Source organism: Mesoplodon densirostris, chromosome 1 (assembly GCF_025265405.1).
Source record: "Mesoplodon densirostris isolate mMesDen1 chromosome 1, mMesDen1 primary haplotype, whole genome shotgun sequence".
Lineage (NCBI taxonomy): Eukaryota > Metazoa > Chordata > Mammalia > Artiodactyla > Ziphiidae > Mesoplodon > Mesoplodon densirostris.
Window position 1 is genome coordinate 147,277,189 of NC_082661.1, and position 545,419 is coordinate 147,822,607.

Here is a 545,419-nt window from a genome sequence, read left to right on the forward strand (position 1 = left end):
CTGAATTACATTGGTTTATTTTCACGTGTTAAACTAACCTTGAACTCCTGGAATAAACCTAACTTGTCAATAATATATTATCTTTCTATACAATGCTGGATTTGATTTACCAATATTTTGCTTAGGAATTTTATATCTATGTACATGATCAAGATGGGCCTATGATTTTCCATTTAACATTCTTTTCAGTTTTGATATCATATCAAGCCTGTCTCTACAGAGAAACAGAACCAATAGGAGATGGATATATATATATATATATATGTGTGTGTGTGTATATATATATATATATATATATATATATATATATATATACACATATACATACATAGATGTGGATATATATGTATATAGAGATATATATGTACATATATATCCATCTCCTATTGGTTCTATATATACAGCCTATAGATATATAGATGTATATATATCCATATATGTGTGTGCATATATATCTATATATAGATACATATCTCCTATTGGTTCTATTTCTCTTGATGTCATATTTTCATTAATATTTAGTTCAAAATATTTTCTAATTTTTATGTTGATCTCTTCTTTGACTCATGGACTACTTAGAAATTTATTATCCAATTCCAATATTTAGGGATTTCTCATTATCTTTTTGTTATTTAAGCTTAGTTTCATTGTCACTAGAGAATATACTCTGTATTAATTCAATAATGGACGTTTGTTAAATCTTGCTTTTTGCTCCAGCATATGGTCAGTTTTGGTAAATGTCCCATGTACACTTGAATGAGTAATTTGAAGTTACTTGGGACACTCATTGTTCTATACATGTCAGTTAGGTTAAGTTCATTGTGTTGTTTAAACTTTCTGCTTGCTCTGTCATTTACTGAGAGAGGTGTATTGAAATCTCCACCTCAGATAAGCCCTGTGAGATGGAAAGTAAGGTCCTGAGCGCTAGATGAACAAGCGAGAGACTGAGAAAAAGAGCTAGTATCTACTGTGCATTAGAAATGAACAGAAATTTGGGGGAGCTGTGGGAAACCAGAGAAGATGAGAGGGAGATTCCTAAACTTCAGGATGTGGAAGAGACAAAAGATTTGTAAAACAAGGGAATATCTAATTCTACTTGAAGAGGTTTTGAGTTTTTATAATTTAAATCCTTCTGTCTTTCCAAATCTTATGCTATCACTAAAACAAATGATGAGAGTAGTTTTGCTTTACTTGGTTTGTTTTGAGGAACTCAAGGAAAGAACAGAGTCCTCCGTTGGCTTGGCACAGTCAGAAGCAGCCCTTGCCTCTGTGTATTTGCCTCCCCAGAACTTTGGGAAATTCTGAGCACCTGTTGAGTGCCAGGCACAGCTAGGTGCATTAAGTGCATCCTCTCCTTGTACTGCAGCATAATCAAAGTGTTAGAAATGCAAGCGCAAGACCATCTATGAACTGAACTATGACAGTGGAAGGAGATCTGTGTGAGGGGTGACCACAAATATGTCACTTGCCCCTTAACTTCCCACAACTGACAGATGTTTGGGAGAGGACACTGACTTCTGGAGGGAGTGGTATGAGGGTTCTGTCCATCTTATCCAGAGCTAAAAGGTAAAGTGACCCCAGTTGTCATCTGGATTACATGACTTTGCAGTATTGTTGTTAGGAGATAATGTTGGTAAAGCACTTGGCTCAATAGAGAGTCAACAGTCAATAGTTACCATTCAAGATGTCTCTGTATCTTTTTGTTTCCCAAACTTGGTGATGAGGATCCAGAGAAAAGGGCAGTGTCTTTTTCACTTAAGCGATACCTCCTATCACCAACACGTGCCCAGTGCCGTACTATGGATATAATAGATGCTAAGTAAATATGTTTGTTGTTGCCAGGTTCCCAGAGTTCCCTAAATGTGAATAGTTTCAAGGGCTGTGTTAGTTATTTACTGATGCAGAGCAAATTACCCAAATACAGATGGTCCCCGACTTACCATGGCTCCACTTAGGATTTTTTGACTTTACGATGATTCAAAAGCAATATGCATTCAGTAGAAACCACACCTGGAATTTTGGAATTTGACCTTTTCCCAGGCTAGTGATAGGAAGTACAAGTACTCTCTCGTGATGCTGGGCAGGGCAGTGAGCCGCAGCTCCCAGTCAACCACACGATCACAGGGTAACCCACACTTACAACCACTCTGTACCCAGATGACCACTCTGTTTTTCACTTTCAGTACAGTATTCAGTAAATTACATGAGATTTTCAGCACTCTTTATAAAATAGGCTTTGTGTTAGATGATTTTGCACAACTGTAGCTAGTGTAAGTGTTCTGAGCACCTTTAAGGTAGGCTAGGCTAAGCTATGATGTTTGGTAGGTTAGATGTATTAAACGCATTTTCAACTTACAATATTTTCAATTTACATGGGTTTTTCAGGACATAACTCCATCATGAGTTGAGGAAGATTTGAACATAGATGGCTTAAAACAACAGTTATTATCTGTTAAGGATTTAGGAGCAGCTAAGCCAGGTGGTTGGACTTGGGTCTCTCATGAGTGGCAGTCAAGATGTGAGCTAGGGCTGAAGTACAATCTGAAGCTTGGCTGAGGCTGGAGTTTCCGCATCTAAGGTAGCTCACTCCCATGGCTGTTGGCAAGAGGCCTCAGTTTCTCCCCACCTTTCCACAGGGCGGCTCATGATGTGGCACCTGGCTTCTCTCAGATCCAAGAGGATGAGACTGAGGCAGAAGAAGCCACAATCTTTTAAAACCCAAGCTTAGAAGTCACATGCCCTCTCTTTCACATTATTCCCTTCATCAAAAGTGAGTCACTAAGTCTAGCCCACACTCAGAAAGAGACCAGTCAGGCCCCACCTTTTGAAGGAAGTGCCAAATCACTTGTGGACATATTTAAAACCACCACAGTATGACATCGTGTTTTGGATACGGTGATGTGCTCAACACGTTTTTATTAAATAGATCCCAGAAACCTCCTTAGATTGTGACATAAAACCTTTGGAAATTCTCTTAGAATTTTTATCTCTGCCTCAAGAGATCAAACAACATTCAGGGCCCTTCTAGCTGTAAGATGTAATGTGTGGCCCCTGAACAACATTCAAACCACTATTCCTCACGGAGATAATGCTTTTGGGCTGAATTCTCCCCATCACCTACCTGCTTGGTTCTAGGGAAGAAAATTCTCTCTGTGGGACCCCTCTGTGTGCGGAGGTATGTTCCCTGACAGCTGGTCGCCTGACTGACTAGAGACATCAACAGAGCGTGTCCTGTACAGCCAGGGAGTGATGCAAACCTGGAGAAGAGACACAATGCTATCATAGCTCAGGGAAGGATGGCAATGGGCATGCTGCAGCTGCTGAGTCAACAACAGTTATATGTACACATTATTCTTCTAACAATTAGACTTAATCTTTAAACATTTTTTCCCCTGCTTTGTTCCAAAAGGGATGTAAGGCTGCTTGATTTCTGTAAGTAATCCTTCCAGCTCGTCAAAAAATCCATTTCCTATTTTTAAGCATTAAAAAAAGGTAAGACATGGGCTTCCCTGGTGGCACAGCGGTTGAGAGTCCGCCTGCCGATGCAGGGGACACGGGTTCATGCCCCAGTCCGGGAAGATCCCACATGCCGCGGAGCGGCTGGGCCCGTGAGCCATGGCCGCTGAGCCTGCGCATCCGGAGCCTGTGCTCGGCAACGGGAGAGGCCCGCGTACCGCAAAAAAAAAAAAAAAAAAAAAGGTAAGACATTTTTGTTATTTTCTCTCTCATAGTAAAACTTTCTTAGGTTACCTCACATTCTATTTTTTATCAAATATTTAAGAAAAACAATTTGGAGAAATGCTTGTATTTAGCAATATATGTTATAAATTGATAGAATTTCCCACTGCATAGATACCATATTTTTTCAAAATCAAGGGTTTTTTGGTGTATAGTTTCCCACTTTAGTTCATCTCTTCTTTTTATCTTATAATTATATTTTTATTTCCCTTAGGATTGTGTGGTCAATGAATTCCTGTTTTAAATAATTCATAAAAAGTATTTGGGAGTACTCATATGAAAATGATGATTGTTCTCAAAATTATGTCCTTCTTTGTAAGATCCAAATCTAAAAAAAAAAAAAAGTAATTGATATGTAAAAACTATTCTGAAAGACATGTTCTTATGTAAAATTTAACCATAATCTATTGTGGTTTTACTTTTCTATCATAAAACCAGGAGAGATATGATTCATTTATAAAACAGCAAATGAAGAAAAAAAAAAAAGGATTCATGCCTATGGAAAAGGCATACTAAATTTTAACCTTCAAAGTCCTCATTCCATGATTATGGATCATTCCAAAAGCACAACTATTTGAGAATTATTGGCTGATAACATTTGTGAAAAATAAATCTGGATTTTCTCCCTTTCTTGTTTGGAATAATATCCATTTTATAGGTGAAGGGATGTTATTCATGTTATATTTACGCATCTATAAAATCTATTTTGGTAAAATTGCAATTTCTAAGGCTTCTTACAGTGCTCAGGTGCTACAGATTAATGATTTACTTTGCCAATGAATAATTAGGTAATTATATAGCTCTGGTTGGTATGATGAAACACAAAAGGCACTGGAAAGGAAGCTATGACTTCCTTTTCTTAATCAGAAATTGCAATATCCAAATGACTACAATAATGTAGGAGGTAGGAGATCTGTTTACTCTGTCATCTCAAAACAACAATAAGGGATATTAAAATTTTGTATAACCTTCGACTGTACTATTCTATGACTAGAACCGAGTACTAAGGAAGAAATCAAGGATATACCCAAAGATACAGAGTCCCTGGAAGACTTTCTGTAATAATGAAAGGCTAAATGTGCAATAAAACTATTGGTTAGCTAAGTTTGGTATATCCATACAATGGAATATTATACAATCATTAAAAATATTTTCAGGGCCTCCCTGGTGGCGCAGTGGTTAAGAGTCCGCCTGCCGATGCAGGGGATACGGGTTCGTGCCCCGGTCTGGGAGGATCCCATATGCCGCGGAGCGGCTGGGCCCGTGAGCCATGGCCGCTGGGCCTGCGCATCCGGAGCCTGTGCTCCGCAACGGGAGAGGCCACAACAGTGAGAGGCCCACATACCGCAAAAAGAAAAAAAAAAAAAAAAAAAAAAAAAAATTTTCAGAAGAGTATTTTATTATTGAAGGAAGTTCATCATATACTGTTTGGATGTAAAAAAATCAGATTAACAAATAGAATGAACACACATACACATATATATGTTTCATACATTTACAAAGTTGGGATAATTGTGTGATGTATAGATATATATGCATATAAAAAAGCAAAGATGTATCCAAAAATATTACCGGTGATAATCTTTGAATTGCTTATCTCCCCACTAAAACATAAGCTGCACAGGATAAAGATTTGGTCTTATTCACCACTCCGTCCTCAGTTTCCAGCATAAGGCCTAGCATGGTACTGGCATCATGGTACTTAATGGATGTTTGTTGAATTAAGGAATGGGATTTTTTGTGATTCTTTGATTATTTCTATTTTATAAATTTTCATATGTATATATTTTACAAGGAATTTTAAAGCAGACCTTCTACTTATGCTTCTGTTATTTTCCTAATTAAACTGAGTGAGAAAGCAGATCAAGCACCCTTCACGGTTGGTGTGGATCAATCTGCAGCTGTGATTAGCCAAAAATATTTTATTTAGACTTCTCCACACTCCTGATATGAGAATAAGGAAACAGGAAATTTTTTTTTCTTCCCAGATCTTTGAGCTTCCATTTAAGAAGTCACCTCAGTCAACAAAAGGAGGGAAGCTTTCTGTTTTATTTCTACTGTTACTGCTACAAATACTGTTGATGCTATTGCAGCTACTGGCTCTGGAGGATTTACCATGCACAATTTTAAGAACTTTGTGTGTCATTCAAACCTCAAAAAAACTTAGGAGTCAGGCACTACTATTTTTCCCATTTTGCAGATGAGATTTGAAGCTTAGAGAGGTTAAGCAACTTGCTCACAGTTGCGCAGCTGTTCACTGGCAAAAAGCGAAGGTCTGAACTGGGCAGCTTTTCCCCAGAGCCCATGCTCTTCATAGCTACATTGCAGTTACAAAGGGCAAGATCAAATACAGTGACTGAAGCAAATCAAGACTTGCCTATAGCTCTCCTTACGTTTGCTGCCTACACTTTGATACAGTCTTTTCTTGTAAGGAGAGACAAGGAAGAAAAAGAGAATGGATAAATGTCATTTCCCCCCCAAACAAAATGACATCTGAGAAGTTTCTATAGCTACTAGCTAGTAAAAGTAGTAGAAATGTCAAATAATACTAACAAGGTATATGACATGTTCTGGGTCTGGTTTGAGGCAGACATTTCCTCTCATTATCCCGTCATGGGAAGAAAAAAGAGCAACTACTCCAAATCACATGTTTTGCTGCAAATAGGTTTCTCAGGTAACCTCTATTTAAAACTAAACAACACCCAACATATTTCAGAGGGTAGAGTATCTGTAATGGAAATAAATAATCCACTCTCCATAGTCTTAATTCTTACTGCACATCAGAATAACCTGGAAAGATTATTTTTTAACCCAAAGCCCATGTATCACCAAGAGGTTCTGATGAATTGGCCTGGGGTGGGACCCAGGCAGAGGGAGTTTTTAAAAGCTCTCCAGGTGAGTCTAAGCGCAGCCAGCGCTGAGAATCACAGCAACCCAATGATGCTAACAGGCTTCCTTCCCACTTGTTGGCTCTGTCACTGACCAGCCACGTAACCCTGATGAAGTTATGTTCCTCAGTCTAAGCTTCCTTACCTCTAAAATGGGGATAACAAGAGGACTGATCCAATGTGGATTAATCGAGACAACACATGACACATCTAGAACAGGGTCTAGGACACAAAAACACTTTAATATTAGCTATTATGGTGGTGTCATTGATCTTTTTTGCCTGAGGTTGGGACTTCAACACGTTTCTCTATCCCAGAAAGCAGGGATCATAACTTCAACCCAAGTAGGATGTCATCATCTTTACCAGGAGCTCCCTTAACATGAATAAACCTCTAGAACTGAATCTAATTTGTAGCTTGTTGTGAGGTAATATTTAGGTCCCTAGAGGGGATGGACAATCTCATAGCTGTAGTTCACAACATAAAGGAACTCACTCACCTGAGATTGAAGTGAATTTTCTCAGGAACTTCCCTGGGGTCTGTGACCACTTTCTGGTAGTCTCTATAATTAATGGGATCATCAGGGATCCTAAATTTGGCCATCTGAATTTCAGAGTCACTCAGCTCATCATCGGAGATTCTTGCATAACCCAATCTGTGGCAGAAACAAATGGTTTGTAAAGATATTATTATCATTCAGAAATCTGATGAGATCTAGTATTATAGATAACACCTTCATTATTAAGCCAATTTCCCATTTCTAACTCTACTCTGTATATCACTAGAATTAAATTGATTTATTACTCTAAATATTTATCAAAATATTGCTTTTATGATATAAATGAATAAGGAATATGCACATAGGTTTAATTAACTAAACATACTTGGCAAACTTACTCTACTTTATTACACTAATGAATATTCTGTCTGTACAAATTGCCTCTCACACATTTGTTTTGCGTCAATAGCAGGAATACTTCTGAATGACAGGAGCATAGGCCTAAATTCTTTCTTACCTTAAAAAATCCAAACACCTCATGCACATTTTCATTCACATTGAAACATCTAAAATAAAAGATTTTTAATGCCTGAAAAACTGCACAATTTTCATGTCTGAAAAAATTGTACATCTTGTTTTTGCTTATATCTTTTGGTTCTCCAGGAAATGCAAAGCATTTTGTAGATGTTATCTATCTGGATAGTTATCAAGAAGCTCACATGGAAAAATGGGAGAACCATGAGCAGCCAAGAATTCATTTTATTTTATTTATACTTTGCCTCTTTAAAAATGTCAGCTTCAGTCATTCACTTATTTAAAAAACAAATACATATAGCCAGTCCCTATTACATGCAGGCATTGTTCAGGTACTGGGGATAAACAGTGAACAAAACGAAGGTCTTGCCCTCATAGAGCTTTCATCCTAGTTGGGGAGAACAAATTAAATATGTATATATGTATGGTGATCAGTACCCAAGTACTATGGGGGAACAAGCAGAGTACAGAGGACAGGGCATGCTAGGTGGCAGAGGCTGTTATTTTATAGTGGATGGTCAGAGCATAACTCTCTGACAAAGTGACACTTGAGCAAAAAGTTGAATGAAGTGAGAGAGCAAACCATACAGGTATTGGAGGAAGGGCGTTCTAGGGAACGGGAACAGCAAATGCAAAGGTCCTGGGGTAGAACGCGCTTGGCTTTTCTGAGAACCAACTCCACAATGACTGGAGTGGAGTGCATAGGGGAAACCTGAGTTTGCACGGGGATGGGGGCAGCAGATGATGCAAAGCCTTCCTGACAGACTTGAGATTTTCTTCTGAGAGTGAAATGGTAATCCAAGGAGTTTTGTGCAGAGATGCAGTGGCTACTGTGTAGAGAGCAGACTCCAGGGAAGGGTCAAAGCAGAAAGAACAGTTAGGAGGCCACTGCAACAATTTAGGTAAAAGACGATGGGGGCTTGGGCCACAGTGGCAGTAGGAGGAACACTTAAAACCTGTAACTCCACACAAAACAGAGACAGAAACCCAGAGCTGGAACCAGCGGAGGCAGCAAATCTGCCCACCACAGTAGGTAAGAGAAGAGCTATGATAGCATCAGATGTAGGTCTGAGTTGTCTGACAGGTTAATGCATTTGTCTAAGCTCAGGTCCCAGATCTGTGCAGTTCGCTGTAATTCTATGTCACTGCCTCTAGTAAATCTAGGTTGTTTATTTCCCAAATCTCTAAGATCAAAGTTCTAACCCATTTCATAGACACAGCCTTCAAAAAGCCCTTGACGATAAGGAACCTGACAATCCAAATCTTCTACTAAAATAGGGACTCTCTCGTTGTTGTCCAGTAAATATTTATCAAGTGCCTACTGAGAGCAGGGCATTGAATTAGATGATCAAGGTAAAGTTTATAGAATTGGTTTTGTGGACAGAAACTGAATAACAGTAGTCCTAACTTCATTAATTTGGGTATTTTCAAAATTACCTTCCTGTCTGTTACAGACTAAACATCTGTGTTCCCTCCCCCAAAATTCATATGTTGTAGCCCTAACCCCCCTGCCCCAGTGTAGCCATATTTGGAGACAGAGCCTCTAAGAAAGTAATTAAGTTAAATGAGTTCATAAGGTTGGGTCCCTGATCCAATAGGATTAGTGTCCTTAAAGAAGAGATATCACAGAGCATGCATGCTCTTTCCCTCTGTCTCCAGAACCATGAGAAAATTAGTTTCTGTTGTTAAAGCCACCCAGTCTATGGTATTTTGTTATGGCAGCCTAAGCAGACTATTATACCATCTCTGACAGTCATAGTAACTATATGTATGTGTGAATATATATATATCTCCAAATATTTCTAAATATACACATATATTTGCCATCCCACTCTCCTAAGGAGAGACAAAGAAGGTCTTGGGCCACAAATGTACAAACAGAGTCCAGTGATTAACTATTATGGGTACTGGTACTATAAATACCCCTGTCCCTTGGCAACTAACAATTTTTACATCTTGAATATAAACCTTTTTCAGTCTATATCATAAACTGTCTTCTAGAAATTCTAATAACCCCATTAAAGCAACAACTTTAATATGAATTTAAACAGAAGCAGTGTTTTCAATCTGAGATATCATATACTTTACAAAATTAGCATGCTTCCTCCCACCTTAATGTTTTGGAAACACCAAAATAATAGTCAAGCTATCTGTCCTGCAGCCATATGGGCATGTGCTGGGTCTTTAGAGTTTCTGAATTATTAGTGTAACCAGAATGAGCTTAGCATCTCAGGGGCCTCCCTGGCCACCTCAGTAAGCATATGAACCAAGGAAATTATCCAGGAACCAATTTACTAAGTAATATCCAAAGTCCTTCATAAGAGTCCACAAGACCTGCTCCTTTCCCTCGCTGCCCATACACTCCCCGCTTACCTCCTTTACCTCCATCTCCATATACACACTCCTGCCCCATGAATATCACTTTTCTTCAAAAACATCAGCCCTCCTGCCTTTGGGCTTTTGCACTAGCTGGTCCCTCTGTCTGGAATGGTCTTCTCCAAGACAGCCACATGGGCCACTCCTTCAAATATTAGCTCTAATGTCAACTTCTCATTAAGACCTACCCAATTTACAACTGCATCCCATCTCCATATTCTGGATGTTCCTTATCCTGCTCAAGTTTTCCTCACTATAGTTATCACCTCCTAAAATAAGACACAATGGAATTATTGATTCCATCATTCCAATCATTGACTATCTTCCCTCAGCCAGTTGAGGGATGCTTCTCTGAATGTTCACTGCTATACCCCTGGTGGCTAAAATACATTATGCTCCATCAATACTTGTTGAATGGCAAATGGGGTAAAGAACAGTAGAACCTAAGGGTTTGCTTTCACCAGACTGTGACTCATAAGTGAACAAGCCATATCATCTCCAGAAGGCAACCATTTCTTTCATCAATGTAGATCACAGATCTTAGAACAGATGTTTACCTAAGGGGTGATCAGTTCCACACCAGCTCCCCTCTTCAGGCAGACAATGCCAAGATGCCTCCGGGTGATGAACTGCTCTCTATGGAGGGGGAACTAAGGCCTAGAGAGGTCCACCCTAGAAGGCCTCACTGTCCCACAGTTCCCAGCACTGCCCCAAGGAGGGTAGTTAGAGTTCTCAGGTCAAGTAGCTCCAAACAGATTCTGTACTAACGGAATTTCAGGATGAGTTTCAGGGATGGTCTCCAGCATGTTGCATCCACTAAAGAACCCTGTAAGTGGAGGGGCCTGTGAATCCATCACTGTCAACAAGATCTGTCCCTCCTTACCTCTCTCACATCACTTCCCATCTCACTCTACTCCAGCCATGCTGGCCTCCTCACTGTTACCAAAATATACCAAGCATGCCCTCCTAAAACTCTTGCACTTCCTCTTCCCTCTGCCTGGATGCTCTTCTCAGGATGTATGCAGGCGGGCTCCCCCTCATTCAGGCTGCTGCCTGAACAGCACCCCATCAGAACAGCAACCCTGCCCACCCTCGGTACTCTCCATCCTTCTTACCTGGCTTTATTCATCCTTCTCATCATATTTATCACCACCTGGCATAGTCTATTCCTTACGTGCTTACTTTCTGTCTCTTTCCACTGGAGTGGGAGCTCCATGAGTCAAGGATTTTATTTTGTTCCTGTTATATCCCCAATGCCTAGAACAATGCCAATCATGTAATAGGTATTTAATAAATACTTGCTGAATAAATGATTGACTGATTAGTCCCTTTTTTGATATTAAACTGCTCTTTGCTTTGTTTAAAGAAACACTGCCTTCCAAACAGATTTACACAGTTACGTGTTTGAATTCTGAGATCTTTCAGCTACAGTATTTTTGAATTTTTACATATATATGGATAATATTCATTTTTTGATATGGGATGATATGGGGTGATATTTTTTAAAAATATAATCTACCTTGAGAGCTCACCACAATATAGTAGTGGCTCCAACAAGGTAGTTACCTTACCCAAGATTACATGATTAGAAGCTGGCAAAGCTGGAATTCAAGCCCATGGTCCATGCTGTTTACACCATGGCATACAGTCAAAAATGGTGCCATTCCTAACATGTACTGACAGTCACATAATTATCATGCTTAATAACTCACACAGTATCTTCTTTGTATAATTAAACTTAATTTGCTTAACCATTTACTCCTTCCTAACTCATTAGGCTATACATTGAAAAGAAAATGTTAAAATGGGTAACTAGTCAAATCAATGTCTATGAAAAGTAACACAATTAACTAATTGCTTCCAGAAAGTTTTTCCTTCCAGGATAGACCCAAAAGATCACAATAACAGTAGATTAAGAAAAACAACAATCCAAAAAAAAAAAAGAAAGAAAGAAAGAAAAAGAAAAGAAAACAACAATCAAATACCTATGCTTACTTGATCAGCCCTCAATACATAATGTATTCACACCATCTGTCTTGATCTGTGCTGTCAATATCCTAATAATGAAGAGAGAAGAGAATGTTTAAAGCATTAAAAACGGTGCTCTATTCTGAATTGCCAAGAAAATGTGTGAGCTACAGTAATAAATATGCCTTTCTTTTGTGCATGCTATTTTCTCTAACTCCTACTGATTTTTTAAGGTCAAAATCATTTATTCATTCTATAGATATTTTTGGAGCACCTACCATATGCCCATCTAGCCCCAGTATGAGATGCTGGGAGTAAAACATGAAGGTGGTCTAGAGAGAGAGTTAGGCAGCAATCACAACACGGTACTGGCTCCGCACAGCTTTCCAAGTCTCTCATCCCAAGCAGAATTGATTGCATGCTCATCAGTCATCCTGTGTAGTCCTTTATGAGCACCAGCTACGCCACTCTGTACAGTTAATCGTTTAGATGTCTCCACTCTCCCCTTCCTGAGCAGAAAGACTCAATCACCTAGGCTCCCTGGTTCCTAGCATGAAGGCTGGCATTTGGCAGGAGCTCAGTCTGTTTGTTAAATTGAGTCACTGGTAACACACGTTTCAGAAGTAATCATGAGTCTATTTGATGTTGAAAGCTTGAGACCAGTGTTAATTTTCATCAGAAAATCATAACATAAACATTTTTTTCTATAATGTGTCGGCAAAACTCTAAATATGGAGCTTTTATACTAAAGAAATATTCATTTTCTTCTTTTAAAAAATATACCTGACTTTTGACTATGCTGACTAAATTTTACTATTAAAATTTAATTAAAAATTTTTTTAAATCACAAAGAACACACCACAATTTATTATGTATTAATTTTTTTTCTTAAGCTTGGTGGTGGACACATGAATGCTTGTTAATTAATCTTTACTCTTACTTACATATCACACACATATCAACTATGACTTCTGTATACATGGAAAAATTGTAATAAATTTTAATGATAAAAAAAGCAAATAAATTCTAAAGGTACTGTTCTGGTTTGCCTTGGGAAGAGATAAAAATTTATCATTCACCTGTATATAGTGGGGATAATCAACTATGAATATGTTTTACTATCTTTTTATTTTATTAGGTTTTAAAAAGTTGCTCTCAGATTTTAAGACTGTGGAATTTAAATATTCATTTCTTAAAGAGAAATATCTGTTCACTCAAGCATTTATGATTAAAACTCCTCTCTGCATTAATAAAGTTCCTAATAGAAAAAGCTATATAAGAATCCACTGCAGGGTTTCCCTGGTGGCACAGTGGTTAAGAGTCCGCCTGCCAACGTGGGGGACACAGGTTCGTGCCCCGGTCCGGGAGGATCCCACGTGCCGCGGAGCGGCTGGGCCCGTGAGCCATGGCCACGGAGCCTGTGCTCCGCAACGGGAGAGGCCACAGCAAAAGAATCCACTGCAAATCTTTTTTTTTTTTCTAACATCTTTATTGGAGTAAAATTGCTTTACTAGCTTTGCACTAGCTGGTCCCTCTATCTGGAATGGTCTTCTCCAAGACAGCTACTTTCTGCTTTATAACAAAGTGAATCAGCTATACATATACATATATCCCCATATCTCCCCCCTCTTGCATCTCCCTCCCACCCTCCCTATCCCACCCCTCTAGGTAGTCACAAAGCACTGAGCTGATCTCCCTGTGCTATGTGGCTGTTTCCCACTAGCTATCTATTTTACATTTGGTAGTATGTATAAGTCCATGCCACTCTCTCACTTTGTCCCAGCTTACCCTTCCCCCTCCCCATGTCCTCAAGTCCATTCTCTACATCTGCATCTTTATTCCTGTCCTGCCCCTAGGTTCTTCAGAGCTGTTTTTTTTGTTTTTTTTTTTGCGGTATGCGGGCCTCTCACTGTTGTGGCCTCTCCCGTTGTGGAGCACAGACTCCAGACGCGCAGGCTCAGCGGCCATGGCTCACGGGTCCAGCCGCTCCGCGGGATGTGGGATCTTCCCGGACCGGGGCACGAAATCATGTCCTGCATCGGCAGGTGGACTCTCAACCACTGCGCCACCAAGGAAGCCCCAGAACCTTTTTTTTTTTCCCTTAGATTCCATATATATGTGTTAGCATACGGTATTTGTTTTTCTCTTTCTGACTTATTTCACTCTGTATGACAGACTCTAGGTCCATCCACCTCACTACAAGTAACTCAATTTCCTTTCTTTTTATGGCTGAGTAATATTCCATTGTATATATGTGCCACATCTTCTTTATCCATTCATCTGTCGATGGACACTCAGGTTGCTTCCATGTCCTGGCTATCGTGAAGAGAGCTACAATGAACATTGTGGTACACGACTCTTTTTGAATTATGGTTTTCTCAGGGTATATGCCCAGTAGTGGGATTGCCGGGTCGTATGGTAGTTCTATTTTTAGTTTTTTAAGGAACCTTCATACTGTTCTCCATAGTGGCTGTATCAATTTACATTCCCACCAACAGTGCAAGAGGGTTCCCTTTTCTCCACACTCCCTCCAGCATTTATTGTTTGTAGATTTTTTCATCATGGCCATTCTGACTGGTGTGAGGTGATACCTCATTGTACTTTTGATTTGCATTTCTCTAATGATTCGTGATGTTGAGCATCTTTTCATGTGTTTGTTGGAGAAATGTCTATTTAGGGTCTTCTGCCCATTTTTGGATTGGGTTGTTTGTTTTTTTTTGCTTTTTGTTTTCTTTTTGCGGTACGCGGGCCTCTCACTGTTGTGGCCTCTCCCGTTGCGGAGCACAGACTCCAGACGCGCAGGCTCAGCGGCCATGGCTCACGGGCCCAGCCGCTCCGCGGCATGTGGGATCTTCCCGGACCGGGGCACGAACCCGTGTCCCCTGCATCGGCAGGCGGACTCTCAATCACTGCGCCACCAGGGAAGCCTGGGTTGTTTATTTTGATATTGAGCTGTATGAGCTGTCTGTATATTTTGGAGATTTATCCTTTGTCAGTTGCTTCGTTTGCAAATATTTTCTCCCATTCTGAGGGTTGTCTTTTCGTCTTTTTTATGGTTTCCTTTGCTGTGCAAAAGCTTTTAAGTTTCATTAAGTCCCATTTGTTTATTTTTGTTTTTATTTCCATTTCTCTAGGAGGTGGGTCAAAAAGGATCTTGCTGTGATTTATGTCATAGAGTCTTCTGCCTATGTTTTCCTCTAAGAGTTTTACAGTGTCTGTCCACTGCCAATCTTGACACAGCTTCTGACTGTGACAGTGGAACCCAACAGAGTATTAAATAAAAATCAAATAAAATTCCTCTTACACACACACACACACACACACAAATTCTCTCTCTTATTAGGACACAATCGATTTTTTCTTAAATTTGCCAAGTATCATCTTGTATAGTAGTCTTCTATACTTTATAGACCATATACTTACACATTTATCTAATGTGATTTGATACATACAGCCAGACATACATAATACAAATATGTAGCTACCACTTATTAAGTGCCTCCTGCATGCAAGGCTTAGGGCTTTTCAGGCATTACTTTACTTTCATCCTCAGAACAACCCTATGATACAATAGGTATTACTATCCCCTCTTTATAGATGTGGACATTGAGCCCCAGAAGGGTTAAATAACTTGCCTCAAGGTCACAAAGCTGGTAAATGTGGCACCAGGTAGGCTAGTGATGAGAGACTACATGGGGAGAGAGGTCCAGCCAACAACCAGCACCAAGGCCCCAGACCAGTGAGTGGGGACATGTCAGACCTCCCCAGCCACAGCCACCAGCTGACCCCATGAATGAATGCAGGCAAGAACAGAAAACCACTCAGTAGACCCACACAGTCATGAGGATATTCGACCATTGTTCTTTTTAAGCCACTAAGGTTTGTAGCTTACACAGTGATGCACTAATAAATAACTAATGCAACCCCTGTGATTCCACTCTCCAGATTTTCCTCTTACTCTCTGACTTCTCCTTAATCTCTTTTCTGAGATAATCTCCCTCCTCTTCCCTCACCCATCACCCCCATGATAGCCACACTAAATGTGGCTCTATCAGGAGTTTTCTTTGGTCTTCCTCTTGCAATTCTCTAACTCCATAAGCAATATCATCCTCTTCCATGGTTTTAATGATGACCTAGATGGTGGCAACTCCTTAATCTGTATCTCTAGTCCTGAAAGCCCTTCTCAGTTCCCGATCCGTATGTCCAGCTGTCTAATGGACAGCTCCACTAATACCCCACAGATGCCTCAACTCAGCCTAAAGCTGAACTCATCTTCTTTGCAAAACTCTTCTTCCTTATGTATTCTCTATAATAATAAGGGTCACCATCATAAACCCTCTGACCAAAGCCAAAATTAGGAGTCCATTTGACTCCACTTCTGCCTTATCCACTAGGGCAGAGATTAACTCATCTCCTTAATACCTGCCTTGCCCCTCTTCCAAAGTTGTAGGATTTTTAGCTAGGTATAAGGGTATCAAGATTAAATACTGCATCTCTCAACTTCCCGTACAGTGAGGTATGGCCAATGACTAAATTCCAGTCAATGAAATGTAGGTAGAAGAGGTCAGTTTCCTAGAATTTGCCTTAGAGATAAGTTTCATATGCTCTTGGTCCCCTCTGTATCCCTTCCTCCCTCTTGCTAACTAGAAAAAGGATGCTGCCATCTTGGACCATGAGGCAAACTTGGGAGTGAAAGCCTTGTAATGTGGAGCCACAAGATAGAAGGAGCACACTCCCGGTACCACAAAGTGCTGTACTAGTGGTGAATCACCTGCCCAGACTTTTACATAAAGAGCTATACTTCTCTTATTTAAGCCACTGTCGTTTTGTGTTTTCTGTCACATACAGAACACCCTCATCATACAATGCTCTCTCTCACCTGTCTTTCCAAGCACTTGATAAAAGGGATAAGTTTTTTTGTTTGCAGATATTATCTCAAGACAATGAAGTAAAAAAAAAAAAGACATGTAAAGGACCAAGAAATCTACATAGGGCTTAACTAAATATAATAATTGTATTTCTCATTATAAATGAATGCACTTAACCTTCTAGTGTATATATGTCTCAAGGATTTGATTTGTCTGTCAGTTTCCCAGAGTATGATTATATCTGGATACACTGAGAAATTCAACCGTTTGGGACCTGAACAGGTAAGGACAAATTCAGTGTCGTTTAGTGAGGCCCTGATCAGCCAGCCTCTCTGTATGCCATTTTATCTTTTACTCTCATCATGATTAACTTGTACAATGTGGCAGATTGTATTTTCTAAACACGGCTACAATAATCCACTTGCCATATGGCATTCTTATAATGTGACTTTGATACTCCTCTCATCGAGAGATGGGGTTTATGTTTCTTCCACTTGAATGTGAGCAGGCTTGTGATGACAGCAGAAATCACATTATATGACTTACAAGGCTAGGTCATACAAGGCAATACAACTTCTTCCTGGTTCTCTTAGGACACTCACTCTTAGAACCCAGCCATCATGCAGGAAAGAAGCCTAAGCAGCCCACGGAGAGGAAGCAGTACCCTGAGCCCGAAGCCCCAGCTGAGCTCCTAGTCAACAGCCCCACCAACTTGCCACTAATGTGTCATCTGCAAAGTGGCTCCTCCAGGCCCCAGGTAAGCCACCTAGCTGTGCGGAGCAGAGATGAGCTATCCCCACTAAGTCCTGTCCAAATTGCAGATTTATGAGCAAAGAGATGAATGCTACTTAAAGCCAGTATGTTTTTTGGTTGTTTTCCATGCAGCAGTAGATAATCAGGATACATATTACAATGTTGGGTTAGGTTTTTCAAAACATGAAGAAGAAACACTTATTTAAGAAATCAGAAATCCTATTAAGATTGTGTTACCTTCACATTGCCACATTCAATGAGCTGTAGATAATCTCTGGAACCAGGTGCTGAAGTGATATATCCCAGAAATATCACTTGCTCAGAGCTATTTTTCAGTAGTTTTGAAACAGCAATAGCTTGAAGTTTCCTATCCAGGTCATCTCTGAAAAAAATGCAAAAATATACCTCTTTACTGTATTTGCAAAACAATTTTTAAAAAATATTAGGTACCTAACTAAGTTCCCAAAGAATATCTTCAAACACTGCACAAACCCAGAATAATTCCTACTGGGACACACTGACTTAATGTTATGCAAATGAGCAAGACAGCTATAGTGCTTCAACTGAGCAGGCTGACAAACTTGACCAAGAACAACATGACCTTTCCCCACAAATCATTTGGAGTCGAGTGGATATAAATATCTAAAAACAGCAATTGCTCAACTTTTCATCAGAAGAAATTATAACAATAATCTAAGACCTGGTCATCAGTATTACAGATAAAGATTAGTAGTTTTTAAAAAGAAATAGCAAGGAGTACCGGTAAGAGGGAGAATCCTAACATTCACAGGACACACCAGGTTTGTTAACCTACTCAGCTCCTTCAACTGAATGTTCCTGAAAGCCTCCCTGGCTCTCCTGGTCAAATACTGGCTAAGTGTGCTGCTTTTATCATGCTAAGTACTATAAGTGTGTAACTGAGACAATCAGGCAAGTACATCAAGACTCTGAGGGGTTTATAGTCAGTCTGTCTGGGGAAAAATAAGGACATCATATTTGCATGATCCAGCAAGAAAAACTGAAACCACTCTAGGTGTTTCAAACAAAGTGAATTTAATACAAGGGATTGGCTACTAGGTGATAGGAAGCCAAAGAGGAATCAGTGAAGCAACTAGAGTTTAGTAGCAGTGAGAAACCTCTACCACCTCTAGGGCTAGAGGGACAACAGGAAGAGGTGATATTCCCAGAGTCCACAAGCTAGTCCTAACTGGTGGGAAATGGTACTATGGAGGAGGCTACTTAGAAGGACCCAGGGCCATTGAAGGAGGAGTTGGAGCCACAGAAGAGACTTAGCTGCTGCCAGAGACAACAGAGAAAGAAGAGAGAGAGAATGAGAAGTACTCTGTCTCCTCCCCTCCTCCAGCCCTCCAGCCTTGCATTAGTGCGTCCCATTGGCTAAACCTACCCAGAAGCCAGAAGGCAACAGACTCTGGGAAATGTGGTTTCCTGCAATCTGTAGCTGGAAGGAAGCTGAACCAGGAATGGATCCAAACGTAAATAGGCAGCAGACCAATACAGGCACTTACAGAGTAAGACAGCTAATAAATGACTGTTAAGAAAAATCAATGACAAAGGAAGATAGAGGGAGATCACCAAGAGCTGAGAAGACTGGAGAAACCTCATTGAGGTAGGATCAGAAGACAGGACTAAGCTTATCCATTCTTATGTATAGACAGCTGAGCGCTATTAAAAGATGTCTCAAGAAACAGAAGAGTGAAAAGGATGACCATTTGCTAAACATCTTTGCCTAGATCCATTCCCAGCCCTTCTCTATGCCCTGGAGGCTGGTCTCTGCAGATTTCATCTCCTGGGCTTCCTTGTCTACTAATTTCCAGTGAGGTTTCGGTAGGAAGAGAGATAAATTGGAGTATTTCTTCGAGCTGCATTCCTCATGCCTGGTGGCCCCTCTTCTGGTTCCAGATCAAACGGGGCTCTGGGAACACTGTTTCCTCTACCTGTCCCTTCAGCCCTAAGGATGGTACTGATTCCCCACCATTACTACTGTCTGAGTACCTTAGCATCTCTTATCTGTTCCTCTGACCCTTCCAACATTGTGGTAAGTAGTCCCTTCATTAAGTCTGCAGTGAATTCTATTCCTTCTGACACACAACTGGGATTCAAACCCAATCTAGAGAATGCCAAAGTCACTGCACCACAGATAGAGCTTTCAAATATGTTTTAGCAATATATTATCAGAAAATAATCTGTGAATTTGGCTTTACATTTTCTCAGGAGATAAATTTTACCCAGTGATAATAATAAAAATAAAACCTATATGTATGTATGCGTATAAAGAAAGGAGGGTGAGGAATTAGGAGACAGGGGGAAAGAGAGAGATTGAACACGTTTTATGTTTTCTTATCTGTTCATATTTGATCAGCCCAATAGCCCTATGATGTGGGCTAGAAAAAATAATTTTATCTGATTTTCAGAGACAAGGGAACTGGAGCTCACTGAGTTTATCTTACAACAGAACCATAACTGTAACTACAGACTACAGGTTCTGTGCTCTTTCTTCTTTGTACAGTTATGCATGTTATAAGAAACAAACACGGTGATTAACTGGTGGCTCAGTTAATTACCTAAAATAATACCAATTTTAGTTATGGTGTATACCTAAGTAACTTCTAAGGAATGCTGGTATTTTCTGTTTATTGGTTGTAAAGAGATATTTGTGTCATCAGTAATTTTAGAAATCCCGTTGAATCAGCTAATAACATGCATAAGCATTCTGTAATTCATTCCTAATATGATTTCATGTTTATATGCCATAATCACTAGAAAATGAAATCACTATTTTTTCAGAGTAAGAATTTTTTATCTAATATTATAAAAACAAAGGCAAGCAAAAATATGCAGTGATGGCTTCACAAGTTATTTGAAGCATGAACTTTCTCATGTCACTTGTTGGGAGTGGACAGGGCTTCTAAAGAGTGAGACTGGGCTCCCCTGGTGGCGCAGTGGTTGAGTGTCCGCCAGCCGATGCAGGGGACACGGGTTCATGCCCCGGTCCGGGAAGATCCCATATGCCGTAGAGCAGCTAGGCCCGTGAGCCATGCCCGCTGAGCCTGCACGTCCGGAGCCTGCGCTCCGCAACGGGAGAAGCCACAACAGTGAGAGGCCCGCATACCGCTAAAAAAAAAAAAAAAAGAGTGAGACAAGAGCTAAGGCTCTAAGGGAAAAGGCTGCACCTGGCATTGTGCTTGGGACACAACAGATGCTTGATTCGTGTTTGATGAGTGACTTTTTTTTAAAGCTGCCCAATGTGCTTCACACTTAGAGGTGTCTGATTTGCTTTAATAATAATGGCCAGTATTAACTGAGCAGTTACTCTAGTCACATACTTTGCATGAGATAATATATCTTATTTAATTCCCTCAAGAATCCTATAAGTAGGATTATCGCTCCTGATTTGCAGATGGGAAAACTGAGGCTCAAGATAGTTAACTAACTTGGTGAAGGATACACCTTGACTTAGGATTCAAACCAGATTGTCTGATTCCAGGTTCTGGAGTTTCATGCTCTTCGCCATTAAACTATACTGCTTCCCTTCCCTTCCCTTACAGTCACATCTCCTCGACAGGTGCTAGCTATTATCATTACTGCTGTGGTTGTCATAATTATTATTAAATCAAGTGAGTAAGGTAGCAAGCAAAGGGTATGTTGTTAGTTACAGGGCTTTAAATATGTGGTTAACTACAATGAGATATCATCTCACACCAGTCAGAATGGCCATCATCAAAAAATCTAGAAACAATAAATGATGGAGAGGGTGTGGAGAAAAGGGAACACTCTTGCACTGTTGGTGGGAATGTGAATTGGTACAGCCACTATGGAGAACAGTATGGAGGTCCCTTAAAAAACTACAAATAGAACTACCATATGACCCTGCAATCCCACTACTGGGCATATACCCTGAGAAAACCATAAGTCAAAAAGAGACATGTACCAAAATGTTCATTGCAGCTCTATTTACAATAGCCTGGAGATGGAAACAACCTAAGTGTCCATCATTGGATGAATGGATAAAGAAGATGTGGCATATATATACAATGGAATATTACTCAGCCATAAAAAGAAACGAAATTGAGCTATTTGTAATGAGGTGGATAGACCTAGAGTCTGTCATACAGAGTGAAGTAAGTCAGAAAGAGAAAGACAAATACTGTATGCTAACACATATATATGGAATTTAAGAAAAAAAAAGTCATGAAGAATCTAGGGGTAAAACAGGAATAAAGACACAGACCTACTTGAGAATGGACTTGAGGATATGGGGAGGGGTAAGGGTAAGCTGTGACAAAGCGAGAAAGAGGCATGGACATATATACACTACCAAACGTAAAACAGATAGATAGTGGGAAGCAGCCGCATAGCACAGGGAGATCAGCTCGGTGTTTTGTGACCGCCTGGAGGGGTAGAATAGGGAGGGTGGGAGGGAGACACAAGAGGGAGGAGATATGGGGATATAAGTATATGTATAACTGATTCACTTTGTTATAAAGCAGAAACTAATAAAAATAAATAAATAAATAAATATGTGGTTAATAGAAAGTTAGAAAAGGTAATCCTTCCCTCCTCTTTTCCAAACAATTTGAGGGCTATCTTTTAGTCTTCTCTTCCCTCACAAGTCTATTCTTCACGTTTTAGAGGTCAGAGGGAGTTAAAGGGGGCAGGGGAAAAAAAGCAAAGGAAAACAGGATACAGTATACTCAACTGTTTCTTAGGTTGAGACCTTGCAACCTTTAAACACAAAAGTGCCTATTTTTTAAAAGATAAACCCAATTCAAGTGCAATTTAAGGTCAGCAGAATGATTTCTGAATGCCTATACTTGCAACCTGAAAATTGCTGGGAGAAACAGAAGGCGTTTCTTCAAACACCTTTTTACAGAGATGTGGACTGTCTCTACCATCCGTCCTCCAAACACCCTTCCCATTTCTAAGAAGACCAGCAAGAGTCCGATTAGCCAACAGTTCACATTAATTACATTTGAATGGTTGGTTTATATTCCTTATGCTCTGACTTATTTCAGAAAACAGTCAAGTACGCTTTCACAGATCCATGTAATACTGTGAGAAAAAGGGAAGTAATAGGAAAATGTGGGTAGCAGACATACTCATTTTGCTTACGTGAAACTTACAACAATGTTGGGTTCTGTCATACTGTAAGTTTCACCTAAACAAAACGAATATGTCTGCTACCCGTATTTTGTTTGTTGTTTTTCTAATGTTCTATACGTCACTGTAAAGCTCTGTGGCCTCTTGTGTCATTAATGTGGACAGGCCCATATGCTGTATTTTATAGCGCTAAGCACTTCACATTTGTGTTTTCAATTACTATTAGAGAATGTTTAGTATGGTAGAGTATAAATTATATACTTTTATCTTTGCTTTAACATATTGCTGGCATTATTCGTGATTTATTCAGTACTAAGTCACTGGTTGTGAATGTTATTCTTTGGGGATAAAATTCATTCCCCATTCTTCATGTCTCCTTGGAAGGGAACCGACTTAGAAGATCATCTCTGGCCTCTCTCCCTCTCACCCTTTACTTCTTGGGAGGATTTTTGTAATTAATTAAGTTTGTAAGAATAAACTGGGCATGCTTGTCTCAAACACTTCCTCACTCTTCTCCCTGGAACCTGCCGGTTTGCAGAAAGGGTGTTTCCTTCCCCACTAAGGGGAGAGTTTGACAGGGCAGACTCTGCCCCTGACAGGTAGGTCAGCTGCTTCGGGGGAGCCAGCATCATGTACTGTTGGGGGAATGTATTAGCAGGTCCATGTGGACACACTGAAGCCATGTTGTCCAAATACGTTTATCAGAATCAAAAGAGATATTTTGATCTTCCCGCCAGATTCCTCTGCCTACCTCTCAGTTGACTGAAAACATGAGGGAAAAAGAAATGTTATTTAATACCCTCAAATCCCAACAGTACTTCCAACTGGAGTAATCCTGTAGGAAAAGGGAATTTCATCTTTCTGTAGTCTGGTTTATCATGTGGTTTCAAGCACTTGCAGGCTCTGAGTTGGGTCTATTTAATTCCTAGCTGTGTGACCCAGATTGGACAAGTCTTCTAACCTTCAGTCTAGCTTATTTATCTGTAAAATGGGGCTATAATAGTACTAACGTTATACAAAATGAAGATCAAATACAATAATGCACTTAGCACAGCACCTGCTCAGTAACTGCTGGCTAACATGGCCATCATGCTGCCTTGTACCATTGTTAAGGACTGCCTGCATCTCAAAGGTTTCTATGCCTGATTTTTTTTCCTTTTTCTTTTTTTTTGGGGGGGGGCCACGCCACACGGCTTGCGGGATCTCAGTTCCTGGACCAGGGATTGAACCTGGGCCCCAGCAGTGAAAGCCCAGAGTCCTAACCACTAGGCCACCAGGGAACTCCCTCTATGCCTGATTTTTAAAACCAGCAACACAGAGAAAAATACTCTGGAAAAAACAAAGAAGAAGAAAGTAAGAAAGGTCAATGCATGGAAGTCAAAGTAATGTGTTAATAATATTTCTTGGCCTTTGTGTACTTCAAGAAAGACCAAAGAAACCCACTCGTGATTCCCAAAGTGGCTCACAACAAAATCCACCAGTTTGTCGGAAATGTTAACAGTCAGAGTGATGGCTGGTGCAATCTCGCCCTCTGGTGACGGAAGAAGGTGATGCTTTGATTTCACAATCCGGTATCTTGACAAAACCATAATCCTGTATTCGAACGGAAAGAAGCACATGCGTCACTATTGGTCCCACCATGTCATGCAAAGGGGACTAAGAATATGTGTTCAAGAAGGATGCGCACACTTCAAGCATCCCACTGAGGGGCACTGAGCAATAATGTGGCGGAGAGATATGGGGCAGTCTGCTGGACTGTTCATTGCATCTGGGCTATTCAGCACGTCTCACTGTGTCACCAAGCACAACACTATCAACTCTGTTTAATACGTGCTATGGAGGGCTTCCCTGGTGGCGCAGTAGTTGAGGATCTGCCTGCCAATGCAGGGGACATGGGTTCGAGCCCTGGTCTAGGAAGATCCCACATGCTGCGGAACAACTGGGCCTGTGAGCCACTATTACTGAGCCTGCACGTCTGGAGCCTGTGCTCTGCAACAAGAGAGGCTGCCACAGTGAGAGGCCTGCGCACCGCGATGAAGAGTGGCCCCCGCTTGCCGCAACTAGAGAAAGCCCTCGCACAGAAACGAAGACCCAACACAGCAAAAATAAATTAATTAATTAATAAAACAAAAATAAGTGCTATGGAAACACGAAAAGGGCAGAATTAGGCCACACAAACTCCATTTTACTAGCACTGTTACTCTGGCAACTTATCTGCATAAACAATTCTAATATTAATCAACGCATCTGAGAATGTACGACCTTGCCAGCCAGGACACAGAGCAACAATTTACAAAATTAGAAATTACAAATGGTCGAATAAAGATAGGAAAACCCGTTCCGCCTCACTCTAAGTCAAAGAACTACATGGAAAGGATGATCAGAGCTCAGACCTCAGGCTGCGCACACTGTCTGGCCTCCTCCCGAAGTTCCTCTGACAGAACCCTGCCTACAGTGATGATCCCTGAATGCACATGCCCAGCCTGTGCTGTCCCACTCGGCCCTCCAGGCTGCACACAAGCACCTATGGATGTCACTTGACCGTCCAGGGGCATCTTCAGTTTAGCACAATCCTGATGCTCACCTGGTCATTCCTGTCCCATTAAAGGGCATCATCTCCTATCAGGGACTCAGGAAAAACACCCTGGTGCTATCCTTGTCACTTCCAGCCCCGATATCTAAACCATCAGGAAGTCCTGTCAGCCCTGCTCCAAGATAGCTCCTGAGTTTGCCCCCTTCTCTCCATCTCCACACCTCCCACTGTCATTTCTCACCTGTGCTAATGCCTCTACCTCATCACCTGTCTCCCTGCTCCCACTCCTGCCCCCTGACCATCTGTTTCTCTAGGAAGAGCCGGAATGATCTTTCAAAAATGTAAATCAGATCAGATTGCTCCCGTGTTTACAATCCTCCAGTGGTTTCCTATCAAAACTGAATTAAAGGGCTTCCGTGGTGGCGCAGTGGTTAAGAATCCGCCTGCCAATGCAGGGGACATGGGTTCGAGCCCTGGTCTGGGAAGATCCCATGTGCCACGGAGCAACTAAGCCCGTGCGCCACAACTACTGAGCCTGCGCTCTAGAGCCCGTGAGCCACAACTACTGCAGCCCGCGTGCCTAGAGCCCGTGCTCCGCAGCAAGAGAAGCCACTGCAATGAGTAGCCCACGCACCACAACGAAGATTAGCCCCAGCTCGCCGCAACTAGAGAAAAGCCCGCGCGCAGCAACAAGGACCCAACACGGCCAAAAATAAATAAAATTAAATAGATAAATTTATTTTTTTTTAAACTGAATTAAATCAGTGCTAAGGATGGCTTATGGGACCCTGTAAGATCAGGGGCCCACCTTTGACCTCCTTTCTTACTAGTTCCCCCTCAAACCCTGTACTCCGGCACACCAAGACTGACCTGGCCTCAAGTCTTTACACTGGCTCCTCCCACAGCGGGTCCTGGGTCCTCATCATGAGGTCGGCAGAGAGACCTTCCTGACCACACTACCTACAGCAGCATCCCCTGCTGCCCCGCCCACCCAGCCGCTCTCCTTTTCTACACAGCACTTACCATTGTCTCAAATTATTTATTTCTGTGTGTCCATGGTTATTTCCCGTCTCTTCACACTATAATGTAAGCTCCATGAGGACAGCGTCCAGGACAGACACGTTTAGTGCTGTAACCTCAGCTCCTACACTAAATGGTTTATAAGAGTGAAGAATTGAAAGGATCCAGCAAAAGGGAAACCATTAAAACAGGATGGAATATGCATATCTTCAGCACCTCCTCATCCTCCAAGAGGCATAACTGGGACATATTCATAGGGCTAAGGTATAACAATATCAACTTTTCACTCCAAGCCCATGCTGCCTAGTCTTTCGGGGATAAGTTTGGGATTAATTCCGAAGGGACACTCACCCCCAAGTGTGATCCCTTGCACTTGGACCAAAGTCAGTATAGAAACCCAGCTTCTCCCCTAACCACATGGTCAGGTCATTGTTCCCAATGGGCTTAGAAGCATCGCTCTCCAAAATTGTTATGAAATCTGCACCTGTTCAGAAAAAAAAAAATGCACATGGTGATTAACCATAGCAATGTAAAAACAATTAGCAAAACTTGATTCTTTAATCCCCTGCCTTTACTTGTAAATCAAAAACCAAAGTAATTCCTAATGAGTTACTAAAGTGAACTGGTTCAAATGTGAGCTGTAAAATTTTTTACCATATTTAGAATGTAATTAAAACATGGGACACCTTGAGGAAATGTAGGAAAGGATAAAAACATAACTTTTCTAAATTTTCAAATATTAACATCGTTCCCCAAATTTCAAATAAGCTTAATACCTTTCTCAAATATCCAATTTATGTTCAGAAACAATAGAGTATACAGTAGTGTTTTATTCCTGGGCAAACACCTCCATTGTATTGACACAGAAGTAAGTTTATTCAGACACCCTGGTCAGATGTGCCCCAGAGGCCTGTAATCAAAGGACTAAGGGCCAGAGAAATTTCTTAATGGCATTAGAATCATACAGATCCTCAGCTATTTCTCAGGAGACTTGCTTATCATTAGGAATAACTAGAACAGTTTAGCCGTTTAAGTCTCTTGCTCCATTCTCCATGTAGTTGATCTAAGAACAACACACCCACATATTTTAAAGGATGCTTCATCCAAAGATGAGTACCCCAGGGCATGGAAACAAATAAAATTGGCCCTCAGGCTCTTGGAAGCAATTTGCTTTGCAAATGAGCATCACTCCAACCAATTCTGCCTTTTAATCTGACAATTTTCTGGTCCCCAACAGTGGGTTCCCAAGTGACAGGAGCCACCAGCAGGGGCATTTCCAAGAGTAAAGGCATGACAAGATTCTCCTGCAGATACCCAGTATGAGACTTTGTTCAGAATCAACTGAATTAATTGCTCTCAAGCAAACACAGATGTGGCTACAGAAGCTTAATCCTCCTGTAGCCACTCACCAAAGTAAAGCCTTTTTAAGAGATTAGTTTATGACCCAGCAAACCCTCCTCCTTGCTCAAGATAAACAAAACAGTAGGAGTTTCTCAAAACCTGGAAATAATTTCAGTAAGACTTACCTGTTTGACTGAGCAGTTGAGCTGATCTTTCTAAATTAGACCATCCTTCATTGTCAAAGCCAAACCTGAAAGGCCAGATGGCGGCAGAGACCTCTGTGGCTGGTGCCTGAGGAATTGTTTTAATGATAATTTAGGATGAATGAACAATGGCAGTTTCAGTGATGCACTCTCCTCCACCTCTTTCCACCAAAATTCATATTTCAGCAAAGGATATTTTTTAGGCATCTTCCCACAGGTAATGCATAATAATAAGGAGATATTTGCTAGGAGGTATTTTATAATCTGTGAATTTCTAGCTTAGGCTTGGAAGTTAGGAAGAATGTTTGGAAAGTGATATTTCTGATAAGCACTGTTTATAAAAGCAAAAAATTAGAAACAACCTGGCTGTTGTTTCAATAGGAAAAATAGGAAAATGAATAAAAAAACAATCATACATAAAATGGAATACTACACAGCCCTAATAAATGAATTAGGGCTACATAGTTCCATATGGATGAATCTCACCAGGATTATTTTAAATAAAAAATTAAGTTGCAAAATATATATGTCAGATGTTATTTAGATAAAGTTAAAAACATGGAAAAATACAATATCATATAGAGGTGTGTCATGTGTAGTAACAATACAAAGAAATGCATGAATATGATAACAAGCATATGCAGGAAGGGGTTACCCTTATATCAGAGAATGAGACCACAGAGGGATACACAGAGTCCTTTACCATATTTACAGAATGGTCTGTCAACTCTGCATTATACACGGTGTTGCTCCCCACTGCACTGGCAAGGCCAAGGTTCAGGAGCACAGCACCCTCTGAAGAGTCCTCTTTTGAGCCCATGGGCCCAGTCAGACAATGCAGTGCCCAGCCCTAACCATCTATTTCAAACTAATACCAACGGATCAACAACAGGGATCCTGTGAAAGAGTATGGCCAGATTAGACCAACTCTATCACCACAACTGAAAAAAACAACTCAAAGTGGAACATACAAGTTCAAGCTGAGAGAAGGGTAAGCACCAGCTCTTTGCATAGGAGGGTCACCACTTAACCTAAACGGCTCATTGTGCTACAGCAGTGAGGTGTGAATAGCATCTCCATGCAAGAAATATTACTCAGTTTACCGAATGTCCTATAAAGAGAACAGAACCATCAAGAGAGACTTTGAGAGGCATGATTATATTCATCAAGTTATAGCTTTTCACGTAACTACATACCTATGATTAACTCTGGCTCTCATCAATCCAAAACCTGTTATTCCCACGTCAGTAAATGCCACCACCCTCCATCCAATTGCTCAAGCCAAAACATAGAAGTCATCCTTGATTCTTTCCTTCTTCTCATTCAGTGTCATCTAATCCATCAGCAACTCCTATCAGCTTTACTTTCAAAATATATTCTAAGTCTATCCACTCCTCTCCAACTCCAGGGCCACGGCTCCCATCCAAACTTCCAGGGTCTCTCTCCTGGACAACTGAAAAAGCCTCATAACTTATCTCCCTGCTTCTACTCTACAATCCATTCTTCACAGAGCAGCCAAGTTAATATATATCATATTTCTTCATGCTCCTGCTTGAAATATTCTGGTGGCTTCCACTGCAAGAAAAATAAAGTCAGAACTCCTTTCTGTGCTTTGTAGGCTGTATATCCTATAAAATTCTATATCAAAACTTTTAATGACTTACCCCCTTTCCCAATTTCTTCTCATAGGTTTTATGCCGTAGTCCTAATCCCAACAATCCCACACTGACAAGCAGCCACAAAACCAAACAGAAACCAGAAATAATTGTTTAGAAGAAACTAAGTTTCTTTTTTAAAAAAATAACTTTATGAAAATATTGAATTTATTGGCCAAGATTTTATGCAAAGGGGCAATGTCTAGTTCCTGGGTTAATTTTCATGTGTGACATGCATATATAACCCATACTTTAAACTCAGGTTTCAAAGAAGCTTTCCTAAAAATGTTCCAAGAACCATGAACTAAAATAAAAATAAATCACAAATATATACAAGAAATAATATACAAGAAAGCAAGTCTCCATGAGCAGGAACCACAGCAAAAACACCCTGCTGAATCAAATGCAAAATACTTCAGATATTAAAAATTTTAGAACTGAATATAAAATAAGCATGCTTAACATGTTTAGAAAAATAAAAGAGGATATTCAATTGGATATCTAAGAAATATGAGATTAAATTAATGGGCAAGAAAATTTGTAAAGAAATTAAATAGACTTCTAGAAATAAAAATTATATAATAATTATAACAATTAAAATTAGAAACTCAATGGACAAGACAAAAAGCAGATTAGACAAAACTTAATGGAGAATTAGTACAAGGGGCAGCTTAAAAACAAAGGTAGAGAATATGAAAGAGGTTATGAAGAAGAGAATAAGAAGATCCAACACATATCTAACTGGAGTCAAAAAAGGAGAGAAGAGTAAGAATGGGAAAGAGGTAATATTTGCAGAAATAATGCTGAGAATTTTCCAGAATTGATAAAAAACCATGACTTCAGATTCAAAAAGCCCAAACACTCGCAAGTAAGGGAGGGGCTGGATTCACATCCAGATGTATTACAGTGAATCTCAGAACACCGAAACAAAGAAAAGTCTTAAATGCTTCCAGAGAGAAAAGCCACTGTATCTTCAAAAGAGCAAAGATTCTAGTTATTCCTTCTCAAAAGTAAAAAATGGAAGTCAGATGATAGGGGAATACTATCTTTAATGTTCTGAGAAAAAAATAACCAACTACTGAAAAAAAGAAATTGAAGGTATAATTTCCAACCTAGAAAGAGGAGGAGAGAGGAGAAGGATAAGACAAAAGGAAAAAGAAAACCCAATCAATGCAAAAGCAAGAAGAAAAAAGAGGAAAAATACACCTAGAGAAAGTAGAAAAAGCAAAAGCAAAGTAAGAGTATGGAAATAAATCATAACACAAGGGAAATCACAACAAAAATAAATTTCGTTTCAAGTTAAAAGACAAAGATTGACATTCTAGTAAAATCAAACAGTGGAGACAGTAAGGAGATCAGTGGTTGCCAGGGTCTGGAGGAAGGAGGGAAGGATGAATTGGTTGAGCACATTACCATGTTAACGACAGTGAAACTATTCTGTATGATACTGTATAGTGGATAAATGTCATTATACATTTGTCAAAACCCACAGAACACATAAAAAAAGAGTGAACTCTAATATAAACTGTGGACTTCAGTGAATAACAGTGTATCAATATTGGCTCATCAATTGTAACAAATGCACCACAATAATGCAAGATGTTAATAATGGTGGAAACTGAGGAGGTGGGAGTGTGAGCCAATATATGGGAACTCCACACTTTCTGCTCAATTTGTCTGTAAACCTAAAACTGCTCTGAAAAATAAAATCTATTAATTTTTTTTTTATAAAGCAGACAGTCGGGCTTCCCTGGTGGCGCAGTGGTTGAGAGTCCGCCTGCCGATGCAGGGGACACGGGTTCGTGCCCCGGTCCGGGAAGATCCCACATGCCGCGGAGCGGCTGGGCCCGTGAGCCATGGCCGCTGAGCCTGCGCGTCCGGAGCCTGTGCTCCGCAACGGGGAGAGGCCACAGCAGTGAGAGGCCCGCGTATCGCAAAAAAAAAAAAAAAGCAGACAGTCATTGCCATTGGCAGGGGGAGGGAGGGATGAACAGGCAGAGCACAGAGGATTTTTAAGGCAGTGACACTATGCCATATATTACAATGGTGGATATATATCATTATACATTCATCAAAAACCACAGAATGGGGGACTTCCGGGTAAGATGGCGGAAGAGTAAGACGCGGAGATCACCTTCCTCCCCACAGATACACCAGAAATACAGCTACACGTGGAACAACTCCTACAGAACACCTACTGAACGCTGGCAGAAGACCCCAGACCTCCCAAAAGGCAAGAAACTCCCCACATACCTGGGTAGGGCAAAGCAGAGAGATTCCCGCACAGAGGAGCGGTGCCGAGCGGCACTCACCAGCCCGAGAGGCTTGTCTGCTCCCCCGCCGGGGCAGGCGGCGCTGGAGCTGAGGCTCGGGCTTCGGTCAGAGCGCAGGGAGAGCACTGGGGCTGGCGGCGAGAACTCAGCCTGAAGGGGGCTAATGTGCCACAGCTAGCCGGGAGGGAGTCCGGGAAAACTCTGGAGCTGCCGAAGAGGCAGGAGACTTTTTCTTCCCTCTTGGTTTCCTGGTGCGCGAGGAGAGGGGATTAAGAGCGCCGCGTAAAGGAGCTCCAGAGACGGGCGCGAGTCGCGGCTGAAAGCGCGGAGCCCAGAGACGGGCGTGGGACGCTGGGGCTGCTGCTGCCGCCGCCAAGAAGCCTGTGTGCGAGCGCAGGTCACTGTCCACACCGCCCTTCCGGGAGCCTGTGCAGCCTGCCACTGCCGGGGTCCCGGGATCCAGGGGCGGCTTCCCTGGGAGAACGCACGGCGCGCCTCGGGCTGGTGCAACGTCACGCCGACCTCTGCCGCTGCAGGCTCGCCCCGCACTCCGTGCCCCTCCCTCCCGCCTGGCCTGAGTGAGCCAGAGTCCCCGAAGAGGCTGCTCCTTTAACCCTGTCCTGTCTGAGCGAAGAACAGACGCCCTCCGGCGACCTACACGCAGAGGCGGGGCCAAATCCAAAGCTGAGACCCAGGAGCTGTGAGAACAAAGAAGAGAAAGGGAAACCTCTCCCAGCAGCCTCAGAAGCAGCGGATTAAAGCTCCACAATCAACTTCATGTACCCTGCATCTGTGGAATACATGAATAGACAACAAATCATCCCAAATTGAGGAGCCAGGAGTCAGTGCTGTGCCTCTGAGGTGGGAGTGCGAACTTCAGGACACTGGTCCACAAGAGACCTCCCAGCTCCACATAATATCAAACGGCGAAAATCTTCCAGAGATCTCCATCTCAACACCAGCACCCAGCTTCACTCAACGACCAGCAAGCTACAGTGCTGGACACCCTATGCCAAACAACTAGCAAGACAGGAACACAACGCCACCCATTAGCAGAGAGGCTGCCTCAAATCATAAAAAGTCCGCAAACACCCCAAAACACACCACCAGACGTGGACCTGCCCACCAGAAAGACAAGATCCAGCCTCATCCACCAGAACACAGGCAGTAGTCCCCTCCACCAAGAAGCCTACACAACCCACTAAACCAACCTTAGCCACTGGGGACAGACACCAAAAACAACGGGAACTACGAACCTGCAGCCTGCAAAAAGGAGACCCCAAACACAGTAACATAAGCAAAATGAGAAGACAGAAAAACACACAGCAGGAGAAGGAGCAAGATAAAAACCCACCAGACCTAACAAATGAAGAGGTAATAGGCAGTCTATCTGAAAAAGAATTCAGAATAATGATGGTAAAGATGATCCAAAATCTTGGAAATAGAATAGACAAAATGCAAGAAACAGTTAACAAGGACCTAGAAGAACTAAAGACGAATCAAGCAGCGATTAAAAACACAATAAATGAAATAAAAAATACTCTAGATGGGATCAATAGCAGAATAACTGAGGCAGAAGAACGGATAGGTGAGGTGGAAGATAAAATAGTGGAAATAACTGCTGCACAGCAAAATAAAGAAAAAAGAATGAAAAGAACAGAGGACAGTCTCAGAGACCTCTGGGACAACATTAAACGCACCAACATTCGAATTCTAGGGGTTCCAGAAGAAGAAGAGAAAAAGAAAGGGACTGAGAAAATATTTGAAGAGATTATAGTTGAAAACTTCCCTAATATGGGAAAGGAAATAGTTAATCAAGTCCAGGAGGCACAGAGAGTCCCATACAGAATAAATCCAAGGAGAAATACACCAAGACACATATTAATCAAACTGTCAAAAATTAAACACAAAGAAATCATATTAAAAGCAGCAAGGCAAAAACAACAAATAACACACAAGGGAATCCCCATCAGGATAACAGCTGATCTCTCAGCAGAAACTCTACAAGCCAGAAGGGAGTGGCAGGACATACTTAAAGTGATGAAGGAGAAAAACCTGCAACCAAGATTACTCTACCCAGCAAGGATCTCATTCAGATTTGATGGAGAAATTAAAACCTTTACAGACAAGCAAAAGCTGAGAGAGTTCAGCACCACCAAACCAGCTTTACAACAAATGCTAAAGGAACTTCTCTAGGCAAGAAACACAACAGAAGGAAAAGAACTACAATAACGAACCCAAAACAATTAAGAAAATGGGAAGAGGAACATACATATCAATAATTACCTTAAATGTAAATGGACTAAATGCTCCCACCAAAAGACACAGACTGGCTGAATGGATACAAAAACAAGACCCATATATATGCTGTCTACAAGAGACCCACTTCAGACCTAGAGACACATACAGACTGAAAGTAAGGGGATGGAAAAAGATATTCCATGCAAATGGAAACCAAAAGAAAGCTGGAGTAGCAATTCTCATATCAGACAAAATAGACTTTAAAATAAAGACTACTAGAAGAGACAAAGAAGGACACTACATAATGATCAAGGGATCAATCCAAGAAGAAGATATAACAATTGTAAATATTTATGCACCAAACATAGGAGCACCTCAATACATAAGGGAAATATTAACAGCCATAAAAGGAGAAATCGACAGTAACACAATCATAGTAGGGGACTTTAACACCCCACTTTCACCAATGGACAGGTCATCCAAAATGAAAATAAATAAGGAAACACAAGCTTTAAATGATACATTAAACAAGATGGACTTAATTGATATTTATAGGACATTCCATCCAAAAACAACAGAATACACATTTTTCTCAAGTGCTCATGGAACATTCTCCAGGATAGATCATATCTTGGGTCACAAATCAAGCCTTGGTAAATTTAAGAAAATTGAAATTGTATCAAGTATCTTTTCCGACCACAATGCTATGAGACTAGATATCAATTACAGGAAAAGAGCTGTAAAACATACAAACACATGGAGGCTAAACAATACACTACTTAATAACGAAGTGATCACTGAAGAAATCAAAGAGGAAATTAAAAAATACCTAGAAACAAATGACAATGGAGACACGACGACCCAAAACCTATGGGATGCAGCAAAAGCAGTTCTAAGAGGGAAGTTTATGGCAATACAATCCCACCTTAAGAAACAGGAAATATCTCGAATAAACAACCTAACCTTGCACCTAAAGCAATTAGAGAAAGAAGAACAAAAACATCCCAAAGTTAGCAGAAGGAAAGAAATCATAAAGATCAGATCAGAAATAAATGAAAAAGAAATGAAGGAAACGATAGCAAAGATCAATAAAACTAAAAGCTGGTTCTTTGAGAAGATAAACAAAATTGATAAACCATTAGCCAGACTCGTCAAGAAAAAAAGGGAGAAGACTCAAATCAATAGAATTAGAAATGAAAAAGGAGAAGTAACAACTGACACTGCAGAAATACAAAAGATCATGAGAGATTACTATAAGCAACTCTATGCCAATAAAATGGACAACCTGGAAGAAATGGACAAATTCTTAGAAATGCACAACCTGCCAAGACTGAATCAGGAAGAAATAGAAAATATGAACAGACCAATCACAAGCACTGAAATTGAAACTGTGATTAAAATCTTCCAACAAACAAAAGCCCAGGACCAGATGGCTTCACAGGCAAATTCTATCAAGCATTTAGAGAAGAGCTAACACCTATCCTTCTCAAACTCTTCCAAAATATAGCAGAGGGAGGAACACTCCCAAACTCATTCTACGAGGCCACCATCACCTTGATACCAAAACCAGACAAGGATGTCACAAAGAAAGAAAACTACAGGCCAATATCACTGATGAACATAGATGCAAAAATCCTCAACAAAATACTAGCAAACAGAATCCAACAGCACATTAAAAGGATCATACACCATGATCAAGTGGGGTTTATTCCAGGAATGCAAGGATTCTTCAATATACGCAAATCAATCAATGTGATACACCATATTAACAAACTGAAGGAGAAAAACCATATGATCATCTCAATAGATGCAGAGAAAGCTTTTGACAAAATTCAACACCCATTTATGATAAAAACCCTGCAGAAAGTAGGCATAGAGGGAACTTTCCTCAACATAATAAAGGCCATATATGACAAACCCACAGCCAGCATCGTCCTCAATGGTGAAAAACTGAAACCATTTCCACTAAGATCAGGAACAAGACAAGGTTGCCCACTCTCACCACTCTTATTCAACATAGTTTTGGAAGTTTTAGCCTCAGCAATCAGAGAAGAAAAGGAAATAAAAGGAATCCAAATGGGAAAAGAAGAAGTAAAGCTGTCACTGTTTGCAGATGACATGATACTATACATAGAGAATCCTAAAGATGCTACCAGAAAACTACTAGAGCTAATCAATGAATTTGGTAAAGTTGCAGGATACAAAATTAATGCACAGAAATCTCTGGCATTCCTATATACTAATGATGAAAAATCTGAAAGTGAAATCAAGGAAACACTCCCATTTACCATTGCAACAAAAAGAATAAAATATCTAGGAATAAACCTACCTAAGGAGACAAAAGACCTGTATGCAGAAAATTATAAGACACTGATGAAAGAAATTAAAGATGATACAAATAGATGGAGAGATGTACCATGTTCTTGGATTGGAAGAATCAACATTGTGAAAATGACTCTACTACCCAAAGCAATCTACAGATTCAATGCAATCCCTATCAAACTACCAATGGCATTTTTCACAGAAGTAGAACAAAAAATTTCACAATTTGTATGGAAACACAAAAGACCCCGAATAGCCAAAGCAATCTTGAGAACGAAAAACGGAGCTGGAGGAATCAGGCTCCCTGACTTCAGACTATACTACAAAGCTACAGTAATCAAGACAGTATGGTACTGGCAGAAAAACAGAAAGATAGATCAATGGAACAGGATAGAAAGCCCAGAGATAAACCCACGGACATATGGTCACCTTATCTTTGATAAAGGAGGCAGGAATGTACAGTGGAGAAAGGACAGTCTCTTCAATAAGTGGTGCTGGGAAAACTGGACAGGGACATGTAAAAGTATGAGATTAGATCACTCCCTAACACCATACACAAAAATTAGCTCAAAATGGATTAAAGACCTAAATGTAAGGCCAGAAACTATCAAACTCCTAGAGGAAAACATAGGCAGAACACTCTATGACATAAATCACAGCAAGATCCTTTTTGACCCACCTCCTAGAGAAATGGAAATAAAGACAAAAATAAACACATGGGACCTAATGAAACTTCAAAGCTTTTGCACAGCAAAGGAAACCATAAACAAGACGAAAAGACAACCCTCAGAATGGGAGAAAATATTTGCAAATGAAGCAACTGACAAAGGATTAATCTCCAAAATTTATAAGCAGCTCATGCAGCTCAATAGCAAAAAAACAAACAACCCAATCCAAAAATGGGCAGAAGACCTAAATAGACATTTCTCCACAGAAGATATACAGACAGCCAACAAACTCATGAAAGGATGCTCAACATCTTTACTCATTAGAGAAATGCAAATCAAAACTACAATGAGATATCATCTCACACCAGTCAGAATGGCCATCATCAAAAAATCTAGAAACAATAAATGCTGGAGAGGGTGTGGAAAAAAGGGAACACTCTTGCACTGCTGGTGGGAATGTGAATTGGTACAGCCACTATGGAGAACGGTATGGAGGTTCCTTAAAAAACTACAAATAGAACTACCATATGACCCAGCAATCCCACTACTGGGCATATACCCTGAGAAAACCATAATTCAAAAAGAGTCATGTACCAAAATGTTCATAGCAGCCCTATTTACAATAGCCCGGAGATGGAAACAACCTAAGTGTCCATCATCGGATGAATGGATAAAGAAGATGTGGCACATATATACAATGGAATATTACTCAGCCATAAAAAGAAACGAAATTGAGCTATTTGTAATGAGGTGGATGGACCTAGAGTCTGTCATACAGAGTGAAGTAAGTCAGAAAGAGAAAGACAAATACTGTATGCTGACACATATATATGGAATTTAAGAAAAAAATGTCATCAAGAACATAGGGGTAAGACAGGAATAAAGACACAGACCTACTAGAGCATGGACTTGAGGATATGGGGAGGGGGAAGGGTAAGCTGTGACAAAGTGAAAGAGCGGCATGGACATATATACACTACCAAACGTAAGGTAGATAGCTAGTGGGAAGCAGCCGCATAGCACAGGGAGATCAGCTCGGTTCTTTGTGACCGCCTGGAGGGGTGGGATAGGGAGGGTGGGAGGGAGACGCAAAAGGGAGGGGATATGGGAACATATGTATATGTATAACTGATTAAATTTGTAAAATAAAAAAAAATAAAAAAATAAAAAAAACCACAGAATGGGGCTTCCCTGGTGGCGCAGTGGTTGAGAGTCCGCCTGCCGATGCAGGGGACGTGGGTTCGTGCCCCGGTCCGGGAAGATCCCACGTGCCACGGAGAGGCTGGGCCCGTGAGCCATGGCCGCTGAGGCTGCATGTCTGGAGCCTGTGCTCCACAATGGGAGAGGCCACAACAGTGAGAGGCCCACATACCACAAAAAAAAAAAAAAAAAAAAAATTAAGTGAGGGTGAGGGTGCAGATCCTATCTCATATGACCTGGTTTGAGGGAGAAAAACTGCTGAAAGGTTTTAAGCAAAAGAGTGATGGAGTCAGGTGTATATTTTAGAGATCTCACTCTCAGTGTGGAGATGGCCACACTGCAGAGAGGCCATTAGAAGACCAGAGCAGTAGCCTGATGAAAGATGGGAGGATCCACTAAGGAGATATGGTGGGGGATGGCGAGGGAGGGATAGATGCTTTAAGATAAGTAGTAGAATCGGCTGGACTTAGTACCAAGTGAGATGCAGAAAATGAGGAAGACACACAATTCTAAGATGACTCCTGGTTTCCAGCTTAGACGGTAGAGGGATAGACAGAGTAAACCAAGGCCTGGAGAAGGAAGGACATGTCTGGGTAGTGAAAACTACTGAGCCAGACTTGGACACACTGCATGTGAGACAACTGTGGGATGTGCCCAGACATCCTCTGGGGAAAGAGCCAGTGTGTCTCCATATGTGGGAATTTCAGTGCTTTAGGAGAAAACAGACATCTGAGGCAGATGTTTTAAGGGTTTCTTCCATCTTTTTACGTGAAAGGCTGGACCTGGCCATGGGAGAAAAGAGGTGTCAGGAAGAGTAGAGAGAGGGTCAGTGAGGACCAAGCACAGGAACCAGCACTTAAGCTCAAGACTGCTAACTCCTTGGGAGCCCCATGGCTGGAACAAGTCCCAAAGTACAGAGGATGCAGAGCTCCCCCAGGCTTCCCTCCTTTGCAGAGATTAAAGCTCTCTGCCTTGCTGCCAACACCGTCTCTCATCAAGGCCCTCTGGTCTCGTCCTACCCAGTGCCCAAAACTATAAGAGGGGGATCTGGAGGAATGCCATGCTTTCCCTGCCACTGAGGACGCTCTTCTTGGCAGGAATTCCTCAGCATGCCCACGCAGGAGCTCCCAGGACCTCTCACTTAGCTGTGCACAATCCTCAGCCATCCCTCATCTACCTCCCTGCAATCCTTCAGCGCTGGGGCAAATACCCCTCCAGCTCCGTCATCTCCAGAGTAGATCCAGTACTGTCCTACTGCAGTAATGTCCTGCAATGTTTCTGACATCTAGGGAAAGAGGAATATGAAACATCTGGCTGGTGCAGATCTAGCTGCTCAAACAGAGGAGGAATTTCTTCAACAATACTAGCCAATTTCTGGATTGCTTCCAAACCCAAACTCACCCAAATGCGTTAGGATCTGGCCCTGGATGGGGATGCCCACTCACTGCCCATCTGGAAACAAGAGAGACTTCTCCCAAAATCCAGGAACATGAGACTGCCAAAGGCAGCCCCTGCCAACAACCAGTTCGGTCTAGAAGCCATCACCCTGACTGCCTCACCAGACTTCTTCCCCTCAGGTCTACAGCAGGCACCATCTAGAATGAAAAATGGAAAAGGATCAGTTACATGGAAATTTACCCTCTATATTTAACAGAATGGTACCTGGCTTCAAGGAGCTTACTTCAGAAGAGGAGATGAGACCCAGTCCAAAGCAGAATGTGCTGGGAGATAGTCAGTGGGAGAGGTTATTTCAGGCAAGGCTAGATCGGGAACGATTTAGGGAGAACAAATCATTTTGGAATTTGACAACTGAAAATGCAGAAATTTATTGACTTCATTAAAGTGAAATAAACAGTATGAGCTAAAATATATGTACGAAAAGTGAAAGGTATGTTCAGGGAACAAATGCAGTCCACCTTGAGTGGAACACTATCAGAATACCAGGCTGCTTCTCCCCAGAAGAACAGGGCTCTCATCTAACCCTCTGTGTCCCCGGAGTGATAACAGTGCATCGCCTGAGCAGTTACCATGGGCCAGGCCCTATGTCCAGCCCTTTACATGAACTCATTTAATCTTCACAACCACTTTACGAGATAGGCTCCATTACTAATCCCATTTCACAGATTAAAAAACTGAGGCCCAGAGAAAACAAGTAACTTGCCCAAGATCATACAGCTGGTAAAGAGAACTTAGGCAGCACCTGTGTACTTTACTATACTATACTTCCCGGGACTGTTTAACCACGAGGTCTCAGTTTGCTGCATTAATGACTTCACATACAGAAATGTAACAACTGGAGAAAATGCTGGCAGGAGAATTTCTTTGTAGGAACAGAGAGCCTGCTGGGTAGATGCTTCATGACACTGAGAAGCCCTCTCCAGGATAGAAAGAAAACTTCGGGTCTGCCTGTGAGGGTGACAGGCCGATTTCACAAAGAGGAAGAAAGCCATTCTGCCAATAAAGGAGTGAGGGGAAGGAGAAGCAGAGCTGAAAGCTACAGGGATGAGGGAGAGAAGATGTGAAGACGGAAGGAGGCCAGGGCCTGGAGGCTAGGAGACAATCTTTGGAGAAGAGAGAAGCCTAAGCTGAATTTGCTGATTAACACTGCTTCATACTATAGTGGGTGACCCTCCCCCAAGACCCAGCAAATCTTCAATAAAGCTACCCCAAAAAATGCCTGGGATGATCAGACAGCCTGGGGAAGCTGGTGGGGAGTCAAGTTTTGTAAATGGGGCACAGTGCAAAAACAGGAAGGGACCAACAACTGGGTCACATAAATTTAAAACAGAGGTGAGAAAGAAGAAAACTCCAGTCGGGAAATGTAAGCAATACCCTGAATCCAGATCCTTATCAGGCTGTACCTGTGAAATTTGCTGCCTGAGTTTCTACTTCACGTTAGCGATTTATGAAATATAAAACATATACTAGCGGGGCTTCCCTGGTGGCGCAGTGGTTGGGAGTCCGCCTGCCGATGCAGGGGACGCGGGTTCGTGCCCCGGTCCGGGAGGATCCCACATGCCGTGGAGCGGCTGGGCCCATGAGCCATGGCCGCTGGGCCTGTCATCCGGAGCCTGTGCTCCACAGCGAGAGAGGCCACAGCAGTGAGAGGACCACGTACTGGAAAAAAAAAAAAAAAAAAAAACATATACTAGGGCACTAGACCGAGTTCTAAATGTTCTAATTAATATCAATGTCCCTCGACCAATTTACGTGCATGATGTTCCCTTGTTCTCACTAAACCCACTTCATGCCAAAATTGGGGCCAAGGGGGAATTATACAAGCCCTTTGTTCGTGGTGAGCCAAACCCTCTAAACTTCCATTAATCTGTGAAATTTCTCCTTGGATTTACAAAAGAACAGCGACTCACTGAGAGTTACACACAAAGCCAGGAGCAAGTTATGTAGAATCTAGTAACACTTGTCCCTTCTTTTCAGAAGAGTCTCGAGTTAGCATGTGAAGCAAATGTCCAAGTTTGTTTGTCAGCTCCAGACAGGTGATCTGAAAGGTGGTATGAATATGTAGGATTTCCTTTCTTTCTAAATTTCATATTTGGAGCTTAAATATCTTCAGAGTTGGGCCCGGGGCAGGGCGGGAACAAAAGCAAAAAACAAACAAACCAAAAAAAACCCCAAACAAACCCATGCAGTTCCCACAGTCCTTGTCTTGGAAAGTCCTGTCCAGAGGGAAAGAGGAGGAAGACAGAGCTGAAAGCCAGCAGGGAGTATGAGGCCTGGGTCTACTCTCGCACTGCACACTGAGACAAGCCAGAGACGGATTGCTATTGTCACCCTCTATGCTGGCGAGGAAAAGGTGCCTTCTGATTAGATAACAGTCCACTACCTGTGCCGGCTACTCTTGCAGAGGGAGAAAAAGTAGAAATGGAGATAGAGTGCAGAAAGACTAGTTTTATCTTTTCAAGATGTGTTACATTCAGATAAGAAAGAGAAAATCCCTAAATAAACTGGGCCTACACTTACCTGTGTAAATGCGATCAAGTGTGGCGATGGTACTTAATGTCAGTATCACTCTGTTGGACATCTGATAAGTCCAGACTGGGTTCAGTGAAGTGTACCAAATGCGGAGAACAACAAGAAGAATCTGTCCTAAAATGAATCCCCAGATTCTGAAGTACCTGTAAGTACAGAAGTATTTTTAACAACTTTTTATGTGGTTTCAACATACTATGTCCATTGTGAATTTCACAGTGTCATAGAAGGAGTATATGAGGTAGTCTTGTTGGTAATCTACATGACTTAGCCTTGTTGGCACATGACTTAGCCTTTGTATAGCCCGTTACCTAGGCAACTTGTTATAGTGCCTTCATTCTCACAACGTTATTGAGACTGACAGCAAATATTCACATCCCGATTTTGTGAAAAGGAGAAAAGTGAGACTTCTACAAGGCCTTGTGCAAGGTAAATACAATTCTTGCAGCTCCTGGTCCCAACCTTCCCTTTGGTAATTGACCACATTTGTTTGTCTGTAGGCACAAGATATGAACCATACCTGTGCAAACCACTTCCTGTCCACCATGTCACGGCTTGCACTACCAGTGAAGAAGACAGACCGAGTGCGAGACCACGAGCCGAAGTTTGGCATTTGGAGCCTGGAAGGAGGCTATGCTGCCTGCAAATTAAGGAGAGCTAAACATTTCTGGCAATCATGCATTGGTATTCAATGATCTGCATTTGATAACTGCTGTGTCTGATACCATGGTGACACTCGGGAAGGTAGAATTAATATATAATTATCTGCGTGCATAAATCTTTTTGGAAATTTTTATTGAGATATCATTCATACCATAAATTCACTCTGCTAAAGTATATGATTCAACAGTTCTTAATACATTCACAAAGTTGTGCAACTCTTACCACTATCTAATTCCAGAACATTTTCATCACCCCAGGAAGGAACCTGTGCCCATTAGCAGTCCCTCCCTTTCCTCCTCTCTCCCCCAACCCCGACCCCCAGCCCCCAGCAATCACTTCTCTACTTCCTATCTGTATGGATTTTTCCTATTCTGGACATTTCATATAAATGAAATCATAAGATATGCAGCCTTCTGTGACTGGTTTTTTTTCACTTAGCATAATGTTTTCGAGGTTCATCCATGTTGATGGGCCTAGAGACTATCATACTAAGTGAAGTAAGCCAAACGGAGAAAGACAAATATATGATACCACTTATATGTGGAATCTTACAAAAAAAAGAGATACAAATGAACTTATTTGCAAAAGAGAAAGAGATTCACAGACATAGAAAACAAACTTATGGTTACCGATGGGAAAAGTAAGCGGGGGGGACAATTAGGAGGTTGGGATTAACATATACACATTACTATATATAAAATAGATAACCAACAAGGACCAACTGTATAGCACAGGGAACTATTCTCAGTACTTTGTAATAACCTATAGGGAAAAAGAATCTGAAAAATATATTATATTATATTATATTATATACAAAACTGAATCACTGTCTGTATACCTGAAACATGACATTGTAAACCAATTAAACTTCAATAAAATCTTTTTTAAAAAAGGTCCATGCATGTAGTACCATGTATCAGTGTTTCATTCCTTTTTATGGCTAAATAATATCCCATGGCATATCCCATGCCTTTTGTTTATCCATTCATCAGTTGATGGGCATTTGGGTTGTTTCTACTTTTTGGCTACTATGAATAATGCTGTTATGAACATTTGTGTACCAGGTCTTATGTGAACATATGTTTCCAGTTTTCTTGGGTCTATACCAAGGAGTGGAGGTGTTGGGTCATATGACAACTATGTTTAACATCTTGAGGAACAGCCAAACTGTTTTCCAACTCAGCTGCACCATTTTACATTTCCACCAGCAGTGTGTGAGGGTTTCAATTTCTTCGTATCCTTGTCAACACTTATTGTCTATGTTTTTGAACATAGCCATTTTAGTGGGTCAAGATATTTAAGGCCAAAAATAACCTAAATCACTGGTAGTATGAACTAGTTTAATAGTTAACTACATAGTAATCAACCTAAAATATCTGAGGTGTCAGCAATGAGATAGCACGGAACACTCAGATCTTCTTTGTAGTTACGTAAGAATGCCTTAGGACTCTGTAAAAACAAAGTTGTTTCGTTTCCTTAAGAAGCATCTGAAAAGGGAGTTTTAAGGCAAATCATGGCTTACTTCACCCTCTCTTTAGCATCAACAAAGCTCAATGGCTACCTGGAAGAGCATCTGACAAAAACTGGTTTCTTCATCCTCAACTCTGAGTCACTTTCCTACCCACTCCCCTCTCTCAAATACAATTCTACCTCTACTCAAGGTGATGGGTTTTCAGGGAAGAAACAGATGAAAGGGGAGCAACAAGAAGCATCTCAAATACCATACCCGCCGTCAAATTATTTACTATTAAATTATAGCCTCCAGAAGTTCCTGGGCCAGAACTGGACTCAAAAATAAAAAACTGTCCCAGTAACTGTTCAGTGGGTGGCTTTGTAGGTAAAGCTGCCACAGGCAGCATTGAGCAAAGGCAGCGAAAAAGGGCCACTGAGGAGATCCCTCTCATAAAGCCAACCAAGGAGTGTGATGAGGCCATCGTCATTCATAGAAGGATTCTGTAAGCCAAGGCCAGCTTAACTCAGTTACTATATATACTCAAAAAGAAGAAAGTTTCATTTCTATTATTTCTAGAGCTGAAAATTTCATGGTTATTTCATTCCTATAGACATCATCTTTTTTTTTTTTTTTTTTGGTGGTACGCGGGCCTCTCACTGTTGTGGCCTCTCCCGTTGCGGAGCACAGGCTCCGGACACGCAGGCTCAGCGGCCGTGGCTCACAGGCCCAGCCGCTCCACGGCATGTGGGATCTTCCCAGACCGGGGCACAAACTCGTGTCCCCTGCATCGGCAGGCGGACTCTCAACCACTGCGCCACCAGGGAAGCCCTAGACATCATCTTTTAAAAGGATGCATTTTCCAGTGGTCTTGACCACTGCTATTTCTGAGCTCTAGACCTTTGTGGGTAACCACATAACTCACTACACTCACTAACCACGTTCTGCCTTCTTCAGGGACTGATGCACAGAAAAACAGAAGGTAATTCCCTAGTGATTCTTGTCACTGTTTCTGAAAAAAAGTCAAGTGACTGTTCCTAGACAGAAGATATACACAGCATGGCTCAAGAACAAATGCCACTTGGAAAACTCAGAGAAACCAACTGTGTTATAGCAGAAGGGCAAGACAGGCAGACTTTTCAGCTACAGATTCCACCAGACTGGAGTCTGGTGTTTTTGTTTTTTAAAACCTTTTCTCCATGACCTCACCTTACTTTTTTTTACTACCAGTACTTCTCCAAGGTCTCTCAATATTTATTAATGTTAATAACCTCAAGTGTTTGTGATAGTAAGTGTACATTTTCTAATTGCTGGGTTTTGGCAATGTGACGTACTGAAATTCAGAATTCAAAAGCTACAAAAGGTATACAGTGCAAAGTTACCCTTTCATACCTGTGTCTAGGAGCAAATTTTTCACCTTGGAAGCAACTAAAATGGTATCAGGTTTTTAAAAAATACTTCTAGACCTATTTAATGCATTTCCAATTAATTATTAAATATATTTTCATCTAACCTATTTTACACAAATGCTAGTATTCTGCACATACTGTTTAGTGCTTCTTTTTTCCCACTTAACAACATATTTTGAAGAACATTCCATTTTCTTACAGAAATGTTCTCATTCTTTAATATAGCTGCATAGTATTCTATAGTACTCCAAGTTTTATAACCATAACTCATTTAACCTAACCTATCCCATATAGATGACATATAGGTCGTTTCTAACATTATTATTATAAACATTGCTGCAATGATTAAAGAACCTTTTATTTTTATCATTTTACACATATGTGAGTTTATCTATAGGATATAATCCCAGAAGTGGGATTGCTGAGTGAAAGATACATATTTGTCCTTTTGATAAACAATGCTAACTGATCCTTTGCAGAAGTTGTGACACTTTACAGCTCCACCAGCAATGCGTGCCTTTCTCACGCTTACAACAGTGTTGTCAGAGTTTGTTCTTTGCCAACCTGATATGTGAGACCAACTATGCATATATGTGTGTGTGTATGATTTGTATTCTATACATTTTAGTATCTTTTTAAGAACCAGTTATATTTCCTTTCCAGTAAACTGATCATATCCTTAGCTTTCTCTTCTATTGAACGATTGGTCCTTTTTTATTATTGATTTGTAAGAAGTCCATATATTAATGAAAGTAGCCCTCTGACTGGAAGAGCTGCAATAGCTGTCCTAATCTATTGATTGCCTTTGCTTAATACGGTGTTCATCATGCATAATTTTCATATTTTTAGGCAGTATCATTTAACAATTTTTTAATGGCTTCGGAGTTTCATGTCATAGTTGGAAAAAAGAACAAAAATATGTTCAAGGGCTTCCCTGGTGGCGCAGTGGTTGGGAGTCCGCCTGCCGATGCAGGGGACACGGTTCGTGCCCCGGTCCCGGAGGATCCCTCATGCCGTGGAGCGGCTGGGCCCGTGAGCCATGGCCGCTGAGCCTGCGTGTCCGGAGCCTGTGCTCCGCAACGGGAGAGGCCACAACAGTGAGAGGCCCGCGTACCGCAAAAAAAAAAAACGTTCAAGAGTTAAGCTGCTCTCCAAGGTATCTTTCCCCTCTTCATCTCAGTGATCCTTAAGCCCTTCCAAACTGACAGAAAAGTTAAACATGTAAATATGCTGACTCTTGGTCTAGACTTCCAATTCTACTAAAACTCTTCAAGGTAGTAGTAAGAGAAATCTTTTATTTTTTATTTAATCATTTAGCATTCAAAGAACAGTCTACATATTTTCACTTGATTTTTAACTAAAAAAAAAAAAAAAAACTTAAGGAATCACTTTTAAATCTTACCAACGGTAATTATCCGCAGCAGGGCTACCATCCACTTCTTGTTAACCAATTTCCAGACAGGAGTAATTGTGAGGAATAATGGAGAAAGAAATGCTATGCCAAAAGCTTCAAGCCCAGTGAGTTCTAGTGTTTGCAGGGGAAAGTAATAGATCATCGGTCCCAGGCCATCGCAGAGAGACCAAGGAACATATCCTAGGGAAAAAAAAGTTTTTAAGAGAGAGAGAAAGTGTAACTTTCTCATTGTTTCAAACAGTAGCCCTTCCCTCCACTAAAACTCCTCCGGCTGGCCGCCCTCCTTCATGACCCTGGCCTTAATTGGGTTCCAGTAACAGAATTCCTCCCCTTTCCTGTCAGGCCCAGGATGAGAATGGCTCAACACCCCTTGCTTGTCCCTTTAACGTCGTTCATACCTCCCGTAGGTAGGTAGTCCCTTTATTAAAGGCTCTTCATTTGGACCATCTAGGTTAAATCTGGTTTCCTGTCAGGACCCTGATTGATAAAATTTCCTTAACTAAATCGACCCTTCTTTAATGAGAAATATCGTGAAAATCAAAAAGAGCAACAAACGGCAGAACTCCTTCCTCCCACTCCAGACTACAGCCAAAGGCACGTTAGTTAGGAAATAATCATTTTCTTGTGAGCAGACTATTTTAAACCTAACCCTTAGGAGACAGTGTAGAGTAGTGGAGAACCCAGATTTGTCGTTACTTTCACAGCTGCCAACTACTGACTGTGTAATCTTCTACAATGATGATAATTAACCAATGGGCAGTTACCATGTGCTAAGCTCTGTGCTAAGTATTCACCCCATCTTCTCCCTTCTTCCGCATCCTATGAAACTGACACTATTTCAACTCCCCTCCTACAAATGCAAAATCAAACAACAAAAACTCCTTAGACTCAGAAAGTTAAGTAGTTGCCTAAGGTCACAAAAGTGGCAAATGGCAGAGTGAACTTAAAACCGAGCGGTCTGGTTCCAAACCATCCTTAACCACCGAAAGCAGTACTTTTAACCACCTCGCAGAGTTATTAAGATTAAAAAAGATAGGGCTTCCCTGGTGGCGCAGTGTTTAAGAATCCGCCTGCCAAGGCAGGGGACACGGGTTTGAGCCCTGGTCTGGGAGGATCCCACGTGCCGCGGAGCGGCTGAGCCCATGCACCACAACTACTGAAGCCCGCACGCCCTGGAGCCCGTGCTCTGCAGCAGGAGAGGCCGCTGCAGTGAGAAGCACGTGCACCACAACGAAGAGTGGCCCCCGCTTGCCGCAACTAGAGAAAGCCCGCGCGCAGCAACAAAGACCCAAAGCAGCCAAAAATAAAAAAATAAAAAAAATAAAAAAAATAAAGATTAAAAAAGATAAAGTACACACAGTACCTAGCACCCTAGGTACTCACTGAATGTAATTCGCTTTACATCGCGTACTTGTGAGATACAGACTGGGCCAAAAAATGAGCCTCGCCCCCCAGCCCGAGCATTACCAGCTCCCAGAAAATCAAGTTCTTAGGAAGGCACCCCTCCCCTTCATCGTGAACAGCGAGATGCTAGCAATCTCCTGAACGTTTGTCTGGGAATTCTGATTTCAACCATACAACTCCGACATTATTACAACAATAATTGTTCTTGGGACTTTTTGCAAAGCTGCTAAGTGAGCACATGGGACTCGAATTCGACGTTTTCTGCCAAATACTCAAAAGTACAGCCACTACCCAAGGCCAATTGTGAGGGGTCAACCCAGGCGGTAGCCACCGCGCTGAGTGCTCACCTACAGCTACCGGGGGAAACGGGTGCCCCTTTCCTTCTGAAAGGTAAAGTTCGGTGCTGAAATTTATTCAGTTAAACTTAAAGATCACGGGTGAGGGGACTCGGGGTTGGTACCAGCTTCGCGGTTCAAGGCCGACAGGTGAAGAAGTAGGGCCCCTTGGGCGCAACCAGGGTGGCGTGGGAGCTCTCTCTCTCTCTCTCTCTCTCAATTCCTCCTGCAGCAGAAGTTGCCAGGGGACAATAAGCATCTCTATTCCGGGCACCCAGCACACGTTGATCCCTCCGGGAGCTCAGCCAACCCGGCCGAGCACCGCGGCTCCGGGCAGGGCCGGGGGAGCGGACCGGCGAATGCGCGGCGGGCGGCCTCGGCTTACCCAGGAGGCTCTCCAGGAGCACTTCTCTCCACGGCGAGGGCATGGCCGAGGCCCGGAGCGGCGCCGCCGAGGGAAGCCGCGCGGCCCGCACACCCGCCGCACCGCGCCGGCCGCCGAGTCCTCCGGGGTCGGCGTCCACGCCTCGGTCTCTCGTCGAGCCTGCAGCCGCCCGCCCGGCCGCCCGCCCGGCCGCTCGCCGACCCGCAAGCCGCGCCCAGGCGAGGGTGGGGCCCGCTGCCCCCGCCCCGTCCCATCCAGCACCCCCCGCCCGGCCCCACCGCCTCTGCGCGGCCCGCGGTCCCGCGCCACCGCCTCCGCCGACGCCACCGCGCAGCGAGCGGGACCCGGGGGCCTCCGACCTGCCGCCCAGAAGAAACCAGGTGGCCGGGCTCGCCGGCAGAGCGGCCCCGGGGATGGCGCGCTGCGAGCACCCAAGAGGACGGCATCATTGCAACTCTGCACCCGCGTTGCCCTTTAAACGAGGCCCAGGGGCGCGTTGCGAGAGGAAGGCTTAGACGCAGGCGGGGAGCCTGAGCTGCCAGGCGCTCTAGCGCCTTCGGCGAGCAGGTGCGAACAGGACCTTGGCGTTCCTAAGGCCTGGGCGACGCTCTCGGGCGAGCGGGCACCTGCGATGGCCAGGTGTGCTCTTCTCCTTCTCAGCTTTGGTAGTAAACAAATCGCATTCTGGGAAAGCTGTTGAAAAATTCTAGAGATTACAGAATTTTCTATGGCTTTTAGAGACGTCGCAACACTTACTCAGGGGAGAGAAAACCAGTGATGGCAGTGGAAGTTCAGCCTTCCTCCACTTTATGGGTAATGATCTTTGAGAGTGCCCGTTCCTGAGGAGAAAGGGAGAGACGTTCTAACTAACAATGGAGCGAGTGAACTAGGCCAGTTATTTCTCCTTCAGATATTACCACACCCCAGGATGTTTTGAGTTTTTTAGAACCTTCTCAAACAATTTATTTTAATTCGCTTTAATTTTTTTGGAACAGTTTGTCATTTACCACTTTCGGAAGGTTTGCTCTGAAATTAAACAAACAATGATGGATTGCCTAAAAGTGTAAATCAGTTAAGAGCAGTTTTGAGCAAAGAGTTCCAAATCGCTTAATTACTTACTAGTACTCATTGTCACCAGATAGAGATCAATTGAATAGAATTGAGAGTCCGGAAATAAACCCTCTCATTTAGGCGCAAATGATTTTCAACAAGCTTGCCAAAACAAGTACATGAGGGAAGGGGTGGTCTTCTCAACAAATGGATTTAGAACAATTGAAATTCCACGGGAAAAAGGGTAAATCGGACACCCCCCCCAAATCTCACACCATATACAAAACTTAACTCAAAATGGATCAAAGACTTAAATGTAAGAGATGAAACTATAAAAATCTTAAAACATAGGAGTAACTCTTCATGATCTTTAGTTAGACTATGGATCCTTAGATACAACAGCAAAAGCACAAATGACAAAATAAATAATAAATAAATTGGACTTCATCAAAACTAAAAGCTTTTGTGCTTCAAAGGACACAGTCCAAGAAAGTGAAAAGGCAATGCACAGAATGGGAGGAAATATTTTATAATTATACATCTGGTAAGGAACTGGTATCTGGAATATATATTTTTAAAAATTACAACTCAGGGACTTCCCTGGTGGCACAGTGGTTAAGAATCTGCCTGCCAACGCAGGGGACACGTGTTCGAGCCCTGGTCCAAAAAGATCCCACATGCCGTGGAGCAACAAAGCCTGTGCACCACAACTACTGAGCCTGCGTGCCACAACTACTGAAGCCCACGCGCCTAAAGCCTGTGCTCCTCAACAAGAGAAGCCACCACAATGAGAAGCCCGTGCACCTCAACAAAGAGTAGCCCCCTCTCACCACAACTAGAGAAAGCCCGTGCATGGCAACAAAGACCCAATGCAGCCAAAAATTAATAAATAAAAATTATTTTTAAAAATAAATAAAATAAAATAAAATTACAACTCAGTAATACTCACTTTAAAGATGAACAAAGGATTAGATAGGCCTTTTTCCAAAGAACATCTACAAGTAGCCAATAAGCAAAGTATATTCAGGAAAATATATTCAATATAATTTCATTAGGGAAATACAAATCAAAACCACAATGAAATACTACTTCACACTCACTAAGATGGCTATAATCAAAAAAGTCAGATAATAACAAGGGTTGGCAAAGATGTGGGAAAAGTGGAAAACTCCTACATTGCTGATGGGAATGTAAAATGGTGTAGCCACTTTGGAAAACAATCTGGTAGTTCTTCAAATGATTAAACAGAGTTACCATATGACCAATCAATTCTACTCCTAGGAGTATATACCCAAGAGAAATGAAAACATAGAGAATTTGTGCACAAATATTCATAGTAACATTATTCACAATGGCCAAAAGTGGAAACAACCCAAATGTGCAACAACAAATAAATGGATAAACAAAATGTGGTAAATACACACAATAGAATGTCATCCAGCAATAAAAAGTAATGGAGTACCGATACATGCTACAACATAGATGAACCTCAAAAACACTGTGCTAAGTGAAAGAAGCCAGTCACAAAATAAATCACATATTGTATGATTCCATTTATATGAAATGTTCTGAATAGGCAAGTTTGTAGTGACCAACAGTAGATGAGTTGCTGCTTAGGGCTGAGGGGACAGGTAGTGAGGGAAAGGGAATTAATGAGTGGGTATACAAGGGGGAATGAAAATGTTTTAAAATTAGATTGTGGCAATGGTTGCACAACTTTGTGAATATACTGAAAACATTGCATTGCACATGTTGAATGGGTGAATTATATGGGGTGTGAATTATATGTCAATAAGACAATTTTTAAAATACAATTCATTTTAGTTATACCTTGTAAAAATGTTTTGACTGGATACCAGTCATTTAGTACCAGGCATTCTTCAATGTGTTATAGACTTCAGTGACTGAAAACATCAGACACTGCATTTTCCTTCTTCTTTGCCCAAATATATTTCTTTTCCATGCACCCGTGTGAAAAGCCTCTCATTCTGTCCTTGGTATACTTAGTAGGTGCTCTTCAAAGTTTGTCCCTTTTCAAAGCTAAGTGCTAAGAAAAGCTTTCCTTCTACTAAGGATGCAGTGTGTTTTCTCTTCCACTTAGAGCTCAATTTTTGTCTTAGTAGAATTTTTTTCTGTTTAATACTTTGATCACAACTAACTGCAAGGGAGTCTGGAAAATGCTGTCTAGCTGTGAGTCCAGAAAGGAAAGAAACCAAGTTTTGGTGAGCAGCTGTCATTTCTGTTATAAAAATCCACTTTATACATCATATTGGCCTTGTGCTAAGCATATGGTAGGTAAGTACATGTTTGGCAATTACATCAATAGCCTCTCCACCATCCATCTCCATCTGAGATCATTGCCTTCTCTAGGCTTTCTCTAACTTATTCTCTTTTCCAACTGCGGAGACAAGAATGTCACTCAGTATGCAAGGGGGAATCTCACCAGAGGTTTTTTTCCCCTCCCCTTCTACAAAGGGATAATAATGTTTTAGTTTACCATAATTACTCTGCGGACTTCCCTGGGTCCAGTGATTAAGAATCCGCCTTCCAATGCAGGGGAAGCGAGTTCGATCCCTGGTTGGGGAACTAGAATCCCACATACCGTGGGGCAGCTAAGCCCGCGCACAGCAACTACAGAGCCCACGCGCTCTGGAGCTCGCGCACCACAACTAGAGAGAAGCCCTCTCGCCGCAACAAAGAGGCTGCACACTGAAACGAAAGATCCCGCATGCCTCAACTAAGACCCAATGCAGCCAAAAGTAAAATAAATAAATAAATATTTTAAAAAATAATAATAATTATTCTGATTTATCATTTTGTCCCTCCATGGCACATTGTGAGAAATTTTTATCATGACTCCTGATCATGACTCCTTTGTAGCTTGTAAGTCTGAATTATGATTGTCTCTATAATCAGTTAACTATGAAGTTGCTTTTAATTTCATTCCCAAATATCATAAGTCAAATAGAATGCTCGTATGAACTTTTTTTTTTTTTTTTTTTTTTTTTTTTGCCATACGCGGGCCTCTCACTGTTGTGGCCTCTCCCGTTGCGGAGCACAGGCTCCGGATGCGCAGGCTCAGCGGCCATGGCTCACGGGCCCAGCCGCTCCGCGGCATATGGGATCCTCCCAGACCGGGGCACGAACCCGTATCCCCTGCATCGGCAGGCGGACTCTCAACCACTGCGCCACCAGGGAGGCCCCGTATGAACTTTTAATTCCCTTGTTCTCCATTGAATTTCATTGCTATTTAATTACTGGTACTGTATAATTTTTACTCATCGCATACAGGATAGGAGTTACTTGTAGAACTGATAACAGCATCATTTGCTTTGCCCTGCTCTGTGAATGCAACCATTATATGTTAATTCACTGCTGCTACCGCAGTTTTTGTATTTACAATCTGCCTGGTTTCAATTTAATTTCAAAGGCCACGGCCTTTTCATTTGTGTCAGAATCTCTTCTTTGACCTCGAATTGCCATTTGCATTCTTACTTTGCATGGAAATGAATGAAGCCCATTATGGCACTGCCCACTGTTTCTTTCTGCCTCCCCTATTTCCTGGGGCATGAACACATCAAGTTCAATCAGAACATAATGAGATTATTTTCCTTTTCATCAGAAGACAAGAATCTCTACTAGGAGATAATACTTTTTACAGTATAATAAAGATGTTCTGATCTAGCAAAAAACAGAAATGTTTTTCTTTGAAGCGGTGAAATAAGGAGAAACCCATTCATGTTACTTGACCTCTCAATTATATTTGTTAATTTTTTCAAAAGCACCTCTGCCACCTAAAGATAAGCTCAGTTCCCGTTTTACAATGACAGATGTTTATTTCTTGCTCGCATCACATGTCCATGGTGGTTCAGCGGCAGCCACTCTCCATCATCGTGCATCTGGGACTCAGGAGGCGTGCCTGCCTGTAGGTCTCCTGGAAGGACCACATCACTTCCACCCACATGGCAAACTCAGTGACCAAGCCGACCTCAATGGGACTGAGTGTATACAAAGGGGGCGGAAAGTGTTTTTGAACAATAATGCAATCTATTACAACCCTCTTTTTTAAAAAAGAAGAATGTATAGTTCTGTTAGCTCTTTTAATTTTAGTTAGTCATTGATTAGTAGTTATTTAATTATCTTTGGTTCCCTGCTTTCTTTACCTAATACATTACAAATATTTTCTTATGTCGATAAACTATCTTGTGCAATGTGATTTTTTTTTTTTTTTTTTTTTTTTTTTTTTTTTTGCGGTACGCGGGCCTCTCACTGTTGTGGCCTCTCCCGTTGCAGAGCACAGGCTCCGGACGTGCAGGCTCAGCAGCCATGGCTCACGGGCCCAGCCGCTCTGCGGCATGTGGGATCTTCCCGGACCGGGGCACAAACCCGTGTCCCCTGCATCGGCAGGCGGACTCTCAACCACTGCGCCACCAGGGAAGCCCTGCAATGTGATTTTTAATAGCTGCTTATTATTCCATAGCGTGGTTATAGCTAATTTACTTAAGCGTTCCCCTTTTGATGGATACTTAGGCAGCTTTGTTTAGGGTAATATTCAAATGGATAGGCTCCCTACCTAGAAAACATGAACATCTTTTTTTTTTCCCATAGAGTCTATTCAAAACAGAGGTTATTAGGAGATTGGGATTAACATATACACACTACTGTATATAAAACAGATGATCAACAAGGACCTATTGTATAGCACAGGTAACTATACTCAGTGTTTTGTAATAATCTATAAGGGAAAAGTATCTGAAAAAGAATATATATATATATTATATATATATACACACACACACATATATATATATAACTGAATCACTGTGCTGTACACCTGAAACTAACATGACGTAAATCAACTATACTTCAATTAAAAAAATAAAATTAGAGGGCTTCCCTGGTGGCACAGTGGTTGAGAGTCCACCTGCCAATGCAGGGGACTCAGGTTCGTGCCCCGGTCCGGGAGGATCCCATGTGCCATGGAGCGGCTGGACCCGTGAGCCATGGCCGCTGAGCCTGTGTGTCTGGAACCTGTGCTCCTCAACGGGAGAGGCCACAGCAGTGAGAGGCCCACGTACCACAAAAACAATAATAATAAAATAAAATTAGAAAAAAAAAGAGAGACAGGTTACTTGACTTCAATAAAATGAAAAAAGTAATGAACTTCTCTGAGAAGCTGGCGGTCTCTGGCTCTGTTTTAGCCAAAGTCTTCAAGGCACTGGGGTTTTTGTTTGTTTGTTTTTTGTATACATATCTATTTTTAATACTTAACATCAGTTTTTTTCTTAACATTTTCATTGGAGTATAATTGCTTTACAATGGTGTGTTAGTTTCTGCTTTATAACAAAGTGAATCAGTTATACATATACATATATCCCCATATCTCTTCCCTCCTGTGTCTCCCTCCCTCCCACCCTCCCTATCCCACCCTTCTAGCTGGTCACAAAGCACCGAGCTGATCTCCCTGTGCTATGCGGCTGCTTCCCACTAGCTATCTATTTTACATTTGGTAGTGTCTATATGTCCATGCTACTCTCTCACTTTGTCCCAGCTTTCCCTTCCCCCTCCCCGTGTCCTCAAGTCCATTCTCTAGTAGGTCTGCATCTTTATTCCTGTCCTGCCCCTAGGTTCTTCATGACCTTTTTTTTTTTTTAGATTCCATATGTATGCATTAGCATACAGTATTTGTTTTTCTCTTTCTGACTTACTTCACTCTGTATGACAGACTCTAGGTCTATCCACCTCACTACAAATAACTCAATTTCGTTCCTTTTTATGGCTGAGTAATATTCCATTGTATATATGTGCCACATCTTCTTTATCCATTCATCTATCAATGGAAGGCACTGGGTTTTGCTTGCCATCATCAGACTTCCACCTGCAGCCATGAGGAAATGGAGGAGTACTCTTTGCCTGCCTCTCTCCAATGTGGACAAGTAAGTGTCTTTCCTTGAATGGAAAAAACATGGAAGCTCCCTATGGCAGAGAAGGTTAACTCTACCAAATATCCCTGCTCATCCTTCTCTGTCCATGCAATAGAGTTGCTACTGGAAAGGAGCTGCCAGCCAGGGGCTGCATTTCTCAGCTCCCCTGCCATCTCCATGGGGTCTTAGGTGACCAGCTGTCACCAATGGAAGGTGACCAAGTGATGTATGTCACTACCAGACAAGCAGGCTAAAGAGTGCTGTCTTTCTCCTCCTCTCTCCCCTTCTGCTCATGACAGGGAGGCTAGGGAAGGGCTGAGCCGCAAGAGGAAGGGAGCCTATGTCCTTGACTGCCTGCAAGGAGGAGAGCTAGCCCTTTGACTGGGACACAGGCCTCGGACTGCCCTGTGTGATTGGGGCACAGAAATGTTGGGATTTATTCATTACAGAACTAACATTGCCCTGACCAAGACACCCACATCCAGTGTTTTTCCCAGAGGCTAAGGGGATATACAAATTAAAGGGAATGTCTTTGAGCATTCATCCTATGCCCCTCTGGGCACAGGAAAGAGAGAAAGAGGAATAGTCAGGTTACAAAATATGAGTGTGGTGCTTGAACTGATTTCTCCTCTAGGATTTTTTATGCTGCCCCGAATGAATATTTGTTCAGTAAACACCATCTAGGGAAATCAGTACAGGCAGGGAGCCAGTCTCCTCAACTCCCAGAGTCCTCTGTCAGATTTGTAACTAAAGTTACAGGTGGAATCACCACAGTCTTTTGAACTGGCAGAGTGAGGAGCATAATACAACTATTAAGAGTGGGGCCTTGCATTGACATATATACGCTACCAAACGTAAAATAGATAGCTAGTGGGAAGCAGTCGCATAGCACAGGGAGATCAGCTTGGTGCTTTGTGACCACCTGGATGGGTGGGATAAGGAGGGTGGGAGGCAGACACAAGAGGGAGGGGATATGGGGATATATGTATATGTATAGCTGATTCACTTTGTTATACAGCAGCAACTAACACAACAATGTAAAGCAATTATACTCCAATTTTTAAAAAATAGAGAAAAAAAATAAAATAAAAGGAAGCACATAAAAATAAAAAAAGAGAGTGGGGCCTTGGACCTCACACCAGTCAGAATGGCCACCATCAAAATGTCTACAAATAATAAATGCTGTAGAGGGTGTGGAGAAAACGGAACCCTCTTACACTGTTGGTGGGAATGTAAATTGGTGGAGCCACTATGAGAACAGTATGGAGGTTCCTTTAAAAACTAAAAACTGAGTTACCATATGATCCAGCAATCCCACTCCTGGACATATATCTGGATAAAACTCTAATTCGAAAATATATATGCACCCCAATGTTCATAGCAGCACTAATTACAATAGCCAACACATGGAAACAACCTAAATGTCCATTGACAGATGAATGATAAAGAAGATGTGGTACATATATACAATGTAATATTACTCAGCCATAAAAAAGAATGAAATAATGCCATTTGCAGCAACATGGATGGACCTGGAATATATATATATATATATATAAGTGAAATAAATCAGACAGAGATAGACAAGTATCATATGATATCATTCATATGCAGAATCTAAAATACAACACAAATTAACCTATCTGTGAAACAGAAACAGACTCACAGACATAAAGAACAGACTTGTGTTGCCAAGGGGGGTGGGGGATGGGGAAGGGATGGACCGTGAGTTTGGGGTTAGTTGATGCAAACCATTATATATAGAATTGATAAACAACAAGGTCCTACTGTAGAGCACAGGGAACTATATTCAATATCTTGTAATAACCTATAATGGAAAATAATCTATAATGGAGAAGAATCTACTCTTGTGCTACAATCTGGACAGGTTGCTCTCCAGGCTGGCTGCACACCTGTTGTCCTGGAGCTTCCCTCCAGCCCCACTTGAGAGATGCTTCCACCTGTCTCCTGTGTTGGGCTCCCCATTGCCAGCATCCCATGTCTTCCTCTTAATTGGTTTACTCCAGTGACTTCCTGAGAAAGAGTACATAGGAAGTAGGGTTTTTTTTTTTTTGAAGCTTTACCCATAAATATCATTGTCCTACCCTGTCAGTACAATCCACTGAGATTGAGAAATTATTGGACTAGGAAACATTTTATTGCAATTTTTCATCCCAAGGCTTGACCAAGTATGGCAGAAATTCCAAAACAGCAGTGGCTTGAACAAGATTGAGGCTTTATCTCTCTTATAATAACGTTGGCATAAGTAATCCCAGGCTGGTATGATGGCCCCATGGTCATCAGGAACCCAGGCCCTTTCCATCCCGTTGCTCACTGTCCTCAACAGACAAATTCCACTTCACGATTCAAGATAACTGCTTCAGGGCCTCCCTGGTGGCGCAGTGGTTGAGAGTCCGCCTGCCGATGCAGGGGATACGGGTTCGTGCCCCGGTCTGGGAGGATCCCATATGCCGCGGAGCGGCTGGGCCCGTGAGCCATGGCCGCTGGGCCTGCGCATCCGGAGCCTCTGCTCCGCAACGGGAGAGGCCACAACAGTGAGAGGCCCGCATACCGCAAAAAAAAGAAAAAAAAAAAAAAAAAAGATAACTGCTTCAGCGCCAGGCTTTGCATCCTCATTCAAACCATCAAGAGTAAGAAAGGGGAGGGAGAAAGAGAAAGGACACCCCTGAAGAAAACTTCCTAAAAGCTGCACACACTGCTTCTACTTACATCCCATTGACCAGAACTTCGTCATATGACTGCATTAACATTCTATCCTTATTTTATCCTTGTTTTTACCTTTTTCATGATACCTCCCACAGATTTTATGGTACCCCTATATCTACATCATGACTATTATTGGATTTCAAGCACCTGGTGTGAACTAAACATACCTCTTAATTTGTATTACTTTCTATCTTTAATTTATAGCCAGATGTTTGCTGTCATCAACCACCTTTTCTGTTGTATAGGTTATTCTAAGTTTGAAATGCAACATCATCCTATCCCCCAGAAGAAAACCCACCCCACAAAACAATAATGATTTTTGAAGTTTGGCCTGGTCGTCTTCCAGGGGAGTTTGTCCGTGTTGGTGGCGTTAAGCTTCCAAGTGATTCTTAAGTTCCTTGGTGGTGGAGGCATGCCATGTGAGGTGGGGGAGATGCTGCTGTTTCCTGCCATGTGGAGGAAAATGGTTTTACTGAGAAAAAATGAAAAGAAGGGCAGAGAAGAAAGAAGAGTCTTGGCAGCATTCAAGTCCCTTGTTCTATCTGTTTCTAAGACCCAGCTGCCTGTGTGCCCTTCCCACGGTTTGCTTGCTCAAATGTCCATGGATCCTGTTAGTCAGTAAATGCTCCCTTAGTAGGTTGCGATTAACATATACACACTACTGTATATAAAATAGATAACCAACAAGGACCTACTGTATAGCATAGGGAACTCTACTCAATACTCTGTAATGGCCTATATGGGAAAAGAATCTTAAAAAGAATGGATATATGTATATGGATAACAGATTCACTTTGCTGTACACCTGAAACTAACACAACATTGTAAATCAACTATACGATAATATAAAATAAAGATTGAAACATAAAAATAAATAAAAACTAACATGAAAAAATGCTCAATTTTGGGAATGCGCTTGCACTGTTGGTGGGAATGTAAATTGATACAGCCACTATGAAAAACAGTATGGAGGTTCCTTAAAAAGCTAAAAATAGGGCTTCCCTGGTGGTGCAGTGGTTGAGAGTCCGTCTGCCAATGCAGGAAACGCGGGTTCGTGCCCCGGTCCGGGAGGATCCCACATGCTGTGGAGCGGCTGGACCCGTGAGCCATGGCCGCTGAGCCTGTGCGTCTGGAGCCTGTGCTCCACAGTGGGAGAGGCCACAACAGTGAGAGGCCCGCGTACCGCAAAAAAAAAAAAAAAAAAAACTAAAAATAGAACTACCATATGACCCAGCAATCCCACTACTGGGCATACACCCTGAGAAAACCATAATTCAAAAAGAGTCATGTACCACTATGCTCGTTGCAGCACTATTTACAATAGCCGGGACATGGAAGCAACCTAAGTGTCCATTGACAGATGAATGGATAAAGAAGATGTGGCACATATATACAATGGAATATTACTCAGCCATAAAAAGAAATGAAATTGAGTTATTTGTAATGAGGTGGATGGATCTAGAGACTGTCACACAGAGTGAAGTAAGTCAGAAAGAGAAAAACAAATACCGTATGCTAACACATATATATGGAATCTTAAAAAAAATATGGTTCTGAAGAACCTAGGGGCAGGACAGGCAGACCTACTACAGAATGGACTTGAGGACACTCCTGCAGGGCAGAAGTTGAGACACAGATGCAGAGAACAAACGTATGGACATCAAGGGGGGAAAACCGCGGTGGGGTGGTGGTGGTGGCCGTGGGATGAATTGGGCGATTGGGATTGACATGTATACACTGATGTGTATAAAATTGATGACTAATAAGAACCTGCAGTATAAAAAAAACAAACAAAAAATTAAAAAAGCAGCTAATACTAAACTTTCTTTGGGTTATTTGTACGGAAATATGTTAATATAAGTGTTTCAGACATTACATGAAATTTCTAAAAAAAAAAATGTTTCTGAAGAACCTAGGAGCAGGACAGGAATAAAGATGCAGACATAGAGAATGGACTTGAGGACACGGGGAGGGGGAAGGGTAAGCTGGGACAAAGTGAGAGAGTGGCATGGACTTATATATACACCAAATGTAAAATAGATAGCTAGTGGGAAGCAGCCGCATAGCACAGGGAGATCAGCTCGATGCTCTGTGACTACCTAGAGGGGTGGGATAGGGAGAGTGGGAGGGAGACGCAAGAGGGAGGAGATATGGGGATATATGTATATGTATAGCTGATTCACTTTATAAAGTAGAAACTAACACACCATTGTAAAGCAATTATACTCCAATAAAGATGTTAAAAAAAAAAAAAGTTCCATTTTGCCCAAGCCAGTTTGATTCAGATTTCTGTCACTTGAAAACACAATGATCTTTACTAATTCATATTTATACAAAGTAGATTCTTATACTTGCCGCAGAGATTTCTCCCTGTGCCTATGGCTAATCTCCGCCCACCTCCAACCCTGGAGGTGGGGAGAGGTTGGAGTTGGAGCCAAAGGCTAGAGGTGATGGAAATGTTGTGGTGATGGAAACATTCCAAAATTGAGGGTGGTGATCGTTCCACAGCCCTGTGAACACAGCAAAAGTCATTGATTGGCATAAATAGGTGAATTTCACGGTGTGTGAACTATATCTCAATTAAGCTGTTTTTAAAAACCATTACAAGTTGTAGATTTGCCATCTGTACCTATAAAATAGTTAAGAAGGAATTTTCCTTGTATCTATCTGAAGCCAATTTAACTCAGGGTCCTGTAAGAGTGGTGACCAAGACTATTCATGTCATCCTCACAGAAGACAACCAAGCTGTGTTCCTGCAGCAGCAGAGCAGGGAGTGCCTGTTCTCAGAGACAAAAAACAATCGCTGTGGCCTGGTCCACGAGGGTTTCCCAAAGAGTTGAAAGGGAATCAATCCAGAGTAAAGAAGATATGCTTGAGTGAACATTTTCAATACAGTAAAAATAGAATAAGAAAGTCTTGAGAAACATTGAGTTCATGTTCTAATGTAAACATTAGGTTCTTTTTCATTTAGACTTGTACTCTTAGCACAAGTTAAAAACACAAGGGCCTACTTAGAAGACATGCCTGGAAAATCAAGAATCATTCAGCAGTTTTTTGGATTTATATATTTTTATTTATTCATTCTCACGCTTCCTAGGAGCCCTCCGTGTGGGAAGCTGAGTGTGCAGAGATGATCAAGACATAGTCCCAGCAAGGAGGAGCTCTTGGCCCACGGGTGGAGTCTGAAGTGCTCAAGTAATCTCAACCCATCAGGAAAAGTACTACGTGAAGGCCTGAACTGGGGGCGCTTGGGGCCGCTGCAGGAGGGAGTTGGCCTGGGTACCCTGAGAGACAGTGGTGTTAAGGTCTATTTACTCACAGCTACTGTGGTGCTTGTTTATCTGCCTAAGCCTCCACTTTCCCACCTGTAAAGTGAAGCTAATTATAGTAAGGAATGATTGCATCTGTGCAGTAGCTGGCCAGACTTGAAAGAAACACAGATCATACTCCTGCTGGTGAGTTAACTCCCTTGGAAGACTGTGACCCAATATATAAATTTCTGGAAGGAGTTGCCTACATACAAAATTTCCATTAGTGTTATCAGATTTTTTATTCATTTATTCATCCCATAAACATTTATTTAACTTCTAGTCGCCATGCTTTTTTAACTGGAATACACAGCAGGGGTGAGCAGTGGTGGATCAGAGGATATATAGACTCAGAAATTCAATATGGCACATCTTTTCAAAGCATTAAGTTTACCTAGTATAAGCAGTTCATAACACTTTCATGTTAAAACAAACAGGGGTATGTTACAGACAGGATTGTAAAATGCATACAAAGTTTTAGGATAAAGCTTTGGGGGCTCATGGTGGACTTCTTTGATTTATGTCTTCCAGAATTCAGGGGGAATGTGTTCCTTCTCTTCTGCCATTAACTGAACATCGGTTGTTAAATAAGTATCTTAGAAGATACAAAATATACATCCCTCCAAAAGTATATAATCTGAACTGAAACAAGATACATGAACAAATGAATCAAGTAGATATCCATACGTGTGTCTTTTTTGAGAAGTATGAGAAATTGCTTCTGTGTCTGTGAAGTCATTGTATGTTAGACTCCAGCCATGACATAACTGTGAGAAACCAATTCAGGGTCCCCAATAGAGAAAACTGGAGAAAAAAGTAAAATTCTGCAGGTAACTCACTAAGGAAACAGATTCAGAAATAGCAAAGAATGGGTCTTTCTTACACAGAGCAAAAGCTCACATCTGCTAAGGTGACAAAGGCAGGTGGGCTTGGGAGGATACAGAAGTTTACAAAGAGCAGGAATTGGGGGAAGGCCATTCCAGGTAAATGCAGTGACATCTAGAAAAGGAAAAAAGTCAGGAAAAGTGAAGTTGTATTTGGGGTTCAGGGAGTAATCATTTGGTCTAAAACAGAAGTTTCCCCAAACATACCAGTGCGGCCTAATGAAGGGACCTTGAAACCAAGGACAAAGAATGTGAAATGTACCTGCCACTTAGGACACACTCAAGTGAAACTTACTGTCTTAACACAAACAGGACGAGGCGTGTGTGATGATGTACTCTACAGCGTCCTGGCAAGTTAAAATGAGTTCAGCACCAGAGTCTGCTTGAAATGTTTCCAGTTTCCTCCCTCCTCCTCTTTCCTCACCTCCCTGTCTATTCTCTCCCATTCCAATAGGCAAACAGAAAACATTCTGCAGTACCACCCACTCCATTATATGCAATTAAGTCAGGAGTAGTCCTGTGGGATGACTCTCCAGAGGTGGAATAATTTATGCGGGTAGATAAATTGGGAAAGTGTTGGGATCGCCCAGTTTTGGGTGTGTATTAATTTTTGTTTTAATTTGGGTGTGTAATACAATACGCAAGTTTGTATTAATTTTTACATCTTCATAGTTGCTAGATGTCCTGGGAAGGAACCGTGTCTTGATTAGCTTAGTTCCCGTGTCTTGGCACATAGTGCGAGATCTGAGGGAGTCAGCCACAGGCAGGCCTAGAAAACCGCAGGCCTCACCCCACCAGGCTGAGTTTTACTGGGTGGTCAATTGCAGGACATGACATGTGCTTTCTGCAGCAATCCCAGAGAGAAAAGGAGGAGGAGGATCTGAGGGTTGTATGCCAACAACTCCTTCCCAAACCACCAGCATCTCCTGGGGGGAAATTGGAGTAAGGTGGCATGAGAGGACAGATGTGTTATCCTAAAACGTGTCCCTAGAGGCCAAGACGTCTGTGCCATATGTGGCATTACTAACCATGTGTGCACTGGGTGGTCTATGTGATGGGGACCTTGCTAAGGCCAACTTGAAACAAGAGGCCCACTGAACAAAGATGTTCATTCCAGCTGGTTCTGTGTCCAGTGGTGGAAGCTGCAGCGTAACGTTTGTCCTGGAAAAGATCAGTTGATCAGTCCCTCTTACTTATGGGATAGATGCATTGTCCAGGAGACATTGGAGGAGGGCAGAGGGTGTATCAGAAGGAACTCTGGCACTGTTCCTCCTGGAAATCTCTAGGATGCAAAGTAGGTTGCCAGGGAGGGATGGAAGGAATTTGCATAAGGAGCCCAGGGCCTCCTGGGAGAGAATGAATCTGGGACCCAACACTTTGGGCCTCAATACCTGTTTTCAGACCTGCAAACTGGCTGGTCAGATGGAAATAGCATCGATCTTTCCAAGAGACAATAAAATTTGAGAATACAAAGCAGATTATGCAACAAGACTTTTATTTATTTTTTATTAGTTTCTGCTTTATAATAAAGTGAATCAGTTATACATATACATCTGTTCCCATATCCCTTCCCTCTTGCGTCTCCCTCCCTCCCACCAAGACTTTTATTTTTTATTTAAATTATTTTTAAAACAGTACTTTTTCCCTAGAAGGTGGCACATTTTCAACAATAAAAAGTCTAACGACCCAATGATGCTCTGCCTAGAAATATATACATACAATATTAATTTGACAATATTAAATCAGTGGTAATCACCATAGAACTGGGCTGTAAGTAAATTGTATACTATAACAGAAGAATGTGGGATTCTAAGCCAATTAATAATATATAATATATATAATAATATATAGAGAGAGCAAACGCTTAGCCCATTTATTAAAACCAAAGTTTTCAAGCCTAATAGCACACAAGAAATAATCACACTAATTACAAGTAATTATTGCAAGTTTTTTTTTTTGTTTTTTTTTTTTTTTTAAGGTCTGGGCTTGGGCTTCCTTGGTGGCACAGTGGTTGAGAGTCCGCCTGCCGATGCAGGGACACGGGTTCGTGCCCTGGTCCGGGAAGATCCCACATGCCACGGAGCGGCTAGACCCGTGAGCCATGGCCTCTGAGCCTGCGCGTCCAGAGCCTGTGCTCCGCAACGGGAGAGGCCACAACAGTGAGAGGCCCAGGTACCGCAAAAAAAAAAAAAAAAAAAAAAAAAAAAAAGTCTGGGCTCGAGGTGGCTTGTGGGTCCTTCCTGTGCTGCATCTCTCACTCAGGCCCTTGGTGCCGGCAGGATGGGCAAGTGTCGTGGTTTTTGTACTGTCAGGAAGCTCTGTAGCCACGGAAAAGACCAGAAATGGCATGATAAACAGTACAAGAAAGCCCATTTTGACACAGCCCTGAAGCCCAGCCCTTTTGGAGGCGCTTCTCATGCAAAGGGAATTGTACTTGAAAAAGTAATGGTTGAAGCCAAACAGCCACATTCTGCCATCAGGAAGTCATGGTTCAACTAATCAAGAATGGCAAAAAAAAAATCACAGCCTTTGTACCCAATGATGGTTGCTTGAATTTTATTGAGGAAAATGATGAAGTTTCAGTTGCTGGATTTGGTCGCAAAGGTCATGCTGTTGGTGACATTCCTAGAGTCCACTTTAAGGTTGTCAAAGTAGCCAACATCTCTCTTTTGGCCCTATACAAAGGCAAGAAGGAAAGACCAAGATCTAAATTGTGATGGTGAAAGCACAATAGTAATAAATTTTCATGTGCCAAAAAAATAATAAATAAAATAATAAAAAAGGTCTGATTTGCCTTCTTCATGCAATCAGCCTAGTGTCTGTTCCATATGTATATCAAGTTCATGGGGTTTTAGAATTTAAAGGGATCTTAGAAACCAAAGGGATCCAGTTATTTAGTTAGGCAGATACCCCAGTTCTCTCATTTTACAAATGAGTAAGTGACATACCCAAGGTCAAGTTATTGCACGGACAAAACTAGACCAGTCTCTTGATTTCTAGTTCATACCTTAAAATGTACATTTTCAAGTATGCAGTGTTCTATAAATATCAATTAGGACAAGTTTATTCACAATGTTGTTCAAGTTTACTATATCCTTACTGACTGTCTACTTGCTCTATCAATTATTGAGAGAGGTGAAATTATCTAATATAATTGTGGATCTATTTTTTTTTTTTTTTTTTTTTGCGGTATGCGGGCCTCTCACTGTTGTGGCCTCCCCCGTTGCGGAGCACAGGCTCCGGACGCGCAGGCTCCAGACGCGCAGGCTCAGCGGCCATGGCTCACGGGCCCAGCCGCTCCGCGGCATATGGGATCCTCCCAGACCGGGGCACGAACCCGTATCCCCTGCATCGGCAGGCGGACTCTCAACCACTTGCGCCACCAGGGAGGCCCGTGGATCTATTTTTTTAAATGTACATTTAAAACTATTTCCTAATTCTGAATTTTCTCTCTTTTAGACGGACTTTCCATCCACCAGATCTAAATTAAAACACTTTTCTGCATGGACAGGAACAGCAGAAAGGAATCAATAAGTAATACAGAGTTGTCCCCAAACTCTGGCACTTCCTGGAAACAGAAGGGATTACAGTGAGATGTGGAAGAGTCCCCGTGGAGCTAATGACCCCTGCGAGGGGCCCCAGCACTGTGTTCACGTGATCATCCATTTACACAAAGTTTTCAAAAGTAAGATATTTTAACCACAGTTGGTTTAGATAGCTGTCCCTTTCCACTCCAACTTCTTGTCTATCACATTTCCCTCATATCGAAGGCATTAGAGTGACTGCAGGCAGTTATGGTTCCTGCTGAGGAGAAACTGGGGAGGGTGGGGAATGTATCAGCTGCAGTTTTGAAAGTTGTTTTGCAAAGTTTCAGTAAAACAAATGAGAAGCGACAAACATCATTTGCTTTGTCATTTATTTTATTAAAGAACTGAAAGAAAACATTTTTTTCCAACGTTATTGAGGTACAATTGACCAAGTTGTATAAATTTAAGGTGTACGACATGGTGATGTAATATACATATCTATTGTGAAATGGTTATCACAATAAAGTTAGCTAACACACCCATCACCTCACATAGTTATCATTTTGAAAGAAAATTTGGATTAAAAAATTAGTGGAATATGAAACAGAAGTGGTTACTATGAAGAAAGAAACCAAGAGAAATTAGTCTGACATTGAAAAGCAAATTGTGACCAAAAAATTTCAGATCATACCAAAAGCAGTAATTCATCAAGAGGAAGAGACGAATTTCAAATAGAAGTAATAAACTGGTTTTTGGATTGTTTGATGATCCCATTAAGGGAGGGAAGTGAAAATACCTTTAATTGGAACAATATTTAGATATCATGCTAATTTGACATGAAGTGCTGCCATCTAAAAAAAAATAACAGAAATCATACCACTACAAGGGGGACATAGAGATAAACTGGTTAATAAGTGCTCTCAATTTCAAAGAGTATTCAAGATTATATATTATACAAGAAAGTTAGAAAATGTCCTGAAATCTCATACATGAATCATAGAAATGTCCCCAAATTTGACCACCAACCTAAAATGCACACAACACTACAAATGGATTGTGAAGTTGAGAGAAATTCTTCTCAACTATCAACAGTAAAAAAATTTGATGAACCATGATCAAGGAAAATCTGAATTATCTTTCTATTCCCACCATAGAAAATATTACAAAATCGTTTTTTTTTACTAAGAGACAAAGAAGTTTTTAATGCAGGGAAAAAGAGTGTTAGGGAGGTGTGTGAGAGAGCTAGTTAATAAAAAATAGTTTATTTTTCTGGATGCGTGGTGTTTGTCGTAGTTGTCAGCATTTTGGAATTTGTAACCTGTTATTTCTCTTCTCATTCAAAAACAGATATTCTCTTCCACATCTGATTTTGTGTTTCTAACTTTTTATTCTTTCATCTTAAAGAGGGTCCCCCAAACTGAATAAGCTACAGGTCGCACAAAACCAGGACTTGGCCAGGATGTAAGTTAAAATAGCAATGTATTTTCTTAATTAGAAGAAATTGGGCTATCTTTTTGCAGCCTTTGGGGAGCACATAATTAGAAGCTGACCAGCGTGGTCATGGAGCTGTGGGTTGTCCTGGGCCTTGACCAGCAGGGGACAGTGAAGTAGAGTAATTCCAAATAATAGACTGCATTGCCATCAAAGCTAACAGCAAAATGAAAGGTTATTTTTGCATACTGCCTTGGGCTAGAGGTTTTACTTTGGTGCTTTGGAATGTTTTAGAGGACAAATGTTTTAAGAAAGATGTGAAGCATAAACATAGCTTCCCTATACAGTTAAAATAAATCAAAAGAGTCAGATAATTAATTGCACGTAGACACCCATCCATCCCCAGTATTATAATTATGTATTTGGTTATACTGTTATGAGCACTGTTCAGAATTTTACTACACCAAAATGAGTTTCTCCTAAAGAGTGTCTTCTTCCTTATTACCTTGCAGGGGAGTCTATTGTTTTTCTACTTAAGGACTGCCTCTTCTAATCTTGAAAGAGCAAATATTAATTTGCAGGTCTGTTTCATGCAAAATTAAAAGAATTTCATGTTGGTGAAGAACAGCCAAAGCAATCATAGCAGTAACATGGGCTGGTGGCAGGTGAAAAGGTCATGGTTAGTTAAACCCCAGGGTCCTTTCCAACACTGATGCCCAAGATCTTTGGCGTAACTATTAACAATAACAGCTAATACCTCCATGGGGCTGACTCTATGCCAGGCATTATACCAAGTTCTTCATATTGTCTTATTAACTCGGGTAATGCTCACAACAATCCATCACTATTGTAGCACTATTACTAGTCTTGTTTTCAGATGAGGAAACTGGGCCACAGAGAGGTTAAATAACTGACTAAGGTTGCACAGCAAGTGACAGAGGTGGGCTTTGAGTCTCAGCAGCCTGGCTCAGAATTGAGGCACTTGGCTACCTGCTACAGCCTTTTGCTACAAGTCCAGTCCTGTCTTTCTCCCTCCCGAAGAGAACATCATTATAAAGCGATCAGTAGGACATACCCCAAGAACAGCAATGTTGCAATACTCCGGTCTTTTAAAAGTGGTAGAAAGGATGCTGCTACTAAGTCGGATTCTCCGCTCCATGTTAGGAAAGCTGCATTGACCACGAATGGAAGAGAGAGAACTGTGCTTCACTCATTTTTCTCCTCTGGTGACTGACGAAGGCAGATGCCACTTCACAAACTTCCCACGAGACCACACTAAGACTTCTCTCTACTCTGTACTCCCCTCAAGTTACACAGTCTCTTGTCTCATTGCTGTGAAACTCTGAAAGAATCGACTGTACTGTCTTTCCCTAATCATTCACTTACTCTTCACTCCTCACCCTGGCTTCTGCTCCATCCGTTCTCGGGGAGCTGATTTCAGTGAGGTCACTGAAAACCTTCAATCAGCCAACTCCACCTCCCCTCAGACTCTTCCCTTGGCCTCCATAACCCTTCTCTGGGTCTCCTGGTACCGCTCTGCCTTTCTTCCTTAGCCTCCACTGTTGACTTCCCCTCCTCTGCCTTTCTCCTCTCCTCTGTTCTCTTCTCCTTCTACACCTCTCCTTGGCCCTCCCATCATCTGGCCCTGTCTCTTAGAGACCAGTGGTTTCCAACACATTCTTGTTCCAGCCAGTCTCCTTTGTACTCATCTCATATTTCCTGCTGTCCATTATACATCTTTCGTTGGATGGCTCTACTCAAAATGTCCAAAATATTATCTTCTGCCCACCAACTGCATTCCTTTTCTTATTTACCCTGTTTCAGTTAATGACATCACCCAAACCAAAACTAGACATCCCAGCACCATCATGTCTCCCTTCCCCTCCCTCAGATCTGTCTGGTCAGTGAATGGTGGTGACATGTTTCCAGGCCTCTCTCCCCTGGGTCTCCATTTCCACAGCCCCTGTTCAGTCTCAGATCTACTCATCCTCATCAGCTCTGTACAATAGCATTAACTTGTCTATCAGTCTACTTTCATGGCCACTGCCCCCATTCCCACCCCCTAACTTCCACTCTATCACACTTACTTTGTTCCTAAAATAAAGATTGATGACATTACTCTTGTACCTTAAGATCTTTGGTGGCTTCCCACTAGGAACAGCATATGTTCCTTAGAATGTCATTTAGGGATGGCTGCAGTCCAGTCCCACCTTGTGTGTCTAAGTTCCCCTCCAGCTACAATGCCCACTCTGCTCCCTCACTACACACCCTAGACTTTAGCCACCCATCTGGACAGGGCAAAGAACAGAAGTTTGTTAAGCAGACAGCCTGGGGCTCAATAGCTAAATCTCCCAACTTCTAGCTATGTGACTTTAGAAATATGATCTCATCTCTCTGACGCTCAGTGTCTTTATCTCCAAAATGGCTCTAATGATCCTTTTTCAACAAAGATGCCTAGGCACTGAACAAACATTTAGAGAGTATCTACTATGTACCTAAGGTTGAGCTGAGAACTCAATAAATATTAGTTCCTTTTCTCTACACCTGCTTCCTCCTCACCTTTGTTAATGCAGCTCTTTCTACCTAAGCAGACCTTTCCCACCCCCTCTCCAAATCCTTCAAGGCCAGGTTGTGACATTAGTGAAGGTTCAAGGGAAGGCCCAGCTTGCCTCCCTTGGGACTTGGACCAGTTATTTACAGTATATTTTGTTAGCTTTCTAATGGATTCTTTCCTCCTCCAGACTAGGAGCTCTTTGAAAGTAGGAATGGTATCTTATGTATCTTTGCATCTTATGCATCTAAATATGTACATAAATACATTCAAGGGGAAAAAATTAGTGTTATCTATTGTTACCAAGATGCTATAACTCTTAGCATGATTTTCTGGATATTAATTACAGATATACCCTGTGTTGAAATGTCCCAGACATTTTCAAATTGCCTTTCATATTGTGCTGAATAACTTTTTTACTTTGGTACAATAAAACCCTGTGAATTTGACATATGAAGTGTTTGAGAAAATACTCGTAAATGAACCATGTTTGGCTTTTCTAATATTTATATTAGGAAATGGTATTAGTTAGCTAGGAAACAGCCTTTTAATGTTTGTGTATTATTTTGAGTAAATCGTTTTGAATTAATGATGTTTAACTATGCTTGTCTGTGCTATTATTATACACCTTTCTGTTACTTGCTTTGTTTTTTTTTTGCTGTCTCCCCACTCCCCACTAGAATGTAAATGTTCAAAAAGGCAGGAATCTTGTCTATCTTGTTCACTGCTATGTCCCCAGAGTCTAGAACAGTGTTTAGTAACATTTGTTGCTAGATGATGAATAAATGAATGTATGCTATACTTTAATTTTTAATAGAAAGTAAATTATTAAAATGTAAAATATGTGCACCAATATATTTAAGATACTGGTTGAATTATAATCTAGATGGTTCAATATTTGTAGATATCTCCATACGTATGACCCACAAACACCTCAAGATCTCATGTCTTGTGTCTATTTGAGTTTCCAACCCACATCCTACAGCCAAACTCTTTTCCACACTCCTTTGGACCCAAATTCCACCCCCATTCCTTTCATGTTTTGAAGACACATTTGCTTTTTTCCTTACTTGGAAGTTTGAGACATCTGATGTGAGCTTCTGAACTTCCTTCTTGTTTTTTTGTTTTGTTTTGTTTTGTTTTGTTTTGTTTTGTTTTGCGGTACGCAGGCCTCTCACTGTTGTGGCCTCTCCCGCTGCGGAGCACAGGCTCCGGACGCGCAGGCTCAGTGGCCATGGCTCACAGGCCCAGCTGCTCCGCTGCATGTGGGATCTTCCCGGACCGGGGCACGAACCCGTGTCCCCTTCATCGGCAGGCAGACTCTCAACCACTGCGCCACCAGGGAAGCCCATTTCTTGTTTATTTCAAACTTAACTCCTCATTAACTTAACTCATGGTTCCCTTTCCATGCCTCACACCACTTCACCTCTGTACATTTCCTCTTTTCCTAGAATTCTCTTTCCAGCTCTACAGGCCTGAATCCTACTCCTCCTTCACTGCCTTCCACAGAAACCATTTTCTCCATGAAGCCTACTTAGGTCTCTCCAGCCAGAATTAACCCCTACCTCACCCGACCTTTCTCAGCACTTTATGTGTATCTCTTTTAAGACATCCTAACAAAAATAAGGCCTGCTTTGTGCAAAGCACTGCAGGTGTTCTGGAACCAGAACATGGGTCCAACCTATGAAGAAGTGTAGTCCAGTGGATGACTATGAAGCAGAATTATCAAGAACGTTTTAGATCCCTTCTTAGAATACAAGCTACCTAAAGCAGGTCTTTGGTTTTCCCACTTTCACATGCCACAGAGCATCCCCGATGGTGCCATGCACTGAGTAAATGTGTGTTCTAGGTTAAGAAAATGCTGCAAAATAGTGCTTGCCTGCTCTTCATACAACATTGTCCCGAAAGGAAGTCCTCTACCATCATTCCCAGAATAAGGTAAGTTTCCTTATGATCAGTCAGCAGATACAGATGAGAAAGCTGTAGCTAAAAAAAGAGGTTGTTCCTTCTTGTTTCTTTAAATTAGCCTGGAAGAAATAGAGACTGGAGCAGAAAAGGGCAAAGAGGTGAAGGACATCATAGTTAAGATGTGCTAAAGTCAGGAGAACCCAGAGCAGGCAGACAATTATTTTTCATAAGAGAGAGAGAGAGAGAGGGAATATAAATGAGAGAAAGAGGAGTGGGGAAAGAAAAGGAGAAGAGGGGAAAGGAGAGGAGACACCTTTCCGTTAGAAGCTAACTAGAAGTTTTGTTTTGTTTTAAATAAGGAAGATAAGTGGATTTTTAATGCTTTCTTAATATATGCTACAGTGTGGATGAACCTTGAAAATATTATACTAAGTGAAAGAAGCTGGTCATAAAAGGCCACGTATTATATGATTCTATTTATATGAAGTGTCCAGAACAGGTAAATCTATAGAGACAGAATGTAGATTTGTGATTGCCAGGGGCTGGTGGGGGGGAGGGAGGAAATGGGAGTGACCACTAATGGGTTATGGGGTTTTTTCCTGGGGTGATGTAAATGTTGTGGAATGAATGTTGATGGTTGGACTATTTTGTGAATATACTTAAAAAAACTCTAATTGTACATTTTAAGAAGGAGAGGCTATTTCTTTTTTATTGAAGTATAGTTGATTTACCATATTGTATTAGTTTCAGGTGTACAGCAAAATGATTCAGTTATACATATATATGTATATATCTATATTCTTTTTTTGGATTCTTTTCCATTATATTTTATTGCAAGATATTGAATATAGCTCCCTGTGCTAGACAGTAGGTCCTGTTGTTTATCTATTTTATATATAGTAATATGCATCTGTTAATCCCATACTCTCAACTTATCCCTTCTCTGCCTTTTCCCCTTTGTTAACCATAAGTTTGTTTCCTATGTCTTTGAGCCTATTTCTGGTTTGTGAATAAGTTCATTTGTATCATTTTTTTAGATTCCATATATAAGGGATATCATATAATATTTGTCTTTCTTTATCTGACTTACTACACTTAGTATGATAATCTCTAGGTCCATCCATGTTGCTGCAAATGGCAAGATTTCATTCTTTTTTATGGCTGAGTAATATATATATATATATATATATATTTTTTTTTTTTTTTATATATACACCACATCATCTTTATTCATTCATCTGTTGATGGACACTTAGTTTGCTTCCATGTCATGGCTATTGTAAATAGTGCTGCTGTGAACACTGGGGGTGCATGTATCTTTTTAAATTAGAACTTTTGTCTTTTCCAGATATATGCCCAGGAGTGGGACTGCAGGATCATATGGCAGCTCTGTTTTCAGTTTTTTGAGAAACCTCCATACTGTTCGTCACAGTGGCTTTATGAATTTACATTCCCACCAACAGTGTAGGAGGGTTCCCTTTTCTCCACACCCTCGCCAGCACTTATTATTTGTACTTTTAAAAAAATAAATTTATTTATTTTATTTATTTTTGGCTGCGTTGGGTCTTTGTTGCTGCGCAGGCTCTCTCTAGTTGTGGCGAGCAGGGGCCACCCCTCGTCGTGGTGCACGGGCCTCTCATTGTGGTGGCCTCTCATTGTGGTGGCTTCTCTTGTTGTGGAGCATGGGCTCTGGGCGCGCGGGCTTCAGTAGCTGTGGCGCATGGGCTTAGGTGCTCCGCGGCATGTGGGAATCCTCCCGGACCAGGGCTCGAACCCGTGTCCCCTGCATTTGCAGGCGGATTCTTAACCACTGTGCCACCAGGGAAGCCCCTATTTGTACATTTTTTAACGATGGACATAAAGAGGCTGTTTCTAACAACTTTGTTATCTGTCCAAACAACTGGGTACAACCTAAAAGTCCAACATTAGGAATGATTAAATCATGGTACATCCCTCCAAATGGAAAAAATCTTTTTGAGGGAATATAGAGTAACGTGGGAAAATGCTCATGAAACTATCATAGATGGCCAAAGAAGATACAAAACAGTTTACAAAGTATGATCCCAACTTTATCAAATATATGCATGGGTAAGTAGAGAAAAGTCTAGAAGGAAATGCTCAAAATATTTACATAAGTAGAATTACAGGCTTAGCAAGCTTTTGTATATGATTTTTTAGAAATCCCTTTAAGTTGAATAGAGCTTTTCATGCACAGTAAAGTAAAAAGGTTAAAGGTTAAAAATGTAAATGTTGGATGGGCTCAGTACTACACACTTGTTATGCCACAGGTCACAAATACTGGTCATGATCTAGGTGACTGCAAAGACGGTCAATCCAATGGCTATTGACCAGTCCTCTGCCTTTAATCTCTTGTGCCTCTGGTCTACTGTTTCCCAAACTTCAGTCATTCACTTGCCATCTTCAGGATTTGCTTATCCACCTATTCTATTATTTAATTTTCTCTTTAAATTAGCTCACTTTTTCTTCCTAAATAAATGTATTTTAAGAGAAAAATTTATATTATACAGCAGTTCTTGAATTCACAGTTGAATATAATGATTAACATTTTAAAATGTATCCATGTACCTAGGGATTATATATGAAACATTTAGCAATCCATAATAGCAGAGGGACAATGAATGAGCAGCAATGCTCTGTTGGTTCTTACTGCTTGAGTGCCAGCCCTGCACAGCCCACCTAAAATCATCCTGTCTACCCCCAGTAGTACCCAGCCACACTTGAGTCCCAGAACACGTCCTGCTCTTTCACATTTCTGTTCCTTTGCTTGTACTCTTCCATTCCTTGCAGCTATAGGGCCCTTCCACAACCACCTAATTCCATCTGTCAAAATCCTACAGAGCTCAAATGCTTTCTCCTCCATGAGGTCATCCCACATCCTTCTGGATCACAAGTAGCCTCTCCCCGCTCCTCCCTCCCATAGCCTTTTGCCTCTTCAGGGTATTAAAGTGTATCACAGTTATTTTCATGCCTGACTTCACTCCCTTACAACCTGAGGACGTTTCCAAAAGCGATTCTGCCTGACCAAACTCCCCTCCCATTTCCCACGTCTAGTCCGATGTCCAGCCCAATCCCTTGCATCATTTAATAATGTCTCTTGGGCCTCCCTGGTGGTGCAGTGGTTAAGAGTCCGCCTGCCGATGCAGGGGATACGGGTTCGTGCCCCGGTCTGGGAGGATCCCATATGCCGCGGAGCGGCTGGGCCCGTGAGCCATGGCCGCTGGGCCTGCGCATCCGGAGCCTGTGCTCCGCAACGGGAGAGGCCACAACAGTGAGAGGCCCACATACCGCAAAAACAAAAAAATAAAAAAATAAAAAATAATGTCTCTTGAACTCAACTTAATACGCAAACTGTCCCCTACCTCTTCCACAATATCTCGGGTTTTTAAAAAAATGCAAATTAGCCCTAGGACGTACATTTATTGACTTGTCACTTGCCCAGAGATACCTGTATTGGAATGTCTTCCAAAACTTTGCACCTGCTTTGCAGGCCACCCCATTGTGTTGTTCCACTGGATTGCATTTTGGGGCCTGGATAGAATGTTTCAAAAGACAAGGAAAGTGTAGGGAATTGAAGGATCCATAAATCTTATCTGCCAACAAGTTGCAACTAGCACTCCATGTAAAAGATGCCAAGAGGGAGAGTCCCTTGTGAGTCAACCATGGTGCCCATGAAAACAAGGGAAAAACATTTCCAGATGTTTGGCTACCAGGAAACAGCACCATCATTCTCTCTTAATTTCTGATATAGCTGGAAAGGCCATAAAGCACTTCGTAAATTTTTTTTTCTTGGGCTTTCAGCCACGTTAAACTTTTACCCTTTGTATTTTCCCCTCCCAGTTAAAAACTACGAAACCCAGCTCTAATTAGGCCTCCATAAAGGGACATGACATTTATTCAGAACTTCTTAAATGTGCACCTGCCTCAGAGTGGAAAAAATTCCAAAATCAACATAAGCGAATCCACCATCCATCTTAGTGTCGAACACTTTGAAGAGAAGTTCCAGGTGGGAAACTTCATTTCAATTAATTCCCCTTAGGATTCTTTTGCTTTGATTCTTACCGCCACCATCAACCTCAGTAGCTGTCGCAGTCTGATCCTTTAAGGACCTGGTTTATGCTTATGCAAAATATGTTTCCTTACTCCTTAGCACAGTTAGGATAGAATTTTCAAGAAGACTTTACAAAGTGCCAAAGGGCATATGAGGGAAGTAAATACAAAAAACATAAGAAACAGTCTGGTTCAGTGGTTTGCAAACGGGCTTCCCTAGGGGACATTCAGCAATGTCTGCAGACATTTTTTATTGTCACAATTGTAGAGATGCTATTGGCATCTCGTGAGTAGAGCATTCCATTGCTCCCTCCTACAATGCTCAGGACAGCCCCTTGCGGCAAAGAATTATCTGGGCCAAAATGTCAATAGTGATGAAATTGAGAATCCCTGGTAACCGGTTAAGAGCCAAGAGAAAGAAGAAATCCCAGCCTTTTGGAGTCAGAGTGTAGCTATCTCAGATGGCAATTAGAATAAGATAGGGCTGGGCCTCCCTGGTGGTGCAAGTGGTTGAGAGTCCGCCTGCCGATGCAGGGGATACGGGTTCGTGCCCCGGTCTGGGAGGATCCCATATGCCGCGGAGCGGCTGGGCCCGTGAGCCATGGCCGCTGAGCCTGCGCGTCCGGAGCCTGCGCGTCCGGAGCCTGTGCTCCGCGACGGGGGAGGCCACAACAGTGAGAGGCCCGCATACCACCAAAAAAAAAAAAAAAAAAAAAGAATAAGATAGGGCTAAGACTCAGAAAGTGGCCATATGTGAAGGGTGTCATGTAAAGACCTTGTCACAATCTCTTCCCAGTCATCTTGACACCTCTGTGGTCAAGTCCAAGAGAAAGAAAGATGACCATTCTCTTACCCACCTACACTTCTCCCACACAATTCTGCAATAGAGGCCTTTTACCTAGTTGATGACACAATGAACTCTCTTATCCTTCAGGTCTGACCTCACTCTGTATACATGACTGCGGCTTTACCCTGATATCCAACAACATAAACACACATCACACAAAACAATCACCATAGCGTTCATATAACACCGATGCTCCATGCATGGCCCAAGCAAGTCACTCGAATACAAGTGGCATGCAACATTGACAGTTCTAGCAGCTGCCCCAAATATTGTCATGGATAGGAAGTCATCCATCCAACAAGTGCTGGTGCCAGGCTCTATGCTAAGTGCCGGAGACAGCACACTGAGCAAGATGGAGATGGAAAAATGAATCGATAAATTGGCAATTATAGTGAACTGTGTGCTGGGCACAATGCTGTCTGCTTTATGTACACAATTTCAAATGATTATAACAATCATGACATGAGTTGGAGACTTCAAAGTTGAGAAAATAGGATCAGAAAGGTCAGATAACTTTTCCATGCTTTTCTTCAATTGTGGAGGCAAGATTCAAATCCAAATCTGTTTGAAGCCACATGCCAAGTTCCTAACTCCTTTGGGGGTGTACATCAAGAGGCATTTTTAGAGCCCAAGCCCCTTACTCTCTTCTGCCCCCTATCTGGTTAGCACAAATTTTACATCCCTTCAGCGGCAACGGCAGAAAGGAAAGTGAGAGTGGGAGAGGCATGCTGACTCTTGCTTCTCCTGGCTCCTCCTATAAACGCATTGGTTCATTCACACTGAGTAAGTGTTTTTTGCACCTGCGGTTGTATCCAGAGGGTGAGATGGAAGGCCTTCTCCCACATGTACCCACACCTGCTATCTTGCCACCACAGCAGAATAATGCTCTGCTGGGAGAACCAGAAGATAAGAAATGAAAATGTCTTTAAGTGGTGACCAGACCCAGACAAGAGAAGGCACTAATATATCAGACAAGAGGAGAAAATGAAAGGATATAGATCTTAATTATTCCCACACAAAAAAGAAATGGTAATTCTGTGACATGGTAGAGAGGTTAGCCAGTGCTACCAGTGGTAATCATATTACAATATGTAAGTGTATCAAATCAACACTTTGTATACCTTAAACTTACACAATGTTATATGCAAATTTTATCTCAATTTTTAAAAAAGAGTATAGAATAGAAATAACCAGAAAATAAATTTATTAAATGTAACCCAAGATAGGGTTTCAAACCTCCATCTTCAAAAATGATCCAACATGATCATTTGTGATGCATGGAGCCCAAAGGTCTGTACCCTGATCAAAATCCCAACCATGTCATAGTCAGGAATGGTTAATCCTGTCATATGGACCCACCCAAGATGGTACAATTGTTTTCCTGTATTTGGGAAAATGCCTTTCAACCCTGGAAAAGGTTAGAATTGAACAGAGATGAAGAAGCAAATCAAAGCCATATAACTCATAATTTTATATTCACTTTTGGAATCAGTTTTGTAATAATCAAGGTTATTTAAGGGTTAGAGAACATGGCAGATTAGAAAATCTGGTGGCTTAGCCTGTGAACTCAGTTTGAAAGGTATAATTGGTTTTTGACTTCTAATTTTAAGTTAAAAAACAAAAGAAACCTTGAAGAAATATTTAACCAGCATTGTAATATTTAAGAGAACAAAAAGATAACTATATTTATAAATTTCATTTATTTAGTATATGAGAGTTATCTAAGTACTTAGAAAGGTTTTGCTTTTTAGGTCATAAATTTGCCTTGTTGGGCACTTGAAACACTTAAGAAAATTAAATATATTAAATGTACAAATGCAATTTAAAATATTTAAGGGAATTTAATTAAGTTTATAAGTGTGACCAATGTGCGGGGGATTTAATCTGTTCAAATTGAGTTAATCTACCGTTAATCTGAGAACAAAGATGACTCTTCTTGTTTTAGTAGGTTGATTAAAAAGTCTAACAAGATTTCTAAATTTAATATGAAGAAAACTAAGTTTTAATTTGTATAATTTAAATGTTTGTAATTTCAGGCGCTTCCCTGGTGGCACAGTGGTTAAGAATCCACCTGCTAAGGCAAGGGACACAGATTCGAGCCCTGGTCCGGTAAGATCCCACCTGCCGCAAAGTGACTAAGCCCGTGAGCCACAACTACTGAGTCCGTGCACCACAACTACTGAAGCCCGAGCGCCTAGAGTCCGAGCTCCTCAACAAGAGAAGCCACCACAATGAGAAGTCCGTGCACCGCAACGAAGAGCAGCCCCCGCTCGCCGCAACTAGAGAAAGCCCACGTGCAGCAACGAAGACCCAACGCAGCCATAAATAAATAAATAAATAATAAATTTATTTTTAAAATAAAATAAATGTTTGTAATTTCAAATAGAAAAGAAAAAGTCTTTTCTCGACAAAAAAAAAAAAAAATAGAGACCCCTCCTTGAGCATTAAAAAATTCAGGTGACAGATTATAATGACTAGAAGTCCCCAAACTTTTTCAAGGACTCTGGAAGGAAGGATGGCAGTTGATGTTGTCTATTGCAAACACACATTTGCTTCGACATCTTATATATTGGCGTTAAAAGTAAAATTTGCACCCCATTCCACAATACATTTTTAATATGAAAATATTTTCAGGGGCCTCCGCATGTAGACCTGTATGTCAGCCAGTGTCACCTGAAGGAATTAACATAATTCCATCCCCAAAAGATGATGTATGGAATGTTGTACAGCTTTATTATGGCTATAGTTTCCACTATGATTTTTGTAATATCCAAATAGCTCAAGAACACCATTACCACTTTCAAACCCCTAGATTTCTTCAAATATTTTCCCTAAAACCTTCCAGAAAAGGCGACATTCCTAGAAGATGCATCATGCTCATCCTATAGTTTTCTACACTTCCTGACATTCTTCCAGGGGGACAAGTACCCTCACTGGAGAAGCAGGAGCTTAGTCCACCAGCCTGGCTCTGATGGAGAGCATCATTCATATGAACATGCCCCGGCAGGTAGTCTCTAGCCAGCCACCTACCACTCTCATCCCTCTCTCTCCAACCCAGGGTTTCTATTGTCAGAAAGCTGTCCCTTTCAGGCTCCTTAGACCCTGGATCTTTTCTTAGGGCAAAGGGGGAGTTGACAATAAGTCAGCCCTCTCTCACCATTCCCATCTCCAATCACTGTCTTGAATCCTTCAAATGAGATCAGAGTCCCCTGGCTGCATTGGAAATCACCTGTGCTGGTTATTAAGGTACTACTTCTTAACTCCAAACCCACCCTTTCACAACCTGCTCTGGGATGCTGTGGCTGGACTCTGCACACAGTCTTTTCCTTTTGCCTGCTTGCTCCCCTACTGGGTTTTGCCAAAAGGGGGTATTAAAGAGACTGCGAGCCTAGCAGTGGCTGTTTGCCCCAGCAGCAGTAGCTGTTCCAGACTCCAGTTTTTTCAACGTGCGCAGAACCTGCCTCATTTTACCTCTTCAGTGGTGCCAGCACCACTTGGGCTTCTTCCTCAGAGATCTGCATCCCAGCTCCAAAGGTCCCTCCTCTGAATTTCTAGATTTCGCTAAACCCAACCTCTTCTTTCCTTCCCACAGTTCTAAGTGGTGATCAGTACTTCCTGTAGTTATTATCTGTTTTTTTTGTTTGTTTTGGATAAATTTGTTTGTTTGTTTGTTTGTTTGTTTGTTTATGGCTGTGTTGGGTCTTCGTTTCTGTGCGAGGGCTTTCTCTAGTTGCGGCGAGCGGGGACCACTCTTCATCGCAGTGCGCGGGCCTCTCACTGTCGCAGCCTTCTCTTGTTGTGGAGCACAGGCTCCAGATGCGCAGGCTCAGTAGCTGTGACGCACGGGCTCAGTTGCTCCGCGGCATGTGGGATCTTCCCAGACCAGGGCTCGAACCCATGTCCCCTGCATTGGCAGGCAGATTCTCAAGCACTGCACCACCAGGGAAGCCATATTATCTGTTTACACCAGTGTTCCCTTTTGCCCCATCAGCCCTCCAACACCTATTCTGTGCATTATATTTCCTCTGTTGTAATAGCCAATGTGTCTTCTCTTTTTCTGGCTGGATCCTGATTAACTCCACCCTCTGTTGTCCACCCTTGTTGCCCCCATTAACAGAGCCTTGACCCAGCCCTACAATGTGCAAGGAAGAGGAGTTCCAGGCGCAGAGTGCACCCTGAGTCTCTGCTCACCCGGGTTCCACGGTGTGTTGGCACTGGGCAGACAAGCCAGTGAGTAGCTTGGTGCTCTATTGTTTGTTTCAAAGTCAGAGGAAGTACTTTCTATATACCTTTAAGGTACACAAGAAATTTTTCATTCAAAAATCTATATATTCAATTTGGAAGAATCACTATGAAGAATCTTGTCAAAGTGCTAGAGCTCATATTGTAATAACGATTCAGTTCTTTGTATGTTATGTTTATACCTGAATTGGGCCTTCCCACCCCAAGAAATCCCATGAGGGAGGCATGGTGGGCATATCATCTCCATTTAACTGGGAAGAACTTAAGGGGACATTCCCTTCCTTGCCATGCTCTCACCTAGAACAACTAGTCACAGAACCAAGTCTACTTCTTCTCTGTTCTGTCTCCAGGATATGCTTAATGCAATAATTTTTGTATTAACTTTCTGTTACTGCATAACAAACACCACAAATTCAGTGGCTTAAAAGAATATCCATTTATCAACTCACTGTTCTGTAGGTGAAGTGTCTCACATGATGAGGCTATAGGCTCCCTGATCTTAAAGAGTTCATGTAATTAGGTCAGGCCCACCTAGACAATTTCCCTACCTTGAGATCCACTGTGCCATATAATGTAATCTAATCACAAGAGTAAAATCCACCAATTTACAATCCTGAGATTAAGCAGGGCATGTACACCAGGGGCAGGAAGTCTTGGCCACTTCTTAGAATTGTACCTAAGACAAGATTTTTTTTCCCCATAGTGTTATCTGCAGACCCCTGCATCGGAATAACTTAAAATACTCATTAAAAATGAAGAATCTCGGGCTTCCCTGGTGGTGCAGTGGTTGAGAGTTCGCCTGCTGATGCAGGGGACGTGGGTTCGTGCCCCGGTCCAGGAAGATCCCACATGCCGCGGAGCGGCTGGGCCCGTGAGCCATGGCTGCTGAGCCTGTGCGTCCGGAGCCTGTGCTCCACAACGGGAGAGGCCCGCGTACCGCAAAAAAAAAAAACAAACTGAAGAATCTCTGGTCACAGCACAGACCTCTGATTGGGTCCAGGAATATGCACTTTACTTCTCAGATGATTCTGATGCTCACTCAATTTTGAGAATTCAAAGATTTGAGATTACAATTTTATCATCAGTCTAGGTTAGAACACAACACCTGCTAGGGAAGTGAGAGCTACGTGTACTCTAGTGGATGGTGTGATGCACCACCCAAATGCCCCCCATTAGGACCTAGGCACCTATTTTCCCAGCCACTGAATGCTGGTTCCTGACAAATCCCAGCTGAGTCCCTCTCCAGGAATTGCCTGTTTTGAAGGGGTCTGCCTGGCCCGGGTCCTCTCCTTGAGCAGCCCATTTCCAATGACTTGTTCATGAGGGGGACAAAGACCCACCCCTTCCTCGCTTCATTTTGGGACATATCGGAAGGGCCAGCCCAACTTCAGCTCTCCCCCTGAGGTCAGCTGAGGCCTCTGTTGTCACTGCAGTTCAACTTCGACTCCCCTACCCTGCTTCCTTCACTCCATCACAGGCGTTCTGAGAACACTCCGGAAGCAACTCCTGCCCCAAAATCTCCAGCTCAGTCTGTTTCTGGGAAGCTGGACCAAGGTAGCCTTACATATAGTATGTTGGAGATCTGTAGCTCTATTTCAAATCTTATCCCCAATCTGTCCATTTCTCTCCTTCTCCACTGCTACTGCTCTCAGCCAAGCCACCACTTCTGTCCTGGTCATCTCTGTCTGCTGTCACCACCGTGCCTCTTCCCCCTCACCCCATCACATTCCACACTCTACACAGCAACCGCAGAGAATTATAACCACCCCTGATCCTTTGTTTGCTGTCTATTTCTTCCATTAGAATGTAAGCTTGAGGAGGGCAGGGTCTATTTTTTTGTGGTTGTAATTGTTCACCACTATATCCCTGCCAAAAAGCAAATATCGATAAATGCTTGTAAAATCAATTAATGGACGAAAGCACCAAACTCCCACTGATGCCAGAAGTCAGCACAAGATACTCAAGTACAACAAATTAAGATTAGAAAATGGACTTTGTGCTTTTCTCTCCAGAATTAATGATATGAAGTCCACACCGTTTCTTTTTAAAATTTATTTAATTTATTTATTTTTAGCTGCGTTGGGTCTTCCTTGCTGCGTGCGTGCTTTCTCTAGTTGCGGAGAGTGGGGGCTGCTCTTCGTTGCGGTGCGCAGGCTTCTCTTTGAGGCGGCTTCTCTTGTTGTGGAGCACAGGCTCTAGGTGCGTGGGCTTCAGTAGTTGTGGTGCACGGACTCAGCAGTTGTGGCTCACGGGCTCTAGAGCGCAGGCTCAGTAGTTGTGGCGCACGGGCTTAGTTGCTCCGTGACGTGTGGGATCTTCCCGGACTAGGGCTTGAGCCCTTGTCCCCTGCATTGGCAGGCGGATTCTTAATCACTGCGCCACCAGGGAAGCCCGACACAGTTGCTTTCATATAAAGATTTTCTTCTGGAAAATTTCTTTAAGCCTATGGGATTTTAGGTTACATTTGGAAAAAGTGAAAGGAAGAAAAGTTGACCTCTGAGTCACTTTGGATCCTAGAATCCAATTGTCATATCTTTTCTTTTATATAATAGTTGTATTCCAGCAAAATAAGTTATAATATTAATATCAGAAGAGTAAATCTTATTCTCTCAATGACTGACAAAATTCGTGGTATATTTCCTGGGTGTGGGGGGGGCGGGAATTATTTCTTGATAGATACAAGAGAAAACTCTTAGGAAACACATGAGCCTCCTTTGGCATAATTCTATAAGTTTAACATAGGTACAGCAGTGAGTTTATTTAAAATGGAAGATATCTGTATAATGTAACTTGCCAAGTGAACTTGAGAAATGGAAAACTCTCACATCATTTTTACAGATAGCTTCCTTTTTGAAAACATACTAATCTTAACTGCAGTAATTAGAGAGGAACGGGTCACACACTTATCCCACACGATTCAGGAAAGGACAGTTTTGTGATACAAGTGCAATTTTGGAATGACTAATATTAAGGGAAAAAAATGTCCTCTGGGTAATCAGAATGATTCACATGATTTATAAGTCATCATTTGCCAGCCTTGGCTTCCTCAGTAGGGAAAACTTTTTGAGAATTTAAATATGTAAAAACTTATGCCAAAAAGTATAAGACATCACTGTCAACTTAAAAACAAAACTCTGAGATGATGAAAAAAAAAAAAAAAAGCCCATTCCTGGACCAGGGCAGACCTATCTCACATACAGAGAATGAAATCCTGCTCTGCAGTAGGAAGCTAAGAACTGCAAGCCCATCAATAGTGTTACTGAGCAACCATTGAACACAGGCGTTACACCAAGTTACAAAGTCATCAATAACAGAAATACAACCTTGGTGTCACATGGACCTAGTTATTCCTGCCTAGGTGCCAACACTGGATTGAGAGCTCTTAAAATTTATTAGAACCAATAGCCAAGGAAGAAATATAAAACATTTTCAGAGAACTGCCTGTATAAATTGGCTTTAACCCCAAGCAGTCATACTGCCCATATTTTCACACTTCCAAAGAACAATGAATTCCAGTACAATACAGATTGCTCCAGAATATGAAAGGAGAACTACCCAATTTATTTTATGAAGCTAACATAATGGATAGCAAACCCTGACATGACCAGCTCAAAAAAAGGAAAAATATGAAAACAGCATTTCTCCCTGAGAGACTTTTGGTATAACTTAGCCAAATTAAGTATGTATGTGCCCTCTGGCTCAGAAATTAACTTCTGAGAATATATCCTGGGGACTTTCCCACCCAGGACCATGAGGGGAATGTACACGGCGGTCACTGCAGTATAGAGATGGAGTTGGAGTGTGGGCGTGCATTGCTGGGAGAGTGAACTGGTAAAACGTGCAGATGTACCATAGAGTATTTTGCAGCAGGTAGACGCAATAATATAGAGTTGAACATTGGGCGTCCCTGGTGGCGCAGTGGTTGAGAGTCCACCTGTCGATGCAGGGGACGCGGGTTCATGCCCTGGTCTGGGAACATCCCACATGCCGCGGAGCGGCTGGGCCCGTGAGCCATGGCTGCTGAGCCTGCGCGTCCAGAGCCTGTGCTCCGCAACGGGAGAGGCCACAACAGTGAGAGGCCCGCGTACCGCAAAAAATAAAATAAAATAAAATAAAAAATAGAGAGAGCTGAACGTACTTATAGCAGCATGTGTTGATCATAAAAACATGGTGCTCAGTGAAAATTGCAGGAAACAGAACAATAAAATATCATGTAAATGAAAAATACATTACACAAATCAACAATATATATTTTCAAAAATATTCAAATAGAAATAAGTGTACACGTTAAACGCATTGCTTGTTGGGGACAATAGGACTGGGATATAAGATAAGGAGGATACATAAATACAGGGCCACATTCTGATTTCCAGAGGCCCTTGGTCCTTTTGCATTCATGGATCATTTCATCGAGACAAAATATATTAAAGGGAATTCTCTGGTGGTCACTGGTTAGGACGCAGGCTTTCACTGCCATAGGCCCAAGTTCAATCCCTGATTGAGGAACTAAAATTCCACAAGCCCTGTGGCACAGCCAAATATATATATATTATAGTTGTGTATATATACACATATAATATATACTATATATATATATATATATATATATATATATATATATAATCATATTTTACAACTGTTTTGGAATAAAGGTGAATATATTAATATTATGTACCAAAAAATCTACTTTGACCTGAAAGCACATGTTTACTTCTGATTTAAAAGAAATTATTTTGTGGACCCCTAAAAGTACTGTGAGCCCTAAAGCACCATGCTTACCCCAATGATCATGGGCTCTGGATAAATGTAAGAGTGAACGAGAGTAGGGCCTGGCATGAACCAGGAACAATTATGTGCTACAGACCGAATTATGATTCACTCCGCGCTCTGCATCTGAGGTCTAGAAACCCTTCCCAAAAAAGCAGTTCCTTAGGTGTGCTGGAGAACTCTGGTGCCCTGGGATATTAATAAGGCTTAAAGAGAAAAGGAAGGTTCCCAAAAGAATGACCCATTTGGGAAATGCTGAGTTAAACAAAGTTCAGCAGATTTTCTTCTCATATAATCCATCAGAATCTTTACTATATACTGTAATGTAAATTGTGACTCTCCAAGGAGGTGGGCAGGAGAGTTGGTTTGTGGAATTTTCCAAAGTAATTTGAAAATAGAATCCTTCTGCTCTATTGCTGGAAGTGCTGAGAGCTGAGAACTCCCCAGTCAGCTGGGCCCACGTCTGTCCCTGTCCCTGGTCAGGCAGGTGGCTTTGCCCACAGCAGTCTGAGCCCAGACCCCAGTCTGCCCTGGCCTGTCTGTCATGGCTGCACCAACAGAGCTAGGCTGCCACTAGCAGGCAGGGGAAGGGTGTGGCTTCTTCAGCTTCCAGGTTGCAAGGACCATCCCTGGGGAGTGCTGTGGCCGTGTTTGGCACAAGGGCTAAGCTGTGACATAGCTTGATTTGTGACTTCTGAAGATTTGGACATATGGTACGCAGGCTTTTGTTTGTCTATTGCCTTGAGGCCCTCGAATATTAGAGGCAGTCCTGGCCTGATGGTTCTTTTAAAAGGGTGATGTGGGCTTCCCTGGTGGTGCAGTGGTTGAGAATCTGCCTGCCAATGCAGGGGACACGGGTTCGAGCCCTGGTCTGGGAAGATCCCACATGCCGCGGAGCAACTAAGCCCATGTGCCACAGCTACTGAGCCTGCACATCTGGAGCCTGTGCTCTTCAACAAGAGAGGCCGCGACAGTGAGAGGCCCGTGCACCGTGATGAAGAGTGGCCCCTGCTCACCGCAACTAGAGAAAGCCCTCGCACAGAAACGAAGACCCAACACAGCCAAAAATAAATAAATAAAATTTAAAAAAAAAAGGGTGATGCTACTATGCCATGTCAAAGCCTGCCTTGCCTAATCAAAACCACAGTCATTCAGATTCCCAAGACCGCTTTCCCAGGTGCCACTTAGCCCCAAGATGCCTGGGCAGGCCAGGGCAGGGTATCCACTGCCTCTCAGACTCAGAATCATCACAGTGTGAGTTCTGGGTCCTCCACCCCAGAAATTCCTTTCTTCTCTGTCCCAGCCCAAGACCCTGCTTTCAGGGAAAAACACACACACACACACACACACACACACACACATAACATACACACACAGAGACACACAGACACATATAGACATACACACACAGACACAGACAAACAAATACACACAAAGACATACACACACACAGATTTTGTACACACATACACACACAGGCACACACACAGACAGGCACACACAGAGACACAGCCAGGTTAGAGTTTTTGAACTCAATCTTCAGGAAAACCCTAGGTCTTGTTGAGTTATGATGTTCTAAAGTCTCCAGCAGGGAATCAGACTCTCCCTGAATACTCCAACCTCAGGCACTGTGCTGATTATTCTCCACTTGCCCCTCAGATCTGTCCTCTGCCCTTTTCTGCTGTGCCCTGTGTCCCAGCAGGCTGACTCCTAGGGCCTCCCCCACTGGGCTTACCCGTCCAGCCAGGCCTGCAGCTTTAGGAGGATTGCACACGAGGGATGTGAGGGCGACCAAATATCAGCCACGCTGTGGAGGGATCCCTGGGGTGTGGTTTTCACAGTAAGCACATTAATACCCACACTCAGAAAAGTACAGCATTAAAAAAAAAAGAAAGAAAAGTACTGCATTGAAGAATGTTTCTCTGTGTAACATGACTTCAGGGAAGACTGGACCCCTACGCATGCCCGTTTATGAAGTGTTGATGAAGAGATGGAATTATCTAAATGGAGCTTGGAACAGCTCAACCTGGTTGGGTTCTTGATATTTCATACACGGTTTGGGGACTGAATAACCCAGCTTCTGGGAAATGTACTAACATCAGGCCATGGTATGACTGTGCTGTCGGGGCATGAGAGCCACACCGTTCTCTCCTGTATCATCGTTGCCCTTGAGGGAAAGAGCATTTCTAATTCTCAATCTTTCGGCAATAGATTAATTGTCTAAGGCAAGTAGACCACAGACAGAAGTGAGGAAGAAACTCCCTTTTCTTTCTAGGGATGGGAGACAGTTGGCACAAACCCTGAAGCATTTAGAACTTTCCAGTAGGAAGTGAGCTGTCCCAGCCTGGTAAAGGGAAACCTGGGGTTAAGTAGGGGCTTAGACTTTTTAGAGAAGCTGAGTGCTGATCTGGTCTCTCTCTGCGGGTATTGTACCTCCCTTTCATTACTATCAAATCTTCAGGAAACTATCCTTAAAACAGAAGTATAGGGAATGAAGAGACAGAAGTGTAGGCCGTGCCCCTCCAGCCATGAATAGTGGTGGGAATAGCATCAGTTAACAGTGGAAGACTGCCTCGGCCAACAGGGAAGAATCCCATTAAGGTCAGCCACAGACGAGGCCACAGCGGCAGAAACAGATGGGAGGACATGAAGTACACCTTGGGAATGGCTCAGAAATCAGTAAGGCGTAGCCTGAGAGGTGCTAATTTCCAGTCATAATCATTTGAGTTACAGGTAGGATAGATCAATTCAGATAACTGAAAGAGACACTAATTACACCTAATTTTGAGTTTCTCATTCACTTTTAGGACTTGAACTTCAAAAACATCACCATAAATCATATATGGTGGTCTTTCATCCAATGTTTGTATCATGCAGTTCTAAAATAGATGGGTGGGCACTTAAAACTTCTGCCCCTAAACTTGAAAAATGGGACGTTATACTCCTCAAAGGCAACTTGACTTGAAGCTATAAAAAGGAAACAATCCTTTCCAAAGTTATCTACCTAAATCTCTCACGCTCCTGAGATTAAAATAATCAAATGGGATTATACAGTATTTGATTGATGATATTTGCTCATAATGCTCCTCTCAAAGTGCATTCAGGCTTGCTGCTAATAACAGTCATGAATCACATCACCAGGCAGAAGACTGGGCAGGGGTAATTATATCAGGTAATAAAAGTGAGAAATAACCAGCCATTAGAACTGGGAAGCTAATTTTGTACGAAGTATGAAACATAGGATGTGTGTGACGTATTCAGGATGGAGTCGTCTATGTATTAGCAGCACAAGTAGGTAAATTTGATCCCAAAGTCAATGTCTCCACTACATGAAGCCAAGGAGAACTTAATGCTCAAAGTCAGCTCTGGTGTGGGATGGGGCCAAGGGGGCAAACACACCATGCACAGCAATTGACTGGGTGTCCCCATGGGGCAAGTTACTTAGCCTCTCTGGGATTCAGTTCCAACTGCAATAGAAGGAACTGGAATAAATACTCTCTAAGTTCCTTTCTAGCTCCAAATTTCTCTTTAAAATGGATACGGAATTCATTCAATTCTTGGGAGCCAAAGAAACAAACCCAGAAGTTGTTGCAGGCTCTGACTTAAACAAAGCTTATGATCAGTGGCTCTGATAGTTGGTGTCCATCAGAGCTTGTTGGACATAGATCTGGAAATTCAGATCCTGTGGTTCCAAAGTGGGCACCAGGGGGTGGAATATTTCACAAGTTTCTGGGATGATCCCAATATGCTCCGCAATTTGAGAACTACTTGTTCTGCTAAATCATCAGGCCTGATGGCTAGTTATTGGAAGGAGCTGAAAAGAGAAACACTTATTGAAAACTTGTTCTATGCCAATACTGAGTATATGTTATCTCATTTAATCATCATAAGTCTTTGGTTCAGAAAAAAAAGGGAAATTTTTCCTTAAGAGGAAAATCAGGGCCTCCCTGGTGGCGCAGTGGTTGAGAGTCCGCCTGCCGATGCAGGGGATACGGGTTCGTGCCCCGGTCTGGGAGGATCCCATATGCCGCGGAGCGGCTGGGCCCGTGAGCCATGGCCGCTGGGCCTGCGCATCCGGAGCCTGTGCTCCGCAACGGGAGAGGCCACAACAGTGAGAGGCCCGCATACCGCAAAAAAAAAAAAAAAAAGAGGAAAATCAATCCCAGTTGCAAGTAAGGCAATGAAGAATTCCAGATAATTCCTATAAATTAATATCCCTGTTGACTCTTGCCCAGTTAAACAATTAAGCTCATTGTATGCATTTCTTTGTATATTTGCTTTTTCCTTTTGAAGTAGGGTGATAAAAGGAGAAATAAATTTCATAAATTCAACATAATTACATAAATATAGTATATCAACTTTATTATTAAGTTAATTAAAACAGCAAAAAAATCAACAATAATTAAGACCCTCCTTGGGTAAATAAACTTGTCAAGCCACAATTTAATTGTACATTTCATTTCCTGTAATTCAGCCAAGACTCCAAAGATTTACTCAGCTGCAAGAGAAAATGAAGAGCTCTTATATCTCACACTTCACACATAAACTCTCTCTTTAATGATGTTTGTGTTTTTCCCCTTTCATGTGCCAATTGCAGGGGAAGACTAATAAAAAGTTTAAAATTCCAGGTTGCTAGGACACATAACCCATTTATTCTGAAACACAGATCTCTATTCTTGCTCATGCTGGGAGAAATTATCATTATTAAGAAATCTTTAGAAATACAGTCAGTTCTCAAAGTGCTTTTCCCAGAATTTTTATTCAAAGAGCACTGCTCTAGAAAAGTGCCATGTTCTTTATTCTTATTAACCTGGGATGGTGCTCCGACAGACAGTCCTACGAGTCAGCATTTAGTAAGGCATGTACAACCAATTGGCAGTTCAACCACTAGAGGAGATAAATTTATAGATCATTTGAAACTCCAGAGTGAAAAATAGAATTTGACCCTTACAGACAGACCTGTGTTTGTTAGTAGAGGAGGGAATTAGAATCACTGTCCTGGGACCACATTACTATGTTTCTTCTACTCCAGACACTTCTTGACTGTATTAGCTGGTACCCGACTGCTGGAAGGAGCTGGATCGTGAGGGCTTTCATCCCTGGCTGTGCAGGTTACCTTGGAGACACTACCCTGGACCAAACACCTCTACTCTGTGGAAGTGTAACTTCACTCCTGATGACAGGGGTGGACCCATAACACAGACTTGGCCAATCTTAGTATCCATTTCCCTGGACATAACGAGTGATCCAGGAGCATGGGCAATGACCCAAGTAGGGCCAGAGACCTTTTCTGAGTCTGCCATATAGATAACGGGAAAGAGAAATTTTAAGTTGGGAAGATGTGACATTTAGGTTGCCAGTAGCCATCTTCTCTACCAGGACCCTGTGGAGAAAGCCTGTCTGCAAAATGAGGTCAGAGATGGAGAAATGGATGGAGAGAATCAGATGATTCCAGTGGTGCCCAGTCCTGGGAACAGGCGCTGGTGCATGCAGCTCCTCCTCTGGTCCTATGAGATACCCCAGGAACAGTCCAGTTACATGACACAGTTTATCCTCTTTTGCTTTTTAAGCCAGCTGGATTGGTTTTACATCCCCTAGAACTGACAGAGCTTTAATAAACACTCTTGGTTACCTTTTCCAAGAACTGAGAACTCCACTGGTTTTCAGCTATGTCTTCTTGCCCTGGTTTAGCTCACAACGTCCCCCAGTGAACTCCTTGAACTTGAACCACATTGTCAGGCATATATCCATCTCCTGTATCATGCAAAAATAAATCACCCTGAAGAAACAATAGCACTGTATTTAGGGATACGGATTAAATACACACAGGATAGCAATGCCATGCACACACCACACATAGTGACGATTTATTGTCTCTGGGCAGAGGTGGCTAAATCCCAGATATGGGATGACAAATGAGGGGGCTGTGTGGTGCCAGTTGCTTCTATTTCAGTTTGGAATCTGTCCTCATGGAATTCCAGCATTATTATCTGGTTTCACTCTTAGGATGGCACATTTTGTGTATGCTTTTATGGAATGTGTGCTGACTACTGACTTCCCATATGTATTTATACCAGGGTTTCTCAACGGCGGCTCTATTGACCTTTTGGACTGGATGATTCTTTGGGGGGATGTTGGGAGCTGTTTGGGAGTTTAAGAGCTGTCCTCTGCAGTGTAGGGTGGTTAGCTGACCTCCACACACTAGATGCCAGAAGCACCTGCCTCCATCTGTGGCAATCAAAACTGTGTTCAGGCATTGTCAAGTATTCTCTGGGGAGCAAAATTGCCTCCAGCTGAGAACCACTGGTTTAGACAGCTCACCAGCTTTGGACGTTTGGTCTTGGCCAGATACTGTTGTCTTCCATCACTGTCCTCAAAAAACACATTAGTTTACCATCTATATATCTTTAGACTCCCAAATAATTGAGAACATTGCACTAGCAACTGCTGAATTTGGGCCATTATTTCAGGTAAGTTTCTGTAATTCACTTACACACACACACACACACACACGCACGCACTGGCATCTTTCTGAACCTTCACTCTCCTGGGTCCTCTGATTGGATTAATCCATATTTCGTGATTGCCTCAGTCACAGTAACTGTTGCCTATAACAAAGACTTCAATCAAGGTCTGATTCCAGTGCTTGATTTTTTTCCAAAACTGATTCTGCCTGCCCCCATATTTATTCCTGCAAAGCCCAGCACTGAAGCCAGCTCTCCATGTGAGCTCATTCTCTATTAAAGTTGCCAGATTGAACAAATGAAAATGCATGACACCTAGTTCAATTTGAATTAATATAAGTGTGTCCCAAATATTGCTAAATATCCTACAATGCACAAGACAGCCCTGACCACAAAGAACTATACAGTCTATATATTGCATGCGATGTACCTACTCTGCCTTGAATCCTGTTATTTTCACTAGTTTTTCCTCACCTACTGCTTAGGACCACATAGACATTCCCTTATCCAGAGTTGTCGGTGTGGGTAGGGTGCTTGTCGGATTCTGGGTTACTCAGTGTTTCAACGAGGGTCCAACCAGGAAACCAGAAACAAACTGGAATTTTAATGTAAGGAATTGGTTACACAGATGATGTAAGAGGCTTGGCTTAAAAAAAAGATGTAATTCACAGATTAGCAAAAACATAAAGTTTATACCCATCCCTAGGCTGAAGGGACAAAAGGAAGAGGTAGAGTTAACAGAACTCATGGCTTAGGGTCATTGCAGAAGTTGGAACTTGAAAACGGGCTGATCCAGCAGAAGCAGATAAGGAGAGATACAGTCCCTGTGTTCACCCAAGGAGAAAAGCAGAGGGAGAAACACCCTGGCTCCTCCCACCAACCAATTTCCTACCAGTGCTTCCCACTGGCCAAACCCAGCCAAAAACCAGCTACCAAGGGACCTGGGAACTCCACCTGGACTAAAGCAGTTCGAGTCCACTGACACCGATCCTCAGAGACCCATCTCCTCTTGTCAAGGCTGGGCTGTCTCTCTCTCTCTCTCTTTTTAAAATAACATTGCTTCCTTCCTTCCTTCCTTCATTTATTTATTTATTTATTTATATTTTTGTCTTCGTTGCTGTGCGCGGCTTTCTCTAGTTGCGGTGAGTGGGGGCTACTCTTCTCTGCGGTGCGCAGGCTTCTCATTGCGGTCGCTTCTCTTGTTGCAGAGCACAGGCTCTAGGGCATCCAGTCTTCCACAGTTGTGGCACGTGGGCTCAGTAGTTGTTTCTCGCAGGCTCTAGAGCGCAGGCTCAGTAATTGTGGCGCACGGGGCTTAGTTGCTCCACGGCATGTGGGATCTTCCTGGACCATGGATTGAACCCATGTCCCCTGCATTGGCAGGCGGATTCTTAACCACTGTGCCACTAGGGAAGTCACTGGGCTGTCTCTTGTAGCTACATGGAACCCAGGAGAGGTTGGATGTTCCCATTGTTGGGATTTAGGTGAAGTCTTGGTAGCCACTGCCTCACTCACCAGTGCCTACTCCAAATCTATTACTGAGAAATTTTGAACTGTTGGTTTTGTTTGTTTGTTTGTTTTTGCGGTACGCGGGCCTCTCACTGCTGTGGCCTCTCCCATTAAGGAGCACAGGCTCCGGACGTGCAGGCTCAGCGGCCATGGCTCACGGGCCTAGGTGCTCCTCGGCATGTGGGATCTTCCCAGACCAGGGCACGAACCCGTGTCCCCTGAATCAGCAGGCAGACTCTCAGCCACTGCACCACCGGGAAGCCCTGGGTTTTTTGTTTTAATCCTGATTGTGTGCATCAGTTTTCCTGGGATGAGTCCCACTTTCACTGTCCTAAGTCCTATTCTCTCCAGTTCTGCTCTTCCTGTTTGTGCACACCCCACCTCCTTGGAGATAGTATGACCATGTGACTTGCATTAGCCAATGAAATGTAGGCAGAAGCAATACGCGTTGCTTCTAGTTGAAGCTTTTCGAGCAGGCACATAATTGACCACTTTTCTCTTTTCTGCTTTAGAGACCATGAAAGCATTTGTCAAAGTTGAATATTGGTCTGGGTATTAGGTTCCTGTTGTTTCTATAACAAATTACCACATATTAAGCGTCTTAAAACAAATTTATCATCTTATAATTATGGAGGTCAGGGTCCAAAATCAGTCTCACTGGGCTGAAGTCAGGGTGTCGACAGGACTGGTTCCTTCTGGAGGCTTCAGGGGCGAATCGATTTCCTTGCCTTTTAAAAATTGTCTAAGGCTGCCTGCGCTCTTTGGCTTGTGACCCTCCCTCACATCACTCCAAGCTCCTCCTTCCCTGGTCACATCTCCTACTACTGCCTCCCTCTTTTTTTTGTGTGTGTGGTACGCGGGCCTCTCGCTGTTGTGGTCTCTCCCGTTGCGGAGCACAGGCTCCGGACGCGCAGGCTCAGCGGCCATGGCTCACGGGCCCAGCCGCTCCGCGGCATGTGGGATGTTCCCGGACCGGGGCAGGAACCCGCATCCCCTTCATCGGCAGGCGGACTCTCAACCACAGCGCCACCAGGGAAGCCCTCTGCCTCCCTTTTAAAAGGACCCTTGTAATTACATTAGACCCGCCTGGATAATCCAAGATCATCTCCCCATCTCAAAATCCTTAACTTAATCACATCAGCAAAGCACCTTTTGCTATGTAGGGTAATATATTTACACAGTCTAGGTTTTAGGGCATGGACATCTTTGGGGGCCCTTGTTCTGTCTACCACAGTCCCTGAGACATTTCAGCGAGCAGAGCCCCACCTGCCAAGCTGCATTAGACACGCAATATGAGTGAAAAATAAACTTTTATGGCATTGAGTCACTAAGATTCAGGGGATTGTTACTGATGCACAACTTAGTCCACATTTATACCCTGTTTCTTTACTGTCGCCTGTCTATATATTCAAAAATTTTTAAATAACTTAAAGTATTAAATATTACTATTTTCTGCATAAAGTACACTTTAAAAATAGTGTACCATAAACAATCTATGAGCAACCGAGGGGGGGGGGTTTGGTTGTTGTTCCTGAGCAAAAGTAACTTTAGATCTGTAAACTAGACCTAAAAATAAATATTGCACATATTCAACACCCTAACAAGATTCTTTCCTGAATCTGAAAAATCTTCACAGATTCCCTTTGTTCCCAAAAGCTAACAGGGTAGCGATGTTAATTTACTTAGATGTTGAACCAGGTGATATTAAGAGAGAAAATGAGCAACTCATTGACAGATTATTAAACCTAGTCCTGTTCTTCCTAGAAGTTAGGGGTGGGAAGGTGGGGTCCTGACAATTGAAATGAAAACATTCATGTGAATATCTAAAGTATAATCCTTACCTTAATTCCTGTAATTATGTCATAGGTCATAAAAAGTAGAGTGGTAAGCATCTTACCATTCTGAAGTGCAGAATCAAGGCTGCCCCCCACCACGCCTCTTCTTCAGCCAGCCAGAAAGGTGTCTTGTGTGGCAATCTATAAGGAATGATACAATATCCCTGAAAATATAATAAGATGAAGTTAATTATGTTTCCCTCCTGTACCAGTAAAGTTCAATCAGAGAAGTAAGACCACTCTGAGTATTATGGGATAGATTATTTATTATGGAGTTAGACCTTACACAATTTTGGGAGGATCTGAGGAAGAACGGGTCCAAAAAGTACCAGAGAAAAGTACCTGGTGCAGGTGGACAAGTTGGATGCTAAGTGGAAATCAATAGCGGGAGAGACTGGTAGAGAGGTCTCTGGAAGGCTGTCGGCCCTTTGTGGCTTCTACCTCTGTTAGGTCACAGCAAAACATTTCCTGGCAGGTCTGGGATCACTGCTGGTCAGTAGGGCCTGCATTTGGGAAGAAGAGCTGGACCTGGCGTGGGAAAACCAAGAGCAAAGCGGAACCCACCAGCACCTCAGTGACTGCCCCTAACTCCCTCTACCAACCTTCAGATGGTTGCTGCTTCATTCCTGACTCTTAAATAGCACACTTCTCTTGTGGCTACCTTATGCTGCCTCTGAGGATGTGGGGCTGGCTCCCCACAAGGCTGTTGCTTTGTGTGGGGGACGTGCTGTTTTGGAGCCAGACCTGAATCACTGAGGATGTGGAGGTGAGGCAGCTAGGTGCCCCCGGCAGCTTTTCTTCTCAGCATTTGCCTAGAGCCTCCAGAAAGGAACGCAGCTCTGCTGACACCTTGATTTTAGCCTAGTGCTATGGTCTGAATATTTGTGTCCACCCCCTCCCCCCAAACTTCATATGCTGAGATCCTAACCCACAAGGCAATGGTGGGTCCTTTGAGAAGTGATTAGGTCAAAAGGTGGAGCCCACATGAATGGGATTAGTGCCCTTATAAAAGAAACCCCACAGAGCTCCCTAGCCCCTTTCACCCCATGACAATACAAGGAGAAGTCTACAACCCAGAAGAGGGCCCTCACCCCATCATGCTGGTATTTTGATCTCAGACTTCCAGCCTCCACAACTGTGACAAATAAATTTCTGTTGTTTATAAGCTACACAGTCTGTGGTTCTTGTAATAGCAGCACAAAGGGACTGAGAACTATCTCCCCTGGCAGCCCACTGCCAATGAATCACTGATTTCGGGGTACAAAAGGCCCGCCTGCTGGTCTCAAGGGGGCGACACACTCTGCAGTGCAGTTCATGCTCCAGAGCTCCCCATGGGCCAGTCTGCACCGGCTGAGGCCTCATGCTTGCTTAACTCCTTCATCTGCCCTCTTCTGCTTTTCTCTCTCTCTTTTTCCTGAGAGCACATCCTCGATAAACCATAGGCACCTGAATTCCTGTCTTAGGCTCTTTTTCTAAGGTGTCCCAATCCACGACCCCTCTCTATTGTATTCTCCTCTTCAGTTACATGGCCCTCTTGCAGTTCTTAGAACCCTGGGCATTGGTTCATGATAAACCTTCCAAAGTTTTATTAACCCCATTTTACAGATGAGGAAACTGAGGTACATAGACATTAAAAGTCATATGGCCTATAAGTGATAGAGCCCTGACCCCAGGCTGTTTGACTCCAGACACTGTACCTACCACTATATTGCATTTATTTACATTATTTAATTATTTCCTTTATTTGTTTGTTTACTTTGGTTATTGTGTCTCCTCCCACTAAAATACAAGTTCCTTGAGGACATGAATTTTTGTGCATTCAGTCCACTGCTGTATCCCCTAGTACCTAAAGAAGTCCAGACATTATACTAGGCCCTCAAATATTTATTAAACTATATAGTTTCTGTGACTTCAAGCTGTTCTTCTTTCTGGATTCAGGGGGAAAACAAATTGTAATAAAGGTAGATCAATTATTCAAATTTCAGCCAACATCCACATCATGTAATAAATGCTTCTTCCTTCCCATCCTGATTCAGCTCTGTAATAAGTTGGATGCAATATATTTAAGGCACGTGGTGATTGTTTAAATATTTGGCTTCCATTTTAGAACCGTGGGTGCCATGCAGCTGTGTAATTGTTGGCTGAGATGATCTCTGGCATACCAAATGCCAGAATTTGCAGTGATGATGTTGAGACCTTACCAGAGACATTCAAGGCTGGGAGAAGACCTGCATGAATCTAAGTGGAAAGTTCATGGCCAAAGTCATCTGTTATTACAATCTAGTGCTGCTCATTGAGACTTCAGGGAGCCCCCAAAATAGCATGTCATCCAAGTTCCGAACTACTTTAGAAATAGACCCCAAAAATAAGACACAAGGATATCAAAATATCGTGTTTGCTACTAAGAAAGTGGATATTGCAGAATGTGGCTTGGACTTAAGAGCCAAAAGTTTTCCTAACACTAGACCCCAGAACTAGACAAACTTACCCACGGTGACGACAGAGCTCCCCAGGTAGGGCCTTGGCCCTATTAACGGATAGCATAAAGGAACAGAGCAGGACACACATTCTCTGCAGGGACACCAGCTCCCAAGGGGATTCCAGGGGAAGGGCTAGCGACCCTGTCCTGATTCTCCTTCTACACTCACCTGCTGTATCTAGACAAATCACTGTATCTCCCCACGAGAAGAGTGAGTGATAGTGCAGAGAGATGCCAGGAGTGTTGCATGATGGATATCCCTTCAATGAAAGGAAACATTAAGAGTGGGGAATAATATTATACTTGCCACGGTACTGCCCCATGAGCAATTGGATGACTCTTGAAGGAATTTCAATTATACTTTTGCTTTATCAATTTGGTGTTACAGAATACGTAATCATTAGCCTCTTACAGCTATCATTTTGCTTCATAGTTACCATAGCTAACACCAGATTTAAATCATAGAATTTTGCAGCCAAAAGTGAAACTTCAAAGATCATCTGGTCTACTGCTCTCCTTTTTACAGATAATGAAACTGAGGTCCAGGATGTGGGATATTTTGTCCTATTACAAAAATGTATGCAGGTCATTCAGAGCCAGAACTCGGACACCCTGTTCTCTTTCTTCTCAGTCCAAAGCCTTTATCCAATGGCCTGTTTTTCTGCTTGTCATCAAATTGTCCCTAGTGCCAAGAAGGAGAGGAAAGAGAAAACCTCCACCAATAATAAGACACAAAAACATAATATATACATGTCTATTTCACAGTCAAGATTATGAGGTGCAGTAAGAAGATGAGATGTTCAAGGAGACGACAGCAATCAGTTTCACTAAATGATGTAAGATGAGGGCCTCATCAACTCTCACTGTTCCTTTCATGACGCCTCGCACTGAAATTTCCCATCTATCCCTGTCCATGGTGCTGTGTTTACCTAAGACTGTTCAGGAAGACTTCGCGTTTTACTTCCATAAAATTCAAGAGAACTAGGTAGTTTTTTTTTAATATGAATATAAACTCCAGTATTCTAATGATGTCTGTTTTAAATTATTTATGCACAGCTCAAACCTCCTGGGCATTGTTTTTTAAAAGTCCAACATACTATGAATCATATAAGCTTTTTCTCAACAAATGGTAAAAGAAATGGGTGCTATCTCAGAGACCTGGAGGAGAGGGAAATGTTATTTCAAGATTCTTTCACTTCCTTTAATATAATATGTATGTATTAAGGCTGTAAAACGGGACTCAAATGTAAAGATCATAAATCATCGTGTGTGAAAATAGAAATAAAGAATGTATTCATCGTTGTAAGTATATAGTATAGTAATAATGATGATTTTAAATTTTTATATATTCATGATTACTGCTGAAGGCATCCAATTATTTGTCTATCCCAATGCTTTTCCATATGAAAAGCTTGTGCTGTATTTTAAATTATAGAAAGTTTAGATGGGTACAGAAACTATCTATGGGGAAATGTCACTGTTTTAAAATTTCTTATTGAGACTACTTGCCAGTGTAACATAACAAGCAGCAACCTTGAACCATGAGCTATGGGTTAGATGTACATATGGGCCGTGGTGTTCGGAGATACAGGTGCTTCTCTATGTACTTTGGGCTCTGCAAGTAGGTCAGGCTACTGCAGAGGTTGTTATATTTTGCAGCACAAAGGCAATCTGGTTGCTAAGGGGGTAAAAGCCTTACCTGATGGACTACAGTCTTTCCCAGCAAATTCAGGTCACTGTATTATAGAAATGCACTGTGGTGTCTTTTTTTGTTGGATCACATGAAAATTGTTGCAACCAGATATCTGTAATAGAGAAAAATAGTCCACTGGCCAGGCAATCATGCATTGTAAAGGGCATTTCCCCAGGCTCATAAAGTTTGTCCAGCATGGATGATGATTTGCAAAGATATAGAGGAACTTGTGTGTGTGTGTGTTGGTTGGTTGGTTTATTTTTTTAAGGAAATAGCTACTTCAAAGGGAGTTTTTTTATTTGGTTTTTGTTTGTTTGTTTGTTTTTCTGGAAGAGTTTAGCTTTAGTCCAGACTTCCACTCTTTGTAGACTTAAGGTGAGTTTTGGGACCTTTTTCCATCAGCAAGAACAAATCATCTTATAGGGCTAAACTTATAAAAAAGCCAGGCTAGAATGCTACCTAACCTTGGAAGAAGTAGTTATCAATTCTAACTGCTAGACTCAACTGTGTTCCCAATTCTCACAGCAGGGATTTTGAGGTTTTATTCACCTCAGTATCTCCAGAAACGAGAACTGGGCGTGACACCTAGTAAGCACTCAATAAATATTGGTTGGATGAAGAATAAATCATTGATGCTAAATCTCAATCCTGCCTTTATCACCGCTGCCAATGTGATCTTGGGCCAGTTTTTAACCTGTCAGCATATCAGTTATTTCAAGGGAGACAGAGGCATGAAAGAACCCTGAGTGTTGTGAGAAGTCTCTTTACATGAGACTTCTCGTGTAAAGTACCTTAGCAAAGTATTTGTCATTCAATGTGAGGTCATTTAAAAATTATGTATATGTATATTTTAAATAAAGTTTTGCTTTTATGAAATTATATGTGGTAACGTCATAACGTTGTTCTCACTTCTGAGACTGTCAGTTTGATAGTGCAGACCTTACAAGATGAATGATTTTCCTAATTTTTCATAACTGTAAACTTTAACCCAGCCATTTAGGATTTTCTCTGATACATGCTCATTTAATCTTGAGATTTCAGTTTACTCTAGAATCTAAGACAAATGTGCTGTTGTAACACATTGCAGTGTCTAAAGTTCAAAAGCTCTCTGTGTTTTTATTATAAGAAAGATACAAAAAAGAAGTTATTAAGCTGTACTAAAGATCAAAATTGACATGAAACACTGAAAACTAAAGCCATTTAGAGTGTTTATTGAGGGACAGCATTTACCTAAACTGAAAACCTGAAAATATAGTTACCAAATTATAGTTACTGTCTTTCTATTCCGTTAATGACAAGGATCAACAGATCCTAGGATCCTAAATCATCATGTGTCAGATTTGCTTGAAGGGATATATTTATAAAGTCATCTGATATTGTGTGATAGTCAGGTATAGATACATATATATAGAGAGATAGACTGATAGATGATAGATAGATTAGATATGGTAGATAGACAGACAGACAGATAATCTCCTACTGGTTCTATTTCTCTGGAGATATCTATGTATCTATCTTCCTATCTATCTATCTATCTATCTACCTAAAGAGATTATGAGGAATTGGCTCATGTGATTATCAAAGTAGAGAAGACCCACGATCTGCCACATGCAGGCTGGAGACACAGGAAAGCTGGATCAAGGACCTGAGAAGCAGAGGAACTAATGGTGTAAATTTCAAGCCAAGGGCCAGAGAGAAAGATGAGGAGTCCCAGCTCAGTCAGTGAGTCGGGGAAAAACAAAGCAAATTACTCCTTCCTCCCCCTTTTTGTTCTGTTCAGGCCCTCAACAGATTGGATGATGCCCACCCACACTGGGGAGGACAATTTCCTGAGTCCACTGATTCAAAGGCTAATCTCATCCAGAAATGTAGTGGAGCACACTCAGAAATGTTTAGCTTGGGCATCCGCGGCTAGTCAAGTTGACCCATAAAATTAATCATCACATTTGGTTTTCACTAACTTTTTTTATGGAAAAGATGAATTCTAGTTCTAACATTCCTAATAAAGAAGTTAAATATTCCTATTAGAAGATTCCAGGTCTAGTAGTAGCTTCACTTACCTATTATTTAATTACACTTAAAACTTTGGGGTTTTTTAATTAAAGAATCAGAACAATTTTTTATTGGAGTATAGTTGCTTTACAATATCGTGTTAGCTTATACTGTACAGCAAAGTGAATCAGCTATATGTATACCTATATCCCCTCTTTTTTGGATTTCCTTCTCTTTTAGGTCACCACGGAGCATGGAGTAGAGTTCCCTGTGCTATACAGTAGGTTCTCATTAGTTATCTATTTTATACATAGTATCAATAGTGTACATATGTCAATCCCAATCTCCCAATTCATCCCACCCCCCACTTTCCTCCTTGGTATCCATACGTTTGTTCTCTACATCTTTGTCTCTATTTCTGCTTTGTAAATAAGATCATCTATACCAATTTTTTTCAGATTCCACACATACGCGTTAATATACGATATTTGTTTGTCTCTTTCTGACTTACTTCACTCTGTATAACAGTCTCCAGGTCCATCCATGTCTCTACAAATGACCCAATTTCATTCCTTTTTATGGCTGAGTAATATTCCATTGTATATATGTACCACATCTTCTTTATCCATTCCTCTGTTGATGGGCATTTAGGTTGCTTCCATGTCCTGGCTACTGTAAATAGGGCTGCAATGAATGTTGGGGTGCATGTGTCTTTTTGAATTATGGTTTTCTCTAGGTATGTGCCCAGTACTGGGATTGCGGGGTCATATGGTAATTCTATTTTTAGTTTTTTAAGGAATCTCCATATTGTTTTCCATAGTGGCTGTATCAATTTACATTCCCAACAGTGCAAGAGGGTTCCCTGTTCTCCACACCCTCTCCAGCACTTACTATTTGTAGATTTTTTGATGATGGCCATTCTGACTGGTGTGAAGTGATACCTCATTGTAGTTTTGATTTGCATTTCTCTAATGATTCATGATGTTGAGCATCTTTTCATGTGTTTGTTGGCCATCTGTATGTCTTCTTTGGAGAAATGTCTATTTAGGTCTTCTGCCCATTTTTGGATTGGGTTGTTTGTTTTTTTTGACATTGAGCTGCATGAGCTCTTTGTGTATTTTGGAGATTAATCCTTTGTCAGTTACTTCACTTGCAAATATTTTCTCCCATTCTGAGGGTTGTCTTTTTGTCTTGTTTATGGTTTCCTTCGCTGTGCAAAAAACCTTTGGATTTTTAATAGGATACTAACCCGAAAGTCCCATTATAACCAATGAGAAAAAATGTTTTTAGGCCTCACCACTGTTCCCCAGACCCTAAAACATTGGTTGGAACATTTCAATGTACTCTAAGGAAGAACTCAAAGATGGGTCCCTAGGAATATGGGACTCCCACGGCTACTAACAACATACCAGAAAATCCAAGAAGCTGTGCTGATTATACCAGTTTTTGCCAACCCAGCATCTTCTAGGATCATATTCCTTAAAACAATAACAAGAATAATAAGGGCTAACACTTATTTAGCAATTACTTTGTGCCAGGAACTGTTTTAATGAGCTTATGTATATTAACTCATTTAACCTCATAATTACACTATGCAGTAGGTTCACTAATACTATACCTATATTACAGCTGGGGAAACAGGCACAAAGAGAAACACCCAAGATTACACAGTTACTAAATGGCAAAACATACCCCAGATTCCATGCACTTTCCCTACCTAGGTACACATGTACAGTATCTGTACTCATGTAGTAAAGCAGACTTTCAAGTTAATTGGGTCAAGTAAGGAGGATCTAATGTGAGATATAATTCAATTCTTCCAGATTTTATTCTTTTATACTCACATTATTTCTTTTTATGCTGGACTTCATGACATTTCACCCCTAAATTCTTCAGTATACAACTCACAAGTATAAGGACATCCTATGTAACCAAAATAAATATTTATTACGCCCAACAAGCCACAATATTAATCATCTTAATGAGTTTTAATATCATTTATGACCCAAGCCGTATTCCAATTTCCATAATTGTTCCCCCAATTGATTCCATAGCTGTTCAAAACTGTTCAAACTAAGACCTAATCTAGGACCACATGTTGCACTGGTGGTTGGGTCCCTTAAATATCTTTTCCTCTATAACACCCTCTTTTTTTTTTTTTTTTTAAGTTGTGGCATGCCGTATCCAGTTCCCCCTGCACTGGGAACGCAGAGTCTTAACCACTGGACCACCAGGGAAGTCCCCAGCCTCTGCTTTTTTTTTTTTGCTGTATGTGGGCCTCTCACTGTTGTGGCCTCTCCCGTTGCAGAGCACAGGCTCCAGACGCGCAGGCTCAGCAGCCATGGCTCACGGGCCCAGCTGCTCCGCGGCATGTGGGATCTTCCTAGACCGGGGCACAAACCCGTGTCCTCTGCATCGGCAGGCGGACTCTCAACCACTGTGCCACCAGGGAAGCCCTCATGCTTTATTTATGATCTCTCCCTTTATACCTCTGATTCAAAAGGCATCAACAATCCTGGAGGTAAGGCCACCCTCGAGGAGTTTCTCACAATGGGGAAGTCCTGCTATTCGTTCAGGCTGCTGAATGAGTATGAAACAGAAATTAATCTCTCGAGGTGGTTTTCTAGCCACAGACACGAAGGTGAGGAAGACAGTCCCTGCCTCCAGGTATCTCAAATAAAGAGTTCATTAAAATATAGCACACAGGAGAGATCCCTGTACCAGAGGCTAAGGAGGGTTTTTCTGGAGGATATCAACACTTAAACTGCATGCCCCACTTATGTGCCAGGCACTGTTCCAAGTCATTATTTATATAACTATAGACTATAGACGTACAGTGGGGCTATCACTGGAACTCAGGCAATCTGGCTCCAGAGTCCATGCCCTAAATTCCTAGGCTCTACAACACCAAGAGTGAACTGTGATGAACTCTGGGTGATAATGATGTGTCAACGTGGGTTCATCAGTTATAACCAATGCACCATTCTGCTGGGAGAGGTTGATAACAGGGAAGCTGTGCATGAGCAGGGGCGGGGTGATATGGGAAATCTCTGTACCTTCCTCCCCATTTTGCTGTGAACCTAAAACTGCTCTAAAAAGAAAAGTCTATTTTTTTTAAAGTAAGTTTTACCCAACCTTCTATCAATTAGATTTTGATTAATAAGCCTCTCTTCTAAAATAGAATTATGCCCTGCAAGGAGCGAAATCTATTCTTGTATTTACACCCTGTTGTGAGTATTTTTCACCATAAAATCAAATTGCTTTTCTCCCACCCCGACTCTAGCTAGGTGGGGAGGCTCCTCTAGGGAGAGGCTTGGATCAGACACCAGTACACAAAGATGACAACGCACCCTTGGAGTGAGGTCAAAATACTTGCCCCGAGATATTACTGGCCACTGCCTGCTCACATATTCTCTCTGCTACACCAGGAACCTTCTGGGTTTTGCCTTCAAAGGGCTTTGCATGTTATAGGCTATGGGAAGCAGCTCCGGAATATTAAAGTACTAAATTAACTTTCAGGATGTCTATCATGGGCATTCATGAGAGAAATAAAGGATAGGCCTGTCTCAGGAACACTGGAGACACAACCAAATTGATGTACACTCATCTTCATATTTCAGATTTTCCCCGTTTGGGCCAAAATTATGATCCTTGGGGCTGACTTTGCCTCTTGCTGAGTCTGGCAGTCTCAGCATCAAATCCAGACGAAGCTAAAGCAGCCAGAGCTCTTGGTCGATGGCCCAAAAGCTCAAACTGAGAGCCTGGCAACATGCTTCTCCTGACAGCGGTGCCAGTTCACAAAGGAAAGCAGAACCCAGGCTCAGTCTTTGCGTGACGCCTCCTGTAAACCGGACTGCTCGGCTTTTGTGAGACTTGACATTATTTATTCCTCAGAGAGGCAATGAATGACTCACGAGATCTTGTGATTCACAGAACTAGGCAGCTGGCATGTGGAGAGCTGGGACAAGAAAATGGAGAGCTGGAGGGTGAGGGCTGCTCTGGCCACCCCGAGGTCATCCAAGATGCCCACACACACACACCAGGAAACTTCCCGGCCAGAATGCCAGTCAGAGCCCCTTTTACCCAGCAGGGAACAGGTGGCTGTGTGTGAGCCCAGAGCCCCTGTGGTGCTGATTGAGATTCCCACAGCATTTTGTTTTTAATGCATCCCCTGCCCTGCCCTCCCTACTATGGCCTGCTCTTCAGCCAGCCACACCGCAGGCTGCTCCAAACTGTTTGTCTGGGTCCCTCTCCCACCCTTGCTGCCTAAGCTTCTCTACCTGTCTCTTGTTTTGCATCCGTTTATGTGTCTTTTCTGCCCACTGAAGCTACTGGAGACATACATATTATAGAAGTTAAGAGATGAGTCTGGAGCCAGGCCACTAAGGTCTGAATCCTGACTATGCCTGTTCCCAGCTATGACCTTGGCCATGACACTTAACTTCTCTGGGCCTCATTTTTCTTACTTGTAAAGTTGGAATAATAATACCTATTTCTCAGGTTGTTTAAAAGGCCCTGCAACAATTTGGGGAAGGAAGGAGGGAAAAAAGGAGAAAAAGAGACTGTGAGTCTTGGACTTCCCTGGTGGCACAGTGGTTAAGCATCCACCTGCCAATGCAGGGGACATGGGTTTGAGCCCTGGTCCGGGAAGATCCCACATGCTGCAGAGCAACTAAGCCGGTGCACCACAACTACTGAGCCTGCGCTCTAGAGCCCACGAGCCACAACTACTGAGCCCGTGTGCTACATCTACTGAAGCCTGCGCACCTAAAGCCTGTGCTCCACAACAAAGACAAGCCACTGCAATGAGAAGCCCGCACATTACAACAAAGAGTAGCCCCCGCTCGCCGCAACTAGAGAAAGCCCACGTGCAGCAATGAAGACCCAACACAGCCAAAAATAAATAAACTTATAAAAAAAAAAGAGAGAGAGACTGTGAGTCCCTTGAAATAAAGCACCAGGTATAATTCATTTTTTATTCTGTGCCTCATTACATTCATTATTCACTCTTGAGGTCATACAATGTTCTAGTTACTGAGCAAGATCAGTCCCTGTCCTCAAGGAGCTCACAGTCAAGAGGGGTGACCACGAATGACATCAGTGCTTGTAACACAGCATGATGACAGCTCAGGGACAGTTCTGAAACGCATGGCTCTAGAGCCTGGGTTCAAATTCTGGTCCTGTCACTTCCTGGCTAAGTTACTAGCATCTCCCTCATAGGACTGCTGTGGGGATGAAGTTAAAAGGTGAAGAGAAACCAGAAGAGAACCTGGCACATAGTGTTTAATACATGTTCATTATAAATGTTAAGCTTTTATACATATATATGCATAACAGATACATACATACGCACACATACATATGCATAATAGGTATCCACTGAAAAGTGCAATGGGAGCCCAGGAGGTGGGAAAGCAAACTGGATTCTGGCCAAGCTGCCGAGAGGAAGTGATCCCTAGGCCCAGTCTTTAAGAACGAGTAACACCATCAACAAAGCAAAAAGACAACCTACTGAATGGGAGAAAATATTTGCAAATGATATGACTGATAAGGGGTTAATATGTGAAATATATAAACAGGTCATACAACTCAACATCAGAAAAACAAATAACCTGATTTAAAAATGGGCAGAAGACCCGAATAGACATTTTTCCAAACAGGACATGCAGATGGGCAACAGGCACTTGAAAAGATGCACAACATCGTTAATCATCAGAGAAATGTAAATTAAAAACCACAGTGAGATATCACCTCACACCTGTCAGAATGGCTGTCATCAAAAAGAACACAAATAGCAAATGCTGGCGAGGATGTGGAGAAAAGGAAACCCTCATACACTGTTGATGGGAATGTAAAGTGGTGCAGCCACTGTAAAAAACAGTATGGAGGTTTCTCAAAAAACTAAAAATAGAACTACCATATGACCCAGCAACTCCACTCCTGGGTTTATATCCAAAAAAGCCAAAAACACTAATTTGAAAAGATACATGTACCCCAATGTTCATAGCAGCACTATTTACAATTGCCAAGATACGGAAGCAACCTAAGCAACCATCAACATGAATGGATAAAGAAATGTAGTACATATACAAAGGAATACTACTCAGCCATAAAAAAGAATAAAATTCTGCCATTTGCAACAACATGGATGGACTTGGAGGACATTATGCTAAGTGAAATGAGTCAGACAGAGAAAGACAAATACTGTATGATATCACTTATTTGTGGAATCTAAAAAATACAACAAACTAGTGAATGTAACCAAAAAAGAAACAGATTCACAGATATAGAGAACAAACTAGTTGTTACCAGTGGGGAGAGGGAAGGCGGGAGGGGATTAAGAGGTACAAACTATTATGTATAAAACAAGGTACAAGTATATATTGTATAACACAGGGAATATAGCCAATATTTTATAACAACTATAAATGGAGTATAAACTTTAAAAATTGTGAATCACTATTTTGTACACCTGTAAGATATAATATTGTACATCAACTATACTTCCATCAAAAAAAAAAATGAGTGAGAGAGGGGTGGAGAAGCTGAAGCTCTAGCACATGCAAAAGCATGAGAAGGGAAAACTTCAGTCACTCTGTAGGGCTAGAGGGCCGAAGATTGATGTGCTGAAGAGACAGGCAGGAGCTGAATCCTGCAGAGCCCTGCTGATGAATTGGGATCTTTCCTGAGGATAGTGTGGGGCTATGGAAATTTTTCAGGCTGCAGCCAGCCACGAACATTTTGGCACTTTCTAAATCAGCCACATTTTTTTTTTTTTTTTTGCCGTACACAGGCCTCTCACTGCCGTGGCCTCTCCCATCGCAGAGCACAGGCTCCGGATGCGCAGGCTCAGCGGCCATGGCTCACGGGCCCAGCCGCTCTGCGGCACGTGGGATTCTCCCAGACCGGGGCACGAACCCGCGTCCCCTGCATCGGCAGGCAGACTCTCAACCACTGCGCCACCAGGGAAGCCCCAGCCACATTTTTCATAGCATTAGCCAGCGACAATCAATTTTGTGATCATGATCCTGAGGCTGCTGAAGCACTGCCTAAGAAAGGCTCTGGTAAGGTAGATAGATAGTGGGAAGCAGCCGCAGAGCACAGGGAGATCAGCTCGGTGCTTTGTGACCTCCTGGAGGGGTGGGATGGGGAGGGTGGGAGGGAGGGAGATGCATGAGGGAAGGGATGTGGGAACAGATGTATATGTATGACTGATTCACTTTGTTATAAAGCAGAAACTAATTTAAAAATATATTTAAAAAAAAAGAAACTAACACACCATTGTAAAGCAATTATACTCTAATAAAGATGTAGAAAAAAAGAAAATTATAACCAACTCTTTAAAAAAAAAAAAAAAAAGAAAGGCTCTGCTCGCAACATTGTAAATGAACTGTATTTCAATAAAAATTTTTTAAAAAATAAAATTAAACAATAAGAAAGGCTCTGTTCAGTGTTATCTGCTTCTAGGGCCAAGGATATTTTATTTTATCCTCATTCTTTGAGAAGTGATCAATCCTTTGTTGGAGGGACCCCTGTCTTTTCTCTTTTATCTCTGAAAGTGTCTAGAACAATACATGGGCACCTCCGATTTGTCCAACCAGTAGCAAGTGATGAACTCACATAATGCATATTGGTAACTTCTAGTTATTAAAGACCATTAATAAAAACATTCTGGTGGAAAGTAGAAATGAGGGTGGGGACATAGACTTTATTGTATCAAGATGTTAAAAGGACAATTGCCCGTAGCATGTTTGTCAGAAGATAAACTTCGGTGTAACAGAGAGCTGCTCATTTTTATAACAAAACCAATTATAAAGCTCTTCCTTGGGCCTCCCTGGTGGCGCAAGTGGTTGAGAGTCCGCCTGCCGATGCAGGGGATACGGGTTCGTGCCCCGGTCTGGGAGGATCCCATATGCCGCGGAGCGGCTGGGCCCGTGAGCCATGGCCGCTGAGCCTGCGCGTCCGGAGCCTGTGCTCCGCAACGGGGGAGGCCACAACAGTGAGAGGCCCGCATACCGCAAAAAAAAAAAAAAAAAAAAAAAAAAAAAAAAAGCTCTTCCTTTTAGACCATGAAATGGCAGAGGGTTATTTCTGACTTCCGGTGACACAAAGTAAAATTAGCAATGGAACTGTATCCCCTTTCATTTGGAGGGGCAAGTGGGAGTGAAAAGAAAGCGGTGAATCACATGGAGGAACGTGGTCTTGGGGATGTACTTGGGGGAACACAAATTCTGCCCAAAACAACAGTATTTTGATAGGCAGCCTTTGAACCCAGGCTCACTGATTCATTCATTCTTTCAGCAGCTCTTTACTGGGCCCCTCCAAATATGAGATGCTAAGTATACAATGGTGGGCAAAACAGACACCGTCTTTTTCTGTACTTCATGAAGATGACATTGAGGCAGGGCGAACAGGTTTTAAAGGAATAAGCACACTAAAAGGTATATAATAACAACTCATGATACGTGCTATGAACGAGGAGAAGGAAGACCCACTCTAGGCTGGGTTGGGGCTGGGGAAGGTCCTCCTGAGGAAGAGTCAGAGAAGGATAAGTAGGAAAAAGCCAGGACAAGACTGATGGGGAAAGGAGTCCAGACAGGGGGAGGCTCCATGCCAGGCCTCAGGTGGGAAGAGCTGGGTGAACTCAAGGAACAGAAGGAAGGCAAGGTGGATGGCAGAGGGGCCAGCAAGGGGGCTGAGGCCGGAGGAGTAGAGACCAAAATGAGGCCAGGAAGAAAAGATGGGAAATGATGAGGGCCTTCCAGTGATCCACACTTCTCTCTTCCAGCTCAGCACACTCCAGGAGTCCCAGTGGCATGTCAGGGAGCAATCACAGCTGAGGCTGGGGTGAGTGATACAGGTAGTAAAAGCACCCAGCAGCTCCCCCTATGTGTAGAGGTTGGGAGTGGCAGGAACGGGGAGGACATGGACAAGGAACAACGGAAAGAGAATGCTTGGGAGCCACGTTGACCAGGCTTTGACTCCAAGCTCCCAGCGTGGCCTTGCACAACCCAGATGCCTAGTCCATAAAATGCAGGTAACAGTACTCACCCTGAAGAGCTGTAGAAAGGATTGCATAAGGATGGGCAAAATGGGTGAAGGGGGTCAAAGGTGAGAAATTCCAATTATAAAATAAGTTAAGTCACAGGGATGGCACAGCATGGCAACTATAGTTACTAATACTATATTGCATACTTGAAAGTTGCCAAGAAAGTAGATTTTAAAAGTCTTTACTTTTGGCTTCCCTGGTGGCGCAGTGGTTGAGAGTCCGCTTGTCAATGCAGGAGATACGGGTTCGTGCCCCGGTCTAGGAAGATCCCACATGTCGCGGAGCGGCGGGGCCCGTGAGCCATGGCCGCTGAGCTTGCGCGTCCGCAGCCTGTGCTCCGCAACGGGAGAGGCCACAACAGTGAGAGGCCCGCGTACCGCAAAAAAAAAAAAAAAAAAAAAAAAAAGAAGAGAGAAAAAGTTATCATCCCAAGGCTGGGGAGCTGACTTTTTTTTGGTAACTACATATAGTGAAAGATGTGAACTAAACATATTGTGTGATCATTTTGCAATGTATACAAATATCGAACTGTTACGTTGCGCACCTAAAATTAATATAATGTTATATGTCAATTACACCTCAAAAAAAGGAAAAACAAGACAAGGCTGCAGGATAGAGCCTCCTGGCCCAGGGAGGGTGTTCAATAAATAGTTGTCGCTGTTTTTGTTGGGAAGAAAGGAGTTATTTGAAAGGCAAAAGAATCTACCAGGTGTCAGGACAAGACCTGGGGGTGGGGTGGGAGATTCTAGCAACAGCCGGGTTTCAGCTTGGGCACTTGTGCGTAGGTGTGAGGCCACCATCAGAGACAGCAGGATGGGGGATGGGGTGCACTTGCTGAGGGACTCACGCGAGGAAGCGAGGGGCGGTGCGCCGCTGGGGGCGGAGCAAAAGGAAGAAAGAGGCAGAGGGAAGCTCACCGAGCACAGGCGAGGTCCCAGGAGCGAGCGCGGTAAGGGGACCACGGGCCCCGGGGTGGTCGCCAGGGACGGGCACGGGCGCCGGGGAGGCGGGAGCATCCGGGCTACAGCGGCGGCCGCGCGGGGAGGCGAGCTCGGCTGGGCGGGCGCCTGAGACGCGGCCTGTGAGGCGATCCTCAGCCCCGCAGATGAGCCCGCCTGGGGTGGGGGGCGGTGACAGCGGAAGGGATGGCGAGAGGGGATGGCCTCCTCTGCCCGCATTACTTCTGGGGTCCTCAGGACGGAGGTACTTGGCCTAGCATCGCCCCTTCCAACCCCTCCTCGCTTGCCCGGGCTCCAGCCGCGACCCTGGGATGGCGGCGGATTCCTGCAGGCTGATGGGGGGGCCCCCAAAACCCCCGCCGGCCCTCCCCTACCAGAAAGTGCATTGATCCCCCTCTGGCTGCGGGTCCGATCACACGCCCCACCCCCATCCTGCTGAGCGCCTCCCTCCCACTGCCCACCTGTCAACACTCCTGCCGCCGCCAGCAACGGAGGAAGCAGAGGGACCCCAAACCAGACCTGGGCATGGGGTGAGGGCTGCACCCGGAACACGAGACCCGGAGAAGGCCTGCTTAGATGTGGACCACTGACTAATTGGGTGTGAGGGGACTTGACCACCAAAGCTGTGTTGTGGTATCTTTGCTTCCAGATTTGAGGCAATGGCCTAACTAAGCAAAGATAATCTAATTTGCTCTTAGGTCAGCAAACACTTCCTGGAGGTCCTCAGGAAATAGAGCGCCGAGGGCTCTGACAGCTGCCCTTTACTGCACACACACTCACTGTGTGCTTGTGCTGAGCTGTTGCTTATGGACCTCATCCCTCATCTTTGCAACAGCCCATCAAGGTCCATCACCTGCACTTAGCAGGTGAGAAAGCTGAGGCACAGGCACTTTAAGTCACTTGCCCCAAAGCAAGGGCTAGCAAAGAGTAGAGTCAGGATCGGACTCTACTAGCAGGTCTGACCTGACACTAGACCTGACTCTAGCAGGTCTTTCTACCCTAGGGCATCACGCTGCCTCTACAGTAACATTAGGTGCTGAAAGTGAAACTTGGTACAAGTACGGCTCCCCTTGGCTTGTATTTCTGGCAGCTTAGTAGGAAACAGAATTGTGTATGATGAGAGGTTCATTTTGCATGGAAATCAGTGGTTGTCATGGAGTGCGGATCTGCAGGGTGCATTGGCCATTGGCGGGGCAGGCGGTGTGGTAGCGTTTGTGGTCCACCTGGACTATGCCCATTGTTGCAAAATCACTTTTCTCAGCCATGTGACACCAGTGATTCACAATCCTCCTTGAGAAACTCCCTTCCCTTTGTATCAGCTATTCTTTCTCAGTCATCTCCTTGGCTTGTTTTTTTTTTTTTTTTTTTTTCCTCTTGTTGGTATTCCCTTGGCCTCAGTGTTCACATTCTCCAGTACTCGTTTTAGACAATTTTATTGGTGTTTCCTACTTTACCTATCATCTCAATGATGGCAACTCCCAAGTTGATCTTTCCAGCATACCCCTAATCTGTAACTCCAGACCCAAATCCTCAAATATTCTAATCCTTACTGGCTAATTGCAATGTATGCCCACAAGGCACCCAAATCCAATATTTCCAGGTACAAATTTATCATCTCTAGCCTTGCCACAAGGGTCTTGGTTCAGGTCTCTTCACATCCTTGCCTGGGCTATTATAGCACCTTCCAAACTGGTCTTCCTGCCCTCTTTTTTTTTTTCTTTTTTAACATCTGTATTGGAATATAATTGCTTTACAATGGTGTGTTAGTTTCCGCTTTATAGCAAAGTGAATCAGCTACACATATACATATATCCCCCTATCTCTTCCCTCCTGCATCTCCCTCCTTCCCACGCTCCCTATCCCACCCTTCTACCTGGTCACAAAGCAATGAGCTGATCTCCCTGTGCTATGCGGCTCCTTCCCACTAGCTATCTGTTTTACATTTGGTAGTGTATACATGTCCATGCCACTCTCACTTCATCCCAGTTTACCCTTCCCCCTCCCTGTGTCCTCAAGTCCATTCTCTACCTCTGCGTCTTTATTCCTGTCCTGACCCTAGGTTCTTCAGAACCTTTTTTTTTTTTTAAGATTCCATATACATGTGTTAGCATACGGTATTTGTTTTTCTCTTTCTGACTTACTTCACTCTGTGTGACAAACTATGTCCATCCGCCTCACTACAAATAACTCAATTTTGTTTCTTTTTATGGCTGAGTAATATTCCATTGTATATATGTGCCACATCTTCTTTATCCATTCATCTGCCGATGGACACTTAGGTTGCTTCCATGTCCTGGCTATCGTGAAGAGAGCTGCAATGAATATTGTGGTACATGACTCTTTTTGAATTATGGTTTTCTCAGGGTATATGCCCAGTAGTGGGATTGCTGGGTCGTATGGTAGTTCTATTTTTAGCTTTTTAAGGAACCTTCATACTGTTCTCCATAGTGGCTGTATCAATTTACATTCCCACCAACAGTGAAAGAGGGTTCACTTTTCTCTGCACCCTCTCCACCATTTATTGTTTGTAGATGTTTTGATGATGGCCATTCTGACTGGTGTGAGGTGATACCTCATTGTACTTTTGATTTGCATTTCTCTAATGATCAGTGATGTTGAGCATCCTTTCATGTGTTTGTTGGCAATCTGTATATCTTCTTTGGAGAAACGGTCTTCTGCCCGTTTTTTGATTGAGTTGTTTTTTTGATACTGAGCTGCATGAGCTGTTTGTATATTTTGGAGTTTAATCCTTTGTCAGCTGCTTCGCTTGCAAATATTTTCTCCCATTCTGTGGGTTGTCTTTTCGTCTTGCTTATGGTTTCCTTTGCTGTGAAAAAGCTTTTAAGTTTCATTAGGTCCCATTTGTTTATTTTTGTTTTTATTTCCATTTCTCTAGGAGGTGGGTCAAAAAGTATCTTGCTGTGATTTACATCATAGAGTCTTCTGCCTATATTTTCCTCTAAGAGTTTATAGTGTGTGGCCTTCCATTTAGGTCTTTAATCCATTCTGAGTTCACTTTTTTTTTTTTTTTTTTTTTTTTTGCGGTACGCAGGCCTCTCACTGTTGTGGCCTCTCCCATTGCGGAGCACAGGCTACAGATGTGCAGGTTCAGCGGCCATGGCTCACGGGCCCAGCTGCTCCACGGCATGTGGGAGCTTTCCCGGACCGGGGCACGAACCTGTGTCCCCTGCATCGGCAGGCGGATTCTCAACCACTGCGCCACCAGGGAAGCCCCTGCGTTCACTTTTGTGTATGGTGTTAGGGAGTGTTCTAATTTCATTCTTTTGCATGTCGCTGTCCAGTTTTCCCAGCACCACTTATTGAAGAGGCTGTCTTTTCTCCATTGTATACTCTTCCCTCCTTTATCAAAGATAAGGAGACCATATATGCGTGGGTTTATCTCTGGGCTTTCTGTCCTGTTCCATTGATCTATATTTCTGTTTTTGTGCCAGTACCATACTGTCTTGATTACTGTAGCTTTGTAGTATAGTCTGAAGTTAGGGAGCCTGATTCCTCCCACTCCGTTTTTCTTTCTCAAGATTGCTTTGGCTATTTGGGGGTCTTTTGTGTTTCCGTACAAATTGTGAAATTTTTTGTTCTAGTTCTGTTAAAAATGCCATTGGTAGTTTGATAGGGATTGCATTGAATCTGTAGATTGCTTTGGGTAGTATAGTCATTTTCACAGTGTTGATTCTTCCAATCCAAGAACATGGTATATCTCTCCATCTGTTCATATCATATTTAATTTCTTTCATCAGTGTCTTATAGTTTTCTGCATACAGGTCTCCTTTTTGTCTCCTTAGGTAGGTTTATTCCTAGGTATTTTATTCTTTTTGTTGCAGTGGTAAATGGGAGTGTTTCCTTAATTTCTCTTTCAGATTTTTCATCATTAGTGTATAGGAATGCAAGAGATTTGTGCATTAATTTTGTATCCTGTACTTTACGAGATTCATTGATTAGCTCTAGTAGTTTTCTGGTAGCATCTTTAGGATTCTCTATGTATACTATCATGTCATCTGCAAACAGTGGCAGCTTTACTTCTTCTTTTCCGATTTGTATTCCTTTTATTTCTTTTTCTTCTCTGATTGCTGTTGCTAAAACTTCCAAAACTGTGTTGAATAATAGTGGTGAGAGTGGGCAACCTTGTCTTGTTCCTGATCCTAGTGGAAATGGTTTCAGTTTTTCACCATTGAGGACGATGCTGGCTGTGGGTTTGTCATATATGGCCTTTATTATGTTGAGGTAAGTTCCCTCCATGCCTATTTTCTGGTGGGGGTTTTATCATAAATGGGTGTTGAATTTTGTCGAAACCTTTTTCTGCATCTATTGAGATGACCGTATGGTTTTTCTCCTTCAATTTGTTATATGGTGTATCACATTGATTTGTGTATATTGAAGAATCCTTGCATTCCTGGGATAAACCCCACTTGATCATTGTGTATTATCCTTTTAATGTGCTGTTGGATTCTGTTTGCTAGTATTTTGTTGAGGATTTTCGCATCTATGTTCATCAGTGATATTGCCCTGTAGTTTTCTTTCTCTGTGACCTCTTTGTCTGGTTTTGGTATCAGGGTGATGGTGGCCTCATAGAACGAGTTTGGGAGTGTTCCTCCCTCTGCTATATTTTGAAAGAGTTTGAGAAGGATCGGTGTTAGCTCTTCTCTAAATGTTTGATAGAATTCGCCTGTGAAGCCATCTGGTCCTGGGCTTTTGTTTGTTGGAAGATTTTTAATCACAGTATCAATTTCAGTGTTTGTGATTGGTCTGTTTATATTTTCTATTTCTTCCTGGTTCAGTCTCGGAAGGTTGTGCTTTTCTAAGACTGTGTCCATTTCTTCCAGGTTGTCCATTTTATTGGCATAGAGTTGCTTGTAGTAATCTCTCATGATCCTTTGTATTTCTGCAGTGTCAGTTGTTACTTCTCTTTTTTCATTTCTAAATCTATTGATTTGAGTCTTCTCCCTTTTTTTCTTGATGAATCTGGCTAATGGTTTATCAATTTTGTTTATCTTCTCAAAGAACCAGCTTGTAGTTTTATTGATCTTTGCTCTTGCTTCCTTCATTTCTTTTTCATTTATTTCTGATCTGATCTTTATGATTTCTTTCCTTCTGCTAACTTTAGGGGTTTTTTTTTTGTTCTTCTTTCTCTAATTGCTTTAGGTGCAAGGTTAGGTTGTTTATTCGAGATGTTTCCTGTTTCTTAAGGTGGGATTGTATTGCTATAAACTTCCCTCTTAGAACTGCTCTTGCTGCATCCCATAGGTTTTGGGTCATCATGTTTTCATTGTCATTTGTTTCTAGGTATTTTTTTATTTCCTCTTTGATTTCTTCAGTGATCTCTTGTTTATTAAGTAGTGTATTGTTCAGCCTCCATGTGTTTGTATTTTTTTACAGATTTTTTTCCTGTAATTAATATCTAGTTTCATAGCCTTGTTGTCGGAAAAGGTACTTCATATGATTTCAATTTTCTTATATTTACCAAGGCTTGATTTGTGACCCAAGATATAATCTATCCTGGAGAATGTTGCATGAGCACTTGAGAAGAAAGTGTATTGTGTTGTGTTTGGATGGAATGTCCTATAAATATCAATTAAGTCCATCTTGTTTAATGTATCATTTAATGCTTGTGTTTCCTTATTTATTTTCATTTTGGATGATCTGTGCATTGGTGAAAGTGGGGTGTTAAAGTCCCATCTATGATTGTGTTACTCTCAATTTCCCCTTTTATGGCTGTTAGCATTTGCCTTATGTATTGAGGTGCTCTTATGTTGGGTGCATAAATATTTACAATTGTTATGTCTTCTTCTTGGATTAATCTCTTGATCATTATGTAGTGTCCTTCTTTGTCTCTTGTAATAGTCTTTATTTTAAAGTCTGTTTTGTCTGATATGAGGATTGCTACTCAGCTTTCTTTTGATTTCCATTTGCATGGAATATCTTTTTCCATCCCCTCACTTTCAGTCTGTATGTGTCCCTAGGTCTGAAGCAGGTATCTTGTAGATACCATAAATATGGGTCTTGTTTTTGTATCCATTCAGCCAGTCTATGTCTTTTGGTTGGAGCATTTAATCCATTTACATTTAGGGTAGTTATTGATATGTATGTTCCTATTAGCATTTTCTTAATTGTTTTGGGTTTGTTATTGTAGGTCTTTTCCTTCTCTTGTGTTTCCTGCCTAGAGAAGTTCCTTTAGCATTTGTTGTAGAGCTGGTTTGGTGGTGCTGAATTCTCTTAGCTTTTGCTTGTCTGTAAAGGTTTTAATTTCTCCATTGAATCTGAATGAGATCCTTGCTGGGTAGAGTAATCTTGGTTGTAGGTTTTTCCCTTTCATCACTTTAAATATGTCCTGCCACTCCCTTCTGGCTCGTAGAGTTTCTGCTGAAAGATCAGCTGTTAACTTTATGGCGATTCCCTTGTATGTTAATTGTTGCTTTTCCCTTGCTGCTTTTAATATTTTTTCTTTGTATTTAATTTTTGATAGTTTGATTAATCTGTGTCTTGGCGTGTTTCTCCTTGGATGTATCCTGTATGGGACTCTCTGTGCTTGCTGGACTTGATTGACTATTTTGGGACGTTTTCAACTATAACCTCTTCAAGAATTTCTCAGTCCGTTTCTTTTTCTCTTCTTCTTCTGGGACCCCTATACTTCGAATGTTGTTGCATTTAATGGTGTCCCAGAGGTCTCTAAGACTGTCCTCAATTCTTTTCATTCTTTTTTCGTTATTCTGCTCTGCAATAGTTATTTCCACTATTTTATCTTCCAGGTCACTTATCCATTCTTCTGCCTCAGTTATTCTGCTATTGAGTTCTTCTAGAGAATTTTAAATTTCATTTATTGTGTTGTTCATCCTTGTTTGTTTGCTCTTTAGTTCTTCTAAGTCCTTGTTAAATGTTTCTTGTATTTTCTCCATTCTGTTTCCAAGATTTTGGATCATCTTTACTATTGCTACACTGAATTCTTTTTCAGGTAGAATGCCTATTTCCTCTTCATTTGTTTGTTCTGGTGGGTTTTTACCTTGCTCCTTCATCTGCTGTGTGTTTCTCTGTCTTTTCATTTTGCTTAACTTACTGTGTTTGGGGTCTCCGTTTTGCAGGCTGCAGGTGCGTAGTCCCTGTTGTTTTTTGTGTCTGCCCGCTGTGGGTAAGTTTGGTTCAGTGGGTTTTGTAGGCTTCCTGGTGGAGGGGACTGGTGCCTGTGTTCTGGTGGATGAGGCTGGATCTTATCTTTCTGGTGGGCCGGACCGCATCTGGTGGTGTGTTTTGGGGTGTCTGTGGCCTTATTATGATTTTAGGCAGCATCTCTTCTAATGGGTGGGGTTATGTTCCTGTCTTGCTAGTTGTTTGGCATAGGGTGTCCAGCACTGTAGTTTGCTGGTTGTTGAGTGGAGCTGGGTCTTAGTGTTGAGATGGAGATCTCTTGGAGAGCTTTCACCGTTTGATATTATGTGCAGCCTGGAGGTCTCCGGTGGACCAATGTCCCGAACTCAGCTCTCCCACCTCAGAGGCACAGGCCTGACACCCAGCCAGAGCACCTGTCCGCCACATGGCTCAGAAGAAAATGGAGAAAGAAAGAAAGATTGAAAGAGAGAAAGAAAGAAAAGAAAAAGAAAATACGGTTATTAAAATAAAAGATAAAGAAAATTATTAAAAATTAAAAAGTAATTAAAAAAAGAAAGAATAGAGCAACCAAACCAAAATGCAAATCCACCAATGATAACAAGTGCTAAAAACTATACTATAAAAACAACAACAACAAAAAAAAAACGGACAGACAGAACCCTAGAACAAATGGTAAAAGCAAATCTATACAGACAAAATCAGACAAAGAAGCATACACATACACACAAAAAGAGAAAAAGGAAAATATATATATATTTTTTTTTTTTAAAAAGAGAGCAGCCAAATGAATAAACAAATCTTCCAATGATAATAAACTCTAAATACTAAACTAAGATAAACATAAAACCAGAGACAAATTAGATGCAGAAAGCAAACCCCAAGTCTACCATTGCTCCCAAAGTCCACCTTCTCAATTTGGGATGATTCGTTGTCTATTCAAGTATTCCACAGATGCAGGGTACATCAAGTTGATTGTGGAGATTTAATCCGCTGCTCCTGAGGCTGATGGGAGAGATTTCCCTTTCTCTTCTTTGTTCGCACAGCTCCTGGGGTTCAGCTTTGGATTTGCCCTGTCTCTGCATGTAGGTCTCCTGAGGGCATCTGTTCTTGGCTCAGACAGGACGGGGTAAAAGTAGCAGCTGATTAGGGGGCTCTGGCTCACTCAGGCCGGGGTGGAGGGAGGGGTACGGAATGCAGGGCGAGCCTGTGGTAACAGAGGCCGGCGTGACGTTCCAACAGACCCACAGACCCTCTTGAAAGCTCGAGTCTTGGTCTTTGGTGTCTTCAGACCTGACCAGAGAGAACAAGCCTTTCTTCCCTAGCACCGTGTGCATGCCTCTAGGGAAGCCCTTTGCATGTTGTATAACTGCTGACTTGTCTGTCTTCACCTGTGAGTTCTTTAGCACTGATTTTTTCTTATCCTTTGTATCCCTTGGCCTGGCACATAATAGACAGTAAATACTTGTGTAGCTAATGACCTTGTAATGAATTGAAATTTTTTGAGGACAGTTTATGGGTCATAAAACATTTCACTGTGCCTCATGTGACATTTCACTCCACTCTTCCTCTGATCTGTCACCATTAGTCAGTTAATGTGTGTGTGTGTTGGTGGAGGAGGAGCATTAGAAAGTGAGTTTGCAGGTGGCTGGAGATGAAGGTTAATGACAAAATGAAAATAAGTTCGCCAAATAGGGGAGTTGATCCAAAGGGTGTTTTTACGGTTGACGTAAATGTTCAGTCACAGCATGGTGACTCTCTTCTACTTTCCTTAGACATCGGGTCAAATGAGGAAACTGAGTCCACTCAACTAGAAGAGAAGCAAAGACAAAGTCATCATGGCTTCCGTGTCTGCGCGTGAAAACCAAGATAAAGGTCTCCATTTGCCACCACCAAGCAAGCAGGTATATTTCTAATTTGAAAGTCTGCCATCTGAAAGGAACATCATACAGGACTTCCCTTAAACCTCATCCTTGATCAGTCATCTTAGTTTTTTCAAGTCTGGCACTTTGTAGGATGGGTTCAGGGAAAATAGAATGGGAAGGAAAGTGTGTTTTTGGCTGCCTTGAAAAGGAGCCTTTTAAATTATTTATAAAATCCTTTCTTTACTCTTCCCTGTTTAGAAATCAGCTTAACTAACTCGTCCATAGGTTGTCAGTGACTGAAGAGGTTTCCTTTACCAGAACAAAACTCTTAATTGAATCTAACAGAATGCTACAGGATGCATGTTTTTTCATTTCTGTTATCAAGGCTAATCATACTAAGGATATGCTGCTGACAGGTGTTCCTGTTTGGGATGGCAGAGTCCTTAACTACTAAATTAGCCCTCAGATTGAGAACCCCAGTATTAGCAGGGACACAGTTTTTCAACTTCTTGAGAATGAATACTGTTTGTTTCGGGGACACATAACTGAAGAAAAGAGAAAGTATTGTGATGGGATAATAGAGTTCATGTTCTCTGGAGTCAACTTTTTCAAGCTAAAAATGTGTTATGGAGGAGATGATATTTAAGGAGCAAAGTTTAGGAGAGGCAAATAGACAAATGATATCACATCATAAGGAATTTAGACACCCGAGTTGCCTCTGTGAAATGGAGAGCCATAAAACATTTATGGTTCTACCGAAAAGGATCCCCAGAGCTCCCTGGGGACACTGCGGGAGCTTCAGTCTTGACTGCAGGACTCACAGCAGTTGTGATAATTGGGGTCCCTGACCATGGATGTGTATATGTGTGTGTGTTTCGCGGGAGGAGAGGGAGGGAAGTGTTTCTTATTTCTGCCACAGCCACAGGCAGAACCAAGAAGTATTTACACTGGGATGAGGAGGAGTGCTTGCTGAGCTAACGTAAGTGGTGTGTGAGAACAGATTCTTCCCTGGTCACTGCGACTCACCCTGACCACCACTTCCGTGTGCTGTGCTATGGGGAGCTGTAGAGGAAGAAGAGGGAGGTTGCCTGCTTGGGCTGTTTGTAGAGCTCTGAAGGCACAGGTGCCACAGGATCCTTGCATGTCACCATCATGCACGTAAAGTGCTTGGCACAGTGCCTGGCCTGTGCGTGAGTGCTCAGGAAATAGTCATCACCATCCACATTGACATCTACTACAAACAAAGAGTCAAAAAAGAACATTTGCAAAATCAACAAGGTGAACTTCAAAAGCCATGGAACTGCACCTCAACAAGAAAAACACTAAAACTCCAAGAGATGAATGGCAGAGGACCTACATAAGTAATTCACAAACAAGGAAATAGCAGTGTGACTTAAGGAAAAAATTAAATTTGTTTCTAAAAAACAAATGATCCACCCACAGAATGGGAAAAATTATTTACAAATCATATATCTGATAAGGGTCTAGTATCCAGAGTATATAAAAAGCTCTTACAACTCAATAACAAAAAGACAATCCAATTGAAAAATGAGCAAAGGGCTTGAATAGGTGTTTCTCCAAAGAAGATATATAAATAGGCAATATTTAGAGGAAAAGATGCTCAGTGTCATTAGTCATTAAGGAAATACAAATCAAAACCACCATTTCACAATCACTAGCATGACCACAGTCAAAAACAGAAAGAATTTAGTTTATTTAGTTTAAATAAATTGAATAATTTATATTAAAAGCATTTAAAGTGCTAACTTTAAAAAAAGAAACAAAACATGTGGGTTCAGTCCCTGGTCAGGGAACTAAGATCCCATAAGCCAGATGGCAGAACCAAAAAAAAGAAACAAAACAGAAAATAACAAATGTTGACAAGGATGTGGAAAAATTGGAAACCTCCTACATTGTTGGTGGGATTAGAAAATGGTGCAGCTCATGTGCAAAACTCAAAAAGTTAAACGTAGAGTTGCAGTATGGCCCAGCAGAGCTGAAAACAAAAACTTGTGCAGGAATGTTCATAGCAGCATTATTCACAATAGCCAATGGTGGAAACAATCCAAATGTCCATCAGTGGATGAATGGAGAAACAAAATGTGTTATATTCATGCAATGGAATATTATTGAGCCATAAAAAGAAATGAAATACAGATACATGTTACCACGTGGGTGAATCTTGAAAACATTATGCAAAGGAAAAGAAGCCAGCCACGAAAGGTCACATGCTGTATGATATTGTTTGTACCAAATATCCAGAATAGGCAAATCCAAAAGGCAGATTAGTGGTTGCTAGGCAGTTGGAGAGAGGAGGGAATGAGGACAGACTCCTTAATGGGTATGGAATTTCCTTTTGGGGTGATGAAAAAGCTCTGGAACTAGATAGCGGTGATGGCTGCACACATTGTAGACATACTGAATGCCATGAATTGTATACTTTAAAATGGTTAAACACAACATTGTAAAACAACTATGTTCCAATATAAAATTTAAAAAAAATAAAGTGTATGGGAGGATGAAAAAATATATAAACTGGTAACTATTATGTTATGTGTATTTTACCACAATAAAAAATTAATGAGTCACTGAACAAGAAAAGATTACAACCGAGGTCTAGTTGCAGGGATTGCCTCAACAGAGAAGGACAGTCTGGCTGAAGACTACATAATAGAGATGCTCAAACACATTAGTTATCAGACAATAAAATATTGCTTTATACCTATTAGACTGTTAAATTTTAGAAAACTGGATAATGCCAAGTGTTACAAAATCCTTTCTTTACTCTAACCTGCTTAGAATCCAGCTTAACTAGCTCTTATGTGGTTCTTAGGCATATAGCGGAATGTTCACACGCTGCTGATGGGAGTGGATGCTGGTGTAGCTACTGGGGAGAGCACTCTCGCAAGACTTTGTTCAACTGGAATATGCATGCCCTGTATTTTACTTCTAGGTACATATCTGAAAAGTGTTCTCATGTGGGTCTGTATGGGGACTCGGAAGCATCCTGGAGAATCATGCCGCAGTTAGAAACAGTGGACTAGATAAATATAGCAACATGGATAGATCTTAAAAGCATAGAGCTGAGTTGAAAACATTTTTTCAAATAAAACTAAATGTATAAAACAATGCCACTTGCATTAAAAATGCAGGCACCCAAAACAATGAACATTTTGCAAGCATATATACAAACAAAAGATCCACATTAAACACCCAGAATGGTGGTGATGGGCAGAGAACGAGGATGGAGAATGTGGGTGAGAGTAAGTGAATAACTACATACATACCTACAAAAGGGGAGGATAATAAAAGATGAGAGTTAGTCCAGATTGTAGCATATCAATATGATAAAAAAAAGTACTGTAGAACTAATAAAAATAATGTCAACCATGTCAATAGTTCCCCCAGATATTATGTGCAGACCATTTATAAATGTGTTTAAAAAAAAACTGTTAAGATAAAAAGTAAAGTATGTAGAAAAATAAAAAGCAGTCTGCTGATGCTCTTTAGACTATAGTTTCTCACAGTCTAAAAATGCTTACAGAAGTATAAATAGGTAGATTGGAATACAGATCTATAAATAGATAACTTGTAATACTGCTCTGAGTGTGATCCCAGATGTGTAAGTATTATGCTGTAGGGGAAGTCTCTCTCTTCACCCAGGAGATCTTGAACTGGGTCTTAAGAAGACCAGGTAGGCAAAGGGAGTGAGTGTCATTGCAGGGACAGGGACTGAATGGACAGAGGCTGGAAGTAAGAAAGAAAATGTGACCTCAGCAGTAATGCATTCTGACCAGATATCTGCTTCATGCTCGCTAGTCATTGAATCACTCTGCTTCTCCACCTGTGATTCTTTTCTTGCTTAAGTCCATCCAGCGTTCACAGCTGGAAAGCACTGGCTGAAACTGGCCATTGCTCAGTGCTGGCAGCCGGGACAGAACGCACACTGTGTGACCAGAGTGAAGAGACCTCCTTGCCCTCTTCTAGGGAAGACAGAGCAGATGCTCTTCTGATGATTTCAGTCAAGTCATCATGTAACTTTCCTTGCAGAGTCTGTTGTTTTGTCCAAAATCAAAACTGCACATCCACAAATCAGAGATTTCAAAGATGATCCGGGAATGTCAAGAAGAAAGTTTCTGGAAGAGAGGTACTTGCATCCCTCTTAATCTTTGTTAACACTGTATTTGCTGCAATAAACTGCCTAATATCATATTAGAATTATGGTATTGATTTATTTTTGAGCAGGGACTTTGCATAATTCCCTGAAGACACTGACACCTGAGGCTGCTTGGAATTTAAATTCGTGTTGAGACCCTTTTAAGTTCAGGAATAATATCTGATTTAGGAGCTGTTTACCCCCCTTAGCAAAAAGTGATGCACACCTAACACTTTCTTTCATGTGACCGAGAACGTGTACCGAGAGTGTTATTTAGAATTTCTTGAAAGAGTAGACTTTCCACAATTCCACTGGACTCTAACCTTCCTCAAGTTCAGGTTCATTGCTCCCTCCCAGAGCCAAGCACACTGCTTCACATATAAAAAGTACCTATTAAATATTCGTGGAATGAATGAAGAGTGGAAGCATTCTGTTAATACTCCCCTTACAATGTCTTGAAGTAACCTTTTCTGCCAAGTCTCTTCCTCTTCCTGGGCCTGCTTTATATGAGACAAGGGTGTGAACTGAGGCTGTGCATTAAGGTCCCGTTTAATTTTAAAAATTCGTGACTTGTCACTTGAAAATTTCATAATAGAGCCTATAGATATAGTCCCAATATTGCTGGCATAGGGATAATTTTACTCTGAAATACTCATTTTGATTTCTTAAATCATTCAAATCCAGCATCAGTTGTTTTTGGAAGTAACACTCCTTAGAAGTTGATGTTCACTGTTCATTACTTCTTATTGATTGTGCTGCTAGAAATTTTCTGACAACTTATGAGTGAGTAATTTATTTAAGCCCTAGTAGTTGAACATTTCAGTATGACCCATTTGCCTACCATCAGGTAGATAGCTCTGAGTGGAAAAATTGGTTGCTATTTGATTTGTCTTGGTTACTAGGAAGAGCTAGCAACCAAGACAAATCAAATAGCAACCAAATTTTTTTATCACTTCTCTGTGCTTTGGGAAGAAGTCATTTGACACATTTTGACAGAACTAGAAACTGCCTTTTCTGGACTAACTTGCCTGTTTAGAGAAAAAAATCATCTCTAAACATGGCCCATGTTTACCTCGAATGTAGTAATCTTCAGAAAATAAACGTATCCAAATTGTGTGACAAAATGTCATAAAAGACAAAAGCAGGGAACTATAGTAGATAGGGTGTGCAGTTTATCGTCCTCTTTTTTTAACTTTCATGCAGGATTGAAAATTTCAAAATGTATAGCGAATGGAAACTCCCAAATTCCCCAGCTCTGCGCACACACATGAAGATGCCTGTGTTGTATGTAGTGATCAGAATCCTGTGCGTGGTGGGTCTCAGAGACGGAGCGGCAGGGGGTCTAGGTTTTGTCACGTTAATGCTGAGCATTAGGTTGAGTGCCTGGGGCAGACCCCAAGAAAATTCTCCATGCGGTGGTTAATATTTGTCAAATTCGTAAAATAAAAAATGACTAAAATCTCACTGCCAAAGCAGGAAGAGAAAACACTCAGAGTAATTCTCCCTCATTCTTCTAGGTGAGGTGCCAAGTTTTAAAATACCAATATTGAAGGGCGTTTCTGTTTTACAGCTCTGCCTTTTTCTCTTGTAAGCATGCTTGTCACCCAAGGACTGGTCCACCATGGTAAGATTCAGTATTTGGTACATAGTTTAACTTAAGAGAATCCAGTTTTCTGTGGTCCTCCTGGTGGTTTTTGGTACTTGGCATTTATTTTTTGGTGAAGAATTTGTTTATGCAGGCTTTTGCCTGTTTCTAGCCTACGTCCCCAGCTCTCCCTCCCATAGATGTCCTATTTCCCGGAATGAGTGACCGTGACAAAGAGAAATTAAATTTGCAGTTGGAATTAAGGTCATTAATCAGTTGACCTTAAAAATAGGGAGATTATTCTGGACTATCCAGATGGACCCAATATAATCAAAAGGGTCCTTGAAAGTGAGAGTGGATCAGAAGACAGAACCAGAGAGATGGCAGCATGAGAAAGACTCAGCTCAACATTCCTGAGTTTGAAGATGGAGGAAGGGGCCATGAGTCAAGCAATGAGTGGCCTCCAGAAGCTAGAAAGGAAGGAACCTTAGAGCCTTCAGAAGGGCTTGCAGCTCTGTTGATGCCTTGACGTAGCCCTGTACTATGATCTGGATATTTGTATTCCCCCGCCCACCCCAAATTCACATATTGGAATTGTAAAGCCCAAGGTGATGCTATTAGGAGGTGGGGCCTTTGCAGGTGATTAGGGCACGAGGGTGGAGCCCTCATGAAGGGGGTTAGTGCTTTTACAAAAGAGACCCCACAGAGGGCCCTGGCCCCTTCCACCATGTGAGGATACAATGAGAAGTCAACCATTGCCAGCACTCTGATCTTGGACTTCCAGCATCCAGAACAGTGAGAAATAAATGTCTGCTGTTTATAAGCCACCCAATCTGTGGTATTTTGTTATAGCAGCTCGAATGGACTAAAACACCCAGTGAGACCCATTTTTAGCTGCTGACCTCCAGAACTGTAATGTATTAACTTTGTGTGGGTTTTTTGGGGGGGGTTTTTTGGCCACGCTACATGGGGTCTTAGTTCCCTGACCAGGGATCAAACCCGTGCCCCCTGCAGTGGAAGCGTAGAGTCTTAACTACTGGACCGCCAGGGAAGTCCCAAATCTGTGTTGTTTTAAACCACTGAGTTTGTAGTAATTTGTTACGGCAGCCCCGGGAAGCTATTGCAGTGCCTGTCTCTCTGTACCAGAGTCCCTGTGTCTCCTAGGGCCTTGGTATATGGTTAGACAGATACTTGCCTGCACAAGGGTGCTCCAGGGAAGAGGTAAATGGGGCTGAAATTCACCCAAGCTCTGAACACCAAGCCATTTATCCTGGAGAGAGGCTGCATCTGCCTCAGGAGGGGCACCCGTGTACAGCAGATCATGAGGACTGGCAGCCACCCTGCATCACCCACATAACCTCTCCGTGCCTCTTAGCACTGTCCATTGTGTTCCCCTCTATTCCTCATTCCTTGCTCTCTTCTTTCTCCCCGACTCTATCCAACCAGAGAACCTATAAGCATTGCTTAGTCCCCAGACAGCAAGAAGGCACCTGACCCTGTGGAAGCCCATTATACTGAACACTGCTGATTACTAGGATTTTAGAGAGTACTTGTACCCAGCAAACATGAAGGAAGATGTTTAGCTCTTTTGGGGTCTGAAAGACCACATGTCATATATCTAGAAGAATCTCATTTCATTCAGTATTATTGTTGTCTTTAAAGTTGATTTATTAAATATGATTTCATTTTTATAACTTGAAGATAGTCTTTTTGTGGAAATATATTAGTGATAAGCCTTTTTCAGAACATTTTTGACACAGAAAAAAAATATGGCCATGACATCTATGTATAGGGATTATGTTTTATGAATATTAAACTACTTGCTCAAAATCTACCATCTCTTACATCTGTACAAATATATATTTAAAAAATTTTTTATTTTATTTTATTTTGATTTTCTCTTTTTTGAAAATATTTATTTATTTATTTGTTTATGGCTGCATTGGGTCTTGGTTGCTGCACGCGGGCTTTCTCTAGTTGCAGAGAGCAGGGGCTACTCTTCACTGTGGTGCATGGGCTTCTCACTGTGGTGGTTTCTCTTATTGCAGAGCACGGCCTCTAGGCACGCAGGCTCAGTAGTTGTGGCACACAGGCTCAGTAGTTGTGGCTCACGGGCTCTAGAGCACAGGCTCAGTAGCTGTGGTGCACAGTCCTAGTTGCTCCGCAGCATGTGGGATCTTCCTGGACCAGGGCTCGAACCCGTGTCCCCTGCATTGGCAGGCGGATTCTTAACCACTGCACCACCAGGGAAGCCTTGTACAAATATATTTTTCCAGGTTGTGTATTACTTTTCTACAAATTTCCACAAACATAGTGGCTGAAAACAATACAAATTTATTAGCTTGCAGTCTTGAAGGTCAGAAGTCCAAAATGGGTCTTTCTGAGCTGAAATCAAAGTGTCAGCAGGGCTGCATTCCTTTCTGGGAGCTCTAGGGCTTCCTTTCCCTTTCTAGCTTCTGGAACCCACCCACATTCCTTGGCACATGGTCCCTTCCTCTGTCTGCAGAGCCAGCAACGTGGAGCCAAGTTCCCATACTGCCGTCTGTCTGGTTCTGTCTCTGAATCCTTTTTCCACATTTAGGGTCATCGTAATTACATTGGGCCCACCCAAATAATCCAGGATAATCTCTCTATTTTAAAGTCATGATTTAGCCACCTTAATTCCTTAATTCCATGATTTAGCCACCTTAATTCCATTTTCCACCCCAATTCCCTGTTGTTGTGTAAGGTAATGTATTCACAGTTTCTGGGGATTGGGATGGGAACATCTGTAGGAACATCCATTATTCTGCCCACCATAGGTGGAAAATGCTTTCATTTAAAAATTATGATTATAAGCAACTATACTCCAATAAAAATGAATTTAAAAAAATCTTAAAAACAACAAACAAAAATAAATAAATAAAACTGTGATTATATATACTGTGAATCTCTAAATTGAAACTCTGTGTTGAGTTACTTTAAAAGGGGAGAGGGCAATGACTAATTGCCTAAGAACTAAGTTGTTATCTCCACCTTGCCTTGATATCTTTAAATACATCATGAATTGTCTGTTTCATGTTCTTTTTCTATACATTAAAGCCATTACTTGTTACTTGCCAAAAATGACTACTATTTGAGAGTTAAATTCAATCAAGATTTGAATTATCTCTTTTAAGATCATCTCTTTAGATTAAGAATCTGTGTATATCTTAAACCCTGAAGACTTTTTTATACTTTATAAATTTAAATAAGTTATAAAATGAAATAATAATGCATTTATACATTACTTCTTAGGTTATTTAGCAGCTAATCCAAGATTTGGATCATTGCCTAAAGTTGCACGTAAGTCATAGAAGGAAAAAAAAGTTTCATTTTTTTAAAAAGATGTTTATAGCAACTGGAGATAGGAATGTCCAGGTTAACCAAATTGCCTGTATTGACTCTCTGAAAAACCAGTCTCCATTTTTTGCCACCTTGCAGTTTTTAGTTCGTTCGATACTTTCTGATGGAAAGCTGAGCAGTAGGGACTTCACCTTCGTCCTCTCTAAAGCATGGACTAGGAGGGCCTGGCAGGATAACAAGAGGACATCGACAGCAGAGTCTCTGAATGATAGCTCCATGAGAGATTTAAATTTTCTTCTTTTGGCCAGTCTTTTCCAAATATTTTCTATAACGAACATAACAAACGAATAGTTTTTTTAAATCAGGGCTTTCTAATAGTACATTTACTGTAAACTTAGGGTTTCACCTTCTTATACTGGTTATCCATAGACCTTTTATGTAGACAGAGGACGTATTCCGGTTTACGATCTGAAACCTCATTCCCAGCAAGAATAGCAGGTTGAAAATGTCTTCCATGGTTCTGCCTCGTGACCTTCCTCCCTGACACGCAAGATGGACTGCAGCTCCCCATACTCCGATCCATAAAGAAAATTAAGGGGCTCTCCTACACAGTGATTTGGAGGCTACCTAGAGCCACAACCCAAGTCCCATCTCTCCCTCCCCATGGCTTCAGAGATTTGTCTGCCAGTTGGGCCTCCCTCTGGCTGCCCGTGTCTGGGCATCACCCTTGCTTGCTCTATCCTGGCCCTTCTACCTCCAGTTCAAAACTGAGGAGATCAAAAGTCTCCAGTTCCCAATCCTGCTCTTTAATAGGGAACTTCATTCCCAGAGATTTTGTTCATTGATTCATCAAGGTACTTTTGATATAAGAATTACTGCTGTTAATAAAGTTCTAGAAGACCATTAATGGAGGAGATTCCAAACCTTTAAATTATTTATCTTTCCTAACCTGCTCTTACAGTTGCTGGTATCTTGGGATTTGGCCTTGGAAAGGCATCATACATAAGAGTATGCCAGAGTAAATTCCATTCCTTTGAAGGTCAGCTGCGTGGGGCTGGTTTTGGTCCAGGGCATAACAGGTTTGTACTCTGCTTTTATGTTTTTTTTTTTTAAATAAATATATTTATTTATTTTTGGCTGCATTGGGTCTTTGTTGCTGCGTGCAAGCTTTCTCTAGTTGCGGCGGGCGGAGGCTACTCTTCGTTGCAGTGCGCGGGCTTCTCATTGCGGTAGCTTCTCTTGTTGCGGAGCACGGGCTCTAGGCACATGGGCTCAGTAGTTGTGGCTCGTGGTCTCTAGAGCATAGGCTCAGTAGTTGTGGCACATGGGCTCAGTAGTTGTGGCGCACGGGCTTAGTTGCTCCGCGGCATGTGGGATCTTCCCGAACCAGGGCTCGAACCTGTGTCCCCTGCATTGGCAGGTGGATTCTTCACCACTGTGCCGCCAGGGAAGCCCTATACTCTGTTTGATTAAGGGATTATAATAAAGATAATTATTAAAAAGTAAATGAAAGATCATTCACCATTTACAATATTAAAATAGTTTTTAACATTCATATGTTGAAAAAAAACTCAAAGTTTGAGTTGTTGCTATTCAACTTCAATAATAATTATGATTTATCTGGGTTACCTATTTCATTTGCTCACCAAACATTTAGTAAGTACCTACTATGTTCAAAGCATTGTACTAAAGAATGCCTTGATCAGCAGACACAGCTTCTACCGTCATGGGGTTACGCAAATTTAACCAGGGCTCTTGACTTCAGGACTTCTCAGAGCCTTTACTATATTAATATAAATCATGATTCTCATTAGGGGATACAAGCAGTAGGACTCTGGAGTAAGTGGCATTACCTCTGCTGTTAGAGTCGCTGGGATCAAAAGGGGTTCTAACTGCTAACTTACTAAGCTGCATGACCTTGGACAAGTTTCTTAAACTCTCAAGTCTTCAGTTTTCTCATTTGTATAATATGGTGATCAGAATTTTTTTCATGGTATTGTGTAAGGAATAGAAATGATTTTTCATGACACTTGGTGAGAGCTCAGTAAATAATAGCTATTTCTATCATGGTATTATAAGACTAGTGTTGGGGACACCTTTCTCTAAAGAACCCTTACTTGTCACAGTGGATTCTGTTTGCGATGCAGCACATGGTGAAAACAACATTGGACGAGAAAATCATTAATGGCCTTTTTGTGGAAGAAATTCAGGGAGTCTGAAACCAAGAAACAGCTCTGATAATTCCTGAAAAAAATTAGGCTTGAGAACTTTAGCATAGAAAATACCTCTAAATAATCTAAAATATGATACAAATGAATTTATTTACAAAACAGAAACAGACTCACAGACATAGAAAACAGATTTATGGTTACCAAAGGGGAAAGGGGGCGGGGATAAATTGGGAGTTTGGGATTCACAGATACACACTACTATATATAAAATAGATAAACAACAAGGTCTTACTGTATAGCACAGGGAATTATATTCAATATCCTGTAATAAACCATAATGGAAAAGAATATGAAAAGAATATATATAAACGTATGTATACATATAACTGAATCACTTTGCTGTACACCAGGAACTAACACAACATTGTAAATTAGCTATACATCAATTAAAACTTAAAAAAAAAATCTCTAAATAATATTGTGTTCAGACTAGAGCTTCCAGTGTCAAAGTACAAACCAACATTTTTGCTTCTATTTTAGGCACTGCCTGCTTACCTGTGAGGAATGCAAAACAAAGCATGGATTAAATGAGGGAAGTTCACAGCCTTCGACTTCCTAAACTCTGTGTCTGTGGGTTTTGAAGTTTCTAAAAACATCTGAATTTGTACACCTTTAAAATGTCAAATGTACTTTAAAATAATTTACTCATAGTAGAACAGAAACATTGTGATTCACTCTATTGAAATGCTTTCGCGGTTGATTCTCCATTGAATTGAGCATTCCATGTTTTTCTGTTGTTTAAGAACATGTTGGAAGCATTCATACACCAAAAGAAATTCTGTTGCACTCTTACTTGCTTACAGCTAAATAAAAGAATTTAGAGTCTTCTCTGATTCACCCCATCCATTCTTTCACTCTGCTTTTGTTCAGGGTTTTAAGATCCCTGATGGAGGATAGGAATGAATGTTGAGGAGCTTGGGAATCATGCCCCAGTGTGTGTGTGTGGAGGTAGAAATACAGGGCAAGGACTGTGACTATGGGAAGTGCTTTCTGAAATGTAGGGGCCAAGATTTTTTAATGAAAAATGTTTCATTTTAAAGAGTCACAATATGAATCAACTGTCCTTTTGATGACCTCGGTGACTTTATGTCTCCTCGGTATGGTGAAGTTTTAGAAAAGCCCATTGTTTTAGGTTCCTTGCTTAGCTAATGGATATATGCTCATGGTCAGCTCTCAAGAACTGTGTTCTTTTATATTCTGCTGGTGGCCTAAAAGAAAAAACACAACTTCCCAAAATGTCCCTCAGGAACAGTTTACGTAATTCTGGGAGGACTCACTGGAAGAATTAATTCAGAGAATGATAAACTTCAGGGCTTTAAGGGAGCTCAGAGGCTGCCAGTCCAACCCCAAGAGTTGCATTCCTCTTCTCCTGCCAGGTTTTTTGCATGAAAACAAACTCTTCCACTGGGGACCTTTTGTCTTTATGACAGATTGTCTGAGCCCTACATGAAAACTTCTCTTGCATCTTTGCATTTTCTCAGGAAAATACTTTATATATGTTTCACCATTTATATACTGGGTGTGTGTGTGTACTCGTTTGCATTTTACTTACATCTTGAAACCTGTACCAAGGAGGTAAAAAGGGAAAACTTATTGAAAGTTAATGCTTGATATATATTTTATTTTCTGTATCAAAAATATTTGCAAGTTTTTATTTTTACATGAACATTATGTGTATGAAATGGAGTAATTTTGACCAAGTCTCTTTTTATATTACATATCCTGGTTCCCGTCGATAAAGTTCTATTTCTGTAAATCAGAACACAGAGCCAATATCCTAGCTTCTTGGATGCAGTTTAACTTCTGGCTCCAACAACTAGCAATTGGTGACTCTGTGTTATCTCAGCTATTGCAGAAATTCAGAATTGGGCACTTTTATTTCCTGCGTTCCAGAAGATGATTTCCCAGGGATCAGAACATTTTCACATTGGTAAGCACAGCAAGTCAATGTTAAAACCCATCTTGGGGTAGTGGGGAAAGACGAATCTATTATTGTTAAAAGGGAACATTGTTTTTAACTGCTGACATCTTCCTAGTCATTCTGACTCCAGTTGGGTTTATGGTTTGGGCTCTCTGATTTTCCTAAGGGGATAGGTTTTAATTAAAGCAGTTTATCGCAGTGATCTTAGTGCGAAAGAAAATCAGTCAAGGAAAAAAACCTGGAAGGGGCTTCCCTGGTGGTGCATTGGTTAAGAGTCCGCCTGCCGATGCAGGGGACATGGGTTCGTGCCCCGGTCCGGGAAGATCCCACATGCCGCGGAGCGGCTGGGCCTGTGAGCCATGGCTGCTGAGCCTGCATGTCCGGAGCCTGTGCTCTGCAATGGGAGAGGCCACAACAGTGAGAGGCCCGCATACCGCAAAACAAACAAACAAACAAAAAAAAAAAAACCTGGAAGGCCACCCAAGAAGTCTTGAATATTTTGCTGCATTATCTGTTGTGTATATTAGGAAGCAGGTATCTGAGGGAGAATGTTTTTCCAGGAAGACATGTTAAAGGAACAGTATCTATTTGTCTGTTAGCATTTAGCAGTTACCAGCACCCATCCCCAAGGTGGTCATAAGTTTATAAAAGCAGTACTTTCATGATTAAAAAAAAAAAAAAAAAAAACACCTTGGCAAAGAACAAGAAAAAATTGTAGATAAACTTGCATAAAAGAAAGAACTGATGAGACTACATGGTAAACGTTGGATGTCTAACCAACTTCATTGGCAAAACTTTCCTTATTCCTTGTTGGACTGATGTTCAAGAATGAAGAAAATGGAAAATATTCTATTATTTTACATTTGGTTAATGGAATTTAAAGTGTAACATTCAGCTACTTTATCCCTGGATGTACCTATAAGAAGAGACAAACTGGATATCTAAAATAAGCCTTGTCCTGCATTTGTACTTTACCTAGACAACATTGTAAAATGTTCTTAACAGTAGAGAATGGCACTAATAAGAGTAAGGATGATCCTTATCCAACCAGAAAACAACATCGAAGTTGTTTATTTTAATTCCATGTGACACTCCAGTGATGCCAGAAGTGTGTTTCTGTCTTGGGTTACATATGAATGGATGACTAGAAAGGATTCTGTCAAGATATTTTAAATTCTGAGACATTGCTCAAACGTTCCCCCCACTGTTAGCTAAGGTGACCATTTGTTTCTAAATTTTGCTTCTCTGTGATCCTGGAGTTCAGAAGTTATTGCTGGAGTTACACTATATTCTGCATGAAATACACAGTTCACAATTTTAAAAAATAGTAGCAAAATCCTTTTATGTCTGATTCATTTACCAAAATAGATCAGAATTTCCAATATATGTTATATATTATCTATGTGTAACTATATATAATGATGTACTGTATATGATGCTAATATATTTTTAAAATCCTCATTTAAGCAAAGACATTCTCTTCCCATGCTGTCAGGATAATTTTTCTATTTTCTGTTAACATTATGACAGTAATATTTATATTGAATGACTTGATTAAGTAATGAAAATGTCATTGTAGGTAATTTTCTTGATATTCAAATAATGCAATTTGTTCATCAACAGAAAACTTTTCCACTGTGGAACTCTGCACCCAAATTTCAGCTACAGAATTTGATTTCGTAGACATTTAGAGTTGGTAGAGATTTCAGTGATTAACCCAGAGGCTACAAAGTCCAGGACCAGACAGTGTAACTGAGTGAAGCTGCACCAGTGGCATATTACACACCAGTGTATTCCTCACTTCCACACACACAAATACGTGGGCCCACTGTTGTCAGATCTTCCAGTGTTTCAAACAAGTGCAGGTTTTTGTGTGAAATGTCCTGGTTTAAATGTTCAGAGTGCCCACTCTGTGCCAGGCCCTGTCCTAGGCCCTGGGAATGTAACAGTGAACACAACCAACAAAATTCCATCTCCCTGGAGCTTATATTCTCATCACCAGTTGGTGGCTTGAGAGCCAACCCAACCTCTGTGGAAATCGCCTTTGTTGTCTGGGCAGGTGAGTTTCAGGACCTACATGTGTACTTCCACGGGAAGGCCCCCTGCTGCTTCACGTGCAACCCAGTACACTGCCCAGAAGCTAACCTCTTCAGAAAGGTCTCTGGGAGCCCAGGGTTCCCTCCCTCTCCATCTAGACTGGGAGCTCCTCCAGGACAGGAAGTATATCTTTTTTTCTTTTTAAACTTATCTCTCAATCTTCAGCCCCATGAGCATTCATGGCCAGATATAGGCACTTTGTAAATGTTTGCCAACCTAAACCTGTAATTTCCCTGTAACTACAAAACAGAATTCTTAGTCTTCTTTCACATAATAGCTTTTAAATATTGCAAGGCATGTTTCTTTCAGAATTCTGGCTAAAGAGCCCCAGTTTTTTCAACCACTGGAGTAAGTTTCCAGCCCTATCACATCCTGGTCTTGGGACACCCTTTGGTTTGTGGTGTCCTCACAGCAACACCCCAGAAATGGACTGACCAGTTCAGAGAGCAGGATTAAACAGGCTTATTGTTTCAGGCAGCTGAACTGATAACAAGAGTGGTTCTGTGTCCAGCCCTGTGCTCAAATTCAGGCTCCACTACTTACTGGCCACCTGACATTGAGTCAGTTATTTATCTGCCCTGGGCCTCAATTTCCTCATCCATAGAATGGAAATAGACTTACCTGACAGGTTGTGCATGAGAAGTAAACGAGCTAATACCTATAAAGTGCTTAGGACAATGCATGGCTCAGAGTAACCATTCAGTGTGTAACCAAGCAGGACTCTATGGGGCCTTCCCAGGAAAGACTCCTTCATGTCCTCCACCTGCCTCTTGTTTGTAGAAAAACTTTAGCCTCCTAGGCCTTCCCTGAGTTACAAAGAATAAATTTAATCAGAGAAGTGAGAAAATGCAGAAACAAGGGAAAACGGTCAAACGACAAAATAATAGTTGTACCATTAAAGTCAAGGACCTATAGTTCCTCCTTAAGGGCTGTAGATAGTATTCTGAGCCACGTCCTTTGAGCTGTTTTGCAGATACTAAGACCCCACCAGGTGGAAGGAGTTAACTGCATGCTGACCACAAGCACGTAGACCCCAGATGGGTTGGAACCAGAAGGTTGATGATGTGGACTCCCGATTACCTCACCACCAACCAGTCAGGCTGAGTAAGATCTCCGCCTGTCCACGCCTTGATGGTTCCAACTGCTTCTGACACATGCCAAAGGACCACACAGGAGCAGAAAAGAGGTGGCACCCCAGTTCCAGGAAGACCCTGCCTATTTCCAGAAAAGCACTACATATGCCTCCCCTCATTAACCGTGCCCTTAAAATCTTACCTCAATCGTCCCCTGGGGAAGAAGTTGATTTATGACCTAAGTTCCCAAGTCTCTATTCTCTAGCCATTGAATAAAGCTTTGATCTCAGCTTCAACCTCATTTTTGGCTGCATGAACCCCAACAGAAAAAGAAACTTCCCCGCTGAGGCAGGGGCCTGGGCTGGGCTAGGGCCCAAGTGTGGTCCATACAACCTAATTTGGTAACAAATGGATATTAGCTATGATGACTACTGCTGTAGTCCAAATGTGTGCAATTGTGTCACACTTTTAGCCCCTGCTAGGTTTTTTCACATGATCTACCTTAAGTCAGTTCTCCCTCTTTCATGCTTATGCATCTGGTTGTTCTGAACTACAGTGTAACTCATTATACACTTACCACTTTTCGATTTCTTGATGCTATTTTCAGGCCCAACTATCTATACTTTTCAATCCAAAATTTGTGATTCAACAGTTGAGTATTGTGTCACCTGCACTGAAAACTATTGTTTAACCCTTTGGTTTCTTAATGTGTAGTGTTCATGGTTAAGTGTGCAAAGAATATTTTTTGCCTGAAGGACTGTCTTGAAGAATTTATTACAAAATATAAACCTGTCGTTTGGTTTATTAGAGAGATTCTCTCATCTCTAGATGTGGGTGGGGCAAGAATGAGGGTAGAAATGGGAAGGTGACAAAAGAGGAGGGACCTGGGAGGTAGAAGTTAACGATGGTGGGGAAACGTATCAAAAAGGAAGCTCCCTGAATAAGCTTTTGAGAATCAGGGCTGTCACCAAAGACCTTATGATTTGGAAGCCCAGAAATGGCTTCATTCAATAATTCCACAAATATTTTTCAGGACCTACAATATGCAAGGCAACGTGTTAGAAGAAATAGGGATATATACATACATACATAAGATAGTCCCTGCCTTCAAAGAGGTAAGTGCTGGAGGTAAGATATGTAAATAAATAGATATAATACAATGTAATGTAATGCAATGTCTGTGTGAGATAGATAAAAGCTAAATGCCTTTAGAATTTAGGGGCAGCATTTTCTACTTCTGTTGCCCTTGTAGATTGTATTACTGGCCCAATTTTTTACCTCTCCTTATATGCGTGGTTTTTGTCGTGTAATTTTGCATTTCTTTCCTACTGTGAGTGGGGCACACTTACCTATCTCTTGACCTTGGGCTTGTCCATGACTTGCTTTCGGCAAAATATGAGGCAGAAAAGGTGTGCCAGTTCCAAATTTAGGCCTAAAGAGACCTCTGTTTCCACTTAGGTCTTTATCATGACCATAAGAACATGCCTGATACTAGTTGCAGAGGCAGTAAATAGCCTGCAGACTGATCCATCAGTTCCACAGTTGACTAAAATCTTCTATAATAAATCCTTTGCTCTTTATCATTCAGAGCAACTCTACTTTTCTTCAAACTCTGATACAGAAACTGGGTAGCTGGAAGTGGGGAGCTGCCCTAACAAAAACCTAAAACATGTGGCATTGCTTTGGGGAACAAGTGGCAGATGGATACTGGGAGGACCCTGAGAAGGTTGTTAGTGAAAACCTGAAAGGCCTGGATGAGGGTGTTAAAGAAGCCTGAAGAGCTTCCAAGGAGGCTGTCAAGGAGGGATTAGAGGAAAGGAAAACATTATTGGAAGCTAGAAGAGACCTTGATTGTGCAGTAGAGTTCAGCAAAACTGTCACCTGTGGTAAAATGGAAAATAAAAAATGTACCTAATAAACTTGATCCAGCTATAATTTCTGGGCAGTGCTGAGGGTACCACCTGGCTTTTTCTAGCTGTCTAAAGTAAAATGAGAGAGGGGAAACATACCATAAGGAACAAATTACTCCATTCTCAAATGTGATTTGGAGAAAATGTTAAAGGCTCAAGAGTCTTTTAAGCCAGGAAAGGGTTCTCATATTCAGAAATGGCTTCCAGGCAAATATCAAATCCAGAGCCGGGCCCTAAGATTTGTTTCAGACCTGAGAAAGATGACAGTGCCTCAGGACATTTCAGACGCAAATGGCCTTTACACATCTTGAAGGCATGACTTTGTAGACCCTGCCCAAGGCTTCCAAGAATCTTAGGGATGTTGTTCATTAGCCTCATCGGGAGTCCAACATAGAAGAGACTGTTTCCAATAGATTCATGGAAGGCTTTTGTGTAAATGAATGGACGTAACAACTCCATAGGTTTAAAAACTTCTATCAGCTTGGATAGGGATAGTAGAAAGAGACCTTGGGATCTCTAATTCCTATGGGCAGGAGGCAGGCTGAGAACACTACTCAGTGGCAAACATGTGACTTGTGGGAAAGGATGACTCAGAGGACAGGACAAAGAGCCATGGAGAATAAGCCCTGGGGGTTATGCCTAAATCCTAGTCAAAGCAACAAGTTAATAGACTTAACTGTTAATAGACAACTGACTGATATATGCCTCTCATTCTCCCACCCTCCTTTTAAAATGGGGACGTCTAGAGAAGCGATGTTATTCCTAATAGGAATCTGGGTCAAAGAGGGAAGATTATTTCTAAGTTCATAAGTCTTCAGACTGAGAGGAATGGTACTAAAGGATCTTTACCCAAGTACCTCATCTATACCTGGACCTGATTAGATGATGAGCTCCTAGACTTTGAGCTGTCATAATGGAGGACCTGGGAAAAGTATGCGTTTATTTTGCACGTGGGAATGGTATGAATTACTCTGGTCAAATGGGGGACTGAAATGATAGCTCAGCATCTTCCATCCCATGTGTTCTTTTAAAAATGTGACTAGGTGGGGAGTCTATGCTCCCACCCTCTGGCAGGCTTATGAAAAAAATGATACCACGTGATTTCTGAGGGAAGGTCATAAACAACAGGCAACAGCTTTTGACATGCTTGCTGGACTCACACTAGAGCCCAAAGTGGTCATGTAAACAGTCTAATGGCCCTGAGCACGGAGCCCACACTCACCCAAGGAGAGACACAACGAGGTCCTGAAACTAAAAGCCCTGGCCAACCCCAGCCTAGCTCCCTGCTGTTTCCACTCCATCCAGCATCTGACTGCAAACCTAAGAGATCCAGCGTGAAATCACTCAGCTGAATCCTTCCTTAACTCCTGATGCATAGAAAAATGGAGACAATGATTGTTGTTTTAGGCCACAAAGCTTGGGGATGATTTGCAGCAGTAACTAACTGAAACACTATGTTTCTGGTAGAAATGTAATACGAGTAAGTATAATTTAGATGAGACCACAATTTCATTTTCCATTCACCTGAACCAGAAATATTAGGTTAATAATGAAGAAAGTATACTAAATTTTTATTCCCCTGGAATTTGCAAGTTTTTCAAACATTGCTTTTTTAAGGCATTGAGCTATTCACTGTATTCTGCTTTATTTACCTGAGTCACATTCATCATATCATTAAATATTCAGATGACTATTTCCTATCCCTACAAAACACCACTTATTTATAACTGTACTTAAATAAGACTGCAAACAATAAAACCATAAAATCAATGAAGATGCATGCTCCTTTATATTTTATTTACCATAAAGAGAATACAGCAAACACTGGAGTAAGGCTTTTTAATAATTTCTGATGTAAAGTTTAACACTTAAAACTATGTTTGCCCCCCACCCCCAATTCAACATGCAGATTTCATTTATTTCCAGATACAGTGATTCTAGAGCATTAGACTCTCTGGATAGTTTTGTAACAGAGCATCCTTGCCCTGTTAATACAATTTCACAAACTGTGTACAATCATGGTATACTACCATCATTCAAAGAGTTCCCCCAAATGAATATTCACACAATATGAACATTAAAATGTAAGTTTTTAAGACATCCTCTTCATAAGCCAAACCACAAAAACCCAGGTTCTAGTTTTAAATGTGTTTATGAAGACTGCTGCTGAGCTCAAAGCATGCAGATGCTCATGACCACCTAGATGAAGCTGGATATTGAAACTCCTTTAGTAGGTCCAATGATGCAATTTTTCACTCATCCCAAGTATCTCCATATTTGTTTACTTTGACTAGGAAAAAGCACAAATAATTGATGATTCCAAACAGTAATAAGTAAAAGGCACTATTTTATGTTTGCTATTATTATGATTTAAAGTTATGTTTCTCTCTGATTTGAATAAATGCACATGAGAGTCAAACTGTAATTATAAAAGGGGGCTGGCTAGACTTTTGTGAACTGGAGGTTAGACATAAATTCTAATGCACTGTATCAAGACCTTTACATAAGTATTAGATCTGCAATAACAACGTTATAAAGAAAACACAATCCCCATTCTAAGGAAAACAGATTAGTAACTTGCCCAAGGTACAAGCTTAATCAAACAGGTAGAACCGAAGTTTGGACACAGTTATGTTTAGGTCCAAAGCCTGGGTGCCTTTACAACTTTACCGCCTAAGTGAGTGTGGTATATATTATAGCACATACAAAAAAGTTACCAGCAAATGAAAAGTAGTAACAATGATAAACATTTGAATGTTGTTTTTCACAAAAATATAGTTATAGAAATGGTCAGATTTGATTAATTTAATCTCTCCCAGGAGCTGAAATACCAGTACAAGAAGGAAATGCTCTCCAATATTCTTGCATTTTATAAGAAATTATATTTTCAAACATGTTTTTCTGTCTTTTTTACTCTTTTACTTTTAGCCTCTCTTCTACATAGCCTTCACCTGTGAATTATAACTCTTCAGAAGTATTCATAACAATGTAAAGAAGCAGTTATCAAAATATAACTAGGGACCCCTTCCCCAAGACTCTTTCGGTAAGTCTACGAAGTCAAAAGTATTTCGTTATTATACCAAGATGTTATATAAACTTTCCCCTCATATTTTGCCTTTTCCCCTTGCTTTCCTTCCCTCGTGTATAAGGCAGAGCTTCTGGCAGAATTCTCATGAAGCTACATGATGTGTGGTGACATCACTGCTCTGACAGCTAATTGAAAATGTACTTAGGTATTTAAAGTTTCTGCCATAATTTCTAATTAGGTAAATACCAATAAATATAATCCACATAAACTGAAGCTGAAAACTTTTTTTTTTTTGCGGTATGTGGGCCTCTCACTGTTGTGGCCTCTCCCGTTGTGGAGCACAGGCTTCGGATGCACAGGCTCAGCGGCCATAGCTCACAGGCCCAGCCGCTCCACGGCATGTGGGATCCTCCCGGACCGGGGCATGAACCCGTGTCCCCTGCATCGGCAGGCGGACTCTCAACCACTGCACCACCAGGGAAGCTCGAAGCTGAAAACTTTTAAGTGACACTTTCTGACCTAGTGAATCTACATTGTACTGTCAAATTTCTGTCTAGATTCTAAAACAGAACATCCTAGAAAATCACGAAGTGTTTCATAACTGTTTTTTCTTTAAATTATATAAAGTGCCAAAAAAAATCAACTTTCTTTTTACAAAGAAAAAATTCTTTCACTTTACTGTGTCACATAACAGAACTTTAAGACTGTTCACAGCCAAAACCACCAATGTCCAAATTCAACGAATGCCACACATCTACAATATTCCCTTTCCTTAGCCTTGACATACAATAGAAATGGTTACAAAAATGAGAAAACTAACTGCCTGCCCTCGTGGAGCTTACAGTCTAAATCCTCAAATTAATTAGCAGTACAGAGTACTGGTAAGTCTTTACACATTACAGAGTAATGACCACTGAATGCATAAGGTTTACATTAAATTTTTTTTTCGGTACGCGGGCCTCTCACTGTTGTAGCCTCTCCTGCTGCGGAGCACAGGCTCCAGATGCGCAGGCCCAGCGGCCATGGCTCACGGGCCCAGCCACTCCGTGGCATGTGGGATCTTCCCAGACTGGGGCACGAACCCATGTCCCCTGCATCGGCAGGCGGACTCTCAACCACTGCGCCACCAGGGAAGCCCTACATTAAATTTTTTATGACAAACATTAACAAGTATTATTGATTACAAATCTATTTTAAAGGTGTAAAAAACATCAATAACATGACAGAGGTGGATCAGTGTTATAAAACAGAATTGTAAATGAAACAACAACTGACAATTAGAAATAAAACTGGCTCTAAAGGAACGATCATAATAAAAAATACTAAGGATTTTAATTTATTTTTGCATCCTCTGTGGCATACTGACTCTCAAGAAGGTACCAGGGACTTATTCCCTCCTTTGATTTTTAAAGTAGTCAACAGAAAACCTTGAAACAATGACACATCCTCTAAAATTCCTCAAGAAAGACATCATAAAATTCTACATTGAAACAGCTTCAAACCCCTATTCAAAATGACCTCTTCTGTTAGTGGTAAATTTTTGGTATCAGAAAATTTACTTTGGGTAATGCACAGCTGTTCAAAAAGGACTTAAAAGAAACTGTCATTTAAAAAATCTGTATATATTAATTAATTATAGAGTAAAAGTACTGTTAAAAAAAGGTCCAACTCATTTTTTGGAAATGCCCTAAAAGCTGGTTTGTAAGGCATATAACTCTATCTTGACTTCACAGATATTAAGTAAGAAAATCATTTTATTAATCAGTCAGGATGCTGTGGTTCTGCCACTAGTGGCATTACAGCCACTAGGTCACCAGGTCTGGTTTTATGCAACAGATGCATCATTTGAAAAATGCTATCAGTTCCCAGGGTGGCTTCTCATAAGGGAAAATAGTCAAATGTTTGCATACTTTCTACACTGTATTACAGAACTAGTCTTACCGTCTTAAGTTATACTACTATTTGGACTTCATTATTTTCTAACACAAAATGGCCTTTGGAACACTTGAAAAAAGGAAGACCTAATAACTGTTAAGTAGCTATTCTCTAAAAAAAAATGTTATTTTGGTTAATTGCTTGAGGCTTTAAATCACACGTTAGTATAATTAAAGTTTTTAACTAATGCTGCAGTTTCCAATCCTAAAGCGTAAAGTGATTCAGACTAGACTATCATACCTTCTTTTTTTGGCATTCTTTCCTGCATAGGCCTGACTGAGGGGTCAGTCTTATGTGTTAAAGTAACTTCATATGACTCTCTGTTCTTATTCCTTAATTCCTCATATGTTATATTTTTTCTTTTAGGACTTTCTTCAATGTTGGGATCAGGTCCTAAAACAACAAACAGTTAATAAATGGTGATAAAAGGATGTGAATAAATCCAAAAGCAGCTACATTTTACAAATGCTCCTTACCTACAAAAAAAATAAAGTAAAACAAAGGATCACATTACCAGCATTCCAAAGGTACTGTATTTTCCCCAAGGTAATTATAAAACTGAAATCTACTTCCTCTTATACTTTCAAGCTGTTATTTCTAAAATTTAAAATATAAAAAAAAATTTAAAACTAACCATGGCCAGAAGAAGAATGGATATAATATAAACCAGCACAATTCACTCATTAAAATGCCAGTGTTCTAAACTGGGAAGTTATTCATACAGCTTATATAAGTAAAGAGAAATACATTCTACTAGTGACAACTGAACAAAACTTGACATAGTAGATTTTATTTAGTAATACTTCCATAGTTAAATGTTCCTGTATCCAGAGTCCATATATGCAAACAACTCCAGTTATTAAAAAGATATTTATCTTACCCTCTTTATATTTAAATAGAAACACTTGAAAATAGCTATTGAAAAGTATTACATAGCCTTTAATCAGAGTATGCATCATTTTCATATTCAGGTCTAATGGATGCAATACTGAGGCAGAAAAAAGTGGCAACTTTTACCTGGAGAACCAGCATTTATTCTTTCTCTCTCCCAAAGAAAATCAAAGTATGATTATGTATTATCAAAGAGTCAAACACTAATATAAAAATAAGGAAATGGTTATTCCTAATACTGGTTGACAGGACCAAATATTGAACATAGTTTATAAAATAGACAGTCAGCAAGGAAGGCCATATAAACATTTTTAAAGAAATTAACTAGTGTTAACATAACATTCAGTGAACTACTTAACTTACAAAATCTAACAGACCACTCCAAAAGTAATATTTTTCAGAGGTTTTTAATGAGACAGAAATTGTGCCTATCATTTAAATAATATAACCATATGAATTAAAATAATTTTTTTAAAAACAGTTTTTGTAAGTGGTACTATTGTGCAACTCAATGGTAAGGTCCCAGTGAATAATCACAATTTTCAAAGCAACATAACTATACACTGAATGCATTCAACTACAATCTTTTATTTTACTACAAAATATACTTGCAATACAAAGCACAGAGGATTTAAATTTCTAATTAGTTCTAATATTATATAGCATGATTGAAAACAGTATTTTTCTTACTAAAAAAGAGAAGTATTAAAACTGTATACTGAATTTAAAAGCACTTTGCATTTCATTAGTAGTAAGTAATTATTTAACTCATTTCCCTTCACCATAAATGATATTTTTTAAATTCTGAAGGGAACAGTATATACTAGATTAGTAGTGAGGAATTCTAGGTTCTCATTCCCACTCTGCCAACATTTAATGAATGTCCTTGGGCAAATCACTAAGCTTGAGTCTTGGTTTTCTCAGTTGTGAAATATGGAAGTTTGAACTAGATGATCTATCACTAAAGTTCCTTCCAGGTCTAATACTTTTTCTTACCAAAAAGAAAAATATTTCATTGCTCTGAAATTCTGTGACAAATAATGAAAACATAAATTAGATAGATTAGGGAGAATTTTTTCCACTTATAAAAGCCAAATGAAAATATCTTGCATTGTGTAGGGAGCATGATTTACTGTAAAGAGCTGGAAGGAACAGGAAAATGTAAAAAAGCGTTGATTTAAATCTAACTGTAACACACTACCTATAGTAAGTCTCATAGCAACTATGAAAGAATGCTTTCTGCTTTAAAAGATTAATAACTCTTTCAATTCCTGGTAAGAGAAAGCAGAGGACAAATAGGACTTAAACAAAAAGCGAGGATGTCCTGGTTAAGGGAGGACTGCAGCTGGGGCAAAGCAAAGGAGGCCACTGTGGGCCCATGTGGGGAACTAAGAGTGGCAATCTTGAGTTAAACAAGGGGGGTCAGAGTAGCAGAGCATGGACGGATGGATGGCTGCAGTGGAGGACTTAATTTGGGCCTTGCTGTAGTCTGTGGGCAGATACTAAAGGCCTTTTTGTCTGTTTTCATTTGGCAAAGAAATTATGTAATGTGGAATGAAATTTTCTAATGCAAATGCAAGGAAGGATGCAAGACATAGCAAGGAAAGAGTTGGTGCGTGGCTAGAATAGAAGTAGAATGGATTTGAACTTGGGAGACTGGGGAAATGGGAGATGCAGTGAGGGACAAGGAGAGCTGACTCTGGAGATAAAATAATGTCTTTAACCATTCTTCCTAAGCTGCCTACCTCCTTCCCTTTCTGACTAATCAGATGTCTTTGTTTCCAACCATTCAGGAAAAAAAAAAAAAGTTTGTTGAGGACTAAGAGACTATCAACAACTTTCATCCACTTAAGAATCTCTTTAATTATCTTAACTTCCATTCTCTCCTGTCTCTTCAGTTAATACCCCCCTCACCAACCCGGACTCTTGCTCTAAAAGCAGCACTGTCCAATACAATTTTCTATAATGATGAGAATATTCTATATCTATATCTGCACAGTCCAACACAGTAGCCATTAGCACATACGGCTACTGAGCAATTGAAATGCTGCCAAAGCAACTGAGGAACTGATGAATTTTCAATTTGATTTGATTTTAATTAAACAGCCTCTTCTAGCTAATGGCTACTTTATACCCTGACCTACCTAGAACCCTTTCCACATCATTTGGAACCTTACTTGACCTATAACCAATGCCTCTCTTTCCACTATATCCCCTCCCTCCTTTTAACCTATATATAGAATCAAATCTCTCCTGTCTTCAACAAAAGAAACGAAGACCGAAATGTTCCTTTAACCTTGTTTATTCCCCATAGTTACTGGCTGATTGTACTTATTTCAAAGCACACATTTTTAAATACTCTATGAGGTCGACAATCTCTTCTCCAAGCCCTCAGAGTCAGAAATGCTTCAAAATTCAGAGTTTCTCAGATTTTAGAAAAACATTACCATATATATCCCTTATTACTTAATGTCCACTGAAGTAGCAATGAATAAGCAAACAGTATTTCTACAACAAAATCTAGAAAAAAATCGTATTAAGATAAACATTATCAATAGAGTTATACCAGTTTAGGTCAGGGCTTAAAATGAGTTCAGGTCAGATTTTTATCACTAATTTAATTATTTAAAAACCTGTTTTTTAAAAAAGCATTTTGGATTTTAGGATTTTAGGTAAGGAACTGTAAACTTGTATTTTCTGTTTTTAATTCATCTTTCACTGCAAATTAGACTGAAGAAAGCCAGCAAGGAAGGAAGCAAGAAAGCAAGCAAGCTAGCAAACATTTGTTGAGAGCCTATTACTTTCCAGGCATTACTTCTGATTTCTGTATTTCATCTCATTCCCAAGGCTCTTTAAGAAGGGTATTATCATCTCTATTCAAGAGATCAAGAAACGGCAGGGATCACAAATTACAAGTTACTTGCCTAAAGTTACAATAGCTAGCAAATGTCAGTAATTCATATCCAGGCCTTAATCCAAAGATGATGCTGTTTCACTTAACATTATGGGATCTTCAAAACTAGTATTTACACAAACTTCACAAAGCACTTTCACATGGATTTTCTCACTTGACAACAGTTCTGTAAAGCAGGTAATTATTATTTTTCTCATATTACAAAGAAGCTAAGGTGGGCTTTAAGACCACACTACCAAGTGTAACATTTTTAAAGCCTCTCTGTGGCACAGTTTATCATTTCTTCTTTGCTATTTCACTAAACATGATTAGTATTTTCAATTAATGGAACATATTAATAATTTATCTTTATATTTCTGTATCTTCTAACAGACAGAGAGTTTCTCAGGGCCAAGAACTAGGTCTTACTCATCTTTATTTCCATACCTAGCAGAGTGCCTGATACCTATTAGACCTCAAAAAATGTTGAATGAAGGAAGAATGAATTCAAATGAACAAAAGAGCAAACAAACATGCTGAGTTTAGGCTGGTGGTGGAACATATAGGTGATATCCAGCAGAAAAGGTCATCAAATAAAGTTTATACATACGTTGGACCATAAAATGCTGAAATTCATTTCAAGAGAAGTTTCTACCTTGGGCAATATGATCAGTAATACCAGTGGGAGTAGATTCATTCATAGAAGCACTGAATGGGATTGGCTCATAATGAGGAAGTATCTCTCTTTCTATGTTGTCTGCTTCTGGGGATGTCACAAAAGATGAATGACCACTCACATTTGAGTCATATTTTGACTTCTGAGAATAGTGCCTGTAAAAGAAAATCATACTGTATAAAAAAACATAGGTTATTGTCTATACCTTATTTAAAGAAGTGTGTTAAGGTATGAAAACCAGTCATTTTCTAAAGGAATCATATAATTTTAACATAGTTATTTAAAACAGTAAAATAAAGTCTGTTTCTGACACAAAAACATTAAAAATATCTTCTGATCCACTTACACAACTTAAAAATTGTCACTCTTACTACAGAGAAGAGAAAATATATATCCAATTTTCTAATTATTAGGCTTTAGACATCATTGTAATGTGTTTAAAGTTCTTGGAAAGAAAAAGTACTTCAGATGAGAAAATATGTCCATTTCCCACATTAATTGGGAAGTTACTATCACAGGTAGCAGTCCATATAAACACTATTTTGCTGAAGTAGATGTAAGTAATACTAGCTTTCATGGGATTTATGCTGCTTGCCATTTATGATAGGACAATCTACCAAATCTACTTAACCACCTTATTATTTATTTACCTACCTACCAAGACAGAGATTCATTTATCTATACTTACACAATTCCCCTACAATTGTAAACAACAGAAGGATTAAAAAGCTGAAATCTGTTAAGAGATGGGATTGATAATATTTGGGAATTCAAAAAAAAAAAAAAAGTCGAAGTATAGTAACCAAATGTGTTTGACAAATTAAAATCTCTCATTCTGGGACATGAACTCCCAGTAGAATGCAACTCTATACTTAAAAACAAAAGTAAACAAATCATGTTCTACTTTTGAAAACAAAATTAGTTTTAGCTTGCTGCAAAATGGCAAGTTTCAAATGTTCCTTCAGTTAGGCCATGTTTCCTGCCCTCAATTAGGGCAATATCTAGTTATAATTTTTTACCTAAAATGAAAAACCTTTAATAAGATCTGAATGGCCTACCCAGTTGGTGAAGATCGTCGTGTCTGTCCTGATCGTAAAGCTTCTCCAAGAGGGGAATTCTCAAGATTCTTGAACTTCTCTTGGCAAGTTTTCACATAAGAAAGCTTTCCAGCAAAGTATCCCATGATGCAAGCAACTTTTAGTAAAAATAAACAAAAAGTGTAACTCAATATGCCTCTTTAGACAAAAACCTTTTCTAAAAGAATGTTTTAAAAAATGTCGTTCTTGGGCTTCCCTGGTGGTGCAGTGGTTGAGAATCTGCCTGCCAATGCAGGGGACACGGGTTTGAGCCCCGGTCTGGGAGGATCCCACATGCCGCAGAGCAACTAGGCCCGTGCACCACAACTACTGAGCCTGCGAGCCACAACTACTGAGCCTGCGTGTCTGGAGCCTGTGCTCCACAACAAGAGAGGCCGCGATAGTGAGAGGCCCGCGTACCGCGATGAAGAGTGGCCCCCACTTGCTGCAACTAGAGAAAGCCTCCGCACAGAAACGAAGACCTAACACAGCCAATCAATCAATAAAATGTGGTTCTAAATATGTCTTTGGTGTGGAAAAACTGGGATTTCCTGAAATAGTGGTAAAAGTACCATATATTAAATCACATTCAGAGTTCACAGAAAGATTCGGTGGATATAATTCACTTTCACAAAATAAAATAAGTTAAAATAAAGTTGCTGTAAGATAAATTCTACTTTACTAATTACTTTATTAATACAGATAGGAAAAATGTGGTAACAGCATAATGGAATGAGGAATCAAAACAATACAGTTCTAGCCTGGTTACAGGGATTTAAGCCATTTCATTCCTTATAAAATGGGAATCACACTATTTGCCCAGCTAATTTCATAAGATTATTTTTTAAATCAGGTGCAACAAATGCCTTCAAATAATATATTATGAAGTGTACCTAAATATGGCTATTGTTGCATCTTTATTCAATAGAGACTACCCTGGAAAGATTCATAGAAAGCCTCAGGTACTCTTTTTCAGGGCAATTTAGTATCTTTTCTATCAACCAGATTATAAAATGTAAAGAAGCTATGCTTATAAATGTAAGTTATGTTTATTTACTGACTGTAAATTAAAGAGGTTTTAAAAAATTATACTTAATTTAAAAATACACTTTATTTTGATTAATCAGAATAGCTGGACAACTTTCTTTCCTCACAGACCAAGAGAACTTACTTTCAAATTTTATATCTTTAATTATATAATTTAAATTATTATATCTTTAATATAATTTTAAAAATATAATTATTTAACAAAATAATTTAAAAATAATAGTTCTATTGCATTATAAAAAGAGAAAAAAAAGCCCCTTTCAAGTAGCTCATGATTTTTAATGCTAACAATAAAATGCCCAAGTAGTCCATTTGATGAAAAGCTTAAACAAAATGATTTGTCAAAACAAATAACCAAATAACTGTTATTAGTAACACAAAACATTTGATAAAAACTAGTTATTTTACTTAGGTAGAAAAGCTAAGAGAACTAGTATTGTTCATACTTACATATAAGTTTAGGGATGGAACCATATTTGGGATGACTTGAAAGGATTCCTAAAGATAAAACAGTAAATATTTCTGAGTAACACTGTTCCATTTACATAATTAAGATGTTTTATCTTTTATTGAGGTAAAAGAAAAGCTTTATGCCAAGTTTATGCTAAGAGTATATAAGAGAATGGCACAGAAATTATGGTAAAAAATACAAAGAGGGCTTCCCTGGTGGCGCAGTGGTTAAGAGTCCGCCTGCCGATGCAGGGGACACGGGTTCGTGCCCCGGTCCGGGAGGATCCCACATGCCGCGGAGCGGCTGGGCCCGTGAGCCATGGCCGCTAGGCCTGCACATCCGGAGCCTGTGCTCCGCAACGGGAGAGGCCACAACAGTGAGAGGCCCGTGTACCGCAAAAAAACAAAAAAACCCAAAAAAACAAAAAAAACAAAAAACAAAAAAAAACAAAGAAACTACTTCTGCTAGTCATTATCTGGTCTTTCATAATGTGAGACAAAAGTAGCAATACGTTTAGCAGTGCAGTATAAAGTAAGATGTATCTATTTCTCAGCAGCTTTGAGAGACCCACAAAGATACAAGGAAAGATCAGTACAGATGATCTTTAAACATCTGATAACATTAGCTCTTTCCATAACACCAAAGAAGTCTGAAGCTATTTAAAAGAGAATTCAACATCAAGAGAAATATGAAGAAATCAAAAGACTCTAATCTATTACAATAGGTGAATTTAGCAAGATCACTTGATACAAGGTCAATATACAAAATAAAATAAAAACAAAAATGAAAAAATCCACTATATACTGGGAACAAACAAAACCCCCAATATTTTAAAAAATACAATTTATTATAGCACCAAAAAACATCAAAGCCCCAGTAACAAATCTAATGAAAAACATGAAAGATCTTGAAAACTACAAAATTAACTGAGAGAAATGAAAGCTAAGTAAATGGAGAAACACACCATGTTCATGAACTGAAAGATTAAATATTGTAGGGACTTCCCTGGTGGCGCAGTGGATAAGACTCCACACTCCCAGTGCAAGGGGCCCGGGTTTGATCCCTGGTTCGATCCCACATGCATGCTGTAACTAAGAGTTTGCATAATGCAACTAACACCCAGTGCAACCAAATAAATAAATGAATATGTTAAAAAAAGATTAAATATTGTAAAGATGGTAATTCTCCACAAACTCACCTATAAATTCAATGCAATCCCAATTAAAATCAAAGAAAGTTTTTACCCAAATTGAAAAGCTTATTATTATTATTTTTTTTTAATTTATTATTTTTTTTTTTTGCGGTACACGGGCCTCTCACTGTTGTGGCCTCTCCCGTTGCGGAGCACAGGCTCCGGACGTGCAGGCCCAGCGGCCATGGCTCACGGGCCCAGCTGCTCCGTGGCATGTGGGATCTTCCCGGGCCGGGGCACGAACCCACGTCCCCTGCATCAGCAGGCGGACTCTCAACCACTGCGCCACCAGGGAAGCCCGAAAAGCTTATTTTAAAATTCATGTGGAAACACAAAGGGTCAAGAAAAACCAAGGCAATATTGAAGAACATAACGGAGAACTGACTACCACCAGATATCAATATCTATGATAAAACTATAGTAATTAAGACAGTGTGTTGTAAGTACAAGAACAGATAAACTAATCAAAATCAGAAGAGTCTAGAAACAGACCCCCACACACAGTCACTTGATTTATGACAGAGGTAACATTGCACTGCAGTGAACAAAAATTAGTCTTCAAAATATAGTGCTGGGTCAACTACATATCTGTACGAGGGAGATATGTATCAAAACTAGAAACTACACTATCATCAATATACGAAAGGATGGATAAACTGCTATGACATATTCACACAGCAGAAAACTATATGCAATGAGAATACATAATTTACAACTACATGCTACAATGTGGATGAATCCAGTGATGTGCTGGTAAACCAGCTCTCCAAATAAAATGCCCTGATTTGTAGTGTTAGTCGATTTGTGATAAAATACTTGCCCCATGACCAATTTCAAGCTACCAATGGTTTAAAAATTGGCTTGCCAAGTTCCTGAAATTTTAAAAATCAGCTCTCCGGAGCTGGTACAAGCCAGTTTTAGCATACTACTGGATGAATCTCACCATGTTGAAAGAAGGTACACAAAAGATTGTTGTCATGTATATATAATTTTATGATTTAATTTTATATAAAAAACAGACAACAGATTTATGCTGTTAGCCTCAGTTCCTTCATTGTATAAATGAACAGAGATGATGAGAAGAAAAGGGAGGATGGTAACAATATCTACATTTATACAAAAAAGTCGTTCCTTTATTCTGTCACCAAATAGCTACAGACCACTTACAACACACAGGCACTACACCCTAGGAAGTAGGAATATAACAGTAAACAAGACACTCTCTTTACCCTCAGAGTTTACAGTCTAGAGAGCGAACGAAGACAAAAAGAATACGGTGTGATGGTTGCTATGCATCCACTCAAACAGAGGCACAAATCGAAGCTATTGCAGGTTGAGTTCCAGACCACTGCAATAAAGCAAATATTGCAATACAGCAAATCACATAAATTTTTGGGTTTCCCAGTGCATATAAAATTTATGTTTACACTATACTATTAAATGTGCAATAGTATTGTCTATAAAACAATGTACATACCTTAATTAAAAAATACTTTGTGTTTATAAACGCTAACCATCATCTAAGCCTTCAACAAGCTGTAATCTTTTTGCAATAGTAACATCAAAGGTCACTGATTACAGATCACCATGACCTGAGCATGTTTAAATGTTTTGACAGAAAAGGACTGAGTAGAGTGGGAATAGCTAAGACTATGTAGAGTATGACCCTGTGGATAAAATCATACACAAAATGTTAGGCGTTTTGATTAAATGCAAATTGTTTTGGTGGATTCTGAACTCCTTTTCTAAAGTCTCTCTCAATTTTTTTTTTTTTGAGATTGACTTCTTAATTAAAACACCTCACCTCCAAAAAAATAAGAACCCAGTACAGTTTCAACAATACTGAAAGCCCTTAATGCTGGGAGATAGTTACATGAGTGACATATGACTCAATATTCTTTTCTGTGTTTTTTACTCAAAGTATCAACACCCCAACAACAAAACAACCCTGACAAAAATATAAAGGTAACATGTGACACACTGAATAGAAAATGTTATTCCACACATCAGGTTAAGTCATTTTCAACAATTTATCCTTTCCAAAAAATGGATTATGAATTCCACTGAAAGGCTCCAGGCTCAGTCACTATGAACAATTACAGAGAAAGATGTTTATCACTGTTGTTGCTCATGGCATGACTTCTGCAAATGAAATCAGAGGCACAGATCACCACTGATGTCAAGTCAAATAATCACCAGATGGTGACTAGGAGTCCAAGAGGATTTTGGCTCCTGACAGAATAATCTGTCACCTCAGTACTACGTCCTGATATTTTCAGTAGGATTCATGTGAAGCAGTTACACTCCAATAAAGATGTACTAAAATAAAGTAAAATAAAATAAAAGATGTGTGTGTAACTAGAAAAAGGGAATTTCTCTGGATTGGTTATGTGTATAACTAGCTACATGCAGGAGCAAAGCATTCCCAAGCCAGGGAAAAAACCCAGTAATGGTATGATTTTACTGTTGAAGACATAAGGTCTAAGTGAGTAGGTACAATCTGACCCTTCCAATTTTTACTGCTTCTGCCTTACCTTCAAGCTGTCCAAAGTCTCCTACTCTACGTAAGCCCCAAAGTTCCAAAATTTTCTCTTCTTTGTAACCTTTTCAAAATTACCATTTCTCCTGGTTCTACCTTAGCTATATGTTTTCATTCCTCCCTGCATGACTTTGCCACTCTAGCCATGTCAGTCTCCTGAATGTCCACCCAAATAGTCATGCTTATTATTCTGATAACCAGGTCCCCCCTTCCTGAGATATTCTTCCATCTTTTTAAATCTAAATCCTGCCCATCTTCAAAACCCACTTCTTTCAAGAAATTTTCCTTCATTACAGTACCTCTGCAGAGATCTTCTTTGAAAACCTACAGCTCTTGGAGTCTCTACAAAACTCAGAAGCTTATTAAATATTTAAATTATATTCTCCATTTGCTTCAACATTGTATTCACATTGTTTCCTCACATGAACCACTAGCAACTCTTAATTTCTTTTGTATAATCCACCCCCACCCCCAGGTCTAGCTCCAATCATTAATGACTGACAAGACTAAGATAAATAAAATGGGCAGTAAAATAACAGACACTATAATTTCTCCAGTCCTAAGTTTTTCCTTAAAAGTAATGTGACTAAGGACTCCCCTGGTGGCACAGTGGTTAAGAATCCTCCTGCCAATGCAGGGGACACAGATTCGAGCCCTGGTCCGGGAAGATCCCACATGCTGTGGAGCAACTGAGCCCATGCGTCACAACTACTGAGCCCGCGCTCTATAGAGCCCACGAGCCACAACTACTGAAGCCCGCGTACTACAACTACTGAGCCCGCATGCCTAGAGCCCATGTTCTGCAACAAAAGAAGCCACAGCATGAGAAGCCCGTACACCACAACGAAGAGTAGCCCCCACTCGCCGCAGCTAGAGAAAGCCGCATGCAGCAACAAAGACCCGATGCAGCCAAAAAGAAAATTAAAAAAAGTAATCTGAATAAAATGTCTGTTTCACACTATAGAAACAATTCTAGTCTATAAAACAAGTTAGTCCTAAAAGACAGATAAGAGTATATATACAAATAAGAGTATATATCTTGATTTGTTTGCCTTTTTAAAATTCCTGTCACGGTAGCACATTGTAATGAGGTTCTTTGGGAATTCTCCAAACAAAAACAAAATTTTACCTCAAAAAATCCTTCCATTTCCCTCCAAAACTACTTTTTCTCAACTAGTTGTGTCAATACTACTAAGTACTTCATACTGCTAACATGAAAAGGCTAAAACTTCCTATCTTAGTAACATTTTAGGAGGAGCTAGTTAAAGAACAGTTTTCTAGAATATATAAAGGCCATCCTAAGGTAACCATCCTTTTCTGGAATACCTTCTAATTCCCATAAATTTGTAACTTATTTATTACAAAATAAATGTAATGAATATTTCTACTGCTTACATTACTAAATTTAAAGATGCAGAGAATGATACATTTAATACCTAATCTAAACTCAACTTCACTATTTAAACCAATAGAATTTTGGACAAGGAAGGACCCTCACTCCCCCCATTATTATAAGACAAATCTGGTTGAGGGAGCTAGGGAACTCCTAGTCTTTAAACTAGTACACAAGAATCAGCTGGAGCTCTAACTCAAAGACTCTGATTCAATAGGTCGGAGATGGGGCCCATGAATATGCATTTCTTATGAGCTCCTAGGTGATAAGTTGTATGGATGGCCTACCTAGACCAGGTTTGTCTCTCTGCCTTCCTGTAAACTACCACTGGCTTTTAGTTACTTTCTTGCTCTTATAGTGTTAATGTTGCTACAGTGGTACAGTTAATGGACATCAAATTCTCAAATTTGATATGTGAGTCTGGGTTCATGGAGACAACTCTTCTGATGCTGTAGTAATTTTTTAGTGATAATTTTTAGTATGATACATTACCATATGTCCTTTATCTAAAGATCAGGAAAATAACACATAAAAACATGATGGTATCCAAAGTGCTAAACAAATTCAAAGTTTAAAATATTTACCTTTACTAATCAATCCTTGAGTAATCAACATACTTGTTGCAGCCAAAGGTACAGCTATAAGGGGAAAAAAAATTGTCAACACCAACAAAAGGAAAACATTTTGTCTGAGTTCATTAGGATAGATAAATGTATATCAGTAAAACCAGCTACGAAGTTATGTTGCAAAATTAAGATCTTTAAAAGAGATTTCTCCACTTTTCAAAGCTGTACTGTATATACTCAGGGAAATATAAAACGTATTTTAAATTTAAGAAAATATTACAAATTATTAAACAGTATAATTTAAGAGCTACCCAGATTTAGGATCTAAAAAAGCCATTCACTAATACCATCAATTAAAACAACATAGAAATAGTGACCAAAAGTTATTTCCGGAGTTAAAGGGGGAAAGAATTAATGATGAGGGAAGCAAGAAGCATATTACAAACTGCTAAATTCCATGTACCATGCTAAGTGCTTTCGGTACATTATCATTAATTTTTACCACATCTCTATAAAATAGGTATTATTATTATTACTATTTACTATTATTACAGATAAATAAACTGAAGCTTAGAGATGCTAAGTACTTTGCTCAAGGCCACACAGCCACTTCAATGACAGATTCCAGATTCCAAAGAATTATGTCTGCTACTAGATCTCAAGTTTTATTACACTGAGTGAACCGATACAGAAGACGTATTATTTGCCCAAAATCATATGGTGATTGGGGCAAGAATTAGAAAACATATATTTTAAATACTAATGCTTTCTCTTAAACCAGTGAATTCTGCGAAACTAAATGAAAATATGACATACATATGCATATTAACCCAGAGTGAAAAATCCAAAGCTCTTATCATAATCTCAAAGGGGCTCATAATTTAAGAAATCAGTCTTCTACACCCACAGTGCCCAACAGAATTTTCTTTGATGATGAGAGCAGTCTATATCTGTGTTTTCCAGTCAGGTAGTGTGCAGGAAAGATTTAACATAACAGCTCTAAAACTGCTTTCCTTACAAAGGCCTGCTTTCAAGGTTGGTCCTTAGCTTATACTGGGAGCTTGATTGGTAAACTGATATAAATCTTTACCTGAATGATAAGTGGCTCACTCTGCCCAAACTGCTTGTACAAATACAGTTCATACTGAACACTTCCTTTCCTTCTGGGAGTCTGGAATTTTGTTACCTGCTAGGGTGAGGGTGCCCATGTGGCGAGACCCCGACAAAAACCGTGGGTGCCGAGTCTCTAATGAGAATCCTTGGTAGGTAACACTTCACATGTGTTACTACAACATGCAACTGGAGAAATTTAGCACGTTCTTTCTGTATGACACCACTGGGAGAGGACTCTTAGAAGCTTGTGCCTGGTCTCCTCTGGATTTCACCCACACTCCTTTTCCTTTGCTGATTTTCCTTTGTATCCTTTCTGTTGTAAATTATTTTAAACTGAAATAGCTACATGTGGCTGCCACGTTGGAGAGTGCAGTTTCAGACTAGGGGTTGGGAAATGCTCTGTAAAGAGCCACATGGTAAATATTTTAGGTTTTGTCGGCCACACAGTCTTTGTCCCAACTACTCATTTTAAAGCAAAAGCACTGAGACAATCCATAAACAAATGAACACAGCTGTGTTCCAATAAAACTTTATTTATGGATGCAAAAATAGGAATTTCACATGTAATGAAATCTTTTGCTTTTTTCAATATTTAAAAACGTAAAAACCATTCTTAGCTCATAGCCATACAAAAACAGATTTGGCCCTTGGGCCGTAGTTTGCTCATCCCTGGTCTAGACCGTACATGGGCAATTTAAGAACCAAAATCATTAAACATTTGAATTATTAATATTCATGATTAAAATCCATAACTCGGGAATAGGGCATTAGCTTTGCCATCAGACACAATTTGCAGAAACCCTAAGGTTTAAATCCTTGCTCTATTACATACTAACAGATTTTACCTTTGCTGGAAGAACGATCTAACGTTAGTTGGTTAAAATGCCTTCATATACTATTATTTAAGGTTTTTCAAAGGATAATCTTTTAAAATTATAGCATCAATACAATTTGCAATCATTTTTCTCCTTCAGCTTGGTTCAAGGACTGCAACATGAAGAACTGAAGAATCATATAAAGGTAAAAGGCAATGAGTTCGTTGGCCATCTCTACAATGGACAATATTTTCCCCATTGCACTTCTTAGGTCAAGATGGCACAATGCAAACAGTAATAGTCTGGTTAAGGAGATTCAAGTACTAGTTCTGCCATTCATCACTGTGTCTTTGCATAAATCTCTTAACTTCATGTTATAAAGGGTAATGGATTAGAACTAAGGTCTCTTTCCAACTCATATATTCTGTCACAGAAAAAGAGAATGGTAAAATTCAAAGAGACTTCAGAGATTATCTAGTCTTCATCCTAATCAGAGTAAACTGATATCCAGAAAGAACAAGTCATTTGCTCAAAGCAACACAGATGGTTAGTTTGTGGTAGAGCTTAGATCAAAATCCAGGTCTTCTAACTCCCAAGTCAGTAGCCTTTTCCACTGTACAATGACTCCCATTCCAGAGCCTATTAAATAATGTTTCTTTATGCAAATCAATAACACTGCTGACCAAATGCTACTTTATATTATGACCATGGTCCCACTCATATCCAACACAAGGACCCTTAAAATTCCTTTAACTCTTCTCTTACACTAGCAAAACGCTTCTCTAAACTCAAAATTGGGCTGCCCTGGTGGCACAGTGGTTGAGAGTCCACCTGCCGATGCAGGGGACACGGGTTTGTGCCCCAGTCCGGGAAGATCCCACATGCCGTGGAGCGGCTAGGCCCGTGAGCCATGGCCGCTGAGCCTGAGCGTCCGGAGCCTGTGCTCCGCAACGGGAGAGACCACAACAGTGAGAAGTCCGCATACCGCCAAAAAAAAAAAAAAAAAGAATAAACTCATAATTGTTTTCAATCGAAACTTTTACTTCATTAATCACAATAGCACTAACAGCCATTTAATAGCTTAACACTTATAATAAGTTAAATTGAATTAATTAATCCCATGAGATAGGTTAATATTATCCCCACTTAACAGATAAGGAAACTGAGGCATACAGACATCAAGAACTTCTCCAAAATCTCACAGCTAATATGTGATGGAGCTGTAATTTGAATCCAGAGAGTCAGGCCTCAGAGTCTATGCCCTTATAAGTCACTACACTGTCTCATTCGGAAACCAGTAGTACACATGTATGAAATATTCACAAAATAAAAGATGCATGAAACAAATATGAATTCATACACCTTCTCAGCAATTCCAGAGGTGGAGAACTATTGTAACATACAATACACATTAAACTAAGCCTTTTATGTAGATTCTTTCATTGTCTGTGTATCTGGGCAGATACAACTAGTTGTACTCCTTTTCATCCTTCTAACCCATTCTGCACACTGCTAACTAATGTTCCTTTAAAACAATTTACGTATCATCCCCTTGGCCCAAGAACCTACAATATATAATGAATCAAACTTTTAACTCCTTGCTATTATGTTTATTTTCTACCCCCAACAAAAGACCTCTGCTCCAATCCGTTCAGCCTCAAGGCTCTAGCAGAGATCAAGTTATTGTAGACTTTGCCTTTGCTAACTATCCCTTTCATCTAAATGCTCCTCCACCATTCTTCATTTGCCTGAAGTCCTATTAGTTGTTAAGTCTCATTTGTTTAATAAAGGCTTTTTAACTAAATCAATTCCAATTAATTTATCTTTTTAAAATTCCTATTGCTGTTATGCACTTAATCTTTCTCAGTGTTTCATGAGTTAGCTTTGTCTCAACTACATCATAAAACTACTTTAGGACAAAGACTTCCAAGCACAGTACCTTACATACTGTATGCATAAATACCAGGTGACTGATCCTTGTCACCCCCTCCATCCTTTTTTTTTTTTTTCATCCTGCTTTTTTGTTAGAATTACCTTCTTACCTGAAAGGACTGCAGTGACCTCATGAAGCAACAACAGGGTTCTATTCAAAAGGAAAACTATGTTTTGTGTTGCTTTCAACATTCTTTGTATTTAAAAAATAAAATCCTCATGTATATGGTCTCTAGTTAGAAATCAACAGCTGGTAGTGTAATACCATTTCACAACGATAGAACAGAAACCAACCAGTTTTTATCATATAATGGTTAAAAGTTTAAGAGTTAAAATCATAAGCTTGTTTCAGACAGACCTGGCTTCAAGTCCAGACACCACTGCTTATCAGCTGTGGAACACTAGGTAATTCCTTTAACATCTCTAAACCTCAATTTCTTCACCTGTAAAGTGAGGGTAATAGCAATCAACCTTATTGGGTTATTTTTATATAACCCATGCACACTCAGTAAATGCTATTACTATTACCAACAAAAATACTTCAGGGTCTTGTAAACAGTTCTAGAAATTATTACTTTAAGATGCACACAATTCTGATCATTTCATGATATATAAAAATGTCAAACCACTACATAGTACACTTGAAACTAACATATTATCATACATCAACTACAATTCAATTTAAAAATTTTAAACAAAGAAATAAAACGTGTTCAACTCTATTTCCTTAATCAACCTCTTTTACCAATAACCACACTAATGCCAAAAGTCTGCCCATTTTTTCTATGTGAAATCATTATAATTTCAGGTACTAAAGGTCAAATTTTGTTGATTAGAAAATTTAACTTACATCTGAACCAGAAGCTTTCATCACTGCATTCTGCAAAGACTCTTCTTTCTTCCTCTGTTGGAATGTAATCAGCCCCTATGTCTTTTCACCAAGGAAAATTGGCAAACATTAAAACACCCATGGAAAAACTAAGTCTAAAAATACCTTAGTTTAAACATTAACAAAGTATACCATTTTTTTTTTAATGAAGTAATGGAATAAGTGGCTTGTAAACTTTTAACAAATTTTGACTTCAAACATAAAATTAGTGCTACTGTTCTACTGGCTATGTAGTCAGGACTGCCTACAAAATGGGTTGGGTCCGTGCAAAATTAGAATTTGGGACCCTCTGTTCAAATTATTAAGAATTTAAAGATGCCACAGTAGATCATTAATGGGTCCCTGTATAACTGCACAGGTCACACACCCTTGAAGCCAGCCCCGTGGCTACTGTTATTCAAGGCAGTGAAGATTTCTCTACATAAAAAGTGCTTCTAATTGTAAATACTTAATTGATAGTTACGGGGAATTGGTCTTCGAACTTCTGCATTCGGCTCTCCAAAATCAGCCCTTCCATTCATCTTTCCTGCATAGAAAACATTTCTTGTTAAGTATTAGAAACGACTGAGATTGGCCAAAGTAAATCAAGATACAGCATTGTAAAATTACTAGTCTACGTGGCACCCAATCAACAAATATTTACTAAGCACTACTACATCTGAAGTACTTAAAAAGCTGCCTAAATAAAAAAGTCACAAACCTATTAACTATTTTAGAACTAGTCACTAGGTCCTGTAATTGAAAAAGAAAAGATGCCTTATAACTATTTATCAACTGATTATATCAAGTTAAGATAACAAAAGGTTACCAATTTTTTTAAAAGACATATTTTTCCTCTGGAGGCTGGTTTATTTCACATTATCCTATGTTTGGATTCTCTCAGAAATATACGCCCAATGATTAGGATAATTCTCCAAATAGAGGAAGAAAAATCCCAAGTCTTTTCTGGGCTTCCATTTTAAAAAATGAAATAATCATCAGGAAACCCCCTCTACAAAACAGTACTACAAAAAAATGAAATAACTAAGACGTCATATCGTTCTCCCTGTGGTGGGAAGCTAACAGCACATTCCGTAGCCTCTAAACTTTCCTCCCTCCCCAAACAGACACCTAGAAAAATATACAAGATATAAAAAATGCATAGCATTTCAAGAACATACACTTTATTTATCATTATTTTTAACCCATGCGTCCGACCTTAAGAGACCAATAGATTAGACAGCTACGCATTTTACAGAATGTTCACACAGGATCGTGTTTACTCCCATCTTAAAAACAATGTAAATGAAAACAGGAAACGTCATACGCGATGAGAATAGCAACTGCGGCCCTTCCACATTTCACTTATTCAGTAACTCATCACTGAGGGCCTACTACATGCCAATCAATCCCTTCGCTAAGAAACAAGATCAGAAAGGGTAAATGAATTCATGGATGGATGGAGACTGCTTAATAAACTACTTACACCCTAAAACAAACGTAAAAGAAAACAATGGAAACCTCTTACTTCTCCCAACAGAGAGACTGCCAGGGTTGACAAGACCCCTTCACACAACATCATTTTAATCTCCTAATCCCAAAGAAAAAAACCGCATTAAGAGACCGTCGATTCCTGCACCCCATCCCCCGCCCACCGCGTCTCCCACCTGCAACACCTACGCACATCCGTCACCATGAATTTCTCCCATCCACACCCCCCAGGCACGCTCCCTCACCAACCCTGGTCACAGGCACCCAGGAGCCCGAGACCCAGAGGATCGCGATCGGCCCACCCTTGCAGGCGGGAAAATGGCGGAAGGTGCAAGGGAGCGGCTGCCCGCGCAGAGGTGGTGAGTAGGTAGGTGGGGGGCGGAACGGGGCTTTCTGCGTCACCTTACCCACCTCCCGACGACAGCAGCGGGCCACAGCGCGGCGAGTCCGGACGACCAGGGGCCGAAGGCCCAGAGGGGACCCGAAAGGCGTCGGTGGGGGGAGGGAAAAGGGGGGCAGGAAACGCGCAGGACCACAGCTGCGTTGGGGGTGGAGAGCGGTCAACGACGCGACCGCTTAGAACTCACCCAGATACGAGCTCAAAATGACCGCGACCCGGAAGCACTGGCGACCTACGGAAGGAAATGACGTCAAGACCTGCTTGCGGAGTCTAAAGGCGAACAGCTTCGGAATATACGCGTAGGCCTGTGTTAATCTTCGCCGTCCTCCTCGGTTCGTTCCTCCGCCCTCCCCCCGCTCCCGGCGGCGCTCACGAGCTGCACTGCGGCTACGCGTTCGCCCACCGCGGACCCGAGCCCCACCCCCCCATACCCTTCCTGCACCGGGGAGGCTTTGCTTTAGGCAGTTGGGACGTGCTGCCTTGATCTTCCAGTGACCGGCTGGCAGGAAGTTCTGGAAGCCCGTTTTATCCGCTTGTTGAGAGCGACTTTTCTTAGCTTTCTCTGCTTTTAGAATTTACGTAGTTCATTTATTTTTTTGAGCCTCTAGGCTAAGTAGTAGCGAGTAATTATTAAACATGCGCACTTGGCTGGCTGACTTTTGAGCCTAGCTTCTCCCTAGTTCTAGAAACCTCAGGCATGGTACGTTATCGCTCTCTCTGAGCCTCAGGTTTTTCTCATCTGGAAAATGGAAATACGCCCTACCTCATAGGGTTGTTAGGATTAAAGCAACACACACCTAAACGAGGCTTTAGCGCTCAATGTTCTCTATTAATGGAAGAGTTTGTATTTGAGTGCGGGGCTCCGGGCTTCTGTTGGTCAGACCGTGCTGCAGCACTCAGCCAACATTCATTCATTCTACAAATATTTGTTGAGTGCCTGCTGTGAGCCAGATACTGAAGGTTATTGGTCATTCAACAGTGAACACTCGGCCCTATCCGTTTGTTTGATTAACTCCGAAAAACCTCTCCGATATCTTTACCTCTTACTGAGCCCCACTGTCAACATCCTCATTGCATCTTTTTCACTGCCTCAAATCTATTCACCCACAGACATATTTCAGAGAGACAGCCTGTGGTAATGGATCTGAAACACAAATCCAATCCTGTGGTTGCTTCCTTAGCGCCTTTTGATAGCTCCCATCATGCACAGAATATCATGCCCTTTCATGGCTTGGCCTCTGTCCTCTTGAGCCTCACTTTCTTCTATTTTAGTGTTCACTGTAGAAACGCAGCCTGCAGCCTTTTGTACTCACAGTTCCCTGTGTGCTGTTGCTCCTGGCACAACCATCTTTCCTGCCTTGTCAATGCTATTGATATTTCGAATCCTGTTTTTCCATTACCTCCTTTGTGAAGCCTTCCCTGAAACACACCCTGAGAATTAATGACTCCTTCTTCTTACTACCTCTTTACTTTGTACATACTTCTGTCAAGGCAATGTTGTTCTGCCACTGTATTGTGATCTTTGTGCTTACTTCTGTCCCTGTTACAGAGCTCCTTTCAGACGGAGACCTTGGCTTATAAATCGTTATACTCCCAAATAAGATCATCAATATTAATAATATTCATTTTGCTCCTGGGACATGGTAAGCTGGTTCTGGGCTCAGGGCCTTTGCAGTGGCTGTTCCTGCTTCTATAACACTGTTCCTCCAAATGGTCACATGATTTCTTGTCTGTCGTTGCACCAGGTGTCACCACATCTGAGGCCTTCCCTGATCACCCAATTAAAATAGCTACCCAGTCACTCTCCATGTTACTCCATTTATTATTTTCATAGAATTTATGCTCTAAAACAATTATTTGCCTAATCTCTCTCTCTCTTTCTCTTTCTCCCCACTCACTAAAATGAAAGATCCATAACAGTAGGAGCCTGTCTGGCATCAAAATGATTGGCACATAGTATGAAATCAATAAATGTTTCTTACATGAATTTGAGTACATTTTTTATAAAAGAAGAAACAAAAATAGGAAAATTAGAAGACATAGTGAACTTTATGCTGAAGCAAAATCTCCTCTTTGCTTTCTGACTAGATTGTAAGGGTACAGAATCCAATTTTATCATATTCTTTATACTTACTAAGCCAGGCCTAACACCTTGGCACATGGTAGATATTGATGAGTATATTTTCTTTTTCTTTTTTTTTTTTTTTTGAGGTACACGGGCCTCTCACTGTTGTGGCCTCTCCCGTTGCGGAGCACAGGCTCTGGATGCGCAGGCTCAGCGGCCATGGCTCACGAGCCCAACTGCTCTGCGGCATATGGGATCCTCCTGGACCAGGGCACAAACCCGTGTCCCCTGCATCGGCAGGCGGACTCTCAACCACTGCGCAACCAGGGAAGCCCTGATGAGTATATTTTCTGTTTCCCACATATTTCTCAGCAATCAAGTTAACTGAAAAATTGGATTTCTTTTGAAGAAAGGGTATGGTACTCTTTCTGTAGGGAAAAAATAAGATTCTAAACATTTCAAGGTAAACTGGAATTTTCTCTTCTGGAATTTAGAGGTGATTGAGTCCATTGGTAATTCGGGCAATGCAGCAATCAAAGAATTCAAACATAAATTGGGTAAGATCCAAAGCCTTACTGGAAGTTGGTTCACCTCTGACTTTTTTTTGATTGAAGTATAGTTGATTTACAATATTGTATCAGTTTCAGGTGTACAGCAAAGTGATGCACATATTCATATAGATGATATATGTATTTTCAGATTATTTTCCATTATAGCATTGACTGAAAAACATGCACAACCTCAAAGTTGAGAATTATATTTTATTATTATTTTTTTAAATTTATTTATTTTTTGCGGTACACAGGCCTCTCATTGTTGTGCCCTCTCCCGTTGCGGAGCACAGGCTCCGGATGCGCAGGCTCAGTGGCCATGGCTCACGGGCCTAGCCGCTCCACGGCATGTGGATTCCTCCCGGACCAGGGCACGAACCCGCGTCCTCTGCATCGGCAGCACCGGCAGGTGGACTCTCAACCACTGCGCCACCAGGGAAGCCTGAGAATTATATTTTATTCAGCAGACTTCCTGAGGACATCAAGCCCAGGAGGCAGCCTCTCAGGTAACTCTGAGGGACTGCTCCTAAGAGGTAAGGGAGGAGCCAGCATATATAGGAGTTTTTGCAACAAAAACCAGGTAGTCGGAACACCAAAAGTTACTGTTAATTAAAGAACACCAGACATCTCAGGTTAATGAATTTAGTGCTTTTCTATGTATGGGAAGATGCAGGAGTCATTGAAATCATTCCTTTGATATGCACCTTAGCTATCTAGGGCCAGTATCCTATTCTTTCCCATCCTGTGTCCTGTCAGGGTTCACTGTTGGGGGTGGCTGGCATTGGGCAGCCCTTTTGTCTCCATCCTGAGTTCCTTCAGGCTCATGGTGGTGGGCTGTGGTAGTGGCTGATGGCTTGATGGCCGCAGCATCCTTTGTTTGTTGATATGGCAGGCAACATTTTTTATCCACGATAGGTTATTACAAGATACTGAATATAGTGCCCTGTGCTATACAATAAATCCTTGTTTATCTATTTTATGTATAGTAGTTTGTATCTGTTAATCCCATACTCCTAATTTATCCCTCCCCCTTCCCTTTCGCCTTTGGTAACCATAAGCTTGTTTTCTATGTCTGTGGGTTTGTTTCTGTTTTGTATACAGATTTATTTGTAGTATTTTTTAGATTCCACATATAAGTGATACCATATAATATTTGTCTTTCTCACTCTGACTTACTTCACTAAGTCTAATATTCTCTAGGTCCATCCATGTTGCTGCAAATGACACTATTTTATTTTTTATGTCTGGGTAATATTCCATTGTATGTATATATACCACATTTTCTTAAGCCAGTCATCTGTTAATGGGCACTTGGGTTGTTGCCATGTCTTGGTTATTGTAAATAGTGTTGCCATGAACGTCGGGGTGCATGTAGCTTTTTGAATTAGAGTTTTCATCTTTTCTGAATATGTACCCAATGGCAGGATTGCTGGATCATATGGTAGATCTATTTTTAGTTTTTTAAGGCATCTCCACACTGTTCTCCATAGTGGCTGCACCAATTTAAATTCCCACCAATAGTGTAGAAGGGTTCCCTTTCCTCCACACCCTCTCCAGCATTTGCTATTTGTAGACTTTTTGATGATACCCATTCTGACTGGTATGGTACCTCGTTGTGATTTTGATTTGCATTTCTCTAATAATTAGCAATGTTGAGCATCTTTTTATGTGCCTGTTGGCCATCTGTGTGTCTTCTTTGGAGAGATGTCTATTTAGGCCTTCTGCCCATTTTTTGATTGGGTTATTGTTTTTTTGATATTGAGTTGTATGGGCTATTTGTATATTTTGCATGTTAATCCCTTGTCAGTTGCATTGTTTGCAAATATTTTCTCCCAGTCCATAGTTTGTCTTTTCATTTTGTTGATGATATCCTTTACTGTGCAAAAGCTTATAAGTTTGACTAGGTCCCATTTGTTTATTTTTGCTTTTATTTCTTTTGCCTTAGGAGACTAATCTAAGAAAATATTGCTATAATTTATGTCCGAGAATGTTTTGCCTATGTTCTCTTCTAGGACTTACATGGTTGCATGTCTTATATTTAGGTCTTTAAACCATTTTGAGTTTATTTTGTTTGTTTGTTTATTTATTTATTTATTCACTTATTTATTTTTTTATTTTGGCTGCATCGGGTCTTCATTGCTGTGCAAGGGCTTTCTCTAGTTGTGGTGAGCGGGGGCTACTCTTCATTGCGGTGCATAGGCTTCTCGTTGAGGTGGCTTCTCTTGTTGTAGAGCGTGGGCTCTAGGCACGCGGGCTTCAGTAATTGTGGCTCGTGGGCTCTACAGCCTAAGCTCAGTAGTTGTGGCACACGGGCTTAGTTGCTCTTCGGCATGTGGGATCTTCCTGGGCCAGGGCTTGAACCCGTGTCCCCTGCATTGGCAGGTGGATTCTTAACCACTGCACCACGAGGGAAACCCTCAAGTTTATTTTGTGTATGGTATGAGGGAGTGTTCTAATTTGACTGATTTTCATGTAGTTGTCCAGCTTTCCCAACACCACTTGTTGAAGAGACTGTCTTTTCTCTATTGTATAGTCTTTCCTCCTTTGTTGTAGATTAACTGGCCATAGGTGTGTGGGTTTATTTCTGGGTTCTCTGTCCTTTTCCATTGATCTATATGTCTGTTTTTGTGCCAATACCATGCTGTCTTGATTACTCTAACTTTGTAGTATAGTCTGAAGTCTGGACAGGTTATGCCTCCAGCTTTGTTCTTTTTCCTTAGGATTGTTTTGGCAATTCTGAATCTTTTGTGGTTCCATATGAATTTTAAGATTATTTGTTCTAGTTCTGTGAAAAATGTCATGGATATTTTGATAGGGATTGCATGAAATCTGTAGATTAGTTTGGGTAATATGGCCATTTTGACAATGTTAATTCTTCCAATACAAGTGCATGGGATATCTTTCAATTTCGTTGAATCATCTTTAAGTTCCTTTATCAGTGTTCTATATCTTTCAGTGTATAGGTCTTTCACCTCCTTGGTTAAGTTTATTCCTACATATTATATTATTTTTTAAATACAATTTAAATGGGATTTAAAAAAACTCTGATATTTCATTGTTAGTATAAAGAAATGCAATGGATTTATGTATATTAATCTTGTATCCTGCTACCTTGCTGAATTTATTTATTAGTTCTAGTAGTTTTTCTGTGGAACCTTAGGGTTCTTCATATAGAGTATCATGTTATCTGCAAATAATGCCAGTTTTACCTCTTCTCTTCCAATTTGGATACCTTTTATTTCTTTTTCTTGTCTGACTGCTGTGGCTAGGATTTCCAATACTATGTGGAATAGAAGTGGTGAGAGTGGGCATCCTTGTCTTGTTTCTGAATTTAACAGGAAGGCTTTTAGCTTTTCACCAGTGAGTATTATGTTGGCTGTGGGATTGTTGTAAATGGCTTTTATTATGTTGTCCCTTTATACCCAGTTTGGTGAGAGTTTGTATCATGAGTGTATGTTAAATGCTGTCAAATGCCTTTTCTATATGTATTGAGATGATCATGTGGTTTTTGTCTTTCCTTTTGTTAATGTGGTATATCACATTGATTGATTTACGTATGTTGAATTATCCATGTGATCATGGGATGAATCACACTGGATCTTGGTGTATGGTCCTTTTTATGTATTGTTGGATTCAGTTTGCTAATATTTTGTTGAGGAGTTTTACATCTATTCATCAGAGATGTTGCCTATAATTTCCTTTTTTTTGTAGTGTCTTTGTCTGGTTTTTGTATCTGGGTGATGGTGGCTTCATAGAATGAATTTGGGAGTGTTCCCTCCTTTTCAATTTTTTGGAATAGTTCAAGAAGGATAGATATAAGTTGTTCTTTGTATGTTTGGTAGAATTACCCAAAGAAGCCATCCAGTCCTGGACTTTTGTTTGCAGGGAGTTTTTTGTTTGTTTCTCTTTCTTTTTGTTTTATTATAGATTCTATTTCACTTCTAGTGATTGGTCTGTTCAAATTATTTGTTTCCTATTTACTCAGCTTTGGCAGGCTGTATGTTTTCAGAAACATATCCGTTTCTTCTAAGTTCTCCAATTTGCCGACATATAACTGTTCACAGTATTTTCTTTTTTCTTTCTTTTTTTTTTTTTTGCAATACGCGGACCTCTCACTGTTGTGGCCTCTCCCGTTGCGGAGCACAGGCTCCGGACGCGCAGGCTCAGCAGCCAGTGCTCACAGGCCCAGCCGCTCTGCGGCATGTGGGATCTTCCTGGACCGGGGCACAAACCTGTGTCCCCTGCATCGGCAGGTGGACTCTCAACCACAGCGCCAACAGGGAAGCCCTCTTTTTTCTTTCTTTCTTTCTTTTGATACTTCTGTGTTATCAGTTGTTATTTCTCCTCTTTCATCTCTTATTTTGTTTATTTGGGTCTTCTCTATTTCCTTCCTGGTGAGCCTGGCTAGAGGTTTGTTGATTTTGTTTATCTTTTCAAGGAACCAGCTCCTGGTTTTATTGAGCTTTCCTATTATTATTTTTTTATTTTTGATCTTCCATTTATTTATTTCCCCTCTGATCTTTATTATTCCCTTCCTTCTGCTGACTTTCAGCTTTGTTTGTTCTTCTTTTTCTAATTCTGTTAGGTGGTGGCTTAGGTTTTTTATTTGAGATTTTTCTTGTTTCCAAGAAAGGCATGTATTGCTATGAACTTTCCTCTTAGAACTGCTTTTGCTGCATCCCATAGATTTTGTAAGGTTGTGTTTTCATTTTTGTTTGTCTCAAGGTATTCTCTGATTTTTTTCTTTGATTTCATCATTGAGCTCTTGGTTTCTTACTAGCATGTTGTTTAGTCTCCATATGTTTGTTATTTTCCCATTTTTCTTTCTATGGTTCATTTCTAGTTTCATACTGCTATGGTCAGAAAAGATGCTTGAAATAATTTCTATCCTGTTAAATTTTTTTTAACATCTTAATTGGAGTATACTTGCTTTACAGTGTTGTGTTGGTTTCTCCTGTATAACAAAGTGAATCAGCTATACGTATACATATATTCCCATATCCCCTCCCTCTTGCATCTCCCTCCCACCCTCCCTATCCCACCCCTCTAGGTGGTCACAAAGCACCGAGCTGATCTCCCTGTGCTATGCGGCTGCTTCCCACTAGCTATCTGTTTTACATTTGGTAGTGTATATATGTCAATGCAACTCTCTCACTTCGTCCCATCTTACACTTCACCCTCCCTGTGTCCTCAAGTCCATTCTCTACATCTGCGTCTTTATTCCTGTCCTGCCCCTATGTTCATCAGAACCATTTTTATTTTTTTTGAGATTCCATATATATGTGTTAGCATATGGTATTTGTTTTTCTCTTTCTGACTTACTTCACTCTGTATGACAGACTCTAGGTCCATCCACCTCACTACAAATAACTCATTTTCGTTTCTTTTTATGGCTGAGTAATATTCCATTGTATATATGTGTCATATCTTCTTTATCCATTCATCTGCCAGTGGATACTTAGGTTGCTTCCATGTCCTGGCTATTGTAAATAGTGCTACAATAAACATTGTGGTACATAACTCTTTCTGAATTATGGTTTTCTCAGGGTATATGCCCAGTAGTGGGATGGCTGGGTCATATGGTAGTTCTATTTTTAGTTTTTTAAGGAATCTCCATACTGCTCTCCATAGTGGCTGTATCAATTTACATTCCCACCAACAGTGCAAGAGGGTTCCCTCCTTTTCTCCACACCCTCTCCAGCATTTATTGTTTGTAGATTTTTTGATGATGGCCATTCTGACTGGTGTGAGGTAGCACTTGAGAAGAAAGTGTGTTCTGTTGTTTTTGGATGGAATGTCCTATAAATATCAATTAAGTCCATCTTGTTTAATGTATCATTTAAAGCTTCTGTTTCCTTATTTATTTTCATTTTGGTTGATCTGTCCATTGGTGAAAGTGGGGTGTTAAAGTCCCCTACTATGAGTGTGTTACTGTTGATTTCCCCTTTTATGGCTGTTAGCATCTGCCTTGTGTATTGAGGTGCTCCTATGTTGGGTGCATAAATATTTACAGTTGTTATATCTTCTTCTTGGGTTGATCCCTTGATCATTATGTAGTGTCCTTCTTTGTCTCTTGTAATAGTCTTTATTTTAAAGTCTATTTTGTCTGATATGAGAATTGCTACCCCAGCTTTCTTTTGATTTCCATTTGCATGGAATATCTTTTTCCATTCCCTCACTTTCAGTCTGTATGTTTCCCTAGGTCTGAAGTGGGTCTCTTGTAGAGAGCATATATGCAGGTCTTTTTTTTTTGTATCCATTCAGCCAGTCTGTGTCTTTTGGTTGGAGCATTTAATCCATTTTCATTTAAAGTAATTATCGATATGTATGTTCCTATTACCATTTTCTTAATTGCTTCGGGTTTGTTATTGTAGGTCTTTTACTTCTCTTGTGTTTCCTGCCTAGAGATGTTCCTTTAGCATTTGTTGTAGAGCTGGTTTGGTGGTGCTGAATTCTCTTAGCTTTTGCTTGTCTGTAAAGGTTTTAATTTCTCCATTGAATCTGAATGAGATCCTTGCTGGGTAGAGTAATCTTGGTTGTAGGTTTTTCCCGTTCATCACTTTAAATATGTCCTGCCACTCCCTTCTGGCTCGTAGAGTTTCTGCTGAAAGATCAGCTGTTAGCTTTATGGGGATTCCCTTGTATGTTAATTGTTGCTTTTCCCTTGCTGCTTTTAATATTTTTTCTTTGTATTTAATTTTTGATAGTTTGATTAATCTGTGTCTTGGCGTGTTTCTCCTTGGATGTATCCTGTATGGGACTCTCTGTGCTTGCTGGACTTGATTGACTATTTTGCGACGTTTTCAACTATAACCTCTTCAAGAATTTCTCAGTCCGTTTCTTTTTCTCTTCTTCTTCTGGGACCCCTATACTTCGAATGTTGTTGCATTTAATGGTGTCCCAGAGGTCTCTAAGACTGTCCTCAATTCTTTTCATTCTTTTTACGTTATTCTGCTCTGCAATAGTTATTTCCACTATTTTATCTTCCAGGTCACTTATCCATTCTTCTGCCTCAGTTATTCTGCTATTGATTCCTTCTAGATAATTTTTAATTTCATTTATTGTGCTGTTTGTTCATCATTGTTTGTTTGCTCTTTAGTTCTTCTAGGTCCTTGTTAACATTTCTTGTGTTTTCTCCATTCTATTTCCAAGATTTTGGATCATTTTTACTATCATTACTCTGAATTCTTTTTCAGGTAGACTGCATATTTCCTCTTCATTTGTTTGGTCTGGTGGGTTTTTACTTTGCTCCTTCATCTGCTGCATATTTCTCTGTCTTCTCATTTTGCTTAACTTACTGTGTTTGTTGTCTCCGTTTCGCAGGCTGCAGATTCATAGTTCCCATTGTTTTCGGTGTCTGCCCCCGGTGGGTAAGGTTGGTTCAGGGGCTTGTGTGGGCTTCCTGGTAGAGGGGACTGGTGCCTGTGTTCTGGTGGGTGGGGCTGGATCTTGTCTTCTGGTGGGCAGGACCACGTCCGATGGTGAGTTTTGGGGTGTCTGTGAACTTATTATGATTTTAAGCAGCTCTGCTAATGGGTGGGGTTATGTTCCTGTCTTGCTAGTTGTTTGGCATGGGGTGTCCAGAACTGTAGCTTGCTGGTCGTTGAGTGGAGCTGGGTCTTAGCATTGAGACAGAGATCTCTGGGAGAGCTCTTGCTGATTGATAGATATTACATGGGGCCGGGAGATCTCTGGTGGTCTAATGTCCTGAACGTGGGTCTCCCAAATCAGAGACTCAGGCCTGACACCAGGCCAGAGCTCTAAGACCCTGTCAGCCACACGGTTTTGTCTGATATCTTCAGCAGAAAGGGTATAGCCCAACAAAGGGAACTTTTTGCTTCCTTTGTAGGAACTTAGGTGACATGGGAAAACCCTATGGCTGTCCAATAGTTTGGGGCTCCCCTCTCCTCATCTCTGAGATGAGCTGCTGGCTGGGCTTTTTCAGCAGAGAAATGCCAGTGAACCTCATCTCGTCCACTGCACCAAGGATAAGGGAGGATCCTCTTAAATTTTTTTTTTGCCGTACGCGGGCCTCTCACTGTTGTGGGCTCTCCCGTTGCAGAGCACAGGCTCCAGACGCGCAGGCTCAGCAGCCATGGCTCATGGGCCCAGCCGCTCCGCGGCATGTGGTGTCCTCCCAGACTGGGGCCCAAACCCACGTCCCCTGCATCGGCAGGCGGACTCTCAACCACTGCGCCACCAGGGAAGCCCCCTCTTAAATTTTTTGAGGCTTGTTTTGTGACCTAGTATGTTGTCTATCCTAGAGAAGTTCCATGTGCACTTGAAAAGAATGTGTATTTGGATGTAGTGTCCTATAGATATCAATTAAGTTCAACAGATCTATTGTGTCATTTAGGACCTCCATTGCCTTATTGGTTTTCTGTCTGCATGATCTGTCCATTGATGTCAGTGGGGTGTTAAAGTCTCCTACTATTATTGTATTCCTGTCAACTTCTCTCTTTATATCTGTTAGTATTTGATTTATATACTTAGGTATTCATATATTGGGTGTCTGTATGTTAATGAGTATAATACCCTCTTCTTGTATTGATCCCTTTATCATTATATAATATCCTTCTTTGTCTTGCTTTATGGCCTTTGTTTTAAAGTCTATTTTGTCTGATATGAGTACTGCTACCCTCGCTTTCTTTTCATTTCCATTTGCATGAAATATCTTTTTCCATCCTCTCACTTTCAATCTGTTTGTGTCTTTCACCCTGAAGTGATCTCTTATAGGCAGTATATTGTAGATTGTTTTTTTCTTTTATCCAATCTGCCACTCTTTTTTATCAGAGCATATATTTCATTGACACTTAAAGTAATTATTGATAGGTGTGTACTCATTGCCATTTAAACCTTGCTTTCCAGTTGTTTTTGTAGTTATTTGTTCATCTCCTTTTTGTTTTTCCTTTTGTGGTTTGATTATTTTCTTTTGTAGTATGCTTGAGATTCTTTATTTTTTGTTAATCTGTTGTATGTTTTTTTTGTTGTTGTTGTTGTATGTTTTTGATTTGTGATTACCATGGAGTTCAAGTATACTGACGCATTACTATATCTACTTGCTTTAAACTGATAGTCATACAAGTTCAAACACATTCTAAAAGATCTACATTTTTATACTCCCCTCCCCCATCTTGTGATTTTGCTGAACTATTTTACATCTTCATGCTTATCCTTTTGCTGTTAATTTTAGTTATAATCGCCTTTACAAATATTGGTTTTTAGTCTAGGTACTGGCTAATTTAAGTGATCTTCAATCCTTTTTTATATTTGCCTTTCCTATTGTGGTTTTCCCTTTCCAATAATATCTTACTTCTTTTCCATTTAGAGAAGACCCTTCAATACTTCTTTTAGGGTAGGGTTAGTATTGCTGAATTCTTTTAGTTTTTGCTTGTCTGAGAAATTCTTTATCTCTCCTTTTATTCTCAATGATAATCTTTCTGGGTAAAACATCTTAGGTTGCAGGTTTTCCCCTTTCAGGACTTTGAATGTATCATGCCACTCCCTCTGGCCTGTGAAGTTTCTGCAGAGGAATCAGCCAATATCCTTATGAGGGTTGCCTTGTAACTAACTCTTTGTTTTTCTCTTGCTGACTCTAGAGTCCTCTCTTTAACTTTTGTCATTTAATTATGGTATGTCTTGGTGTGGGTCTGTTTGGGTTTGTCTTATTTGGGACCCTCTATGCATCCTGTAACTGGATATCTGTTTCCTTCTTTAGGTTTGGGAAATTTTCATCCATAATTTCTTCAAATACATTTTTGATCCCCTTTCCTCTCTCTTCTTTTTCTGGAACCCCTATTATGTGTAGGTCAGCATACTTTATATTATACCATAGATCTCACATGTCACTTTCTTTTTTTTTTTTAATTTGTCTTTCTGTATGCTGTACTGATTGGGTGGTTTCCATTATTCTGTTTTCCAGATCACTTATTCATACTTCTGTGTCACTTAGTCAGCTATTCATTGTTTCTAGAGTTGTTTGAGAATGGAAAGAGGTACCTGGGAGGTGGTTGTCTTTATGGTCAAAACCCAGTTTACTTCCTGAGCCTCAGGAGTAAAGTCTAAATTTATCTGCATATAAGGTCCACTATAGTTTTCAGACTCTAATCAAGCACTTGTTGAAGACTCTCCAAAAACCAGGCTTCCAGGGGGATGTGAATTCACTGACAGATTTGGCGGCTTGCTCCAAATAAGCATAGTTTTAGGCAAATGAAGTTTCAAGACTTATCCCCAGCTCTTCCTTGCAAACACATCACCATTTCTCAGTCTCTTCTATGGAGAAATCTTGCATCTGCTACTGTATACATTTCTTCAGAAGCTGAGTGGAAGGCAGAAATCTTGGAATCCTACCATGCATCTGAACTTAGCCTTGGACATATTTTCCTGTGGCATATTTTGTGTTTGGTTGCCCTCTAACAGCAGAAGAAATGAAGAGAAGCATCAATAAAATCAGGGGCCAATGTTTCTGTATTAATATGAACCTAAGAAGAAAGAGTCAGTTAATATTGCTGAGATCCTAAATCATATAAAATTATAAGAAAGCCCCTAGTACAGGGCCCAACATTTAGTTTACATGCAATGAATATGAATTTCTTTTTGCTTTCCTTGAAGAGTTGAAGTACTGGAAAGGAACTTGAAAAAAAAAAAGAGACAGAGAGGGCTAAGTATACATGTGATGTATTAATTTCTGGCTAACAATCACAAATAATTGTCCAGCTTTCTAACTAAAATAAGTTTTTTTAAAAATTTATTTATTTTTTGCTGCGTTGGGTCTTCGTTGTTGTGTGCAGGCTTTCTCTAGTTGTGGTGAGTGGGGGCTACTCTTCGTTGCAGTGCTCAGGCTTCTCATTGCGGTGGCTTCTCTTGTTGTGGAGCAGAGGCTCTAGGTGCATGGGCTTCAGTAGTTGCAGCACGTGGGCTCGGTAGTTGTGGCTCACGGGCTCTAGAGCGCAGGCTCAGTAGTTGTGGCGCACGAGCTTGGTTGCTCTGCGGCATGTGAGATCTTCCTGGACCAGGGCTCAAACCTGTGTCCCCTGAATTGGCAAGGGGATTATTAACCATTGAGCCACCAGGGAAGCCCAAGAAGTTTATTTTTAAGGGCAATATGGGGCTTCCAGTGGTGAACTAGTCCAGTACTAACCAATGTTGTTTGGTAGCTTATAAATTCCAATTATATTATTTCTTTGTTCTTTCATCTTTACTTCCAGTATCATGAGTGTTGTGTTCAAATATGAATCTACTTTTTTTTTTTTGGTTTTGTTGGGTCTTCGTTGCTGTGCACGGGCCTTCTCTAGTTGCGGCGGGTGGGGGCTACTCTTCGTCGTGGTGCGTGGGCTTCTCATTGCGGTGGCTTCTCTTGTTGCAGAGCACGGGCTCTAGGCACGCGGGCTTCCGTAGTTGTGGCACACGGGCTCAGTAGTTGTGGCTCACGGTCTCTAGAGCACAGGCTCAGTAGTTGTGGCTCACGGGCTTAGTTGCTCCACGGCACGTGGGATTTTCCTGGACCAGGGCTTGAACCCATGTCCCCTGCACTGGCAGGCAGATTCTTAACCACTGCACCACCAGGGAAGTCCTGAATCTACTTTGTTGTAACTACGCAGAGTCAACTCTTTGTGTAAGGTTAGAGAAGAAGAATTTTTTCCACATCTAGGTGATTCTTTCTTTTACTGAGAATCTTTTCACTACAATGAATATTTATAAACAAAGCCTTTCTGAATAGCCATCCCTGCTTTTCTTTTTGTTATGACCCTTTCATTTGTAGGCAGAAGCAGGGGTGGGGGTTGGGAGGGGCAGTCCTCCACAGGAGGTGACCCTTGCTGTAGTGCTCCTCATGCTATCAATCAACTAGAGAATCATCTGTCCTACTTTAGATTTCAGAAGCCATCTTGCACATCTGCTGTGCCTTTTCTAATGTCGCTTATAGAACCCACTCAAAGCTGTTAGATGAATTAGGGGAACCAGAGTGCAGCTGCATGTAGCTGACTTTGAATTTTTGCAGCTGCCTTCTATATGGCAATCTCAGTTTTGAAGTTATTTTTTTATGAAATTAGAACCACAAAGTGAATAATTCATTTTATAATAATAACTCCTAAGAGAGTGAGCCTTAAACTTCTTTTAAAGTTGAAAAAAATATATATTTTAACAACTCTCACAAAATGTTTAAGATCCAAGCCAACTGTAAATATTTAAATAATGATTCATGAGTTTCTTTTAAGAAAAAGTATTACATGAAAAAAAATGTTTTTAAAACTTTGACTCAAGAGTCAAGGAGTTTCTGATATGGAAGCAAGTTTGAGGTCTAGAAATCTAAAGTATTACCAGCTTCAGGGCAGTTTCCCTATTTCAACTTTAAATAGACCAAAAATGTAAGTATTTACTTATTCATCTATGCAGGAAATGAGAACTTTCACATTCTTATGATGTTAAAACACAGAATTTTGAAAGTTTACTGGCCCAGAATATTAAACCATAGGAAATTAGTCATGGCTGAATGCTTATATACTCTGAAAATTTTGTTCAATGTTTTTCTCAGTCTTAGTTCCTGTAGCATTTTCAAATTCCTTTTTGATAACACTTACACCACCACCATTATTTGTTTACCTGCTTGACCCACAGGACTAATTCTTGCAAGAAAAGGGACTTTACCTCTCCATGTTTATATCAGCAGTATCAGTCATACTAGGCTCTTATTTAAATTGTTAAATGAAAAGTCATTTATGTATGTAATAGAATATGTGTTCTGGTATTTCTTGAAAGGAACTTTGAGAGATGCCATGAGAAGCCAGAGGCTCCCATTACAACATCTGCCAGCCTACCTGCATCTGTGTCCATATAGTCTGTCTTTCCTCCTGTTACTGTGGATCTTCTGCCTGTGTTCCTATCCAAGACCCGCCCTACACTTGTAAGGTAGATCCCATCCTCTCCAATCTACTCAAGGTCATCCCTTCAGCAGTTCTATTCACTCTCTCCCACATCACTGATTTCCTTTCACTGTTGGAAAATTCCCATCAGCTTATAAACAAGCTATAATTCTCACACCTTTAACAACGACACCCTATCCCCCCCAAATTTCTCTTGAGCTCACTTCCTATTCATTTGCTCTTTTATGGCAAAACTCCTTGAAAGAATTTTCTATACTTCCCCTCTCCACTTCCTCTTCTCCCAGTCCTCTTGGACCTACTTCAAGCATGTTTTTTCCCTTACTCTTCCACTGTAAATGCCCTTGTAAAAGTCCCCATGACCTCCATATTACTAAACTGATTTTTCAATTCTCAATTCTTGTATTACTTGACCTATTCTAAGAGAAGCATTTGACACAGTTGATCACTCCTTATTTAAACGTTTTCTTCACTTGATTCCAAATGTCCCACTTTTCCATTCTTTTTTTAAATCTTACTGGTCATTCTTTCTCAGTATCTTTTGCTGGTTCCTCCTCATCTCTCTGACTTCTAAATTTTGGGTACACTTGGATTCAGACTTTGGACATCTCTGTGGTCACTTTCTTGGTAATCTCATACATTTTGAGGTTTAAATAACATATGTGCTCTGATAACTCCCAAATTTAAGTTTTCCAGTACAGACCCCTCTCTCTGGAACTCCAGACTCAAAAATCTGTCTATACATATATGTTTGCTTTTTTTTTTTTTTTTTTTTCTGTACGTGGGCCTCTCACCGCTGTGGCCTCTCCCATTGTGGAGCACAGGCTCCAGACACACAGGCCCAGCGGCCATGGCTCACAGGCCCAGCCGCTCCGCAGCATGTGGGATCCTCCCAGACCGGGGCACGAACCCGCGTCCCCTGCATCGGCAGGCGGACTCTCCACCACTGCACCACCAGGGAAGCCCTATACATATATGTTTAATAGACATCTCAAACTTTGCATATCCCAAACCAAATTTCTGATCTTCAACTCCACAACAGAAAAAAATTAACCTTTTATTTAATCTTCTCCATCTCACTTAAAGGCAATTCCTCTTTCTAATTTATTGGGCTAAAATCCTTGGAGGCATCCTGTCCTTGACTCCCTTTTTGTCTCACACCCTACATATACTCACTTGGTAAATCCTATTGGCTCTATCTTCAAGTCACACCTCCATAATCTGAGTCTTTCTCACTAGACCAACTACCACCACCCTGGTCCACATCATCGTCATCTCTTGCCCAAATAATTGCTCAAGTCCACTAAGTGCTCTCTCTACCTTGCCTCAGTTTACTCTTAACATAGCAATCACACTGATCTTGTTAAAATCCAGGTCAGATATTCACTCCTCTTCTTAGAACCCTCCAGTTGCTTCCTGGCTTTCTCCAGGAAATGACAAAATCCTTATGATGGCTCACAAGACTCTGCAATCTTTCTCTGCCTCCTTTCTGACCTCATTTTCTTTCTTTCTTTTTTTTTTTTTTTTTTTTTGGCCACACCATGTGGCTTGCGGGATCTCAATTCCCTGAACAGGGATTGAACCCGGGCCATAGCAGCGAAAGCCCAGAATCCTAACCACTAGGCAATAAGGGAACTCCCGCTGACCTCATGTTCTACTGCTCTTCCCCTTCTAACTACAGTACAGCAATACTGCTCTTGCATTTTCTCAAACAGGCCAAGCAGGCACCCATCTTGGGACCAATGTAATTGTTTCCTCCTCTGGGTGGGGTATCTGAGTGCCCTAGGGTATCAACCTCTCATCTACTTCAGATCTTTGCTGAGCTGTCATCTTCTCAATGAGCCTTTCTTGATCATCCTGTTTAAAAATTGCAGCACTTCTCTTTCTTCTCTCCCATCCTCAACCCTTGCCCGTCACTAGCATTTCCCATTCCCTCTCCTACTCCCTAACTTTTTTTCCCCTCTCATGGCACTTACTGCCACCTGACCTATGTTTTACTTATGCCTTTTCTGTCTCTAGGTAAGCACTATGTGGGCAGGATTTTAATTTTTTCACTGATGTATCCCTAGTGCCTAGAACAGGGCCTGATACTTACTTAGGTGCTCAACTAATATTTGTTAAAAGACAGAATGAATAAAAGATTTATAGTCATTAATGAGTATATACAATATGCCAGGGACTGGATAAAGAGCACAAATGTTAAAAAAACCAAAACAAGACAAAAACAAAATCAAACACAAATACAGCCTCTGCTGCTAAAAAGGTTCATCAGTGGCGATAATAATAATAATTGATATTTGTCAAGCACTTACTTTGTGCCAGGCACTGTTCTAAGAATTTTCCGTGTCACATCATTTAAATCTCAAAACAAAGTAAGAGATGACTACTATTAAAATAATATTTTTACAAGTGAGGGGACTGAAGCACAGAAATTAAGTAGGTCAGTGTCATAGAGCTGTAACCAGTGATACCAGGATTCAGATCTATACACTCTGACTCTGGCATCCATATGCTTAACTACCTAAGTGTGCCGTTTATAATGCAATAAAATTACTACTGTAATTAAGGGGATCCTAGGGCATCATAGGGAAACATAGTAGGGCAAGGTTTCTGGAAGAGGTAATTTTGAGAGACAAATGAGTTAGCTGAAGGAAGAAAAAGGGAATGGGTGCTCAAGGAGGAGAGTGCAGCATATGTACCAACAGGTGAGAGAGTGGGGTGCTTTGGGCATCCAAAAAATAATGATATTAGTTATAGCTAGAGAAGAAGTAGTAGAGAGAGAGTGTTAAGAGTAATAGACAGAGACCATACCATGCAGGGCCTCATATGTCATAGAAAGGATTTTCCATTTTTTCTTGAAGGCAATAGGGAAGGCATAGATGGATTTGATACATGGGAATGGGAATAAGATCAGATCTGAATTTCAGAAAAAATCACTATCAGCTGTGTAGGTAACATTAAATTAAAGGCAAGGAGAGCAGCTACATTAATTAAAGCTGTTTTAATCGAAAAAAGAAAAGATGAAAACCTGAACTAATAAGGTTGAAGTGCTAACAAAACAGGAGAACAGAATTCAGGAATAATAAGAATGTATGATCAAAAGGACATTGTTACGAAGGAAGTAGGACAGTTAAAGAGGAAGAGGACAAAGTGACTCGCAGGTTTCTGGCTTTGGGCACAGTGTTGGATGCTGGGGCCACTGACTAACATAGAGAACAGTACTGGAGGGAGAAATTTTGATGGAGGGATGAATTTTGGAAATACTGATTTTACAATGTCTACAGGATACCCAAGTGGAGGGTTGTAGTGGGCAGTTAGATATATCGGTCTGGAGCTCAGAAAAAAATCTGGGCTAGAGTCATCAGGTCATCAATGGGGTTGATGTTATAGCAGTGGATGAGTGGGATGAATGCTGGGCAACACCAGCATGTAAAGTAGTGATTCCCAGTCTCAGGACTCTGAGCATCAGATCACCTCAGGAGGATTTTAAAATACAGATTTTCTGGAGCCCCTCCCCCAAACTACCAAATCAGAATCTTCAGAGATGAGACAGGGGGATCTATAGATTTTTTAAAGCTCCCAGTTGATTCTGCTGGGGCTAGCCTGCAGCATGCCAAAGAAGCAACTAGGAACCAGTGATTTAAATGATGGATAAAAGAATCCAAGGAGTAGTAATATTACTTGAAAGAAGAGGCAAGAAGAGGAAATTACTACTAATAATAGCTAACATTTTTCGTGCACTTACTATGAGTCAGGCACTGTTCTAAACATTCTAGTGCAATATCATATGAAATCCTCAAAACAACCCTATAGGTTGTAGGTACTATTATTATCCTTGCTTTACAAGTGAGGGATTTGAGGCACAGGGAAGTTGAATAAGTTATTCAAGATCACATAACTAGTAAATGATAGAGGCAGGATTTGAATCTAGCTAATGCTGTAAATCAGTGCCTCTCAAATTTTAAAGTGCTTACGAACCCACAGAATGGTAGAAAATATTTGCAAATGAAGTGACCTACAAGGGATTAGTCTCCAAAATATACAAACAGCTCATGCAGCTCAATATCAAAAAAACAAACAACTCAGTCAAAAAAATGGGCAGAAGGTCTAAATAGACATTCCTCCAAAGAAGACATACAGATGGCCAAGAAGCACATGAAAAGATGCTCAACATCACTAATTATTAGAGAAATGCAAATCAAAACTACAATGAGTTATCATCTCACACTGGTTAAAATAGCCATCACTAACAAATCTATAAACAATAAATGCTGGAGAGGGTGTGGAGAAAAGGGAACCCTCCTACACTGTTGGTGGGAATGTAAATTGGTACAGCCACTATGGAGAACAGTGAGGAGATTCCTTAAAAAACTAAAAATAGATCTACCATATGATCCAGCAATCCCACTCCTGGGCATATATCCAGAGAAAACCATAATTCAAAAGGATACATGCACCCCGATGTTCATTGCAGCACTATTTACGATAACCAGGACATGGAGGCAACCTAAATGTCCATCGACTGAGGAATGGATAAATAAGACGTGGTACACACACACACACACACACACACACACACACACACACACACACACACACTGGAATATTACTCAGCCATAAAAAAGAACAAAATAATGTCATTTGTAGCAACAGGGATGGACCTAGAGATTGTCATACTGAGTGAAGTAAGTCAGACAGAGAAAGACAAATATCATATGATATCATATATATGTGGAATTTAAAGAGATGGTACAAATGAACCTATTTACAAAACAGAAGTTTAGTCACAGATGTAGAAAACAAACTTGTGGTTATGGGAGAGGTGGGGAGGGATAAATTGGGAGATTAGGATTGACATATACACACTACTATATATATAATAGATAATTAAAAAGAACCTACTGAATAGCACAGGGGACTCTATTCGATACACTATAATGACCTATATGGGAATAGAATCTTTAAAAAAGTGGATATATTTGTATGCATACCTGACTTTGCTGTACAGCAGAAACTAGCACAACATTGTAAATCAACTATACTCCAATTAAAAAAAATTTTTTTAAGTGCTTACAAATCACCTGGAGATTTATTTAAAAAGCAGATTCTGACTGAATTGAGTCTGAGGTGGGAACTGAGATTCTGCATGTGTAACAAACTCTCAGGTGAAGCCAATGCTGCTGATCTTAAGATCGCCTTTGAATAGCAAGGGTCCACCACACCACTGGTTCTCAACTTGGTTACATATTAGAATCATCTAGTCAGATTTGTAAAAGTAATGAGGCCCAGGTCCCACACCCGAAGATTTAAATCTTCGGGTGTGGGATCTGGGCATGGAAGAAACTGGGGGTGGGTATGGAACATTAAAAGTGACTGAAATTAATTTTAAAAATGGGGGTGGGGTGGGGTGGAGTGGAGGGAGTGATGATACTGGGCCATCTACCAAAGAGTGAAATTAGTCAAATGGATCTAATTCTGTGTATCTGTGGTATAATTTTTTAAAAAGCCATAATTTGAAATGATTTTTTAAAACATACTCTAAATCTAATGAAAAAGTAGAGTCTTTCTGAGTAAAGATAAAGAAAATTATAAAGGCAGTTTAGGGAAAGGTTGAAATCCAACAAAGTAAAAAGTCCATTCCCCAAGTTGACAAAGAAAATGTTCTAATGAAAGCAATAAAAATTGATTACTTTCTTTCAAAGGTTTTCCCAAATTTAAAATGACAGATGCTAAAGCTAAACATGAAACTGTGAATGAATAAAATGTGCATGGTTCTAATTTTAGAAGACAGGGACATTGTCTTTTCTAGAGATCATTAATTTATAAAACCAGCATAAAAGGCATATATCCACATACCCATGTAATAAAAAAATTGCTCACCCCTTAAATTTAAATGATATAATTTCTTCTAAATAACTGCAAACTAAACATGCATGGATATACAGACAAATTTGAATAAGAAAGAAAGGGAGATTTCTGATAACTCTTATATGATGTCTTTTTTCAGATCTATCTGAAATAAGTCAGAGTATTAGCCATAAAAGGATTCAAATTGTTCCTGTCTGTATAGTGCATGTATTAGCCATCCATTATTGTGTAACAAATTATTCCTAAGTTTAGCAGCTTAAAACAATATACATTTATTGTCTCAACTTTTGTGGTTCAGGAACTTGGGGGTGGGTTTGCTGTGTGGTTCTGGCCCAGGGTCTCTCATAAGGCTTTGGTCAGGATGTAGTCTGGGTTTACAATCATCTGAAGGCTTCACTTGGGGCTGGGTCTCCATTTCCAAGATAGCTCACTCTCAGGGTTGCTGGCAAGGACCTCAGTTCCTCTCCATAGGGCTGCTTGAGTGTCCTCGTGATCAGGCAGTTCATCCTGCAGAGCAAGTATTCCAAGAGAGAAAGAGGAGGAAGCTGCAATGCCTTTCATGATCTAGTATACAAAGTCATCACCACTGCTTCCTCCATATGTATTTGTTAGAAGCAAATAAGTCTAGTAAAGAAGCACTAAGTCTAGTCTACACCCAAGGAGAGGGGAAACTGAACTCTACCTTTTTAAGGGAGGAGTATCCAAGGTTTTATGAATGTATTTTAAATCCACCAAGTCCCTGTTGTGTAAAATTATAGCTTGATATCAGGGTTGTCTTGCAAGTGGATGATTATGTGTATTTCTAGAAAAAGCTGTCTACCTTCCACATTTCCAGTGTCTTGCTTCCCATTCACTCCTCAAACTACTGTCTTTTACCCACCAGTTTCCCCTTTCTATAAGGACAACAGTCATACTGGGTTGAGGTCAACCCTAATGACCTCATGTTAACTTGATTACCTCTGTAAAGACACTATTTCCAAATAAGGTCACATTCTGAGGTGCTGGGGCTTAGAACTTCCACATGTTTTGGAGGGTGCACAAATCAATCCATAACACATGGTGTATTTATTTCCATGTGAAGTATTGCCAAATTAATAAGAAGGCTGTGATGTATTGTGTAACAAATATGAAATCAGTTGAGTGCTAAAGATGCTTAAAACTTTTTAAAAAAATCAGACAATGTAAGTATAAAATATATTAGTTTAGACTATTTGATGGCAATAGCTGAACTGCTCATCAATAGATTAGTTATGGAACAAATTGTCATCCAGTTGCCAAGTTGAAAAATAAACCATCACCCACTGTGAGACAGATCTATATATACTATAGCAAGCATTTATTGTTGCACCTGCCCAGCCTCCTCTCTTCCTCCTTTTGGTAGCAGGCCCCTGATTTTCTCTGTGAAACCAAGTGTTGCTCATTTTCAGTTAGTGTGGTGAAGCTGAGGTTGATTCTACCCCTCAATTCTAGCTATGGACCCATGACACAAACTGGGCTGATGATTGTCCATTCTGGGAAAGTATTGGGAAAGAGACACACTCCTTCACCCAGTCTTGCTAAGCTGCTGGTGCCTGCCTGGGAAGGAACCATTGCAGAGGAAGGCAGAGACCAGAGTGGAAGAGAGAGAAGGTTTCTTGTTGCTGTCTTTAGAGGACTTGGACCCAGCTGCACATGAGGTATAGATCTACCTCTGGACTTTGCAAATACATATGCAAAAAAGAAATCCCTTTTTAATCTAGTTTGGTTTGAATTGGTGTCTAGTTCTTGCTGCAGAAAGAGTCCTGATAAATACATGGACCGACATGGAAAGATGTCCATGAAATTCTTCAAAGACAAAAAAGCAAGGGGCAGGGCTTCCCTGGTGGCGCAGTGGTTGAGTGTCCGCCTGCCGATGCAGGGGTTGCGGGTTCGTGCCCTGGTCCGGGAGGATCCCACATGCCACGGCGTGGCTGGGCCTGTGAGCCATGGCCGCTGGGCCTGCGCGTACGGAGCCTGTGCTCCGCAACGGGAGAGGCCACAACGGTGAGAGGCCCGCGTACTGCAAAAAAAAAAAAAAAAAAAAAAAAGCAAGGGGCAAAACACATATAGGATGATTCCTTTTTTGGGGGGGGTCAAAAAGTTAAATAAAATTAAAATAAGAAAAACAATCCTGCAAAAATACATACAAAACTGTTAGGAGCAATTATCTCAAAAAAAAAGAGAGGTAGAGGTAGAATTTCTCTTTGGAGAAGAGTGCACAGAGGACTTTTACTTTCTTTTTTTAAAATATTTTATTTATTTATTTGGCTGCATCGGGTCTTAGTTGCAGCAAGCGGAATGTTTTAGTTGCGGCATGCGAACTGTTAGTTGCAGCATGTGAGATCTTGTTCCCTGACCAGGGATTGAACCCAGGCCCCCTGCATTGGGAGCGTGGAGTCTTAGCCACTGGACACCAGGGAAGTCCTGATTTTCTTTATGATATATTTCCTTATTTTAAAAAAGTTTTAGATATTAAGCATATATGTGAATATCACTTTAAAAAAGAGAATGTTTAGTGAGAAATTGGAAATAAGTATCCCACTATAGGGGACTAATTAAATAAATCATGACTCATCCAAACAACAAAGATTATTAAAAATCATGTTTCTTATTAGTCTATAATAACACAGTAAAATGACCACTATTTTACAAGTGAAGAAAGTAGCACGCACAGTAGGATTGCAGAGTTGTAAAAAATAATGGAGTGCTTCAAAGTAGACTTCAGCATCAGGCAGCCACCTATTTATGAAACTTTCAGCAAGTTAATCTCTCTGAACTGATTTTTCCTCTGTGAAAGGTAGAAGAGGCTTACAGTACCTGCCTCACAAAGTTGTTGTGAAGAATAAATTAGACAATTCATATAAAGCCTCTGGCATACACACACTCCATAAGGTTATACATATGCATTAGGAAAAGATAAGAAAAAAAAACACCAAAATTTTAATAGTTGTTTTTGAGTGGTGAAGTTACTGATAAATTTTATATCCTTTTATATACTTTTTAAAAATTTATTTATTTTTGGCTGCTTTGGCTCTTTGTTGCTGCGCACGGACTTCCTCTAGTTGCTGCGAGTGGGGGCCACTCTTCTTTGCAGTGTGCGAGCTTCTCAGGGCGGTGGCTTCTCTTGTTGAGGAGCATGGGCTCTAGGGCACACGGGCTTCAGTAGTTGTGGCACTCGGGCTCAGTAGTTGTGGCTCGTGGGCTCTAGAGTGCAGGCTCAGTAGTTTGGGCACAAGGGCTTAGCTGCTCCACAGCGTGTGAGATCTTCCTGGACCAGGGATGGAACCCGTGTCCCCTGCACTGGCAGGCAGATTTTTAACCACTGTGCCACTAAGGAAGTCCCTCTTTTATATACTTTCTATATTTTAAAAATTATAATAATAAAAAATGACATTAGTGTTTCTCGTTTCCTGTAAAATCCAATAATGATAGAAGAAATTATTGACTTCAATATTCAACATCTCTGAAAGATTTAGCATGGTTTCCCATTTAGGAGGTAAGTTTATAACTACGCTACCAGATTTGTCTCCAGATAAAAATGTATGAGAAAGGGGAAATCCTAGGAAAGTTCTCAGTCAAAAGGGAACATTTGAAGGAAGTAATAATAATACCTTGTATTTGTGTAGTACTTTTTACTTTATAAAGAATTTTTACAAATAGTATTGAATCCTCAGAAAAGCTCATATAGGTATTGTTATTTCCACTTTACAAACAAGAAATTGAGGCTCAAAGAGATTAAATGACAAAAATAACAAAATTTGCAAATAACAGCTGGGGCTTGAATTCAGCTCTTTTAGGTTAAAAAAAAAAAACAAGGACGACGAAGAAAAAAGGACGTAGCATTGGTGCTGTTTCAGAATCTGGAGAATCTTTTCCTAGAAGTTGCCCATGATAAAAATATTAGACATTTTTTCCTGTGATTCATTCTGAAAGATCTTTTTGCCTCTTAGGGAAATTCCACAATATTATTTTCATCTGTTAAGAGTATTTTGTTTTTGCTGTTGTTTAGTTTTTATTGGACAAAACTTTTCAGTGTGGGTGATTTCTTGTGTAGTTCTTACAAAAATAATTGAATTTCTGGATAAATTTGAATAAGGCAAATAGCTCTAAAGATTTTTAGTGTATGTATTTGTGTTGGAGTGGAGGTGAAGGGGAAGTTTGAGGTAAAATGAGGAACTCTTATTGAGCAAAACTGAATAAAATATTTACAATCTAAACGTTAATGAACATAAGTTGAGACACTGAAAGGTAATCAGTCTATATGGAGAGGAAAATGACAGATGTATTTGTAAAAAATAGGTAGGAGCCTTAAATAAATCTGGGCAGAAATAGGGTGTTTGTCCTAAGGGCAGGGCAAGAAGCCTGCCACTCATACAAAGACCAGCAAAGGCCATTAAAGGGAATTTTAGGAAGGGAGTAACATTATCAGAATGGCAACAGAGGAAGTTGATTTTGGCAGCAGCTTTGGGAAAGGACTTGAGGAGGAAAAATCTGGAGAAGAAGCATTTCTCAAGGGAAGTAGTGACTGTACAATATATACAGGTGAAGTCGTAAAAATGGAAATGTTTAGGCATACAAGAGTTATCTGTTTTAAACTTTTATGGAACCTTTCCAGTTCAGGTCCTTTTAATCAAATCTTGTTTTTCATCTGTCTCCCTCCTATACTTTTAAATTTAGCTTTCATTAAGACCTACTCGAAATCATTGTAACAACAGTGTATTTTAAATTTGACTGTCTGCTCTGACCATCTGCACCTTGCGTTGCGTCCCAACAAGATTCATGCATGTTGAATCAGTTGTCAAGCCCAACCATCTGGGCATTCCAGACTCCAGTAGTAAGCATTAACACCTTGGACTTGAAATTTTAAAACAAAACACCTATTGTTTCAAACATCATTCTGTGTCATGAATTTATGTTAAAAGGTGTTGGTGTATGGGTGTTAAGGTTATTACTCAGGCTCTTTTAATAGCGTTTAGCTTGTTGAGATGTGAGTTTCAATTCTTTGAACTCAAGTCCTCCTACTATTCATCCAGAATAGTTCATTGTTGTATAAACACCTGTAGGTTTTGTTTTCTCTTTTATTTATTTTTTCCAAAAGTGTTACTAATTTCTGTAGCACTAAGCTGCTTTGTATTTTTAAACTATATCCAGACAAAAGGTGAATGTTAATATGTGTTTGAAGTATGCTGGGAAGTAAGATTATAACTGTCAAAAAGAAAATTACATACTTTAAAAAGTTATTAATTTCATATATGCTAATTTTTTTTTTTCTTGAGGTACGCGGGCCTCTCACTGTTGTGGCCTCTCCCATTGCAGAGCACAGGCTCCAGACACACAGGCTCAGCGGCCATGGCTCATGGGCCCAGCCGCTCCGCGGCATGTGGGATCTTCCCGGATCGGGGCACGAGCCCGTGTCCCCTTCATCGGCAGGTGCACTCTCTACCACTGCGCCACCAGGGAAGCCCTGCTAATTTTTTAATCATGAAATTTAAGGAGTTTAATGAACGTCAGTTATGAACCTTTTTTTTTTTTTTTTTTGCTGTACGCGGGCTTAGTTGCTCCGCGGCATGTGGGATCTTCCCAGACGAGGGCTTGAACCCGTGTCTCCTGCATTGGCAGGCGGATTCTTAACCACTGCACCACCAGGGAAGTCCCAACACTTTTTTTTCTTAGTGACTTGATTTAAGTCCTTTGGGACAGAGCCATTCAATCTCATCAATTTTCATTGGTGTAATCTAGGAAAGGCCAATGCCATTCCTAGAGGCATATATTTCAGCAGGCCAAACAGAATTTTAAGCTCCTGGGTCATTCCTTATCATTCATAAAGTTTAATACATCCCCTGATCTGAATCAGTCACTTGTCCCCAACCAGACCTATCCTGCCACTGTGTGCCTTGGAATTTACAATACCTCTTTCTTTAACTGAAACTTGGCTTTTTTTTTTTTTTTTTTTTTGCGGTTCGCGGGCCTCTCACTGTTGTGGCCTCTCCCGTTGTGGAGCACAGGCTCCGGGCCCAGCCGCTCCGCGGCATGTGGGATCTTCCCAGACCAGGGCACGAACCTGTGTCCTTTGCATCGGCAGGCGGACTCTCAACCACTGCACCACCAGGGAAGCCCTGAAACTTGGCTTTGAAGACATTATATCCACTTCAGCTCTCTCAAGTGGTAGATGAGTTTTCTCCTACACCCCACTTACAGAGGAGCTAGTGGTGATGTCCTTGATTCTCAATGCTACTTTTAGGTATTTTTTATTGTTCTTTCTCCTTAAACAACAACAAACTCAGTTTCTTTGACGTACAAGCTATCAGACCACTATCTCTCTTTATTGAGCTGTCTACCAGCCTCTTGCTAACTTTTCCTTATTCAGTAAAGATTTTAGATTCTGGTCTTCAGTCTTTCTCTCCACCACTACTCTACACTCCTCTGCTGAGTAACTTAGGCATTCACAAAAATTATCCATGTAAACACTCTAGCCTCTGAGTTCCTTAATCTTCTCATTTCCAATATTATTTTCCTTCACTACATTTTATCAGAACACTATCATGGTCACATGCCTTGGAGAACTTCTTACCACATCATTGTATCACTTCTCAAAATCTTGATTTCCAGTGTTCCATACTCTTCTGATCAATCATCTCTTAACTTTCTATCTCTACCATCACTACCATCCTCAATCAACCCTTGTGGAGCAGCCAACTAGTGACCTACCACTTCTTCACTGTCTATTTTTCCTCCTGTGTAACTGTCTTTTCCTTTTTTGTGGCTTACTGTAACGAATCACTCCATTGCGTACACCACAACTGCCATGCCCCTCTCACCTTCCATCTTACTCACTAGAAAAACCCAACCCTATATTAAACAGAATTCTTTATCTACTTCACATCAGCACTGAGCAGTTAAACATGGCTCAAGAAGAGTGTGCAACCATGTTGACTGCTCTTACTTCAAAAAATTTTTTAAAGTTTAAATTTCAAGTCAGCCTTACCCTGTTCAGCAGTCTTGCTACATTTCCCTGGTCATTTCTACTCTCCTAGGTAATTATTTCACAGCTTTCCCTCTACCTTCAAAGATCAAACATCACCCCACCCCATCTCTCAGTCTTAGATAATGACCACTCTTCTGATTTGACTGAGAAAATAGAAGAAATTGAAAGAAAACCACCTCATTTTTTTCTTCACTAAATCTGTCAGCCTGCCAGCATCTATACCTAAGTACTTTGCCTTCCCTTCTGTTATCCTGCATAAGCATCAGTGCTCCCATTTGAAGCCAGCATTTCCACATATACGCCTACACATAATCCGGTACTTCTGGCCCATCAACAATTTCAATCCAGCAGTAACTTCTCCTTCTCTTGCATCCACAATTCTTCCTTCTCTTCTTGATCATTCCCATCAACATACAAGCAGGATATAAATTCTCCCTAGTGTCCTTGTCCCTCTCAACTAATATCACATTTTCCTACTCCCTTTTATTGCAATAGTCCATTACAAACTGACTATTATTAATGTCTCCACATTGTCACCTCATATTTTCAACTCAACTCACTCCATTTCTGGCATTCACACTTGTCAAGGTCAAATAATAACCTCCATCTTGCCAAATCCAGGACTCATGTCTCAGTTGCCATCTTGCTTGGCCTCTTAGTAGCATTTGAATTGGTGATCATTCCATCCTTAAACATTCCTTCACTTGGCTTCCACATCAGATCTCTTTCCTGCCTCTCCTGCTTCATTGACCACTGCTTCCAAGACTGTTAAATGTTGGAGCACATCAGGGCCCAGTCATTGGCCTTTATTTATTTATGCTTATTTATGCTCATTTTCTAGATGCTTTAGTCCCATGGCCTTAAATACCATCTATACACTGAAGCCTCCCAATTTATCTTTCCAGTCCTAACCCTGAGCCCACACTCATATCCCAGCTTCTACTTGATAACTCCCCTTGTATGACTTGGATGGCTTCTTGGTATCTCCAACTCCAACTCTTATTTCTTTCCCCAAACCTGTTCCTTTCCCTGTGTTCCCCTTCTGAGTAAGTATCTGGCACTCACCCATTATGCCATTGATCTGAGGGTCATCCTGGACTCCTTTCTAAATTCCCTCATATTTGGAGTGGCTTCAAGATGGCGGAAGAGTAAGATGTGGACATGACGTTCCTCCCCAAAAATACATCAGAAATACATCTACATGTGGAACAACTCCTGCAGAACACCTACTGAATTCTGGCAGAAGACCTCAAGACTTCTCAAAAGCCATGTGGCTGACAGGGTCTTGGTGCTCCGGCCAGGTGTCAGGCCTGAGCCTCTGAGGTGGGAGAAACGACTTAAGGACATTGAACTACCAGACACCTCCTGGCCCAACATAATATCAAATGGCGAAAGCTCTCCCAGATATCTCCATCTCAATGCTAAGACCCAGTTCCGCTCAACGACCAGCATGCTACAGTGCTGGACACCCTATGCTAAACAACTAGCAAGAACGGAACAAAACCCCACCCATTAGCAGAGAGGCTGCTTAAAATCATAATAAGTTCACAGACACCCCAAAACACACCACCAGACGCGGTGCTGCCCACAAGAAAGACAAGATCCAGCCTCATCCACCAGAACACAGGCACCAGTCCCCTCCACCAGGAAGCCTACACAATGCACTGAACCAGCTGTACCCACTGGGAAAAGACAACAAAAACAATGGGAACTACGAATGTGCAGCCTGCAAAATGGAGACCCCAAACACAGTAAGTTAAGCAAAATGAGAAGACAGAGAAATAAACAGCAGATGAAGGAGCAAGGTAAAAACCCACCAGAACAAACAAATGAAGAGGAAATAGGCATTCTGCCTGAAAAACAATTCAGTGTAATGGTACGAAAGATGATCCAAAATCCTGGAAATAGAATGGAGAAAATACAAGAAACGAACAAGGACCTAGAAGAACTAAAGAGCAAACAAACAATGATGAACGGCACAATAAATAAATTAAAAATTCTCTAGAGGGAATCAATAGCAGAATACATGAGGCAAAAGAATGGATAAGTGACCTGGAAGATAAAATAGTGGAAATAATTACCACAGAGCAGAATAAAGAAAAAAGAATGAAAACAATTGAGGACAGTCTTAGAGACCTCTGGGACAACGTTAAGCGCACCAACATTTGAATTATAGGGGTCCCAGAAGAAGAAGGGGGAAAAAAAGGGACTGAGAAAATATTTGAAGAGATTATAGTTGAAAACTTCCCTAATATGGGTAAGGAAGTAGTCAATCAAGTCCAGGAAGCGCAGAGAGTCCCATACAGGATACATCCAAGGAGAAACACGCCAAGACACAGATTAATCAAACTATCAAAAATTAAATACAAAGAAAAAATATTAAAATCAGCAAGGGAAAAGCAACAAATAACATACAAGGGAATCCCCATAAAGTTAACAGCTGGTCTTTCAGCAGAAACTCTACAAGCCAGAAGGGAGTGGCAGGACATATTTAAAGTGATGAAAGGGAAAAAACTACAATCAAGATTACTCTGCCCAGCAAGGATCTCATTCAGATTCAATGGAGAAATTAAAACCTTTACAGACAAGCAAAAGCTAAGAGAATTCAGCACCAAACCAGCTCTACAACAAATGCTAAAGGAACATCTTTAGGCAGGAAACACAAGAGAAGGAAAAGACTTACAATAACAAACCCAAAACAATTAAGAAAATGGTAATAGGGACATACACATCAATAACTACCTTAAATGTAAATGGATTAAATGCTCCAACCAAAAGACATAGACTGGCTGAATGGATACAAAAACAAGACCCATATTTATGGTATCTACAAGAGACCCGCTTCAGACCTAGGGACACATACAGATTGAAAGTGAGGGAATGGAAAAAGATATTCCATGCAAATAGAAATCAAAAGAAAGCTGAGTAGCAATTCTCATATCAGACAAAATAGACTTTAAAATAAAGACTATTACAAGAGACAAAGAAGGACACTACATAATGATCAAGGGATCAATCCAAGAAGAAGATATAACAATTGTAAATATTTATGCACCCAACATAGGAGCACCTCAATACATAAGGCAAATGCTAACAGCCATAAAAGGGGAAATCGACAGTAACAAAATCATGGGGACTTTAACACCCCACTTTCACCAATGGACAGATCAACCAAAATAAAAATAAATAAGGAAACACAAGCATTAAATGATACATTAAACAAGATGGACTTAATTGATATTTATAGGACATTCCATCCAAACACAACAGAATACACTTTCTTCTCAAGTGCTCATGCAATATTCTCCAGGATAGATCATATCTTGGGTCACAAATCAAGCCTTGGTATATTTAAGAAAATTGAAATCATATCAAGTATCTTTTCCGACCACAATTCTATGAGACTAGATATCAATTATAGGAAAATAATCTGTAAAAAATACAAACACATGGAAGCTAAACAATACTAAATAACCAAGAGATCACTGAAGAAATCAGAGAGGAAATCAAAAAATACCTAGAAACAAATGACAATGAAAACACAACGACCCAAAACCTATGGGATGCAGCAAAAACAGTTCTAAGAGGGAAGTTTATAACAATACAATCCTACCTGAAGAAACAAGAAACATCTCAAACAGCCTAACCTTACACCTAAAGCAATTAGAGAAAGAAAAAGAATAAAACCCCAAAGTTAGCAGAGGAAAGAAATCATAAAGATCTGATCAGAAATAAATGAAAAAGAAATGAAGGAAACAAGAGCAAAGATCAATAAAACTACAAGCTGGTTGTTTGAGAAGATAAACAAAATTGATAAACCATTAGCCAGACTCATCAAAAAAAAAAAAAAGGGAGAAGACTCAAATCAATAGATTTAGAAGTGAGAAAGGAGAAGTAACAACTGACACTGCATAAATACAAAGGATCACGAGAGATTACTACAAGCAAGAATATGCCAATAAAATGGACAACCTGGAAGAAATGGACAAATTCTTAGAAAAGCACAACCTTCCGAGACTGAATCAGGAAGAAATAGAAAATATAAACAGACCAATCACAAGCACTGAAATTGAAACTGTGATTAAAAATCTTCCAACAAAAAAAGCCCAGGGCCAGATGGCTTCACAGGCGAATTCTATCGAACATGTAGAGAAGAGCTAACACCTATCCTTCTCAAACTCTTCCAAAATATAGCAGAGAGAGGACCACTCCCAAACTCATTCTATGAGGCCACCATCACCCTGTTACTAAAACAAGACAATGATGCCACAAAAAAAGAAAACTACAGGCCATCATCACTGATGAACATAGATGCAAAAATCCTCAACAAAATACTAGCAAACAGAATCCAACAGCACATTAAAAGGATTATACACCATGATCAAGCGGGGTTTATTCCAAGAATGCAAGGATTCTTCAATATATGCAAATCAATCAATGTGATACACCATATTAACAAATTGAAGGAGAAAAACCATATGATCATCTCAATAGATGCAGAAAAAGTTTTGACAAAATTCAACACCCATTTTTGATAAAAACCCTCCAGAAAGTAGGCATAGAGGGAACTTACCTCAAAATAATAAAGGCCATATATGACAAACCCACAGTGAACATCGTTCTCATTGGTGAAAAACTGAAATCATTTCCACTAAGATCAGGAACAAGACAAGGTTGCCCACTCTCACCACTCTTATTCAACATAGTTTTGGAAGTTTTAGCCACAGCAGTCAGAGAAGAAGAAGAAATAAAAGGAATCCAAATCGGAAAAGAAGAAGTAAAGCTGTCACTGTTTGCAGATGACATGATAGTATATGTAGAGAATCCTAAAGATGCTATCAGAAAACTACTAGAGCTAATCAATGAATCTGGTAAAGTAGCAGGATACAAAATTAATGCCCAGAAATCTCTTGCATTCCTATACACTAATGATGAAAAATCTGAAAGAGAAGTTAAGGAAACACTCCCATTTACCATTGCAACAAAAAGAATAAAATACCTAGGAATAAACCTACCTACGGAGATAAAAAACCTGTATGCAGAAAACTATAAGACAGTGATGAAAGAAATTAAAGATGATACCAACAGATGGAGAGATATGCCATGTTCTTGTATTGGAAGAATCAACATTGTGAAAATGACTATACCACCCAAAGTAATCTACAGATTCAGTGCAATCCCTATCAAACTACCAATGGCATTTTTCACAGGACTAGAACAAAAAATTTCACAATTTTTATGGAAACACAAAAGACCCTTAATAGCCAAAGGAATCTTGAGAAAGAAAACCTGAGCTGGAAAAATCAGGGTCCCTGACTTCAGACTATACTACAAAGCTACAGTAATCAAGACAGTATTATACTGGTACAAAAACAGAAATATAGATCAATGGAACAGGATAGAAAGCCCAGAGGTAAACCCACACACATATAGTCACCTTATCTTTGATAAAGGAGGCAAGAATATACAATGGAAAAAAGACAGCCTCTTCAATAAGTGGTGCTGGGAAAACTTGACAGCTACATGTAAAAGAATGAAATTAGAACACTCCCTAACACCATACACAAAAATATACTCATAATAGATTAAAGACCTAAATGTAAGGCCAGACACTATAAAACTTAGAGGAAAACATAGGCAGAACACTCCATGACATAAATCACAGCAAGATCCTTTTTGAGCCACCTCCTAGAGAAATGGAAATAAAAACAAAAATAAACAAATGGGACCTAATGAAACTTAAAAGCTTTTGCACAGCAAAGGAAGCCATGAACAAGACAAAAAGGCAACCCTCAGAATGGGAGAAAATATTTGCTAACAAAGCAACTGACAAAGGATCAATCTCCAAAATACACAAGGAGTTCATGCAGCTCAATATCAAAAAAACAACCCAATCGAAAAATGGGCAGAAGACCTAGATAGACATTTCTCCAGTGAAGATATACAGATTGCCAACAAACACATGAAAGGATGCTTAACATCACTAATCATTAGAGAAATGCAAATCAAAACCACAATGAGGTATCACCTCACACCGGTCAGAATGGCCATCATCAAAAAATCTACAAACAATAAATGCTGGAGAGGGTGTGGAGAAAAGAGAACCCTCTTGCACTGTTTGTGGGACTGTAAATTGATATAGCCACTATGGAGAACAGTATGGAGGTTCCTCAAAAAACTAAAAATAGAAATACCATATGACCCAGCAATCCCACTACTGGGTATATACCCTGGGAAAACCATAATTCAAAAAGAGTCATGTACCACAATGTTCATTGCAGCTCTATTTACAATAGCCAGGATATGGAAGCGACTTAAGTGTCCATCAACAGATGAATGGAGAAAGAAGATGTGGCACATATATACAATGGAATATTACTCAGCCATAAAAAGAAACGAAATTGAGTTATTTGTAGTGAGGTGGATGGACCTAGAGACTGTCATACAGAGTGAAGTAAGTCAGAAAGAGAAAAACAAATATAATATAATACACAGACATAGAGAATGGACTTGAGGACACAGGGAAGGGGAAGGGTAAGCTGGAACGAAGTGAGAGAGTGACATGGACACATACACACTACCAAATATAAAATAGATAGCTAGTGGGAAGCAGCCCTATAGCAAAGGGAGATCAGCTAGGTGCTTTGTGTCCACCTAGAGGGGTGGGATAGAGAGTGTGGGAGGGAGACACAAGAGCGATGGGATATGGGGATGTATGTATACGTATAGCTGATTCACTTTGTTATACAGCAGAAACTAACACACCATTGTAAAGAAATTATACTCCAATAAAGATGTTAAAAAAAATGTTTCATGCGGTAAGAAAAGGATTGTCTAATGAGGACCTACTGTATAGCTCGGGGAACTCATGGCTCTGTGGTGACCTAAATTGGAAGGAAATCCAAAAAAAGGGGAATATATGTATACGTATAGCTGATTTACTTTGCTGTACAGTAGAAACTAACACAACATTGTAAAGCAGCTATACTCCAATAAAAATTAATTAAAATTAAAAAAATGATTGTCATGACAGAAAGGCCAGCAATGGTTCCTTAAGAAATTTCCTAGAAGCGTGAATTACGTGAATGGTGGGATTTACAACCATCACGGCCGTGATAGTTGGAGACTCAGCCTTAGCCTTACAGGCTCTAAAAACCAATGTTGTTAACATTCAAAGAATCCACCCATTTCTTAGGACTGGGCTTACATTACCTAAACTCATAGTAATGATGTAAGAACCATAAAGGCAATTTATTAGTTTATAATGAGAACTATAATCATCATAAGAATTGGAATGTATGGGACTTCCCTGGTGGCACAGTGGTTAAGAATCTGCCTGCCAATGCAGTGGACACTGGTTCGAGCCCTGGTCCGGGAAGATCCCACATGCTGCGCAGCAACTAAGCCCGTGTGCCACAGCTACTGAGCCTGCACTCTAGAGCCCATGAGCCACAACTACTGAGCCCACATGCCACAGCTACTGAAGTCCACGTGCCTAGAGCCCATGCTCCACAACAAGAGAAGCCACCATGATGAGAAGCCCGCACACCGCAAGGAAGCGTAGTTGCTCGCTGCAACTAGAGAAAGCCCACATGAAGCAACGAAGACCCAATGCAGCCAAAAATAAAATAAATTTATTTTAAAAAAAGAGGAAAAAAAAAGAATTGGAGCATATGAAGTCTATATAATCATACATCCCTGCAGGTAGACCCTCATAAGAAGCTATGTCAATAAGCAGGTTACTTGCCGAACAGGGATTGGAGACACATTACAACATAATGATTAAGACTCAGACAGACTTGACTTCAGATCCTGAGTCTGCCAGTGACAAGCTCTGTGACCTTGCACAAGTTACTTAAGCTCTGAACGCCTTAATTTCCTCATTTTAAAAATGGGGATAATAATGGTTCATACCTGTAGAAGATATCTTTTGTGATATCTTCACAGCTCACACTGGCTCACTTCCTCTAAGAATAACCACCTTCCCTCCCTCCCTCCTTCCATAAATGTGGGCCTCTCATATCTATGTTTTACAGTATGATCTTGTGCCACTGTCCATAGGGAAATGAATGAGGGGGACTCCTCATTTAGGTGTGGCTAATCCGATTCTTTCTCTCAGGAACTTGCAATTTCGACCCAGAGATTCTATCCAGTCTGGTCTATTTTCTTGAATGAAGTAATGTAAACTTGGGACCGGAGGCTGCCTATCCATGTGCTGCCAGAGCTAGTTGAGGCTGGCCTGCAGAGAAAGGGAGAGGGGAATAAAGCAGGCTTGCCAAGAAATGAAGAAACTAGGGCCATAGACACCAGAGAAAGTGCCTGGGGCAGTGCCTGCCGGCTCCCTGTTCCCAGTCCTTCAGAGGTTCAGTGATTTTACCTTTTATGGAGACATCCCTGTGTTCTGTCATAAAGCTCTTCTTCTTGCTTAAGCTAGTTAGGGTTGTTTCTGCCATTTGCAACAAAAGGACCTTGACTAGTAAAGCACTATGTTGTATTTTTAAGATGTCAGTAGGTTAAGACATGTAGAGGCTTCCCTGGTATTCCCGTGGTTAATACTCTGCACTTCTAATGGTTGGGGGGAGGGGGCTGTCCCTGGTTGAGGAAGTTCTGCATGCCACACGGCACGGACAAAAAAAAAACCACATAGAGCACCCATAATAATAGTGTTCCTGCCACTGGGATTGACAAATTGATTCCTTCAATCATGGCATCCACCCTCCATAAGGGATTGGATGAAGGTGGCCTCAGTTTTCTGTGACTCTCCTATTTCTCTGCCTTTATGGATAACCATCCCCATTCTGATGGACTTTTGTCTTTTTTTAGATATGATGGCATATTTTATCCTTTTCACACAAGTCTGGTAGGGTTGGGAGCCATTCTCTTTACGGTGACTTTGGATTTCTCCTCTCTGATTCATGATGTGTTGGTTTTCCAATGAATTTCAAGAGGACCTTTAGACTCCCCTCATCTCCAGATCCTTAAGGACACTTCAGTGCCATCTCCAAAACTGACAATAGTTTGTGGCCCACTTGAATTGTCTGTTCATGGTTATTGAATAAGCTGAGAGGTCCTAACCACTCTGTTGGCTGTCTCATTTTCACCCTATTCAGATTCATTTGCAGGTTTCTTAGGGCAGTTCATAGGGGCTGCAGCCAGGCTTCTTTAGCTCAGTTGTTCTCAATGCCTTCATGATTAAATACTCCTCTCCTGATTTCTCTGTTAACCTTCTCGGACCCTGGTCTTCTGAGACCTTTCTCTGTGTTGTACGCAAGGGCAAGGAAGGAATCTGCGGAATAGCATATAAACCAATTTGATCAAAGATTAGAGAATAGTGGGAGATTGTGCTAGAAAAATACATTGGGGTCTGTAATGGGATTGCCATTAGAAACAACAGCCTGGATTCTCTGAGGTTGGCAGAATCTCCATGTCAGGAAAGGAATGAACTTGAAGGCCAGGTGCTTTCTCTCTGGCCTTCACTCAACAATGACTGCTGAATCCATTATGTTGATGGCGGGGGGGGGGCGGGGGGGGAAGAGCTCTCCCATTAGCACTGCCACTTCAGACTTGCTATTGCCACCATTTTTACTGCTTTTGCTGAAAATTCTTCAGTCACAACTTCTCCAGTGTGAAGGACACTTTTGATGTCAGTACCATTTGGAGTCCAGAACAAACTGTTTTCTTACTTGCATGAAAATTACCAGGCTGACATCGTACAGACTGAAAATGTTCACATAACAGGACTTCTATAAATAGATCCAAAATACTAAATTGTGTGGAGTGAGATTTCACAACAGCCATCAGATATCTACATATGGTTTGTAAAACTTGTCTTCTGGAAAATGTGACCTGCTAAAGTGCTGGCCCATGGAAAGTTGAGGATTTTCTTGAAGGGAAAATACCCACACAGATAAGATTTACATTGCTTCATTGAGTGAAACATCATGATTCCCTAAAGGTAAGATGTCTCTTTGAAGGACAATTTAGAATATTGTTTGGTTATTATGGACTTTTTCTGTGTTAAAAGAGTAATTTACTGAAATAAGATTTTTTTTTCAGTAGATTTGTAAAAATATTTGCTATGTTGGTACTTTTATTATATGTAGAAGATAAGCACTTTCTGTTGTGGTAAACATCCTGAAAAAATGACAAATCAATTACATATTGTTTTGCTGCTTGAATTTGAGCCTCTGCTTCTCTGTTATCATATTACCAGTGTGGCTACTATATTACTAATCTGCTTGTCCTTTACATAATTAATAATTAATATATTCTATGTCAGTTGTTAATACACTAACATTCAGGCCAAATTAATACTTACAGAAAAGTAGTAAAACATGAATACTTCTATTTGGATACTTCAAACAAAAAAAAAAGACACTAGTCAATAGATGACTAAATATCAAGATAATTGTGGCAAAGCTATTTTTAAATGTATCAGTATGATTGACCAAATTCCCTGTTTCATTTTGCTATAGATGACCTCATAGGAATATGTATTCATCAACCTTTGTATTTTTATTTCAATTGGTTAGCAGGATTACTATATCTGTGTATCTTTATGTGGTTTTTGCAGTATCTAGGAACCACCTGGAAAGTAGGAAAGTAAAGCTAAATTTAGAAGATAAACCTTGGAAAAGATAATGGAATAGGGCCTGAACCGAGGCTATGGTTCCACAGAACCCACTTTTTTTCATATCTTTCTGCCTCTTCTTTTCCCCTCACTCTTTCCTGAGAGTTTACCTGATAGTACATTTCATTCTTTTTTTTTTTTTTTTTAAATCAGGCAATGCTTCCAGCTATAGCAAATTGTGGTATGTGTACCAAAACCTTCTCTCTTTACCTTGGAAAAAGCAATCAGCTTTAATTTTGAATCAGATTTAAAGGCAGAACAAAGCGGGGAGAAAAGTTTTTTTCTGGAATCCATTATGGAATCCAAAGTGCTGCCCATTAGGTTTTTCCTGAACTTTTGATGTACTAAGTTACAAGAGTGAAAAGCAGTTGAACTTTCCCAAGAAAACGATGATGTAATTGGTAAAAGTGGGCCCCACTGGATGCAACCAAAATAAATATCCTTCTTTTTCCTGAATGCTGGCAAAAAATGATATTGCAAAAACTTAAGAAAAAGTGATTATTGTCTTAAATGCTGGCAAGAGAATTCTTCTTAGGGAGAATTTCAAACTGTCTTTGTTTTGGAAGAATGCCTCAGTAAGTGAGATCCTGCGGTCTTGGTCATCAGCTGGTGACAAAAGCTTTAGAGTGGAGTCAAAACTGCTTTGTTTGGGAATTTGTTCAATAGGAGGAGAGAAATTCTTGGCTACTGAGAGAATGTCCAGAAGATAGGGGAGGGAAAACGGCTGGTTAAGAGGGTGAATATGACCCAGAGATCATGGCAGAGGGATATGTAAAACCTCTGGTGGTAGGTGGCTGAAAGGAGTCTAAACAAGTGAGTATAATAAAATACTACTTTGAACTGTTTGTAAGGCTGTGCCTGATGGGACTGCTCCCTTCAACTCCCAGCTCCCCTGTGAAATCTACCACTCTCACAATGTTTCCATATTCCCTTGGTTTTCTTGATAGTGGAAGAGCTCAAAAGTGAGTCTTCCAGGTGGAAGAATGAGCCTGGAGGCAAAAGTGGTAACAAAATCCTCCATCCCATACCCCTGCCCTGGTAATTCACAATGTCCTTGGGAAGGCTTTTGGATGAAGAAAAGGTATTCAGGCTGATTTTCTAAGTCTTTAGGAGCCAGGTGTCTCCAGCTGACATCTTGGTTTTATGGGAGGGAATGTATTTGTTTCCTTAGTATAGGTTTGGGAGATAAAATACAGGATGCCCAGTTAGATTTGAATTTTAGATAAACAGGGAGGGCTTTTTTATGTACCAAACATTGCATTGGGTATATTTCTGTAGCAATGAGTACTCTCACAAGGGCTTCCACAGATACCCAAGGCAGTCACCTTGCTGAATTTGGGGCTCATTCCCAGTACAACACAGTACTACCTCTTGGGGAAGAGGCTAGGGTCTGAGCCAAGGCTATGTCCCATAGAACACACTTATTCATTTCTTTCTGCCCCTCTTTCCTCCTCACTCTTACATTTCTCCTACACTTCCTTCCCATGATTTGTAAACTCAACTGGGCTGCAGCAAGGGAAGAAATTGATAGGCAGCCCATAGTTAAGTCTCCTCTTCCATAAAGGGAAGATAATAGTGCCTACTTACGGGGTTGTTATGAAATTCAATCTGTTAATACAGTAAGTCCCCTACATACAAACGACTTCCGTTCTGAGGGTGACTTTGTAAGCCCAATTTGTTCATAAGTCCCACACAGTTAGCCTAGGTACCCAACTAACACAACTGGCTATATAGTACTGTAGTGTAATAGGTTTATAATATTTTTCATATAAATAATACATAAAAAATAAACAAACACAAAAAATATAGAAACATGGGACTTCCCTGGCCATCCAGTGGTTAAGAATCCACCCTTCCAATGCAGGGGGAGCGGGTTCGATCCCTGGTTGAGGAACGAGATCCCAAATGCCAGGTGGCACGACCAAAAACATTAAAAAAATATAAAACATTTAAAATCTTACAGTACTGTACCTTGAAAAGTACAGTAGTGCAGTACAACAGCTGGGATACAGAGGGTGGCATCGAGTGAAGAGGCCAGAAGAGTTACTGACTGGAGGAGGGAGAGGAGGCAGGAGATGGTAGAGCTGAAGGATCATCAGCAGTAGGAGATGGAAGGCAAGCTGCAATTTCACTCACGCCTGACGTTGATGGCACAGGTTCTGGTCCCTTGCTGGATTCATTCTATCTACCCTCTTGAAAAAACAATCCCGTGATGTCTGGGTAGTACCTCTTTTTTTCTCGTCATAGATGACACGGTGGCACTGGATTGCATTCTGAACGGCTGCTGCAACCTTCGTGTACCGTTCTACGTTCAGGTGCTGTGCCTCAAAAGCTAACAGTGCCTCGTCAAACAAAGAAAATCCCCTTGCCATTTCCTGCGTCGTGAATCTCTTTGTTGCTTCAGTTACTTCTTCCTCTTGTCTCTTTTCGTCCATTCTCTGGGCCTCCACTTCCATCAAGTCTTCATTAGTAAGCCCCTCGTGTTGCACAGCAAGTTCAATGAAGTCGTCCTCTTGCAGATCTAGCTTGAAATAAAGATACTGTACTACTGTACTCTATACAGTACTGTACAGTAAAGTACACAAAAGCACAACCACTTGTAGAGGATGCATGCACGTGACAATGTATGCCAGACACGTGACTAACGTGATTGGACATGTGGACACATGTTCTCATCTTTGAAAGTTTGCAACTTGAAGGTTCGTATGTAGGGGACCTATGTACATTAAAGTATTAAGAACATACTGTAGCTAGTGGGAAGCAGCCACATAACACTGGGAGATCAGCTCGGTGCTTTGTGACCACCTGGGGGGTGGGGGTAGGGAGAGCGGGCGGAGACACGGGAGGGAGGAGATACGGGGATGTATGTGTGTGTGTGGCTGATTCACTTTGTTGTACAGTGGAGGCTGGCACACTGTTGTAGAGCAATTGTACTCCAATAAAGATGTTAAAAAAAATAAAATAAAGCTTATGGACTTACAATATGAAAATAAATAAATAAATGTTATCTGAACTGTCAAAAAAAAAAGTACATACTGGCTATTACGATTTTACTAGGTAAAATAGTAGTGTTTGTCTCTAGGGCCTAGAGTCTAGGGTCTAGAAGCCTTTGACTATTGTAGTCACCATGGCTTTCCCTCATTAAATATTCTCCACACTATAAAGAGTGATCTTTTAAAAATGCAAATCTGACCATGTCATGGTTTTGACATAAAGCCTTCAAGGCTTTCTAGGACTTTGAATACCTACTAGGCCCTGAATGCTTTTTCTTTTAAAAACTATTTCGCCGGGCTTCCCTGGTGGCGCAGTGGTTGAGAGTCCACCTGCCGATGCAGGGGACACGGGCTCGTGCCCTGGTCTGGGAGGATCCCACATGCCGCGGAGCAGCTGGGCCCCCTGAGCCATGGCCGCTGAGCCTGCGCGTCTGGAGCCTGTGCTCCGCAACGGGAGAGACCACAACAGTGAGAGGCCTGCGTACCACAAACAAACAAACAAACAAAAAAAAACTATTTCGCCAATTTAACTCCCTGCCTCTCTTCCTTTCACTTTGTATTTTCTAGGCACACAGATTTTTGATTGCCATTAAGGTGCCCTACATGATGTGCCTTCTGCCTGAAATATTGCCCTTCTCCCCACTCCCACTTCACCATGTCAGTTCGTACTCATTTCCCAGTCCTTGTCAAAAGTGAAGCCTTCTCTGACCTCCTAGTCTAGATTACAGGTCACAGTTTAGAGCACCCTGTACTTTTCCTTCATAACCACTAATTACAGTTTCTAACTATATATTTGTATGGTTATTATATCATAAGCTCCATGAGGACAGGGACAATGTCCATCTTGTTAGCCATTATAGTCCCCAGGTCTAGCATAGTACTGAACACATACTAGGTACTCAACCAAAAAATATACTTTTTAATGAATTAGGGTTATATTAGACCAGCAGTCAGCACTATTGCCCATAAGGAGATCTGGCCCACTACCTCCTTTTTTTAAAAAAATAAATTTATTTATTTATTTTTGGCTGCGTTAGGTCTTCATTGCTGCGCACAGGCTTTCTGTAGCTGCAGTGAGCAGGGGCTACTGTTCATTGCTGTGTGCGGGCGTCTCATTGCGGTGGCTTCTCTTGTTGCGGAGCACAGGCTTTAGGCACGTGGGCTTCAGTAGTTGTGGCACATGAGCTCAGTAGTTGTGGCACATGGGCTTAGTTGCTCTGTGGCATGTGGGATCTTCCCGGACCAGGGCTTGAACCTGTGTTCCCTGCATTGGTAGGCGGCTTCCTAACCACTGTGCCACCAGGGAAATTCCCCTCTACCTCTTTTTACATGGCTTGCAATCCAAGAATGGTTTTTATACTTCTAAATGATTAGGACGAAATAAAAAGAAGGATGATATATCTGGACACATGAAAATTAAATAAAATTCCATTTCAGTGTCCATAAATAAAGTTTTATTGAAACATAGCTCTGCATACTCGTTTATGTATTCTCTATGGCCACTTTTGCGCTACAGCAAGAGTTGAGTAGTTGTGACAGAGCCCATAGGGCTGCAAAGCCAAAAATATTTATTATCTGGCCCTTTACAGAAAAACTTAGCTGACCCTTTTAAACAATAGTAATTCTGGGCTCTGGGGCACTTTGTATTCAAAAGCACCTGCAGGTGGCTTTTCTCAATTGTTAACAGTTTGCTTCTGTTGCTGAAACAAGTGACCTATTTATTTTGCTTAGTTGGAAAGATTAATTAAGGAGACTTTCCTTTGTCCTTTGTTTTTCTGCTTTTCTATCAACAGACAGAAGCCCCCAAAGGCGGTCAGTCATATGGTAAACTCCTTTGCCAGTGGTATGATGGCGTTAACTATTTTCCCCCCAATCAGATTTCCCGGTTTTTCAGATAATTCATGTATTCCTTTACCAAATGAGATAATGAGTTGATAGGTGGTAACGAGTTTAAATAGAGTGCCTACATTTTCCCTTCAACTTTCCTTCAATTCATAAACAGGAAATGGACTAAAAAATGTTTTCTGTTTTCTTATAAATGGACTATATCCCTTTCCAGTTACAAATTCATACTTACCAGAGCAACACTTTAAAATACACATTAAAATCTAACAAGGTTTTAAGATAGTTTCGAAGTGATTTCACCATAGTACTGGATAACCGTCCCAATAGGGACAGATGAACTGTTCATTCCTTTAAATAAGTTAATTTAAAAATCTAATCTGAAAAGTAACCACTGTTTATGCTCCTGGCTGCTGAACTTAAAGATATTTTTAGTGATAGAGTAGACAAAGGAGATTGTAGTGAATATAGGTGTGTTTTTTTTTTGCCGCACCAGGCAGCTTTTGGGATCTCAGTTCCCTGACCAGGGATGGAACCTGGGCCCTGGCAGTGAAAGCAAGGAGTCCTAACCACTGGACCACCAGGGAATTCCCTAGGTGTCTTTCTTTATATCATGCCCTTTACTTCTGAGAAGTTTTTTGTGAGTGGAAATAGATCTCATTCGAATAATATTCTAAAAATTCTCTCAGTAATTCACTTATAAAATCAGTATTTAATCCTTGATTTATCTCTTCTTTAAATTCATATTTTCACACAATGAATCTATTTAGAATGGAAGTCCCCTTGTAATGATAAAAGGAAAGAAAAATGACAGGATACTAACATAATAGCAGTAAAATATTTTGGATAAAGTTAAGATCTTATTGATAAAAGTGTCACAATTATAAAGCTCTTAAATGATCTAAAATAGGTATAGAATTTGAATGCAAAATAAATATAATATTTTATTAGTGGAAGATGATCTAATATACATTATCATATATTCTGTGAAATAACAAATCATTTATTTGACCCAATTTAGAAGATGGCATTTCTAGACCTTTACCGTGGCATCAGATTTCTTCTACAAGTTGCTTAGCCATATGAGCCATCCCATCATAAAGAATTTATATCTGATTGGGTTGCACAATTTAAAAAAGCACTTTTATATATAAATAAATAAATATATTTAAATATATATATTTGAATTACCCTAACACAAACATTTCTCCATGTGCTGTAGTAGGCTCATATTAGCATTACAATAACTGTGACACAGGATAGATATTATGATATTCATTGATGGTTACTGGGCACTTAACCTAAATTTTTGGAAGCTCAGAAAATATGTTATATGGGTAAAAAATTTTTTAAAAGAGCACTTGAATTTTTATTGTTTGACTCATTGACAAACAAGGGGGAACTTTCTAAGGACTAAACAATGGTTCTTAAAGAGTGGTAAGTTTCTCAAAAGGAAAGGAGGGAAACTGTAAGATATGGTAGATGCAGAAAGGAATTCAGGAAGCATTTTGCAAGGGCCTCCGGTAACAATGAGTTTCTACAAATATCCTGGCAGGAAGCTAGCAAGTCAATTAGTGATGATGCTCTAACATTTACTCATGGGTAGAGTGAAAATTAACAAAAAGTCACATAGTTCCTCCTCCCCTCCATAAACATTATGGAGGGAAAAAATCTTAGGGATATTTTCATTTCTAAGCCATCTTTTAAAATAGATGAAAAAGAGCATCAGATCAAGTACTGTGAAATGCAGTGAGTATTCTGGACCCAAGGGAGGTTTGTACAAGTTCTTTCTTTCTTTATTTATTTGGTTTCATCGGGTCTTAGTTGCGGCACTTGGGCTCCTTAGTTGGGGCATGGGAACTGTTAGTTGTGACATGCATGTGCGATCTAGTTCCCTGACCAGGGATCGAACCTGGGCCCCCTGCATTGGGAGTGCAGAGTCTTATCCACTGCACCACCAGGGAAGTCCCCTGTACAAGTTCCTTATAATGTCAAATTTATTCAGAGGACTTTCATTCTGAAGTTATAACCCTCCCAACCAATTTTTGGTTTTCAGATATTCTTGTTTTATGAAACAACCTTCCCAATTTTGGGTTTTAAAATATTCTTATTTTATGAAATAATGGGGAGAATAGATAGTGATTTATTTATATTTATTTTTATACCTTTGCTTCGCAAAATAAAAAAAGTTGTTAAACCTATATCAGTTCCCAAAAATTCCTTGCAAATTTTACTGGTCCATGAAATAAAAAAGCCTGGGAACCAGTAATCTACACTAATTGATGAGATAGATTTACAGTAAAATATTAAGTAATTAGAATATTCCTAGAATAGTGTTCTAGTTAATTAGATTTTCACATTGTAGGTTAACATTTTTGTCTCATCCTTGCTCAGTTAATTTGACGTGCATTTACTGAAAGCCTTCAGTTATGTCAGGCATCATCCTAATCAGAATCATATATATATATATAGTAGAAAAATAATTAAATCAGGGAAGGGGGTGAAATCAGAGAAAGCTTCACAAAAAAGGTAAAGCTTCTTTTGGGTTTGGATGGAAAGATGGAAGCATCCTACAGGTAAGCATGGAGGGGAAAGCTGTTCTACACAAAGGGACCCACATACCCCAAAGCACTGAGGCTTGAAAGAGCAGAATCAGTGATATCTAAAGAGCAGCCATTTCAAGTGTCAAATGGAGGAGTGGCCAGAGAATAAATCCGAGAGGTAGCCTGGAGTCAGATTATAAAGTGATTTGTATGTTTTGCTTAGATGCTTGGACTATATTCAATATGTGCTTGGAGAATCTTTGAAGGATTTTAAGTAGGAGAGAATTGGAAATCTTTAAAATATATATATTAGTATCTTTCTTTTCTGCCTGAATAAGTAGAACATACTGAACATAATTGAACCTTTTACTGATAATTGAAGATCTTTCAGTGATCTTCTCAATGAATATCAGTTCTCATTTTTTTTTTTTTTTTTTTTGCGGTATGTGGGCCTCTCACTGTTGTGGCCTCTCCCGTTGCGGAGCACAGGCTCCGGATGCGCAGGCCCAGCGGCCATGGCTCACGGGCCCAGCCGCTCCGCGGCATATGGGATCCTCCCAGACCGGGGCACGAACCCGTATCCCCTGCATCGGCAGGCGGACTCTCAACCACTGCGCCACCAGGGAGGCCCAGTTCTCATTTTATAAAGGAACACATTGAAATATAGAAGGTGTAGGACTTCCTCCTCTTGAGAGACCCAGGAGATATTTTTTTTTTAATAAAAAAATTTTTTTTTCTTTATAAAACAAATTACTATGAATGTATTTTGTCTTAATTTGTCTCATTCTTGTTAATGCTAATAAAGGTCTGGGGAAAGATTTTGGTTGACAGCTTTTACTGACTGGATTTTTTTCTTAATTTTACTATGGAAAATCACTGATTAATAGATGGTATCCACCTACATGCAGAGTGAGGGGTAAAATTGTGCCAGTTATGGGTAGAATTTGGAGAGTCATATTCATCAATTTCCCCCTATTGTTTACTCAACACATAATAGTTACTATATAAACCTATGGTGAACTGAAAAGAATTTGCAATATACATGGTAACATTTTTTTTCTGAGGAAAACTGAATTACTGGCTTAACTGGTAGGTCTTTGATTTGGCTTACCTTTATATATAAACAAAGGGAGAATAAGTGATCATAACATGTGAAATTTCACCTTTAAAAGAGTTTAACAAAGATCTATATACAAGGATGTTGAAAAGCTTTAGTCATACTGGCACATTGGGGGAATATTTCTTTTTAAAGAATGGGGATCTGGCTTAGAGATGGAAAACAAAGGTAGGAGACATAAAGTCCCTCTGAAGGGAAAAGTGCAAATTGTCAATTTCTCCAGGGTTAGAACTGCGGCTGTGTTCAATAATACTGAACATTCTTAAGAATGACCTGCATATCCATGCTTGCAGATTTCCTAAATTCTTCCTCAATGTGAAATAACAATAGCAGTATTAGTACCAGGAGTCTGGGTGTATGGGCTAAAAAGTAATAAGTAATCCTATTGTGGGCAAGTATGAAATAGAGAAAAAATATATAAATTATATTTGTAAGGTGATGATCTCAACGTGGTTGGTTTGGTGTGACAAAGAGAATCTAGAGGTTACTGTAGACAGCCATCTGGAGTTATGAGCCCAATGTGCTGGTGTAACAAAATAATCTTGGCTTCATAAAGCAAGTGATTTACAAAGAACTTGAAAACATTGCCTAGATCTTGATTTTTAAAAAATACCTTGAAGGCCATATAAATATAATCCAGATATTTCCTTATCTCCTACTAGAAACACCTAAACCACCTACAACGTTTCCCTTTTCTCACTCTTCCATATTTATGGGTATCCCCAGGAGGTTTTCCCCCTGAACTCACGGAAAAGTCCTATCGACTACCGCTGTTTTTTCTGGTATAAATCCCTTCCAGGGTACTGCTGAGCGCTGCCACTATCTTGGCATCATTGGTTTCCACTGGGCTCTCACTGCAAATGCACTAAACATCCTGAGGTGCAAAGTCTCTTGAAGTTCATTGGCAAAGAGGGGCAGAACATTTAACCATTTACCCCTAACATTCACAGACGGGTACCAAAGCACTTGAGTACCCAATTTTAGTAGGTACGACACTTTCGGTTCTTGCAGTTCCCATGGGAAACTGGGGAACTCCTAACGCAGACCACACCAGGCTGCAGCAGAATTCCTCCTCTTTCATGCGTGAGGTTTCGCGGCAGGGTTAAGCTTCCGGTGCCAGACTGCCCCATTCTCTCAAGAAATAGCCTTCTGGTGCCCGCTTGGGCTCAACCTGGGCTCCCCCCTGGCACAGTTCTAGCAAGGAGGATGGACTTCTTCAACTTTGCAGGCTGGCATGGTGGGTGGGCATCTATTCAATCTTTTCAGAAGAGTAACTTAGCTCTCGTAACAAACCCCGAGGACGTGAATTAAGCGGAACTTTTAATGGAAGCGATTTAAAGTGTTTTTTAAATGAATGTGGGACAAACAAGGACACCTCTAGGTTTGCAGGTACTTTTATTAAAGCTCTCTGGAGTAGCGAAATGCCAGTGGGATCGACAGTAGGAGTAGAGTGGACGGTGAGTGAAAATTTGTTGAGTACATCTCAGAAGTTAGTACTAGAATTTCAGGTATTCTAACTCATTCTAACCACTCCATTCAGTAGACCGAAGGATGAGATTCCGCAGTATCCCAGCTCCAGTTCCCGATATATTACTCATCTGGAGAAGATTTTGAAATTTTCTCTTCTCCCTTTCCGTCTTTCTCCAATACAGGCTGTGAGTTTGTCTACCACCCCTACCAATATTTAAAGGGAAAGGCGCTTAGAACAAGGCAAAGTAGGGGGGAGGACTTTGCGGCTGTGTTTCTCAAACCCGTAAGGAGAGAGAGCGATAATGGGTAAGGGGCGTGCAGACTAACTCCTTCCTTGCCCAATCAGGTGCACAGGAAGATGTCCTTTTACCAATAAAAATAAAGTTCGCTTTCCGGAGGCGGGAGGGTGAGCCTTGACTGCCAGTTCTCCAAAGCAACGATAGAGTAGAAGACGGAGAATGATTAGAAGTAGGACCAACCCAGGAAAGGGGGCGGGGTAAAGGTGGGGGGTAACTCTGAGCGGCGGCTGGACTGGCGAGTGGGATGCGACAACTGCTGTTCCTGTAGTAGTGTTTCTCGCCAATCAGGAAGGCTAGGGAGTGGGCGGGGCGGGGAAGAGGTGGGAAGAGCTCGCAGCACCGCCGGGCGCCCGTTGGGCTCTGGGGGGAGAGAGAGAGAAATCCGGTTAAAATCAGAGTCGGAGGGAGGTTTAACCACAGATCGGTTCCGATCGGATTATTCCTTAAAGGGGACGCGCCATTGTCAAGAGAACGGAGCCTGGGGCCCGAGGGCGGGGACCGGCGGCGCCTGAGGAGTGAGGCAGCTGCACTTGGACTGGGGACGGGTAGGTGTTGCCTGAGGAAAGGCGCTTCATTTCACTTTCTCTTCCAGCCCCAGGGGTAGGCGCCGGGATGCCCGCCGACTGGCGGCCACAGCCCTGGCGGGAGACGAGGTCGCCGGCCCTCGCTCGCTGCCTTTCTGATGGGAGTCGAGGGGGAGGCGGGCCAGGATGGCTGGCAAGCTGCGCCGCCCGGGCCAAGACTCATAACGGACACTTAGCCGCGGCGCAGCCCCCGCCTCAACCGAAAACCCGCCGGAGCGGCAGCGGCTCCTCGGGGAGCGCCGCGCGCCCCGCTCCCCCGCGCGCCCGGCTCCCCCGCGCGCGCGCTGCTTCCTTGCGCGCCCCCTCTCCCTCGCGCGCCCCATTCCGCTCGCGCGCGCCGCGTCCTCTTGGACTCGCGGGAGCCGCCCCGCGGGGAGGAGGGTGGCGGCGGCGGCGGCGGCGAGGCGGAGGGAGGTCGGCGGTCACTGCTTCACTGCCCCGGCTAGGAAGGCAGGGCTGAGGAGCAAACTTAGCGCGGCAGCTGGAGGCCCCAGGCGAGGAGGACGCTGGGGACCCGCTGAGCGCGCGGAGTCGCCAGCCCGGCCCAGCATTGTCCTGCTTTTCCTTTGCTCTCGTCTCTCCGCCCACTGCTCTCGGTAGTGGGGAGGGGTGCGGACGCGGGCGCCGTGCCCGCGCCGCTCCGCGCCTTCCGCGCACCCCCAGACCCCGAGCCTGCCCGAGCTGGAATCTGCCCCACCGACGCCGCAGCCAGCGCCTTAGGGCCGTGGGGGCCAGTGAGTGTCCTTGCAGCTCTCAGTCTCCGTACCGGCGCAGGCTCCCTGGGCGCTGTGCTCTTACTTGTAACTTTTCTTTGCCAATTGCTGGAAGTTGTGGCTTCCGGGCGGCAGGTTCTTTGGACAAAACCTCAGTTTCTTGCGTTCTGGAGAGCCTGATTTCTACAGCGAAATGGTTCTTGATCGCTGTCGGTGTTTTCCTCCCATCCCAGTTTCATTTCTCGGCACCTAAAATCGCTTCTCTCGTGGATTTGCATTGTAAGGGAGGATTAACCTCTCTCAGGTCAAGATAATTTGAAAAAAAAAAAAAAAAGGGAGCGGTGCTGATGACGAGCTAGAGCTCTATGTAGAGCCGAATGCGCCTTAACCTTTGAACTGTGGAAAGTATTACCTCGACTTTACTGGCGGAGCTTCTTTTGGAAGGAAAAAAAATTGCAAAACGAAACAGAACAAAAAACTCCAGGTTGCTAGGGTCTATAGGATTAGGAAAAAAAATAAACTTTTGATAAAAGTAAAGTTAGTTTTGTAACTGTTCTGCCCAGCAGATATCTCCGTAAATTTCTGCTACTGAACCCATAGGCATTATAATTAGTAACAGTAACTTGTACTATTGATAAAACATGTAAGAAGTTTTTTTCCATCTTGAGCACTGCTGCTATTCTATACCTGTCAATACTTGCTAAAGAAATTATATTTAGAAACAGTACCTCCTTGTTAGAGACCTTATTTAGAAAAGGAATGTTCTCGTGAACCGTTCATTTTTGACAGTTTCTTCTTGTGCAGTACTTTGTAGAGAACTTGCATGTGCAAGTTACAACACTATAAACAAAGCTGCGGTGTGTGTGTTATTCTGTAGTCTTTTTTTGGCTACTCGTTATCAAAGATAGCATTCCATCCTGTCTTTTCTTACATTCTGAGTTATTTTGTAAAATTACTTCTCTGGAAAAGTGAATTTTATTGGAACCTCTGGCCCAGCGGGTTTTTTTTAAAGCAATACTAACAACTTTCCAAAGTGTTCATTGATTGTATGAGTGGTGTGCAGCATTATAACATAAGTTCACAGGCTCAGCAATAACAACAGAGAAGCTATACTTGGGAATCTAAAAGCCAATTTCAGGTAATAATATTTGAGAGATACTTGACTCTTCCTATAGAATTTAGGAAGTGTAGACACACAAACATGATCTTTCGTACTAATCTTGATGGTATCTGGCGTTGTTAAACCTAATATACTCCTTCCTCCTCTTCTCTTTGATCCTCTTCTTCGATAAGTATGTCAGGCAGGCCTGCTGGCATAATCGTCTTTTCCATCTCATAATAGAAAGTAGAAGATTAAAAGAAGCTTCCAAATTTCTACTTTTGTTTACTTACCAGCTTATTTAAACAATAGAGGAGAAAATTCCTGAACTTTTAAAAGATCGCATATAAAGAAAACACTCAGAATTATCTTTGAATTATCTAGGCTATGTTTCCTGGAAAACATATTTTTCCTGTGTGCTTTTCACATTGTTTTAAACATTGTCCTAAATATACACACTGCCAGGGAATTTCTTGAATTGTGAACTGTCCATTGAGATCCCTGGGAACTAGGACTGTCCTCTATTTCTGTGCAGATTCACTGTGCCGCCTAGTACTTTTCTAGTGCCCAATTAATGTGTTGACTTAGGTCTTTGTGACAGAAAACGATACTGTTCTATAGAGGCTGCTTGAGAGGCTTATATATTTATTTTTTTAAATAAACACCTTTCTGAGCAAGTTACACCAAAGAATAGCAATTGGTTTAGTGTTTGGGGGAAGATATATTAATCTAGGGGCTTTTTGTTCTGTGTACAAAACTGTGATTTGTTTCTAATATCTGTTCCACGGACATCTTTTGTGATGGTGATTGTTTCTTGTCCCAATTATTAGAATTAGGTTTAATCTGTCAACATCTGTTGAGTACCCATTTATTTGAGGAGTTTTATGGAAAGGTAAAGTAGAAATGGATGACAGTCATTGCTCTCAAAGTTATGGAGTTTAATGGGAAGATGCAAAATTATCATCCATAGGGAAAAGATAATGTGTATCCCATTGCAGTAACAGGTGCAAACTAACAGTGACACAGGATTCATGCCAAAAGGGTAAAGGAATAGTGGAATGATAGAAGAAACTTAGGTGATGTGGGAAAGTTTTCATTGCTTTATGTAGCAAATTTTATAATATATATTTTAAAAATTAAATAAAGTATGTTTGGGGTGTATGTTCACTACTTGAACTATTTTTAATCTATAAAATATTGGGGGGGCCAGAGTATGTACTCTGAATTTCACCTATTGTTACCTCATCACAGGGATCATCTATATAACCCAGCTCAAATGTCACCTTGTCTGCAAGCTCTCCTGTTCTCCTGATCCTAAGTGGCGGCTCTTTTCTCTTGCTCCTGTAAAGTCCTTTTACAGCACAAGCCATGCTCTGACTTACAGTATAGTTATGTGTGTATTTATTCATTAGCTTGTGGATTTTGGTAAAAACCATTAACAAAAGTTGGAGCCTTCCCGCCCCCCACCCCGCCCCCCACCCCGCCCCCCACCAGTCCCTTTTACTGTTGCCTAAAGTACTTGAGCAGGTTTATTATTATTAGCCCAATAGAGTCTGTAAAACCACAAGCAATAAAAAAGTTCATATTGTTTTGTTTGGGGAAAGAGTATATGAGTGTTTAAAGGAAAAACCAGTTTTTTCCTTATCGCCAGTTTCACATGCTCATTGTAAAATATTGTTATGAAGGAAATGTATAATTTAGAAACTAAATATCCCCTCTAACATTGCCCCTATCACATTATAACTATTGGTAATGGTTTGACTTTTAATTCCAGGTTTTTTTTCCCCTTCTTTTTTTTTATTACCTTCGGATAGGAGTGCCTTAAACTATCATACTTGAGTAAGTTATGTTTACTGGGAATGGAGAAAGGTAATCAATTTTTATACACTTATTTATTTTTTATTTTATATAATAAAATAAATAATTATTAATTTCTCCAGGTTCAGTTATTATGGTTATTTTACCTGTTCTTGAGAAACAAGGCTCCCACCAGTATTTTTGTGTTCAAAACATAGTCTATGATTTATAGACTATTAGAAACATAATCATTTCAAAAATGGTCAAAGCCTGTGTCCCGGAACATTTTAAGTATCTTTACGCTAAAATGTTTTTGGAGTACATACCGTAAGCCTAATCTCTTCTCATTTCTTAATTCTTCTTGTCTCTAGAGAGCATTAAAAATTGCTCCGAGACTGCCAACTGGCACTGCTCACAGTAGCCCCTGGAGGAATGTAGGAAGATATTTGTTTCTCATCAGTTCACACGCAGAGGTTTTACTCTACCCTTATGTTGCTCATTATAAAAAGGGAGCTACAATTTAGGCTGATGAAGGAGGTGATAAGATTCTGTTGTTCTGGGTGCTTCCTTAAGCCAGCCCAGGTGGGAAAAAAGGTTTTCCAAAGGTTCCTAAATAGAAAACGCAGCTGCAAGCAGCCAGGGCTAATCAGGTGAGAAATCTCCATTTATTCAGCAAGTTTTTATTGAAAACTACACCTAATTTGTGCACCATGTAGGCACTGAGAATAGGATGATGAAGTCTGTCTGGACCACAAGCTATGAGCTCCTCTGAGTAGGATCCTTAAATAGAGTGGTACATATGGATGAAAGGTAGCATACATGATGTGTACTTTTAGGTGATTTGTTATTCACCCTTGTTTGTTGTTCTGTATAGCTTCTTTCAAAGTATCCTAACAAACAAACCTGGTATTCCATAGGAGGTGGGTTGGGGTCCTGGAGCCTGTTAAAGTAAATCTGTGAGCTGTAGAATTTTTTTTTTTTTTTAATTTCAAGCACTGCTATTCCTGTGAGGCGGAATATTTCAGAAATTCTGCAGATGTTGATATGTCTTTCTTTATACCCTACAAGGATCGTGCATTTCATAGACCACCGTTATGACACTGTATCTGTAACCTAGTAGGTAATGCACAGTTTACTGATGGAATAGTAACACATTCTTTTAAACTCAAAATGCTATAATAAATAGATAGCTTTATCAGGATTTTTTTCTGTTATGAAAATAATTGTTTTGAAAAATCACTTGTATTAAAATATAGTGTGAAGTATTTCTAACTTTTACAAAATGGACTACCTCCTTTCCCCGCAAGCCTGTTCTGTTGCTCGATCTTTGTATTGGTGGGGAAAGAATCAGATTGTTGAGAAAGGGACCTTGTAGAATTGTCAGTGATGGAGTCAACCAGGCTAGGAAGAATATCTGACCAAGGATACATCCTATGGAGTTTGACCATAATGCAGCAAGTGTGATTTGTCGAGTTTTGAGAAGAGTTAAAAATTTTAAATAACAGCTTAATTGAGATATAATTTACATGCCATACAATTCACCTATTTAAAGTGTACAAGTCAGTGGTTTTTAGTATATTCTGGAGTTGTACATCTCTATCACAACCAATTTTAGAACTTTTTCATCACCCCATCACCTTCCTTACCTCCCTTCAGCCCTAGGCAACTGCTAATCTACATTCCATCTCTACACATTTGCTATTCTGGATATTTCATATAAATGAAAGATAACATTTTAATAAATGTGCATTCCTGTGTAAATCCGTCCCTCTAATGTGCATAAATCCTAGGAGTAGAGAGGGTCTTTTCATGACCCTCGAAGTTTAGAAAGATTTTCTTTAAGAGGGAATTTATCTAAATCCTTATTCTACCTAAGCCTGGAAAGAAATGGGAAAAGAGATTTTTTTTCCCCCTATAAAAATCATGACTCATTTTGAAAGAAAGAAAAAGACTCATTTTGGTGACACTTTTTTGTGTTCATTTAATCATTTGGTGACTCTCTACAAGTAAGTAATTTGTCTCAAGTTCTGTATACTGGACTTAAATAAAGGACGGTACTTTGAAAGAAGTTGAAAGTACTTGGTAAGTTCTAATCATTGCTGAATGTAACTTGATGTTTACCTTATTGGTTCAGAATATATTGCGCAACTTGTCATTTATTTGATCAGAGATAGTGCTGCGTAAGTTGATTGTGATGAACTTGTATTGCCCCTGCTGAGACCTTGTAGGCACTTAATAAGTGTATATTGGTTGCCTGACCACTATGATCATAGATATTTTCATCAGCTCTCTAGTCCTTATTTTCTGTCTCGTAGTAATAATAGCAGCTACATTTATTGAGTGCTTACTAAGTAATAAGTTCTTTATATGTACTATCTTTTTTTTTTTTTTTTTTTTTTTTCGTGGTACGCGGGCCTCTCGCTGTAGTGGCCTCTCCCGTTGCGGAGCACAGGCTCCGGATGCACAGGCTCAGCGGCCATGGCTCACGGGCCCAGCCGCTCCGCGGCATGTGGGATCCTCCCGGACCGGGGCACGAACCTGCGTCCCTTGCATCGGCAGGCGGACTCGCAACCACTGCGCCACCAGGGAAGCCCTATGTGCTATCTTTTAAAGTAAAAGGATGCAATTTAGTTTTGAGAATTTTCTGTATCTCCATTGATTGTAGTTTTACAGGCTTCTGATCATTTCTTTTTTTTTTAGATTATTTTGAATGACCATTTTTGATCAAACCTAAGACACTTCGATGCCACTGCATTCTTGAACTTTTAGGAAATGTCAGCATAAAGTTTTTACCAACTGAATGTTCCTGTTGGGTGACAGCAGTTGTGAGATACATTTCTATTTTAGAACAACCATACTTCAGAGAGGTTGAAGTGGTGGTAGTGTTTTTTTAAAGGGCATCTGGGAATTAAAGAGGGGGATATTAGTTTGTTCATTTACTGCAGTGCAGCTTCATTTTTTTAGGTTGTAAAACATTCACAGATACGCCTTGTTGCCTGAATGAATTTCAACATAATATTTCAACTTCTCAGAACTCCTTGTTTTGTCCTCTTTTGTGTGTTTTTTTTTTTTTTTTGGGGGGGGGGTGTGTCTATTTCATGGTGACATTCAGATGTGATGTAATTTAGTTCAATACTAAAGAATGCTGGAAAGATAATTTAAATGTGATTTTCAGTCTTCTCCATTAAAAAAATTTAAGATGGATAATGCTGTCTATAAATACTAGTAAAAAAATATTACTTTGGTGGTTCCATTCATGTGTCTTGGATGTCAGTGAACTCATCACAGTGTATTTGCAGAATCTCCAGCCATTAGTCTCCTCAGTCAGCAATATACAGACCACCATATTTTGTTCATTTGTTGGTGAAACCATTCCTTTCTAAAGCATGTTTGGTTTTGGGGAATAGATTTGCTTATTACTTTATTGTTACCTGTATCTCTTTGTTTGCTCTCATTACACCCACCTGTAGTAGTTTACTCACCTTTCTGATTTGGTATTTTCCGTGTGATATGAGACTAGAACCCATAATCACTTGTTGAATGGTGGATAAAAATGATAGAAGGTACTGGGTGAGAAACTGAAGAACTTCCTGTGCATAGAGCTTTAGTGCTAGGACCTTGTTGTGTTGGTTTTTACTGCTTAGAAGTAAAAGGTGGTATAACAGCGTGGTATATTTAACTTCCCCTGAATAATGGATCTCTTAAAATTCCATCTTATTAAGTCTAACTCAAGTGGATGGAGAATAATTAAGTGGATGGAAAATAATTCTTTTCTGGTTGTCTTGATAGTCTACTTCATGTGAGAACCCAGCCCACAGCTTGTATACCAGGATACCTGTATTCATTGGTATATTGTTTGCTGCAATTCAGAAATTAGAGGCTTTAAAGAACTGTGAGGTTGCATATAAAATAGCCACATGTGCCTGTTATCTCGATATTTATATTTGAACAGGATCTTTTGCTAATCTGTTTTCTTTGAGGTAAAATTACCTTTGTAGATGCACTTTTCTGTGTTTATGTTGATGGTAACTTAGGCTGTGTATTGTTTTTAATATTCCTGGCAATACTGAATCCATAGTATAGTTTCAGTGAATACTGGTTAGAGTTTTAGTCATACATTTCTTTATGGTTATTTCACTTTTTCCTGTTGTAGAACTCATGGAGTCATAATGTTTAAGAGCTGGACTGTCCTTGGGAATGATCTAATATGACTCCTACATTTTGTAGACGAGGATGAGATTGTGACTTGTTTAACCTATGGATAAAAATTGAGTTCTTTTTGATTCTCAGTCTCATGTTTTTCCTGTTCTGGCATATGCTTGCCCAAGTAAAAAATGTAAAAGATAGAGTCTTAGATTATTGTGGCCTCTGTAACAGAGGTCTGCAAAAGTTTTATGTCACACTCCAGCCGCATAAAAAAGTGTATCTGCATTCCCAATATGATGGCCCTAGAGAGCCATCCGAGCTGTCGTATGTATCAGTAGTTCATTTCTTTTTAGTGCTGAGTAGGGTTCAGTGTATGGATGTACAACAGTACACAGTTTGCTAACTCTTCACCGTTGAAGAGCATAGGAGTTGTTTCCAGCCTTTGGCTGTTACAAATAAAGCTACTGTGCACATTCGTATATAGGTTTTTGTGTGAACATAAGTTTTCATTTCTCTGGTATAAGTGCCTAAGAGTGTAATTGCTGGGTTGTATTGTAAGTGTATGTTTAGTTTTATAAGAAATGGCCAGACTATCTTCCAGACTGGCTGTATATTCCCAACAGCAATGTGTGAAAGAGCCAGCTTCTCTACATGCTTGCCAGAATTTGGTTATGTTCACTGTTTTTATTTTATTTTATTTTTTTTTCTTTTCTTTTTTTTTTTTCTTTTTTGCGGTACGTGGGCCTCTCACTGTTGTGGCCTCTCCCGTTGAGGAGCACAGGCTCCGGACGCGCAGGCTCAGCGGCCATGGCTCACAGGCCCAGCTGCTCCGCAGCATGTGGGATCTTCCCAGACCGGGGCACAAACCCGTGTCCCCTGCATCGGCAGGCGGACTCTCAACCACTGCGCCACCAGGGAAGCCCAGGTTATGTTCACTGTTTTTAAAAAATTTTAGTCATTTTAATAGTTGTGTAGTGATAGCTCATTGTAGTTTCAATTTGCCTTTCCCTAGGGGGCAAATTGTTTCCCTAATGAGCAAATTGAGTTGTTTTTCATTGTTGCATTTTGAGAGTTCTTTATATATTCTAGATATGTCTTTTGTTAGATATGTGATTGGCACAAATTTTCTTCCCATCCACAGCTTGTCTTTTCATCCTCTTAACAGGGATTTTTTACAGAGGCAAGAAAGTTTTAAATTTTCATGTAGTGCATTTAATCATTGTTTTTTCTTTTATGATTGTTCTTTTGGTGTCGTGTCTGTGGACTGTTCACCTAGTCCTAGGTCTCAAAGACTTTTTTTCCCTGTGTTTTCTTCTAAAAAGTTTTATAGATTATGTTTTACAAAATAATCACATTTTTACCTTACAGCTTTTGATAAAGCACTGGTATTGGTAACAGGCAGTTGTCAGCTCTCCCATTTTCTTGTTGCTTGCTTGTATTTTGCTTTTTTAATATGTTTCATCTGCCTTTCTTTGCAAAAATCTTAAAAATCCATCCATGAGTGATATCATAATTCTACTGAGATCTGCAGATCTACTTACTTGGGCCCATGCGGGCTGCAGCATGTTGTGATCTGCTGAAAGTGAACAGGTGAGAACATCACAAACAACCCCTCCAGGGTGCGAAACTGCTACCTCTCCCTTAGGAGACTTTCATCTACTGCAATACCCGAGTGTGTAGTCAGGGTCACAAACAGAAACTCTTCTGAATATCTTAAGCTAGGAGAGATTTCATACGAGGTATTAGGTGCTTACAGAATTGTTAGAAGGGCCTAACAGCAGGTTTTAGGGGGTCAATCCAGAGGTAACTCACCAGGGCAGCTCAGAGGCCACCTTGGGAGCCGTGCTGGAATCAAGACCTCGTGCCACCTCTGCCACTGCTGCATTTGCCTCTAGATACTCTGAAAACCGCAGGACAGACCCCAACTTGCAACCCTGGATTAGGAAGTCAGATCAAGACACCTCTGCTGCTGGTGCTCCTGCCGCCCCACTTCTCGTCACCCAAGAAGTTGGGGGATGGACTCTGGAATTATGCTGTAGAGAAATCTCATATTTCCACAGCTGTGCTTGCCCCCCAAACAACTAAAAAGGCTCCTTTCTAATTGCTCATAGGTAGGCGGGAGGTCAAGTGCCCCAATCTGTGGTATCCAGCATAGTTCACGTAAATGCCATAAGATGGAAGCAGCCTGATGGAGGACCAAGAGCAGGTGCTGGTGTCAATCTGGCACACTGAATATTAGTAAACCTCAAATTTCAAATTTAAGATAACATATATGTACTATCTTCTAGTATTTTCTTTTTACCTTATTGACTTGAGAACCCTTCTTTTGAGGCTTGCATTTACTCCACTTTGAACTTAATACATTTTGCATGGCTAAGTAGTAGGAACATAGCAAGTCTGGTATGATTTTTTCCCCAAATATTTAAATTTTATTCTTAATGAATTGCAATTTTTGAAACCATATTTTTCCTTTTTTTATAAATATATACAAGTATAAAATGTTACTGTTTTGGGGAACACTCATTAAATTCAGTCAACATTATTCTCTTGCTGTCTGGACCTGAGCTTTCTCTCTTACACCTATGTTTTCCCCAGCTCTCCCTGGAGAATTCTGTGAAAGAAGGGGATTTTCTCCTAGAACTGTGCTTTGGTATCAGAGGCACTCCAGCCAGCAGCCATCAGTACTCTGGTTTCTATTTGTTGAAAATAATTAAAGTTTGGTTTGTTTTATTGCATACTTTGAATTTTATTCCTGGGTGTAACAAATTTTGGCATAAAACCAAAAATTGAGACATACAGATATCTTTGCAAAGACTGGTTTTATATGGTCTGTAATGGCAGTCAATTTAAAATACAATAAAATAAGTTATATTAAAAATTTTGAGTATGTGTTCATGTGCATTTTTCTAGTGAGAAGTCTCTAGGTTCATCAGATTCTCAAAACAGAGGCCATGACCCAGGAAAGATTAAAAACGGCTGCTCTAGAGGTATAAGTTCAATCAAGACATTTGCCAAACATTTAACACCAAGGCTTCTGCCGTCAGTCACAGATACCTTCCCTGATCTCCATCCTGTATCTGTAGACTTTTTTCAGGACATAAAAAGAAAATTATTGTTACCCAAGTGTTTAGGGAGGGGCCAAGGAACATCATAAGAGGTCATTATTAGATGAGGAGAGACACCTGGAAGTCAATTATATCACCCCAATAATTTTTTTTTTAAGAAGATATGTTCCCATATGGCTGATGGTTTCCTGAAAAATAATGTGTTATACATGTCAAGACATAGTAAACTGTTGATATCTGCAATCCAGTATATTACATCTTGGGGGATTTATTTGAATGCTTGAAATAGTTACAAAAATAATTTATATGTTCAACTCTAGAGCCTAAAATTGTACAAATGGGGAAGGAATCTACAAACTTAAACTCTGTAATTCATTTAAAATAGGTAAGAGATGATTCAGAGACACATAAATGTGTTGGATTTTCACATCCGATATGTCACATTTTCGCATAATTTTAGCTTTGTTTCTTAACTAATGACCTCTCTTCATATGCCAAAGCCTAAGTGGAATGTAGCATGGTTTGTAGAGATTTAAAAACCTTTTGTTTAAATAAAATCATGCACAGAGATCTCTAATATAAAGTGATGAAAGGAGAGATGGTTTTAGTTGATGTAGGGGCAAGAAAAGCCTTACTTTTTGTACATTTACCTTTACCCCCTCCCCCCCAGACACACACAAATAGTTATGAGGGCTTTAGAAACAGGTGGGCCTAATGTAATCACAAGGGCCTTTAAAAGAAGAAGCAGGAGGCAGCAGAGTCAGAACCAGAGAGATGGCATCATGAGAAGGAATTGACCGGGCGTTGCTGGCACTGAAGATAGAAGGCCGCCGTGAGCCAAGGAATGTGGGCAGCTTCTATAAACCAGTAAAGGCAAGAAAATGGATTCTCCTTAGAGCTTCCAGACAGGAATGCAGCTCTACTGACACTTTGATTTTAGCCCTGTGAGACCTGTTTTGGACTTCTGACTTCCGGAACTGTAAGACATATATTCGTTACCACCAAATTTATGGTAATTTGTGATTGCAACAATAGCAAACTGATACAGTGCTTACTTAATACATTTTAGGAGTAAACATTCTTTCTTAACACAGCCTGCTGAATTTTACCCTCATCTATTTCAACAGCTCTTTCTCTGTACCTGGTTTTCCCTTTTCAGAAGGAGAAGAACCAGGAGATCCTAAACTGTCTTCAGATTTATCAATTTCACTTTAATTCTTTATAGGTTTATAATATATGCAATATAAATTAATAAAAGGGTTCGAGTGCTTACCTTTTCTATGCTGGTCGTGATGAAGTTAGAAAAGAATGTGGCAAGACCCTATTGTAGATAATAATCAAACAGTTAACAACAATAACTACCAAGCATCAGATGACTGAGCGCCAAAGTGAGTGGTAGGGATAGTAGTAGGTATCGTGAAAGGGCAAAGCAGAGAGCAGCTGTTTTAGACAGGAACAATCTCTGAAGGCTTTGTAAAAGAGATTTTTGAGCTAGGAATATGCTCTTAAAGGTATTGGGGAAATTGGTTCCAACAAAATAATCTGTGTTATTAGAAACACAAAACTTAAAGTTTACTAGTTTAATTATTATTTTATTTATTTATTATTTTATTATTTTTTGTGAACACATGGGAGAAATATATTTTTCCTATTGAACTTTTTTTTTTTTTTTTTTTTTTTTTGCGGTATGCGGGCCTCTCACTGTTGTGGCCTCTCCCGTTGCGGAGCACAGGCTCCGGATGCGCAGGCCCAGCGGCCATGGCTCACGGGCCCAGCCGCTCCGCGGCATATGGGATCCTCCCAGACCGGGGCACGAACCCGCATCCCCTGCATCGGCAGGCGGACTCTCAACCACTGCGCCACCAGGGAGGCCCCCTATTGAACTTTTTATGGTGGAGGAAAGACTCTTGTAGAATTTTAAAAACTTGTAAATGCAAACTACAGTAAATTGATGACATTTGTCTTGATAATGTGAAGTATAACACCTGAGATATCTGTATTCCCTGTGTTGCCTGAGTGATACATATTGCCTTGAGTGATACATATTTTCATTGTATTTTAATGTTTAAATCTCAAAATATGATTGGAAACCTAGTATGATCTAATCTGAGTTCATTGTGTTATAAGTGCTAAAAACATTGACCATGATTACATTTTTGAAGGAAAGGTATTACATGGGCTTGCTAAAGATAATTATGTTAGACTAAGCTTACTTTTTAGATAGGATTATTGGACTGTGGGTCAAGAGAATGCAGAAGGTACAGTATAACTGGATTTCAGCCAAACATTTTATAAGATTTCTCTCTGTTGACAGGGGGAGGCTGTGGGCTGGATGGCCATAAAATTAGGTAGAAATGTGATTGGTTGAGTAGCACCTCTAAAAATTAATAATGAATTGATGACAGCTGGATAAAAATTTCTAGTGACATGCTGAAAGTCACTGTCCATATTTTTGTAATGATGTGAATGAAAACATTGATACCATGTTTATCAAATTTTTGGATGAAATGAATTTTTTAGGGTTGACTTTTGAAAATAATATTTCTGACTGAAATGGTGGGCTAAGGCTAACATGATAACTTAATGGAGCTTGATGTGAAGTCCTGTATATGAGTTCAGAAAACAGCTGCATAATTATAGGGGTGAGGGAGATGTGGTTGAGTACAAACAACTTAGGTATTTTAATTACTCTGATAAACTTAATGTAGATATAAAATGTACTGCAACTATAAGAAAGGCTTCATAGAATCGTCATCTGGACTACTGGAGGAGGAGGTTCAGAAGAGGAAAGGTATCAGTCTTACTTTATTCTGTACTGTCCAGATTATACCTGGAATACTTTGTTGAGTTCTGGATGTGACATTTGACGAGCTAGAAAACAGAAAATAACAAGTGTTGGTGAGGATGTGGAGAAATTGGAACACTTGTACATTGTTGGTAGGAGTTTATGATGGTACAGCTACTGTGGAAAACAGTTTGACCACAAACAGTTAAACCGAAATTATGATATGACCCACATGTTCTGTTCCTGCGTACGTACCCAAAAGAATTGAAAACAGGTGTTCAAAAAAATATTTGTAATGAATGTTCATGGCGGTGCTTACATAGCAGTTTACTTTAGCTAAAAGGTAGAAACAACCCAAATGTAATCAACTGATGAATGGAGAAACAAAATGTGGTATATGTGTACAATGGAATATTATTCAACCGTAAAAATGAAGTACTGATAAATGCTTCGAAGTGCATGAACCTCAAACGTTATGATTAGTGAATGAAGCTGGACACAAATGGTCACATATTGTATGAGTCCATTGATATGAAATATCTAGGACAGGTAAATCCATGGAGACATAAATCAGTTCGGTGGCTGCCAGGGGCATGGGGAATGGGGAGTGACTGCTTGATGGGTATGGGTTTCCTTTGGGGGTGATAAAAATGTTTTGGAACTAGGTAGAGGTGTTGTTGATTGCAAAACATTGTGAATATACTAAATGCCATTGATTTGTACACTTAAAAAGGTTAATTTTATATCATGTGGATTTTAGCTTAATTTTTAAAAAGTGTCAGTACATATAAATCAGTTGGATAGTATTGAGAGTCCAGAAATAAACCCTATGATCAATCAATTTTTAAAAAAATTTGACAAAGGTACCAAGACAATTCAATAGGGAAAGAACAGCTTTTTCAGCAGTGTTGAGGCATCTGGAGATCCCCATGCAAAATGAATTTGAACCCTTCCTCACACCATGCACAAAAATTAACTAAAAATGGATCACAGATCTAAATGTAACAGCTAAAATTATAACATTCTTCAAAGAAAATATGAATAAATCTTAGTGACCTGGGTTAGGCAAAGCCTTCTTGGATATGACACTAAAAGCACAAGCAACAAAAGATAGGTAAATTGGACTTCATCAAAATTAAAAACATTTGTGCCTCAAAGGATACCATCAAGAAAGCGAAAAGACAACCCACAAAATGGGAGAAAATATTTGCAAGTCTTGTATCTAGGATGTATAAAGAACTAACAACTCAATAATAAAAAGGCAAATATCCTAATTAAAAATGAGTAAATTGATGAATTTTATGGTAAGTGAATTATCTCAAATACTGTTAAAAAATGAGTCAAGTGGAATATGTTTAGCGATTTCTAGTCTTATGGGAATCAAAAATTGAAATCCTACTCTTTCACTGCTTTTCCTTTTGCCTTTTGCCCTCCCCCATTCTGTCTCTCAACTTCTATCAGCTGTACCTTTTATCCTTACAAGGTTGTAAACATTTACATTCTGTTCTGTAACCTTAATGAAATCTTTGGTGCTTTGTTTTTGTATCGGTCATACATCTTTTTTTTTTTTTTTTTTTTTTTTTTTTTTTTTTTTTTTTTTTTTTTTGCTGTACGCGGGCCTCTCACTGCTGTGGCCTCTCCCGTTGCGGAGCACAGGCTCCGGACACACAGGCTCCGCGGCCATGGCTCGCGGGCCCAGCCGCTCCGCGGCATGTGGGATCTTCCGGGATCGGGGCACGAACCCGTGTCCCCTGCATCGGCAGGCGGACTCTCAACCACTGCGCCACCATGGAAGCCCCCGGTCATACATCTTTTAATTACCATGCAAATATTAATTGCAGAATGGAGTAGTGAGTTTATGGTTACATTTCCTTCTCTCCACACCAGTGTCATGATCCCATGCCAATAGAAGGATGATGTTCCTAGTATCAAAGACGAATGGATTCTTTTTCCCTGTAATCTATCAGTTGCTCAAAATCATGTCACATGTATATGTTTTCACACTTGAACCATTACTGCCTTGAATAGTTTTTTTGTTTTTCCTGATGTATCATTTTGGTTGTTTTTGGCAGCATTTTACAGAATATCCACCCACAGGTGACATACCTGGTGGTTCTGACGTTTCTCTTATTGCCAGTGGCTGCTGTAACTCCAAGCATCTTTTTTTCACTTACTAAAAGGTAGGAGGAAGGGGATAGGATGAGTGCTTCTTTTTTTTTTTTTTGACCTTCCCCCTTTTAAAATATATTTTTGAAAAAATTTAAAACATAAAAAAGTTGTAAGAATAGTAATATGAACTGTCTTTCACCTAGATTCATCAGTTACAAACATTTTGCTGTATTTGCTTTTTCCTTTCTTTATCTTTTGTTTCTATAAATCTAGATCCAGTTGTCCTTATTTTGGTGAATCTTTTGAGGAAAGTTGCAGAGATCATGATTCTTTACCCTTAAATACTTCATCACATATCACATAAGAAAAGGTGTGATCATGGAACAATGATTAAATTCAGGAAATGTAATTGTCACAGGTTGAGATCTCTGGGGAGCAGATGCTGAGCCAGAATTAGGATTGTATTTACAAAAGTGAAAGAAGGACGCAGGATTGGGCAGGTGGAGCTGTCAGATTGTGATGACACCCTGTCTGCCAGCACAAGGAGTGCATCTGGAATTAAGACTGTCCATTAGGGGAGTTCCATGTTGGGTAGAAATTGCTTGGCCTCTGACTTGCGTTTTTCATTTATGGGCTGGGAGCTGTCCAGAGAATATCGAGACCCTCTCTTGAAGGCTGAAGCTAACTCTGATGAAACGAACAGCTTAACCACACTCCTCACACTCCTCACTCCTGGTAGTGAGTCTTTTGAATGTGAGTGGTAGATTTCCATGTCTACCACAACACAGTACTATTATCTAATATACAGTCCATGTTCAAATTCACCAGTTGCCCAGTAATGCTCTTTATGGCAAATCTTCCTTCCCACCATCAGATCTCTCTTTTTATCTTGGAGGAAAGTCTTTCAAGAAGCTCCCCAGATGACTTTCCTGTAAGTCTCATTGGCTTAAACTGAGTTGCTCGTTCACCTCTATTGCTCAGGCCAGCTGCTGGCAAAGGAGAATGGGATTTCCAGGGCTTGTTTAGACCTGTAGTGATTTATCCCATGGGTCTGGGCAAGAGTCTGCCTTCCCTAATCCTGTGCTTCTCACCTGATACCTTAGAGAAAAGAAAAAAAAAGATTAGATTCCTTTAGCAAGGAATAAGGAAGGAAAAGCTGTAGGTAGCCAGCATTCTGCTGGAGCTTTCTGTTGCATACCTTTTTTTTTTTTTTCCTGTTAAGAAAAGAAACACATACATTCCTGTTGTGAAACCAGCTTCTTAGTTATTCTGTCTTTGGAACAGAATCCATTCCTTTCTTCCTTTCGTGGAGTTCACTAGTTTTCTGTATTAAGAGGATGAATTATAGTTTAGTCCTGCTGCACACCTGCCATTCTGGGATTTCTTTTTCATTTCACTCTTGGATCATTTCCACTGTTTCCTGTGTTCTCACATCCACTTTATTGGTTTTCATTCTTGCTTGCTAAAGAACGCCCTCAAGTAATGTTCTTACATGTCTGAAACTGTCTTTATTCTGCCTTCTCACTTGATTGATCATTTGGATGTAAAAATCTAGGTCAAAATTACTTAATTCTGGAAGTTTTCAAGACATTGCTCTGTCTTCTACAATTGAGAGTTTGATTTTAGTCAGATTCTTAATTCTTTTTTCCTCAAATCATTTAGAATAATTTTTGGCTATGAAATTTCACAGGATTTGTCTAGGTGTCTCTTTCATGGAACAGAGGGTAGGTCACTTGTTTTTTATTCATTAATTATTCGTTACCTGGCTCCCTGTTTTATTTTATACCTGTACTTTATTACTGACCTTCTTTTATTGTTGTTAACAATCTCTGGGTGTTGTTAACATCAGTGTGGATGGTTCATTCAAAGCCCTTGACGATACCTTTGACAGCCACTGCACCTATTAGTCATTCTTCGCGTTCTTAAGACTAGTTTTGTTCAGGTATTTAGGGTTCACCTGCTTCACGGGCTCCTCCCCAACCCAAAGGGGGCAGTTTGTAAAGCAGACTAAAGTCAATAGTGTTAGTTTCATTCTCCTTGCCAGTGATTGGTTCAGGCACGGTGACGTATAAAGGAAGTCCTCTGGGAGTCTGGTTTCCTTCAATTTATGAAGGCACACCCCTTCTTTTGGATGTGGTGACGTGAGCTCATGATACATGGAGCTGCTGCAGCCATTTTGGGTCACTGAGAAGAAAGCAAGATGATGTATGACCCCCAACTCAAAAATTAGGTTGTTTAAAATTGAATTCCTGATCCCTAGTGCTCCCCAACCCCAGTTTTTTGCTCCATCTTTCCAGTTGCTCAGGCCAAAAAGCCTTGCCGTTATCCCTAACTTTATTGTATGCACATAGAATATGGACATCCCACATCCTATTCATTAGAAGATCCTAAAAGCTCCCCCTTTAAATTATATTTGCAATCTTACTCCTGTTTCCTATTGACACCACTACCATCCTGGTCCAAGTCACTGCCATTTCTTGCTTGGATTACCACAACAGAGCAGTGGCCACCCAGGGAATTTTCTTAGGGTTCAACTAGACAGATGTTTGGATTGCCATAGGCCACATTTGACATCAGATTTGCTTAAGAGGATATGAGAAGAGGATATGGGAAACACAGCTTACCAGCAGAGAAGAATCAGATACTCTCTTTGGTAGAAGTCCTTGTAGCAGTCTACAAGGAGAACAGCCAGAACCATTCTCTGTGCCTCTCCCCTCTTCCAGGTGAAGCTTAAGTAAGTAATGAGGCTCACATGATGGATATGTAATTAACTTTGCTTAGGAGCCCCATGTTTCACAAGAGCCATTATCTTGTGTAACAACCCGTGAGCATAGCTTCCAGGATCCCTACAAAGTATGTGCCGAATTATAGGAGTCACCATAGTAAGGGAAGCCCACAGTTACAGCCACTCACCAGGTATTTATTGTTTCTCTCGGTCCGAAGCAACTTACCAATAGTCATTTTTACCATAAGCAACGTTGCCTGGTAACACAGCTGACATTCTGCCTGTATGGTTTCCAGGGGAACAGAGCTAGAAGATGAACTGAATCCAAGAGCAATTTCTCAGGCTCAGGAACAAGGGTTTTGCTAACACTTCAGTCACAAATAGCCTCGTAGTGAGAGTTCTCTGGCATCAGTGCTTCTCCACTGTACTCTGTTCTCAGCACAGTAGCCAGAGCAATCCTTCTAAATGTATGACAGTCATGTTACTCTTCTGCAAACCGTGCAGTGGCTGCCCAGAGCACAGCTGCCTACAGGCCTTACCTGAGTTGGTCCCTCGTTACCTCTCTAATTCTTTTTTCCTATTACTCTTTCCCTTACTCATCTGCTCTAATCATCCTTTTTTTTTTTTTTTTTTTTTTGCTCTAATGTACCAGCCATGTTCCCACCTTAGCGCCTTTGTGACTGCTCTTCCCGTGTGGCTGGAATATGCTTACTCCTGATAGCTACCTGGCTGAGTTTTCAGATCTTTGTTGAAGTGTCACCTTTTTAATGAGATGTACTCTGACTATTTAAAAATTGCAACGCCTGCCACCTCTGGCACTTGCCAGTCTGTGATTCTTCTCTACTTTTCCTTTTTCCTTTCTTCCCTCTATAGCTTCTCTCATCTCTTTATGCCTCATAATTTATTTATTATTTCTATTGTCTGTTGTCTTCCCTTGTTAGCATGTAAGCTCTGAGAAGGGCAGGATTCTTCTCTTTTGTTCATTGATGTATCTCAACTGCCTAGGACAGTGCCTGACACATGGTTGAAGCTTAGTAGGTTTAAGTGCACACACAATTACAGAGGGCTTATTGTACACTGAGCATTTGACATATATTCATTTAATCTTCATGAAACCCTCTTGAAATAGGTACTTTTATTATCCCTTTTAAAAATAAGCGTGGATACAGAGGTTAAGAGACTTGCTTCATGCTGTTTAGCTCGTAAGTGAGTCCTTGCAAGCTGGCTCTGGAGCCTGTGTTCTTAACTGTATGCAGTTAAGCATCTTTCTGCATATATTTTTTTAAACCTGATTTTAGATTATATCTTCTTGGTAAATTCCCCTTTATTAACTTAGAGGTTATGGCCATTTTAATGTCTTGATGCGTGTAGCCCAATTATTTTGCAGGATCCCATTAACCATACGTGAATGTATTCTTTAAAAAAATGATTATTGGGATGACTTAATTGACTTCCGATCATCCTCTTTCACCTAATAATGAACTCTTACGGTGTTCCCTAGTACTTCCCTAAATACTTGGGTGACAATAAATTATTTTCCTTTTATGCTCTTGGAAGGGGGAACAGATACAGGATGGAGGTCAGAGAGGGTTTCATGATTAATCATAGTAGAAGCCTCAGTGTTAAATAGTGGGTGAATGTCTTGATTTAACTGATACCTAAAAACTTGCCATTCTCAATCTTGTCTGAATGATGGCCCCCTTTGAGAATCTAATGAAAGCTACGGACTTCTTGCATGAAAAATGCCTATAAACACACGCTTTAAAAATTTTATAGAACTTATTGTATTGTAAATTGATTTCCATCACAGGCCATATAAAACCAGTCTCTGCAAAGATTTCTATAAAGTCGAGTTTTTGTTTTTGTGTAAAATTATATGCCACATCCAAGAACCAAATCCAAATATTTGTTTTAAAAAATTGAGCTTTTTATTTTCAAAAGTTAATTTTAATGGGAAGACTGGTTTATAATAAGTCAAAATTGTGGCATTGTCTTTGATATAGCAATACATACGTCATTTAAAAATTTTCAAACTATTTTTGTTTTAATGTCAACCAAAGCAGAAAACATAATTTTTAAGATTTGTAGAAATAATTGGAATTCGAGTCAGATCACATAAGACAAGGTTTTCTTTTTTTTTAATTAAAAAAAAGCCTTTTTAATAGACTTTATTTTATTCTATTTTTTATAAATTTATTTATTTATGGCTGCGTTGGGTCTTCGTTGCTGCGCACGGGCTTTTTCTAGTTGCGGCGAGCAGGGGCTACTCTTTGTTGCGGTGCATGGGCTTCTCATTGCGGTGGCTTCTCTTATTGTGGAGCACAGGCTTTAGGTTCATGGGCTTCAGTAGTTGTGGCTCGCGGGCTCTAGAGCATAGGCTCAGTAGTTGTGGCGCACGGGCTTAGTTGCTCCACTGCACGTGGGATCTTCCCGGACAAGGGCTTGAACCCGTGTCTCCTGCACCAGCAGGCGGATTCTTAACAACTGCACCTCCAGGGAAGTCCCTGTAGACTTTATTTTTTATAAAGACTTTTTTTCAGAGAGCAGTTTTAGGTTCACAGCCAAATTAAGAGGAAAGTACAGAGATTTCCCATAGAGCCCTTCTCCCATTCATGCATAGCTTCTCGTATTAACAACACCCCCCATCAGGGTGGTGTATTTGTTACCACTGATGAGTCTACACTGATAAATCATAATCACCTAAAGTCCATAGTTTACATTATGGCTCACTTTTAGTATTGTACATTGTAGGGTTTGGACAGATGTGTAATGACATATACCCACCATTATAGTATCACACAGAGTATTTTCCCTACCCTAAAAATCCTCTGTGCTCTGCCTAATCATCCTCCCACCCCTCCCCGGCAACCACTGATTTTTGTTTTTACTGTCACCATAGTTTTGCCTTTTTCAGATTGGCTTCCTTCACTTTAGCATTATGCATTTAACATTTCTTCATGTCCTCTCATGGCTTGATAGTTCATTTCTTTTTAGTGCTGAATAATATTCCACTGTTTGGATGTACCACAGTTTATCCATTCACCTACTGGAGGACATCTTGGTTGGCAATTATGAATAAAGCTGCTGTAAACATCCGTGTGCAGGTTTTTGCATGGACATGGTTTCAACTTGGGTGAATACCAAAAAGCACCAGCTGCTGAGTCGTAAGGTAAAAGTATGTTTAGTTTTGTAAGAAACTGCCAACTGTTTTCCAAAGTGACTGTGTCGCTTTGCATTTTTACCAGCAGTGTATCAGAGTTCTTGTTCCTCTACATCCTCTCCAGCAGTTGGTATCGTCATTGTTCTGGAATTGGCCATTCTAATAGGTGTGCAGTGGTATCTCACTGTTGTTTAAATTTGCATTTCCCTGATGATATATGCTATGGAACATCTTTTCTATGCTTATTTGCTATCTGAATATCTTTTCTGGTGAGATGTCTGTTAAGGTCTTTGGCCCATTTTTTTTTTTTTTTTTTTTTCTTTTTGCGGTATGCGGGCCTCTCACTGTTGTGGCCTCTCCCGTTGCGGAGCACAGGCTCCGGATGCGCAGGCCCAGCGGCCATGGCTCACGGGCCCAGCCGCTCCGCGGCATATGAGATCCTCCCAGACCGGGGCACGAACCCGTATCCCCTGCATCGGCAGGCGGACTCTTAACCACTGCGCCACCAGGGAGGCCCCCTGGCCCATTTTTTTTAAAAGGATTTTTAAAATTTTTATTAGAGTATAGTTGATTTACAATGTTGCACTCATTGTACAGGAAAGTATGTCAGTTATACATATACATATATCCATTCTTTTTTAGATTCTTTTTCCATATAGGTCATTACAGAGTACTGAGAAGAGTTCCCTGTGCTATGCAGTGGGTCTTTATTAGTTATCTATTTTATATATGGTAGTGTGTAGATGTCAATCCCGATCTCCCAATCTATCTCCCCCCCACACCCCCACTTTCCCCCCTGGTAACCATAAGTTTGCTTTCTATACCTGTGACTTAGCACTTTTCTCTGTATGGGAAGATGCTAGAGTCTGGGCTCATTGAAATCATTCCTTTGATATGCACCTTAGCTGTCTAGGGCCAGTATCCTGTTCTTTCCCATCCTGAGTCCCCTTAGGGTGCACTGTTGGGAGTTGGATAATTTTTATTTTTATTTTATTTTTTAATTTTAAAAATTTATTTTTGGCTGCATTGGGTCTTCATTGCTGCATGCGGGCTTTTCTTTAGTTTGGGTGAGCGGGGGCTACTCTTCGTTGTGGTGCGCAGGCTTCTCATTGCAGTGGCTTCTCTTGTTGTGGAGCACAGGCTCTAGGCACGTGGGCTTCAGTAGTTGTAGCTTGTGGGCTCTACAGTGCAGGCTCAGTAGTTGTGGCGCACGGGCTTAGTTGCTCTGCGGCGTGTGGGATCTTCCTGGGCCAAGGCTAGGACCTGTGTCCCCTGCATTGGCAGGAGGATTCTTAACCGCTGCGCCACCAGGGAAGCCCAGGAGTTGGTCCATTTTTAAATGTGGTTCTTTTCTTTTTGTTGAGTTTTAAGAGTTCTTTGTATTTTTTTTTTAAACAACTCTGTATTAGGCATGTGTTTTGCAAATATCAATATTTTCTTCCAGTCTGTAGCTTGTCTTCTTATTCTCTTGATACTGTCTTTTGCAGAGCAGAAGTTTTTAATTTTAATGAAGTCCAGCTTATCAATATCCTTATTAGTTCTATCATGGATTGTGCTTATGGTGTTGTATCTAAAACATCATTGCCATACGCAAGGTCATCTATGTTTGTACTAGTGTTATCTATTAAGAGTTTTATAGTTTTGCATTTTACATTTAGGTTTATGATACCTTTTAAGGTAATTTTTGTAAAGGGCCTGGTGCTTTCTATTTTGGAATGTTATTAATTACTGATTCAATTTCTTTAATAGATACAGGCCTAGTTAGATTGTCTGTTTCTTGTGTGAGTTTTTGAAGTTTTCTTTGCATGTCTTTCAAATAATTGGTCCATTTCATCTAGGTTATCAAATTGGTGGACATAGAGTTGTTCATAGTATTTCTTCATTCTTTTCAATGTTCATGGGATCTGTTGTGATGTCTGTTTTTATATCTGATATTAGTAATTTGTGTCTTTTCTCTTTTTTTCCTTAGTTAGCCTGGCAAGAGGTTTATGGATTTTACTGATTTTTCTCTATTAATTTTATGTTTTCCATTTCATTGATTTCTGCCCTAATTATTATTATTTCTTTTCTTCTCTTTACTTTGCATTTAGTTGCTCTTTTTAGTTTTTTAAAATGGAAGCTTAGTTTATTGATTTTCAGATCTCCTTTTCTAATATATGCATTCAGTGCTATAAATTCCCCTCTAAGGATTTTTTTTTTTTGCTGTATCCCACAAATTTTGGTAATTGTTTTCATTTTCATTCAGTCAAAATATTTAAAAAAATTTTCTTCAGATTTCTTCTTTGACCCATGTGTTATTTAGAAGCGCTGTTTAATCTCCATGTGTTTTGAGATTTTTCTATCTTTCTGTCATTGATTTCTAGCTTAATTTCATTGTGGTCTGAGAGTAGATGCTGTGTGATTTCTGTTCTTTTAAATTTTTTGGTGAATGTTCTATGTGAGCTTGAAAAGAATGTGTATTCTGCTGTTGCTGAAGTAGTCTGTAGAGGTCAATTATAACTAGTTGATTGATGGTGTTGTTGAGTTCGACTATGTCCTTATTGATTTTCTGACCGCTATCCAGTCCATTTCTTATAGAGGGGTGTTGAAGTCCCCAACTATAATAGTGGATTCATCTATTTCTCCTTGTATTTATTTCTATCAGTTTTTGCTTCACGTACTTTGTTCTCTTGTTTGGTAGATACATGTTGAGGATTGTTATGTCTTCTTGGAGAACTGACCTCTTTATCATTCTCTAATGCCCCTCTTTTTTTTTTTTTTCGGTACACGGGCCTCTCACTGTTGTGGCCTCTCCCGTTGCGGAGCACAGGCTCCGGACGCACAGCCTCAGCGGCCATGGCTCATGGGCCCAGCCGCTCCACGGCATGTGGGATCTTCCCGGACTGGGGCACGAACCCGTGTCCCCTGCATCGGCAGGCGGACTCTCAACCACTGCGCCACCAGGGAAGCCCTCTAATGCCCCTCTTTATCCCTCATAAATTTCTTTCCTTTTGAGTCTGCTCTGTATGAAATGAGAATGGCTACTCTGTCTTTCCTTTTATTAGTGTTAGCACGGTATATCTTTTTCCATCCATTTACTTTTAATCTTTGTGTCTGTTTATTTAAAGTGGGTTTCTGGTGGGTCTTGGTTTTTGATCCACTTTGACAATCTCTGTCTTTTAATTGATTCATTTAGACCAGTGATGTTCAAAGTGATTATTGATACAATTGGATTAATTTCTATCATATTTGTTTTCTGTTTGTTGCCCTTGTTCTTTGTTTCTTCTTTTTTTTTCCTTCCAGTCTTTTTCTGCCTTTTATGGTTTTGAGTATTTCATCTAATTCTGTTCTGTCTCCTTTGTTAGCATATCAATTATACTTCTTTTTAAACTGTTTTTAGTCATTGTCCTGTGGTTTCCAATATATATTTACAACTAATTCAAGTCCACTTTCGAATAATACTATACTGCTTCATGAGTAGAGTGAGTGCCTTATAGTAAAATAATTCTAATTCTTCCCTCCCTTCCCTTATATCAGTGCTGTCCTTCATTTCACTTATAGGCATACATAATTGAATTCATTCTTGCTATTATTATTTTGAACAAATTGTTGTCTATTAGATCAATTAAGACTAAAAATTGTAAAAGTTTGTATTTTACATTCTCTATTCTTTCTTCGATGCTCTTCCTTTCTTTATGTAGATCTAATTTTCTGACCCATATCATTTTCCTTCTCTCTAAAGAACTTTTTTAAACATATTTTGCAAGGCAGGTCTATTGGCAACGAATTCTCTCAACTTTTGTTTGAGAAAGTCTTTATTCTCTTTCACTTTGGAAGGATAACTTTGCAGGGTACAGAATGCTTGGTTTGTTTGTTTGTTTCTATCAACATTTGAAATATTTCACTCCTCTCTCTTCTTGCTTGCATGAGATGGGTGTAATTCTTATCTTTGTTCCTCTACAGGTAAGGTTTATTTTTTTTCTTCTCTGGCCTCTTCCAGGATTTTTAAATTTATCTTTGATTTTGAACAGGATATCCTGGGTATGTGTTTTTGCTTGTTTGTTTTGCATTTATCCTGCTTGTTATTTTCCGACCTTCCTGGATCTGTGGTTTTGGTATCTGATATTAGTTTGGGGAAATTCTCAGTCATTATTGTTTCAAATATTGTTTCTTTCTTTCTTTCTTTCTTTCTTTCTATCTTTCCTTCCTTCCTTCCTTCCTTCCTTCCTTCCTTCTCCTATTCTTATTACATGTATGTTAGATCTTTTGTAGTTGTCCCACAGTTCTTGGATATTCTATTTTTTTTTTTTTTCAGTCTTTCTCTTTGCTCTTCAGTGTTCTCTTTTCAGGTTTCTGTTGATATAGCCTCAAGCTCAGATATTCTTTTTTTTTTTTTTTTTTTTTTTTTTCTTTTTGCGGTATGTGGGCCTCTCACTGTTGTGGCCTCCCCCGCTGCGGAGCACAGGCTCCGGATGCGCAGGCCCAGCGGCCATGGCTCACAGGCCCAGCCGCTCCGCGGCATATGGGATCCTCCCAGACCGGGGCACGAACCCGTATCCCCTGCATCGGCAGGCGGACTCTTAACCACTGCGCCACCAGGGAGGCCCCAGATATTCTTTCTTTAGCCCATCAATGGCTCTCTTTATTTCAGTTACAGTGTTTTGGATCACTACTGTTTCTTTTTGACTCTTAGAATTTCCTTCTCTCTGCTTACATTGCCCATCTTTTCTTGCATGCTTTCTTTCTACTTTATCCGTTAGATACCATATTAATCATGGTTGTTTTGAATTCCCAGTCTGGTAACTCCAACATCCTACCATATCTGAGTTTGGTTATGATGCTTGCTCTGTCTCTTCAAACTGTTTTTGTTTTGTTTTTTCCTTTTAGCATGCCTTGTAATTTTTTCTTGGTAGCTGGACATGGACTTACAGTACCAAGTGTAAGAGACTGATTTAAGTAGGCTGTCAGTAATGTGGTGGTGAGGTGTGTGTTGGGGGGTCAGCCTATGCCTCCAGACTGTGGATTTCACAAGTGCTTCTCAGTTTTCTTCCCTACCTTAGGTGGCACAGGATGGCCAGAGGGAGCTGGGGTTGGGTATTTCCCTTCTCCTAGCTCAGTTAGGCTCTGGTTAAAGAGTTTCTTAATTTCTCCTGAGGGCAGACTTTGTTAAGAAGAACAGAATGCTTTGGAGTATTTCAAAATATTTTTCCCCTCCCCCTGCCAGAAACTTGAGGGGATTTTTCTTTGATATTCACTATGAGAACCAGGTGGAGCTCTTGGAGATAAAACTCACAAGTATGGGATTCCCCCTATTACTGGTCCCCTTGGAGTTTTTAACTCTCAGAGTTGTCCACACTAAGCCTCTAGCAGTTTGTCAGTTAAAGTTCAGGTTTTCTTACCCTGGCACTGGTTCCCATGGAAGCTTCTGCTCATGGGTTTCTGTTCCCATAAGTTGTGATTCTCTGCACCTGCCTGTCTCCAGTTTTGGGAGTAGTGGTTTGCCCTATGACCTCACTCCTCTTATGAATATAAAAAGAGCTGTTGCTTTTTCAGTATGTTTATCTTTTTACTTTTTTAAGACGGAGTGGTGACTTCTAAGTGTCTTTTCATGCCGGAATGAAAACCGGAAGTCTCTCCTCACTTTTTCTATTACCATACAGTTTCCTTTCCTGGAGGCAACCAGTATAATCAGCCTCTTGTGCATCCTTCCAGAGCTAGCCTACTATTCTTAAAATTTTTTAAATTAAGATGAAATTATTGGTTTTTGAAGGGATATTCCATTAAAATCTTCTGTTTCTATGGTTATAAACCATTTTTCATTATGCTCTCATGTTTGTATGTTTTTCTATCTCTGAAACATCTTTCCCCTTGTCTGATTTTCTGGATTTGCCGAATTTTAATTAATTTTATTGGAATTTTAAAATAATCAAGTTAGCTTATGCTGCAGTGAAAACAATCCTCAAATTGTTAGTGCTTAACATGCAAAAATTTATTTCTTATTCATGTCAAGTTCATGCCTTTTAGGCAAGTTGTCTTCTGCCTACAGGTTTGGCAATGCACTTCCATATCAGCACCTGCCTCCATAATTACAGAGACAGTGGGACAGAGAGGTACAGAGCCCAGTGCCAACAGTTAAATGCTTCCATTGGAAGTTTATATATCAATTCTACTCACATTTCATTGGCCAACACAAATCACATGACCATGCCTGACTTCAAGAGAGAGAAGGAAAGCCTAGAAGGAGAGGGAAAGTGAGTAATATTGTTAATATCCTCTATATCTTTATTATTATTATTATCATTTTTTACTGGCTGATTTGTTGTTTTTTGAGAGAAGGAGTCTCCTCAAGTCCCTAAGCCTGGTTGTAGACATTCCTTTGGTAGGCCTGACTACCACTCTATCCCCCCAAGAGAGTGAATATCTTAGAAAAGAAAATGGTTTCACGTCTCACCCCTTTGTTTAGAATTCTGCCAAGATCATTATCCTTGGAATTCAGAACATTTTGATCAATCTTATATCTTCCAATTCTTTTCTTAAGACTGGTGATTTTTTTTTGTATACATGCTATTCTGTGTTGATAAATAGTACAGGCTCTGTCACAGCCTGGCATGAGATTTTATTCTGTCTTATCCTGCTCTTAAAGGATAGTCAGGGTCTGTTGAAGGTTTCAGTTAGTATTTAGCCCAGTGAATTTGATGGAGGGAGGGATTGAGCATTATCTTCTGGGGTGCACCTCGGTGGAGTAGACTTGTAAGCCCACTCTCGAGCACAGCAATAATGGTTGATGTCAGGGCAGATAACTTCTCCTTTCCCATTGTTCTTACCTTAGCATATCTTTGTGGAAGCTCAAAATTTCAGGGATGGGGTGGTACCCCCTTTTTTTTTTTTTTTTTATTCTGTATGCGGGCCTTTCACTGTGTGGCCTCTCCCGTTGCGGAGCACAGGCTCCGGACGCGCAGGCTCAGCGGCCATGGCTCACGGGCCCAGCTGCTCCGCGGCATGTGGGATCTTCCCGGACCAGGGCACGAACCCGCGTCCCCTGCATTGGCAGGCGGACTCTCAACCACTGCGCCACCAGGGAAGCCCAGCCCTTTTTAATTTCTAATGTTGCTAGAGTTTTCCCTTTTATGTTGATTAAGTTATCTCAGGGGCTATTTGAACAGGGAACTGACCTTGTCAAATATGTATTCCTAAGTTATCCTCTAAGTATTATTCCTCCTTTTAAGCTAATTGTTTGGATGCAGCTTGATTCAGGTCTTTAACAAGAAGAAAAGAAACAGTTTAAAACCTGTTATTTTCTGGAAACATTAGGTTACATCTCAAAATGTATATAAGGTAGAGTATGCAAATATATTGGATTTATGTACTGAAGACAAGAAGTTTACCTCTTCCTCTGTCATTCTGTTCTACTCTTATCTCCTCTACAGGCTGTAAAATGGAACCTTATGAAGCAGTTAATATTCATTTTGTTTAATAAAATGTTTGAAAGTCTATAGGTTTATTTTTTTTATAGTGCATATCATGTATTACCTTTGACATCATTTATTTAATCAACAAATGCTTATTGTGTACCTGTGAGCTAGGAGATGGTGCTAGGGATTATAAATGTAAACAAGACAGTCTCTGCCCTTCTGGAGCTTGCTTTTTAGTCATGTAGGCAAAGATTAAACAAATATTGGATGATAAACTCTATGATGAAAAACTAAGTTTGTCTAGAGTGTGATAGGTTTTGGTTATTTCAGATAGCATGGTGAGGAAGGCCTCTTTGTGGGAGCATTTGCAGTCATCTGGGAGCAAGGGAAGGAAGGGAGGGAGCAAGTCATACTCAAGGGAAAGACCTTTCCAGGCAGAGGAGTTAGCAAGCGCATAGGCCCTGATGTGGGAATAAGCTTCTTCAACTTGAAGAGTAGCAGGAAAGCTCATGTAGCTAGAATAGAGGAAAGGAAGTGTTAGGGAGACCATGGGATATTTTTCTGCATTTGATGGGAAACCAGTGGAGGATTTTTGAGTGCAAGTGAATAAACTTATGTTCTAAAAAGATCAGTCTGGTGACTGTGTAGAATTAAGGGGTGAGTAGATGCAGCAGCATCAGCTAAGAGGTGACATGAATTGTTTGGGCCACAGATGATGGTGGCTCTGACTAGGTGGTAGCAGTGGATGGGAGAGAAGTGGCCAGACCTAAGGTATACAGTATTTTGAAAGCAGGGTTGACAGACTTGTTGATGGATTAGATTCGAGGGTGTGAGGTAAAGAAAGGAATAAAAGTGACTGCCAGATTTCTGGCCTGAGCATCCAGAAGAACTGTGGTGTTATTTACTGAAGTGAAGTACTGGGAGTAGGCAGAGATTTCGGGAGCTGTATTAAGAGTTGTGTTTGACATCTCGTTAGATGTGCAGACAGGTATTTGAATTTGCAAGGTTAGTGCTCAGTAGAGAGAGGTCTGGGCTAGAGATACCATCTATATGCTAACAAATTCCAGATTCGAATTTAAGGCCTTTAGCCTGGATAAGGTCCAGAGGTAAATGTCAGTGGAGAAAAGGGGGCAAGGACTGGCCCTGGGCTCTCCAACATTTTGAGTTGGAGAAGAGGCAGAAGAAAAGCAGCTCTTGAGGAAGAGGAAGAGAACCAGGAGAGTGTGGCATCTTGCCATCCAAGTGAAGAAGGTGTTTCAAAAAGGCGGGAGAGGAATGCTGCCGTGTAGTCAACTAAGATGAGGACTGATTATTGACCTTTGGATTTCATGAGGTGTGGAGGTCATCAGTGACACTGCCCAGCGGCCCTGGGGGTAGAAGAGAGGAGAGAATGAGATGAAGAAGGGCAGCTAGTGAAATACTGAATAGAGACAGTTGTCTGGAGGACTTTTATTGTAAAGGGGAGCAGAGAAACAGGGTAGTCATGACAAGGGGTTTTGTGGTGGAGGAGGGAGGAGGGTTCCCCCCTTTAATTCTCTTTAAGGTGAGTGATCATTATGGTATATTTGTATGCAAATGGACATGATCCCTTAGGAATGGAGGAAAATAGATGGGAGATTTTTGTCACCTTGATGTTGATGTTCTCCTTTTTTTTTAGTAAGAGGTGGTTGAGGTTAGGTTGGAAGTTTTCTCTACCCCACCCTCTTCGGGGAGCCTTTGTGATTTTCTTTTGTTTTCCTCTTTTTGGCTTGCTTAGTCTTATTGTGTATCTTGATAGATTTTTATCTTTCACATTTCTGGTAAATGGTGATTATTAGGAAGTTGAACCAATTGTGTATTTTTAAAAATGTGAAAGACATTTAACAGGGAACGTGTTTCCCAAGGCCCATTGTTTACCACAAAAAGGAAACCGCTGACTTCTTGTTATATCAGTAAAGATAAACTTATTTTGTGAATACAGTACTCCTTTTGTGAGTAACATTTTTCATACTGTGATCAAAAGAAATTATTATATGAAAGCAGTAAGCTAATAGGAAATGTAGACTTTTGTTACAAGTGGGAATTTACTTAGTGGGAGCCCTTAACATTTTTTGATTTCTCTTCAGACCATTTAAAATTCTTCTAATGGTGGAGATATTGTCACTTAAATTATGAAAAAATATAGTTTAACAAATTTAAAAGTTAGGTATCTAGTTCTTAATTTCTTGAAATGTAATAAAAAGTTTTAACTAATTTTAAGGGAGGAAATGTAGCAATACAGTGTGGTGGGAATATTTTTCACTCTGAAGTAGAAGGAAATCCACAGTACTGTAAATATAGCTAATATTATAGTGAGAATATATTCAAGGGGTAAGTAGAACATCCATCACAAACTAGTATCTCCCCTCCCATTGTAAATTCATTGGTAGAATATTCCTCAGGTGAAGTTTGATTTAAAACAACAAAATTCATAGAAGATGAGGATGTTGTAATAATAGATTTCGGTTTCCTGGAGACTGGCCTTTCTTGAACCCTTGGACTTTTCAGTTGGAATTTTATCCCCTACTTCTGTCCTCCAGTGCCCCCTACCTCCCATACCTGCTTCCAAAAAACAAAACAAAACAAACAAACAAACAAACAAAAAATATACATATCTTTGGCAGTAATAAAGTCTCCCAACTTCTGAGTATCTAAGAAGTGTACCTGTGGACAAGCATCTCAGAAAAGATAGAGATTATAAGATGTTCAGATTCCAAGCTATGTTGTATTATAGATACAACTTTGTTGCATAAATGTGATTATCAACTTTTTTTTGTCTATATACAATTTGCACGTAAGGAAATAAATGTATGTACATATGTATATATGTCAGATAGTGATAAATTCTATGATGAAAACAAAATGGAAATAGGGCAGTGGCATGGGAGGTCCTCTGAATCTCCTTTTTCTCATTTACCAACTGGGAATAATAATAACCTACCTCTTTAGAGTTGTGTGGACTTAATTTTGTGTGAAATGCACCTGGTTTGATACCTGGTATCATACCAGGTAATTGGGTACATGTTATTCTACTTTCCCTTTCTTTCTGTAATTTGAGTCATTCAAATCCGCAGTTTAGTGCCATATAATACTGTGTGTGTTAAAACCATGAGTTTAAACTAGAGTATGTTTAAACCACGTCCTTCGTGTGGTTTTGAAGTTCTTGCTGAAAAAGTAAATAACACAAACAGACCTTGAAGGGGCCTCATGTTTAGTGAAATAAGGCAGTCACGAAAGGACAAATACTGTATGATTCCACTTAAATAAGGTACCTAGAGTAGTCAAACTCATAGAAACAGAACGCATAATGCTTGTTGCCAGGGCCTGGGAGGAGGGGGCAGAAGAGGAATTATTGTCTAGTAAGTACAGAGTTTCAGTTTTGCAAGATGAAAAGAGTTCTGGAGATGGATGGTGATGGTGTTTGTACAACAATGTGAATGTACTTAGTGCCACTGAGCTGTACACTTAAAAATGGTTAAGATGGTAAATGATCTTATGTGTATTTTACACAGTTTAAAAAAAAGTGAATAATAGAACTACTCTATTTTGGTAAGGCTTGCCCTCCTCATTTTTGGTAGATGTTAGTGAATTAAGTTGTTTTTTTCTTTCCATTTTAATAAGATATAATTGACATGCAGCACTGTATAAGTTTAGGGTTTACGGCATAATATATCGTGAAGTGATTATAAATCAAGTTGTTCATGACTAAATCTGAAATAGTGGGTTGCTGTTCTTATATCATAAATCTGTGTGAGATTCCCAGAAAGTGAAAACTATTGATTATCAGAAGTTTTCATCATCTTAACTTCCAGAGGTGTCAGATCTTAAACTCTTTACTTTGAGAGCAAAGAGTATAGTACAGTATAGAAAAGACTGTTTTGTTTTGTTTTGCTTTGTCTCGCATGTCAATTTAAAAAATATTTGTTGAGTCCTCATTATGTTGAATGGACAACAGTAACAACATTTGTTGAGTGCTATCTGCTGGCTATTGTTCTAAGTTTATGCTTAATAATACTTATAATACTTCTAACACTTTATAATCCTTATGAAAGGTCTTACAGTTGAGAAACCCAAGGCTCTGATTTAAAAAGTGATTTTCTACTTTAAAAATGATTTTAGAGGAATTTAATGCATAGAAACAAAGGGAGGGCATTCCAGATGGAAGAAAGATCTGGGCGTAGGAAGGAATGGGACATGTTTGCATAGAGCAGAGTTCAGCCTGACTAGTCTAGAGAACATTAGGGAGATGGGCTAACAGTTTATTCTCTTCCATTAAGACCTTGACTCTGAGGCTAAGGAATTTCTGGACTTTATTCTGTAGGCATTGGGACTGTCACTGAATTACCAAGGCAGGGAGTTTTGTGATCAGAGTTGTGCATTTGGAATATGCACTTGGCAGCAATATCTGAGATGCATCAGAGTAGTGAGAGAGGGGAGGTCAGAGACCACCTAGAATTTTTTTGATGGAAGAGTATTTTAGTATTGCAGCAGTTGGGGTTGGAGTGTAAATGACTGACTTGATGAGTTGAGAGATGAGAAAGTAGAGGCCCAGATGTGTAGTAAGAGGAAATAAAAGAGAAGTCTGTGGTGTATGAGCGTAAGTAAGATTTTTTTTTCCTTAATGGTCATCTGAATATACAGGTCAGATGTAAGTTTGGCTTTGAAAAGGGAGGATTTGGAGGGTCCAAGAGGACAGGAAGAGGGACTTCAGCAGCCTTGAACTGAACTTGAAGAGTTTACATTGGGCATCTTCTTTCAGTTTAATAGATGAGGCTATCTAGAGAGTACAGGGCTATGGTGGGCCTGGGAACTTGAAGGATAGAAAAGTTTCAACCTCACTAAGAGACAACTCAGTAGGGTCAACCATCAGCCTTTAGAGTGTGAGATAGAATAATAGTAATAGTAGTATACTTCTGTTAGTCTTTTATATGAATAATTTACATGGAGTAGAATCTCTCTTATACAATATTGATTGTACAATCACCAGTAGTTAGAATGGTTAAAAAAATTTTTTTTGAAATGAAGAATAATAGGAAGGATATATGCCTTAAATATTTTATAGTTGATAAGTGTATAAATGCTCGTACATCATCAATCTTTTGATGTATAGCTGAGACCTTCTCTTTAGGATATTTTTAAAGTAACTTGCCTTTTTCAAATCGTACAGCTTAATTTTTAGAGACAAAGCATTTTCTTTTTGCACTCATGTTTTTGATGTAATACTTAACTAAATTATATAATTATAGTAAATACAACAGGCATAAAAAGATTTTGGAACAAATATAAGATAATTTGCTCTTGGTAGGCATGCGACTCAATTGTTGGGAGAAAAATGAGATGGTGTACCAGAGAGGACTCCCCATTTCCCCCAAAAAGGCAATTGAAACTTGGGAGTTATGGTTTGTCCATGGTTTTAGGATTGGCAAGAGTCTGGTTTTATCTTGAATCTAATGTTTGTCCTATTATGTAGTGTTGCAAGGTGATAAGGAATAATATGTGAAATACTGGTTAGTGGTGAAGTTATAGACTATATATATTTTTTAATACAGTAGCTTTATTGAGATATAATTCACATACCATGCAAGTCACCAATTTATAGTATACAATTTGAGGTTTTTTATATTGACAGAATTGTGCAACCATCACCACAATTGATTTTAGAATATTTTCATTATCCCCAAAAGAAATATCATATCCATTAGCTCCCCATCTCCTCCCCCCTGTTCGGAGTCAACCACTAATCTATTTTCTCTCTATACTGTATAGATTTGTCTATTCATATAAATGGAATAATGTAATATGTAGCCTTTTGTGACTGGCTTCTTTCACTTAGCATAATGTGTTTCAGGTTCATCTATGTTGTAGCATGTATCAATATTTTTTATGGCAGAATCCATTGGATGGACATACCACGTTTTATTTATCCATTCATCAGTTGATGACATTTGTATTGTTTCTGCCTTTTGGCTGTTACAAATAATGCTATTATGATGGTTTCTGTAGTGTAGTGGTTATCACAAATAATGCTATTGTACACATATTTTTACATGGATGTTACTTTTTCATTTTTCTTGCTGTATAGCTGGGAGAGAATGGTTAGTCATGTTTAACTTTTGAGGAACTGCCAAACTGTTTTCCAAAGTGGCTGTACCATTTTATATTCCTACCAGCAGTGTGTGAGAGGGTTCCAGCCATACACTTGCCAACACTTGTTATTATCTGTCTTTTTGATTATAGCCATCCTAGTGGGTATGTTTATGTTTTTAAAGTGATTTTATTTTTCTGACTATAATAGTAATAAATGCCCTTTGTAGATATTTTGGAAAATATAGAGAAGGATAAAAGAAAAAATCATTTATTTTTAGATCACTATTTAGAAATAATATTGAGTGGGTTTTTTCTCCATGTTTTAAAGAGTTTTTAAAATATGGCTAAAAGTATATATCATTTTGAGTCCTGCCTTTTATTGTTGTTTAACAGCATTTCCCCATATTTTTTGAAGTTGTATTTTAATTTTATCCTATCAGAGAATGTCTCTTTTGTTCTCTTTGCCTTTTGTGTTCTTATTTTTTAATTAATTTTTCAAATTTTACAGTTATTTCAGAGGAGCCCAGAGGTGGAGTGGGAATAAATTTTTATGGTTAATCTAACATGTTAACTAGAAATTACTTCTAGGTTAACTGCAGCATAATAGTCTATCTGCTGAATAAACCATAGCTTAGCCAACCATTACCCTATTTCAGACATTTATATTTCTTACAATTTTTCTTTATAAATAATGTAAAAAAATTTGTATGTAAAATTCGGTCTGCATTTTGAGTTCTCAGGAATGAAGTTACTGGGTCAGTCAATAGCTATGGAACGTATTAAAGATTCTTGTTACATATTGACAAATTGCTTTTCAGAATTTATATTTCCTCTAGCAATGTATATGTATTCCTTTCTTACTGTACCTTCATTAGCAATGAGTAAATGGGTAACAATTGAGTTTTAAGGTCACTTGAGCAGGGATTTTTTGAGTTTGTTCACTGATGTGTGTATTGCTGAAAGATAGTAGGCACTGAATATATGTAGAATGCTACCAGTAGGAAAGAAAAGGGTTTCTCTGAAGGACAAGGAAATAATTTGCCATTCAACTTTCCAGGAAAGTAGCCTTGTTACACTGATCATATAACAGCTCATATGTTTATAAAAAAGGGATGAAAGAGTAAAATTAAGCAAAAAAAAAAAAGTAAAATTAAGCTTATTTGGGGAACTTGTTTTAAATTTTATATTGTTTGAACATTTACATGTTTCAAAGTCAAAATGACACTTTGAAAAGGCTTAACTTCCATCCCTGTTTCCTTACTGTAACCCTGCTTTTTTTATACCAATTTCTTATGTATCTTTACAGTGCTTTTTAATAAAAATTAACAAATAAGAATAGATATTCTTACTTCCCTCTTTCCCTCCCCTTTTTAAAAACACAGAATATAACAATGTATATATACATATACCTTGCTTTTCTGTACCTTGCTTATTTAGCATATTCTGGTGATGTTTGTATAGAAGTACACAGAGTGCTTCCTTATTTATTTTTACAGCTGCACCATATTCCTTCTAATGGATGTATCATAGGTGATTTTACCAGTCCTTTTAAGTTGTTTTCAGTGTGTTTCACTTTTACAAATAATCCCATAATAATCTTGCTGCACACTTTATTTTGTGAATGTGTAATTATATCTGTAGGAGAATGTCCCAGAAGGAGAGTTGTTGGGTCAAAAAATAAATGCATTCTTGGTTTTGTAGATATTGACACTTCCACCAGCAATGGAGAATGCTCATTTTCTTGGGGTTCCTCAGTGTACCTTTTGAAAAACGACAGTCCTAGGGTCATTACCTCAAATCCCATAATATATGTATCCTCAAGTACTATAGAAGAACTCATGATGATGACCCTTGTGTCATCAAGAAACAGGTAATTATGTTTAGATGGTGAGGAAATTTGTAATATACTTGAGAAAGATATTATAGGTGGTGAAAAAAATTTAAATTAGAACCTTTAAAGACAAATTCTGGGAATTCCCTGGTGGTTCAGTGGTTAAGACTTGGCGCTTTCACTACCGTGGCCAGGGTTCGATCCCTGGTTGGAGAAATAAGATCCCACAAGCCATGCTTCGAGGCCAAAAAAAAAAAAAAAAGACAAATTCGCATTTTCTTGTTTTTTCTCTCTAGATAGATGCTTTCCCTATACAGTTGACATTTTTTTTATAAGTAAGTTCTTCTTGGCCAAATTCTCAAGTTATAAAAACTAACTTCAATAATGATATATGTTATACGAAAACTGTTAAAATGTTACAGCTTTTGTTTTAAACATGGCTGTTACTAATAACCAACCATATTTCTTTTCTCTCTCTTTTTTTTGTCTTTCAGCCTTTAACATTCCACATTCTGCTTTGTACATGGTGAATCACTACTGCTTTGCACCAGTGTGCCCACTTGCGTGCCTGTAAAGTACAAGCTCCAGATTGAAAAAAGCTTCTAGATGGATCTTTTCCAAATTCGGTGTCTTTTCTACAAACTCTGTGCCTCAACAACCCTTTCTAAGTGGTAAGTGATATGTACTTCTAAAAAAGAATAATAGAAATTTGTAAAACAGTTTTTGTTTGGATTGCCTTCCCCCTTTTTATGCTGCATTCTCTTTTGGTATGGAATAAAAATGTTTTGTTCTAAAGGTTTCCCACTTCAGCAACTTGTTCTGCTTAATTTTACTCCTCTGCACCCCCAAAAATGTGTTCTGAGTAAATCTCAGAGATGTTCAAAAAACATACTGGCTAACTAGCACCTGTGCTTCCAAAAAATCTTAGAATATGTAAAGGGACACACAGTGCCATGCTATAAAAAGAAGAGCTGGCATTACATACCTCTCTTATCAACTCCATAAATGTGCACATAATTTACAATTGCTAGGAATAAATATAAAAATATGTAAACACCTTTATGTATATGTACTTTACATGCTCTGTATTATATATTCATATTTTACAAATAATTTCATTTTCATTTTGAGATACAAGTGGCAGTTATTGATGTCACAAGATTATAGTTTATATTTGTTTAATAGAGATTTTTTTTTCTTTTTTTTTTTTTTTTTTTCCTGTACGCGGGCCTCTCACTGTTGTGGCCTCTCCCGTTGCGGACGGAGCACAGGCTCCGGACGTGCAGGCTCAGCGGCCATGGCTCACGGGCCCAGCCGCTCCGCGGCACGTGGGATCTTCCCAGACCGGGGCACGAACCTGTGTCCCCTGCATCGGCAGGCGGACTCTCAACCACTGCACCACCAGGGAAGCCCTATAATTAGAGATTTTAACTCCAAGTGTTTTTTAAATAATGATTTAATTTTATGTATATATTTACTGCTATAGGTGATTACCACTTTTAGTGGTTATTACAATAAGTGAACTTATAAAACTGGGCTTACTAAAAGTAGTTTGATTTGGGAAGAAAACGGTTTTATGGAATGATAAAATTTTGGATTTAAGAAATTAAAAAGCTGTGAAAATAGAGTAATTTCAGTGCTGAACTAGAAATTGCACGTTAAGTGAGTTGTAAATGTATTTTATGATTTGTTATTGGTTCTGTTTTCATTTTGCCAGAGCCACAGATTCCAACTTTAGGTCTGTATATTCTCTTATTATAAGGCTAAGGTAGTTTTTCCTGTTGCTCTCTTTTCCTACCTACTTAGGTGTCTTGAGTCCATTGGGTCAAGGACATCCTCTTCCTAGCAATTGTAAATTATGTGCACATTTATGGAGTTGATGAGAGAGGTGTGTAATGCCAGCTGTTCTTTTTATAGCATGGCACTGTGTGTCCCTTTTCATATTCTAAGAATTTTTGGAAGCATAAGTGCTAGTTAGCCAATATGTTTTTTGAACATCTCTGAGATTTACTCAAAACACATTTTTGGAGGGCGGGGGGGTTCAGTGGAGTAAAATTGAGCAGAACAAGTTGCTGAAGTGGGAAACCTTTAAAATAATATTATTGTTGTAAAATATTTAACACTCATTTTGAGTGTCAGTCAACAAATAGTTACCAAATGCCTGCTGTTTATGAATAAAAATACACAGTGACATTTGGCATTGTGAAGAGGTAAGTCATCAAATAGAAACCATGGCATTAGATGAGGATGCAAGGCAGGGAGGTTGAGTGAAGAATGGGGTACGTTTTAGCTCTAAATCTAACCATTAACTGCACAGTGTTCTTGAGTGTAAGTTATTAGTCTTAGTAGCCCTTGGTTTTCTCATCTATGAAATGAGTGAATTAACTAAATGGTTTATAAGGTTTTTTGCTGCTTTCGTACACCTAACACTTTGTTATGAACAAATTGATAGGTGTTTGTTTTTTTGAGGATACCTTTTCTTCTCTAGCCTTTCCAATAGAGATATTTTTAGACTACTTTCTTTGAATTGTGGCGTTAGAATAAGGTCCCCACTATCATTTTCTTTTCTTTTTTTTTTTTAGAAATCAATTTTTAAATTATTTATTTATTTATTTTTGGCTGCACTGGGTCTTTGTTGCTTTGCCCAGGCTTTCTCTAGTTGCGGTGAGTGGGAGCTACTCTTTGTCGCAGTGTGCAGGCTTCTCATTGCAGTGGCTTCTGTCATTGTGCAGCATAGGCTCTAGGCGCATGGGCTTCAGTAGTTGTGGCACATGGGCTCAGTAGTTGTGGCTCGTGGGCTCTAGAAGGCAGGATCAGTAGTTGTGGCACACAGGATTAGTTGCTCCACGGCATGTGGGATCTTCCCGGACCAGGGTTTGAACCCGTGTCCCCTGTATCAGCAGGCGGAGTCTTAACCACTGTGCTACCAGGGAAATCCCTCAGTCATTTTCTTTTGAAGGTCATATCTTTTATTTTTTTTTCTCCACATTCTTATCCTTCTCTTCTCTTGACCTCTGGAATTTTCCTTCATTTGACTCTTCATTTGTTCCCTTTCTGTTTCTCGTATCTTATTAGTGGCTCTCATCATGTTTCCTTGACCTGTCTAGCATCCATTGTTTTCATCTTAGTATTTTCCAGGATCACTACACCTTACACCAGTGATTCTAATTCTGGGACCCTTTAAAAAAATACAGATACCTTCTAAAATGAGCTTGGGAGAAGGGTACGATTTTTTGGCAGGTAGCTGAAACCTACTAGTAAACCAGCATTATTAGTTCACCAGGACTGGAGTCCCCAGGTTTTACACCCCGTCACTTCTTGCCTTAGATCACATCATCACTTAGTTAAATTTCTGTGGTCTTTGAGTCTCCTCTCATGATCATAACCCTCTATTATGCCACACTTTTTGAATCTCTTCTTTGTCTTTATTATGACTTGTAGTTTCCTGGCATTTTGTTTTTGTAGTTAAGTTAGCTATCTCCTAGCTTCATTTGCTTTCTACTCACCCAAACCCCATGATCATATTTGCAGCAGCATCTTATGTTCTGTTGCCTTTTTAACATTGTGAGGAACCTGTACAAATCTCAAACCTAAGTTAATTTGCCATGTATATATTTCCTAGTTCCAGCTGGTTGATGCAGTTGGAAAAGGTCACATAACTAAGTTTGGATCTACTAGGCAGTCATTTACTTGATCTCTAAACTGGTTCTTTTCAAGGTTGGCTTCTTACCCTTCCTTTAGAAGACCCCACACGTTGTCACAGTCAAGTTGTCTTTTGGGGGCTATCTAGCATACTTCCTGACCTGTTCTTCTTTTCACTTCAGAATTTTTCTGTGTCTAAAGAAGAAATTATGTACCTTATTATAATTTTTATTACGGAAAATTTAAGACATATAAAAGTAAACAGACTAGTGTAATGAATCCCCTTGTATTCATGACTCAGGTTCAGTAATTATCATGTCATGGCCAAATTTTCAATCTCTCACTGACTTCCCTCCCATTCCTGTACTATTTTAAAGAAAATCCTAGATATCATAAAATTTATTTGTATTTCAGTATATATCCTTATGTATAAGACCCTTTAAAAAATATAACCATGATACCATTATTAATCTTAAATAAACTATAATTCCAATATAATCAAATATCCAATCAAGGTTAATTCTAATTCTCTCACACATTTTATTTACTTATTTATTTGCTTGCCACGCCACATGGCATGCAGGATCTTAGTTCCCTGACCAGGGATCGAACCCATGCCCCCTGCAGTGGAGGCATGGAGTCCTAACCATTGGATCCCCAGGGAATTCCCCTCACACATTTTAAAAGCAGTTGACTTGATTGGATCAGGGTCTAGATAAGCCCTTCCTCCATTGCAGTTGGTTGATTTTTCTCTTAAAGTTTCAACCTCCCTTCCCTTTTTGTTTCTAAAATTTATTTGTTGAACAAATTGGGTCTTTGTCTTGTAGATGTGGATGTTTCTGATTACATTCCTGTGAAGTGATTAAGCATACACACCTGACCTTTGTACTTCCTGTTAATTGGTCGTTGGATCTAGAGACTTGCTCAGACTCAAGTTCAGATTCTTTTGGCAGGTCTTTGTCTTTGGGCAAGTGTCTCTCTGGTGCACACAATGCCTAGTTGTCTCTTTTTCTGCTGATTAGTTGCCATTTTGCCTCCATGCTGTAGATTAGGGGTTGGCAAACTTTCTCTGTAAGGAGGCAGATAGTGTATATTTTAGGCCTTGTGAGCCATCTGGTCTCCTCTGCTGCAACTACTAAACTCTGCTGTTGTAATGAGAAAGCCGCCATAGACAAAATGTAAATGAATGGGCATGGCTGTGTTCCAATAAAACTTTATTTACAAAAACAGGTGATGGGCTCCCTGCTTGAGGCCTATTAAATCATTAGGGTTTGGAAAATTTTAATATTGTAACTTTACTTTTCATTTATTAGGTGAAATGTTCTATAAAGAGAAGCTATTCCATGTGTACTGTTTGTTACATGGTAGTACAGTTTGTATAGGAAATGTTAGACAAAAGCTTGACAGTTTCCCTTGGCTTATGAATTTCAAAATAATGAATTGGGTATATTAGCTTTCTCCAGCAGTGACTAATTAGGATCTCCCCTTCTCCTCCAGGTTCATTATAGACTCTTAGATTTAAACATATTGGATTTTTAAAAAATTCATTATGGTAATTACCCTTATTGATGCTCAAATTATTTAATCTTTGGCCAGTGGGAGCCTTTTAAATTTGCTTACTGAGTTATTTTGACATGACTCTAGTAGTTTTTGATAGCTTCTTGATTATCTGGTATAACAAGGAGTTCCAGGCTCACATGTACATTTCCTCCCCACACTTGGTATCAGTAGTTTCTCCAAGGAGCCCTGATTCCTTCATTGGGGAATGGAATTTCAAGACCACAGTTTGAGCTGTAGGGATTCTCATTCCTAGTGGGTTGACCATTGTTTCTACGCCTTTTTGGTAGTCAGAACTAGGGGAAAATTTTTTTTTTATGATAGAGTACCTCATGAATTCATACGGATACTTCCAATTCAGTTTCAATACTATAAGATTTTTAGTTAATCTTTTTAGTTTACATCTGTATCTTTCAACTGAAAATTCTAGTTCTCAGTGATACTAAGAATAATACAATTAGAATATTTCATAATTACTCATTTATAGTACCCCCATAGTACACACAACAGTCTCAGAATAGCAGTACCAGCGTTTTGTCTGTCTGCCTTCTTTTCTCAATCCATGTTGTTGTATGAAACATTATCTGTTGCTGTGTAACAAATCACCCCAAAACTTAGTGACTTAGCACAGCAAACGTTATTATCTCACAGTTGCTGTGGGTCAGTTTCTGTGGGGTGCAGCTTAACTGAGTGCCTCTAGCTCAAGGTCTCTTATAAAGCTGCAATCAAGGTGTTAGCTAGGGCTGTGTATATCCCAGGGCTCAGTTGGAGGAGCCACAAAGGAGCCTTTTGGGGTGCTTTCAAATGCACTCATGTGATCATTGGTAGGTCTCAGGTCCTTTCTGGCCATTGGCTGGAGACCAGTCCCTCAGGCCTCTCCATGGGGCAGCTAACAACATGGCACTGGTTGTTAGCTTGGAGCAAGGGAGGAAAGGGTATCCAAAATGGAACCCATGGCCTTTTTAGTAACCTGTTCTTAGAGTGACAGCCCAACACGTATGCTGCATTCTTTTATTTTTTTTTTAAGTTATTGTGGTAAAATATACATAACATAAAATGACAATTTTAATCATTTTAAAGGGTATAGTTAAGTACATTGCATTAAGTACATTGGCATTAAGTACACTGACGTTTTTGTGCGATCATCACCACCACCCATCTCCAGAACTTTTTCCAAACTGAAACTCTATTCATTAAACACTAACTCCCCAGTCTTCCCTTCCACATCCCCTGGAAACCACTATTCTACTTTCTGTTTTTATGAATTTGACTACTCTAGGTACTTAATGAGTAGAATCATACAGTATTTGTCCTTTTCTGACATGCTTTTTTCACTCAGCATAATGTCTTCAAGGTTCATCCACATGACAGCATGTGTCAAAATTTCCTTCCTGGGGCTTCCCTGGTGGCGCAGCGGTTGAGAGTCCGCCTGCCGATGCAGGGGACACGGGTTCGTGCCCCGGTCTGGGAGGATCCCACATGCTGCGGAGCAGCTGGGCCCATGAGCCATGGCCACTGAGCCTGCACGTCCGGAGCCTGTGCTCCGCAACAGGAGAGGCCACAACAGTGAGAGGCCCACGCACCGCAAAAAAAAAAAAAAAATTTCCTTCCTTTTTAAGGCTGAATAATATTCCATTGCATGTATATACCACATTTTGTTTACCCATCCATCTGTTGATGGACATTTGTTTCCTCCTTTTGGCTATTGTGAATAACACTTCTATGAATATTGGTGTTCTACTGCATTCTTTTCTTAGAAGCAAGTCTCCAAATCCAGTTTATACTAAAAGGGGGAGGTAGTTATATAACAGTGTGATACCAGGATGTGGGGATCATTGGGTCCCTCCTAGCGGCTGCCACCACACTGTTTAAGTCAGTCTTAATAATTGTTCTGTATAGTTCTGCCACCAACAGGGTATACATTTAAGTTATTTAATTTTTTAAAATAAATTTGTTTATATTTTATTTATTTATTTTTGGTTACGTCAGGTCTTCGTTGCTGTGCGTGGGCTTTCTCAAATTGTGGCAAGTGGGAGCTACTCTTCGTTGTGGTGCACAGGCTTCTCATTGCAGTGGCTTCTCTTGTTGCGGAGCACGGGCTCTAGGCACGTGGGCTTCAGTAGTTGTGGCGCGCAGGCTCAATAGTTGTGGCTCGCAGGCTCTAGAGCGCGGGCTCAGTAGTTGTGGCACACAGTTTTAGTTGCTCCGTGGCATGTGGGATCTTCCCAGACCAGGGCTCCAACCCGTGTCCCATGCATTGGCAGGTGGATTCTTAACCACTGTGTCACGAGAGAAGTCCCTAAGTTAATTTATTTTTGATACTTAATGACTGTTCTAAAATGTAATTTTGTTTTATAATCATGTATAATAGTTTCATGTTTCCAAAGTCAAATCCACAAAACAAGGTTTATTCAAAGGAGTCTAACTTCTATCTCTGTTTTCTCTACCGTTTTCTTTCTCTTTCTAAGTAATTATATTCTAAAACCAAGTTTAATATAAGTAGGCTGTGTATTCATATGCCTCCTTAGACAAGTGATAAAATATTATATGCCTTCTTTTTTCACTTAACATATTCTGGAGATCACTCCTTAGTAGTAAATTACTAATTCCTTTTTATAGCTACATAATATCTCATTGCATGAATGAAAAAACAGAGCTATTTAACCAGTTCCCAAATGATGGGCATTTGGATTGTTTCTAATTTTTTGTAAATAGTACTGCAGTGGATAACTTTGTAATTCATATATATGTGTTTATATTTTTGCCATTGTACATTTGGGACAGATTCCTAGATGTGGAATTGCAGGGTCAAAGGGTAAATGAGTACACAGTTTTTTTTTTTTTTTTTTTTGCGGTACACGGGCCTCTCACTGTTATGGCCTCTCCCATTGCGGAGTACAGTCTCCATACGCGCAGGCTCAGTGGCCAAGGCTCATGGGCCCAGCCGCTCCGTGGCATGTGGAATCTTCCCAGACCAGGGCACAAACCCATGTCCCCTGCATTGGCAGGCGGACTCTCAACCACTGCGCCACCAGGGAAGCCCTACACAGCTTTATAGATATTGCCAGATTTATCCTGATAAGAATTATATCTTTTTGTGTTCCCATCAGTAATGTACGAGAGTGCCTCTTTGTGTATATATAACCTTATCAACAGAATATATTGTTAGAATTTTGGGGTTTTTGTCCTCATTGTAGTGTTAATTTTCATCTCTCATTATGAGTGAGATTGAGTATCTTTTTTTAACTTTAAAGTTTTATTCATAGACATTTCAGAACCATTTAAATCAACTATGGATTTTTTTAGACATAACATACCATGTTTATCTTGGACATATTAGGCTGAGTATCTTTTTATATGGTTAAGAGGCATTTGCATTTCTTTTTTTGTTAACTGTCCATTTCTTGAGCTCTTTTTCTCTAGGTTTGTTGGTGTTTTCTATTTTATAAGCTCTTTACATATTAGGAATATCAACATTTTGTCCCTTTGCTTTCTTCTTCCTGCCAGTTAAATAGAGGTAGTCTCTAATCTGCTTTTAGTTTGCTTTGTTTTACTTCTCATCCTTTTCCATTAGTGTTACATTTTTTCTTCTGGCTAAATCATTATTCAGTATTTGATGACTCCACTTCTGCAGCTCAAACCTATCCCACCATTTCTTCAAACTCAACATGCCCCAGATAGGATTCAACTTTATCCACAAACCTGATATTCCTGTGTTCCCTTTGTCAGGTATGGCGTTACCATTTTCCTACTTGGGAACTTGGAGTGATCTTTTATGGTTTATTTATTATTAATTCAGCAAGTATTTGTTGAGCACCTACCAAGTGCCAGGTACTGGACTAGGCACTAGGTAACAAATAGTCACAATCCTAGTTCTCAGGGAACAGTCTGATGGGGGAATAGGTAGTAAACAAATATACACACAAACCCATGTCTCAGTGGGTGGTAAGTATTTCAAGAGAGCATTTATGGGCTGGGACACGTGATTAGATTGGAGAGGTTAGGGGGATAGCCTTTTAGAGAAAGTGACATTTAAACTGAGATTTGAAGGTCTATTAGGGTTCACCTGGTGAAAAAAAACTGGGGTTCCAGATATAGGAAACAGCATGTGGAAGGATCCTGAGGCAGAAAAGAAGTTGAACTTTTAGGAAATGATCAGACCAGTTTGGCTGGCATGTAGGGAGGAGGGGTAGAGGGCCATGAGATGTGATCGGATTTACTTTGTAAAATGATCACTCTGGCTCTAGAGGTGGAGTGGGTGTGTGTGTAGAGGTTGCTGAGGAGGCTGTGGTGGTAACCGTGAAAAGTGGAAGTGTCGCGTTCATTCTCTTAGTGACATTCTTTCAGTTCTACTCTGGTGCTTTGTTCTTTCTTCCCATGTTTTTATATCCACTGCCCTCGTTCAGAAAGTCACCTCCTGACTACTCTGATGGGTTTTTACAAATTGGTCCCACGCTGTTTTAGTCTCTGTTCGCCAGCCAATCTGGTTCAGAAGCGAACTTTTAGAAATCACAGGTCTGTTCGTATCACTTTCTTTCTCGAAAACTCTTGGTGGCTCCCTGTGGCTGTTAATGTTATGTGTCCACTTGACTGGGCTGAAGGATGCCCAGAGAGCTGGTAAAACATTGTTTCTGGGTGTGTCTGTGAGTGTGCTTCCAGAAGAGATTGGCATTTGAATCAGTAGCCTAAAGAAAATCCTCCCTCACCAGGGTGGGTGGGCGTCATCCAATCATTGAGGATGAAAATAGAACCAAAAGGCAGAGGAAGGGTGAATTTGTTCTGTCTCCTTGAGCTGCGACTTCCATCTTCTCCTGTCCTCAGACATTTGAGTTCCTGGTTCTTGGGCTTTTGGACTCTGGGACTTAAACCGGCAGCACATCACCCTCACCCCCCGACCCCAAACCCCTTTGGCTTCAGACTGAGAGTTACACCATCAGCTCCTCTGTGTCTCAGGCCTTCAGACTCAGACTGAAGTTTATCCCTGGCTTTCCCGGGTCTCCAGCTTGCAGGTGGCAGATCGTAGGACTTCTCAGCCTCTGAAACTGTGGGAGCCAATTCCCATAATAAATATCCTCTTATGTATCTATATTATCCTATTGGTTTTGTTTCTCTGTAGTCTCTGAACCCTAACACACTCCCTCATTGCAGAAAAATGAAAGCCCACCTGAAATTGAAGCCTTTCTCATTTTCTTTAAGCTTCAAGGGCTGCTCCTCTGAGACTACTTTTCTTTAGGCAGCCAAGACTGATATTATTCTACCTCTTTTTTTTTTTTTTTTTTCCGGTACGCGGGCCTCTCACTGTTGTGGCCTCTCCCGTTGCGGAGCACAGGCTCCGGACGCGCAGGCTCAGCGGCCATGGCTCACGGACCCAGCCGCTCCGCGGCACGTGAGATCTTCCCGGACCAGGGCACGAACCCGTGTCCCCTGCATCGGCAGGCGGACTCCCAACCATTGCACCACCAGGGAAGCCCTCTACCTCTTTTTAAAAACTCATCCTCATCTTCTGTCATGACATCTCTGCCTCTTGAACCCTATTTCCCCTTCTCTCTCTTTTTTTCTCTTTCCCCTAAAGTCTCCATTCAGATCCTAACTGTTGCCCTAATCCTTAAATCTCCTCAGTCAGGTTGACTTTTAACATCTGTTGATGTCATTTCTAAGATTCATCACAGCCTATGTCGTATTAGAAGCACTCCTGTATTTATTTGGAGTGCAAAGAATTGTGTATATTTCATTTTCTTAACAGACAAGAACTCGGTAGATATGTGTTGAATTGTAGGAGATTAGGGATCATTCCATGTGTTTAGATCCCTCACTGAAATCTCTTAAAAAAGAGGTAAGTCTCAAGTACAAGTTTATAAATATCTTGTATTGAACCTTCACGGAGTGACCTCATTTAGAAATAGTAAAATCTGACTTGCCTTTTGAAACAGTCTTTACAGTTCAGTGGATATCAGATAATACTTAAACTCTCTATACTAGTTTGGCAAAAATATGTTTATATGGCAATATCAGAGAGTTCTTCTGACTTACTGGGGGTATATAGAGGATTAATACTCAATTTCCATGCTGGTGGGGAGGCGTCAATAAAACCATGACTATGTAGCATATCTAAATGTACCTCTGCTTTTACCTGAGGTATCCTGCTGACTAGCTGTCCACTTAGACAACTTCTGACCGGATACCTCGCTAGGTTAAAAGTAGTGGTCTGCATGTTGACTAAGTTTAATATACTTGATTCTCATATGTGGTTTTGTTTGTATATTGGGGCCAGCCAGTATGTTTCGTTTGTGAAGAGAAGGGTCCTATCATTACTACCTACACACTTGCAAAATGATTTTATGTGTTCCATCTTTTAAAATTCTAACAGGTTTTCTTCTCTTCCTCTCTTATTCCCTCCCTTCTTCCCTCTCTCTTTTTCTTCCTATAAATGAGGTTAAGTCACTTTGTCTAAGTTAATATAGCTTTGTATTGTGTAACTGTGCTACATACATTGTGTTGCCTTCTCATATGAGGTCATTTCTCTGAACTTGTAAGGGAAATGGGGTTTATACAGATTTGTCTTACATGTAGTTTTCAGATATTAATCTAACTTTTAAGTCTCTTTGGATCACCTCTTGAATTAAATGACTGTTTTTGATTTCTAATACCTATTGATGCAATAAAAGAGTTGGGAGATTATATAATCATTTCGCCTCTATACTAAATGGGATTTAATTTTGTAATTGGAAATGCAGTAGAAACTAAACCCTTTAAAGCTGTTTTTAAATTAAATTTCCTAAAGTCACATTTCAAATTTTGGGTGTTTCAGCAATGTTAACTAATGACAAGTATTTTGGTTGTATTATTTTAAGGTAAAAATATCTTAATAGAAATTTTAAATGAGCTTGCTTCAGATTAAATTAGGACATTAAGTCAGTTTCTGGAATATGAATTTTTAAAAATCACTGTGAAGTATTAACTAGGGCAGGTGCTTATAGGTAAGAATCAAATTATCATTTGGTACTGTGATCTTCAAGTTTAGAGTGATGAAGGATTTTATTTTTAAAACTAAGTATCTGTAAAACAAAAAATGTTTCAGGCAGCTCATGGTTTGACAGGTTTATGAAAGGCTTGAAAGATAAAATTGTTGTAAGTGAAATATTGCATTCAACGTAGGATTTATGTAACGAAGTAAGTGAGGGTGAAAAAAACCTGATGAGGTGGGAGAAATGACTCAGTTCCTCACTCTGCACTCTCCATTTTAAATCCTGCATGAATATTACAGCTTTAAATATAATCACAACATTAATTCAGAAGCCTGATATATTAAAAGGTAAGCTTTTGTTGTTTTATAATAACTCCATTTGTACCATACTGGAACTTTCTAGAACAGTCTCCTTCTAGGACAATTTAGGGGCAGCCGTAGAGCTGGATGAGTCGCACACCACACTGCCAACTCCTTAAGGTTTATGTCTATTCAGTGTTTGTGTCCTTCACTGCATAGCTTGATATATCTATCAAGTTGGGCTAGTAAAGGTAGTAGAATTACGTCTATTTTCATTTATTATACCGTACCTGGTGTTACGTTTCTAGAAATGCTAAAGTTTTTTGGGAAATTGGTCCAGAGTCAACATTCAGAAAGCATAATTCCAATGACCCTGAATCCACTAAATTGAGCCAGGGACCAAAAATTTTCTCAACATAGAGCAGGAAAAAGGAAAAGAGGCATGCAGGGACCCAGGAGAAAAAGGATGATTTAAGTGGAGGGAAGTTGCAGTTAAACCACAAACACAGCAACTTGCATACTTGGTCAGATTTTCCCTGTAATGTAGAAATTGCTGACACAGAATTTTGTACCTGTGAGCATCCATCTTAGGGACACATATATTTTATTTTTATATTTTAATTTTAATTTTAACTTTTTAATTTTTTGGCCACTGTAGTTCCCCGACCAGGGATTGAACCTGCACACACTGCAGTAGAAGTGTGGAGTCTTAACTGCTGGACCACCAGGACAGCCTGGAAACATATATTTTATTTTTATTTATTTATTTATTTATTTATTTATTTATTTATTTATTTTGTGGTACACGGGCCTCTCACTGCTGTGGCCTCTCCCATTGTGGAGCACAGGCTCCGGACGCGCAGGCTCAGCGGCCATGGCTCACGGGCCCAGCCACTCCGGGGCATGTGGGATCTTCCCAGACCGGGGCACGAACCCGTGTCCCCTGCATCGGCAGGCGGACTCTCAACCACTGCGCCACCAGGGAAGCCCTGAATTTAGTTTTAAATAGCATCTCTATGATTTGTTAGCCATAATATGATTTCTCCCTTTCCTCCTATTTTTTACTTTTGATAAGGCAAATTTATTCTTTCTTCATGAAATATTTAAGATAAATTATGTGTTAATTATGCTTAATTATCCTTTTTTGAAAGTTCTCTTGCTTTTGTTCTGAGGTTCAGAATCAATATAAAAACATTGAAATCATAATTGCATTTTAATTTGAGAACTTTATCTCATAACTCCGTATAACAGCTTATTTTTTTAAAATATAAAAGGATCTGGATGTGCAGTATTTCTCAGTTTATTTACTAGTCTTGTCAGTTTCCACAGCTGCAAAGTTGAACATTTACAGAAATTATGGGTTTGTTTGGGTTAAAATGAAATAACGTATGTAAAGCACCTAACCTAGTTTTTCACACATAGTAGGCCCTCAGTAATTAGTGGTGGTTATTTTTATTATTATTGGTCACTTAATTAATTTGGATTTCTAGGGCACCATTTCTTACGGTGCAGTGAACCAATTCTGAATTCTACCCTCCCATATTTGTAATTTGTTTAGACTGACTTAACCACTGTGAAGAATAAAGCCTATTGGTGGGGTGGAGCTTTTTGACTTTTGTGTGCAAGTCCTTTTAGAGTTACTGGATGTACTGGAATGTGAAAGATTAAGCTTTGTGGCATGTTCTATATGGTCATCCATAGTGACCAAACTGATTTGGAATGTTGTTTTGTTACTAACTTTGAAATGTGTTATTTTCTGTACAGATGATGTTGATCCGAATAAATTGCTTAATATCCTTTATAAATATCTAGAATGAGACGAGTTGTCAATCGGTGTAAACCTCATCCGACACAGTACTTTCTTTCATAAACACAGGGAGGGAGCAATCCCAGGATAACCTTTCGGGTGATAAAGCCGGGCATGGCTGGGCAATTCAGAGGGTGTGTGATAGCACCCAACTTTGGAGCCTGTCACAATGGGAAGTCATGGCTTGGAGGCCTGTGGTGAAATAGTCATGTTTATTAAGCCTTAATATGTCACTTAAATGGCTCTTCTATCAACAGCTAGCCAGCTCCTCAAAGAGAGGCAAAAAGCCATTCATGTCATTGTAGATTGTAGCTCCAGTTACTTCCTGGCAACAGAGGCTATGAGCACCGCTTCACTGGCAGTGTCTTTCCTGTCCCACCCTCCACGTAAATTGATGACTGTCTCCCTTGTACCCAGTTGTAGCTTGAACATATTTAGGTAACTTCTCTCAAAGCATCTAAAAAGGGTTGTCCCATGTGTCTCTCTTCCAGCTTGTCTGTAAGCTCCTGGTTGGTGGTGGTCGTGTCTGTGTTAGTGTCACTTAGTGCAGATTCTGGGAGCTCAGGGTGGATCTTCAGTCTGTGTTAAGTGCACGTCTCCCTGTGGCTTGTGAAGACTCCTCAACATTAACTGGTCCAATTATATTGTTCCACATCCTCTCTAATTCTTTAAAGAAAAACCTCTAGAGGGGCTAATTCTACCGTGTATCCTGTATTTCCATTCTTATTTCTTTCTATTCTGCCAATGCAAATTCTCGATTTCCTTTATTTTTTTCAAGGAACAATTCAAGTCCTTTTCCATGTAGCTTTTTTTTTTTTTTTTGCAGTTTGCAGGCCTCTCACTGTTGTTGTGGCCTCTCCCGTTGCGGAGCACAGGCTCCGGACACGCAGGCTCAGCGGCCATGACTCACAGGCCCAGCCGCTCCGCGGCATGTGGGATCTTCCCGGACTGGGGCACGAACCGGTGTCCCCTGCATCGGCAGGCGGACTCTCAACCACTGTGCCACCAGGGAAGCCCAGCAGTTTAATTTGATTCTGAGTTTTAGAGTAATTTTACAGTGAATTATTATTATTATTTTTTTTCTTTTTGCGGTATGCGGGCCTCTCACTGCCGTGGCCTCTCCCGTTGCGGAGCACAGGCTCCGGACGCGCAGGCCCAGCGGCCATGGCTCACGGGCCCAGCCGCTCTGCGGCACATGGGATCCTCCCAGACCGGGGCACGAACCCGCATCCCCTGCATCGGCAGGCGGACTCCCAACCACTGCGCCACCAGGGAGGCCCGTGAATTATTTTTATACCTTTTATGGGCAAAGTAACACGAATAGTATTTGTTTTGTGACACATATATTAATATATATACACACATATATACATGCACAATACATATATATTTTAACACTTTTATGCTTATGAGTTTGCAAATAATATACAGTAGCATTGATTTTACATTTAATAGAGTGTGGAAAACTTACATTTAAATGACAGAAACCTTTACATTTATGCTTATTTTATATATTATTAGTTGAATTTAATCTTTATTTAGTGCTTTATTATTTTTTTGCGTTATGCGGGCCTCTCACTGCTGTGGCCTCTCCCGTTGCGGAGCACAGGCTCCAGACGCACAGGCTCAGCGGCCATGGCCCACGGGCCCAGCCGCTCCGCGGCATGTGGGATCTTCCCAGACCAGGGCACGAACCCGTGTCCCCTGCATCAGCAGGCAGGCTCTCAACCACTGCGCCACCAGGGAAGCCCTAGTGCTTTATTATTTTTATGAAAGTTGGCTTGCTAGGCACTGTGGGAGTTTTAAAGTGAATTTCTTGCCCTTTAGGGGCTCATAATCTCAGACTAACTCTTAGAACCACAGAATTTTAGAACAGGAAGAGATTTAAGAGATTCTCGTGTGTGTTTGTGTGTGTGTGTGTGTGTGTGTGTGTGTTTAAGCAGCAGTCCTTTGATTCCTGCCTACTTCAGTGTCTCCTGTCCTCCACTCCTTATCCTCCCAGATAAGTACTAATGTCACTTTTCTATGAAGGGTTGACAGGACTTCATCTTCTTTATTTGGTAAACAGGAGGAGATACAGGCCTTTTTTTTTTTTTTCCAGGCCAATTTCTTAGTTCAGTTATTTAAAACTGTGAAGTCAAGAAATCATTTTAACTATAACACTTTTTAAAAATAGGTGGGAGACTATCACAGTGTATTATATATTATTTCAAATGTATCATATGGGTGTATATATATTGGGTTGTTATATAAAATGTATTACATGTTCATTTATGTAAAATGCATTTTTTTCTTTACTGCAGTGAAAAGAGTTTAGAAAACATGTCCTAGTCTATTTCACCCTTGCTTTAAACCTGGGGAACAGCCCAAATATATTACTTATTCTTTTTGCTATGCTCTCTTGTCATCATGACCTACTCCAAGGTAAAGTGTTTTCTAACCAGTTAGAAATATACAGAGGTGATATTTTCCCCCAGTACATAAAGATGTGCAGCAAGGTGGTGTTTTCATTACATTGGTCTTGCTTGCATGCCTCTGGGTACAAATAAACACTTTGGTGGATCTAACTGTTAATCTGTAAGAATTGTTTATGATGTGCCTAACTTGGTACCAAGATGTGATTTAAGCACCAAGAGAATTTGGATTATTTAATACTAGTACATAATAAAACTACTTATCAAATGTTCATGTGGGCACATACAGAGGCATAATTGTATTCTCGTAATGCACAGTATAAATACTAATATTGTTTTGGAGAATCAGCATGGTATGCTGAAGCAATGGTTTGGAAAAAGGCATTGTAGTATGTTTTTAATCTGTGGGAATTACTGGCAAGTGTAATTGAGAGATTCTAAATACTGTAGTTGTTTACTTCACTTTTGAATTTGGCTTAAATATTTTTGGTCTTTTTTAAAAAAATAATTATTTAATTATTATGATAGAAGTTTAACCATAATTGTTCTGTAGATTTTAATAATTTTTTTTTTTTTTTTTTTTTTTTTTTGCGGTATGTGGGCCTCTCACTGTTGTGGCCTCCCCCGTTGCGGAGCACAGGCTCCGGATGCGCAGGCCCAGCGGCCATGGCTCACGGGCCCAGCCGCTCCGCGGCATATGGGATCCTCCCAGACCGGGGCACGAACCCGTATCCCCTGCATCGGCAGGCGGACTCTCAACCACTGCGCCACCAGGGAGGCCCAGATTTTAATAATTTTATCTCTTAGAGATTTATTTTAAAACAACTTCCCCTGACTAAAGATATTTAATATTTAACATTTATGTTTAATATTTAAGTATTTATATAGAAATATAAACATATAAACATGCTTATAGATATTTATACTATATCTTTAGAGAAATATTACATTTAACATTTAAATTTAATATTTAAATATTTAATGATAAATATTTAAACAGAGAGGATAGTGGAATGAATGTTCATGTGCCTGTTCCTCAGCTTCAACCTTGATCAACTCTTGGTTAACTCTACCCATTCCCATCCCCCAATTCCCACTTACTTTGATGCAGTTCCTCTGTCATAACACGTCACCTGTAAATATTTCAGGATGTATTTCTGAAAGACAAGAACTTCTATTTCTAGACATACAAAGTAGAATCTTAATCTTTTTGAGGAATATACTGAAGTTATGAACACTCAAATTGTGTTTGGGATGTTAGAGTGATGTAAAGGAAAAGTGAGCTCCTTTAAATAGAATAAATGGAAAAAGAGAAATACCTGATAAGCAGTGGTATCAAAACACAATAGAAAAGTTAACAATGAAAAAGCCAATTAATAGCTTTTAAATATCCATGGAGAAAGTGGAGAAATTGGCAGTTCTGAATACTTAGTGTCTACATTCTGTACAGGTCACTAGGGAGTAAGGCGAAGTGTATTTCATACCATTTGAGATAGAAATTCTGTTTCTAGACTCTTTCTTGAGGGAAAAATCAAAGATGTGTACAAAGACTGCCAATCAAGATATTCACTGCAATATTATTTATAGAGTGAAGAATTGAACCTAATGTTCAATACCAGTGGAAGGATGCAATGCACATAGTATATTTATAAAATTGTAAAGTATTTTGTAACCAGTAGAAATGGTAAAACATACCAATTGTATACAATGTTGAATGCGTATTAAAAGACCTGAAAGAAATTAACCCAGATATTTACATGAATTAATAGTGGCTATCTCTTGGTGTTAGAATTATGAATAATTGTTAATTTCTTCATTTCTTTCTTTTTTAGAAATGTTGCAGATTTTGTCTACCAGCATATGTTATATGAGTTAATAAATAATAATAAACATTTGAGTACTTACTATGTGTCAAACACTATTTAAGCACTTTTCATCTAAAAGTGAATTCTCATAATAGCCCTGAGAGGTTTTATAATCCTTATTTTGCAGATGAGGAAATGGGCATAGAGAGATTGAATACCTTGACAATTTGAGTCTATCCTTCTAAGTTTATTGTTTGCTTCTAAATGTAGTTTTATCTCCAATAATTAGGAAGATACTGTAAATACTGCTTTGTTTTTCTACATATTACTTAAAGATATGTGGTGAATATTATGGCATATTAGTTTAAAAATATGATTTTTAATTGATGGATAACATTTCATCTAGTGAATATACCGTGATTTTTTTTCAACTGGTCCTTTGTTTTTGTTCTGCCCCTCCGCTCCAGTATTTTGCTCATAGGAATAATGGTACAATGGTATCTTTGTGAATAAATCTCTATGTGCATTTCTGATTATCTTCCTAGAAAAATCATTTAGAAGTGGAATTATTGGGTCAAAGCGCATAAGCATTTTTAAAGGCTTTTGATACAAGTTATGAGACTGCAGGTAACAAATGATCATTCTTCCTTAAACTTAGAGAAATTGTTTTGGTGCTATAAATTTGAGAGAAATAGGTCATCTAAACATCAGTGGGAATTTGTGCTTTCATAGTTGCTCTTACAAAAGTGAGGCTTCTCTAAGCTTGCTGGAGACTATAAACACAGAGAAAAAGAGAAAAGACAAACTTTGGAGATTAAATTGTGGCCATTTACTTGCTCTGTGACCTTTCACAGCTACTTATTCATTTTTCTAATTAACTTAAAATTTGGATTAGCCTTGAAACCTTTTTACTGTAAATTGTTTTATATAACATCTAAAATACACATATCAAATTTTCATGAATTTTCTTTAATGTTTAATCTTTTAGGACCTCAGGATCATAATTAGGTAGAGAAATTTCAAATGTATAATTTAAAAACTTATAGGTATATAAGGCATAAGACATTGATTAGAGACAGTAATAACCCTAAAAGTGTTTTAGATGTATTTTTAAATAAGAAAGCTTTTTTCTAGGGGGTCACTCTCTTTTTGTGAAAAGCAAGAACAAAAATTTGGGGGTAATTGATGGTTTCTGTTAGGGTTAAATAAGGTTTTATTGTGGTTTCTCTTGAGCATATATCTTCTTCCAGGGACTGTGGTGACTTCTACAGAGACTTTAGCTGAAGATTTGAGCAGAGGGAGGGGGATTTTAACTTAAGAAGGTCCAGAGAATAATTAATGAAATCAGAAAATTTACCTATGAAGCTACCAAAGAGGTTAGGATCAATTTCTTTCTGGAAAAACCAAGATTGATAAAGCGTACTCTGACAGCCTGTAAATTTGTGAGAGGGAAAAATGGAATAAATAGAAAACATTTTATTGAAATTTGAATGCCTTAAGTATTTTTATTTTTTTTTTACATCTTTATTGGAGTATAATTGCTTAACAATGGTGTGTTAGTTTCTGCTTTATAACAAAGTGAATCAGTTAATACATATACATATATTCCCATATCCCCTCCCTCTTGTGTCTCCCTCCCACCCTCCCTATCCTACCCCTCCAGGCGGTCACAAAGCACCGAGCTGATGTCCCTGTGCTCTGCGGCTGCTTCCCACTAGCTATCTACCTTACGTTTGGTAGTGTATATATGTCCATGCCTCTCTTTCGCTTTGTCACAGCTTACCCTTCCCCCTCCCCATATCCTCAAGTCCATTCTCTAGCAGGTCTGTGTCTTTATTCCTGTCTTACCCCTAGGTTCTTCACGACATGTTTTTTCTTCTTAAATTCCATATATATGTGTTAGCATACAGTATTTGTCTTTCTCTTTCTGACTTACTTCACTCTGTATGACAGACTCTAGGTCTATCCACATCATTACAAATAGCTCAATTTCGTTTCTTTCTTTTTTTTTTTTTTTTTGCGTTACGTGGGCCTCTCACTGTTGTGGCCTCTCCCGTTGCGGAGCACAGGCTCCGGACGCGCAGGCTCAGCGGCCACGGCTCACGGGCCCAGCTGCTCCGTGGCATGTGGGATCTTCCCGGACTGGGGCACGAACCCGCGTCCCCTGCATCGGCAGGCGGACTCTCAACCACTGCGCCACCAGGGAAGCCCCAATTTCGTTTCTTTTTATGGCTGAGTAATATTCCATTGTGTATATGTGCCACATCTTCTTTATCCATTAATCCGATGATGGACACTTAGGTTGTTTCCATCTCTGGGCTATTGTAAATAGGGCTGCAATGAACATTTTGGTACATGACTCTTTTTTTGGGGGGGGCAGTACGCGGGCCTCTCACTGTCATGGCCTCTCCTGCTGTGGAGCACAGGTTCCGGATGCGCAGGCCCAGCGGCCATGGCTCACGGGCCCAGCCTCTCCGCGGCATGTGGGATCTTCCCGGACCGGAGCACGAACCCACATCCCCTGCATCGGCAGGCGGACTCCCAACCACTGTGCCACCAGGGAAGCCCCACATGACTCTTTTTGAATTATGGTTTTCTCAGGGTATATGCCTAGTAGTGGGATTGCTGGGTCATATGGTAGGTGTATTTGTAGTTTTTAAAGGAACCTCCATACTGTTCTCAATAGTGGCTGTACCAATTCACATTCCCACCAGCAGTGCAAGAGTGTTCCCTTTTTTCCACACCCTCTCCAGCATTTATTGTTTCTAGATTTTTTGATGATGGCCATTCTGACTGGTGTGAGATGATATCTCATTGTAGTTTTGATTTGCATTTCTCTAATCATTAAAGGTGTTGAGCTTTCTTTCATGTGTTTGTTCGCAGTCTATATATCTTCTGTGGAGAAATGTCTATTTAGGTCTTCTGCCCATTTTTGGATTGGGTTGTTTGTTTTTTTGTTATTGAGCTGCATGAGCTGCTTGTAAATTTTGGAGATAAATCCTTTGTCAGTTGCTTCATTTGCAAATATTTTCTCCCATTCTGAGGCTTGTTGTTTGGTCTTGTTTATGGTTTCCTTTGCTGTGCAAAAGCTTTTAAGTTTCATTAGGTCCCATGTGTTTATTTTTGTCTTTATTTCCATTTCTCTAGGAGGTGGGTCCAAAAGGATCTTGCTGTGATTTTTTTTTTTTTTTTTTTTTTTTTTTTGTGGTACGTGGGCCTCTCACTGTTGTGGCCTCTCCCGTTGCGGAGCACAGGCTGCGGACGCGCAGGCTCAGTGGCCACAGCTCACGGGCCCAGCCGCTCCGTGGCATGTGGGATCTTCCCGGACTGGGGCACGAACCCGTGTCCCCTGCATCGGCAGGCAGACTCTCAACCACTGCGCCACCAGGGAAGCCCCTTGCTGTGATTTATGTCATAGAGTGTTCTGCCTATGTTTTCCTCTAAGAGTTTAATAGTTTCTGGCCTTACATTTAGGTCTTTGATCCATTTCGAGCTTATTTTTGTGTATGGTGTTAGGGAGTGATCTAATCTCATACTTTTACATGTCCCTGTCCAGTTTTCCCAGCACCACTTATTGAAGAGGCTGTCCTTTCTCCACTGTACATTCCTGCCTCCTTTATCAAAGATAAGGTGACCATATGTGCGTGGGTTTATCTCTGGGCTTTCTATCCTGTTCCATTGATTTATCTTTCTGTTTCTGGGCCAGTACCATACTGTCTTGATTACTGTAGCTTTGTAGTATAGTCTGAAGTCAGGGAGCCTGACTCCTCCAGCTCCATTTTTCGTTCTCAAGATTGCTTTGGCTATTTGGGGTCTTTTGTGTTTCCATACAAGTTGTTAAATTTTTTTGTTCTAGTTCTGTGAAAAATGCCAATGGTAGTTTGATAGGGATTGCATTGAACCTGTAGATTGCTTTGGGTAGTAGAGTCATTTTCACAATGTTGCTTCTTCCAATCCAAGAACATGGTATATCTCTCCATCTATTTGTATCATCTTTAATTTCTTTCATCAGTGTCTTATAATTTTCTGCATACAGGTCTTTTGTCTCCTTAGGTAGGTTTATTCCTAGGTATTTTATTCTTTTTGTTGCAATGGTAAATGGGAGTGTTTTCTTGATTTCACTTTCAGATTTTTCATCATTAGTATATAGGAATGCCAGAGATTTCTGTGCATTAATTTTGCATCCTGCTACTTTACCAAATTCATTGATTAGCTCTAGTAGTTTTCTGGTAGCATCTTTAGGATTCTCTATGCATAGTATCATGTCATCTTGCCTTAAGTATTTTAATGGGGAAGAAAAAAGTACAGTCGGTCCTCTGTATCTGAGTCTTCCACATCCACAGATTCAACTAACCTTGGATCAAAAATATTTAGAAAAAAATTCCAGAAAGTTCCAAAAAACAAAACTTGAATTTGCTGCTTCCCACAGCATTAACATTGTATATACAACTATTTACATAGCGTTTACATTGTATTAGGTATTATAAGTAATCTAGAGAGGATTTAAAGCATATGGGAGGATTTGAGTGGGTTATATGCAAATACTACACACTTTTATATAAGGGACTTGAGCATCTGATGATTTTGGTTTCCACAAAGAGTCCTGGAACCAATACCCTCTGGATACTGAGGGATGACTGTACTACTTCTTTATACTATGAATAGTAAAATTATGAAACTCTCAACTATAAATGGTAGACATAGAAAATAAGCATAAGGAGGATTTTTTCAGGTTTTTAATCCATAATTAATGATTGGATTATAAAGGTTCATAACCCTGCCAAATTAGGTATATGTGCATTTTGGAAGGAGAGGCCTCCAAAACTTTTTTCAGATTCTCAAAAGGATGACTTCAAAAAAATTCAAAATCAAAATTCAAGCTCCTACTTGAAGGTAAGCTCTGTGAGGCTAGGGACTTTTGTCTTTTCTGTTCACTCCTCTGTCCCTGGTTCTTGGCACATAGTTCTGCTCAATAAATATTTGTTAAAGGTATGATTTTTGTAAATTTATGTGTGGCATAGATACAGCAATGGATTTTTAGAAATTAGGGATAGAAGAAAATTCCAGATTTAGTGAGGTTGATGTCTTACTTGGCTGTTTCTATATTTGTCCGAAATTTTTCTTTTTGTAAGTCTAGATGAGTAGGTAGGGCATTTGTATGATAATTTTGTGGTTGAATTCCTGTTTTTTCTGTGCCAACAGAAATGCTGTAGAATGGGTTAGAAATACTATAAATGTAATGCTGTAGAAATGTAACAGAAAAATTGTTCTAAACAATACATATTCATTCATCAGTCTATTAGAAAATATACTTTGGCGCTGTTTTCATTTGATTCAGTGAATTAAATTGTTATAGAAAAACTTCCCCTTAAATTTGAGAATGGAAAATTTTCCTAATTGTTTTCATTAAACCAAGTGGTATGGCAGTAACTGCTATTGTGGCTAAAAATGTAAAATCAACAAAATGTTGAAAAATTTACGTGCAGAGAACATTGCTTTATCAGCAAGAGATTTAGAGTTTTGCAGTGAAGCCCAATTATTCTAGCTCAGTACCATTATACGGCATTTTTAGCAGGTGATATAGTGTAATCTGTGATTGCATTAGTCAGCATCATAAGTTTCCATACTTCTTAAAATTGAAATTTGGTAGAAGGTTAAAAGAATGACAAAAGATTAAAGTGCAGGTTTGTTTTAAAAATTGTAAAAATTATAACATTTCTAAAATAAGAGAAAAAGTGAATTTCTAAAAATTGAAGTGTGATGGAACCAGTGTTAATTTATGAATCATTAATTTTCTTTCTTAATTAAAGGGATGACTGTAAATTCTTTATCTTAATGACTTTTGCCAGCCAGACAGAAAAGATAATCTGAGTAATTATTTGCTGCCTGCATTTGAGTCTTCGTGAATAGATTTTTCACATTTTCCATAATCTTCAGCAGATTTAAAAAGTCATTGCATTTTACATTTTCCACACTTATTTTGCTGTTACAAATAGGAGCTATGATTATTCTAATTTATTAAAAAATCATTGCATCATTTTAAGAGGCCTTCCAATATTCCCAGAATACTTTCAATAGAAGGGCAGGAATTTTCCCTTATAGATTTCATATTTTGCAATGTGGTTTCTTTCTTTAGTTGAAATATGATTGAATCATTAGGTCACCACACATTCCATTATTCAAGTATAAGTACAGAATACATTTTGAAGTGAAATTTAGAGTTTCAAGTTGGAATCTGTTAAGTAATTTAGCTTAATCTTTTGACCCAGTGGTGTAACCCTTTCTATAGCATTTCTAACAATGTTTGCCTAAAAACTCAGTGAGTAGGAACTCTATTTCTTTATGAAGAAGCTTTTAAAAATGAATTATATAGTAATTTTTTCTTTTTATTATGTTGAGCTCAAATCTACCTTGTGCTAGGCACCATAACTTCCTGTTTTCCTTTTCAAATTATGAAGTATTCCAAGTCTGTAAGTATTGAGAGTACTTATAATGAACATCACTGAGATTCATTTATTCTTAATTTCTACTCTGCTTGAGATTATCATTTTCTGTATCAATGTATATCAGAGACTTTTATGTCACGTCTTACTACAATTAGGATACATTAGATTTGTGGCATTTCTGTTCTTTATTATTCTCGTAATTCTTTTCAGAAAGGAAATGAGGTTAATGTGTTATCTGAGCACCCATTCAACTTTCTCTTTTACTTTCTAGACTGAAGCGAAGCAGGGTTGTCCCTGAAGGACCTCATTTGACCTAAGAATCCTCCCAAGCCCCAGAGCTGGGCCACTGTTCTCTTTATTTATTACACGTGGAAGCTTCTAGATCATTAGTCTTGCTGAAGGTTTAAAGCCTTGGTCCTGTAAAGCTTGTGCTGTTTGACTATTTACAGTCTTATCTTCAGTGTTGTCAAACACCAACTGACCTCCTCAAGTCACTCTTGTTTATATGACTTTTTTCTTTTAAAATAAGAAACAACAGGCTTGGTCATGTGTATACTGTGACCACAGTTACCTAACCTCTCTGACCTTGACCATCTCAAAAGCAGTAGTATAAAAATGGCAATAAAAATTACTCTTCTTGTAGATAAAATATTCTCCAAATTAATCAAGGGAAATGAAAAATAAAAATGAGTTCCATGTTAGATGATATATATGGAGACAAGGTGGAAGTGCAATTGATAGGAAAAAAGGAAAAAAAAACCCCCAAAGAACCAACAACCCAAACCACACCCAAACAATACGAAAACAAAAACCCATCCCTGCTAAAAATGATTATAACCTATAAAGAAAGCCAGGGAAGTATAAACCAAATATTTTCCAGGGTAACTAAAGACAAAAGTTTGTTTATTTTATCAAAAGTGAAAGTGGAAAATAGGAAGGCTGTATCTCTACTAGAGAGGTATTAAAAATTCTAGGCAAACATTGCGAGGTCTTAAAATGACAGTGCTCTGACAGTGTGGTTATAAGAAGAGAAAACGTATATAAAAAGCATGGCATTAGCCTTTGCTGTGTCTGAGCAGAAGGATATTCAAAAATGAAGCAAAAAGAAAGACGTAGACATGGTAGTACAAATCAATCCTAGATGCAATTTTTGCAGTGTTCCTAAAACTGCTTTGTCCTCCAGCAGTACTTGGTTTTGTGATTTGTCCTAGAAGACAAAGTGAAAAATAGTTTAAATTTCATTAAATACACACCAGTACATGACTGTGCTCTGTTCACTATGTACAAGAAATGGTATGCTATTTGTCAGATAATCTTTATTTGCTTTGAGGGAGAAATAATTCCATTAACCTTATATAAAATAAAGGATAAAAAGTTATGGCAGAATTGTAGATATCTTCTTGTTAATAGATTCAGAAATATTTGGTGGGGCAGTCAAAAATTCCATAAGTCTGAATGATATCTGATTATGAACAAGTGCATCTAAGTTACTATTTTGTTCATATTTACCAGTTTTGGGGCTTCAAAGATTTGGTTTTAGTCATGATTTAGTTGATTATACCTCTGAATAAATGAAATATCATTATATTTTTTTCTAAGTTGGCTAAAGGAATTTCAGATTAAGAAGTTTTAAGTACAAAATTAATATTTCAGCAAGTAGTTCTTTCTGTTGGGTTGGGGATTAAATTCATTAAACAGAAAAAGTAGTACGAAACCGATGTGATTTAAAATGAAGTTGATTAGAGTTTCAATGACAAATTAAAAATGTGTCCTATTTAACTGTTGAAAAATGCACAGACCTTTCATGGTAATAAAAACATGGAATGTGCATGATTACATGTGAGGCCTTATATGTGGTAAAAGGGTAACTCCCTATGGTCATTGGTTTCATTCTTAGTAGCCATCAAATTATTACATATAAGGTATAGTAGTTCACAATCCATGACCCTCTCAGAGTTATTATAATAGGACTTTGAAAAATATACATCCTAAACACTGTCTGTAGATGGGATAAATATTAGGCCTAGTGGGTATATGAACTGTTTTGCAAATCTGATTAATTTAGTGAATAAAATGAAAATGGATTTAATGTATTATTGAACAGTTAAGGTATTAATGTATTAATTCAGTCATAGCCTAGTAAAAGCATCATGGCTTGTCACTGCAAAGAGAAGAAAGGAAAAAAACTATAGATTAAAAGGGATTTAAGAGAGACAGTAACAATTGCCTGTATGGATTTTGTTTAGATCTGGATTAGAACAAACTGTTTAAAAAAACACTTATGGGAAAGTTGGGGAAATTTGAGCACTGATTGGTAGTTGATGTTGTAAAGAAATTATTTTGAATTTATTGTAGATATTATAATGATACTGCCTTATGTTTAAAAAACAAATCTTTGTCTTAGAGAGATACATACAGAGTTATCTACAGATGAAGTGGTATAATGCCTGGAATTTGCTTCAGAATGATCCAGAGTGGTGGGAGTTGGGCGGGGGTATGAAAATATAAATGCAACATGACTTGCTGTGAGTTAACAATTGTGGGTTCATTATACTAGTCTTAATAATTTTGCATTAGTTTGAAGTTTTTCATAATAAAATGTTAGAAAAAAGTGTAATGCAACATTAATTGAAAGAGAATAACTGTAGCACCAGGTGACACTGCAATATAATATATTCAGAAGTAAGGGTAGATATGAGTCACACACAGATGTACTTTTTATAAACATATCTAATGTGTCAATCTCATGTTTTGTTTTTCTTCAGAGCTGAAGCCATTTATTTGAATCTTGGATGATTCACACCTAAATGCTTAATTCTCAGAACTGCTCAAGAGTCCCACAGCCAGGATTAGATGATCCAACTTACCACCAAGAAATTACTGTCTTGAATTCTACGGTAAGATGATAATAAATATTCTAAAGGCTAAATAGTGACCATGAGGTCTAAAAAGATTTTTAAATTCTGTCTTTGAGTGACTAGCCTTTATTATAATTTCTCAGTCCTGTAACTCTTATACCAAGAGTTCAAGGTTGTGATGATCAACCAAAGATCTTAGAAATATCAACATGCAAACAAGGCTTTATGGTATTTCCCTGTTATAGATTCAGCATAGATTCAGCTAGTAACAGATACTGGAGTGCCCTGCTTTCCCTCTTGCTGTATGTCTCAGGGTGGGTCCTCCAAAAACTGATGCTGGAAGGGAGTTTGGCTTCCGGGATGTTTATTAGGGATCAGCAACCTATAAAGAGAGGAGGTTATTGGGCAGAGGAAATTGAAGTGTAATGTAGGCTCAACAAAGCCTTAGCCAACTGAGACAAGGGAGTCTTGTAGTTGTGAGAGTTAAGCTTCTTGGGGATGGAGACATATCCTTAATGCCTTTGCATTGGGCACAGGCCATTAAAGAAGTTGCTCAGCAAATATTTGTTGAATGAAGGAAATCTGAGAAAAATCTTGTGGTCCCTCCTATAACACCTAATCCTTGCCCTTCCTTTTTCCAGTTGAAAGTGTGGTTTAGAACAGTGAGGTTAACAGTGACATACATGGTTGTCTTGTACATCATGGACAAACATGAAGGTAACTTGTCCTCCATAATCAGCATGTGTTGCATACCACTGTGTTCCTGGGCTCCACAGATAAGGAAGACCTACAGTGGGACCTGAGGAAAACCACACATATAAGTTTTAAAGCAGCAGTCCCCAACCTTTTTGGCACCAGGGACCGGGTTTCGTGGAAGACAGTTTTTCCACAGATGGGGGGCGGGGATGGTTCAGGTGGTAATGCGAGTGATGGGGAATGATGGGGAGCAGCAGGTGAAGCTTTACTTGCTTGCCCGCCGCTCACTTCCTGCTGTGCAGCCCGGGGGCTGGGGACACCTGTTCTAAAGAATATGAGACTGTATCAGTAAAGAGGAAACAAACAAAAAAACAACATGGATCTAGAGGGTATTATGCTAAGTGAAGTAAGTCAGGCAGAGAAAGACAAATACCATGTGATTTCATTTATATGTGGAATCTCAAAAACAAAACAAAGGAACACACATAAAACAGAAACAGACTCACAGATACAGTGAACAAACAGGGGCTTGCCAGAAGGGAGGGTGTTGGCGATATGGGTGAGATAGGTGAAGGAGATTAAGAGGTACACATTTCCAATTATAAAATAAATAAGTCATGGAGATGTAGCGTACAGCATAGGGAATATAGTCAGTAATATTGTAATGACTTTGTATGGTGACAGGTGGTAACTAGACTTAGGGTGATCTTTTCATAATTATAAAAATATCAAATTCCTATGTTGTAAACCTGAAACTAGTATAATATTGTAAGTCAGTTATCCTTCAGTTAAAAAAAAATGAATGAACGAGGGACTTCCCTGGTGGTCCAGTGGTTAAGAATCCGCCTTCCAGTGCAGGGGATGTGGGTTCGACCCCTCATTTGGGGAACTGAGATCCCACATGCTGTGGGGCAACTAAGCCCGTGCGCCGCAACTACTGGGCCCTCACGCCACAACTAGAGAGAAGCCCCTGCGCCACGAAGAAGAGCCTGCGCACCATAACGAAAGATCCTGCATGCTGCAACAAAGATCCCACGTGCTGCAACTAAGACCCAATGCAGCCAAATAAATTAAAAAAAAAAAAAAAAAGAATGAATGAGGTAACATGGAAAAAACAAAAACCCTCTAAGATACAGTGATAACTCCTAGGCTATTAAGGGATATGGATTATGGTTCTAACCAGTTTGTTTTTTCTGTGTGTAGGGAATAGGCTGATCAGATATGAATTTTTAATCCTCTTATGCTCCAGGGTTAAGAGAGAATCTACTTCTGAGAAGGACTTTTAAATTATTTTATTTTATTTTTTTGAGAAGGACTTTTTTAAAAAGTCAGTGTTTTTTTCTAGTTGGTACAGTCCTGCTTTAGGGCAAGAAATTTGAGTCCTTTACTTGAGTTCTTGTTGGGGTTTTTTTTCTCCTTTTTACTGTAGGATTCCATGAGACAGGATTTGCATTAATAAATCCTCTAAGTTTTCTCTGAACCTTAATACTACATTAATGCTTTATGTGTAAAGGACTTTTACTTAACATCTTTTAAATGAACGAAATAGAGAATAATTGACTTCATTATTAATGTGGCAGAAGAATAAGGATTAAAAACTCGACAATTCAGACCAGAAATTTCCTTGTTTTTATATTATAACAATTTTCCCTGATATCTGTGTAGACAATTTTATGCTTCATCTTTTAATATATGTAGACCATTTTCTTCATATTGAGTGTTGGAAGAGTGAGATTGTGTTTGTGTTTCACTAAGTGAATCAGATTTTTTTTATTATTAAAATGTGTATCCTTCAAAGTTATCAATTTGATTAGTTTAGGGATGTTTACGTCTTATCTGTTCCCATTTTTTTTTTTCCATTTCTTTCTTGTCACTTCGTAACCCCACCAGAGGGCAGGCAAAGGAAGGGAGAAAAGACATTAATTTAAGTTCACAAAGTCTTATGTAGGCATCTTTTACTGGCACATTTTGTCATGCTTCTGGATTGTAGTAAGGCAGTAGGATCAGCTACTTTTGCTATTTTAAAATATTTAGTAGAATGCTCAGTTATTTGGAAATAAATTATGTAAGGTTGATTACTGGGTTTATTTATTAAATATTTATACTTTAAACTGTTCAACTTTATTTTCTTAGATTCATACATTTTAAATTATCAATTTTTTTTTTTAGTAATTCATGCCAAGGTTTCCTTTGCTACTGTTGATACTTATGATTGATTATAATGAAGAGGTTTTTGTGTGTGTGTTTAAAAGTATATTGGGATGTTCATAATACAGTATAGTTTTAAATTACTCCTTTTCACCTCCTGTAAAACTTGATGTTCCTGCGGTCTATTAGTGAGTCTTCAGAATGATAAGAATTATCTTTTGAATACAAGTTACTGTTTCACATTTAAGTTGTTCAGTGTATTTAAAAATAAGACACACCTCAGACCAAAGTAAATTTGTCTTAACATTATCACAGTGTAGGTTTTCAAAGTCTAAATGTTAAACTAGATGGATGCTAACCATTTTATAGTCCCAGTATTGCTGTTGACACCCATTGTACATGTACATGTATATATGAAGTGCAGTTTCACAGTCAGTAGCTGTTTGACTTCTTATCAGTATGAACAGCAAATGTCCTAAAAATCAGCTTCAAAACAGCTGGCAGGCGACCCACCTAAGTTCATATGACGTTTCTTTGCTCTTTGACACAAAGAGTGGACCTTACCTTCTCATCAAGGAAGTTGGTACAAGCACCCTTCTGTGTGCTCGTGGGCCCAGTAATGTAGAAGAACCTTAAAATGGACTTTTTGAAGAGAGTTGTTCCTCCCATTCATTCGGGAGATGTGGTTTTGGACACTAGAGAGAGTTTTCAGGAAAGTCGTCCAAGATTGCTGAAGTTGAAACCTCTTAGTTTGCTTTCATCAGAGAAGACTGTATATGAGGAGAGTGGCCACAGTAATTATGACAAACACCAACATCAGCAACTAGGTAAAGTAAAAATGTATTTTCAATCCTTTAATAAAAACTGTTTTAGAAAAGTAAAATTATTTTTACAAGTATGAATTCTAGTGAGCATAAATCTTTATTTTGAAAATCAAGTTTAAATACTAAAAAGAATTTAAAAATAGAGTAAATATATAGTTGGCCTAAATTTTTTTAGTATCAAAATTTTGCTTTGAGTTTACATGGAGAAATATTGATTGCTATAGATCAAGATAAAGCCATTAATAAAGTTAACAGTTTAGTGATCTTGGAAAATATTTTTATGATGAAGGATTATACTTACTGAAAAAAGTGTTATTTTACAATCGGTAGAGTATATACGTGAAAAACAAGATACTGAGTTTTATCTATCACTACAGAAATCACTTAAAAAAAAAAGTCCCATTCTTTTGCTCTAAAGATAAAGAATATTTGGGATGAAATATTTTTTTTAAATCTTTGAATATAATAATGATTATTTTGTGTCACTACCTTTATTTCATATAATTCTACAAAGTTGAATATAATGCCTTTTAAAGTTTGAGAGGATGATACTCATGTGTCAGGAGAAAAATCAGGTTTGCATATGGTAACTAGAAAATGTTGGGAAAAAAAAAGGAAAATCCTTTAGGAAGATGATGAAAAAAAATGCCTGCTTTAAAATTTTGACTAAAACACTTAAAAATGTTAAAATGTTCTGTATGATTATGAATTTTTATTATAGGGAATATATAACTACTCATATAAATTAATGTAATATTTAGTAGAAAGGAGATTTTCTGTAAATCCTCTGCAAGTTTGATATATATTCTTACAGCTGTTTTTATGCATATTTAATATGCACATATACATTTTTACTTATAGAATTTAAAAATGAGATTTACTATCTAAACTGTTCTGATACTTGCTTTTTCATTTAATACATCATAACCATCTTTCTGTCTCTTTAAAATGCATGCCATTGTATGACATAATAATTTATTGAATCAGTCCTTACTGATGAACACTGAGTGACTTTAATTTTTAATTATTAAAAGTAATTATGTAATAAATATCCATTTATTTTATTACTTTATTATCCATTTATTGTATTACTTTATGCCTTTGTATGATTGCTTCTTAGTATAAATTTCTGTGTACATTTAAAATTTTGATAGACAGTGCCAAGTTACTTTTCAGAATTTTCTCAATTTAAGCTCCCTAGGGCAGTATCTCTATTTCTTTGTACTCTCCTTAACACTGTTTCTTGTCAGTTTAAAAAATAGGGTCAGGGCTTCCCTGGTAGTGCAGTGGTTGAGAGTCCGCCTGCCGATGCAGGGGGCACGGGTTTGTGCCTCGGTCTGGGAAGATCCCATATGCCGCGGAGCTGCTGGGCCTGTGAGCCATGGCTGCTGGGCCTGCGCGTCCGGAGTCTGTGCTCTGCAACGGGAGAGGCCACAACAGTGAGAGGCCCGCATACCGCAAAAAAAAAAAAAAAAAAAAAATAGGGTCACACTTAGGAGAAACTAAAATTTCTGTTTTAAAAATATTATGTAGGGCTTCCCTGGTGGTGCAGTGGTTAAGAATCCGCCTGCCGATGCAGGGGACACCGGTTCGTACCCCGGTCCGGGAAGATTCCACATGCCGTGGAGCGGCTGGGCCTGTGAGCCATGGCCGCTGGGCCTGTGCGTCCAGAGCCTGTGCTCCGCAACGGAAGAGGCCACAACAGTGAGAGGCCTGCGTACCGCAAAAAAAAAAAAAAAAATTATGTAAAAGAAAGGAGAAGGAGCTTTTAAGTTTTAAAAAGAAATATTCATATCTAGAATATACTGGTATTAGAAGTCTTTTTTTTTATACTCTTCACTCATTTGGGTGGATAAAGTGGAGGTGAGACTACTGATGGGTTAGTGCCTCTTAATTTCAATTAAAATCTGTATATCATTCAGTACTTAGTTTTGTTTTGTTTTTTTTCTTTTTGCCGTACGCAGGTCTCTCACTGCTGTGGCCTCTCCCGTTGCGGAGCACAGGCTCCGGACGCGCAGGCTCAGCGGCCATGGCTCACGGGCCCAGCCGTTCCACGGCATGTGGGATCCTCCTGGACCGGGGCACGAACCCGTGTCCCCTGCATCGGCAGGCAGACTCTAAACCACTGCGCCACCAGGGAAGCCCCAGTAGTACTTAGTTTTGTGTTCAACAGTATAGATACGCATAACTGAAGAATATGAATGTATTAATATGTGCAGTTATTTATGTTATTAAAAATTTACTCTTTAGCTTTCAGTCTTGAATCATTTAGTTGCTTTCTTCACTGTACCACAGCATATATAAGGGACCTGGTGTTTAAATGTAATATCCTATGCCCATGAGTTTAATATGGCTCCTTTTTTTTTTAAGACTGTCTTACACATTTTTGAACATAGCATATATGTTATTAAGTATAATAATGAGATTTTGTAATTTACATTAATTTGCAAATAGCACTCAATGTAACGATTAAGGGCTTTCTATGCTATATATCTTTTTACTAATCAGTCAAAATAAAGCAAAATCATGGAACTGAAACAACTGAAGAATCTGTTTGAAATTTCAGAGGTCACGGGTCCTTTGTGGAATAACTCTTGCCCCATTTTTCTCTTCAAAAATAAAATTCAACTTTAGGGAATGACTATTAAAATTAATTTAAGGGACTTCTTTGGCAATATCTATAAAAAGATTTGGTTTCTGAAATTTGAATTTACTGATAAAGTCCTTTTCTTGAATCTCAAAATTTGATACTAAATTTATATTGTATGTAAGAATAAAACCCACATGATTCACACCAGTCTACACACTGATTACTTGCAACTCAGCATGAATGAATTTACCTCTTGTTTGCTGGTGGTTCTTGGATAGAGATAATGCAGAAGTTTATCCAGAAGTCATGCAAAGAACTGGGTACAGTTCTAAAGGGCGTTACAGTTTGCTCATTTAATGAAAGGAGAGATCAAGAGTATGAAGAGATTTCATATCAGTAGTGCAAAGAAGGAAGTATTCTTTTAGAGAAAAACTGGTATGTAATCTCATAGCTTTGTATTTGGATCAGTTGTTTCCAACTTCTTTAATTGTTAATTCAAAATGACAAAAAATTATTTCTAAGGAATTTTAGACAAAATTGTAATATGGATTGATAATTGTACTTTTGTGAGAGGGTAAGTTTGCAGTATATAGAAATTTACCTTGCTACTTTTTTTTTTTTTTTTTTTGCGGTACGCAGGCCTCTCACTGTTGTGGCCTCTCCCGTTGTGGAGCACAGGCTCCGGACGCGCAGGCTCAGCGGCCATGGCTCACAGGCCCAGCCGCTCCACGGCATGTGGGATCTTCCCGGACCGGGGCACGAACCCGTGTCCCCTGCATTGGCAGGCGGACTCTCAACCACTGCGCCACCAGGGAAGCCCTACCTTGCTACTTTTAACTCCAGAAATATGTATAGATGCTTATGGTTTCTTTAACAAAAATATGCATAGAATTTTGAGGTATTTGCAGGGGTTGATATTTTGAAGAACAATTTTCTTCACTTTTGATAAAGTTTTTCATTTTTTAACTTTCTCTAAATTTTAAGTAACCTAATGTTTTAAAAGTTTCATAGAAATTCGCAAACAACACACTGGATTTACCAGAAATCCTCTATTTCTCTGTAAAATATATTAACACATGCCTGTAGTACACTGCACACTGTTCAAATCCCCTACCACCGCTTCTGCTCCTAACAGATTCAGGTGTGGGCTTACCAAGAGTTGGTTGCCTTTTAAACCAAACTTGTTTATGCCAGTTATACTTGTAATTGTGATCATGTATTTTAATTAGGTATCACATAATTCAGTAAAGTATGAGCCTGAAAAGAAAGTTGTTTCGGTGTAAAAAAGTTGAATACTTTGCTCATACTCTATAAAAGTGAATTCCTCGAAAAGTTTGCTTTTAAATTACATGTAGGCCAGATAAGTATACAAGATTGGAAGGATTTTGCCCTCACATACCTTCAACTTCCCACTCCACTTTGAAGAAATTGAAACTAGGTATCATAGGTGATGTACATGGGCTGTATTTTAGGCGAGAAAGACAACAGAGTAATCAGCAAATTCACCTTAAGAGACAGGGACTTGGCACTACGTCAAAAGTCTAGGGAATAAACATGGATTTTATATTTAAGTTAAAGCCTTTAGTAGACCTATTGATTTCCCCCCTACCCTCCCTGATTCCTACTTTAATGGAGCTTTTTGATTAAATGATTAGTTAACAGTTATAATTTATCATAAAGGAGCTCTATATAGTTGTATAATGTTGCAATTTTGTTAAAGAAGTAAATCATTTATTTGCTGTCCTTACTTCCTTAATAAAAAAAAGGAATCAAAATGTTCATGTTATGTAATCATATTCATAAGATGCTTAAAAATCCAATATTGTTTGTGTAGAGTCCTAATTATGTGATCAAAGACTGATTTCACTGATAGATATTATTTGTGCCAGTTCTACTAATATTTATCTTCAGGCGTAAGAGTTGGTGGGGAGAAAATGCCCTTCACTGATTCAGAATATACTTCAGGGCTGTCTCACCATTGAAGGAGAATGAATGTTAGGCATAGTTATGCCTCAGATCCTAAGAATAAGGCAGTGTCCACAGGCTTCTGTTGTGACAGCTCAAAGTCCTTGTATCTCCAGGACTGGGTTATTTTTATTCTGACGGAATCAACCTTAATTTTGTTGTTGTTCATTCTGTTTGGAGTCAAGAATAAGTGAGTGTAAATATAATTGATTTTTATAATTCACCAAGAACAGAGATAATGAGACATTGAACAGAACTAAATATATGTCAACATTACTTGAGCACCTTATGTATTCTGGGCATTGTTTTCTTGTTTTGATTTACAAATAAATGGTCTAATTTGTCTACCCATTTAGTGCATACCTGTCCCTTTTCCACTCTCAGAATGTAAGTTGAACATAGACTTTGCTTTGTCTACTGATATGTTCCAGGGTTTGGAACATAATAGTTGCTCAATAAATATTGGTTGAATGAGCAGATGTTATCCAAGTCGTCATGAAAACCCTGTGAGATAGGTTGTTATACAAAGTTTTAAAAGTTCAGAGAGGCTTAACCAAATTATTTGAGGTTTTTTGGCTACTCAGTGGTATAGTCATGCCTGTTTTTATTTATTTATTTTTGGATAATTGGATTTCCTAATACTGATATTTGTCATCCCCACAGAAAGTGTATTGGTTTTTTTAATGAATTTATTTATTTATTGGCTGTGTTGGGTCTTCTTTGCTGCGCGTGGGCTTTCTCTAGTTGTGGCGAGCAGGGGCTACTCTTCATTGTGGTGCGCAGGCTTCTCATTGCGGTGGCTTCTCTTTTTAGTTTTATTTTTGTCGAACCGTTGCTCTCAGTGGTTAGATTTCGTACCTCCTGAATATCTCGCTTTTGTTTGATGCACCCTATGTTGGGTAGAGGAATAGCATGGCAGGCCAGTTTCTTTTTAGAAGGGAATGAGATGAGTAAAGAGTGTTTTAAGTGTTCATCAAAGACTGGACTCTGAGGTTTTCTTTTGCCACTTCAAATGCTTGTAAGTGATAACAGACCAAAGGAGATAGAGAATCCTTTGGAATTCAAATGTCATTAAAAGATTCTTGGGCAGGACAGTGTCATGGAAGAACTTGAGCTCCAAATTATAATCAGTCTGCTGTGGAATTTCTGGCTTGACCCAAATGATACCTTGTTCTCACGGTGTAAGTATGTGAAGGAGTTCATGAATTCTTCTTGTTTATGTAAATGAGATTTGGAAGTGTTGGGCTTTCATAGTGTCCTGAAATCAAGTAGGATCCCTTACTTAAGAGGGCCTTTGGAGTACTTCTCAGGTAGTTTTCATTGGCGATTGCAGGAGAAGCCTTATGGGTGGTTATAGTCATGCCTTTTCTGAGTCTGTGAGAATTCTCATGATAGAGGAGAGATATTGGAAAAGACCTACAGGCGTGATGGGAGAGAGGCAGTGAAGTAAGTATTGAGAATGGCATGGAGTGGGGCTTTGATCCAGACTGAGTTGAGCTCCGCTGGTGACTGGCTACGTGTCTTTGAACAGGCTACTTAATCTCTCTAGGCCAGTTGACCTCACCTATCACTTTGAATGATATTTTCTTTGTAGCATTGTTTTCAAGATTACCAAAAATGGTAACAAAATTGATACATGATTCAATACATAGTGGCTATTACTGTTTAAAAAAACTTTTGAATTTTTGACTTGGAGACAGATGAATCAAATTTAACTAGGATTTATCTTTGGAGCATTCCATCGTAGAAAACATTCTAGGAATTTGGATCTAGGTCTTTCGTCGTGCATAATTCCGAACCATTTTAGCGTGTGATTTATAGCTACATGACAGTTCGTGGGAACTTGAGTTGCAACACCTTCTCCTGTGCTTTCCTTCTTTGTCTATAATGTGTGCTCTTCCAAATAGCTACTGCCAAAAGATCTTGTGATTCGGATACAAAGGTTTTTAGAAGTTAGTGTAACAGTATTACTTCAGTAGGTTCTCTTGGCTGTATTTAAAGGTAGCCTAACACTTTTTTTAAAAATTTCATTTATCTTTGTCTGCGTTGGGTCTTAGTTGCTGCGCACAGGCTTTCTCTAGTTGCGGCTAGTGGGGGCTACTCTTCCTTGCAGTGCGCGGGCTTCTTATTGCGGTGGCTTCTCTCGTTGTGGAGCACAGGCTGTAGGCGCGCAGGCTTCAGTAGCTGTGGCACGTGGGCTTCAGTAGTTGTGGCTCGCAGGCTCCAGAGCACAGACTCCGTAGTTGCAGCGCGCAGGCTTAGTTGCTCCGCGGCATGTGGGATCTTCCTGGATCAGGGCTCAAACCCATGTCCCCTGAGTTGGCAGGCGGATTCTTAACCACTGCGCTACTAGGAAGTCCCAGCCTAACGTTTCTTAAGAAGGGTTATTTTGGACTGTCTCCTCAAGTTACATGGGTGTATATTTTTAAAAATTGGGGCAGTTAAGTGTGACTATAGTTAGGGTCAGGGTCTTTACTTCTTTGGCTTTTAGAAAGGACTTTTAAGAAACTTAATCGAAATAAAAATGCATCTGTCTCCATTTTAAGAGGCCTGGAATAGTCTCCTCCTATACCACTTACTCTCCCATTTCCTAATCACAGAATTGATGTTTATCTAGTATGGTGATACTGGTTGTTAAAATATTACAATTTCTCGTATCAGTTGATACTTAGCTACTCCTACGTCCCTTCCCCAAGTGCTCCTGCTGCTTCAGCCCTCTTGCCCTACCCCAGGACCCTCTTTGATCACCTCGGGTTTCATCAACTAAAGGGTGAGACCTAGGCATAACAGGGACTCCAGGACCCACCTCCACTCTGAGGCTGGGCTTGGTAAATTGTTCAGTTACCGTACCTTCCTGGTGGCTGACTATTTTGATCATCACCCCTGTTTATTCTCACTTAGAGAAACAAAAGGAAGGAGATACTATGAATAAGATAAAATAGTTGAAACAAAAGGGTATAAGAAAAATATAAATAAATATTAGGCAAAAATACTGAAATAATGTGTACAAAGATGAATAAAATGATAGAAAATAATATATCAAAAGATTCTAAAAAAATAACAAAGAAGTTAAAATGCACAGTAAAATAGGTTAAGATGACTAAAGCTGAATGTAAATTTAAAATGTAACTAAAAGAATATACTAGGAAGGTTAAACAAAAATAAAGTGTGCTATAAAAGGAATTCAGGAAGCAACATACAGCCCAAGGGTTAACTCCACCCACCTATAAGTAGTGGCCTTTGGGTTGAGGCAACCATACATAGTGATAAGCTTCTAATCCTGGTTACTTCCTGAAACTGGAACTCTGCAGGGGGAATAGAAGTCTCTGTGTGACTGTCCTTGGGGTTGACTAGTTTCCCTCACCCCCAACCTCAGTTAATTATTCTCTGTCATTGTCCACTAGCTTCTGTTATTCCATTTAATATGAAAGTATTGTTTCTTTTTCCAGATAGTGAGTTCTTTGAGAACTGAGTTGGTCTTATTTATGTGGGTAGCCCCAGAGCTCAGCCCCATGGCAGGCACTTAGGAAGCAGTTATTAAATGTTTGTTGAAGGTTAGCATCTTCTGTCCTCTGGTTCTTGTCCTTTATGTGCCAGAGCAAGTTTTCACTTGTTCTGAAGAGCTGCCGTCAGTTGCCATATTTAGCCCACTGACTTCTTCCTTCAAAACCATCTAGCACATCGCTCAGTGGGCAGTGGCTCCTGAGGCAAAAGCAGCCTCCCATTAGTTTGAAAGTGAAAAAAGAAAAAAAAAATCCTTCAAATCAAGCAAAAGATGATCTAGAATACAAGCTTTTTCTGGAAAGGGTCAGATAGTAAATATTTCAGGATTTGTAGGCCATAAGTCTCTGTCACAACTGCTCAGCTCTGTCTTTGTAGAGCAAAAGGAGCCTAGATGAAATGTGAATGCATGTGTGTGGCTGTGTTTCAGTACAGCTTTATTTACAAATCAGGTGATGAACCAGATTTGGCTTGGGGGCCTAAGCATTCCAACCCTAAGCCAGAATATGGAAAAGGATATTGCTAACATCAGGGAGCTACATGCTGGTAATTTACCTGGGAAATAGAATGGAAACTTTGAAGAAGCGGTTCACTGTTATACTTATTTTCTGTAACCCTTGGAGTAGTGTTTTATCCATAGTAGGTGTTCAGTAAATATTTATTAATTTGATTTGGGATCCAACTCCCTCACTTATTCTCCCTGGGCTTCAGTTATCTTATCTAAAATTTAAGGGGTTATGTTACGTGATCTTTAAAGACTCTCCAGTTAAAAAAAATCTGCAATTCTCTGTGGAAGGCCAGATGATTTATTCTTTAAAGATAACAATTGTTGGCTTAACACATTTCCTGTATGCCTTTAATATCCTGCTGTGGAGTTCTGAAATAGTTGCTTTTTACCAATCATTTTGTTTTATGGACCTTTCCATAATGGAACTCATTGTCCACTAGGTAATACTGGTACCTTTCACCCATCTTTATCACTCTATCCTGCCACATGTGTGGATACAGTACACACTTTGCCTTACTTTAATCATAAAATTTATTAAGCCTAGTCATTTTTTAATAGAATAGATCAGCTCTAAAGGTAATTCATTGTAGGTTTTTTTTTTTTAAGAAAGACAATGATTCTTTATAGAAAGATGGCGATCAAAATGAGGATCAGTCTGCCTTTGAGAATTATGTTTTCCTAAATGCTGTATCAGCAAGTGAACATTCCATCATTGATTTATTCATTTAAACTGTTAAACAATAATCCAAAATAATTTTAGATATTACAGATGTAAATTATTATCACTTTGCCTAAATTTTAAATTCTACTTTTACTTAGACTTTTCTTTTTTTTTTGGCTGCATTGGGTCTTCGTTGCTGTGTGCGGGCTTTCTCTAGTTGCGGCGAGCGGGGGCTATGCTTTGTTGCGGTGCGTGGGCTTCTCATTGCGGTGGCTTCTCTTGTTGTGGAGCATGGGCTCTAGGCGCGTGGGCTTCCGTAGTTGTGGCACACGGGCTCAGTAGTTGTGGCTCACAGGCTCTAGAGCGCAGGCTCAGTAGTTGTGGCGCATGGGCTCAGTTGCTCTGCAGCACGTGGGATCCTCCTGGACCAGGGCTTGAACCTGTGTCCCCTGCATTGGCAGGTGGATTCTTAACCACTGCGGCACCAGGGAAACCCCTTTACTTAGACTTTTGATAGATTTTTCTGTTTCTAGAGAGTGATTTGTTTAAGGTTAGGTAAGGCATCTGACAATCTCTTATACTGTTCTCAAGAAGAAGTATAAGGTGGCATATATTTCTAGTCTACATGATAGAGAAACTTAAAAAAAACTCTAAAAAGTTCTTTGTAAGCAATGCAGAAAATTTATCTTTATTATTTCTCAGGTTCTGAATTCTCTTTCTTTTTTTAATGAATATGTCTTTTATTATTTATTATTTTAATTAATTAATTAATTAATTATTGGCTGCGTTGGGTCTTCATTGCTGCACACGGGCTTTCTCTAGTTGCAGCGAGTGTGGGCTACTCTTCGTTACGGTGCACGGGCTTCTCATTGTGGTGGCTTCTGTTTGTTGTGGAGCATGGGCTCTAGGTGCACGGGCTTCAGTAGTTGTGGCTCGCGGGTTCAGTAGCGGCACGCAGGCTCAGTAGTTGTGGCTCGCAGGGTCTAGAGCGCAGGCTCAGTAGTTGTGGCGCATGGGCTCAGTTGCTCCGCGGCACGTGGGATCCTCCTGGACCAGGGCCGAACCGTGTCCCCTGCATTGGCAGGCGGATTCTTAACCACTGCGCCATCAGGGAGGTCCCGAATTTTCTTAATCTCTATTTTTAAATAAGTATAGATGTGTGCTAAAAAGGACATAAGCAAGATAATGATGTTTTTGTATTAATATAATTTAAAGTAACACTTCTTAAGCTTTACTGTGCTTAAGAATGACCTAGGGGATCTTATAAAGAAGTGGGTTCTGATTTATAAGGTTTAGGATGAGGCTTTAAAGAATATTAAGATTACGAAGGTAAATTCTTCCAAATTAGTTTTAATATAGTACATTATGATTAAACTTGACGATGCGTAAACATTTTCCTGTGTTTTGGGCTTGCCCATTTAATTACACTGGACAATCTCTTCACCTTTTCTTCCTAACACTGCTGGTACTCTACTTCCTAAGTGTAATTTTTGTCTTTACATTTGAGTGCCTCTGCAGTTTGACACTTCCTTTCCTTTACTGATTTAGACTGTTCCTCTTATACTTTATTACAGCCTTGCCAACTCACCCCTTTGTTTTAAAACTGAGTGATATAAAAGGGGGCTCTAATAATAAAAATTTCTAGTTGACTGAAAGCTTATTGTGCTACTGACAAGGTAGGAAAAATTCAGAAAGGGAAGTGTTGGCAGGAAGTCGTGAGCCTTTACTTTGTGATGGTGCTTCATGGATAAAGTGACCATTGGTCTCCACTGACCTTGGACAGTTAATGGTTTACATCTTTGTTCTGACATGTTGTTAATAGTTCGTGCCTATTTTCACGCTCAAAGAAGTCCTGCTTTGGACAGTACATTTATGTTCTCCCTTATTCATGGTTCATAGAATTTTACCTATTTTTTCCCAGTAGGATTGACCAGTTGTAATGCATATACTCTTTTCTTCTCAATATATCTGTATACCATGTGTTGACAATGAAAGTATCTTAGTATTAACTATTCTAGTTTCTTTTGGGGCAGTGAATATACATTGTGCATGTTGTAAAACTACAAATCCAGTAACTAGCCTTTTGAATAGAAAATTTGTAGCTGGATTTTTATCACCAGTATCTTCAAAAATTATTTCAGGCAGTTAAATTTAATTTCTGATGTCTAGAGTTCTTAAGGTCTCAAGAATCAATTTTAAGTATATTCAGAAATAGATTTTTTTCATTCAAGAAATAATAATATCTTAGCATTGGGCCAAATGATAGCAAATTGGTATGGTTTGTGAGGGCAGAGGAGAAAGTACGATTACAGGGTCTGGACTACTTCATTTTAAGCAGAGGAAGAAATTTTTTTGTTTTACATGTGAAATATATAAAAAAGAACTTAAACCAAAAGCTAGGAATAAGTTAGGCTATTAATAAATACCTTGTGTCAAGAAGGTAACAGTAATTGTACCTTACGGCATTCACAAGTAATATAATTGCTGTATAGGTAGCCACTCCCCAAGTTATTGAGCTTAGTTAAAATGCTTCTTTATTGGTTTTATGCTGCTAATTTGTGAATATACTGATGCATTAATCCCATCTGTGACATTTGTCTAAAACTTATTTTTATGAGACCCTTTTATAGTTGTGACCATTAATTCAGAAACTTGATTTATACTTCTAAAATAAGCAGTTCATTTGGTCATGACCTGAAACCTTTCTCTCCAGAAATCTAGATGGAATTCTGATCCTTGTGTTTCAGGAGCAGAGTCCCTTCCTTACTCACTTGTTTATTTCATTTGCTCTTTCATAGTACCATGTTTGAATTATTGTCTCTTCTGTTGTTTGTTTTTATTTTTCTTCATTTCAGCTGAATTCGTTAATTTGTGGTTATTGTTGGCCAGCATGTATTAGAAAATAGTGAATTCTGTTTACCCCCCTCATAAATGGAGAAGTTGGAGAGCTTGTGGGATTGGCTGTCTGTCTGCTCCTCTTCTGTCTCTGTCCTCCTCTTATCTCTAGTTCTGACATCCCTTTTGTACTTTAGATTTATGTTGTCCAAGCCCTTCTTGATGTGACCCACACCTGGCTAGTCCATGGTTAATACCACTGTCCACACAGTCACCTAAGCCTAGGGGTCACTTTTGAGTGTTTCAGCTTTACCGCTTTTTTTTTTTCCTATACTGTCAGTCACCAGATACATCAAGAAGTATCTATTAGGAAAAAATGGAATCTGTCTTCCTATTCCCATCTTTTTTTGCCCTTTTCTGTTGTATTCTAAGTATGTATACTATTTATCTTTTTAGTCCTTATCTCTCACCTCAGCAATTTAGATAGTCCATTCTCCACATCACCAATCAGGTTGGTCTGTCTGACCTTGTTCCTGCTCAGAACTCTTCTATAGCATCCAATTACTGACCTCAATATTTCTTGGGGCCCTATGGGTATTTCAAGGATTCTTTGAGAATCTCCTCAGGCAAGTGGGTAGGACTCTGGTGCTCTAACCCTGGTCAGCCAGGGTTACTTTGATTTCAGTCTGTTTTCCTTTTGGGGATTAAGCATAAAGATTCATTCTTCAGAAGAAGATCCACTGCTAAACAGATTTCAGATTTGATATTGTTCCCTCAGAGTGGCCATCCCTGATCACCCTAACTCAGCAGGGCCTCCTCTGGTTTTCTCTGTCACTGTACCCGCTTTATTGCCTTCACAGCACTAAATCACAACTGCTTAGTTTATATTTGGATGGATGTTTGTGGGGACACACACCCACACATACCACACACTCTTTATCACCACCATTGGATCCTAACCTTCCCAAGGGCACAAAGCTTTGTTTTATTCACTAAATTATCCTTTTTGTACCTGACATGATGCTTCCACACCATATTTAGACCATTTATATTTAACTAGTGACTTGGTTGGGTTTAAATCTATCTTGCGGTTGTTTCCTATTTGTCCCATCTGTTTTCCCTTCCTCCTTTGCCTTCTTTTGGATTAGTTGTATATTTTTTAGTATTCTAATTTATTCTGCTATTGGCTTATTATCTCTCTCCTTTAAAAATTAGTTGCTCTGGGGTTTACAAAGTGAATTTCAACTTACAGTCTACTTTCAAATAATAGCATAATATTTTATGTAGAATGTAGGGACTTGAAACTTTATACTTCTGTTTCTCCTCTCCATCCTTTCTGCTACTGTAGTCAACTGTTTTATTTCTACACGCATTATAAACCTGATAGTACATTGTTAAGCACTTTTGCTTTAAGCAGTCAGTTATCGTAAAGAAAATTTAAAACGAGAAATAAAAGGTCTTTTCCTGGGACTTCCCTGGTGGTGCAGTAGATAAGTATCTGCCTGCCAATGCAGGGGACCCAGGTTCGAGCCCTGGTTGGGGAGGATCCCACATACCGTGGAGCAACTAAGCCCGTGGGCCAGAACTACTGAGCCTGCGCTCTAGAGCCTGCGAGCCACAGCTACTGAGCCCGCGTGCCACAACTACTGAGCCCACATGCCACAACTACTGAAGCACGTGTGCCTAGAGCCCGTGCTCCACAACAAGAGAAGCCACCGCAATGAGAAGCCTGCACACCGCAATGAAGAGTAGCCCCCGCTCACCTAGAGAAATCCCATGCGTGGCAACAAAGATGAAACATCTGTGTTCATCCTTATCTTTGTTCATCTGTATGTAACTTATCATTTATCATTTTCTTCAACTGCTTTTGAGATTTTTCTCTTTGTCGTTGGTTTTCAGCAGTTTGTGTATGGTATGCCTTGGCATATTCCAACATATATTAGACTATTTGATGTTGTTCCAAAGGTCTCTGAGGCTTTGTGCATTTTTTTTGCTTTGTTTTATCATCTGGACTTCACTTTGGAGAGTTACTATTTCCATTTCTCCAAGTTCACTGGTCTTTTCTTCCTCAGAATCTAATCTTTTCTTGGTCCCACCCATTAAATCTATTGTTTTAGGTGTTTTATCTCTCAAAGTTCTGTTTGAGTCTATTTTTAGGTCTTCTATTTTCTCCTCATAGAAAGGAAGCTCATTAGAGACTCAGATCCCAGGATTTTTATTGGGGCTGATGACATGGCACATACCCAGATTTAGACTCCCTGAAGGGAAAGCAGTTGTTCAGTGTAAACTATATTGTTTGTACCAGCAATTTAGTCATGGTGAGCCACTCTTATCATGGGAATGGTGGGCCCCTCTTAAAATTTAAGTTCTTGGATGCTAGCCAAGGGCCAATCTTGTAAGCAGGCCTTTCAAAGACTATCAGTCAAGCCTCCTAGGTTAACTCTGCCAATCTTGTAAGCAGGCCTTTCAAAGACTATCAGTCAAGCCTGCTAGGTTAACTCTTGTATAGTGTGAGAGTTGTCTCTTCTCTTTTATTTAATCATTTGTTTATATAAGTATAGACTCAGTGGCTATTTACCTTATACTTTGGATTGTATTCCAAAACTACATTGTTTATTTTGTTGCTCAGAGTGTTAGCTTTGGCTGTTGGCAGTTCTATCACTTGGCTCCAATATCCCTTTGACATACCCACATTATTTTGTGTTTTGAGCTCTTTCTCACTTTCTGGCCCTACAAGATGTTCCAGGCTTATCTTGTGTGTTCCATGCTCTAGCCCTAGAATCAGTCATTTCTCCAAGGAGCTCTGCTTTCTTTTTGTAATGAAGTTTTAAAATGTTAAATCAAATTCATGGTAGAAAATTTGGGAAATAGAGAAAGAAGAAAGTAGAATTAAGTGCACTAAAAAGTAAATGTTAACTACTGTTATAATTATAGACGATTATTGTTAATTTTTTGGTGTATTATTTAATACAGCAAAACAGAATATGAAGTGATTTTTTCAGCCTTTTCTGTTTTTTCTTTTTTGCATTTCGTGTGTGGTGTTAATACCTAATAGACCTGAGAGCATCTTTCCTTCCATACCTAAAGCTTTTTGATCTCTTTTCTAAACTCCAGAAGAGATGAGGACTTTCTGAAGAGGCTGAAATGTATGGGGACTGTGAAAGGCTCTAGGAGTGATAGGATTTTCGATATTTTATGTAGAAAAATTTGCCAAGTTTCTATTTTTTCTATAATATGGTTGTTTGGATACCAGTTTAATAATTTCTAGATATTTTAAAAGGTGTTAATATAAGGAATGATCCATTATATTTGTACACTTCCTAAGAATGTTAATAATTGAAGACTTTTATTTCCTTTTGGGTTGGTGGAACATTAAATTCTATTAGGTTATATTGTATGATATAGTCATTTAAATCCAAACTTCATTTTTTATTAAAGAACATTTTGTTTGGATCCATTTAGAACATATCTAAATGGCAATATTTTTGTAGGATTTTCTGAGAAGTTTTCCTGGTACACGTTCTCTCGGTTTACTAGGATGTACCTCTGTCTATCCTCTACTTAGAAATGTAAAGCAAGTAACCAATTCCATGAATCCTTAAAATGCCAGTGAAAAGGGCATAGAATTAAATGGAAATTGATTAAAGAAAAAAGGACACCTACTTTCTAATTTCCTGGGGTCAAGAGGACTGGCACGGTCATCTTTTGTACCCAGTGCTTCACAGTCTCTGGCCCATGCCAAGAGGACCTCAGCAAAGGCTGATAATATTGAAACTGTGTATTTCTTTAAAATGTTCTAAATCTTATCGTTTTGAAAGCATTCTTCAATATTACAGTCTGAAAGGTGGAGAGGAGTTGTTGAAGGAAATTATACAAAGTAGATTTTTCTGCTTTGCCCAGGATATGCCATCGAGAAATGATTTGTGCTGCTATCTTTTTATGGTGATGAGACAAAAAAATATATATGAATGTTGCAACTTGGAGAATTCTGAATGTATAGAAAGAATAAAGAAGACTGACTGACATTTTGACTGGCTTTTTGTCAAGCTTGCAAGATCTTTAGGCTATGTGTTTGTTTCTGTGATTAATTGCTAGGTTAAGCATAGAGAGATCACTTGAAGAATGATATGAGTATTATTATTTGTGTAATTAAAAAATTTGCTTAGTAGTTGAGGGATTGAGAAAGCATTTGGAATACGGTGGGACTCTGCCCCAGTCTTCTAAAAGAATTGTTGGGTGCATATGTAGTTCTCCTAGTTACTACTTCAGTGATTTGGGTGATGAATGTTTGGCAAGGGTTAGAAAAGAGATATTTAATCCATTAATGTTTGTTAGTTGTGATTAAGAGTTGGAATAATAATGCTACTTATTTTATTTTTTACATTTCAGGATAAAGCTCAGAACCCAGGCTCTGCCCACATGGGCCTGTTGAATTATTCTCCGTATAAATGGAAAACACAATTTTCACTCACCCTCTGTCTACAAGGAAGTCCTAGTGTAAATGGAACTTCCAAGATAAGCTCTGAAATTAATTTTTATGCATCTATGTCTCCAAGAAACTATTGATTTGCTTTGGCTGTATACACATAGTAACAGACTCATTAGGTATAAGAGAAACTTTAGGTTCTGGTTTATTCTTTTAGATCCATGTATACAAAACTTCAGCAGAAGAAAATCCTTTTTTAAGGTTGTGAGAAAATCACCTATTATTTAACCCCCATTCCTTAAAAAATGTATCCTACTCTGACATTCTGTATGACAGTTGGTTTTGCTTGTTATAGTTTATAAAGGTTACTAAGAATGAACCCTGGTTACTTTGGTGGGACATTATAGTCAAATAGTATTAAGTAGTTTTCAAGATTTGTGTGAGACTAAAAGTCTTATTAGCTCAGTAGGGGTAGAAAAACTATGGTAAAATATCTGTGTGTATGCCTGCTAACTTGTCTGCCTGCTGACATGGTTTGATTCTGAGTCTTGGCATTTACTGGTGTAGTCTCTTTGGGTCTAGATCAGCTTATTCCCTGAATCTGTTAACAGCTGTTTGATGAAAAGAGGATTGTATTGTCAAATCACTTTGGGGAATAATTTAACTAAAGAGAGAAATTGAACTGGTTTGTATATAACCGAGAGCCTTTTGTTTGTTGACATATGTTGTTAATGTACAAGAATGGATGTAGTAGGCAGTGTTTTTGGACTGTGGAATACCCTTTATTCACGCAACTTCATGAGGCATTTGTGTTCCATTAGGCCAGGGGAAACCTTGCTCTTACCTGATCCTGAGATGTCTCTGATCAAGATGTGGCCAAACAACAGTATTGTGGTATTGGAGTTCTGCCTGGTTAGCCTTTGTGGCCCTGGTTTAAATTTAGATTTTGGACCTGTTCAGGGGTAGTAATGGCCACAGACTTATTCCAGAGTTCCTGGACTACTCTGAAGAAAAATACAAGCTTTAAATGACACTCTCAATACTGCTATTACCACTGAATGTATCTTAATGAATATGATTATCTTTATCCCTTGGTGTATGATACTTGTGCGTAGAAGGATATTCTTTTAGCTTTTAATACAGCACCTAGCCATTTGGCTATGAATTAGTCTATTCAGTTATGACTTTGATCACTGAATTTACTTATTTCTTGTGGTATTTAAAGGATAAAAATATAGGTGGATCAATACAAATGTATTGCCACATATGGAAAAACACCCCCCCCACTGACCTTCAAAGTCACAGTAAACTAATTGTGAGGTCAAGACATTTTTCTTCAGATATGAACATAAAATATTATTTGTCAGGTTTGATTTTAGAATTTTTCTACTTTTTGAAGAGCAGTCAGGCTTTCAATAGTATCAGTTTTCCATTTTAAAATATCTTTTATAGGATAAAGTTTTTAAAACGTGCATTTTATTTGGCCAGAGGATTTCTTGCTATTCATTGATATCTGACTATAAGATTTTCAGGGGAATTACGCGCTATGTTAAAAATAGAAGACCCTATGTTTTGAAATAATCCCATTATTTAAATAGAGTTCTCGCTTTTGAATAAGTTGCCTGTAGCAGAGGAAACTTTGTCCTGAGCTGAGCAGTTTTAGAGGCTGATGGAAGCTCAGCCACGGTGTTCATTACATCATCCTTTCATTCCATTAGCCAGCATTTTCTCCGATGGGTTAAGTGAGGCAGTGGACTCTGCATCATCATGAGCACGCTGAGAAAGTCACTGCTTACTGCCTGGGTGTGTAGAGGAGTGGAGAGAATTTACTACTAGAATCACCTAGAGAACACTGGTTGGAGTGGGATAAATACCACCGATGTTTTTTTGGTGGGGGAGGGGGTCAGCTATTACAGGAAGAGACTTAAAGACCTTATGCTAGACCCAAATTCATTTCTTATTTCAAAGGCTCTCAGCTAGTGAGAAAAGTTGGCATCCAAGGGCAGAGCTCTACCCTTGTCTGTTTACTAGCAGTAGTGACTACACTGAAAGCAGCGGCAAAACTGATAACAGGGACATAAACAGAGCTGATGATTGCGGCCACGTGTATATCTACAGCAAGAAAGGTGAGGGTGTCCTTCAGGGCACTCGTGATAAACTTGTAAGCTTTTATTCAGCTGGATAGTTCATCTGCATTCAGCAGCGTTTCCACTATAGTTGTGCGTCACTGCGAGACTGCATGGTAATGAAGCCGAGGCACTGTGGGCCAAAACTCTGCTGCCTGTGAGAGCAGAAGGGACAACAGCTCGGAGAGAGATCAACAAATCCATTGCTGCTGCTACTGCTGCTGTTGCAGCCAGTTGGGACACACTGTTGAGTCTACAGGATTCTATGTTTTTTGAAATTAGCATAAAGTCCTTGTTAAAGTCCTGGAGCAGCAGCTGTAAGTATATTTGCCTAAACAGGAGAAATGCTGAGGTATGATCATTGCCATTCCTTGCATGCTAATTCCTTAGCCCAATTCAAATAGAATTAAAGCTGTTGAAAATAACACGAAGAATACTTTCTTGAATAGTAATCAGTAAGATAGATAGAAAAACCTAGATGTGCACACACTGGGCAGTTGTAGTATGGGTAGTCAAATATTCTTTGACCAGCCTTGGCTTTTCTTGTTAATTTGTGTCATTCTGGCAAAGTTTCTCTCCATTGGTCAAAAATGGGGAAAAAAGATGACAAATAGACTCTGATCTCTGTCTGCAGGATTATCGGATACCAGTACTCTTCCATAGTTCTGTTAGCACAAAATGTTTGAAGCAACATCAGCTATCTTAAGGCATCAGATAGTGTAATATAATGATTGTAATTTTCCCCTAGTCCTATAATTGAAGTTACATTGAATAATTTTCATAGGTAGTGAATTTTCTGATAAAGAGCATTCAGGATGATGTACTTGTATTTCAGAGTTCACAGTTAAGTCATTACAACTAATATCATTGAGCTCTTATTTTATTAACTCCTAATATGTGGATTTGGCAGAAACACTGATTTTGTTCAGTCTTCCCAGTGATTTCCAATGGCACTTTTCTCTGAAGCTCTCAAAACACTTCTGGAAGTTATTTCTCACCATAGTCTGTTTTTCTATTCTTTTCTTTCTTTTTTATGTGAAAATTACCTTAATAAAATGATACCAGACTAATGAAGTAAGCAAGCAAAGATTCTGCTATAATGTTTGTTTGGCCCAAAGAAAATTGAAATATAGAAAAACTGTGACTTTTCCAAGGTCATATGGTGGCAAAGAACTGGAATTAGAACCCAGTTGTTCTTGCTCCCAACTGTGCTGCTGCTGCTTGAACAAACTAATGAATAAAATATGAGAGACTAAATTTACTTTTTTCCTGCTAACTCTCTAACCAAAATATTTGATGGAGTTTTGTTTTGTAATCAAATAATATAAAAGAGCAAATGTTGATATGGGGGGGAACCTCTTAAAACTTTATAGAATATAATTTGAGGAGATTTGTATTATGCCAAGTGTACTGCATTTACAATCTCTGTTTTTCTTTTATTTTTGATTTGTAAGTAATGCTTCCATATGGAGATATTGTTGTGCCAGATGGCAGAAAATTATCTTAGTATGAGGAAAGTTTCTAAGTGAATATACATAGTTAAAATAGTGGGAGAATTATAATCATGACTAATTTAAATTAAATACTTTTACTACTTAAAAGGATACTATAGAATATATTTTTACTAAAATAAACTAGACTCTGGTTTCTAATCATTTTTTTCCCTTTCCCCCTTCTTCTCCCTCCTTCCCCCATCCTCACCATGTACTTTTTTAAAAATAGAAAGACGGTTTTATGGTGAGAATGAAGCTATAAATGGGTTCTTATAGAGGAACAGTGTATTTAGATTATATCACAGCAGCTTGTCCTGTAAAAACTTAGTTTGTTTACATGCTTGTGAACTCTATGGTTACTTTGTTTTGTGACAATTTAAACATTTCTACATGTCATTGCCTGAACCCTGTAACCAGTCACAGCCAAATCTCATGTAGTCATATTCCCTGAATCCAAGAGTGAACCCAAAACCGATGTTTGTAAAGCCTTTGTTGTTAGCTGTTAGTGAAATAATGATTCAGTTTGTGGGTATCCCATCACCCTTGCGCATTCATAGTATAAACCTCTTGAAGATGTTTTTATAGTTATAAAGCAGTTGGTTAATATTGAAAAGAAGTGACAAGTCTCACTGTTCAGTAAGGCCCTAACCATGTCCGCCCTAGTCCTGGAAAGTGGGAGAATGTTTTTATTTCACCAGCAGCTCTGGATGTCTTTTTTTTTTTTTTTTTTCTTCACCTAGCCCTATTGTATTTAAAAAGAGAGACAGAGGATTAGAATACTTTTTTTTTTTTTTTTTTTTGCTGTACGCGGGCCTCTCACTGCTGTGGCCTCTCCCGTTGCGGAGCACAGGCTCCGGACACACAGGCTCCGCGGCCATGGCTCGCGGGCCCAGCCGCTCCGCGGCATGTGGGATCTTCCGGGATCGGGGCACGAACCCGTGTCCCCTGCATCGGCAGGCGGACTCTCAACCAGTGCGCCACCAGGGAAGCCCTAGAATACTTTTAAGACCCTAGAAAAGGACAGTGGTTATCTGTCTCTTCCTAGGGATGTTTTCATGATACCAACATTTGAATCAGCCAACGTTTATTGAACATATACTGTTCTGTAACAAATAGGCATGATGTTTGATCATAAGGAACCTCTAGTTTACTCAGAGGGAATATACATGAAAAGGTCACAGTAAGGCAGTTAAATGAAGTATGTGTTATGACTTACCAAATTTCTTGTATACACAACAGGCAGAGGGAGTACAGGGATGGAAGGAATCATATTGAACCACAGGGAATGGAGAAACTTACTTAGCAGGAAAGGAGTTCATTGGAGTTTAGGGGTTTTTTTGTTTGTTTTTTTGCGGTACGCGGGCCTCTCACCGCTGTGGCCTCTCCCGTTGCGGAGCACAGGCTCCGGACGCGCAAGCTCAGCGGCCATGGCTCACGGGCCCAGCCGCTCCGCAGCACGTGGGATCTTCCTGGACCAGGGCACGAACCCGTGTCCCCTGCATCGGCAGGTGGACTTTCAACCACTGTGCTACCAGGGAAGCCTGGAGTTTAGTTTTGAATGATAGGATGCTCCCCGTGGTGGTAGGTAGTACAGCCATCTACATTCTCCCTGAGCCAGAAACCAGGGGTGAGTGAACACCCCTCTCTCAGCCCTCATTCACCAAGACTTGTCATTCTACCTTCTAAAGCATCCTTAGTCTCTCCTGCCTTCTGCTCCACAGCCACTTAACCTGCCTAGTTCAGCCCTCTGCCTTCAGTATCACCTGGGTTATTGCCATTGCTTCTTTTTTGTCCTCTGCATCTTTCCTATTGCTGCCAAGTGTTACTTCTAAATGCCTGCTCCTAGAGTCTCTCCCCTCCTTACTTCACAGTCTTCCTGTCCCCTGTGTGATGAAGCTTTTCGTCATCTAGCCCCTGCTCACCTTGTCAGTCTCTTCTCTTGCCATACTCATCCAATTCCTGGAGCATGCTATGCCTTCATATTTGCAGCTGCCTTTGCCTAGAATTAACCTCCTACCCCTCACCCCTTTGTCTGCTTCACAGTGAATTCTTATTCACGTTTGAAGACTCTCTCTTTCTTGAGTCAGCCAGATACTAAATGCTTCCTCAGGTCTGTTCTTCACTTTAACATTACCGTATCATTACACTTAGCACGCTGTTCATGTCTTCCTCTGCTACTTGAGTATAAGCTCCTAGAGGGCATAGGTTGATTGTGGTTTTGTTCTTCTTTGTATACTTAATGCTTAGTTGACTTCTGGTAAATGTGCAGGGAACTAAGATAAAGCTTAGGGCTGCAGTCATTTTTGTTGGAATGGATTAATAATAGGAAAGAAGGCAGGAGCATAAATATACGAGCCCTCTTAGACTATGTAATTATTATTATATTACTGATGTTTCTCAGGGGAACAGTTCCTGAAGCAGGAATGCATAAAAGGATACCTCAGTGATTAAAAAAATAATAATAACATTTTACAATATTCTATTTAGTGAATTCCTTGGGAAAAACTGAGAAAAACTTGATTTATTAATAGCTTTTAGGGAGAAAACAGAAATGGAAAGTAATTTTTCCATTAAATAAGTTATATATTTCAAATATTGCCCCTATCCAAAGAAAAAAGGAAAAAGAGACAAAAATCTGATTTTTGTTATTGAAAACAACTTAATAGCAGTGTATATTATATTTCTTTATCATTAAATGTGATAATGTTTCATGTTTATAAGATATGTTTGCCATGATTTGTATTAATGTTCAAAGCTACATTTTATATTAATTGCTAGAGGCCCTCTGGTTTCAAGGCCTGCTTAGCCGGCAGAATGTTGATGCAGTGCTGCTGAAGTTTGATTATAGTTGAGCTTATTTCTTTCAGTAACAACAATGAAGTGACATTCATATGGCCTAAATTCAGGATTTTGTCTTTGTGCCAACAGTTTTAGGCATTACTTCTTTTAAAAACTGAATCAGGAACATTCTGTTAAACCAGCTGTGTAGTGAAGACGTTATCATTTTAAAGATTGGCTTAGTTCCCTAAAATTGATAAGACAAGGCAAGATTCAGTACTGAGATCTATCTAGTCATTTATCTGCAATGCTTTAAGGTCACAGATGCATTTATTATCAATATACTACCTTTCATAAATATATTAATTTATAGAATTTATTTTGCATACATGATTTTATGAGAGCTAGTGTTTCAAAGAATTCAGTTTTTATCACAGACATAGAAGAAATAAATTGACTTATTTTAACCACAATTTTATAAATTAAAATGTGAATAAGATATAGTGTGTTAAGAAATTAAATTTGCATAATTTACTTGAATTTTTGCACAGTGAAAAAAATTCATAAACAGAGTTTTTAATGCTCAGATGTTTTTCCTGGATTGCAAAAATAGTAAAAGCCAAACCCTAAAAGCACAATTATGCAATCATCTAATTTCAGTTAAAATCTGTGTTATTTGCTTAAAATAATATGTACCATTTATTGAAGTACTTATGGGTCTGGTATTGTGTTAAGTACATATTGTAAATGTGCGTGTGTGTGTATGTGTATGTACAATCACATATACACATACTTTTATTAAATCTCGTGTTATCCTGAAAATCTGAGGAAAACTGTTATTATTGCTGCTTTTTAAAAAATAACAGCTTTATTGTGATATAATTCACACACCATAAAATTCATCCTTTTAAAGTGTGTGATTCAGTAGTTTTTAGTGTATTCAGAGTTGTACAATGATCACCACTTTTTAATTGTTGAACATTTTTATCACACCAAAAGGAAACCTCATACCTATAATCTAACTTCTGTTTCTGTGGATTTGCCTCTTCTGGACATTTCATATACGTGGAATCATACTATAGGTGTTCTTTTGTGACTGTCTTCTTTCACTTACCATATTTCCAAGGTTATTCCATTTGTAGCATATATTGGGACTTCATTACTTTTCGTGGCTGAGTAATATTCCATTGTATGAATATACCACATTTTGTTTATCCATTCATCAGTTGATAAATTGCCATTTTTATCGTAGAGTAAAAGGGGGCTCAGATAAGGTAAAGTGCACAAAGAACACCCCCCCAAATAAACCAAATACACATACACACACTCAGACTTTTTATCCAACTAACTTCTTTTAATCCTTCATATTTCAATTTAAAGATTCCCCTGATCTAGTGAGACTTTAGCAAAATGTGAAGGAAGAAATAGTTAACAATTTCGGGGAATGTGTGGGTGGGCAGAAGGGATATGATGTGCTGGGGGGGTGGGAGGAAATATGACCAGTTTGGCTGGAGCAGAGAGGTATGGGGCCAGTAATGGGAATGAGCTGCAAAGGTTGGCAGGGGCCAGACCATGTGGAATCTTGAAGACTGTCTTATAGATTTTGGTCTTAAACGTAAAACACATGGGAAGTCATTGATGGCCTTTGTGACAGTGGTTGGGGTGAATTCATTAGACTTCCATTTTTCATGGGATGGGGACAGAAAAGGGGGAAGAGAGAGGGGTGCAGCATATATAGGGAGTTGCATTAAGTTGCTATTACAGTAGACCAGATGTGAGATGAAGGCGGAACAAATGTTATTTCTTTAGCGAACACATATGTAATGCCTACCACATGGGTGGGTGGGTTGTCTTCTAAGTGCTTTACAAAATACTAACTCAATTATGGATATGGGGACTGTTTAAGACTAGGAACAATAGGTCTTGGGGTAGATATGGGAGGTAAAGGAGATTTTTAACTAGACTTTTATAAAAGGAGTTTGGTAGGGTAATTTATGTTCTCATTGACATTAACTTCAGAGACGTATCCATTGGTCACAGTGAAAAAGAATCACCTACTGCTTAGTGCCCAGATACCCTCTCATCCCTCAGAAAAATCTGTCTGCTTTAAAAAATGAAGCCTAGACAAGGCAGCCAACTCAGTGTGCTGTTAAGGGAACTGTTGAAGTCTGTGATGGTCCCTGAGTTTGGAGTTCCCAGCTGCAGATATCATTGAGTTTAGGAATCATGAGCCTGCTTTCTCCAATTTTATTTTAAATGTTCTGACTCCTTAAGCTAGGTTTACTCCATTTGACAAAAGGCAGATTTTATCTTCAAGTCTAAACATTTTGTGTTGTGAGAAGTGCAGCTGATTATCTAACTCATTAAGTATTTGGTTTAATGATTTGTTTTAAATTTGATATATAGTCTAATAATTAGATAGGAAATTTGAAATCAGGAAACTGTAACACAGATGGTCACAGTATTCCTAGGTGTCTGAGAGTAATCAAAAAGGTCAGTGTAATATGTATGGTAAGTTTCAGACCCACTATTCCATAAATCCTGATGTCACAACCTTTTCCTGTTTGTACCTTCTATTGTAGTCATGTGTAGACTCAGTCTTACATCAGATCCTGGGTCCAATCCTATGCTAAGATGGGACGTTGGTTTGGGAGAGCCCTAGCTCATTAGTCTAGACAGCTCAGCATCAGCCTTACCTCACTATGAGTTTTGGCTTGGTTTTATTCATCAGTTCCAATGTCTGGGCTGCTACCCATTCTTGTGTCAAAGGCTCCACCTCTAATAATGGTACTTGTTCCTTCCTGAGCCTTGCCTTGTCAAAATCTTTGGTATTCCATTTCTTCCAAATATGAGACCCTGCTTTGCCCTTCAAGAGAATGAAGTTCTCATCCGAAAACAAAAGTAAAACTGGATGAGAATCAAGTTCTGCTGACATACCTTTTTAATGATTAAACCCACCTCCCTAGGTGCATGGCCATATATATCCTGTTCTTAGACTTTGCATTATGAATCTGTCTAACTGCCATCTCTCTTGTTATTTCTTGGATCCCCTGGTGCTTTTTACCTGTTCTCATACTCTTTAGATACCACATTCTGCCTCCATTACTAGATTTTTTATTACCTTCAGTGTTGCTGATATTCAGCTATAATGCATCCTTATGGCTGTACTGGTATTTACAGCCAGAAGCTGTTCTGACTGTCCCTCTGTCCTGATTGCTGAATATTTTAAATATAACATCTGACAGGTATCTGGCCTGTTATAGTGTTTATACCCCAAATCATTCAGTTTTAGACTGTTTCACTACTGGCCAAACCCTTAGACTTCTTTTCTGGAGGTAACCAAGTTTACAATCTCACTATCACATTGAGAAGTCATAGTTGCTTAACATTTTGCAGGATGGAATGGGCTGTGTTCTCTTAATTATTCCTCCTCCTAATCTATTAATGCAGGATGTTACAGGACAGTGCCTGTTACTTCTGAAAATTTTATTTTGGGTCCACTAGTTGGTTTTTATTATGCATGCCATTTTAAAAAATCTTGCTAAAGTGAGTGAAATTTTAAGGGGTTTTTTTTTTTGATGAGCATTTATTTTTTTAAGTAATTCTTTTTTTTAAAGCATATATATTTTTAAATTAATTAATTAATTAATTTGGCTGTGTCGGGTCTTAGCTATGGCACATGGGATCTCCCTTGCGACATGTGGGATCTTTCGCGGTGCGCAGGCTTCTCTCTAGTTGTGGAACGCGGGCTTTGTTGCCCTGCGGCATGTGGGATCATAGCTCCCTGACCAGGGATTGAACCTGCGTCCCCAGCTGATCTGTTATCCATTTTCCTTCCATAGCCTTTAACACTTCTTTTTTTTTTTTTAATATTTATTTGTTTATTTGGTTGCACTGGGTCTTAGTTGTGGCTCACTGGCTCCTTAGTTGTGGCATGTGAACTCTTAGTTGAGGCATGCATGTGGTATCTAGTTCCCTGACCAGGGGTTGAACCCGGGCCCCTGCACTTGGAGAGCGGAGTCCTAACCACTGTGCCACCAGGGAAGTCCCTAACACTTCTTTTTGAAATTATTCTTGCTTGCTCTTAAGTTGGCTTAACCTTTCCTTGTTGTCTATAAACCTTTCACGGTCATGGTGATCAGAGTAGACTAAATCACCTCTCTGGACGCACTTGGTGCATGTCAGCTGCTGGTGGGTGGTATTGCACACAGTGGACACCGCTCAACTCCCATGTACAGCCCCTCCTCGTTGTCCATGGAGTCTGCCAGGTCCCGGCTGAGTGGCTGGAGCCTGCAACCAGGAGCCTCCGGAGCCCTGGCTCCCTTCCCACTGGGAGACGCCATGATGGCCTGAGAGCAGAGCCAGTCACATGGGATTTTGTTTTCAACCAGGTGAATCTTAAGGGTTTTTACAAAAAGAGAAATCACTTTGAATGGGGAAGGCTATAGAAACCAAATTCTGAATTGTCAGACCTGTTTCTACTAGAAGATGATGAATTATAAATGTGATGGTAGTTCATAGTAGAAAATCATATGAAATGTTTTAGAAGTTATATATTTCAATTGTATGTATTGATCCATGTGATGCAGAAAGTAGCTCGCAAAGGCATTCATAAAAATTGAAGAATAAATTAATGTCCATTAACATGCAATATAGTAACAATGTAACATAATAACAGATTTACATTATATGCATTTAATGGCTCTTTTTTGTTTAAAATAAGCTTCACTGATGTTTATAGCAGCTTTATTCATAATTGCCACAACTCAGCAACCAAGATGTCCTTGAGTAGGTAAATGAATAAACTGCGGTACATCCAGACTATGGAATATTATCCAGTGGTAAAATGAAATGAGCTATCAAGCCATGAAAAGACATGGAGAAAGCAAAATTGCATATTATTAAGTGAAAGAAGCCAGTCTAAAAGGCTACATAGTGTATGTTTCCAACTATATGACATTCTGGAAAAGGCAAAATTATGGAGACAGTAAAATGAGGAGTGATTGCCAGGGGCTGGGGAGAGGGAGGGATGAGTAGGTGGTGCACAGAGGATTTTTAGGGCAATGGAACTGCTCTGTATGATACTACAGTGATGGATACATTTGTTCAGACCTATGGAATGTACAACACAAAGAGTGAACCTTAATATAAACTATGGATTTTGGGTGATAATGTGTCGATATAGATTCATGAGCTGTAGCAGATGTACCAGGAGATGTTGATAATGGGGGAAGGATGCATGTGTGGGAGCAGGAGGTTTATGGGAAATCTCTGTACCTTCCTCTCAATTTAGCTGTGAGCCTAAAGCTGCTTTTAAAAAATTGTTTTGAAAAAAAAAAGTTGAAGAAAATTCATGTAAAATTTTGGAGGAGTGTATGAATGAGCCATTTTTATCGTAGGGAGACTATGGAAGAAAAGAAAATAATGTTCCAACAAAATGGCTTTAGTAATATTCCTGAAGGTAATTAGTGGTGCTTTTTTTTTTTTTTTTTTGGTGTGTGGTACGCGGGCCTCTCACTGTTGTGGCCTCTCCCGTTGTGGAGCACAGGCTCAGCGGCCATGGCTCACGGGCCCAGCCGCTCCGCGGCATGTGGGATCTTCCCAGACCGGGGCATGAACCCATGTCCCCTGCATTGGCAGGCGGACTCTCAACCACTGCGCCACCAGGGAAGCCCAGTGGTGCATTTTTATGCAGAGTACAGAGGCACTGGATTACCATGGTTTGGTATATAAGAGCCTAGTAATGGTTCAAGTATAAAGTAGTCCCTTTGGCTGCTATGTGAAGTCGATATTTCGTCCACTAAGAGGCAGGGATAACTGTGAAGGAAGACTTTTCAGGAGTTTACATAGACTGTTATTAGGACCTAAACTTAAAATTTAGCTATGCAGAAAAAGGATGGGGGGATTACTTTTAGTAGTGATGGGATTTGATGGGTAGACTAGATATGGAATATAGGGCACAGGGAGGAATCAATGAAGTTTAGATCATTGAAACTTTACCCTTTGACATCACAGCTAATGAAAGGCAGAGGATTGATTGGGCACCAAGATATGTGGTTTGGGTCACGGACAGTGAGTAAAGTGAAGTGGCTGAAACCCTGAGAGAGAAATCAATTCATCAAGATTTCTAGTATGAACTGGGAGAACTATGTATGACTTTTTTAAAAAAATTATTTATTTATTTGTTTTTATTTTTGGTTGTGTTGGGTCTTCATTGCAGTGCGTGGGCTTCTCATTGTTGTGGCTTCTCTTGCAGAGCACGGGCTCTAGGTGCGCGGGCTTCAGTAGTTGTGGCTTGCAGGCTCTAGAGTGCAGGCTCAGTAATTGTGGCGCGTTGGGATCTTCCTGGGCCAGGGCTTGAACCCATGTCCCCTGCATTGGCAGGAGGATTCTTAACCACTGTGCCACCAGGGAAGTCCTCTATATGACTTTTTAAAATTAGGTTTTTGAGTTATCTTATGAACGATCCTTCATTTTGCTTCCTAGAGCTTTGTCCCTGACATGCATTCATTTAACTCTCTCTAAATTGCTTGATGGATATTATTTGTGGTATTATATAAGAAGGTTTCCTTGTTTACTGTGTTTTTCAAAGTTTATCATCAGAATTAGTTTTAAGTAAAATCATTGTATAGAACCAACTGTTCTGCTTTAGGAGAATAGTGGAAGGCAGTGCTTTTCACCCTGGCTGCACAGTAGAACCACGTTAGGGAGTTTTCAAAAACATACAGATGCCTGGGCCTCCCTCCAAAGATTTTGATTCTGATTTAAGGAATTGCCAGAGAAGGCTGGCAAAGACCAGCATCAGGTCAGAAAACTTGACTTAGCCAGAATGCTGCGAGTGGATATGAAATCTTTTCCAGAGGGCAGAATTGTTATAAACAGTCTGACAGAGACAAGCTTTTATGTTTGCCAATTTACTAATTTACAGTGAGAAATACGCCAAGTGAATGAACGTTAACGCTGGAGCTGGCAGACCATTCTTTGCTCTCCTGTGAGGTAGGTCATAAAAGCTAAATTGTAACCAGGAAGTTGCATGGAAGAGCCTAAAGATGTAAGAAATTTATATCTGTCATGTTCTGCTATAGGGGCCAGAATACTCATCCTTTTGTCCACCCTACTGGACTGTACTTAGGTGGACATGACATTTCCATCAGCAGTGTGCTAAGTGTTAATTTCCCTATACCTTGCCAGCAGTAGATCCAATTATTCTTTTTAATATTTGGCACAAATTTAACATTTGTGTATAAAATGAAAGCTCACTGCTAGTTTAATTTTCATTTTCTGGGCATTACAAAGTTTGAATATTTTTTCATCTGTTTGTTGTCTTCTTAGATTGGTTCTTATGTGAATTGTCTAATTATGTCTTTTGCCAGTTTTTTCTCTGTTGTGTTGTCTTTTTTAAAAAATTTGTAGGAGCTCTTTGAATATTTTATACTTTCTGTCATCTGCATTCTATTTTTTCCCTGACTTTGTCCTTTCTTGTTTATGGTATCATTTGCCTTATAAATATTAAAAAATTTTATTTGGTTGAGTACATTCATCTTTTTCTTTCTCTCTCTCTCGCTCTCTTTTTTTATTTTTTAATAATTTTGGGCTTTCTATCTTGGCTAAAAGCCTCCTCTCTCCTGGATTATACATGTTGCCTTTGAATTTTTTTTTCTAAGACTTTAAAACATTTTTACTTTATATCCATCTGGAATTTGGTTTTTGAGTATATTATGTTTATTTTTCTGCAGATGAGTAGGAAGATAGTCTAACATTATTACTAAATAAATCATTCCCTCCCCTCTAATCTTGCCTATGTTGAATTCTTATTCTGGGATTTTTGGGAGGTTCTCTAATCTTTTATATTAATCTAATTTATCTGTACTTAATATTCACTAAGTTCATTACTTTTACATTGTGTTCTGATATAGTCATTATATATATATATTTACCCATTTTACTAAGTTTTTATTAATTGAAGTATATTTGATATACAATATTACACAAGTTACAGGTGTACAATATAGTGATTCACAATTTTTTTTTTTTTTTTTTTTTTTTTTTTTTTTGTGGTACGCGGGCCTCTCACTGCTGTGGCCTCTCCCATTGCGGAGCACAGGCTCCAGACGCGCAGGCTCAGCGGCCATGGCTCACGGGCCCAGCCGCTCCGCGGCATGCGGGATCCTCCCGGACCGGGGCACGAACCCGCGTCCCCTGCATCGGCAGGCGGACTCAACCAATGCGCCACCAGGGAAGCCCCGATTCACAATTTTTAAAGGTTGTACTCCATAGTCACAAAATATTGGCTATATTCCCTGTGTTGTACCTTGTATCCTTGTAGCTTATTTATATGTAATAGTTTGTACCTCTTAATCCCCTACCACTATATTGCCCCTCTCCCCTTCCCTCTTCCCACTGGTAACCACTATTTCTCTATATCTGTGAGTCTGCTTCTTTTTTGTTATATTCACTAGTTAGTTGTATTTTAGATTCCACATATAAGTAATGTCATACAGTATTTGTCTTTCTTTGTCTGATTTACTTCTCCTAGCATAATGTCCTCCAGGTCCATCCATATTGTTGCAAATGGCAAAATTTCATTCTTTTTTATGGGTGAGTAGTATTCCATATACACATACTTACATATATATATATATATATATATATATATATATATATATATATATATACCATACTTCTTTATCTATTCATCTGTTGATGGACACTTAGGTTGCTTCCGTGTCTTGGCAATTGTTATCAATGCTGCTGTGAACATTGGGGTGCACGTATATTTTTGAATTAGTGTTTTTGCTTTTTTCAGATATATTACCAGGAGTGGAATTGCTTGGTCATATGGTAGTTCTATTTTTAGATTTTTGAGAAACCTCCATATTGTTTTCCACAGTGGCTGCACCAATTTACACTCCCACCAACAGTGTACAAGGGTTCCCTTTTCTCCACATCCTTGCCAACATTTGTTATTTGTGGTCTTTTTGATGATAGCCATTCTGACAGGTGTAAGATGGTATCTCAGTGTGATTTTGATTTGCATTTCCCTTGTGATTAGTGATGTTCAACATTTTATGTTATATTTTGATATATGTTTTGATTATAGTTATAATCTGTTCTGATTATATTATCTTCTGATTTAGAGAATAGTGTTTGTATTCTTTATAAATAATTTTTTTAGCTGTTCTTAGGTATTTATTCCTCCTAGTATATTCTAAGATAATTTTATCCAATATAACCTGAACAAAATAGTCCTGAAATCTTAATCGGAATTTACTAATTAATATATTAATTTTGTGAGAATTGACACATAATAACAAATGCTTTTATCTATAAGTATGTCCTTACCTTTGTTCATGTCTTCTTTTTATGTTCTTTAAGAAGTTCTTGAATTTTCCTTTATATAAGTCCTATGCTTTTTTATTAAATGTATCCCTACCTATTTATAGTTGTGAATAGATTTTTATCGATTTTCATTCCTACATAATTGCTAGTTAATAAAGAAATTTCATGTCTTCTTTTTCAATATTTATAACAATATTTCATTTTCTTGTATTATTGCATTTACTTATATCATCCCATAACCTTCAGGATGGTGTTGAATAATAAAGCAAGAATCAACATCTTTGTTTAATTTGTTTTAATTGAAATAGATTTGGTGTTTTGAAACCTATAAAAATATTTGCTGCTGGTGAATGGTAAATATTTTATTTGTTTCCTTTGTCTCTGGCTGCTGGATACCAGTAGGTGTGCAGTTATATTTCTTTGTCAGCTAATTAAGTGTGTGAGCCATACAGCTACAGTACTATTTTAAAGTATAACCCAAGAGTGATGGAAGGGAAAGCAGGCTCAGTCTCTGTGAGCCTTAGTTAGCTATCAATTAAGATATTAAGAGGAAGCCCCTTTGTTCTTGGTTTGTTTAAGTCATATCAGCCTCACGGGTATAGAGGACTCAGCCCACCTATTTAGATTCTGCTCACCTTCTTGGAAGTCAAAGAAAAATGGCTACACAACCATATGCAGTTATCTACCTCTGCCAAGCCCTGGGTCTAGGTACGTTTGCTGGATGAAACAACTGGGTATGTTTGCTGCAGGATTTTGGTGTTCATATTTTCACTTTAGGGCTATCCTGTGGTGAGGCCCTGGTTCATGTCTGGCCAGAGGAGAAGATTTTGCCACAATAGGTTTTTCATTGGCAGTGAATATTTTTATGGGCAGAAGAGTGGAGACCCAAAATGAAAACAACTTTTTTGTTGCTTCTGATACCATACCCACAGTTGAGATATAAGTCAACTCGTTCATTTTCTGGTGGGGAAGCAGAGCTTAGAGAGGTTAAATATTTTGACCAAGATTATAATGATATTCAGTAGCCAAGTCCAGGGCTCTTGTCTTCTGACTCCTAGGTCCATGCATATTTTTTTTTTTTTTTTTTTTTTTTTTTTTCGGTACACGGGCCTCTCACTGTTGTGGCCTCTCCCGTTGCGGAGCACAGGCTCTGGACGCGCAGGCTCAGCGGCCATGGCTCACGGGCCCAGCTGCTCCACGGCATGTGGGATCTTCCCGGACCAGGGCACGAACTCGTGTCCCCTGCATCGGCAGGCGGACTCTCAACCACTGCGCCACCAGGGAAGCCCCCATGCATATTTTAAAAATACCACATTATTTCTAAATTTTAGAAGAGTTTCTTAGGCGAGCTTCTGAAGGTTCAAAAGACTACAAGAAAATAATAACCTCAGGGAGACTCTGGCTGAGTGAATAATGGATTATTTAGATGATAGGTCATTTTTCTTCAGCTTTATAATAAGCGATATTTCTGTAGTAGATTTCAAGTAAAAAACATTGGAAATGTGCCAAAGATGTCATAGGACTTCTATGTTTAGAAATTGTTTTCAATGGGAATAGTTTAGCCTAGGATAAATAAACATCTTAGGAACAGCTGTCCAAAGAACAAGCAAAAGTTTTAATTTTTCTATCCATTGAAATTCATCCAGAAGCAAAAAAGTTGGACTGAGTAGTGAGGAAAATGATTTCATTCACATAGAATAGACACTTAAAGTATTTAGGAACAGAATTAATAAGAATTAAATAGATTCCCCTATGAAGGAAAGTATACATTTTCCTTTGGGTACATGAAAGAAGACAAATTAGTGAGGGTATCCAGGTTCTAGATAAGAAGTCTTAATTAAGATGTCAATTTTCTTCTAATTATTTTGTGAAAGTATGCATAAGCTTGGAAGTATAAGTGAATGACAATAGGTGAGAAATTCCTGAAGATAATGAGTACACCAGGAGTATTTGTGCCAACAGATGATAAAAACTATTATGAAAAGTTACAATAATTAAAAGAATGGTACTGATACAAAAACTGATTGTTAATGAGCAGAATAGGAAGCATATTTGAGTATGAATTTAGTTTATGATGATAAAATCAGTGACAAAATTTTAGTAAAGGTACTGAGAAGAACTGATTAAATGTTGAGGAAGAATTTTTAAATTTTTGTTGTATAACACCCCAAGACAGATTTAAATGGAGTAAACATAACTAAAAGAGAGTTAAAAGAAAATAGAGGTAAATATATATCTGATCAAAATGGGGGCGCTTTTTCTTTTTAGCCCATTTTATATAAATGAATTTGAAGAGCAACAAAAGTACTTGATTTGGCAAATAGTCATTCTAAGCAAAGAGTGTGTTAATAATATAGACTTTTAAGGAAGAAAAAATGATATATCAAAATCTGGGAGTTGTGGAGGAAATAAAGCCACTGATCTGAAAGTTCTTAAACTGAGAACCTAAGTTCACATTCCATTCAAATGGGACAATCGACTTTAATTAGAAGTCAGTTTCCTTGTCATACATGAACAGTAACTTGATGTGGTGTTTTGCACCTGGTTCCTGCCAGGAATTTTACCATCTGGTTGTTAAATTATTGGCGGCTTGAAATCAGCCATGATGGGAGGAGTATTTCCATGATGGAAATTAGCAAATGCTGCAAATCAGGACACTTTTTTTTTTTTTTTTTTTTTTTTTGCGGTACACGGGCCTCTCACTGTTGTGGCCTCTCCCGTTGCGGAGCACAGGCTCCGGACGCGCAGGCTCATTGGCCATGGCTCACCGGCCCAGCCGCTCCGCGGCATGTGGGATCTTCCCGAACTGGGGCACGAACCCGCGTCCCCTGCATCGGCAGGCGGACTCTCAACCACTGCGCCACCAGGGAAGCCTTTTTTTTTTTTTTAAAGAGAGGCGTTTACCAGCTTATCGCTTGAAATAAGATTTGGTTTGTTAGCATAAAATAAGATAACATGCAAAATATCTTAATAAATATTAAATAATGTTTTGTTTCCATGAGAAGTGAATGGTGTCTGGTATGAGATTCCTTCATTCATGAAGGAATTTTGAGGTATACCTCGCCTTATATAGCAGATTGTGTTTGTGCACTGAATCCATCAAACAGTGCTTTCATATTGTACCTCTCAACATGTACAGCATGCACATTACTTTTCTTCTCTTCAGAAACAGTTGCTTTCAAATGTAGAGTTTTGCTTTGGATAGTTGGTTGAAAGATACACCAATCCAACTGGCCTCCCCAGAAGTTGAAGTTTTCTTTTATTCCCTAATCTGATTTTGCTATCTTTGTTTCTGCTTTCAATTTGTCTACCATATAACCTGATTTGTGTTTTTGACATTTTATTGTAATTGACTTAAAACTGTTTTCTTCTCTTGGTCCAAGTACATTATTGTTTTAAGCTTTGGATTGGTCTGCTGTTTATTGTGAGTCTTCTCAGCACCTTTGGTTCTTCTGGCTGACAGGAATAGAGTAGGCTTTTCTTTCTTTTTTAAAAAATTAATAGACTTTTTTTTTGTGAAGAGCAGTTTCAAGTTTACAGAAATTTGAACAGAAAGTACAGAGTTCCCATGTACCTGCTTCTGCTACCCACCCCTCCCAGCCCCACCCATTTCCCCTACTATTGACATTTTACATTAATTTGATACATTTGTTACAATTGATGAACCTACATAGACACATCATAATCACCCAAAGTCCATAGTTTACAATATCAATCTTGGTGTTGTGCGTTCTATGGGTTTTGACAAATGTATAATGGCATGTATCCATCATTACAGCGTCATACAGAATAGTACTGTGCCCCTAAAAATCCTCTGTGCTCCACCTATGTATCCTTCCCTCCCTCCAACCCCTGGAAGTCACTCATCTTTTTATTGTCTTCATAGTTTTGCCTTTTCTAGAATGTCAAATAGTTGGAATCACACAGTATGTAGCCTTTTCAGATTGGCTTATTTTACTTAGTAATATGCATTTAAGTTTCTTCCAAGTCTTTTCATGGCTATATAATTCATTTTGTTTTAGCACTGAATAATACTCCATTGTCCGATGTACCACAGTTTGTTTATCCATTCACCTACTGAAGGACATCTTGGTTGGTTCTAAGTTTTGGCAATTATGAATAAAGCTGCTGAAAACATCCGTGTGCAGGTTTTTGTGTGTATATGTTTTCACCTCCTTTGGGGAAATACCAAAGAGCACAGTTGCTGTGTTGTGTGGTAAGAATATATTTAGTTTTGTAAGAAACCTTCAAACTGTCTTCCCTTTTACATTCTCACCAGTGGTGACTGAGAGTTCCTGTTGTTCCACATACTCACCAGCATTTTTTTTGTCATTGTTGTAGATTTTGATCATTGTAATAGTTGTGTAGTGGTGTTGACTGAAAAAAAAAACAAAAAGCACAACCTAAAAGTTGAGAATTGTGTTTTATTTGGCAGACTTGCTGAGGACTTCGACCTAGGAGGCAGCCTCTAAGATAGCTCTGAGGGACTGCTCCTAAGAGGTAAGGGAGGAGCTAGGAAACATAGGAGTTTTTGCAACAAAAAACCAGGTAGTTGGAACATCAAAAGGTTACTGTTAATTAAAAAAAAACCAGACATCTCATGTTGATGAATTTAGCACTTTCCTATGTGCTAAATTCATTAGCACATAGAAAGATGCAAGAGTCTGGGCTCATTGAAATCATTCCTTTGATATGCACCTTAACTATCTAGGGCCTGGATCCTGCTTTTCTCCATCCTGAATCCCCTCAGAGTGCATGTTGGGGGGACTGCAGTGGCTAATGGCTTGACGTTGGCAGCACCCTTTGTTTACTGATATGGCAGGTGACATTTTCCATCCACGGTGGTATCTCATTGTTGTCTTAATTTGCATTTCTCTGAAGACGTATGATGTGGAACATCTTTTCATATGCTTACTTGTCATCTGTATGTCTTCTTTGGTGAGGGGTCTATTCAGATGTTTTGCCCATTTTTTAATTGGATTGTTTATCTTCTAATTGCATTTTAAGAATTGTTATATATTTTGGATAACAGTTTACCGGATACGTGTTTTGCAAAGGTTTTCTCCCAGTCTGTGTCTTTTCATTCTCTTAACAGTATCTTTTGCAGAGCTGAATTTAGTAATTTTAATACAGCTCAGTTTATCAATTTTTCTTTCATGGGTTGTGATTTTAGTGTTGTATCTAATAAAGTCATAGCTAAACCCAAGAACTGTTAGATTTTCTCCTTATAGTCTGAGAATTTTATAGTTTTGCATTTTACATTTCGATCTATGATCTATGATCCATTTTGAGTTAGTTTTTGTAAAAGGTGTAGGCTTGCTTTTTAAACTAAGAATTTTGCTTTTGCCTTTTAAAATAAGAGATATTTTTGACTTTTGATCTTGTTCAAAGGCCATTTACCTTATACCTTTTCTTTCTTAGGTTGTCATCAACATGTTTACTACTAACCAATATAAGTAAATAATTATAAGTAAGCAATTGTGTGGTATTTTGTTACTTTTCTGTATTATATAAATCTCTTCGTAAATATGTGTATAATATGCATGTATATATAAGATTATGACCACAAAGTAGTAATTTTTTATCCCTAAAGACCTGTTTTGGGGGGTGAGGGTACTACAGGCAGCTTTCATAGACTCCACTGGGGTCTTTTTAAAACTACATCCACCCACCCCTACTCATTCTTATCTAAAACACCTCAGTCACTGAGTCACTGTGCATTTTGGGGGATGTTACTGTTTAGTGTTGTGCATAAGAATATAATGGAGCTAGAAAACACCGAGAACCGCTGCTGTAAAGTAATGAAACCAAACATGTATCAGCTTAGGGTTTTTGTGTCTCTTCTCCCTTGTCTGTTCTCCTTCACTGAAGTTCAATTTATCTTATAAAGGTATAGGAGTCTTATGAGCATGAAAAAGGTAATTTTTAAATGAAACATGCTAAGAACAGTGCTATATAGAGAGTTAGCTGTCTAAAAATACTGTATTTATGTTTTATTTGCACCTTATCTAAGAGAAAGAGTATACATGCTAGGCTAATTTTTATATTTTATCTAATTTTAAATGTTAAATATTCGGTCTTGCTTTATTCTTATTATTATCAGTTTTATAGATTTATATTCCAAGGATGTTTAATCTGACATTGGGTTTTTTTTTTTTTTTTTTTTTTTTTTTTTTTGCGGTATGCGGGCCTCTCACTGTTGTGGCCTCCCCCGTTGCGGAGCACAGGCTCCGGACGCGCAGGCTCCGGACGCGCAGGCTCAGCGGCCATGGCTCACGGGCCCAGCCGCTCCGCGGCATATGGGATCCTCCCAGACCGGGGCACGAACCCGTATCCCCTGCATCGGCAGGCGGACTCTCAACCACTTGCGCCACCAGGGAGGCCCTGACATTGGGTTTTTACAACTTGTAACTCAATGCCTGAATTGTGTTAAGAGTTACACTCTAACATTACGTCTTTATTCTCCTGTAGGCTTATATAAAATTTTCAAACAATTTTAATAGCATGTAGGGAAATAGGATTGTTTAACCTCATAAAATATTTAACTCAAGCAGTCTGGTGACATCAGGTTGATCTAGTTATGTGTAAACTAGCCTTCTTACCCTGCTTAGAGTGACCATCCCTTTTTCCTAACTATTAGCAGCAGAATATGAGAAAAATTCACATATCTTCACCAAAGCTGAACGTTATAGTGAAATACACAATTGGGGGAAACCACTTTGATAAATGAAAAGTATTATTTAATTTTTATTTATTTTTAAAATATTAGTGAGGTTAAATATTATTTTCATGGTTACTGGCTTCTTCTATTATATCTTTTGTAGCTTGTTTCTTCATGTCCTTTGTCCAGTTTTCAGTTTGGGGGTGTGGGTCTTTTTCTAACTGATTTCATTAGAGCTTTGTGGATGGAGGTTAAAGTGATTAACTCTTAATAAGTAATTTTCATTAAAATTTGATTTTTTAAAAATTGAAGTATTTTTATTTTGGAATAATGCACGTCTTTGGAAGATAAACCTTTATCTGGAAGATAAATACTAGTTTCCCTAAAACTTTTGGCTGTATTGGCAAATTTCTTGAAATATGCAATTATGATACATAGGAATATTTGTTTATGCTTAATTTATGTTTATGATTTTTTAGGAAGTAGAAGAGAGTAAGGGTGAGTTTTTGAGAGGTCATTTTAACTAAAGTTTTTTCTTTTTGAGGAAACTTTAAAGGTTACAATGTTATTAAGATTATACTTCATCAAAGTCTAGAATTCAAGTGCTAAAGTCTATCATAGCTTCTTGTTTAAAACGTTTATTGTAAAGTTAAAGCCAAAGAAACTTTGTAACTCTCTTATGATCTTATGAATCTTAATTAAAAGATATATTTTGTATCTACTACCATAAGTCAAAATCTTAAAAGTATTTCATCTTCATTTTTATTTCTAAAATGTAAATTAAAATTCTAGAAACTATCTGGGTAGGCTTTTTCACTATTTTATGATTCCCAAGAGTTATTCAACATGTGTGGATATAAAATATAGAATATTCTTAATGACTCAGAATAAATTTTTAAAATTTAAGATCTCCTTTCCCCACAATGACATTTGTTAACACATTCTCTCCTTTATAATACACAGTGTTGGATCATGAAACAGAGTAAACAAACAAGTCATTGTTTAAAATAAATAGTGTGCACTGTGTTCAAAGGACTGTGAATTTTTGTTTTGAATTGTTATATAATTTTAGTTCTAGAATACATTACATATTATATTTTAACTTTATGTGATACAAAGATATTTATTTTAGATGCAATATTAACAGTTTATAACATTCTTTAGATTATTATTATTATTTATTATTTTTTTTTCTTTTTGCGGTATGCGGGCCTCTCACTGTTGTGGCCTCTCCCGTTGCGGAGCACAGGCTCCGGATGCGCAGGCCCAGCGGCCATGGCTCACGGGCCCAGCCGCTCCGCGGCATATGGGATCCTCCCAGACCGGGGCACGAACCCGTATCCCCTGCATCGGCAGGCGGACTCTCAACCACTGCGCCACCAGGGAGGCCCTAGATTATTATTTTAAATATTAAGCCATCATGTATGACTAATTTCTAATCTTAACCTTGGAGGAAAATATTCTATTCTATAAAAAATAAGTAAGTAAACAAAGATAATGAATAGGACATGAAAGTAAGCCATTCTTTGGTATTGGGAAGTTCAGTCTTTTTTTTTCCCCCTGGCTGCACCGCACAGCTTGTGGGGTCTTAGATCCCCGACCAGGGATTGAACCCGAACCCTCAGGTGTGAAAGCGTGGAGTCCTAACCACCAGACTGCCAGGGAACTCCTGGAAGTTCAGTTTTTCAAAAATATTTATTTTTCTTAAATTTTCAAATTATTTTTTCTGAAGTGACTGCCATAACCTGACTTCATATTGCTTTCTAGAATTTTCTTTGGGTGTTATCACAGTCACCTTTAGATATATTGACACATACTATGTTTGGTAGAGTAGGGTATTTTTTTTTTTTTTTTAGTTGACAGAACAATTCCTTATAAGTTGGGAGTGTATTTATTTAGATTAAATTTATTGTCCTGTGGTTATATACACACATACACGTAAGCAGAAATTCAGTGTTTGAAAAATTGTGTTCTGCTTCCTGTTTCAAGGAGGGAGTTATTTATAGGGCGGCATATTGAAAGGGTAGTATCTAGAGATAAGCTTGAGGGAGAGAAGTACATTCTTGCAGGTTCTCCGTGAATATTCCAGGCCAAAGGGATGTCACAAGCTGAGGTTAGAGAATGGGAGGGTCTATATTATGCAACAGCCTGGAAGATCGAGGTGACTGGATAAACTGTAGATAAAAGCCAGGTAGACTGCCCAGGCAGTCAAGAGAACAGAACAGGTGAAGATAAACAGCAAGCAGTGGTGTGTGCTCTTTTTGTGCCACACTTGATGCAAAGCACTCTTTGCCAGGCACAGTTGATATCATCTCTATCTCTCCTTTGAATGATACAAAGAAAAGTCCTATGAGTCATGTTTTATTTCCTTCATTGCACATAACTTTGTTTAGAATTCATTTGTTCATTCAATACATATTTATTGTATACCTAGAATATATACCAGGCATTGTTCTAGGCTCTTGGGATTCATCAGTGAACAAAAAAGACAGAAGAGGTCTTTGTTCTTATAGCATTTACAACTGTAGGGTAGGGAGAAAAATAGTACATAGTAAACGTAATATATAACTAAATTTTAGTTACATTGGGCAGTATGTTAGAAGGTGACAAGTGTAATAGACAAAAATAGAGTCTGGTAATACAGATTGGTAGATCTTGATGGGGTTTAGGGGGAGGATACACATTAAATAGGGTGGTTTTGGTTGGCCTAATTGAGTTGATTATTAAAGTAGAGTTCTTTTGTTTCTTTTATTTTTAGCTTCAGCACAAGTCAGCAAAGTGAATAAGTACTGCACTTCTTCCAACTTTCATTCCACTTTGGGGAAAAAGAATATCATCATGTCAAGCATTACAATTGACCCAGATGTCAAGCCTGGTGAATATGTCATCAAGAGCCTCTTTGCAGAATTTGCTGTTCAAGCTGAAAAGAAAATTGAAGTTGTAATGGCTGAACCCTTGGTGAGTAGAGCTGACCTATAAATCCAATATTTTCTTGACTTGCATTAACCATTATATTACAAATTTTCCAAAGAAAATAATATACTTGAAAAAATATTAAAGGAAGCCAATCTGAAAAGGGTACATACTGTATAATTCCAACTATATGACATTCTAGAAAAGGCAAAGCTGTGGAGACAGTAAAAGATCAGTGGTTGCCAGGGATTGGGCAGGGGTAGGGGTGGGATGAATAGGCAGACACAGGATTTTTAGGGCAATGAATAGATTCTGTATGATATTATAATGGTGGATACATGTCATTATACATTTGTCCAAACCCACAGAATATACAACACCCGTTGTGAACTGTAGTGCAATCTATAGACTTTGGATGATTAGGCTGTGTCAGTGTAGGTTCATCTATTGTAACAAATGTACCCCTGTGGCACAGAATGTTGATAATGGCGGGGGCTATGCCTGTAAGGGCACAGGGGAATATGGGAAGTCTATCCTTCCACTCAGTTTCGCTGTGAACCTAAAACTGCTCTCAAAAATAAAGTCTTAAAAAAAAATTAAGGGATAGGCCAGTAGTAAAGTGATGATCTAAAAAGCTGTAATGACTCTAGAACCCACTTTGATAAGTTACTACAGGTCACCAAAGAACAAAAATGGATTTCACCAATGGGAATTGTTGAGACAGATGAAACATAAGAGAAAACCTAAAACTTTCTGTGAGTTAATGATGTGACAGTAGCCAGACTTATAATGAACACGTAAACAGCTTTGAACTTACAGTACACGAGGATACTTAAAGAATGTGAGGAGCTCTGTGTGAGTCGAGCTTATGGTGACGAAGAAGGAAGAAAAAGACCAAAAACAAATGTCTGGGTTGGATTCTAATGAATTATGGTGGCTATTATGATAGATAATGCAGTGGTTGGGCAGTAAGAGGGAGAACAGATGAAAGGCAAAGACTGTTTAGTTATTGTATATAATTCAGGCTGGAATGAAAAGAGCCTTGGAACTAGGGCATTAACAGTGGAGAAGTGGTTGCAGAAAAAAGTGAGATAAACAACAGAAGCAGAATCAGTAGAACTTGACACATAATTAAATAGGAGTAGGTGTTTGGAGTGAGAGTGAAGGGTTAAAGATTTTTTGAAGTGTTAGAAAAGATGGTAGTGTATTTACTTAGGTAAAGAAAACAGGAATATTATTGGGGTAGTAAAGGTGATTAAGATAATTTTTCCTTTGTGTATGTTAAGCTTGAGCTACTAGCGATCTAAACCATGTGGAACTATTTGATTGGTAGCTGGAGATTCCTTTGGGGAACTCAAAAGAAATATAGATTTTGGCATCATCTACATGAGGGTGATAATTAAAGCTAAAAGAGCACATGATAATATCAAGGGAAGAGAGTATAGAATAACATTATTATTGTCAAATAATATAGAGAGGCAGAGCACAGTGAACACTGAGGAAGAGTGTATTGGACTTGGAAATTAAACAGCCTGAGAGCAGTTTTAGCAGGATGATATAACTTTAGGAAGCAACTCTTTGGGTTTGAACGGAATGGATATGTGATGTATCAAGATCACTCTGGTAGGTTCGAAGTACGGTGATGATAACGAAGATGGAGGTAGAGGATGTAATAGCTACAATTTATTTATTCCTTACACAACTGGATTAGCGATAGGGCTTCACTGTCACTTTGAGACTCAGAGGGTTGGTTACTTGTCTGAAGTCCAAAGCCAATAAGCAGCAGAGTGAAGACTGCTGTCCTTCCTCAGAAGGAAGGGAGGAAAGGAACAGAAAAGAGAATAATGATGACCTAAGAAAGAAGGGAAGTTGAGGAAGTATTATAGGTTCTTAATTTTCTTAGTGAAGTAGGACTTAACATTACTCATAATATGATGGTATGTGTGTGGGTACATGCATGCCTCGAGTTTCTTTCTGATCATTAAATAGAGGAAACTACTCTGAAGAAAGCATCTATGAAATAATGTATTTGAGGTTTAATAAATAATAATAAGTAAAAGATCAATAACCAAAATGTATATTTTAAAGCTGTTCATCTCACTATATTCAATTTAAATCATTCCACGATTACTTTCTGCATATCAAATTAATGTTTTTATACCAATGTATATATATTTTACAGCATGTATATAATATAAAAGTGTTTTAGAAATTGGGATTACAAGAGTCTATAGATATGAATTAGTGATTATAAGGCTTGATTAGAAATGTACTTTATAAAATGTTATTTTCTTCATCTATGGTCTATGAATTACATGATAGATCGCTACACTAGCCTACTTAAATAATGTACAGTCAGAAAGGGAACCACTTTTTTTTTTTTTTTTGCGGTACGCGGGCCTCTCACTGTTGTAGCCTCTCCCGTTGTGGAGCACAGGCTCCGGACGCGCAGGCTCAGTGGCCATGGCTCACGGGCCCAGCTGCTCTGCGGCATGTGGGATCTTCCCGGACCGGGGCACGAACCTGCGTCCCCTGCATCGGCAGGCGGACTCTCAACCACTGCGCCACCAGGGAAGCCCGGGAACCACTTTTTAAAAAATACAGTAAAAAAAGTTTATGGAGCGTGGTGACTATAGTTGATAATACTATATTGTATAACTGAAATTTGCCAAGAAAGTAGAACTTAAGTGTTCTCACCAAAAAAAAAAAAAAAGAAAAGAAAAAGAAAAAAGTGAATATGTGAGGTGCTGGATGTTTTAATTAACTTGAAGTTGGGAATCCTTTCACAGTATATATGTATATATCGCATTGTATACTTTAAATATATTACACCTTTATTTATTACTTATATCTCAATAAGCCTGAAAAAATGTTTATTAAAATTTTTAAACTTAGATAAAAGTAGAGATTATAGTATAATGAACCCTCAGCAATCAGCTGGTTTCAGCAATTTGCAACTTACACAGCACATTTTTAAAACTTTTACCTATTTTATAAATTTTTGTTTTTTTGTGGTACACGGGCCTCTCACTGTTGTGGCCTCTCCCGTTGCGGAGCACAGGCTCCGGACGCACAGGCCGAGCGGCCACGGCTCACAGGCCCAGCCGCTCCGCGGCATGTGGGATCCTCCCGCACCGGGGCACGAACCCGTATCCCCTGCATTGGCCGGTGGACTCCCAACCACTGCGCCATCAGGGAAACCCTATAAAAATTTTTAAACAGCACCATGTGCTATGGTCCTAAGAGCTCTGAAATATTTTATATTCTTAAAGGAATTTTAATTTTGAAATGTGAAAGTCTTCAGAGTAAAATAGTTAAAAGAAAATACGAGTGAAATTACCTAATTTGAATGAGTCTATAATATGGTGATTTTACATCTTTCTCCTTCCTTTTTCTCCCAATGCCGTTGTTACTGTCCTAGCTCAGGGCCAGGTTCTGTCATATTAGGCCATTGCATTAGCCTTCTAAGCAGTCAAGAAGTGGTCCATCTCCTTTCCATTTTCCTTGTTCTCACCAGACTTTTCCTCATCTAAAATACAAATATTATTGCCTTTCTGCTTTAGAAATCTTGCTTCCTTTTCATTGCTATGGATTAAATTCAAGTTCTTGGTGAGTCATTTCAGCCTCTTCACAGTCTCATTACAGTTTGTGTAATGTCTCATGATTCTCCCATCCTGATGTGTGCTGTGACACTTAAAAGTATCCTCTAGGGCTTCCCTGGTGGCGCAGTGGTTGGGAGTCCGCCTGCCGATGCAGGGGACGCGGGTTTGTGCCCCGGTGCGGGAGGATCCCACATGCCGCGGAGCGGCTGGGCCCGTGAGCCATGGCCGCTGAGCTTGCGCGTCTGGAGCCTGTGCTCCACAACGGGAGAGGCCATAACAGTGAGAGGCCTGTGTACCGCAAAAAAAAAAAAAAAAAAGTATCCTCTATATATTCTGTTGTTCTGATGTATTTTTTATTTTTCTCTCAATCTAAAATGCTTTTTTGTTCAAAGTGTCATTTTATTTTTATGTCGTTTATTTATTTATTTTTGGCTGCATTGGGTCCTCGTTGCTGCACGCGGGCTTTCTCTAGGTGTGGTGAGCGGGGGCTACTCTTCTTTGTGGTGCGCGGGCTTCTCATTGCAGTGGCTTCTCTTGTTGCGGAGCAAGGGCTGTAGGTGCATGGGCTTCAGTAGTTGTGGCCCGTGGGTTCTAGAGCACAGGCTCAGTAATCGTGGCACACGGGCTTAGTTGCTCCGTGGCATGTGGGATCTTCCCGGACCACATCCCGAACCTGTGACTCCTGCATTGGCAGGCAGATTCTTAACCACTGCGCCACCAGGGAAGTCTTAAAATGCTTTTAATTCCTCTGTTTTTAAACCTCTATTCATTCTTCCAACTTCCCACATGTTCCCTCTAACATAGTGATCCTTCCCCAAACTAAATGAATCTTTGTTTTACCATAATAATTTGTTCATACTCCTCGATTCTGACATTGTCATATTATGGTTAATTGCTGACATGTTTATCTTTTCTGATGTGAGCTACTTGATACCAGGAACCAGGTCTCTCTTTCCTCTGTACCTGCAGCACTGCCCTTGGTGGTAGGTGCTTAGTAAAAGTAAAAAGCCCTTGGTGGTAGGTGCTTAGTTTGTATTTTAAATTGAATGTAGCCTTAAGAACATTGCTGTGGCCTGTGCCCTTTTACTTCTAACAAAGCATAGTATCCTTTTTTTTTTTTTTTTCAGTACGCGGGCCTCTCACTGTTGTGGCCTCTCCCACTGCGGAGCACAGGCTCCAGACACGCAGGCTCAGTGGCCGTGGCTTACGGGCCCAGCCGCTCCACGGCATGTGGGATCCTCCCGGACCGGGGCACGAACCCGTGTCCCCTGCATCAGCAGGTGGACTCTCAACCACTGCGCCATCAGGGAAGCCCCAAAGCATAGTATCCTTGTGTTAGCCAGAGCTTCTGATAGTTCTTTCAGAATAGTCTGATGTTGACTATATTTTATTCATTCATTTACCAGTTAATTTCAGAAACATCTGCTGTGTAATTTAAAATGAGATTATTAAGTTTTGGTGAGTAGTGGTGAGGATTCCATTAGAAAATAGGTGTTTCCACCCCATCATCACACTTAAGAGAGAAGAGGCATCCCTGCTTACTCCTCCTGACACACCAGGAAAACCCCCAGTGTTGTAGACGACAGCAGCCAAGGACAAACACTGGCTGAGAAAATCCCCATCATATTTTACAGATTTTACCCGCCTCACTCCTATATACCAGCATAATTTCTTCTTGTCTGAATCAGATCTGTGCCAGCTTTGTTTCATTTATGTCCAAGTCTGAGTAGATGGTGTATCGTCTACCCAGCCTCAAGATTAGATAATGAAAATACATTTAATCTAACATTATCACAAGGTTTTTATTATAGCTTCAAATGCGTTTATTGTGATCTCATTTATATTGAAATTTATTTGTACCCTTTCCAGTAATAAACAGCCATTCAAGATGAGTCTCTTGCGTTCTTGAATGAAACTTCCATGGAGCCTCTTTAAAGAAAACAGCATCCACGAGTTGTTACATAAAAGGAGGCTAGCATTTCTCATGGTCAGATGGACAGTAGGTTACATGAAAACTTAGAAGCACAAATGTGAATGGCTTTTGCTAAAAGAATTTAATCAATCACTAAAATGAGAGAACTGGCCTTTTCATTCTTACATTAGAAGCCACAATAAAAGGAGGTTAAGTAAGGCAAAAGATTAGAAGATTAGCTGAGCTTGACTTTAGCCACAATTTCATTTTTATCTTAGAAGGAAGATTCAAGAAGGAAAGGCAACCATTGATTAAAATTGCAGCTTGCAAACTATGCAATCAGATACCTTAGGTAGGTTTCTTTCTTCCTAAAAGGAGGTAGATCAATCATGGGTAATGATCCAGACACATCCAAGCTTATCTGTTACTGTTTTAGATTGCCAGCAACCAGAAAAGAAGAGAGGAAAAAGGGTTTTAACCAGTCACCTGCTGATTTAGACTGTATGTATTTGGTTTAGACCCAGCATTTTTACAACTCTGCACTGTCCACTGTTTTTTTTTGATAATATTAAATATGTATTTTAAAGAGTTTCTGATCTCTTATTTCCTCCAAACTTATTTTTCTGTTAGTTTCCCCTTCTCCTCACATGCTTTTTATAACATATTATATGTTATTTATTATGATTGAGGCACTAAACAGCTGATTGGAAGCTCTGTGTACATGGAGGGGCCTTTTTGACTGTGGTCTTTACTGTGTAATCATCTGAACCATCAATGTCAGATCTTTTGTTGGAAGCTAGTCAGAGTCCCTTGGAGGAGTCCTTCAGTAGCCCAAATGGGAGGGTTTAGACTTGGCTGCTAGCATTCTGGGGATGTAGAGGCAGAAGATAACTGGGGGTTTTGATATTTAGTATATACCTTTTTACTTAAGTTCCCTGTCTTCAGTGTGGTACCTCGTCTTCAACTGTAGTATCCTCCAGTCGACATCTCTGTTTTGCCCTTTCGTAAGAAGGGCAGTTCCTCTGTGGGTAGGTTGGAGGGACAGCCAACCTGCTAAGTAGAGTGGGTGAAGGGAATGGGAGGGAGGGTTTCCTAAACTATCGTTCAACCAGTCCTCTTATTTTTAACTTCACCTTCACCCACACTTTCATAGTACTGAAATTCTCCAGTTCCTGAGCCTTTGGGGAGTTCCAAGGTACTGACTGGATTATCTTTCCTTCACTCTGCATGGCAAGCTTACTCACTTCCCTCTGATTGTGACTTAAATGTCATCTTCTCAGTGGTCATTCTAAAATCTTCACCTCCATTGCAACTTCCTATCCTATGAAGTCTGTCTAAGATAATATATATTTTCTTTGCTCTGTCATTAGACTTTTAGCTCTACAAGGACAGGGATTGTTTAGGAGAGATTGCCATCTTTAGTTGCAAATTATTGAAATATTTCAGTATCATTGTTATGCTGCAAAAATCTTTTCAGTAAATTCTTTTGCTTTCCCTGGAAGCTACATGTTGCTGTTGGTACTCTATACATAGATACTAAAGGATCAAATTAGAGTATAAAGGATTGTGCACCTTAGATTCATTATTGATCTATTAATATTATTATAAAATAATAACATTATAAAAAGTGGAAATAGTTTTAAAGGTTATGTAATAAAAATAATGACCCTTCCTTCCATTCTGGATCAAGATAATCACTGTCCATAGTTTTTAGTATACCATCTTTCATGTCTATTATTTATCAATCTCTGTAGCACCCTCCATCTTTATTTTTTTTAAAAAAAAAACACAAATGGGAGTTTTTATATGTATATTTTTTCTGTCCCTATTTTTTTTTTTTTTTTTTTTCTGTATGCGGGCCTCTCCCGCCGCGGAGCACAGGTTCCAGACACGCAGGCTCAGCGGCCATCACTCACGGGCCTAGCCGCTCCACGGCATGTGGGATCCTCCCAGTCCGGGGCACGAACCCGTGTCCCCTGCATTGGCAGGTAGACTCCCAACCACTGCGCCACCAGGGAAGACCCTCTGTCCCTATTTTTATTTTAACAATGTAAATGAGAGATTGTTCTATTATCAGCCCATATATATTTGTCTCTTTCTCTCTAATGTTGAATATTATTTCAATAAAAGAAAGTACTATAATTTTTTTTTTTTTTACCAGTGTCTATGGATAAGCTGTTTGGGACTTACCCCAACTTGAGGCTACTGTGAAAAAAATACTACAGTAAACATTCTGGTACATAAGTCTTTGCATTCGTCTATATGTGAATATAGAGAATAATTTATATTCTTTTTAGTTGTTGTGGCAATGGGTTGCATGTACTATAAACATGTTTTAAATAGTTATCCTTTCAAAATCTCACATTGAAAGTACATCTGCTTGACAACGATTAGGCCATCCTCAACCATACTGTAATCAAACCGAGACGTTAATACAAAGTCCTTGATTAGTAATTTATACAGCATTTAGTGCAGTCCACTTATTTCATATTTTTGTACTGATGGTAACATGAGTGTTCTTTTGCATTTAAACATCATTTCTGAGTTATGGAAAAAATAACTCATCCTCACTTTTTGATTTAGGGAAAGCTCTGTGAGGATGTCAGATCTTCAGAAATCTTTGAGAAAGCATGAGTTGTTGAGAAGTGAAAAGTGTGAGGTATAAGAAAACAGTGTAAGTGTTTCTGAGAAGGTTATTGCTCTCTTTTAATCTGCTTGGCCATACTTTATTATATAAACATCCTATGTGAGTAATAAACTACTTAGATCAACACTCCTCAAAATACTACTGAAGACCTTTAAATTTAATATTACAGTGACAAGAGGGATCAAGTGAGGGGGATCAAATAAGTCAAGTAAGTTGGTAAGAAACAGCTTATTATCTCTCCTACACCACCCCCAGCCCAGGTTTTAAATACACAATTCACATTAGGATAGCTCAGTAATTTTCAAACTTTTAGATACTTTTAAAAACAATGTTCTATTGGACTTGCTATGAGACTTACTGTTTTACTTAAATTTTAGAGCTAGTTAATTGGGCATATATATTATTGGACGGGATCCTCATCATGTTGCATGTTTGTAGTGTATAATAGTTGCTTTTAGAAATTGATGACTTGCCTGCAAGATAATTACCAAAGTGTGCTTAGCATATAAGGGCTCAAGTGCCAAGGACATGCCAAAAACCTTTCCCTATTAAGAAAGTCAAGCGCTATGGAATTCAGGTATTTTACTGACCCCAATTAAATTAGTTAGAAATGTGGTTCTCTGATAGTTAGATTAGGAATTTTTAAATTTCAGTGGCAGATACATTTGTGAGTTTATTTTCATGAAGTTATAGCAATAAATGAGAGAAGGAAATTGGGGCTCTTGGATAGATAAGCTTCAGAATATACATATTTCTAAATTCCAGTTTTTTTCATGGAAAAATGGCATTTGTTTTCCTATGATATATATTTCAGTAAATATATTTATTGAATAAAAATTCAATTAAAAAAAGCATAAAGTAGAAAGTTTAGAAAATCATCCTAAAACATCTCAAGAAAAGAATCAGTCATAATATATGTGAACATAATTTGAGACATCTCTTATGTTCATTAAGTTAGGTAACTATACGTGGGGTAAGCAGCAAGGCAAGTAGGTAGAAAGGCTGACACAAGGGGTCGTGCTAGGTATGCTATTCTAAGTTAAACTAATAATATTAAATTTTGTTTGTATTAGCAGATTAGAACCTTTCCTTGAAACAATCTAATTACAAATAAAACAAAACCATCTCACGAATCTCAACTGTTTATTATCAGTAAGATTTCTAATATTTTGCATATATACTTTTTTTTTTTCAATTGTAGGAGAAGCCATTATCTAGATCTCTTCAGAGGGGTGAAGATCTTCAGTTTGACCAGGTATGCTAATGTGGGGGGAATATTTTTTCCTGAAAGGAAAATGTTTATCCTAACAGTCTGATCCAAATACATCCAATATTAAGAAATTTATTCATTTTGTTTAGTGGTCCTGTATGTTTTTATACACTAGATTCAGTCTGGAACTGGTAGTCTGTTTTTTAACAGAACAAATAGAATGAGTCATGAACTGTGAACTTCATAGTTCATAGAATGAGCTGTGAACTTTATTGATTTCTGTTCATTAAGCATTTTAAAACTTTGCTTTTCATTGGTACCCTCTTTACTATGCCCTTTGAAAACTTCTTAAAAGATTTCCAGTCATATCCCTCAATCTTTCCTTGTATACAATTTTTTACATAATAATATTTGACCTTTTAACATTTATTTTTTCCTGTTGAGGGTATCAGAACCTTTATACTGAAACATCCAGCCTGGTTCTCTCCCATTCCACCCCATTTTGAAGGCGGAGCCAGAGACAAGGACTTGGTTCTGGAAAGAGATTCCAAGGAGGAGACTTGAGAGATTGAGGCAGGGAAGAGGAAGAACTGATAGAGATTCACTGCTCTGGGCACTGGGGGTTCATTCCATTCTGAGAATCATACAGAATGTCACCCAGTTTTGTCTTTCTGAAGAATGGAGAGCTAGAGCATTTATCTGCAGCCCCCATCTCCAGCAGTTGAGGGTTGCCCTAAGAGGCATTAACTACTTGTATCCGTGCTTGTGCAAAGGCCAAGTGGACTGTCTGTGTCAAAAAGCCAACGAAGCTTAAAAAGGAAGATATACAATGGCCAACCCTCCCCCTCCAAAAAACCCCTGCAAATCCAAAAACCTTTTTATATAATATCAATATCTAAAATTTAGTGGTAATCCTCTAATGTCATTTCTTTCCTCTTCCTGATATTGAATGTTAGATCAAGTGTTATTTTTGTCATAATTATGTTTGCTCAAGACTTATTTCATTATATGTTGATTGTCTGCAAAACCCAATAACCCAGATCAGCTTTCTGTTGCCATCTAGTATTCCTGAGCTACTCTTCTCATAATTATGTATCTAGGAAATCGAAGTTAATGTTCATATTAGTCTGCTTGATTAGATAAAGATGACTGGTTAGGATTACTTGGTGGAGGCTTACCAAAATGCTGTTTCTGGATCCCACTCCAGTTCTGCTGACTCCGAATCACCAAGAGCAGTGCTCTGGCACGTGTATTTTGCAACAGCTCCCTAGGTGATTCTGAAGCACACACTTAGTAAATAGCGCCACTGGTCTAAGAAGAAACGGTAAATAAGAAGGCTAGTTTTCTGTTACAGTAATAATAAGATCACCTCATATAACCCTTTTAAAATCTTAATGCCATTACAAAAGGTACTAATTGTTACTAGTTATTAATTAATTATTAATGTATTGTTAATATATTATTTTAAAGGTATTTAGATTATTCACATCTTGAATCCATTTTACTAATGATGAATGAACAATCAATATGAAATCTTATTAAACAACATTTTAAGGAAAACTTCCATTTCTTTTTTTATGTAAATGATTAATAAAACTATATATTATGCTCCATACCTTGATTTTTTTCCACAATAAAAAGCTATGAGTGGAGTAATCTGCTTTAATATGTATTTACAGTAGCAGATGGTGTTTTGTTGTTCCTTCTTTAGGTATTAAAAGGGATTCCTTTGAGTGGTATTGTTCATTGTTAATGAAATATAAATTTTCAAAAGTGGTTGAATAAAATTAGAATCTTGTTTTTACTTTAATGCCCTATATTAGAAACTATTCACCTGTCATGTTATGGTAATTTATAAATAAAAGCATGATTAAAGGAAGGCAGAGATCATGAAAAAGAAAAATATCATACATAATCAAACTGTTTCATTCTTTTTATATGAAAAATATAAAATATTAGGAAAAATAAATGTTTAATTCCTAGAGGTATCAATTTATCTTTATTAACTGATACTTCCTACAGTCGTGGACCTGAACGAGACCTTGAGTATTCCTGCAACCCGTAGTTTTTTAGTTAAGCAAAACAAAGTGAAGCATGTTTTACTGTATGCTAATTCTAAAATACGAATTTTACGAGCAATGGGTTGAATCAGATACAGAGTCTTTTGTGAAGAGAGAATGTTTTTTCTCTGGATCCTCAAGATGAAGAGTGACCTTAGGGATGACTAATGGTAGCTGATGTACCTCTTACCACCACTACAGGCAAGTTGGGTTCATTCATGAAATGAATCTGATAACTCACCTACAATTCAGATAGTTTAAGGGATGCCTCAAATTGAGTTGCAGGTGTCCATCCCACTTCACTTATCTTTCTGCTGTTCATTTATATATTCTAAGCTTTAAAAGCATGCATATACCACATTTCTAATATGTTTATTTGTATCATAAATTAATTGTGTAATTATAATTCCCTGTTCGGTGTTATAGCAGCACAGAATAAAGTGGAGCTTTTCCCACAGTTCTAACATGGTGTAGTCTTCTCTGTTTCTGCATCTCTTCATCCCTTCTAGTGGCAACATTTTAGAACATTTCATTCACATGAGCAGAGAGGAACTGGCCTGGGGGGGTGGGGAGGAAGTAGTTGTGGTTGTTTCATGTTCTCTGTTATACAGTTCACCCAGAGGTGTCATGTGTGTAATCAGGGATGTTACTGATGGTCAAGTTTTTACACATGTGAGTAGCATATGGAGACAGGAAAAAGGTGGAAAGTCTCTGAATGGATTTGGATAAATGTTAATAGCCGGTGAAACTTAGCTCACTTTACTTTATTACTTGGCTAAACCCCTAGCCCTTATTTTATTTTATTTTTTAAAATATTTACATGTAAGTGGCATTTTATGTATTTATTTTTTTCCCTTTTATTTTAAAACACATTTATTGCTTTGGAGTTACTGCGTTTAGTGTATTTTTATTCTAGAAATGTTACTCATTTCTAAGTGATTGCTAGTAGCCTGAGGAGCATGGCACTTTGATGTTGTATTTTACTTCTGGTACCGTCTTGTATTTTCAGTTGATAAGCTCTATGAGCTCAGTAGCAGAGCACTGTCTCCCTTCCTTACTTCGCACCTTGTTTGACTGGTACAGACGCCAGAATGGAGCTGAAGATGAGTCTTATGAGTATAGGCCTCGGTCTAGCACAAAATCTAAGGGGTAAGTGGCTCATTTTCTACTGTGTGACCTGGGCTCAAAACACTTCCAATGAAGCGGGTAATAGTGTTATCAACTGACGATTGTTATTGTTTGGTTACTTTTGTTATGAAGTGGTAACAAGGGGAAAAGATAGTCCATACTTAAACTGTAAATCAAGGAAAGATATCCGTTAAAGTAGGTGCTGCCCTACAGGAGTGATCACTGGGACTAGTGATGCAAAACGGAATTTCTGTAGTTCAGTGAGGAGCCTTAACAGTCATAGAAGAAGTTAAGAAAATATTCAAAGGAAGTCCTGTTCACGTGGTTTGTGAAGGGAAACAGTTGTTGCGATACAGGAAGACAGCCAAAACCCTAAATTCTTATACCATGAGACTCTTCTTGGTGTTAAATCCTCGAACTTGTCTTCAAATTTCCCAGGGAGATCATGGCTTTAAGTAAAACATCTACTTGTGTTCAGGTGATGGCCCATGGTTTAGAATTGTACTTCAGTAGATGCCACTTGTGATTTTTCAACTTAGATTTGTGAAAAAATGACCTGGCACTGTATTTTCGTGTTTTTCTTCCTCTTACTAATTCTAGATTAGGTTTAATTTCTGATAGATGTAACAGTGGGATGTGCATATAAGTTCCTAATGTACAAAAAGAGAAAGAACATAAGAACATGTAATACATACATTGGGTTATCATAAAAACTTGTAACGATTGCTGTGGGACACCATGTGTATTAGGAACTCAATAAATAACATGAAGTACTAACCAAGAGCTATTTGAGAACTTACAGTTTTAATGCAGTCCTAATTTGGGATTCTTGTTTCAGGGATGAACAGCAACGTGAAAGAGATTATCTTCTTGAAAGAAGAGACTTAGCAGTAGATTTCATTTTTTGTTTAGTTTTAGTTGAAGTTCTAAAGCAGGTAAGCTCTTTTGTTTCTGCAGAGTCTGTATTTCTTATTTTTTGCTAATTTTGCCTTCATGTTTCAGTTACCTTATTTAGGATGTTATGTCTAAACTTCTGGTTCACAAAAACAAAATTCCTATAATTTAATTATACTTCTGTCAATTGCCTGAGGCTTCCGTGTCCTGTACCTATCACTCCCCATTTTTCTACCTTCGTTTACCATCCAAGACATGAAATCATGTTAGCAAAATGGAGCTGAATAAAAAGTATGTAGGGCTTCCCTGGTGGCGCAGTGGTTGAGAGTCCGCCTGCTGATGCATGGGACACGGGTTCGTGCCCCAGTCCGGGAAGATCCCGCATGCCACGGAGCGGCTGGGCCCGTGAGCCATGGCTGCTGAGCCTGCGTGTCCGGAGCCTGTGCTCTGCAATGGGAGAGGCCACAACAGTGAGAGGCCCGCATACTGCAAAAAAAAAAAAAAAAAAAAGTATGTAAAATCTGAGCTTTTAGCAGCAACTGTAGTCCGCCTGTCATTCACCTACTTCAATCCCTTTTTACCTCCACTTTCACAGAAATTCTCTGTGTAGCCTTCAAGCCTTCATTTCAACATGTAATAATTGTGCAGTGATAGTTGAGGAACAGGGGTGATTTGACTTGAGTAAGACTGAGTTGTCAAGTGCAAATGGTTTTCAGACAATCGAGAAGACCTCAGGATAATGAATTGTTTATGTTTATTCATTCAGTGAATATTAGAATGCCTACTGTTGGGTGGCATTGTTCTAGGTACTGCACTCCTGAGCTCAACATCTGAATGGCATAGATAGTAAAGATATAAATAGGTAAGTAGTGTCAGATATCATGTTATATATTTTTACTATTCACAGTCAGTACAAGTATATGTATAAATACCTGTACTGATTTGAGGGACTTCCCTGGTGGTCCAGTGGGTGGGACTCCACGCTCCCAGTGCAGGCAGCCTGGGTTCGATCCCTGGTTGGGGAACTAGATTCCGTATGCATGCCACAACTAGGAGTTCCCATTGCCACAACTAAGAGCCTGCATGCCACAACTAAAAGATCCCGCCTACCGCAGCTAAGACCTGGTACAGCCAAAATAAATGAATAAATGCATATTAAAAAGAAAATACCTGTACTGATATGAAAATGTTTTTGTAGTTTGTAGTCTTTAAAAAGTTATATACATCATTCAAAGATGTTCCATATATTTCCTGTCATGCACACTGTAGTGTTTTGAAAAAAAGTCAGGCCGCCTAAAAGAAAGAAAACCATATTTTGCACAGCACATGGCATGTTTGGACAGGGAGTTTTGTTTCTGTTGTGTAAAATGGAATAGAATATATAATACAGCAGGAAACAGCAAATGTTAAGATATAAAAGTTAATTGATTTGATAGTCTTTTTTAACATAGCTAATATAAAAATATTTGAATTATGTAATCATTTATACTTTGCCTTTGTTTTTACAATATATGTGAAAAGACACTGAATTCTGAAATCTGAAAATAAAAATAATTTTTTGGCTTTGTTTTGTTTAAAAATAATTTTGAATACGTGACATAGATAAATGCATTAATCAAAGATAAAAACAATTTAATTTGTACCTTCCATAAAGGTTTTTTTTAGTAGAGGTGGAAAAGAATTTTCCTCTTAAAGTTGTGCTTTCTGAAAGCCAGATTTGCTTTCTGTGATCTCTTAGTTTAGCTGGGATCATAAGATGCTAAGGCTGAGGTCAGTAGAGATATAGGGGGAGCTGAGGACCAGAAACACTGTACCATGAACGGACTTGGACTAGGCCTCATTGTGGTTGATCCCTGGCATTTCTGTGTGCTAAATGTAGGTCTGTGAGTGGTTTGGTAATCAGCATTTGCACTTCTTTACTTAGTTAAATCATAGAGGTATTTCTTCTTCCTGCAAAAGAAATTGCAAACTCCGTGCACTGACATTCAGGCCCTATTGTGCCTTTTCTCCTTTGTTTCCCATGATTTTCTTCTACTTAGCAGTGTCTCTCTTCTCAGCTAAAAGTTGCTCTTAATTGCACTGACTTCAGAACTTCAGTGCACAGACGACCCCTTGGAGGTTTTTCTTTTTCCTCTTCCCCTTCCTCCTCTCTTGTCCTTTCCCCTGCCCCATTGTCCTTGTCTTCATCCTCCTCTTCCTTTAAAAAAATAATAGTCCAGGGACTTCCCTGGCACTCCAGTGGTTAAGACTTCTTCTTCCAATGCAGGGGGTGTGGGTTTGATCCCTGGTAGGGGAGCTAAGATCCCACATGCCTTGGGGCCAAAAAACCAAAACATAAAACAGAAGCAGGGCTTCCCTGGTGGCGCAGTGGTTGAGGGTCTGCCTGCCAATGCAGGGCACACGGGTTTGTGCCCCCGTCTGGGAAGATCCCACATGCCGCGGAGCGGCTGGACCTGTGAGCCATGGCCGCTGAGCCTGCGCGTCCAGAGCCTGTGCTCCGCAACCAGAGAGGCCACAAGAGTGGGAGGCCCGCGTACCGCAAAAAAAAAAAAAACAGAAGCAATATTGTAACAAATTCAACAATGACTTAAAAAAAAATCCCATGTAGGTTTTCTCTTTCCTAGTAAAAGGCAAGTCTTTTTAGCTTCTGCAAAACTAATTAAACTATAGAAAGTGAAGTAAAGATCAATAGAACTTTCTGAAATACCATGACAAACGAACCCAATTTTTTCCCGTATTAAAATGGTGTAGGGTTTAATAGCTCCGGAGAGTAATCAATGTAGCATATGTGGAATTTAATAGGACTTTTACTTTTGTCCCACATAATATACATGTATTAAAATGTGATTTAGTTTTAGTTTGATGAGATGGACAGCCCCAGGCGTATTGAAATATCAATACATGGTTGGATCAATCTTGAGGAGTATATATTACTTGTGGGTTAGTTCTTGACCTCATATATTATAAATTATTTGTTTCTTGAATAATTTGTCATGTCTTTATCTGACATTATTATGTCTCATCATCACATATTTAGATCTCTTCAAAATGCACAAAGAACTCTGTATCCCTTGTACCAGCTGGTCATTACAATAAACTGGGAGATAACCACGGCAAGTGTTTTTATTCCAGCTGTGTCATTTACTTGCCGTGTAACTTGGGCAAGTTATTACCCACTAATTCTTTCCTTCTCTGTAAAAGAGTGGTGAGAATTAAATACGATAATGCCCGGCACGTAGAAAGTGTCCAATAAATGCTATCTGTTTTTTTCATCTTATATATCAATGTTCTTAGTTGCAGTGACTTGCTGAAGATTAGAAAGCTAGTTCTCTCTTTATTTTTTTATTTTATTTTATTTTTTTAATAGATTTATTTTTGGCTGTGTTGGGTCTTTGTTGCTGCACATGGGCTTTCTCTAGTTGTGGTGAGCGGGGGCTCCTCTTCATTGCGGTGCACATGCTTCTTATTGCGGTGGCTTCTCTTGTTGCAGAGCATGGGCTCTAGGTGCACAGGCTCCAGTAGTTGTGGCACGTGGGCTCAGTAGTTATGGCTCGCGGGCTCTAGAGCGCAGGCTCAGTAGTTGTGGCTCATGGGCTTAGTTGCTCCACGGCATGTGGGATCTTCCTGGATGAGGGCTCGAACCCGTGTCCCCTGCATTGGCAGGCAGATTCTTAACCACTGCGCCACCAGGGAAGCCCCTAGTTCTCTTTGTAAATAACATTTTTCTGATTCGTAAAAATCAGTGATACAAAATTAGGTGAAATGGCCAGCATCTTATAAAATTAAAGTTTAATTCATAACAAATTAGACAAAGGATTGAGTTTATATAAATGTGATGAAATGAGTGTGATTCACCATGGAAACAAAATTAATTCAAGATGATAAAGGACTAATTTTATTTTTTCAAGAAAGTCAGAAGAATAATTTGGGTGTCATGGCCAACTACAAATATTAGCATATTAGTACCAGAGGCTTTAGAATCCATGGTAAAAGCACTATAGCATTTAGTATCTTTAAGCAATTTTCTTTTTATATTGAATTTTAGCCATACATTTATTCGTTGAAACAAACAAGATTGGGAAACCAGGCTTATGAGCCACTTCAGGCTTTTGGCTTAGTTTTATGGGTGCTTATTGTGAAGTATCAGAAGGAGGAGTAGATCCTTAGTATTTTCAGGTTTGACATTAGCATTTTATTTATTTATTTATTTATTTATTTTTGAATTTTATTTAGTTTTTTATACCACAGGTTCTTATTAGTCATCCATTTTATACACATCAGTGTATTCATGTCAATCCCAATCTTCCAATTTATCACATGACATTAGCATTTTAGATGTTGGTGAGCAGCCCTGAAGGTTATGGGGTTATTTGTGATTTTGCTGAGTCATGAGTTTTTCCACTGTCCTTTGCACTGAGGGCTGGTCATTTACATAATGAGCGCACCTTGCTGACTCCCCATTGTCCATGTCTTAACCTGGTTTTGTGGTTTTCTACTTTCATGATGTGCTAAAAGCATTAGATTTGGGGAAGTAGTGGTGGGAATAGCTTTGGAATAAAACTTGGGTATTCTTTAGAGTCTACTAGATATATCCTTCTTGAATGTTCAAATAGAATTAGATCTGCTTCCAAAATCATGCAAATGGCAAGATCTAAAAAATTCTTGATGCTATAGATGGGGATACTACTCCATGAAAGTAGAACGTTTTCTCTATAAACTGAACTGGGATTCTTTCCCACCCCAGCCCCCATTTTTGGAGGTTCAGCTTGGGAATTTTTTTATTATTGTAAATAAGGGGAGAAGTAGGAATTTCAAGAACATCTGAGCATCCTGATAGTGTTCATTCTTAAAATTTTTAGAGGTTGTGTTTTTTCTTCCAAAAATTAAAGATGAGATCATACTTCTTCTCTCACTTCTGTTTCTGTCTCTTTCCTAGCTATAATATGATAAAACTGAAAGTTTTCTTTCCTCATTTGTTCCATTTATTAAATGCATTTTCATATATCAGAAACTGGGCACACAGTATTTTCTAGAGAAGTATGCACTGACTTCTAAACTTCAGTCCCCTCATCTGTAAAACAGGGGACAAATACTACTGTATAAGGTTGCTATAAGTGTTATAAATAATGTATATAAAATGCCTAAGTAATACCTGGCACACAGACATGTGAAAAGTGTTGGTGGTGGCATTATTAATAACTAATATTAATAAGGTAGTAATAAAGAGCACACAACATAGCTAAGTAGTGTCCCTAGCTGTCATTGTTAGACTTCTGGCATAACTGGAGCAAATAAAGACTACTTAGGAGAAAGTATAGGTGTAAGTTAACTTGTGTTTCATATCTCTGGCCTAGAGCACACCAAACATCCCTGTATAGAAGTCAGTATGGTAAAACCACAACACAGCACAGTAAATGGGGCCCAAAAAATTGTCACGTAAAATGCAGTGTCGCATTATTGCAAGGCCACTGAAGTGTCTGGGGCCACCCTGCGTGATTAGTGCTGTGAATTCTGGAGTAAGTTCTGGAAGTCGGGCTGCTGGATCCAGATACAGCATATTCCCGACTAAAGTTTGGTATCGCCTAGTGGTAGATATCTACTTTGTTTTAACTGTCAATGGGATAATCATAGGGCTTACTGGGACTTATTGGACAACAGCAATGACTTCAGTAACCTTTTTCTTACCTTGGGGCCTATTTTGTTTGGCCCAATCCAGGGAAGATGAAGCTAGGAAAATACATCTGCCTCCCCACTTCCTAATGGGCTCTGGGTTCCCTACCAGGCCTTGTCCTCAATATCTCCATCCTATATTCTAGTTCCGTCATCTGCCCTACATTCCTAGGAAGTAAGAATTTTGTCCTAGTCCCTTTTAGAGAAGGGTGGAAAAGCTGAGAGACCAAGAATCTCCAATTGTAATGTACCCAGCTTTGCATTCTCTCAGGGCTGGTAATTATGGGGTTCTAATTTATTACCTACATTTTTTACTGGTAAAGAAGTAGAAACTTCCTCCAGGTTACATAACTAGTGAAAAGAGAAGCTTGGCTTTTCTTCATTAGAATGATAAAAAGTGTAGAAAGACCTTTTGGTCTAATGAAGAAAATGTTTTTATATGTTATATAATGATTTGATTATAGTTCACCTATAACAGTTTTTTTTGGAACTTGAAAAGATGACTATAAATTGAATAGGGAAGAACAGTAGCCAAGCTATCTCTGAAGAAAAATAAGGGAGGACTTGTGGTGCCAGACATGAGAACTTATTAGTAAGCACTAATAATTAGGACAGCATGATTTTAGTGTAGACGTGTATAAATTGATAGAATAGAGAGCTCATAAACAGACCCACACATATAAAGAACTAGAATCTATATCAATGACGTCTTGGATAATCTTTGACCCATCAGTTCTTCCTTTTGGACGCTTTCCCATGGATCTATACAAGTAAATAATGTTAAGTGCACAAGATGTTTGTTGTATAACATTATATATATTGAATATTGAAAATCTGGAATGAAATGTTCCTTAATAGGGAGCTCATTAAATAAATTATAATATATATATACTGAGTATTACATGGCTGCTAAATAATGTAAGGAGGAGCTAAGTACTGATGGGGAAAGATGCATCAGTCCTTTAAGTAAAAAATAAGCTGTGTGGATGAGTGTGTGTAGGAAAAAGCCTGGCAGTAGATATATACCAGTAGTGATTATATATGGGGGAAGGGGCAGGGATTTTACTTTCTGGTTTAAAGGTTTTGATGTGTTGTCCATATTAGGAACTGGCATGTAATTTTTAAAGAACTAAACAAAACAAACATAGCAAATTTCTAATAAAACCATAAATAATTTTAAATTGTTGGGAAAGTTGGAGTCCCTTTTGGATACTATTATGATAGAAAATCAGACTATATGAAGTCTGGCTCAATCAAAGTTTACTTTCCCATAGGTGTTGCAGAGAGTCACCCATGAGTGTGTTTTTAACTTTCGGACAGTGACAGTTGTAGTAACAACAATGACAGTTTTTTCATCTGCATAGTCTATAGTTTAAAGATTAGCGATTATAAAGCTAAATGTTCATGAATTTAGAGCTTGTTAAAGTAGATGTTCAACTAAGTTCTTAGAGAAAAATAATAGCATTCTTAGAAAAGGGGAAGATTGACAGATTAATAGTAGATCATAGCATGAAAACTAAAATTGATTATTGATTTGGTTAGTTGAAATGATGAGAATACTCATAAAAGCCCTGTAACCTGTTTAGCACACACTTGATTTTTTTTTTTTTTCTAGATTCCTGTTCATCCTGTGCCTGATCCCTTAGTTCATGAAGTTCTAAACTTAGCTTTTAAGCACTTTAAACATAAGGAAGGGTAAGTAAAATACTTACGGGACTGTTGCTTTTATCTGCGGTCCAGATTTAGACTGTTAATTTGAACTCTCATAAATCATTTGTTTTCTGAAGTTCAAAGCAATTATCTTCCTGTATTTTTTAGTCCACAGGAGATGCTTATGGGAAAGATTTTGTAAAAATGATTCTTAAAACCATTGATTGAATTTATAAGAATCAGGTTAAATTTCCTGGCAAATTGAAATCTAGAGAGAGAAGAAAATTCATTTGGTTTTTATCACCCTATAAATGAATCTTCAGAGAAAATTTATACAACACCCCGATAAGGAATTTTCGGAGTTATTAAGAAAGAGAGTTTGTAGAAAAATTTCATGAAATAATGTTTGTTCTTTTGCTATTTTAGATATTCAGGAACCAACACTGGGAATGTGCATATTATTGCAGATTTATATGCAGAAGTGATAGGCGTTCTTGCCCAATCAAAGTAAGTTTTATAAATCACTGATTTTGATTTGTTTTGCATTTTAGAATTCTCATTGCTAACTGATAGAATAGACACTGACAATTTTAGATCTTTTTTTTTCCATAGAATTATTGTGAAGTCTGTTTCACCTTTTATTATTTTGCTGCTCTGTTCCTTAGAGCAGGGGTCCCCAACCTTTTTGGTACCAGGGACTTGTTTCATGGAAGAGAATTTTTCCACGGTGGGGGGGAGGTGGGGGATGGCTGCAGATGATGGTTCAGGCGGTAATGCGAGTGATGGGGGGGATGGTTCAGGCAGTAATGCGAGCGATGGGGAGCGGCAGATGAAGCTTCGCTCGCTTGTCCTCCGCTCACCTCCTGCTGTGTGGCCCGGTTCCCAACAGGCCGTGGACAGCTATTGGTCCATGGCCTGGGGGTTGGGGACCCCTGCTTTAAAAGAATTTTAAGTGACACCCATACCTCAATTCCACAACTTGTCTTCATTATTTGGGGTTTTCCATAAAACCTGAATTGAGGAAGTAAGAAATTGGCAAGAATAGTCAGGTCATTACCTTATTCCCTATTTTTCACAGTTCTATGAGAAATGTTTTTATAAATTTTTTCTTATAGAACTCTTGTCAAAGCTAATAATTACTTTTATTCGTTTCTACTTGAATGCTTTTATTTCTGAGATAGCAATGCAGTGTCTTCCTTCTAACCATCTTATTTATTTTAATACTGAACAGAGTTTTGAATAGGTGGAAGACATACCAAAAAGGAAAGATAAAGATACTAGAGTACTCCATAAAGAGGGTGTTATTCATTAGAAGTTACATGCATTGAGTTGTATTGAACCATCATTATTGTAAACGGTAAAAAAGATGTTTGTCTTTAGTATCGTGTGCTTGCTCTAAAGACTATGGAAGATTTTGAATTTCCTTCTTTGCTACTGGGAAATTTGTAAGGAAAAAAGTATCAGTTTAGATTTTCTTGGGTGCTATTTAAAGAGTCAGTCTTTGGCCCTGAAATCATCCTATAGCAACCTTTTTCAGTTCTAAGGAAGCAAACACAATTATTGTTAATGTTTAGTAGTTTAGATTTTAATATGAAGTGATGTATTTTATTATTTTGTAGTTACTATCCTTTAATTTAGTATTATTTACTTTTTATCCTTTGTAGTTTACCAGGGACCCTTGTATACCCAATGCTATAGAACTTAGAACATAGTTGGAGTATTTGAAATGACTTAGACGTAGACAATAATATTTTAATATTGTGTTTATATTTAATCAACAATGAATCCCTGTTTCAGGAATATAGCTACAAAAACATGAGCAATAATGTATTTCTTTTCATGGCACAGTAGTTCATATTGTAATTTTTATTTTATTTTTTATTTTTTATTTTTATTTTTTTTTTTTTGCGGTATGCGGGCCTCTCACTGTTGTGGCCTCCCCCGTTGCGGAGCACAGGCTCCGGACGCGCAGGCTCCGGACGCGCAGGCTCAGCGGCCATGGCTCACGGGCCCAGCCGCTCCGTGGCATATGGGATCCTCCCAGACCGGGGCACGAACCCGTATCCCCTGCATCGGCAGGCGGACTCTCAACCACTTGCGCCACCAGGGAGGCCCCTGTAATTTTTATTGAAAATGATTTTCTGTCAGGAATATAGGTTAGAAGTGCTAAATAACACATGAGCAAGTGGGGTCCAGAAGAACCCTACATCATAGCTAAGTTAAATCTAGGATGGTAAGGATAGTAAATCTAAATGGCCAATGGTAAATTTATGAAATGATGCTCAGCCTCACTGGTCTAGTTGTAAGAGAAATGCCACTCAGAACAATATTGAGATGTTTTCCACCCATACATACAATGAGCATGGGAAAAAACTTGGATGGATCCACATTAGGCTGGGCTGATGGCACCAACATTTGAGAGGAAAGGTGGTGAGGTGGGAAAGGGGTGGGGAGAAAGAAAAGGCTGGGGGTATTTTAGAATCTTGTCAATGCATTTCCTTTGATTATAGTGACTAATAATTATTATGAGAAATTTAATAGAAGGAAAAACCCTTGGATTCTAATAATGCAATGGGAAGATTTTTATCCACTTTATATTTTCTTTATAAAACTCAAAAGAACACTTTCATGGAAAATGGTGTATTTTACAAGACTGAAATGGGAATGGAGAAGTTATACTTCCTATCATGGATCCATATTTCATTAACATGTAATTAATATCCATGTTTAATTAATATTAATATGTACTCAGTGCCCATTGGGAAGTATGCTTCATTTGTCATTATAACTTTCGAGAACTGGTTTCCCCAAGTAACATCATCAATAAAACCTTTGTTTCATGGAGGGGGAAAGTGAAGTATTATTGATTAACAAACTATGAGATATCTTTTTCCATTGTAAGCAAAGAAAAACTTAGTAGCCTTAACTGTTGTAGTCATTTGAATCCAGGATGTTGCTCAACATTTCAAAAGCATTTTGATTCTTTAGCTGAGACCAGTGCCCTCCCACTCATCTTCTTCAGTTTTTCTACAGTGCAAGGAGATAATAATTTTAAGAGATAATTAGTAGTCTACAAGTGATTGGTTTATTTCTTTGAACAAATATGTAGTCTCCAGTCTGCTCTTCATGTAACTCAAATTGCAGATTTATCAAAATGAGTCTTAAAATTTAGAGACACTCTCTGATTTACATGTGGATGTTTTATGGGTGGGTTGTTAGATCTTATTTTTATGATGATTACGAACTATTAAATGGTATTGATGCTGTATTGATGGTATCATAGGAATAAGAAATTCTAATAAGAAATAAGAATTTCTCCTTAAGGCATTTTTTATTTGAAAAAATAAACAGTAAATTTAGAATCAGAAGTATTTTTGTTTTCATTTGTATGTTTTTCTGGGTAATTTTGATGAGGGCAGAGAAAGGAGATGGTGTTTAGGTAAAATACTTTTTGATTTCAACCTTAAATATCATGTGGGAAATGAGTGTCTTCAATTCATATCAAATTGTGTATCCGTGTACATTAAAGGTTTCAGGCTGTGAGGAAGAAGTTTGTGACAGAGTTAAAAGAACTGCGACAAAAGGAACAAAGTCCACATGTGGTACAAAGCGTCATCAGCTTAATAATGGGAATGAAATTTTTCCGAGTGAAAATGTATCCTGTAGAAGATTTTGAAGCATCATTTCAGTTCATGCAGGTGATCTGCAGTAATTAGAATTAGCCTAACAATGGATGTTTTTGCTTTTCATGACTATTTAAAAGAAACGAAATAAATATAATTAATGACGTTACTAATTCCTTACCCCAAGCGTTAAGTTGTCAGAAGTGTGAATTAATTTTCTTTTTAAATTTGAACATGATTTGAACTTAGCTTTCTGGTAAAATTGCAGAGTATTTACAAAATTATTGTGATATTAACATTTCTATAATCTTCCTTTTTAAATCTAATATACCTTTTTCCCTCTCAAGGAATGTGCTCAGTATTTCTTAGAAGTAAAAGATAAAGATATAAAACATGCACTTGCTGGTTTATTTGTGGAGATTCTTATCCCTGTAGCTGCTGTAAGTATATTTTTAATTTTATATTGCATTTTAAAAGTACCTTTTTTGCTGAAGAAGTTACCACATGTGATATTCTTACTTTCTGGTAACCTCATAGACAATAAAGCGGAAACTTTGAATGTAGTGGGAGTATGGGGTAAATCATTATTAGACACATAGCAGAAGAGCATCAATCAGTCTTTTAATCAAAAGAACAAGCCCAGGCCCTTAAGATTTAGAGACTGTTAGGAAGGCAGAGTATTTGCAACCTAGAAGTAATGATTATCTCAAGTAGCTCAGTGTAAAACACTGCATTTAATGGCATTTGCTCTTTACAAAATGGCAGCCATTTTAATGCCTCTGAAGAATTTTAAAGTACTGTGACATGTATCCTAGAGTTTACAGGATTGTCTCAGTTTTAAAAGTTAATTTCTATAGTTGCCATGACATACAACATACCTGTCAAAATATGTATTCTAAATTATTTAGAAAATATGACTGCTATAAATATGGTTCCAATAACTTCTAGGGAAGCAGATTTATAGAAGCTTTTCTAGGTCTAAATTCATTGTGTTATTCAAAAATAATTCTGTAGTTACTAATAACATAGCATGGTATAAATAGGATTCGGGGATTTTAGAATACTTGGACATGCTAGATTTTTTTGTTTCCTGGGTTTTTTTTTTTGTGGTATGTGATATGCCACTCATTTTCAGTATACTATGTACTGCTGTATAAATGATATTCTTTATATATATACATATAATTTCATTTAAAAACACTTATGGAGGTAAAATTGACTTAAATTACACATATTTAAAGTGTACAATTAGACATACGTATATGCCTGTAAAACCTTCATCACAGTCAAGATAATGTACATACCTATCATACTTCAGAAGTTTCCTTATGTTCCTTTTTAATCCACCACCCCCCCCACTCCACATTGTTCTCAGGTAACCATTGATCTTTCTATTCTTCTACTTAGTTTTGGGTTTTCTCGATTTTTTTTTTTTTTTTTGCGGTACACGGGCCTCTCACTGCTGTGGCCTCTCCCGCTGCGGAGCACAGGCTCCGGACGCGCAGGCTTAGCGGCCATGGCTCACGGGCCCAGCCGCTCCGTGGCACGTGGGATCCTCCCGGACCGGGGCACGAACCCGTGTCCCCTGCATCGGCAGGCGGACTCTCTACCACTGTGCCACCAGGGAAGCCCTAGAATTTTATATTAATGGAATCTTACAGTACAGACTTTTTTTCTGGCTTCTTTCACTCCGCACAATTATTTTGAGTTCCAGCTATGTTACAGAATATATCAACAGTTTATACATTGTTGACTAGTATCTCATTGTATGGATATACCACAGTTCAGTTATGTGTTTATCTGTTTTTGGACATTTGGGTTGTTTCAAGGTTTTATTTTTATATAAATTTATTTATTTTTGGCTGCATTGGGTCTTCGTTGCTGCATGCGGGCTTTTCTCTAGTTGCGGCGGGCGGGGGCTACTCTTTGTTGTGGTGCGTGGGCTTCTCATTGCAGTGGCTTCTCTTTTTTCGGAGCATAGGCTCTAGGCATGTGGCCTTCAGTAGTTGTGGCTCGTGGGCTCTAGGGCGCAGGCTCCGTAGTTGTGGCGCACGGGCTTAGTTGCTCCACGGCATGTGGGATCTTCTCGAATCCGTGTCCCCTGCATTGGCAGGCAGATTCTTACCCCCCACGCCATCCAGGAAGTGCCAAGAGTGTATCTTCTTTATTATTTTATTTATTTTTTTGGCCACGCAGTGCAGCCTGCAGGATCTTAGTTCCCTGACCAGGGATTGAACCCGTGTCCCCTGTATTGGCAGGCAGATTCTTAACCACTGTGCTGGCAGGGAAGTCCTGTTTCAAGTTTTTGACTGTTAGAAATAGACCTGCTATGAAATTCCCGTACAAGTCTGTGTATGGACATGTGCTTTTATTTCCTTTGGGTTGATATCTAGAAGTGAAATTGCTGGACCAAATGGTGGGTGTATGTTTAACTCTTAAAGAAATTGCCTAGCTGTGTTCCAAAGTGGTTTTACTGGTTTGCATTCCCACCACTTATGTGGGAGTTCTCTTCTTCCACATCCTCACCAACTCTGGCTTTGGCTGGTCTTTTTAGTTTTAGCTAATCTAATAGGTGTGTCCTGATATCTCAGTGTAGCTTTTAATTTGCATTTCCCTCCGGACTAATGGTTTTGAGCATCTTTTCCTGTCCTATTTTCTGTCTGTATGTTTTCTTTGGCAAAATGTCTGTTGAAATCTTTTTTCTCATTTTAAAATTGGGTTTTTTCTGATTAAGTTTTGAGAGATATATTTTTGTATTTTTTGCATATTTTGGATATGAAGTTTTTGTCAGCTACATGCTTTGTGAATATTTCTCCTAGTCCATGATTTGTCTTTTCATTTTCTTAATTATGTCTTTGGAAGAGGAGAAGTTTTAAATTTTGATGAAGTCTGATTTATTAGTTTATTCTTTTATAAGTTGTGCTTTTGGTATCGTACCTATGAAGTCTTTGCCTAACCCAGGGTAACAAAGGTTTTCTATATTTCAGTTTCGGTCAGTGATCTATTTTGATCTACTTTTAGGTCAGTGATCTATTTTGAGTTAATTTTGTATATGGTATGAGGTATGGATTGAAATTTTGTTCTGCTTTGTTTAATTCTTTTTGTTTTTGCAAATAGCATCCAGTTGTTCCTGTACCGTGTCACTTGTTTGTTGACAACTCTTTCTAAGTACATTAGTTCCTTTGTCAAAAAATTCAATTGACTCTATTTGTGTGGGTCTTTTTCTGACTCTATTCTGTTCCAATGATCTGTGTATATATTCTTACAACAATGGTATACTATGTTAATTACTGTAGTAAGTTAGAAGGCAGGTAGTATACATCTTCCAACTTTATGTTTTTTCAAAAAAATTTTGGCTCTTCTAGGTCTACTGCATTTACATATAAATTTTAGAATCACCTGGTCCATTAAAAAAATCTAGTGGTATTTGATTGGGATTGGATTAAATTAGTCAGTAAATTGGGAGGACAGACATCTTAATATCGATTCTTGCAATTCATGAGCATAGTTTCTCTCCTTTTACTTAGGTCTTTATTTTCTGTCAACAGTGTTTGGTAGTTTTCAGTGTACAGGTCTCGAATATATTTTGTTAAATTTAGCCCTAGGCATTTCATATTTTTATGCTACTCTAAATGTCATTGTTTTAAAATTTCATTTTCCAGGTGCTCAAAATACTTTTCAATGCACATATATATATATATTTTTTGGCTGCGTTGGGTCTTCGTTGCTGCGCACGGGCTTTCTCTAGTTGCGGTGAGCAGGGGCTACTCTTCGTTGCGGTGCGCGGGCTTCTCGTTGCGGTGGCTTCTCTTGTCGCAGAGCATGGGCTCTAGGCGCACGGGCTTCAGTAGTTGTGGCACGTGGGCTCAGTAGTTGTGGCTCGCAGGCTCTAGAGCTCAGGCTCAGTAGTTGTGGCGCACAGGCTTGGTTGCTCCGAGGCATGTGGGATCTTCCTGGACCAGGGCTCGAATCCATGTCCCCTGCATTGGCAGGCGGATTCTTAACCCCTGTGCCACCAGGGAAGCCCCAGTGTGCATATTTTATTTTTGCCTTATTGCACTGGCTAGGACTCTCAGTACAAGGATAAATAGAAGTGATGAGAACAGACTCCATTCACATCTTAGGGCTAAAGTCATCAGTCCTTTACCAATAAGTATGATGTTACCTGTCGATTTTTCATAGATGCCATTTATCATATTGAGGAAATTTATTTCCATTCCTAGTTTGTTAAGAGTTTTTTTCAGGAATGAATGTTGGATTTTGTTAAATGCTTTTTTTTTTCTCTGTCTACTGAAGTAATCATATAGTTTTTCTTTTCTGTTCATTAATATGGTGAATTACATTGATTGATTTTTCAAATGTTGGATCAACCATATATTCCTGGGGTTAAACTCCTCTTGATCATAAGATTTTTTTAATGTATTGTTAGATTTTATTTGCTAGGTGTTTTTCTTTTGAGAATTTTTGCACTTACCTATGTTCATGGGGGCTGTCGGTCTGTGGTTTTCTTGCAGTGTCTTTGTTTTTAGTAACAAGTTAATGTTGAAGAAGTTTGTGAAGAATTGGCTCTACATCTTCCTTTGGAGTTGGGTAGAATTCACCAATAAAGCCACCTGGCCTGGGATTTTTCTTGTGGCACGCTTTTTAACTACCAGATAATGTTCTTCAAAATACATAGGGCTGCTCAGGCTATTTCTTCTTGAGTACGCTTTCATGTCTTTCTAAGGAGTTTGCCCATTTTGTGTGAATTATCCAATTTATTGTTGTAAAGTTGGTCATAATATTCCCTTAATTTCTTTAAATAGCTGTAGGATCTGTAGTGACCTCTTCCATTCCAGATATTGGTAGTTTGTGACTTTTCTCCTTCTTTCCTGATCTGTCTGGCTAGAAGTTTATTGATTGTACTGATCTTCTCAAAGAACCAGCTTTTGACTTTATTGATGTTCTCTATTTTTCAGTTTTTTATTTAACTCATTTCTACTTGGATTTTTATTATTTTTCTTCTACTTACTCTAAATTTGCTCTTTTTTCCCCCCTAGTTTCTTAAGGTGAAAGCTGAGGTCATCAAGCCCTTTTCTCTTTTCTAATATAAGCACTTAATGCTATATATTTCCCTCTAAGTAGTTCTACAGTGGCAGCCCACAAATTCTGATGTCTTGTGTTTTCATTTTCATAAAGCTCAAAGTACTTTCTGCTGTCCTTTTTGAAATTCACGGGTTATTTAGAAGCATTTTATTTAATGTCTAAACATTTGGGGATTTTCCAGAGATCTTCAGGTTATTAATTTTTAATTTGTGGTGGCAGAACATATTTGGTATGCTTGAATCCCATTAGATGCATTGAAATTTGTTTTTTGGGCCAGAATATCCTTTATTTTTTATTTTTATTTTTTATTTTTTATTTTTTTTTTTGTGGTACGTGGGCCTCTCACTGTTGTGGCCTCTCCCATTGCGGAGCACAGGCTCCGGATGCGCAGGCTCAGCGGTCATGGCTCATGGGCCCAGCCGCTCCGCAGCATGTGGGATCTTCCGGGGCACGAACCCGCGTCCCTTGCATCAGCAGGCGGACTCTCAACCACTGCACCACCAGGGAAGCCCAAGAATATCATTTATTTTGATGAATGTTCCATGTGCACTTGAAAAGACTATGTATACTGCTGTTGGATAGAGTGTTCTATGAATATCAATTAGGGCAAATTGGTTAATAGTGTTCTTCAGCTCTGCTGATTTCCTCTCTACTTGTTCTATCAACTACTGAGAGAGGAGTATTGAAATTTGACCAACTGTTTCTCTTTGCAGTTCTGTCAATTTTTGCTTGCTGTATGTTTAAGCTCTATCATGAAATATGTGTATGTTTAGGATTGTATATCCTCTTTAATTAACACCATTATCATTGTGAAATAACCTTCCTTATCTCTGATAATATTCTTTGCTCTGAAATCTACTTTGTCTGATATTAATATAGCCACTTCTGCTTCCTTTTGATTGTATAAGGATAGTATATCTTTTTCCATTTTTTCCTTTTAATCTACTTGTGTTTTTATATTAAAAAATATATATATATATATTTTTTGTAGGCAGGATATGGTTGGTTCTTGCTTTTTTATCCAGTCTGACAATCTCTGCCTTTTAATTGGGCACCACATACATTTGATATGATTAGTGATACAGTTATTTTAAATCTGTCATCTTCTGATTATGTTCTTAATTTTCCCATCTGTTCTTTGTTTCCTTTTTCTACTATTTTTTTGGATTAATTGAATATTTTTGTGATTCTTTTATCTCCTTTGTTGGCTTATTAGCTATATCTCATTGCTATATCTCATTGTTTTGTCATTTTATTGTTTATGGTATACATCTTTAACTTATCGTTGTCTACCTCAAGTGATATTATACTGTTCATGTGTAGTGTAAAAACCATACACAATGGTACACTTTCATTTCTTCCCTGAAAATTCTCACACAGCAGTAAGCTGGGGCCATCAAAGGGCTCACCTCATCTGTTTGCCATTCCTCAGGGGTCACTTTCTTTTGTTGACTGATGTATAATGTTTTGCGTATCATTTCATATATTTTGTTCCTTTTTGGTTGTTTCAGATGGTAAAATAAGTCTAGCCCCCTTTACACCACCTTGGCTAGAAATGGAAGTTAGTAAGATTCACTTTATTCAGGTTTTATTCTATTTAAAATATTTTAAAATGAAGAAATTTATTTTCATACTGAGAATCAAATGTAACGGTTTTGACTTTTATTTTTAAATATTGAATTAATTGACTTGTGATCTATGTGTTCATATGGAATAGTTTATGGTATTCAGGTCCTATCTTTAGAACATGTTCAGAAAAGATGGACAGGGAATTGTAAGAAAAATCAAGAATTTAAAATATTAATGACATAGCAGTTGTAGAGATTGGCCTGATTTTTTTTATCAGTTTTGAATATTTACTTATAGTTAAATACTTGAAGATTTTTTAAATGAGTACAAACAGAAGTCATGAACTATAAGTTTGTAAGTAGTTTGAGTCAAATACCCCACCCCCACTCTCACCTCAGTTTTAACCGTGAAAATAGGTTCATTTTGCCAAAAAGAAAACAGATGATCATTTATAAAACCACGTCAGCTTAGCTATGAAGTAGCTATGTACTTAATGAAGTACATCATTAGTGCATATACTTCAATTTCTTTTCCTAGAAATGGTTTGAAACACTGTGTATCCATCCCAAATTGTCATTTGTGCTTCCCCCTTGTCTGAAAAAATCTGTTTTGCCAGATATCTGAGATTATGTTGTAGTTTCTAAGGTAACTCATCAAAGGGAGCAGATTGTGGGAAGAAAGACCCTTGACTGTGGTCCATTATTACTGTGTTGCCTAATTCTTCTTTTATGCCATGTTTGCTTTTGTATTTTATTTGTTTACTAGGGTTGCCCTTACAAAGAACCACAAACAAGGTGGCTTAAACAACAAAAATTTATTGTCTCACATTTATGGAGCCTAGATGTCTAAGACCAAGGTGTTGCCAGGTTTATTTTTTTCTGAGTGCTGTGAGGAAGATCTGTTCCATGCCTCTTGCCTAACTTCCAGTAGTTTACTGAAAATCTTTGACCTTCCTTGTCTTATAGATGTATCACCCTGATCTCTGCCATCATCTTCATATGGTGTTATCCTTGTGTGCATGTCTTTGTCCAAATTCTCTCCCTCCCACCTTTTTAAAATTAATTTTTATTGGAGTGTACTTGCTTTACAATGTTGCTTTAGTTTCTACTGTACAGCAATACAGCTATACGTATACATATATCCCCTCTTTTTTGGATTTCCTTCCCATTTAGGTCACCACAGAGCATTGAGTAGAGTTCCCTGAGCTGTACAGTAGGTTCTCATTAGTTATCTATTTTATACCTAGTATCAATAGTGTGTCTATGTCAATCCCAGTCTCCCTATTCATCCCCCGCCCCCTTTTTTAAGGACACCAGTCATGTTGGAGTAGCCCCCGCCCCAACTTCAATATGACCTCATTCTAACTTAACTAATTATATCTGCAATGACCTATTTTCATATAATGTCACATTATGAGGTATGCGGGGTTAGGATTTCAGTATATGAATTTTGGGACAAGTCAGTCCATCACACCAGCCTCTGCACATAGAACTCCTGTCTGGAACATTCTTGCCTCTCAGATAACCTCCAGCCTCCTTTCCTGGTTAGATTCTACTTATTTATTCATTATATGTATTGAGTGCTTTCTGTGTGTCAGGGCCTCTTCCGTCCACAGGGAATACAACAATGATCAAGGCAGGAAAGACTCCCTGCTCTTACAGAGCTTACGTCTAGTACAGAAAACTCAAACAAGTATGTAAAATTATGTATCAAGAGTATATGCCAGATGAGGTGGTAAGTACTGTGCAGAAATGTAGAGCAGGGTAGGGGCCTAAAAATTCTTGAAGTGGGCAGGGGAGTTGAAATTTTAAATAGAGTAATTAGGAAAGACCACCACCTTGAAAGAGATGGTGACGATTGAGCAAAAACTAAAGGAATAAGGGAGTAAGACATGCTATATTTGGGGGAAGAGCTTCTTAGGCAGAAGGAACCAGTGTAGACATCCTGAAGCAAGAGCATGTTTGATGTGTTCTAGGAGCAACAAAGAAGCTAGTGTGGCTGGATCCTAGTACAGGGGGCCAGGGTAGTGGGAGATAAGACCAGAGAGGTTAAATGGGAGGCTATTGCAGTATTTTAGGTAAAGAAATGCCGAATTCAGCTTAGATGTTACTTCCTTGTGGAGTTTTTCCATTGGGGCCTCTTCTGAGTGCTCCAAGAGCACAGAGAATTTCCTCTTAGAGCTCCTGTTATACCACATATTCATCTGCTTGTTCACCCAGGGCCGGGACCCGGTGTATCTTACTTACTCAACATTTGGTCATTTGGTATATTATGGGACTTCATCAGATACTCATTGACTAATTTTAAACCTTACAGAAACTTATTGTAATCTTTGTATAGTTTGATCTAACACTTGTAACCATTTTCTTTGTTTTTGTATTATCTTTTTATCTAGGCTGTTAAAAATGAAGTGAATGTTCCCTGCTTGAAAAATTTTGTGGAGATGCTTTATCAGACTACTTTTGAACTGAGTTCCAGAAAGAAGCATTCATTGGTATTGAGAAACATTTCAAACCTTCATATGTTTAATTAGGAGTTCTAGTAATTGATTTATGAATTTAGTTGGGTTTTTTTTAGTAGAGTTTTAAGAGAATTATAAAAATTGAAATTGTAAAATATCCAAAGGGTAATACAAGGGCAAATTTTACCTATCTTCTCCTGCTCTTTTCAAAACTTTCTATTCTTAATTTTACTAGCTCTGTATTTGATAGGTTATTCAGACTTCATTCTAGGTATTTACCTGTCTTGACAGATGCTATAAATTATGTATTAGAATAAAGGAAAAGTTAAGTGTAGTCTCATATTAAACCATAAATTCCTTTATTTTACATTATAATAAATTATATTCTGAAGCATTTGATTATTTAGGAGCTGTTGTCTAATTACATCTTTTCTATTCAGAGATGTAAAGCATTTTTTTTTCCATTTCACCATCCACTTCAGTAACTTTGAGGGGTTTTTCTGTAAATTTGTATGCAGCTTGGAGAAAGTTTGGAGAATTGGACAAATATTTGACCGCTTAAGATAGAGGTATAATAATAATAAACACTGGTTGTGCCAGGCATTGAGCCAAGTGCTTTACATTCTTTGTCTTTAAGCCTCACAACCCTATAGCATGTGTGTGATGAGCATTCTCCACTTCACATGTTAGGAAAGTGAGGCTTCGAGCACTTTAACGTATCCTCCTGAAGTCACACACCTGATAAATAGAAAACTGCAACATTAATGCTGGTCTGTCCTCTGATCCCAGGGCCACTTTACTGGTTAGAGGAGGAATGGGTCTAGGGAGAAATAATAGCATATTTCTCACTTGGGGAGATGTGATAGATCAGGAAATTGTTCTTATAGAAAATCTGCCCTTTATCATTCTTTGTTAGATTACTCCCTGAGATCGTATTTTTTAATTACAAATGGGAAAACTGCTAATAGAATTTTTTTTGCTTATGAGAATGAATGAAATATAATTTACAAGTCCAGTGCTTTTTCATAAAAATGTTATTCTCTTTCTTCTGTCTCCTATAGGCTCTATATCCATTAATTACCTGCCTTTTATGTGTCAGTCAAAAACAGTTCTTTTTAAATAACTGGCATATTTTCCTACAGAACTGTTTGTCACATTTAAAGGTAAGACTTAATCTCATTTTTGACCTGTAAATACTGACTGTAGTATATTCACTTATGCATATACATTGAACAGTATATAATAATACTTTTAGTACTACAGTTCATTTGAATTGTGATACTTTAACATATTCCTTTTCTTATACATTCTTCATTCCTTCTATAGGGAATCATGTTATAGACATGAATAAACTGTTGATTAAAAATTTAGTTGGTCTTAATGAATGCAGAACTATACATTTGTAATGATTGTTTATATTATCCTGGATCTAGCAATATTTGTTAATAAATAAATTCCTTTGGAATCTCAGAGTATTAGTTAATCTTATAAAACTCTCCAGATGCTTATTTTGCGTTTTCTCTTGAGAAAATTGAGTAATGTTGGCTCAAGTCTGAATAATATGAAAAAAGCCTCGATAATAAAATACCAGGTAAAAGCACATTTAGTGTTAAGTATGCCCAGCCAAATCTAAAAGTATGGTACTGGATCCACATAGATGTGAAAGCTCCTGAAATGATTCTGACTTGAATCAAGGGATAATTAATTGTTATTAACACTATTTGGCACATCTATGTCCAGTCTCTTAGGATTAAAAACAAAACTGTGAGATAGAAGGATCATTATCTGCCCAGGATGCTCTGCTGGCAGAATCTAACAGGATCTTCTTTTCTTCTGTGGATAGGACCACAGTTAATATCTGACACAGAACATGGGAATATTCTTCATCTGCATGTCATGTGAATACTTGATTTGAATACCATTTTGATACATAAATGAATATATTTGAATATTTGCTTACATGTTATAGAAACACGCAGACATGGCATTTCATTTTCTGTTACTCCTCTAAGTTAGGGTTAAGACTGAAAAACTTAAACTTGGAAGACAATGAAACCAAGGCACAGAGAGATTAAATGAGTTGTTTCTGACCCTACAGCTCATCGTGATATTATGAGAAATAGGGCTGGCTTTTATTTCTCACTTCAGGATTGATTCACTGGACAACGTTTTCCTATATATCTTTTTTTAAATGATTTTACATATCATTTTGAAAAATACTTTGATTTCTTAGTAAGGTGTACTAAAATATGTCTTTGAAAAATATTTTTGGCTATTTTCCTCCTAGATATACATACACTGATGTTATTCATATTTGGGTGAGAATTGATATATTCTCTTTGCTCTGTTTATGAAAATTCCCAGGACCAATCAAGCTGGTTAAATTCTTTATGTCATGCAACCAGAAAATAAGTTTTATTTAAGTACATTATATTGTTTCTGTCCTTATTTTGATAATTCATACAGATTTAGGTACTGAAAGGGAATTGATCATTTTCTGGGTAGTATGACTCTTCAAACTTTTAATAACATATTTTAAGACACGCATTTAAGTGTTTCTGGAAGTTTGCTTTGTTTCATGACAATTCATACTTTTCTGTTGCTTGTTGGAATGTTTTTATATATATACGTTTGCACCTAACATATTTGCAGTTCTTTCGCAGTACTTTAACTTTTTTTTTTTTGGCTTAAGGCTTTCATTTAAAATGCTCTGTTTTCCTTGAACCCTTACCTCCTGTTAAATATTTCTGGCATATTGTCCATTTTCATTAATGGCTGTGTCAATCTGCCAGGCTGAAGGAGATAAGAGCCACTTAGCATGAATATTTGGAATATAGTTGTCTTGACCATTAACCTTTAACTTACATTAAGGCTCTATTCAGCAGAAATTTTATGACTTGGTTCCTGCTTGTTAAGTTTTAGATACTGTGGCTATGCTACATAGTTGAGGTAAGGAGTTGAGCATTCAGGGAAAAACTATGCTAATTATCTGTTGTGACAGGTATAATTTATTTGTTTTGTATACAGGAAAAATTGGTCCAAGATAAAGGTCTTACCTAAATTGATTTTGTTTTGAGATTCAAGTAATCTCTTGAGTTCAAAAAAATCTGTAACACTTTTCCGTTTATTAGACCTACTACTCCTTAAAATAGATTTTTATTAGTATTTATTATAGGCTACATTCTCTAAGTACAGTATCTCATTTAATTCTTACTATAACTAAGGCTGAAAGAAGATAAAAAAGTAACCCAAGTTTAGGGAGCCAAAAAAGTGATAGAGATAGGATTTACATCTAATCCATCCAGTTCAATAAAATTTGCTCTTTCTGGTCTACCATGTTACCTTTTAATGTACTATAAGGAATGTTGCTTTACTGAGTATTTTAAAAAATATTTTTGGCTATAATTCTGGGATAGTAAAAAGACATTATTCCCTAGAGTCATAAGAATAAATATGATGCATTTTCAAGGCACTTTAAGATACCGCACAATTTTTTTTTTTAATTAATTAATTTATTTATTTATTTATTTTTGCTGCGTTGGGTCTTCGTTTCTGTGCGCGGGCTTTCTCTAGTTGTGGCCAGCGGGGGCCACTCTTCATCGCAGTGCGCGGGCCTCTCACTATTGCGGCCTCTCTTGTTGCGGAGCACAGGCTCCAGACGCGCAGGCTCAGTCGTTGTGGCTCACGGGTCTAGTTGCTCCGCAGCATGTGGGATCCTCCCAGCCCAGGGCTCGAACCCATGTCCCCTGCATTAGCAGGCAGATTCTCAACCACTGCGCCACCAGGGAAGCCCCCGCACAATTTTTTAAAAATTACCATACTAGTTTCTGAAGTTGGTGACCATGAAAAATGGGCATTAGTATGTAGGTCCATAAATAGCATGAGAGAACATCAGTTTATTTTCACCGAAAGTGTTAAATCTGCTGTTTTTGTCCCAAACATAATTTGGTAGTTTCCCATTCCCCTATCTTTATGTCAAATAAGGTCATTATTTGAAAAATGATTTTAAAGTTTCTAAAGAATAATTGAGAGAGAGAGAGGAGTAAGAGTAGATGCCATGTCAAATAATTTAGATAATTTTTTCTAGAGTGTATGCTTATTTTCTTTTAAAAATTGAAACTTATCTGAAATCAAATATAGTACTTTTAGAGGAAAAATTAGATAGTTAAAAGTTTATCTATTTTCTTTCAGTTTGAGTGTTGTAGATGTATCCCATGATGCCCAAACTATAGAATTTTTTTTTCTTCAGTGATTCTAGCCACTGTCTTGGACATTTCAAATTTCTTCTAAATAGAGACCTTGGTGAAGAGCTGTCTTGTTTTGTGCTTATTTTCATCTAACATGCATGTGCTGCATCTCATGTTTATGTTTGCTGTCTCACATTGCTTTATTTAGATGCCATCTAACAACAGTATCAGAAAACAAATAGAAACACTCCAGGTGAGTCGTGTTGATGTTACAAAGTAAAATATTGCTTTATCTCCTTTAATTGTGGCTTTTTTCCCCCTTTACCCATGGCTGCGTTGCATGTCCAACATATTTATTTAAGCTTGTTTCTCGTATTGTAAAAGAAGAGCAGCCCACAGCAGGAACATTCTACCGAAAGTTTAATATTAATGTGGTCCCAAGAAGATGAATTTAAGAGAGAGAAGTGATACCAAATGTTGATTTTTAACCACAATCTTCAGTTTTAAAATACTCTGTTTAATTAAAATTAGCTGTTATAAATAATGCTTTTTATAAAATTTTCCAATGAAATTCAGGAGATAGTAACTCAGATTTTGAATATGATTTTGATACAACACTTTAAAACTACAATCCTACTGGTTTGAGTTTTAAACAAATCTTTTGTTGTTGTTCACAGTAGGAAAAAAAGGAAGAAACATTAAAATGATTGTTGCCAAAGAGCATATTTGCCTGACATCAAAACTGTATTATTTAAAATAGATAAGTAATAAGAACCTGCTGTTAAAAAAAGAAAGAAAGAAAGAAAAAAGAATAAAAAAGAACTGTATTATACATTAATATTACTGGATTTTATTAATGTAATCTGATTATTCAAATTAGACCAAAATTATAACTAGGGAAATATGTATCTTTTTTTAAGGATCGGATCAATTTAGGATGTTCTCATTAATCAGAGATCTATAGCAGCATTGCAGTTACCGAATAAACAATTATATAATTTTTATCACTTTTTCTCTTTTCTGGAATTGTTCATTACAAAATAAGTCTGCTTTGTAAAACATAGTAGTCCATCTTGGAAAGTTTGAAAATCAAAATTTTATTTCACGCCAGATACCTCAGCACATAAGATAATCCAAATACTTTATTAACAATTTATATGAGAAGAACTTTTATGTGGAATTGGACTTAAATATTTCTATTATATAATTTATTATATGTTAATTTTTAGTATTCATATTTTGAAAAGATAATTTAACTATGTGAAAGTATTATTTGGAGTGTACATAAAACTAATTGAACTCATATTTTGACATTTGAGACCTTGCATTTAAGTGATAGAAAAGAAAGTACTACAAAAAGCTTAGTTGTTATATTAGTAAGATATATTGTGTGTAACATTATATGTTACTTTAGTTACATTAGTAACAAATTAATAGAAAACTACTTGGGGAGTGTATTTGAAATTTGGAATCGTGGATTTGGCAGTAGAAGGAGAGACTGACTTTGAGACTCTGACCAGCTGAATAGTTGATACTCCATTCTGAATTATATCAAATTTTCATATACATAGATATGCAAAATTATATTTTCTAGTGGTTCTCTTTTTTAAAAACATGTCCAGTGATAATCTTGTTGCATTGCTTTTAATCATACATAGTAGATGTCTGTTATTCTGTAGTCTGAGAAAACATAAAATAGAATGGTAAATTACTTAGTATTTAAAAACTCCCTTTTGTTCATTGTTATATATAAAATAATTGTTTAACAATAAGAAATCTCTCAAACCAGATTAAATAAATGCTAATTTATAGCACTAAATGCATCCTACAACTAATTAACAGATGCATAAAGTTTCTCCTACTAAAGGTGATTATTAGCTAATTTTCAAAATTTACAATTAAATCTCATTACATGTCTCTTGTCATTTAAGAACTTCACTTTTTATAATAGCTAGTATGAAGAAAAGGTTTGCTGATCAAATTGCGATTGAAATGGATACTTTTCTGATTTTAAATAATAATGTTCTAATTCTAAATTAAAAAATTAAAGGTAAACACCTGACACTTACTGAACATTTAACATGTGTCAGGCAGTGTTCCAAGTGCTTTTCACATAATAACTCCCTTAATCTGTGAGGTAGGTACCGTGTTATCTCCATTTTAGAGCTGAGGAAACTGTTTCACCAACTGATCCAAGGATGGGGTTTGGCCAGTCATTCCTAATTTCAGAGTCTATGCTCTTAACCCACCATTCCATATTCCTTCTTTTAAGTATAATCACTCAATAATATTTTGCATTATTCCATAAGCGCAAATATCTATAACAACATTTGGTGTTATAAATTTTAACTGTGTATGAGCTGCAATGAATTATAGCAAAGATGAGCAGTCCTTTTATCATTATGTCAGTATTGTTGTGTGTCCCTTTTACCATCAGGTAAGTTGAAGTGTGTATAATTTCAGAGTTCTTAGAGATACTAATAGTATTTTGTTTTGAGAATATAAGGGATGGCTCAATTTCCTTATTTATAGTTGCTTTTGAGCTCTCTGTCCTTACCATATACCAAATATATACTTACATATTTATACCTGTTTTAGATTGAATAAAGAAGGGAATGGAGAGGGCTTTTAGTTGTTGACAGAGAATATAATTGATCTTAAATTATTGCAAGTACTTTGATAAATAAGCTTATTTTTATTCTCTTTTGTTTCTAAACAGAATAAAGATCCTAAAATGTCTCGAGTTGCACTGGAATCTTTGTATAGATTGTTGTGGGTCTATGTAATTAGAATAAAATGTGAAAGCAACACTGTAACTCAAAGGTGAGTGCCTTTGTTTTAAAATAACATCTTGGTAAAAAATGCCACACTGATGAATTTTAGTTAACATTACAAATACCTTGAGGAGGAATATGAATTATCTTGACATATTATGAAGGATGGGAAGGATATTTTGCTAATGTTTTGTTGATTTCATTCTCTCATTATGACTTAATCTTTTTTCCCTACAGTCGTCTTATGAGCATAGTGTCAGCACTTTTCCCAAAAGGGTCACGTAGTGTGGTTCCTCGTGATACACCTCTCAATATATTTGTGAAGATTATTCAGTTCATTGCTCAGGTGAGTGCCTCACCTCATAATACCTATATACATGTAAATTGTAAGAGTAGGGGACAAAGTGAGAGAGTGGCATGGACATATATACACTACCAAACGTAAAATAGATAGCTAGTGGGAAGCAGCTGCATAGCACAGGGAGATCAGCTCAGTGCTTTGTGACCACCTAGAGGGGTGGGATAGGGAGGGTGGGAGGGAGAGAGACACAAGAGGGAGGGGATATGGGGATATATGTATATGTATAGCTGATTCACTTTGTTATAAAGCAGAAACTAACACACCATTGTAAAGCAATTATACTCCAATAAAGATGTTAAAAAAAAAAGAGTAACTTAGAGTCATAGAATTTGTTACACATCTAAAAGCATGATAACAAAACATTTATTAATACTAAATAGTGAAAAATAAAAGTATGCTTTAAAAAGTAAAAACTAAATGATGCTAATGATTTTTGTGTGTGTGCAAAATACATTTAGATGATTGATCTACACACTTGGAAAGGAGACTCACAGGAGGAGGCACTTAATTTAGGAAGAGTCAAGAAAATGTCTCATAATCCTCCGCTTGTCTATTTACTAATTAATTCCTGAGTGTCTTGAAAGATTTTGGAACATTGTTTCCATAACCTGCTTTAATCTAGGTTCTCAGGTAGAGACACTAGAGTCCGTGGTAGCTTGTTGAATCCAGAGGGGTCTTTTAAGGCATAGAGGTCGTTCACAGAATCACTCATAGGACTGAAGGAACAGATTCTAGCTGAAATGGAAATCCAGAGGAAACTACACCATCGGGCTACCAAGGAAGCTGCTGCTCTGCCACAGTCAAAAACCTGCCAAATTAGGAAGTGCCCCCCCCAAGCGCTTCAGAATCATGTTTCCACCACAGTCCCCACCAGTAAAATAGATTCCTTTCTCCCTGTCCTCCCCTTCCTCCTCCCGTACCCCAGTTCCCAAGGGTCCCCATGAGTATATCACTTGACTGGGTCTCAGTCACATCCTGAAGCCTGTTGTCCAGAGGCATCCTGGGAAATATCACTTTAGCTTTCTAGCCTCTGCAGTAAAGGAAGGTTTATTTGAAGAGGATTAAATGGGGGCTGAGTAAGCAAATCCATGGCTCTGGTCACATTCTCTTTTGGGACATCAGCCCTGGAGAAGCATAGGTAGGGTTACCTTCTCAGTTTGGGAAAAAAACTTTGGTTCCAGAATGTTCATTGAGTTCTCTTTGAACTAAAACTATGATAATGAAGATGACCCATAATGTAATTATTTTTGACAATGAAGAAATAAGGAATATTTAAATAAAACGAATACACTTCTATTTACGGGAGCACAGAATTAATGATAATTAGATAAGAATAAATGTGTCAATAAGATGAATGAAAGCAGATTTTGCTTTAGATCTGTTGTTGAGAAAACTTTTGCTATTTGGTTGCATCCCTTCCCCGAGGGTCGTACCCACTCCCTTTGCTTAATCGCCTCACACCAACACTCCTCCAGAACTATAGAGCTCCTCTCAAACATCAGTTACTCTCAGTTAACTTTTCTTTCCTTGGAGATTACCTTCCTGGAGCCCTGTCCTTTCTGTCCCAGTATGAACTCCCTGCTCTCCAGGCCTGCCTCATTGCTGTTGTCATGGAACTTGCTTTTATCATTATTTTGGGAATTCCTTCACTTAGGTCTTGAATATGAGTTTGGCAAATGCGTGTTTAAAACTTCTATCCTGCTGGTTTGGCTATTAAACCAATCATTTGATAATTAAATCATGTATCTATAATCATATACTTTTAACATTAATTCATATACATTTTTCTTTTGTCCAACTAGATTCAGGAACTTCTTGTGGGCACAGACCTGTATTGTTGCCATTATTTGTATAATTCTTAACATGATACTTAACTTATATAGGCAGACCCTTGTTTTATTGCACTTTGCTTTATTGTGCTTTGCAGATATCGCCTTTTTTTACAAACTGAAGGTTTGTGGTGACTCTGTGTTGTTAGATGATGTTTAGTGTTTTTTAAGCAATAAAGTATTGTTTAGTTAAGGTTGTACATTGTTTTCTTAGGCATAATGCTATTGTACAGTTAATAGACTACAGTATAGGGTAAACATAACTTTTATATGCACTGGGAAACCAGAAAATTTGTGTGACCTGCTTTATTCCGATTTTGCTTTATTGCAGTCTGGAACAAAACCCACATTATCTCCAAGGTATGCCCATAGCAGTAGAAAGTTATAAGGATTTATTGATTTTTTTTTTTTCTCTAGGAACGTTTGGATTTTGCAATGAAAGAAATAATATTTGATCTTCTCAGTGTTGGAAAATCTACCAAAACTTTCACCATTAATCCAGAGGTAAAAAAATTAAAATGTAGTAATTTACTATCCTATACAATTAAAAAAAATTTTTTTTAAGCACAATTTCTGGAATCAGAACTCTTAGGCTCACACCTCTAGTTAAAGACAAATTAAGATAAATGTTATTTCCTACTTCTTTGGCCTCGTTATTCCCTTGTAAACTGCTACTCATCCTTTAGATATAAAATTTTCAGATTGTTTAAGAATATTTTTTGAAGTAATTGCATATTGGAATTTAATGACACTGGAGAATGTAAAAAGACAAAATAAGTGTTACATTTTCTCTTATTTCTTTTAAATTACTGTGCTGGTCCTCCTCATAATCAAATCCTAAGATATATATTTATATAGTTAACAAACGAGCTCAAAAGTTAATGAAGCTTTTTATTTGTAGGATTTTTTTTTTTTTTTTTTTTTTTTTTGCTGTACGCGGGCCTCTCACTGCTGTGGACTCTCCCGTTGCAGAGCACAGGCTCCGGACACACAGGCTCCGCGGCCATGGCTCGCGGGCCCAGCCGCTCCGCGGCATGTGGGATCTTCCGGGATCGGGGCACGAACCCGTGTCCCCTGCATCGGCAGGCAGACTCTCAACCACTGCGCCACCAGGGAAGCCCGGATTTTTAAGATAGGTTAATAATTATTTCCAAATTTTTAAAGTGAACAGAAAAGACTTTTTTTTTAATTTTTTTTTTGTTTGTTTTTATTTTGCGGTACGTGGGCCTCTCACTGTTGTGGCCTCTCCCATTGTGGAGCACAAGCTCCGGACGCTCAGGCTCAGCGGCCATGGCTCACGAGCCTATAGCCACTCTGCGGCATGTGGGATCTTCCCGGACCAGGGCACGAACCCGTGTCCCCTGCATCGGCAGGTGGACTCTCAACCACTGCGCCACCAGGGAAGCCCAGAAAATACTTTTTATAGATGATATGCTTAACCTGGTTCTCAGCAACAAAAATCACATAATGAAAGACGTTTTCTCGATCATCCGTTTTCAAAAATACTCTCTTCATTGAACAAGTTTATTTCTGAACTTAAGTTTTTACCTCACTGAAACGCTCATACTAAGAGTAGAAAAAATGTCAGTTGTGCCATTTTATTTATTTATTATTTGTTTATTTTTAAATTAATTAATTAATTTATGTATTTTTGGCTTGTTGGGTCTTCGTTTCTGTGTGAGGGCTTTCTTTAGTTGTGGCGAGCGGGGGCCACTCTTCATTGCGGTGATCGGGCCTCTCACTGTTGCGACCTCTCTTGTTGTGGAGCACAGGCTTCAGGCACGCAGGCTCAGTAGTTGTGGCTCACGGACCTAGTTGCTCCGCAGCATGTGAGATCTTCCCAGACCAGGGCTCGAACCCATGTCCCCTGCATTGGCAGGCAGATTCTCAACCACTGTGCCACCAGGGAAGCTCAATTGTGCCGTTTTGTTGTTGTTGTTTTTCTACAGGCTTACTTTATTAGGGTTTTCTTCAATCTGTATTTTCTTTTCAGGAATCTTTTTAAGCTTGTGAGAGTTAGTTTAGTTAAAGCCAGATAAAATTATCTATTAATCCACTTAATCAAATCAAGCAAATTGCAATACACTGAAAGAATGAATAAGTGAGGACACCTCTATAAACCACAGTACATTGTGGGATTTTCCCACTCCCTTCAAGATGTCTTCTATGACTATGTGAAATGACCATCTGATATTAGACTAATATCACCAGTATTATGTCATATGTAAAGAGCGGTAAATCTTAAAACCTTGATCTTATTTAGATAAAAATATATATAAACGAAAGTTTTATTTTCTCCCTGTATTCCAGTGAACCATCTTACACACCCACTGGGATGCATATACCCATTTTAGAGACCACTTGTGTAGGTCATAACTAATGACAGCTTGGGCTGAGATGGTGTGGTGTGGATAGAGAGAAGATCATTTACTGAGAAAAGAAACACTGAGAAGATACTGAGTTTGGCGGGGAAGAGGGCATTTGGTTTGAACATGGCAAATCTGAGGCATCTTTCTGACATCCAAGTAGAAGTGTCAAATTAGTCTGAGGGTCCAAGTTCAGAGGAGAAGTAAGGCTTAAAATTAGCAGGCGATCTGGTATGGGTGGTAGTTGAAGCCATGTAAATACATGAAATTACTTTCGGAGAGAATACATAATGATAGGAAAAGGCAGCCTAGGAACTTGCCTTGAAGCAGTCTAACATTTAATATTCAGATAAAGGAGGGTAAATTTGAAATGTCGACAGAGATGAACCAGTCAGCAGTGGCACAGATGTATCCAAGGAAGGGAGGGTTTCAGGGAAGAAGGAATATTTGACAGTGTCCCATGCTGCTGAAAAGTCAAATAGGATGCAGGAAAAATGCCCACTGTTTTGAGCAGTATTGTCACTGATGAGTGAGAGGGAAGTATTATGGGGAGGGCTCATTGCATTAAGATAGTTGAGTATAGTTAACAGGAGTCAGATATATTCAGTTAAAAGGGAAATGTTGAAGATGCAAGAAAGAGAAGGGATAATTGATAGTGTAATTTCCTGATAATGTAAGAGCAGATGGGATTCTAATAACTAGGAATACCAGCACCCCTCGACTGTAACAGGAGCAAAGTAGAGGAAGAAGAGGTGCAGATATAAGTAGATCAGTGTGTTTTGTAGTGAGAGATTGAGGAAAGTTGATGGTTTTTTTCTGACTGTGAAGTGGGTGACAGATCATCTGCTTATAGAGGGGAGAGTATGGTATCACGGTGTAGGAGAGTTGAGGAAGGGATGGAAGAGGTTTGAAATAAGCTAGAAAATAAGAGAGCCAGTTGACCTCATAAATGAATGGGTGGCACTTGGGAATTTGGTATTAGAGCAAACTGCAGTGCCTGGGCTAGTTTAAAAAAATGTTAGACAGAAAGGTTTGTGTTTCTTCTGTCCTCCTTCCTCCCATCCCCCAGTGTTATTTGATGAGATATTTTTAGCATGAAAAAAAAAGGAATTTTCTGACACTCCGACTTCTTTATTTTGAAACTTTTTTCTCTGAAGAGAATGAACATAGGCCTCAGAGTCTTCCTTGTAATAGCGGACAGTTTGCAGCAGAAAGATGGTGAGCCGCCAATGCCAACAACAGGAGTTATTCTTCCCTCAGGAAACACTCTGCGTGTAAAGAAAATTTTTCTCAATAAAACCTTGACAGATGAAGAGGCAAAAGTCATAGGTTAGTGTTAACTGGAATAAGTAAATAATACAGTTTAATATTCTTTTGTGAAAGGTTATGATCAAATCTAAAATGTATATTATTGCCTGTGTAAATGCATACATACATGTATATATTTGCCTGTGAAAGTATATATTTGCCTGGTTATTCCAGTGTACAGAGTGATTCAAAAATGAATACTTTTTAAAATAATATCCATAAGTTGTTATGTTAAAAGTCTTCTGGTTAAGTATTTTCTCACATGATACTACTATTCACTGCATTTGTCCTTCCTTCAAATTAATTTTAGTTGTGTGCATAATTTTTACACATTTTCTCCAATATACTGAAGCAAATTATCAGGGAGAATAGTATGTCAAAGTCAGAACTCCTTCCTTTGTAACAAAATTAAGCTAATGTAATTTAAAGGTTGATAGGCTTTTATTTTTTTACAGAAAATAATTGTAACTATTCTTTATCTAATTTTTGACATTTTATAACTGTGAAGTTCCCCCCCGCCCCCCCAGGAATGTCTGTTTACTACCCTCAAGTGAGAAAAGCGTTAGACAGCATTCTCAGACATTTGGACAAAGAAGTTGGGAGACCAATGTGTATGACTAGTGTGCAGATGTCTAATAAGGAGCCTGAAGATATGATTACGTATGTAGTCAATTATTTCTCTTCATTGCTATTTCAGTTTTCATAAGTAAAGTGGGTCGATTCTTGCTTGTTTCCTTCCTTGTTTCCTTCCTTTCTCTTCTGGATTTCGCCCCTATTGCCATCTGCGACAGCTTTTAATACAGCGATTCCTCCCACAGGCTCAGTTTTACTCTTTAAAGTGCTGTCAAACCAGTACAGATAGCCAAAGTCATGCTGGATCCGTACCGTTTGTTGTCAGTGATGAGGCCTTATACTTATTCTGTGAGTGAGAGATAAATGCTAGTGACCCCAGATGTGTGTGGACATGGTTGGTTTATTAAGTCAAACAAATGCTCTTATTTCCAGAGCCTTGTTCAACAAAAAAAGAAAACCTGAAAATCTCCTGGGAACTTAGGGTACAGAGGGGAAAGTGTACGAGTGGCTTTTTGTGTGAGAAACTGTACCTCATCTCACCCCCATCCCACTGCCAGCACTGCTTGTCAACCCATGTTTTTTTCCCTTATTGTTAGGGACTTCCTCCTCAGGAAGATATATTTTATGGCAATAACTTCTTTTACTTGCTAGGAAGTATCTACATATTCTTTATAAGTGGACTTTTTTTTAAGGTGTTAGTATCTGCATTGTACATCTTAGATAACCAAATTGGATATTGGATCTCTCAATTAATGCATAGTTACTATATACTAGAAAATGTTAATATCTCTGAGAGTTTCTCTAATGCGAAGTTTTTTTTTCCTGCATTACTTCTTCTGGGAAGTCTTCATCCTTTTTGTCACACTTTCCTCATTTCTGCCTGTAAATTTGCCCTCACTGAGTTCCTCTGGCTGCGTATGTAGTGTCTTCAATGACAGCAGTGTCAGCATTCCCCGGTCAGCTAGTTCCTCTGTAACTCCATTAATGTTTGATTCATATTGGGTTGACCAAAAAAGTTCATTTGGGTTTTTCCATAAGATGTTACAGAAAAACCCAAACAAGCTTTTTGGCCAACCCAATATTTCACTTCCAGTATTCACTTTTGCTGTACTTTAATCTTTGTTGGCCAGTTTCCTCTTTTGATTATCCATTTTTGTCAAATGCCACCTGAGTTTACCCCTGGAGGCAAGGAATCAACACAACTACATAATTTGCCATGTATGTGTGAACCAAATAACAGATGTGCAGTGGCCAATCACGACAGACTTTGAAAAAATTAATGTGATTAAATCACTGGTTATGATACACATCTGTTTTTTACGTCCTGATTTGTGCACTGAGGAGCTAATGGGGAAGCTTGGCTACACAATTACTTACAGTTGATGGTAACGGAAAATTGAACCACATTGTTGGAGACTGGTATTATTTAACTAAATTGTGGTTAGTTTTAACTGAAATTCATGCATGTTGGAACCAAGCTGAGAAAACTCACTGTATATAAAATCACTAAAAGTAACTAGTAGGTCCATTGCCGTGATAATGGATACTGAGCCGAAAACTCTTAAAACATCCAAATTCTTGTTTATATAAGAATTATTTTATTGGGCCAATTGAAGAATAATTTGGGTAAAATAAATTAACAGCTTCCCCTTGAAATGTAGACCAAAATAAAAACCAGTATCTAGAAGGTTAGATATTTAAAATAAATAAAATCATTGAATAACTAGGGGAAAATACAGAAAAATTAAATTGTATCAAGCCTCTGGAGGAACCAGGATTTTCAAAATTTCACATATTTTATTACATAAAAATTTTAAATATGTTTGTGTGTGTGTGTACATTCTGAAGTAAAATAAAAAGACAAGAAAAAACAACTCCAACAGTAGTATATGAGAATGTCTGTTTTCTAAAACCCTTGTTAGTATATGATATTAAGAGAAAGAAAAAATTTTGTTGATTTTATAGACCCCCCCAAATAACTAATATTTGGTTATTAAATGTCAATTTTATTATTTTAATAATTAAATATTATCAAAGGTTAAATATTATATATTTAATTCTATTTGAAACCATTATAATATAAATAATTTACTTAAATAATACTTATTATTTAAACATAATAGTTGTTATACTTGTTTTCAATTACTGAAAACCTTTTTTGCTGGCTACCTGTGTTTTTTTCCTGAATTATCCATATATTCTTTTCTGCATTTATAAACTGATAATTATTTACTGGATTTGTATATGCTCTTTTTATAATAAATACATTAAACTTTTAGAGGTGGGCTCACTTTCTGTAATAATTTTTCCAAGTTTGCTTTCATTGTCTAGTGTATGTAAGATTCTTCTTATTAAGTCCTCTTGTGACCTGTTTTTCAGGGGGGAAAGAAAACCCAAAATTGATTTGTTTAGAACTTGTATTGCTGCTATTCCAAGGTTGATTCCTGACGGTATGAGCAGAACTGACCTCATTGAATTGTTAGCAAGGTAAATGAGAATTACTGTTTGTCAGGTTACCTTTTATCTCTTTAAATCTCTTTAAATTTCTAATGCACCCCTTTTACTATTATCACTAAAAAAGTAGTGATAAAGACATTTTTCATCCTTTATTTGATAACTTTCTAAACTCCCATTTTGTCTTTTACGTTTTAACACTTTCTCCTCATTCATTTTTTGTTGGTGTTGTTGTTGATGAAATTTAATCTCAAGATGTATTTAATTACTTTTATTTAATTGCATGGCAGAGAGGTCAAAGCCTTTCTTTCCCCAGGGAATGAGAGCAACGAATGACCTGATATCCTAAATGTGAAATCCTAAAAGTATCTTTTTTTTTTAATATCTTTATTAGAGTATAATTACTTTACAATGTTTTGTTAGTTTTTGCTGTATAACAAAGTGAATCAGCTATACGTATACATATATACCCATATCCCCTCCTTCTTGTGTCTCCCTCCCACCCTCCCTATCCCACCCCTCTAGGTGGTCACAGAGCACCGAGCTGATCTCCCTGTGCTATGGGGCTGCTTCCCACTAGCTATCTGTTTTACATTTGGTAGTGTATATAAGTCTATGTCACTCTCTCACTTCGTCCCAGCTTACCCTTCCCACTCCCTGTGTCCTCAAGTCCATTCTCTAGTAGGTCTGCATCTTTATTCCTGTCCTGCCCCTAGGTTCTTCAGAACCACTTTTTTTTTTTTTTTTAGATTCCATATATACGTATTAGTATACGGTATTTATTTTTCTCTTTCTGACTTACTTCACTCTGTATGACAGACTCTAGGTCCATCCACCTCACTACAAATAACTCAATTTCGTTTATTTTTATCACTGAGTAATATTCCACTGTACATATGTGCCACATCTTCTTTATCTATTCATCTGTCGGTGGACACTTAGGTTGCTTCCATGTCCTGGCTATTGGAAATAGTGCTGCAGTGAACATTGGGGTGCATGTGTCTTTTTGAATTATGGTTTTCTCTTGGTATATGCCCAGTCGTGGGATTGTTGGGTCGTATGGTAGTTCTATTTTTAGTTTTTTAAGGAACCTCCATGCTGTTCTCCATAATGGCTGTATCAATTTACATTCCCACCAGCAGTCCTCACTCATTTTTTAACTGTTAAAGTTCTTCTGGATTCCCCTATAAATCCTTTTTTTTTTTTTGCGGTACGTGGGCCTCTCACTGTTATGGCCTCTCCCGTTGCGGAGCACAGGCTCCGGACGCGTAGGCTCAGCGGCCATGGCTCACGGGCCCAGCCGCTCCGCGGTACGTCTGATCTTCCCGGACCGGGGCACGAACCCGCGTCCCCTGCATCGGCAGGCAGACTCAACCACTGCGCCACCAGGGAAGCCCTACAAATCCTATTTTTAAATTCCTTGCCTTTCCATCTAGTACTGTTTCTTGGGACTTGTATACCATGTTGTCTCTTAACATATGGGCATTATCGGTGTATGACGGCCCCACTGGGCAATTAATTAGTGTGTTAACTCCTACAGTCATTTCTTTAGCACCTAGGGTGATAACCAGGTCTCATTTTCACTTTTTCCTCTTATTGCAGAGGTAGCATTCAAGTTTTTATCTCTTTTCTCTACTAGGCTCTGTAAATGAGTAAATAACATGGCATCCAAACTTAAATACCAGCTCCCAAAAGTAATTCTAAGTTGAGGTGATGGCCTTTTGAAAAACCCCTTTGTTGACATAGTTGGGGATTCTCTTTAGATAAGGAGTCAGCAAACTTTTTTTCTTAAAGGACCAGATAGTAAATATTTTAAGATTTTCAACTCACGTGGTCTCTGTCACAGTTACCCATCTTTGCCACTGTAGTGCAGAAGCAGCCACCTGTGAAGGCTCCTGGCTGGATTTGGTCCTTGAGCCATAGTTTGCTGGCCCCAGCCTAAAGGGAAAACCAAGTGCAAAGACTATCAGGGCAGTGATACTTGATCACATTGAAAGATGTTTACTGCACACTGGGCACTTATCACTAAGTCTTAAATTCACAGTGAATAAACAGTTAATAGACCACTCCAGCAACCTTGTCTACCTCCTTGAAAACACCTAGCATTTCACACACCTGCGCACTACCTATCCTCAGCGGTTGCGGGTTGCACTCAGGCCTTGAATGGTATTGGTCTCTTAGGATTACGAGGAGAAGAAAGGGGTTACTGTTTTTGGTTTTTTTTTTGCGGTACGCGGGCCTCTCACTGTTGTGGCCTCTCCCGTTGCGGAGCACAGGCTCCGGACACGCAGGCTCAGCGGCCATGGCTCACGGGCCCAGCCACTCCACGGCATGTGGGATCCTCCCAGACCAGGGCACGAACCTGTGTCCCCTGCATTGGCAGGCGGACTCTCAGCCACTGCGCCATGAGGGAAACCCAGAAAGGGGTTACTTTGAAACTTTGCACCATGAGATAAATTCATCCCTTCCCACTCTATCTCTTAACTCTTGCTTTAAATTAGATTGCAGAGTTACGAAGTTCTTGCCAGTATTAGGGAAGGAAAATAAGTTTTAATTTTTATAATGCTATTCCTTGGGAAAGCAGTAAACAACTCTCATTCAATTCCACTCTTACTCCTCCCACCTCAGTTTAACTCACCTACATCTTTGTGGACGGCAGTCCATATCCCCCACCAAAATGAAATTGCATCTCCAAGGGGCAGGGATAGAGGAGCAAACATCTCGACAGTGATTGACAATTTGCTTTGCTATTTATAATACTTTGCTTCTTTCCCCTGTGGTATTCACTTACCAATTAGTTTATTTTGGCAGAAAGAAAGATTCTAGGGTCTGCTTACTTTGTCCCCAACTCCTATCATTTGGAATTGTGATGTCTAAATCTTATTTACTTAGAAATAAAGTAAGCAGACAGACAAAGCAAAGATACACTGTAAATTTGCAGGCCTGTCTGCTGTCTCTAGAGAAGGTCAATTTGTTCTCCTGCCTTAAATTATTCAGGCACCATTCTCTTCATGGCTATACCCTGAGTCACACAGATAGGTGTAAATTCGTGGATTTAAGGGATGTTCAAATGACCTTTAAAGCCAGCAGCACAGAGTCAGTCACTCTCCTAGCCCACAGTATCGCCTTTGGTGCCACTATCAGAGACAGAACACTGGGCTAGAGACCCTTGATGTGACCCCATGTGGTACTTCCAGTGCGCTGCTCTAACTGCTGCTGCTTCGTGGTTCACTCCTAGGTCTCTGTAGCTGTAATACATTTTCTACTCAGTCTCATGGTCAGATGAATGTTGGCTTAGTGAAGACCTGAACTGAGCTCAGCAGGGCAAAGACTGTGGTATCTCCTCTCACCTAAATCACACAGCTCTCTTCCTCTGTCATTGAGGATAACTCCATCTTTCCAGCTGCCCAAGCATGTAACTGTGGCATACATTTTTTTTTTTTTTTTTTTTTTTTTGCAGTACGCGGGCCTCTCACTGTTGTGGCCTCTCCCGTTGCGGAGCACAGGCTCCGGACACGCAGGCTCAGTGGCCATGGCTCACGGGCACAGCCGCTCCACGGCATGTGGGATCTTCCTGGACCAGGGCATGAACCCGTGTCCCCTGCATTGGCAGGCGGACTCTCAACCACTGCGCCACCAGGGAAGCCCTGTGGCATACTTTTTAATACACCTGCTTTTCTTTATTCATTCAGGCTTTTTCTAACTCTGATGCATTTGTCTTGATGGTCAATCATGAAAATAATACTCTACAGCCCCAAACGGAAACTCATATTCATATAGCATTATATATTGGTAGCTTCACTGCTGCAGCCATGTTTTATGATTTTCTTGTTTATCATTCTCTTCTTTAAGTTCCATTAAAATCCTTTAACTAATATTAATTCATGTCCTCATATTGTATTGATGTCTTTAAAAGGTAATTATATATATCCTCTCCTATAATTTATTTAGACTTAAACTCTTGAAGACCTTATGGGTTAGTTTGACACTTTTTTTTTCATTTTCTTTCTATGCATACCCCAATTTATGAAGTTACTCCTAAATTTATTCTCATTCTCACTGTCAAGAATTATTTCTGTTAAACTGATTCCATCTTGATTTGTTGTATTTCTTTCTCCACAATCAGCCATCTTATGTTTAACTGTAACCTCAGCAGCATGAAAGGAATGATAGAGATGAATCATGTCCTTTCCAGTAAAGGACTAAATAAATATGAGCTAGCACTAAGGTATTATATGATTGGACGTAATTTTTGATTGATTATAGGATAACATATGGTATTTTAAGGATTAAAGAATTTTTTAATGTAATTCTGATTTGTCAATCTGTGTTTTCTAAAGTACAGCATTTGAATTATGATTAAACTTATTATTCTGAATTATAGTACAAGTACCAACTAATATTAGTAGATTGATGTGTGAATGTAAATAAATGAATATAGTTTAGCATAAGGATGAATATAGCACAAAAAGTGAACATTGGTTCCTATCTTTTTACTTCTTATGAACCAACTGAGAGGGTATATTTTTTAAATTCTTAGTTTTACGTTTTAGATGATAAAACTCTTTGGAAGGTTTTTGAGGTTTGCTAATGGAATTTTGTTCTTGGTAGGCTCACAATTCATATGGATGAAGAACTACGTGCTCTGGCTTTCAATACTCTGCAGGCACTAATGCTTGATTTTCCAGATTGGCGGGAGGATGTTCTTTCAGGATTTGTTTATTTTATTGTTCGTGAAGTGACTGATGTCCATCCCACGCTTCTTGATAATGCCGTAAAGATGTTGGTGCAATTAATAAATCAGTGGAAACAAGCAACCCAAATGCATAACAAAAACCAGGACTCACAGGTACCAAACTCTTTTGTAGTGTCTCTTTGTATGTGGTCAGTGGTAGATGACCAATGATGATGTTAAAACATACTGACTTTCTCAAAAACTAAAAGTTTTATTAGTTTTACTTCCTTTCAAAGTATTTGTAATCCCTTAAGCAGAACTTTCCTATAGTTTATATATTAAATACATAACATTTGCGTGTCCAACCTTTCCAACTTTCTTTCTTTGGTAATAATTATTTTTAGTTTTTATTTTTATTTATTTATTTTAAAAAATATATATATATTTATTTATTGGCTGCATTGGGTCTTTGTTGCTGCACGCAGGCTTTTCTCTCTAGTTGCGGCGAGCGGGGGCTACTCTTCGTTGCGGTGCATGGGCTTCTCGTTGCGATGGCTTCTCATGTTGTGGAGCACAGGCTCTAGGTGTGTGGGCTTCAGTAGTTGTGGCACGTGGGCTCAATAGTTGTCGCTCACAGGCTCTAGGACGCGTGGGCTTCAGTAGTTGTGGTGCACGGGCTCAGTGGTTGTGGCACGTGGGCTCAGTAGTTGTGGCTCGCAGGCTCTAGAGTGCAGGCTCAGTAGTTGTGGCTCGCAGGCTCTAGAGCGCAGGCTCAGTAGTTGTGGCGAATGGGCTTTGTTGCTCTGCGGCATGTGAGATCTTCCTGGACCAGGGCTCGAACCCGTGTTCCCTGCATTGGGAGATGGATTCTTAATCACTGAGCCACCAGGGAAGTCCCGGTAATAATTATTTTTAAATGAACATAGAAACTAGAGGCAATTCTAGCTCACATTTAGGTTGTTTCCAATATATTTAAAGCTGATATAATAAAAAATTTTGGTAGCCTTTCAGTTGAGTTATTTGATTGTTTTATCAAAGGCACCAGTCCCCATTTTACATATACAGTATGTGTGCTTCTTAACCCTAAAAGGTGCTCAAATTATTGATTTGTGATAATGTGTTAAGTCATAGAATCTTGGAATATTAGAGCTGGATCATCTAAGCCAACCCAGTTTCTCAACCTTTAAAGAGCCTACAAATCACAGGGGCCTGAGAATCTCTCTTTTTAACCAGCTCCTAGGTGATGCCACGTTGCTGGTCCACACTTTGAGTACAAAGGATACCATCCAATCCCCTCATTTTCCATATAGAAATGTTAGGCCAGTAGTGACTTTAAGTGTCAGCTCTAAGGCTTTTACCAAGTAGCCAGAGAGTGATAGAACTTAGGTACAGAATTCCTGTTTAGACTGCCAATTAAATGCTTTTTTCACTATGTGACTATGACATTTTTATAAATTAAATGTTATTTAAATTTCTTGAGCTGAGACAGACCTATAGCCATCATTTTTATGATTTGCTTTACTCTTTAGTAATTGTTTTACTAGAATGTCTATACATACATATATTTTTTAACTTCTGTTTATTTTTCAAGCATGGTATGCTTAATGGAGCTTCTCATCCCCCTCCTCTGGAAAGGAGCCCGTATTCCAATGTATTCCATGTGGTTGAAGGGTTTGCACTTGTCACTCTCTGTAGCAGTCGACCTGCCACTAGGAGATTGGCTGTCAGTGTCCTTAGAGAAATACGGGCTTTATTTGCACTTTTGGAAATACCTAAGGTAAGATTTAGATATCTCATCCAGCTATCTAATGAAAGTACTTAAAAACTCCTTTTGTCCATCCTTATTCCATTTCTGTTTTTACTGTGCAGGGATAATTTACTTTATAACAAGATCTTTTTGACAGGGTCTAAGGTCACCCACCTGCCCTCGATTCCACTTGTAACAAATAGGGCTAAAGTGAGTTTTAATGTTTACCTAGGTTTGACGGCTTTTCTGAAACATTCCTAAACTTTTTTAGACATGTGATGTCTTTTTTATAGGGTGATGATGAGTTAGCCATAGATGTGATGGACAGGCTGAGCCCATCCATTCTTGAGAGCTTCATCCATCTCACTGGGGCCGATCAGGTAACTTTAATGATTTTGTGCTATTCAGTCGTGTTTTGGAACTTAAGACATACATACATACATGAGTTTCTTTTACAAATGTCATGCATTAGAAAGTATTTTTGAAAATGGTAAAGTGCTTTGAAAATAAAAAATACTTTTTAAAAAGTGGCATACACACGCACAAAGTGGCACTAGTTTATGCTATGGCCAGTACTCTTCCCACAGAAATAAAAATATTTTATCTTTGTAAAATTCCAACCATTCCAGTCTAAAAAGTTTCACTTAAATCTGAAGCTTCTATCGACTATTGTTTGCTATTTATTACGGTATATAATATTCTTGACCTATATATGCTGGTTAAAAGGCTGTGGAGAAAATTTTTGTTGAAGTTCGAAGCAAAAAATTGTGCTGTGCACCTTCAGTAAGTGTATTTGTTTGCTTTGCCACGTAAATTTAAGTGCATAGAGTAAATATATAGTATTTTATGCCTGAGTCATATGTAATTTGACTCATTAAAATGAAGAAAAACACTTTGTCAACACATACATAAGAAAGCTGATGCCAACTTTCTTAGTTTGGCTTGGGGGAAGAAAAGGTCATATATCAAGATTTCAAAACTGATGTAAGAATAACCATCACACTTTACTACTTGAAATTATTTTCTTCCCGTTTGGGAATACCTGGACAAGAGGTTTCTGTGCTTTCCACATAACACTTGGCTCTCATACCTCACGAGTTATATGTAACCAAGAGAGATATTAATAAAATTTTATAAACCTAAGAGATGGCTATAAATCTGTGCAATTTAAAGCATTCTGTTTTAGATTATTAACCATAAATTGAGAAATGGATGGCTCTCTAGTGCCTAAAACAGTTCCTGACTCGGAGCGGGTACTTTATGAATATCTGTTGAATGATCAAGTGAATTGGGCCTCTGTTCAGTTTAAGACTCTGGTTTTTGTTGTTGTTTTGTTGTCATTGTTGTTGTTTGAATCATAAGTAATTTGCTCTTAAGGTAAGTCTTTATCTCTTCAGTATAAGAGCTTTGAATATTATTGAGCAAATATTTGAGAATATGTACCTCTGGAGAGGAGCCCATTTCCCCGTCAGTTCCACTTATGCTTATATAGGGCACATCAGCATGAAAGTTAATGGTTCATTTTTGAGTTCTCTAGCAGCTTCAGTATGCCCATGAAAGCTGCATATTCATACATGAATTACATAAGTAGTGGTTCTTAAACTTTTTGGTTTATGGATCTTTTTTGAGACTAACACAAACTATGGAATCTCTCTCCAGAAAATTGCATGTACACATGTGCACAAAACAGCTTATATGCAGTTTCAGGAATTCTCTGCTCACATTACCCCTGTTTAAGAACCTCTGTTCTAGAAACTAGCAATAAGCCACTTATAGTTAGAAGCAATTTATATGGCAAAACTTTGAAAGTTGTTGAAATATACAATAATCAATTGGTTTGTTTGTTTTTTCTCTGCATAGACTACTTTGCTGTATTGCCCTAGCTCAATAGATTTACAGACATTAGCAGAATGGAACTCTTCTCCTATTAGCCACCAGTTTGATGTGATTAGTCCATCGCACATATGGATATTTGCACATGTGACCCAAGGCCAAGATCCATGGATTATAAGTCTCTCCAGTTTTTTAAAGCAAGAAAACCTTCCAAAACACTGCCCTACAGCTGTGAGCTATGCTTGGATGTTTGCATACACAAGACTTCAGTTGTTATCCCCACAAGTTGATATAAAGTAAGTTGTTTTTCTAGTGCAAGTTTTAAAATATATAGACTGTCAGCCTTCATAAGGTATGCATTTGAAAAGTTCTACAAATTGGAAATCCCATAAATAACATGCCATAACATACTGGTATGTGAAGAAGGGAGATGAAAGTTGTAAAGGATCCAGTCTCATTATCCTTTCATTCTTTTCGTATAATTTGGTCTCACCAATTTGTAATCGTTCATTTACTTAATAACACACTGCTTGATACGTAGTTTGTATCTAGTGAATGAAAGAATTAATGAGGAAATCATCCGAAGATGAATATGGATGCGAGTATAGATAAGTTCGTAGATAAAGGGTGAGAAGTGAAGGGAAACCAAGTTCAGTGACCTTACTTTTCCTGACAACATTGTAAGGAAGGCCGTCCACTGTTAGGGATTCGTGATAATGACTTTGGTTGTAGTTCTGAGGATAATGGTAAAGAGTTGGAGTAACTGGTGATGTGATGGAGAGTTGACCAAGGCTTTATAACTGCAGGTTAGTCTTGCTCTTAAATTTTAAAGAGAATTTATTTGAGTTAGAGTTCCTGATTTCACCTTATCCAATATGCCATTGATCAGATTGCATGGCATGAGTCCTCCTATCATATAACTTGACCATATAAACCCAACACCTGGATAAACTTAACACCTTCAGCTCATATTTAAGCCTGCACAAACCTGGCTCCTCCAGTCTGTACTTTCTCCCTATGCTATCCATGTACTTTATGTTGGAACCAAAATAAACCTCTCAGAGTTCAGTGAATGTGGTCTGCAGTGTCTGTTCCGTGAGCTTTTGTTCACATGAACCTAGAATGCTTTTTGTTTTCTTTATGTCCTGCCCATATCTGATGCATCGCAAATTCCACCTTATTTTTAAAGCCTTCTCTTATATCTCCAACCCAGAGTAATTATTCCTTCTTTTACATTTGTGTGTATCTATATATACATATATATATATAAACATATATATATACACACACACATATATTTTTTGTTTTTGTTTTTACTGTTTATATATATATATATATATACACACATGTTAATTATATATCTATGTAGATTCTCAGGTATTGTGTATTGGATGCTGGTTTTTTAAAGAAGATTGACACTTGCCACCTTGCATAACATTTATGAACTTATTTAGTCCCCTTTATTACCATATTTTAAATTATAAGCCCCTCTCCTACCACCATTCCCTATATCCCCTTTCTGCTCTATTTTTCTTCATCAAACTTAGTGCCATCTGACATTGTTTTATTTTTCTATTATATATCTCCCCTAGCACACATGATGGCAGTGATTTTTTTTAAAGCAGGTTTCTGTTTTTTTTTTTTTTTTTTACTGTTGTCACAGTGCTCTGAACATTTTTAAGATACTGAGAAACTGTTGACGAATCAGTGAAACGATACGTATTACTTATCAATAGATTATAAATCTGTTGAAGGTGAGGAATAAAACTTAGTATTTTCGCTGTCTTTGTTTTGCTCTCAGTCCTTAATCCCAACAGAATTTTTGGTATTTGGAAAGATTTATGGAATTGTTCCAGAATATTTTATTGGTCTAATCTCTCAAAACAGAAATTTGATAGAAGCCTTAAAAATGTAGATACTTTAGGGGAGGGGGAAGGGTAAGCTGGGACAAAGTGAGAGAGTGGCATGGACATATACACTACCAAATGTAAAACCGATAGCTCGTGGGAAGCAGCCGCATAGCACAGGGAGATCAGCTCGGTGCTTTGTGACCACCTAGAGGGGTGGGATAGGGAGGGTGGGAGGGAGGGAGACGCAAGAGGAAAGAGATAGGGGATATAAGTATATGTATAACTGATTCACTTTGTTATAAAGCAGAAACTAACATACCATTGTAAAGCAGTTATACTCCAATAAAGATGTTAAAAAAAATGTAGATATTCTTTGACTTTGCAATTCCATTTTCAGGAATTTACTCAAGAAAATAATAAAACATTTATTATAATTAAGCATATATCCAAATGTATAGTGTTGTATATAATAGGGAAAAATTACTATTAGCTAAAATATCTGACAGTGAAAGTGTGGCTGTATAAATCATGATAATCTCTATGATATAACATATGGTCATCAAAAATGATGTCATAGAAGTATATTAATTTACATGGAAGATGTTTAAATATATATGTTAAGTATAAAAAGCATGTACAAAACAAATGAAACAATATTCAATTTTTATAAATTAAAGAGATGTATTTATGCCTTTATTTTAATGTATATGAATTGAAGATATGTAGAAGACTTACAGTGCATATTTTGGCATAGGATTAAAGGTGATTTTCATTTTGTTTTCACTTTTTTTCCCTACATTGAGCATGTATGACAAGTTATAAAATGTGACCTGATAAAATATTAACTGTACTCACAGAAATAATAGATTAGGTTAAAATGATCCTATAATGTGTTTTATTTTTCAGTCTAATATTTTATTCATTATATCTTATTCCACCAGGATTCAGTGGTAGTAATAAAAACTTTATGCTAACCATCTCCCCTAAATTGATAGAAATTTAGCTTTAGTTTTAAAAAAAACTTTTCAAAACATGTATTATTTATGTCTACCTGTTTTTCTTCTTCTTTTTTTCAGTAGCCCCATCAATGCTAAGAAAGTAAATACTACCACAAGCAGTGACTCATACATGGGCCTGTGGAGAAACTACCTGATTCTTTGCTGCAGTGCAGCGACTTCCACAGCATCTTCAACATCTGCGGGTTCCGTGAGGTGCTCTCCTCCTGAGACGCTGGCGTCCACCCCTGATAGTGGCTACAGCATTGATTCTAAAGTAAGTTTTCCGCACCTGCCACTGAATCCAAATGGCAGCATAAAAATAATGTCTTAGGGCCTCCCTGGTGGCGCAGTGGTTAAGAGTCCGCCTGCCGATGCAGGGGATACGGGTTCGTGCCCCGGTCTGGGAGGATCCCATATGCCGCGGAGCGGCTGGGCCCGTGAGCCATGGCCGCTGGGCCTGCGCATCCGGAGCCTGTGCTCCGCAACGGGAGAGGCCACAACAGTGAGAGGCCCGCATACCGCAAAAAGAAAAAAAAAAAAAAAAGTCTTAAAATTTCTTTTTCAGGACAATAAAATAACTTGGTTGAAAAGTGTATTAGTTACTTGGGCTAATACTGAAAATAGTTCAAGAAATCCCATTACTATTTTTATGGATTCTTAGTTGGAATCAATAATGCATAAAGTTTTTCTTTTAGAATTTCCCTGGATTATGTAGGGGTACAAATAACTTGATAAGAATAATGACATAGTCTTCATGATATGACACAAAATATTATCAGGTAGTTAGAGGAAATTGACAAAACTTAACACCTGGGTGTCTAACTTTAACACTGATGACTCTTAGAAGTAATTTTTTTACTCATTTTTACAGATCGAAAGAAATAGGCTGATGGATAAACAGCCTATTATATGATGATGAGTGTCTGTAAGGAGTTAAGAGACCTGCAAATCCCACTTCCATTAACGAACTTGTAGCGAGCCATTGGATAAATCATTTAACTTTTTTAGATTAGGTACACCACAAGTGAATTTTGAAATGACATTCATTCTAAAATGTCACCTATCCATTGTCCTTGGCCAAATATTGTTGAAATGTCAAATTATTTATTTGGATGTACTATCATTAGTGGCTGCGATAAATATAATATTTTTTTTCCAGATTATTGGCATCCCATCCCCTTCATCTTTGTTTAAGCACATAGTTCCAATGATGCGCTCTGAGAGCATGGAAATCACAGAATCCCTTGTTCTAGGTCTTGGCAGGACCAACCCAGGAGCTTTTAGGTAATTATCTTTGCATGTTTCCTCTACGCCCTAAAATAGCAAATGTGGCTCCTTGGAGAGAAGGTGAGGTAGAGTACTTATTATCAGGATAGTTGCATATCAGTCCTGACTTTTACTAGCTAACTAGCCATTTAACATTTAACAGGTCATTTAATTTATCTGAGCCTTTATTTCCTCATTTTGATTGAGTAAATAACACCATATTTTCTTCAAAGAATGATTATGGAAATCAAATATATATTATACATAAATACATTCTAGAAATTATAAAATGCCATGTAAAGTTGTAATATTTTCCTACTTGATTTATTTACACAGTGATTCTGTTAGTTTATAATCTTGATCTGTTGCTTAAAACTGTAGTTTTTTCCCCTTCTTGTTCAAGAGAATGACTATTCTTAAAAGAAATATTTATGTACATATTTTATATTATTCTTGGTGTTTTTGATAGTCATAAAGCAAATTCTTCATTTTTGCCTGAGTTTCTGCTTTGTTATTGCCTGATGGATCCTGACTTTATTCTTTTGAGGTTGTCCTCCATTGATATGGGGTGATGTTTGATGTTTTGTCTCCAAGATAACATGTACAACAGAGAATAGGTTAATAAATTGTAATATGTCTGTAGATGTGGGATAGCATTCATTATAAATGAAGTGTTGGAAGATAGTTTATGACAAGTAAACACACAATCATGCTAATAGAAAAAATGAGATACAAAAATGATCTAAATTTCTTAAAAAACAAATCCCCATAAATAGAAACAATTCTGAGGCACATACTTTAAATGTCTGCAGCAGTTTCTATAGATGATGAAATCGTGGATGGATTTTATTTTCTTCTTATTTTTTTGTATTTTCCCAATTTTCTACAATGAGTACATTTACAATTTAAAATCAAAATATAAGCAAAACAACAAAAAGATTATTTTCATGAAGTTCATACCCTTTGACCCATTAATCTCATTTGTAAGGATTAATCCTATGGAGATAATCAGAAATGAAATCAAAGATTAATGTACAAAGGTGCTCACTGGACAGTATTTATTTAAAAAGTTAGATAAAATTTAATGAAACAGTAATAACTGAAAATGGTTAGGAAAATTATCAATACTAGAGCATTATGAATTAATTAATGGCATGTGAAAGTGGTTATTGCTAGTGTTAATTAAAGAAAAAGGGATACTATTTTATATATGTTGGAGTTTCAACTATGTAAAATGTATGTGGGTTGAAAATGATTGAACAGATTGTATTTAGCTCTACAAATTAGAATAAGTGGCCTATACCATTTTTTCTTTTTTCCAAATGTTCTACAGAGTGCATGTTATTTCACAGTCAAAACAAAACAGGGAATTCCCTGGGGGTCCAGTGGTTAGGACTCCAGCTTTCGCTGCTTAGGGCCTGGGTTTGATCCCGGATCGGGGAGCTAAGATCCCACAAGTTGCGCGGTGTGGCCAAAACCAAAACAAAACAAACAAAAAAACAATAAAAATTGTGTTTAAAACAGTAGGATTAGGGTTAACACTTGTTAGTTTACATCATTATATTAATATTTACATAATTCTACATGTCAGATTATATATTTAGCTATTAATTAAATGAATGTATATCATTTTTCTTCTAGGGAACTAATAGAGGAATTACATCCCATAATTAAAGAAGCACTTGAACGAAGGCCAGAGGTAAGCTGCGTAGTTTTCTAGCATTAAATATTTATTTGGCAAATGCTTAAAATTGGCTTCTCTATTCTATACAATATAACAAAAGTTAGAAGTTCAGAAGTAAATAAGTAACTAAGTCTAGTGCAGTTTTCAACATTTAAAAAATGTGTAGAACTCTTTTTCCCCCCCACAAGAGGTCTTACTCAGAAACCCATTCTGTAATACAGATATTTAATTGCTCTACCTGAAGTTAGGATGGTCAGAGTCTGGATTAGAGCCCGCTAACCTTCTCTGTAAACGACCAGATAGTATTTCCATCTTTGCAGGCCATCCTGTCTCTGTTGCAGCTGCTCAGTTTTGCTGCCTAGACAACTAAACAAGTGGGTGTTGCTGTATAGTCCAATAAAACTCTGTTTATAGTTACTGGCAGCAGTGGGTCAGATCTGGCCTGAGGGCTGTGTTTTGCCAAGCCCAGGTCTAGATCCCCAAATCTACACATCAGGTTCAGAGCAACTTTCAGAAGCCACATGTCTTTTGGGACAGATGATATGTAATCCATAATTATAAGAATTATTCTGCACTCAAATAAAGTCATAGATAAAGGGTTACATGAGCTACAGAGAAGAAAGCCTCTGATTCTGCCTGTGGTGTAAGAGAATGCTTTATAGGTGAAGCATGACATTTAAGGTGAATTTTTGAAGCATATTCCCCAGTGGACAAGCAAGGGAAAGACATTCTAGGTAGAGGAACAGCATTTGCAAACTTTATTTAAAAATTTTGGACATTGCAAATTTTTCTTTGTAATTATGTTATGGGGAAAGTGACTGAATGTTAGGCTGGAAAGCAAAAAAGGAACTATCTTATGAAAGGCTCCTGGTTTCAGCTTTATCCAGTAGACCAGTGGCAGTGCCCCATATGGCAGTGGAATCTGAGAATTAGCCGGGAGAACTTGCTAAAAAGTATAGATTCCTGGGCCTATTCAATGAGAATCCCTGGAACAGAACTCAGAAATCTATTTTTTTAAGCACCTTAGATGAGTCTGATGTAGAACATTGAATGAGAGTCACTGCTATTACTGTTGGAGATCCTCTGAGGAATTTTAGCAGGAGAGGGAGATGGTGACAATAGCTACTTTTTATAGGGACCTTAAAACAGCATCTGTAATTCTTTACTCCTCGTTTGTAATTCAGCCCCGTGGAGTAGTGATAGTATCTCCATTTTGTAATTGATTAATTCTTGTTTCAGAATGATCGTGTGGGTTACAGTGCAAAATGATTTATTAGAGCGAAGTGGAATTGGAAATAAAATTAAGTAGCAGTATTTGTACTTACACATTTCAGGGCAAAAAGTCATCTTAGCAGGTGAATAGATGTGCACAGTGATGTGCCTTGAATGTGTGATATATTTTGAGAGCATTAGACTCACAATCTTTCTGTGGACACAAAGTGAAAACAGGTGGACTAAAACTTTGCAAAAATCCTCAAAGATGGTTAAAAAACCATTTCATTCAATATGAATTGCAGCAAACTTCATAAGAGCTAAAAGAAACAGTAAATTTAATGAATTGGTTATCCACAAATTGGCCTGCTTTTGGAAGGCAGAAAACTGGATTGTGGACATGAAAGTGAATGACTAATTTTTAATTGCTCTGTATTATGAAAATTATATCATAAATGACATAATGAGCTATAGAAGAAAGTGCTGTAGGAGATTAATTATATCTTACCATTATATGAGTTTCTGTTAGAAGCAGAATCAAGTTAAGATGTTACAGCTATTACCCTAGGCATTAGTACTTTGGCCCTAGTAAGACAAACATATTAATTCGTGCCATGATGATCAAAGAAATTTGTTTTTGTTTGTATTTTTGTGTGTCAGAATTAATTGTTAAGTGAAAAACCATGGCATGAGCAAAATCTGTGGGGTTTCTCAGTCCCCTGTGTGATATTTTCCCTGCCCTTCTGTCATATTATTTGGGAGTATCTTAGGGATTCTTTACCATCCAAAGGGAACAGTTTACTAACTGTTTCAGTTCCTCTAAAATTGTCAGGTTAGCAAATCTGACCTAAAAGTAACTGTAAAGTGTAGAATTTTATTTTCTCCCCTCTAAGTGTTATTACTGTGTAAAATGTCATTTGATTTTATTTGGCTCGTTAATTTCAAACTTTCCACACATACCTTTTTGATGCAATAGCCACTACAGTGCCCAAAATCTACCTTGCACAAGCAAAATAATGAGCCCCCAAACTCTAAGACATTCACATTATTCTTTCCAAGTTACACCAGCAAGTTTTCTGTCAACTTCCTTGAAGGATTTTGTTTTGTTTTGTTTTGTTTTTTTTGCGGTACGCGGGCCTCTCACTGTTGTGGCCTCTCCCGTTGCGGAGCGCAGGCTCCGGACGCGCAGGCTCAGCGGCCCTGGCTCACGGGCCCAGCCGCTCCGCGGCACGTGGGATCTTCCCAGACCGGGGCACGAACCTGTGTCCCCTGCATCGGCAGGCGGACTCTCAACCACTGCGCCACCAGGGAAGCCCCCTTGAAGGATTTTTAATTAACATCTTTGTTATCTTTGGAACAGAACATGAAACGACGCAGGCGTCGAGATATTTTACGAGTACAACTGGTACGAATATTTGAACTGCTGGCAGATGCCGGTGTCATTAGTCACAGGTCAGTATTGGATTTTGATTTTCAAAACTTTTTTAAAACTAGGGACCGTAATATTTTTCTCTAAGGAAATCCAGAAAAGCACCTTTGCAACAACAAAAAATCTGTACCACTATAAAGATTATTTACCAAAGATGCATCTGATACATTAACCCATGGCTAAAAAATGTATTGAAGTTCTACCACTGGTACATACTGCTTCAGGCAAAAATTGAGTGTAATGTTCTTATGATTTTAATATTTTGGGGGATCTAGTGATCTAGGCAAGTGGACAGTAGCCTTTTTTTTTTTTTTTTTCTTTTGGTGTCTGCTCTAACTATGTCTTACCTTGTTCTTAGATCTATTTCTTCTGGAGTTGTAAAAATCATATATTTAAAGGCTAAACATTGTAAGGTTTGCAGGTTTATTTCAATCAACTATTAATCTATTGTGATGAGAAAAATTATGAAATCCAAAACCATAATTCTTGTTTCCACCCTTTACAAATAAAAAACATAAAACCTGAGCTTATTGTTGACACTAAGACCATCCCCTCGAGGAAAATTCCGTCAGCTTTATGTTGAGAAATAACTATTCCCTTAGGAAGGTAATGGTGTTGCCTGACCATTGAAGGAGGGAAAAAAAATGAATCTAACCATTGCCAAAAAAGATAACTGAAAAAAGATCCGGAAGAAAAAACTAGTAATAATCAAACATGTGTTGTATTTATTGTTACGTTACCATTTGTCCTGATCATTTTTTCTCAGTGTGCCTAACACCTTTCATATTTAGCATCGAATGCTTTTGACAAGTGCTTTCAAAATATAGCTTTAATCAAAGAGAATTTAAACCATTGATTTACTATTATAGTAAATGAAAAGCAAATGAAAATAAAGAAAAAAGAAACATCACTTTTTTTTTTTTCCTCCACAAAAATAAAACAGTGGAAGTTAGCCAAAGTGAATTTGACACTTGCTGAACTTGATGCAAAAAATTAACCTAATACACATCTGAATCCTTTTTCCCTTGATTGCTTTTAATGTAATGTTAGTAACACAGTTGCATGTTTTGTTTTTGGATTTGTCTTTTTTTTTCCCCCAAGAGAAATCAATATAAAGTTATCCATTATGGATTATTATGGACTTTTTATTTTCTTGCTTAAGGAAAAAAGATGAATTCTGAATGGCAAGATAGCAGGGATCTTTAATTTGTTCACCCAATCAATCCTATGTACCTGATTCATAGTAGGTACTCAGAGTTTATTCTGGGCTAGGTTACAGTCTAGTAAATTGGTTTCCCAGCCACTAAGAAGTCATGATCCAGAGTTTAAAAAACATTCATTTAAGGAATAACGGAAAAAATTTCAGAGTGAATACATTCAACATATTTTTATTGTTGTAAACTGATATTTTTAATATGCTATAGTACCATTGTTGCTCCTTTCTCTTATTTTCATGGCTGTAGGATATTTATAAAAAACTATTCACAGCTATGAAAAGCATATTTAAAGTCATACCTTTTAGAGGTATTTTTCAACTATAACAAGGAGAAGTTAACCAAATTACTAAAATGCTCTGAAGTAGTTACTGGTCACGTGCTTAATAACTGATGGAATAAGACTGGAATCCAGGACTTGTGACTAACCAAACGATCCCCTTGCAGTCAGTAGGCTTCAGGTCCGGGACCTTGGCCTCAAAGAGAATCTTACTGTAGAGATTCTTGGGGCAACTCCCAAAGTCTAAATAGAAGATTTGAAAACCAGCTCTCTTACTTGAATTCTCTTAAATTTTTGTATCCCCGGTAATACCTATGCCAGAATGTTGCTGAGAATAAGTACCTAATGGATATTTGATTGATCATGTTAAAGGCATAATATGAATATGCGGGGCAACTATGCGAACATATAGAATTAGTCTTTCCTCTCTCTACCTTCTAAACTGATCCTCCCTACCCCATGTGTCTCCTTATTTCTTTATTTTACAAAGCAATATATTTTGATGGAGAGAAAATAACATTTAGCACTCACAATAGGTGATTGAAGTTGGATATGGAATTGAATAATGTAAATTACATTTGCAGTTCCTTGGTTATGAAACACCATGTATTTTTATATTTCAGTAAGCCAAAATCTTGTTCATTCAAATTTTTTAAAAGTTGCACAGTGCTACGACTATGCAAATTTTAATATATATTATTCTGATTTTGATTATTAGGAATTTATTTTGACTTAAATTATAATTTAAAATCACATTTTCTTTACCATGTATTTTCTTTAATATTTTCAGTGCAAGCGGTGGCCTTGATAGTGAAACACATTTCCTCAACAACACTTTATTGGAATATGTAGATTTAACTAGACAACTCCTGGAAGCAGAAAATGAAAAAGACTCTGACACACTGAAGGATATACGATGCCATTTTAGTGCCTTAGTGGCGAATATCATTCAGAATGTTCCAGGTATGATTTTTTAGCTCCTCAAACCATTAATGAATATTAAGAGACCATTGTATTTTTTTCTCCCCCTGAGGTTTTGTAATTATGTTGACAAGTAACTTGTGAACATGTGAAAAATATGTCAGGGTAACACGGATAGCAAGAATTTGTTTTACCTTTGAATTAGTATCAGTGACTAGAAATCAAAAAGCAACCCAACATAGGTTTTCAACGACAGTCAAGACACTAACAAAAATTTGAAGAAATCAGTAGAATAAACTCTTCGGACAAACTTGTTCCAGACACAATGAGTGAAGAGCATAATGCTCCAAGTGGTATTTGAGAATAGAATTAACAAGATACATGTGACTAATGGGAGAAGGGTATAGGCACAGAAGTAGAGTATAATAAGGATACAGTGTGACTCATGATTCCTTTAACAGATGTGTGCCTATTATTGAACACATACTACGTGCCGGGCACTGGTTGAGGCAGCAGGAAGATTACTATATGCAATTGCATTTTAAAAAGTCATAAATACTTTACAAGTGTAAAAATGTGGTTATAGCTTTTGGTATAAAATGTAAATACAAATGCTTCTTTTTCTTTCTATGAAAGAATTAAAGTTACTTTGTAACCTTAAAAAGTATATGCAAATAGTTGACTTTTAAAGTAAGACAGTGGTTGTATTTTATAGAAGGGTCCTGAAAGCACTTCTTTCGATACATTAATTTCAAGTGCAGAAAACCTATTTTGAACTTTAGGGGCAAATGATGCTATATAGAGGAAAAGAGCATTTTTTGCCTCTAAATTTTCTGATCTGAAGCTCACTGATGTAAAGATGTAATTTAGTCCATTACTCAACACTTGTCTGCAACTCCCACATTGGTTCATTACGGTACTATTGAGTTTCTTCAAGAAGAACTGATGCAGAGAACTTGTAGAATAGATTTTTAAAGTGGAACGAATCCTTGGAGATCATCTAAACCAGCAGCAAAGGGCAGCAGAATGGGTTTGGACTCCAGGCCTCACACTTTACTACAAGTAGATCAGCTCCCCTGTTGTCACTTATGTATATCAAGATTCCATGTAATGATCCTTTTATAGCTGAAAAGAGCTTATATGGTCCAAAGCCCTCTCTTACCAATGAACCAAGATCCAGAGGTGTGTTATGTTAATGTTTTGGCAAGGTTACCATGTAACCAGCAACAGCCCAGGGAGAAGCAAGGTCCCGACTCTCAGCTCTGTGCCAACCTTCAGGCAGCATTGTGACTGCCGTGAAATTCTGCTGGCCAAGATGCCGTATTTCATATAACGCTGCATCTCACATAACACTGCACTACATGATGACATACACTGCAACTTTGTTTCTGTTATTTGCATATATATAAATAATTTCTGTTACTCTGGAGGTTTGCGGTAGGTTAAAATCAAAGCTTTTGCTTTCTTTTTTTTATAATATATATTCAGTAACGAAGTTGACATGCATATTAAGGAAAAAAAGAAATGGAAATAATTTTTTCTACCTATTTTTTATTTACAGTACACCAGAGAAGAAGTATTTTTCCTCAACAGAGCCTTCGTCACAGTCTCTTTATGCTGTTCAGTCACTGGGCAGGTCCTTTTAGCATCATGTTTACACCCTTGGACAGATACAGTGATAGAAATATGCAAATTAACAGACATCAGTACTGTGCACTAAAGGTATTTACCTAGAAATCTGATTTCTTTTTTCTTATGTTAAGAATGGAGTTAAATTTTTTTGTCTGTCAGTGCCTGGTGTTATAAAAAGGATAGGGATTTCTTCGGAGTACCTGAGAGTATTAGAATATACATTTGTCTGCTGTATTCAAACATTTATACTGTAAGTTTATTTAAGTGTACAAAATACAATGCAAAAAGGTTCCAGAATCAACCAGAATTGGAAGCCATTCTCTTAAAGAACTGAGGATTGCCTCAAAGAAATAACTGTTTTTTTCCTACTTAAGTATTTACTCTTGGTCTTTTTTTTTTTTTCTCTTCTCCTCCAATACTGTTCAAACTCCATGTCTTATCTGGTATCACAATATTTTCATACTACTCATAGTAAATTTCTTCATTTCAAAAGTAACTATTTTGATTTTCTTTATAAAGAAAAAAATTAACAATATTGTGGCTACACAAACATGAGTAAAATATCCTGCCTCTTCTCATTAAGCAACCAACATTTAACCTCTTAAATGTTTTAAATGTAATTCTAATATTATTGTTTGAAGGCTATGTCTGCTGTACTATGTTGTGGCCCTGTTGCAGATAATGTAGGACTTTCATCAGATGGATATTTGTACAAATGGTTGGATAACATTTTGGACTCTCTGGACAAAAAGGTACTTATGACATTTCCCTTAAAATTCTATAATAAATTGTCATTGCATTATTTAGAGTTATTGTATGGCCCACTGAACATATCTTTTTAACATAAGATAGGTTAGAATTACAGGCAAAAAAATATCTTATGTAAAATTAAATAGGATACCATAAACTATGAGATTTGTAATTCTTATTTAGTACTCATTTGAATAATTTTAATTTCCCTTTTATATTACAGGATTAATACAGTAGTGTGTGTATATATATCACAATAGGGTTCTGAGTCAATAAAAGAATATTAATTGTGGAATACATTAAGCTCCATGGAAAAATACGTTGTTTGCTACGTTTACTTGAATTTTTTTTGACCACTTTCCAATTAATCATTCTTTCTCGACTTCCTTACTCTCATTCTGTACACACACAGACTTCACAATTTAAAATAGGACTTAACATTTTTTCCCCTCAGAATAATTTTTCTACTGGGTTATCAAAAATAAGAATAAAGCTTGATAAAAATAACTGGAGAGGTTAATAAATCACTTTCCTGAAAGCATTTAATCACTGTTCGTATTCATCAACCACCTCCAGGGCTCTGCTGGAGAAGAGAATTGTACTTCTAAGAGTCTTATACAAAAAGCAGGAGACCAAGCATAATTTTTCCACGTTGGTTTTTCTGCTGGCTGAATAAAATGAGAAAGAGTTGAACAAAAGGAGGCTTGAGTTTCCTGATTCAATACAGTGAATATATGCACTATATTATTTTAATTAAAATGTAGAGGAGTAGACAAATAATATATCCCTTTCTCTGTTCTGGGCAATTTTTTGGCCTTTACTTAGGTTCATCAGTTGGGCTGTGAAGCAGTTACATTACTGCTGGAGCTGAACCCGGATCAGAGCAACCTGATGTACTGGGCGGTGGATCGCTGTTACACTGGTTCCAAGAGAGTGGCAGCTGGCTGCTTTAAAGCCATAGCTAATGTATTCCAGAACAGGTACTCTAGATACTACTGTCTTTCATATTTTATTTAGCTTTTCTTAAAAAAGAAAACATGTCCTTTTGAACTCAGAAATAATAATGAACCAGTATTTTCTTTCCTTAAGTGCTAACAAAATTTAACCAAATACGGATGATGATCCCCATGCATCTGTTGTACCTATTGCCTTAAAAACAAAAACAAAAACACGCAGTCATCTCATAGGCTTAGCAGCTGCATGCCTGTAGCCTTCCCTTTATATCATGTTTATTAACTGGTGTGAAAGCCTCTAAACATTATTTTACCTAACATGTACACTTTGTCCCTAGGGATTATCAGTGTGACACGGTGATGCTCCTCAATCTGATACTGTTTAAAGCCGCTGATTCTTCTCGAAGTATCTATGAAGTTGCTATGCAACTTTTACAGGTTTGTAAACAAACGTTAATTAAAATATATTTTTGCTCGGGATTTAATGAAGCATAATAATGTATTCTTGCCTTGAAAGTATGCTAACATTCAGCTTTATTTTTAATAGTGGGGTATGGTGTTAATTCCTGATTATCATTAGAAATAGAAGAGTAAAATAATATGGGTCATTTAAGTCTATAAATGATGCAAACTACTCAGAAGTGTCCTGTAGGGGATTATGTATGATACCCCTCCCCTTCCCGCAGCCCCCCTTCCGCTCACCTGTGTGTGCCTCTGTGTGTGTGTGTGTGTGTGTGAGTACTTATAAAAACTGAGTGGTTAAGGCCTATGTGTGCACTTAACTATTTCTGTTCAGCAGATAAGAATAATGCGAGTCAAATTTTTTTTTGAAAATCAAGTGAAAAGTAATTAGCTCTTTTATGATAACCTTTTATAATATTTCTTTACTAGACTGAGGAAAATAACCTAGAAAGTTAACTTATCATGTGTAGATATATGATTATATCCATTGATAATAGGGTGTGGTTCTTCACTCTTAATCAAAGGTTAAGAATGGGATTCAAGGAGATGCACATTTTTCCAAAGGGTTTGAAGTGGTATTGAGGCTGGTAGGGACCATCTTAGGAATTATACCCTAATGTCTTTATTAATTAAGAAGAAAGTTGAGTAGTGTAGCTCTTTGTATAGTGTAATGTCAAAAGAATTTTTAGCTTACATTCCATATTTAATCTGTTATTAAACAAGATAGGTTTGAAGATTTTTTTTCAAGTATACATGTTTTTATACAGTCATAGTTTTGAATTGGAAAAGTGGTAAATCTTATTTAAGTAATTGTGTGTTAAGTTGCTGAAGTTATTTTAAAACTATGCTACTGGCATTCAACACAGGGAATGTAAAGGCTTGTAAAGAGTTACAGATCTTTTGCAAACATTTCTTGGAATTAGAAATTAGCACCTGAAAAACTTTGCAACATATATAACTATATAACTTTTAAACTGGAATATTTCTTGGGAGAAGATTTTATGCTTTTCATTATAGCTGAAATTTAGAGGACCCATAAAATCTTAAATTAATGGAGTACATTCTTGTAGATCCTGGAACCGAAGATGTTTCGCTATGCTCACAAATTGGAGGTTCAGAGAACAGATGGAGTACTCAGCCAGCTGTCTCCTCTGCCGCATCTGTATTCTGTTTCATATTATCAGTTGTCTGAAGAATTAGCAAGGGCATATCCTGAGCTAACTCTCGCCATATTCTCAGGTATGATCATTGAACTGGTTAATAGTTTTTCTTTAGCAACCATTTTGAAAAAAACTACTTTTAGGAAATTTAAATATATGAAATTTGAGGTTGAATCAAAACAAAACATGTCTTTATATAAGATAATTTTTTTTCTTTAGTATGAACTCTTAACACTGATCTACCATGATATTGAGATTGCTTATTAAAAGTCTCTGCAGGGATTCTAACTTTGGCCTCCATTCTCCACCTCAACCCAGCTTTCAAAAAAAAAAAAAGGTAGAAGGGGGCTTCACAGGCAATTGAAAAGTATTTCTTTAGTAGACACAGAACTTCCTGAATCTTCTGGTATGCAGTTTATCTTGTGTATTGGTCTGTCTTTAATAATAAAAATGGACAGGGATAGAGATACAAGTTTCTTTCTATAAGTAAAAGCTCTAATCTTAGGGAAAGGTCCTGCACTGCCTTAAGCAAAACTATTGCTAGGAACCCACATTGCTTTCTGGTCCAGTTTCCTTTCCTTGTGGGCCGAGAAATATTCTTGCCAGGAGTTTTGAAAACATCAGGGCTATGTGTCAGGCAAGATGTCCTCTATATCTGGGCCTCCCAGGATTTAGATTTAAGATAATTTGGGGGTTCATCCAGCTTAACCTCTGGCCAGTGAGCACACTGTTGCAGATGCCCCCATAGTGCTTTATCCTTTAACTGAAAAGTTTTAATTATAATATTTACAAAAGACACTCAGCTAGTTTTTCTGCTCTTCATCTGCAACAAGATCTAGTTCTAATCCAAGTACTAGAAATGCACCAAAATTGGCATGCAGGGAATAACAGGGTTCTTAAGTGGATCCTTTCCTTCATTTGGGCTCAAGGCATAGAAGCCTTAGCCTTCTTTGCACATCTTTCCACAGTACCTATTTTAGTGGTGGAGATAGTTGGATTCCCATCCCTAACTGACCTGAGTGGGGAAAAAACAACTTCAGTTCTCCTAACATTCAGTTTTTAAAGCAACTCACGTGTTTGGTTTGCACTGATAAATGGCAGCAATCAAGCCCCTTCCTTTTTCCCGGCTCCCACAGTCCTGACAGCCCTTTCAAGATGGACATGGATGGTCATCAACGCAAAGTAGTAATCACTGTCAACACTAAGCCCAGCTGCTGCTGGGCTTCTTCTGGAGGCTCCAGCACAGAAAACAGGAGTCCTCTGGGTCTCAGAGGTCATGAAATTGGTCAGGATGTCAGTGGGTGTTGCCATGGCCCCGGCTGCTATATGCATTTACAACCCCCTGGCCAGGATCTCTTCATTCAGCTACTTTCAGAGCTCCAGGTCTAATATTTCATACTTAATGGCAATAACATTGACCTATTAACAGAAGGGCTTCTTGTAAAACGTTAGAATTGAGCATAAATATGTGCAAGGCACTGGACTGAGCAGTTCACTGGTACTATGTTGAATTTGCACAGTAACTCCATGATGCAGCTTCTTTTGTTACCTTCTTACAGAATAATCAGTTGAGGATCAGAGGTTGACAGGTTGGCCCTAGGTCAACCTGTATGTATGTGGTAGAGCTGGGATTCAAACCCAGGTGTGTGTGATTCCAGAGCCAAGTTCCAAATCACTATGCTTCCATATTTATTCCTTCTGATGAGTAAACAGGTGTAAGACCTAGTGGGCAAAACGGGACTTGAGGAGAAAGAAGGTTTGTACTTAAAGTGATTTATGGAAATTAAATAGCATATAAAAACTCACAGGCTTTGGAATCAACCTTGTATTTGAATCCTCTGCCACTTGATCATTGACCTTGGGCAAGTTACTTGGACTGTCCACCGCACAGGTTTGTCATGAGCATTAAATGAGATGAATGTAAAAGTAATAAGCACAACATAGGCGTCTCCCCTAGATAAAACCAAAATATGTGAGATTTTTCATGGGTCACTTTAAATTAATCCATGTATAAAGATTGTCTTTTATCTTATAATTACATTTATTTATTTATTTGGTAAAAAGCATACATAGTAAAATTTACCATATTAATCATTTTAACTGTACAGTTCAGTAGTGTTAAATATATTTACATTGTTATGAAACAGATCTCCAGAAATTTTTCATCCTGCAGAACTGAAACTTTATACCTACTAAACAGTAACCACCCTTTTCCTGAACTTCCCCCAGCTCCTGGTAACCACCATTCTGCTTTCTATTTCTATGAATTTGACTATGTTAGATACCTCATATAAGTAGAATCACACAGCATTTGTGGCTTTATGACGAGCTTATTTTACTTAGCATAATGTCCTCAGCATTCATCCACATTGTAGCACATAACAGGATTTCTTTCCTTTTTAAAGCTGCAGAGTATTCTATTATATGTATATACCACATTTTGTTTATCCATTTATCTATCAATGGACATTTGGAGTGCTTCCACTTCTTGGCCATTGTAAATAGCGCTGCTATGAACATGGTTGTGGAAATATCTCTTCAAGACCTTGCTTTCAGTTCTTTTGGATACATACTCAGAAATGGAATTACTAGCTCATATAATAGTTCTGTTTTTAATTTTTTGAGGAGCTCTTATACTGTTTTCATAGCAGTTGCACCATTTTACAATCTCACCAATAGTGTGCAGACATTTATTTTTCTTAACCGCCAGAGATACTTTATATAAAAGCTAAGTGTGTGATATATGTTAGCTGCTATCTTTTCTTTATGATGTCATCAATGTCAAATTCATTAAAAGGAGAAACAGTGCTCATATTTCTTTTTTTTTTTTTTTTTTTTTTTTTTGCGGTATGCGGGCCTCTCACTGCTGTGGCCTCTCCCGTTGCGGAGCACAGGCTCCGGACGCGCAGGCTCAGCGGCCATGGCTCACGTGCCCAGCCGCTCCGCGGCATGTGGGATCTTCCCGGACTGGGGCACGAACCCGTGTTCCCTGCATCGGCAGGCGGACTCACAACCACTGTGCCACCAGGGAAGCCCCAATGTGCTCATAATTCTTAAATGTAATGAATAAAATCTGGCTTGCTGTTTTTTAAGAATTAAAAAGTTAAATTTAAAAATGAAATTTAAATTCATTACAAGTCAAAGGAAACCACAATTACATCAGTCGTTCCCTCTTTGACTTATTCTTAATTACAGAGATAAGCCAGAGAATTCAGACAGCTCACCCTGCTGGGAGGCAAGTAATGCTGCACTACCTGTTACCGTGGATGAACAACATTGAGTTGGTGGATTTAAAACCGTTGCCTACCGCAAGGCGACATGATGATGATGAAGATGATTCCTTAAAAGACCGAGAACTCATGGTGACTAGCCGGCGCTGGTTACGAGGAGAAGGCTGGGGATCCCCACAAGCCACTGCCATGGTTTTGAATAATCTGATGTACATGACAGCAAAGGTAACATGGTTTTTGTATTTGCAGTTGCTGGACAGAATTACGGAGTTAGGAGTAAACACGTTAGAAATAGACAAAGAGATTAGATAATCCTGTGTTAACCAAACAAGTATGTGTTATCAGTAAATTCCTTTCTTCTCATTAGATATAAAATATAAAATATCTTTTTTTTGGTGGAGGGGAGCTAAAATCATATGTGCTTAATGATACTTGTGTTTAGATTTGTTGAAAGAAATGATTGTTCCTCTAAAGTGTGGAAAAGATTAAAGCTGTCTGTAAAAGCGTTATTTTCTAATATTTCATGACATGGCAAGTTTGATAGTGAAAAGACAGCCGTTACTAAAGTGTGTGCTGTGTTTCCTGCCTCTAGTATGGTGATGAGCTGGCCTGGTCGGAGGTGGAGAATGTGTGGACCACACTCGCAGATGGCTGGCCAAAAAACCTGAAAATAATTTTGCACTTTTTGATCAGCATTTGTGGAGTGAATAGTGAACCAAGCCTCTTGCCTTACGTATGTGTTCAAGTTCATTTACTTTTTATTTATTTTTTTAATATATATATTTATCCAGTGTCTTGTGATGTCAGAGTCTGGGCAGCAGTAGACCACCAGAGGCAAAGCAGGGGCCAAGATGAGGAAAATCAGGAAATAGCACATGGATTTATCCATTGATTCATTTAACAGATATCATCTGGCTTTACTAGAGGCTAGGTGTTCTTCTAGGTTCTGATGGATGCTACAGATTTTATTCTTTGAACCTACACCTAATTTATTTAATGAATAAATCAGTAAGTTAATAAAGTACAGTCATGGTAAGGGCTACAAAGGAAAATTGCAGAGTCCTGAGAGTGGATAACTTTGGAATCACCACTGTCTGGGAGGATTAGAGATGATACTGGAGAGAAAGTGATATGGAAGTGGAGAGATGTTAGTAGTTTTTCCTATCACGAGCTGGCGTTGGGATATTGGAGCAGGATGGGAAGTGAGAGCTCAGTGCCTATGGAATCGTGCTGTAAGGCTTCTAGAAGCAAGGAAAAGCATGATAAGAGACATACAGTGAAGAATATGTCTTTGCCTTCTAGAGGGGAAAGCAATACTTAAATCTGCTCAAGTTAAGAGAACAGCGCGAAACTATCAAACATGAAGGTTAAACTGAATATACACACATGCACGCAAACACACGTGTGTGTATGTAGATATAGCTCTCAGTGACATGGTAGCATCTCCTTAAAGTATGTCCACAGAAGACTAGCTCTGCAGAATGTTGCTCTGAAAGTTCTTATGGATCCTACTTTAAACGAACCAGTTAACTTGATTACTGAAAGCACTGTTCTGAAGGCATGTCACAAGATTGACCTTCGATGAGAAGCACTTAGAGAAAGGTGGGTGTTTGGTAGCAAACAACACCATCACACATTACCTCTTGACCGCACGTCCTAATACTCTCCCTCAGGCCCCCTGCCCTTGAGCCACGCTGACTCCGCTTGCTGTCCTGCTTTCACACCAGGCATCCCACCTGGGGGCCTTGGTACTTGCTTTCCTCTCTCCCCCAGACAGCCACATTGCTCACTGCTGCACCTCCTTCAGACGTTTCCTCAAATGTCAGTTCTCACTGATACTTTTGCTGGTCATCTTGTCTAAAACTGCAAATGCCCTGCCCCCCACACGTACGCTCTTCTTTTCCTTTCCCTGTTTCATTGATTTTCCTAGCACTTATCATCAAACTTGTTATATATTTTACCTCTTTGGCTCATAACTTTTGCCTCAATCAGTCCAGTGGATTGTCAGCTCCCTAAGAGCAGGAATTTTGGTCTGCTTAGTTCATTGCCTTCTTGCCAGAGCCTGGACTACTGCCTGACACATAGAATCTTCCCCTTAATCAGACGAATGAATGAGTGAGTTGGGGCTGGCACTAGAAACAGGCATGAAACAAGCTATAATTCTAAGAAGCCAAGATGAAGTTCAGAGCATAGCCATTTGCCAGAAATTTTAAAAGAGCTCTTTTTAATGACAACAATACTAATTTCTTAGTTGTCATTTCTTAAGCACTACTTAGAGGCCAGGCACAGTATAAGCACTTCATCTCCATTACTTAATTTCCGGAAGAAATCTGTGACCTTGCTAAGATTACTGCAGTTTTACAGATGAAATAAGGTAGAAAGAAGAGTAATTTCCTCAAAGTCGCACAGCCATTTAGCTCTGTCTTCATGGAGCTGGAATTCCAACCCAGAGCTGTTGGTGAAAAGTCAGTGAAAGCTTCTTGGACAGGCAGTGAAGCTGGAGCGGGGATGGGGCTTGAAGACCTGACAGGATTAGAGTCAGGCGCATCAACTCAGAGGTCCTGGGTCAGAGCAAAGGCACCGAGGAAGAAATGTACTTGACGTTTCCTGGGTCAGAGGAGACTGGACTTGGGAACAGAGAATTAGCAAATAGTTAGAACAGCTCAGAGAGCTCAAGAGCTGTGTGGAAGATGGTCAGTTATCATTAGGGAACCGTTATCAGATTTTTGGTATGATGTGATAAAGCATGTTGTAAGATTTGTCCGGGGGTCATCTAATAAGACAGAGCTTCTCACACGTCTGTATGCACGTGAGTCGTCTAGGCATCTTGTTCTGGTTCTGAGTCTGGAGGTGAGGGTGAGGCCTGAGATTCTGTATTTCTAGCAAGCTCAGATGACGATGCGTGTTCTATGAGGACCACATTTTGAGTAGTAAGGATTAAAGTAGGGAGGAAAAAGAGAGATCGCTTACTAACCAATCAGCCCATTTCAATAATACATATTACTAAAACATACCTATAAAGCATACTACTGAAACGTTTTTTTTCACTTATTTAACTCGTACTGTGTACTAGGGCTTTTTAAAGTGCTTTATAAATTTTAATTTACTTAATCCTAACAACCCTATGAAGTAGGCGACGTTGTCCCTAATTGCAGAAGAGAAAACTGAGGGGAACTTTCCAGATCGCCTAGCTAGTAAGAGTTACATCTACACTTCAATCTAGACTGTGTCGTTGGAGTTCTAGTTTAGTTCTAGATTCTCACTCTTAATCACCGCTCTATACTGCTGGTTGAATATAGAGAATGGGGAAGGCAGAATAAATGATGAATCCTGGGTTCGAAGGCTGGCTGAATAAAAATATGAGGAAAATCTTAGGATGATATTAATTGAAAGTTTCCATTGAAAGAGAAACTGATTTATAGAAAGGCAAGTTATCTTTTGCTTTTCTAAAAAAAAACCCAAAAAGGTAAAGGAAGTAGATAACTTTATGGACACCATTAAACAATACATTTAGGTCATCCTAATTAGATATAATGTTGAGGGTTAGAGGGAAGATAGAACAGTACTTATAAAGCTGATTAATGTCTGATTGCTGATCAGTGTCTATTCAAATTAAGATTGTGCTTATTCATCTACCACTTAAAGTTGAACTTACTCTGATAAAATTTGTCTCAAGGCAAGTTTGTGAGATAAAAATTGTGTTTTTTCTTTTCCGAACAATTTCTTTTGTGACAGGTCAAGAAAGTTATTGTATATTTAGGTAGAGACAAAACAATGCAGTTGCTAGAAGAACTGGTGAGTGAACTACAGCTGACCGACCCTGTCAGTTCAGGCGTCACTCACATGGATAATCCCCCATATTACCGCATCACTTCCAGCTATAAAATCCCTTCTGTCACCTCAGGTGAGAAGTCATTTAAAACTGACTACTTTGTATAAAAAGAGAAGCTTTCCGTAATTGTTCATTTTATCAAGCGTTTGCTTTAAACATCATCATAAAGAAAACAAGCAAACAGGAGTCATATATCTAATTAACCGGACAAAACTTGGTAAATCCTCATATGAGTAAAGAAGTTTGACAATGTAAGGATTCATAATGTGATAAAGGGAAGGATACTTACATACTTATTTAGAACTGGAGTATACATTTATATATCTCTGTACAACAACTGCTTTTTTAAAATGACTATAATTAGTATGTAAATATAGAAAATGTTCACTTATTGAAAATTACTGTGTAATTTCATATTATAATTACTTGGGCATATATTATACATAGTATCCAATCACATGAGTGTATATACTTTTATGTATACCCATATACTTATAGTTATTGTAATATTTCGAGTTGAAGAAACTACATCGCTGAGGGAATAACTTTCATTGAAAATCAGTATAATATCTGGGCTGTTGTAGGTTAAATTTCTATGAACTTCTTTGCCATTCAGTTTATATTAAATGTTTTTGTGATGTTAATAACATTGTATAAATAGAAATTTCTCATACTATATCTTTATAATTTATTTCTGTCATCTATTTTCATCTTTTTGTTATACTTTCCAAGAGGTTTCTAATAATGCTTCTATTGAATTTTTCATATCTGCTAGAATGTTTTTAATTCCAAAGAGAGGTTTTTTCAATTAGAATTTTTTTAGGAATGTCCTATTCATGTTTCATGGTTGGACTATCTTCTGTATATTTGATAAAATTTTCTACCAGCAAAAGTTCCTATTTTCTTTATATTGCTGTGTTTTTGTTTTGGTTTGTCTTAGTAAAAGCTTTCCTCAAAAGCCTACCAATTCTGGATCTGTCTTTTCATAAACAGTTCACTTAACAGGCATATTGAAAAGTTGATTGGATGTTCTGTACGTATATATGGAACTTATTTTGTCCTTTGTTGTATGATGATTTCGTCGATACAAGTATACATAGGTCTTTTCTCTTGCAGTAATCAGATTCCCCAGAGAAAACTCTTCTAGTCCTCTGCCTAGAGTAGAAGGTGTAGGGGGGTGTGTGTGTGTGTGTGTGTGTGTGTGTGTGTGTGTGTGTGTGTGTGTGTGTGTGTGTGTGTGTACATATAATCCATACATACACACACTTGCAAAGAGTCTTCAAGCCTTCTGGTAGCCCAGTGGTGTAAGAAGGTTGCAGGGGGATCCAATGGCAAATTTATGTACGTATGTATGTATGTTTTCACTTAGTCTTCGTATCCTCAGTAAAGTACTTCCTCCTTCACCTGTATATGGTCTGCCCTAGTCCAGAAATCTTCTGATTTACTCTCATCAGAAGAGACTTCTGGAAGTGAGGAGAGAGAGCTACCCAGTTACAGGAGGCAGAGGGGTAGATCTTGGGAAACAGCTCCTTAGGAAAGAGATTTTCAACCATTCTTGGCTTTTTTTTTTTTTTTTTTTTTTTTTTGCGGTATGCAGGCCTCTCATTGTTGTGGCCTCTCCCGCTGTGGAGCACAGGCTCCGGATGCGCAGGCTCAGCGGCCATGGCTCACGGGCCCAGTCGCTCCGTGGCATGTGATATCTTCCCGGACCGGGGCACGAACCCGTGTCCCCTGCATCGGCAGGCGGACTCTCAACCACTGCGCCACCAGGGAAGCCCCATTCTTGCCATTTTTAGCACCTCCTTCAACCCCCTACTTCCAGAGGTACTTGAAGCCACTAATTCCTGACCTTTTGGAGTTTCAGCAGTATAGATACAGAAGCTTCTTCTTTCCTCCACTAACAGCTCTGGATTCAGCCTTCTTAACACTTGATTACTTCCTGTCCATTTGTTTTCCAGTATCCATAATTTTGTTGCTGTTGTCTCCTTACCCTCTTGGTCGTTAAGAGTACATTCCTTTTTAAAAATCACCTTCTTCTCATTTTAGTGGAGTTTTCACATCTATAATTTGAAATCTTTTGTTCTTATTGAGCTATCCTAGGCTTTAAATTCATAGATACTGTTTTGTTTATGATTACAGGAACTACTTCTAGTAGCAATACAATGGTAGCTCCCATGGATGGCAATCCCGATAATAAGCCCATAAAAGAGAATATTGAAGAGAGGTAAGTACTTCTCTGTTCTTCATTAGCCTGTCAGTTTGACATATACAGATTATCATCAGCATAGATGATAATTTCTGCATTGGAATGTATATTTCATTGTGTTAAAATTCTAGCGAGGAGATATATTTCCATATTGGAAATTTTCCACATTGACTATTTTAACATTAAAGATGCTGGCATGCTAGACTTTTTAATATGCACTAATGGATGAATAGGTAGAGTATGGTCAGTCACTTTTTGTGTTGCTACATTTTTAAACTTTTCTAAATGGATATTTACTCTGCCTGTTTTATATGGAATAGTTTTCATCAGCACATTATTATCACAACAATTTAAGAAAAATCTTCAGGTGGAAATAATTGACTTCAAAGCTTAAGCTTTTGAATTGTAATGTGGAAATTAATATATATCATAGTAAACTTTAGTATTTTGTGTACTGTGTTCTTTTTTAAGCATAGAAAGTGAAACATAAAGTACAAATACCACTTTACCATGAACTGTGACTAACTCAATGATCATTCCCATAGCTATGTGCACCTAGACATCTACAGTGGACTAAACAGTCATTTAAATCGTCAACATCACAGACTAGAATCTCGATACAGTAGCAGCTCTGGAGGATCTTATGAAGAAGAAAAAAGTAATACATTCCAAATGTTTTTTTTTAATAACTGCGATGGCAAGGTGTATTATCATTATATTAATGTTAATAAATACATTCTTCCTGGAAATGGTTTTTAAGAAGGGTATTTAACTGCCACTAGTGGTGTTCCAACATAATCTGAAATGTCTTGATTTTAAGAAGCAACGTAAGTGGGGGAAATATGTTTCAAAAGCACAGGTTCCCTGTAGATAAATCAAAAGGAACATAAGAATTGGTTCTCAAGAAGCATCATAGAACAGACATTGACCAACAGGCTGCTTTTTTGAACAGATTTGAACTTTCGTGGGATTCACGTTTTACTTAAACCTTCTCCCTTGCAATTGCAAAATAAATAATGTGTCCGAGTCTCATTATAACACTAAGGTAGGGTAGAATAGAAGCACAAGCCTTCAGACTTGAAGGGACCCTGAAGATGATCTGGTCCAATCTCCTCATTTTGCACACGATGGAACTGAGGTCCAGAGAGGTTAAGTGACTTACCCACGTCACACAGAACTCACATTTCCTGATGGCCTTTCTTACTGCACCCTGCAGCCCCACTGTGGTAGAGCAGATTTCCTTTGAAGATGGGTTTGTATTTGCCCTATCTCAGGAAATTTAGAACTGAGTAACTTACCAGAAGGCCCTTGTTACAAGGCAGCTTTACCTATAATATGGTCTCATAGCTTGGACATCAATTGTGGAGTCATGATGAAGTGCTCATGTAGTTTTGCTTTGATTTAAAGGATGGAACCTGAATTGATATCTCTTTTCTCTCTCTGATTTGCTTAATCTGATAATATTTGTACCCATGTCTACCTAGCAAACATATGTCCAAATAGTGGGAAATTCTTTTTATCACTTTCCAGTGCTATAAATAGTTGGTGTTTTACTAGAGTTTGCTTATATTGGCGGAAAGTAGATGGTGTAGACAATGAGATCATTTTATTTTGATAGGTGATTCAATGCCACTTTATTCTAATTGGCGACTGAAAGTGATGGAGCATAATCAAGGAGAGCCACTACCCTTCCCACCAGCTGGAGGCTGCTGGTCACCACTGGTGGATTACTTGCCTGAAACGTCATCACCTGGATTACCTCTTCACAGGTGGACCACAGTGTCATTCCTATTTCATATGAGCCAAACCACTGCTTAACACTTCCGGCTTTCTACGCTGTCTGACAACACAGAACATAAGCAACCTTTTTTCTTTTGATACTGCAACAAATTCGATCCGTGTGTTTAGATTTTAAGAAATCTAAAAACTCACACTTCTCACTGTTTACAATTAGTATTACTAAACCTAATTCTGCTGCTGCTGCTTTTCTGGGTGTCTGGCATAGTTACTTGACCTTTCTGGGACCCAGTTACTACATCTGAAAAATATTATTTTACGGTAGTAGGCACTATTATTTTGAATTGAGTTAAGCTGATTTCTATTTAGCAAAAATCACAATAGAACAGTTACTGCATTCTTTCGAAATGTATTATTGTACCAAACGTGTACTGAACACCTACTATGTGGCAAGCAGTGTGCTAGACCTTAGGGTTGAAGATGAAGAAAATATGGCCCTTGACTTCAAGGAGCCCTTAGCCAGATAGGTTTTTTCTAAAACTATCACGTAATGGTTTCTTCAGCTGTATTTCTTTTCTTCTTTTTTTCTTGAGAAATTGTATTTTTTCCATAAAAGACAATATTAAAATCTTCAAGTAATTTGCCTAAGATTTTCTCTAGGTTTACTCTAGTGACACATGAATAATGCTCTTGTTTGTCATAGGTGTAACATAGCCGTCATCCTTTTGACGGATCTCATTATCGATCATAGTGTGAAGGTGGAATGGGGAAGCTACCTCCATCTTCTTCTTCATGCAATCTTTATAGGTAATACATATTTGGTGCTAATTCCTTCATTTTATATTTTTGTGATAATTGAAAGTCAGTATAGTATGTTTGTTTGCTTTTTACAGGTTGCATTTTATTTATTTTTTAGTTGAGGTAGAGTTGATTTACAATATTAGTTTCAGGTGTACAAATAATGATTCAAAATTTTATAGATTCTACTCCATTTATAGTTATTATAAAATATCAGCTACATTCCTTGTGCTGTGCAATATACCTTTGTACCTTATTTATTTTATACACAGTAGTTTGTATCTCTTAATTCCCCACCCCTACCTTGCCCACCCCCGCTTCCCTCTCCTCACTGGTAACCAACTAGTTTCTTCTTTATATTAGTTAGTTGGCTTCTGTTTTGCTGTATTCACTAGTTTTTTTTTAAATTTTACTTATAAGTGATAACATATAGTATTTGTCTTTTTCTGTCTGACATTTCACTGAGCATAATACTTTCCAGGTCTATCCATGTTGCTGCAAATGGCATTATTTCATTCTTTTTTATGGCTGAGTAGTAGTCCATTGGGTACATAGACCACATTGTCTTTATCCATTCATCTGTTGATAGACACTTAGGTTGCTTCCATGTCTTGGCTGTGGTAAATAATGCTGCTGTGAACATTGGGGTGCATGTATCTTTTCTAGTGTTTTTGTTTTCTCTGGGTATATGCTCAGGAGTGGGGTTGCTGGATCATATGGTTGCTCTATTTTTAGCTTTTTGAGGACCCTCCATATTGTTCTCCACAGTGGGAAAGGAGATATGGTTTCAAGAAAGTTTCTTCATATTTCTCTTTCTATTTTCTGTATGTTATTTCCATGACACTTTTTACCGTGATTCTTGTGGTCTAGAGCAGAGTTATTCCTAGCCTCTCCTTGAACCACAAACAAGTCTATTATACCCATTCCTATCATACAGCCTCTCCCACTGCACACAAAAACACACATACCCTCCAGCAGGAAAAACTCTGTAACTGTAGCAAGAGTAAAATTAATTTACCTCTGGGACTGGGAACTTTCAGAGTAAATGGAAAATTGAGACGGGTACTAAGTGTTTCCCAAAAGAATTAGATTGTGGACAGTCTGATTATTACAGCTAAAACTCCACTGTGCCCTCTGTAACAAACATGTGGGATCCATAACATCAGCAACACTTTTCATGCTTGTAGAATTGCTCTCCTGAAGCAAGTCAAAATAGCCATCTTCTCCTACATTTTCCTGATATGTATACATATCATATAGGCACTGCTTTCTTCTTTCAGTAAGCAAACATCTCCTGACTTTCTATTGTGTTCTAGGCACAAAAAATGCTTGCCTTTAAAAGTTCATTTACATCTAGTGTTATGTAACAGAGTAATAGTTTCTAAGAGATTACTAAATTTTAGACATAAAACACACTGGAAATTTGTCTTGATTCTCCCTAGTCCAGTAGGACAATAGGCTATTTTAAAAGTGTATACACATTCTAGGCCAATAAAGAACTTGATTGATGTACTCTGTCGTCTTTCACAAAATATTTTATATAATTTCTGCTTTTCTTTTTAAAATATGAGTTTGATAGCAAGAATACTCATTATTTCTCTTTACTGATGATGATTTTCTACTGTTCCCTTTAGGGTTTGACCACTGCCACCCTGAGGTGTATGAACATTGTAAACGCCTGCTTCTGCACTTGTTAATAGTAATGGGATCCAACAGTAACATCCGAACTGTTGCTTCTGTCCTTCTCAGGAACAAGGAGTTTAATGAGCCCAGGGTGCTTACAGTCAAACAAATTGCACACTTAGATTATACTTTCACAGGTATTTGCTTTAAAAGTACAGTTTGAAACTGGAACCGTACTTCGTTAATTTGGGATCCTGCATTAGATAACATCAACTGAAGTTGAGATACTAGAGAATATTTTTAATGTAGTTTTATTATTTTAAGTACCATTGACATTATTTATTAATTCATAGAAGAAGGAATTAAACTTGGAGTATTTGAATCTCTCTTACCTTTAAGGGTCTTTGTCATAAAAATGTTAAACTCTCCACATGTAAGTAAAGGTACAATGAAAGAGTGGCTTAATTTGTTGAGCACTGGTTATGACAAAGATGCTGAACTTGTATTAGATTCCCCCGACTCTCAAGATCTGAAAAATTGACAAAGGAAGACATTTAAAATTTTTTTAAACTTTTTATTCACTCAGTTATACTGATTGCACTTAAAATGTTGTACATCTTGAAGTCTAGTAAGTTCCAAATTACGTATTTTGAAGTAGTGAGGTCCAAATTAATGACACTTTAATGTAAAATTTATTTCACTGTCGATGTGAATTTGTTTTACTTTTCAAGTTATAGTTTCTTTTTCCCTAATAGCCCTAACTTACTTATTTCATTCATCAGTATCATCAGGTTTATAATAGATGATCTAGAAAATAATTGGTTTTTAAAAATTGAAATAAAATTACTTTTTTTTCCTAATCATATAATGCCAAATACAGGGTTAATGTGTTTTAAAGTTACTTACTTAAAGCCCTGTTATTTACTTAAAAACCTGTAGTTAGTGAGAAAACATCTATTAGTAAACTTATTCGCCTTTTTAAACCATGATTAAAAGATGAACGGAATAAAGTTTACTGCCTTTTTTTTGTTAAAGCATTTCTATTCAAAATTCCATGGTTTGGTATTTGTTTTTAAGGCTCCTTTTGCTATTTTTAAATGTGGGCATTAGTAATAACCTTTAGAATTATTTAATAATTGACATAATATCAATTTTACAAATAGACTTTAAAATTTTCCTTGTTTAAGTAAAGTGAAGCAGAAAGCATAGACTCCTTAACATAAGAAATTAGAAATCAGTTCTCATTATAGAAGTGTGAATGGCAACCTATGTTGAGGAAATATGCCAAAATATTAGGCTGCCAATTTCAGCTTTGTTCAGCAGATGGCAGCACAGGACTGTACAGTAAGTCCAAGTCGTTAAGTTTGACTGAGAGGCTCCGAAAACAACGTTTGCTCAAAAACTCACTCAGTGTAATTTGGTGCTTGTGAGGCTCACTTCTTTGAGTGTTGGTGGGAGATTGCTTCCGTCTGGGTATTCACGTCCCGCGTCTCTTTCAGCAGGTGTTAGCGATTTTATACCTGATTACCAGCCCTCCCCCATGACCGACTCAGGGCTCAGCTCAAGTTCTACCTCCTCTAGTATCAGCTTAGGAAATAACAGTGCTGCCATTTCACATCTGCACACCACCGTCCTCAGCGAGGTCGACATCTCAGTAGAGCAGGATGGAAAAGTCAAAACCCTCATGGAATTCATTACCTCAAGGTAACATTTGCAGCTCCTACCATTCCTGACGCATAGCTGTGTTAAGTCATTGTTTCATTTGTCAGCTTCAGCGAACCCTATTTTGTTTTCCAAAGGGTCATTGATTTGGAATAGGCAGGTTTGTATTGTGCAATATTTAGAAAATTTGATGCAACCAGAGACTTTCGTCTTTTGCTCACACTGTTATACCTAAGGAGGGCCTTAATCATGACTAGATACCAGGTACCCAAAGAGGATACAGTATTACCTGAATATATATTTCTGCCTCCACTAGCTACATTAACATTCAATCTTCAAATATTTATTTATGGCCTACTCTTTGCAAAAGCACTATAAATAAAGAAGAAACGTAGGTGGGGAGAAAGGGGCTAGTATACCATAGCAAGAGCAAAATCACAGAGGTGTGAGAAAACAAAGTATATTTGGAACTGGTGAGTAATCCAGCCTGAGTGTAATGCGGAGGAATTTCTAGACAAGCTGGAGGGCCATGAAGCCCTGGCCAGAGGTTATAGATCTTTAAAGAAAGGAGACATTATCAAAAACCTTTGAGCTGGATGGGGAGGGTGGAGGACCCAATTAAATAAATGTGTTGAGAAAATCAGTCTCATAGCAAAGTATGTGATGAATTAGAGGTGTTACGGACTAGAGGCAGCATGACCACATCTTTTTTCCAGGGCACTTTGGGCCTATGGCAATAAGGGGCCTAACACTTACTAACCAAGCTGGTGAATGCAAAGATATTTTAAAGAAAGAATCGACAGGTAGTTTTAACTTAAAAATTATTTTATTTGCATTACAATCTAAATACAGTCTAGCCTCTACAAACGAGACTGTTTTGACCTGTAATACCTAAGCAGTAACCAGTACTCTTCTCACTTGGCAAAATTTGCCATCTTTTCCTGCTACCTCTGAGAGAATTTGACTGTAACAACGGAAGACTTTGAAATTATACGTAACTTGGATCTTCCTGTACTTGCTCTAGATCATTACGTATCCAAGTACATGAATAGTAGCAGTAGACTGTGTGACATGCTATTTGATTTATGCAACTACTATCCTTTCTAACTGCAAAAGCACATTTTAGGTGAGTATGAGTAAACCTTAATTAAGTTTAAAAACCAAGGGAATCACGTCTGTTCTCTGTTTTCAGAAAAAGAGGGCCCCTTTGGAACCATGAGGATGTTTCTGCCAAGAATCCTAGCATAAAGAGTGCTGAGCAGTTAACTACATTTTTGAAACATGTGGTTTCTGTTTTTAAGCAGTCAAGCTCAGGTATATTTTAATAATCATTTCAGATAGTATTTACTTTCAAGCAGATCTTTTAGTGTGATGTCACAACTTCTGATAAGGTTTAGCAAAAAGTTGACAAGTTGACATGTCTAAATTTTCAAAAGTTTTAGACAGGTTTTCTTTTTTAACTTACTAGTGATAACAGATTTGTTCCGGTTGAAGAAAAATTGTTACTACTCAAAAATAAGAATGCTACTTTGACGCTCTGGGGTTCTTAGTTTGGTGTAAGACGGTATAATAAAATTACAATTGTTTATTATGAAACAATTATATTGAAGGAACATAGGTAGAGATGACAAACTCTTAAATTATTTTTTTATACTGGTATGGGCTTTGATGATCTAAAATTTAACACATTCTGAAAATTATAGTAAAATATATCTAAAACAGTGGTTCTTAGCTAGGGGTGATTTTGCTTCTCAGGACATCTTGCAATGTCTGGAGACATTTTTGTCACAATTAGGGGGCGCGGGGCAAGTGGTTAGTACTGGTGTCCACTTGGGTAGAGGCTAGAGATTCTGCTACACAAACACACACTACACAGGATAGCCCTCACAACAAAGAATTATCTGGCCAAAATGTCAGTAATGCTGGAGCTGAGAAACCCTTTTCTCAGGGATTACTTCCCTGGAGATTAGAATGAAGAGTCATCTAAAGTGCAGATGGAATTTAATGAAAAGAAAAAGCATTGACTTATGAAATATTAGTGCCCGCCCAGTTTGCCAGGTATTGTGCTGGCACAGGGTTTAACATGGTTATTAGCCTCTGATCATAACCCCTATATATATCCTGAAAAACAAGCACTTACTTGTTTCCTTTGCTTTCACAGAAGGAATTCATTTGGAACATCATCTTAGCGAGGTTGCTCTGCAGACAGCACTTTCTTGTTCTTCTCGACACTATGCTGGGAGATCCTTTCAGATTTTCAGGGCCCTTAAGCAGCCTCTTTCGGCAACTACACTTTCTGATGTTCTCTCCAGACTTGTAGAAACTGTAGGGGATCCAGGAGAAGATGCACAGGTAGTTCATTCAATTCTTTCAGCAAGTATCGAGCACTCCTCGTTGTCAAGGACTTATTGCCAAATGTAAATCATGGCAGGTAGAGCAAGATAATGGTTGTATAGAATTACTGATGTCAGATGCTAACAAGCAAAGAATTAAGAAACAAAGTTGTGTAATTAATGTTTAATAACATACTAATTGAATTAAATAGTGCCTATCAGAAACAGCTTTATCACACACACCTGGATATTATTCTGAGATGACCGCAAGGTATAAGAGGCATTTAAAGTTAGATGTAAACTAGAACACTGAATTTCATTTGTTAAGATAAATTAAGTGAAATACTGCAATAGAGAGCTTACGTAGGTCTGTACAGACTCATGACTTTATTAACACTGCTTTAGACACTGAGGATACAGTAATGAACAAGACAAAGTTCCTGGCATTCTGGAGCTCACATTTCATTGGGGAAACAAGCCTTTAATCCACCAATAATGTATAATACAAGTTTACTTAGTGGTGAATGCTGTGAAAATAATAAGGTAGAGTAACAGGTTAAAGAATGATGGGAGAGAGGATTTTTTTTTTTATATGATCATCTGAGAAGAAGAGTTTTGAACACATGTTTAAGTGAAGTGAGCCCTGTGATAATCTGGGGAAGAGGGCAGAGGGAAATAGGACTAACAAGTGCAAAGGGCCTGAGGCAGAAGCAATCGGCTTTTTAAAGGAACATCAGGGGAATTCCCTGGCGGTCCAGTGGTTAGGACTGACTCGGCGCTTTCACTGCTGGGGCCCAGGGCTCAATCCCTGGTCAGGGAACTAACATCCCGCAAGCCTCATGGCTCAGCCAAAAATTAAAATAAAACAAAATAAAGGAACATCAAGCAAACCAATGTGGCTAGAACGTACTGGTTGGGGACCTCAGAGGCAGGAGATTGATGAGGTAAGCAGGTCCAGATCATGTGAGGCCAAGGAGGTTCTGGTGGGAGGTGGGAGTTTACTCTGAATTGATGGGAAACCGCCCATTGGTTTTTAAAGGAAGGTGATGGATATGACTTGCTTTTTTAAAAAACTCACTCTGGAGGCTAGGTGGAATCCTTAGGAAGGCAAGAGAGGTCAGTTAAGAGGCTCTTTATAAGAGTCCAGGCCAAAATGATGATAGTTTGGATTAAGGGAAGCTATGGAGGTAGAGAAAATAAGTCAGATTTAGGTTTTTGTTTTTTTCTGCGGTACGCAGGCCTCTCACTGTTGTGGCCTCTCCCGTTGCGGAGCACAGGCTCCGGACGCGCAGGCTCAGCGGCCATGGCCCACGGGCCCGGCCGCTCCGTGGCATGTGGGATATTCCCGGACCAGGGCACGAGCCCGCGTCCCCTGCATCGGCAGGCGGACTCTCAACCACTGCGCCACCAGGGAAGCCCAGGATTTATTTTTAAAGTAATATTTTCAAGATGCTGATGGATTCAATTTAGATGTGAGAGAAAGAACCAAGAATGGCTCCTAGATTTCCGGCCCAGGTAATTTTGGGTGAATCGTGTTGCCAGTATAATCCGTTTATACCATTAGTTTGATGCATTCTCATCCATCAGCAAGATCATGTTGCTCAAGAGTTTATTTTGTCATATTAATGTGGAGTTTGTTCTATTTTGAAATCTCATCAGGAAGTGCATTGCCGTTTCTTCTTTCCAGAGTATAATTAATTAAGATCTGCCTTTTTTTCTAGGGATTTGTGATTGAGCTTCTTCTCACGTTGGAATCTGCAATTGATACTTTGGCTGAAACCATGAAGCATTACGATCTTCTTTCTGCCCTTTCTCAGTAAGAACTGAAAAACTAGGCAACCGGTAGATTTGTATTTAGACCTTCAATAGCTAAATATGTGTAATACTATATTGTTCTAATAATGGCAGTGAGAGTACTACCCCTAAATTCAGATGGATTGCCGGTGGGAAAATGAGCCTCAGACAGTGAGACGTGTGAAAGCTCACGGGGCTAGTCTGCGGCAGTGCCGTTCCTCTGACACCCTAGTCAGAGACCTCTCTGCTGTGCTACTAGGCTTCAGCCTCAGTGACAGGCTGTGTTACTGCCACACTCAACATCCTCTTGTCACCCCAGCAGGCCAGGCTCCTCGGGACTCACACCTTCCACATATTGTTCCTTCTCCCTGGACCAGCCTCTCTTTGAACTTTGTCTTCCTTGCAAATCCCAAATTGATTTATCCTTCAAGTCCCGTCTTAATATCACCTCCTAGTTAAGTATTTTTAACTGCCCCAGGGCAATGCTAAGCATTCCATCCTTTGGGATCTCACAGTATTTTCTTAATATTTTCATAACAACAACTAACAGGCTCTAATTTATCCATTTCCATGGACTTTAATATTCCTAGCATTTTGCATACTGCTGGCACACGTAGAAAGTATTCTGTATTTATTTTTTAATCAATGATAATTAGACGTGAGGGAGAAGGAGAAATCAAAACTAAATTTTTGAGCTTGGTGCTTTTGGAAAGAATGTGAATTGACAGAAAGGGGAACATCAGGACCTTTGAGTCTGGGGGTGAGACAAACGAGGCCTGCTTTGGACGTAATATGTACTAAATCCCAGAGCTAAAAGTTATCAGCGATAACTATTGCAGAATTTTCGCTTCAAATCAAACCTCCTCCAACCCAAAGTAGCCACAGTGGAAAAGATACTGTTGTACATTTTAATAGGGAGGAAAGAACTGAAATTGGGTTAAGCAAAGTCAGATATACTTAAAAATGATTTTTCCTGGTAACAGTTACCATTTTGCAGTGTTTTCAAGAGTACAATTAATGTAGCAAAAGAAGTGATTGTGCATGGATTCATCTTTTTTTTTCTTTCTTTTCTTTTCTTTTTTTTTTTTAAAAAGAACCTCATACCATGATCCTATAATGGGAAACAAGTATGCAGCTAACAGGAAAAGCACTGGACAACTCAATCTAAGCACAAGTCCCATTAATAGTAGCAGTTATTTGGGATATAGCAGTAATGCAAGAAGTAACTCTTTGAGGTTAAGTTTAATTGGTGACCGAAGAGGTGACCGGCGGCGGAGTAATACACTGGATATAATGGATGGACGGCTCAACCACAGCAGTAGCTTAGCGAGGACTCGAAGCCTTTCCTCCCTGAGAGAGAAAGCCGTGTATGATGTGCAGCCCACTACTGAGCCTGCCAGCTTGATGGCCACCATTTTTTGGATAGCAGCATCTTTATTAGAATCAGATTATGAATATGAATACCTCCTGGCTCTCAGACTTCTCAACAAACTGCTGATCCACCTGCCTTTGGAAAAAACAGAGAGTCGAGAGAAGATTGAAACCGTACAAAGCAAACTGAAGTGGAATAATTTCCCAGGCCTTCAGCAGCTCTTCCTTAAGGGTTTTACCTCAGTATCCACACAGGAAATGACAGTGCACCTCCTGAGTAAACTCATTGCTGTCTCCAAACACACGTTGGTGGATCCTTCCCAGTTGTCAGGTGATGTGACTAGAATTGCACCAACTCTTTGCTTTTTTTTAGTATAGTGAAATGTAAACTAATCGTTGGTTTTGAAATCTACTAATTTCTGCTTTTACACAAACAGTTATGGTTTTCTTAATATGTGAGATAGCTTAAATTCTTCGGTAAAAGCAAAAAAAAAAATTTTTTTTTTAGAAGATCAAGTACTCCAGGAAATAAAAAGAAAATGGTTTTTGTGAACCATGAAAAAAAATCCTTTAATTTTTCAAATAATGTGCAATAAAATTGGTTATTGTTTGCTTTTTTTTTTTTTTTGATAGGCTTTCCTCTTAACATCCTTTGCTTATTGCCTCACTTAATCCAGCATTTTGACAGCCCAACTCAGTTTTGCAAAGAAACAGCTAGTCGAATAGCAAAGGTAAGCAAATGTGATGCTGGAAGATAACACTTTAGGGAATTTTCTCTGGAGTTTATCTTAAGGGGGGAAATCTCTTAAAAATCCTTTTACCGTCACTTCCTATCTAAATTTTTATTCTTTTATGCATGTGAAGGAGTAATATAGTAATGATATGTTAGCTGCTCAAATGACAGTGAATAAAATTATTTGTTTAGAGTAGCTCTCCTCTGAGTCTGAATCTTTTTCTGCTCTGTTTCCCTACTTTATCCTCTGTCAGTTTCCAAGTCATTCATTTATTTGCCCCTAGATATGTACTGAGCACTGGATCAGGTGCTGGAAATAACAATGATAATCAGAGTAAATAGAATCCTTAGCCCTATGGGCCTTAGGGTGGCAGTGCAGTCAAGTAAGTAGACAATCACCGTAGAGTCTGGTGACTTTGCAATGGGAGAACAAAATATCCTAGGGACACATAAAGCAAAAGTCTGCCTGGGGAAGTCATATCTAAGCAGACTTGAAGGGCAAATAAGAGTAACCAAAATAAGGTCCCTAGATGAGAAACAAGAGCAGGGCTGAAGGTAGAAATTTTCCAGGCAGGAGAAATTGCATGTGCAAAGGCCCTGCGGAAGAAGAGGGCATAATGTATTTTTTGATTCTGAAAGTTCTCTCTCCCTTTATGTTTGCCTTTTTCCTTCTAACATTCTCTTTATCTTCTCTCTCTGCTCCCTTCATTCTTTTTTCTTCCTTATTTGACTCTTTCCCTCCCATCATATATTTCTTAAACACGTATGTAGCTATTTTTAAATCATTTGTGAACATTTGTTTAAAAGTTTTATAGTTCTTAGTCTTAATTGTAAAAGAATATGATTTTGACATTTTATCTATTTAGTAACTTCCTCTTAAGAACAATAAAGAGATCACAAATACCTTACCTTCGTCTTACCTTCGGCTTAAACTGAATTCTTAACTAATTTTATTTTATATATTTATTTTTTTTGTCACATTGAGTCTTGGAAAAAAGACTTTTCAGGCTGAAAATACAAACAGTTACAAGAAGGAGTTATAGGAATTTACAAGTAATATACATACAACAGGAAATCAGGTGAACTGGAGGGGGTGACTCAATAGTAATATAAGTAAGATAACCCGGCTAAAGCACTGGGAGAAAAATCAGAGAAGTCTGCAACAGAAGGGAACAAGCAAGTAAATTTCTCTGGAAGGGCTTTTTATATAAGCAATTTTTTTCAAACCTGAGATTCAGTTAGCAAGTAGCACAGCAGTAAATGGAAAGAGCAAGCTTCTGGAAAACCAAATAAAACACCCATCTCTCTGTGGCCCACATTTCAGTACTGTTAAGTGCAAATTTATCTCTGGGTGCCAGTGGAGTGAAAAAATACTACCAACCCAATTAATCACGTACACAGTAACAAGAGTAAGAACATTTTCATTATCTGGATAGAAAATATTTAATAAGTGACAAGAAAATATTTAATAAAATTTGCTGTTGAATCTATCCTTATTTAAATTTCTAAATAGATATGGAGAAATTCTTAACCATTTTAAAAGCATGTATTTGAAAAGAAGAGCCATTATTATAGTTCATGGAGTCATATCTTAGTTTTGAAAATGATGGTTTGCACTAAAAAACCCAACAACATGTGTTTGCATTAATGAGGTCTAAAAGTGATTTTTTAAAATAATTTATTAAAATGACTTTCATTTTAATATTCTAATAACATACCATTAGGAAAATGTAAGCAAAGATTTTTTTTTCTACATGGAGGGGTAAGAAAGAAAATATAAGGAAAAAATGTATATTGGCTTATTTCGGGATTTTAAGAAAGCAAAAAGCATAAATCCCCTGATAGGGGAAGTAGAAGCATTTGAGATGGGCAGCTGAAGTGCTGAGTAATTTGCTAAGTGTTGGGTCAGGTGAGAAGCACAGCGTGACCGGAAGGCCATAGAAGCCCCTTGAGCTCCAAGCCTCTGCTGTCATGACCGAGGCAAAGCACAGGAAAGTCCCAAATATCTTTTATGTTTTTAAGAAATCAAATATGTGGCTTTCTGTTAGTCATAAACTGCTATTAAGTCTGTTTTCTTCCTGTTGAGCAGCACACAAAGGTTCCCTCTGTGGCCTTTCAGCAACCTGCAGGATGTGAACTGAATTGATTCCTTAATTGTTCTCTCACTTAAACTGTTGAGAATAATTTTCTGCCATTATGTGCTTCCTCATTATGCAAATGTCACTCTTTCTACTGTTTGTGCCCTTGGAGAGCACAGAATTTCAAAATGAGGCAACACTTAGGACAAATATTGTCCTTTTTAGCTATTCATTATGGCAAAAATAGTATGCTAAAAAAGTTGGTTATAAAACATACTCTTTTTTGGCTTGTATTTTAACCTGGTAATTCCAAAGTTCCAAAATTAAATCTAAGCCACTTGCTTTACTATAAAATTACACAGCCTATTATTCCAAAGAACTTTCTTCTGTTTCAAAAAATAGGTTTTTAAAAAATCATTCTTTCAAAAAATATTCTTTAAGAATATAAGAATTCTATAGGAATGCCTTATCCTTCAGGATAAGATTAAAGAATTTAAACTATAAAAATTTTTGCTGAAGGATAACAAATTTTGAAATTATAAAGTTATGTGGTTTTTTAAAAATAGTGTGATAAATTATTATATTTTGAAATACGAATCAGAAATATCAAACTTTTCTTTTTTCTTCCTGGTGTCTGTTTTATGAGTAAAAGGCTAATGGCATGAAAACAACTGCTTTTAATGATTTTACAAAATAACTTCCAAGGTACTGTATTAGTCTCTGCATAGTCTTGCATGCCTTCATATCTTGGGCCTATCCAGTGATGCCGTCTGCATGACGAATCAAAGTAAAAGTTAGTTATAGTCATCTGAAAGTTGAAAATACATATATTTTAGTAGGTAATACTCTACTTTCTTTATCAAATGCTCTAGGCAATTTGTGAAAATACATACCAAACATCAATAAGATGGAAGAATAAGTGAGGAAAAGGAAAAAAGAAAAATTAAAAGAAATTTCAACGAGGCTAGCCTTTCATGATAGATGAGGCTATAAGACGAGGGTGGCCTTTTTCCAGGTCTTCATTGTTCAGGTATCCTCGGAGGAGGGTAAGGAACATCTCACCAGTTAACTCAGGGAACCAGACGGACTATGAAGGTGCATTTAGTCAGTAAGATCCTCCCAAACATTTGTTGATTCAGATTCTGTAGTACCGTATCACACAAAGTCTAGGAAGTCAGTACACTTTGTAGTAGCCTGTAAATGATTGGCCAAGGACCTTAAGAGCTTTAGGTGATTTCCTGAAGAGTAGCTTGTCGTCCACACTGGAGATGCAGGACTCAAATGTTTTATCAGTCCTCCAATGAAGTCCTTTGACTGTATCACACAGGTTGAGGTTTCTGCAGTTGACTGCTCTAGTGAGATACCCTGGACAGCTTGAGACTAAAGCATTGCTTCTTTGGCATAGCAGCTCCAAACCTCGCTGAGGATTCCCACGTGGAGCCTGCCTGTTTAGTTATTTGTGCACTGAACCGTATATAGATTTTACAAAACAAAACTCTTTTTACGAAATGACACACAGGGTTTACAAAAACATTTGGGTTTTTACCAAAGACATTTTACATCAGACTGAAAAAAAGCCACACTATTTAACACCCACGGAAGTGCTTGACATATTAATCCTCTCTGTATGATCTAAGGTATTCTCTTAAGAATGCCTTGTGCTTTTTTCCTCTTCTGTTTAACTTCTCTACCGTATTGAAATGAAATGCATTAACTCTTCAACATATATATCTAAATTGATTCATTAAATAAATACATTTAGTATAAAATCAAGTTTAAACTTAACTGTCTTTAAGTGAATGAAATTTTTGTTTGCTTTTTTAGGTTTGTGCAGAAGAAAAATGCCCAACGCTTGTCAATCTGGCTCACATGATGAGTCTGTACAGTACGCACACGTATTCCAGAGACTGTTCTAACTGGATCAACGTAGTGTGTAGATACCTGCATGACTCCTTCTCAGATACTACATTTAGTCTTGTGACTTATCTTGCAGAGGTAAATTCACCCCCCCCCAAAAAAAAGGGTTTTTCAACTGTTCTGTGGCAAAATTTTCAAGTAGATTTATTTCTAGAAGCAGCACTGATGCTAATTAATCTTCAAATTTTCTTTGAGAATGAATATAGGTAACATCTTTGTTTGAAGAAAAGTATAGGTAATATCTTTCACGTAAGGAGGAAGTTTTTATAAAGGTTTTTTTTTCATTTTCAGTGTTTATTTCCTCATTCACTGTCCTTAAGTGACATAAAACTCATAATAATATAAACCTCACCTTTATTTCAAAAGGCAAATGGGTTTTTTCCTGGTCTTGATCCTAGGGAATGGTTATCTTTTTGTTTCTACAAAACCAGCTCTTGGCTTTGAGATCCTTTCTAGAAATACAGCATGCAAAGTCATTTCTGCTGGGCAAGTTTTAATTTTGATGATATATTTCCTTCCTAATGTAAAATATGATTTTGGGGGGGAGTAAATAGAATTTTAAAATCTGGTGATAGAACAGCATGAAAATTTAATACAGTTGACCTTGAACAACGCAGGAGTTAAGGGTGCCAAGCCTCCACACGGTCAGATCCACATGTAACTTACAGTCAGCCCTCCACATCCGTGATTCAACCAACTGTGAGTCCTATAGTGCTGTAGTATTTACTACTGAAAAAAATCTACATATCAGTGGACCCATGCAGTTCAAGCCTGTTATTCAAGGGTCGACTGTATTTATTTGTTGAAGAACTAACTTCTTGCCTAGAAAAGTAAATTATTGAGTAGAGAGCCACAAGGAGACCCTCAAAAGGAAGAAATTCCTAGTCACTAAAAATGTTTGTCAGTGATACCTTCCTTTTCAGAAAGTTGACCTCTGGCAACTAAACCTAACACACTGTACAAACTTAAATTATTTGTAACTCAATAAACATTTTAAGTATTGCTCACAGCACTGTTTAACTTAGCTAAGTCACTGATGGTGGGCATTATAAAGTGCTCAGGACTGGTGTGGATGTTTAAGGTGTTGGTTTGGATGGGTTTACTCCCATCGACTTTATATTTAGGTGAGCCAACAGCGTGAGCCCTCTGCCTGAGAGCTTCCTAACCTGAATGAATGCGCATCGCTAGGTTATCTTATACCTACACCTTTAGGACAAGAGCCAACATAAAGCCAGACCTCCTTAACTGGCTTTGAATTTAAGTGCCACTATAAAGTTCAACTTTTGCGCCACCATAAAGTTCAACACTAAAGCAACACTAGTGCTCCCTGAAGACCCACCCATGGGGTTCTAAGGTCTGGCACTGGCACAATACAGCCCATTGGGTACCACATGTGGGCCATATAGTTCCAGTCTACAGAGAGAATGCTTTGTCCCCAGTGTTACTCTTACTAGTGTAAGTTATCCTTATTTTATGATTATTAATAACTCTCAAATTATTACTAACAACAGTACTAAAATTAGTCACATATATTTAAAACTACACATATATAATTTAATTGTCCTACAAACCCTATGAGGCAAGTGTTATCAGTTTTATTTTTAAAAATCAAGGCTCAGAGAAATAAGAAACGTATCCAAGGTCACATAGGTAGTAAGTGGCTGGTGTGAATGGCTGGCGGGTAGTTAGTTATTCTTTTTTTTTTTTTTTTTTTTTGCGGTATGCGGGCCTCTCACTGTTGTGGCCTCTCCCGTTGCGGAGCACAGGCTCCGGACGCGCAGGCCCAGCGGCCATGGCTCACGGGCCCAGCCGCTCCGCGGCATATGGGATCCTCCCAGACCGGGGCATGAACCCGTATCCCCTGCATCGGCAGGCGGACTCTTAACCACCGCGCCACCAGGGAGGCCCAGTTAGTTATTCTTTGGTGACGGTGGTGTAGCGGTTTTTCTCTTAACCTAAAATAAATGGTGTTTAACTAAATTAGTTAAGGATATAAAAGAAAGCACTAAGATTAAGATGACAAGTAATCTGTCTAATTCTCCTTTCTGCAGCAAGGACAAGTAACAGTAATAGACATTACTTTTTACCTTCATTATTCTCTGGATTTCTGATAACTCTAACCATGAACTCTTAGGTTAAATCTATTATGGTTTTCAACATCACTAATGTAAATCCTGTGGAATTTTCTTTAACCTGATTAAAGTATACTTTTTAATATTACTTTCAGTTGTTAGAAAAAGGACTGTCCAGTATGCAGCAATCATTACTACAGATCATCTATAGTCTTTTGAGTCATATTGACCTCTCCACTGCCCCAGTCAAGCAGTTTAATCTGGAGATCATAAAGATTATTGGCAAATATGTACAGGTGAGTGACCCCAAATCTCATGTATAGAAGTGTTCATCTCGAAACAATTTATAATCATAAAAAAATTGGAAACACCTCAAATGTCTAAGATAGGGGAAGTGGTTAGTTCGTAAATCATGTTTTCAGGAATAGTTACAGCATGAGAAATGCTCTCAACCTGAGTGATGTAAAGCAGAATCTGAACAGTAGGATTGGCATGATTCCTGATTTTTATTTTTAATGATTACATCTACAAATGTACATTTCAGGAATCACTGGAAGGAATGTACACAAATGGCAGCAGTCACTGTCTCTGGACAGTATGATTGTGACTCTTTGTACCTTTCTGTTTTTAACCAAGTCCTACATAATGAACAGATATTACTTTTAGAAACAGAAGAACTCTTTGAAGAGTCTGTATTTTAGAGTTGCTTTCTGTGTCTGGTAAAAAGTGCCAGATATTTAGAAAGTAGAAAATCAGACTTGGTTTAACTGTAAATGGTGACAAGTCAACTTGGTCTGTACTGAATTTCACTTTTGAACTATCTGTAAGAAAGGCCTTGATCACAGTAGTTGAGAGTCCGCCTGCCAATGCAGGGGACACGGGTTCGTGCCCCGGTCCAGGAGGATCCCACATGCCATGGAGCGGCTGGGCCCATGAGCTGTGGCCGCTGGGCCTGCGTGTCCGGAGCTTGTACTCTGCAACAGGAGAGGCCACGGCAGTGAGAGGCCCGCGTACCGCAAAAAAAAAAAAAAAAAAAAAAAAAAAAAGAAACGCCTTGATAAGCAGAGCGGTATTGTGGATACAACTGAGCAAACAGAGCGAACTCTTTGAGAGCCTTAACGGATTAATACTTTGTGTTTCTACTCCAGTGATACTGCATTCGCTAAAGCAAAATTTACAAATGGAAATACTCATCTGCAATGAGCTTGTGTTCTTGTCCATTTCTGAAAGTAACACAACTGTATTAAAGTGTTTTTCAGTATTTTTATTGGGTAATCTGGGTTATTTTTTAGATTCCCTTGAAAATCAGTGATTGCAAATATTAAAAAAAAAACATAGGTTTCTTTGGTAACCCTGTGTATCTTCTCTATTTTTATCTCTTAAGGAGCAAGGCTTCACCACTCAACAATTATATTTTTTTTCCTAAAGCACTTTTCTCTTTTTATTCCTTAAGGCTTAAAGAAGTTAACTCATCCGATATTTGCTGGATCACCCGCAGAAATACATAGCACATTGAATTACTAATTTATGAAACATAGATTCATTTCTTTTGTTCAGAACCACAAGCTTATATGCCCACTGGGCCAGCAAGTAACCATAAGAGGGCATAGATTTATGACTAAGTGAACTGCACATTCCTCATCTAAAAGGAACAGCATGACTAAGAATGGTTGCCATGTTGGAGTACAGGTCCACTGTGGCCAGAACTTCTAATTTTTCTTTTCTAATTTATAAAGAGAAGCTCAAAATCTGGGTTTTTCTTTAAAATCGCCTAATTTTAAAATGTCTCAAATTTCTTTTTATTCTTTAATTATTTTATTTTATTTTTAATTTATTTATGTTTTGGCTGCGTTGGGTCTTTTTTGCTGTGCGTGGGCTTTCTCTAGTTGTAGTGAGCGGGGGCTACTCATCGTTGCAGTGCACAGTCTTCTCATTGCAGTGGCTTCCTTTGTTGCGGAGCACGGGCTCTAGGCGCATGGGCTTTGGTAGTTGTGGAACGTGGGCTCAGTAGTTGTGGCTCGCGGGCTCTAGAGCACAGGCTCAGTAGTTGTGGCACACAGGCTTAGTTGCTCCGCGGCATGTGGAATCTTCCTGGACCAGGGCTCGAACCCATGTCCCCTGCACTGGCAGGCGGATTCTTAACCACTGCGCCACCAGGGAAGCCCTTAAATTTATTTTTGAATGTTGGGTAAACCAAGGTTATATTTAGCTGACAGGTCATCCCAGTTAGTGACTTCTGCTTTATTCAAATATTAAACATTTTACATACTTGAACTCTTGATGATCTTTCACATTTAGAACACAAGTACCAATATAATTTATGGAAACATCTCTGAAGAGATTTTAGCATTTTGCAATGCCCAGGGCTCCTAATTATTTCCATAAGAAAAAAATGATGATGATTTTTACATAGTCTAACTTTGTTAAAGATAAACTGTTTTCTACGATGATGTGCTTAAAATGTCACAGTATCATGTGGACTTTTTTTTTTTTTTGACTGCGTTGGGTCTTCGTTACTATGCGTGGGCTTTCCCTAGTTGCGGCGAGCGGGAGCTACTCTTCGTTGCAGTGTGTGTGCTTCTCATCGCGGTGGCTTTTCTTGTTGTGGAGCACAGGCTCTAGGTGCGCGGGCTTCAGTAGTTGTGGCTCATGGGCTTCAGTAGTTGTGGCGCACAGGCTCAGTAGTGTGGCTCACGGGCTCTAGAGCACAGGCTCAGTAGTCACGGGCTTAGTTGCTTCGCGGCACGTGGGATCTTCCTGGACCAGGGCATGAACCTGTGTCCCCTGCATTGGCAGGCGAATTCTTAACCACTGCGCCACCAGGGAAGCCACATGTGGACATTTTTAATTACTAGTAATATTTTATGCTTTAGATGTCTTCATAGCAAGATGTTATTAGCTAAATTGGATAATTCAGTTCTGCCAAAGATTTTTCACTTCCTTTTTTAAGTAGTATTTCCCCTCTCTCAGAACTGCCAACTGTGAAACAATATGTATAATACAAGGTTGAAGTTTGATTTTGGTACCACAAGTAAGGAAAAAAGTCATTTTTATATGATTTTCAGTAAGCAGTAAAAAAAAAAGTTCTAAATTTTTAATTAGACATTGATTCCTCTCCACATATACGTCTGTCATATAAATCATTCCTAAATTTTATTGGCAGAAATATACAAAACTAAAAGTAGAAGAATAACTCGAAAACATAGCCACCATATATAGGGGGAAAAGTTCACCCTATACAACTTAGGAATCACTGAGAGCATCGTTTTAGCGTAGCACTTATGCTTATTGTTTGGGGCTTGGGTCGTTAAGAAAAATCTAAAATTTTTTTAGTATTTTAATATTTTTATGTCTAAAAAGTATGCATCAAAAATTGTTTATCTCGGGCTTCCCTGGTGGCGCAGTGGTTGAGAGTCCGCCTGCCGATGCAGGGGACGCGGGTTCGTGCCCTGGTCCGGGAAGATCCCACATGCCGTGGAGCGGCTGGGCCCGTGAGCCATGGCCGCTGAGCCTGCGCGTCTGGAGCCTGTGCTCCGCAACAGGAGAGGCCACAACAGTGAGAGGCCCGCGTACCGCAAAACAAAAAAAACAAAAAAACAAAAAAATTGTTTATCTCCAAGACTTAAAACATTTAAAGTTTTAGAGTCTTAAAGCCATATACTTCATTCATCTAGAAAGTTCACATACATTATACAACCCCTTTGTTTACCCCAACTGCCAGATTACTGTATTAGACTTTCTCAACCAATAATATTTATAAAGCACTTATTGGGAAAAATGCAAAATATTCTGAGTTGGTAGCATTATTATATGTACAATATCTCATAAATTTAACAGTACAAATAATAACTTATTTTCTTTCCTTTTGTAACTCAGACCCTCTGTTAGGGACCTCAAAGTAAAAACGAATAATTTATAAGGAGTTTTTGTAGAAATAATATTTTCATTGCCTACAGTGTACACTAAGTTTTTGTTCTTAGTTAAATATGTATTTGTCTATTATTTTTTGAAACCAGAGTCCTTACTGGAAGGAAGCCCTTAACATCTTAAAACTGGTGGTGTCTCGCTCGGCAAGCCTTGTCGTGCCCAACGATATCCCCAGGACCTACGGAGGAGATACAGGTTCTCCTGAAATATCCTTCACTAAAATTTTTAATAACGTCTCTAAGGAGTTGCCTGGGAAGACCTTAGATTTTCATTTTGATATATCTGAGGTAAGATGCTCAGAGATTGATAAAGGTGCTCTATTAGAAATTTTCATTTCTTCATTTATTCATTCTGTCATTCAACAAGCATTGATTGAGCTCATACTCAGCAGTAGATGCTGTGACAGGTGTCATGAAAATGGGGTGGGAGTGGGGAGAAGGCCTATAGCCTCTTGGGGAGATAGGCAAATAAACATTGTGATAAGTGCTTTGACTGGAAGTAGGTTTGAAGTTCTATAGGAATATATAGCATGTACATATAACCTGATCTGAGCTGAATGTTGAGAGATAAGTAAACCTAGACGGGTATATATGGAAGTCTGGAGAGGGAGGAGTAATCCAAGAAAAAGCAGCATGTGTGAATGAAGGCTTGTAAGTGTGAGAAAGCACGGCGCTCTGGAAACTTCCATCCAATTAGTGTGGCCTACCCTGAGCACGGAGTACAGAGGATGGAGGTATAGAGTGGGATGAGAGAGGAAGCTGAAGGCATAGGGAGCCGCAAGGTCACCGGCATCTTGTCTGATGAGATGGCTTTCTCTTGAAGCAGTAGGCGCTCTTAAAGGGTTTTTAGCTGGAATAGGAAATATTAGGATTTGCATTTTAGGAAGATCACGCTGGCAACAGGATAGAAAATGGACCATGGAGGAGTGGGGTGGGAATTTTTAAGGAAACTGTTAGAGTAATTTGGGTAAAAGATAATGTTGGACTGTGTCCCTAGGCAACTGCAGAGGAAACAAAGAGGGAAAGGATGGTTTTCAAAAGTCTGAGGAAGTAATTGATGGGGTTTGATGGGAAGGAGAGGAGGTGCTAAGTAAGGAACAGACAAGGACAGTTGCTGTGACAACTTGGTGAGTGTTGGTACCTTTCAAAGGGGATGGAAATGCAGAGAGAACAGGTATTAGCAGGGAAGGAGGGCATGATGAGCTCAGTCTCGGGTATACTGGCTCCGAAGAGACCAAAAAACATACTGATGGAGATGCTAATTACCTAAAGAGATCTGAAGTTTTAGAGGAAAACTTGGGCAGAAGGAAAAAGTTTAAGGGTTTTCAGTGTCATATAGGTGGATGGTTGAAATCATGGAAGGAAAAATGAGGCTAAAATAAACTGAGATTTGAGAAGCCCTACATTTTAGGGCTAGATTGAGGCAAGGCCCCCCAGTCCAGAGGGAACCTGAACCCTGACTATGTTACATATTAATATCGATACAAATCTCATGCAAAGATTTTTTGACCCTTGCGGAGAGCATCAGTTTTGGTTTTTTTCCTCCAGAAACTCAGCCCACTCTTGTTGGCTTTGGTGCCATCGAAATGGTCTTTCACAAGCCAAGGCAGGAATTTTTCAAGAGAGAAGTTATTGATCAAGTATTGGGTGGGGGTGGGGGAGTTGAGAAAGATAACAGCTGAAGATCTACTCATGTTTTAATTGATTAGGATTATATAGATTAAAAAATTTTTTTGCAGTTTAGTCTTGGTCTTAGAATTTATCCAGAGCTTATTGGTTATTTTTTTAAGATAGAAAGTATGTTTACTGCCAATGTTTTGGTTTCTATCACCTGAGAATTTCTAACATGGAATACATAGAATGGGAATATGATAGAGAAACTGGGCTTTGCTGTTCTTTTGAGTCAGAAAATGATGGTGTCACAATTATTTTGTTTAAAACAGTGATATGAATCCTCAGAACATTTGATCTATATCACATAGTTAATTTCAATTTGTTTCATCAAAAAATTCCCAAGTACCTGCTCTGTGTGGGCTCTGGAGATATACTAGAGGAGCAGTGATGAGTCACACCCAGTCCAGGGACTCCCGAATAGCAGGGGGAGGGAGGCACAGAAACAATCACCATCACATGGTAAATGTCCAAGTATAATTACCCAGAGGTGGTGGTGGTATCAGCATAGGCCTCCTTGGAAGTCTGGAGGCAATGTTCAAAGTGATTAGGGGTTTGCTTGGTGCATGTTCTGTGCAAAGGAGGTGACATGTGCCAACACATAGGTCCACAAAGGCACCATATGCTTGGGGAGCAAGTTTAGCTTTGCTGGAGTATGAAGTTCAGGAGGGAGTGGTGGAGGCTGAAGTTGGGGAGATAAGCAGGAACCAGATCATAAGGGGACTTGGGTGACATGCAAGTGAGCTTAAAATTATATTCAAATGCAAATTTGAGACACTTCACAAAGCCAAGTAAATACACATGTTTTGGATCATCCAAAGTTTGGGCTCATCATGGAATTTTATGGAAATAAATTTTGGAAATGTTATATATCAGATTTGCAGTAAGACATATGTAGATAGCTTTCTCTTTGAAGTTGTTACTTATGTTGAATATTTGCAAAAGCACCTTATTGAGGCACACAACATGCATCAAAAAAACACCAAAATATTAATAGACATTAAGTCTGAGTGGTGAGCTGACAGGTGATTTTTTAAAATAATTTTCCTATTTTCTGAGCTTTCAAAGAGGACCTATTTTATAATCATGGGGGAAAAGGTGAAGATGGTAGTTTTTAAAGAAAGCAGATCTGTATTTAAAGTAGGAATAAGTTCTCCAATAATCTCCTCAGAGACTTGTTCCCAATAAAGTGAAATCTTATGATTAAAAAAAAAAGATATCATCATTACCTTTGATTTTTGTAGTATCTGCCTTACGCTAAGTAATCTTTCTCCTTATGCTGTTTTTTTTTGGCTGTTTATAAAAAATGTCATTATAGATACACTTAACCCATTTATGTTGAATTATTTCAGTCAAACACTGGCATTTTGTTTCTGTGTAGACACCAATTATTGGAAATAAATATGGTGATCAGCATAGCGCAGCTGGAAGAAACGGGAAGCCGAAAGTGATTGCTGTAACAAGAAGCACTTCCTCAACTTCTTCTGGTTCTAATTCTAATGCCTTGGTTCCTGTTAGTTGGAAGAGGCCACAGTTATCACAGGTACATAAAAGTTCATAGAATAAGAACCTGCTGTATAAAAAATAAATAAATAAAATAAAATTTTGAAAAAAGATTTTAAAAAAAGTTCATAGAATAGAAGAATCCATTTTATTCTATGTATGAGAACTTAAGAATTTGTCTTATTTTATCAGGAATCATAACGTTTGCATTTTCCTTCTCCTTAGCGAAGAACAAGAGAAAAGCTAATGAATGTGCTTTCTCTCTGTGGTCCAGAGTCTGGTCTTCCGAAGAATCCATCAGTGAGTAATCATGAAAACCTGTGTAAAGGTTTTAAACATCATGTTAGTCCATGAAGAAACAGAAATTACTGTCTCCTTGCTTGCCTTTTCTAACTTACCTTACTTACAGTGTTGACTAAGAATGAAAAAACTATTACTTGCCTTTCTGACACTTGGCCGCTATGCTAATTAAGCATACACCCAGTTAGACATTAGACCAAATTGAAGCTCTGAGCTCGTTGACAGATGAGGCCTGCAATGGCTCTTAGGGCACTGATGTCCCATATTCGAAGTGACAAAGCTGATGGATGGCCTTTTTCAGTTTTGTTTTGTTTTGCTTTGTTTTTGGCTGGGGGTCAGGTTGTATTTTCTTCTAATGAGGATTTGGAAGTCGGGGACCAACAGACTAGCCTCATTTCTGCAACAGAGGACATAATTCAAGAGGAAGAAGTAGCTGTGGAAGATAACAGCAGTGAACAACAGTTTGGCGTTTTTAAGGATTTTGACTTTTTAGATGTTGAGTTGGAAGATGCAGAGGTAAGGATATGGACTTTCTTTTCTAATATTTATAGAATAGTTGACAACTGCATGAAAACGAAGGATTTAACGACAGGATCTTTCCTGATTAAGGGCAGTGTAAGGTCAAAAGGTAAAAATCTAAACTGGGAACTAAACATGATTAGTACAGTTAGGCATAACAGAATAAGTCTGAAATAAAAGGAACATCTAATTTTTCATCTTTATATTTTAAAATATCGAGTAAAAATGGATTTCTTCAAAAGTATTTTTTTTAATTGAGGGTGCGCTTAGACTTAAATGTTTGCATGAATTATACAAATTAATGTGCAGCAGAATAGTAAAAATTACATTTAAATATATCAGACATGGGGAATTCCCTGGCAGTGCAGTGGTTAGGCTTCCACGCTTCCACTGCAGGGGGCACAGGTTCGATCCCTGGTCAGGGAACCAAGATCCTGAATGCCGGGCAGTGTGACCAAAAAAATTAAATTTAATTTAAAAAATAAAATAAAATTAGTTATTTTTTTAAAAATTATCAGACAACTTGAAAGAAGGTGGCCCTGAAACTAAATTGACGATTAAGGCGCCTTTGGCTCTCTTCTAGAACACTTTCCTATGGCTGAGATTCTGCCTATGACATTGATCATCATTTTCTTCTTTAGGTTGGAGCCAGCTCTCTCAAATGCCTCATTTCATTCAATACCAAGGACTTTGTCCTTGATATTGACTCCGTTTAGAGAAAGTTGATAGTTGTGTCAGTTTAGATGCTTCCTAAATGGAAAATCCAACTCAGAAAGTAGATTGACGCTCCCAGAACTGAGCTAGCCCAGAGTTAGAGCTTATTTTAGATAAGGCTCAGTGAGGTTTCAGGCTGTTTCTCTGCAGTTCTGTAGGCTCTGCCTTTCTCTGCAAGTCAGCTTCACCTCAGACGATCTTGGTTATGTCCACACACAGCAGTGTCAAGAGGAAGCAGGGGTCACTTCCAGAAATGCTCTCATGAAAGTAAAGAAGTTACTCTCTGAATGCTTTTAGCACACTTCTTGTCACATGTCATTGGCCCAAGTTGGGACATTTGCCAATTTCTAAACCAATCATTGTGGCAAAGAGAATAGGATTGCCCATTGCCCTGGTTGTGTTAGGCTGTTCAGGGCCTATTCCTGTAGCTGATGTCAGTCCCCTAAACAACAGTCTCCTGTTTACAGGAGTTTGAAAAGTTTACATCAAACAGATCACAAAAATGTTCATTCTAAAATTGTTATAAATGTCTATCTTCAAGAGCCCCAAATGCCTTACTGTCAAGTATTCATACCGTGTCACTGATATATCTCTGTCCAAAGACATTAAAATCACTCATATAACTTGCATGCATTCATCAACCCTCTTGAAGGGATGTTTCCTTTGGCTCATATAGGTGAGGTGGAGGAATAAAACGTAATGGCTTCTGCCATGTCACACCGTTAGCTGTTGATAGGAAGCCAGTTTAGGGAGGTCCTCCTGTGTGCTTCGGCGCCCCAGGCCCCCCACCCCTGCAGATATGAGGGTATGACCGTGGTGCCTCAGAGATCAGCAGATGCCCTTACACTGGCTGAGGGGCGGCACAGGCTCCTATGTCATAGTTCGCCATATTCCCAAAGACACCACTGGACAGGTTCACAGGAGCCCAAGAACAAGTATTGTTCAGCATCTTGTAGGGCAGTGGCTTTTAAACATTTTTTTTTTTTGGAGCTGTGGCCATTGCTAGTACATTTTATATCACATCCAAGTGTATCTATATGGACGCACCTTTAAAATAAAAGTTTCAAGAATATGCATCCTTACTCTATGCTATGCACAGTGATATTTTCTATTCCTTTCATTTCAGTTTTTTTTTTTTAAAAAAGAGCAGGTCACCAGCCTCTAAAATTGATGTCGCTCCCACAGTTTGAAAAACATGTTGTAGGAAATTGGACATACTTGCACAGTCAGGCAAGGAAGTGTGGTGGGTACAAGAGACCTGCTGACCTACCTCACGGGCATGAGCCACTTCTAAATTCTTCTGTAATTACTTGCTTTTTTCAGTGCAGAATTTAGAATCTCTAAAGGCTGGCTCTTGACATTTTTGTAATGGTCAGGTTCTTTCTTTTTGTTTGCCTTTTTTTTTTTTTTTTTTTTAAAAAGAACACTGTAAATGCTTTCAGGTTCATCCAGTACTCTAAAATGTCCATAGTAATGAATATAACTTTTGAATAGAACCTTAGAAGGAATTAAAGATGCTTATTATAGTTCTATCTTTCATACAAGTCACAGTAATTTGGGGAGTGTGGTGCTAATTTATGCCTCATAATTAGGCCAAATCAAATGATAGAGCTTTTCTAAAACCTAAAGATAGTCCTGCTTCCAACAAGGTAACAGGAAGTACTTTGCTGCAAAACAGACTTAACTGCTAATGAAACTTCGAAAATATCCCCCAACCTTGAAAGCCCACAGTGTGTATTCATTCATTCACCAGATATATATCAAGGGCTGTTGCCATTATTATGTGTTCTGCTACATCGCAATATTTGAAATGATATGTTCTAGGAAGGTGGCTTTCAAACTCTGATCTGCAGAGCCTTAGGGCTTCTAGATACCTGAGAAATAGGGAAAGATCCAAGGACTCCTGGCCACCTTTTTCAACCAGAGCAGCCCTGGTTTTGTTCATCAGTTTTGCACAGTTGATTTCTGTCGTAAATTTCATTTGACATGAGTATTCCTCTGCTTTATTAAAAAAAAAAAATCTGAAAACCTCTATTCTGGACAATCCCTCTTGAGTAAAGGAATACACATAAGTCATATTTTGCTAGCCAACACACTGTAATTTGTCATCAGGCCTTAAGAAAGAGGAGCATAAGAGTTATATCCTTACAAAAGGAGGATCAGCTTGGAATAACAGAAACGTTAACTTATATAAATCCATAAGTGGGGCAAAATAGAAATTTGTCTTATTTCCTATTGACCTTTTGAGATTGGCAAAGGTTACGTTTTGATAACTATAATCTTGATTTTAAACTACTTTGTAGCAAAAAATGACCATTGGGTTTAGCCAGAACCATGCTACAATCTAAAATAATTGTGAACCTGTATGTTGTCAACTGAATGTGGGTATTTTAAGTCAGTTTTACATTGTATCCAGCATTAAATCTATGTAAATTTTGAAGATTTTCCTAAAGTTTGTGTTGCCAAAGTGTATCATAGAAATGTTGTTTTAAGTGTCTGTCTCTGACTTTTTCACAATATATTTTGCATAAAAAAGTAGTTTGAATCACATGTTGGCTTCCTGCACAAAGCTTAATCCAGAGCTTGAATCAGTCTTTGGGTTTGAGAAATCACAAAGAGTTTTCCCCAAAAGTGTAGTGTATATTTACATGTTTGTCTTCGTTCTTTCTAATTCTGTGTGTTTTCCTTTTTGCTAACCAGGAGCTGCAGGTAAGTTGCAGCCTGGTGTTGTGGATTGTTTATTTGTTGTCATCTGTGATGTATTTGTCTTCCTTGTGGTCTCATCTGTGTTTGTGTATTAGAATAGAAATGGCCTAGGTAGTAGATTTAGTTGGTCCCCAGTAATATAAGATAGAAAGTCAAGAGAATTCTTTAGTTAAAACAGGGCATTGACCAAATATTTTGATCCCTTTAAATATTATAAATATTGAATGATGTTTTAAAAGTTTCAAGAAATTGAAGGGCTGATTGAAACTCTGCTTATGATGATGCATTAAGTATTTCTCATCTTGGTGTATGTTTTCCTGCTGTATTACCTTTTCTATATTTATAAGCATGTATTTGAGGTCTTAGAAACGAGGTCTTGCTTTTCCAGGGTGAAAGCATGGACAATTTCAACTGGGGAGTCCGCAGGCGCTCACTGGACAGTATTGACAAAGGGGACACACCATCCCTCCAGGAGTACCAGTGTTCCAGCAGCACCCCCAGCCTGAACCTGACAAACCAGGAGGATACGGACGAGTCCTCAGAAGAAGAAGCAGCACTCACAGCAAGCCAGATACTCTCACGCACGCAGATGGTACAGTGACCTTTTCGTACAGTGACAGCTGGCCTCCTTTCTCCTAACTTCCAACTTAGTAATTACTGTTTCTCTATATTGTGATTTTCATTTCAGTGCGGGTGAAATGCACACACTGAAATGAAAATACAAAATTGTAGCCGCAATGCAGTGTTCCATTATTCATGACAGAACTAAACATTCGCTACTGTGTGCCGCTTAGCTGCTGAGACGTATGTTCTATTGCTTCTCTCCTAGTAACAGTGAGTTGTGCTGGGCACTGTTAGAGGCCCTCGCCTTGAATGATACATGTTTTGGTATCGGTGTGAGCGCCAGCGCTGCTTAATTCTCCACCTGCTTTTCTTTCCTTGTCAGCGTGGAAAGATGGAGCACAGCTTTGCTCTCTTTGCAAGATCAAGTCAGTTATATGGAGGTTCTGACTTGTATTCCAAGGGTGAGATGGCAGATATTCAGAGAGAGAGAGACAGAGACAGATGAGAAAATGAAGGCTGCAGGAGTAGTCTGTCCGTTCAGAAATGTGGACTAAGGGGAGCACCGAACACGAAGTGGTAGCTGGTTTGGAACTTGAAGATGGCAAAACAAGGAGAGAGAAGGGGTGTGGATTAGCCACCGTGGTCCACGTGATGAGGAGTCAGCTAGTGAAGACCAGGCGGCAGCTACAGTTACAGCGCCCTTACATGAGGGCCCTTTACCTGCCTCTCTTTAATTGGGCCCATTTGCATCACACTCGGTCTGCTGGTAAAGCACTGGCAGTGCTGTTGAATGGCCGGGCTGAGTTGGCTTTAGACAGTGAACATGTACAGTTGTCAGCTTGTGGTTGGCTTCCTGTCACGTCTCCTGTTTTGGCATCTCACCGTTACCCCAGTATGTCTTTCCACTAACTCCCTATCACGTCCTAAGTGATAAGGTGTTGCTGATAACAGTAGCAGTAGTTACCACTCGCTGAGTGTTTGAGATTCATCAGGCCCTGGGCAAGGTGTTTTACGTGGATTAGTCACTATAACTCTCCCCCCAACCACACAAGCTAAGTATAGTTACAGCAGTTCTGTAGATTAAGTGACTTGTCCCAGGACACACAGCTAGTAAGTGCATTTGAGCCAGGCGGTCTGCATGCTACCTAAAGGACGGTCTCCTCCAGGGACTGTGCGCATTTAAAGGAACAGTGAGTTGCTGGTAGCAGCGACTCAATGAAGAAGGCCCAGGCTCTCCCTGGAGCCAGACTAGAGGCTCAGAGGCTGGCATCGTGCCACCAACCTGCTGTGTAATTGCGGTCGTTACCTACCCTCTCCCAATAGTACCTGCAGTACCTGTCTCCTGGGAATTTCATGGGGAGGACAGTATAGTAAGTGCTTAACAAAGGTTAGCTCCCATGAGAGCCTCAGGGCAGAACTGACTGTCTCCTTAGAAGGCCGACCCTAGTCATAGTGGTAGTGAAATTAAAAAAGAATTTGAAGCTGATTCCTCCTCACAGGGGAAAAAAAAATTAGTTTTTGCCTTTATCTATTCTGAATCATGAACTTGATTTTTCTTATGTCAAATATTGGCCGTTAAAAATGTATAACCCTGCATGGGCAGAAATTGAGACACAGATGTAGAGAACAAACGTATGGACACCAAGCGGGGGAAAGTGGCGGGAGGGGGGTGGTGGTGTGATGAACTGGGAGATTGGGATTGACATGTATACACTAATATGTATAAAATGGATAACCAATAAGAACCTGCTATATAAAAAAAATTAAATTAAATTTTTAAAAAGAAAAAAAGTGTATCTAAATATTAAATAAAATGTATACTTTTAAAAAGTTCAAAAAAATAAAATAAAATCATAATCACAGTACCATTTCACACCTAAAAAATAATTCCTAAAAAAAATGTATAACCCCACTTAAAAGAGGAAAAACTGTAATATTTTCTTAGAACATAAACCCACTGAGGCTGGCCTGCCATTACAACTTTATTGTCCTAATTCTTTACGTCTTGCTGAAGTTTTGTGGTATTGATTTTTGCTTAAATAAGTGAATGGCCAGTTCAGACTTATGTGCCTGCTTCCCAGTTAATAACGCTGCTTCTTGAGAATCCACTGAGTGTTTGGTGCCAAAGCCACGGGGGAGGTGAAAGCGCCCCCTTCACGAGTCCTCAGACCAACTGCAAGCCCGAGACGTCACTATAAAAATAAGAATTTTAGGGCTTCCCTGGTGGCGCAGTGGTTGAGAGTCCGCCTGCCGATGCAGGGGACACGGGTTCGTGCCCCGGTCCGGGAAGATCCCACATGCCGTGGAGCGGCTGGGCCCGTGAGCCATGGCCGCTGAGCCTGCGCGTACGGAGCCTGTGCTCCGCAATGGAAGAGGCCACAGCAGTGAGAGGCCCGCATACCACAAAAAATAAAAATAAAAAAATAAGAATTTTAGGTCAAGATTAACACAGTCACAAGGAGCTCTTTCACTTTGGTAGTTATTATTTAGCAAAATTTAACCCTTGTTAACGGATACTTCATTTCTGCTGATGGGTTAGTTGCTTGCATTCACAGCACCAATTCTGGCATAGACTGAAATGAGGGGAAAAAGTAATTTTAGGAAGTCAAAGAAGCTCTTTATAACTATGGCCCCAGAATGTCTTACAACATAGAATGTTTCTTGTGGCCTTTGTGACCATCACTGACTCATAAATGAATTCCTTATTTTACTATCTCTCCTTTTAGTTAAACAATGATTCCGCTGCAGATGAAACCATGCCAGACCATCCTGATTTACTTCTTCAGTCTCAGGATTCCACGGGCAGCATCTCAACAGAAGAAGTGCTGCAAATCAGAGATGAGACCCCAAGTTTGGAAGCTTCTCTAGATAATGCTAACAGCCAGCTGCCTGAGGTGGGGAGACATGGGGGCTGGTGCATGGCCAATCTGGGCTCTTTTTAGCAATCCGTTATACCCCTTGCTTTTCTTTTGAAAGAGTTTTCATCTGATACGCTAATTATTTGATTTGTTACCAGTATTTCTAACCTGTTGGTTAAGTGATATAGTCTAAGTGAAATAGTCAGATCTGATGATTGGAAAAAAAAAAAAATTGATAGATTAAGGAAATGACCTACAGGTTAAAAATAACCCTGAGTGTTTTTAATGAGCATTTTGTGCTGCAGAATGTGATTAGGTTAATGTACAGGCGCTTCTCTGGGGATGGGGAGCATCTTCTGTGGCAGTGTGCCTTCTTTGAAGGACCGCTTTTGTTTTTTCTTCTCTTTTTGCTTTGTATTTGGGTTTTTGTGATTGGTGCTATAATTGGGATGAAAACCTCAGGCCAGCTGTGTTAGCAGTTGGTTAAAATGAAACCTTTTAGAAAGATTTTGGAACTACTAGTATTATGTTTTTTGGAAAGGCCTGTGAGAAGTAAGCCAGATTCCAAGCTAATGACTGACCAAAAATAAGTAAGTATTAGTTTTCTTAGTTTGTTTGGTTTTTTTTAAGATTATTACAGATATTTTTTAAACTGTAATTGCTATAGCTCTCTCATATATGCTATTATGCCTTGGTATTAGGAAAATACTATATTTTTTTCAGTGTTAACCAAATTAATGTAGTTATTAGATCTAGACCAATCTAGTTGTTAGATCTTATTATCTGAGTAAGTTGAAATCTCATGTTCTTATTACACTGACAATGTATTGTAGATCTTTACAGTAAGCAGATATATTTTGAAATGAAGGCATTTGGGGAGTTTTTTAAATGCTCATATTAGTACGGCTGAAGTTTAGGTAATTCAATTCAACAAATTTTTATTGAGATTTACTAGATGCTGGGCATTCCATTAGGTGCTAGAAAGATGAATAAGACATTACCCTGTCCTCAGAGTGTCCACTGTCTATTAAGGGAGACAGAGATGGTTTAAAAAAAGGGGGGGGCATTACATGCCAATATGAGAAACTCAGTAATAGACATGCTCAAAGCTTTGTGAAAACTCAAAGGACAACCTATCAGCTGTGCATTAAGGGTGATGGTGGCAAAGGATGGGCTTCGTGGTGATTGAGACTTTGCAGGCAGAGGGGCATCATGCAGAAAGACGTGGCCGTGTGAAATAACATGGTATGTGCAGGCAGCAGCAGTGGGAGAGATGGACGAGTCTAAGACATGCTGGGTCCCACAGGCCGTGCTAAAGACACACTTTACCTTGAGATGATAGGAAGACATGAATTTTCATTCTTCCCAGAGATGCCTGTTATGTGACAAGCCCTGTACCAGATACCGACGTGGGAATACGGGGCACACAGGCAGTCAGACATTTAAGCAATATTTATTTACTGAGCCCCTGCCGTATGCTGGGCGCTGTCCTAGGCCCTGGGCATATGGCACCGCGTGAAACAGGCCAAGGCTCCTGGTTTATGGAGCTTAATTCTAGTAGGAGAGACACAATAAACAGGTAAAACAGATAAAACATAAATGATGTATCTGAAAGTGATCATCTTGCTATTCATACTAAGAAAATCTGACCGTAATGTGGACTTGGTAAGGGAGAGAGTTAGATAGGGCGGCATTTGAGGTGGAACAAGTGACGAGGAGCCAGCCCTTGAAGGTGTGGAGAAAGAATGTTCTGGGCCCAGGAAACAGGAGTGGAGAAGGCCCTGGTGTGTCTGATGAGCCAACAAGCCAGCCCTTGGGGCTGGAGCACGTGTACCTGAGAAAGGAGTTGGGGAGGAACTGGAGGGGCTGGGCGCTCTCGAGGGCAAGCTTAGAGGCCACACAGCAGGCAACCGTCGGAGGGTTTTCAGCAGAAGGATGACATGATCTGATTGTGTTTATTCTCTTCAATCTTGGCTTTTTCTGCGGCAAAGGGAAAGTTGGTTCCAGTACCTAGACCTGCCACGTGGAGCTTGCAGTCTGTCATCCAGGAAGGTTAAAGTCCGATCAGTGTTTTAGTAAAGTCTCTGACCGAGCTGTGGAGGGAGGATCGGAGGGGGCTGAGATGAGGAGACAAACGAGGGGAATAACAGCAGGAGATCAGGGGTCCCGAAGCGACAGAGCGCGTGGGCAGGAAAGTGTCTACGGGGGGAGCTGACAGGGTTCAGAGCTGCGCTTGAAGTAGACTGTATTACTTTCAGTGTTGGAAGGCTTGTTATATGAGCATTAGCTACTAGTTAATCTAATCTGCTGTGTCTGGTGTGCCTCATAGCATGTTACTGGTCAACAGACATCCTCATTAGAAACAATGGAAAACAGCAGGCTGGTACTAGAAATACCTTTTTAACAAAAGCAGTATGGTTAAATGGTCATATGCTTTAATTTTGTGTAGTTAACAGACAGGGAAATCTTTTATTTTTGGTAATTAAAATAGCTGTAATCATAGTTAGTGAGTAAACTACCTCCTGTAAATCATTCATATTTATTGGAAGTGAATCGGAAATTCATATATATTTCCACACATAATGGAAATTGTGTTATTTCAGATGAGACATTCATTCATCCAACAATATCTAATGGGCCTACTTCTGAGGTACTATAAAGTTCCTGAGGATACTTTTTTTTTTAATGAAGGAAAAACACTTTAATTTACTAGGTTTTTTTCCCTTTTACAGTAGTGCATTTCAGTATCACTGTAAACTTTGTGACACTGGCAGATGAGAATGAAGGAGATATTTTTGAATCATACTATTTCTTTTAGAAATAATTCTGTTGACATTAAAATTAATCACCAAAAGAATGGCTGTCCACAAGAGAATGATTCAAGTTTGTATCTGCTGGATACGATGGCCTAATTTGTTTGTCCCTGGTGTGCCAAACAGTGTTAAATGACCCAAAATTGTGCCTTTAAAAAAAGTATGAGGGCTTCCCTGGTGGCGCAATGGTTGAGAGCCCGCCTGCCGATGCAGGCGATGCGGGTTCGTGCCCCGGTCCGGGAAGATCCCACATGCCGCAAAGCGGCTGGGCCCATGAGCCATGGCCGCTGAGCCTGCGCGTCCGGAGCCTGTGCTCCGCAATGAGAGAGGCCACAACAGTGAGAGGCCCGTGTACCGCAAAAAAAAAAAAAAAAAGTATGAAAGCACTAATATATTGAAATAAAACCAGAACTCTATTATATAGAGTTATATATGAGTTACATACGCTATGCATATTGCTATAAAGCAGTTTCTCAAGAAAAAGAATACAATTAATTGTAGTAGATGAAACATTTTATGAACTAAAGAAAAAATCCTAGAAATGTTTATTTGAATTTTTCCCCTTAAATTATGTTAATATCGGGAAGAAGAAACATAATAGGCTAAAGCATTCCACCTCAAGACAGAAAATTTAGAACCCAGTGTGTCCTTCCCTTCTCTATAATATATACAAATTACTCTAGAAGGATTTATGTCCTTGTGTTTATCAGAGAAACCTCCACAGAGAGATTTCTTCTAGTATCTATAATAGTTTAGATACCGATTCATGTGTGACAGAAATTATTCCTTATAGGAAATGAAACTTGAAATGGAAGTGTGTGCGTGTGTGTGTGTGTGAGAGAGAGAGAGAGAGACAGACATTGTGTAATAAGGTAAAGTTCAAGAAAATTTGATTCTCACCATCTGTGTATAATAGTGGAATTCATTCCATTAACCAAAAAGCACTCTCTTCATGAATTCTAGGTGTTATTAGAAAATTTCAGCATATACTATATAATAATAATTTTAGTTAAAACATCTATTTTCAACTTATTATTCAAGAACAAATGACAACAAAATACAGGTGTACACTAATGAAAAGTGACGGCATTAAACTAAGAAGTTAGGTGGGTTATTTCAACATGATACGTAGAAGGAAAAATATCTTTCCAAATAACTAATGCTTACCCCTTTAATGGCCAGATCTTTAAGAAAAAAATTCAGATGGCGGGGCTTCCCTGGTGGCGCAGTGGTTGAGAGTCCGCCTGCCGATGCAGGGGACACGGGTTCGTGCCCCGGTCTGGGAAGATCCCACATGCCGCAGAGCTGCTGGGCCTGTGAGCCATGGCCGCTGAGCCTGCGCGTCCGGAGCCTGTGCTCTGCAAGGGGAGAGGCCACAACAGTGAGAGGCCCGCCTACCGCAAAAAAAAAAAAAAAATTCAGATGGAAACCTTAAATAGAGTGTATTGAATATAGGCTATTGGAGCAATTAAGGAATGATTATACTATATTATTTATAAAGTACTATCCTGTGAAGACTCAAAGAGTTTGTGCTTCCCTGCATAACTATCTCCAGACCAGTGTTCCCTTAGTACACTTTGTGTTTTCCTGCCATGTTTCTGTGCCTTCGATATCTTCTAAGTCCTTTTCCCTGAGACACCGTCTATCTTAGCTTGGGCTGCTATAACAAAATACTGTCACCAGGGGTGCTTATCAACAATAAAATGTATTTCTCACAGTTCTGGAGGCCAGGAAGTCCAAGATCAAGGTGCCAGCCATTCATTGTCTGGTGAGGGCTCTCTTCCTGGGAGCTCTTCTTGCTGTGTTCTCACATGGTGGAAAAAGAACAAGCCAGCTCTCTGTCCTCTTCTTATAAGGGTCCTAATCCCATTCATGGGGATTCTACCCTCATGACCTAATCACCTCCCAAAGGCCCCTACCTCTAATACCATCCCATTGGGAGTTAGGGTTGCAACACATGAATTTTGAGGGGACAGAAGCACTATTGGTCCATAGCACTATTGCTACCCCATCTTTGTCAAAACCCACCATATGTTGTTTCCTCCAAAGAGACTAGTCTTCATTGCCTCAACCAGATGTGATCTTTCCCTTCTTTGAGTACCAGTAGCCCTCTGTATATCACTTATATTTACCTTACATGTACCATACTCTACTGTATATTATCATCATTTGTATATTAGCCTAACCCCATTATTAGTTTGCACGCTAATTGTAGTTATTAATTTATCCCAGAGCACCCAGCCCAGAAGCTGGTCAAAATCCTTCATTTTATACATGAATTTTACGGATGAGGTCTGAGGTCAGGAGCTCTGGATTTCACTTACTTTTCATAATTTGGAAGGAAAATTCTATTTTTATCCATGAAAAAGAGATAAGGAACTACTGTAGAACTGAGTAGTAACCTTAGGTCTAAGTACTGAAAGAAGTTCATCTTTTTTCCTAAAGCTGTGAGACTATTAGTGCTTACTTTCAAACTGATTGAACTAATGTCCATGCAAATTAAAACTGGTGCTGATATGACATGATATACACCCCGGAAGTATTTTTCTTTTTCAATAGTGGTAGTTCATTTATTCAGCCAGTACCTGTTGAACTTTTACTCCACGCCAGGCACATGGCAACATTATTTCAGTAATGTTACAATGGATAGGAAGGAAATACCACTGTATACTTTATTTTAATTTTTTATTTTTAATTAATTTATTTATTTTTGGCTGCATTGGGTCTTTGTTGCTGCGCGCAGGCTTTCTCCAGTTGTGGCGAGCGGGGGCTACTCTTCGTTGCGGTGCATGGGCTTCCCATTGCGCTGGCTTCTCGTTGTGGAGCATGGGCTCCAGGCATGTGGGCTTCAGTAGTTGTGGCTCGCAGGCTCTAGAGCGCAGGCTCAGTAGTTGTGGCACACGGGCTTAGTTGCCCCGTGGCATGTGGGATCTTAGTTCCCCAACCAGGGCTCAAACCCATGTCCCCTGCATGTGCAGGCGGATTCTAAACCACTGTGCCACCAGGGAAGTCCGCACTGTATACTTTATAACACACATTTCCATTATCATTTCCCCCATTGACAAATGTTTATAGTTCATTTAATTCTCAAAAGTACAACAGTCTAAAATTGCCCAGGGTTCTCTGAGCTCTAACTCAGTGATGAAGCAGCCTCAGAACTCAAACCTAAATGAGTTACTGTGGTCTTATGACCTGAAAGCAAATCTTACATCTCTGGTGTTCGGCTCACTTAAACCAGTCAGGTGGCCCTCGCTGTTTTCATTCAGCAGCCTTCTGATTGGTCAGGAACAGTAGTCATTGCTACTGTTCTTGATTCACAGTAGCCCCACAGGACCAGTGGGTTAACCATTTTGAATTACCTCCCCTTCTTATATCCACGATTCACTGGATATAAGGTTCAAGCATAATGAAAGAAATGACATTTCAAATAAGAGAGAATTGATAGTAATAATACAAAGTTATACTTATGTAGAATTAGAATATGTATGAGAGAAGGTATTATATAAGGATATATTTCTAAGTAAACACCTAAATCCTAGTAGGAGAAAAAAGATCTCCATGGGGCCTCCCTGGTGGCGCAAGTGGTTGGGAGTCCGCCTGCCGATGCAGGGGATGCGGGTTCGTGCCCCGGTCTGGGAGGATCCCATATGCCGCGGAGCGGCTGGGCCCGTGAGCCATGGCCGCTGGGCCTGCGCATCCGGAGCCTGTGCTCCGCAACGGGAGAGGCCACAACAGTGAGAGGCCCACATACCGCAAAAAGAAAAAAAAAAAAAAAAAAAATCTCCATGATATTTCTAAGTGGCAATAGGTGATACATTTTAATTTCAAAATATTTTAAAGCTGGAAATTTTTTTTTTTTTTTTTTTTGCGGTACACGGGCCTCTCACTGTTGTGGCCTCTCCCGTTGCAGAGCACAGGCTCCGGATGCGCAGGCTCAGCGGCCATGGCTCACGGGCCCAGCTGCTCCACGGCATGTGGGATCTTCCTGGACCGGGGCATGAACCCGTGTCCCCTGCATCGGCAGGCAGACTCTCAACCACTGCACCACCAGGGAAGCCCTAAAGCTGGAAATATTTTTAAAAATCAATTTTATACGATCAGAGTCCAAAAACTCCAAAACTTAAACTGTGTAAATGAAGACTGCCTAGTAAAATAGATGTAGGTCGGTGGCAATAGTCATTTATTCTGTGTTGGTAAAATTCTCTTTTATGTTTTTCAAGGCCATAAAAAACATAATTGTTTTACAGGATACAAACTCAGTATTAAAGGAGGAACAAGTTCTTACAGCCTTTGAAGATGAAGGGTCGTATATTATTCAAGAACAGCAGGATTCTCTCGTGTGTCAAGGGATTCTTGATTTAGAGGAAACTGACATGCCAGAGCCTTCGGCTCCAGAGAGCTACCCCGGGTCAGTCTGTGAAGAAGATGTCACCTTAGCTCTGAAAGAACTGGATGAACGATGTGAAGAAGAGGAAGCGGATTTCTCTGGGCTGTCTAGGTGAGAATACAGTATCACAGACACAATAATGAGGTGATATTTTCTCTCCTATCCCCTCCCAAATATGACCCTCTGTTTTAGTAAACGGACTTTCATTCCTGTGTATGTTTCCAAGGTAAAAAAAATGAGTTACCTCATTTTTACGATGGGTTTATTTTCTATTATTGACATTCACTTAAAGAAAAACAAGTAGGCCATTCTCAGAACATAGTGAGTAGCATTCTGCATTTAGAAGTACACCAAATACCTATTTTGGCAAAATGCCGAATGGCTGAGTGTTAAAATCAATATTGGACCATGGCCAGAACCAAGTATCAAAATCATGGTATGAACTCTGATACCAGAACAAATCTGAAATAGGTTCCAAAAATTATTTTATAGTTTTATTATCAACAGTCATATTTTTAAAGTTTGACGTATATAATGGGCAAAAGTGACCATTTCTTACTACTGTCAGACGTTAGAGTGCTCCTTTTAAATGTTTATGCGCCATAGCTTCAGAATTATCACAAAGTGATAGTTGAATTCTCAAATAGGACTTTTTTTCGCTCATGGGCTGACAAAATTGAATAATCAATTATTACATAAAGTTCTTTTTTTTTTTTTTTTTTTTTTCATAAAGTTCTTAAAAGAAAGTTTGGTGACTGTTATGTAACTTAAATACCAAACAATTCTATAATGATGAGACTTATGATATAATCTACATCTACTATTTTGCTTTTTAAATTAATTTTATAAATATTTGTGGCTCAAAATAATGTTCTTTATAAGCACATCTAATTTAATGCACTCTCAGTGTATTTATTTCCCTATTCAACAGTTGGAAGCTCCTTGATAACTATTTTTATATAAAAATTAATAATTAGTAATCAAGTCTATCAGAGCTTTACTCCTACAATGAAAGCTTTTCATATGCTCTGGCATATCAATACTTCAAGTAATAATTGAGTTTTAACATATATAGCACATGAGGAGATTTTTCACTCTCAGCATATCTGGAATGCCTATCTACACTTGAAAGTGCACATTCAGATGTTAACAGCACATCTTGGTGACACACCTTGTTCATATTACTGACTTGGATGTGACAGTAGCCTATGCAGTCACTCACTCATTGATCATACACAAGTTAAGGGACACCAGAAATGATGCAGGGGTAGATACTCAGCTGTCTGCCTTTCTAAAAGGCTGCAGCCAAAGAGCTGACTTTGGCCAAGCACTGAAGTTGAAATAGAATTAAACATCCTTACTAAATATAGGGGTATATGTACTCAAGCTTAGAGGATACATTTTGTTCAAATCAATCACCACATTGACATTTTAAAAATTAAACTTTTTGAGATATGATTTTTTACTTCAAATGTCTGCTTCATTTTGATCTCCCCCTGCCCCAGTCTTCTCAGATCCCTCTCTTCCATATGAATTGCTCCGTAATTTCTATAAAGCCTTGTGGAGCTACCCAGTAATGTGAAATACACAATATTAAGACCCAGAGTCACACATTTCCTTATAGGATGCCCAACCCAAATACATCTCCATCTTTTCCCATTGTCTCATTTTTGTATGTATTATCTGACTGTGGGGATTATAAATTTCTCAAAGAAAATGGCCAGGCCTTATATTTCTTTAAGTCAGATCTGTTACTGCCATAATACTGCTAGGCATATAGTATATGTCATGGCTTTAACACTGGGTTTGGTCGCATTTGAAGTCCTGGCTTCAAATTCTGGCTCTGTCATTTCCTACGCAGTAGCCTAGGCACATCATTTAACTTCGCTGAACTTCTTGTTTCCTCACTGGTAAAAAATCAAGATAATAATAGTACTTAATTGTCCTAGAGTTGCTGTGAAGATTGAATGAAAACAATCTGTATAAAGCACCTAATATATAGCCCTTGACATAAAAGTACATGACAAAAACTTTAAAAATATTATCATTGTCAATCTGGGCCTGTTCAAATAAAAAGAGCCTCCAAAATTGACCATTTAAAATGAAAGCATTCTAATCTGTATTATTCATAGAAGTTACAGAAATTACTCCATAGCCCTGGCCTATGCTAGGACTTGAGCTGTTGTAAGTTGGTCATGTGAAATTAGATTTCTAATTCCAAAGATGCTAAGAAAGAACAAGATGCTAGAAAGAACAGGATGAATAAGAAAATCTGTTCACAGACCTACTTGAGAATGGACTTGAGGATATGGGGAGGGGGAAGGGTAAGCTGTGACAAAGCGAAAGAGAGGCATGGACATATATACACTACCAAACGTAAGGTAGATAGCTAGTGGGAAGCAGCCGCGTAGCACAGGGAGATCAGCTCGGTGCTTTGTGACCGCCTGGAGGGGTGGGATGGGGAGGGTGGGAGGGAGGGAGATGCAAGAGGGAAGGGATGTGGGAACAGATGTATATGTATGACTGATTCACTTTGTTATAAAGCAGAAACTAATAAAAAAAAAAAAAGAAAGAAAATCTGTTTGTTTGTGCTTCCTCACAAAGTTTAGGTGGTTGCACATTTTCTAAATCAATGTGTATATACGAGTAAAAAATAATCTATGTTAGATGACAAACTATTTTAAGTAATTGAGTGTATTCTTTTGCGATAATATTTATGATGATGATATCTTGTGTTAACAGTCAAGATGAAGAAGAGCAAGATGGTTTTCCAGAAGCACAGACATCACCTCTGCCATCACCATTTCTTTCTGCCATCATAGCCGCTTTTCAGCCCGTAGCATACGATGATGAAGAAGAAGCCTGGCGCTGTCATGTCAATCAGATGCTGTCTGACACTGATGGGTCCTGTGCAGTGTTTACTTTTCACGTGTTTTCTAGGCTGTTTCAGGTCAGTGAGGTTTAGGGTTTCTGAATTCATATTATAGTTACCTGATAAAGTTATGGGGTTTTGGCTAAAATCAGTAGCTCAAATTTTAATATTCCTACTGATTCCCTTTAAAAATTTTTATTTTCCTGAGATAGTGATTTATTTTATTTTATTTTATTTGCGGTACACGGGCCTCTTACTGTTGTGGCCTCTCCTGTTGCGGAGCACAGGCTCCGGACGTGCAGGCTCAGCGGCCGTGGCTCACAGGCCCAGCCGCTCTGCAGCATGTGGGATCTTCCCAGACCGGGGCATGAACCCGTGTCCCCTGCATCGGCAGGCGGACTCTCAACCACTGCGCCTCCAGGGAAGCCCTGAGATAGTGATATTTAAATTTACACTTCGACATTGTAACACTGCTGGGACATTATACAACGACTAGTACTGATATCGCCCCTAAGGCAATTAGAGTAAAACTTCAGAACAACATCTGATAAGTTTTCTGCGGTATGCTAGGCACTTTCAGGGACACTGAAGAAATATAAAGCATGGTTCCTGCCTTCAAGGAGCTTACGTCAGTATCATAAGACAACTTATCATAAAGTGTTAAATCATTGGCACTTTCATCACTGTGTGGGGACCTTAAAAATTTTAGCCAGGGTTGCTTCCAGCCCTAAAAATAATATGAGCTAACATTTATTGAGCACTTAGTACATGCTAGGCGCTAGGCTATATGTTCTACATTAAGTAATTCTTACAATAGACCTATGTAACGTAGATGTGTTTTTAGCATTCTGTAGCTAGGGAAACCAAGGCAGAGAGAAATGCCACCATTTAAGTCATTATTTTCCAAACCACCTGCCACCTTTCCTCCCTACCTCAGCAACTTTGCCCATCTTAGAAAACCCAGCTCGGTACATATTCTCTCTGAGGTTTTCCCAACCAACCACTCCAACCTTCGGTCTCTCCCTCCTGGAGGTTCTTTAGTGCTTATTAACTGGAGCATTTATTTATTTAATTCTGTAGTTTTGCATTGCTACTCGGTTTTCTATTTATATTCTTTTCGTGCCAGAGATACAAATTTCTTGATGCCCAAGACTGTGGCTTATGCTTTTTTTTTCCTAATTAATCATAGTGACAACTAATGGTGCTACACATATACATGTAGGTACACGTTAAGTGTTTGTATAGTAATTACACTGTTGATTACACTAATTCATTGAGTGCTCACTATGGGTCAGGCACTGTCTGATTGTTTTATGTGAATGAATATTCTTGAGTTTTGAGAAGATATTACCCTTGATGCATTTTGATGACTTAAAGTCAGAAGGCAGCTCATAGCCAAGGAGAGTACACTACTTTTACTGAAAGTTTCTTTCTGGTAGAACTTAACTTTAGAAGAGCTAATTCCTCACACATGTGAGGACTTTATTTCCAACAACGTATATAGCATGTATTCCTTCTGTCTTTCCTAATGAAAAAAACCTCAGGAATGGGGAGATGAATGGCCTGTACCAACAGTTTCTTTTTTCAGGAATACTGTTCTGTAAATACTGTTTTGATCATTTTTAGAAATGACCATGTTTCCTAAAGAAGTGCCTAAAAACAAGGACTTACAGATCAGTTTTAAGAGTTCTATATATCACTACAATAATAGTTTTAAAATAAAAGGTTGCTCTAATTATAAATTATGCTTTTTTACTTAACCATGAAAAAAGGCTTTCATATGAAATACTAACATTTTTCTTATGTTTTCTCCATAGTCAATTCAAAGAAAGTTTGGAGACATAACTAATGAGGCAGTCAGCTTTCTTGGTGAGAGTCTGCAACGCATTGGTACCAAATTTAAAAGTTCACTGGAAGTGATGGTGGTGTGTTCAGAATGCCCGACAGTCTTTGTGGATGCTGAGACAGTAAGTTTTAACATGAGGGCTTATTATAAAAACTAAATTGAAATGGCATCATTCAGTAAATGGTCTTTTTTTTAAGGTAATTCAGAATTTTGAAGTCTGAAGGTTCATATTTTCAACTTGATTATAAATATCTAGCAGAATATAATTCCCGTGTATTATATGCAGTGGCTTGTGACTACTTCTGATTCTGGCCTCTCCCTGCCCTCACCCTCCACAGAGTCCTAGATGGGGAAGCTGAAGAATCATGCTCTAGAGATGTGTACTTTTCCTGATTCCTGAGTAAAAGCGGGTAGGAGAGGGCTAGACCTCCCCCCATGAAGAACCCAGAACTCCCTGGTCTTCCCCACTTGTGTCCAAGCACGCCTGTAGATTATGTAGTAAGGTTTTTAAAGAATTAAGGTTGGAAAAGCTTCAAGGGTGTTACCTTTAAGGTCTATCCTGGACTGACATTGCCATTTTTGCCTGAGCCCATTTTTGAAGGCAGTTGAAGGCAGGCTTATCCTTCTGACGTCCCTGAAATTGCACTGCACTTCTCCTCTGTTTCAGTGAAAGGTCAGTCCTTAGTATGGGACAGCGTACAGTTAGGGAGGCCAGCTTAAGCTGGCCTGAAAACCAAAGTTTTTGGTCTCAGGATTGTGATCAGAAATGGTGACCTGGATCAATGTGTTTCTGATTTGACAGCTGATGTCCTGTGATTTGCTAGAAACACTCAAGTTCAGTGTTTTGGAATTGCAAGAGCACCTGGATACATACAATGCCAAACGAGAAGCAGCGGAGCAGGTCAGTCTGTTTTGACCACGTAAAATAAAGTAGTTGCTTGTGACACTAGAAGCGCTAACCTGGCATAATAGCTCAGATGGAAAACAGAACCTATTAACACTTGCCTCAGGGTTTTACTGAGAATGTTGGGGCCTTGGAGCTCTCTGGCCAGTAAATTCCTATCTTTTGCTTTTAGAAATTGGCCCTCTAAGAGCCTAAGAGCACAATGGAAAATGAGCTTTATAAAACGCTTCTGTGTTGAGACTATAATAGCTGCTGTCAACATTGCAAGCTGGGGTATAAAAGCAGTATTTCCCTGAGAAAGGCACAGTGGTGTTGTGGTCCAGAAAAATCTGCAACCTGTGACAAAGTGGTGATCTTTTTCCTGTGATATGTATGTGTACGTGGGCAAGCAAAGGGAGAAGTAAGCACACAGTATATTATACTACCTGCAAAGAAATGTTTAACTCCAGTGTGGCACTGCAAGACTCAGTCGTTCTGGGCTTTCCTGGTGGTGCAGTGGTTGAGGGTCCGCCTGCCGATTCAGGGGACACGGGTTCGTGCCCCGGTCCGGGAAGATCCCCCATGCCGCGGAGCGGCTGGGCCCGTGAGCCATGGCCCCTGAGCCTGCGCGTCCGGAGCCTGTGCTCCGCAACGGGAGAGGCCACAACAGTGAGAGGCCCGCATACCGCAAAAAAAACCCAAAAAAAAACCAGTCATTCTATTCCCTGAGAATAAATCCAGTATATTTTCAATTGGCAGGGGCAGAAAAACTTAAAGGAAAAAAAGTTTCTCCTTTTCACACAAACTGCATACAGTAGGCATTTTTTCCCCTAGAATAGGAGATGAGTGTTTCATTAATAAGTACTAAATATCTATCACGGGCCTCCCTGGTGGCGCAGTGGTTGAGAGTCCGCCTGCCGATGCAGGGGATACGGGTTCGTGCCCCGGTCTGGGAGGATCCCATATGCCACAGAGCGGCTGGGCCCGTGAGCCATGGCCGCTGGGCCTGCCCATCCGGAGCCTGTGCTCCGCAACGGGAGAGGCCACAACAGTGAGAGGCCTGCATACCGCAAAAAAAAAAAAAATATATCTATCACATGTAAAGGCCTATGAAAAATGAAGTATTAAACCTGGTTCTTATTCCCTAAATATTCTAGATAGGAATATAAAGCACAAATACTGTGCATGAATAATTAGTAACAAATGTTTAAATTATAGCTATAAATAAAAGTACTGGCAATGAAAGAGACTTCCCCAAATCATACAGGTCTAACAGAGAACGGATGCAAACCAAATCTATGATTTCCAAGGAGAGGTCACTTTTGGCTGATAGGAAAGCTTCATGGAATAGAGATGCAACCTTAGTCCTTGACAGACATTAATTTTATATTGGGGGATTATCTCAGGAAAAGAATATGGTATAAGAAAATACTTATTAAGGGGGTAGTGATCTTATATCTGGACTGAAATAGTAATTACAGATTGGAGAAGAGAGAGTTTTCAGTAGCAGGAAAGTATCGGGCAAGATCTGGTCATTTTACAAATAATGTTGCTGTGTAACTTCTTATACATGTCTTTTACGTATATATGTTCAAATACCTGTTGGATATCTATCTAGGAGTGGAATTGCTGGGTCACGGGGTATACATCTGTTCAACTTCAGTAGATTCTGCCAAGCAGTTTTCTAAGAGAGGTTACATCAATTTACAATCCTATCAGAAGTGTTTATAGGAGTTACCATGCCCTAATACCTTTGCCACCACTTGGTATTGCCAACTTTTAACGTTTTGTCATTTTTGGTGGATGTGAGGTAGTATTTCATGATATTATTTTGCATCTGTCTGATGACTGTTTGAGCACCTTTTCTTCTTCATTTAGCTATTTTGTGAATTGTGCCTAAAGTATCTTGCCCAATTTTGTAAATGGGTTATTTGTGGTTTTCTTATTGATTTGTAGGAGTTCTTCATTCTAAACACAAGCCTTTTACTGGATGTACGAATTACAAATTTTTCCCCATCTGTGGCTAGCATTTCCACTATCTCAATAGCATTTTTTTGATCAACAGAAGTTTTTCATTTTACTTAGGTCCAAGCTAATCCATCTTTTCCATTATGGTTAGTGCTTTTGTGTCTTCAGAAATCTGTCTATCCTAGAAGGTTGATTGCTGTGATAATAGTCCCCATGAATCATGCTCCTCTGTGTCCACGATTCTTTGCAATATGACTTTGCTGTTGTTCCTCCCATCAAGAGATGGAATCTATTTTCCCACCTCTTAAGTCTGGGATGGCCTTGTGACTTGCTCTGACCAATCAAATTAAGAAGTGATGCTGTGCAACCTCTGAGACTAGCACTTAAGAGGTCTTTTGCAGCTTCTACTTTTGCCATCATGCCTGTCAGAGTGTAAATTGGAACAAACTCTGGAAAACTATTTGACCTCCAGCCTCCAGGAGGATGAGAGGCCATGTGGAGGAGAGTGGAGGCATCCAGCTGACTGCCAGCATGCCAGGCACTTGAGGAAGGCCAGCTTGGAACTTTCAGCCCCAGTCAAGCCATCAGATGACTGTAGACTCATGAGTGACCCTAGGCAAGACCAGAAGAAACTCCCAGCCAACACAAAGATTTATCTTGTTGTTTTAAGAAGCCATTAAGTTTTAGGGGTGGTTGGTTATACAGCAATAGATACCACTTACAACAGGAGAACATCAAATACCTACAAATTAAGTCTATTTAAAGATGTTCCAAACCTCCACACAGAAAATTTCAGTTATTACTGAGAGAAATTAAAGGCCTCCCGAATAAATGGAAGGCTATACCACGTTTATGAATCAAAAAACTCAACAGTGTAAAGTCATTTTTCCCCAAAATGATCTATAGATTGAATGCAATCTCATTCAAAATTTCAGACAATATATTAATGGAAATTGACAGGCTGATTATAGTCTTGAACACAGGTCAGGAAACTATAGCCCTCAGGTCATATCTGGCTTCCTGCCTGTTTTTGTAAATAAACTTTTTTGGAACATAGCCATCCCATTTGTTTACCTATTGTCTATGGCTATTTTGCACTGCGACACAGAATAGTTGCAACAGAAAATCTATGGTTTGCAACACCTAAAATATTTACTGTCTGCCCTTGACAGAAAACGTCTTCCAAATCTTGTCCAAAAAGAGCAACAACAAGGTCTAAACAACAGAGTGAGACCTACATCCAGTAAGACCTATTAAAAATCTCAAAAGAGTGTAGTGCTGGCATAAAAATAGACAAATAGACCAATAGAACATAACAGACCTACACATATATAATCATATAATTTACAGCAAAGGCTCTATGGCAATGCAGTGGGAAAAGAATGTTCAATAAATTGTGCCGAATCCATTAAAATATTTGTATGGAGAGAAAAATGAATTTGATTCCTTCCTAAGCTACCATCTCACCATTTCTTATCCCATCTATTCTGTTACTTTTTCCTTTCTTTCTTAACTTCTTTTCTATCAACCATTTTTCATTATTCAGTTTTTCCCCTCTAATAGTTTTTTAGTTATACATTCTTTTATTATTCCTTGAGTCTTCTAAGGATCACAGGTGAAAGCCTGGGGTATTTATCAGGACTCTGCTCTCTTGGCAGGAACTGAACAATTTTTATCTCATCTCCCCAGCACCACGAGACCAAAAAGTCTCTGCTTACCTTTTCATCCTCCCAGATGCTATTACTTGCTTCCTTAGCCTCTCCTCCTGCACATGACAAACATAGGAACAAGTGCCCCAAGAGCAAACTGCACACAGATTGGTAGGCTCCCTTCTCTGCAGCTATCTTTTCTCCAGGATCTTGGCCCTCAGTACCTCACTACCTGTGACAGCCCTGTTTTCCCAGCCCAGTGAACTACAAGCCACTACTTTTTGTTCAGCTTCTGAGCCCGTGGACATCAATGAGCAAGTCCCCTAGGGTAATGCTGGAATCAATGTACAGCTCCCTTCAGTACTTTTCTCTAACTCCCTAAATCCTCCTGGCTGGTGGTATTCAGCTTCCATAGTTGTTCTTGGAGGACTGGCCTTATACAAGCTACCCCATCATACCCAGAAGCCAAACCTCTCCAGTTAAATTTTAACCTTTATTTGGGCCTTGAGTTAAAAAAATCCATCTTGGGGAAAAAAAAAAAAAATTCCATCATGACAGGAAGACTGTTACATGTGAGTTGGAGAGTATTCTGTACACAAACCGTCTACTGTATCTTGTATACACTGACTGGGAAGGTGTGGACCTCTACTTTTGCAGGCCAGTGTGTAGCCTCGGGACAATAGGGTTGGGGCTTTTCTTGTAATAGAATAAAAATCAGAAATAATTACTTTGAATAGTGCCCCCAAATGCCATATCATAGGCATACAGTATAAAAAATTATATTTAGTAAGGACAAACCATTAAATAAGCAATTGAAATTATTTTTTTCAAATTTATCAGTATACTTGGACAAACTGGGCCGGACCTGTGATGATGATGAAGTGTATAGGCATTTTAACATTTTGAGTGAATAAAGATTAAGGTACAGATTCCATGATAGATGTCAACTGAATTTTGCTCATATAAAGAAATCTGCTAGATAGCTTTTGACAATGACTGCCAGCAGCTGTATCTTACTAGGAAAGCCTAATATGTTTTTCTTCTGAGATGCTGTCAAGTAAAGAGCCTAAGGGCCCGTGCAGGCTGAGGAACCAGGATAAAAGGGACATAAGGTCAAAGAGATTGTTTTGAAACAACCGAGACATCTAATTTTCATTCTTTGCATGTAGACCATTAACAGCTACAACTGAGAATTTCAAATGTCTACTACTGAAATATTTTCAAAGAGTAAACAATGTAGCTAGTAGTTTTTCTCAAAGTCCTAATGACTTCATATATATATATATATATATATATTAGTTTTATTATATTTAATCTATCACACAAAAAGAACTAGGAAGTCGAATGAACTGGTAATATTAATAATATCAAACCGTCAAAACCTAGGATCTTAACTTGAAGGCTCTAAGCTTTCACTTTAGCTTGGAAATTCTGTGACTCCAGTGTTTTTTCCCCACTAAACCATAGTACTATTATTTTCTTTTTATCTGACCAAGGAAAAGGTACCTTAAATAAATATCCATCTTTAGGACTAGCCCCTGGAAAAGGAAAATCCACATTTGGCTTCTGTATTCAATATTCATTGGAGATAATGTTTGTCATTTATTGCTGTCCAAAAAGGAAGAAAAAACAAACAAAAACAAGATTTAAAATGTATTTTAGTTTCTGTTTCACTAATTAAAAGTGACACTAGTCTTCTGAGAATTAAACTTCCGATAAGCAAACGGACCTGGTTAATTCTTTCTAAGTTGCCTTTATTAAATTGACAGGAGGGCAAGCCCATCTTTCATTTCCCCATCTTACATTAGACAAAGGTCAGGTATAGGTTGTGAAGATTTCCAATAAAATCTACAAAATGAATATTCTTTACTGAAATGGAGCGCCACAAGGCCCTGGAATAGAAGACACCTGATTGTGTTTCCATTAGTAAACCGTCCCCAGCGTGTGCATGTAGCCACATACACAGTATCCTCTGCTTGGGTTTGTTGCACACAAATGATTCGGCTCAAATGGAGATGAAAGTCTATGTCTACAACCAGTCCTAGAAATTCAAGTTCACTTTTTAAGACTGTTGTTTTATTTTTTTAATTAATTTATTTATTTTGTATTTTTGGCTGTTTTGGGTCTTTGTTGCTGCACACAGGCTTTTCTCTAGTTGCAGCCAGCAGGCTTCTCATTGCGGTGGCTTCTCTTGTTGCAGAGCACGGGGTCTAGGTGCACGGGCTACAGTAGTTGTGACACGCGGGCTCAGTAGTTGTGGCTCGCGGGCTCTAGAGCGCAGGCTCAGTAGTTGTGGTGCACGGGCTTAGTTGCTCTGTGGCATGTGGGATCTTCCCAGACCAGGGCTTGAACCCGTGTCCCCTGCATTGGCAGGCAGATTCTTAACCATTGCACCATCAGGGAGGTCCAAGATTGTTACTTTATATGAGCAGGCCATTACACTACCTATTTCATTATACATTGTGCAATTACTCTATTAAAATTTACTGTTATTTATTTCTTCAGTGGTTAGACAATTGTAAGAGGACATTTGGTGCCAAAGAAGACATGTATAGGATAAACACAGATGCACAAGTAAGTTTCTTATTCTTAGTTTTGCTATATTTCTGTATCAGGTAAAATAATATGTATTCTCAAATGTCCTTGATATTCCTAGAAATAAAGAATATTGGTAACATTTTTCATTTTTGTTATCAGAACAATCTTTGTAAAAGTTAGGTTCAGTGGAATATTGGCTTAGTAATGAAAAATTCACTTTAATAAAAATGAACGGCCAGCTTATGACTGAAGCTTAATAACATTCCATAGATAAGCTCGATGAATATCTGGACAGTCCAGGTTGACTTTTAGTTGCATCTGCCTCTTTAAACATTTTTTCATTCTGCATTAGTCCTCTACAGATAAAGTCTGGTCAGGATAACAAACCTGAGTAATGTTATATACATTCATACTAGCCCTTCCGAAGCTGAAATTCTGATTGGATAAATTATGGTTTTTGCTAGTATAAAATTCAGTGAAAATAATAGTAATATATTTGCTTAGAGAAAAGTGCACATATGTAACACATACATTAAATGAGGATAAAATTCAGACCTACAAATCATTCTAATAGAAGTATAACTTCATATGGGGAACATGTATTAATCAGTTAACACCCTTTGCATTTGACATGAGAATTCTAACCTTTGACAACATCAGATTGTTACAGATTTCTAGTCACTGTAAGTTATTGTACTATTGTAATAAAAATGTGAAGTTTTACAAAACTGAAATGTTGAGAAAATAACAGTATACTCTCAATAAATGTAAGCTATTTGCCAGGCACTGTGCTGAGCATTTCACATTCATTATCTCAGTCCTTACAGCTCTGTCTAGTAGATGTTGTAATTAGCCCCGTTACACAGATGAGGATACATAATAAGCAATTAATAAATATTCAAAAATAAATGAGAAAAAGTATATGCAAATTAAAATTGAGGCTCAGAGAAGCTAATTTATCTAATATCAGTAAGTAAATAGATTAAGATTCAAACCTTGGAAGGCTGACTCCAAATCCTGCTCTGTCATAAAGAAATTGTCAAATAATCTGTGTAAAGAAAGAAACGAGGCAAGATAAGGAATTAACCTCAGACTAGAATTAGATCCTTTGGTTCTAATTCTGTCTTTGCCACTATGGCTTAAGCAAGTAACAAACTGCTTTTCTCATATATAATTAGGTGGTTAGACTAAGTGATTTCTTATACCCCTTCTACCTTGAAGAAAATGAGTTCCATCTCCAGGAGTCTATGTCAATTAATATAGCTTGAGATTTTCTACTAAGTGAAAACTGAGAACTCGGTACATTGAAGACTTCCATTGATATCTTAGGTCTCCTTTCACATTCAGCTCCTTGAGAGCAGGGGTCCCTTTTTGAACAACATTATGTATTGTCTTTTGCTGTATACCAGTATAGTCTTTTGCATAATAAGCAATCAATAAATATTAAAAATAAATTAAGGCTGTATATGCAAATTTCAGTACACTGAAAAGCAATATTTTTAAATGTACAGTGTTAACATATTTAGCGTGATTTCTAGTAATTCAGAGCTATGAAATTAATTATGTCTGTGTTATTTCCTACAGTTGTGGTGATGGTAAACTTTATCAGTGATTTCTTTTCCATTACATCCCAAAGTAGATGCTCTGGATAATACGTGTGTAGAGTCAGTTTTTATTTATGCTAATGGAAGTGAAAAAAAATATTTAAAAGCTTAAATTGTTGTTAGTTTCCATATAAAACTGTATGAAGTAAAACCTCAGAAATTTAGATATGCTAATATGTTTGACATTGGATTGTGCTCAGCTAATATTCACAGGATGACCATCTACATAATTTATGGTAAGCAGTACGGAGCTGAAGTTCACCTTTGCTTAGCAAATCCCTTCTAAATTGATAGGAATAAATGTTATATAAACAGTGCTTCAGAGGAAACTATTTAGAAAAGCAGATTTCAAAAAGGACTTTTAGAAGCAATATTTACATTATGGCGATTGCTGTTTTAATTAGAAGTCATTCTTCTCCATTAATGAGACTAGGTCTAAGTTGCTGTAGATATTTTAATGTAATAAGTTTTAAATATTCCATAAACTGGACGTTTCACTGTGTATTTTACATTACCTCATTTGATTCAAACCTAGTTGGGTTGAATTTCTGAGGTTTACTAAATTACATTTGCAATACAATTTAAAACACACAACTGCTCTCAATATTTTACCTTCCGATTCAGCACTAATTACGGCAACTTAGGACTTAGTTAGACAGCAAAGGGTAGGCAACCCAGAATGAGCCACGCCAGAGAGAATCTTCTCATAGGCAAATGCATATTACATAAAATTATAAACCAATTCTTTTCTGAGAAGAGCAAATCATTTCATATTTTCTAATCAGAAGTTTTCCACTTTACTAATGGAAATTTATTACATTTGGCTTTTTTTTTTTTTTGGAAAGGCTATAAAAACCCAGATAGAAGACCACTTTCAGTAGCCAACTTTCCCAATATCCCACTAGTTTTATTCTTTGTAGCTTTTGCACAAGAAATAAACTATAGCCTAAATGTAATTTAGCTGTTATTTGGCAAAGAGTGAAAAACACCCTGGATTGTTACAATAAATGTCTAAAAAGTTTTATTCTGGAAATAGCATCATAAATTTTTCTTTTGGGTGTAATTTTAAATGTTCTTCAGTTTGCCTGGGACATCTGTGACCCTAGTTAAAATGATTTGTTACACTAATTCTTGGTCTTTTTCTTCCTTTGTATTTTTTGTGACCCGATCACCTTCTTGCTTAGCAAATGGAAATTCTAGCAGTAAGTGACCTGTCTTAATTTATAGACTACTTATCCATGTCAGACAAACTGGTTTTCATTTGCCATTTGTGACCTAGCAATGTTTTGTCATGGACTGCTTTAAGAGTAGTGTGTGCTTCAGTTTTGCATAGCCCTAATCCATGAAATGTTTCAGTCCTACAAAGACAATGAGGTTTTATAATTAATCTGTACAACTAGTGGCTGCCTTTTTACACATCTCTAACATGTCTCCTTTTATATTTCTTAATTTAAAAATCCAAGTGCATTTGTTAATTTCATTGTCTTGTTTCAGTGAGATTACAAATTTGCTTTTTTTAAAAAAAGGAACTCATTTTAAAGACAAACTATTCTTACTTTTTAGGTGAGAGGTTATCCAGTTTTACTTTTCGCTTTATCAAGCACTTGTTGATAAATGCAGTGAGATGTACATCTCAGTGTGGCAAGCATATATGCACTTGTAAATTCTTCTCCTTATGAAGTTAAAGTTTTAAGTTCTAGTGAATTCTTTTTAAAGCATTCTATTTATTGCCTGCTGAAAAATTCTGTTTGTCTAATGTGAAAATGTGCTTCACACTAAAAATGAATTATGTAACCAATAATCTTTAAATTTTTATTTTAATCCCAGTCTTCAGAGCATCTTTCATCTGTCTTTCATCAACTTCATACCATATTAACTTGCTTACTGCAGAAAAATAAAGCTCAGAATAAATTTTAACAATTATTTACTTATAAATTCTTATTTGAAATATGTTGTCTAGTCAAATATGGAAAATAACACCTAAATTTAACACAGTGTTATTTATTTCTAGGAACTGGAGCTCTGCCGAAGGTTATACAAATTGCATTTTCAATTGCTGCTTCTGTTCCAAGCCTACTGTAAACTTATCAATCAAGTAAACACAATTAAAAATGAAGCAGAGGTAAATATTCAGTTGTACTAGGCATTAGTAACTGATTCTAGGAAATTAAAATACATACATACATATTTCCTTGCAGGAGCGATGAAGTGAGAAGTCGCTTATAGTGAATCTTTCCCCACCCCGCCCCAGTTAAGCATTATTGGTTTTTGAAATGATGTACTATTTCAGGACCTGTTAGTAAATCTGACAGCAGATTTCCAGCGATCTTAAAAGATCCGAGACCTTAAAGGTCGCAGTAGCAGCAACAGATCATCTGTAATCAAAAATGAAGTAAAGCATGTCAATTCAATAAAGACAAAATTGTATTATGAAACCCCCTAACATCTTGTCCACATAGTGTTTCTGTAGTTCAAGTAATGCACACAAGAATAAACATGTCAAGAGCACTGAGAATGTTAGAAATCGTGTCATGAATAGATTCAAAAGTAGGGACTTTAGTCTTTTTCCCCCTTGTCAACCACTGGTACCAAAACTATCACCGAGGAAATCACTTCGCTTTCTAAAGTGGTTAAATTTATTTAAAAAAATAAACACTCACTGGTTTATATAAAATACCCTGGGTAAGTAACCCTTTAAAATATAAAGACTTCTCATTACTGTCAAAATTTTTTTTCACGATCATCCCATAATTCCAGGCCTGCTGTTAGCAAAATAATAACGTAAATGTATTTTTACTATCCAAGATGAAGTATATGTCACATGTTAAAACCAATATAAACGTTGGTTGCAACCAATTATTTTAACTTATTACAATGTAACAGTTATTACACTTAAGACAACCTGTTTTATCAAGAGTATTTAAAGGCTACTATTTGGCAGCTGAAATTATTTATTCCAACTGAATAGAGAACTTGAAATATTAACCGCCCATAAGGACTAAGTTTAACAGTTGAAAATAATATTTAAGAGAAAATACTACCACCATTCGATGTATCTTCACAGCCAAGTAAATGCTCTTGTTGTTACTGAACAAATTGATCCTTTTAAGGTATATTTATTTCTTTTAGGTCTTCAACATGTCAGAGGAACTTGCCCAGTTGGAAAGTATCCTCAAAGAAGCCGAGTCCGCCTCAGAAAATGAAGAAATTGACATTTCCAAAGCTGCACAAACTACTATAGAAACTGCCATTCATACTTTAATTGAAACTTTGAAAAATAAGGAATTTATATCAGCTGTAGCACAAGTCAAAGCTTTCAGGTAAATTGTGAAGAAATTTATAGGAGATGCCTTTATACCTAACTGGAAGTTTATAAAGATTGGGTTTGGTTTTCAGTTTGATGTTTCAATATTATGTCTTTGTGAAAGGAAAACATGACCTTATTTTGTACAGTTACCAATGAAATGACACCAATTTTAGATTTTGTTCATACTGTGATACTTTCACAGTAATGTTTGCTCAAATATTAAAACATCCTCAGTGATTCCAAAGGAAATTATTTTTATAGGTATTAACTTAAAAGTAGTTATCTTTAATAATTACTTTGAGTCTCAGGACTTAAAAATACTGTGTGTTTTCAGATCTCTCTGGCCCAACGATATCTTTGGCAGTTGTGAAGATGACCCTGTCCAGACACTGTTACACATCTATTTCCATCACCAGACCCTGGGCCAGACGGGAAGCTTTGCAGTCATAGGCTCTGACCTGGACATGTCAGAAGCCAACTACAAATTGATGGAACTCAATCTAGAAATAAGAGAGTCTCTACGCATGGTGCAGTCATACCAACTCCTAGCACAGGCCAAACCAATTGGAAGTTTTGTGAGCACTGGATTCTGAGAAACTTCAGGCATTTAGGAAGAGACTAAACTGAAGGCGATTAAGAATATTAACAAGCACCTTCTATGGACCCTTGCAGTTCACTGTCAAACTTTACCAGGGTAAAAAAGTAAGAACGTCAGAATCAGAGCTGAAGGGAAAAAAAACGAATCGTTTAACAGCTGCCAATACCTCCCACAATAACTGTGTGAAGAAAGAATTTTTTTAATTACCTATGTGAAAAGAAAAGGGCTAAAAGTGATGCATACAAATATATTACTTTCTGGAGAAAGAAAAGAATTCTAAGAATGTCTGCAATAATGGCCTCTAATACTGAGACATTGGAAAGCAGGTGAAATGAGGCTGAAATCGAGGCTGGTTCATTTTAGCTGAAGACCTGCAGAGATGCTTGGATTTCTAGTAGTCACAAGCATAATCAACAACTGACAGTTAATCATCTACATGAAGAACATCCAGTCGGATGGATATACACAGAAAGACTTCTTTGCAAAAACCATTGATTTTTTTTTTTTTCCCCAACATGTGGGATAAGGGCGTGGGTGTTTTGTTTTTTGGTCTGTATAAGGAATTGTGTGTGTGTGCGAGCTGAGATGTGTGAATATGTGATAGTCATATTTTCAAGGTATGGATGTTTGGTGATAACGTCTCAGAGCATGCCTAAAAGAGCACTGCAAGATTATTTTTGAAAAAATTTTATTTTATTAGATCTAACTCTTCATAGTGTGTAAATGTTAGAACATTTTAATAATATTTTAAAACTGGGCTTTCCCAGTATTTCAAAAAGAAATAATATATCTGTTAACGTTATTGGAATGCTGCTCAGTTCTCTGATCAGTGCTTATGTTACGATTGTTGATAACTAACCAAAGTAGATGCCTGCAGAGACTTTAAAATGTAAAATAAAGATGTATGCTGCCCGTCAGCTCTTCTCATTAGAAAAGTTAACTTATTTTACTCCATAATTATTATAGAAACTGTATAGATTAAAACCAGTATTTTCTTGTACATTTGTGCAATGCACTGTTATACAAGAAGAGGTGTACAAAGCTAAAGAAAAAATTGTGGTCATTGATGGTAAAATATATGACTTGCAGGCCCTGAAGTCTGCAGAATTCAAGAAGAGAGATGCAAATGCATTTTTATATGTTTATTCAGGACTCACATGTTTCACCCTAAAGGAACCTGGGGCTATGGGGGAAGATGAAAGGAAGCCTGAAGACTGACTACCAAAACATGCAATATACTTATTCACTGTCCAAGCCTGTAGCATAACATGAACTGGATTCTCTGTCCTTTTTTTAAATAGCATTTTGTAAAAGAAATGAATGTAGTCCCACAATTCCTCTGATTTGAAAGGAACACCTTGTATTTTTTATATGCATCTCTTATCCACTGTGACTTTTCTTTTAAACTGGGCTCTGGGATTCCAGAGCTTAGAATGTAGAAATGAAATGCTTGGCTTTGCCTTTTCTTGGTGGTGCAGACCCCTGCCAGAAATGTAATTATGCTCAAGTGCATTAACTGAGGGCCCTGTGCACGCCGCTGGACTGCTGACTAGAGTTATGTTTCTTGTAAAATTCTGTAACTGGTCACAGCACATTCATAATCACTGTATTTTTTGACCCTGATAAAAACAATTATTTTGATGGTGTTCTGGTACTGTAAATGGTGTCCTTTAAATTATTTAATAACTTCTGGGTGCGGGGCAGGAAGAGAGGGGTGGGTGTCTGGAGACACACCACACTTTACAGCCTATCTTACCATCCCCTATTTTTCTCACCCTCCTTATATCCTTTTTGTTAAAATAAAAAGCATTGTAGCTGTTGGTTTGTGTTGTATTTTAAGAAAAGATGAATGATTAGAGTGTGCATAATTAAGGAACTTTTCAAATGTTGCCTTCATTATTCTTAAAAATATTTTTCCTTCAAAAGGGGAGAACAGATTCAGTTCAATTGACTAATTACCCAAACCAAACCTTCCAAACAGTTGAAATTTCCTTCTCCTATTTATATATAACTAAGCCTATTAATAATGTAATAAAGATTAATGCACATGCAGAAAGCAAGATGCAGATATAAAGTCATTAGGATTGTCCTTTTGCAAATCAGATTTCCTTAAAACCTATAATTTTTTGCTCCTTGTCCTCTGGGTCCAAAGTTTGCATTTATTAACAAAATATATCAAATGCTTAATTTATTAAACACCTTATTTAGTTCCAATCAGAGCCCAGTCTTTGCTCATATAAACTTTTTCCTTTGCCCACTAAATTTATCATTTTTAAACAGTAAGTCTGTAAAATCACACAAGATAAGAGATCTGGGTACTTTCCTGGTGGTCCAGTGACTAAGACTCCACGCTCCCAATGCAGACGGCCTGGGTTTGATCCCTGGTCAGGGAACTAGATCCCACACGCGCAACTAAGCGTTCGCATGCCACAACTAAAAAGATCCCAAGTGCTGCAACTAAGACCCGGTGCAGCCAAATAAATAAAAAAAAAATTTAAAAACAAACAAACAAAAGATATCTGGCAGTTTCTCCAAAGAAGAAAAATCCAAAGGATTTTTAACACAATTTAGAAAATATTTTCTACTTTTAGTGATATAAGATGGAGGGTGTGGTACAGCCCACAATCTACCTTAAATTCAGGAAATCGTCAGACGTTTTCTTGGAACAGACTCACCAAAGCCAGAGTGAGTGTACCTCCTTTTGGTCTATGAGAACTGCTCATCCACCAGCATAACCTACACTAGAGGAAATAAGAATCAATGTGATAATAATTGTACTTTATGGCATTCTTATTTTTAAATTTTCAAAGTAACCCACTGTCACTTTAGCAAATGTAAGAAATATGAACAAAACTAGAATCACTTCTCTTGACACCCAGAGAGAACAGTATTCTGGCCTTCTAGCCTCTCAATCTCTCAAAGAAAAATCAATTTTATAAATTTCCAATTATACATACAGTTTGACAGTGCCTTATTAGTAGAATGTTATCACCATAACTCATGAATCATGAGTTTTTATACCACTTTGTTCAATGTCTGAATGGCCACTAACTCTAAGTAACACATATTTTGATCCTTGCTTTCCTCAGCTGTAAAACAGGGTTAGCTGCTCTATTAGGAAAATTAATGGCAAACAATATTAAGCTTAAAGAATGATTAATAGCCATTTTAATAGCTGTATTAATAACCATTGAATTTGTCCTAGGACTCATTGAAGGTATATTGCTATTGTTCTTCATTCAGCAAATGCTTAGAGTGAATATTATGTACCCCTTGCACGTCATGTGAGTCAGATCGGTTTCCTCTCCCTGTACCTACCCTCAACCACCACATCAGGAGTTAGTAGTGTTAGTACAAAACACATCACCTTCACCCACACCTAGAGTTCTCATCCTTCATTTCTCTTTTGTCCCACCACCATTTGATCTTTGCAAGACTCCTTACAGGTTTAACAGGCATCCACCGTACTGCCAGAGTGATTACTTTTTTTAAAAGGTGAATCTGTCACCATGCCCCACCACAGCTTTAAAACCTTTCAGTGGATTCTTACTGATGACATGAAAACCAGTCATCCTGAGCAAGGTCCAGAGTCCTTCCAGCCTGGGCCTATCAGTTGCACCTGCCATCATCCCCATCCCTGCCCCTGTGGCCTCCTGGCTTTCTCTACCACTGGGCCTTTGCACACATTAGCTTAGTCTGGAAAAGTTCTTTCTTCCCCTCTTTGTCTAATTCAACTCATCCAAACTTTAGCTCAGCTGTAGTGTCATTTTTTAGGCAAGGCTTCCCTGACCTCCCCAAGTCATCCCTTTTTTTTCTCCTACCAGGCACCAAGTAGGTCTTACATAGTGCAGGGCAGAAGTTTTATGCAGGAATTAATGGCCATCTACCCGATACACTGGAAGTTTTATGAGGGCAGAGCCCACAGCCATGTTTTTCTACGGTGAATGCAAGGCTGACTCAATTGTAGTTTTCACACTTCAATTCCATAAGCAATACAGGGGGCGCCTATTCAATGCTTCACCTCTGTGTAGTGATTCAGTAGAGACAGGGACCTAAGAATCTGCCTTTTTACAAACACCTTACCAAGCCATATGGTTAGAGGCCTTCCCCCTTGCTATAAAGTTCTAGAGACTTCAAACTCATTTTCGTTTCTATTTTCCATATTTGTCTACATACAAGCATCCAAGATGTTAACAGACTTACTATATATGGTCTATGAGGTAGTAAGGGTTAACTTAAAAATGGGATGCTCAGAAAATTGGAAGGAGGCCTAATTAGCACCTGGTTCCAATTATGTGGTTTCTGTAACCAAGAAATCAACAGCTCTCAACTCTGATTTCATTAAAATCCCTCATGTCATCCCCCACCCCCATCCCTGCACCGGGAGAGCGCTGGTGCCGGGTCTCATGTTTTCTTGGTAATCAGGTAGAAAGCTTGGTAATCAGGTTAGGATGAGAATCCCTGTGTTAGATGGCGCCAAACACTGCTTCCACTTACAGAACTGCAAGTCCATAATGACAAAGGCTAAATAAAGCTGCCTCTAACTGAATCTTTAAATACATTTAGGAGAGCTTTTTTTTTCAAGTTAACAAATTACCAGCCGAAGTCCACTTGAAGTTATTTAACATCTTAAAGCTGCCCTTAGCCACCCTGTTCCCATCCGTACCTGTGACATCGTGATTAGCAAGGCACCAGTTCTCACAGCCTTTCTCCCTCAGCAACGACTAAACCGAGATCAGCTGTAGGCCCATCCATTCTGGGTTCTGACTCTGCATTATCCATCCCCAAACATCAGAGTCCCCTCAAACGTCAAGGCCTGGCTCTAGCCTCCACCTGCCCCAGAAGGATGCTCATTTTAATAGATGGCTTTTTATTCAATTAATTTCTTATAGGCATCAGCCCTACAGACCTACAAGTAGTAAACCTCCCATGTGAGTCCCTCTACACTTTTCTCTCAAGTGACTATCCTAGTTCAGAGCCTGGTTGCTCTGTAAGCAATGGACAGATATTAAAGTAAAAGGCCCAGACTGTTAAGACAAGACAGGCTCCCCTAAATCTTAAGGATTTTACGCAGTGTATCAATTTTGCAATGCTTTTATTTGACAGCTTCGTCAAATACAGCCTTTCACGAAGTATTTTGAGGGAGCGGCAGAGAGGAGGAGGGGCATGGAAAAAAGCTCACTTGTCTGCTCCACTAGCACACACACGTTCAGCGGGACCAGTGTTTTGGTTTTTTCACATTCATTTAAATGATATATTTGAAACTGAAAGTGCTGTCACAGGATAGGCGTTTGCCTTTGCATCTCCCACACAAGTCTTGACGGTGGGGCCTTTTGGGGTCCACGTGGCGAACTTTTACTGGGCAGGAGCATCTAGTCTGTTTACAATTCTGAAAAAAAAAAAGTGAGAAGTACATACAGAACATAAACACTTGGTGATGTCCTGGAACTTCAAAGTTATTTTTCTAGTCCATTGCAATACTAACTGAATGCACGCTAAGCAAAGTCCTGTGCTAATCTTGTTCTGTCTACATCCCTTCCTAGCAAGGAGAAGGATGGGAGGAATAGAGCATTTTATCATGCAGTCCTGCTCCCATGTTGCACAGGATTCAATTCTGAATTGTGTGAAGTTTCTTTTAAAACAGTTTAAGAGGAAATCTGTCCCTGCCCTTGAAGGGTAGGGAACAAGCAAGCAGGAGAGAGGAGTTTAACAACATCGAAGGTGTGAGGCCAGGAACTAGTAGCAGGCCTGGCACCAGTGGCTAACCTTGGCCCTCTCCCTGCTCCGAAGGACCTCAAGCTGAGGCAGAAGGCAGAGCAGCAACTGCTGGGCCAAGAGCAGAGTGGTTAGAAAGTCCACTTTCATTGTCACACTCCTCTCTCCTACTTTAGAATGTACCCTACTCTCCCAAGATCTAGATGAGTCTAAGTTTTCCATACTTAATTTCTCTCCACCCACCCTGCAGTGTTCACGCATCCGGCACCCACCTGGAGTCAAGTGCATTGATTAGGCTGTCTCTACTGGCAAGTCAAGCTCCACTAGCCGTGTGATTAACAGGCAAGTTTAGCCACTTCTCCCTCTTCGATTATCAGAGCCTTTTATCACAGTACAGTGCTCAGTTAATAGTAACAAGCAACGTGTTACCAGTTAACCCCATAAAGCTTAGGGTTAAAGCTAAAGCAACTTAGGTTTACTTTAAAACAAATCCCTTCCTGAACTCACAGGCAAAATGGAAATTTTAAAAAACCCGTGCTTTTACTAAATACTTTAACTTGGGTATGTGCTTCATAAAACGCATTTGGGTAAAACCGTCAACCTTTACTACTTCGTATTAGTAGAAAGATAATCTGTTTTCTAAGTTTATTTTCTCCTACAGTCAGCTGAGTCGCAGGCAAAGCAAACATTCTTCCACACGGCAAGTGAAGCAACAGCGTCTAGAGACATTCACATGACCGAGGTTTGCAAGAGCAGAAGAAAACTAACACCAAGGCCTTGTTTCCCAGTTAAGTGTTATTTCTACAACTCCTTCCAGAAAGAAATCAAAACCTCAGGTCACTGGGAATCTACGCTCTTTTAGGAAATACATTCAGGAAACTACCCCCAAATTTTCTAATCACTACCCAGTTCAAACACAAAATACAAACATTCAATTTACTTGACAGGTGATATCCTCCACTCGGTAAGGGTTATAAGACTTCTGACATGTTCTGCAAAACTGCTTGTAGTAAACCTGTGATGGGAAAGAGGAAAAACTTAGAGCAAAACCCTCCTGAACCTTTTGTCAGGATGATGCCAGTTACAGGGCACTTCTTACCTTGTTAGTGCCCTGTACACACCACACGTAGGCACTTTCCCATCGGATGTTGCAGTCCTTGCAGTGATAGTAGCCATATTTCTGTTCTAAGAACTGAGCAAAAGGATAGCAGAGTTTAACCAACATGACATCTGAATTAGCCTTCATCTCAGAAGCTTGGAAAGGATCTGATACTTAAAACTGGCAACTCCACTCCATATCTTGGAGGAAAGTAGAATCAGGTTCATAGTCCATCTCCACCACGTAATCATTAGGAAAGCTAATGGCTTAATTAAGTAGAAAAGCGAGGGCCCACCGGAATTTTATGTACCGGATTATCTTGGTTCATAAAGCAAATTAACAGATTACTAAGCAGGTGTTTTCCCTCAGGCAGGCAAGGGGAAAACCAAACACATAGGGTTCCTGAACTTTGGGGTTCTTTAGGGAGGGCTTCTCTCTGTAGAATAGGTCTGATCTTAGGACACACATGAATGAAGTGGTTAAACTCAAGAAAAGAAACTAGACTCTGCATCCTAAAATGATCTTGGGTGAGAACACCTTGAAAAAAGTTCTCTATGCTAATTAAGTTTCCACCAAACAGTGGTGCTGGGAATCTAAAATACAGATAAGCCATAATTCACACATAATATGAACAAAAGTAGTATTACCTTATTCTTAAGTTCTTCTTCTCAGTGAGAAACAAGTTATAAACAAGTTTTTGGAGTTAGGCCTTTAGAATTGGAAGGAACTTTGGAGGACACTGAGCAATTTCACAGGTGAGCAAACTGAAGCCCAGGAAGGTAAAGACTTAAGATCATACACAGCTTGGAGTGTGCACAGCTTGTGCACAAACTTGATTCACTCTGTGTTCCCCCACCCCCACTAAACAGCCCTGGGGAGCCTGGAAGAGACCCCAAAAGGGCTCTTCCGGGCCTCTTACTACCTCTCATGCCTTTCCACTCCCCTGGGTTACAACCCCTCAGTGTGCTCCAGCTCTTTCAGTTTCAGGCAAGTACCAACTGGCCTTCCAAGCCTGCTCCTCTCAGGCAGCAATGCAGCACAGCGCAGATGCAGTGCTATTAGATTTCTGAAGAGGGGTGCGTCTTAAGGGCAAGAGAAGATCCTGACTAGGACCCCAGAAGTCAATTGTTAACGGTTTCTAACACACTGAATGAGAAAATGTGAGTGGGATCCTTGGGAATCAACTCCCTTTGCCAGTTAAGTTCACCTTCTGATGCTCCGAGACCCATCCTAGATCATCCAGTGCAGGATCAACACAGGGCTACACTCCCGTGGTCAGAGCTTTATACAGCTAATACGCTCGGAATAAGAATGTTAAAAGGGCGTTTCCTCGGCCACCCCCTGTGCAACCGGTGTTTTACCATCGCAGCAACACGCAAACTACACTGGATTGAATTCTGCCGGAGAAAGACGACTTCAGCAGCTGCCGAAAGGCACACAGAAGTGCCCGCGCCTAAGGGAGCGCGCGCCTCCACTTGTCGTGAGCAGCCGCGGGGCGGGGACGGGGACGCGAGCCAGGAGGGCGCACAGCCCTGGAGCTCCCACTCCGGTTCCCTGGCCGACTCGGGACTCACCTGGAAGCGCAGGCGCTCCTTGCCCGGCTGGGGGCTCCGCGGCGACCACCTCTCGCCCGCGGCATCCGGGGCGCCGGCCACCGGCGGGGGCTGCTCCCCGCTCGCCGGTACGCCGGCCTGGGCCTCGTCCTCCTCGGACTGCGGCCGTTGGGGCTCCTTCCTCGCCGACCCCTCTCCCTCCTCGGGCTCCTCGGGTCCTCGGGGCCTCGCAGCTGGCGGCCCTCGCTCTCCGTCCGGCGCCCCGGGCCTCTGCTCGGCCGCCGCAGTCTCGGCCCCTTCCAGGAGGGTGGCAAGGCGGCGGGAGGCCACGGGCGAGTACACCGCCACGGTGCGCGGGAAGCGCACGGGCCGCGGGGCGCCGCTCGGTGGGCTGCCCTGCTCGGGGCCCCGGCGGGCCAGCTCCGGGGAGGCCGGGCAGCTGCCGCCCGCGCCCGCCGCGCCCTCGAGGTCAGGGCCGGGCTCGCGGGCCCTGCGCAGCAGCGTACGCCGCCCCAGCGAGCACTGCACGGAGACGTCGCGGCGCGGGTTCACCTGCACGGCCACGTCCCGAATGCTGGCCCGGCCGGGCCGCGGGGCGAGGCCGGGGCCCACCTGCGACAGGAGGGCCATGAGCTGCGCCCGCTGGTAGCTGTGGAAGTACTCGGCGGCTGCCAGCTGCCCGTAGCCCGGGAAAGACGACGAGGCCGCGCCGTCAGAGGAGGAGGAAACCGGAGGGTAGCCGCCGTCCCGGTGCCGCCAGCCTCCCCCGCCCGCCGCTCCCTTGCCCTTGGCGGCCGGGTAGGGGTAGGGGTACGGGTACGAGTAGAGGGCGCACGCCGGGTACATGTAAGCGTCCAGCACCTCGTCCCCCAGAGCAGCCATCAGCGCACCCCTGCCGCTCCTGCCCGCCCCTGCGTCCTAAATAGGCGACCTCCCGGGGGCAGCCGGGCGCGGGCCCCACCCCCGCTGGCCGCGCTGCGCGGCCCCCCGCACCCTCCCCGCCACCCGCTGGTGTCCCCGCCGGAGGGGCCCCTGCCAGACTTTCTCGGTGTGGGAACTTTCCACACCCGGAGGCTGGCACAAATACCCTGAGATGATCCGCAAAGAAGGCTTTCTTTGCGAAGCAGAACTGGTCTGTAAGTGAACTGGCTCCAGGTGAAGAGGATACCAGCAGGAGAACCATCACGGCGATTCGCTGAGCCAGGTGGTCCCCAGCCCTGGGTGATCGTCGGCGCCGCCCGGGAAGCTGAGGCGAGGCTGATTGCCTCTGGCTAGTGGGCAAAAAATGCGAAGATTTGGGGGAACTGCTTTGGGTCTGATACCTACGATCTCAGATTGTAGGTTATTTCATCATCTCAGGGCTGCCCTGAGAAATCTACTCATTGAACCCTTTCAGTAAGTGCATAGGGAAAGCATTCCAGGGCATCTGTGACTAGGCTAATCGTTTTCTCCCTTGGAGAACGTACTCCACCCCCGCCGCGCCCCCAACCCCACACCTCAAACGGTGACCAGGAGGTGCTGTTGAGTACCACGAGGGCCTGATGACTGTTGCTCTTCTCAGGGGTAGACAGTCGCTCTACGGATTTTCCTAACCAAATAATCCTTCCAAAAGAGAAACTGATTTAGGGTGTGTTTACATAAATGCAAAAGACCAAATCAATCCCCAGCTGAAAGCAAATGCCTTGTCCACTAGAAACATGTTGGCGGCTCGTTACAAATAGATATCAGGTCAAGTAATCAAATACGTTGATGTAATTTTTCTCTGATTTGATACAGGTTGGACAAAATACTATATTTCATTGTTTAATAGACCTGTTTGGGGATTTTTCTGAATACAGGTCAAATATTAACAATGTCAAGTATTTATAAGCTGAGCAAGCACACTTTTTTTTAACAACAATTACATTAAACTCAATTATGCTTTACAAATATAGCGTGTTTTTACTCATATAAGATAGTGCATCAAAATTCTACATTTCCAAGACCCTGTTTTCTAAGAGTTAATATTTGAAACAATCATAGAAATCGGTAACGGTGAAAAACCAAAAAGCACATTTGTTCAGGCAGCACCCTTGCAGTCTCAGGTGCAAGTTATATTACGACATTGATTTGTAATTTATGAAAACGCTTGGTTAATATACCAATGGGCAGATCAAAGTTGTTACATGTATAATAATGTGAACCAATTGTTGTTCTTTATGTAAACCACAGACACTACCACAGACCATAAACATGAAGTAATATTTCAGTAAGATAAACTCTCCTGTGTATCCCCATATTTAGAGCGAAGTCTGAGTGGTTTCCATCATAATTAAATTATCTGCTTTCACTGTGCCATAGGAAGTGTCTGCCATTTCCTCTTCTTTTAGTTTCTTATAAGAAATATCTGTATCTTCATCCTCATCTAGAGGATCTTGCTTGTACAATATTCCACTCCCATACATTTTATATATTAAAACAAAAATCCCTGCTTCTGCAGACTGGAAAAGGGCATAAAGCAAGGGAAACATGTACATACTTCCTATGTTTTGCGGTGGAAAGGCCAGTTTTAGAATGGCGGTACAGAGCTGCACGTTCTGGCTCCCTGTTTCCAGGCACACAGTCCTCTTGCAGTTGGGTGGAAGATGGAAGAGAGTAGCTAAGCCATAGCCTGAGGCGTAGCCTGCCAAAGGCATAAAAATCGCCACCACATAAACAGCTGCAGGAATACTTGCCAGCAGTTTGGGTCCTAACATAGTGCAGGTCATTATGAAAAGGACCACCAGCGTCATTAGCAGAGACCACAGGGAAACCTAGTAAAAGAACAGGGATAAACAAGCCATCAAAAATAAGATAGTTGAAGAGGGATTCAGGCAAGGGGATCCTGGGCTCTTGGAAGAGGAGAGTCATCTAGTCTGACCTCCCACACAGAATGGAGATCTTCGCCATTAAAAGTCTTTTGACAGGGCTTCCCTGGTGGCGCGGTGGTTGAGAGTCCGCCTGCCGATGCAGGGGACACGGGTTCGTGCCCCGGTCCAGGAAGATCCCACATGCCGCGGAGCGGCTGGGCCCGTGAGCCATGGCCGGCCGCTGAGCCTGCGCGTCCAGAGCCTGTGCTCCGCAACAGGAGAGGCCACAACAGTGAGAGGCCCGCGTACCGCAAAAAAAAAAAAAAAAGTCTCTGACAGAGTATTTCTGAAAATGGGTAGATCACCTCTTCAGGAGGCGTCCAGGCCATGTCAGACAGCTCTAATTGTTTGGCAACCTGTCTTTATGTCTAGTGACCATTTGCCTTCTATAACTGCCAGCCATTGTCTTGGATAGGCCCTCAGGAGCAGCACAGAACAGACAGACGACTACTCCTGCAAATCAGCCTCCAGAAGTTTAAAAACCAGTTATGAGGGGAAGGCTACTCTTCTCTGGGGGCAGACTATCCCAGGCTTTCAGCCTCCATTCCGTAACTGTTTTGGAGTCCTGACTGTTCTAAGCATTCGTTTAATTTGTGAATGTGCCTCTTAAAAACAGAGCAGTTAGAATTGAGCCCAAGACACCAGGTATGGTCTGATGAATAGAGTGGGACAGATGGACATTGCTTTCCCTGAACAGGACCCAGTGTTTTCCATAAGAAATTAGTTCTGGTTTTACACAGGACATAAAAGGCTATTGATTTATGAAACTGAGTGTCTGATATTTTTAACCTTCAAAATACTTCATAGCTCAGAGAATCGTTAGCAATACCCAAACAATTACCAACTCTTAGATTAGGTAAGAGAAAAGAAAAAAATGTAAACATAAGATGTGAGGAATTCTTTGTAATCCTGCAACTCCCTGCTTTTTCACCTGTTCATGAGAAAACTCCCACATGTAAGTCTCTAATGACTCTTAGGAATTATTATATATAATAGAAGGATTTTAGATAAAAACAATTGACTGTATAAAACAGTGTGTCACCTTGATGTCTGACTGGTACATTTCACTCATGCAAATAAGACAGGCTTGTAAATAATAAGGTGGAAACCTAAAAATTCTTCTCCTAGTTCTCCTTCAGATCGGTAGCTTTTTTTTTAATGGGGGAGGGGATTGGGTGGGTGTCTGTGAGGGAGACTACAGATCCAGAACAGTTTAAGTGTTGCTTCTGGTTCCCTAGATATCTGGGAGGATAACCCTTTGGAGTCTATGGGGTTGGCATATACTTTATATTCTTTAAAAGATTATTCAAAATTTATCTGGGCTGGTCAAAAAGTCTACCCTAAGTGGTGCTGAAATAATTATTATATAAGATACTCATGTTACAAATGTACAATTAGCAGAAACCAAACTTTTATAAATCAAAACTTATATTAAGTTTCAAAGTGTGTTTACATCAATAGTTTTGAGAGGAAATCTGATTCTTCGTTGTGAAAATATTGGCTCTAACATTTCCTTTGAACCATTTAAAATCATTTGGGTGAACACTGACACTGAATGCTCATTTTAAAGTGTTTGCAAAAGTATAAAAATATGAAGTGAATCTTAATGAGTGTGCTGGCTATGGAATAGGTTCAGCTTAAACTCAAAGTTACACTATCTTATTGAATTGTCTATTATTTAAATATGTTTACCTGTTTTTAGCATGGAAATAGGTAATTTGACTTTCTCTTAGAATTCCCAAGGTTTTATAGTAAATGCCATCACATTAATAGTATTACCTTAATGATCAAGCGTAGTAAGTTCTTAATGATCTCAAGATGATCTATAGATATGTTATGTGTAACATATAACAAATATGTATATTTACATGTACATATATATTTATTACATTCAGAGTATATATATGCTTACAATAGCGCATAATTTTTTTACTCAAGGCTGGATATATGTACTGAAAAGAGCCCTCTATTTTTCATATTAATAAAAGTTAGCCCCTCTGTATAATCAGATTACTTTCGTATAATATAAGTAAAACACAAAAGATTGTCTTCTAAAATCTACATAATTGAAACATTAGAGTGATCCTTTTTCTCTTCATTCTCTGAAGGAATTTGCATGTACATTTTACACTAATTAGACTAATTCGTTATGTATTTTATTTAATTAACTTCCTAAAATGAGAATCCTGTTCATGATTTATTCTTATTTACTACTAGTTTTGAGTTTTTAAAGAAAGTTTAATTTAGAAATATTTAAATTTTTTCTCCAATCAACTATTACAAAATCTCTACTGCTACAAAAAGCATCAATTTTTTAAAAATAAAGCAATTTTGGAAATATTGCACAAAATAACAGAAATCCCATTCTTCCACTACCTTTAAAAAACATATGAAATATTGCAATGGGGAAGGAAAAAGAAACACAAATTTAGTAATGTGAATATATTCTGCATTATTTACCCAGGACCTAATTTTATTTTGTGCTTTAAAGTCAATGTTTTGTGTATTCTATTATATTCTACGATGTAATTTTTTTACAATGTAATTTTTAAATTACTTTTTGTCTTATTAGTGTAAACTTACTTTTAGAAAATTAATAAAACATTTTAAAGGAAACTTCTACAGAGTTTCTCAGAATTAGAGTTCCACTTTTAAAAAGTAGAGTACTGTAATGCATTTCAAAAGTACTGCACAAATCCTATTAATTTTATTTCACCTGCTTTGATTTTTAGTAATACATGACTTCTTAGTGGAAAACATGTTGCCATTTAATTGCACTGTCATCTTTTCCCCCCATGATCTGTTTCATCCTATGAATACTGATAGTTCTCTTATGCTGTTTTTAATTAACCCGGTGTCTTAATTAAAGCTATTATTTTTGAAGTTCCAAAAGATGGAACAGAAGTTATATTTGTGGCATAAACTTTTCTTTTTTTTTTTTAAGTTTATCCATGCAAGGGCTACCCAGTCCTTTTCTCCCTTACTCCTCTTTCCCAAGCTTCTCACTGTTTCAGTCATGGGTCAGAGACCAAGGACTCTCTACGTGTGTAAAGTATGCAAACGGAAGAGTGACCTTACCTTCACAATGTAGTCAGCCACCCGGTTGTATTTGTAGCGAATGAAGACGCCCAAACCAATAGGGATGAGAGTGCTGCAGAGAGTCAGGATCACGGTCCCTATGGGCAGTAATTGCACCAGAGGAGTGTTGATCCAAGCCCGGCTGTAGATCCACAGGCACAGTGGCATCAAGACCAGGGCCAGGAGCGTGGAAGAGATGGTCATGATGATACTGCAGAAAAGGGAATGAACAGAAGTCGGAATGGGCTTTGAGCCAAAGATCCTTGCTTGAACATTGGGTAGAAGAAAACGGGGGAGACTACAAGTCCCCCAGCTTGAAGTCAGGGAAGAACCTGCTTCATCCCAGGGGAGCACCAAGAGAGCAGCATGGCTAAGCCCAACTGAAACATGAACTCCAGGCAGGAGAAGAAAAATCTCAGGACTGCTGCCCTCTGCTTTGTACAGCCTATTAAGCTGGTTACAGTCTGGATGACTGTGAGGGCCAGGAACATTTTTGTTTTCTTTTTAATCCTCCAAAGCACCCTTTAAGGCATGGTAAAGCTGCTGAATACTACTTGTTGGATTAACCTCAATTATACTGTCTTATATATGAGATTACTTTCTTTATTGGAGCCAATGGTCCTATTTTGCTTTTACATTTCCCGTGAGTCCTGGCTTCAGACCTCCCAGTTTCCTTTGTCTTCCGGGGCCTGCAAACCTGCACTGACAGCCCAACACTCAGGGAGGGTGGGGAGGGAGCTGTGGATGAGACCCCAAGACCCTCAGAGCACCTCTGTCCCCATCTAGATCTTCTCCCCTCCAACCCTACCTCTTCATGTTTGCCTGGACTTCCAAAGCCCGGGCGTCCCCATCATCTCCAGTTTCTTCTCCCCTCTTCTGCGCCTCATTCTAACCGCCTCTCCTTCCTCCCTCCTTGGTCTTGAACGCATGGCTGTACACGCGGTTGACTGGGAGAAGAAAGATGCCTACCGGACAGCAGCTCCGTACCTGAGGTTCATGTCGCCGTCAACCAGCAGGGACATCAGGTTGGAGAGATTCCCGCCGGGACAGCAGCCACATAGGAGCACCGCCACGGCGGCCGACCCGTCCAAGGAGAAGGTGAGCGCCAACAGGAAGGCCAGCAGCGGCAAGAAGCCAAACTGGCAGAGCGCGGCCAGCAGCGCGCCCACCGGCCGACGGACGTGCGCCCCGAAGTGGTTCATGTCCACCGTGCAGCCTAGGCCCAGCATGGTGATGCACAGGGCGGCGCCCACAAGCACGTTCAGCCCGTGGTTCAGCGGCGTGTCCCAGAACGGGGGCTCGTGGGCGGCCTCGGGCTGAGCGAACAGGGTAGGGCTCGGGCCGGTGGTGCCACCTGCGAAGCAGCCGGCCGTCGGCGTCAGGGTCGGAGTGGGGCCGGGGCTGAAACTGACGCCGGGCCCCGGCGCGACACTGAGCCCGGGGCTGGGGCCGGCGCTGGAGGTAGGCGCCAGGGGGGCTTCTGGGCCGGGGCTCAGGCTGCTGGCGTTGGGCGACAAGGTGTAGTTGTCCGGCTGCAGCGAGGACGGGCCGAAGAGCAGGGTGGCGTTGCCGGTGCCGTCCATGGCGCTGTCGGCGGGAGGCTGCGGGTCTGGCTCCTGCCCGCCCTGCGGATTTCTCTGCTCTCCCGCCGCGCGCGACTCTGCGCCTTCGGTCGCCACCGCCGTCCGTCTGTCTGTCCACCCGTCCGCAGCCGCCAAACGGGAGCCGGTGGCCAGGCTGTGCTACGCGCGGCTGACGTCCGAGGCAACGGGTCGGTGCTCGGCTGGGGGTCGGCCGAAGGCCGCTGGCTGGCACTTAAGAAAGCGCAGCCCCCGAGGGTGAACCCAATCGCTGGGCCCCCGCGCCCGCAGGCGCCGCCCCCGCCGCCGAGTCCCCTCCTTTTAATCACCAGTAAGTGGTTCTGTTAGAGTGTAGCCAGGGGCGGAACAAAGACCTGACAAAGGACAAGAAGAAGAAAAAACTGTGCCTGGCTGCTGACCAAGTTCTCTGATGGGCTGTGCCTCTTTGATAATGAAATCTGGAAAGCCAGACATACAGAGAGAGAGAGAGAGAGAGAGAGGAGTTTGTCTATGGACGCACATACATCATACACACTGTTCAAAGAGCCTGCAACCGCTAGCATTCCGAGGGGTGCCTGACTTAATAGGAGCTGCTCTCTGGTAGTAAGACACAATATCTGGTTTTAACTTACAATTTTTAAATAAGATTTTTGCGTTCCAACTTAAAGTAAAAAGTAATAAAAATTTTGGCGGGGTTTGAGCCAGGTCTTGTGCATGTGTGTGTGCATTATTTCATTTGATTTTCTCACAGCAGAGCCGTGGGAGAGATACTGTTAGCTCGATTTTTCCACACCAGGAATCCGAGGCACAGGGAAATCTCAGCCTCATCAGCCAAACCCAGAAGCAGCTGGCTCAGTGTGCACCGCGAAGATGGTATTAAAGCGTGCATTGAAGAGCTCTGCTAAGTACAGTCTCCGTGAAAAATGTGTATTTGGGAAGTTATTGGCAGATGGGGAGACGCTACTTCAGTGGCCATAGATTTATGAAGTGTTTTGAGTATAGCCCTGGCTTTAGGATTAAAGGACTGAAGAGAAATAAAGTTGTGAGATTCCCTGCTTCAGACAGCTTTATCCCCAAACAAATCAAATGCAGAGTTCTTGGAAATGTTGACTCAACAACTTTATGGGAGTCTCTAGATGCATCTACAAAGGAAAGGGACTTCTCTTCATACCAAGGAGGCAGAGCCATTGGAGAAGGCTGTGACCATAAAGTGATAGCCAGTTATTGGGCTTCCCTGGTGGCGCAGTGGTTGAGAGTCCGCCTACCGATGCAGGGGACACGGGTTCTTGCCCCGGTCCAGGAGGATCCCACATGCCACGGAGCAGCTGGGTCCGTGAGCCATGGCCGCTGGGCCTGCGCGTCTGGAGCCTGTGCTCCGCAACGAGAGAGGCCACAACAGTGAGAGGCCCGCGTACCGCTAAAAAAAAAAAAAAAAAAAAAAAAAGTGATAGCCAGTTGATCTGTGAAAGACAACAGTGGGAATTTCTTAGCCCATGGTTAGTCTGTGTGGAGCCAAGATCCTAGAGTGAATTCTTCCTCCTGGAAACTTGTCCCTACCCCCTTTTCTGACACCAGAGGAGACTGGGTGACTTCCATTTCCCAATGATGGACTGAGCCCATGTGTTTATATTTTCTCCTCCCCAAATCTCAGGAAAATGACAGAGAATATGAAAAATATGATTCAATTCACAGAATACTGCACTCAATCACAAATGAATAATTTCTTTCTTCTCCATCAGACCATACATTCCATGAGGGCAGTGCTTCTGCAAGCATTTAAGAAAATAATATACCTTCATTCTTCCCCAAAACAATAAACCCAAGAAAACAAGGCAGTAATATCTGTAGAGCTTTGAAGGAAGTGGGATGTGACCAAAAATATTCCAAGTTTTCATTTAGGCTTATGTGCAGATAAACAAAGAAACATGCTACCCAAATACTTCAGTTAAGTGAGTATATCCAGGGGAGACATGTGGACAGACAGACAAGATAAGGAGGAGGACTGTGGAACCTTTACATTCTTTGAACCACAGGATGAGATAAGCCAAGGACACGAATGGCAGAGCATGAGCTGAAGCCCAACTCTGCAGACACCACTCCAATTTGCCCCCTCCCTGTGTTAATGATATTAAAATCCACAATCAAATTAAGTAAGCCATAGTTAGAGGCAGGCCAACTCATCCAACTAGCTCCTCTTGGGGTTTGGGGAGGGATACAGGAGGCGATTTGTGCAGTGGGTGAAGAGCAAAAATCAGAAAGTATTGGGCTTGGGTTGTAAATCAGCAGGATCATGCTCAACCTGCAGCCTTGAGGACTTCTTGGGGCCTGCACACCTGGTGTGATTGTTGTAAATAAAGCAGATGTTCTTGCCTCCCCTCTTCCTTCTGATTTCCTTCACTATTTAGGAGAAAAGCCCAGGATTAGAAAACAGAGCTAGTTCTCCAGATGAGGTGATTTGGGCAAGCTGGCATGGGTCACTTCGCTTTCTCAATTGCCTTACCTTTACTCTTGCTGCCACCAAGGAGAGTCTGGCCCACCCAGAAGGGAGAAAATACATAGAAGGGAGAGATGACAACATAGATGGAAAATATGCCATTTGGGGGAAAATAAATTTAGAGCCTTCTTGCACAGCATACACCAAAATTAATTCCAGATGGATTAAAGAAATAATAATAATAATAATGGAACAAAATGCTGGAGAAAATTTTAGCTAGTATTTATCTCATCTTTGGATAGGGAAAATCTTCCCAAGCAAAAAAGTAACAGAAGAAATCATAATGGGAAGTTCAGTAGATATTGCTATATAAGAATTTTTACCTTTGGTGTAGTCAGAAGAGCATTTAAAAAACTAAAAGCAAATTATAAAATGAGAAAAATATTTGCAACATATGTAAAACCAAGGGCCTCCCTGGTGGCGCAGTGGTTGAGAGTCCGCCTGCCGATGCAGGGGATACGGGTTCGTGCCCCGGTCTGGGAGGATCCCATATGCCGCGGAGCGGCTGGGCCCGTGAGCCATGGCCGCTGGGCCTGCGCGTCCGGAGCCTGTGCTCCGCAACGGGAGAGGCCACAACAGTGAGAGGCCCGCATACCGCAAAAAGAAAAAAAAACAAAAAACAAAAAAAAAAACATGTAAAACCAAGAGCTAGTATCATTAATTTATAAAACAGTTTTACAAATTAACAAGAACAAGCAATACAATAGGGAAAAAGGCAAACGATATGAATAGACACACAAGATCACAAAAAGGAAAGACCAAAGAAATTAAATTGAAGCAACTATTGGACTGGCCAAAAAGTTTGTTCGGGTTTTCCGTAAGATGTTATGGAAAACCCCAAACGAACTTTTTGGCCAAAGCTATAGATGCCATTTTTCCACTGTCAGAAAAAACTGACATAAATTATATTATGTTATGGTGGCAAGGATACTATCAACTGCATACCCTCTCATCCTGCCAGTGGTGTATACTTTCTAGAAGAAAACTTGGTGTAGATGAGAGTAGTCCTAAAAATGTGCATCTCCTCTGATCCAGCAATTCCATTTCTAGGTGTTTATCCAAGAAAACAACAGTAGTCCTAAAAATGTGCATCTCCTTTGATCCAGCAATTCTATTTCTAGGTGTTTATCCAAGAAAACAATCAGGGAATTTTTTAAAAAATGGGAGCTATATTGAATGCTTACATACAGACAATCTACTAAGCTTTTAATCATGGATCATCTCACTCAATCTTCATAACAGGCTTAATGAGGTTAGAAATTTGCCAAGTCAAAAAAAAAAAAAAAAAAAAGGAGAGAGTAAAAGAAATTTGCCAAGTCACCCCCTAGTAGGGATAGAGATAGGCTTTGAACCCAAGATTTTGGATCCCAAAGTCTGTCCTCCTAAACTGAATATGATGTAGTTAAATAGGAATAACCTTAAATAAAGTTACCATATGATCCAGCAATCCCATTCCTGGGCATATATCTGGAAAAGATGAAAACTCGAATTCAAAAAGATACAGGTACTCCAGTGTTCTCTGCAGCACTATTTACAATAGCCAAGACATGGAAGCAACCTAAATGTCCATCGACAGATGAATGGATAAAGAAGATGTGGTACATATATACAATGGAATATTACTCAGCCATTAAAAAGAATGAAATAATGCCATTTGCAGCAACATGGATAGACCTAGAGGTTATCATACTAAGTGAAGTAAGTCAGATGGAAAAAGACAAATATTATATGATATCACTTATATGTAGAATCTTAAAAAATGATACAAATGAGTTTATTTACAAAACAGAAATAGAGTCACAGACATAGAAAAAAACTTATGGTTGCCAAAGGGGGAAATGGGTGGAGGAGGGATAAATTAGGAATTTGGGGTTAACAGGTATACACTACTATATATAAAATAGATAAACAACAAGGACCTACTGTATAGCACAGGGAACTGTACTCGATATCTTGAAATAACCTATAATGGAAAAGAATGTGAAAAAGAAGATATATGGATATATAGATATAGATATAACTGAATCACTTTGCTGTACACCTGAAACATTGTAAATCAACTATACTTCAATAAAAAAATAAATAAATACAAATGTACTAATACAAAAGACTGCTATGCAGATGCTAAGAATCGTGTTTACAACCAGAGTTCCTAATCTGGTCCAGGGTTAATATGTGACCCTCCTGAAATAATGTATCAACTTCTCTATATATGTACATTTTTTTCCTGAAATGTGAGTTCATGACTTTTCTCAGAGGGTCCAAGACCCATTTTGAGGAATATTTAATGACAAGGGAGGAATTCCCTGTTGACATAATCTTAAGTGATAAAGCAATTTAAAAAGCCCTAAACACATATTAACATACACTTATATTCTAGTAAGCATATTAAATATATGTAAACTTAGAGGGAATTTCTCCAGTGTATAGTATATCTGAGTGGTAGTATTAAGTGATTTTTATTTTCTTCTTTGTGTTTTACTGTGTCTTCCAAATTCCTCTGTAAATATATTTTATAATCAGAAAAATGTAAATGTTATTTTTAAAGCTTAAAATCTAGAGGAAAAATACATTCCACAAGTATCAAAGGGCAAATCATGTAATCAATCCATAGGCCATAGGTTGATAGAGAAAAATAGGCAAAAGATACAATTTACAATAGACAAATTACATTCTATTTATTAAATAGGAAAAATTTTACCTCGCTAGTATTTAAATAAACATAAAATATGAAACTTCAAAAAAAGTCAAATAGTGTCTCAAAGTAACAACATTTAATGGTGGAAATGCGATAGAAGCACAGCTTTGATGGTAGGGGTTATTCGATACAACTTCTGGGGAAAGCAATTTGATAATACAGTTCTGATGGACATTTTTTTTTAAATTAGGATTATTTCAAGTGAGGTGCCAGAAACACTGACTCAAATTGGTTTAAGCCAAAAAGGGAATTTAGTGACTCACGAGAATGAAAAAATCTCCTGGTGTGGCTGGCTCCCAGGTTATAGTGAGGACGGGGTCTCTGTCCATTTCTCAGCTCTGCTTTCCACTGCCATCTTCATTTTTACATTCCCTTTCTCTCTAGGGGGCTAGACAAATCCAGAAATATCCACCAGCTCAGAACCACCCATGGAATGAGAATGATTACTTCCCAATAATTTTCATAAAAGTCCTGGGATAAATTTGACCCAGGCAGAGGAACTGTGCCTATCCTTGAAAAGGTTGTTATAGCCACAAGATGGAATGCTCTCCCTTGATCTTGGGGGTAGTCTCATCCCCACTCAAGACACATGAACTCAGATTTGGGCCAGGGATTCCCCAACAGAATATTGGGTGCTGTTAACAGACAGAGGATAAATGGATTTTGGGCAGGCAGAAACATTAGGTGCTCACTCTGCTGACTTAGAGAAATCATCTGAATTGCAGACAATTTATGCAGGAAGCTAAAATAAGACTGTGGCAACAGAAAAAAAAATTAGAAAAACCTAAATATTCTGCAATATGCAATTGGTTGAGTATATTATGCTTTATTCATATAATAGAAGAGTATACACTATTAAAAAGCTTAAAAAATCTGATAGGAAGAAAGTAAATTATATAACAGAATGTACGTACAGTTTGGCCCCAGTTTCTTTAAAAATATTTATATATTTGCATTCAAAAAGATTGGGCCAATGTGTTCAAAATATATTGGATGATGGATGATTTTTGCATTCTTATACTTGCTTTATCTCTACTCTCAGCACCACCCTCTCAAAGAAACTGAAATTGTTCAAATAAGTAGATTGAGTATATAGTAATTTATTGTGTTTTAAGTAATAAAACACGTAGGTTTTCTAAATTCCTTGAAGAAACTTGAATTGCAAAAATATTTGGCCGCTTTTGTTGAAAGGAAGCGGGAAGATTTTCTTTTAATAGAAGCTGTCAAATGGGAGCGTTGATAGGAATATTCCTCTCAGCTGGTTTGTACCTAAAAGCAACATGGCCTGGTGATTACGCCTGATTTATATAATTAAGCCTATTTTTACAGATAAACGTCAATTTCTAACAGTGTTAATCATACTTCATAACTAGCTAATGACAGATATAACCAGGGACTATCTTCTGTGTCCAAAATGCATTCCACACTTAAAATGCTGGTCTGCATTAAAGGTTTCCCCACTCTCCCAAAGCAGAGCTTCCTATGAAACCTTTGATAAACCAAAATGGCATAAAGCAAAGAAGCACTTACCTTAGGACACATCTTGCTAACGGTTGTACGAAGTCAATGGAGAAAAAGCACTGATGCTGAAACAGTTCAAAGCTCTGGTGGCCTGATGCTGAGATGCTGAGTGTCGTTCCTGGGAAGGAGCTTGGCGGGGCCACTCTCACTGCTTGGGGCACGCACTGCCTCTATAATGGCTGCTGCAAAACCCACGCTCTTTTCGCTTTTCTCTTCTCCTGAGAGTGAAAATCCTCTTTGGATTTCTTTTGGTTAGCGAAAACAAGGACTACTGATAGGTAGGGCTTTCGTAAAAGTGAAGTGGTGTAAAGTGAACTTTGGAAAAGCGGGGGACACCCATACTACATTTATGTAACCGGCATGAAAATCTGAATATTTTAAGCCTGGATTGTCGCTCCTGGTGCATGTAGGCACGTTGAAACCTGCTGAGCAATGTCTGGGTGGCCTGGTGCACCAGGCAGGCAGAGGTCATATTTATGGAAGCCTTACTGATAGAGTTGCCAGATGTAGCAAATAAAAATATAGGCTGCCCAGTGAAATTTGAGTATCAGGTAAACAATAAAGTTTTTGGTATAAAGATGTCCCAAATATTTCATCAGGCAACCTTACCTGGAGAAAGAGGATGATTAGAAAACTGAAACGGAGCGGTGGCCTCTGGGGGCTAAGAGCTCCACATGGTTGGGAAGCAACCCCCAAATCACAGGGAACAAAGGGGAGGTGATAGACTCAGGCTAGGGGTGCTGCCTGGGGATTGATGAAGAGGAGACAGCGAGGCCCCTCCTCCTCCGCTGAGGAACTTGGCCTGGTTCCAGGTGGAGAGAAGCACTGCAGTTTCCAATTAAACATGTTCTGTAGCTGAATTCCAGCCTCATAGAGCAGGAGGAAGCCACTGACATACACAAACACTAGAGTAGGCAGTAGTCTGGGAATGAAGTGCATGTTAATTAGACACTAACAGAGTGGCTCTAAAGAGGGCCAGGAGGCCATGAAGGAGGCCCCCGTGAGGGCCAGAGGAGGGAGGTGGACTCCAAGATGTCAGAGTGGAGGAAGGTGTTTGTAGACACTCAACCCTTATGCCACATAGTCACTCCAGTGTAGTGGATCCCAATTGTTTTGCTCCCCAGCGCTCCTCCCCTCTTCTCCTGGAAGGCAGACTCTCCTTTTGGGGGGGAATTGCACATCCAACAGCTCTTGTCATAAAGTCCAAATGGAAGCCACTGCCTTCCTAAAGGACCCCACCTCTGAGTTGTCAGGGGCTGGTTGAGGGATGGGCCCCCAGACTCATCTTAATAGAGTTTGGAGAAATCCTAGGCAGGGGGTAGGTTTTAATGTCAGCTTGTGAGGAGAAATTCACTACAGGTAAAATTGTCCTTGAAAATCCTTTAAACACCCATAACAGTATACTTTTTTTTTTCATGAAGGCTGCAGTGACATGTCCCCCCAAGTTTTGGAACAGACGGCTGTTTCTTCAGCTGACTACCGGATGAAGTAGCTGGCTTGCATTTCAGGGTCAGGTTATATGAAATGACTTCTCTGGGCCTTTGCTCCAGGTTCTCAGGCCATGACAAGCACTGGGACCTCGGGCACAGCAGATTCTCTTCTCCAGGCTCACATCCACTGTACTCGGTGGCTGGCAGTGTCACCCACACACAACCACCCTCTCTCTCTTATTTTCCCCCCATTTAACTCTCAGACTTGAATTTGTAAATGTTAAAGTGTGTACATGATGTGACTCCAGGAACCAACCTCTTAACTTTAGTGGCTGGTCCAGAAGGTGGAAATTGATCCAACTCAGGTCAATTAGGGTCCTTCCCTATGATTTTTTTTTTTTTTTTTTTTTTAATGAGAGTCACAGGGAAAAGCCCTTTCTTCACGTTAAGAAGTTGGGAAGCTGTGAACCCAGAAACTGATACTAATCATGGCTCCATTTTGTAAAACCACTCAGCTTGGGAGAATAAAGCCAAAAATAAAAGCCTAAATAAAGCAGATGAGAGGTGAAGAGAGAAAACGTAGGCAGCACCGGGTCCCTGTTCTGGTCCTTCCCAACAACACTCCTCACCTTCCTGGTTATGTGAGCTGATACGTCTTCCTTCTGCTACATTGTTTGAGGCTTTGATTCCTTGTGTCCTCCCATGACCTTTTCCAGCGCATCCTGCTGGCTCTGATAACACGTCAGATCTCATCCAATAGTCATCTTTGTAAAAATACTATCTCATCTGCTCTGCTCTCCAATCACATGATTCAATGCACACTTCCTGGTCCCTACAGAAGGCATCAATTGAGATCTGATTTAATCCAGGTCCTCCTTTGCATGTTATCTCAAAGTCTGTACCAGAGGGGCCCTCAGTATTCTACTCACCTCCTCAGTGATTTAATAATAGGGGTTTACTTTACAGGAGAAGATTGTTCAGACTGTTTTCTTTTTCTTTTCTCTGCTAATCTTCCATTCTTTAACCAGTCCCATCCTTGTTTTCACCTATTCTTTAACTTTCCTATCACCGTCAACTAACCTGAAAGGTGAGAAGTCTGTTACTTTCTTGAAGTTCTAATATTTCAACATGTTTTTGATACACAGAAGACTTTCCTGGGGACTTCACATAGCAGTCTTTGTATGGCATAAAAGCTTGTATCAGGAGGCATTTGTCATCTGATAAACTGAAAAGAAATAAACAGTATCTTACAGAGCTCTAGCAGGATATTAAACTGAGAATTTATTTGATCTAAACATGAAAAACTCCAGTGATATTTTTAAAAGCTCCCAACAGAAAGATTACCTCTTGTTAACCAGACAACACAATAAATAGCAAAAGTGAAATTTAAGTTTTATTAAAATTAGACACCACTAATTAGTTTGAATTTGGTTTAAAAATTTTTTCCAGCACTCCATAAAAAAAATTAACATTTTTGAATTTAGAAAGTGTTATTTTGAAACATTCTTTAAAGCTGGATTACTCTTGGAATAATTTTTTTTTTTTTTTTTTTTTTTTTTGCTGTACGCGGGCCTCTCACTGCTGTGGCCTCTCCCGTTGCGGAGCACAGGCTCCGGACACACAGGCTCCGCGGCCATGGCTCGCGGGCCCAGCCGCTCCGCGGCATGTGGGATCCTCCGGGATCGGGGCACGAACCCGTGTCCCCTGCATCGGCAGGCGGACTCTCAACCACTGCGCCACCAGGGAAGCTCCACTCTTGGAATAATTTAAAGCATCTTGCCCCTTATGCAAGAAGCAAATCATGAAAACAACCTCTTACTCATTTAACCTTGGTAAGTAGTGATATGTGTTGGTGGAATAACAGTGAATGTTGGTTTCTCTTTCCTAGGAAAAGACTGAGGTCTGTTAATAATTTTATATTTCATACATTCTTTTCTTACTCTCAATATTGAATTAGTCTTGCCATCCAATAGATCTGAGAATTATTATCCCTGGATGCTGCTTTCCAGTATGCCATTACTATCCATTGCCCTACTTTGTCTAGAATATTGATTGGGGGAGAGTAGATAAGGTCACTGCTTCCCCCACACCGCTTCTGCAAACTCATGCTGAGAGGACGTATGGGGCTGGAGATGAGGGGGTTAAAAATTGGTACTAGTATTTTTATTGTACTTGTTTTGGCTCTCTCCTAACTGATCAAATATAAATGACTTTTCAAAAAATCTGATATTTTGGAATATATATGACACATATGTATATATGTGTGTATGTGTGTGTGTGTGTATATATATATATATATATATATACACACACACACATGCTTTCTTCTATTACTCTAGACCCTTTAGAATTGTCTATAATTAGTAGACATGGATTCTGAAAATTTCAGAGTTCTTTTTGTAATATTGTATTTTTTTAAATTATTTATTTATTTATTTTTGGCTGCGTTGGGTCTTCGTTGCTGCATGTGGGCTTTCTCTAGTTGCGGTGAGCAGGGGCTACTCTTCCTTGCGGTGCGTGGACTTCTCATTGCGGTGGCTTCTCTTGTTGCAGAGCAGGGCTCTATGTGTGCAGGCTTCAGTAGTTGTGGCACATGGGTTCAGTAGTTGTGCCTCACAGGCTCAGTAGTTGTGGCTCACGGGCTCTAGAGCACAGGCTCAGTAGTTGCGGTGTATGGGCTTAGTTGTTCTGCGGCATGTGGGATCTTCCCAGACCAGGGATTGAACCCGTGTCCCCTGCATTGGCAGGTGGATTCTTAACCATTATGCCACTAGGGAAGCCCCTGTAATATTGTATTATAACAACTCAATTCAACAACTGTGTATTAATCTCCCAACAATTTTTGAGACAGTAGGACGATAGAGGTGGATATATGATCTGTTTCATATTCTCAAGGACCTTGCTGCTCCATCTAAGTATACAGCTAAGTGTAATGCAAAGCATATTGTGATGAACTGTATATATTCAAGTTCAAATAGAGATGGTGCTGATAAACTCTGGCTGTGGAGTCTAAGCCTCATTAACCAGCAAGTGCTTAGACTTTCAATCTGTGAAGGAAGGGAAGGACATTCCAGAGAAGAAGAGCTTGAACAAAGTCATGGGTACATTACTTCCTCAGAGTAACAGAGATTGTATACAAAGTGGCAAGGACAGGAAACAAGATGTGGAAAGGTGGGTAGTAAAGTATCTAAGGCCTTTATTGCCATGTAAAGATCTTGAACTTTATTCTGTGGACAGCAATAAGTCAGCTAAGTTTTCTATGCAGGGAAATGACATATCCAGATTCAAGACTCAGAAAGACAATTCCAGAAGCTTAGGGTAAATGGACAGGAACAGGCATAAAGAACAGTGAGAGAGTCAAGCTAGGAGGCTACTATGATAATGCCAATGGAAAATAATGGCAGCTTATCCTGGAAAATAAGCATGGAAATTGAAAAAAGATACAATTGTGGTGAAGGAGAGAGATGACTTAAAGCAAAATTAGGTTTTAATTTGGAAGACTGGGTGGATGGTAATAACATTAACTGAGCTACAGAACATAGGCAAAGTATTCAATAGCAAGTTTGAGACTCGGGTTTTAAATACGTTGGGTATAGGATCATCCAGTTGGAGTCTAATATGCAAATGGACTTTGGGTCTGAAGTCTAAGACAGAGAACTGGGAACAGATGTAAATTAGCAGTCAGACTTATAGCAATTGTCGCACCTACCTCCACTTTCTGATAATATGATTGATTCAGCTAGCTGAAAATCTTTCTTTTACAAAAAACACCCAGATACTCTGCATAAAAGATAACAAACACCCTTTTAAAGCCACAGATAAGTCCACAACAGAGTAATGGAAAACCTCCATGTACATCTAACGGGCATTCCAGAGGGACTTGTGGAGGCTGGAGATGGGGGTGGAAGAAGTAATATTTCAAAATGTAATAGTTAAAGATTTTCTAGACTTGAAAAAAGACATGATTCCAGACTCAAGAAGCATAATGAGTCCTAAAAAGGGTAAATAGAAATAAATCCATACCTAGACACATCATAGCAAAAATGAAAACAAGAGAGAATATCTCAATTACATAACTTTCGGCTTTACTTTTCTCATTTTTAGATAAGATTAAGCTGGATAATATGTAAAATCATTCATTTAGCAGATATCTGGGTGAATATCAGGTACTAGGAATGTAAAAGTGAGGGAGAGATGGGCTTCTCTAGTGGCGCAGTGGTTAAGAATCCACCTGCCAATGCAGGGGACGTGAGTTCGAGCCCTGGGTCCGGGAAGATCCCACATGCCACGGAGCAACTAAGCCCGTGAGCCACGGAGCAACTAAGCCCGTGAGCCACAACTACTGAGCCTGTGTTGCACAGCTACTGAAGCCTGTGCGCCTAGAGCCCGTGCTCCGCAACAAGAGAAGCCACAGCAATGAGAAGCCCACACACCACAAGGAAGAGTAACCCCCGCACACCACAAGGAAGAGTAACCCCCACACACCACAAGGAAGAGTAACCCCCACTCACCACAACTAGAGAAAGCCCGAGTGCAGCAACGAAGACCCAATGCAGGCAAAAATAAATAAATAAATTTATTTTTTTTAAAAAAAGTGAGGGAGACAGCTTCTGTAAAAACAGTGCCTTCTCTCCACCACACACTTCTATTTTTGTACTCCATCTATATTCTTCTTCAGCCTCTCTTGTGTGTCCCTTGTCACCTCCTTAAATGTTGCTCTTCCTAGGATTCAGTCAGGGGCTCTTTTGTCCTCTCACTCCTCACATTCTTAGATGACTTCATTCATTCACCTGCCTTTAGCCCTGAACTGTAGAGACTGACTCTCAAATCTCTACTTCTAGCCCCAGCTCTCCTCTGAGCCCCAGACCCATCACAGATACTGCAAACATGGCATAAAGCAGAATTCATTCTCTCCAGCCCAGTCCTCTCTTCTTGACCTCAGTTAACAGCACTGCCGTCATCAGTCTCTCACCTTTATGGATGCGTTTCCATAGCCGGAAATACATCTACTCCTTTTCTTCATCTGGTCATAGCCAGTTCATCCCTCAAAATTCACTTCAAACCTCACTTCCTCTGTGAGGCCCTGTAACGTGACTTTCGTCTGCCTGTGAGTAGGGTACCATCTTCTTTGGTTCCCCAGGTTACCATCATGGCCGCCCCCACCCGTAATGTGTTTTTGAAGTCTACTTTCTCCAGTAGACACAGGTCTGTAGCATCGGGAGCTAAGCTAGTGCTGTTTTGTGTCCTGAGCAATGCCTTTGTGTGGTTCCCATCTTGAAAGAGGCCCACTTTGAATAGAGCTGAATGAATGGGCTGTGGGTTAATGAATGGATGTGTCTTATCCAACCGAGACAGAGGGAATCAAGAGTGTGGCTTTACTGTAATACCGTCGTCTTGTGACCACACTCACTTTGGTTAAATTGGCTGTGATTTGCAGTCTGGTGTGAAAATGGAAACACGGGCAGAGCACACTAGTGGGTTTCCAGGCTGTCTGATTTCCACAGCAGGGTGTTGCCAATCATTGTCATAAAGCTGTCACAACAGCTCTGCTCCAGATGACCTGATGTGAAACTGTCTGGGCTGTGGGCTGGAATATTAAATGACGTTGTGTTTCTGCAGCTAGCTGAGCGCTTGAGTCACAGCCGCAGTAAAAATGTTTTAACAAAATTAAAATCTCTGTGGGGGAGGGGAAACAGAATAAACAAGGTTGGGCAGAATGCTGAGATGGAGCCAGGCAGGGGAGGGAGACATTGGTATTGCCTAATTGCTATATTTAGTTATAGTAGGAAAGTAGAGGTTGAGACTGAGAGGTCTACATCTGTGATTTAAAACAGTCTAAAATTTGCTGCCCATTGAATTGAAAAAAAAAAAAGACAAGAATTTTCTAGAAAATACATATACTAAATCAAAAGGGGCCATGAGGCAAAGAAATAAAAGCTATCCCCTGTCAGAACAAATTGAAACAGATCAATTGCCTCTTGTCACTTCCTATTTGCAAACTAATGAATTACTGTTTAAAAAGCCTGGCTCTGTGCACTGCTAGGTTTAGCACAAAGACAGAAATTTCTGATGTGCATCTCACGCAAATGGAAAATGCTTGGGGTGATAAATTGGTGCTGCTTCTTTAGGGAATCAACATAAATAATTCTTGTTCATAAAGAAAAACTAGAACTTGAAAAATCTTTATGGTAAGTTAGAGCCCTGAGAAGCATGTTCTATTTTATTTTTACTCAAAGGAGTATGTCTAAGTGTCACCTTGAACAATGGAAAGAAAATGGGATCTAAAATACAAGGTAGCTTTCTTTGGTTTGCTCCATTTAAAAAGGAAGAAATACCCAAATGTTCATAGCAGCACTATTTACAATTGCAAGACATGGAAGCAACCTAAGTGTCCTTCGACAGATGAATGGATAAAGAAGATGTGACATATATATTGATACAATGGAATATTACTCAGCCATAAAAAAGTGAAATAATGCCATTTGCAGCAACATGAATGGACCTAGAGATTATCATACTAAGTGAAGCAAGTCAGACAGAGAAAGACAAATGTCATATGATACCACTTGTATGTGAAATCTAAAAAAAAAAATGATACAAGTGAACTTATTTACAAAATGGAAATAGACTCACAGACATAGAAAACAAACATATGGTTACCAAAGGGGAAAGGGGGGGATAGAGGGATATATTAGGAGTTTGGGATTAAAATATACACACTACTATATATAAAATAGACATCTAACAAGGACCTACTGTATAGCACAGGGAACTATATTCAATATCCTGTAATAAACCATAATGGAAAACAATATGAAAAGGAATATATATCCGAATCACTTTGCTGTACACCTGAAACTAACACAACATTGTAAATCAACTATACTTCAAGTAAAGAAAAAAAAAGAAAGGAAGAAATATGTAACTTGTTGTCCCACTGCTTTCCAGGCCGTGAGAGTACGAAGGTGAGTTAGCTGAGATCTCTGCAACTCACAGACAAATGTAAAAGGATGAGATAGGGCCCAACGGAGGGTATCAAAGACCGGCAAAGAGCGCAAAAGTAGGAAGAACGGCTGAGCGAACTGGGGGTGGGGGCGGCAGGTTAGAAAACAGAGCCCGGACCCCCCCCCCCTCCCCACCCCCCAACACACACACAAAACACATTTCAACTAAAGCAGCTGCACCTTTATCTTATTATTGTAGGTCTTTCAGCAACATTTTGTTTCAATAAGATATTCCACTGCTATGAAAGAAAACTTGTTTGCAAAAATGGATAGAAGATGGGAGAAACTGGAGGCAGATAAATCAAATAGGAGATAATTTTAATAGTCTGGGTGAGAATAATAAAACTGGTTCAGCCAAATCTGGTTGAATGGATGAATTAAACCTCATAAACCAATATGAATCACATTGCCTAGATATAAGGTATTTCCATGATATATGTAATAGGAAACCATGCCTCTAATTTATTTTGGCATGAGATGGGGTACAAATGAATAAATAAAATAAATGAGAATAGCACTTCTCAAACTTTTGTGTACAGACATCACCTGGAGATCTTGTTAAAGTACAGATTCTGATTCCCAGGGTCTGGGGCGGGACCTGAGATCCTCCATTTCCAACAAGTTCCCAGGACATATGTCCTCCAAGGACCACACTTTGAGTAGCAAGGTATCAGGGAATCTACAGAGAATTCCCAGTCCGATGAGAAAGCAGGGGCTTTGAAATCAGAGATGTTGGACTTAAGTCCAGGATTCACCACTTACAAATTACAGCTGACCTCTGAGTCTAAGTCCTCATCTAATGACAGTGCCAGACTAGCTGGTGAGCTGTTGCGAGGATTAAGAAAGACAATACACATAAGCTATTAGCACAATGCCTAGCTCATAGCGAACATTTAGTAACCAGTAACTATTACTATTATTTTCTAAAAGCCAATTTTATAAAAGAGTGATCCACAAATCCCCTTTACGAGAATCACTGGTGGTGCTGGGTTAAGATGTGGACACCTGGACCCCACATCCAATCTAATGAATTGGAACCTCTGAGGGAGGACTGGCCGGCATTTTTAACAAATCCCTTTGCACACCAAAGCTGAAGGATCACTGCTGGAAGCTACGTGCATGTGTGGCTAGACTTGATCAGACTACTTCCAAATAACATTTATTTAGCACGCAGGGTAGAGCTTGGCTCATACCATGACCTGGCTTCCTGGAGTAGGTGAAAGGTGAAAGGCGGTGTGGTCACTGGGCCACAGAGATTACAACGTTCTTAGAATTGAAGGAGAAATCTATGCTCTGCTTCCCTGTGTTCCCTGTCTGGTAAGAAGCTCATGCCCCAGGACAAAAAGTGTCATCTCCAGCCTCCTTCCTCGGCTTCCCCACTTTCACGCAAGATTTCTCATGAAGATAAGTTAGGAACTGCACCTTTTCAGACCAATTCTGGGCAAAGCTGACCCTGGACTGAATATCAAAGTCGGTCCAAGTTATTTCTGAAGCCTTTCCACTTTGCCTTTTTTCCCTTTTATCCCACTTCTCAGGCCTACCCTCTCTTCTCACCCCCTGGTGTCATGTGCTACCTTGTTTTTCTAGACCCCACTGCAAGGTGTTCTCCCTCATCTACAGTCTCATCCTCCTTCCTACCTAGCACACACACTACTTCAGTAGAGGTGTAGGGATAAGCAGGTGGGAAGGTGTGCATCCTTTAGAAGAAGTGGGTAGGCTGAGCCAAAGTCCCACCTCAAAGGATCCGATCTAACTCCATGACTAGAGGGACCAAAGCTGGTACAAGCTACAGACAAAGCCAGGACTGTACTTAGGAAACAAGGTTAAATTTGCTCTAACACATGATTAAATGACCAGTGAGGTCCCCAGAATTACAGAGTATAACTTAGATGACTTTAGCCTAGAAAGAGGCAGATATTACTAGTTGTCCACCATAGCCATAGAAAAATCTCAAAAGTGGTCCAAAAGAAGATCTTTTTTCCCCCTTTGCTAAGTTCATTTTACTTTTTCATTTAAAAATTGTTTGGAAAAATTTCAAAATTACTTAAGAGAGCCTAGCACAGTGCACCTTCATGTCCCCAGGAGCAATTATCAGGATTTTTGTCAATCCTTTTTTTCCCTGGAATAATTTGAAGCAAATATTAAAAAGACCACATCATTTTGTCCACAAGTATTTCTTAGGTCAATACACTGTAAAAGATGCCTCTATTTGACATTTCTGACCTCAAGAAGATCCTTTTTTTTTTTTTTTTTTTTTTTTGCGGTATGCGGGCCTCTCACTGTTGTGGCCTCCCCCGTTGCGGAGCACAGGCTCCGGACGCGCAGGCTCCGGACGCGCAGGCTCAGCGGCCATGGCTCACGGGCCCAGCCGCTCCGCGGCATATGGGATCCTCCCAGACCGGGGCACGAACCCGTATCCCCTGCATCGGCAGGCGGACTCTCAACCACTTGCGCCACCAGGGAGGCCCAAGAAGATCCATTTTTGATCAAATAAACTTTTCAATGAAGCTGTTAGGGCCAATTATTCATTTTCTAAAATCTCTTGTACCCATACATATTAGGCTAGGTAGTCAACAAGTTATTTGGGGCATTGTTCTAGGCTCTGGGGATGCTACTGCATAGATTGCACTTATGTGCTTATTTTTTAAACACATAAATAAGTTGATTTTAGTTGATCATAGAATCATACACTAGTAAATACTATTAGGAAGAGAAAACAGGATACGATGACTGGGCATGTGGGTGGGGTGGCATTCAAGTTGAGATCTCTATAAGGGGAAGGTGGTAGCCATGTAAACATCCAGGGGAAGAGCATTCTCAACAGAACAACAGTAACGCAAAGACCTTGAGATGAGAACAAGCTTGGCATGTTTCAGGGACAGAATGAAGGCACCCAATATGTGTTTGCATTAAATATGTGGATGTCTAATATCTCCTGAAAAATGTGATTGGAGCCTCATGAGAATTTGAACTGTGGCATTAACACATTATTAATTGCTTTTCTTTTAATTCAATGAGTACTAATTACCCCTCGGGTGGCAGGCTCTACACTAGACGCAGATGATAAGAGGTGCGTTTGGAAGTGTTTTCCCTGAGTAGCTCATAACTGGTGGTGAAGACAGATATGTGAGCACACAGATAAAGCAACCTTCCAAGTGAGTTACAGCCCTGGAGTGGGAGTGTCACAAGGGTCCATGGAAGCTCAGAGGAAGGTCTACTCCTCCAGGAGAATGCAGGAAGCTCTTACATAAGAAGTGACCTGTGAATTGAACCTGTAAAGATGAATAGGATTGAAAAAAATGAATTGTTCCCAGCAATACTGTGGAATAAATATCTTTAAAAAATCCTCTAGTTACAAAATACCAGAACTGTTGAATTAAATACAATAACTATCCTTTGAAAATCAGGAACGTAGAATGGTGAACCAGTGCTGAAGTCCTTGCTTCATTGAAGGCATTTGCTGAAACTAGGAACCCAGAGCCCTTGGCTAAGGCTGGGTGGGGGCTTCTGGGGGACAGGACACAGGAGACAGGAATTGGAAATGAGACACCCACATAAAGTCAGGAAACTGAAGGGTCACACCCTCCTAACAAAGGTAGGAGAGAAAATTCTCTGCCCCTTAACAAAGGCAAAGCATGAAAAAATGTAACTTGTTTGTCTCAGTCCTGGTGCTGGGAAAGGAAAAAAAAAAGAAAAGATAGGTCTCCTGAGAGAAGTAGTAACCAGAATCAGTCCCCTCACTCAGACTGGGGTTTGATTACATTACTAACTCAATATACACTCCAGAATCCCCAAAGGCTCGAGAATGGGCAGTACCACATACTTCACGAAGATGGCATGAAGGATGGGCTAAAATTAGGATTGTTTGAGAAGCAGTTAGTTAGGTCCACCCTGAAAATCTGTGCATTTCTCTGTATGTACATTATATCTCAATAAAGTTTTTTTCAGAGAAGAAGAAAAGGAGGACGAGTAGGATGAGGAGAAAGAGGAGAAGGAGGAAGAGGAGGAGTTAAATGTCCAGATCTATTCCCTGGTTTAGGTCTCTAGACAACCTCCCCTAGACTAGAGCTTTCCTCTCTGGAGAGGGCAAAAGACTGTCTGTAGAGGGGAACATCGGGCACAGTTGAGGGTACAAATACAATGAGCAAAAACAATAGGTGAGCGTGTGTACTACCCTAGTCTTCTTTCCCCCACTTGGTTCCCAGAACTTGGCAGTTAGAGTCAAAAGATAAGGACCCTGCAGTCTCCCTAATAAAATGGCCCAGCCAGGTTACCCTAAAGGGCAGGTAAATCCCATCCTGTGCTCAGAGCTTCTGATCAGGTTTTTAGTCTTTCTCTCTTAAGCACAAGCAGACAACCAAAGATTACTAGACATCTAAAGAAAACCTCCACTGTGGAAGATAGAGGCCCACTCAAGCAAGAAAGCAAACAAACAAGCAGCCTACAAAAATAGAAACCAAGCAGAGGAAATAAAACTTTTTAAATTTGAAAAATCTCCTTACAGACATGGGTATTGCAATCACAAAATAAGAACAGGATGCTATAAAAAGGAACATTTAGAAGGAAAAAAAGAAGAGGTCTTAAAATTTAAAAATATGAAAGCAGAAATGAAACACTCAATAGCAGAGTTGGAACATAATGTTGAATTTTTTCTACAAAAGTAAAGTAAAATGACAGGCAGAACATAGGAGAAAAAGATTACAAAAATTAGTGTCTTTGTCAGTTTGGGCTGCTATAATAAAGTAGCATACTCTGAGAGGCCTGTGAACAATAGAAATTTATCTCCCACAGTTCTGGAGGCTGGAAGTCTGAGATCAGGGTATCAACATGGTCGGGTTCTGGTTCTGGTCCTGGTCAGGTTAGGGTTGCAGACTTCTTGATATCTTCACATGACAGAAAGAGAGTGAGTTAGATCTTTGGTCTCTTCTTATAAGGGCACTATTTCCATTCATGAGGGCTCCACTTTCATGACCTAACTACCTTTTAAGGACCCCACTTCCTAATACCATCACATTAGATTTTAACCTATGAATTTTGGGGGACACACACATCAATCCGTAACAGAGGGCCAGTATATGAGGTCAAATATCTAATAGGCATTCCTAGAAGGAGAACATAGAAAGCTGAGTGAAGTAAATATTTAGTGAAGTAATTCAAGGACATTTCTCAAATCTAAGGATGTGATCTGCAGACTGAAAGGGCCCACTGACAGCTCAGCACAATGGATAAAACAGGCACACATCAAAGCATAACATTATGAAATTTCACAATACTAACATAAGCTTCCAGGGATAAAGTAAAAATAACAGCAACAACAAAAAATAACTGATCATATATAAAGGATCAAGAAATCAGAATGGCTTTGGACTTCTTAATAGTAATACTAGAAGCAAGAAATCAGTGGAGCATTTCTGTTTCCAGTTAATGGCACGCCAGGAAACTGAGCCATCGTCCTGCTGAAAAACTGGATAAAAATCTATTTTTGAAAATAAAAACACTTTAAAAACAGTAAAGATATAAAAAGGCAGTTAGGAACTCTCAGGTCACTTTTCAGACTACAGCTTGTAGCCAGAGAGGCAAGCAGAACATCAGAGCAATAATGGCAAACCTGAACTAGACTTGCCCTCCTTCCCCTGAGCTGCAGGGACCTGGGGGGAGGACAGCAGAGGAAAAAGGGAGGAAAAGGAAAAGAAGGTGCCCTAGGGAGGTTGAACCCATGGATTGGTCCTCACGTGAAATTGTATTTAGAATATATCCAACCTGGTTGGGCCAGGAGCTCTCAAACCTTGATGTGGTCCTTCCTGACAGTGCCCATAAGCACCTGGCAGAAACATATGCAAAGCCCTGCAAGAAGGCACATCTAGTCAAGGACTCAGAGAACCACAACAAATCATTTTTCTACGGTGATGTCCAGTAAGCAGTGGAAACACACGGGAAAACAGAACATGAACCCGAATGAGAATCAATGCTGGAATGATCAGTCATGAACTTTAAACTATGCTTACCAAGTTTAAAGAATTAAACTTAAAAATATCTTCAGAAAACAAAGCACTGTGAGAATGACATAGCAGTTTTGAAAAAGAACCAGAGAATTTTCAGAAATGAAAAAAAAAATTTTAAGGCAGTAGAGTCATGCCTTCATAATTCAGAAGGAAAAGGATTGCTGATCTAAAATTCTCAACCCAGTTAAACTATTCATAAATTACCAGGCAAGGATAATGAGAATTTCAACAGGCAATATTTCAAAAAACTTACCTCTCATGCACGCTTTCTGATGAGGTTACTGTAGGGTGTGGTCCGTCAAAGTCAAACCCTAGACAAAGAAGATAAGGGAAACAGAAAACAGGAGATCCTACACACCAGAGAGGCAAAGGGAATCTCCAGGAGGATGTTGAAAGGAGGTACCAGGACGATAGCCACTCACCAGATACAGAGGAAACCTGTCTCTACCGGAGCAGCGGAATGCAAGAAACAGACATATTGAAAACCATCATCACCAAAATCTCTGCCACCATTCTGTTTCTTTTCCTTTTTTGTTTAACCTGCAGACAGAATGTCTGGCCATAGTCTTATATATACTTAACTTTTTTTGACCACTGCTATAAAAATTCCTGTTCTCCCCTCCATGTTTTTTGCTTGGATCCACTAAGGAGCTCATTCATTCCTAGGTGAGTTGACCTACTCCTGAGAGCAGGAGGCAGGTCATCTGATCTTAGAAGCAGGAAATACAGGGCATCCCACTTCCTTTGATACTATTTTTTTATGACAATCTGTATGTACCACCCTGCTGCCCTGCCAGATGCTCCAACTGTGGTCAGCCATCTATTTCCCAGAACTCATTCTTTTCCTAAAAGTTCGCAGAACTCAATTTCCTAAAATCAAACAGTAAAACACCAACATACCTACATGAAAGTAAACCCCCATATTAGGATGTATGATAATTAAACCACCACTTATTTGGACCTTACAATGAGTAAGACTGTTGCAAACCCTTGACTTGTGAGATCCAGTGACATCCAACCTGCACACTTGGTGTCCTTTTCAAATCATCCTCAAGTCATTCTGCCATCTCCCAATTGTTTGGAGGAAGTAATTTGAGACTTTACCTATGTATAATTTTGTTTAAGCTATTGGATTTAGGGGCATAAATAAAAATTTTTTTTCCACAAACTTCAGCTGAAAAACGTGTTGAGAGGCTGCACTCTGTGAAGTTGGAGTATTAAAAGCCAAGGGGTTGGGGGACTTCCCTGGTGGTCCAGTGGGTAAGATTCCGCGCTCCCAACGCAGGGGGCCTGGGTTCGATCCCTGTTCGGGGAACTAGATCCCGCATGCATGCAGCAACTAAGAAGCCCGCATGCTGCAACTAAAAGATCCCACGTGCCACAACCAAGACCCGGCGCAGCCAAAATAAATTTTAAAAAAAAAGCCAAGGGGTTGTCCAGCAGGAAAACATCACCAGAGAAACACTTTGCCAGCTGACTTGTGCCCTGGAAATCCTTCCTTCCGTGATATCACCCAGAGCTGAACGCCAAGCCAGCCTCAGCAGGAGGGAAGGCCTACTATCAACTTTGTTCCTGGGAGATTCCACCATCCAAAATAAAGGCTGCCTTAATGGGGGAGGGGGAATGCTCACTGAGAAATTCAGATATCCAGATATTTTCCTCCTTTTGTCTGATTGGTGAGTTAGAGTTTGATGATTCAAGTAGTTCCAGGAAATAAGATTCATGAAGTCAATTTGTGCTGACACGTGTCTCAGCCATTCGGTTCCCTCCTTGTGACGGGCTGCACTTAGCGACATTACAAAGCCAGGTGGGGTCAATTACCACATAAATTTCACTAGATACTTATTTTAGTGCCCACACCATTAGAAGAAATTCTGCCAAGAAATTCTCCCAGTCTTAAATGAGTTAATATGACCCTGACACACACAATTTTTAAACAATTGTTATGCTTCAGGTTGGAAGTTTGCTGAGAAAATAAAGTCCCAGGTGCATCTGTCTATATTTCAAGGGTTAAAGTGATTACATAACTGAGTTGAATCATGATTTGCTAATTGAAAGCAAGCTATTTTTTATTTTATTTTATTTTTTGTGTGGTACGCGGGCCTCTCACTGTTGTGGCCTCTCCTGTTGCGGAGCACAGGCTCCGGACGCGCAAGCTCAGCGGCCATGGCTCACGGGCCCAGCCACTCCGCGGCATGTGGGATCTTCCCGGACCGGGGCACGAACCCGTGTGCCCTGCATAGGCAGGCAGCCTCTCAACCACTGCGCCACCAGGGAAGCCCGAAAGCAAGCTATTTTTAATGGTTTAAATAATTAGGGTACTTTTACTTTTTTAGACTTTTAAATTTGAAAGTAAAATGTCTCATTGACGTTTTCCTTAAAGTCTTTCATTAAGATTAGGAAACATTCACTTTGCTGTTTAATAAATGCCTGATGATAATGGTTTATTTTAAAAATGAAGACTTTTTAAAAAGCAGGATAAGAAGTTGTAAGGTAACGATTCTGACTGCCAATTCCAACGGTGGGGAGTGTCAGTGGGCAGCTGGGCGCGGGGGGAGAGGAGGGTGATGGGTGTGTCTGGGACCGCTGCTCTCCCACACCACCAAGCAATTCTCCGACACCACCTGGGTGTCATACAATTTAATTTAATTCTAACACTATGTACCTGAAGACAACATCAGATTCCACAGGTTATGCGCGCAGTCCTACAAGAATATCCCACACTTCAGATGCCAATCAGTAGCACTGGCGGTCACCTGGGCTTCTGACCCATGGGCTATAGATCAGTAGTTTCAGTGAGCCCCCTGGTCCGGTTCAATTACTTTGCAAGAGCAGCTCAAAGAACTTGCAGAAACATCTTACCAGATCACTGGTTTATTATGAAAAGATGTAACTCAGGAACAGCAAGATGGAAGAGATACATAGGGCGAGGTATGGAGAAAGGGCTCAGAGCTTCCATGCCCTCCGGGTGTACCACTCTCCCTGAATTTCCATGTGTTCACCAACCTGGAAGTTCTCCAAACGCTCTCTTTTTGGGTTTTTTTGGAGGCTTTATTACATGGGCATAACTGAGTAAATCATTGGCCAGTGGTGATTGATTCGACAACCTCTAGCCTCTCTCCCTGCCATCCCAGGGGGGATGGGACTAAAAGTTACAACCCTCTGATCACATGGTTGGTTCTCCTGGTAACTAGCCCCCAACCTTAAGTGGGTCCAAAGTCACCCCATTAACATAACAAAAGACACCTTTCTGGCTCTCATTACTTAAGAAATCCAAGGGTTTTAGAAGCTTGGTGCCAGAAACAGGGATATTCTTATGACAGATCACACTATCACATAAGGCATATAACTTAAATGATTATATGCTTGGTCAGAGTTTGAGCTGAAGGAAGACATACAAATGATAAAAATCAAATATTTTGGATTGTTGCAGTTTCTCTAAAGGCAATATATTAGTCAGGATAGGCTAATTGCTTTAACTAACAGCCCCCAAATAACAATGGTTTAAATATAGTAGAAGTTTATTTCTCACTCATGCAAAGTCCAGGGCAGATGTTCCTGAGGACTTAAGGAAGTACCTTTTCAAGGAAGAGACTCGAGAATTTAGCATCCTTCCATCTTGCAGCTCTAACCATCTTCCTCATGAGGCCACCAAGTTCTGAGAGAGTGAGAGTGTAGAAGGTCACCTGCACACAGTTCCTTCCCTGTTAAGTGACACGTCTTGGTAAGAACTAGTCACAATCTCAATGGTGTGCTGTAACCAGCTGGTCCCAGCTTCCGAAAGTTGCTTATGTGCATTTTTCCCCCAATTCCACATTCAATGACATCATGTTGCTGGCTTGAAACAGGGCTTTGTGGAAGATTTACACAAGGGAAATAGGCAAATACTGCAGATGAAGCCTTTTCCTATCCGGAAAACCAGGTGTTAAACATTTACCAGCACAGCACACGGTTCCACCCAGCTAGAGGCAAAGGGTCCTGGAGAGGTGTTTAGTTGTGCATCTGAGAGGGATGAATGGGTTTGGTGAGTATCTAGCCTCTCTCTGTCACGTGAAACAAATGAGAAAAGGATAAATAATTTCATTTGACTTTGGAAATGATCTCTTGTAACTATTCTTTAAAAAGGAACATTACTCTGTTTTGGGTTTTTTATTATTGTGTCTCTGTGTCATTTATATACCCTAAACTCAGGGAAATTGTTTATGAATTGCCTAACTGAAAATATATTGCTGTTAGGTAAGTAAGATGCCATCCTGTATGTGGGATTTTCTTCATGGCAAGTTCCTTTCTCTTTTATTTGATGTTTTTGGTCTTCTCTTCCCCACTCAAAATACTACATACCTCATACGATCCCTTAAAAATATTTATGAGCGGGCTTCCCTGGTGGCGCAGTGGTTGAGAGTCCGCCTGCCGATGCAGGGGACACGGGTTCGTGCCCCGGTCCAGGAGGATCCCACATGCCGCAGAGCGGCTGGGCCCGTGAGCCATGGCCGCTGAGCCTGTGCGTCCGGAGCCTGTGCTCCGCAACGGGAGAGGCCACACAGTGAGAGGTCCGCGTACCGCAAAAAAAAAAAAAAGAGCATTTTTTTTCTGATTTTTTAAAAATAAAGTGAACCAGGGCCTCCCTGGTGGCGCAGTGGTTAAGAGTCCGCCTGCCGATGCAGGGGATACGGGTTCGTGCCCCGGTCTGGGAGGATCCCATATGCCGCAGAGCGGCTGGGCCCGTGAGCCATGGCTGCTGGGCCTGTGCATCCGGAGCCTGTGCTCCGCAACGGGAGAGGCCACAACAGTGAGAGGCCCGCATACCGCAAAAAATAAAAAATAAAAAAAAATAAAGTGAACCATATACAATTACTGTTTTTGCAGGTAATAAATGATCAAATATCAGCAATTTCGTATGGCTCAACCTATACTAAGCATAGTTTCTGTTTTCAAGTTCCACCAGAATTTCCTATCATCTTTTGATTTGTTTGATAAAGTTTATTGGATTACCTGCCAGGACTCCTTATTAGCAATATAAATGACCAGAAGTTAAAAATTTGTTATCCTTCCTTCACAATTCAAACCTCTATAACTCTGAAACTTCCAAGGGGACTGGCTTCATAGTCTCTGCAAAATCCCCATGATGATGCCCTTGCTCTTTTTTGAGGGACAGAGACCCTACTTTTGCCACAAAGGCTTCTGGCCACGCATAGTACTGTTTTCTCCTGGAGTCCACAAGACTGCTTTTCTGTGGTTCTTTCTACTTTTGTCTACTTTTTGGAACTTGTACAATTCTTGAGAACAGTACTGGGACTTTTTGCAAAGCAATATATAAGCATCATTATTCACTGTCATGGTTGGTTGCAAGGAGTAGGTTATGCATCAAGAACCAAAAGGGTACAGACCCTGCTGGGAAGCCCAGAAGAACATAGGCTGTTTGTCTCCCCCAGACTGAGCCTCTCCCCATCTCTCTCCTCCCCGCTGGCTTCAGGCAACATCCCCCAGGCTTACATGATACGCAGTCATCCCATCCCCCAAGATGATGGCAAGTTTTATCCTTACCCAACCCCCTTCCAGAGAGATAGCAAGAGAAGATGCACAGTTGTCTCTGCTTGTTCAGGGTGGTGGCACTGGGGCTAGGAAGAAGTTGAACAGGATACCCCTGAGGGGGTTCAGACTGTCACCTCGTCTGGTATGGGAGTGATCCAAGCATGAACACAAACAGATCTTGACTCATGCTTACCCCGGGGCTGCCTTTCTCCTTCTGTTTGCCTGTCCCCACTTTCTGTGCCTTTCACTTCTCCATCATACAGGTCTTCTCATTCACCTTCTGCCAACTCTCCCATCTGACATTCTAGAGTTCGTAAGCTCTCAGATACAAAATGGGATTGTAGGGTAAGTAGGAAGATATGTATACACCCACTACAAATTTTACCCAGGACACCAATTGGTCTGTCTCCAAGGAACTTTTAAATGTGCCTTATACACATCATTGTTCTTCAAAATACTAATGATAATAATGTGACATTTTATCCTCTGCACCTCTTTGTTGTTTGGATTTGAGAAATGATTGAGGTCCATTGTGATATTTATACAGAGTCACTGTCATGTTAGTTATTTTCTTTGATATCACAATAATTTTGTGAGGGAGGTAAATAGGGTAAGTAGTTACCCCTTAAAGTGCTGAAATGGGCCGTCAGAAAATTTGGGCTTTTCCTAAGGCCCCATATCTAGTTAGAGCTGTTAAGTGGTGATTGGGGGTAAGGAAGAGAGGACTCGAACCCAAGTCCAAGGGCTTCTAATTTCAAGATAGGGTGCATTCCCTTACTGGGCTTTGCCTCATCCAGTGTAGATGCTAAGACAGCGTTACTGTAGTCTTCATTTGCCACTGTTTGATACTACACTTAGTTCCTAATCTTTATCCAAAACACATCTGGGCAAAACACATTTGAGAAGCATGTCACAATTTTTCTGTATTCCGGGTGCTTTGTTTTCTCTTGCCACTTTTTATTTCTAGTAATGTAATGTAAATTCTCTATGTGAGAATTAGGTTAATAATTCTCAGATTTTCCTTTCTATATTGTCATAATTTCCCTCATATGATTTATTTCTCTCATGAAATATACTCTTTATTCCCTGACTTCAAAACAATTACTAGGATGTCCTCATCATTTTCTAATCATATAAACACGAGTGTTCATTTATCTCTTCTTTGAAACTTTTGACAAACTGAATCTGTGATCAAAATCTCCCACCATGATAGACCATTTGTCTATTTCTCCTTGCAATATGCCCAAGTTTGTTTTACATATTTTGAAGCTATGCTTTTTTTGTTGTTTTTTTTTTGCTGTATGCAGGCCTCTCACTGTTGTGGCCTCTCCCGTTGCGGAGCACAGGCTCCGGACGCACAGGCTCAGCGGCCATGGCTCACAGGCCCAGCCGCTCCGCGGCACGTGGGATCCTCCCGGACCGGGGCACGAACCCATGTCCCCTGCACCGGCAGGCGGACTCTCAACCACTTGACCACCAGGGAAGCCCTGAAGCTATGTTTTTAAATGCATTAAAAAAATTAACATTTTCAAATCTTCATGATTTTTTTTCAGTCAGAATGAAGTGATTCTTTCTCTACTATTGCTTTTGTCTGGTATCAATATAGCTACTGCAGCATTCTTTTCATTAATATTGCTATTTTTCCCATCCCTTAGCTTCAACCTTTCAATATTTTGGTATGTTAGATATGTCTCTTGCAAAGAACATACTTATTTTCCCAGTCACAATATTTCTTTTGTCTTTTTATTGGACTATTCTGTTTCTGTTCTAAGTATGATTATTAGTATATTTGTATTTAAATCTATCTTATTTTGTGCCCAATCTGTTCTGTTATTTTTTCCCTTTTCTTGCCTTCCTTTTTTTTAAAAAAATAAATTTATTTATTTATTTATTTAGGCTGCGTTGGGTTTTGTTTTTTATTTTTTTTTTTTTTGCGGTATGCGGGCCTCTCACTGCTGTGGCCTCCCCCGCCGCGGAGCACAGGCTCCGGACGCGCAGGCCCAGCGGCCATGGCTCACGGGCCCAGCCGCGGAGCGGCATATGGGATCCTCCCAGACCGGGGCACGAACCCGTATCCCCTGCATCGGCAGGCGGACTCCCAACCACTTGCGCCACCAGGGAGGCCCTGTTTTTTATTTTTAACATTTTTATTGGAGTATAATTGCTTTACAGTGGTGTGTTAGTTTCTGCTTTATAACAAAGTGAATCAGTTATACATATACATATATCTCCATATCTCTTCCCTCTTACATCTCCCTCCCTCCCACCCTCTCTATCCCACCCTTCTAGCTGGTCACAAAGCACTGAGCTGATCTCCCTGTGCTATGTGACTGCTTCCAATGAGCTATCTATTTTACATTTGGTAGTGTATATATGTCCATATAAACACTACCACTCTCTCACTTTGTCCCAGCTTACCCTTTCCCCTCCCGTGTCCTCAAGTCCATTCCCTAGTAGGTCTGTGTCTTTATTCCCGTCTTGCCCCTAGGTTCTTCATGACCTTTTTTTTTTTTTAGATTCCATATATATTTGTTAGCATATGGCATTTGTTTTCCTCTTTCTGACTTACTTCACTCTGTATGACAGACTCTAGGTCCATCCACCCCACTATAAATAACTCAATTTCGTTTCTTTTTATGGCTGAGTAATATTCCATTGTATATATGTGCCACATCTTCTTTATCCATTCATCTGTCGATAGACACTTAGGTTGCTTCCAAATCCTGGCTATTGTAAATAGAGCTGCAATGAACATTTTGGTACATGACTCTTTTTGAATTATGGTTTTCTCAGGGTATATGCCCAGTAGTGGGATTGCTGAGTCGTATGGTAGTTCTGTTTTTAGTTTTTTAAGGAACCTCCATACTATTCTCCATAGTGGCTGTATCAATTTACATTCCCACCAACAGTGTATGAGGGTTCCCTTTTCTCCACACCCTCTCCAGCATTTATTGTTTGTAGATTTTTTGATGATGGCCATTCTGACCGGTATGAGATGATATCTCATTGTAGTTTCTTTCTTTTTTTTTAAAAGCTTTATTGGAGTATAATTGCTTTACAATGGTTAGTTTCTGCTTTATAACAAAGTGAATCAGTTATACATATACGTATGTTCCCATATCTCTTCACTCTTGCGTCTCCCTCCCTCCCACCCTCCCTATCCCACCCCTCTAGGTGGTCACAAAGCACGGAGCTGATATCCCTGTACTATGTGGCTGCTTCCCACTAGCTATCTATTTTACGTTTGGTGGTGTCTATATGTCCATGCCACTCTCTCACTTTGTCACAGCTTACCCTTCCTCCTCCCCATATCCTCAAGTCCATTCTCTAGTAGGTCTGTGTCTTTATTCCTGTCTTACCCCTAGGTTCTTCATGACATTTTTTTTTCTTAAATTCCATATATATGTGTCAGCATACAGTATTTGTCTTTCCCTTTCTGACTTACTACACTCTGTATAACACACTCTAGGTCCATCCACCTCACTACAAATAGCTCAAATTCGTTTCTTTTTATGGCTGAGTAATATTCCATTGTATATATATGCCACATCTTCTTTATCCATTCATCAGATGATGGACACTTAGGTTGTTTCCATCTCCTGGCTACTGTAAACAGAGCTGCAATAAACATTTTGGTACATGACTCTTTTTGAATTATGGTTTTCTCAGGGTATATGCCCAGTAGTGGGATTGCTGGGTCATATGGTAGTTCTATTTGTAGTTTTTTAAGGAACCTCCATACTGTTCTCCATAGTGGCTGTACCAATTCACATTCCCACCAGCAGTGCAAGAGTGTTCCCTTTTCTCCACACCTTCTCCAGCATTTATTGTTTCTAGATTTTTTGATGATGGCCATTCTGACCGGTGTGAGATGATATCTCATTGTACTTATGATTTGCATTTCTCTAATGATTAATGATGTTGAGCATTCTTTCATGTGTTTGTTCACAGTCTCTATATCTTCTTTGGAGAAATGTCTATTAAGGTCTTCTGCCCATTTTTGGATTGGGTTGTTTGTTTTTTTGTTATTGAGCTGCATGAGCTGCTTGTAAATTTTGGAGATTAATCCTTTGTCAGTTGCTTCATTTGCAAATATCTTCTCCCATTCTGAGGGTTGTCTTTTGGTCTTGTTTATAGTTTCCTTTGCTGTGCAAAAGCTTTTAAGTTTCATTAGGTCCCATTTGTTTATTTTTGTTTTTATTTCCATTTCTCTAGGAGGTGCGTCAAAAAGGACCTTGCTGTGATTTGTCATAGAGTGTTCTGCCTGTTTTCCTCTAAGAGTTTGATAGTTCCTGGCCTTACATGTAGGTCTTTAATCCATTTTGAGTTTATTTTTGTGTATGGTGTTAGGGAGTATGCTAATTTCATTCTTTTACATGTAGTCCAGTTTTTCCAGCACCACTTATTGAAGAGGATGTCTTTTCTCCACTGTATATTCTTGCCTCCTTTATCAAAGATAAGGTGACCATATGTACATGTGTTTACCTCTGGGCTTTCTATCCTGTTCCATTGATCTATATTTCTGTTTTTGTGCCAGTACCATACTGCCTTGATTACTGTAGCTCTGTAGTACAGTCTGAAGTCAGGGAGCCTGATTCCTCCAGCTCCATTTTTCGTTCTCAAGATTACTTTGGCTATTTGGGGTCTTTTGTGTTTCCATACACATTGTGAAATTTTTTGTTCTAGTTCTGTGAAAAATGCCAGTGGTAGTTTGATAGGGATTGCATTGAATCTGTAGATTGCTTTGGGTAGTAGACTCATTTTCACAATGTTGATTCTTCCAACCCAAGAACATGGTATATCTCTCCATCTATTTGTATCATCTTTAATTTCTTTCATCAGTGTCTTATAATTCTCTGCATACAGGTCTTTTGTCTCCTTAGGTAGGTTTATTCCTAGGTATTTTATTCTTTTTGTTGCAATGGTAAATGGGAGTGTTTTCTTAATTTCACTTTCAGATGTTTCATCATTAGTGTATAGGAATGCAAGAGACTTCTGTGCATTAATTTTGTATCCTGATACTTTACCAAATTCACGGATTATCTCTAGAAGTTTTCTGGTAGCATCTTTAGGATTCTCTATGTATAGTATCATGTCATCTGCAAACAGTGACAGCTTTACTTCTTTTCCAACTTGGATTCCTTTTATTTCTTTTTCTTCTCTGACTGCTGTGGCTAAAACTTCCAAAACTATGTTGAATAATAGTGGTGAGAGTGGGCAACCTTGTCTTTTTCCTGATCTTAGTGGAAATGGTTTCAGTTTTTCACCATTTTGGACGATGTTGGCTGTGGGTTTGTCATATATGGCCTTTACTATGTTGAGGTAAGTTCCCTCTATGCCTACTTTCTGGAGGGTTTTTATTATAAATGGGTGTTGAATTTTGTCACAAGCTTTTCCTGCATCTACTGAGATGATCATATGGTTTTTCTCCCTCAATTTGTTAATATGGTATATCACATTGATTGATTTGCATATATTGAAGAATCCTTGTATTCCTGGGATAAACCCCACTTGATCATGGTGTATGATCCTTTTCATGTGCTGTTGGATTCTGTTTGCTAGTATTTTGTTGAGGATTTTTGCATCTAAGTTCATCAGTGATATTGGTCTGTAGTTTTCTTTTTGTGTGACGTATTTGTCTGGTTTTGGTATCAGGGTGATGGTGACCTCGTAGAATGAGTTTGGGAGTTTTCCTCCCTCTGCTATATTTTGGAAGAGTTTGAGAAGGATAGGTGTTAGCTCTTCTCTAAATGTTTGATAGAATTCACCTGTGAAGCCATCTGGTCCTGCGCTTTTGTTTGTTGGGAGATTTTAATCACAGTTTCCATTTCAGTGCTTGTGATTGGTCTGTTTATATTTTCTATTTCTTCATGGTTCAGTCTTGGAAGGTTGTGCTTTTCTAAGAATTTGTCCATTTCTTCCAGGTTGTCCATTTTATTGGCATAGAGTTGCTTGTACTAATCTCTCATGATCCTTTGTATTTCTGAAGTGTCAGTTGTTACTTCCTCTTTTTCATTTCTAATTCTGTTGATTTGAGTCTTCTCCCTTTTTTTCTTGATGAGTCTGGCTAATGGTTTATCAATTTTGTTTATCTTCTCAAAGAACCAGCTTTTAGTTTTATTGATCTTTGCTACCGTTTCCTTCATTTCTTTTTCGTTTATTTCTGATCTGATCTTTATGATTTCTTTCCTTCTGCTAACTTTGGGGTTTTTTTGTTCTTCTTTTCTAGTTGCTTTAGGTGTAAGGTTAGGTTGTTTATTTGAGATGTTTCTTGTTTCTTGAGGTAGGATTGTATTGCTATAAACTTCCTCCTTAGAACTGCTTTTGCTGCATCCCATAGGTTTTGGGTCGTCGTGTTTTCATTGTCATTTGTTTCTAGGTATTTTTTGATTTCCGCTACGATTTCTTCAGTGATCTCTTGGTTATTAAGTAGTGTATTGTTTAGCCTCCATGTGTTTGTATTTTTTACAGATTTTTTCCAATAATTGATATTTAGTCTCATAGCATTGTGGTCAGAAAAGATACTTGATACAATTTCAATTTTCTTAAATTTACCAAGGCTTGATTTCTGACCCAAGATATGATCTATCCTGGAGAATGTTCCATGAGCACTTGAGAAAAATGTGATGTGTATTCTGTTGTTTTTTGGATGGAATGTCCTATAAATATCAATTAAATCCATCTTGTTTAATGTATCATTTAAAGCTTGTGTTTCCTTATTTATTTTCATTTTGGATGATCTGTCCATTGGTGAAAGTGGGTGTTAAAGTCCCCTACTATTATTTTGTTACTGTCGATTTCCCCTTTTATGGCTGTTAGCATCTGCCTTATGTATTGAGGTGCTCCTATGTTGTGTGCATAAATATATACAATTGTTATATCTTCTTCTTGGATTGATCCCTTGATCATTATGTAGTGTCCTTCTTTGTCTCTTGTAATAGTCTTTGTTTTAAAGTCTATGTTGTCTGATATGAGAATTGCTACTCCAGCTTTTTTTTTTTTTTTTTTTTTTTTTTTGTGGCATGTGGGCCTCTCACTGTTGGGCCTCTCCTGTTGCGGAGCACAGGCTCCGGACGCGCAGGCTCAGCGGCCATGGCTCACAGGCCCAGCCGCTCCGCTACATGTGGGATCCTCCCATACCAGGGCACAAACCAGTGTCCCCTGCATCGGCAGGTGGACTCTCAACCACTGCGCCACCATGGAAGCCCTCCAGCTTTCTTTTGATTTCCATTTGCATGGAATATCTTGTTCCATCCCCTCACTTTCAGTCTGTATGTCCTTAGGTCTGAAGTGGGTCTCTTGTAGACAGCATATATATGCGTCTTTTTTTTGTATCCATTCAGCCAGTCTATGTCTTTTGGTTGGAGCATTTAATTCATTTACATTTAAGGTAATTATCGATATGTATGTTCCTATTACCATTTTCTAATTGTTTTGGGTTTGTTATTGTAGGTCTTTTCCTTCTCTTGTGTTTCCTGCCTAGAGAAGTTCCTTTAGGATTTGCTGTAAAGCTGGTTTGGTTGTGCTGACTTCTCTTAGCTTTTGCTTGTCTGTAAAGGTTTTAATTTCTCCATCAAATCTGAATGAGATCCTTGCTGGGTAGAGTGATCTTGGTTGTAGGTTTTTCCATTTCATCACTTTAAGTATGTCCTGCCACTCCCTTCTGGTTTGCAGAGTTTCTGCTGAAAGATCAGCTGTTAACCTTATGGGGATTCCCTCGTATGCTATTTGTTGTTTTTCTCTTGCTTTTAATATTTTTTCTGTGTATTTAATTTTTGATAGTTTGATTAATATGTTTCTTGGCGTGTTTCTCCTTGGATGTATCCTGTATGGGACTCTCTGTGTTTCCTGGAATTGATTAACTATTTCCTTTCCCGTATTAGGGAAGTTTTCAACTATAATCTCTTCAAATATTCTCTCAGTCCCTTTCTTTTTCTCTTCTTCTTCTGGGACCCCTATAATTCGAATGTTAGTGCATTTAATATTGTCCCAGAGGTCTCTGAGACTATCCTCAATTCTTTTCATTCTTTTTCCTTTATGCTGCTCTGCAGTAGTTAGTTCCACTATTTTATCTTCCCAGTCACTTCTCCGTTCTTCTGCCTCAGTTATTCTGCTATTGATCCCTTCTAGAGAATTTTAAATTTCATTTATTGTGTTGTTCATGATTGTTTGCACTTTATTTCTTCTAGGTCCTTGTTAAACATTTGTTGTATTATCTCCATTCTACTTCCAAGATTTTGGATCATCTTTACTATCATTATTCTGAATTCTTTTTCAGGTAGACTGCCTATTCATTTGTCAGGTCTGGTGGGTTTTTACCTTGCTCCTTCATCTGCTGTGTATTTCTTTGTCTTCTCATTTTGCTTAACTTACTGTGTTCAGGGTCTCCTTTTCTCAGGCTGCAGGTTCGTAGTTCCCATTGTTTTTTGTGTCTGTCCCCAGTGGGTAAGGTTGATTCAGTGGGTTGTGTAGACTTCCTGGTGGAGGGGACTAGTGTCTGTGTTCTGGTGGATGAGGCTGGATCTTGTCCTTCTGGTGGGCAGGTCCACATCTGGTGGTGTGTTTTTGGGTGTCTGTGACCTTATTATGATTTTAGGCAGCCTCTCTTCTAATGGGTGGGGTTGTGTTCCTGTCTTGCTAGTTATTTGGCATGGGGTGTCCAGCACTGTAGCTTGCTGGTCGTTGAGTGGAGCTGGGTCATGGCATTGAGATGGAGATCTCTGGGAGATTTTTGCCATTTGATATTACGTGGAGCTGGGAGGTCTCTGGTGGACCAATGTCCGGAACTTGGCTCTCCCACCTCAGAGGCACAGCCCTGACATCTGGCTGGAGCACCAAGAGCCTGTCATCTACACGGCTTAGAATAAAAGGGAGAAAAAAAAGAAAGAAAGAAAACGATAAAATTAAATTAAATTTAATTTAATTTAAAACGAGTTATTAAAATAAAAAACAAAAAAATAATTATTAAAAAAATTTTAATTAAAAAAAAAACCAAACCAAAAAACAAATTCACCAATGATAACAAGCATTGAAAACTATATTAAAAAAAAAAAAAAAGGACAGACAGAACCCTAGGACAAATGGTAAAAGCAAAGCTATACAGATAAAACCACACACAGAAACATACGCATACCACTCACAAAAAGAGAAAAAGGGAAAATATATATATATATCATTGCTCCCAAAGTCCATCTCCTCAATTTGGGATGATTCGTTGTCTATTCAGGTATTCCACAGATGCAGGGTACATCATGTTGACTGTGGAGATTTAATCCGTTGCTCCTGAGGCTGCTGGGAGAGATTTCCCTTTCTCTTCTTTGTTCACACATCTCCTGGGATTCAGCTTTGGATTTGGCCCTGCCTCTGTGTGTAGGTTGCGCGAGGGCATCTGTTCTTCGCTCAGACAGGACGGGGTTAAAGGAAGGAGCAGCTCCTTCGGGGGCTCTGGCTCACTCAGGCTGGGGTGAGGGAGGGGTACGGAATGAGGGGTGAGCCTGCAGCGGCAGAGGCCAGCGTGCTTTTCTTGCCTTCCTTTGAATGAACGTTTTTATCATTCAAATCCCTACTCCCCAATAGTTTAGAACAATATACTCTGTTTCTTTTCTTTTGTTACTTTATTTAGTTATTTTGCTCTTTGGATCTCTCTTTTTTTAATTAATTAATTAATTAATTAATTAATTAATTAATTTTGTTGCATTGGGTCCTTGTTGCTGTGCGCAGGCTTTCTTTAGTTGTGGCGAGCAGGGGCTACTCTTCGTTGTGGTGTGTGGGCTTCTCATTGAGGTGGCTTCTCTTGTTGCAGAGCACGGGCTGTAGACGCATGGGCTTCAGTAGTTGAAGCATGTGGGCTCAGTAGTTGTGGCTCACGGGCTCTAGAGCACAGGCTCAGTAGTTGTGGCACATGGGCTTAGTTGCTCCGCGGCATATGGGATCTTCCCAGACCAGCGCTTGAACCCGTGTCTCCTACACTGGCAGGCAGATTCTTAACCACTGCACCACCAGGGAAGTCCCTGGTTTTCTTATTGTAACTCACACCTTCTATCTGGGATCATTTTCCTTTTGCCTGAAATACATCCTTTAGTGTTTCCTTTGGTGATAGAATGCAGGTGATGAATTCTTATTTTGTTTATCTAAAAATATCTTTGTTTGGCTCTCATTCCACTATAAGACTCTTAGAGGAAAACATAGGCAGAACACTCTTTGATATAAATCACTGCAAGATATTTGTTGACCCACCTCCTAGAGTAATGAAAATAAAAACAAAACTAACAAATAGGACCTAATTAAACTTAAAAGCTTTTGCACAGCAAATGAAACCACAGACAAGACGAAAAGACAACCCTCAGAATGGGAGAAAATATTTGCAAACGAAGCAACTGACAAAGGATTAATCTCCAAAATATACAAACAGCTCATGCAGCTCAACATCAAAAAAACAAACAACCCAGTCAAAAAAATGGGCAGAAGACCTAAATAGACAGTTCTCCAAAGGAGACATACAGATGGCCAACAAACACATGAAAAGATGCTCAACATCACTAATTATTAGAGAAATGCAAATCAAAACTGCAATGAAGTATCACCTCACACCAGTCAGACTGCCCATCATTTAAAAATCTACAAACAATAAAGGCTGGAGAGGGTGTGGAGAAACGGGAACCCTCTTGAACTGTTGGTGGGAATGTAAATTGATACAGCCACTATGGAAAACAGTATGGAACTTCCTTAAGACTAACAATAGAACTACCATATGATCCAGCAATCTCACTCCTGGGCATATACCCAGAGAAAGCCATAATGCAAACAGTCACATGAACCCCAATGTTCATTGCAGCACTATTTACAATAGCCAGGATATGGAAGTAACCTAAATGTCCATCAACAGAGGAATGGATAAAAAAGATGTGGTACATATGTACAATGGAATATTACTCAGCCATAAAAAGGAACAAAATTGGGTCATTTGTAGAGACGTGGATGGACACAGAAACTGTCATACAGAGTGATGTCAGACAAAGAGAAAAACAAATATTGCATATTAACACATATATGTGGAATCTAAAAAAAAACTGGTATATATGATCTTATTTACAAAGCAGAAACAGGGACACAGACGTAGAGAACAAACGTATGCACACCAAGGGGGAAAGGGAGGGTGGGATGAATTGGGAGATTGGGATTGACATATGTACACTATTGATACTATGTATAAAATAGATAACTAATGAGAACCTACTGTATACCTCAGGGAGCTCTACTCAATGCTCTGTGGTGACCTAAATGTGAAGGAAATCCGAAAAAGAGGGGATATAGGTATATATACATATAAAGCTGATTCACTTTGCTGTACAGTAGAAACTAACACAACATTGTAAAGCAACTATACTCCAATAAAAATTAATTTTTAAAAAAAGGGGGGTTGCTCTGAAGGTGTTTTGTAGATGTGTAAAGTCCAGAATCAGTTGACTTTAAGTTAGGAAGATTATCCTAGATAATCTGAGTGGGCTTGATTCAATAATGGAAAGGCCTTAAAAACAGAGCTGAGTCTTCCCAGATTGAAGAAGAAATTCTGCCAATGGACTGCTGTTTCAGCCTGTTTCAGTGAGTTCTGGTCCACCCTTCTGAGGGCCTGCCATACAGATTTCAGACTTACCTAGCCAGGCCCCACAATTGTGTAAGCAGATCCCTTGCAAGAAGTCCCTTCATATGTACCTCCTGCTTGTTCTGATTCTCCGCTTGAACTCTAATACAACAGTTATTTTCCTTCAGCTAATTTTCTTTGAGACATTATGGCATTACCTTCTGGCTTTCATTTTTTCTGTCAAGAACTCAGCTGTCAGTTTAACTGCTATTGTTTTGAAGATATACTCTCTTTCCTTCACCCTCTGGCTTCTTTTACAACTATGATGTATTTCGGTGTGAAAATCCCAAGCGGCAAAAATAAAAACATATTCTGAGTCTCTGGAATCTGTGGATTGGTATCTTTCATTTTTTTTTTTTTTCTGAAAAATGCTCTGCTATATATTATCTCTTCAGATATTGCCTTTTCCTAGTCTCCGTCTCCTGGGATTCCAATCACAAATAGGTTAAGAATTTCCCACCCTTTCATGTCTCTTACTTCTCCACAGTAATTTTCATCCTTTCATCTGTTACACATTCTGAGTAATCTCTTTTTTTTTTTTTGGCTGCGTTGGGTCTTCGTTGCTGTGCGCGGGCTTTCTCTAGTTGTGGTGAGTGGGGGCTACTCTTGTTGAAGTGCATGGGCTTCTCATTGTGGTGGCTTCTCTTGTTGCGGAGCATGGGCTCTAGGCACATGGCCTTCAGCAGTTGTGGCACATGGGCTCAGTAGTTGTGGCTCATGGGCTCTAGAGCTCAGGCTCAGTAGTTGTGGCGCATGGGCTTAGTTGCTCCACGGCATGTGGGATCTTCCCAGACCAGGGCTCAAACCCATGTCCCCTGCATTGGCAGGTGGATCCTTAACCACTGCGCCACCAGGGAAGTCCCCTGAGTAATCTCTTTTGATCCATCTTTCAGCTCATGAATTCTTCTGTTACCAAACATGTCTTTGAGTTTTCATTTGGATTGCTGTAGCATTCATTTCTAGAATTTCCATTTTATTTCCCAAATCTGCTATGTCACTTTTAATGATTTCCTTCAGATATTTTCAAGCTTGTCATTTATATAATTTGTGCCTGATAATTCTGACATTTTAGATTTAGTTGAATCTGTTTCTGCTGTCATGTTTTTCTACTGGTTTTCATTCATGTTACCTTGCTTTCTTGCGTATGTTTGCTTGCTGATCATCACCTTTAAGAAAAACTTGGTGGGTTCTCTGGTTTCTAGGCTAAATGAACCTTATTTCATAGAGGTTTTCTGCCAAGTGCACAGGCACCCCAGACGTGGACCATCTCACCTTGAGATTCTCTGGTTCACCCAGGCTATGCTTATGCAGGATACAAATTCTTTTAAGGACAAGTCTATGCCTATAACTTTTTTTAAAAAATTAATTTATTTATTTTTGGCTGTATTGGGTCTTCATTGCTGTGCATGGGCTTTTCTCTAGTTGCGGTGAGCGGGGGCTACTCTTTGTTGCGGTGCTCGGGCTTCTTATTGTGGTGGCTTCTCTTGTTGCGGAGCACGGGCTCTAGGTACATGGGCTTCAGTAGCTGTGGCATGTGGGCTCAGTAGTTGTGGCTCATGGACTCTACAGCACAGGGTCAGTAGTTGTGGCACACGGGCTTAGTTGCTCCGTGGCATGTGGGATCTTCCCAGACCAGGGATCAAACCCATGTCCCCTGCATTGGCAGGCAGATTCTTAACCACTGCACCACCAGGGAAGTCCACTGTAACTTCTTAGGGACTCTTTCCTTGTTACTTTTTGTTTTTGTTTGCTTGCTTGTTTTTTTCCTTTCTGTTACTTCAGGGAGGTAGGAGCTTTGTTCTGATTTACCATTTCTTTAATTATGTAGTTAATATTCTGTCTCCAATTACAATGTGTGGGGTTCCCCTTCACACACCCCTGCACCCCCTATACCAAGCAGCTCTCTGACACCAGCTTAGTGTCCTATAATTCAACTCAATACTGACACCAGCTACCCAGAGATAGCATCAGATCCCATGGGTTAAGGGCTTATTCCCACGAGACTGTCCCCATGTTAGATGTCAAACACAAGTCAAGGTTGTTATCTGTGCTTCTGAATAATGGGCTGTAAATCAAAGGTTCCCATGACCCCCTCATTGGATTTGACTAATTTACTAGAGTGGCTCTCAGAATTCAGGAAACCAGTTTACTCACTAGATGATTTGTTTATTATAAAGGATATGAATCAACAGCCAGATGAAGAGATGCATAGGGCAAGGTATGGGGAAAGGGCTCAGAGCTTCCATGCCCTCTCCAAATGTGCCACTCTTTCCAATTCTCCACATGTTCACTAACTTGGAAGCTCTCCAAACCCCATCCTTTTGGATTTTTATAGAGGCTTCATTATGTATGCATGGTTGATTAAATTATTGGTATTGGTGAATGATTCCATCCATAACCCCTCTTTCATCCCCAGTAATCGGGGGTGGGGGGGTGGGGGGGGTGGGACTGAAAGTTCCAACCCTGTGTTTATGGTTTGTTCTCCTGGCAACCAGCCCTCATACTTAGATCGATCCAAATGTCACCTTATTAACATAACAAAAGACACCTATGTTGCTATCTTCGCTTAGGAAATTCCAAGGGTTTTAGGATCTCCTTGCTGGAAATGGGGACAAACACAGAATCTATGTTTTTATTATAAATTACAGTATCACAGTAGCCTTTTGGGGTCCCTATGATGTAGGTAATGTCCCCTCTTAGTTTCCTCTTCTTGGGTGGACCCTGAACCTTGACTGTCTCCTTTGCCACATGAAACCGGGGAACTCAAGACTGAGTGTTCAGCATTAGGAGACACCTGAGCAAAAAGAGGTTTTGGTGCTCAGATACTTTCCCTTGACTTTTAGGTTCAGGCTTTCCCCCAAAATTTAGCATGGCAGGTCCCACTCTTTTTTCAATTCTTTATTGTTTTTAATGTGATTTTAAATATATTTTATCCAACATTTTTCAAAGAGAAAATTATTATCTAGCCCATCATGATGGAAACTGAATTACTGTTTGTATAGGATGTTACAACACACAAACTAACTTTCGACTTCCCTTTAACACTCCCCAGTCAGCTAGCCTGGGAGTGAAGAATCTTAGAACTGCATGCTAGATCTGTACTTCATCATCATTTCATCCAACAGGCAATACATTTTCTAAAACTGGCTTCCAGGTACCCAAACCCCAACCATTAAAATAAACAAATTCATTTGTGAGCTCATCTACAGGCATGTTCTAGCAGGAAGATACTATGCAGGGTCGCGTGGGAGGGTTTCCCTGAGAGCTTCTTTCTGAGAGTGTGGAGCTTGCAGAGACATACAGAGGGTGAGACAGAGATAGAACCTGGACTGAGAGTCAGTTCCTGGCAGGTGATCTTGCTGGTGATACAGGCAGTTAGAGGGGACCCTCAATATCCAGTGATTAGAGAAGGTAGCTAACTTCACCTGGAACTGGGGAGATTGGTTTCAGTTGAAGCTAGGCTTAACAAGCAAGAGGCTTGAACCTTCTTAGAGAACGAATAAGACTTGGTGGAAAGCATGGTGTGGTGTGGTTAAGAGAACAGAGCTGGGCCTGCAGGAGCTATTTGCTTTTGGCAGGGGTGGAGCAATGGGAGTTATCTGGGGGTGGGAGGAGTGTTTAGCACCAGTGTTTTCAGATGCAGAAGGCTTGGGAATGAGGGTCTGAATAGCCTAGAGGAGACCAAGGTCTTGGTGGGCTAGAACTGTTCCCCTGTACCTCTCTTCTGGCAACTTATCTTGTCTACCAACAGCTTTTCCTCTCTGCCATTTCTGTTTCCTGCCCATGTAGGTCTCCTTTTCTCTGCTTACTTGAACTATGGATATAAATAGAGGTGAGTTCTGATGGCAGATCCTACGACTTAGTGTGCTCTAGTATCATGCTTCTCAAAGAATATGCAAAGTTCTGCTGGGAGGTACAGAAAACTATAGGACAAAGGAACATCTTTAAGTTTTACTTGTGTTTGGAAGATTTGGGGAACAAAATTCTTTCTTCTTTTTTTTTTAAAGATTTTTTTTTTGATGTTGATCTTTTTTTTTTTTTAAGTCTTCATTGGGGGCTTCCCTGGTGGTGCAGTGGTTGAGAGTCTGCCTGCCGATGCAGGGGACACAGGTTCGTGCCCCGGTCCGGGAAGATCCCACATGCCACAGAGCGGCTGGGCCCGTGAGCCATGGCAGCTGAGCCTGCGCGTCCGGAGCCTGTGCTCCGCAATGGGAGAGGCCACAACAGTGAGAGGCCCATGTACCGCAAAAAAAAAAAAAAAAAAAAAAAAAAAAAAAGTCTTCATTGAATTTATTACAATACTGCTTCTGTTTCATGTTTTGGTTCTTTGGCCACGGGGCATGTGGGATCCCAGCTCCCCGACCAGGGATCGAACCCCACAACCCCAGCATTGGAAGCGAAGTCCTAACAACTGGACCACCAGGGAAGTCCCCAAAATTATTTCTTTATTCAAAGGAATCATTTACTTTATAGTCTTCTACTACCCACCTTCTTTTCTTAGCTTTCTCCATACACTTTTCCAGGGGATCATTTCAAGACCAGGGCTTCAGTTACCAAATATATGCAGTTAACTTTCCAATTAACATTTATAGCCCTGGTATCTTTCTGAGGCTCCAGGCTCTTACACCTCAAGCTTTACAGGTCTAAAACTCAGCACAATCTGTTCTTCCCAAAGCATACATGTTCTTCTCCTGCATTCATTCATTCCTTCATCCACTCATTCAAATAGCTATTGGGCTCCAATACACTAGGCACCGTAAGATGAATAATGAGCAAGATATATATGGTCCCTGCCTTCATAAAGCTTCTAGTTCAGTGAAGTATATTCATATTCATAAGAAAAGAAGAAAACTTCTCAGAACTGAAGAACATGAATCTCCAGGTTAAAAAGACCCACCAAGGGCCCAGAACAATAAAATTTTAAGACTGACCAAGAAAAAAATCATAAAATACCAAAAGACTTGGAACAAAGAGAGTATTTTTTTTCAGAGATTTTTTTTTCACATTCATTCAAAGAAACTGGACTAGAATGACAATAAGACTTTTAGTACCAACTGTAAAATTTGAAGACCATAGAAGAATGTCAATATCCTGAAGAATTGTTATTTTCAAGGGAGATTACTAAGTCTTTCAAACTAGCAATTATGTATGAGTGTATTAGTCAGCTTCTTCAGAGAAACAGAGACAACAGTTTGTGTATTTACATATAAAAAGATTTACTTTAAGGAACTGGCCCATCTGATTATGTATTCTGGCAAGTTCAAAATCTTAAGGGTGCACCTGAAGGCTGGGGACCAGGGAAGAGCCAATTCAAGTCAGAAAGCCATCTGCTGGCAGAATTCCCTCTTGCTCAGGAGATCAGTCTTTGGTGTCATTTAGCCCTTCAACTGATTAGATTAGGCTCACCATGTTATGGAGTGCATTCTGCTTTACTCCAAGTCCACTGTAGTGTGTCTGACATTAAGCTTTTTTTTTTATTGTAATATATTACCTGACATTAAGCTTTGATTGCCAAGACATCCATTTCAAAGACCTCCATGCCGAATAAGCATGTTGCCAGCTCTATGACACAGCTACTAGTCAAACAACTGGATAAGAACCCAGGCCACCTTACCTATGAAGTTCCCTTTTCAGAAAGCCTTGGGTAACCTAGATGACTGACCACTTGAATGGTTCCACTTGTCCATTCCTGGGTCCTAATTGCCACTCTTATATTTTAAATTCGCCAATAAAAAGTGAACCCTAGGCACCTCACCCTCAGACCCCAATTAAGGCAGAGCCCCAGGTCTGCGCCCCCCTCCCTCTTTTTCTACCTTTGAACTCAGTGTGTAGCCATTGGGTGTGCCATGTACCCTTCAGGACCTGTGAGTAATACATTTTGTTCTTCAAAGTTCCCTCATGGTGTTTGCTTAGGTGTGTCTTCTGATCGTAGTAAGAATCACAAGGGCCAGTCCAGCCACAACACTGGCTCCAGTCAAGGAAATGTCAGTGGGGGCCTCACCACAAGTAGTACGAACCAGGCAAGTGCCTCAGGCATCCCTAGCTGACAGCGTCACTATCAACAGGCAGAGACTGACAGAACATCTACCTACGTAAACATTAATCTCATCCAAATACACTCTCAGAGAAACATCCAAAAAACTGTTGGACACATATCTGGGCACTGTGGCCCAACCAAACTGACACATAAAATTAACCATCACAATGAGGGAAGAAAAAAAATATTTTTAAAAATTCAAGGCCTCCAAAAATTAACCTCCCATGTATCCTTTCCTATGAGCTCCTTAGAAAGCTTCCGAAAACAGAGTAAACTAAGAAAGAAAAGTCACAGATCCAGGAAAAGGTTCTCACAGGCTAGACTCAGGGCAATAGCAATGCAGCAGGCAGAGGAAGCAACCTGGGCAGACAGGAGCAGCAGGATGGCGCTGATCAGGGGAAGTAAATGGAAGATGGACTCTCTGATGTATTCCTGTATTTTTTCTCAGGGAGTCTCTGAGGGATGGTTACTAAGGGCAATTTATTTCCTGGCTTTACTCCTTTGTAGCTGAGTAATATTAATCTTCCAGTCTTCTGTTTCTTCACATGCAAAACTAGGAAGATTACAGTATGTTTTGTTGGGAGGGCTGATGGATGGACAGGATGAGCTAGATTGTGTTTCTTAACAACCCTGAAATCTCAATGACTTATAACCACAAAGATATTTTTCTTTCTCATGCTGTATGTCCCACGGGTTCGCTGGGGGTCCACACTTAAGCATGCAAGTGGAGGGAGTCCCCATCACCTGGAATGACAGTGTTTTTTGTGGTAGGAGAAAGTAAAGTGGGAGTTACATACCAGCTCTGAAAGACTTCTGTCCGAAAATAACATGTCATTTCTGCTCATGTTCCATTGGCTAAAGCAAGGAACAGGCAGGGACAGGCAACTCTACCTTATGTCCAGGTGGAAGAGAAGGACGAGAATGCTGAAAGACACTCTACTGACCACCACAGACCCCCAAGCCCTCCCACCACAGGGAAGGAATCTGAAACTTTATATAAGAAGTGCACCATCTCAAGGGAGGAACAAATGGGTCCTTGAGGAGGGAATAAGGCCGGAGGGACGGCAAGGAGCCGTTGAGTCCAGGGACACAGGTTTGGAGTTTGAGAGAGAGAAGAGAAATGTATGATTTCCTATGAGAAGTAGAAACTTAGAGAACATGAGAGGGGTCTGACTAGGGTTGACAGGAAATCTTGTTAGATGATTGCCATGTAACAACACATATCAGAGAGGAATCCTCTGATAGCTCCTCAAGAAAACTTAGCAGACTTTCGTTAGGTTTCTTTATATGTATCTAATACCATTTAATTACATCTTCATATATTTATGGCTCATTTAACAAAGTCCCTCTTTCCCATATTCAACTTGTTCTGCAAATATATTGTTTTTAAAATATTTTCCATGGTTCCAAAAAGAAAAAGAAGGGAAATTAGGTTCTGGTCTCACTTTTTAAAATGTATTTTTAAAATAAACTTATTTTGGAACAGTTTAGACTTACAGAACAGTTACAAAAATACTAAGTTCCCACATACCTTATGCCCACTTTCTTCTATTGTTAACATCTTACATTAGTATGGTATATTTGTCACAATTAATGAACCAGTATTGATACATTATTAATAACTAAAGTCCATACTTTATTCAGATTTCCTTAGTTTTTGCATTATGTCCTTTTCTCTTCCAGGATCTCACCCAAGATAACACATTGCATTTAGTCATCATGTATCTTCATTTTATTTTTATACAGATGAAAATCTCACACATTCACTTGTACTGAAAATAAACTGAATTCAGAGCTAGCTGACTGCGAGTTGGTATTTAAAACGCTCCAAGAGTTTTTTGGGGGGTGGGGGTAGGGCTGGTGGAGAGGGAGTGGAAAAGAAAACAAAAAACAAAAAACAAAAAAACACCACTCCAAGAGAAAACAAGATCTCCCCCTAGTGTTTAGAATAGAAAACAGCACCTTGACTTTCCAACTTAGTACTAATACAGAACAAATCTTCCTTAAAAAGTGTTTTTTGGAAATGATAATAAACATCATAGTTTAAATATCACCCACAGAAAAAGAAGGCACAGTCAACTACTAACAAACATGGCAAACAACCTCAACAACAAAATGTCCTTGAAGAGAGAGGGAGCTGCAGACCTGGTAGGGGGTTCATGTAAAAGCGAGCAGGGTTGGCGAGCGGGTATCCTCTGCGGGGCCCGGTATCACGCCTCCTAATAGGTAATCAAGGACTGAATGAGCAGTTTTCTGTGGGCTTACTTTTTTTATATTCATTATAATATAATAGAATCAGGATTAATGAATATAAAAGGTAAGGCATTCAACTCCTGTGCTGTCTACTTCCTTAGTCTTGATGAGCACTACAGTTAGCAGCACTTTTCCCCTTCCCCACCCCCAATGACTGGGTATCAGATTTCTGGCTATTCAAACATTTGAACATAGTGAAAAATCAAAAAGCATGTCAACGGGGGCTTGTGAAATAACTGTCCCAAAGAAAGAGAAACAGAAACTTGGCATCCATGAAGAAATAGACATAGTCAAGGACTTAGAACTTACTGGCTATTCTTATATGTAACTCTAATAATTAGGATGATTTGATTTGGGTCCACAGGAAGAAAGATAGCAACTTTGTAAGGGTGGCTTCAACGCTGGCTTTCTGGCAGTAGGATTGACAACTGGTAGCCAGAGAAGAAACAAATCTACCAAACACAGAATATAGTCATTGATTTTACTGATGAGCTTAAATCATTAAGCACTATTCACATCATAATCAGCATCACATCACATCATCAATATTGATGAAAGAAGTTGAAGAAGACACAAATAAATGGAAAGATACTCCATGCTCATGGATTGGAAGAATTAATATTGTTAAAATGTCCATACTACCAAAAGCAATCTACAGATTCAATGCAATTCCTATCAAAATTCCAATGGAATTTTTCACATAAATAGAACAATCCTAAAATTTGTATGGAACCATAAAAGACCCCAAGTAGCCACAGCAATCTTGAGAAAGAAGAAAAAAACTGGAGGCATCATACTCCCTGGTTTCAAACTATATTACAAAACCATAGTAATCAAAAGAGTATAGTATGGGCATTAAAAACAGGCACATAAATCAATGGAACAGAATAGAAAGCCCTGAAAAAAACCCCACACATATATGGTCAATTAATTTATAACAAAGGAGCCAAAAATATACAATGGGGAAAGGACAGTCTCTTCAATAAATGGTATTGGAAAAACTGGACAGTCACATGCAAAAGAATGAAACTGGACCACTATCTTACACCATACATAAAAATTAACTCAAAATGGATCAAAGATTTGAACATGACCTGAAACAATTAACACTCCTATAATAAGAAAACGTAGGGGACACTTCCCTGGTGGTCCAGTGGTTAAGAATTTGCCTTCCAGTGCAGGGGACACAGGTTCAATCCCAGGTTGAGGAACTAAGATCCCACATGCCACAGGGCAACTAAGTCCATGCATCACAACTACTGAGCCCTCACACTCTGGAGCCCGTGTGCCACAACGAGAGAGCCCGTGCGCCACAACTACTGAGCCCGCACGCTCTGGAGCCTGTGCACCACAACTAGAGAGAAGCCTGCACACTGCAACAAAAGATCCCACATGCCACAACTAAGACCCGATGCAGCCAAATAAATAAATAAAATTTTTAAAAAAAGAAAGAAAGAAAACATAGGCCACAAGCTCCTTGACATCAGTCTTAGTGATGAATTTTTTGGATTTGACACCAAAAGCAAAGGCAACAAAAGCAAAAATGAACAAGTGAGACTACATCAAACCAAAAAGCTTCTGCACAGCAAAGGAAACCATCAACAAAATGAAAAGTTAACCTACCAAATGGGAGAAAATATTTGCAAATCATATATGATAACGGGTTAATACTCAAAATATATAAAGAACTCGTAAATCTCAATAGCAAAAAACCCAAACAATTCTATTAAAAAATGGGTAGCAGATCTGAAAGACATTTTTCCAAAGACAGAGGATCTGAATAGACATTTTCCTAAAGATGGCCAACAGGCACATGATAAGATGCTCAAAATCACTAATCAAGATGGCGAAAGAGTAAGACGCGGAGATCACCTTCCTCCCCACAGATACACCAGAAATACAGCTACACGTGCAACAACTCCTACAGAACACCTACTGAACGCTGGCAGAAGACCCCAGACCTCCCAAAAGGCAAGAAACTCCCCACATACCTGGGTAGGGCAAAGCAGAGAGATTCCCGCACAGAGGAGCGGTGCCGAGCGGCACTCACCAGCCCGAGAGGCTTGTCTGCTCCCCCGCCAGGGCGGGCGGCGCTGGAGCTGAGGCTCGGGCTTCGGTCAGAGCGCAGGGAGAGGACTGGGACTGGCGGCGAGAACTCAGCCTGAAGGGGGCTAATGTGCCACAGCTAGCCGGGAGGGAGTCCGGGAAAACTCTGGAGCTGCCGAAGAGGCAGGAGACTTTTTCTTCCCTCTTGGTTTCCTGGTGCGCGAGGAGAGGGGATTAAGAGCGCCGCGTAAAGGAGCTCCAGAGACGGGCGCGAGTCGCGGCTGAAAGCGCGGAGCCCAGAGACGGGCGTGGGACGCTGGGGCTGCTGCTGCCGCCGCCAAGAAGCCTGTGTGCGAGCGCAGGACACTGTCCACGCCGCCCTTCCGGGAGGCTGTGCAGCCTGCCACTGCCGGGGTCCCGGGATCCAGGGGCGGCTTCCCTGGGAGAACGCACGGCGCGCCTCGGGCTGGTGCAACGTCACGCCGACCTCTGCCACTGCAGGCTCACCGCGCACTCCGTGCCCCTCCCTCCCGCCCGGCCCGAGTGAGCCAGAGTCCCCGAAGAGGCTGCTCCTTTAACCCTGTCCTGTCTGAGCGAAGAACAGACGCCCTCCGGCGACCTACACGCAGAGGCGGGGCCAAATCCAAAGCTGAGACCCAGGAGCTGTGAGAACAAAGAAGAGAAAGGGAAACCTCTCCCAGCAGCCTCAGAAGCAGCGGATTAAAGCTCCACAATCAACTTCATGTACCCTGCATCTGTGGAATACATGAATAGACAACAAATCATCCCAAATTGAGGAGCCAGGAGTCAGTGCTGTGCCTCTGAGGTGGGAGAGCCAACTTCAGGACACTGGTCCACAAGAGACCTCCCAGCTCCACATAATATCAAACGGCGAAAATCTTCCAGAGATCTCCATCTCAACACCAGCACCCAGCTTCACTCAACGACCAGCAAGCTACAGTGCTGGACACCCTATGCCAAACAACTAGCAAGACAGGAACACAACACCACCCATTAGCAGAGAGGCTGCCTCAAATCATAAAAAGTCCGCAAACACCCCAAAACACACCACCGGACGTGGACCTGCCCACCAGAAAGACAAGATCCAGCCTCATCCACCAGAACACAGGCAGTAGTCCCCTCCACCAAGAAGCCTACACAACCCACTAAACCAACCTTAGCCACTGGGGACAGACACCAAAAACAACGGGAACTACGAACCTGCAGCCTGCAAAGAGGAGACCCCAAACACAGTAACATAAGCAAAATGAGAAGACAGAAAAACACACAGCAGGAGAAGGAGCAAGATAAAAACCCACCAGACCTAACAAATGAAGAGGTAATAGGCAGTCTATCTGAAAAAGAATTCAGAATAATGATGGTAAAGATGATCCAAAATCTTGGAAATAGAATAGACAAAATGCAAGAAACAGTTAACAAGGACCTAGAAGAACTAAAGACGAATCAAGCATCGATTAAAAACACAATAAATGAAATAAAAAATACTCTAGATGGGATCAATAGCAGAATAACTGAGGCAGAAGAACGGATAAGTGAGGTGGAAGATAAAATAGTGGAAATAACTGCTGCACAGCAAAATAAAGAAAAAAGAATGAAAAGAACAGAGGACAGTCTCAGAGACCTCTGGGACAACATTAAACGCACCAACATTCGAATTATAGGGGTTCCAGAAGAAGAAGAGAAAAAGAAAGGGACTGAGAAAATATTTGAAGAGATTATAGTTGAAAACTTCCCTAATATGGGAAAGGAAATAGTTAATCAAGTCCAGGAGGCACAGAGAGTCCCATACAGAATAAATCCAAGGAGAAATACACCAAGACACATATTAATCAAACTGTCAAAAATTAAACACAAAGAAATCATATTAAAAGCAGCAAGGCAAAAACAACAAATAACACACAAGGGAATCCCCATCAGGATAACAGCTGATCTCTCAGCAGAAACTCTACAAGCCAGAAGGGAGTGGCAGGACATACTTAAAGTGATGAAGGAGAAAAACCTGCAACCAAGATTACTCTACCCAGCAAGGATCTCATTCAGATTTGATGGAGAAATTAAAACGTTTACAGACAAGCAAAAGCTGAGAGAGTTCAGCACCACCAAACCAGCTTTACAACAAATGCTAAAGGAACTTCTCTAGGCAAGAAACACAACAGAAGGAAAAGAACTACAATAACGAACCCAAAACAATTAAGAAAATGGGAATAGGAACATACATATCAATAATTACCTTAAATGTAAATGGACTAAATGCTCCCACCAAAAGACACAGACTGGCTGAATGGATACAAAAACAAGACCCATATATATGCTGTCTACAAGAGACCCACTTCAGACCTAGAGACACATACAGACTGAAAGTAAGGGGATGGAAAAAGATATTCCATGCAAATGGAAAGCAAAAGAAAGCTGGAGTAGCAATTCTCATATCAGACAAAATAGACTTTAAAATAAAGACTACTAGAAGAGACAAAGAAGGACACTACATAATGATCAAGGGATCAATCCAAGAAGAAGATATAACAATTGTAAATATTTATGCACCAAACATAGGAGCACCTCAATACATAAGGGAAATATTAACAGCCATAAAAGGAGAAATCGACAGTAACACAATCATAGTAGGGGACTTTAACACCCCACTTTCACCAATGGACAGGTCATCCAAAATGAAAATAAACAAGGAAACACAAGCTTTAAATGATACATTAAACAAGATGGACTTAATTGATATTTATAGGACATTCCATCCAAAAACAACAGAATACACATTTTTCTCAAGTGCTCATGGAACATTCTCCAGGATAGATCATATCTTGGGTCACAAATCAAGCCTTGGTAAATTTAAGAAAATTGAAATTGTATCAAGTATCTTTTCCGACCACAATGCTATGAGACTAGATATCAATTACAGGAAAAGAGCTGTAAAACATACAAACACATGGAGGCTAAACAATACACTACTTAATAACGAAGTGATCACTGAAGAAATCAAAGAGGAAATTAAAAAATACCTAGAAACAAATGACAATGGAGACACGACGACCCAAAACCTATGGGACGCAGCAAAAGCAGTTCTAAGAGGGAAGTTTATGGCAATACAATCCCACCTTAAGAAACAGGAAATATCTCGAATAAACAACCTAACCTTGCACCTAAAGCAATTAGAGAAAGAAGAACAAAAACATCCCAAAGTTAGCAGAAGGAAAGAAATCATAAAAATCAGATCAGAAATAAATGAAAAAGAAATGAAGGAAACGATAGCAAAGATCAATAAAACTAAAAGCTGGTTCTTTGAGAAGATAAACAAAATTGATAAACCATTAGCCACACTCATCAAGAAAAAAAGGGAGAAGACTCAAATCAATAGAATTAGAAATGAAAAAGGAGAAGTAACAACTGACACTGCAGAAATACAAAAGATCATGAGAGATTACTATAAGCAACTCTATGCCAATAAAATGGACAACCTGGAAGAAATGGACAAATTCTTAGAAATGCACAACCTGCCAAGACTGAATCAGGAAGAAATAGAAAATATGAACAGACCAATCACAAGCACTGAAATTGAAACTGTGATTAAAAATCTTCCAACAAACAAAAGCCCAGGACCAGATGGCTTCACAGGCGAATTCTATCAAGCATTTAGAGAAGAGCTAACACCTATCCTTCTCAAACTCTTCCAAAATATAGCAGAGGGAGGAACACTCCCAAACTCATTCTATGAGGCCACCATCACCTTGATACCAAAACCAGACAAGGATGTCACAAAGATAGAAAACTACAGGCCAATATCACTGATGAACATAGATGCAAAAATCCTCAACAAAATACTAGCAAACAGAATCCAACAGCACATTAAAAGGATCATACACCATGATCAAGTGGGGTTTATTCCAGGAATGCAAGGATTCTTCAATATACGCAAATCAATCAATGTGATACACCATATTAACAAGTTGAAGGAGAAAAACCATATGATCATCTCAATAGATGCAGAGAAAGCTTTTGACAAAATTCAACACCCATTTATGATAAAAACCCTGCAGAAAGTAGGCATAGAGGGAACTTTCCTGAACATAATAAAGGCCATATATGAAAAACCCACAGCCAGCATCGTCCTCAATGGTGAAAAACTGAAACCATTTCCACTAAGATCAGGAACAAGACAAGGTTGCCCACTCTCACCACTCTTATTCAACATAGTTTTGGAAGTTTTAGCCACAGCAATCAGAGAAGAAAAGGAAATAAAAGGAATCCAAATGGGAAAAGAAGAAGTAAAGCTGTCACTGTTTGCAGATGACATGATACTATACATAGAGAATCCTAAAGATGCTACCAGAAAACTACTAGAGCTAATCAATGAATTTGGTAAAGTTGCAGGATACAAAATTAATGCACAGAAATCTCTGGCATTCCTATATACTAATGATGAAAAATCTGAAAGTGAAATCAAGGAAACACTCCCATTTACCATTGCAACAAAAAGAATAAAATATCTAGGAATAAACCTACCTAAGGAGACAAAAGACCTGTATGCAGAAAATTATAAGACACTGATGAAAGAAATTAAAGATGATACAAAAAGATGGAGAGATGTACCATGTTCTTGGATTGGAAGCATCAACATTGTGAAAATGACTCTACTACCCAAAGCAATCTACAGATTCAATGCAATACCTATCAAACTACCAATGGCATTTTTCACAGAAGTAGAACAAAAAATTTCACAATTTGTATGGAAACACAAAAGACCCCGAATAGCCAAAGCAATCTTGAGAACGAAAAATGGAGCTGGAGGAATCAGGCTCCCTGACTTCAGACTATACTACAAAGCTACAGTAATCAAGACAGTATGGTACTGGCACAAAAACAGAAAGATAGATCAATGGAACAGGATAGAAAGCCCAGAGATAAACCCACGGACATATGGTCACCTTATCTTTGATAAAGGAGGCAGGAATGTACAGTGGAGAAAGGACAGTCTCTTCAATAAGTGGTGCTGGGAAAACTGGACAGGGACATGTAAAAGTATGAGATTAGATCACTCCCTAACACCATACACAAAAATAAGCTCAAAATGGATTAAAGACCTAAATGTAAGGCCAGACACTATCAAACTCCTAGAGGAAAACATAGGCAGAACACTCTATGACATAAATCACAGCAAGATCCTTTTTGACCCACCTCCTAGAGAAATGGAAATAAAGACAAAAATAAACACATGGGACCTAATGAAACTTCAAAGCTTTTGCACAGCAAAGGAAACCATAAACAAGACCAAAAGACAACCCTCAGAATGGGAGAAAATATTTGCAAATGAAGCAACTGACAAAGGATTAATCTCCAAAATTTATAAGCAGCTCATGCAGCTCAATAGCAAAAAAACAAACAACCCAATCCAAAAATGGGCAGAAGACCTAAATAGACATTTCTCCACAGAAGATAGACAGACAGCCAACAAACACATGAAAGGATGCTCAACATCTTTACTCATTAGAGAAATGCAAATCAAAACTACAATGAGATATCATCTCACACCAGTCAGAATGGCCATCATCAAAAAATCTAGAAACAATAAATGCTGGAGAGGGTGTGGAAAAAAGGGAACACTCTTGCACTGCTGGTGGGAATGTGAATTGGTACAGCCACTATGGAGAACAGTATGGAGGTTCCTTAAAAAACTACAAATAGAACTACCATATGACCCAGCAATCCCACTACTGGGCATATACCCTGAGAAAACCATAATTCAAAAAGAGACATGTACCAAAATGTTCATAGCAGCCCTATTTACAATAGCCCGGAGATGGAAACAACCTAAGTGTCCATCATCGGATGAATAGATAAAGAAGATGTGGCACATATATACAATGGAATATTACTCAGCCATAAAAAGAAAGGAAATTGAGCTATTTGTAATGAGGTGGATGGACCTAGAGTCTGTCATACAGAGTGAAGTAAGTCAGAAAGAGAAAGACAAATACTGTATGCTGACACATATATATGGAATTTAAGAAAAAAATGTCATCAAGAACATAGGGGTAAGACAGGAATAAAGACACAGACCTACTAGAGCATGGACTTGAGGATATAGGGAGGGGGAAGGGTAAGCTGTGACAAAGTGAAAGAGCGGCATGGACATATATACACTACCAAATGTAAGGTAGATAGCTAGTGGGAAGCAGCCGCATAGCACAGGGAGATCAGCTCGGTTCTTTGTGACCGCCTGGAGGGGTGGGATAGGGAGGGTGGGAGGGAGACGCAAAAGGGAGGGGATATGGGAACATATGTATATGTATAACTGATTAAATTTGTAAAATAAAAAAAAAAAGAAAATGAAAAGACAAATGCAAAAAAAAAAAAAAAAAAAGAATATTTGTAGGTTAATGTCAGTATCACCTAACTTTTTTGTTAAGAGTAAGGGTGGTTTTCATGTTTGAGTTTGGTTTTATATATCATACAATTCTAGATTTTTAAATTCATATTAATGGTTTTGATAACTAAAATGATTTGAGAAAGAGAACTTTGCATTTTGTTCCTTGTCAGTGAAGGATGTTTCATTAATATATTTACTATCATTTCTAATAAAATATACAAATCAGAAAAATAATGAGATTAAAAATAGTTAGATGATCAAAAAAAAAAAAAAAAATGTATGGACACCAAGGGGGGAAAACCATGGTGGGGTGGGGATGGTCGTGTGCTGAATTGGGTGATTGGGATTGACATGTATACACTGATGTGTATAAAATTGATGACTAATAAGAATCCGCAGTATAGGGCTTCCCTGGTGGCGCAGTGGTTGGGAGTCCGCCTGCCGATGCAGGGGACACAGGTTCATGCCCCGGTCTGGGAGGATCCCACATGCCGCGGAGCGGCTGGGCCCGTGAGCCATGGCCGCTGAGCCTGCGCGTCAGGAGCCTGTGCTCCACAACGGGAGAGGCCACAGCAGTGAGAGGCCCACGTACAGCAAAAAAAAAAAAAAAAAAAGAATCTGCAGTATAAAAAAACAAAACAAAACAAAACAAAAAACCTGGGCCCCGCAGTGAAAGTGCCACGTCCTAATCTCTGGACCACCAGAGAATTCTCTATAACCTCTCATTTATTTATGGCAAATCAAGGTTTTTTGATTTTTTTTTTCTTTTTTTTTAAATTTTAAATGTCCACTAAGTGTATACTCATAAAAGAAATCATTTCTGGAGTAATAAATGTTCTGAACAGCTCAAAATAAATAAATAAATAAATAAATAAAGCTAAAGTGAGCCCCCCCCCCCAAAAAAAAAATCACTAATCAATAGGGAAATGCAAATCAGATCCACAATGACCTATCACTTCCCACCTGTTAGAATGGCTATTATCAAAAAGACTAGAAATAATAAGCGTTGGCAAGGATGTGGAGGGAAACTTTGCATTGTTAATGGGAATATAAATTGGTGCAGCCACTATGGAAAACAGTATGGAGGTTCCTCAAAAAATTAAAAATAGAATTACCATATGATCCAGCAATTCCACTTCTGGGTATTTACCTGAAGGAAACAAAAACACTAACTTGAAAAGATATAAAAGATATAAAATATAAAATATAAAATATAAAATAAGTAAGTCATAGGGATATAATGTATAACATGGGGACTACAGTTAATAATGCTGTATTGTCTATTTGAAAGTTGCTAAGAGAGTAGATCTTAAAAGTTTTCTTCACAAGAAAAAAAATTTTTGTAACTAGGTATAGTGATGGATGTTAACTAGAGTTATTGTGGTGGTCATTTTGCAATATACACAAATACCAAATCATTATGTTGTACACCTGAAATGAATATAATGCTATATGTCAATTATATCTAAATAAAAATAAAAATAGATAAATAAAAGAGACAGTGTTAAAAAGAACTCTTTCTAGTTATTTGTAAGTCTGCCTGGTTTGGTAGCATCTACATGGGAATAACCTATAGGTACTTCCTTTTATCTAAAAGATGAAGTGTAAACACTCTAAGTAGCTGCTGGCCAAGTTACCAATTCTCAAATATAACTTTCCCTCTCCCCCGCAACTTCCTAAAAGTGTATATTAAAAGAAGGATGTCTACCATAGAAAATCAAGTTTTCTAACTAAAACTTTTTCATGTTATTTTAAAGGAATCAAGACAAAGAAACTCCTATAGCAAAACTTTTTGTAAGGGACTTTAACAGATTTTGCTTACACTTATTTAGTAGTCAGAGTCTCCTTTATTTACTATAAACCAATAGTATAACTTCATATAATTATATTATATAATTATATGAATATAATTTCATAATTTCTCAGTCCACAGCTTAGGGCTGTGCAGAATAAGTTAAACCTACAGAAGACTTTCTGGCTTGCTGAAGAATGAAAATAGGTAGAAAATTTTAACATTTAGGTTAAAAATATAAATATGGATTCTTCACTTATGTTCACCTTACTTCTAAGAGAAGTTTTATAAAATAAAAATACAATCAGTGCTCTGAAAAGGAAAAGGAAGCAAATATGCCACATGAGGTTTCTCCTATTTTCTTCAGCTTCATGATATTTTCCTGTCTAATAAAAACTTCTTGTGTTTATGTAAACCACCTTATATTTTTTTGGACCAAGGTAGGCTATAAAGAAATAAATTCAGTTACTACAATTAAGCATCATTTATAGATCTACTCTTTCTGGCAACAGGGAGAAAACTGCAAACATGACAAAGCACAAAGGTCTTGTAATCAAGGCAGGGGCACCCTCAGTTCCTCAAGAGAGACTATGATTTTCCAGGTACTGCATTCTAGACTAATGTTCTCACATGGGCCCTCATATAGGGGATGTTAAGCCATATAATGGGCAATGCTCCTGATAATTTTATGCCAGAGAGAAGCAGCTTTTGTGGCTGTTCTTCATAAAATTCTGGATAAAGCCCAAAGCATAGCATTAAAGTAAAATTTATGAAAATGCCTTTTGTGGCCCAAATATATAAACTTAAGATGACATAAATGAGAAGGCTAAGACAAAGAAGAGCATGTCCCACAAACCAGATTCTACTTGTTAAACTAAAGTCAAAATTTTAGTTTTTTTAGGAGGGGTGGGAAGTTAGAAGGAGAGCTACATTTCTCTTACTTTTTGAAAAACCAGTAGGTGTACATATGCACATGGTAAAGAATTCAAAAGTACAAAAAAGTATGCTGGTAAAATAAGTCTTTTTACTACTATTAACCTAGTCCCCAGTTCCCCTCTCCACAGGTCAGTCACCAGTTTCTTTTGCTTTCCTCTAGAGACAGTCATTGTTAATCAAGCAAATATCACACAATCTTTTTACTCCACAAATGGCACTGTTTGGCACTTTGTTTTCACTTTTAACACTATCTTTGGTATCATTCCACACCATTATATAGAATTATTGTATCTTGGTCTTCCTTACGGCTACATGATACTTCAGTGAATAATGTATCATAATTTATCCAGTGTCCTACTGATTGTCATTTAAGTTCAGCCTTTGCCACAAATACACTATAATAAGTGTTCTATATTCACATCTACACAAGCACACATACAGGTGTAATATAAATTCTTGGAAATCACTGTATCTACATTTTAATCTACATTGTAAATTTTGTTAAGTGTTACAAACTGCTCTCTCAAGAGATTCTCACCAACAATGATTTCATTCAATATTTAAGTGCCTACAATGTGCTAGGCACTGTTCTAGGCGCTTGAGGTACAATGATAATCAACGATCTCTGCTCCTGTGAAACTTATATCCTGTGTGTGTGTGTGTGTGTGTGAGAGAGAGAGAGAGAGAGACAGACAGACAGACAGACAGACGGAGACAGAGAGACAGAGGAGTTATCAAGAATGACTCCAAAGTTTTCAGCCTGTTGCCATCAGCCAAGATGGATGCAGAAGGTTTGCAAGATCAGAAGTTTGTTTTGCATATGTACACTCTGAGATTTCTGTTGGATATCCAAGTGAAGATACTGAATCAGCAGATGGGTGTGTAAATCTGGAGTGCAGGAGATGGGTCTGAATTCCAGACATATAATAGATGATTTCTAAGCTATGAACCATTGAGTGAGTACAGAGAGAGAAGTGGACCAAGGACTGGGTCCTGGGATACATCAAATTAATAGCTGCAATTAAAAAATTGAGAAACTCTTGGTGAAACTTATAAGGGAGGAGAGGTGGGAGAAGGAGAGGGAGAATGCAAGAATCCCCAAATATCAATACATGAAATGAAAGGGACATCACTTCAGATTACATATTCACTAAAAAGAATCATGAAAAACTTTACTAAAAACTATCTAAATGTACTTATCCAGGATACATATAGAACTCCTACTAATCAGTAAGAGAAAGAAAACTCAATAGAAAATCAGGCAAGCAATTTGAACCAACTTCACAAGAGGATATCTAAATGATCAATGAGTATATGAAAAAGTACTCAACCACATAAATTATCAAAGAAATGAAAAGTTAACCCACAAAGATATCACAACACACTCTGAATGACTAAAGTAAAACAGACTATCAATACCAAACATTGGCAAAGATGTGGAGCACTGCAGGTAGGAATGGGAGCTGGCACACCACTGTGGAAAACAGCTGCACATCACTTTATCCAGAAATTCCACTTCTATACATATATCTAGCAGAAATGCATGCACATGTACAAGAAAGTTCATAGCAGCAGTACTTTGACTCCACTGATTTCCTCAATTGTTTTAGTGTTCAATTTCACTGACTTCTGCTCTTTATTATTTCTTTCCTTTGGCTTCTTTTCGTAGTTTCTTAAGGTAAATGCTTCGATCATTGATTTGAGACCTCTTATTAGTTTCCTGTTGCTGCTGTAACAAATTACCACAAACTTAGTGGCTTAAGACAACACAAATTTATCATCTCAGTTCTGAAGTCCAGAAGTCGGAAACAACTCTCACTGGGCTAACATCAAGGCCTTGGCAGGCTCTTACCTTTCTGCAGGCTCTGGGGAGAATCTGTTACCCTGATTTTCTAGCTTCTAGAGATGGCCTGCATTCCTTGGCTCATGGCTCCATTCCTCTAGCAGTGTTGTGCTGAGTCCTCATGCTGCCATCTCTCCCTCTTTTGTCTCCTTCCTCCATATGTAAAGACCCCTGTGCTTGCACTGAACACGCCTGGACAGTCTCCCCATCTCAAAGTCAGCCGATTAACCTGAATTCCATCTACAACTTAATGCTCCTTTGTCATGAAATCTAATACATTCACAGGTTCTAGGGATTAGGATGTGAATATCATTGGCGAGCTGTTATTCTGCCAACCACATTTTTACTTAATATAAGCATTTAATACTGTAAATTTCCTTCAAGTTATTTTAGCCGCTTTCCCCAAATATCAATGTTTTGTACCTTCATTTTCATTTAACTCAAAATATTTCCTAATTTCTCTTGTGACTTTGTCTTTGATGTGTGGTTATTTAAATGTATGTTTTATATAAAATTTCCAGATAGTTGTATTTTCCAGTTATCAATCTTACTGTAATTTAACTGTTTTTTTATTTTTAAATTTTATTTTATTGGCTGCATTGGGTCTTTGTTTCTGTGCACGGGCTTTCTCTAGTTGCGGTGAGCAGGGGGCTACTTTTCGTTGGTGTGTGTGGGCTTCTCATTGCAGTGGCTTCTCTTGTTGCAGAGCACAGGCTCTAGGTGCCGGGCTTCAGGAGTTGTGGCTCGCAGGCTCTGGCACGCAGGCTCAGTAGTTGTGGCGCACGGGCTTAGTTGCTCCGTGGCATGTGGGATCTTCCCAGACCAGGGCTTGAACCCATTTCCCCTGCACTGGCAGGTGGATTCTTAACCACTGCGCCACCAGGGAAGCCCCTATTTCTGTTTTATTCAGAGAATAAAATGTGTTAAAAAGTTGTTCTTTTTGTTTTCTATAATCCAGCATATGTTTTGGTTACTATTCCATTTGTACTTAAAAAATATGTATTATGCTGTTATTGGATTGAGTATTCTTTAAATGTCAATTCAATCAAGTTGCTTGATAGTGTTGTTCAAGTCTTCCAAATCTTAATATTGTCTATTTCCTCTTTCAGCTCCATCAGTTTTTGTCTCATGAATTTGAAGATTGTTAGGTGTGTACATTTTAAGGACTGTTACAGCTTCTTGGTGAATTGACCTTTTATCATTATGTAATTTCCCTTTATTATTCCTGGCTAATCTTTCCTGTTCAGAAGTCTACTTTGATAAATGCAATCACTCTAGCTTTCTTTTGATTGATGTTTGCATTGTACGTCATTCTTCATCTTTGTATTTTTAACCTACATGTTCATATTTATATAAAACATATAGTTATAAAGCATATAGCTGAGTCTTTTTGTGCAATCTGACAATCTAATTTGGTGTGCTTAAATCATTTATAGTTAACATAATTATTGGTATGGATGGATTTAGGTCTTCCATTTTAATATTTGTTTTCTGTTGTCCTGTTTTTGTTCTTCTATTCCACCTTTCCTGCCTTCTTTTAGATTATTTGAACTTAAATTATAACATCTATTTTCTCTTTTTTTTTTTTTTTTTTTTTGTGGTACGCGGGCCTCTCACTGTTGTGGCCTCTCCCGTTGCGGAACACAGGCTCCAGACGCGCAGGCTCAGCGGCCATGGCTCACGGGCCCAGCCGCTCTGCGGCATGTGGGATCTTCCCAGACAGGGGCACGAACCCGCGTCCTCTGCATTGGCAGGCGGACTCTCAACTACTGCGCCACCAGGGAAGCCCTCTCTCTCTCTCTCTTAATTGCATTGCAATATACATATTCTACAGATTACGATATATACACCTGACCTTTCACAGTCTATTTAGAGTTAGTATTTTGTCACTTCAAGTAAAATATAGAAGCCTTACAACTATACAGGTCTCTTTATTATTCTTATAGTTGTCATATGCATTATTGCTAAATGCACTGAAAACTTCTTTTGACAAAGCTATAGTTTTTTCTTTCAACAGTCATACATATTTTAAAGAACTCAGAAAATTTTTCTTTTATTTTTAACCACATAATTAACATTTATGCTGCTTTTCCTTCATTCTTGCAGTTCTAAGTTTCCCTCTGGCATCATTTTCTTTAAGTCTGCAGACAATAAATTCTTAGTTTTCCCTCACCTGAAAATGTCTTTATTTTGCTTTGATTACTGAAGAAAATTTTAAATGGATAGAAAATTGAGTTGATTATTCTTTTTTTCAGCACTTTAAAGATCTTTTTCAGTATTTTCTGGCCTCCAGAGTTTCTGATGAGAAATCTGTGATCATTTAAATTGTTGTTCCACGAAACATAAAGTGGTTTTTTTTTGCGCTGTGTTGGGTCTCTGTTGTTTTATGTGGGCTTTCTCTAGTTGAGGCGAGCGGGGGCTACTCTTCATTGCGGTGTGCGGGGTTCTCATTGTGGTGGCTTCTCTTGTTGCAGAGCACGGGCTCTAGGCACACAGGGGCTTCAGTAGTTGCAGCACGTAGGCTCACTAGTTGTGGCATGCAGGCCCTAGAGCACACAGGCTTCGGTAGTTGTGGTGCATGGGCTCAGCAGTTGTGGCACACGGGCTCTAGAGCACAGGCTCAGTAGTTGTGGTGCACGGGCTTAGCTGCTCTGCGGCATGTGGGATCTTCTCAGACCAGGGATCGAACCCGTGTCCCTTGTATTGGCAGGCAGATTCCTAACCACTGCTCCACCAGGGAAGTCCCCATAAAGTGTTTTAATCTAGCTGCTTTCAAGATTTTTTTTCTTTATCTCTGGTTGTCAGCACTTTAATTATGATGTGTCTCTGTATTTCTTTTGAGTTTTTCCTTTTTGAGCTAAGCAGTTTAATTATGTGTCTTGGTGTGGCTTTCTTTCAGTTTATCCTGTTATCAACCCAGGTAGGTTCAGTTCACTGAGATTCCTGAATCTGTAAATTTGTCTTTCATCAAATTTGGCAAGTTTTATCCATTACTTCTTCAAATAATTGCCCCATACCCAGCTCTTTCTCCTCCTTTTCTGGGATCCCAACATTGCTGTGCTAGAGCCAGCTTGTACCAACTCACAAGCTGATTTTGCACAACTCTTCCCAATACTACGTTCAATGACATCATGTTGATAGCTTGAAAATGGCCATGGTGGGAATATTTACCTGGACATTGGAAAACGTTACAAATGACTTTTTTTGAGAGTTTACTACTAGACTCCAGTGAAACAAATGATAGGCCTTTTGATATTGGTCCTCTGGTTCCTGAGGCTCTGCTCATTTTTTCAATCTTTTGTCACTCTGTTCTCTATGTTTAATAAATTCTATTGATCTCCCTTCAATATCACTGACTCCTCTGTCATCTTCAGTTAGCTACTGGATCCATCTAGAAATTTTTTTTTTTTTTTTTTTTTGTGGTATGCGGGCCTCTCACTGTTGTGGCCTCTCCTGCTGCGGAGCACAGGCTCTGGACGCGCCCACTCAGCGGCCATGGCTCACAGGCCCAGCCGCTCCGCGGCATGTGGGATCCTCCCAGACCGGGGCACGAACCCGTGTCCCCTGCATCGGCAGGCGGACTCTCAACCACTGTGCCACCAGGGAAGCCCCTAGAAAATTTTTTAAATTTCAGATACCTTTTCAGTTCTAAAATGTCTTTTTTTTAAAAAAAAAAATTTCTATTTTGTTGAGAACTTCTATAGTTCCACTCATCTCAAGAGTGTTTTCCTTTGTCTCATGTTATAGTTATAATGGCTGCCTTAAAGTTTGATAATTCTAACATCTGGACCATATCGGTGTTGATATTTGTTGTCTTACTTCTTGAGAAATGATCTCATTTCCCTGGTTCTTTACAGGCTGAGTAATTTTAGATTATATGCTAGACATTTTGAATATTATACTTTAGACTCTAGGTCCCATTAAAATGTTCTGGACAATGTTGATTTTTGTTTGTTTAAACAGTCAACCCAGTTAGGTTCAGAATGCAACTTCTGTTCCATCTTCTGCGGGCTGTGGTTCCAATGTCAGTTTAGTTTACAAAGGCTTTGTTATGCTATGTTGGATCTACCTCACACATGCACTGCTCAGTGCATGACAGACACAGTTAGGTTGTGTCATGTTCAGTGGTTTAAATTAGTTCAGTTCTCAAAGGCTTTGCTGTGCTGCTTTGGGTCTGAGTATGTGTAGCTCAGGGGTAAGCCTGGCGCTTGCACTAATCAAAACATAAAGAACTGCTTTCTCCAGCTCTCTCATCAGTTCCCCCCTTGTCCCAAAGGGCACCTCTGCCCTGTCCTCTGACCAGATATAAGGGTTCTCTCAGAAGTTTAGCTCCATCACTATTACTGTGCAGTTGCCACAACTCAGTTTACCTTCCGGACAAACAGAACAGAGAAGAATAGGGATTATCTTCACATTCTTCAAACTGCAGAGGTTCTTTTCCCATTTCTTCTGTCAGAAAAACAGGCTTCCCATCAATTTTAACTGTTGGCACTGTTTGCTACCAGGGCTTAACTGGAGTGCTCACCAGTGACAAATCATGAAAGAAAAGCAAAAATAAAAGCCCCCAACATGCCCTAGCTTCCAAGAGCTATTTTTTTTCTCATTTTTGGGGGTTTTCCTTTCATAGGTTTTCCCTCAGAATTTCCTCTGGTTCAAACTATCAGAGGAGTCCTTATGACAGCTCTGCTGGGTGCCCTCTCTGAGCTCAGGGCTAAGATAAAAGAGGGAAAAAATGGAAAACTCATCCCTCTATGGGTCTCTTCTCCAGGTTTGACTCCCCTCCCAATCCGCCTGCTTTTGTTTACTTTTCAGTCTCCACAGGTAAGTGTCTTTTGCATTTTGTCCAAAATTTTTAGTTGTAAGTGGGAGAGAAGGGCTTTTGAGGGCTTACTCCATCTTGGTTATCCCTGAAGTCCAAATCTGCATTATTTTCAAGAGACCTAAACTGGAAACAACCCAATTGTCCTTCAACATTAGAATGGATAAATTGTAATATATTTATAAAATGGCATATAATATGGCAAGGAGAATGAACACACTACAGTGACATCAGCAACATAGGTGAATCTCACATTATCTTTGTTGTTTACTGCCAAGTCTGAGAGAAACACCACTTTTAGCCTTTAATCAAAATGATAGGCAGAAAAAAAATTACAAAGTGTCTGGTTACATTAGAGAAAGTTCAAAAATAGGAGAAACTAAATTATAATGTTGGAAGTCAGGATACCTGTTATCTTTGAAGGGGAGAAAGGAAGTAGTGATTGGCAGATGGCATTAGGGGAGTTTTTTGGGGGTGCTCTGAATAGTCTAATTCTTGCCTACATGGTGGTTACACATGTATTATAGTTACTCAGTAATTCATTCAGCTGAACATTTGTTTTGTACACTTTTCTGTACATATTTTATGTATCAATTTAAAAAACACAAAAAATTAAAAAAGTTAACTTCCTTCTGGTGGCAGATGCCAGAATCTTAGCTTAAATCAAACTTTGTATTAATGGGAACTTATAATAAGGATACTGAGGTACTTTGTGGAATTCAAGGCAGGAATGATACTAGGCTGCATGAACAATTTGAGCCAAGGGCTCAAAAATACTATCGGAACCTTCCATCTCATTACAAATGTTTCCTCCAGGAAAACATGACCATTGACATGAAATAACCATTCTATACGATATACACTGAGACATTTGTGTAAGTACCTACTGTTTTGTTTGCTCAAGACTAGGCCTACTTACTGGGGATAGCACCACTTTCAGGGAAAACG

The 545,419-nt window shown here is 39.4% G+C and overlaps 6 protein-coding genes and 1 pseudogene across 18 annotated transcripts; 3 read left to right on the top strand and 4 right to left on the bottom strand.

Moving 5' to 3' along the window:
- Positions 1-3,987: 3,987 nt before the first annotated feature.
- On the bottom strand, positions 3,988-49,288 carry CWH43 (cell wall biogenesis 43 C-terminal homolog). The gene is given in 16 exon segments (XM_060097117.1): positions 3,988-4,066; positions 7,126-7,281; positions 12,031-12,092; positions 17,862-18,006; positions 24,186-24,335; positions 26,647-26,779; positions 27,822-27,927; positions 29,504-29,583; positions 38,514-38,593; positions 39,600-39,683; positions 39,685-39,793; positions 42,177-42,331; positions 42,706-42,778; positions 42,781-42,825; positions 47,110-47,301; positions 49,246-49,288. Coding segments are annotated over 16 exon segments (1,692 nt in total).
- Positions 49,289-65,418: 16,130 nt separating this feature from the next.
- LOC132488670 (small ribosomal subunit protein uS12-like) lies at positions 65,419-65,855 on the top strand (annotated as a pseudogene).
- Positions 65,856-112,366: 46,511 nt separating this feature from the next.
- Positions 112,367-133,563, top strand: OCIAD2 (OCIA domain containing 2). Of its 3 annotated transcripts, XM_060110110.1 has the most exons (7): positions 112,367-112,449; positions 121,351-121,479; positions 125,491-125,587; positions 127,167-127,220; positions 130,458-130,505; positions 131,467-131,584; positions 133,217-133,563. In XM_060110110.1, exons 2-7 carry the CDS (start codon positions 121,414-121,416, stop codon positions 133,293-133,295), a joined length of 462 nt encoding a protein of 153 aa, XP_059966093.1. In that variant the 5' UTR covers positions 112,367-112,449; positions 121,351-121,413; the 3' UTR covers positions 133,296-133,563. The 3 variants fall into 3 exon arrangements, with proteins under 3 accessions (XP_059966093.1, XP_059966102.1, XP_059966112.1); XM_060110119.1 differs by lacking the exon at positions 127,167-127,220; XM_060110129.1 differs by lacking the exons at positions 112,367-112,449; positions 121,351-121,479 and having other exon boundaries at positions 125,506-125,587; positions 127,114-127,220.
- A 7,944-nt stretch (positions 133,564-141,507) lies between these two features.
- Positions 141,508-164,253, bottom strand: OCIAD1 (OCIA domain containing 1). 5 transcript variants are annotated; one of them, XM_060110143.1, is made up of 9 exons: positions 164,231-164,253; positions 162,637-162,699; positions 162,135-162,215; positions 157,443-157,496; positions 151,734-151,781; positions 150,219-150,354; positions 149,140-149,315; positions 144,941-145,093; positions 141,508-142,027 (listed from the first exon to the last, which is right to left on the bottom strand). In XM_060110143.1, exons 2-9 carry the CDS (start codon positions 162,692-162,694, stop codon positions 141,990-141,992), a joined length of 744 nt encoding a protein of 247 aa, XP_059966126.1. In that variant the 5' UTR covers positions 162,695-162,699; positions 164,231-164,253; the 3' UTR covers positions 141,508-141,989. The 5 variants fall into 5 exon arrangements, with proteins under 5 accessions (XP_059966126.1, XP_059966144.1, XP_059966155.1 ...); XM_060110161.1 differs by lacking the exon at positions 164,231-164,253 and adding an exon at positions 164,055-164,224; XM_060110172.1 differs by lacking the exon at positions 164,231-164,253 and adding an exon at positions 164,051-164,215.
- Positions 164,254-213,627: 49,374 nt separating this feature from the next.
- Positions 213,628-465,922, top strand: FRYL (FRY like transcription coactivator). Of its 7 annotated transcripts, XM_060110201.1 has the most exons (65): positions 213,628-213,847; positions 251,307-251,483; positions 278,513-278,644; positions 312,085-312,152; positions 323,915-324,114; positions 333,432-333,485; positions 336,510-336,649; positions 337,467-337,563; positions 344,808-344,887; positions 345,269-345,349; positions 348,372-348,540; positions 348,813-348,905; positions 357,515-357,613; positions 358,642-358,743; positions 364,487-364,590; positions 364,779-364,887; positions 367,149-367,235; positions 370,255-370,426; positions 370,933-371,065; positions 373,358-373,465; positions 378,044-378,281; positions 379,699-379,884; positions 380,148-380,234; positions 381,715-381,983; positions 384,614-384,809; positions 385,695-385,819; positions 387,443-387,500; positions 390,058-390,149; positions 392,411-392,583; positions 394,103-394,263; positions 394,815-394,925; positions 395,749-395,903; positions 396,215-396,314; positions 397,409-397,577; positions 400,694-400,953; positions 401,321-401,461; positions 404,464-404,632; positions 406,700-406,784; positions 407,312-407,424; positions 408,385-408,535; positions 409,207-409,310; positions 410,936-411,121; positions 412,424-412,628; positions 413,779-413,900; positions 414,748-414,938; positions 416,641-416,735; positions 417,808-418,415; positions 418,718-418,815; positions 422,720-422,890; positions 425,040-425,180; positions 428,901-429,098; positions 431,863-432,024; positions 432,210-432,284; positions 432,624-432,800; positions 436,612-436,815; positions 439,514-439,681; positions 446,706-446,956; positions 449,588-449,795; positions 451,535-451,684; positions 452,366-452,464; positions 458,569-458,637; positions 461,390-461,407; positions 462,217-462,327; positions 463,335-463,525; positions 463,847-465,922. In XM_060110201.1, exons 5-65 carry the CDS (start codon positions 323,995-323,997, stop codon positions 464,103-464,105), a joined length of 9,048 nt encoding a protein of 3,015 aa, XP_059966184.1. In that variant the 5' UTR covers positions 213,628-213,847; positions 251,307-251,483; positions 278,513-278,644; positions 312,085-312,152; positions 323,915-323,994; the 3' UTR covers positions 464,106-465,922. The 7 variants fall into 7 exon arrangements, with proteins under 7 accessions (XP_059966184.1, XP_059966175.1, XP_059966211.1 ...); XM_060110192.1 differs by lacking the exon at positions 312,085-312,152; XM_060110228.1 differs by lacking the exon at positions 312,085-312,152 and having other exon boundaries at positions 412,427-412,628.
- Positions 465,923-469,355: 3,433 nt separating this feature from the next.
- Positions 469,356-473,359, bottom strand: ZAR1 (zygote arrest 1). Its single transcript, XM_060091114.1, has 4 exons — positions 472,499-473,359; positions 470,925-471,017; positions 470,766-470,840; positions 469,356-469,499 (listed from the first exon to the last, which is right to left on the bottom strand). Exons 1-4 carry the CDS (start codon positions 473,357-473,359, stop codon positions 469,356-469,358), a joined length of 1,173 nt encoding a protein of 390 aa, XP_059947097.1.
- Positions 473,360-474,756: 1,397 nt separating this feature from the next.
- Positions 474,757-480,029, bottom strand: SLC10A4 (solute carrier family 10 member 4). Its single transcript, XM_060091128.1, has 3 exons — positions 479,431-480,029; positions 478,444-478,654; positions 474,757-475,269 (listed from the first exon to the last, which is right to left on the bottom strand). The coding sequence occupies exons 1-3, from the start codon at positions 480,024-480,026 to the stop codon at positions 474,757-474,759; spliced, it is 1,320 nt and encodes a 439-aa protein (XP_059947111.1). The 5' UTR covers positions 480,027-480,029.
- Positions 480,030-545,419: the final 65,390 nt, after the last annotated feature.

Excerpts from the sequence above, each read along its gene's own strand:
- OCIAD2 (XM_060110110.1), top strand. The coding sequence starts at position 121,414 with ATGGCTTCCGTGTCTGCGCGTGAAAACCAAGATAAAGGTCTCCATTTG. Across the intron at positions 127,221-130,457 it reads CCAAGGACTGGTCCACCATG|GTTATTTAGCAGCTAATCCA; the intron begins GTAAGATTCAGT and ends ATTACTTCTTAG. Across the intron at positions 130,506-131,466 it reads ATCATTGCCTAAAGTTGCAC|TTGCTGGTATCTTGGGATTT; the intron begins GTAAGTCATAGA and ends CTGCTCTTACAG.
- OCIAD1 (XM_060110143.1), bottom strand. The coding sequence starts at position 162,694 with ATGAATGGAAGGGCTGATTTTGGAGAGCCGAATGCAGAAGTTCGAAGA. Across the intron at positions 151,782-157,442 it reads TCAAGGATTGATTAGTAAAG|GAATCCTTTCAAGTCATCCC; the intron begins GTAAATATTTTA and ends TTTTATCTTTAG. Across the intron at positions 150,355-151,733 it reads TTCCATCCCTAAACTTATAT|TTGCTTGCATCATGGGATAC; the intron begins GTAAGTATGAAC and ends TTTTACTAAAAG.
- FRYL (XM_060110201.1), top strand. The coding sequence starts at position 323,995 with ATGTCAAGCATTACAATTGACCCAGATGTCAAGCCTGGTGAATATGTC. Across the intron at positions 379,885-380,147 it reads CACTTTTGGAAATACCTAAG|GGTGATGATGAGTTAGCCAT; the intron begins GTAAGATTTAGA and ends TCTTTTTTATAG. Across the intron at positions 390,150-392,410 it reads GCCGGTGTCATTAGTCACAG|TGCAAGCGGTGGCCTTGATA; the intron begins GTCAGTATTGGA and ends TAATATTTTCAG.
- ZAR1 (XM_060091114.1), bottom strand. The coding sequence starts at position 473,359 with ATGGCTGCTCTGGGGGACGAGGTGCTGGACGCTTACATGTACCCGGCG. Across the intron at positions 470,841-470,924 it reads GTGTACAGGGCACTAACAAG|GTTTACTACAAGCAGTTTTG; the intron begins GTAAGAAGTGCC and ends TTCCCATCACAG. Across the intron at positions 469,500-470,765 it reads TGGAGGATATCACCTGTCAA|AATTGTAAACAGACTAGATG; the intron begins GTAAATTGAATG and ends TTTTTTTTTCAG.
- SLC10A4 (XM_060091128.1), bottom strand. The coding sequence starts at position 480,026 with ATGGACGGCACCGGCAACGCCACCCTGCTCTTCGGCCCGTCCTCGCTG. Across the intron at positions 478,655-479,430 it reads GACGGCGACATGAACCTCAG|TATCATCATGACCATCTCTT; the intron begins GTACGGAGCTGC and ends CCTTTTCTGCAG. Across the intron at positions 475,270-478,443 it reads TGGCTGACTACATTGTGAAG|GTTTCCCTGTGGTCTCTGCT; the intron begins GTAAGGTCACTC and ends TTCTTTTACTAG.